Raw genomic sequence first — 548,640 nt, 5'->3', positions numbered from 1 at the left:
ATTTAGCTCACAGTTTGTAGAGGTTTCAGTCCAAAATCAGCTGGCTCCAAGGCAGGGTGGCATGGCAGAGGGGCATGGCAGAGGAGCAACATTTCATGGCAAAGCACCAAGCAACAACCAGCAGCAAGTCTGTCTTCCCTCTCTCCCTTTTTATTCTATCCAGGCTCAAAGCCTATTGATTGGCACCATTCACACCCAGGGTGAGGCTTCCATTATTCACACCCAGAACTATGCTAATTCCAATCAGTAGACTAATTTAGTACCATAGATCCTTAATCTCTGTATCACACACTCTAGATCTAGCCAGCTCCAAAAAGCCCCACCTATGACTGCACTGGGCTTTCGGAGGACAGCTAGATAAAACTCATAACATTATGATTGCCTAATGTTAATTTAGTGGTAGTCATCAGAAAACTATAGGAGGCTAAAATTGCTCTGGTGATCAACAAAGAAGAATTTTTTTAATGGACACAAAAAATACATTTCGTGTATATGAAGTATCACATGATGTTATAATACATGTAATCACTGTGTAATATTCAAGCCAAGTAAGCATATTTATGTCCTCAAATGCTTATCTTTTTAATGAAAACATTCAAATCCTTTTTTCTAGGTTTTTTGAAACATACATTATCAATTCTTATTGTCAACTAACTATGCAAAAGAACATCAGAGCTTACTTCTTCCATCTGACAATAACTTAGTGACTTTGACTGATATCTCTCCATTCTTCTCTCCTTGTCTCCAGGCTCCTGTAACTCCTATACTCTCAACCTCTATGGGACTCACCTTTTTTGCATTCCATATGTGAGTGAGCATGCCTTTTAAAAATAAAATAATGACCACACTTTGAAAGGGGGTTTCTTTCATCAATGATCTAAGCCACCAGAATATTTGGTACTAGAAATGAATTATTCATGGTGAAATGAGTGATTTTCAAGATTTGTGGACAGGCTAAAATATTTTAGACACTCCATTGTTGCAGGAAAAGGGCACAGGGGACTAGTAGATTCTTCATATTTATCTTTAATAATGGCATCTGAGGCCACAGTCCTGGATTTCTGTGTCCAGCCGATAGCCCAGAGGCTTTTTCCCACAAGATGTAAACAAGATACTTGACTACATTGTGCTTCACAACTCTGTCATAAGCCTCCAGCAAATCTTTCCTTCAGTGTGTGGTTAGGGCATTTAAGGGAAGAGGCCACGTAGAAGATGATCAAAGGTCCTGGACTTGAGACTTCAGTGCAAAAATTGGGACTGTCCTGGGAAACTGGGACTACCAGACACCCTGTATACTGCACAATTCTGTGAATTGTCATGTAGCTGCTTGCTAATACACTAAATGATAGTCTGTTGGACCATCAGAATTTTGTTTGATGTTTGTTTTGAATGTATAAATTACCTGATAACAAATTTGTTATGAAAAAAACTAATAATCTTCACCTATTTCTAATTTATGATGCAGCCAGCATCTATTTTTTTAAAATGTTAATGGTATTGTAGCCACATTTGTTTAGGTGCATATACAACACATGGAAAGGGGTAGGCAGCACAATTTGGTCTGGAATATTTGTGTACCTACATAGTTACACATGCGTTTATAAATCTACATACTCACACACAAACAATAAACCCAAATACCTCACTGCAAATAAAGAACACGAGTAGATGATATACACTTACTAACCATGAATTATAATATGATCTTTTGATTGTGGCCCCCAAAACTTCAAAATTTATGTTCTACCATTTTTGAAGGGAAGAAAGCTTCAAGGATTTCTTTGAAGTATATTTCAGAGTTGATCAAAATGACTCATAACAGAAAATAGGATCACAGCTTGCTTTCTTATAACATGAAATATTGCCCTCTTACAGCTAATGTAATGAAAAGATCACTATTTGCCTTGCGTTTTCCTTAAACAGTGATTATTTGCTGGATTTATGTATCTTCTACAGGAATTATGGAAAGGCAGACCAAGCACTAAAAGTGAATGACTTTTCAAAAAAGCATACTCTTATCAGCTTTCATTGGCTGAACCTTGGAGAACTTGTCACTTTATATCTAGGACATTTTATGTCCTAATGGATCAGTATCACTCACTAGAAATCTAATAAACATTCACATGCTAATCCAGCATCATTGAGATGATCACATGGAACAGATGAGAGCTATCTCCAGTCCTCTACAAATCCTTTTATTTGCCTGGATTTGTTTCCATTTTACTAGTACAATTTTGAACATGGAAATCTTAGCCTCACTGAAGTTGCAAGAATTTTCCTTAATATTATTGGAGAAAAAATATCACACTAAAGATTTTACATATCCTGGAAGGCAGAACAGCTGTAGTACTCTACTTGCTAATTAAAATCCTAGCTGTGAATTTCAACAAATTAGACGAATTTATCTAATTGTCTTTGTAATTCAATACTGAGGGGTCACAAATTTTGTTATATTTATGGCATTCTTAGACTCAAGGGTATCTGTTTTAAAAATACTTGCTGGGGAAAGATTGTATTTTCAGAGTCTTCTGCTGATCAGGTCATGGCAAGTCCTAGATGATCTCCATCTCCTCATAGGGCTTTCTTTCTGAGTTCACTCTGAACAGCAAAGTTAGTACCAGGGGCACTGATCCAATCTGTTTTCAGAATTATGTGCTACATTACACCTCACCAATCACAGCTTCACCACAAGGTGATAGTTTTGATTATACACATGACTGTCTTTTTTTTTTGGTTCATTTAGGTTTTTAAGAATGAAGGATGAGAGAATTCTGACGGAGCCACAAGCCAGGCCTTCTAGGGCTTATTATCTTGGAAAAATCAACTGGGAGAAGAGATGAAATCAAGAATTATCAGTTAGTGATTAAATTGAAAATTTTCAGCATACAAAAATTGGGGCATAAGAGAGGTTCCATGACCAAGGAATACACACTTATCAATAGTTTTGGACTGGGTTTCTAGTAGAAAATCAATAAAATAATTTTGGCTTCTGGGCTATTATTGGGTGGAGATTTGAAGTGATATGCACAGCAATAGATGGGGAGGAAATGGTCCTACTACATTCCCCTTTGCTCCTATGCTATCTAATTTGAATAGTTAAGTGTTCTCTCAAGTCCCATTGGTTGAAGGCTTGGTCTCTGGCCTATGGCACTGCTGAGAGGTGCTGGAACTTTCAAGAGGTGGGGCCTCATGGAAGAAAGGTAAACCGATAGGGGAATGGCATGGGATCATGGGACCCTGCCTGTTCTTCTTTCCCTCTCAGTGCTTCCCAGCTGCCACAGGTGAACATCTTACCACCTATACTATACTATGATGTGCATCTGTGGTACAAGCCCAAAAACAATGAGGCCAACTGACCACGGACTAAAACCTGCAAATATATGATCCAAAATAAACCTTTCCTCTCTAGAAGTTGATTTATCTCAGGTATTTTACAAATCTTACAGAGCCTGCTTGCCCAATTCCCAGCTACCAGATGGAGCTAGAACTACTCACTGCAGGTTGTTCACAATATACTACCTCCTCTTCCACATACACTAAGATTTATTTTTCTCTTATCAGCTGTCTGGCATATTCCTTTTCACCAGAATTCACTGGGTTTTAAATGTGGTATAAAAATGGGGTGGCATATATCACTCAATGTGATTGTTTTGTAAATTCTCATCCTGACTATGACCCTGTTAAGAGCTTAAATTTAGTGAGGAAAAAAAAATGAGCTACCTAGCACACATTTAGGGAAAACTACCTAGTTCTTTCTGATTCCCATTACTAACATATACCAGGCAGAAAATGATTCTTCTATCAACCAAGTAACTAATTTTCATTAACTAGGTCACCGTTTAAATCAAAAGGGCTTAGCTAAATTGAAAATTAGATGTAAATGAACTATCAGGTGGAAATTCTGAGATCTAATTTGATAATACTCAAATATCTTTTTAAATGAGCAGAAATGAATAATTCAGGGATAGCTGTGAAAATGTAAATTTAAAAATGCATCCTTTTTTCAGCTTTGCAAGGAATGCTTTCTCAGTGGTGACATCTAAAATATTAACAACTCACTGATTATAATGAATCCAACCACATATCAGCAAGGCTACTAGCTCCAAACACTCAGGGCACTGCATAGCATGATGACCAGCAAATCAATTCTGCTACTTCTGTTGGGGCCTCACTAGGCCTAGAATGCAGAAAACCCAATTCAGTTTCTATCCCATTATCTGTCTCATTCTAATATCCTTTTTCTTGTCCCACATGGGAACCAGGAACACCAGGTCCCAGCTCTATCCTAAAGCCAGGTGAGGCTGACTCCCATCAGATGTCCCATGCACTTGGCTATTATCTGGAAACTGCTAATGCTCTGCTTTATTTTTGAAATCCTAGAATAAAAGAAATTCACTACAGTTTTTAAAAGGCCACTGAGTCTATTTTGCAAATTATCCAAAAGATGGCTATTATGATCTTTTTCTCTCATTGCTGAGATGAAATAACCTACACTTAATTAAAGGTGAAAGGGTTTATTTAGCTCAGTTTGTAGAGGTTTCAGTCCATAATTGGCTGGCTTCAAAGCAGGGTGGATGGTAGACAGACATGGCAGAGGAGCAACAGTTTGTGGTAGTAGAAGCAGCAAAAAGCAACAAGAGACCCTCTCAGCATCTTTCTGCTTCTTTTATCTTCTTCAGACTACCAGGAGTAGGGTGGTCCCAATCCAATCACCGACATGTAGTGGTTTGGTAATCACACACCCTTAACCCTAGCACCACACACTCTAGATTCAGTCACTATGACCACATGAGGCTTTGGGAGACATCTAAACCCAAATCATAACATACTAATTATTTGAAGAGTTATGAAACGCATGACATAAACCCCCAGGCACTTCTGAACTCTGCTTCAGATATAAGGGAATTCTTTTTCAATAAGTGCCATTCTCTGCTGGTGGCAACACACAGAGAGACCTACACTGACTATACTAAATCATTAACCTCATCTACCTCATACACGATTGTTATGTAGCCCTTGGAGTATAAGTGATCAATGCCTCTCACGCTCTTTCCTTTCTTGTTAAAACTTCCAGTGGTTAGCATAACTTAATACTAGCATGTATATGAACTTTTTTCTCCTTAGGATATACTAGAAATGAAAGTAGGAATGCTGTCCAAATTCCTTTTGCATTTAATGAAAACTCAATATACAAAAACTTGATGCAAATTTAGGAAGTTGTTATTATTGTTAAAAAGGGTTTACTTTTCCAGAAAGTCTCTACATAAGATTATTTTACAAACCTGGTTCCAATTTTTAAAATTGATATCTATAAAGTGTTCAAGGAAAAAGTTTTTTATTCATGTTGTGATACAACTTGAATGAAATTTCTCTGAACTCAAAGTCTCAATCAAGCAACAACACAATCAGAATAATGCAGAAATAAAATATTTCTTTATTTCTGAATGCTAGGAACTCAGGTTACATAACTTTGCTAGCATAAAGGAAGAGCACTGATAGACCCGGGGCAATTAATGCACTGGCCCACAGTGCAACGAAAGCCAACCGAAGAATTGCTTAATGAAGCAATAAAAGAAAAATCTCTTTTTAATCATCTTTGCTAAGTTTGTTCCAGAATCCTAAATGCAGCTCTGGGCATGCTGATGCCAGAACAAAGTAACAAAAGGGAGTAAAAAGAATAGGGACTATATGCTTATAAAATAGGAGAGTGATTTATGAGCAAAGACCTATAGACCTAAGTACTGTCCACATAGGTTACCCAAGCAGGAGACCAGATTTGGAAGTGACAGCTCAGAAACTGAAGAACACAAGAGGGAGAAGAATCTTTTAGGGGGGCAGAAAAAAAGGTTAAGTGGGAGCAATGGAATGAAATAAAATGCTTTTGTTTATGTATTTAAAAGGCCCTCAGAGACAACCTTCTGAATTTCAAATTAGCTGAGTCATCATCATGGTCTCTCAAACTTAAAAACATCAACATGCCTAGCCATATAAATGCTTGAATTGATTGTGTTTGCAGCTCAGAGTAGAAATATAAAATTAAAAATTCTAGTTAAATGTTTGGGGAGGATATTTCCACTTCCAGATGGTGAGAAGTATTAGATCCTGAAGGAAGTCCCTGTGGGAATTGCCAGAAATCACTGTGAAGCTCTTAAAATCAGACTGTTCAAAGCAATAGAATATGTAATAAGGAGAAAATGTCTGCATTTACTAAGAGATGAAAACAGATACAATAATATCCATCATTTCTTCCTTTATCCAAACTACTACTTCCCTTTGTTACAGCTAGTGGCACCAACATTTTCCCAGACAACATATTCTTTGATCTCTCTTTCCCATACAGGTGAGCCAAACTCTAACTCATGTGGTACTATTTTTATCAGTTTCCTCCTTTCCATCATTTCCTTTCTGAGGTCGCTCATTACCTCTCGTGTATTTATGTCTCAGTAGAATCCTGAATTACATCTTTCTCCCTGGTATCTCTGTTCCTACCTTTTCTTCACACCAATATCAGTATATTCGGATATAAACTTCCAGTATGACTAAGATTATGTCATCCCCTTGTTCAAAAGAAAAAAAAATTTCTTAATGGAATCATTCCATCTGATAATTCATGAAGATATAATAGAGTATCACAACTTTGCAAACCCTAATAAAGTAATGAATCTAGGCATTGATCATCAACATAAAATTAATAGGAAAAGAGCTGAAAAGAAGCTCAGTAATGAAGATTTCAGACTGATAACATCTGAATCCAGTGACCAATTTTAGCACCACAAAAAGAGAGAGTTCATCTTTTTGAGGGAAGCACATGACTACTTATGAAGAATTCTTGCCAATAAATCAAAACTTAATCCAATCAAATATCTAGTCACAACTACTCATCTACAGAAAATATAAGGGGCAAATAACTGTGTTAAATGAAATTCCAGTAATGCAATCAACAAAACTCCAAATATCAAAATATTTAAAAGATCAATGACCCAGTCTCTGCAATAAATAAAGGGCAAGAAAAATAAAAAATGTATCACTCGATTTAATAAGATTAAGAGATGTATTAGCCATAGGCAATAATGTGGAGCTAATTTGAATTCCACATAGTATATGGAATTATTTTGATGGTTGATTTAAACAGTCTACAGAATATAATAATAGCATTCTACCTTCTCTAGTCTGCTTCACCAAACCTTTCCAAACTCCTAAAAATGAGTTCCAAAGGCTTCTGAACCACATGTCAGGTACGGTCACAGCAATGATCCCATTTCTCTGGTACCAATTTTCTGCACTGATCAACTGTCCACTGCTGAGACAAATATCTTATATACACAACTTAAAGAAGGAAGTGTTTCTGTTGGTCACAGTTTCAGAGTTTACAGTCTACGGTTGGCTCGCTCCAAGGCAGAAACATGATGGTGGAAGAGGGTAATAGAGGAAAGTTTCCCGCTACATGGCAACCAGAAAGCAGAGCACAGGGGAACAGCCAGAGAGGAAAGGACCAGGGACTAGATACAAATATAATTTCGAAGGTCAAGCTCCCATGACCTGCCCAGAAATACTCAGAATTGTGCTTTACTAATTTCCTAGGCATCTCTCAAGCCAATTAAGTTAACAATCAAGATTAACCATCACAATTCTACTAGATTTCCAAAATCAAACCAGACATTGTTGAAAATGAAATAAGTGCCTTACAGTATGAGCTAGAATTTTTGATAGAGAAAAGATTCATTGAGCTAAAAGGGCTGGCCACCATGGAGGACTCATAGCAGAGCACTTATGTTAATTATCATAGGGGATGAAAAAGGGAATTAGTTGTGTTATGTACATGTGCCAATTCCCCATAAGGAATGTAAACATTATACATTACAAACATGTACTAATAAAAAAATCATTAAAAAGAAAAAAATTATTTAGGATCCAAGTGAAAAAAAAATCTGAGGAGAAATCATGAGTAATGATTCCTGCCCCCAAAAGATGAAGGTACAATGAGAGTAGGAAGGAAGAATCAGGTGTAAGGAGTAGTTGATTAGAACCTTGGAATAACTCCACAGTTGTGGATGGATTATAGAAAAATGGATAGAAACTGTAGATCCTGGAAAAGAAGGCACATTGGCTTGCCTAGCAAAGTGCAGCCTGGGACTTTGCTAGCCTTGGAGAAGAATACTGGTTCCAATGAAACGCTGACTGGATGGCTTGGTAGACACGGCGTCAAAGAAAGCACCCCAATGTGTTGTGAAAGGGTACCAAAGAAAAGCACAAAAGTGGCTAATTAACTTTGCTTATTGGGCTGTGGAATGTATTTGGGGTCCTGGCAACAGTCTCAGATAACCACAGCCAATGTAGCAGGGCCACAAACAGATGTTTAAGACTGGGCTTGACAAGCTACACCTCAATGACAGTTAAAGAAACTATTTTGGGTTAAATCAGCTAGGTCTCATTTGATCTCAGGATGATCAATCGCAATAGGTCAGTCATCTTGGAACTTACATAACTTCCAGGAGAAAGGAAGAAAAATAGAGAAACTCCTGGACTGATGAGACAGGCACAAAAAGATAGTTTTTAACCAGAAGTGAATTTATAACTTGGAATTGGTATGAATAACTTTTTCCTACATAAGAAAAATATGTACTTATATACAATATTGGGTTCAGTTTTAGAAAAATCACATCTTTGCAGTCCAAGACCAAAGTCTCCTCTGATACTCAAGGCAAACTCTTAGCTATGAGCCCCTGTAAAAAATGAAAAAGAAAGTTAAATGTAAAATAGCAACAGGGTAAACATTCCTATTGCAAAAAGGAGAGAAAGGAATGGTATCAAAACAAGACTGAAACCACACAGGGAAAGCAGTAAATCCTATAGTCCCATGTCCTGCACCCAGGGAAAGTTGTAGAGATATGTGAACTCCAAAAGGCATGCACAGCCCTGGCCTTATGCCACTGCTTGTGGCAGCTCTCATGGCCTCTCTCTTGTGTTTGCTCCACTCACTGCCCATGACTTTTCTTAGTGGATTGCTAACTTTTCTGGGCATCTCTAATTTCCTGGAGTCTTCACTGCTCTTTAGGCTTTACTCTCACAGCTCAACACACTGTCCTCTTATGAAATCTGGGTCAAAACTTGCCTGATATTGCATTCCACATGCCTGTAAAATTAGCACTACATGGATGATGTCAAAGTCTGCCACCAGTTCCAGCATTAGCCAGGTCCCCTTTCATCATAGCTGCAGCAGCCTCTGAGTGCCTGGGTAGATCCCCTTTCCTAATTTTCCAGAATGAGCTGGTCTCCCTTGGGCTCTCTGCTCAAAGCAAGGTGTTTTACTGATTCCTGAAATGCCTTTAAAATACTTTTCCTATTGTCCTGTTGGAAAGTACTTGGCTTTTTTTAATGCTAATCTTTTCAGCAACAATGCTTTTCTTTGCTCCAGGTTTGTAGGTGCTTCCTTTCTGGTAAAACTAAAAACTATTTTTTTTTCAAGGAGAAGGGGTTTGTTTGGCTTACAGTTCATAGAGGTTTCACTCCATAATCAGCCAACTCCAAGGCAGGGATGAAAAATAGTCATGACAGAGCAGAAACAACATGGTACACACAAGGCAGCAAAGGTAACAAGAGGGAATTACTGGTGTTTCCCTGCCCCTTTTATCTTATTCAGACTACTTGGGGGAGGTAGCACTCACATCCTTAATCCTAGTGCCCTTGAGCTAGCATTGCATTATGAATCAATTCCAGCTTCACATACTCTCAATCAATCCTATGACCACATGAGGCTTTGGGGTGACATCTAGACCCAAACCATAACATTCTTCCCCTGGTCCCCCAAAGACTCATCTTCATTCCTATACACAGAAGGCATTTAGTCCATCTCTAAAAGTTGTCAAAGTCCTTACAGTTTCAGTATTGTTGAAAAGTCCAAAGTCTCCTCTGAGATTTAAGACAAACTCTAAACTGCAAGCCCCTGTGCAAATGAAAAGAAAGTCAAACTCTTCCAACATTTAATGACAAAATATAGACATTATCATTCCAAAAGGAACTAACAGGAAGGTACAATGGAAAGGGACCAAAGTAAGCCTAAAATCCAGTAGGGCAAACATTACATCCCACAGTTCCATTTCCAGCATCTCCAGCAATCTGTGGCAAGTTGTGAACTCCAAAGAGCTTGGGTAGCTCCACCCCTGTGGCATTTCTGGTGGTTGTAGCTCCCATGGCTTCTCTCTTGGGCTGGCTCTGCTTCCTCCTTGCAGCTTTCCTCAGGTGATCCATGCTTCTGGTTTCTCCAAACTTCTGGGGTCTCCAGTGCACCTCTGGCTTCAAAGTCACAGCTTCACACATTGCCCTATCAGGGTCACACTGCCTAGCCTCCTGGGCCTTCTTCTGAAATCTGGGTGGAAGCCTTCCTGACCCCACAACTCTTGCATTCTGCATGCACCTAAAACCAGCACCACATGGATGATCCCAAGATGTGCTGCCAGCTAGAGCACGAGTAGCCAGTCTTCCCTCTCTCTTGGCTATAGGGCTCGAGTGCCTGGATTGCTGAGCACTCTGAACCCAATCCCAAGGAACAAATTCTCTAGGCTGCCGCCATTTTGGAACACCTTCCCTAGGCTGCCGCCATTCTGGAACATGGTGTGGCTGTCGCCATTCTGGAACCTGGTTTTCTGGGGCTTATTTCTCAAAGCAAATTTCTTCACCTTTATAAATCTGAGACTGCAAAGTATGGAGTCCTACTCCTTCCTGTGATGCTCTGAAACCACCTTTTCTGTTTTCGTGTTCCTTCTCAGTAATCAAGATCTGCTCTGCTCTATCTTTGCAGTCCACAGCTTTACTAGAGCTTCCTTTCTGGCCCAACTCAAAATGTTTTAAATCATTCTGCAGGTCTCTTTCCTCTTGATTGTCCACATAGATCTGGCTAAAAGCCCCCAACAGTAGCCATGACACTGCCTAAATATTCAACTGCCTTGAAATTTCTTCTGCAAGATTAATTAGTTCACCATCCTTAATCTAAGTCTCAGGCAAAGTCTCTGGACATGAACAAAATGCAGACAAACTTTCTGCCAAGCTATAACACACATCATCTGGAGTCCAACAGCCAATACAGTCCTTCTTTCTAGCAGAAACCTTCCCAGCCTGGTCTTTATAAGCTTTCTGATCTTCTGATCTCTGACCAGAATCTCCCACACACAAAAGCATAAGGCATTGTAGCCCTACTGCTTTAGCTGGTAGCTCTGAATCTTCCAGTAGTCTCTGAACATGAGCAAAATTCAGACAAACTTTCTGTCAAATCAGAGCAAACATCTTCTGGAGTCCAGCAGCCAATGCAGTCCTTCCCAGCAGAAACCTCCTGAGCCTGGTCTCTACCAGCCTGATGGTCTTCTGAGCTCTGACCAGAGTCTCCCACACAAAACAGTCTAAGGCATTCCAGTGCTCATTCTGTAGCCAACATCTCTGGATCTTTTCTAACTCTTCCCTTTTCCACAAGCCAATTCCAAAGGCTTTTGAGTCACATGGCCAGGTAATATCATACCAATGACCCCACTTCCCTGGTACCAAATTTCTGTGTTAGTTACTTTTCTGTCATTGGTGAAACAAAATACCAGACACCCAAAGTTAAAGGGGAAGGGGTTTATTTGGCTTACAGTTCATAGAGGTTTCAGTCCATAATCAGTCAACTCCAAGGCAGGGATGAAAAACAGGCATGGCAGAGCAGAAACAACATGGTACACACAAGGCATCAAAGGTAACAAGAGGGAAAACTGAAAACTTTTAAATTGGCTTTTTGCTTCTGATGCTTAGTGTAAATCTGGATGAAAGCAGCCAGATAAATCCATGCTGCAGCCTGAACATTAGGTTACTTTAAAATTTCCTCCATCAGATTAGTTAGTTCACTATCTTTAATCTTAGTATCCAGCAAAGTCTTAGGAAATGGGCAAAATATGGAAGAATTTTCTGCCAGAGCATAACACACTTGGTCTCAAGTTCAACCTCCAATAGAGTCCTGGTTCCCAGCTGAAACCTTCACCTTTATTGTGCAATTTCTGTCAGCATTCTGGTCTTCCAAGCTTAAATAAGAAGCTCACATCAATCTTTGCTTTCTCAGCTTATAGCATTCTATTACTTCTCTAGTTGGGATGGCCAAAACATTCCCAACTTCTCTTGAATCCAGTTTGTAAGCTTTCTGAACCACATGGTTAGGTATAGTCACAGAAATGACCCCACTTTCTTGGTAGCAAAATCTATCTTAGCCATTTCCCTACCACTTAGACACAATACCCAACATCCCACAACTTAAAGGAGTACAAGTTTAATTTGGCTCACATTTTTAATCCAAAGTCAGCTGGCTCCGAGACAGAAACAGCATGGTGGAAGGACCTCAGTAGAGCAAAGCTTCTCATATCATGGCAGCCCGGAAGCAGAGAGAGAAAGGAGATACACCCTCCAGGCCATACCTCTAGTGAACCACATCTAATCAGGATTCACTTCCTAACAGCAAGTCAGCTCTAGTGCCTCCAAGATCAAATCATCTTCCAAAACCTTTGCCTCTGAGTGCATGGGAACTTTGGGAGATATTCTAGATCGAAACCACAAAAAGGATAATGAATCTACTGAACCAGACTCTAGTTACTAGAGAACTGTCTTTGTCTCATCCAGAAATCCCTGTAAACAGCGTGACTTCCCCAGTAGCTTAGCTATGTAAAACCATTGTTTTAAGCATAGGGTTGGCCTTTTCTAGACATTATATATTGAAAATTGGGACATGTAGTTCTATAGACTATAGTGGCCTGCATCAAGTTTTTGAGGTAGATATGAGTACATTGATGTGAAAACATGACAAAAGACCTCAAATTGAATGTGGTCCATGAAAATCAGAATGTTTGATTTCTGTCTGTGCAGGCACACAATTCTCTAGCCAAATACTCTTCCCTCTAATATAAATAAAGGAGGAATATGGATTATTGTCTCCTGGATCCTTAGTTAACATGAATCAATTTACTAAAATGAATCATCCTTTAAGTTTATGTGCCAGTTGGAAGATGAGTTTATTTATTTTAGGATCTTTGAAAACACAGAGACAACCATGTGTACACACACGATACATTCTTTATGGGGTAACAGCATTATTTATCCTAAGCATCATCATGTTCTCTGGATTTTGACCTATCCTATCTTTATCCTGTCTATTCTTAGAAAAGTCATCCATACTCAAGTGTAACCTACTAACAATTTGAAATGCATGTTTCCTTAGGGAAGGAGCATCCTTCACAAGATCAAAAACTGAAACTAAAGATGGAAATGCTAATAACAAATAGTAGGCTGCATTCAAGTGAGGAGAGAACTGTATTGGCACTGCAATCCTTCCTTGAGCCCTCTAAAGTCATACTATTTCTTTTGGTGACTCCATAAGTGCCTAACTTGACCCTGAGAAGATCAGGAAACATTTTCTGGTTAGGGATCAAAGTTAGGCCAGTTTGGCATCTGGAGCAAAGGGCAATGTGTTTGTTGGAAGCTTAGATAATACATACACCATAAGGGTATACATTTAAGAGTCAATTTATAGTTATGATGATTTCCTAAACAAACATAGGACTTTTAAGAAAAGTTTTTTGTGCAAAAAAGGGAAGAGATTACAAGAAATAAGGCTTCTGGTATGGCAGTTTCACCAGGAGAGGCAGTGTTGAGCAGATGTGATTGTAATGCATTTCCAAGGGCCTAGCTATAAATATTATGGACAGACTTTCCAAGAAGCATGTCTCAGAGGCCTGAGTCAAGTTCCTCAAGGTAGACAAAGCTGGTTCTTAATGTTGATTTTTATTTCTGTGTTCGTTTGCCTAATAATAGCTTATACGAGCTACAATTACACTAATTTCTGTGAGAATCCTGATGTGGAGAACTTATGCTTTACTGAAAATGGAAAAATGATTCATTAATTCAGCAAAAACCCAATGTCATAAAAGAGGACAGGTATCAGTGCCAGGGCCCACACACACACACACACACACACACACACACATCAGGACACAAACACACAAAGGAATTTGTCTCTTCTACAGAGTCTCTTGGGAAATGCTCTCATAGACTAGGTGTCAGGTCCCCTCCTGTCACCAGGACATGATGCTGCTCAAGAGTTATTCTTGGTCTGAACTTTCTGCCCTTCTTTCTCTTTTTAAATTACTTCAGGAGCCCCATTCCATTAAAAATACACTCAATAGGAGCAGTTTCTGACAAAGATGTATAGGCTCTTCATGCAGGTTAATAATTCAATACCCCAAGGAGTCCAGTACACTATTGCCCCTTCAAATGTGGATCCTTGGATCATTTATTCACATGTACTTTGAGGTGAGATTGAGAGCTGCCTGGGGGAAGGACAAAGATGGACCCTGTTAACAGCACCTGTGCTCAGACTCTCATCCTGTTCTTGATCAGGTGTGGCCACAGAATGTGCACATGGTCAGCCAAGTAACTCCCTACCCTCACCACTGTTTCTTGGTTTGACATTCTTTTGTAAAGAGCTAGAGGAATATCATGTATTTCTCAATTATAAGATAGAGTGGGAAGGGGGGGTGGCCTCTAACATTTTTCTAAAAGGCTTTTGAAGTATTTCTCATATGTATGGTAGTCTCCATATGAATATGGCAATGGCTAGCTATGTGACTTTGGACAATTTAATTAGCTTCTTTGTGTTTTACTTTCCCCAACTGAAAATTGAGACTAACAATTGCATTTACATCATAGGATTGTTGTGTGATGTAAAGTAGTTAATATAGTTCATGCTTGTACAACAGTGCCTGGCTCAGGCTCGACTACATATGGGCACTGGCCATTATTACTAGAGAACAAAAAGGAATTTGGACCATTACAATTTCCTGTCTTCTTTCATTTTCAGAAATGTTTGATCACCTTTGTTTACTGTGTACCCTACATGGATTGGCATTCTACATAAGTGATTAGCTTGCCAGTCTTCCCCAGAGTTCTGATTTCACAACAGACTCCAATGCTGAAGTATATTGTAAGAAGCAAGTGTTTGACCTAGTTAGATGAGAAGTGTATTGTGTTCTCTAAGCACAAAACACTAAGATGGGTATACAACATCTATGACCCTTTTATGGGTACAGGAAAAAAGGGGACAAAAATCACAGGACAGGAAAATATCCAAACCTACATATTCACAAGTTATCACAAGCATTTCTTGAGAGTACATATCCACTTTTTCCAGTAATACTGATATATTTAAAAACATTTAGGGGGATCATTTCTCGGCCTTTTGGCTAAGATCAAGTGCAAAAACATTTAGGGTGACATAGAAATTTTCAGAACAGGCAAGTTACACAAGAAAAGAAATTACCCTTTTATTTTTTATCCCAAACTCTGTGGGGCAGGGGAACCACCACGGTATTTGCCAGATTTGTCTCTGGATGTGTTTTTACTGTTTTTTTAAAACCAAAGAACAAACACAGCATTTCTACCCCCAAGGCTGTCTAAAATTAAGTTTTGAAAACAGCAGCAAGATCTGAATAAGGGCTTTTAATTTACCTTGTATAATGTTATGGAGTTTCTAGAACATGTGTTGGAAAATAAACCACATTACAGTACTATGCAGTCATTTTACCATTCTTGTATATTAATAAATTTTCTAGGTAAATTAAACTCAATGGCTTTTGAGAAAAACAAGCAAAATACAATTATCCATGCACTTATTTTATAGCCACAGTGTAAGTTTTAATGAGAATATTTGTACAGTAATTTTAGTTCTATGTGAATGCTAATCATCAGTATTAAAATCAGCAAATAACACAGCTGCCTGTGATGGAGACAGTCAAGGTAAAGCTTAAAGAAAGTGTTTAAAGAGGTATTTCAATTCTCCTTTGTAGGATCTAATTTATCCTTTGCAGCAACAAGAATGGAAATCCTTTATTCTAAGAATGCATTGCATTGCAATAAAGCCATTTATGAATGTCTAGTGACTCACATCCTAGTAGGACTGGTAAGAATCAGAAATGCATTTCCATACATGGTTCCACCACAGACACTTCACCTGGTGGACTCGGATATTTATTACAGTCTACCACTGATGAGGTATCTGGGAAAAATTTGCCTTCAAGTCCCAGCTCATAGGAGCCAATGGAAACTCAGCAAAGACAATGTATGTATTGAGATGGCAGGCTTCCAGACAATTATAAGGAGAATCCATAGTTTCCCATGCCCACTGCCTAACCTAAATTTGGAAAGCATGAAAGAGCACATGCAGCTATAAGCTGCTGCCCAAGTATCTGGTCAACTTCTGGAATGCCAAGACACTAGTCAGGTTTTAGGAGATACTGTAAGAAGCTGAAGTTTGGCAAATTTTAGACACCCTATATAAAAATTAGCACTGGCCATTTTCACCAATAAACATAATGCTAGCTCTTTCTTTTATTTTACTAAGCAAACCAAAACTTTTCAATACAGATATTCCTCATTTAATGACCTATGTGTTTAACAACTCTTTGGACTTATGACTGAGGTGCACTGTTCAGACTTGCAACCTGCTGCTCAAACTTATGACCCATATTCAGACACAAATTCAGACACAGGAATGTGAGCAGCAGTGTGGCCTTTTAGTGGCTTATTCTATAGTACAGTACTGTAATTTTTGTTGGTTGTACTATATAGTGTAGCACTATAGTAAGAGTTATGCAAATAAAAGTCATCGAGTTGAAGTTTCCTTTGTTCTGAATATTTTAATGAATGTATTATATATAATTTCTCACTTAGCAACTAATTCATTTAATGACCTGGCTGCAGGAATGGAGCTCAGTCATTAAGTGAAGAATGTCTGCACTGAAATCTTTAGCATAAAGCCTCATATTTTGTGTAGTTCCAGTCAAGCTCCTCCTTGCCAGAACATTGGAAAAACCATAATAAGAGGGTAGGAGAATATTTGCCTGACCTAGCAACTCTCACTAGCACTTACTATGTGCCAGAAATTGTGATTTGAACAAACCAACCAAAGAAAATAAGTTGTGCTGCGTTAGTCAGTGTTCTGTTGCTGTGATGAAATATCTGTTAAAATCAATTTAAAGGAGAAAAGATTTATTTGGCTCATAGTTTTAGAGGTTTGAGTTTGTCAGGGGCAGGCTCCATTGCTCCTAGGTCCATGGTAAGGCAGACCATCATAGCGGGAAGGGTATGGTGAAGCAGTGCTGCTTAATTCATGGTAGTTCAGAGGGAGAGAGTCTATGTTGGCTTCCTACTCCCTCTGCTTTTATTCTTTCCGGGCACCACATTATTGGATGGACTTACCCATATTTGGGGCAGTTCTGCCACCTCAGTTGTCTGATCCACATGCACAATCATCTTTGGAAATAATTTCACTGACACATCTTGCAGTGTGCTTTACTGGTTTCCTAGGCATTTTTCAATCCAATAAAGTTGACAGTCAAGATTAACCATCACATGCGGATATAGGTCTTGAAGGACTTGCTGTTTCATAAAAGATGATGAATTACAACCTTACATTTAGGAGGTCCTTCACATCAGAAAGAGCATCCTTCAGGTTTGAGTATAGTAACCAACTCCCTGGAAAACTTAGTCTTCATAAAGGGATTCACATTTGAGATGACCTTAAAGATTGGATAGAAATTTACTATAAAGACATAGAGAACAATCTAAAACAGCATCCTCTGAAAACTCAGAAGTGCTGGGTGTAGCAGGAGGTTGATATTTCTATATTGAAATCCTAGGCCTCAGGACCACAGGCTACACCATTAATTGGAAATAGTTACAATTATAATTAGTTACAATAGTATGAATTAGTACTGGAGTAGACTAGGGCTGTAATCAAACATGATTGATGTCCTCAAAAAATGGGCATTTGAGCAAAGACACACACACACACACACACACACACACACACACACACACACATACACACACACCGAGAACGCCATGTGAAATGAAGCCAGAGGCTGAAGTGGTGCTGCAGAGGCTGAGGAGTGACAGATTTGCAGCAAGCCTGGAGAAGACAGGAGAGGGCCAGGAAGCAGATCCTACCCACATAGTCCTTAGAAAAACTCACCCTCCTAACCCCTTGAATCTCACACTTCTTAGCCTCCAGAATAGGGGACAGAAAATTTCTGTTGTTTAAGCCACACAGCATGTCCTATTTTGTTACAACAGCCATAGGAAATCAACAAAGGAAGAATGGCAAGAAGTCCTGATTGAATTGAATAAGTGCTGGGTGAGGAAGCACAAAGGACTTCAAAAAAAGAGCTGACTTTAGGACACTAGGCCTATCTAGGGATCCTTTATGCTAAATTAAACAAGCTCATCTCAAACAAAAGGGAGCAACAGCAGGTTTTGTTCAAGGAATTGAACTCTGGGAAAGGGGAGAAGCTAGAGGCACACAGGTGGCAGAATCCATAGTTCAAGTGTTGTTGGTCCAGATTCCATGGAAAAGGCCCAAGATCAGAAGGTTATGAGACCATTGAAATTCTAGGTAAATTTCTGTGTAATTATCAACCATTACAGCCTGCTAGTAAGTGCACATATTTTGAAGTCAGGTGGTATTTGGTCTAAATTCCCATCTAATTTAAATTAGCACAAGGGCATGGACAATTACTTCTCTTCCCTAAACCTGTATTTCCTTAGGATAAATGAGAGCCACAGGACTGATTCTTCATGTTAGGTGTAAGCATAGTCTGTGAGGTGTTTTGATATTTAAAAAGATTTTCACATTTAAAATAACCTGACATCTTGAAATTCTGAAAGATCAGTCTTACAAGTAAATGTAAAACATGTAACTGGGTCATTCATTTTAAACTTGGACTTTTAAGTTGAAAAGTATGAGATTTTGGCTTAGCCTGTAAAAATATTAGACTATTATTAAGAACTTGAGACTATATTTTTAAAGTACAGTTTAATAAATTTTCTTGCAATGTCAAAGTATCTGGAAAAGGTCTGCTTGTTGAACAGATTTAAAGCATATAAAAATAGAATCTACTATATTACATTTATAAAGAAGTGCAAAATATTTTAAGAGAGTTTAACTCAATTTGTAAATGGAGCAGAATATTTGGGGGAGTAAAAATACTGATCAAAGTTACCTTGAAAGTGATTGTAAAAGGTGACTAGACTTGTAGCTCTAATAATTTTTAAATTGAACTTAAAAGCTTAAGGGAAAACTGTGTTTTTCAATTTTTCACTGAAATCAATTAAATATTAATTTTGAAAAGTAGCTGCCAATAGTATTTCCTGCCATTAACCTTGCCTAAACAACACAGAAAGTCTCATCTAGGTAGTATTAATAACATCATGTGAGAAAGGGCTGGCTACCTACTTAAAATTACATTTTTCTCACAAAAGTAGTATATACATATTATAGAAACATTTGAAAACATTAATAAATATTAATAAAATTATATAATACAAGATATAATTGCAATAATAAACATTCTTTTAGGAAATGTTTGCATAGATCAGTGTTTCTTGAAGTAAGGTTCCAGATCAGTGGCAGCTGCAGCACCTGAGAACTGTTTAGGCAGTTCAAACACTCCATCTTCCTCTCTTCTCCTCCCCTAGATATGTTACATAAGAATGCTGCAAGGGAAGTCCAGCAATCTGACCTTGACAGTTCCTCCAGCTGATTCTGTTCTATGCTAAAGTTTGAGAACCAATGGCATATATACTTATTCCCATACAATACGTACCTAGGGATAACATTGCTTAATCAAAGGGTATTAAAAAACCTAAACAATAGGCTCTATCAACATTTCTGCTAATGTCCATTCATGTTCTAGAACCTCCTATTATATTACATCTCCCTTTGTCTCCTCCTGTTGTATTACATCTCCTTTGTCTCCTTTGTCTCCTATTATATTACAACTCCTTTGTCTGTGCTTTATTTTTATTAATTTTATTGGTACATTTTAGGTATACAATATAGTTACATTCATCATTGGATATTAACACCTTTACATAATCTCTCTTGGTTCTTATTTTTTCCCCATTCCTCTGCCCTCCCTTCAACCCCTCCATCCCTCCCTATTTACAAAGACTTTGTTTCCATTTTTATACTTTCTCATATTGATTCCATTTCCTTTTTTCCTTCATTTGTTATTGGTTGATTTCATGATAGCAGCCATTCCTTCTGGGGTGAGGTGGAATCTCTGCATTGTTTTCATTTACATCTCTCAAATGACCAGTGATATTAAACATTTTCTCATATGTTTATTTTCTAACTATAGTGAAAAGTAATATTTAAACTGAGTCCAAGCAGATGTTCAGATGGCAGAAAATGAACATAATATGTCTAGTACACCTTATAGCTTAATTATATTTAGGAAATGGATGAAAAGCCACTCAGTTATCTTTTTGACCGTAAGCTCACCTGAAAAGACAATGTTAGAACACACTACAGAGTGGAATGAAGTATGGAGAAGTCTCAGGTTGACCTCCCATTGCACTGGTAGCTGACAGCAATCACTAACATCCTATGAGTCGGTATGAAGTATGGGGTGATTTTAAGTTCTTCTCCCCTCTTGTAGAGAAAGTCATGATTTAGTTGTGCCTGGGATCTGATTTATGAGGAGTGGCAAACTATATAAACTCTTTCCTCTGAACCTACAAGGGCACATGAATTTTGCTATACCTGCAAAGAAAAGGTCAAGATAGAGTCTAGAGTTTAAATGTGTGGCATAACAAGGACAGTTCATTTTTGTCCTATTTATTTTAGAATAAGATATTTAAATACAGTCATACAATTTAGCATGGACTTTAAAAGAGACCATAATGGGCATATGGGGTGCCTGATCAGGTTCAGTGCCTGCAATGGTATTACAAAACCACAAGCCTTGATAACTCTGACAGTATCTCCCCCATTCAATTATCTACTGCACTGAATTAGTTGGTAGCTCTTGCCCGTGTCTGGCAACCTTCTACCTCGGAGACTTTGCACTTCTGCTTCAACTATTCTCTCTCCTATATACAGTACTTCCCTGACACCCTTCTCAGCTCTTACACGTTTGCTTAAATATCACACTTGCAATGAGAACTATTACGAAGTTGTAATCCTTCACTTCCAGGTATCTTTGTTAGTTAAGACAATGCTAGCAGCTATAATATTTAAAACCCTCTATGGCTCACCATGTAAAAGTTTTAATTCTCACTAAGTGAGGGAAAATAGCACAGGCAGTCAGGACTTCCGGGACTCACAGAAAGGACTGTTTTCAGAATGAAAAATAAAAGGTCAAGGAAGGCTTTAGAGGAGATGAGACTCTCAAGCTGGCTCTTTAAAGAAAGGTTAAGATTTCACAGAGTAGAGAGAAAAGAAATGATAATTCAGGTAAGAAATTCACATAAGAAAACACAAATAATCTGAAGAGATGGGAAAAATTGAAGTTGATCAGCTTATATACTCCAGCTACATTACCTTATAGTAAAACCGCACCAAAGTTTCAAAGCATTATAGTAACAGTGGTTTATTTTTGGCTTACAGTATCTGTCATTGAGGGTCAGATGGGGCCTGTGCTCCATCTGCCAATGTGTGTATCAGGGGCCCAAGTTGATGGATTAGTTGCAATTAGTAGCACTGTCAGTGATTGAGGGTAAAGGAAACAGTTCCAGAGAGTCTTAACTTACCAATTAACTGTTGTACTTCAAAGTGACACAGGTCACTTCTACTTAAACTTATTCTCTACAACTAGGCCCATGACCTATCCCAAAACTAGAAAAAAATAAATATTTGACAAATAATATAAAAGACCATCACAAAGAGTAATGGAAGAGTCTGGTTCAATTGGAGGTACAAGCCTTACCTGTGATCTATACCAACACCACACTTGCACAGAAATTAACTCAAACTGCACAATCCCTCCAAAACTTATTTCTTCTCTCAGACTACTTTTAGCTCTCCCATTTTCACCCACCACCACCCCTACACATTTCCACTTGGATATCAGCCGTTGTGTCATTTCCAATGAGGAACCATCTGGTAAGGTGCTGGGGCCCAGTGATATTCATTCATTTTACAGAGTAATAAGCTAGGATGGTATTCGGCAAACTTTTCTCTCTAAAGGGACATGTAGTAAATATTTTAGCCTTTGTGAGTATACATTCTTGGTCATACTTAGTTTTGCCACTGTCAAATGACACCAGCCATGGACAGTGCAGAACTCTACAAGTATGGCTGTAATGTAATAAAACCATAAAATTAGCCAGAGGCCCAGATTTTGCCTATAAGCTCTAGTTACAACTTTGATCTAGAGGAAAAATCAAATATACATCGATTTTTAAAATAATTTATGCTCTATAATTTCTTTCTTTTTAATATTCTTACTCAACATTTATTAAAAACAAGTCAGAATCTTTGGTTCTAACCGACAATGTCAACAGCTATGTGTACTTAAAGGTTGCCACCCTCGGGTCTCAGTCTCCTAGCCTGAGTACCACCCCTCAGTAAGCACGGGGATTGGTTCCCAGATCTCTGTAGATATCAAAGTCCACAGATGCTCAAGTCTGTTATATAGAATGAAGTGGTATTTTCATATAATCTATGCACATTCTCCTTTATACTTTAAACCATCTCTAGATTACTTGTAATACCTGATACAATATAAAAAGTTATTATATTGTGTTGTTTAAGAAAAAAGTTTCACTCATACTCAGTACTGATACAAACAATTTTTTTAGAAAGTATTTTTGATTCACCATGGGTTGAATCAGTGGATGCTTAACTCAAAAATGGAGGACAACTGCATATCATAAAGTTGGGGAAACAAGGGTCCAAGATCTCCTCTTTCTCTAATGTTCTGTATTCCTATTTAAACATGAGAACTCTCATTACTTACCTGGTATGGCGGATACAGAAGATGGACGCATCATCTGGCAGGCAGGAAAGCATCTCACTCTATTTTTTCCACACTCCCTACAGTTCTGAGCAGGTTGCTGGGCACACAGTAGATGCTATCTTGCAAAGTGCTACCTTCTGCATCCTTATTTCTTCACTTTTCTCTCTCCCTCCATCTCCACCACTTCTGTTCTCTCTACCTACCATGGTAACACCATCACAAATTTAATTGCCTCTTGCAAACAAAATATCAAGTATATTCACATAAGTAAAAATATGGCAAAGAATATGATTTACACATTTTAATTTCTTAAGTTAGCAGAGGTGATGAATTGACCTAGAAAAGAAAATGCCAAAGATAAATTTCATGGATAATAAAAGTTCTTAGCAAAAGCAGGTGTATTGATTTGAGTTCTGTGAAATACAGATCTCTCACTAAGCTGCCCTCCTTCCACAACTCAGGGCAGTAAATCATTTATCCAAAGTGTGAAGAATTTTTTCTTTAAAAAAATCATGACTGTAGTTTACAAAGCAATGTGTAGGGAGCAAGAAACAACTTAGGGTTTTTCATTTTTAAAAACTAGAACTAATTCCTTTAAAAATAGTGAGGATATTACACCTGGCACGCAATGGGTATCAGTATTATTTCTTGCTTTTCATTTGTTATTGCTTCATTTTCAAATTCTTTTTAGAATATTTGAAAAGGACCTTAGATATGATTATGAAAAACAAGGTATAGGCCTTCCACTATCTCAATAATTGGTAAATACTGTATTGCAGTGAAATCTTTTGAAAAAAATAAAATAAATAAAATTTACATTTTGAATTTTAGCTCAAGAGGTTTACAAAATTACAAACTGAACTTTGTAATTTTTCAAAGTTCAAATTCATGTCAGTAACCTTAAGGCTTCCATGTTATATTACTATAGTATATTAATATAATGCTCTAATATTAGTTTTAATACTGCTCTAATATTAGTGAACCAGTTCTCCGCTATAATTAGCTAGCAAAGAAAAACAATAATTCTATGGAAGAAAAAACTATGAACTTCCTCAATAAAGTCTATTTTGTATAGCTTACTTACATAGCCACACGTAAAACTAAATCAGCATTTAAATAAATGGACAATTGGGCATACGTCAAATGTTTTGCTAGATTTCAACAAAAAATTGAAACAGGGATTGCTAAAGGGATACGTGTGTAGACACATATTTATATATTCCTGAAAAGCCTACAGTAAAATCATCTGGAATACTGTCCTTCTTAAGTTGGGATTTTTGTTTCTTCTTGTTCAATCTATTCATTGTAAATTTTTAAAAAATTTTTTATTAATTTTATTGGTACATTTTAGGTATACAATATAATTACATTCATCATTGGGAATTTGTACCTTTACATAATCTCTCTTGGTTCTTATTTCTCCCCTTTCCGCTGCCCTCCCTTCAACCCCTCCACCCCTCCCTATTTACAAAGACTTTGTTTCCTTTTTTTCATTTTCTCGTATTAATTCCATTCCCTTCTTTCCTTTCCCCTACACCCCCAAGTTCCCCTTCCCCTTTGCCCCTTTTCTTCCTGTTTCACATTGCCTATTTTACTTTTAGTCCTTGTTTACACTTTCAGTTTCTCACACTAGAGAAACTATTCGGTGTTTACACATGTGTGTCCTATTTATTTCACTTAAGAGTATTGCTTCAATGTGCATCCATTTAGCAATAAATGTCCCTAATTTCTCATTTTTCATGGCTTAGTACTCCATTTTATTAAAAAACCACATTTTCTTGATCCAGCCTCCAGTTGATGGGCATTTGGGCTGTTTCCAAGTTTTAGCTATTACAAACTGTGCTGCTATCAACGTGGGTGCACATATATCACTGTGGTATGATTCTTTTAATTCTTTGGGGGAAGATACCCAGCAAGGGAATAGCTGGGTCAAATGAGACTCCCAGTCCTAGTTCTTTGAGGTATCTCCATACTGATTTCCACAGTGGTTGCACTAGTCTATACTCCCACCAGCAGTGAAGCACTGTTCCTCTTTCCCCACAGGCCCACCACCATTTGTTATTGGTTGATTTCATGATAGCAGCCATTCTTTCTGGGGTGAGGTGGAATCTCAGCATTATTTTCATTTGCAACTCTCGAACAACCAGAGATGTTGAACATTTTTTCATATATTTATTTGCTATTTCTACTTGTCTAAGAAATGTCTGTTCATTTCGGATGCCCATTTTTGGGTAGGGTCTTTAAATTTGAGAAGTCTGATTTTTAAAAATTCTTTATAGATTCTAAATAGTAGACCTTTGGCTGAGAAACAGCAGGTGAAATTTTTTTCCCACATTGTGGATTGTCACTTCACACTGTTGGTGGATTCTCTTGCTGTGCAGAAGCTTTTTAATAAGAAGAGATCTCACTCATTGATTGTTTGTGCTAATTCACATGAACCTGAGGTTTTGTTCATAAAATCTCTTCCTACACCAATGTCTTCAAGAGTTCTACCTAACCTCTGTTCCACCCAGTTCAGCATTTCTGTTTCAATATTTAGATCTTCAATCCATTTCGATTTTAGTTTAGTGCATAGTGAGAGATAGAGGTCTAGTTTTAATCTTTGGCAAGTTGAAACCCAATTTTTCCAGCACCGTTTATTAAAGAGGCTATCTTTCCTCCAGTGAGGGTGTTTGGCTCCTTTGTCAAAGATAAGGTGGCTGAGTGTGACTGGAGTTGTTTCTGCATCTTCTAATCTGATCCTCTGGTCCTCAGGTCTGTTTCTTTGACAGTACCATGCTGTTTTTATCACAGTAGCTTTGTAGTATAGCAAGTTGGGGATTGTGATACCCCCTGCCATGTCTCTGTTACCAAGAATTGCTTTTGCTATTCTAAGTCTCTTCTTGTTCCAAATGAATTTTTGGATTGTTTTCTCAAGGTCTGTGAAGTATCCTGCTGGGATTTCAACTGAGATTGCATTGAATCTATATAGCAGTTTTGGAAGTATGGCCATTTTCACTAGGTTGATCGTCCTACCCAGGGGCAAGGGATGTCTGTCCATTTTCTGATATCATCTTCAATCTCTCTTTTCAGGGTGCTATAGTTTTCAGAGCAGAGGTCTTTGGTTTCTTTTGTTAGGTTGATTCCTAGGTATTTCAGTTTTTTGGATGCTATTGTGACAGGAATTGTTTGTTCTATATCTCTCAGTGAGTCTGCTGTTCATGTAGAGGGAAGCTATTAATATTTGTGTGTTGACCTTGTATCCAGCTACTCTACTGAATTTGATTATTAAGTCTAGAAGAATTTTGGTGGAATTTTTGAGGTCTTCTATATAGAGTATTATGTCATTTGCAAATAATGAGAATTTGACTTCTTCATTTCCTATCTTTATTCCTTTCTCGTGTCTAATTGCCATGGCTGATGTTTCCAAGACTATATTGAATAGAAGTGGAGATATTGGATATCCTTGTATTGTTCCAGATTTTAGTGTGAAGGATTTCAGTTTTTGACCATTTAGTATGATATTGGCTGTTGGTTTTTCATAGATGGCTTCGTGGAGGTAGAGACCATCTATTACAATTTTTATAGGGTTTTTATCATAAATGCATGTTGGATTTTGTCAAATGCTTTTTGTGCGTCCATGGAGATAATCATATGGTTTTTGTCCTTGGCTCTATTGATATAGTGTATTACATTGATTGATTTGTGTATGTTGAATCATCCCTGCATCCCTGGGATGAATCCCACTTGATCAGGGTGTATGATCTTCTTGATGGTCTTCTGCATTCTATTTGCCAGTATCTTATTAAGGATTTTTGCATCTATGTTCATTAGTGAGATTGGCCTATAGTTCTCTTTTTCGGTTGGGTCTTTCTCTGCTTTGGGGATCAAGGTGATGCTTGCTTCCAGGAATGAATTTGGGAGTACTGCTTCCCTTTCAATTTCATTGAAGCGTTTAAACAGTAGTGGCAGTAGTTTCTCACTAAATGTCTTGTAGAATTCAGCGTTGAAGCCATCAGGACCTGGGCTTTTCTTAGTTGGTAAGTTTTTAATTATGTTTTCAATTTCATTGATTGATATTGTGTTGTTTAGAATTTTTACATCTTCGTTCAACTTTGGTAATTCATATGTATCTAGGAATCTGTCCATTTCTTCTATCTTTTCCATCTCATTGGCGTATAGCTTCTTGAAGTAGGTATTGATGATCTTCTGGATTTCTGCTGGGTCTATTGTAATTTCATCCTTTTCATTCCTAATTCCATAGATTTGGGCCTTTTCTTTTTCTAATAAGGTTGGCTACAGGTTTGTTAATTTTGTTGATTCTTTCGAAGAACCAACTCTTGGCTTCACTGATTTTTTCTATCATTCTCTTTGTCTCCATTGCGTTGATTTATGCCATGATCTTTATAATTTCCTCCCTTGTATGAGCTTTGGGTTTGTCTTGCTCTTCTTTTTCTAGAAGCTTGAGGTTCAGCATCAGGTTGTTTAATTGGGCTCGTTTAGTTTTCTTCATGTGAGTATTCACTGCTATTAATTTTCCTCCTAAAACTGCTTTCACTGTGTCCCATAGTTTCAGATATATTGTATTGACATTGTCATTTAATTGTTGGAACTGTCTGATTTCTTCTTTAATTTCCTCTCTGACCCCTTGGTTTTTCAGAACTGTGTTCAGTTTCCATGTGTTTGTGAAATTCTTGTAAATTTTTTTGCTACTGATCTCCAATTTCATTGCACTATGGTCTGATAATGTACATACAGGGTATAATTACAATTCCTTTCCACTTACTTAAACATGTTCTATGAGCGAGTATGTGGTCTATTTTGGAGAACAACCTGTGTGCAGCTGAAAAGAATGTGTATTCTGATTTTGTGGGGTGGAACACTCTGTAAACATCTGTTAAGTTCATTTATTCAAGAGTTTGATAGAGTTCTAGTATTTTGTTGTTTTTTGGCTAGTTGATCTATTTGTGACAGTGGGATATTAAGGTCCCCCACTACTATTGTATTAGTGTTTATTTCATTTTTCTTGTCTGTTAGGAGTTCTTTTATATAGTTGGGCACACTAGTGTTTGGTGCATATATATTTATGATTATCATCTCTTCCTTTGGATTGTTCCCTTTATGAACATGTAGTGTCCTTCTTTGATTCTCTTAATCAGTGTTGGTTTGAAATCCACTTGATCTACAAAGAGGATAGCTACTCCTGCTTTTTTGGGGATTCCTGTTGCATGGAGTATGGTTTTCCACCCTTTAACTTTCATTCTATGAGTTTCTTTTTGAATTAAGTGTGTTTCTTGTATGCATCATATTGTTGGATCTTGCTTCTTCACCCATTCTGCCAGTCTATTTCTTTTGATTGCTGAATTGAGAACATTAACATTGATGTTTATAACTTATATGTATTTACTTCTCCTTTTCATGACTTTTTTTTGTTGGATTCTCTACCTTTGCATTTAATTTCTTGTCACGCCCAATGGATTCATTCTCCTGGGCTTCCTGGGGTTGTGATACTCATTGTCTTTTCCTAGGATATTGTCTAACATATTTTGAAGTGCTAGTTTGGTATACATCAAGTTCCTTAGATGTTCTTTGTCATGAAAAGTATCTTATTTCTCCATCAATTGTGAATGATAGTTTTGCAGGGTACATCAATCTGGGTTGGAGGCTGTTTTCTTTTAGGGCTTGAAATGTGTTACTCAAAGGCCTTGAGGGTTTGCATTGAGAAGTCTGCTGTGATTCTGATGGGCTTTCCTTTGTACGTGATTTGTTGCTTTTCTCTAACTCCTTGTAGAATTTTGTTTTTCTGTTGGGTTTCTGGAATCCTATTATATGCCTATGTGTAAATTTTTTTTTGATCAAGGCTAGTTGGAGTCCTATATGCCTCACTTATCTGTATGTCAAGTTCTTTTTCCCTGTTTGGGAAGTTTTCTGCCATCACTTCTGTAAAGTTTTTTTTATACTGTCTGCACTCTCTTCTGTTTTTTCATTAACTCTGATCAGTCTTACGTTATTCTTCTTTGCATCCTCTAGCAGCTGCTGGATTGATATCTTGTGGTCCTTTACTATTTTAAAGAAATTCTTTTCTGGGTCACTAATTGCAATCTTATCTTCTATATCTGAAATTCTGTCCTCACATTTGCTCATTCCGCTGCATAAACATTCAGTGGAGTTTTTAATCTCCTGGAAATCTGTTTGTATCTGTTTTATGGGTTCCATTTGTTTCCTATGTTAGGATTCCATCATATTCCTGAGCTCCTCTAGTTTTTTTTATCTATGTCCTCTCTAGATTTATCAATCATGTCTTGCACTATGAGCATAATCTCTGCTGTTATGTGAGAGATTATTTCTGATTTCATTTTTTCAAGATCCTCTTTTGTTGCCAATTCACGGAGTCCAGGTGGTTGAGTATCAGGTTGTTCCATTTCGTTTCCCTTTGGGGTTACTGTAGGTGATCTGGAATTGTAGTTTTGAGACTTGTTTATGTGTATTCACATTTCAGTGGGAGAGGAAGGGTTATGTGCTGCTGACGCCTGCTCAGCTCAACTCCTTGGAGCTGGGGGCAGTGGTACAGCAGCTTGGAAGGTTCACCTCCTCTGCACTGGGCCAGCTCTGCCCCTCATCCTGGATTTTTGCCCTTAATTTCATTAAGGTTTGCTGAGCACTGAGGACTGGAGTTTGGATTTATCTAAAGACTGGGATTTTTTGGAGGTGGATGCAATAGAAGAAGAGGTGGACAGGAGCAGCACTATGCTGAGAGATCATAGAATGTGGTCTGAATATAGAGGTAGAAGAGAAGAAGCTCAGGGACAGGCAATGATAAGGAAGGTGATTAGAGAGACCGTGTTGAGGTCCTATTACTGTTGAAGCAATGGCACTCCAGCAAGTAAGTTGAAGGACAGAGTTGTTAGGTAGTGAGAATCAGCTGGCAGTGGAAGAAGTGATATTGCTCTTGGTGGTAATTAGGGCTGGTATCTCACTATGAGTATAGCTGCGTGAAAGAGAGGATCATCAAAAATGAGGAAGTTCAAGAAAAAAGGACTTGTTGTTTTGTCTGTGGCATGTGCAAAGTTATTAAAATCACCTCAGATACTTGAGAGATGCTCAGGTGAGCCATACTGAAAACCTGTGGACCAGGTGTGAAATTATGAAATGAGCAAGGAGGATGTGGGTGGGCAATGCAAACAGTGAAGATGGGATGGGAACCTCGCACACTTCCTAATAATAGAGAACACTTACTGAAAAATATCCACAAGTCTGGGACTCTGCTAAGAGCTTCGTATTCATTTTCCCATTTATGATTTACAATGTATAATGAAGGAAGTCCTATTATTTTCTCAGATTTACAGACTGAGAAAGAGAAGTGAAGAAAGATTAATTTGGTCAAGTAAATATGATTAAAATCATGGGGCCATTTTGGATGCACCAATTCCAGTCCAGTGTCCAGGTTCTTATCCACTAAACTGTATCATCCCTCTATTTGGAATCCCACCTAGTGGTGGCTGAGGACCCCAAGTGGGAAGAACTTTGTCTGACACTATGGTAAGAAACTATAAAAGCCTAACTACTTAGTCCAAACTATGATTTTTTAGATTTTGGAGGAGGTCCTTATACATGGGACAGAGGTGAAAACTGCTATATGTCAAATAGCTACAAAGAAGAGAGTAAATTTCCCATATGCTGAGCAGACACCACTGGGAGAGAATATTATTTTTACTCAGCAGTTTGCTTAAGTGGCAGTGTGTTTGCTGATTTGACAATTCTGACAATACTCATTATGCAATATCCAAAACCTATAATGAGAGGGATAAATATGGTTAGGAGGGTTCCCCAAGCTACAATATACTGGAGCCTAAACTAGTGCAGACTACTGAAGGAAACAATACGTGCAGCCCTGGGTTATTTCTAAATGCCTAAAAAGGCTATTGAGAACCCTAACTCTAAAGTATAAGAGAAAGCTTTGGAAATACTATAAGTTGAGGGAAATCTGTGATCACTTCAAAGCTAGTAACAGATCCCCTTGGAGAGTTGACTCTTGTTTTTGGTCAAAGAATAAAAGCAAATTTCAGTCTGTGGCCATGGTTCCTCATCTGTGCTATGTTGAGTTGGACATACCTGTGTTATAATAAAGTAATTAAAAAGGCATATTTGTTGTTTACATACATTAGCTATATTATATATTTTATATGTAACCCAAGACAATTCTTCACTTAATGCAGCCCAAGTAAACCATATGTGTCCAACCCATAGACTGCAGGTCAGACACATCTGATCTAGATGAAGAAAACTAGGTATCCCAGACATATCCCGATAGAAGACCAGGGAAAGGAGACTCAGAAATTTTTCTTTAACTATGTTCCCTTTATGAAAGTATCTGCTCCTAACTGAGAGCTGTAGGAAGGGGTATGTCAATGTGAAAGGAGCAATGGCGCATCAGGGTGTAGGTGACACTTCCATAGTTAGGGGAAGAATTACAGTACCCAGAAAGAGCCTAGTCTCAGAAGATCCGTGGAAAGGCCAGACTAGAATAAGCCTGATAAAAAGTTGGAGGTGAGCACAGATATTGGGACTAGGTTTTAGAAATACAGATGTTGTACCTGGTAGAAGGGTTTGGCACTGAGAAATCAAATCAACAGTGTCATTGCTCAAGGGGGCGAAGAGCTTGTTCCAGGAATAAGTGGTTTCCAGTCACCTGGTTTTTAATGCCTTGATATGACATTGGATGCCCTTATTTTTTTCCCCTAAAATATCCACTTCTACTATAGGCAAGCTAAACATTATAGTTTAACAAAAAGCAAGAAAAAAAAACAATAATGTAGCCCCTCAGAAGTAGTGTTAATCTTTGATATATTCATTGAGTTTTTCATATGTATATTTATTTTTTTTTAAGATCATATTATACAAATGCCCTATAAATTACTTTACTCCCTTGGCATTGTACTGTGCCAAAATATTCAGAAAAAGATAATTCTTATGTTACATAAACTATTCCAAAGCATAGAAATTGATGGACAGTTTCCCAGCTATACAGCATTCTCACTAACAAACACCATGATATAAAATACTAAAGTATTCACAAATTAAATCTAATAACACACCATGACCAGTTAGGATTTACTGAGGAATATAAGAAGGTTCCAACATTGGAAAATCAATTCTTATAATTCAATAGATCAAAAGATTAAAGAAAGGAAAACCATGCTCATCACAATGACAGGTATTACCCATTTCTGAGTTTTTAAAACTTAAAATCTCTAGTAATTCAGAACCAAAAGAAAATTCTGTAGACTGAACAGAATTAACAGAAACATCACATTTTGTTTTTGGGGTTTTTTTGTTTGTTTTTTGTTTTTTGTTTTTTGGTGCCGGGGATCGAACTCGGGTCTTTGTGCTTGCGCAGCAGAAACATCACATTTAGTTGTAAATTATTAGAAATGTTGATGGTAAAGTTGCAAAAACTTTTAAAAAAGTGATACAGTTATCCTGTCACTACCCTCCACCATTTAAAAAAAAAATTTTTAAGATTCCAGCTAATGCAAAACACACACCAAGAGGAATAATTATTCAGAAGGAAGACGTAAAAGATGGTCATTTTTGTCCATCTAGGACATACAAGAGGAGGATAGTTATCCTCTAAAGCAAAAGACTGGAAAAGATAAAAGCCTCAATAAGGTATCTATGTAAAATACCACATTATAAAAATAAATTGATTTTCTGAACATTATCAATAATTTGAAAATTAGAGAAAAAGAAAAATCACATTTTCAACCACAATTACTATAAACTACCTAGAAATGAAAGTAATAATGTATGTGTAATATGTTTGTGTAGAAAATGATAATATATGTTTGAATATATGAGACTCAAGTTACTTCAAAGATATAACATTTTCTCATATGGAAAAACTTACTATGAATTTGCTTTTCCTTTTCAAATTAAACTATAATGCTTAGTGGGGAAAATGGCTTTAAAATACACGAATGTACTTTTATCTTCTCCCATTTCCTTCCCTTCGACCTGTTCATCCAGAGACCTCTATTGAATGGTAGGCAAATTAAGATTTTAAAGCAGATGTGCAAAGATAAAGAACCAAGGTTCATATTTTAAGTTCAGAAATAGAACTTTTGATTTCACAGCAAAGAAATCGTCTTAAAAGCCAAGGTTTCTTGAATGAGGAAGACAGTTTCAAAGTTTACATTTCTTCACATTTCAAGAACTAAATCTGACTGGCCTAGATCATAAAGCTTTATTGTTATGAACAGTGTGGATAGAATATAAGATGCTATGTCAGGGAAATTCCCAGAAGAGGGAAGAAATCCAGAGACCCCTTCCTTGGGATCCCTGAGAAAGGACATAAAGACCACTGCAATATTCGCAAATTTAAAAAGGAAATATTGAGATGTGCATTTATATGGGGCAGGTAAATAATATATAGTCACACAATACAATAATATGTAGAATTTTAAAAGATTGAAAAAGTAAGTCACAGAACCATACATACAGCACAATTCACATTTGGCTCAAAAACTATGCCACGAGACTACTTGCATTCCCATAAACATGTTTACAGAATCATTCATAGTGATCACAGATTTTTGTACTGTATGATCATACCTTACTTTTCTACTGCTCAATACTTGATATTATATTTTTATATCATAGTAAACTGTTTTAGACATACATCTTGGGCCATTTGTTTGATGCCTGTGGTTCAGTGATTTCCATCAGATAAATTAATAGAACTAGAATTACAGAGACAAAATGCAGGCAAAATTTTAAGGCTTTTGACATCATTAACAAGTGGTTCTCCACAACAGTTCTGCCATCTGTGTGGTCACCTCTAGGAGTGATATTTCAAACAGGGAGAGAAGAGATGGGTTAACTTAGCTGGAATCATACATAGAAAACTTGAGCCAGAAGAAGTAATGATAGATACAATTCTGTGGGTAGGTTTTCAACACAACAATTTATTTCTTCAACTGTTCTTAATTATTGTTGCTACAGTAATAGCAATGTCTTTTTTAATTTGCCAGGTCAACAGAAGTCTTCCCAGAGAATTAGCTTAGCATACCAGTGAATAAGGAGAACTGGTGAAAAGAAAACTAAAATAAATATCAGAGCTAGGCATTCATATCTGACCCTATTTTATGTAATTTGTGTAAATTTGGGAGATTCACATCACCTCAGGTAATCTTCATTTCCTCATTGTACAAGAAGAGCAATATTATCCTATGTTGTAGTAGTAGTAAAATAGGATAGGTGGCCTATTTTACTACTAATAAGGACTTAGCACAGCGCCTGACAGAGAAAAAATTACATGTTTCAGTTTTCCTCCTATATAGCAAAAGATAAGTGAGTTTTATTCAGATAAAATCACTGAATTTCTTTGCTGTACACTGCTGCATGTGAGAGAAAATGGGCTGGATGAAACCCAACTTTAGCCTGAGCCTGGGAGGTGCTTTTCAGGGACACTCTCACTGTCACTAACTTCTGGTGTGCTCCTGAGCGTATCACCAGCTTTTCTGCCAAGGTATTTGTCTCATCTTTAATGAGGGCATATGTTCTTGAGGACCAAATCTCAACCTAAAGGGGACGTTGCATTATGTGCATTTTCCTAGAGGTAGGGTCCTCGGCTGTCAATTGCCTTGCAAACACTGTGATGCAGTGATCGATAGCAATGTTCTAGCATCTAGACAGTCTCTAGAGCTCATCCACACCTAACACTGTTTCAGGCTAAGCTCATAAATGGCTCTTGCTTTTGATTCAATATTACTTATTAATATTTGATGAAGCAATGTAATAGTTTAATGGTGATTTTTCCAGCCAAATTTGTAAGATTTTTCTTGGCTTTCCTACCTCCTTGCAGTTTTCTCACAGCCCTGGGAAAGGGTATGGTAGGGTATTGCTACATCAAAGGTTCTGATTACCTGAGAGGTTTCCTAGACTATTATCCTTCTCATTCTTCTTGGTTCCTTTTTTTTTCAAATGTTCTCTCTGTTGGCTAACTCACCAGAGTACAGATTAATTAATAGGTGGCAACACATTGCACCACTCACTGCCAAGATACATGATTAAGAAAAGAGCCTGTGGGTTTCAGGATCTTTGGTTTCTTTTCTCCTTTTTTCCTTCCAAATCAACCCTCTTGGAATACACAAACTCATACTAAAGACAAAATCAGATTATAATTTCACCGTGATTACAAATACTAAATGTATATGATTTTGCTAGTGACCAATATGTTTACTTGTGATATAAATTACAGTGTTAGAAGATTGCATCATAGGTTTCAGAGAAATAAAGTACTCATCCTGGTGATATTTAGCAGGATTCTCTCTGTAAAAGAGAAAATTATGCACCTGAATCCTGTCTTCAGGGAAATGATCAATTATCAGGACATGTAGGAATATAATACATGTACGCAAATAACCATAACACAAGGAAATAATTGATAAGTTGAAATTTAATACCAATTGAAAAACTGCTTACATTGCCCAATAGTCTGAAGGAAAGCTTTAAAATAGGATAAAGGAAAAAAATTGTCAGACACCGGTTAGCCACTGAGCTGAATTTTGACTCATAGGCTTCGGACACTTAAAATGCTGCTGTAGATGCATTCGGACAGAAGTGATGGCGGAAAGTAAAGAAAAGAATCTGAAAGGATTGAAGCCTCTTTGGAATATGTATTCATTTCAGTAAGTCTGGCCAGACTGTGGAGGATCTGGAAAGATTGAGAAATTTTTAGTTCATCGTATAAGCCTCAAGGGAATATAGATAATTTGTAAATAGGGAAGTAACATGACATGAGTTTATATTAGAAAGATTAATTTTTGACAATAGTTATTGCAGAAACCAGGTAGGGAAACAAGGAACTAAGAAAATGACATCAGTAATATAAAGAGGGGTAAGAGAAGGGGAAGGGTAAAATCAGTAATCTTGTCAACTAACTGAATATGGAAGACCAAGAAAAGTATAAAACATTTTGACTGCAGATTTAAGTCTCAGAAGCTGAGAGGATAGAGGGCTTATGGAAGCAGGACACTGAGACCCAGAAAACAGGACAAGATTTCAATAGGAACAGCCAAATGTTCAAACTTGTCATCAGAGGTGTCATTTTGAGAATAACAAGCTAAAGACCTACCTAGGTGTATATGTTTCAAGAGTTTCTTTTCACTGTTCTTACAGATGCATACACAACTAGGTAGCTTCTTCTTCAATATTGGTATCTCAAAATATTTAAATATATTTATTCCACTTAAAATTTGTTTCATAGGTATGTTTATATTATTATAACACCTTTGATTTTTCTATAATACTTGATGTCAGTTTCTGAAATATCATATAAAATACTGTTATTTTAAATTTTACTTTTTAATTTATATTTCAAAGATTGCAATCATTTAGCCAATAGCACTCTGTACTACTATTACTTTATAGTGGCATTAACCTAAGGCTACAATCATTAAAAAATATAAGAGTGTAGCAGGTAAGGTAGCAGGTAAAGCCACTCAGGTAGAAATCAGAAAATTCATCCATGCACCTTCAAAATTGCATTTGCAACTCAGCTCCAGTCAATGCATCTCATGAAAATTAAGAATTGCTCAAATCTCCTTTTTTCAAAAGAAAATTTAGATTTCAGGGAAATCCTTGATCTTAACACATTATGCAGACAAAATTTGTACATCTGGCCATATAGAAGAAACTTTTACTAAACTTTCTCTCACATCATAAATAGCTAGGATGCTGGGAAAACTATATGAATCCACTGCTTTCAGATATTTGATAACAAGTTCAGGACTATGATCCATGACAAAGATAAATAAATGAAGCCCTGGATTGTTTCCTGTAGGTGTGTTCTAGATCGTGGTCCAGAGGAGGAGCTCTAAGCAAAGCATGAAGGTTTTTCTAAATTGAGAAGGCAGAGATTGACATTAGGGGAAGCAAAAGAGGCTGGAATTGAAAGGAAAGAGGGTACCTGGGGGGAGAAAGCTACACAGAGGAAGAACTTCAGAAATCTGCATCTAGGTCCACTGGAATTGGTACCATACAGTAAGCTAGAATATGATAAACTCTACGATACTGGGGAAAAAAAAATCTATTGAATTTTAATCTACTTATACAGGACTGGAAGACATTAAATTCTTACCTGCCAGAGTGGAGAAAATACATTCAATATCTAGGTACTCAGAAGAAACTTAAGACAAGCCATACCTTAGTAGCAGAGCTGAAATAATTCTGAAAACTATTCTATATCTTCCCTAACAAGATTTTAAATATATCCTGAAAAGGATCAAATTGTTCTAAAAATTAGTTAATGATTTGTCAAAACAAAGTTCAACATTCTTTAAAGAAAAATAACAAAATCCAGCCTTCTACAAGATAATAGTGCAACATTCAACATGCACACAAAAATACTGAGATGTATAAAGAAGCTGGAAGATGATCACTATGGCCAGGAGAAATAACTATGGACTAAAAAAGATGAAGAAATAAGAGAAATGATTAAATAAGTACATCTTATAATAGCTTTCATAAATATCCTAACAGATTTAAAGGAAAAACTAAAAACATAAGGAAAGAAACACAAGATCTAAAAAGAATAAAATGGAACTTCTAGGGCTGAATATTAGGAAAATGGAAAAATCCCGTAGTACAATTACCAGCAAGTTAGACAAAATTGTCAACAGATTACAGAATGCAGAAAAGAACATCAGTCAAGGTAAAGTAATAGAAACTATACATACTAAGGAATAGAGATGAAAAACTAAAAATATGAATAAATATTGACATTCAGTGACATGTAAAACAATAATAATCTGTCTAATTATTATGTACCATATAATTCAAAAAAAGGTGGGGAAATACTATTTTAAGAAATAATGACCAATTAAACAATCTGTTGAAAAATTATGTATCAGTAGATCTAAGAAGCCTGACAAATCCCCAAAGAAGTAACCACCTCAATACAATCATAATCAAATTGCTAGAACCAGGAGACAAAAGAAAATTTAGAAATAGCCAGAGGAGACCTGAGATGTTCAGTGGTAGTGCACTTGCCTACTACGGGTGAGGCCCTGGGATCTATTTGTAGCACCATAAGAAACCCAAAAACCAGAAGGAAAAAAAAACACTAAAATAAACCCCACAAATATACTGAGGAAAATAAAAAACTTTACAATAATAGAATGGAACAAATAAAGGAAATTTATAGGCATCCCAAACAATGAAAAGCAAACAAACACAATTGGAACAACTTTTATGGCTAAAAAGAAAAGCTATTTCTTAAAAATCCTCCAAATATCTGCCAAGAGTAAAGGTGAAATAGCAGCATTGTGTGATATCTTCAAATCACAAGCCATGGGCAGATGCTATTGGCACCATTACTCTCCTGGGAGGGGAGTGTGAATGGGATGGCAGAGAGAAAAAAACAATTTGGCTAAAGAAACAAGGGTGACCAAGGTTGTCCCAGGTGAGAATCCTCGTCAGAAAGCACAATTCCTCAGAAAGCACAATTCCTGGCATCAAAATAATGCCTCGGTGTTAATGAAAGTCACTTACGTAGGAAAGAAAACTCTCCTGTCTTGGGGTACAGTGAATAAAAAAGCTCAGGGGTATTAACAGATGTTTGCCCCAAGATTATTAGTTTAATAGCATTAAATGCCCAGGAATACAATGGCTGTCCCTTTCTTTTTTTAAGGACCATAGTAAATGAGATTTATAAACATTTCAGAAGTTTTAAATTTATGATGTTTACTATGTTTTTGCCCAGATACTGTCAGACTATATCTCAAATGTTGGTTTCAGGTAGTTATATTTAATTTCCATATAACTGCCATCAGGTGTGTTTTGTCTTTGATGCTCCATGGTTGTTTGTGAAAACTTAAACAGTACTAAAATTCACAGGTTACCTCTGGAGAACATAAGTTTCAGTAGGAAAATTCCGTGATCTTTTAGTTCCCGCCGCAACATTTCCAAAGGCTCAGAGGGCAGGCTTTGCTAATCAGAGTTGAAGTAGCCCTGTGTGCAACTGTCCCATGAAGACAGCACTGTATGTCACTTTAAAAAAAATTTAAATAACAGCTTTATTGAACTTAAACTTGCATATTATACAATTTACATTCTTAAAAGTGTATGATTCGGTGGATTTTAGCACACTGACAGAGTTGTACAACCATGACCACAATCAAAGTTAGATCATTTCTGTTATCCTAAAACAAAGCACTCTACCCAAGACCTATCCTCTCCAAATCCCACCCCCCTAAATCTAGGCAACCACTGAGCTACCCTCTATCCCCATAGATTTTCCATATTCTAGAAATTTATTAATTTTTTCAAAATAGACCTTGCTCATAGCAACAATGAAGACGCTAACATAGCCAAAGAAAGGGAAATTCTGCAAAGTGAGATTTCATACCATATCAGAATGAAACTAGAAACCTATGGCAGAAACATACTCATACAGTAACTCTTTTTTTTCCTCTCTTTTTTCCTTATTGTTTGTCTTTTATCTCATATTTCATTTATATGTTAACTTTTTCATATATGGAAGACCATGCAATGTTCGAGCTTGTGTGTCTGATTTAGTTCTCTTAATGCTGTGGTTGCAAGGTGACTCCATTTTCCCTTGCTATTCTTTCCTATATCTGAAGTTCCACCACCAAACATAATTCCTCCCTTTTTTCCCCCTTACCTCAAGTCCTTCCAGTTCATTCTCTGAAATATTGTCAAAATCTGTCACTCTTTTATATCCCCAGGACTGTGGCTAGTTTTCCTAATTGGGATTTCTTTCTTTTTTAAGCTATCTTCCTTCCTAATACAGTGATTTCAATCTAGCACTCCTACCTAAATGTGTTTATTTTCTCTGGGATAAATTCCAGAACCTCTTCCGTGGTCTTTATTCTTCACAATTTGACCAATCCAGTTTCTAGACTTACTCATTGTTATGTGCCTTTGCTCCAAACCTCAACACTGAAAGTCTCTGCAAAATATTTCATACATTTTCCTTGACGATATATTAAAATTTGGTTCCTTACGGATATAGAATGTCTTCCCTGTTCACTGAAGTGGTGTTGTTGCTGGTGTTTCTCCCAGGGAATGAGAAAAAGGATAGTAGCTGTGTGTTATCAGAATTAGTGGTCAAAGAAAAAGAGTTCTGGATTAAAATAAATCTTGAATTTATTTCTTCAGGGTCAAAGAATAAGACAGGGACACGCTACAGATTCGAAAGCAAGAACAGGTTGTCTATGCTTTGGACAGAGATACTCAGAGGGCCTGCGAAGGCAAAGGACTATACAAGAGAACGGGACATTTCAGAAGAGGTATATATCCTTTGTTATTGAACTGAGAAGGAGTAAAGAAGAATTTCTCAGTGAAAGATGGAAGCAGACTGGTCACATGCTAATAGCTACTGTGAATGCATGTGGAGGTTCATAATTCAAAAAGGTGGAAGTCCTTAGCTCCATCTACAAAACCAAGAGGAAAAAAATGGCTTTTCCTATAAAACAAGAAAAACAGTGGGTCAGGAATCCTGATTTCTACTCCTTGCTATTTTATTAATTTGCTGATATTTTAGTCCTCTCCTTCTTTATAAGTAAAATGAAAGAATTGGATTAGATAAATTTCTAGTTTCTTTAGTCTCAAAAGAGTTATGATTCTAAGAAAAATAACTCTGGTCAGGCATCTAGAAATTTTGTAGGAGGTCAAAGTGAGTAGTGTTTTGTGTGTGGACTCTAAGGGAGTTTACATGCTTACTCAGTGGGTATGTATGGATCACCTACTATGTGCCAGCACTATCTTAGGGATGGGAGACAGAAGAGAAGAAAATATCTCTGCCTTCACTAATCTCAGATTTTAGAGAGGAGGAGGTAGAGGAAGAGAGAGAAAATAAGTATGACACCATATATCAGATTAGAAGATGTTAATGGTGACACACGACAGTGTTTAGAAGAGTGGTGGCGAACCTATGGCATGCATGCCCCAGCAGCTGAGCATCAGCCAACAGCATACACAGGGGCAGGGTTAGCACTTTGAGATCAATAAGAGAGTTTGGAGTTGTGGTTTGGGCACTCAGTCTCTAAAAGGTTTGTTATCACTGGTCTAGAATTTAAGAAGGGTTGTGTGGTGAGTGGAAATAGAAGATTAACCTAATAGAGTAACAGTAAAATGTTCATGTCTGTCTCCTTTGTGTTTAGCTTCTGACGTCTCTTCCAACTACTGTACTCCTGTAATTTGAAGACTTTCATTGCACGTGCTCCCTAGAAGCTGTTGTGGCTGAGGATCATGACAGAAGACACAGAGAGTAGTGGGTTGTTTGTGCAACACTCTGAGGGCTTCAACACTCCATCAAGGGGCTGTCAAGGACCCTGCTTGGCACTGACAGGTAATGTCTATAAACTGCTTTTTACCTGTTGGTTAAGATTTCCTTTTTTTTTTCTCTCTTTTTCATATAATGGATAATATTCAATTGTCAATTGCTCTTTGTCACCATCTGAACCTTTTTTTTTTGGTAGTGGGGATCGAACTCGGGACCTTGTGCTTATGTTTGCAAGGCAGGTGGTGGAACCACTGAGTGAAATCCCTGGCCCTGAACATTCTTAATTAACAATTTCGTAGAAATTTTTTCAACTGCTAAATGTCAAGTTTAAAACAAATGCTCCATTTTGCAGGTTCATTTTCTAGGTTAATTTCAGTATAGAGCAAGATAAGGTATAATATTTGTGTCAAAGAAAAGGAAGTCAGCATGTTCCTTAAGAACATGTATCTTAAGAAAATTGCAAGGGGCTTCTGAGCCACCATCTGTCCCCTGCTCCTGGCCAAGAGGAAAGGGCTTCTGAGCCACTGTCCCACTGTTCCTGGCCCAGAGGAAGGGGCTTCTAGGCCACTGTCCATCCCACCACTCCCAGCCCAGAGGAAGGGGCTTCTGAGCCACTGTCCCACCATTCCCAGCTCAGAGGAAGTGAGCTATGAAGGCTACAAAAGCAAAACCCCACACCAGGGTCAAAATGAGAAGACCTGTAAATAAGTCTCAAAACCAGACTTCCAGATCACCTACAGCAACCCCAAAGGGAAATGAGATGTAACACTCTGATACTCAACCACCTGGACCCACTGAACTGGCAACAAAAGAGGATCTGGAAACAATGAAATCAGAAATAATTTCTCAGATAACAGCAGAGATTGGGCTCATAGTGCAAGACATTATTAATAAATCTAGAGAGGAACTGACGAATATGATGGAATCCCAAAGAGGAAACAAATGGAATCCAAAAAACAGATGCAAACAGATTTTCAGAAGATCAAAAACTCCATTGAAAGTCTACACAGAAGAATGAGCCAATGTGAGAACACAATTTCAGATATAGAAGATAAGACTGCAATTAGTGACCAGGAAAAGAAAAATTGCTTCAAAATTGTAAGGGACCACGAGAAATCAATCCAGCAGCTGCTAGAAGATGCAAAGAAGAATAACATAAGACTGACTGGAGTCAAAGAAGAAACAGGAGAGAGTTCAGATGACATAAAAAAACTGTTCACAGAACTAAAGGCAGAAAACTTCCCAAGCAGGGGAAAAGAATTGACATACAGATAAATGAGGCATATAGGACTCCAAATAGCCTTGATCAAAAAAAAAATCTACACATAGGCATATAATTGTTAAGATTCCAGAAACTCAACAGAAGAACAAAGTTCTACAAGCAGTTAGAGAAAAGAAACAAATCACATACAAAGGAAAGCCCATCAGAATCACAGCAGACTTCTCAACACAAACCATCAAGGCAAGAAGAGCTTGGAGTGATGTATTTCAAGCCCTAAAGGAAAACAGCCTCCAACCCAGATTGATGTACCCTGCAGAACTATCTTTCAAAATTGATGGAGAAATAAGATACTTTCAAGACAAAAGGCACCTTAGGAATTTTGTGAATACCAAACCAGCACTCCAAAAAATTTTAGAAAATATCCTAGGAACAAACAATGAGGATCACAACCCCAGAAAGCAAAGCAGAATGAACCCATCTGACATGACAAGAAATTAAATGTAAACGGGGAGAACCCAACAAAAAGAAAAAGTCATGACAATGATAAGTCAATACGTATCAGTTATAACCATCAATTTTAATGGCCTCAATTTACCAATCAAAAGAAATAGACTGGCAGAAAGGGTCAAGAAGGAAAATCTAACAATATGTTGCATACAAGAAACACACTTAATTCAAAAAGAAACTCACAGAATGAATGCTAAAGGGTGGAAAACAATACTCCATGTGATGGGAACCTGAAAAAAAGCAGAGGTAGCTATCCTCTTTCAGATCAAATAGATTTCAAACCAACACTGATTAAGAGAGACAAAGAAGGGCACTACATCCCTGTAAAGGGAACAATCCAACAGGAAGTGATGATAATCATAAATATCTATGCACCAAACATTAGTGCACCCAACTATATAAAACAAATACTAAGGGACATGAAAAGTCATATATGCACTAATACAATTGTAGTGGGGGACTACAATTGTATTAATACCTTCAATACTTCAATACCCCACTGTCACAAATAGATAGATCAACTAGACAAAAAACAAGTAATGAAATACTAGAACTCAATTGAACTCTTTGCACTTAACAGATGTTTACAGAGTCTTCCACCCCACAAAATCAGAATACACATTCTTCTCAGCTGCACATGGGTCATTCTACAAAATAGACCACATACTCACACATAGAACATGTCTAAGTAAGTGCAAAGAAATTGAAGTTATTCCCTGTATATTATCAGTCCGTAGTGCAATGAAATTGGAGATCCATAGCAAAAGAAACCGGAATAATTCCACAAACACGTGGAAATTGAACAACACACTTCTGAATAACTAATAGGTCACAGAAGAAACTAAAGAAGAAAACAGACAGTTCCTTCAATTAAATGACAATGACAAAACAACATATCGGAATCTATGGGTCACAATGAAAGCAGCCTTACAAGGGAAATTCATAGCAGTGAATACGCATATTAGGAAAACAGAGCGAGCCCCATTAAAAAACCTGATGCTGAACCTCAAGCTTCTAGAAAAAGACCAGTATAAACCCAAATCTCAGACAAGGGAGGAAATTATAAAGATCAGAGGAGAAATCAATGCCATGGAGACTAAGAGAACGATACAAAAAAATCAATGAAGCCAAGAGTTGGTTCTTCGAAAGAATCAACAAAATTGACAAACCCTTAGCCAACCTTTTCAGAAAAAGGAAAGAAAAGGCCCAAATCCATGCAATTAGGAGTGCAAATTAGGAGTGAAATTACAACGGGCCCAGCAGAAGTCAGGAGGATCATCAATACCTACTTCTGGAACCTATATGCCAATAAGGTGGAAAACACAGAAGAAATGGACAGATTCCTAGATATATATGAATTACCAAAGTTGAACAAAGAAGACCTAAAAATTCGGAACAACCCAATATCAACCAATGAAATTGAAAATGTAATTAAAAACTTATCAGCTAAGAAAACCCTGGGTCCTGATGGCTTCACTGCTGAATTCTACAAGAGGAACTGCTGCCACTACTGTTTAAACTCTTCAATGAAATTGAAAGGGAAGCAATACTCCCAAATTCATTCCTGGAAGCAAGCATCACCTTAACCACCAAAGCAGAGAAAGACCCAACCAAAAAGGAAAACTATAGGCCAATCTCACTAATGAACATAGATGCAAAAATCCTTATTAAGATACTGACAAATAGAATGCAGAAGATCATCAAGAAGATCATACACCCTGATCATGTGGGATTCATCCCAGGGATGCAGGGATGGTTCAACATACACAAATCAATCAATGCAATACACTATATCAATAGAGCCAAGGACAAAAACCATGTGATCATCTCAATAGATGCAGAAAAAGCATTTGACAAAATCCAACATGCAATTATGATTTAAAAAACCCTACAAAGAATTGGAATACACACTCTACTTCAATCTGCAAAAAAGCATCTATGAAAACCCAACAGCCAATATCATACTAAATGGTCAAAAACTGAACTCCTTCACACTAAAATCAGGAACAAGACAAGGATGTCCACTATCACCACTCTTGTTCAATATAGTTCTGGAAACATTAGCCACAACAATTAGACAAGAGAAAGAAATAAAAGGAATAAAGATAGGCAATGAAGAAGTCAAATTGTCATTATTTGCAGATGACATGATATTCTATATAGAAGACCCCAAGAACTCCCCCAAAAGTCTTCTAGACTTAATAACCAATTCAGTCAAGTAGCGAGATACAAGGTCAACACACAAAAATCAATAGCTTTCCTTTACGTGAACAACAGACTCACTTAAAGAGAAGTAGGGCAAAAAAATTCTTTCACAATAGCATCCAAGTAACTGAAATACATAGGAATCAACTTAACTAAAGAAATCAAAGACCTCTTCTCTGAAAACTATAGCACTCTGAAAAGAGAGATTGAAGATGATATCAGAAAATGGACAGACATCCCCTGCTCCTGGGTGGGAAGGATCAACATAGTGAAAATGGCCATACTTCCAAAACTACTATATAGACTCAATGGAATTCCAATTGGGATCACAGCAACATACTTCACGGACCTTGAGAAAACAATCCAAAAATTCTTTAGGAACAAGAAGAGACTTAGATTAGCAAAAGCAATTCTTGGTAACAGAGACATCACAGGGGGTATCACAAGCCCGAACTTGAAACTATACTACAAGGCTATTGTGATAAAAATAGCATGGTACTGGCAAAGAAACAGACTTGAGGACCAGTGGAACAGATTAGAAGATGCAGAAACAATGCCAGACACACTCAGCCATCTCATCTTAAATAATGGAGCCAAACACCCTCACTGGAGGAAAGATAGCCTTTTTAATACATGGTGCTGGAAAAATTGGGTTTCAACTTGCCAAAGATTAAAACTAGACCTATATTTCTCGCCATGCACTAAACTAAAATCAAAATAGATTAAAGTTCTAAATATTAAAATAGAAATGCTGAACTGGCTGGAACAGAGCTTAGGTAGAACTCTTGAAGACCTTGTGTAGGAAAAGATTTTATGAACAAAACCTCAGTTGCCTGTGAACTAGCACAAACAATCAACAAGTGGGATCTCTTCTTATTAAAAAGTTTCTGCCCAGCAAGAGAAACCACCAACAGTGTGAAGAGACAACCCACAATGTGGAAGAAAATCTTTACCTGCTGTTCCTCAAAGTTCTACTATCTCAAATCTATAAAGAATTTTTAAAAATTAGACCTCCCAAATTTAAAGACCCAATCCAAAAATGGGCATCTGAAAAGAACAGACATTTCTCAGGTAAAGAAGTAGAAATAGCAAATAAATACATGAAAAAATGTTCAACATCACTGGTCATTTGAGATGCAAATGAAAACAATGCTAAGAGTCCACCTCACTCCAGAAAGAATGGCTGCTATCATGATACCATTCGATAACAAACTCTGGCAGGGCTTTGGGGGAAGAGGAACCCTGTTCCACTGTTGGTGGCTTTGTGTACTGGTGCAACCACTGTGGCAATCAGTATGGAGATACCTCAATGAACTAGGACTGGAAGTCCCATTTGACCTAGCTATTCCCCTGCTGGGTATCTTCCCCAAAGGAATTAAAAGAATCATACCACAGTGACATATGTGTACCCATGTTCATAGGAGCACAATTTGTAATAGCTAAAACTTGGAAACAGCTGAAATGCCCATCTGGAGACTGGATAAAGAAATGTGGTGTTTTTTTCCCATAAAATGGAATACTACTCAGCCATAAAAAATAATAAATTAGAGACATTTATAGCTAAATGGATGCACATTGAGGCAATACTCTTAAGTGAAATAAATAGGACACACATGTATAAATCCTGAATAGTTTCTGTAGTGTGAGAAACTGAAAGTGTAAATAAGGATTAAAAGGTACAATAGACAATGTGAAATAGGAAGAAAAGGGGCAAAGGGGAGGGGGAAGTGGGAAGGGTAGGGGAAAGGAAAGAAGGAAATGGAATTAATACGAGAAAATGGAAAAATGGCAACAAAGTCTTTGTAAATAGGGAGGGGTGGAGGGGTTGAAGGGAGAGCAGCGCAAGTGTGAAAAATAAAAACCAAAAGAGATTATGTAAAGGTGCAAATTTCTAATGATGAATGTCATTATATTGTATACCTAAAATGTACCAATGATTAGAATGAATAATCGATAATGCAAAGCAGGAAGAAAAGGTCCAAAGGGGTAGGGGTAGTGGGAGGGGTAGGGGAAAGGAAAGAAGGGAAAGAAAAAGTGATGAGAAATGAAAAAAATGGAAACAAGTCTTTGTAAATAGGGAAGGGTGGAGGGGGTGAAGGGAGGGCTAGGAATGGGGAAAAAATAAGAACCAAGATGCATCCTGTAAAGGTACAATTCCCAATGAGAAATGTAAATGTGTTGTATACCTAAAATGTACCAATAAAAGAATTTAAGTTATTAAAAAAAAAGAAAAAGAAAATTGCATTTTCCGAAAGCAAGCTGGCCTCTATCTAGTCACAGTAAGATGCTTTTTCTCCCCCTCAACCCCAACAATAAAAAAAAAACCTGTTTGATACCTTGAAAACCAAATAATTCAAGGGTTAGAGAAAGAGGTTAAAGTTTAAGTAAAATAAAACAACCTTAAAAATACTTAATACCCCAGTTCTCTGTAATCTGAATAGTCAGGAAATATATGAGCATGTCATGTAGACTTAAATAGTACAAGTAAAGGCCAATATTTAGAAATACATAATTTTAGGGGGTAAAAGTGAAAAGGTCAAATTGCAGACTAAACTGAAGTGTTTATGTCATCATTCATCATGTAGTTGGCAGGGCCAAAAGGGGACTGGGGAAGTTACTAATAAAGACCTACAATAGCACTGAAGGGGACATCGTACCCCAAGGAGTGAGAAACAAAGATAACAGATAAACTTGTGATGCTTGGCTGTGCATCTCCCTGTGTTGGTTATTAAGCTTGGTTAGATGAGTCAGAGAAAAGAATGACAGCTAAAAACTTGCTGCGGTGGAGTGGGGTGCAGGGCAAGCAGAGGCAAACAGAAAGCACAAGGGACAGACCCTAAAACCCACGTGAGCCGCTGAAACTGCTTGCACTATCCAACAGAGTCCTGACAAACCTCATCATTAACCTGCAATTGCTTGTGTAGGGGCACTTGTTAATGTAAGCTTATTTCTCTCTTCTTTCCTTCCTTGTACTCATCAGAACTTTCTAACAAGTCACAGGTCACTTTGTGAGTCCTGGTAAACTTATGAGCCCTTGTACTAAAACTAATGAATTGTAGTGTGATAGTAGTGGTCATAATATTAAAGCCAAATACTCCTATTGTGCCCTTTATTTTCCAGTCGCTGTTCTGATTACATATATTAAGTCATCTAATGCTCACAGCAACACCATGAATTTGGTACAAATTTTATTCCCAGTTTTCAGAGGAAAAAACCTGAGCTCCAGTGGAGTTGAGTGATTTACTCAAGGTCACACAAGATTGAGAATAAGAGTAGAGAACTTCAAAGGATAGAAACGTCCAACATCTCCTTTCTTACTGGTGGTTTTATTCATGGGGAGGATTTGAAGAAAGCTACATAACTAAGATAATGCGGGAGCATTGCCATCTCACACCCGACTGTGTCCTAGAGACTCCCTCAGTCTCCAGGATCTAATGGTGACATCAGAACAGGAAATGCCAGAGACCAAAGAGAGCATTGGTAAGAGAGTACTAAAGAAAAGCTCTCATGTTGGGTGGCCACCAAGGACAAGGAGAAAATCAGGGCTATTGGTAATGCAAAGAAATATCACTTAGGAAGAGCTTCACGTGCTAATAAAGAATTCTGAAATTTAACACTCATGTGACAATTGTATATTTGTAAGTCCCAAATCAGGACACATAGTCTGAAACTAAATCTGAAAATGGAGAATATTTAGAATATGGACAATCCTAGAAATTAGAGGAGTAATAGTGGCTATAAGAATTTATGAGCTGCGTGTGTGTGTGTGTGTGTGTGTGTGTGTGTGTGTGTGTCGGTCTATCTGTCTTGGGGGCAAGAAGTGTAGTGGAATCCACTCAATTCATGGACATACCAGATACTAAGTCTGTTTTCAAATAACCTTCTGTCTGGTGGCATTGATCTGAGGAATGGGGGAATAGGAGTGTATGTAGACATTTGTGTGCCTTTGCACACGTGGAGATAGAGTTCACATCCTAAAGGATGACTGGGGGAAAAAAACAGGCAGACACCACCATGTATTTAGAACTACTGGACATACTAGTTCCAGCTGTTACACAGAAGCCTTTTGTTTGATGTCGTACACTATTTGACATCATGCTATCAGTCATCCATCCCTGTTGTATCTCTACATGGGCAAAGAAAGAAAAACATCTAAAAAGTTTGTCTACTATCCTTGGCATCAGTCTCTTGGGCTTTCAGAAACTTCCTGAGATTTCTTTAAATAATTATAATAGAGCATCAATCCTGAAGGACCTCTCTCTCTTATAACGGCCTAAGGCTTCAGCAAGCAGCTTTCTGGACAGCTTTGTCTTCAGATATTATGAGGCACTTTGAAAGAAATGTCCCCTTCTGACAAGGAGACATGCCAGAAGGGATCCCCATCAGAAGATGTCCCATAAATGCTTACATTTCCTGTAACAGCACCAAGTGGAGACAAAAATGAACTTATATGGTACACTGTGGTGGCATTTGTCACAATGTGTCATGATCAGTTATTGTGATTTTGTTTCACCTGCAAAGAACTCTACTTTAGCCTGCACTTCAGAAAGTATCAGATATACAATAGGGATAATCTAAATTTTTGTTGAAAGGAACAAGTAAATGTATTGCTTTCACTGGGAAAAAGAAACTTTTAGCTCAAGTGAAATACATACACCCATAAACATAGCAAAAAAAAAAACCCAACACAAAAACAAAAAGCACACATACAACAAATAAGGTTTTTTACTTCATTGATTATAAAGAAAATCAAATTACTAAACATAGTAATTCTCATGGTTATAACAATATTTCTTTCTTCTTGAGGGAAAAGAATCTACCTAATAGTTTTTAAATTTCTTTTACTATTGATAAAATATTCCTTCCAGGAAACTTATACTTTGAGACTTCTTCTTTAGGGATAGGAAACTTTCAGGGATGGATGCTGTAGTTTGGATATGGTTTGTATATTAAAGTTTCATGTGGGTGAAGTATTAGGGATTGAAGCAAGGCCCTTTGTTCTAACTTACATTTCCAGCCCTCTCATTTTTTTATTTTGAGACAGACTCATTAAATTTTCCAGGCTGGGCTCAAACTTGCAATCCTCCTGCCTCAGGCTCCCAAAATGCTGGAATTAGAGGTATGCATCACCACTCCACCTTGTGCTGGAAAGGTAGTCTTCAGTGTGGTGGTGTTGAGGTGGTAGAACCTTTAACAAGAGATCTAGTAGAAGGTAATTGGGTCAGAGGACTTCATTCTACGAATAAGTAATGCTGCCTCTTGGAAGTGAGTTAGATTTCATGTGACTAGATTAGTTCCTGCAAGACTAGGTTGTTAAAAAGCAAGGCCATTTCATACATGGTACCTTAGGCACATGGCCAGGTTCTTTCTACTTCATCACATTGTGATAAGGTACTAGCACTACACTGTTCCAGCCACCAATTGTGAGCCAAATAAACTTTTTTCCTTAATACACTATTCAGCATCAGGTAATCTACTATAGCAGCACAAAAGAGATGAAGACAGTTGCTGAAAAATGATAAGCCAGTTCTTGTAAAGACAGCATTAATATCTAATACAATGCATATTTGGATCTAAGAGAGATAACATACTCCCCATCATCCAGGTATTGAGTGGAAAGATTGTGATTCAGACTCTGAGGTCTGAGTTTCACCCTTACAAGTGACTTCCTCACAGGACTGATAACCCGGACTCTTAATTTTAGAGAAGATGTGAGCAAGGATACTTAGTGAACTGAAAGGGAGTGTGAGGGAGTCAAAGAGTAATGAGGATCAAGAACATCATCTGGGGAAAGTTAGCCTTAATGGGCAATGAAGAGTACGTGTATGGGCCTGCAAATGAGTCATTTGAGAAAGACAGAATTATGAGGCTTAGCCACACACAATGACATTGGGACCATTTGTTCCAGCAGAGTAAGAAAAAGATGACAGCACAAACTAGCAAAGGGCCCCAAACATAATGAAGAGTGGTGCAGGCACAAATAGGAGTATATAGGCTGTTTGTTTCCTCTGGGGCTTAGAAACACAAGAATTAACGTTAAAAAAAACTGTAAAGCTCCTTCAGAAGAGTAAAGCACACCAGAAGAATTCTCTATAAGGCAGAACAAGTAACTAAAACAATTGCAAAAGTGCTAGGAGGCACACACTTGAGGGCCTTTTTAAAACTGCAGTGTATGTGGCTATGAGGGTACTCTGTGAGCAGCAGCATCTGACTCCATGTGTTCTGCCCAGTTGCTTTGATGTGTGGATAAGGATGGATCCAGGCCTAGTATCGCTTTATGGGTGCCAAATATCTGCCTACACAATCTATCCCTCAAACTTTGTCATGGCGTCAAGAAGCTCCAGCATCAGAGTTGCTGTGGGTTTAGATAGCATATGTAGAAAACCCCTGTTGCTTCACAAATTCCCAAGAGTAAAACACAGTAAATTGTTTCCAGATCAGGTTGTCAGTTCCCAAGCAGAAAGAATGCTGCTGTATTATTGGGCAAGACAATTTCTGAAAGAAGACAGAAAATGTCTGAAGTGCAGAGTACATGACTGTATCCAGGAGGGCAGGAGACAGGAAAGGGTGGAGTGGAAGGGTGGCATAATGTAAATAACGAACTCAGTCAACACATACATATCACAGGTCTGTATGCTAAGCACTCCTCTATGCATGAGGCAAACATGATGAACAAAACAGGCAAATTTTCTGGTTTTATCTTGCTTCTAACAAAGGATAAATATAGACCTACTATCTTACTTACCTGACCATTTCTCTTTGGCTGGACCAACACTCTAAGCTTGAAATCCTTGACAGAGAATACTACTAAAAATGGCAAAGGCAGAAATAAACTTCTTTTCACTCACCCCAGCAATAGTCTGTTAGCTACATAATACTTTTGTTTCGCCAAAGCAGAACCCAAAGTTAAAATCTCTGGGAAGATTACACAGCTGGTGAGCACTGAGCCCAAATTGTACCTCAGCTTGATGCCTGGAGAGAGATCCTATCTGACATGGACTTCAGGGTCATCAGAACTGGATTTGAATGCTGGCTCTGCTGGTCAGGTAAATTTGAGGAAATTAAGGACTTTCTATTTCACTCAGTGTCCTTCAATGCAGAGTGGGGATGATATACTCAACTTCAAAGGGCTGAGATAAAGGTAACATAATAATCATAAGTGAAATACTTCTATAGTAAGTGCACAATAAAGCAAATGATAGTTATCAACAACTAATCCATATTATTTTCTTTTTCCATTGCCATATACTTGCTACCTGGATTGACTATCCATCTGAACTCGTATGTTTCCTCCTTCAATTAAAAGACTCTGCTCCTGCAAAACACAGACCTAGGGACAGATAGAGGAATCTCCAGCCATGGAAGTATCTCATTCGCACCAGGGAATTACATGACATTAGCTGTCTTGTTTTGCTATTTCATAGGCCGTTTTTGAAAGTTTGTCCCTTTGAACACACAGAAGTCAGAAAATGCAAAATTAACATTCCCGGAGTAGCCATAACTCTTTCACAATGCATACAGAGGCATCAATTTCCCTGGAAGTACAATAACATAAAGCATAGAGCATAGCAGAATGGGAGAAGCAAAGGCTGTTGCTAAAGTCATAAATTTGAATTTCCTGACCAGAGTACATTTTTGTTGTCACCCACAATACCACATTAACATAGCATTCACACTAAAAACTGCACCATAATTCAGAGGCTGTTGTGCCTGGGACTGAGGTAGCTCTTCTCTATAGGGACTTCTTTTCAAATATTCACAAGGATTTCAAGAAAAGAACCCTCCAAAGAAATATTAGTCCCCTGGGAAATGCAGATAAATCTACCCAGCATGAAAAGATTTAGCTACATTTTCTAGCAAGGTCTGGAAGCAACCTCTTTTCTTTCAAGTGCTACATCTCAGAGAGAAAGTGGCTCACTAACTCCCTGCTGTTCCTGAGTCTTCTGTGTGGGCCCCGAGGAGGCTGTGGTGGACCATAGAAGCCCTGTCCCCTCTATGGAGTTGGGAAAGGTCAACTCTAAAGGGGTCAAACATATCAGTGCATTCAAATTGATAATTTATGCATTTACAGTGGAAGTTAGTAAATCTTACTGCAAGATGTAGAAGTCTGCAAGAGACATGTGCTGCTGGTCCCCAAGATTCATAAACTCTGGCAGAGACCCAAGGATGGAGGGCCCTGTGGCAGGACAGGAATCAAGGCTGAATCTCAGATGCAGCTCTCCTTCCATCTGGGCCTGGCACCTTGTTTTAAAATGGAGCCATAAGGGTAAACATATTTGATCATTATAAATGGAGGCAACCGCAGGACCTCTTATGATCTTACCTACTCCTTGAACAAATATCCTCGGTCATAAGCCCAATCTTATCATCCTTTATGAACAGTTTACATTCTGAGGGTAGCCCTTCCTCAAAGGCTCATTCTTTATCTTGGAGAAGGTGCATGCCTCCCATACAGGGAAAAGGGAAAGAGGCCTTTCCAAGGGATATGAGCAACTAAATCAGCAAGGTTTCTCTTTAATCCTCATTTTCCTTACCTCACATTTCTGTCTTCCTTCAAGTGCTATTGTAAATGTAAATGATATAAAAAGGCACATAAAGTGCCTGACACCTAGTAGAGACTCAGTCAATAACAATCTAATTTCAGCAACCTGTGTCAGGTATTTAGTGGCCTCTCTCCCAGGGCAGAGCAACTTTTCTTCCCTCTACTTGATCCTCCCCCTCCTGCCCCCCACAGAACATGGGCAGTGCTGACCATGCTCGGGTCCAAGCCAATCCTTAGAGGATTTCCAGAACCTAATTTTCTAAGAGACTCTTCAATTTCTTTTGGTATTTCCCACTCTCATTTCAGTAACCTAAAAACAAAACCCAGTCAAGCTGTACTTTCAGTCTTCGTTGCTCTGTATCCCAACAGGAGTATGGCATGGTTTTCACATTCCTTTCCACAGCTGCCTTTGGCACATCTGTGCTGCTCACCTAATTAAAAGATGCAGCAACTGAATGCTGGGCCTTTCTCCCAAGTTGCACCTATCTGAGCACTTGGAGTGCTAAAAACATTACAAAGTCAAGGAGAGTTCAATCCCAGGATCCCATCCATCACACGCTTCACACATTACCTCCCTATATTTTCCTTGTATGATTCTCCTCTCCCATTTCCACTGCCATGGCCCGAGGCCAGCCACAGCAGAATTCCCAGTCTTTTCTGCACACAACTTCATGACTCACAATGCTCTTCTGTAAACTATTATTGGAGTCATGGTACAACTCCTATTCAGAATCCTGAAGAGGGTTTTCATTTCCCATCAGGTCAAATCCTGACTCCTAATAAATGCTGTGAGGCTCTTCACTGTGGATAATCTTATCCCAATGGTAGAGAACCCTGGAAGCTAGAGGCAGTTCAGATGGGGAGCTCTTACTTAATTACCATCTTCTAACATTCTGTATAGCTGACATGAAGGATGTGGTTTTTGTTCAAAGACATAACATTAAGAAAAAGTTGAAACAGCAAAAAGCACCTTTGATTGGACTAAAATAAAGGTGCCTAGGCTTTCAGATATAGTTTATATCCAACCATCTCCTCAGGGTTTTTTTGTTGTTGTTATTGTTCAGTACTGGGGATTGAACCCAGGGCCTTAACACTGAGCTACATCCCCAGGCCTTTAAATTTTTTTTTTTTTTTTTTTTTTTTTTTTGAGATTGAGTCTCACCAACTCACTGTATTGCCTCAGCTGAGTTTGGACTTGCAATCCTCCTGCCTCGGCCTCCCTAAGTGCTTCTTAGGGTATTCTTAAAAGTCCAACTTTCTCCACTAAAACTTTCCTGCATTTGCCCTCCCTCACAGGCCTTTTCTGCACCACTTATTTTGACTTAGTTTGCCATGTAGCTTTCTGATGGCTCTGGTCTTATTTGTTTGCACCATTTCTCCTGTTCCATAGGTATACCTCACCTCTTCCAGGCAGTTCATCATTTCTGTCTCCTGAAACCTTTCTAAACATTTGTGGTGTCATTCTCTCCTCCATTTCCCATTTTCTGTCACTGTATAGTTTCCCAGTTGTCCTCATGCTAAACATCTCTTCTCATTCCATCACCCATACACTAAAAGTTACTGCCCCTCAGGTGTTCTCCTATTGTCCAAATTCTTTTTCTGACCTTAGTAAGTGTTTAAAGTTCAGTGTTATGGCATCTTTGGAACTCTAAGGAAAATAATGGAGCATGTCTTCAGATAATTGCACACAGTCTGCCTTACCTGCAGCTGGCAAGGAACACATTAGGATAAATTAAATCTCAGCAACTCAACACCTCTCTGATAACCCACATGCCTGGTTATGTCACGTAAACTATAGGTTGATTCCCTAGTCTGTTTCTTTCTTATGGTTAAAACACTCAAATCAACTGATCTCATAAAATATTTAACCCTTGCACCTAATTTGTGAAATGTTTCTTTAGATTAATCTGATTATTTGTAACATCTTCTATATCACAAGACTATTTCTGTACCATCAACCACTGATAATTAATCTAATCTCTCTACCACACAATAACTCTTCCTGTATGAAGGTGGTTATGACAAACCCAGATGCTTTAATTTCTCTTTGTAAAAAGAGTGTCCCAAGAATCCTCAATCTTTCTCTGAGTAATACTTGTCAGTGTTCTTATTGGGACCTACAAGGGATCACAATATTCTAGATGGGTCTTGACAGTGAAAACTAAGGTGTGATTGTCTCCTCTCTTGTGTCAGACACTGTCTAAACTTACTTTGAATTTTCACACTTATGATTCATACTGGGATGTCAACTAGCACACCGAAGTCTTTGTGCTAGTAAATCACATTTCTCACCTTCTGGTTTTCTACAGTATGATTCTTTTAAAATAGCCAAAATTCATCTTGGTGGTTTCCACTTACTCTTTCAACAACAAAAGCCATTTTACAGTTTGAGTTCAGTCATTTAGCATACTAACTAGGGCCTCAGCCCTATCACTAGAAATGCCTTCTGTTCTGACTCTGGTTTATTAATCTTTTGGCACCATCTGTGAACTCATCAAACTAAACTACAGCTTAAACTAGTTTGTCAACAGATCCATAATAAAGGAAGATTTCAAATGGCCTGAGGCAATCTATATACTCTGTAGGCAAGGATTCACTTGGTTTATCAGTCAAGAAATTCTCTCAAAAAATGCAAATGGTCCAACTTGTACATAATGATATCATTCTGGCTCCTAGTAGCTGCTTAATATATAATTAAAAATTGATCAGTCATTTCTAGAACTTAACAAAAAACCTACTACAAACTCACCAAAGAGTACATTTCATAAATTACCTGCACAGTCTTTGAAAAACTCTCTAAACTGTTTGTTCATCTATCTCCCGGTACTATTTCTACTATTCATCTGCATCCCAGTACTATTCCATGAATTTTCAAAAATAAGATCAGTGTTTAAAAAATCCCATCTGTAAACATTAGGGAAAACTGGGTAAAATTTCCATGAAATCTCCCTGTACATTTCTTTGTACTTTCCTATGACTTTGTAATTACCTTAAAACACAAATACAGTTTAATAAATTCCATCTGTAAATTTCTCAGTTTCCTAGGACAGTAACATATCTGGGTCTATATATTCAAATGTATTGTAGAGAATAGATGCCCTTTTTTCTGGTACAAGGGATTGAATCCAGAGTTTTTGTGCTGAACTATATCCCTAGCTCTGTGTGTATACATCTCATTAAATATCTAAGTTGCCCAAGCTGGGCTCTAATTTGAAGTATTCCTGCTTCACCTCCTGCTCAGCTGCTATATGTCTTTTGAAATAATTCACCTATCTTGGGCTTCAGTTTCTCCTTTACCATGTTTGCTTTATTCTCTTTAAATTGAAGACAGTTTTCTTAACGAGACAAGAGTAAACCCCATGGGAGAATAGCTCAGTCTCCTGCCTGCACCCATGCGCAACATACCAAGTCTCTCTTTCCCTTGTTCTTTGCTTTCTGTTCATTACTGATTTCTGAATATCACATTTTGGTCATTTTCTATTCCTTTGGGTTATTTTCTTGATTCTATTTATACTCCTGTCATCACTTTACATTGGCTTTTGACCATGAGCTCTGCCTTTTCTTTTGATCTGCATACTTAAAAAAATCTAACTTCATCTTTAGTTCTAAGTGCACTGTTGGGTGTTATTCAAGTGTTATGAACTGCTACCCCAGGGTTATTTTTATAAAGAAGAAAGTTGCTTCTCTTTTACTACTATTTAAGTAAGTCCTGTATAGTGTGAGTTTTTCATCTTTTCATTAAAATATATAAAGTGGACCCTTGACTAACAAACTCAATTCATTCACAAGGGCTGGCTGTAACTCAAGTTGGTCAATTGAAGGCTCAGGCTCCTCTACACAGCCTTCAATGTCTCTCTCCTTTATACAGGTAGATCTCAGAGTCCTTAGAGAGACATTGGCCTAGGATTTGTCAATTAACCCCACGCAGGCAAGGATGTTGTAATCTTCCTTCTGGAACTCTACAAGGGTTAAATCTGAAGCTGAGACCATATGGAAGCACAAGTGACTGGCATTTGGGTCGTAATTCAAGACTGGTTGTAAATTAAAATTAAAATTCTTGTTGTAACCCAAGTTGTTCATATGTCAGGCTGGTTGTAACTATAGGGATGGATAGATAGATAGACAGATATCAGAGACCACCAAAAATATTTCTCAGAAAGAAAAACTTGTATAAATATTTTAATACTAACTTTATTGAGACATCATGAGATTAATGCAAGTTACCTTTGGCCTCTACAAGAGGTGCTCAAAGTGGTGGCCATTAGCTTCAGTTATTAGTATGGCAAACTGGTTCTTGGGTAACCTTGGTCATTGGCATTGCTGCACATGCATTTTCAATTTCTTAAGGGTCAGCAATGCAGTGGGTTTTCTGTGACATACACCATCTTCTAGCATCCCCCACATGAGGGTTATAACATCTTGCAAAAACATCATGCTATTTTTCTTTTCCTAAAACATGTATACATTTTGGGGCAGATTCTCTCTCTCTCTCTCTCTCTTTCTCTCTCTCTCCATATATATTTGTTTTTTGAGCATTATGAGTTTCAGGCCTTTTCAGACTTTGGAATATTTGCATGTACATAACAGGATATCTTGGGATGGGACCCAAGACTAAACATAAATTCATTTATGCTTCATATGTCCTTCAAACACATTTCATCTGATATTTTTAGGGTTCCTGCATTTTGACTCTGATTCATCATGTGAGGTTAGGTGTGGAATTTTCCATTTACAGTGTCATGTCAGCACTTAAATAGTTTTGAATTCTGGAGGGTTTGGGATTTCAGAGTTTTTGATTAGGGATGCTCAACCTGTATTTTAAAATTGCTCTGGTTTAAATTAGGGCAAGGGGAGATTTTCACAGTTGTATCACTGAGCCAAGACTTCAGAACCTCTAGAAATGATGTTTGTCCCCTAACACTTCAAACTGCTTGTCTATGCTCTCTTAGAGTCCTCTCCCTATGAATTATACTTGGTCTTGTGGATATACTCATGGCTTCATTGTTCTTTCTCATTAGGGGTCTGTGAATTCCAACTGGGATTTTTTCAAATGACTTCTCACTTGGCATTGGGTGTAACCTGTTAGAAATGATCCATCACTCCATCCCTCAGGCCCACATGGAATATTCCAGAGGCTTCTTTCTTACCCAGACTTCTCCAGCTATGACTTTTAGGCAGAAATTGCCTGCCTTACAGTGTTTTTCTCCTAAACATTATTTACTTCCATTATATCACAGTTAGGATGCTGAATTCCTTTAATGTATGCTAAAGAAAGTGTCAAGAGAGACTCCTGACAATCTTTATCTGAAGTCCTTACTAGCTTGATATTAGAAGAGCATAGATCAACACACAGCAAGAAAATACAAAATACAAAATACAAAACTCAGTCAAATATTATCCCATCTGTACCTGCCAAAACCTTTTACCCTGCTTCACCAACACACTGTAACAACATTGTTAAAGGGCTCTGACACTTCTTAGATAAGTGCTTCATTCAGCTCCTTGTCTCCTTTTCAGGAGGAAACAGGAAAATTCCAAGTAGTCAACTGCACTATCAAGCTCTCTTTCAGTATCTTATTCAGCATCCAGTCCCGTGTTTCTCCTCTGTGTACTTCTAAAGACCTACATTTGGGATGTGTTAGTTCCACTATGTACCACCACTTCAGGGCATTATTCGGGGCGGGGGGGAAGATACAGATTGTCAAAATGTTCATGTTTTCACTTTATTAACATGCCTAATAAAGACCTGGGTGAATGAGATCATTGGAACCAAGGAGAAAAATGAAGCTTCATGGTTCCCAGGAAATTCTACTCTGAAATACTGAGTTTTCAAGATATGCCCCACCATAGCAAAAACAACTCTCCTAAAAGAGCCTCCCTTCAATAGCAATTCCGAAATATTTCATTGTTTGTCTGCTGAGCCATTTCTTTGCTATTTTCTTTATCAGAAAGGATGTATTATTCACAATTGGTTATAATAAAGAATCTTTGCCATCAGACTCTAACATCCTTGAAAATGTTGAAAAACCTCAATCTGGACGTCTGTAAAATTTCCATCTATGCCTTAGCCTCTTCTGATTATGGGGTAAGGAGAGAGGGAAAGGAGGGAAGTGAAAAAGAGAACTTCATTAAATCTGATCCCCTCCTTTTCAGTTTTATATGACTGTGTGACTGTTCTCTAGTTTTTATATAATAGTGGGGATTTGACCTGCATATAGTTTAAATAGGCTTCAGAGGGTTACTAGAGCCAGGGAGCCTCTGTCTACCTCTGTTTCTGTAGAGAAAATATATTTAGGTTCCTAAAGAAATGATTCACAGACAAATTTTGAAACACAATCTATGTATAATATGGAGCCTACCTAGGTCCCTGGACTTCTCTTAGCGTGGCAGACCCTGCTAACAGAGCATCTAGGGCTCTCACAGTCCCAGTAGAACTGACTCTGAAATGTTTTAAAGAGAAGTTAGAAATTGATTTAGGCAGTTAGTTTGAGCACGCAGGTTAGGAGATTGCTAGAAGTTGTATTACTTCCTATAGCACCTGGGACTCAGTTACTTTAAGTGCATAAATCAGCCTTCTGAGAAATATTATTCAGTTTCCTGAGCTTAGTTTAAACTGAATTAAAAGGGACCCTGTAGCATTATTTTATTCCCCCTTTTGCCTGAATTCCTGTGCAAGGGATTAAAAAACCCACATTGTCTGTTTTTATTGGCATGTTTCCTCTCACCCCACCCCATTTTAATAACTGCGGCTCCTTAAATCTATATTCTCTATAAGTTATTTTATAGAAATTGGTTAAACATGTACATGCCCAAAGTTAACTAGGCCCTCACTATTTCTACAACAACTGGTGCACACACAGGAGTGTGATGGCCCTTTGGATACCAATAATTTCCTAGAGACATAAAAACAAGGATAACTGCTGTTGCCAGATCTCCCAGGGCTTTATGATATCACCAGGCATTTCATGACCCCCATCACTTTCACATCCAGGCTTTGGCCCCAGACTAGAAGCACAAGAACATATTTATTGATTGAGACAGAAAAGAAAGGACTGAAAGTTGGAAAAAAAGGCTCCAAAATTGCCTGGATGAATTACTCTAAGGTAAAACTAGATTTAGACATTTCTGAAGAGGAGGAGAAAGAAAAGAGGCAAGGAAAGTAGAGAGTTGGGTACCACTGAGTTGAAGTCACATAATTTTAAAAATCTCAGTCCAATACCAGTGTTCTGAGGTGGTTTATGTTTGTTCTATTTTAAATTAATAGACATGAAAGTTTTGGATGTTTTGCTAACTCAGATTCTAAGTGAAGCATTAAAGGAGAGATGTCAGCAGTGAAATAATGAACACACAAAATTGAAGGTAACTTGATCCTTTTTCATACCAACCTTCCCCTGTACCATTAGTTTTAGATTCGCTGGCTGTAGAAGTAGAAGCAGTAATGCTTTCAATATGGAATGTTGGCCACCAGAAAAGACTGCGGCCTTCATAAACAAGACTGAGACTTTATCATGATATTTCTGCCTTGGAACCAGCCGACGACAGACTGAACCTGTGATCCAAATTAAACCTCTCCTCTTTTAAGTTGTATGTGTTCCATATTGTCTTTCAGCAATACAAAAGTGACTGATATACAAACAAAACAAGTTTGAAAGTCTCTAAAGGAATATTTACTAGAAAAATATCATTATACATCTAGACAAATTTTTAAAAGATTATAAAATATACATTTTTAATTATAGTAACTCAATAAGTAGCCAAAAATAAGCATGGCTGGTAAACACTGAAGGGCACATGGACTACAGCCCATTTTCCATAACCCAGACAAGATTAACATGAATGTCATACCATGTTTTCCACTTTCCCCTCCCAAAATTCAGGTTATAATTCCTGTTGTGTCCACATATTATTGTATTATTGTGTCTCTCATCACATTTCTGCCTCTGGCTTATGCTAGTAAGTGATCCTTGGAGCTGTGGTCACAGAGAGACTCATATTTCTGTCATTTCTGAGCCAGTAACAGTAAAGAGGCAACCCAAAGATATACGGGGAGAGGGTGAACAACACATCACCAATGCTCACATAAAGAACCAATACTCATTCTCACATCCCCTTAAATCCATTTTATTGAAAGGATGCAACAATTTCTTCAGTTCTTGAGTCTCTCTCTATTCCCTACAATCAAAAGGCAGAGATGGAAGTATCCATTTCCCCTTGACTATGCACTTATCCCCTCCTACTCAGTCATCACTAAGAAAGCCAGGCTTCTTGTTGGAAAATCCGTGGATGTTACTAGAAAAAAAATATACAGATACTAATCAGCCAGTGCTATGAGACTTCTTTGTTGCATTCATTTTCTCCCTCAAAATTAAAATAAACCAAAGCAGAAAACCAGATAAGTGAAGCAAAATAATGACATTTTTCATCTTGGTAGACCACTTTCAGGGGAATAATGAAATTCACACTGGAGAATTTTATGAGGCATAGTTTCCACTTGGGAATACTCTTATGCTATTTGGAACAACAAGTTTAGGGTTTGTTTGGAGTTCTCGTTTATTTCCCCCCTTTTCTTGAAGAGGAGGGCAGTCTGACTTAAGAGCAACAGTTTGCAACCCTGGAAAATACATAAAGTCTGAGCACTCTAGCAATTAGAGATAGAGGAGACCCATTATGTCATCCCTCATACTCGGGGGAATCAGTAGGGGATTCTTTCCTACGATAGATTTTCTAGTTCCTTATCCAGTTGACTTTCAAATGGCTCTAGGGATGGGGTTTCTACCACATCCTTTACAACATATTTCCCCAATCTCATAATTCTTGCTGTCAAACTGCTTCAAGGTGTTTAGACCAAATGTTCCTTTTCTGAAAATGGTAACAGCCTTTCTTTACTCAAAATTGAGTCCCACCTGGTAGAATGAACCTGAATCTTTTTGAAGCTATAACTGCTTCCTCTTTTGCCGCCAGAACTCTAGTCTGATTCTTTCCCTCCAGAAGTCATCTTAGCAGCAGGTGGGCATAAAAGGAATCATAGCAAGTTAGGCAAATAGATTTTAGCCCAACTGGGCCATTATCCCTCAGCGTTCTAACCATAGTATTTCTCCCAAAGTTTCAGACAGGCAGTGCTGGCCTGATAGCTTACCTACAGTGTTATGTGTGGAATGCATACTTCCCACCAGAGCCGTTAGAAATGCACACTGCACAACTCAACTTCACAGTCCTTTTAAAAATTAGCTTAAAACTCTTTGCCTATATTCATTTTAAAGCTGAATGTGATGATGATGCTTGTAATGCCAGCACACTGGGAGGCTGAAGCAGGAGGATAGCAAGTTCAAGTCCAGCTTCAGCAATTTAGCAACTTAATGAGATCCTGTTCCAAACTAGAAAAGGGTTGGTGACATAGCTCAGCAGAAAAGCCATGAGTTCAATCCCTAGTACCACAAAAATAAAGCTCCATTTAAGTTTATCTTGCACATATATTTTCTTTATAAAGGTACATTTTCTTTATGATGGTTTTAATAGAGTAAAGGAATAAATTATAAATTTATGTTATCTAACTTCTATTTAACAAAAAAACAGAGCCTTAAAAGTTAGCAATTCTGAGTGGATTCTGGAAAGATGATAGAGTACCAGGAATACATCTCCCTGCCCAAATGATAAATACACTGGCAGAATTGGTCTACTACAACTATTTTATAAATCTAAAGTCTATGAAAGGTGTGCAACTTCCAGGTGAAGGCTTAGACATTAATTTTAGTTAATTTAGATCAATTTCAGTTCTTTGGTCTGCAGGTAGGACAACCCATGCCCTACCCCTTAGCTCCATGGCAGGCAGGTACACATGTTGTTGGAGTAGCTTCCATACATATTGAAGGAGCCAGGGTGGGCAAAAGGGATCATATCCTCTAACCTCTAGAGTTCTGTGCTTTGTGTTGCTGTAATCACAGAGGAACAACCCAAGCCCCCCGAGGTTGCTGTAAACCTCCCCCAGTGCTGCAAATCCTTCCCTCCTGACTGAAGTGATTTCTAGAGAGATTAATAGACTGGTACTTTCTCTCCTCCATACACACACCTCATTTTTCTTCCTTTTTTCCCCCTTCAGAAAGCCAAGCATAAAATACAGGGACACTCCCAATCAACTAAATACACAGTAAAGCTATAAAATTATAAAACCAGGAAAACATCACTGCACATGCTCAGAAAATACCTGGAATTTATACCTCAGGCTGATCTTTGCCCCACAGGCAGCCTGCAACAACCCAAAAATAAACAAAGACACAGCAAATTCTAAGAAAGGGAATATTTCTAGAGTGGTAATATTAGGTTCAACTGTCCAGTTTTTAACAACAACAAGATAATCAAAAAGCATATATACAAAGAAATAGGAAAATATTCAAAGGAAAACACCAACAACAGAAATTTCCCTGAGACCTCTACTAGACAAAGACTTTAAAATACTGTTTTCAAGATGCTCAAAAAATTAAAGGATGATATGGAGGTCAGAAAAAATGAAATTTGTACAAAATGGGAATATCAGTAAAGAGATGGAAAGTCCAACTAGAAATAAAAGAAATCTAATAGCTGAAAAATACAATGACTGCAATAAAATTGGGATAATTGAAATGATCAAATCAGAGAAACACAGAGAGAAAAAGATTGAAGAAAAATGAACAGAGCCTAAGAGACCAGTGTAATATCACTAAATGGACCAACATATGCGTGGAGGGTCCCAAAAGGAGAAGGGAAAGGGGCAGAAGGAATACATGAAGAATCAGGGGTTAAAAACTTCTCAAATTTGATGAAAGACATGAATATAACACCCCCAAATCTCAACAAACTCTACCTAATACAGTATAATCAAACTGACAAAACACAAAGAGAGAATCTTGAAAGGAGCAAGAGAGAAGTAACTCATTGCATACAAGGGACCTTTGATATTAAATTTTGGAGGCCAGAAGGCAGTGACCAATATATTTGAAATGAAAAAAAAAATCAATCAAACATCATATATCTGATACAATTGTTTATTGAAATAAACTAAAGATGATACAAATAAGTGTAAAAACATTCCATGCTCATGGATTGAAAGACTTAATGTTGTCAGTTCTAACCAAAGTGATGTATAGATTCAGTGCAATCTCTATCAAAATGATATTTTTTGCAGAAATATATGAAACCTCAAGGATTCTGACTAGTCAAACCTATTTTTATGAAGAACAAAGATGACAGAGTTACACTTCCTGTTCAAAAATGCTACAGTAATCAAGAATATGGTATTACAGAAATACAGGCTTGCAAACCAATGGGATAGAACATAGAGCCCCAAAATAAACCTTCATGTATTTGGCCCAGTTATTTTTCACAAAGCAGTCAACTCCATTCAATGGAGAAAAGAAAATTGGATATTCACATGCAAAATAATGAATTTGAACTGTTACCAAATACCATATATAAAAATTCACTGAAAGTATTTCAAATACTTAAACATAAGACCTAAAATTATAAAACTCAAAAGGAAATATCAGATACAATCTTTACAGCTTTGGATTTAGCAATGAGTTTTTAGATGTGATGCCAAAGGCACAGGCAACAAAAGGATATATGTAGAAATGGGCTTTCAGAAAAATTTTTTAAATTTGTGCATCAAAAGACACCATAAAGTATATAAAGGCAAATGACAGAATGGGAGAAAATATTTGCAAATTATATATCTCATGAAGGATTAAGTGCAGAATGTATAGAAAACTTCGTAAACTCAAGCCCACACAACACACACACATAATAGGCATTTCTCTAAAGATTTACAAATAATCAATAGGCATATGTAAAGATGCCTTATATTTCTAATGATCAGGAAAATATAACCAAAACCAAAATTATACAGCTTTTTTAATATCCCCTTTCCCTTCACTCCCCCTCCCTCTTTCCTCTTTTAATTCCTCTTTGCCCCTTCCCATTCTTATTGATATTATTAAACTTAGTTCATGTTATGGCATGTAATGTTTACATTGAGTTTATGAAGATCCTGTACATGACCTAACTTTAATCTACTTACTTCTACCCTGTCATACACATTAGGATAGCCACTATAAAAATAGAAAATAACAAGTGTTAATAAGAATGTGAAAAAAATTGTAATTATTGTGAATATAAAATGCTCTGGAATGTACTTGCTATAGAAAAAGGTAAAAATTTTCTTAAAAATAAATGTAAAGTAGGGCCGGGGATTTAGCTCAGTGTTTCCTCCGCCTGCCCTACAAGCGCAAGGACCTGAGTTTGATCCCCAGTACCAAAAAAATAAATAAATAAATAAATAAATGTAAAGTTACCATATGATCTAGCAATCCTAGTTCTATGTATACACTGAAAATAACTGAAAACAGGATCTCAAAGAGAGATTTATTGAGGTCATTGCATAACAACCAAGAGGTAGAAGCAATCTTGAGTAAAGAAAATGTGATATAATGAGATATTATTCAGCTTTTAAAAGGAAGGCAATTCTGATATTCTGACGCATACTACAACAGGGATGAACCTTGGGAATGTTATGCTAAGTGAAATAATCACCCCAAAAAGCCAATTATTCCACTTATACAAAGTACTTAGAGTACTCAAATTCATAGACACAGAGTAGAATAATGGCTGCCAGAGGCTAGGAGAGGGGAATTGAAAGTTACTGTTTACTAGATCCAAGGTTTCAGGTTTGCAATATGAAAGAATTCCAGAGATGAATAGTGATGGTTATAGCACAGTAATTGAATATACTCAACATCATTGAACTCCACACTTGAAAATGGTTAAGGTGGAAAGTGTTAGATTCTGTACTTCAGAATTTTAGAAAATCAAAACAAAAGCTAAAAGTTATAACCCTAGAGGTAAGTTAGCCAGACAACAAAATCAGAACTCAGATATCACCTGTCAAGCCACTCATCCTAATCAGTTCTTATTTTAACAATCCACTTACTAAAGCATTGAGAATGTTTTTGCTATTCCCTGACCGATTTTCTAGCTCTAAAGCAAAGAAATTAGCCAGATAAAAGGTAGCAACTTGATTAATATTCACAGAATGATTTTTAAGACAATAGATTTTTAAATATAATTTCCAATTTTTTTAATTCTAATGACTATTGCTTCATTTTATTCCTATATTCTTTCCCACACCAAAACCACAGCCTCTCTTCCTACCCTCTTCCTACCTCTAGAGGAGACAGCTCCACTAGCTTTTCCTTTTTGAGTTGCTTTTCCTTTACTAGCTACTGAACCCATCATGAATCATTGGCTTCATTTGATAGACAAGTCAAATCTTAGCCAAAATTCTATCATGAAAATTGGCTAAATCCATCATAGCAGCTTTCAATGGGTCCTGCACTCCTTATCTTTAGCCCCACTTCACCTATTTGGTGATATGTTTGCCCTTGAGAGGGATTTTGGTTTATGACTCTTGGATAAACCATGATGTATTATGCAATTTTATGTACTTTCTGGTTATGGATACACCACATGTGGATGGCAGCTCTGGCTGGGCACACTGGGATTCACATGTCTATTTAATTAAATAAAATAGCATGTTTTTACTGGCATCACTAGGCTATAGTTTAAACTGACCAAACAGGCTAGTGGTTTTGGCATTGTGTGAATGTTGCCTCAGTAAGGATCTGCTGAATTTTAAGTAGAAATATGTGCCAAATTATATGCAAATTTGTATTTTTCATGGGAGCTAAGAGCTCTGGCACTTAATTTTGATTTTTTATAGCAAAATATGTAATACTGGCCAAGTTCTACATGTTTAATCCTTTTAATCATTCAACATAAATCATGCTCTCAGCCCCTTAATCATTCATGTTATTCTTCTTTGAACTTCCTCCAATTCCTTCTATCCTTCATTGCATAAAGAAGAGTTTTTTAACTGGCCTGTTTCATTTCCAAGAATCTATTTTGTGATAGAAATGGTGGGGGTTCAGAAGATTCAGTGTCATGGGGGACTCCAAGGGAAATGTACACCTAGGTCTTGGGAAATTCACAGACATTCACAGGGACTTGACAGGCACCTGACCCACAGAGATGATTTATACCCCCTTTCCCCTAAGTAATACAGAGAAAGATTTTATTATGAGCACTGGTAGTACATTCTACATTCCTTCTGTGATGGTTACTCTTGACTGTCAACTTGATTGGACTGATAAAAGACAAGGAAATTAGTAAAGCACGCTTGTGGCTGTGTCTAGGGGTATTTCCTGAGACAGCAATCATGTTGGGTAGAAAACTGCGGGGGTCAGGGGGACCAACCCTGTATGCAGGCAGCAACGCTCAATATGCTGGGAGCCTGGAAGGAACAAAAGCAGAAGAAATTCCACCAGCACAGGCTCTTTTCCTCTCCATTTCTTGACTACCACATCCTTCTGCAATGATGTTCTCCCTTGCTTCAGGCCTCACATAATGGAACCAGCTGACCATGCCTGAAACCTCTAGAACCCTCAGCCAGAGTAAACTTTTTCTCCTTTAAATTGTTCTTCTCAGGTATTTTATCACAGCAACTATATCATCCCTGAAGAAAACTATGGTAGTTAGCTCCATATTCCTGAAATGGTCCTTTTGCAATGCTAAGACTCTTGCCAAGTCAAGGGTATATTATAACCATGCCTGGACCAGACTGCTCAGATATTTATTATCTAAAGGACAGTGGGAACTGGCCAAACTAGTGTCATCTATAGAAACTACCTTGTTACCCTATGCTAATTCAGCTGTACCTTGGAGTACTGGTCATACAAAAGAATAAAACAAACTGATAAAGGCACTGCTTATGATGTCTAAACTACAAAACCCTTCCTATGGAAACCAGGGGCAAAACAGAGCACTGTGGAGAGGATTCATGCTATCATCCAGCAGCTGTCACTGGACACCCCAAGTACTTTTTGGTGAATACTTGTCCATCCCATCTTCACTGGACTTCCTGAGCAGTGCTCTTGGTAAGTACACACCCCTTGGGGACTTAAGAGATGTTGTTGTGTGGTTTGTGTCCCTTGTGGACCTTCTACACAGTGTTTTTGGACCCTTCCATGCTTCTCATGGCCCCTTTTCTCTTAGCATCAACTAACCTTGTCTTCCCCTATTGGTAAGTTTTAGTAAAGCTTATCTCTCACCAGCCACTTCTGGGTATTTTCTTTGGTCTTTTGGCAGATTACTCTACTGTGTTGGCACAGCTGGGCTGTGGATGGGACAGGAACAGAAATCTGACAAACACACATCATTGTATATTTATTTAGCATGCACTGTATGAAAAGAGAGTTATCACTTTCCATTTTTTTAATGAGAGAAAATTTAGAAAGAGAAACCCATGAGTCACCTTTCTTGGGATCAGAGATTTGATCTCTCATTTGTCTGTTGACTATTTCCACTTTAATCTGGCAATAGTAATGCTGGACAATGGTATTTCAGAGACATTCACAGGAAAGAAGATAGACTAGATGAAGTGGTAAATATGGTAATGGAATGTTTTAATATGTATCTATGTTTTCCAGGAATCTACTTTTTTCTTTTGTCTACAGGCTCATCCCTGCTTTAAGTAAAATATATGCTTAAGAGAGTAGGAACTTGTCATTTTCACCACTATACTACCTAGATGGAGCCAGGCATGGAGGTACATTCTTGTAATTCCAGTACTCTGGGAGGCTGAGGCAGGAAAATTTCAAATTTAAGTCTAGTCTGAGAAAAGTAACAATTTAGAGAGATCCTGGCTCAAAAATAGTTTTTTTAAAGGGCTGGGGATATTGCTCAGTGAGAAAGCCCTGGGTTCAATCCCTAGTATCTATCCCTCAAAATAAAAAATAAATCCAAAAAGGTGCCCACCACATAAATGATCCATGAATGTTCACATTATGAATGGTCACCTATAGCTTATCATGTTTTGAAAAGGACAATGCATACATGTTAAATTTGTGTGAAACTTTATGCAAAGTGTAGCTTCAACAGAATTAGTAAAGCTTCCCCCAACTCCCAATATACATTTCAAACTAGACTGGCACCCAAATATCCTGTTGCAGAGAAATTTAGAGTTACCATTGGTCAAGGCCATTTAGCCTAATTCATCCAGTCCACAAATATCTATTATTGTCCACCTAACCCATTTATTCAGCCTTTGTTTGAACACTACTAGGAACAGGGAGTTCACTTTCTCCCAGTGCAGCTATTAACTATTAGAATGTTCTTTCATATTAGCTAATATATTTTATTTTTCTATAGGCTCTACCCATTGGCTTGGTTGTCAGAGAAAATTAATCTTTCTTTCCACTGGGCAATCCTTTAGGTATTTAGGAAAATTAACATGTCCCTCTTAAGCTTTCTCTTTTGTATATTAAATGCCCTTTGTCCCTTTCTACACCTGGAAATAGAGAGCAGAAATACCAGCTTGGGAATTTTGTACATGTTTATTTTTAGAACTGAAACTTGAAAAGTAGGAGTGCACCAGCAGGACATCTACTTGTATGTAGGACTATAGAGCTAGACCAATAACTAACTAGCTATATTAGTCAGTTTTCTATTACTCTGACAAAGTACCCAAGGGAGCTGACTTAAAAAGAAAAAAGATTTGTTTGGCTCACAAATTTGGAGGATCAAAGTCACGTCAACTGCATCTACTCACTTCTAGTGAGGGTTCTCTCAGATGTAACACCTCATGGAGGAGAAGCACATTTAGGGAAGAGATTATATTGTCCAGTAGGAAATCTGAGAGACTGAGATCCCATGGCTCCCTCTGAAGGCGCACCCCTAATGACCTAAGGACCTCAGACTAGACCCTACTTTCCGCAAGTTCTACCACCTCCCAATAGCACCGCCCTATGGACCAAGTCTTCAATCACAATAGCCCATTGCAGGACACACACACCATGTTCAAACCATAATAATAGCTAAATGATTGTGAGTTATTTTTCAAGAGCTGTAAGTCAGCATGAAAAAGAAAAAATAATTATGATTACAGGCTTTGCTAATTCTGTGGATCCAGCTTCCTTCTTCTAGATATTTTTTTCCAGAGCTTAAGGAGCTGATATAGAATGAAAGGCCAAGTTCACAACAATCTGTGTTCAACCCTGAAAATATAAAGCTACCCTATTTGGAACTTGAGTAACGTATATCACATAAGATGGAGAAATGGGACAAAAATCATGTCTGTTATTCTGAAAATGACAACAGTGGCTGTAAGAAAAGGCTAGATGGAGTAAGGATAGAGAAGGGGAGAGGAAATCAATAGAATGGCAGGCTATGTTTCAGAATCAGAGAGGAAAGAGAGAGAACTCAGGTGACAGCTGAGGGGAGAGGATTCTCCATCTGAGATACCTCCTGGGAAGGATCTGAAGAGGACTGGAGTTCTCATGAATCTACCAAAAGAGATGTTTTGTTACTACTGTTCCCTAGAGTCAGAGAAAAATGTTTCATAAGTAACAATAACAGTAACTTTTCAGTTGAGTTTATTTTATGATCCAGGCATTGTGTAAACACTGGCTTAAATCATTTAATCCATATAACAATCCTGAGAACTCTGTACAATTCTTAACTCCATTTCACAGAAGAGAAAATTACAACTTACAGAATTTATCCAAAATTGCACAGCTAGGAATTGCAGTGTTGTGAAACAAAGCTATTTGTATCTACTTTTTAAGCCTGACTTCTTAAATGATCTAAACTTTTGCACTTTAGTATGATTTCCCTGTGTCACAGCTGGAACTTCAATAGTATTAAGATTTCAGGAAAATATGAAAATCGACCAATTAATGAGTTAATCAGTTTTTTTTATAAAAATGCTGAATCTAAATATGTATACCACATAAAACAAGAAATGTATTCAGGGAAGTACAGTTAATTTCTGCAGAAATTGTTGTTCTCAGTGGTGACTACAGGGTCATCTATCCCCTGTCACCAAACTGAGTGAGGTAGGTGACTATCAGGTTTCATGCCACTTCAGGCCTTTCAGCTGGGAGTGTTTATCCAAAATAGACTTCTCCATTCAAGTATGCAGTAAATTATGAAAAAGGTGACAAGCACTACCTTTTATCTGCTTTGTCTGTCACCATCTTCTACATCCCTCAACAACCCCTCCACACAGCATGTTTCTTTCTGGTCCTGTGAAAATCAAGCCCTCTCATGGGAAATTCTGGTGCATCTTGCTTTATAAAAACCTTTTATGGGACCATAAAATACCTCACTGCCTTAGAGAAGTTGGCCTCCTGAACCAGAGCAAACTATGTCATACTGAACTTTTCAAATAGCAAATTACTATGTCTCCTGGTTAGAGTACATACAACTTCTTGATTGGACTAAATGCACTTAGCAAAATAAAACAATGCTTTAATTGCACGTTTCTCTTGACAGCATCAGATCATTCAGGATTCCAGTCATAAGCCATGGGAAGGCTCCACTATGGAGCAAAACATTCTAGACAAGCTTATACTTCATGTACCCAAGAACACAGCCATTTACAACCCAAAGGTACTTTACCACTAATGATCTTGGAAGTTATCAAGGTTTGCAAAATCTTCTCAGCTTTATTAGTACTATGTATATTAATAGCATTAGTGATCCCTTTTATTCTTCCAAGACTTAGCACTACTAATTGGCACCAGTATAAACAGAGGTATTAATGCCATCAGGCAATGCAAGCAAAGCCAACTCTGGCAGATTTGTGAGATTGATATGGAAATGTTTGCTATCTAATGAGGACACAAAATGTTAATCTGTAGAACAAATTGTATTTATAGAAAAACTAATTATGATATGCAAATTTGACACACATCACTTGTAAGATTCTCTTGCTGCTGGGTGGGCCCTCTTTGACCTTTGAAAGCAACACTTTAAAGCAGTAGCTAATGGTTTCATGCACTGAAGCTGATTAGTTTCATTTTCATACAGAAATGAGCTAAGTGGGAGTGACTCTGACTCTAAGTAAAAACACCAGTGTCTTTGCCTCCATAGCCATAACATGCCCACTGTTTTCTTGTTCTTTCCTTTAAAGCTCAGAATTCTTCTGAGCCTTTCCTGTACCTAAAAAACCACAAACAGATGAACAGAGAAAAGAATATTGCAACCTCATTAATAAGAAAATTGAGACTTTTAAATATTATAAAAGCATTCCTATTGAGTGAAGTCTATTTTCTTGTTGTTTTCATAATTGTTTTGTGTTGTTAACTCCTAATTGTTAAGTATTTTTTCTCTTTCACAGACATGCATTTTCTAGTTAGAAGCCTTATAAATTCTCAAAGGTTAGAACTTATTTGGCCTGAGAGGGCATGGAGTGAACAACAAATATTTCTTTTTTTTTAATTTTATTTTTTTTACTACCGGGGATCAAACTCGGGACCTTGCATTTGCAAGGCAGGCACCAGAACCACTGAGCTAAATCCCCAGCCCCTAATTTTATTTTATTGGTACAATTTAAGTATACAGAATAACGACATTCATCATTGGAAATTTGCAACTTTACATAATCTCTCTTGGTTCTTATTTTTCCCCCTTCCCCAGCCCTCCCTTCAACCCCTTCATTCCTCCCTATTTACAAAGACTTTGTTTCCAATTTTCCATTCTCTCATATTAATTCCATTCCCTTCTTTCTTTTCCCCTACCCCTCCCACTTCCCCTTCCCCTTTGCCCCTTTTCTTCCTATTTCACATTATTTATTATACCTTTCAATCCTTATTTACACTTTCAGTTTCTCACACTAGAGAAACTATTCGGTATTTACACGTGTGCCCTGTTTATTTCACTTAAGGACATTGCCTCAATGTGTGTCCATTTAGCTATAAATGCCTTTAATTTATCATTTTTTATGGCTGAGTAGCACTCTATTTTATATTAAAAAATTTCTTTCTTTTTGTTAAATTCTTTCATTGGTATATTTTAGGTATTCAACACAATTACATTTCTCATTGGGAATTGTACCTTTACATAAGGCATCTTGGTTCTCATTTTTTCCCCATTCCTAGCCCTCCCTTCACCCCCTCCACCCTTCCCTATTTATAAAGACTTTTTTTCCATTTTTTCCATTTCTCATCATTTGTCCTTTCCCTTCTTTCCTTTCCCCTCTTTCCTTTCCCCTGCCAGTCCCACTACCCCTACCCCTTTGGACCATTTCTTCCTATTTTACATTATCGATTATTCATTCTAATCATTAGTACATTTTAGGTAAACAATATAATGATATTCATCATTGGAAATTTGCACCTTTACATAGTCTCTCTTGGTTATTTTTCACCCTTGCCCAGCCCTCCCTTCAACCCCTCCATTCCTATTTACAAAGATTTTGTTCCTATTTTTCCATTTTCTCATATTAATCCCATTCCCTTCTATTCTTTCCCCTAGCCCTCCCACTTCCTTCCCCTTTACCCCTTTTCTTCCTATTTCACATTATCTATTATACATTTTAGTCCTTATTTACACTTTCAGTTTCTCACACGAGAGAAACTATTCAGTATTTATACATGTGTGTCCTATTTATTTCACTTAAGAATATTGCTTCAATGTGCATCCACTTAGGTATAAATGTCTCTAATTTCTCATTTTTTATGGCTGAGTAGTATTCCATTTTATAAAAAACCACATTTTCTTTATCCAGTCTCAAATTGATGGGCATTTGGACTGTTTCCAAATTTTAGCTATCACAAACTGTGCTGCTATGAACATGGGTGCACATATATCACTGTGGTATGATTCTTTTAATTCTTTGGGGAAGATCCTCAGCGGTGGAATAGCAGGGTCAAATGGGACTTCCAGTCCTAGTTCTTTGAGATATCTCCGTACTGATTTCCATAGTGCACCAGTATGCACTCCCACCAAAAATAAAAAAGGGTTCCTTTCTCTCCACAACCCTGCCAGCATTTGTTATTGGTTGATTTCTTGATAGCAGCCATTCTTCCTGGAGGTGGAATCTTAGCATTGCTTTCATTCGAACCTCTCAAATGACCAGTGATGTTAAACATTTTTTCAAGTATTCATTTGCTATTTCTACTTCTCTGTCTGAGAAATGTCTGTTCTTTTCAGATGCCCATTTTTGGATTAGGTCTTTAAATTTGTGAGGTCTGATCTTTTTAAGTTCTTTATAGATTCAAGATAGTAGACCTTTGTCTGAGGAACAGCAGGTGAAGATTTTTTTCCCACATTGTGGGTCATCTCTTCACACTGTTGGTGGTTTCTCTCGCTGTGCAGAAGCTTTTGTTTGTTATTTATACATTAAATTCTTTTATTGGTACATTGTAGGTATACAACACAATTACATTTCTCATTGGGAACTGTACCTTTACATAATGCATCTTAGTTCTTATTTTTCTCCCATTCCTAGCCCTTCCTTCACCCTCTCCACCCTTCCCTATTTACAAAGACTTTATTTTCATTTTTTCCATTTCTCATCATTTGTCCTTTCCTTTCTTTACTTTCCCCTGCCAGTCCCACTACCCCTACCCATTTGGACCTTTTCTTCCTATTTTACATTATCGATTATTCATTCTAGTAATTGGTACATTTTAGGTATACAATATAATGATATTCATCATTGGAAATTTGCACCTTTACATAGTCTCTCTTGGTTATTTTTCACCCTTGCCCAGCCCTCCCTTCAACCCCTCCAGTCCTCCCTATTTACAAAGATTTTGTTCCTATATTTCCACTTTCTCATATTAATCCCATTCCCTTCTATCCTTTCCCCTAGCCCTCCCACTTCCTTCCCCTTTGCCCCTTTGCTTCCTATTTCACATTACCTAATATACATTTAGTCCTTATTTACACTTTCAGTTTCTCACACCAGAGAAACTATTTGGTATTTATACATGTCTGTACTATTTATTTCACTTAAGAGTATTGCCTCAATGTGCATCCACTTAGCTATAAATGTCTCTTAATTTCTCATTTTTTATGGCTGAGTAGTATTCCATTTTATTAAAAACCACATTTTCTTGATCCAGTCTCCAGTTGATGGGCATTTGAGCTGTTTCCAAGTTTTAGCTATTTTAAACTGTGCTGCTATGAACATGGGCGCACATATATCATTGTGGTATGACACTTTTAATTCTTTGGGGAAGATCCCCAGCAGGGGAATAGTGGGGTCAAATGGGACTTCCAGTCCTAGTTCTTTGAGGTATCTCCATACTGATTTCCACAGTGCTTGCACCAGTCTACACTCCCACCAGCAGTGGAGCAGGGTTCCTCTTTCCCCCACAGCCCCGCCAGCATTTGTTATTGGTTGATTTCATGATAGCAGCCATTCTTTCTGGAGTGAAGTGGAATCTCAGCTTTGTTTTCATTTGCATCTCTTGAATGACCAGTGATGTTGAACATTTTTTCATGTATTTATTTGCTATTTCTACTTCTTTGAGAAATGTCTGTTCATTTCAGATGCCCATTTTTGGATTGGGTCTTTAAATTTGGGAGGTCTGATCTTTTTAAGTTCTTTATAGATTCGAGATAGTAGACCTTTGTCTGAGGAAGAGCAGATGAAGGTTTTTTCCCACATTGTGGGTTGTCTTTTCACACTGCTGGTGGTTTCTCTAGCTGTGCAAAAGCCTTTTAATAAGAAGAGATCCCACTTGCTGATTGTTTGTGCTAGTTCATGGGCAACTGAGGTTCTGTTCATAAAATCATTTCCTACACCAATGTCTTCAAGGGTTCTACCTAACCTCTGTTCCAACTGGTTCAGAGTTTCTATTTTAATATTTAGATCTTTAATCCATTTTGATTTTAGTTTAGTGCATGGTGAGAGATATAGGTCTAGGTTTAATTTTTGGCAAGTTGAAGCCCAATTTTTCCAGCACCATTTATTAAAGAGGCTATCTTTCCTCCAGTGAAGGTGTTTGGCTCCTTTAATGAAGACAAGATGGCTGAGTGTGTCTGGCATTGTTTCTGCATCTTCTAATCTGTTCCACTGGTCCTCAAGTCTGTTTCTTTGCCAGTACCATGCTTTTTTTTTTATCACAGTAGCTTTGTAGTATAGTTGCAGGTTGGGGATTATGATACCCCCGGCCATGTCTCTGTTACCTAGAATTGCTTTTGCTATTCTGGGTCTCTTCTTGCTCCAAATGAATTTTTGGATTGTTTTCTCCAGGTCTATGAAGTATGCTGCTGGGATCTCAACTGGAATTGCATTAAATTTATATAGCAGTTTTGGAAGTATGGCCATTTTCACTATATTAATCCTTCCTACCCAGGAGCAGGGGATGTCTGTCCATTTTCTGATATCATCTTCAATCTCTCTTTTCAGAGTGCCACAGTTTTCACAGAAGAGGTCTTTGATTTCTTTCGTTAGGATGATTCCTAGGTATTTCAGTTTTTTGGATGCTATTGTGAAAGGAATTATTTGCCCTATTTCTCTCTCAGTGAGTCTGTCATTCGTGTAGAGGAAAGCTATTGATTTTTGTGTGTTGACCTTGTAACCAGCTACTTGACTGAATTTGGTTATTAAGCCTAGAAGACTTTTGGTGGAGTTCTTGGGGTCTTCTATATAGAGTATCATGTCATCTGCAAATAATGACAATTTGACTTCTTCATTTCCTATCCCTATTCCTTTTATTTCTTCCTCTTGTCTAATTGTTGTGGCTAATGTTTCCAGAACGATATTGAACAAGAGTGGTGATAGTGGATATCCTTGTCTTGTTCCTGATTTGAGTGTGAAGGATTTCAGTTTTTGACCATTTAGTATGACATTGGCTGCTGGTTTTTCATAAATGGCTTCTATCAGTTTGAGGTAGAGACCATCTATTCCAATTTTTTGTAGGGTTTTTATCATAAATGCATGTTGGATTTTGTCAAATGCTTTTTCTGCCTCTATGGAGATAATCATATGGTTTTTGTCCTTGGCTCTATTGATATAGTGTATTACATTGATTGATTTTCATATATTGAATCATCTCTGCATCCCTGGGATGAAACCCACTTGATCAGGGTGTATGATCTTCTTGATGATCTTCTGCATTCTGTTTGCCAGTATCTTATTAAGGATTTTTGCATCTATGTTCATTAGTGAGATTGGCCTATAGTTCTCTATTTCAGTTGGGTCTTTCTCTGCTTTGAGCATCAAGGTGATGCTTGCTTCCAGGAATGAATTTGGGAGTATTGCTTCCCTTTCAATTTCATTGAGGGGTTTAAACAGTAGTGGCAGCAGGTCCTCTCTAAATGTCTTGTACAATTCAGCAGTGAAGCCATCAGGGCCTGGGATTTTCTTAGTTGATAAGTTTTAAATTACATTTTCAATTGCATTGGTTGATATTGGATTGTTCAGAATATTTAGGTCTTCTTCTTTCAACTTTGGTAATTCATATGTATCTAGGAATCTGTCCATTTCTTCTGTGTTGTCCATCTTATTGGCATATAGGTTCTGGAAGTAGGTATTGATGATCCTCTGGATTTCTGCTGGGTCTGTTGTCATTTCACCCTTTTCATTCCTAATTGCATGGATTTGGACCTTTTTTTTCCTTTTTCTGACAAGGTTGGCTAAGAGTTTGTCAATTTTGTTGATTCTTTTGAAGAACCAACTCTTGGTTTCATTGATTTTTTTTGTATCATTCTTAGTCTCCATTGCATTGATTTCTCCTCTGATCTTTATAATTTCCTCCCTTGTATGAGCTTTAGGGTTGTCCTGCTCTTTTTCTAGAAGCCTGAAGTTCAGCATCAGGTTGTTTAATTGGGCTTTTTCTGTTTTCCTAATATGCGTATTCAATGCTATGAGTTTCCCTCATAAGACTGCTTTCATTGTGTCCCATAGATACTGATAAATGTTGTATTGTCATTGTCATCTAATTGAAGGAACTGTCTGATTTCTTCTTTAATTTCCTCTGTGACTCATTGGTTATTCAGAAGTGTGTTGTTCAATTTCCAAGAGTTTATGAAATTTTTTGAATTTCTTTTGCTATGGATCTCCAATTTCATCGCACTATGATCTGATAATATGCAGGGGATAACTTCAATTCCTTTGCACTTAAACATTTTCTCTGTGTGAATATGTGGTCTATTTTGGAGAATGACCCATGTGCAGCTGAGAAGAATGTATATTCTGATTTTGTGGGGTGGAAGACTCTGTAAACATCTGTTAAGTGCATTTGTTCAAGAGTTCAATTCAGTTCTAGTATTTCATTACTTATTTTTTGTCTAGTTGATCTATCTATTTGTGACAGTGGGGTGTTGAGGTCTGCCACTACAATTGTATTATTGCATATATGACTTTTCATGTCCGTTAGTATTTGTTTTATATAGTTGGGTGCACTAGTGTTTGGTGCATAGATATTTATGATTGTCATCTCTTTCTGTTGGATTGTTCCATTTACAAGGATGTAGTGTCCTTCTTTGTCTCTCTTAATCAGTGTTGGTTTGAAATCTACTTGATCTGCAAGAGGATAGCTACTCTTGCTTTTTTAAGGGTTCCTGTCACATGGAGTATTGTTTTCCACCCTTTAACTTTCAGTCTATGAGTTTCCTTTGGAATTAAGTGTGTTTCTTGAATGCAGCATATTGTTCGATTTTGCTTCTTGACCCATTCTGCCAGTCTATTTCTTTTGATTGGTGAATTGAGACCATTAACCTTGACGGTTATAACTGACACTTATTGACTTGTCATTGCCGTGACTTTTTCCTTTTGTTGGGTTCTCCCCGTTTACATTTAATTTCTTGTCATGCCAGATGGGTTCATTCTGCTTTGCTTCCTGGGGTTGTGATCCTCAATGTCTGTTCCTAGGCTATTGTGTAAAATTCTTTGGAGTGCTGGTTTGGTATTCACGAAGTTCCTAAGGTGATCTTTGTCATGAAAGTATCTTATTTCTCCATCCATTTTGAAAGATAGTTTTGCAGGGTACATCAATCTGGGTTGGAGGCTGTTTTCTTTCAGGGCTTGGAATATGTCACTCCAAGCTCTTCTTGCCTTGATGGTTTTTATTGTGATGTCTGCTGTGATTCTGATGGGCTTTCCTTTGTATGTGATTTGTTTCTTTTCTCTAACTGCTTGGAGAACTTTGTTCTTCTGTTGAGTTTCTGGAATCTTAACAATTATATGCCTATGTGTAAATTTTTTTTGATCAAGGCTATTTGGAGTCCTATATGCCTCATTTATCTGTATGTCAAGCTCTTTTCCCCTGCTTGGGAAGTTTTCTGCCATTATTTCTGTGAAGAGATTTTTTATGTCAGCTCCACTCTCTCCTGTTTCTTCATTGACTCCAATCAGTCTTATGTTATTCTTTGCATCATCTAGCAGCTGCTGGATTGATTTCTCATGTTCCCTTATAATTTTGAAGCAATTTTTCTTGTCCTGGTCACTAATTGCAATCTTATCTTCTATATCTGAAATTCTGTCCTCACATTGGCTCATTCTGCTGTGTAGACTTTCAATGGAGTTTTTCATGTCCTGGAAATCTATTTGCATCTGTTTTATGGATTCCATTTGTTTCTTATGTTGGGATTCCATCATGTTCCTCAGCTCCTCTCTAGATTTATTAATCATGTCTTGCACTAGGGGCACAATTTCTCCTGTTATCTGAGAAATTATTTCTGATTTCATTTTTTCCAGATCCCCTTTTGTTGCCAGTTCAGTGGGTCCAGGTGGTTGATTATCAGAGTGTTCCATCTCATTTCCCTTTGGGGTTGCTGTAGGTGATCTGGAAATCTGGTTTTGAGACTTATTTACGTGTTTTCTCATTTCTACTGGGGGGGGGTGGTCTGTTGGCACCTACATGTACTACCTCCTCTGAGCTTGGAGAGGTGGGACAGGGTCCGGGAGCAGCGGTAGGGATGGTGCCCCAAAAGCCCTTTCCTGTGGGCTGGGAGCAGCAGGAGGGATGGAGCCCGGAAACCCCTTCCTCTGGACCAGGAGCTGTGGGATTGCGGCTCAGAAGCCCCTCCCTCTGGGCCGGGAGCAGTGGTAGGGATGGTGGCCTGGCAGCCCCTTCCTCTGGGCCAGGAGCAGCGGTACAGAAGGTGGCCCAAAATCTCTTTCCTCTGGGCTGGGAGCAGCAAGAGGGATGGTGATGGCATGCCCATTCCTCTGGACCAGGAGCAGTTGGATGGCAGCTCAGAAGCCCCTTCGTCTGGACCAGGAGCGGTGGGATGGAAGCTCAGAAGCCCCTACCTCTGTGGCAGGAGCAGCGGGACTCAGTACCATGGTCTGGTGGTCCGGTGTCCTCTGCGTCTTTGTAGTGTGGAACCAGGTGTCTGTACAGAGGAAGGGGTGGGGCGTGTATTGTTCCCGGGGTGCGGGCTGATTCGGCGTGTTCTGCACAACTCGGGACCTCGGTAGGGCATACGCAGACCTGCCTGTCTGCAGCGGGGTGATTCCGCATCTTTCTCGCAACTCGGGACCTTGGTAGGGCATGCCGCAGAAGCTTTTTAATAGGAAGAGATTCCACTTGTTGATAGTTTGTGCTAGTTCACAGGCAACTGAAGTTTTGTTCATAAAATCTTTTCTTACACAGTGTCTTCAAGAGTGCTACCTAACCTCTGTTCCAGGCAATTCAGCATTTCTATTTTAATATTCAGATCCTTAATCCATTTTGATTTTAGTTTAAAATCACCATGCACTAAACAAATATTTCATTTACTGATAAGGAGATCAATATCAGCAAGGTCAAGTGACATCCCTAAGATCACATGGTAAATTTCTAAAAGTTATTAGAAATCAGGTGCTCTTTCCATCGCTTAAAAATAATTTAAAAGCCTAGCATTTCTACTATAATATTGCTAAATTTATTTTTTTCTAATTCTGTGAGATATGCTGTTGGACTTTTGATCAAGATTGCATTAAATGTGTATAACAATTTTGGAAGTATGGCCATTTTTATTATATTGGTTCTCCTTATCCAAGAACAAGGGTTATCTTTCCATTTTCTGATATCATCTTCAATCTCCTTTTTCAGAGTACTGTAGTTTTCTGTGTAGAGGTCATTTACTTCCTTTATTAGCTTAATTACTAGGTATTTCATTTTTTTTGGATGGTATTGTGAAAGGTGTTGTTTCTCTAATTACTCTCTCAGTGAGTTTGTTATTTGTGTACAGGAAGGCTATTGATTTTTGAGTGTTGACTTTGTATTCAGCTATACCACTGAATTTGGTTATCAAATCTAGAAGTCTTTTGGTGAAGTTTTTGGGTCTTCTATATGGAGTATCAGGTCATCCACTAATAATGACTATTTAACTTCTTCCTTTCCTATCCTTATTCCTTTTATTTCTTTCTCTTGTCTAATTGCTCTGGCTAGTGTTTTGAGAACTATATTGAAGAAGAGGGGTGACAGTGGACATCCTTGTCTTGTTCCTGATTTTAGAGTGAAAGCTTTCAGTTTTCGTCCACTTAGTATGATGCTGGTTGTTGTTTTGTCATAGACGGCATTTATCAGATTGAGATAAAGACCATCTAACTATACCAATTTTCTGTAGGGTTTTTTTTTTAAATCACGAATGGGTGTTGGATCTTGTCAAATACTTTTTGTGCATCTACTGATAGGATCCTATGGTTTTTGTCCTTGGCTTTGTTAATATAGTGTATTACACTTATGTTTTGCCTATGTTAAACCATCCCTGCACCCCTGGGATATATTCAACTTCATCATGGAGTATAACCTTCTTGATGATGTGCTGCATTCTGTTTGCCAGTATCTTACTGAGGATTTTTGCATCTATGTTCATTAGGGAGATTAGTCTGTAATTATCCTTTTTTGTTGGATCCTTCTCTGGTTTGGGGATCAGTGTAACGCTTGCTTCCAGCAATGAATTCAGTAGTATTGCTTCCCTTTCAATTTCATTAAAGAGTTTGAGAAGTAGCAGCATTAGGTTTTGTCCAAATTTCTTGTGGAATTCAGCAGTGAACCATCAGGACCTGGGCTTTTCTTTGTTGTTAGGTTTTTAATTCCATCTTCAATTTCATTGGCTGATATAGGTTTATTAAGAATTTTTATATCTCCTTGATTCAGTTTTGGTAATTCATATGTATCTAGAAATCTGTACATTTGTTCTGTATTTTCCATCTTATTAGAATACAGGCTAAGTAGGTATTGATGATCTTCTGGATTTCTGTGCAGTCTATTGCAATTTTACCCTTTTCATTCCTACTCTCATGAATTTGTGTCTTTTCTTTCCTTTTATTTATAACAGTGGCTAAGGGTTTGTCAATTTTATTTAATCTTTCAAAGAACCAACTCTTTGATTCATTGATTCTTTGTATTTTTTTTACTCTCCATTTCATTAATTTGTGCTCTTTTATAATTTCCTCCCTCATATGAGGTTTGGGCTTGACTTCTTTTTCTGGAAGCTTGAGGTTCAACATTTGGTTGTTTACTTGAGCCCACTATGTTTTCTTGATTTGGGTATTCACTGCTATAAATTTCCCTGGTAGGTCTGCTTTCACTGCATCCCATATGTTCCAGCATGTTGTATTGGCATTAGCATTTAATTGTGGAAATGGTCTGATTTCTTCTTTAGTTTCATCTGTGACCCACTGGTTGTTCAAGAGAGTGTTATTTAATTTCCATGTGTTTGTGAAGTTCTCGTGGGTTTTTTTTGCTGTTGATTTCCAATTTCATTGCACTGTGGTCTGATAATAGGCATGGGATAATTTCAATTCCTTTGCATTTCTAATATTGCTAAATTTAGAGGTAAATGAATTTTTAACAGCTTTTATAACTGTACAAGAAAAAAATTCAAATGGCCAGAGAGCCTCAGGCAGATTCTGGACATGTAGTTCTGCTAATACTCACTCTGACCTTGGGGATCTGATTCAACATTCTCCAAATATTCAGCCATTCTAAGGTCAGGAAGGCAAAAGAAGCACGGACTTTACTCTCAATAAACTCAGTTTGCTAACACAGACCAACATGCAAACAGCTTCCATAAAACAAAATAAATGCATTAAGTATGCCGTGGTATGTAAGGGCATGAAGAAATTACAAGTACCCTGTGAAAAAAGAGGCCAAAGCCTTTTCTTTCTTGCTAGCTGTTAGCTAGGGGTGGGTCTCAGCTGTTGAGGCCCCTCAGGGTTCCCCATTGATGGACTTCTCACAAGGTGGTGACTCATTTCTTCAAAGGCAGCAGGTGAAACATCCTCTTCATGATTGCCCCAGTCTTTCTCTTAAAGGCTTTACTCATTAAGCCAAGTCCACCTAGGTAAACTCTCTTTTAGTTACACCCCAAATAAACTGATTTGGGGCCTTAATTCGATCTTCAAAAAACTTTTCACCTTTGCCAACCACAGGCATGAAAGCCCCTCAAACTCATAGTTCTACCCACTCTCTAGGGGAGAGGGCAGAGGAGAAGAAATCTGGAAACGCACCTTAAAAATTTATCTGCCACTACTGAGCAGGGATAAATGACTGAAGATGTGAATTGAAGCCAAGAAGACAAATAGAAATTAACATATGAGATGAGAAGTTAATTTATAGTGTTCTTAAAATTACTATTTCTCCAGAGGTCTTTGTTCATGGGGCATTTTTAAAATTTAAGTCAAATTTGAAAAAGAGAAGAATGAAATGAGCAACTCAGCAAGAATGAAAAAACAATACACCAACCAGCCAACAAAAAGTTTTGTTACAAAGAATGAATGAAGAATGAAAAATGCCAGACGGAACTATACAAGAGGAGATGATTAATCTATCAGGGTCTCAGTTCTTTGCAAATATGGTGCTTACTTGCAATATGTGAGAAGCACCAAAGCAATATTCCTAACATATAAAAATTTCCTTGGAAGTAAGAAAAGAAAAAGATGAATCCTTGAGTATAAAATAAATAGGCTAAACATAGGAATGTACGGTTGAGAAAAGAAGAAACAACTGGTTTACCAACCTATTAAAATAGCCAGATTCATTTGTAATTAAAGAATAATGAACATAATTAACAATGAAAATCTCTCTTAACAATCTGCATTCTTCTATTTCCTTTACATATATCATTTTATATAACATGAAGTCCCACAGGGCAGTTCCTATTACAGGCTCCATTCTCCAGATGAAGAGACGTTGAATTACTTCCCCAAGGTGCAAGGTCACACAGTCCCCAGAAGCAGAGACCCAATTTCACCTGCACAGTCTCTCTGAAGGGGCTGTGTTTGTGTCATTCTTCACTGCTTTGCGGACACACCAATGATTTGGCAATACTCTTTAAAAACAGTACGTAGAATTGAAGAGGGTTTGGGAAAATAGTCTCTTTCCTATACTACTAGTGAAAATGGAAATCAATGGACCTTTCTGTAGTGGTTTTAACAGTTCACAGCTATCAAATCTTTTTTACAGTACAAAGCCTTTTATGTAGTGTTTCTTCCATTTTATTTTACCCCAATGATGATAGTTCCTGTTTAGCTCTGAGAATATTTCACATTTTTCATGACACCAAAACAAAGCAAAAACAATTTTAAAAATAGAAACAATACAGCAGCTCTGACATCAATTATTTTTCACTAACTCAGTAGATTACTATGTGGTCATGTGACTCTACAGTTTAGATTATTAATAGGAAAAACTGCACTATTTATTAGGAGCCAAAACCAAGCTTCATAATATCACATTTTTTGTTAGAAAAAAACTGCCTATATTAGAAAAAAAAAGTGTGTAGCCTGAAAAATAATGTTCACCAAACAATTAAGTGATAAAATTGAATAGTGATAGAATTATGGATTAGGTAATGCTTTTTTAAAAATATTGGTTTTGTGTATACTTTTATTCAATAAGCATCATGTAAAAGAAAAACTTTAATATAAGCTTTAATTAAATGCTCCCTAAAAGCCACTTCAGAGTATAGTCTATGAACCATGTTTCACAACTTGTTCTCTATTAGCAATTGATTTCATGTTGTGGCATTAACACTGAGCTCAGTCTAATGATCTGTCTTCTGTCCTTAGATCAATTACACCCTAATGCCAGTGAAGTTTGAACAAGACAAGATTTTAGAAATCAAATCATCCAATACCTTTGTTTCACAAAAGGCCACAGGGAATAGATGACTTTGCCTAAGCTTGACAGTCAGCAAGTGACAACCCAGAACTAAAAGACACATTACCCTATACACAGGTACTACTTCCCTTTCACTACTACCCTGTCTTTTTGGGTTTGTGTGTTTTTATTTGTGAAATTAGACTTTCAGGTTAGCAATGTCTCTGATCAGAGTATGATGGCCACAGATGTAAGATTTGGGGTCAACAGCCCATGTCCAATGCCATCTCTCTCATTTCTAACTGAGAGAACCTAGAGTGTTGACTATTTTTTCACTTTGCCTATTAGTACATGTGTGTAGTGCATGTTTCTATTCCTTGTGTAGTGTTGGTGCGTGGACATAACACACCTTAATTCCTTTATTCATTCCCGGTCCCTCCCTCCCCTCCTCCTACTCTCCATCTCTTGATTTCCTTTCCCTTTTAGAGAGATCCGTCTCCCTACTTCTTATCACCTATCTTTCATTTTAATATTTATTTATACTTTCGGTTTCTATCACAAGAGAAGCCAGGTGATATTTAAGCTTGTGTGTCAGATTTATTTGACTTTTGGGGGCCTCATTTTTCTCTACTATAAAATGGCAATTACACTCACCTCACAGGCCATACTGAGGATTTTAATGCAATAATATTTTTAATGCATAGAATAATATCTGACTTCTTTAAATCACAACAAACTATTACCACTATAGTGATAATAACAAACTCACCATAAGCTATTATCACTTTGTTTTGTATTTTGGACATGGAACCATGTAATAACTCTAGTGGTGTCCTCTGCTGGCAGAGAGGAACTGGAAGGATGATTTGGTACCATGACTATGGTCCAATTTCGCTCCATTTACAGATAGCTAAAAGCCTCATATAGATTCCCTACTGAAGGCAGAGTTACTGTCTACTGCCTGTCCCCTGGGGAAATCATTTCTGCACTGCTATCACAGTGGTGAGCCACCCAGATTTATAAGAAAGGAACTAATTTATGAGCTACAGAATGGCTGCCCTTCATGTAAATAAGTAATAAGATCGTCTTGGAAAACAGTCACTGACTGTTGGCTGTCCTGCCCTGGAGGATGGCATTGATGCTGCAGTCAGTGTTTGAAGGATCTGTGCACAGGCAAGGACACCACCACCCACATGTCACTCCCAACTGATGCAGCATCACAGAAAGGACAGATGGTCAGAGGCAGGATCACAGTAGAGGGGGAAAGAAGACAAAAAACAAACCAACATGACACTGGATTAGTGGGAAAAAGTCTGTGCCAGTTTCTGTGACCACTATGCTCTGCTGTTTTACTGTTGGGCAAATCTTACAACTTCTACAGGAAGTAGGAATTGGGCCAGAGTGTTGGTAGGTATCTTCCCAATCCAACGCCATATGAAGATAAGATGTAGGATCCACAGCTCTTCCTACTGCATTCACAACACACAGATTCTGGTTAGAAGGTAACCCCCAGATTGTGTGGAATCTATAGGGAACATTTTAGAGGAAAATTTCCCTCAACTGCCCAGCCTGTCATGGACCATATACAAATATATGTTTCCCTCACAAGGAGACCACTGGAGTTTTCAGGGATCTTGAACTGCTTAATAGAGTACTAGTAACCTACCAGAGGATTTGGCCTCATTCACCCATTGGTGCATGTGTTGCCTTTCCATTATGGTAACAAATACCTGACATAAATCAGCTTTTAAAGAAAGGGTTTATTTTGGCTCACAGTTTTTAGGAGTTTCAACCCATGGAGTTGGTCCTATTGGTTTTGGGTCTATGGTGAGGCAGCAATCATGCCAAGAAATGCAAGGTACAACAAATTGCTCAATTCATGGTGACAAGAAGCAAAAGTCAGACAGACCAGGATCCATATTGCCCTCCAGGGCATACCTCCAATCACCTAAAACCTTCTAGAAGGCCTACTGCCTAAAGGGTCCACCACCTCCCAATACACCACAGGCCAACAACCAAGCTTTCAACACATAGGACACTTATCCAAAGTGCACCACTCCATTTCCAATCTTTAAATGCAATTAATTTATACTTGATTGAATTTTATAATTGTAACTTTTATTGATGGTTATGGATGCCATGGGCTCACTTCAACCTCCGTAATTTAATCCTTGACACTGAGGGGAGGGGAAAACCTTGCTGAGCCTGAATACGTTGGGGCAATTATTGCCCAATGACTTTCAGAAGATTCAGTCTTCCAAAGTAGTTCTATGTGCCATTTCAATGTGCCATGAAACAATACACAGTAGAACCTTGATTTGCAGGCATAATTTGTTCCAGAAACATGCTTGTAATCCAAAGCACTTATACATCAAAGCTAATTTCCCCATAAGAAATAATGGACAGTCAAGACGATTTGTTCCACAACCCAAAAATATTCATATAAATATGCCTATAAAATGATTACAATAGTGTAATATAATAAAAAATAATATAAAGAAAAATAAATGAACTTTTACTTACCTTTGAAAACCTTTGTGGCTGGTGTGAAGGAGACCAGAGAAGGGGGTTATTGTATAGGATGACTTTCACTCTCACTAATAGAATCACTGCTGTCTATTGGCTCAATGAAATCTTTTTCTTTTTGTGCAACTTTAATAAGGAATCCATTTAATAATACTTGATTTTGCTTCCTTTTGAGGATTTCATGGAAATGTGACATTGCATCATCATTAAACAGATTCATTACTTGCACTGCTACAGCTTTATTTCCACAAAATTTTATTTTTCACATTTTACACATCTGCCTAATCTCATTTGAAGTGAGGGATTCCTCTGCCCTTTTCTCCTCCTTCTCTGAAGACAAGATCTCCTCCTTAACGTCTTGCTGTTGGGAAATGATCACCCACAATCCCACAATGACAGAGAAAAGAATCATTGGTTCAGCTGTGATCATGTGACATTAGGCATCCTATACTACTCATATTGAAAGACATCACTCATTTATCAAGTTAAAATTTCTTAGAAATATTTGCTTATCTTGTGGAACACTCACTGAACAAGTTACTCACAATCCAAGCTTTTTGTGTACTATTTTCCATGGCCAGCTGAAGTTTATGATAAATTGACAAATACTCCCTTGTCTTTTAAGTGGCAGGGAGGGGAATTGATAAAGAACACCTATTCCCCTAGATCTCTTAAAATATCTACAACTGTGCGACCACTGAAGGCATCAGTGTTTAAGATTAGTAGTGACTTACAACCTCCTACTTGGCTGCAGAAAAGCAAAGATCAGTGATTTTCACATAGGATGGAGCAGAGCAGAAGAGAAAAGTAGAAGTTACCTAAGAAATGCTCCTGCTAAAAGATGTAAAGACCCTAACTAATCCTTTCAATTCCATGGTCCAGAACTGCAAAGGCTCTAGAGAAACAGGCCCCAGCAAAGTCACACATCAAAACATGAGGAAGTGGAGAAATGGTCTTCAGGCTGGCTTCTTCATTTAAATGGTCTAATTAACTAAAATATCTAGAGATTAGCTTCTGTCCTGCCAATTGTACCTTCACTAATGAAATCCCAAGGAATGGCCAGAAGCCAAAATAGCACCAGTGATTTCTTGTTAAACTCATTAATTTAAGTCCTCAGCAAATATTAAATTTAAATGTGTGTAAGGATTCTTAGCAAAAAATAAAAAGAAGAAAATAAGGATGGGAATTTAGCTCAGTGGTTATGCCACCTGCCTTGCAAGTGCAAGGACAAGTTTGATCCCCAGTAACAAAAAAAAAGAAGAAAAGTGTATATTTGCAAACATAGGGCTACACATACAGGTAAGGGCAAAATAGCTTCCGGAATATTTAGAGATTTAGTTTTTAGGAAAAGTCTTTTTCTCCTGCCAGTAAATCTTGTGAGCTTTTAATAGCCACGTTGCTTGATTGCCTTCTAGATCATTGTTTGCTGGCAAGGGCTCTAGTATGAACACTGGGACTTGGAAGTGGGGTGGACTCAAGAGGGTCCTCAGGCCAGAACTCTGAGAACTTTCTCAGGCTTAGGCAGTCTATGATGTTCCTATACTGCATAATAAAATAAAGTCTCAAGCTCAGGTTTCAACAATCATTCTTTTTACTTTTAAATATTTTTCTATTGTGAGAAGAAATTTGGAATAGTGCCCTTCCTTCTCAGAATTCTGTATATGTTTCTGAAAATAGCATTGTCTTTGTAGTTGGAATATTTGAAAAATCTTATGGAATTACAGAGAAAAAATTTTAAGTAATTTTTAAAAACTTGGAGTGATTGTGATTTTTTTTCATATTTTTATTTTGTACATTTTGCAGAATATAATGATTACATTTTGTGTGTGTGGAGTTGGTGCATGTACATAACACATGTTAATTCCTTTTTGAATCTGCTTTCCTTCCCCTCCCTACCCCCTCCTTTCATCTCTTGATCCCCTTTCCATTTGAGAAAGATCTCTCTCCCTACTTTCTATTAGCTTCCTTTCACTTTTCTCTTTATTTATATTTTGGGTTTCTCATAAAAGAGAAACCATGTGATAGTTAAGCATGTGTGTCTCATCCATTTCACTTAATATTATGGTCTCAAGGTGCATCCACTTTCCTACAAGTGACTCAAGTTTATCTTTCTTTATGGAAAAGTAGTGCTCCATTGTGTGTAAGTACCACATTTTCTTTATCCATCCATCTGCAAAATTAAGCAGACTTTAATGTAATAAACAATACTTCTGAAAGTTGAAATGTGGAGTAGGGTTTAATCTACTGCTAGAAAACAGATGAAGTATTTACCAGATATGATGACAATCACAGATGTCAGAGGGTGAGCAGAGAGGTCCAGAGAGAGGACATCATTCTCCAGACTTATCACTGGCAGAGTCACACCCCAGAGTGACTTAGAAGCCCCTAAAGCACCACAGTAGAGGGTGCAGAGGGCTCTTCTCCATCTCCCCAAGGACTGTATGCCCTCCTCTGTATACCAAGACTGCATCTTGGGAAGGAAAATGAAAGGACCAAATGAGAATTTGGGCATCAACTTGAAGGTAACCATTATTAATCAAAAGGAAATTGCTTAAAAAAGAAGACACTGAGATATTGTCAATTGAAAATTTTAAGTAACAGAAAGAAATAATAATAAGCAATATTTTAAGTAACAGAAGAAGGAATAATAAGCAACAGATAAAGAAATGAATGAGTGAAATACAAGTTTTTGAATATCTAACTTTTATATGAAAATTTACCTATTAACTTTCAGTAATTCGTTAAAAGATTTGGAAATCATAGAAAAGTATAATGAAAGTTCAGGTATAATACCACTACCTCCCAGTGATAATCACTATAAACAGTTTGTTAGATGATGAATATTATATATGTAATTGAGCTCTATACACAATTCTGTCTTGACTTTCACATACATACTATGATTGTGGCTTTATAAAAGCCAATCAACCAAAAGTAACAATCTTTAGCCATTTTGTTACTGCTGACCTTTTACTCCCACTACTATAAACAATGTTGTAATAAACTTAATGAATCACCTTGCATTTGACTATATACCTACCTTTAATTCTTCAATCTGAAATCACTGAATCAAAAGATATAGGCTTATTTTTTAGAATATATTTGCAATTCATAATAAATATATTCATCTTAGGGAATTAGTATTTATATATAACGAATCTTGATTCTTTTTATTTCTCCTTTCCCCCTTTCCCTCCCATCATATTTAATTTCTTGATCAGTTGAGCACTGTATTTCCCGAAAGTCTGTATTAATTTCTCTGCCAGCACCCATGTATGAGTATCTTTTCTAAGACATTATTGCAATGTATAGTACTACCAGTTCTAAAATCACTTGACAGGGAAAAGATAGTATCAAAGTTTTGTTTTAATTTGATTTCTTGATTTATAGTGAGATTGATTTTTTTCATTTTACTAGCAACTTGAGATAAAATCTTATATTTTTTGGCTTTTTTTATTTGAAAACTTTATCATATGTCAACTATCATATTTGTTGCATGTATTTTCATATATCATTTTTTAATTTTAACACACTCATGTTTATTTTAATAGGATTAAATATCATCTATTGCCCTATGCTGAAAAATCCTTAATCTAAATTGACAAATACAAGTCTTTGCTCTCTTTTCTTAAGTTCTATACTTCATTTTTATATTTAACATTTTAATCTAGCTAGATTTATCTTAACATAAAGTTTTTAATTTTTTTGTGTGTAATTAACTATTTGTTCCAGCAGAACTACTATCCTTAATGCCCAGTAGCCTTACCAGGTAATGAATTTGCAAATATAGAAACTCCTCTTATACATTTTGTCCTATGCCATTGATCTCTGCCTGATGATTTTCATTCTAGTATAATGTCATTTTAATATACTTTTGCCTAATGTGCTCCATATATTCTCTTTTTCAAACATGTCTTGGAAATATTTATTACTTTATTTTTCTACTTGGTTAGATTTCAGGAATAAAAAATACACTTTGAGATTTGCCTCCAAAAAATCAATCTGGAAATTTGTACAAATTACTTAAACTTAGTGGTTAACAGCTTTTGTCTCTCCATGTATTCAATTATTTTATTCCCATCAATGAAAAAGTTTAAATTATTTTGGTTTCTTTTAGATTTTACATATACTATATTTAAGGTTAATTTTAGGTATTTTATATTTTGTCAACTATTATAAGATTGGGAATTTAAACATGTTTTCTTAACAAATATATCTGGTGTCATTTCAAGCTGCTATAACAAATTACCAAGGACTAGGTAATTTAAAAAACAAATAGTTTCTTTTCATGCTGGAGAAAGCTGAGAAGCCCAAACTGAGGTGCCGGCAGATCTACTCTCTGGTGAGGGCCTACTTCCTGGTTTGCATTATTTTGTGTGTCCTCATATGGCAGAGAGCAGACACAGAGGAAGCAAGCTCTCTGGTATTCTTTTTTAAAGGGCTTAATTCCATTATGAGGGCTCCACTTTCAGGAACTGATTATCTCCCAAAGGTCACCCCCACTTCTTAATGTGCTCCCATTAGAGGGTAAGGTTTCAACATCTGAATTTGGGGTGGATGCAAACATGCAGTCCATAATATCTATGTAGTTTATAGAAAATACTGTTTAAAAATGCATTGAATTTTATATACCAAACTTTTAGGACCTTTATGAGTTCTTTATGATTTTAAGCATTTTAAGCAAATTTTCAAGGTTTTGCTTTGTATTTTTAAATGTTTTTGCTATAATGATTCTTTAAGTTTCTTGTTCTATAATTAATGCAAGTAGAAAAATAGGTCTTTTTTCTAAATTAAATATAATAGGATCATTGAAGTTTAAGCATGTGCTAAATAGAGACATTTTAACACAATATGCCACGTATATAATGAAAGTATTTTCCCACAACAAACAAGTAAATCATAGTTTCAAGTATAACAGTTCTATGAAGCTGGACTTCAGGGAAAATGCCTATATTCACAGGTCCCTGGGAGGGTGAGGGAGAAGGATTACAAAATCAAGCCCAGCCTGAGAAACTTAGCAATTTAGCAATTCAGGGAGACTTTCAAAGTAAAATAGAAAAAGGACTGGGGATTTAGCTCAGTGTGATGGCCTAGGATTCAGTCCCCAGGACCAATGAGTAAATGAATGAATGGCTAAATTCTTCTCTTAAATTTCTCCTCTTACATATTGTTAAAGTTGATCTTAGGGATTATGAGTCAGCATGGCTGCTTCAAATCATGATTCCATACCTGCAACCTCCATCACATTGACCAAGTTAGTTCATGTATTTCCATTTACAAAAGAACAGCTTTAGATGAAGAAATAATGAATGATACAGCAATTGGCACAGTGCTAGGCACGTAAGGTCAATAGACATGAGTTTTATTATTGTTATCATTAGCATGCTCCATTGATTTTTAATTTTTTAATTTACATACTTGATTATGTTATTAATATGTTATTTGTAGAATGGACATAATTGCCTTATAAAATGGCTCTCTACCCATTTTAATGTTCTGTGCTTTGCTTTCTATTATTGCTAACTCCAATTTATTTATTCAGCCATTTATTTATTTACTTATTTATTTATATTACATTTGTTCATATTTTGGGGGGACTCTATCTTTTGCTTTCATTACTCACATAAGGATCTTAGTTATTTTCAATTGTTTATCATTTGTTATTATAAGGATGAATTTAAATTTACTTCTATAATCTTACTTTTATTCTTCCTTAATATTTTCTTTGTTTCTTTTCTCATATATACTACATATTAGTTTATTATTCATTCATTTATTCATTCATTTTTTTTATTGGTATTGAGGATTAAACCCAGGGACTCATGCATACTAGGTGAGTGCTCTACTACTGAGCTACACCCCAAGCCCTTTTTATTTTTAATTTTGGGACAGAGTCTTGCCAAGTTGCCTAGAGAAAACAGCCTTGAGCTTGGAGTTCTGCCTCAGCCTGTAGAGTAGCTGAGATTACAGGCACGAGTCACTGCATCTGGTTATTTTTTTTCCAATATTTTTCTCTTAATTTTGTTAATAATTTCCTTTAAGTTAAAAAACAAATATTTTCTGGCCTACTTTTGTTGGCCCATTTTGCCCACCTGAACGTCTTCTCAAAAGTGCTAGTTTAGGGGCCAGGGATTTAGCTCAGTGGTTCTGGTGCATGCCTCCCAAGCCCAAGGACCCGAGTTCGATCCCCGGTACCAAAAAACAAAAGTGCCAGTTTAGGCCCAGAAGAATTTTATTAAGGAATTTGGATTGTGCTTACCATTGGTGAGAGGGAAGAATTACATTACAACTCTAATAACCAACATCTTTAAAAATCCTGCTTGAGCACCTCCATATTTCCGTAGACGTTCTCTCTTTGAAACCCCTGCCCTTCTACCGGATCACCTCATTCCCGTTGTTTCCATTTCCTGAACTCCCTAGGTTGAATATACAACCCGTGCACTTCCTTTATGCAATTTACCCAGAGTGAGCTTAGGCCTAGAAGTTTCTACAAGTACAAAAAACAACTCATGTCATTCAGTAGTGAACTTGTGACTAATTTTGGTCATTAACCTTGCATGCTATTTGTGCCTGGGGAAAAATGGATGGATTAAGTGCACCCCACAACATATACTTGAGCTTATGTTTACATAATCATAAAATCTGAGAAAAAATATATTTGATTCCTTCCTGGATGAAATAAGGAACTAAATTTGCCTTCTTTCCTGCTCTAAATCTTTTCCAATATTTCCATGTTTGATGTGAAATTGATTCCAAATTACTATTATTACTGAAATTTGTATACTCCGTGTATTCTCTTTCAAGAAACATATAAAATTGTGTTAAAATATTTATATTTGTTGAATTGGTTATAATTATTTAGGCCTCATGCAATTTTGAGGTTTTGCGTCTTTTAAACTTTTTATTATTTGATCATATAGTTCAATACCAAAGAAGATAATGTGAAATTTAAAGCAAACAATGGGCTTTGTGTACATATAAAGTGTAGAGAATGGTATCAATAAAACACATAATTGGATAGATTTTGTGGACTGAGATATAGGTGATTAGAATGAATGAGTTGAGATTTTTTCAAAATCCCAGAAAATAAGCGTGTAACCATCATCTGCACAGTAGTGTGGTATGTGTACCAACAGTGTTATGTTTAAAGAGCCTTAGTAGTTCATGCTCTAAGTCTACTTCCATGAATATGCGGATTAGTGCCATTGTCCTGTGATGAGAGCTGATTCTACATGTAACATTTATATACAGGTTGAGCACACATTATCTGAAATATGATGTATGATCAAAAAACACAATAAATTTTTTAAAATAATTTTATAGTAAAAGATATATTGCCTTTAATCCCGCTCAAAATACTCTCCTTCACTTTAAATACACTTATCCCATACTTCTTGCCATTTTCTGAAGCAGTTCTGGAAATCTTCTTTCATGAGTATCTTTAGTTATGCTGTCATGGCTCCTCAATATCTTGAATCATTCAAAACATTCTCCTTTTGTGGTCATTTTCACTTTGGGAGTGATTCAAAAGTCACATAGTGCCAGATCTGGGGAACACAGTGGATGAGGGCATACCATAAGTTTCTGTTTGATGAAAACTGCTGTAAACTTAAATTGAAAACTGCTTCAGAAGGGGTCAAGAAAAATGGGATAAATGTATTTGAAGTGTGTGTATATGGGGTGCTTTGGAGGGATTGGCAGGAATGTGTCTTTTAAAGTAATAAATCTTTTTATTTAAATACTTGCCATATTTTCATCTCACCTCATATTTGTGACCATAAGTGCTTCACTGTTCAGATGGTCTTTTTAAAAATATTTGTACAGATATTTGTATGGGTGTACAGAGCACCTATCAGAACACATGAAATCTGAAAAACTCCCAAATCAGAAACTGTTTGAGCATCATCAGAGTTCAAAAAGAATTTCAGAACCTTTCAGATTTCAGAATCTTCTGAATTTCAGACTTTCAGATTAAAGATGTTCCATATGTATGTATACACACACACACACACACACACTCTGGACAAATACATGTATTCTGCTGTATAATTACAGAAGAGAAAATACACCTGTAACTTCAGTCAGAATTATGAAAAATAGCCCTAAAGAGAAAAAGAAAGCCACCAAATTAACAATGAATAAAAACACAGAACAAACCAGAAGAAAAATCAAATGTTCTGAGGCTGAAACTAAAAAGCAGACAAAGCCCATTTCCTACAAAAATTTGTACAAAAGAGTTGTAGCTACAACTAAAAATGCATTTATTCAAATATTTTGGCTCTTAAGAAAGCAGATGCAAAAATGCAAACAAAAGTTACTAAATGCCTGGAAATTAGATAGCTGGGCTGAGTATCAGCAGAAATACTGCCATGAGCATGAACTCAAGTTTTAGAGGAGATGGAGCCCATCTGTCAGTAATCTTCAGAGATGTTGTTTTCATTTCTTCTTTTTTTTGTTTCATCGTTAATGTTGCATTTTGCACAGTGGGTATAAGAATTTTTTTAGAACAAATGTCTTTGTTCCTAATTTATTTAATAATTTCCAGAATAATCCTAGTTTTGAGTTTGATACTTCTATTTGTAGCTGTCTGACAGAAACATTAGCTCTAAATGCCATCTTCACACATTAATTCATTCATTAGACAAAGATCTGGGCCTTTTTTTGTGCAATAATTATTCATGGAAAAAAAAACTCCTAAATTTCAGTTAATTATAACAACAAACACTTTTACTCGATCACAGTTCTGTGAGTTGGCCATGACTGTTCTGATGGATTAGGTTGCTTTTTATACCTTTCTCATCCTACGACAAAGTCAAAAGAGTGGCTTCTATTATGTGCTTTTATTATGATGAAGGCTGCACCACAAGAGGACCAGCTGAACTTTTCAATGCCTCTTTAAACCTTCCTTCACAATTGACATGCTGATAGTCTCCCTATTCCAGTGTTCATAGAAAATCATACACAATCCAACAATGATGGGGCTCAATAGCATTCTCTTCCCATGGCAAATGAAAGGAGAGTAAACATTTGCTGAATGATAATATAATCATCACTGTTCTTACTCTTGGATTCAAATATTATGCTTTTTTACTCTCTATTCAAAATAAACTTATTCCTCACTCAGGAAAACATTCTTAAAGTGCAGGATATTTTACTAACTGCTATAGCAGGCTCATACATAGATCCTACTGTTCTAGACACCTGTAAGCTAAAGTGAAAAGTTACTTATACCCCCTTATAACTATATACACACACACACACACACACACACGCACACACATGCCACATGAAAGTAAAAGACCATCAGGATGATAGGAGAGAACAACCCCATTAGGAAAGGTGAGAAACTGTAGGCACATAGCAGTCACTGGCTCATAAAAGTTCTGAGTTCCTGCTGGACAAATGTCCCTTGTGAAAATTCTTAATTAAAAAAACAAAAAAACCCAAAAAAACTCCAAGCCTCAGAGGCTTACAAACATGAACATTGATTTCTCACATACTGGTGTGCAGTTTGCTATGGTGACCTTTTCCAGGTAATTTCAGAATCACTTCATATGTTTTCTTATTCACAGACCCAGGGTGAAAGAGCAGCTACAGTTTTGGTCATACTGTTTCAAGATGGTAGGCAGGAGTACAAGAAGACTCTTAGAAACATTTGTACTCTCACATCTGCCATAACTCATACATCCAAGGACAACATTAATATATACTTCTCACATTGCAGGAGGCAGTGAGAGCATTTTCTAACCAATAATAAAATCTATTACAGGTAACAGAGACATGGCAGAGGGTATTACAACCCCCAACTTGAAACTATACTACAAAGCTACTGTGATAAAAACAGCATGGTACTGGCAAAGAAACAGACCTGAAGACCAGTGGAACAGATTAGAAGATGCAGAAACAACTCCAGACACACTCAGCCACCTCATCTTTGACAAAGGAGTCAAATACCCTCGCTGGAGGGAAGATAGCCTCTTTAATAAATGGTGCTGGAGAAATTGGGTTTCAACTTGCCAAAGATTACAACTAGACCTATATCTCTCACCATGCACTAATCTAAAATCAAAATGGATTAAAGACCTAAATATAAAAACAGAAATATTGAACCAGCTGGAACAGGGGTTAGGTAGAACTCTTCAAGACATTGGGGTAGGAAAAGACTTTATGAACAAAATATCAGTTGCCCGTGAACTAGCACAAACAATCAACAAGTGGGATCTCTTTTTACTAAAAATCTTCTGCACAGCAAGAGAAACCACAAACAGTATGAAGAGATAACCCACAATGTAGGAAAATTTTCACCAGCTGTCCCTCAGACAAAGGTCTACTATCTAGAATCTATAAAGAACTTTAAAAAATCAGACCTCCCAAATTTAAAGACCCAATCTGAAAATGGGCATCTGAAATGAACAGACATTTCTCAAAGAAGTAGAAATTGCAAATAAACATAGGAAATAATGCTCAATATCTCCTGGCATTCAAAAGGTGCAAATGAAAACAATGCTGAGACTCCACCTCACCTGAGAAAGAATGGCTGCTATCATGAAATCAACCAATAACAAATGCTGGCGGGGCTGTGGGGAAAGAGGAACACTGCTCCACTGCTGGTGGGAGTGTAGACTAGTGCAACCACTGTGGAAATCAGTATGGAGATACCTCAAAGAACTAGGACTGGAAGTCTCATTTGACCCAGCTATTCCCTTGCTGGGTATCTTCCCCAAAGAATTAAAAGAATCATACCACAGTGATATATGTGCACCCACGTTCATAGCAGCACAGTTTGTAATAGCTAAAACTTGGAAACAGCCCAAATGCCCATCAACTGGAGACTGGATCAAGAAAATGTGGGTTTTTTAATATAAAATGGAGTACTACTCAGCCATCAAAAATGAGAAATTAGAGACATTTATTGGTAAATGGATGCACATTGAGGCGACACTCTTAAGTGAAATAAACAGGACACACATGTGTAAATGCCAAATAGTTTCTCTAGTGTGAGAAACTGAAAGTATAAATAAGGACTAAAAGGTATAATAGATAATGTGAAATAGGAAGAAAGGGGGCAAAGGGGAGGGGGAAGTGGGAGCGGTAGGGGAAAGGAAAGAAGGGAATGGAATTAATGTGAGAAAATGAAAAAATGGAAACAAAGTCTTTGTAAATAGGGAGGGATGGAGGGGTTGAAGGGAGGGCAGGGGAAGGGAGAAAAAATAAGAACCAAGAGAGTATGTAAAGGTGCATATCTCCAAGAATGAATGTCATTATATTGTACCCCTAAAATGTACCAATAAAAGGATATACTAAAAAAAAAAATCTATTACATAGGATGAGATATGTTAGAGAATTTTTCTTCCCCCAAAGAAGTCCAATGAAAGTAATCTTTCCTGATATTGGTAGGATTTAGAGAATAGTTAAGTTTCCTTCATGTAAACTGTTCTACAATCACAAACATAAGTTGTATTTATCCATGGGATAAACATGAAGGAGAATAAATAGAAGTACATAAATTTTACTTTGTATTGAGAATGGAACAAAATATTCTAGCAGAGATTTGGGTTTATTTGAACTATCATTTTTTTAAAAGGCAAAGAAACAGAATTATATAGACAAATTTCACCTCAATGTGGGCAAATCCACCAAAGTAATCCATAATGCTTTGTCTACTTATGCTTCCTTAACAGAAAAAATAAGATGATGATAATGATCTCTAGGGAACTAAAATAAGTAGAAAAGGCCAAAGTTGAATTTGCAGAATTTGGACAGAAGGATTTAAGCAGAAAAAATTAATAAAGTTACAGACAGACTGGTCTTGTGATCAGAAAAGTTGCATGACTGTCTCAGAATATTCCATCCTTCTTGATAAAATGGCAGTGTTGCCAAGCAATAAGAACTGGAGTCAGTTAACATCAGAATTTGAGCTTGGTTAAAACTGTACATTAACTGAAGCTGTACTCAATCTCCAAGACCTTTGGATGCAGCAAAAAACACAAAGCAAGAATATGTCCATTTTCTATTTTTTCAAAGGAAGGAAACTTGTGGAAAAGTCTTGCCCAAAATGCCTATGAGCTTGTGAGAATGCTACTTGTCAACATTAAAAATTATGCCATTCCACAGTGCATTCACAAAATAAAACTTCTCAGCCCCTGTGAATATAAAGATATTATAATATTACAAAATCATATTTATGTATTTCCTGGGTAGTTCACTCTTCATTTTTTAAGGATAAATTTTGCTTATTGGATATTTGGTCAAGCATGTAGCCACTTTCATAGATCAAAAGATACATTTAAATCTAAAGAAAGGTCATAAGTCTAGAGAAATCACAATTCTGGCTCAGTCTTTCTGGAAAATCACAGATAAACTTTGAACTATATGAAGGATTTGAAACATATATACTGAAGTAGAGGCCAGGGAGAGAAGTTTAATTGTTTTGAAAACTAGACATGATTATTAAGTCAAGGAAAACAAAAATAAGAATGGGAAATTTACTAACAAAAAAAATAAAAGGCATCATTTTCTGCCTTATTTAATATATGTTTTCTGAGCAGCTCATATATGCAAGATACTATAATATTGCTACAGTCATGTGCCACATAAAAATATTTCTGTCAAGAATGGATGCATTTATGACAGTAATCTTGTAAGATTTTATCTCCTAGTGGTATGGTAGCCATCTTAGTTTATTCCTACCATGACAAAATTTCCCAATGAGGCATTCCTCAGAATATCCCCATCATAAGAAACATATGACTTATATACATACATATAATATATGCCAGGAGAACATTTAAGTATCAAACATGGATCTCCTCTCAGGTGCTCACACTTTGAATTGAAATATATACACATAATTCTAATACAAAGTAGAAAATATTAACATTTATAAGGAAAATAAACTATAATTTGAAGTACAAGACTTATGTTGCCCTGAAAGAAGGTGCTACTAATATGTCCTGAAAAGTAGAGTAAGTACTAACTTCAAATAAAAGGTTGTCATAGATCAGCCAAAAAAAAGTATTACGTGTGATGACAAAATAGACAAAATAAGAGATGGAGGAAAGCAGTGGAAATTATTGAAAAATGCATTATTTTTATTATCCAAGTATATGAATATTAAATTAGTATTTTTGGCACACTGATTAGAATTAATGAAATTATTGATGCTTGACATTCTTTATGGTAGGATTCTTAAGATAATAAATGTAATTAGATACTAAAATTTAATATAATTTCATGGAACAAACAAAAAATTCAATCTAATAATGCGTGGAACCTAAACAATATAGTTTCTTTTATGAGTACATATGTATTCAAATAAATGCATACAAACTAACATAAATATATGTAAGTGCCTATTTAAGAAAATTTTAGAGGTAAAATTACAAAGGGATCTTAATAATTGTATATAATTTATTCGATATTTGAAGCGTGGAATTTACCAGCACAAACTTCAAAGAACACAATAAAACATAGCATATAATTCTGGTTTTGTACCAGATTCACATAACTAACTTCTATAAGTCAGTAAGAAAAAAAAATTATATCTTAAGCTATTATCTCACACAACATTTCCATTTTACCCTGTTCCGTTAGGAGGATACACACAAAAGTCATACACTGATCTGCCTAAGGTAACCAGAAAGTAATTTTTAAATTATATCCTAAGAAGAAATAGCTTAATGTTGGCACTATTTTCATTATTTCTCATTAAAAAGAGAAAATTGCCTGTCTTAATATAGAAAGTATTTAACTGGCTACATGACAAAAATATTAAGTTTTTATTGTCATGCATTACATTTAATCTATAATTCTACGTGTGATTTAAGATTTACTCAGGTTTGAGATAAGTGTGAGTTATTCATATTATTAAACTTTGTTATTTTTTATTCTATTGACGCCAGTATGTATAGCTTCCATGATTCTTTCAATATTTAATTTTTAGCCCAGTACTGAACCCATTCTGTATAAATATTTCCTTGATACATGGAAAGATGAGTTTTCTTTGTACATGGATATATAAAAAACCCTTATTAATTAAATTATATCAATTCTTTGCCTTCTTATTCTTGCTACTTAAATATTAAAGATTTAGGGTTAGGCTAAATTCATTCATTCCCTAAATTCCCCATCCTCCCCCTCATTTTGTGAGGGATAATCATGCAGATTAAGAGTCAGCCTGTGTGTTTTAAATCCGGGTTTGGTATTCGCCATCTGTGTCATCTTTGTCAAATTGATGTCTCTCAGTCTTAGAGTTTCCATTTATAAAATGAAGATAATCACTTACATTATCAGAACAGCTTTAGATAAAAGAGATAACGCGGTGATTTACAGAGTAGTTCACACACAATACGGTCGGTCAATAAACATTTGTTTTAGTGCTATAGGTATTATCATCATTCATTTGTTTTAGTGCTATAGGTATTATCATCATTCTCCGTTCACTTCTAATACTTTATTAGTTTGTTCATTTTGGTTTTCCTCTGCCCAGTAGACACTCACAGGGAGATGTAATGACTGACCTTTCCACAGACTGATCAGCCTGCTTTCTCTATAAAGGACTGGCTGTGACTGCCAGTGATTCAAAGCAGGAGCTTTTCAGACTAAGCTATTTGGGAGCAATAGTTTCCAAATAGCGATCCTCTCTCCTGTTACAATAACAAAGAGAGCTTTTTATAAATAATGCCTGCACTAGTATTTCTGATTTGATGGATAGACTGCTGGAGACAAGTAGTTTAAGCAGCAGAAACAGTGATGGCAGCAGTCCATGGATACAAGGCTAATCTGGGAGAGACATGCAGCTTGAACCCACCTTGGCCAACAATAAACATACTGGTGTGGATGTATATCAATCCAGGTAATGAAGAAAGAAGCAAGGCCTTGTGATGGATGGCACATTGGCTCTGTTCTGGCAAAGCCCATGGTTTAACGGGAAAGAGAAAAACCCAAGAGTAATGTTATCTATGTGACCTAGCTGTAGAACCATGAAGGTGAACTATGCAAGGAAGAAGTAGATGCCATCCTAGAAAAACTCACAGTGAAGTGATGTTTTATCTCTAAAGGACAAGTCTACTATAGTAGAGAAATGGAGTAGGGCATATACAAAGAAAGAAAAAATTAGATGGTGCTTAAGTCAGCAGGGAAAGTAAGAACACCTTCATTTATAAATAGCCTGAATAAAGATTGATAGGGTGGTAGAAAATAATTAGACACACACATGTCACCACTTAAACTTGGCAAAGTTACTTCATCCCCTGTTCCTCTGCTCATTTGTTGGCTAGATAGAATATAATACCTGTTTGAAATAGGGGAGAGGAAAAGAATTAGCTCACCAAGGTATTTGGTCTATAGCCAGCGCACAAGAAATATTAGGTTTTACTATGCTATTATTTTATTGTTTTATCTTTAATATCCTTAAATTAGTTTACAGAATACAAAATTGGCAATTAACTTCTTACAATGATACTATGCAGTGCCATTGCACATGGAGTGAAAAGGACTCTAGCCTAGCACTGCTGGTGGATGTGCAACTATTTAGGGGGAAAAATCACGTATCAAATGAATATCAAGAGCTTCAAAAATTAATGTCCATCCACTTTAATCCACTAATTGTATTTCTGGGCATTTATCCTAAGCAAATACCCGCCAATATGTAGGAAAAACTATTTATGCATAACAATGTTTACTGCAATATCATTTATGATAGTAAGAAAACTGAGAACAAAAAGATTTTAATCAGGCACCTATTAAAAATTGTGCTTACCAAGTTTTTACAATAATGATATATTATATGAATGAAGAAAAGAGGATATAAAAATTGTGTGTTATAATCACAACAAGGAGTATTTGCATAACATAAAAAAGAATCTACATAAAATTTTGGACGGTAGGATTATATATTTTCCTTTACTATGTTGCTTTTTAATATTTTCCAAAATAAACATTTATTTTATTACCGCTATCATAGAAAAACAAGGTTTATACAAACAATGATCGGCTAACACTGAGGCTTCAATGGTGAGCGAATGCTTTGCACAGACTGTGCTGTAATGACTTGGAATTCCTTCCATCCTTCTGCCTCTCTGGATTTCCTTGAAAGTGTTTCCTCTCTACAGCAAGAGCATAAAAGGACAACTATGCTCCTGCATGCACAGCCCTCTGCTCTTTATATGGCAGGTGACAATAATCGTGACCTGGAACATATCCCAAGTAGCACTTCAAGCCATCAACGATGTTTCACAAGGCAGAGTCTTGCAGAAGGGAAACACTCCCCGATCTTTTGAGACTTTGTAAATGTGATGACGCATGCCACCTCTCCTTTCCAGTCCTACTGTCTTCTTCACCTGTCACCTTTCATCCTTCTTTCAGCTCCATGCCCTGCACACTGTGTCTGTGCCTCCAATCTCTCCAGCTCTTGATGGGAATGTTCCTGAACTGCTTTCATCCTGGTCACTGCCTCATTCCCCTCCAGAAACTGATGTCAAATATCAAACTTTGTGTAGCATTCTTACATGGACAAGAGAGATTTCTCACTTATGTTTACACTAAAAGCACTTGGTGTTCTCTGTCTCTCTCTCTCACTCTGTCTTCATATTTTTATATTGAATTATAGTTCTGTTTTGATTTTTAAATTTAGTCATTTATTAACCTGCATTAAAGGTACTTTTGGAATGTTTTCAACTGCTATATAAGTATACATTGCACATATATTATGGGGTACCATGTAACGTTTGATTCCTGTATACATTGCATGAAGTTTAAATCAGGATAAACATAATTATCATCTCAAACATTTATCATGTCAGTGTAGGGAAAACTTTCAAAATTCTTTCATATAGCTTTTTGAAATATACAGTGTGTTAATATCATCTACAGTCATCATACTGTACAGAACTTCCCAAAGTTTCTTGCTCATGTAATTTAGTATCCACTCATCAACAATTCTCCATCTCCTCTCCAAGCTGCTTAGCCTCTGGCAACCACCTTTCTATTCTCAACTTCTGAGACCAATGTTTTTCGATGACATATTTGAAGAACATGCAGTACTTGTCTCTCTGTGCCTGATTTATTTAACTTAATGAATGATCTCTATCTACTATCCATGTTTCCGCAAATTATAGGGTTTCATTTTTGGGGGGTTGAATAGTGTTCCACTGTGTACAAGTACTACATTTTCCATACCCAGTCAACAGTTGATGGAATCTTAGGTTGTTCCTATTTCTTGGCTACATGACCAGTGCTGCAGTGAACCTGGGAGTGCACATGTGTCTTTCACATACACTTTATTTCCTCCAGATATATAATCAGCAGAGGGAATGCTTGATCATACAGTAGTTCTTATTCTAATTTTTTGAGGAATAGCCATTGTTTTCCATTAGGAGTGTAATAATGTACATTCTCACAAACTATGAAATTGTTCATTTTTTGCCAAATCTTTGCCAGCACTTGTGATCATTAGTTTTTTTGTAAATACCATTCTCACTGGGGTGAGGTGATATCTCCTTGTGGTTTTGATTTGCATTTCCCAGATGATTAGTTGAGCATTTTTTCATCTATTTATTGGACATTTGTCTATACATTTTTGGGAAATGTCACTTCAGATCTATTATCTATTTTTAATCAGGTTATTTTGTTTTCTGCTATTGAGATTTTGGAGTGCCTTAAATATTTTGGATATCATCCCTTGGTCAAATACATAGATTGCAAATATTTTCTCCCATTCTATAGTTTGTTTCTGCATTCTATTGACTGTTTCTTTTGCATTGCAGGAGATTTTAGTTTGATATAAATAAACCAAATTGTCCTTTTTTACTTTTGTTTCCTGTGCTTTTGTGGTCTTCTCTAAGTCCTTGCCTGTTCCACTGTTCTTATGTATTTCCCCTATGGGATCGTCTAGTAGTTTCATATAGGTCTTTCCATTTAAGTCCTGATTCCATCTTAATTTGCTTTTATACCTTCTGAGAGAGAGGAGCCTAGCTTCACTGTTTTGCATATAGCTATCCAATTTTCCCTAAAAACACTGTTCTTTTTCCAAAAAGTGTTCTAAGGTCCTGTACCAGATATCAGTTGGCTGTGGATACATGTGTTGACTTCGAAGTTCTCTATTTTGTTCCATTGCTCTGTGTTTGTTTTTATGCTAACATCATACTGGCTTGATTACTATAGCTTTGTAGTATGTTTTGGACTCCAGTAGTATAATGCTTCCTCCTTTTTTGTTCTTTTCACTCAAGATGGCTTTGGCTCCTCAAGATTTGTGAGGTTTCATATATATTTCAGATTTTTTTTAGTCCTCTGAATTATGCTATTCATATTTTGTTAAGGTCTGCATTGAATTTGTACATCATTGATATTATGGAAATGTTAACTATATTGATTCTTCTAATTCATAAACACAGGATGTCTTTCCACTATTTTGTGCCATCAGTTTATTTCATGAGAGTTTTATAATTTTCATTGTAAAGATCTTTTATTTAGGGGGATAAATTTATCCCCAGGTATTTTTGTAGGTATGATACATGTAATTGCTTTCTTGATTTCCATTTCAAAAATTTGCTATTGGAATATAGAAACACTATTGACTTTTTTGTTGTTGTTGATTTTCTAATTAAATTTATTGGTACAGTTTAGGTATACAATGTAATGACATTCATTATTGGAAATTTGCACATTTACATAATTTCTCTTGGTTCTTTTTTTTTGCTCCAATACCTGCCCTCCCTTCAACCCCTCCATCCCTCCCTATTTACAAAGACTTTGTTTCCATTTTTTCATTTCCTCATATTAATTACAATCCCTTCTTTCCTTTCCCCTACCCCTCCTACTTCCCCGTCCCCTTTGCCCCTTTTCTTCCTATTTCACATTACCTATTATACCTTTTAGTCCTTATTTATACTTTCAGTTTCTCACACTAGAGAAACTAGTCAGTATTTATACATGTGTGTCCTATTTATTTCATTTAAGACTATCACCTCAATGTGCATCCATTTAGCTATAAATGTCTCTAATTTCTCGTTTTTGATGGCTGAGTAGTATTCCATTTTATAAAAGAACCACTTTTTCTTTATCCAGTCTCCAGTTGATGGGCAATTGAGCTGCTTCCAAGGTTTAGCTATTACAAATTGTGCTGCTATGAACATGGGTGCACATATATCACTGTGGTATGATTCTTTTAATTCTTTGGGGAAGATACCCAGCAGGTATATAGTGGGTCAAATGAGACTTCCAGTCATAGTTCTTTGAGGTATCTCCATACTTAATTCCACAGTGGTTGCACCAGTCTACACTCCCACCAGCAGTGGAGCAGTGTTCCTCTTTCCCCACAACCCTGTCAGCATTTGTTATTGGTTGATTTCATGATAGCAGCCATTCTTTCTCAGGTGAGGTGGAGTCTCAGTGTTGTTTTCATTTGCATCTTTTGAATGACAGGAGATGTTGAGCATTATTTCCTATGTTTATTTGCAATTTCTACTTCTTTGAGAAATGTCTGTTCATTTCAGATGCCCATTATCAGATTAGGTCTTTAAATTTGGGAGGTCTGATTTTTTAAAGTTCTTTATAGATTCGAGATAGAAGATCTTTGGCTGAGGAACAGCAGGTGAAAAGTTTTTCCCACATTCTGGGTTATCTCTTTACACTGTTGCTGGTTTCTCTTGCTGTGCAGAAGCTTTTTAATAAGAAGAGATCCCACTTGTTGATTGTTTGTGCTAGTTCACATGAAACTGAGATTTTTTTCATAAAATCTTTTCCTACACCAGTGTCTTCAAGAGTTTTACCTAACCTTTCTTCCACCCTGCTCAGCATTTAATATTTAGATCTTTCATCCATTTTGATTCTAGTTTAGTGCATGGTGGGAGATATAGGTCTAGTTTTAATCTTTGGCAAGTTGAAACCCAATTTTTCCAGCACCATTTATTAAAGAGGCTATCTTTCCTCCAGTGAGGGTGCTTGGCTCCTTTGTCAAAGATGAGGTGTCTGAGTGTGACTGGAGTTGTTTCTGCATCTTCTAATCTGTTCCACTGGTCCTCATGTCTGTTTCTTTGCCAGGACCATGCAGTTTTTATCACAGTAGCTTTATAGTATAGTTTCAAGTTCGGGGTTGTGATACCCTCTGCCATGTCTCTGTTGCCTAGAATATATAGTTGGAGCTTGTTTTCAGTTTAATCTATTCAATCACTATGTCTTTAACTCTGTCTTTAATTGGAAAATATAATCAGTTTACATCAAAAGTAATTATTGATAAGATCTAACAATAGCCTTTATATAACTTATTTTCTAGTTCTGATGTATCCCCATCTCACACACACACACACACACACACACACACACACACACACATACGGTTTTCCTTTGTAATTAAGTGAATTACTTTAGAAGTGTGTTTTGATTTCTTACTTTTATTCTTGGTTTGTCTCTTATGGAGCTTTAATCCATAGTTACATGAGGCTTATAACAAGCTGTTTTGAATTTATAGCAACTTGGTATGATCATAAAGATAACAGAATACAAATAAGAGAAAACATATTAAGAAATTCTTGTGTTTCAACTTCCCCATACACACATTTAGAAGTTTTGATGTCCCAGTTTACAACTTTCTATATTGACTATCACTTAACATACTAATGTAGTTTTATTTTAATTGCTTTGCTTTTTAGTCTTCATATATGAATGGTTTATACACAATGCTTACATTATTAGAGCACTCTCATTTTGTGTAATTATTCTTACTGGTGAGTTTTATACTTTTCTGTTTTTTCTTACACATTAAGAATGTTAGGTTTTACCAGCCCAGCATGAAGGTCCATGGAAAAGTCTTGTGCTTACCATGCCACCCCAACTCTACTAGGTCTTGAGGTCTTGAACCATGCTATGCTGCCCAGTGTCAGAGTAGCATTGATGAAGACAGTCCCTTAGCCACCTCAGCAATGCTAAATTGGGCAGTGCCTGAGTCTCACAGACACAAAGACCTATAAAGTCTTGGGAGGTACACTGCTGTCCATGCCACAGCTGACAGTGATACCGGCCAAAACATGAGCCTGTCCCATTGGGTCATTTATCTCTACCTGGTACCAAGGTAGTTCTAGAGCCACAGCTTAAGCACTGGCCTGGCCATAGATGTGCCGTCCAAGGTTGGAAGAAATAGTCCCCAAACCAAGGCTGGCACTGAAGGAGTTCTCACCTGGGCCTCACAGGTGCAGGGGCCTGCACAACTGTAGAGAAGGATGAATGTGCCCTGGGCATATCCTAAGGCTGAAAATGATGCAGTGAAAACTCAGGTCGACCCCAGGGCCTTCAGTTTCCACTGTATACTTGGTCTCAGTGCAACAAACCTGGCTCTGGGTGCCAAGACAAAGCCCTGTGCTGACTTTCTTGCTCTGCTCTCCAGCAGCAGTAGTCTTGCTTCTTGTTCTGCTGCCAGTGGGTGGAGGTACATGCAATCCCTTTACCACCTGGCCTAATACAATTCCAGGAGCTTAGTCTGCAGCTATTGGCCTGGTGAAAGAGGTCAAGGAGCTTTGCCCAGCACTGAGTTTCACTGTGGTCAGGCCTAGTAAGGGGTTCCAGGCCTAAGGTCTGCAGTTATTTGCCTCTTCCTCCCCCAAAGAGAAGCATCTCTCTCCCCGCTGGCCGCTTGGAGTCTGGGAGTGGTGGTGATGGCTCTCTTTCCTTCCTGCCTTATTAAATGCAACTTTTTGCTTTGTAATACTAAAGGCAAGTACTACGGTCTCTTGTCTGACTCCCTTAGCTCTTATGAAGGGAGTTTGGTGCACAAATAGCTGTTCAACTTGGTGAGTCTGTGGGGAATTTTCCAGAGGATCTAAGTCACCATCTTGCTCTGTCTTCTGAATTACAGCTCTGTACGGTGAACAAATTACCCAAGGAAAATTATTCCAATGATGCCCTAAGCCACATATTGTTTAAGTATTGACACTACGTATTTCATAGTACAATGCAGAATTTTTCCAATAAAAATAGTATTAATAAGAAAAGTGATCAAATAAATCCTTTTTTCTCTCCCCCTAAATTTTTCTATATGCTGTAGTTTTATTTAAAACACTAATTTCTGAATGTATGCAATTTTCAAAATGATCAAGGTTAGGCAGAAAATATACAAGAGTAATATTATCAATCATTTTCAGGAAATTAATAATTGTTAAACTTTGGAAAATAAAAATCTAAGACATAGGTTTCATTACTTTTTGTTTTTCCTAACCTTAAGAATATAGAAACTTGAACTGGGGATTTAGCTCAGTGGTACCATGCCTGCCTCACAAGCACAAGTTTGACCCTGAGTTGGACCCTTGGTACCAAAAAAAATAATATAGAAACTTGCTGGGCATAGTGGCGTACACCTGTAATCCCTGCACTGGGGAAGCTGAAGCAAGAAGACCACAGTGAATTTGTGGCCAGCCTGGGCTACATAGTAAGTTCAAGGTCAGCCTGAACTACATAGCAAGACCCTGTCTCAAAAAAAGAATATAGAAACTTGGCATTGTCATGTTTGAATCCACAGCAATTGAATATTTATATCCTTAGGATAACACACAGAAAGAAGCTTCCCACACATCCACTGGGTACCATGATCATTTTGCTGAAAATTCTTGTTTTCTTTAATATTTATCAGTCACTGCTTTATTTTCTTGTTTCTTAGGCTTCCCCCCCACCGCTCCCACTGTGTTTATATTCTCTTCTGGTAAATGTGCATGGTAATATGTAAAGGTAAACCATCATCTTTCTCAGTTCCTATAGTTTTCCTCCTTTCTGGAAATATATCCTGTCCCTCTGCCCACTGAAACCTGAATTAGTTATTGATGTTATTTCTACTACCAGTCCCAAGGTAATTTCAAATATTAAATCCCTCCAGTATACTTTCTTGTATTATCGATATATCATGAATCTTGAAGAGGAGAAACCCATCTAATTTGAATTTAGCTTACAATCTACATCCATTTCACCATCTCATTTATTTATCACCATTTATCTTCTTTTATTTCAACACTGCCAACATTTGGGGATGACTGTCTTTTCAACTATGATTTTTCTAGGATATAAAGAATATCTCCTTGGGGTTTTTAATACATGTTTCTTCATAACAAATGATGCTGAGGACCTTGTCATGTGCTTATTAGAAATTCATGTCTCCTCCAAAGAAATACATATTTAAGTCTTTTGGCTATGTTTTTCTGCACTGTTTTCCTTTTTATTATTTGCAAGCGTTCTTTATGTTTCATAGAAATAAATCTTTTATCCGATGAATGATTTGCAAATATTTCTTGCAGGTGCATTGTGTCTTTTCATTTGCTTAATAGTATCTTTCAAAGTGTAAAAGTTTTCAATTTTATTTTAGTCTAATTTACCAATTTTTCTCCTATGATTCACAGTTTTGGTGTCATCTTTACAAGCTCATTGCCTAGCCCAAAGTAAAAAAGAATTTTTTTCTACATTTTTCTAAAAGTTTTATAGTTGAGCACAGATATTTAAATCTGTAACTCATTTTGAGCTGTTTTTGGCATAAGTAAACTAAGGATCTAAAATCACCTTCTCACATGTGGATATCCAGTAGCACCATTTCTTCATTGTCTTAGTACATTTGTAAAGGATCTTTAGTCATGTATGTAAGGTTTTACTTCTGGAAATTCATTTTGTTTCATGAATCCCTGTGTTTATCCTCATGTATAACACACTTATTACTGCAGCTTTATAGTAGGTTATGAAATTATGTGGTAAAGTCGTATTTGTTCTTCTTTTTCAAAATTGTTTTGCCCTAAATTTGGTATTAATGTAAGCTACTCCAGATCTCTTAATCTCATAGGCACTGTTTGCATGGTGTACTTTTTTCCATTTCTTCACTTTTAACCCCTTTGGTTCTTTGACTCTCACTTCCATTTCTTGTAAATAGCATAATGATAGATCTCACTCTTTTATATTTTGACAGTCTTCTGAGTGGTGTCCTTAGTCCACTCACATTTAGTGTAAGTATTGTTCTGGCTAGATTTACAACTACCATTTTGCCATATTTTTCTGTTGTCCCATGTCTTTTTTGTTTCCCTGTTTATCTTTTAGAACCTACTTTGGGTTAAGTAAATATTTTTAGTATACCATTCTTCTGCTAAATTTTTACTACGTGTTTGAGATTTTATTTTAGTGGTTGACCTAGGGATTATAATATACATCTCAACTATCATAATTTTCTTCAAAACTGTACTAACAATTCTGTTAAATACAGAAATGGTACTACATCGTGTCTCTTCCTTCCTCCCTTATGCTATTATTATCACATATATTATATCCATGTGTGTTACATATCCAACAATACAGTGCTGCTTTCAAAGAGGTTAAAGAGCTACTTAAGCAACACTCAAATAGAGTGAACCTTCTCTGGCACCAGAACTGAAGCTTTGGTTCTCCAAGGCTGATGTGCCTGGGTTCTTCTAGTGTGCACAAAACAGGATGGAAAAAGGAGAAGGTAAAACTGCTCAGACAAGAGCACCACTGGCTCAGGCTTCTTCTATCTAAAGTTCAGTAGCATTCATGAATAAGTGCTTCTAGTTGGAGGGAGAAGGTTTTAAAATAAGCCTCTGGCCAATTTCTGCTGTTGGCAAATGGCTGTTTTAACAGTTTTCCAGATTTATACTGCTTTTCAGAGAAAAGATTTATTGACCTCCTTACTACATGATGGCAGACAGGAATCTCCCTTATGTTCTCATTTTCAAAAAGTGAAACTCAAGTAGATGGCATAGAGGGTACAGTTGGATGGAATAAATAGGAAAAGCAGACAGACTCATTTTGCATATTGTGGTATGACTGATCTTCCAAGATCTGTCAGGCTTCCGAATAGATATCTTCTACTTCTCTCAAATTTTGGAAAAACTTATATTAATGTATAAATCCATTTTAGATTACATTTTTTGAATTAGGAAAAAAACTGTAACATCTATGAAAACTATTCTTAGGGATGTAGCAAGGAATAGGGGGAAGAATTATGATGTGAGGAATTTGGGGCAATTCATCCTTCTACTTTCACTTATCAATTAGAAAATTAATATGTAGCTCAATATCTTTCAAGCTAAAAAAGATATTTAGCTTGAAAGTGTTGGATGGAGTAATATGATAAAAATTAGGAGAACAAGCTCACACATGTGTAAATACTGAATAGTTTCTCTGGTGTGAAAAACTAAAAGTGTAAATAAGGTTCAAATGATATAATAGATAATGTGAAATAGGAAGAAAAGGTCTAAAGGAGTAGGGGAAGTAGGAATGGGAGGGAAAAGGAAAGAAGGGAAAAGAAAAAGTATGAGAAAAGGAAAAAAATGGAAACAAAGTCTTTGTAAATAGGGAAGGGTAGAGGGGGTGAACGGAGGGCAGGGGAATGGGGAAAAAATAAAAACCAAGATAAATCATGTAAAGATCCCAACAATCAATGTAACTGTATTTTATACCTAAAATGTACCAATAAACTTAATAAAAAAATTAGGCATGTAAAAGTATACATTCGTTTGGCGTTATTTCATTTTATTCTATTTTACTTTATTTTTTTGGTACTGGGATCGAACTTGGGACTTTGTGCTTGTGAGGCAGGTGGCAGAATCACTGAGCTAAATCCCTGGCCCCGTGTTTGGATTTATTTTTGAAGTGAGGATTTTTTTAGATTCTTGGAAGTTACACCAATGTGGGCAAGATTATTGGATGGAGTCAAATGAAATTAATGATATTCTACCATTTTGAAATCTAACAAGGGCAATTTCATAAATTTCAACCTACTTTTGGAAAGAGAACTGAATTTGAAATCAGGAAAAAGAACACTGTTCAACCACTAACCAGCTACCTGAAAAGAACAGGGACATCGAGCTGGGGATTTGGCTCAGCGGCACTGTGCCTGCCTTGCAAGTGCAAGGTCCTGAGTTCAATCCCTGGTACAAAAAAAAGGACAGGGGCATCTGCTCTGATCCTAAGGCTCTTCCTAAGGAGTAGGGTGATTCTGATTAGATCTCTACATAAGCACTTCTCCATAATCCTGAACCCAATTCAATTTCTAACAGTATTTGATGTGCCAGGAAAGATCAATAGCCAGGGTGGTGCAGGGAATTTCCATGGTCCCATGGAGTGACTCCTGTTCAGGACAGTTCTTAGAAAAAAGAATTAACACTCACCTCCTGTTCTCTAGAAATTCTACCATCTGATTGATCTTCATAGCAACAAAAGACTTCTTGAGGTATTTTCATAATTTTCTCCTAAACAAGCATATGATTGATTATTGAATAAATGTATAGTTTGTTCAAAAACAATTTTCCCTATATAGAAGTAACACATATTTGAACACATATTCAAATATGAACACATATTTCAAATAAGTTAAAAATTCCATTCATAGTATTATTATGCAAAAAAACTCCATTATTTTCATTTTAGGGTGTTTTTCTGTATTTTCTATCTATATTCTACAAAATTATAATAATAATGTGTACACAATTTGTCTCCAGTTTTTTAAAATAATATTTTACTGTAAGAATCTTTCCGTTTTTGTAAAAAAAAAAAAAAAAAAAAAAGAGGCATGGCTGCATTTTATTTCATCACCATAAAGGTCCTATACTTAGTATATATTTCTTATACTAGCATATTTAAATATTCAAATAATTTCCAATATTTTACACCATACATAATGCTATGATGTGATATGGTGAAGATGGTGAAGTACATATGTGATCTTCCTTGCTGCAATTTCTCACACACAGCTCTGAAAACCTCGGGAATCTCCAGAGTGTATGTTAATGTATGTTAATGAGTGGCTGAGGCTGGGTGCACCAGGAAGCTTTAGGATGTTGAGAGGGTTGAGGCTGACTTTGAGCCCTGATCCCCTGACCTCCAAGGAGATGACTAGTGAAAAAGTTAAGCAGATCACCAAAAGCCTACACAATCAATCACGCCCACACAACAAAGTTCCCCCAAAACCTAAAAGGAGAGGGTTTGTTGAGCTGCCAGATACCCACACATGTGGGTGTGCCCAGTATGTGATGTCAACTGGGAGGGCATGGAAGCTCTCTACATTCTTTCGCCATACCTTGCCCTTTCTATCTCTTTATCTAATCTCCACCTGTGTCCTCAGTAGCATACTTAATAAAAACATACATGTAAATAAGGCGTTTCACTGAGTTATCTGCACCACTTTAGAAATCAATAGAACCCAGAATGAATAATGGGAGTCCCAGTGTATGTTCCATGAGTCAGGAGTGTAAATGACCAATACCACTTACAGCTGACATCTGTAGTAGGGCAGACTTGTGGTAATGAGCTCATAACAGGTGAGATCTGATATCAGCTACTGGGGATGATGTCAGAATGAAACTGTTCAGACCCACAGTCAGTATCTGCTGGAGAACCACTTCATTTGTGAAAAAAAGCCCTCACACACCCGACCACAGAAGCATCCTGCATTGTGTGAGTGACTAGTCAAGAGAGGAGGAAAAACTCTTTTATTTTTCCTATATCTTAGGTAGGGAGAATGTCTTCTGATATAATTTTATTTTTTAGTATATTAAAAATTATTTTGTGAGGTTAGATTCTCAAATATAGGTCTAAATATATGAACAAATGGTACATTTAAATAAATATGTATTGAGTTTAAGTGCACAAGACAGTATGTTGGAAGCCTGGATAAATGACATTGTGTCTAGGATAAATTATTCATAATGTTAGAGACATAATCTTTCAATCATTAGGGAAGATGAGTAGTAGTTTTGGGGATGTGGTGGGTATGAAGTAAATCACACTAATGGCCATTGTTTAGCCTTAATGTTCTGTCACCAGAGATAGTCGCATTAACTTGGTATTAGAAAAAAGAATAAGGCTTTCATTCCTAAAACTTAGGGAACAACAGATTTATTAGTTAATTCATAATCTAAACAAGTGGTGCATGACATAAAACAATCAGACCCAGAAACATCTCCAAAGCATGTAATCATTTTGATATCATTCAGTCCACACCACAGGGTGCATTAATGTAAAAAGACCAAGACTGGGAAATTGAATCATTAGTATGTAGCAGCAATGGCCTTGTTAATGATTCAAAGCTCATTTTTCTCATGCGAGCAAGATTCATGCTGAAGCTTCTCTGTTTAATTCCTTCCCCAGATGGAGGTTATCTAGAGAGAGATCATGATGCTCTTCTGCTGTTTCAGGGCTGGGATGCTAACTAGGACCTTCCAGCTTCTGGTCTGTTCTTTCCTCATTCTCAGGACCCCTGTGATGCCTCCAAAGTGACCTGGCTTCCATAGTGGCTTTTCTTCCCTTCCTAGATTCTGTCTGCTTTATGACTTCACCTTTTGAACTATTTTGTCTGCCTTCTCTCATCTATAATAAAAATGACCATTTTTGTTTCCCAAGCTGTCATTTGAGGAAGTCAGAGATAGGGTCGGTCTTGTTTATGATGTGTATCAAATGTAGAGACAGTGGCATGTAGTATGTGCTCCAAAAAGGATTATTCAATTTTAAAAGAAATGTCCAAGTGGAGGGTGGTGGCACATGGCTGTATTCCCAGCTACTTGGGGTACTGAAGTAGGAGGATCACATGTTTGGGACCAGCCTGAACAACATGGCAAGACCCTGCCTCAGAATAAAAATGAAAAGCTACACTGAGGATGTAGCTTTTTACTCTAAAGTTATCCATAATTGATTAATTATAATACCCTTGCAGGTGACAGTGGCATGTCACCAAAGCCATTCTGTCCTTTAACCCCAAGGGATGTGGGAGCGGGGGTTATGGAAACAACATTAAGGGATTCTGGAGGAGAGAGAAAAGAGTGACTGTCATTTTGTGCAGCCTCATGTCCTGCAGAAAATGTCAGTTACTTTTCATTATTCATTGGCCATTTATGATGGTCACGTGTCCATCCACCTGCATAGAGGGCCACTGCCTCTGCATTGCAGGGAAGAAGGTTCCTTGTGAGAGAGCCAGGCAGGGACACTGCAGTCCACATGAGCCCACCATCCACCTTAGGGAGACGTGGCTTTCACTTTACTTAGGTCATGAGCGGTCCCCGGAGGACACGTCAACAGGTCACAGAGGACACATGAGCAAGCCACAAGCCCACCATTTCTCCGACCCACCCCCTCAAAAGCCCACCACAAATGCTATGAAAAAGGTTCTTAGCCTGTAAGAGACAACTTCTCTCTTCTGCTCACAGAAAAGTTCCTCTCAGGCTTAGCAATAAACTTGCTTGGATTGTTGAGTTCATGTCCCTTCTTTCCTGCTCACCTTGGAGGCAAGATAGCCAGCTCTGGGTTTGAATCTCAACTATATTTTATTTACAGTGTTGCAACATTTTTAAAAACCTCTTCAATTCTCTTTTCAAAACTTATTTTATGAAAAAATAAAATTTCATGACAAAATAGTAAGAGAATAACAGTTAAAACACAGTATATCTCTATCTTCCAAGAGGTACCTCAAGTATAAGACACAGACAAAAATGATTATCCCTTAGAAACAAACAGATAATAGCACAAAGCTCTTTTCAGTGAAATAAGAGAAACTAGTGGAATAAATGAAACAAATTAACATATATATAAAACTATTTTTGAAACAACAGAATAGGTAATTTGCAGAATTATTTGAACTTCTCCCTACTTACTATTTATCTTCTATTTTGCTCTTATTTGTGTCATTTTGGCTTAGTCTCAAATTAGACCAGTTTCTTTCAAATTACATGACACATAACCTCTGCTTTCAAATATTGAAAAAAAGCTAGGTTAGCTATGGGTCAGTTAGCCATGCTTTTGGTCAAAGTTCTAGAAACCCTCAAAGTTCACCTTTCTGGATGGCCTTGGACTTAATCACATGTACACTGGCCATAAGATACCAACAAAATAGGAACAACAAACATGTAATATTTCCCTCTGCCTCTTTTCAATATGTCCAAGTCATTTACGATTCTGTCATAGTGTGTTGTTCCAGAAAAAGACATGGAGCCAAAGATTTAGGAGCAGTAATTTATTAAGGAAAAGCTCCCAGAAGAAATTAGTAAAGAAACCAGAGAAACAAAATAAAGAAAAGCAAACAAGGTGTGATCATCATGAAACCCCAGCCCTTCCCTGCTCTCAGAGAAATCTAGTGTAAATGCAATCTTGAAAGTCACTGGTCCATTTCCTGATAAGAAGTTGGGTTCCACCTTTCCCATGACATTGGCTATGGACCAACACAAGGTGGGGAGGGAATCTGAGAGTGAACTCCCAGGCAGGGACCAATGTTCTACAGGCTGGGAAGCCATTAGCTATTACCAGCAGATACCTGGGCATAGGAGTGCCGAGCTGGAGAAACTGACCTGAGGGGCTTTGGGCAAAACTCACCATCATCTGATAATACATTCTTAGCCAAGGACTGCTTCTTCCTGCTGTCCATTTTCCTACTTCAAACACACTGTATTACAAGGTATTTTCAAAAACTGTCCCACTAATCACACTAAATAATTCTGCAGAAGACTGTGCCAAACTTGAAGAGGTTAGTAAGAGCCTGAGGAGAGTCTAGAGTCTCCATAATAAGAAACAAGTAGGGTTGGGGGGGGGGGTGTCACTGCCACATACTCCCACAGTAAGAGGTTATCTCTTCTTTCATGCAACATCAGTATCTTTTCAGACTCTTACAGACATAAGTGAGCCCTACCTTCCCAGGGAATCACACTGTCATGGCTTCCAAGTAAACTGTGTAACCTAAACCACTGCTCAGTGTTATCGTAGCTGCACACAGAGAAACAACACCCTGCAACTAAAAAGGAATAGAAACACAAAGCAGATCTCTAGTTATGTCAAAAAAGGAAACACAGTGCATGTCTATTTTAAAAAGAATCTTAGAATTCTTTTTTTCCCATTTTTTCTTTTTCTTTCCTCATAGTTAGGACACAAACCCCCAAATTCTATCTTTCTTCATCTCACTCCCCAAATCAATCTCCTCTCACAAACTCAAGCCTGAAAAGCTTTCTTTCTCTTACCCATCCCCCCCATAAGACACTTAACATATCTACTCACTCAACACCCTTTAAGCGTACAATACAGTAGTGTTAAATATGGGCACAATGCTGTACTGCAAGTCTCTGGAACTTGGTCATCTTGCATAACTGAAGTTTTACACTGGTTGGATAGCAGTTTTCCATTTCCCTTCCTCCACTTGTGGCAGTCACCATCCAACTCTCTGCTTTGATGTGACTGTTTTATTCCTCTTGTATATGTCTTAGCTGTTCCCTTACTAAATTCAACAGCTGTCTGCCTTCAGCTAGCTTCTCTAGATGCTCAAATACTCCCTCTCACCGACAGTATTGTCCCAATAGGTATCATACAGCTTCAGGGATAACAAAGCAAGACAGAATGCTCACTGTGTGCCAGGAGCAAAGGAAGGCTGGCAAAATGGTTCTCCTAAACTGTCAGACAAGAGGGATACTTCAAAAGATCCTTCCACCTTGTCATGCCAACCATCCAGATTGCCCTTTAATACAATCCCATAAGCCACTGGATATTGTGCAGTTAAACACTCAGTCCTGGGAGCTCCCCTGGGCTACATAGTTATTCAACCATCACTTCCTAAAAGGGATCCTATAAGCAGTGTATATTTTAGAAAATAGATAATCTAGAATCTGGTACAAGGTATGTGCAAATAAACCTCAATGTATCTCTCCTGAAACTATATGTGGGGTAAGAAAATGCCCATGTGGTATGTAAGGGGGAAAGAAGCATGTGTGTATCTGCCTGTGTGCCTACTTGTGAGGTGTGTGTGTGTTGAAAGAACTATATCAACAATGACCTTAAGCACAGACACTTTGACTTTTGGGGTATACCACAGAGAAAGGAGCACTCCTCCCTCATTTTCCAGAGCATCTCTACCTGCAGGATCAGTTGGGGGCTGAATCTAGACCTCCAGCATTGGCCTTTACCATTGGAGCTACATCCTATCCTGGTGGAAGAGTTGGCCGTAGACTACCAATTCCCAGCACATCAGCAGCAATATCTCAGTGTCACTGACAGTCTAGGCTCTTCGGCAGACGTGATGGGAGATTGCTGATTGTATTGCACTCTCTGTGTGAACAGTGGGACGAGCCAAATCCCAGCCCAGCAGGGACTGCTTCAGCACTTCAGAAACCTAAGCTGTCCAGGGCTGGTGACTCAATGAAAGCAGCATCCATTATTATCTTAAAGCAAACAAAACTGGGCATTGGTCTACTCTTGAGGAAGTTATCCTCAAAGATCTTGAATTTTAAGCAAGAAAGTAGAAGTTGGTGAAAATGATCTAAAATATCAGTGAGGTCAAACCCCTAAAAGACTGGACTTCAACTAGTCAACCAGCTGAGAACAAAACACAAGCCAGTAAGATCAGGTTTATCTCTGAGATAAGTCATTAACAAGGTTCCTGGCTCATAATAAGCACTTAAAAATTTCAGTTATTGTTTAGTTGTTATTGAGCCTTGGATACACATGCTTGGCATTCATTGTTTATTACTCAATAAATACACGTATTTTTGAAGAATTGCCTTTTGAATATTTTCAGTTTGTATTGAATGCCTATTATGTGGTGGGTCTGAATCTCATTTGATCTTCACAATAGCCATATGACCTGGGTATTAGTTTCCACATTATTGTAATAAAGAAACAAGTTCAGAGAGGATGAATTGCTTGCCAAGATTCACTCAACTAGAAATCAGTGAAGATGTAAATCCAATATTTGGCACTAAAAACCCTAACACAGGGTTCTCCAAGTTAAATTAAACACGATCATAAGTTTATATCATATTAAGAATATGATGAAGTGATTTAGATTGTCTCACAAAATTTAGTATGTAAATATCTTACAAATATTAAGTTCTTAGAAAATTTTAAGTGAGAATTTCTGTTTCTATTTTTCCTTTGTATTCTCTCACTTTGAGTGTCATATGTAAATTCTCTCAAGAACAAACAAGTCCACATGACACTGTCATTCTGCCTTCACAGAAGTTCTCAGAGGGCACTGAGCACCCTATACAAACCCTATGTGAGCTAAAGGAGTTAATGAGTCTCAAAGTTCATTGTGCTCAGGTGGAAGAGGTTCTCTCAGCCAGTTTCCTATATCATCATCATGTGACAGAGAGGCACGGGGAAGAAAAGAAAGCGTGGCCTTTGGGAATTCTCAGTGAACTCCAAGAAGAGTTAATTATTAAAGAGCTGTGCTAAATTCTCTCAGGGTGACCTCTTTCCTTTTTAGAAAAACAACTTTTAAAAATGTTAACCTGAGAGTAGGACTCAACTTCACAGGCAAGATATTGAAGCCAGAATCTGGGCACACATGAAATATTCCCAGCATTTGCCACAATAAGGACAAATATTGCAGGACAGAAATTGCTTTTTGTACCTCCAGGTGGTGGGTGCAGAGCCACCTAGAATAGTGTTTTCAAGTCTCACTAATTGCAACTCATCCAGAATAAATTCAAGGTCAGAGAGTGGCATAGTGTAAAACCATTTTATCTATGATATGCAACAATACCTTTAGGCAAGTAAGACATCATGCTATAAGGAGCATGGCCTTAGAAATCAAATAGGTATGCATTCAAACTTATAATGGAACACCTGACTGGGTAGCTTTGGCCTCAGACTTTTTTTTTTGTGGTACTGGAGATTGAACCCAGGGCTTTGTCTCTGAGCTTGCCCCCCACCCCTGGATTGAACTTGCCATCCTCCTGTCTCAGCCTCCCACAGGGCTAGGTGGCATGTGCCACCACAACCAGCCTCAGAAACCTTTTTGATAGTTCAATGCTATCTTGAAATTCTTGAAAGATACATTCAGAGATCTTTGAGTATATTCAAATCTGAACATGCTATTGAATCTTATCATTTGCATATAAAATGTTATATGACCATGAATAGAATGGAACAGAGATGTAATGATGAACTGTGATAAATCTCACACATCAGCCAAGGGGCTTCTGCAAACCACATTGACAGTGCTCTAGGTTGACATTTATGCCTCAAAATTTATAACATAAGATATGTCATTAACTTCCAAGTTTCAACATAAGATATGTCATCAACTGGCTCATCAAAAAATAAAACAGTAAAGCATGCGACTGTGCAAAATAAGATAATGTATACCATCACTTGTCATACGGAAGGAACTTGCTTAATAGCAGTTCCCTTCTGAGTCTCTTCCCATTTTGTTTCTAGATACAGTGTTCCACAATCGACATGAAAAGTATGACTGACGATAAAGTATGCAGCATCAATAAGAACACATTCTACAGTGCACTGACCTGGCTTCTTCTGTTTCACATGCGCTCAAGGTTTCCCCTTAGGTGGGAAGTAATTCAGCTCAGATAGGAATTACAAGCTTTCAGGAAAAAAATGGCAGCTCTTTTGAACCAAGGATTGGTTTTCAAAACAGATTGAAATTTAAGTTTTTAAATTTTTCTTCTTATGAATTTCTCCTTACCTGATAAACCTCTAAAATCAATGAGGCCACTCACTGATACTCGCTGTGAGCAGCTCATCACCACCTCTCTGCCAGAGATCTATCAGTTCCCTACGGTGTACTGCACACTTACTGGTCACACTGAATAGCAGAGATGCATCTCACTTTACTAATGATTAGGTAAAAGAAAGAAAAGAGAATTTTTTTAAAAGCACCAGTTGGAAAAAGAGAGCAATCACTTACTACAGAGAAGCCACTTCCCCTCTCTGAGCATTAGTACAGCAGACCCTCAGGTTAAGACTGACCTGACACATGAACAACACTGGGTTAATTAGGTTAATGGAAGATTCATCTGCCTCTTGTTATCTATAGTGTGTACTCAGGTAAACATCCAGATCTCAGCTGAATTGACTTACAACCACCTTGAGTTACAACCTGCCCTTGGGAACTGATTGAGTTTTTAAGTTGAGGATCCATTGTATTAGAATGCAGAGCTCAGGTTGTCATATCAGTTATGCTCACACTAGGGCTCTAGACAGTTCCCTCTTTGTCACTACCACCTACCCTCGGTATCACTATTTTATGCTTAGTCACCAGTTCTTTGGGTGCAACAGCCTCCCATCAGAATTCATTTTATAATACTTTGCTGAGTATTACTGTCACTCTGCTACTCCATCCCACCTTGTATCTGTCAGTTCTTACAACAGAAACATTTAATATAAGAAACACAGATACAGTATATAAGAATATTCAAGATTGGCTTACCATGGCTACCCAGTGTCAAGTGTGGAAAAGTACAGAAGGTCTATCTGTGCACTGGAGATCTGAAGGACCCAGTGGAAGGCCCGGAGACCACTGCAGTGTCCCCTGTGAGTCCGTATCAGGTCTGTGAGGCCGAAGGGTCTGTGCTGGAAGCCAGGAGAAGATGTCCAAGGGGAACACGAGCTGCTCTGGAGAACCAGAAGCGAGACTTGCGTCTCCATTTCCCTTTTATACCATTCAGGTGACACGCCTACACAGGGTGGGTCTTCTGTCTTCAGTAAATCCCCTCAGCCACATCTGATTGAGATGAGTGTTTCTTACTTAAATTGACACAATCAGTTAACTATCACACACCTGCAGTTACATTCCAATAAGCATCACCTGGATACTACCATATCCTACAGGTTTTGATTTTCAATACTTCCCTGGGTGTCAAAATCTTCCCCCTGCCATGAGACTGTCACTCCTTTGCCATGAAATGTCATCAATGCTTTGGTGATATTACTATAGCCAGACATTTTAGTAAAGAAAATGTGGCAGGGTAGGGATGCCTCCTTTATCCTCAGGTTTCAGTCTGTTAAATAGATCCTGAAGTTCTGCACTGTAATCCAGTGTTTTTAAAAGATATTTTCCCCAACTTTATACTTGTACATTTGAACTCCCCACACTCCAGAGAACCTAGGGATATACAAAGGTTGATGGAAAACTACAATGAATATTTAAATTTTTAAAAAATGTATTAAAGTAAAAAACACATTGGCATGAATTCCCCCAAATACTCCCTCTCTCAGAAAGCAATTATCCCATTAATCTTGCTACTTTCTTACAGTTCTGGAAGTCCTCTTTTCTGTGTGTCTTTATAGGCTGTGATAAAAAATTTGGTGAATGCTGCTGTGAGTACCATCCACTGGAAAGGAGGTCCTGTAAAAATATTATGGTGCGTCCTTGTTTACTTTATTCTCTGTATCTGGCAGTGTGTGATTTCTGGCTCTTCCTCAAAGTCAAAATGACCATTTAAAATTGGAACTTGAAGCAGCCACAACAGTGCAATAAAGACATGCAAAAAGACTTCCAGAATTCCTGAATTGCTTCAGAAAATAGCAAGAATGATGGGATCAGTGTTTTCAAAGCAAAGGGGAATATTCTGAGGGGGATTAATGGCAGTGTGTCTTTTATTGTAATACTTTGTTAAAATTTAAACACACACTGTATTTTTCAATCGCACCTCATATTCATGTCATGTAGCTGGGAGACAGATCTATGTGACAAACCTCACACGCTGTACTTGGGCTTCCTCACTTCTCTGTTGGGTAAGGAAGGCCTGCTCCACAGGTCAAAGTCTTGTTGCCAGGCAACTTCTTCCTTCAGAATGAGAACTCTCCCAAGAGGACCCTCAATCCACACACAAACAGCGTCCTGGCAGCTGCTCCACCAGTTCCACAGACATGCCCAGGCATGACTGTCTCCTCTGCAGCTAAATTGAGATGCCTCATTACATTAATTGAAAGGGCCAGAGATTATTCTTTCTATATTTCTTTAGTGAGATTTTTTAGTGAGATATATTAGATACATAATAAAAGAGAAATATTATAATACTATAATCCTATCTTCATTTGAAAGCCATCCCCCACCTCCCTTCAAACATAGTCCTAGACATTTATCTTGGATAAGACTAGTGCATAGAAGAACCCTGAACAAATTAAATTGCTTTCTTCTGTGGAGCCTTATGATGTCCTTTTCAACATTTATACCTAAAGCAGTAACTCTGAACAATATTTATAGAGGACATTGAAGTTTCAGACACTGTGGTGATAGTGCTAACGGTGAATCCAGCACAATCACCAACATCTTCTAGCTATGAACTAGATGTCTGTGGAACTCAGCAACAAACTTAATATAACATGGGACATGTTGCAGTCCACGTTCAATTTAACTATGAAGTCTACATCTCTCCATTTCACAGATGCCACTCCACCCTACCTGCTAGTCTCCATCTTTCTTGCCACTAATTCATATCAGGTCCTGATTATCAGCACTAATTTAAAACATTACCTTCATCTCCTAAACTCATTCTGTCTCTTTTCCTCTCTTCCTCTTTCCCACCCTCCATCCCTTCTTTCTTCCTTCCTGCTGTCTCTACTCTATTGCCTTCATTGCCTTTGTTCCCAGAAATAATTTTATAAATCCCATTTCTGAGCATATCACTCTCTTTACTAATTGCCTCCAGTGCTGACCCAATGACTACAATGACCTTACTCCAAAATCTAGTCCCAGCTAGCCACAGCAGTCTTGTATTTGGATCTACCTCCACAACTCCACCTCTATTTGCACTTTCCACACCAACTAGAAAAGACTCTTTTACTTCTCAGGAAAAATAATTGCAGTAATAGCTTTTGCCCCATACTCTGTTGGATAAGCAATAACCCTTTTCAAACCTAGCTAAATGTAACCCTAAGAGAGCAGCTGAGTGTTCTGTGCTCTTCTGGAGCTTTGCGATATCATTGTCACAGAAGCTTTAAATTCCTATTAAAAAGATTTCTGAGTATCAGCCCTATGCCAAATGATCTCTGTCACACATACACAACACTACCCTATAATACCCTTTTAAGGCTATTCAGCTCCTATTGGTAAATAAACTGTGCTCCAACATGTTTAGTAATATGCCAAAGCTCACTGAACATCTACATAGCAGAGCTGACAATAAACATATGACAAAAGATCCTAAATTCCAAACCAGTTACATTATAGTTGTTTATGTATTAATATCCAGAACTAGAAGGTGTTTTCTGAAAAGCTCTGTGTAGAGCAGGCTGCTCTCTCCTGTCAGTTACTCCACATTGTATAGAATAGTAGTGTCCAGGCTGATCCTTGCGCTGAATGACTCCATTTTGGAAATCAGCACTTTGCTCCATTTTGAATTCAGATGCTGAGACAGAATGACTCGGTAACTTACCTGTGCAAGCAGACAACCACCCCGTGTTGGACACAGCAAACTTATCAAGAAGAACAAACATAGATGCAGAGTATGATCATAAAGTACAAACTGATAAATGAATCATGCTAATAAAAAGTTGCCACCTGTAACTTACCATTAAATTAAGGGCACCACCATCACACGATGTATCAAAGTCAAATCAGAGAAAATCGGGCTCATGAGTTTATCAGGCCCATGAGACCAATCAATGAAGCAAACTCCTCACCTGAATCATAAAAAAGGAGGGGGTACCCAACACTGGTGTTTCAACACACACCAGACCATAATCTCAGTCTACATCGTGAATGAGTCACAAAGTTGATAGATGACAAATTATGGCTCTCTCTCATCCATCTCCCTGGTTGACCGGGTCCAGTCTACCTGCCTGCCTTCTGAACCTGGGCTCTGAACAAGTTCTGTACTCATAACAAGCCCCACAGCTCTCACAAGCTCTGCCTGGTCTATTATCTCGTCCGACCACTTGCAGTGACTTTCCATTTCTCTGTGAGTTCCTCTTTTTGCTTTCAGTTCTGCCTCTTTGATCCTGCCATCCATCATATATTACTGTGTGAAGTGTGTCCTGTGACTTGAGTGTTATTGGTAATTAAGATTGGAATAAGAGAATCTGTGCCTGGCTCATGGCTATAAAGTGAAAAGAGCATTCGTCCAGGTAAGGCTGATGAAACGGACATAGCTTGTGAAAAGACAAATTGTGGGAAAACACAAACATGTCCAGTTTATGTTAATGTCACAGTTCATTCTATATGTTCAGATGAGATTTGTTTTAGTCTTTACATCACCCAATGTTGGGCATATTACACATACTCCATGTATGCTGAATGAGAGGATGAGCTTCACTTAAATGAGTATTGATTGAATCTTCTTTTAGGGTCAATTTTGGAAGGACGGGGAACATGCTGTAATCAATTCTCAAACATCAAATGGGCCATCAGAGAGTGCTTCCTTCACAACTTGCAATGGGGAGATGCAGGTGTCAGCAAGTCAAATGTGACTGTGTCTTGTCTCTTAGCCCATCTATTGCACTGTTTTTAGATGCAACCTTATTCATAAATGGGTAGATGATTATAGGTAGTCTCTTGGGAAGTCATTTATCACTAGTATAAAGTTTCCCTCATTTCCATCTCTGCAGAAAATCTTCACCACACAGCCCCAACCAATGAGCTGTCGCCCCTTCTCCTCCTGAAGAGAGCTACTGAAACAGAACCAGAGAACAGTGCCACAGGGGTGCTTTTCTATCCAATTGGAACAGGGCTTCTAAACCACTCTGAGTTCAGGGCTTCAGTTTTTCAGGTTTGAAAACAAAATCGGTGACATTTAGTGTCCCCAGTAAGAATAATAAATCTCAGGTTTTGCACAGTCTTGCAAAAGTATGAGTACCTCAGCATCTGAAGGAATCTTCCAGTTCCTCTGTATGGGCCCTGGCTCCTAGAGAACCTGCTGCTGCTGAAGCCCCTGGAATCACTCAGGATGGGGAGGGGGTGAATATAGTTGATCAAAGACCCAGAGAGCTGGGTTTCTCTGCCTCCATCAATGTCTTCAAGGTTCAGTGGCCACAGAATAATTTCAAGGTCATCAGACTGGTTTTGCTGATTACTTCAATGTAGGCATCTTTTAAAACAATCTTCTGGATGCAGAGTTACTAGGTGTCTATTCCCAGGAATGGTGTCTTAGTCACTCACTTTGCCTGATCTAGTTCAAAAGGAAAGGCTCTCCTGCATTTTCCACCAGCATATGAGTTATATAGAATATCCTATATTTGCTCAGCTCTTGCAGTTGCCTGTGATCTAAATGAAGCCCATTCTGTAGCATGATTCTGCTGCTGAACTATTATAGGACATATAATTAAATTAAGCCATAAGGCAGAAGAAAACTGTGCCATAACCTTCATAATCTGTGAAACCTTTCATCATTTGCCAAGCATCGATTTCCTAAAAATGGTGACTGCAGCACATCACCAGGAGATCAAATCCTAAAATAGAAACTGAGATTGCTTACAGTGCATGGGGAGATGCTGAGCCCCCAAGCCAGGGAGGGGAGTAAAGCCAAAGTGCTGGGCATGTGATGGAGGAGACCATGCACAATGACCTTGAAATCCAAATTAGCTCCTGCTAATTGGATGGCACTCACTATCATTTCCATTTCTGAATTCGTAAAATTGTTTTCTTCTCCAGGAAAAAGAAACATCTGCTCTTCTGGGTGAGCTCAGTTCTGAGTAAGTTTGTTCTCCCTGTTTTGGTGTAGTTTAGGCAGAGAAAGGGGAAAGCCATCCTGGCAGCAGAGCCTGAAATCCAGCTTTCTGAAGACACAGCCTCTGTTGGCCTCCCCAGGAAACCTGTGCACAGGCAAGGCAGGGCCAACCAAAGCTAGCTGGTTTGCTGCACCTGGGAAAATTGTTCCCTACTCTCTGGTAGCCACAAGAAATTTGCCATCAAGTGAGTATGTAATATTTATTAACTACCTACTGTATATTACTGTACTATGCCAAAGCTTATATAGAATAATTTTCTCATTTAATAAAATCTGAACAATGACTGATATTCAGGGATATTATCTGGCCCAAATGAAAGAGGGAGGATTCACACCTACATCTCACTGGTTGCTGAGCATGTTCTTTGTACCACATTTTTCTTTTACCATAACCTAGGTAAAGTCTAGGTAAAGCTACAGAATGTTTATTAGTTTTCAAAATGGAAGGTGGACATAAAAGTGCAGGCAAGAAAGAGGGAGAAGTTACTACTATGAATTTTCTGCAGTGGCATTAAAGTGTGAGTAGCTTGGCGGCCTAATAACAGTGGAAGAGTTGCTATTTCTTGTTTTCAGGTCTTTGTTTTATTGGCTGGCCAATTGTGAGCATGCTCGATCATTTTACATACTCCTATGTGGCTTCAAAGAGAGGAGCTGCTATTGTCTAAGTGGCTTATTTTGAATCTTGGACCATAGATAGCACTGATATAGTCTTAGAAGAGAGATGATCTGATCTCATGGATTTAGCCACTTACAGTGTGCTGGGCTATTCGTATCTCAGAAGCAATCTGGTGCTTTTTTAGGTGGGGAATTTGTGGTCAGAAGCAATGTAGTATCTGCTCTCCTGCATACTATCAACAATGCTGGCACCTTGAGAGATCACTGAACAGGCAGCATAGGAGATTGAGTCTGATCCTGACAAGGACAGAGTGTGAAGGGGTTGCAGGCGTGATCATCTCGACACCAGTGACACTTACTGCACTGGGATTTTCAAAAAAGTTTTCAAAGCATTTTCAATCCAACTGTCTTTCTACTGAAGTTTAAAGTTGCATAAAATTTGAGAGACCAGCAGGCAGCTGTATCATCCAGCTTGTTTATTAGCTAGTTAAGCTTAAATAACTATATGATTATACTCTTTCAAACTTCAGGTTCCTAAATTTAGGGTCAGCCTTAAAATTGACAAGGTAGAGAAACAAAAAAGCTTTAGTTTTAAGAAAACACTTTACACATGTGTGTCCTATTTATTTCACTCAAGAGTATGGCCTCGATATGCATCCATTTAGCTATAAACGACTCTAGTTTTTCGTTCTTTATGGCTGAGTAGTACTCCATTTTATTTAAAAAACCCCGCATTTTCTTTATCCAGTTTCCAGTTGATGGGCACTTGGGCTGCTTCCAAGCTTTAGCTATTACAAACTGTGCCGCTATAAACATGGCTGCGCATATATCACTGTGGTATGATTCTTTTAATTCTTTGGGGAAGACACCCAGCAGGGGAATACCTGGGTTAAATGGGACCTCTAGTCCTAGTTCTTTGAGGTATCTCCATACTGACTTCCACAGTGGTTACACCAGTCTGCACTCCCACCAGCAATGGAGAAGGGTTCCTTTCTCCCCACAACCCCGCCAGCATTTATTGGTTGATTTCTTGATAGCAGACATTCTTTCTGGGGTGGGGTGGAATCTCAGTGTTGTTTTCATCTGCATCTCTCGAATGACCAGTGATGTTGAACATTTTTTTCATAAATTTGTTTGCTGCTTTTACTTCCTTGTCTGAGAAATGTCTGTTCATTTCAGATGCCCATTTTTGAATTGGGTCTTTGAATTTGGGGGGTCTGATATTTTTCAATTCTTTATATATTCTAGATAGTAGTCCTAGTGTGAGAAACTGATAGTGTAAACAAGAGTTAAAATGATTAAAATGAATAACTGATAATTTGAAATAGGAAAAAAGGTCCAAAGACGAAGGAATGAAGGGAGGGGATGGGGAAAGGAAAAACTATGAGAAAAGAAAAAAAAAAGGAAATGAAATCTGTGTAAATTGGGAAGGGTGAAGTGGGTGAAGGGCGCACAGGTAATGGGGAAAAAAATAAGAACCAAGATACATCATGTACAGGTACAAACACCCAATGATAAATGTAAACGAATTGTATACCTAAAGTGTACCAATAAAATGTACCAATAAAAAAAATTTAAAAAAGAAACACTTTGACAGATTTAGTTTAATTAATAAAGGCTGTATTTCTAGACTAGGTAATTTACTGGAAAAAGAAATCTTATGTAGTAAAAGGCAGATGCCTTTCCTCACCCTTGCGAATAGTTATACTGTAAAATAAAATCACTTACAAAATGTCCCACAACATTTGTTCTTGCAAAATAGCTTTCTATTTATGATGACAGATGACATATTCCATAGACTTCAAGATATGTTGATTTCATATGCTTTACTTAATCTGTACATTTGAAAATATCATTATAGTCTTATGTAGAACACTATTTTTTAAAGGATTGGGGACTTAGGTTTATTTTAATGCGATAGTTAATATCTTCTTTATAAGACTAATCTAGTAGACAATGCCAAATTAAAATGCTCTATTTTCAACTCTTTGCAAAGAAGTGAGAAGGAAAATGAGTGAATAGAGATGAAGAGTTAATCTTAAGTAAGATAGGATTGGGTGGAAAGGAAGCCAAGACCAAATGCAAGAGTTACATGCTACTCATATATTCATTGGAAAAATCTAGTCTTCCATCCTTTGGATGCTGACTTTTTGTTTTTTTGACAATCACTGAGCAAGATTGGTTCTACTCATATATATTTTTAAACAACTTATAAGCTACTCTTTTATTGATCTTGGCTTTCAAACACCTAAGCTCATCTGGATTCTTCATGTATTTGCCAACTCATGTAAATATCTTGAGTCTCTAGTTGCCTGTGATTTGTTTTCTAGACATCCAGCATCTACTATGTCCCAGATACTGTGCTAGGCCCTCAATACATGCAAATACTACAGTGAATCTGCCCTCAAAAAATGCATGGTCGACTGCATAAGAAATTCCAAGTTATTCCATATAAGCTGTGGGACAGATGGGAGAGTACTGTGTTAAAGAACGCACCATAAAGAACACGTAATGCTCAGGAAATTCTCCATGATTCTAAGAGATGGAGACTTTCTTTACCCAAAGAAAGAGTAAAAGAAGTTTCTTAGGAAGATAACTCCAGTAAAATGAATAGTCTACACAGAGCAGGGACGGATGGCAAGTACAGTAGTGTGTTTCCTAATACATGTGAGTGGCTACATGTTCAGTGCAAGATGATTTAAAATAAAGCATTAAACAATATTGAATAAAACAATAGGAGAAACACTCCTTCAATTCCCTCTAGATCTTGGCTAACTTAAGGAATAAACCTTTTTGTGTTTTTAAAATACATACTTCCCTATCACTAATGCTTACTGATCTCCCTTTTTGCAAGAGAACAGGTTTATCACTCAGAGACTTTAGCAGGCAACAATATATTGTTGAAAGTGAATAACACTTTCATTTTTATTGTATTTATCTTTACAGTTTTATATTTATTATGGTGACTATTTGGAGTTTTCCATTCATAACACTGATACAAAGTTTTATTTGAAATGACTTTATTACTTAAAATGCAGTTAATTAAAAAAACAATATGCTAAAAAAATTACAGGTGGTACATGGCAAAAACATGGAGTTGGTATGCCAAGTGAGTAGGGTTTGATAGCACTGTATTTGGGAAACAAAAATTCCTAAGATTGGAATGAAGGATGAGGGTGAGAGATGAGCAGGAACAGCCTGGCAAAAGCCAGACTGTGATTAAACTTGATAGAATCTTCCAGCAGAAGGTGAAGGATTGCCCAGAGGAGTTGATGAAGTACAGTAGACCCTCAGGTTACAACCAGCCTGACATACAAATAACTTGGGTTAATTAGGTTAATGAAAGATTCCTCTACCTCTTGTTGTCTATAGCATGCACCCAGGTAAACATCCAGATCTCAATTGTATTGACTTACAACCACCTTGAGTTACAAACCAGCCCTTGGGAATTGATCAAGTTCATAAGTCAAGGGTCCACTGTAGATGAGTTAGGAGGCTGATGGGCACTGTGCGAGATGATGAGAGCATAAACAAAGGTAGAAGCAGCAATGGTGTGGAGGGGATGGATTTGTTTGACAGATGAGTGATATAATCACCTGCCATCAATTGGTGTGGAGGGAGAGATCTGGAATATTGCTAAGGTCTGCGTTGGTCACTGGAGTGATGACATGTGGCTCTACTATCCCCAAGTGGGAGGATATTTGCTCATTATGATTTTGACCCTGAGTGGAAACCTCTATCTCATTAATTCTGTGTTAGTTAACATCTTAATAGAAAGAATCCACGGTTCTTTCTTCACTTTTCTGGCTAGAGATTTAACTCCTCAAATCAGAGTAGCCTCCAAAATGCGTGCTGAGGTTAGCAACTTTTCATGTTATAAAAGAGAAGTTGTTGGTCAAGCAAATAATGAAAAATATATAATGCTATGTGACTGTGCCCTAAAGTTTTCTAAAGGACCTACAACTAATCAAGTAGTATTTTGTAGATAAATAAAATTACTTTAAATTTCCATAAACCAAATCATCTCTGACTCGGTTTTTGTTCAGAGTAGAAAGTTACATGGTTTCATGACTTCAGATACTGTTTTACTGACACATAATATATGCACATCTTTAAGGGGTATTGTATGAAAACTTGACACATGTACAATGTAGAATGATTAGCCAGGTTAATTATCATGTCTGTTTGGAAATCGGTAAAGGGGAGAGCTGAGAAAAGAAGACCTTTAAACACCAGTCATTCTGAGGGTAGGGGGAATTTTTGTGGGGGCCTCTTGTGTGAGGGCAGAATCATCTCACAATTGGGAGAACGTGGCTGCATGGAAATGGGAACTGGGAACAAGTGGCACTTATTTGTGGCATTTTCTCTGTATTCTTCATAGTGGAGAGAGCCTAGAATGCATCTTACTAGCTGCAAAAATGTAGGCCAATGAGGCCCCTTTATCTGAAGAAGATAAAAGCTCACTTTGGACTCCACTGGAAGGGCTCTAGACACTGGCCTGAGGTTCCCACACCTGGTGAAAATTTCTGAGCACCTCTCATGGGGGCAAATGAGATCCTCTTATGAAAGTCAAGGAAGAGTTGGCAAGTGTTACCTAACATATGATAATAATAATTAGAAAGATACAAAGTTTACACTAGAAGATTTCTTTAAAAAATAAGAAAATGTCCCTTTGCATTATCTTTATAGTAGCTACAGTTATGATTGTCTTCAGGAAAGATACATTTTTCTTTACTTACAGGAAAGAGAACAGGTGTAAAATTAGACTCCTTTGTGGTTAACAATGCCTGATGATTGATATCATCACTCCTTCATCCATACAGAATGAAGTTTTAAAGAGTTTGATCTAAATAGTTTAAATCCATAAATTAATTTCATTATACTCAAAATAAGAGAGAAGAATGCTATTTTATGCATGAAGTGAAGAATGATGGGTAGACAATGGGAGTTTCTTGAATTTAGGTGTTAATCTGAGAACTGAGTACTCTAATTTGGTCACTTTGCAGACCTTTGATGAAATGATAGCTCTTTGAAGAAATGTAGTATGTCTCTTTGAACCTTGAGAGTGAAAGACTAAGGCAAACAGGTGTGCACAGATATATACTGTCAGGATAGGAGCATTTTTTAGATGCTTCTATTAAAGGTTTGCAATGAAGTTTAAAGGCAGTGTTATGAAAACTCTACAAAAAGTCATGTTTCTGTAAATTTCTGAAATTATAATGAAACATTAATGGAATAAGCCATTAAAAATTAGGGAACTCAGGGACCAGGGATTTAGCTCGGTGGTTCTGCCGACGGCTTCGCAAGTGCAAGGTCCTGAGTTCAATCCCTGGTACCCAAAAACCTCAAAAACATAAAAAAAACAAAAATAAATTAGGGAACTCACATAGAATCTTATGGCTACATAGAAAGTAATTGTAACTGTAATGCATTATAAAATACACAAAAATTATTTACACTACAACTTTGAAGGTTCTTTGGTGACTCTTTTCAACATATAGTTGTTACTAAAAAGAATTTGCTTACTGGCACTAGATTAGAGATGATAAAATATGTTGATCAGTTTGTAATATAGTGCACTGCATTTGGAACTGAGAAAATTAGGCTCCAAAGCTTAAGGACCTAGAGATGAAAGTAGAAGGCAGCGTTTGAATTCTCACTATATGTCAGACACCTTTTAGTTTTCTTAGTTGCGTTCAAATTTAATCCACACTGAACCACTGTCTGGTAGTCAGAGATCAGGAAGTAACTGGAACAGGAAACTACCCAAATTCACAATGCTAAATGGTAAGGACAGTAATCTGGCCCCAAACTTCTCTTTTCACAAGAGGATACATTCTACACAATGAACCTATGAATTCATTCACAGCTACATTTCATTTCTTTAGAAGGCTGAGATTAGGGAAAGATTCACAGAGTTGCAAAACCAAGCAAATTAGATCCCAGAATATCTCTAACCCAAAGCCAGAGGGGCTAACATTCTTCCAAAAAGAGACTTGGTTTTAGATGTAACTTATACTCTCTATATAAGGGAAGACCTAAAAAATGAAAGACCTGTTTGTACTGGGAAAGGGGGTGGGGGGAGTAGCTGAAGAAAAATACAAATTATAGTCAGGAAACCTAGGTACAAATATTCTTTCTATAACTCACTAGATATGTAAGTCTGAGAAAGAATTTTCAACGTCTTTGTGCTTAAATTTTTCTCATTATTTATTGTATGAGTATAAATAATTTTAAAAGATAAAGGCTATAAGTATTATAAAGCATTATATGATTCATTTTTCCATATCTGAGGAAATTGTGCATTGGATATTAAAGATGTTTAAATCTACAGAGATAATTCTTGTTTTTCTGCCATGCTGTAGGTATGGTAGGAGGAGATATCTTTTCCTCTATCAAACTGTCCTCAATAAGATCACCTGAAAGAGAAGGGTAGGAAAAAGATGCTGGGTGGAGCTATTATTCCATTCTCTGTCTGCTCTTTAGGACTTACTGATCTTCTTTCTCTGGTGTTTTAAAAAGGATCAGATATATCATGGTAGTGACCTCCAGCAACACAACCCTTATCCTATGGTAGATGATGTTTTCAAGAGAATTGTCTTAAAGGGAATCTTCATTCTTTTCCACACCAACCTCCTCCACATATGCTTTTGCCTCTAATATTATGATGGCTTAGGTAAACAATTTTAACCTAAATTACTAAGATAGTTACTTCAATGGGAGGTAGGTGGAGAAAGCCACTGTCAACTGAAGTTCATAACCAATATCTCATCAGGAATATCTAGCAACAGCAGTACTAGGATGTCCACAGGAGCCTAAAGATGTAGGAGGGGGTAGCAAAACTACTTTATCCAACAATAACCTTAAAGCTCAGGAATATCGCAGCTTCTTATACCAACAGGACATTTCTGTCTTTCATAAGCTGAAAGAATTTCTGTGCCCTACCACATTATTCTTTTGTAGTAACCATTTCCATAACATTGCTTTACTGCATCTGTGTCAGAGAGGACAAGTAAGAGATAGAGTGCAAACTGATTCTAAGATCATCAAAAATGTCTACTTCTTCCCGCATCTTAAGTCTCTGGATTTCAGACCTACTTCATCTAACTCCAAATCCCTGATATCAAGTCATTTGGTCATTATTACCAGAACAGAGAGAAAAGAAATCTGATGATTGGCAAAAATGGCAGATCTTTTGCTAATTTGCAAAACTGGCCTGGTTTTGACATTCAAGAACCAATTATGAGTGAAGAACTGCAATAATTATCCAGATATTTGTCTTAAAGTGAATCTTCATTCTTTTCCATACCAACTTCCTGGACATATGCTTTGGCTTCATATATCGTGACAGCTTACATAAACAATTTTACCATAATTACTAAAGTAGCTGCTTCTGGCTTTCAATGGGGAGCCACAGGGGTTGGAGAATGCCTCAGCATAAATTGAAGAAAGTATCTCAGTCTTTAATTTCTTGCAGCAGATCAGAGAATACACAGAATACTTAGAATAACTAGTGTATGAGAGAATTAATTTGATGGCCAAAGCCTACTATTGTATTTAAATCTCCTAGACATCCAGACTGTTCGGAAATGATGCTGGTGGAACTATTACTATGTGATAGGAATTGTGTGCATCCATGGAGGTTTGGACTTTGACAGGAAGCTCAGGTTATACTCAAACTCCAAAGGAAACCACTGAACAGCCCAAAGGATTGCTCACTTTTACTCCATATCCTGCAGAAACTCTTACATCTGAGATAATGAATAAAGTACCACACAGATATCTACTTGTTAAAATATGGCTTTTGTTTAGCTTAATTACAATAAGAAAAGTACTATCTTTATTTCTATGCCAAGTCTTAGAATGTGAAATATTTCATACACAAGCCCCTCCCTGAGCAGTAAGGTGGGTATCAGTTTGTCTTGCTGTATTGATAGAATAAGGGGGATGAACTCAATTGAGCTTTACTCTTTTTTAAAAATACTGTGAAATGATAAATTGTAGGCTTGATGGAAAGCAAATTTATTGAAGCTATAGGGAAGGTTAGCATGGCTGTTTTTCAGGCGATTGTGATCTCTGGATCATTTGAACCATGACAGCATTTTTTTTTTTTTTCTTTTTTCCTCTCATGAGTGAATAGGACTGGCACACTGACATTTCCATTAATCTGAAGAAGTTTCTGGCTGTCTCTACAGAACATATCAATAACCAAGATCCAGGTTGTTATGCCTAAAATGTTTCTATCTGAGGTTATTGTGTATGGGGAAGGTTGGAAGGAAACATCACATTCCTTGACTGTGTGGCCCCTTCAACAAGGAATAAAGTGGTAAACAGAATCAGGAGGCAGATGATTCACGGACAGGCAGTGTGGCAAAGGCAACAGACAGACAAGATGATCGTGGGTCATGGAACACATGCCTAAATTAGTACAACTGTCCCAGTAAGACAAAGGTGCTGGTCCAACAGACTGGAACATTAGTCTGCTGAGCAACATGCCCAAGTCTCCACAGAGTAGCATTTTTTATTGCAGTATGACTTTCTTGGGAAATAAACAAAACTTTAAATAAATCACAATTACTTATTGCTTAGTATTTTGGATAATAAATTCTTTAGTTTATCAGTACCTCACGGTCTTCAAATGTGCATTCTTCAAATAGTTTCAAATACATATACATTCTTTCTCCTGAACAATAAATTATTTAAAAAGGAAAAGGTACATAATTTTAAAGCAAAGAAAAACAAAAACATATATTTTTGACATTTATCTTAAACTTATATGAAAACAATTCTATGTTAGATGTTTAAATATAAATAATAAAGGACATTATGTTATTTACAATGTTACACAGTAAGCTGAGAGTAAAAACTGCCATTAACTCATAAAGACAGTAAATGATTTAAGAAAACATCCAAGTAATGTACAATATGTATTTACAAAAGAATATGTAATAGAACTTGTGATATGTGGCTATTCCCTTTTGCCTGCAGTCTCTGCAGTGTCTCATGGGTCTCGGTGGATAAAAAAATTTCTGTGGCTGATGGAAGGCAGCCAGTATTAAAAGATAAGACCAGGCTTTCTTTGTTTTTACCAATGTGAGCCATACACCCTTCAACTCCAGGGCAAAAAAAGGAGTAGTTACTGAGCAAGTTACCCTGGGTCAACTCCATCTGCATCACGACAGTCACGATGAAACAATAAAAGATGACATATTGCTGTTTGGGACACATTCACCTATACAGAGTACCATTTTGGGGGAAGCAGAAGGCTGTTCACCAGGCAGTCTTGGGGAAGAAAGGATATAAATGAAAGCAGTATAGAAAATTAATCTTGAGTAAGAAAGAAGGAGTTTTGCACATACTATGCTCGCAATGGGGTACAATTTCAGACCCAGGAAACAAAGTAGCTGGCAAACTTCTCTGCAATTTCCATTCCCTTAAAAACCAAGAAAGCTTTCTATATGCTAGGAACACAGGTTTATACCCCTTTGGTTTGCCGCTGCACCACTTGAATTTATAATTAGGGGTGCGTGTGAGTAATGTGGCAACAAAGTGTCACAGAGATGTCCCTAGGAACATAAATGTGGTGGCTGCAATAGGGAGCCCCGAGCATCCAGCTGACCTTTCTGATCAAGAAAAGCTCTTGTTCTGAAGTGGAAAGGCTGTTTCACCTAATATGCCACCTCTGTGAGTGATCAAAGTCAGGTTGGAAATAAAATATCACATATATATATGAAATTTGAAAATTTATAGCAATGATCAAACTGAGGAAAATGTCCCTCATTTTTCTTATAAGAAGCCTACTTATTCCTGAAATTTTTCTGAATGGGTCAAATGAATACTCCAGTGCCCAAAGAAATTAAAACAGAATGTTTAGGGTTTTGAAATAATGATAGGAATTTCTTTATTGAAATACTGAAGAATGACTCAAGGCCTTCAAAGGCAATGTCAAAATGATTTAGAGAGCATCTTCAGACTGATGGCCTTCTTTCCCATCCATGAGCTGACTCATTTCTACACAATTGGGAAATTAGCACAAACTGACAGGGCCTCCTCTGTGTATGTTATAAAGCAAACTAGAACAATGTTGAGCACAGAGAAAGTGGCAGGTGAACAATGACGAAAACCTAAGAATACCAAATATAGTGACATCAAGGACGTGTAGATGAGCCTGTCAGTGGTTTGTAGAAACACAAAACATGGTAGGAGTGCAAAGACTTTTACTCATACTCAGTTTACATTTTTCTTCTAAGACCTACTTGCATGTCCTTTCTTCCCTCTGATTTGTAAAATAAAGATTTGGTGAAGAAATACATTTTCTCTTGCAAACAAGAAGCAATTACTCTCCTTGACACTGTGAACTTGCTGCTAGCCTGTTTCCCATTTTGTCCCATGACTCCTAAGAGGCTACTTGGAACCTAGGTAAAGCTCTAGCCTTGGTTTAACAGGTATCAGGCAGGCAAAAAACGGGCTCTGCATTAAAATTTTCTTCTTTTCCTTGGATTAGCAATTATTTCAAAATGTTAATACCTATAGGCCTTCATTGGATTTACAATCACAAGAGAACATGCAAAATTTAGACCAATCTTAGTCCTGCTGTCGCAACAATAAAGCAAAAATTAAGCAAGGGAAAAATGGGTGATGCAGGCTGTAAATGGAAAGGTCAGTCTACAGGTGGGGGTCACTTCTGTAAGTAAAGGTGCAATCTTTCCAACACTGACATTTCCTGATAAGTCACCACTGGAGGAAGGTTCTTACTAATAACAAATCACATGCACATTGGCCATTCCTGACAACAGATGTCCATGCATAGTTACAACCTAATCAAGGCAATGCTGAAAAATAAAAGGAACATAATGGAGAGAAAGTAGTAGTCGAAAATGTCAACCAAGTCACACAGCTGCCCTCCACCTATGTCTTCTACACACTCATGCCTTCTAAACACTCAACAATGAAACCAATTTCCAATGATGACAAGTCTCCATTATGTACAAAAGGAACATTTAACTTCAGAAGACTTTCAGGCAGACTGCTGAGTGTATTGTTTGCACTGGGCTTTTGATGCCAAGATCTGCCTCTCCTGGAGCTGAGAAGACACAACCAATCAGTAGCTCCCAAATCAGTGGAAGATACAAGTCAGAAATGATTGCACCATTATCAGTTGTGGTCTGTTGTTCAAATAAATGAGCTGCTGGATCATTCCCCCAGAGAGAAAGTAAAGCTGAGTCCTCTTCTAAGTTTTTAGATTTAACCTAATAGCAGGCCAGAACCCGTTTTCTAAGCTATGCCTAAAACTGTTGCTTTTTGTCAAGAAAAATAAATTAAAGTAAGTGGTAGGTTCTTTTAGCAAGAACAAGCTGTCTTCTGAGTAATAATATAGATTTTTTAAATCACAGTATTACTTTCTTCCTAATATTTAACATTACTTAATGCAGTTTCCTGCTGTATTGAATAGTAGCATGCTGTTGGATCTACTATTATCTCAGAGCCCAATGAAGCAAACCTTTGGCTGACAGAATAAACAGAACTCATTTCATATTCTGAAAGCAAAAAAAGCTTCGTACAAAAGATAAGAGTATTTGGATGGATGTGCCATTGCAAGACATACTGACTGGGTGCTACTACAGACAAACAGAAGGACAGTTGCAAGTCTTGCCAATCATACATCCAGTCAACATCAGAATGCAATGCACAAGAAGCCAGCAAAAACTGAATATATGGAAGGCTTTGCTGAAATACTGTGGAAAAGCAATCACTGTAACTGTACAAAACTTGCTCTTGACATAACATAACATAAAGGCACCATTGATATCTTTCTTGTTTTGAAATACTGTAAAAAATTGCTACATATGGCACATAACACATTTTTACATACATATATTTAATTTATAAAAGTTTTTTCCTGTTTTCTATTTGCAGAACTGCTAAAATAAAATAAATTGTTTAATTTAAGGTGGAATACTTTATTATATAAAATAAAGTTTTACAGGTGAATCTATGTGTTTATTTAAGTTTTATACAGCAATAGGGTCTTGGTTAGCAATTACACTAGACAGCCTGGCCTGTAATTCTTCCTGTGACGAGAAGCGGCCTGCTGGGTTAGTCCTGCTGTCAGACAGGCGGAAGGCAGGTGCTGCCTCAAGGCTGGCTGCCAGGGGGTTCTGTACACCCAGGAACGGTGTATCTTCTCCTACTCGTTCATCTTCTGTTTCACTCTCTGAGTTACTGTTCTCAGAGCTTGTATTGCTGTTCATTTCCAGCCTGTTGGCAATGTGGCCATTGGGCTTGGTTCTTTTGGCCCGCCGGCTATTGGCGAGTTTCTTAACAGGCTCTTGAGCTGGTTCGTACTCCTGGGTGGTCTCATACTCCTCATCCTCTACTATCCTCAAGGGACTAGGGGGGAGGCTGTTACTCTCATGTGCAGGGTTGTGATGGAAGTTACTGAACTGCTGAGGGTGATGATTGTACTTCTTCTCTCGCAGCTTTGGTGGCGTCACAAGAAGTAGAGGTCGCTCTTCTTCCATGAAGGGGCTGACTGCCATGGAGGGCATGGACACCGTCATGCTGGATGCCGGTGGAGACATTTCTGAAGGGGGTGATTTGGGGGAGCTTGGCGTGTGGAAATCTATAGGCGACATACGAGCTGGGGTGGTCATGGCTGACACATACCTGTTTGAGCACAGAATACCCCGCATAAGTGTGGTTGAATAAGAGGCATATAACAGGGAGGGTAAGGGTACAGAGTTCATGATATGATACAAGCTGAGAACAACACTCACTGTATACAGCTCGATTTTTACAACTAGGAAATTCAGCACCCTTGGAATCTAACATTATGTACCCAAGAGTTTCCTTATAGGAGTCCATGCAAAGATCTGCTAAATTGTCTAGCTCAACAAAGCTTTTGGGATTTTCAATCTCATCATGAGTTTAAATAAACGCGTGTGAGCCATGAAAAGAGGCCACTTGGTCTTGGAAATCTCGCGAGTTATAAAGACTGAGGCTCAGGGATTCAGAAAGGAAAGAAGTATTACTTAAATACTATACCTTCCTAAAGGCCAAGGGGTCTTAGAGAATGAAGCCCAAATGGGGAATGGAAGAAGATCTAAGATGAGTTGCTGAGAGCTGGATCTGCATGCATTTGGATCTGTGTGCCTTGTCTCTCCTTAGCTCAGCTATAAGGTTATGTCTTATGAAAAAAAAAGAGCATAGTAACTCAGATTTATTCCTGACAACAGTGTAATACAATTTGTGTGCTTTTAATTTTTTCCATGAAATGTTACTACCCATCCCAGGGTGCAAGACAGTCAAAGGCAAGCTAGGGACAGCCTTTTGTTAGGGTGACAGTTACCAGAATAGAGACAATGTCCAATATTCAGCCCACTTCTCTTCCGAACCCACCATCAGTATTGCCTGGCAATTTTTTGTGACTGCTCCGGGACTGACTGCACTATAATATGATACCTCAGGTCACACTACCTCTGATAATGCTCACTGGATCTCACTGTTGAGACAGAGTCCATTGCTTTTACCATATTGTGCTTTCTTCTCTGAAAGTAAGAGGGCTTGAATTTTGGCACTGAGGAAGATGGGTCACACTTCTCAGCTCTGGATAAAAATATTATGAATGCACAGCACTAAGTGACTCTTTCCTTTATACTGACATTCACCATGTCTAATTTGATGTGACTTGTGAGGACACAGGAAACCACTGTCTGCTCTCTAGCTAACAGGAACAGGAAGCCTACTATCTTTCCCACTTTTCTATGAGTCATAGTGATGTGGATGTGAGATCCGGCAGTGTCTAAAATAGAAAAGTGTCTTAGAGAGTGGAGTATTTGGGGTCTGAGTCTGCAGACTTTTGTTTTGGGGGTACTTAAATTAAGCTCTGCGAAATGGGAATCCAAATTCAGGTAACACACACGAGTGATTCATCTTTTCTCCCCATGACCTTTAAATGTAGGCATATTCTGCAGACCTAGATAGTATGTGGGGTAGGTATGGAAGCCTAACCCCAACAGGGACATGTCAGTCTTTCAAAGAGTCACATCTCAGGTAGTGATGAAGAAATATTTCACCCCTAACCTCCTTTCGGGTTTCATAAAGATTTAATTAGATTGGACAGAATTTTTAAATACATAAAAATATAATTACACAACTTTAGGATGAATGTCCTAGGCTGGCTTTGGCTCCTGCCCACAATTTTACAGGTGGGTTGCAGGGAGCACTCTAATCCCATAAATTCCATACAGCACTAAAATACCATTTTTGGGGAAAAGGTGTTGAAGAAGTGACCTGGAGGCTCTATGTGACACACAAGCTCAGAATGGGCCACTCTTGGTTGTGAGGATCTCCAAGTCCATAAGTAGGAAAGAGTCTTTCAAAATCATTTCCAACCATATAACTACCAAATAAATGTGGATTTGGCATTATATAAACCGTATATGGTGGAAGATTAGACTGAAATGACCATACAATAAAATAAAACTGGTAGATTATAAAACAAATAGGTAACAATTTATAGATGGGCTAAGACAGCCAATTGGGAAAAGCTATCTTCCAGGATAGATGAGAATGCAAAAGAGAGAATCTATGAATTCAATATTCCTATTAAATATCTCTTTGAGGTTAGTTTCCTCCATTCTTCATTTTACCTTTGCTGTTACTCCCACAACCCAACCCAATCTCCCCAGAGGAAGCTCAAGCATTCTGGAACAAAGGGCCACATTGAAAACATGTCTGCTCTGAAAACCATCTGTGAAAACTGCCAGATATGGCATAAGAGAGATTTATTTATTTATTCATCCCTCCTTGGAATGTCATAAAAGGGATACGATACGGTGGAACACCAGCAGCTGGTCCTCCATGGCTGCCAGTAGTGACATAGCCCTTAATTTGGTTTAAGTGAGGCTGGAAGGTAAGACAGAGTTAACACATGAGAACACAAGGCCAGCTCGACCCCCAAATTAAGGTTTGGGTAAGTGGCAGATTAGAATTTAGAGAAGGGAGGGTCCTTATCAAGCACTAATGCCACCCGTCTAAGGAGGCAACTGAGGAAACAGAGACGCGGAGGGGGTCAGAGACTACAGCTGGGTCTGGGAACTAAAAGTCTGCTGCACCTTCCACATCAAATTACTCTAGCTCTTTAAGAGTCTGCTGCCTGTCAGCCAATGGGATGATGCGAGAAGCTCAGAGGAAATGAGTTCAGTCAAACAAAAAGATGACTTCATCAACTAGAAGCACTCCTAGAACAGGAAACTGCCACCCCGATCCTGATCAGGCGGCTTTTCTTAGGTAAGACTGCAGGTGCTCACAGGATTCTGCTACTGAGGTTCCTCGGCAGTAGCTTTGCCCTTCAGTTTTACCTTTCACTATGAGGAGAGTCTCGGTAGGAGTCAGGGGTTTCTCTGGCATGCCTGAGGAAGCTGTTACATTCACGAGGGCCTCCCAGGCCACTGAGACGTCCTCTTGGGCCCCCACTGGGGCTGCTGTGCCTACTGTTCTCTACTGATGACATCACAATTACAGAGTGGCTTTCTGAAATAATGCTTTCTGTGTGTCCATTGCTCCAGCTAGAGGGGAAGAAATGTGAGAGGCTATGAGACTTTTATTTTCATTATATGCAAAAATGGAAATGAATCGAAGCAAGTCTGACAAATACCGTACTTCAAATTACTGGTGCCTCAGTGGCTCACTACAACATTTGCTGTCTAAGAATAGAATTGTTACAAAGATCCTTGCTACAGAGAAGATCTTGATTCATACTGGCTTTGTGAGCATACAATTTATTTACTTGTTCACTCATTCATTATTACTTATCGAATGTCACTATGTATTAGGTATTCTTACAGGTCTAGGACAGACTTCTCAGGAAATGATTCAGTAAGTAGCCACACACAAGTAAAGACAATCTCTAGAATGGGGAACAGCAATTCTGTGAGGTAGGTACCATCCTTTTTTTCTGGGGTAGAGGTACAGATTTACACAGCAATTAAGGATGGACTGCACTGGTATTCAAAGTGTGTTTATGTCCAAGGACTGTACAACTTTTTGCCTCCTACACATCTCTCTTTCTTAGACACTGGCAGCAAAAGGGAACATGCAAAAAAATCATTCTTAGAGCAATGCTATGAAATTTTTAAATTCTCATACCTGTGACTAGGAGTCTGGGTGACAGTAGTGGAGTGATGGGTGGTTGAGGTATAATGACTGGTGGAGAAAGACGTCTCTGCTTCTCTCTCAACAATATGCTCACTAGAGATGACATTTTTAGATACGTATTGCTGGAAAAACAAAGAGACACGACTTTAGGATTCACGTATATTGAAATATGAATACTGTTACACATGCAAATCTATTCTTGTACATATGCTTCATACAGCCAACAGCTGTATTTCTCCAATGGCCAGACTGAAAATCCTCTCTTAGCTATGCTAGCTTTTAGAATAAATGAATGGAATTAATGAATTACTGTCTGTAGGTGTACAGAATATAGATTCTAAAATCATAACTCCATTCTGTCAGAAAAAGACCTCATTTGCCTGTCTCATTTCCAATTGATGACATGACTAGAATTCAAAACAAACTGTACAATATTCATTTTTTGCCAGGGTTGCTGTAAGTAAAAAGCTAACAGATACTTCAGTAAAATAAAAGCAGAGACATCCCTGTTTTACTTCAAATTTCAAGCCACAAAAAACTTTTAAATATCTGTATCTTAAATCTACATTTCTTTCTCAATTTCGTAGGATACATGTTATCTTTCTGATATCATTGACATTTCTAACTTAGGTAAGACTAACAAAGCTATTGCAAAATTTGAAGGGCTTACAATAGTTGTCAAGATATATCTTGACAATGTACTTAATATACATAGGGCCTTATATTTACTGCAATTAGATTCTATTTTATTTCCATCAGCAAACCACAGTAGCTGTTATTGCCTTTTATCAGTGAGAAGTTATATTTTTAAAAGTTGTTTCTGAAGTTATGTTTCAAACACCATTGGTATTACTAACAAATTGAGTTAAATAACAGAAAAAGGAGTAGAAAGCAATATTCTTTGATGTATCAGAAAACTTATAGTCTGTTAAGCCCTGGAGTTTAAAGAACTGGGTATCTTCAAGGAAGCCCCAAAATACACAATTTGAATTATGCTTGAAATTCTAGCCGGTTCTGTTTATGCAAGATTATTTCACAAAGATCTTCCTGGGAAGTGTAGCTGCCTTGCTTTAAGGAAAAGATACAGAGTGACTCCGGTCAGTGCACACTCTACTCTTGCTTCATGGGAGAACACTTAAGCTCAGTGAATCTAATGAAAATGATATTTAACAATTATTGAACACTAAGTGTCATAGGACTGTTTCATATAGATTATTGTATTTAATGCTGATAAGGAGTCTTTGAGATAGATATTAATTATAAATTTATTTTCATAATGAAGAAATAAGGGTTGTAAAAAGGTTACAGCTTAAAGTCACACTATTTGAACCATAACTGAAGTCCAGGCTGCCATGGTAATGTGATTCCTATCTTATAACACACATAGAGATGGATCGTTGTGTTGGTAATAGATGCAATTATCAATCTTCAGAATATTCTAAACATGGTGAGGGAGAGGGAAGACATACAGTCTGTTAACCTATTAGCACAGTGCTCAAACTGTCTCCTTAAGGTCTTTGCCACAACAGTTGGTTCCAGCTCAGTAACAGCCAACTCCAGACTTAAGTCTATGATTTATCTGCTCCACTTAAAATATACCTTTTCTTACTGTACTGTAGAAAATGCTAGCGCAATACAAACTTCAAGCTTTGTCTGTTAAAAACTACATCAGAGGGAAATGAAAAAAATACAAGAGGTCAAAAAGAAGTATTATGCTGGAATACAAGGAACAATACTTCAAAAGCCAAGAGATCCGTCTATAGCTCTGGCCGTTATCTATAAAAAAGATTTGCAAGATTATAAGTAAACAGTTTCCAGTGTTGAACAGTCTATGATCCAGTTAAATTTAAAAGTCAATTTCCTGGTAAAGTATAAACAAAATATTTGCATGATTACATCTGGAGGGCTTGACACCACAGAGAAGGATCCAGAGCATAAGCATTATATTCTCCTAGCTTTGCTACTGAGAAGTGTGTTTGATAAGTCACTTGACCTTTCCGTGCCCTGATTTCTCTCCTTGGAAATCAGAATCAGTAAGTCATCAGACACTGTGAAGTGCCGCTAATAAAAATAACTCAAAAGCTCTTTCCTCAGTGATCTGAACTAATCAGTCATAGAGTGGAGATAGCCTTCATTTCCAAATTATTAAAAAATAAATATTTTTTCTGACTCTATTTTTTTTCTTTTTTTTCTCATTATGACATCCCTGTAGAGCAAACCCAACATTATTATTCCAACCCCTTAATGAACATTTTATAAGAGGGAATGTGATGGTTTTACAGTAACCAAATCTACTTTAGAAAATGTTCCCATTGTTTTTTTTCCTGGCAAAATCTTGGTTTCCTGGAAGTCATGGTGATTAATGCTGGCATCTAATAGCCTAAAAGCTTTAGAAAATAAATTTCAAGGTGCCAGAATAAAAGGGAAATGTTCAGTATTTTTCCATTGGCCAGAATCAACATACATTCACCAGCTGTACATTCTCGGGGGGTGGGTTAGGATGGTGAGGCCCATTTGCTATGTTCACCATGTTGTTCCGTTCAGACCGAAGACTCTGCCGAAGCCTGTCATGAAGCTTTTTCCTCTGTTTCCTAGACATGAAAAAAGGAGCGTTTAGTTTTTCTATTATTTACATTTCTTAGTACAGCCAAAGCTTTTTTTTTTTACCAATGCCTATAAGTAACTCAAATCAATGGATTGGTACTGAGGAAGAGGGCAGGGAACATATGCTGCTGTATCTCACAGCAGCAATTCAGATTTTTAAAAGTTGTGTGGGATTCTTATAGAAATCCTGTTACTTTACAGAGGGTCAAGAAAAAAGGAATAGACAATAAATATGTTGGTACTCAGCTAAACTCCCAACTTTCTTAATCTATCCATCTTTGCCTAAGTCTTACAGGTGGCCAATTGCCTTAGTAACACTTTGTGCCTTAGAATTTATGAGGCTAATTCCATTCATAGTTCTTGTGTGTGTGTGGGTGTGGGTGTGTGTGTGTGTGATCTCTTAAAAAAAGAAGCTTAGCTTTGAATTTGTAAGTTATACACAGTTACTATGTAGGTAAATATCACATGTATATAAGTGAGACTATGGTCATGTTCTGCCACTGGATTTTAGCACAATTGTGACATGATCCTACTGTTAAAATGTTTTGTAAAAGTAGGCAGTGAGTACTAAGATTGACACTAATAAGACCTATGAGGTCAGTCCCATGAAGGTTTATCCCTGTAGCTTACTCAATTCTAACAACATCCTAAATCATGAGGTATGAAAAAACACAAGCCATTTTTTTGATTTTGTGGTATAAACATGTATTTCTTTTATTCATTAATGCAACATTCAGATTATGATAATTATGCCAAAACCCTAACAAGTTATGCCTAGACAGTAATATGATATAAAATAAATAAATAAACCTCTTGTTTATTAAACATTGGAGAGCTGAAGTGGAGGAAAGAGGGCAGACAGTAAATGTACCTGTTAATGTAGACCAAGCTTCAAGGACCAAACACTGATCACAAATCTATTTTAAAGTTTTATTTTTAATATTTTCAAAGTAAGTTTTGCTTGATTTTCACCTCACATTTTGAGAGCATTTATACTACCAATCTGATTAAACAGGATCAAAACAGAGTCATTCTAACGTTCTGAAAACTGCATTTTAAATACCATTATGTGCTTATCTCCTTTAGGTGCTTGCAAATTGGACTTGATCTTAACAGTTCTGTGCTAACCACATGTTTGGCATTTATACAATGCCCTTGATTTTTTTTATTTATTTCTGTGGTATTAGGCACATATGCTAGGCAAGTGCTCTACCACTGAGCTACAGCCCTAGTCCCACACGGTCCTCTCACTTATGTGGTACCCATGTGCACTTCTGGCCTTCCACAGAATTCCATCACTCCAAACCTTTATTCATGCACAGTACTGCAGTTACTTATCAGAAATCTCCTGTGCACTTTCACACAAGTAGACAGAGTTTTCCAATGTATTTGATTAGGAAAGACCCTCAAAATGCATTATTTACCAGGAAAAACAAGAGGAAAGTCCTTCCACTGTTCTGTCTCTATTCTTGGATGTTGTGTCTAGTGCCTGCTAAGCACTGGCTGCCTAAACATATCTGCACTAAGAAGACAGAAGGGTGTGGAGAAGAAGGTTTACTTGGTTTTGCAGTAGGCCACCACACACATGATGCCGACCACCAGCAGTGCGATGCAGATGCCACTTATGGTCAACACTCTCTTCTGATAGAGCTCCTCCGCTTCTGGAAAGGGGTGAGAGCAGATGTCACCAAGGTCACTTACAGTTGCCAGGGCTTACTACAACTGAACAGCTGGCATGCTGCCTGACATTGTCCATGTTCACAATAAATATGTAACGATACTTTACACTTACGGACATATGTAAGGTACAACATGCTGTCTGCTATACTTTGTACATAAATAATAAAGCCAGCTGGGGCTACTGACAACAAAATACTACATTCTACAATTACTCTAATATTAAGCTATATATGTAATATTAAAATGGAAAATCATAAACATTAAATATATATATTATAGCATGATTTGGTTAAAACTCTACAGATTTTTAAAAACTCCCTTTGAAAAATCTTTTAAAAAGTAAAAAACTCTTGCAAAGACAACAAGAATCCAAGCAATAAAAGGAGCTAGAATTGGTACCACTGAGACCCTCCCTTCTTCCCTTCCCTACCTCCACCCCCAGCCTTTTTGTATTTTTCAGCTACATTATGTCATTAATTCATATCCAGTGGTCTTTACAAAGAGTCATCTGTAGCCGTAACAAAATTAAATTTAAAGACATTTGCAAACATGAACTTGGCTTGTAGTTAGCAAGTAAATTGAAGTAAGAGCCCTATGATTTATCAATAAAATACGAAACACAAGAAGCAACAGAGTAGGCACAGCAAGGCACTGTATCAGAGAAAATCCAATATGATTGGAAGGGTAGTCTTAGGCCAAAAGGAAGATGTGTTCTTTAGAGGGAAATTCTTATTATTTCATCAGTTGAATTTAAAGAACTAATTCATTTGTGTACAGAAGTCAGTCAATAGCACAATGATGTATAAGTTGGAACAAGCTGCAGATCCCCACATTGGCCAAATTAGCTAATAGACATTCTGCTAAGTATTATGCTTAGAACTTTGTACTAAAGGTACTACTGTACTCGAAATACAATCAATCTGTAATTCACAGAAAATTTTCTATTTACAAATTAGCTTCTTTGAGAGATACTAAGATTATATCAAGGTGGGATAACTTCTCAACAAGATTTGCTGACTTAATGGAGACCTTGATCCCTTAGGAACTGAACTTCCAACAGTCTAATTACACTTATTGGAAGATCTTCACAAGCTCACTAAGAATGAGAACTTAACCAGTACATAGTAAGCAGTATGAACTGTTTACCTGCCATTATAATTAAGCTTGCCAACAATTGGGGGAATCATTGCACAAACGGACATCAACAAGAGACACCCAAAAATATTTCCACTATACATTCACAGTCTCAGCAACAATACCTTCTTCTCTATTGAGAGAGGGCAACTCATTGGAAGTTTTCTTGAAATGAAAAAGTGGATTTTAATTTCTAGGATACAGTGGACCTTATCATTAAACAAAATATTTCCTACAAGCCGAGCCCATGATAATCAAATCCCAGTTAACAGGTCAAGAACATTGTCAAATCAAATTAATAGAGCACTGATTATTAACAGGAGGAGAAGGAGAATAGAAGTCAGTGGGTATAATACTAGAATGCTGCACAAATTATACAAAAACAAACTGAAAAGGTTGGAAGTGGAAAGGAAAAACAAACCAAGAGGACAGACTGACTGACAGAATGACAGAGAGCAAGGAAGTCAAGTACAAGGGAAAACAAGGTTAAAAGTTGGGGAGCCATCTGAAGTCCCTGGCACAGCATGCCTGATACTAAGGGAGGAAGAAAAGATAAACGAAAACTAGAGGGAGGAGATGCTTGGAGAGGGAGGGGAAAGCGGGGTACAAAGGTGGAAGGGTTACCCCATACAGCATAACTCATAACTACGCTGGCAGTTGTGTGGAAGCCACAATTAGAAAGCAAAGCAGCTGGTGCAGTGCAGTGCAACAATGTACTGGGAGGCAGAGAGTTGGTGTCATGGATTTTTGTGCCACAAAAGTCAAACAAGGACATAGAATGCGAGTGCTTGTGTGTTAATTGCTTGTGTCTGCTGCTTTCCCTCCCTCAGAGCCACCACACAGGGAATTACTTTTGAGGAGGTGTCATCTGTGAGCTGATACCTTCCTGACCTTGGCATCTCCATCAGTTTTGAACTTAAGCTTAAACCTAAGAAGCAGAGGCACTGTCCCCTCTGGTGCTTCTCCACGGGACCCAGAACGCAGAGCTGGGATGGGCAATTAAAAAAAAAAAAGAGTAAGTATTGTGGCCAAAAATAAGAAAGTGCTGCTTTTTACTGCCTCTCACTTACTTTATTTTAGTTTTTCTTTTAAAATGGTAAAGTCAGGGATGGGGTTGTAGCTAAGTAGTAAACTGCTTTACTAACATATAGGAAGCCTTGGCTTTGATCTGTACCATGATGGAGGGCAGGGGAGGGAGAGAGAGAGGACTTCGTTGTAATTTTTCACTGACATTCTAACATTTTGCCTTTAGAAAAAGCTGGGAAACTGCTGTGGCAAACAAAATGGGCACATACACAAGGGCTGGATGGGGAAAAAAATGGAATCCTGTATACTCTCAGGAACTGTTTAGACAAGGGTTTTCTTTTGGCTAACTATGAAAGTTAGGGTTATGAATAAATGGCGTAAGATGACTGGTCCATTTTTCCCATGTCAAATAATTTCCTGGAAATAAAAAGGTAGCTCAATAATGGAAAAATGTAAAAGTACTAAAATAAACCAATTAAAGGGAAGACCCACAGAATACAGAAAAGGGACTAAAATTCTGTATTCCTATCAGCATTGACTAAACACTTAACACTTTTTATGGTTTTGCTAGAGCAGGTGACCCCCACAATATGAATGTACTAAAGGAAAAATATTTGAAAATATTTTGAAAATAACAAAAATGAGTTCCTTTATTTCCTTTTTCCCCTTAATTTTTCCTTTGTTTAGCTTGTGTAGCTGGCCCCATAGAATTGAGTAACTAAGAGACACTGCTATTGATAAAGTCTGTCCAAATGGGCAAACCTGTCTCCATGAGTGCAAATGCTCTTGAGCCTGTAAGGTTTGGCTGGACACATTGTAGTAAGTCAGATCAAGCACATTTTCTGGTCTGATGTGTCCAAGCCAAAAGACAGAACCTTTGCCTTTCTCAGTTTTATTGACCTTTCAGATCAGATTTTCTTAAAGGATGTAGTACATTTGTCTGGTATGCTGTAGAACCTTTGGAAAGCAGGTGAGCAGCTACCAGCACAGTCTGTCCTAACCCTTAGGAGAACTTATTGAGGGAGAAGTTACATAACCCAACTATTTGACTTCACTGTTTGGCAACAGAAATATTATTTTATAATCAGGCCCTAAAACTATGGCATGGGATACATACATCCTGTTAGTGACAAAGGGTAGGAGTAATGGTGGAACTCTTTCTTCCCTGAAGGAAAGGTCAATACTGTCAGCCTTTTGGAAGCGGGACACTTTTTATCAGAAGGGCAGAAACCCTAACAGTGATGACTGAGAGATGCGTTAATGTGCAAAGGCCCAGGCTCCCAGTCCCAGGGCTGCACAGCACTCAGAAAGACAAACAGGCCCAGCACTGTGGAGGCTGCAGATAGTATCAGAGCTTCCTGCACCCTCTGGGACTGGCCTTTTTGCTCAGCTATTACAATGAAGGCCTTCAGGAGTATGCCCAAACTTCAACTGCTCCGAGGAGGTATTTTTTTCTTTTTATGTTTACAGTGTGAAATTTCCTATTTGATTACTTGTCTGGATAATATTAGTGACTCAAATTTAATTCTATTAGCCCTAAGATTTGCACTTAAAATAGCACAAGGCTTCTGTTTTTTCTTTGCTCATAAGACAATGAAGTTGAGAGTCATTCTTGAATATCTCTAGAAAACTTGAGTATCTCAAGTCTTTGCCTGCAGTGCTGTATTGTCATGTAAGAGCTTTCTATGTTACTATATTAAAGAGATGATTTTTACATTGTATACTAAACTCACATTAGTCTGAGATGTGGTGAGGCTTTTAAACAGATGCATTTAGAGTCTCTTTTGTTCTCAAGTCTCTGGTTTGATTTCTCCTGTAGCAATATGCACCATTCTCACCCCAGCTTTGGGTCGCATAATGTGGGATCTATGTGAATCTGCAGCAGGTGTGTGTGTGGGGGTTAAACTCTAAGTGAAGGTAGTTTGGGAATTTAAAAACTTCTGTGCTCAGTAACATTTCAGTGAACTAATCATAGATGGAAAGTAGAGAAATCATTGTTATAGCTGTATGATCCCTTCTAAAGAAAAAGGAAATTAGTTAGAAACTGAAAAGTAAGAGAAGAAAAAGATATCAGCTCATAGGTTCTAAAATCTGCAGGCTAAAAGGAATGATGATTGGTTCATACCCATAAATTCAATCCCAAGATGCTCTGCCAATGCAGAAAGTTGACAAAAAAAGAAAGGGAAAAAGTTTCAGAAAAGAGCAATACACTGCACTCCAAAACACATTACACATGGCTATCACAGCTCCGTGCGTGCACATGGGACAGACGCGTGGCAGTTGGTTCACACAGCAGTGCTCAAGTAAGCATCCCCTTAACCCTTAAAAGACTTTACTGAAGGAGAAGTTACATGGCTGAGCTGACCTCTATACTCCCCTCTGAGAAAAGAAACATTTTTATAACCAGGTAAGGCATCTGATAATTCTTTTTTAAAAAAAAATGTTCCAAAGAGGTGAATTTGAATTTCTTTTTTCTCAAAGATACACAGTGGTAGAGCCAGGAGTAGAAGCCAAGAGGATAATAATTGGACATGAGAATTTTATGATGTTAGACTTAGGTTTTCATTGTAGGTGGGCAGTTAACACTTCAGTAGTTCTTGTTCTGTATTTTTTAGCTTCGTATCTTTTCTTGGTATGCTTCACTCATATAAAACAATAAATCTTTTTGCACCCAAAAATCTAGGATACAAAAAAGTTGAGTTGGGACACTGAAGATTGCTTCCAGTTTTATTTTTTTCATATAATGTTTGTGCAGTATTGGAAAATTCCAAGCCTTAATTTTTCAAATTGGAAAAAAAGAAAAAAAATCAATTGTGTGTGGGGGGGGTATATAGTTTCTGGGGCCAATTAAATTAAATTAATTTAAATTAATTTAAATTTACTACTCTTTCAAGTAACAATTAGATCATCTCTGCCACGGTGCTGAGCCCCCTGGGCACAGTAATGAGGTCCACCCAAGGCAGGGGATTCAAAATTGTGAGCCTATAGCCTAGAATCCTGGCAGCACTGACTCTGCAGACCCCAGGACTGCAGGAGAGCAGGACCTGCACAAGACTAAATGAGGAAGTCAGGGAAATGAGGAAAAGAAAAAATAAATATAAATATAAAAACTAAACTTTAAAAATATTTCCTTGTGTGGAAGCCTTTAGGACTTCCCTTAATTGCATGTGGTCAGTGGTGAAGAGGTAGGTGGGAAGGAAGGGTGGAATGTAAAGAGAAGTTTTTATTTTCTTCCCTTGATCAATGACCTCAGAGTTAGCAATCTTGTATCATGACAAGACTTCTCTTACATTAGAAAGAGTGGAGGGATGTCACTCTTGCAAAACATCCATTTGGGTGTGGAGAAAGTACCTCCTGTAGAGGAGGAAGAGACGAAGGTTAGAGTGCTGAGGTCATCTTGGCTTCAGGTTCTGCCTCTTCCATTTATCTGTTTAGTGACTTTGGACAAGTTAACTTCTCATTGACCAAATGCGTAATACATACATGCCTCACTGGGTAAACTATGGAATAAAGAAGACATGAAATTTGTTGGCCAACAGCAGAGGGGTTAATATCTCCAGACACATCTGGAGATGTATCTCAGGCCATTTACAGCGTTCAGGTTTACTTTTGACTAATTTCATGGCCAGGACAATTCTGTAAACTCCTGGAATATATATAAGAAACAGACTTTAAAGAAATCATGCTTCCCAAACTTAAAAAATACCTATACATATATTAATAATGGGAGGCACTATGTATAATAGTTTCCTCTGTCTGGGGACCAGTGTACTCAGACAAATAACCTGAATTTTTTCATAAATTAAAAGCCAAGGGATTTTGTTGCATAAGATGTTCACAGTAAAATAATTTATCCAAGTCCAAACAAATATCTCTTGTCTCTGTTCAATATTCAATTTCTCTTATTTTCTTTCTTCATATAAACTTTGGAACATCAATCTGAAAATACTTATTTTCCAAAGAAATGAGGATGGGACCCACTTTTCTTCTTAGAAGCCCCTCCATCCATCTCTTTTCCTTTTCTTCTACCAGTCAGTAATAATTTAAGGGTTAAAATCAAGACACAGCTACAGAAAGAAAACCTTTCTAAGGAATCATTATTCCATGCCTACGTGAACACTGCTAATGATCTATATTAGTTGCATAGAAAGCTTGGTTAAGTCTTCAATAAAATTAGTAGCATGCCCATGCATACATATTACTGCATTTACAGTTTTATAGGTAAGTCTCTGAGCCTAACGATAATTTCATTTCAAGGGAAGTCATTCATATCAGGCAGTTCCAATTTCAAATAATTCAATGGGAAATTGGTACTTAAAACTGGAATCCTTCTGGCCATAAGCCCTAACAAGGAAACAAGCAAAGGAAGCATGCATCTGTCATTCTAGACCCAGAGCAAACACTGCTCTCATTTATTTTTACTATTGGTAGCTACATTTTTTTTCATCATGAGTCAAAACAGGAGAATATGCAACACTTTCCATTTCATGAAGAGGTTATTTCTATCTGTTCTGTTTAATCTAATGTTGGCTTAGGCTCATTATGTATCACAGGCTTCCTATTGAACTTCTGCCTAGCCACTACATTTTTCAAATTAAATTAATAATTCAAAAACACAAAGGTTACTGTAAACAATTTAGTTTCCTTTTCTACATGTGATTTCCTGCTGTGCCCTAAGCAATATAAAAAATTAATTTAAATCTAAGAGTCTTCAGAAACTATTAAATATTGACTCACTAATTCTTTGCCTTAGGATTTTATAATTGCTTGAAGAAAACTGATTAACCTGGAGGTTAATTTAAATTTTCAGTTGCACTGGGGAAAAAGCATAGTGAAATAGCTCTCTTTCACTAAAATTATATGTCTTGTTATTATAGTTTTCTGTTAAAATTTGAAGATATTCAGGATTTTATTCTTTAGTATTTTGGGCTTGTTTATGCAAATAATTTCAAAAATATGGGCGGTCTTGGTTTTCTGCACTCTAAGATTTCTAAATGAAGTTTGTCAGTGCCAATTCTAAATAGGAACAATTTAGTGTCTGACTTTGAACTTTAGACTTACCTTATAAATGCAGATTTTTTTCATATAGACCAATCCATATTGTCACTGAGCCCATTTTTTCCTTATTCCAAAGTTTTCATAGGCAATAAGCACACACACAAACACACACACAGTAAAATCTCACACTCAGTTGGAATTTATGACAATTTTGTCATAGGTAGAATGTGTCTTTATTCTACCATTAGTAAGATACATATGTTTGGTAAATACATCATTTCAACAGGTTTTAAAAGCATTTAGAAAGAAAGCCATGAAATGACTGATGCACTAATAACATATGATTCACAACTACTTTTAAAGATATCCAATAAGTTGACTCATTTTAAGAATGTGCCTTAGAGTTCTAAAATTGTACTGTTTAAAATATTTTATAAACTAAGCTAGTCTATAATTAGTTATTATTTGTTAGTTTCTATAGGTTGTACTCGCTCCATATTACCTCTAATGAAGCTGTGAATGTTTTTTCTTTTCCTGGAAAGTTTATATATTAAGGACTACCTGAACACACACATACACACGTACACACACAAACACATCCATAACCCATACCACATATTGGTGGACACAATTCTATATCAATTAGGAATTGTGTCAAGATAGGTTGAATTTGAAGCTGACTCAACTTGACAGTATTTTTCTAGGAAGTACTATAAATATGTTATATTTCAAGACAAGGGGCTGTCTTATAAAACATGCATTTTTTCTTTCATTCACACTTTAAATCAGTTTTTATATGTCAACAAATGCCTGATAGGACATTCTGACCAGAATCACTGTATCAAATTCTAATATGTAAGTTATATGTTAACAAATATTTTTAAAATTATATACATATACATTCTTTTAGAATATTATTCTTCAAAAGAAAACTTGGTTTGGTAAGATTTAATTGTTTCACTTTGGTGAGAGGGACTATTTTTTTCTTTGAAAATTTATATTATGCTCTTCAGAGACTATGTCTACAAACAAATTTTAAATGACCTCTGTAATAACATTTTCTAAGCTTTTTTTCAGCCTTCACTGCTACTTGAAAATAAAGTTCTTTCTTAGTGCAGCAAAAATTTAATTTCTTACCCTCCACATAGGGACTTGTTGAGATAAAAAAAATGAGAATTTCAGACATCAAGGTTAAAAAATTAACTCTGGGCAAGACAATTCTGGAAAGCAATGTTTGATTGGAACCTCTTGACTTCCAGACATGAGGCATCAATAATGCACAGTCATTACATTTTTTTGCAAATAAATATGCTTCCTATCAAGCTTGGTTAAATCAGGTTATATATGGATGATAATTTCCTGGATGTCTTCCACAAGTGTCACTGAATGCTTACTAAAGACTTTATTGAAGGATTCACTCTCTGGACTTTATAAATACAGCATGGCTATTTGAAAGTGCTATCCTATAAAAGAGAAAATGGTCATAAAGTGAATGAAAACATTTTCTTTGGTTACTATTCTCAGATCTAACTGCATTATTATTCTGGGAAATATCTTCATTTTCATTGCTTTTCTTTATAAAGTGACCAGACATCGTCTTCACTGCACAATGAAACTATACAGCTTAAATGTTCAGAATCCTCATTCATTTCTAAAATCTGATTTTATTGTATTTACAGAGGCAAATGGATTTGTTACATCTATTGCTATTTGACTACAAGTACAAATTTCTAAAAAGAATGGTTATAACATACTCAATAAAATTACTTTTTTCTTCTATTTATATTTGTCACCTTATCTACCTTTAAAAATCTATAGCTATGGAGAGAAATATCTTAGTCAATAAATGCATATTATTTAATTAGTTGTGAATAAAGACTATATTTGAAAATTTAGCAATGTCTATTTGTCAAGTTTTTACAATAGAAAATGAACTGTGACATAATCTTCAGTACATAGTTTATGTAAGTATATAATAAGCATCACTTCACAAAATGACTACTATGGGCATAACCTTGCCATAGTGCATTGTAGAATTTATTCTCATAAACTTTTATGACTGTTAAACATAACCTTATTCTTTGCATGCATCATAACAAGGATAACTCTTTGATTCTTTTAGGGCCCCTACATGGCCAGCTGTGTCATTATTGTGTTATATAAATTCAAATTGCAATGGGCTATGTGAATAATTTTCAGGGTAACTGACATTTTGAGAAAACAAATCAGGGTTTGCTAAATTCAGCCCACTGCCTGCTTTTTTGTAAATGGCGATTTAATGGAACACAGCCACACACATCTATTTATGGACTGTCTATGGCTGCTTTCATGCTACAATGGAAGAACTGAGTCGTTGAGCAACGATGGCACCGCCACAAACTCTAAAATATTTGTTATCCGAAACTTTACATAACAATTTGCTAGAGCTGGATGGATAACCAAATGGAATCCATTTTGAAGGCAATGTTTTGAATGCTCTAGAACCAAAAGCTATAATCCCTGTTCACAACAGAGGGACAAATAAATAGTTTAGTTATCCACGGAGTTATACACAATGTGAACTGGGTATTTTAGGAATGATGTTCAAAACACCATGAAGCCATAGAAATCTACTAGAATTTCCCAAATCTGCATGTAAAAAATACATATATATTCTAGAGCTCAATTGTTAACATTTCAAAGTATAAAAATATTGTTTAAAATAACAGTAACTATTTTCTCCTAAAATCACCTTTGCAACTAACATAATGAATGCTAAATAAAGAAATCCTAGCACAAAAATGACTATTTAAATTATCCCTGAATTACCTATTCCCTAAGCAACCTAAACAGAAGCCAGGATATTTCATTTGCTGTGAAATGTTTGTTTTTAATTTTTCTATTCATGCTTTCTTTTAAATGCCTACATGAAAACTGTTTGTTTAAAGAAGAGAAACATCTGAACTCTTTTTATGATGTTTATTTGTTGTAAGTAGCACACTCTGAATCCAAATTAACTTACCATCATTTCAAGTGCAAACTGGTTACAACTTAGCAACAGCCTTTTCAGGATGTTGACATAGATACAGAAGGTGGACTGCTCAGTGGAATGGTTTTATTTTACCAATAACAGTGCAACTTTTAAATGCCTTTATTATAATTTCACTGCTTAATAATGACTATCAGTTTGTGTCACATTATGCAGTATCAATTTCAGAAACATCCGGAGCCTCACACACCTATTAGTATCTTAGAGCCAACTAGTCACAAACAGAGGAAGTAATACAATCGCTTTTGTTAATGTTCTCATGCGACAGGCAGAGGCAGTCAATATTAGACCTGGTAAAACACATCTAGCTCTAGTTGAAATCTGAGGGAGATGTAGCAACAAGAAAGCAGCACCGACTGAGCATGCTCCTATTCAGGCAGAGACAGAAAGGGAGTGGACGTACTGTAGAAGCTGGCCATTACGTAGTTTTGGCAGCGATCACCAGTAAACTCATTTGGGCACCTGAGAGAAGAAACAAAAAACAATGGTAGAAAAAAACAGAGAAAAAGAGAAGAGGTGAATATATGCTAGAAAGAAGCTCCATCAGTGTTATTTCACTGATCTTGGTGAGTCCACCCTCAGGAACTGAATCTTTGTCCTAATCATGGCTTTTAGGCTCTGGCATGCCCCCCAAATAGTTCAAAATTTGGAAAAAATGCAGCTTTTGGGTTTGTATGACAGAAAGATCCCAGCATTTTAAGTGACTGCTTTCTTTCAAAGGGAAACTTAGCAATGAAGATCTGATGTTTCATTCATCTCAGTTTTCTATTTTGATGGTTTTAGTCAAAGATGTTGGAAGGAAATGTTTTTGGTTGGCTTGGCTGCCACTGCTCGCCAGCCTCACAGGCAATCCTGACTGCCATTCTGTCACATGGGTGACTTTGGGACCTAAGTGGAAAGACACCTAAGCCAGATCATAGTGACAGGGTTCATGCTCTTGAGTGGATAAACCACAATTAGAACAAAAGGAATCAGTTACAACTGAGCTGTAAAAGCACCAAGTGGTAGTGATTGTTGCTGTATTTGGGGGGAGAAAACAAATTTCAGATTATTTTAACATACTTCCTTGGGTTTGGACTTTCATGGGCACATTCTCAGTACATCTTGCTCCAGTGAATCCAGGTTGGCACCTAGAGGGCAAAAATGTGATAAGCAATAGAATGCTAAAGACACTGAGCTTTCAGACTGGCAATTTTCCTCCTATGGAGATTCCCCAAAATGACCTGGTACTGAACAACATAAAGAAAAGATACAACATTCAGAAAACCATGTCTCATGAAAATGGTGGGGTATGGATTTTTGTTGTTTGCATCAACCTTCAAGAGATGAATTAACTGAAATTAACTAGAGCGAGGGTGAAAGATGAACAGGAGTGGCAAGCTAGGGCTGCCTCATCTTCCCTTTGGCACTGAGCACTGATTCGTCTACGCTGATGCACTTGCTATGGTAAGTGTTCACATGGTTCTACCCATGTCTTGCTATTAAACTAAATCAAACTTTTAAATTTTATCTGGATCCAATTTCATAGCAATTTTCTAAATTCTAAGTTCAATCATTAAACAACAGAAGTCAAGCACTTTTACACTCTAGTAATCAGTGACAAGAAAACCTATGGTCCCTGTTTCTTAGAAGATATTACACATTGTTTCATTTTTAAATATGGAAAGATAGAAGTAGATTTTTATTAGCAGACATTTCACTTAATCCAATTATCCCAAATGAAAGATATACTTTTAAATTTAGAACAGTCATTCTTCTATAGAAGTATTTTACTAGATGCCATTTTTGCATTTAAGGTAAAAGTATTTTGAAATTAGATAAAATTTACATTTTATTCACTCATGTATATTTACTTATAAAAATTCTAGAATCTTGATACAGTACTGTTCTTAAGGTCCTGCAAGGGGGCTTTGCTTATATATGAAAGTCCTTTAAAATTGCTTATTTTGTTGCTATTACTCTAGTATCTGAAGTATTTCAGATTGTATGCACTTTACCCAACATCATGTTTTAAAATAAGGATATGGAAGGGTTCTAGAAAGCACAGATTTAAAAAACCTTACTTGAACACTCCATATTCATACTCACAATTTTTATAGATTGCCTCAATTCTTTTTTTTTTTTTTGGTACTGGGGATCAAACTCAGGACCTTGTACCTGCCAGGTAGGTGCAGTGCCACTGAGCTAAATCCTTGGCCCCTCAATTCTTAACAGTTCACCAAAACCATCATGCAAAGCACCTATCTAGATATAATTCAGCTCTGATAGCAGATACTTACTGCTTTTTATATAACCCTTTCTTCTCCAAAGTAAGAATAAACAGTACCATTTTCACATCAAGGAGATATGAATAAAGCTATTTGTTTACAAATACAAGTGATTTCTTTTTCCTTCAAACCAAACTTAATACCAAAAACCAATGTTATCAAGTGATTTGATACATTCTCCTACCATATGAAGAACAGCCTGTAGATAAAATACTAGGAGTTTCAGACTTTTCTTTTGCTCTATGAGTACTTGTACAGTATAATTATGACCATTAAAATATTATAAGGTTAATATAATAAACTTCAATAACAAGTGTCTAGTACTGATATAGCCCCTTTGAACTCTTTGAAACGCTTTTATATAAATGGACTGATTATTTCTGTTTGGAATTCTTTTGCTGCAGGAAATTCTGGAAAACTTACCTAAAGAAATATGTGCATAAGAACTATAAACTGTGAAAGAAGCCTACTTCTCACAAAGAAGTTAAGCTACAAGGTTCAATAAGAATGTCAATACAAATATATAAGAAAAATAAGTGAAAAAATATCCATGTAACTTATTTGACAAAATAATTTCTTTTTTTTTTTTGCTTAAATTCTTTTATTGGTACATTTTAGGTATACAATACGTTTACATTTATCATTGGGTGCTTGTACCTGTACATGATGTATCTTGGTTCTTATTTTATCCCCATTTCCTGTGCTCCCTTCCCCATTTGCAAAGACAAAATAATTTCTTAAGAAAAGTTTAATTTGTTCATAAACCAAGACTGTAACTCCAAATAGATATAACTGATCCTTGAACACATAATTACAGAATTAAGGATACATTCTCCAGTGATTATTTTATCTTACCTGATTCCATTCTTGATAAAAATTTAAACTCTCATATTGAGAACACAATAATATAAAGAACATAGTGTAAAATATATGAATACTCTACTGCTGAGAGACAGGAATATGACTCATTTACACTAAGAAATGCCGTTATTAAAGATCAGAAAATGAACAAATAGCTGAAGAAATATGAGTTAAGAAAAGAAATGTATTTATTAGGAAATGGTCACTTAGACATCTTAGATGCCATATGTGTAATTAGAGGGCATAGGGCAACTATATAACCCGGGTCAAAAGTCTTATCCCATCATTTTTCTAATTATGCATATCTAACATATTTCCTAGAAAACTGGCATTATACCTAGTTTAAGACCCGATAGACTATCTGGTGCAGTAACACTGGGACAACTTAAGGTATGCAAGTCCTGTTTTGGAATTATCAGCTGTATCTGAGCCAGAACTATGCTTTGGTTCATGTTTATCTTCACTTGGGGGATGAATTTTCCTAGTTATTTCCTAGCGTTATAAAGCCCAATGACTACACAAAGTGTTTTCCACGGACCAACAACAGCAATTTCATCTCCTAGGACCTTGCAAGGCAGAATCCCAGGTCTCAGGTCAGAATTACTGTGGAGGGATTTGCATTTTTACAAGATCCCTCAGAGACCTGCATGTATGTTAATGTTTGAGATGTAAGGGACCCTGAACTGAGACACTGGAAGCTAAGGTCCTCTATCCCTTCGCAGGGTGTCTTGGTCTTTGCACATTTGACTTTACTGAGCCTCATTTTTCTCAATGATAAAATGAAAGGATGTAATTAAGTGGTTATCAATGATCTCTTTCGCCACTAAGATCTCTTACCACTGAGAACTGATGCCTACACCTCTAGGAATTGATGCTCATGTTAACATAGGGAATCCTTGTTAGAAAGTCCTGCTATCATTTTTTTTCTGAATTCATTCCCAGCCAGGGACAAGAGAACTCAAGAACTTCTAAAAATCTATTTAGCTTAATAGTACAGCACTTGCCTGGCATGTGTGAGGTCCTCAGCTGGATCCCTAGCAAATTAATTAATTATTTACTTCTGATTATCTAGATTGCTAAAAGATAAAAACAGAGGTAAAACAAACTGCAGATCCTCAACCAATTCAACTACTCAGCCACAAAAGTCATTATGTAACTTCCATTGACATCTAGAATTTTTGCCAAAAAGCTGGATGGAAGAGAATCTGTGGATGGAAAGCTTATGCAAATGAGAATCTATCTGCTCTAGAGTTAGGATGTAATTTTATGGAATTAACCCTAAAAGGAGAGGGAGACTGACTCCTGACATATTTTTACTACCAACACTGCATGTTAAGCATTCAGTCTATTACTGTCCTGGAAGATAAGAACAAGGTAAACTTAATTTGATTTTGAACAACATGACCACATTCCAAGAACTTTATTTCTTAGAAAACGCAAAGGATTTAAATAAGAATCAAGCACCTGATGTATTTTCAGAAACACATATACCATTTGCTTTATTGATTAGAAGAAGGAAACAATTTTTTAAAAAGTTCAGCATGTGATTTTAAGTGGCAATCTTTGTTCTATTTTCCTAAATACATATAAAACATGATAATATTTTTCTATTTTTCTGAAAGTATGTGTATATATGCATACTATAATATACATGTATATTTATTTATTCAGAACTGGGGATTGAACTGAACTACGTTCCTAGTCCTTTTTATTTTATTTATTTTTCTTGAGACAGGGTCTCGCTAAGTCACTAAACTGCCAAGCAGTAGGCTTGAATTTGTGATTCTCAGGCCTCAGCCTCCGAGAGTGCTGGGCTTACATTTGTTCTTAGTGGAATAAAATTTCATAGTCTTGTGTGAACTTATGCATCTCTATTTCAGCTAATCCTTCCATCACTTTGACCTTACTTCTCCCAGCCTCTGAGTTCTAGGTTCTTTAGCTTTCACACTGCACCATGCTCTCCTGATCCCTTTCACTGAATTTACCTCTGTTGTGATTATTTGCTTGTAAAAACAGCAATCATATTTTGATCACTCTGTTGTCTCTATAGCCTAGCACAGTGCCTGGATCATTACGGATTCTCACAAAATGTTTGTTAAATGAACCTGAAATCAAACTGCAGGATGCAATAAAGAACTGTATGAAAAGAAAGTTTCATAAGTAAATTCATTTGCCAAGTACAGGTTGATCTTGAACATCTGTCTTTTATCTTTATAGTTTATGACAGACTCTTCTCTGGATTCTCAAAAGGTATTATTATAGGAACTCCCAGTACCCTCCTCACAGATTTCCTTCTCCAAGAAAAGCCTCTTAACACTGTGTTACAACTGGAAAAAAGATTCTATAATTCTTTAAGAAGAAATCTTTATCTCAAATTTAAAGTTACTGAAATACCAGTTTACCTAGGACTCAATAAAGCAATATTGTGTACTAAATAAGACTTCTGCCCAGCACCAGCAAAATAAAATCTGGCTTTTAAATAAACTACATTTGCTTCAAAGTGGCATGTATTACAATTATAATCTCTCAGTCTTAACCTAGTGCTAGATGAAACTGTTTCATTTTTAACTCCATATTAAGATAACCTATACACTAAGGAATGTCTACATTTGCTCTTGCTGAGAGTCTATGGCTGACTTATCTAGGGTTATATATCCAGACTGTACATGTATGACCTAAGCTTTACATTAGTTTTAAGGTAGACTATTTTTCTTTTAGCCACTAAGGGGCTCCTAATAGGAAGTTCATGGTTTTTTTTATAAAATGGAGTACTACTCAGCCATAAAGAATGAGAAACTAGAGACATTTATAGCTAAATGGATGCATATTGAGGCCATACTCTTAAGTGAAATAAATAGGACACACATGTGTAAATACCGAATAGTTTCTCTAGTGTGAGAAATTGAAAGTGTAAATAAGGATGAAAATGATTAAAATGAATAATTGATAATTTGAAATAAGAAAAGGTCAAAGGGTTTGGGGATGGTGGAAGGGAAAGGGGAAAGGGAAGAAGAGAAAGAAAAATATTACGAGAAAAATAAAAAGGAATCAAACTCTGTGTAGATAGGGAAGGGTGGAGGGGGTGAAGGGTGCACAGGTAATGGGAGAAAAAATAAAAACTAAGATGCATCATGTTCTGATACAAACACTCAATGATAAATGTAAATGTATTTTATACCTAAAATGTACCAATAAATATACATATTTAAAAAATAAAAAAAACACTTTAAAAAAAACAACTTTTAAAATCATGGCTATTTTAGGGATACTGACAATTTTATTCATTGGTTTAACTAAACTGACAAACATAATAATTTAACCCATTATAAAAACTTTTAATAATGACAGTGCACTGTGAATAATCTGATATACTATGTATTCATTCATAGATGCATGCACTTCAAAGACCAGGGTAGTGTTTAACATATTTTTATACTCAAATTGAAGAAATTATTTATTTTCTGGAGCTTCTAAACATATTCAAAGATATTCATAGACCCCCAAGAATGTTCTTGCTACCTAGGGGTCAATAATTTATCACCATGGTCAATTTAAAAACCACGTTTAGACATCCTTTCTCTTCCTTCCTTTTATTCTTGGCTTCATTTTCATCTGCTGTCCCTTGAGCAGAGGAGAAGGAAGAGTCTACTGCTCAGGGCCCCTCTCGTTTTAGTCATTACTACACATTGAAAAATCTGGACAACTGTTAAAATCCCCTTTCAACAAAGAAGAGTCCCTATTTTCTTTTGGCTCTTCTTCAGTCCTAGCTCTGGTCTTTCCTTTCATACTGTACAGCATTTGAAATTATTTATTGGTTATCTATATTTACAAATATGAAATGACAGAAATGTCAACAAATATATATTGAAGCTGCTTTGTGTTAGATGTTGGGTCTCCTGCTGTCACTCTGTAAACCTGAGATGGCATTGTACACAGCAGCCAAAGAGCACTGGCCTGTCTTTCTACAGTGTCGCGTTGCAAACTCAACCCTCAGCTGGCTCAGCCTTTGGCCAGAACTCGCCCACTCACGGGCCGAGGACCTGTGTTGTAGATTATTTTTTCCCAAATGTATTGTTACTATTAGTCTGCATTTTTCCAAGATGAATCTTACTCTGTTATCAACCTGTAAGTGGAATTTTTTGAAGTTTGTTTTTCTAATTTGTGTTTTAGTGTTCTTTACAGTATCATCTGCAAAAGACATTTATGTCCTCAAGAGAAGGCCCTCTTTAACATCATTAAAGAGAATATTAAATACAAGAATGTTCCAATAATGCTTCCTTCAGATCTGACCTATACCTCCCCACCCCTGCTGAGCTGGTATGTCTCCTCCCATTTCTTTTTTATTATGATCCTGGGACTAGTTTTCAATCCATGAGATAACTGGATACATACAGTGGCCCCATTGGACTCGTGGGTAAAAATACTGGAGAAAAAAAATTTTAGGTTGTCCCGGCTCTCAAATGTTGTACTTCAATATCTAGGAAATACAATCCCAATAATGAGAGCGGCAGAGTTTATAAAGTAACTCCTCTTTGTGTGAACCTTGGTGCCCTTCCTAAAGCTTTGTTTGCACAGCTTGTTCTGAAATGCTCATCTGCAGACGGAAATCCTTGCCAATGTTTACTCAACAAGATGTATCCTTAAGTTCAGGGATGGGGGGGTAAAGCAATTTCATCGGATATTGGATCAATCCACATCCCATACATCTCCACATCACTGTGACACAATGACATATTGGCTGCTAATTTGTGGTTTGGTCTTTGGTCTCTGGAGAATGTCCTTCCTTGTCTTATCACATAGCTTAGAGATTCTGAGGAGCTTTGTCATCCTATCTACTCTACAGGCCTCATTTTATGATGAAGCATCTAAATAGTTCCTTTAAGCATGCAATATAAATATTTCAAAATAGTGCATTTCATTTAAAATAGATGGTATGCACCTCAAGGTGAGGACTGCATCTCTTCTTTCTCTCCTGCAGAACCTCTGTTTACAACTAGTTCAGGTTTCCATATTTATTCCCTTAGTTCCCTAATACCCTTCACAGAACTCAGCACATCAATAATTTATAGTTTAATCAATTACTTGAAACATGACTGCTATTTGCAATAGCCTGTGATCTGTACACAACAGAGATCAGTATAATTTTGTTCAGCCTTCCTTCACCCTCAGCATGAATACAGGGCCTGTCACAGGAGAGCTCAGTAAATATATATGGCTGTCTAGCTGAGCTGAGAAAAGGATGCTACCTATTCAGAACACTTGTTAGTGTGTCTGATTTCAGACAAAACAGCACCTAAACAAAGAGACTTTAACCTACTTTGGGGAATCAAAGTCAAAATGAGTTTATAAATAACTAGTAAGCATACAGCAGGATTCTATATGCACAAGAAACAAAAAATAGAAGGTAAAGCTGGGTGAACACCTTGGTGTCAAGATCCATGAGTTCTACTTTGTCTCCAGAATCCTGTGCCTATTAAATGCTACAGCACTCAAGAACAGAGAAGTGCTATGGAAAATTATAGTGTCCATTCTGAAGAAAGAGCTCTTCCAGGGCTGGCACTGGAGTGGAGTTTGAGGTGTTTTATGGACTGGAATAAAATCTAGCCCAGTATACATTCCTTTCATCTATTCCAAATTTCTCTTTCTACATCCACAATGATGAGGCTGTAGGAAGGACACATGTGAGTTTAAATTATCACTTACTTGTTTAATTATATTAAGCCAGCTATTCATAAATACAGATATTTTCATCATTATTTCTATGCCAGTATTTTATAAAACTTTCTCTCTCTGTCTTACCTAGTCCCACCCGCACTGCTCTAGCCTGTATGGCTAAATATCTGCTGTGTTCATGGTGCTACTCTCCTGTTCGAAAAACAACTATGGCTCCCTATAAGCTATCATAATCTCCAGACCTCTGCCTGGCCTTCAGCGTTCGGGAACTGCCTCCACCATCAAACTTAGTTTTTTGTTTGTTTGTTTGGTTGGTTGGTCTGTTTTACTTCCTAGAATGGAACTGCCGGTCTAGGTAGGCAGTTCACTGTGTTTCACAGAACACTTTTTACTGCAATCTCAGTGCCTGCCTGGTGTACTGGAAGACTCCATAAATAGTAGCTACATTTATAAAATATTCTCTTAATGTTTCCTCATCTTTTCTTTCCCTTCTTTAAATTCCTATTACCTTACTATTACCTTAACAATCAGCACTGTACGATTAGGAATACATTTACTGTCACTGCTTTACTACTTTAGTTATTTCATTTTCTTAAATGTACTAAATTCCTAGGGACCAGAGATGATATCTATTTTCTCTGTGTTTTCAAAAATGCCAGCATATAGTTGTTCTATAAATGTTAATACTTCATTTACTGAGCTTAATTTATTATATCCTATTTTTGTGACTTTATCTCCTAATATATTTTTATAACTGTGTCATATATAACAAAACATGGGTCTATAGTTTTCTAAACATTAATTACCCAAAATCATAAAAGTCCATGTTTGAAGGGACCACTTATCTTTCCAAGTATAATTTGCTTGGTTTCTTCTTCTGTTCTTTTTGTTTTGTTTTTACATATAATGCAGTTAACGATTAGCAATATTAAATGATCTGCCAACCAAAAAGTTAAAAAGCTAGTCGGTTGCTTCACCTTATCAAATAAAAATTGCTACTGTTAAATAAAATGAAAAATTAGGGGTTAAACATGAAAATATCATCTGTTAATGCAGGTGTATGTATTTTTCCAGTGTCTACAGTAAGAATGTAATAATACCACTTTTATAATAAGGAAAAGAAAATCATGTTTCCCCAGAGTTAAAAGTACTTTAGAAGATTTGAACTCATTTAATTTCACTGATTCCTTGGGAAAAAAATTGGAGAACATATTAACTCTCTGTTATAAATTAGGAAAATATCCAGAGAGTTGAAGTGAAAGGACGAAAGACGGTTCACTATAATTAGTGGTTAAAACTCTGGTCCCCTCCTAATGAAGCCATTACCTATGCATTGGACAGTATTTCACAGCCTGATATAAAGATAATTTTTAAATTTAAAAATTGCATTAACATCTTCCAAAATAGTTCTAAAACTGATCAGAAGAACAGATATAAGAAGGAAAGCAAGGAGGAAAATCTGGACAATTTCATGTTTAAATGATCTTGTTTCAGGAACCATATGACTACATACAGCATCAGAAGGTAAACACTGGAACCCTTCTTTCCTCAACTTTCCATAATCTGGAATAGTAACTATTTATCTCCTTGGGATCAATTTTAAACTACTGTAGAGTCAGGAGAAGTATGAAAGATGAGAACCACCGCTGAAATCCCCGCAGTCCCCAAGGGCAAGTCCAAGTAACCAGCGAACCTCTCCTCTGAGAAGCGTTTCAATGCTGTGGTTAATCCATTTGGAACACCTTGTTCTAAACAGAGGAACAAAAGAGATTTGCGGAAAAATCTTCTACTCCCAAGAAGACAGCAGTGGATTAGGTGACCAGAGAGACTACTTGGAAACCCCAGGGTTGTGGTGTGTCTGAGTCATGTCTTCAGTGAAGGATAGAGCTGATTTTGAATGGTGCAGCTCATGCTTCAGCAATGTTTTGCTCTAGACAGATGGGCCATATGGAAACTATGAACAGGCCTCATAGACAGGACCATGATGAGCCAATACAGCATTTTTATGTTTTCTGTTTCTATTCAAGGGATCTAGTAAACAATATATCATCATAAGACATGGTCTATCATGTGACTTTGTTTAAATTCTGAGTAGTTATTATTTGTAATGGTATAGATGTTTTTAATATGGAAATTTTTCCTTTTTTAGGAAAAAATACTTTCATTTAATGAAAAAAGACTATTTTGAATATTAAATATTCTGTTACTCTTCTTTCAAAGTACTAGCTTGATTTGATGCGCCAATGAAATCATGGTCCAAAAAGGGGGAAGAAACTGTCAAAATAATAGACAGTAAAGATCATCTTTCTAAAAAGATCCAGTAATTATTTACAACATTTTCCTAAAATATTCTAATTAAAAAAGAACAGAAGGAAGAAGAGACAGAGAGCTAGAAAGGAAAAGAAACAAAGGAAAAGAACAAAAGAAAAGATGGAGGAGGAAGAGAGGGAAGAAAGGAGGGAGAGGGAAAAGAGGGACGAAGAGGGGAGGAAAGAAGAAAGAAAGATGTAATTTTCCAAGAACTAGAAGACAACCGTGATCCACTAGATGATTCATTTCAGGGATGCTCAGTATTCATGGTTTGCTGTTTTAATCCTTTTTATAAGCAGCCCAAGTGCCCATCAACTGGAAACTGGATAAAGAAGATGTGGTTTTTTTATTAAATGGAGTATTACTCAGCCATAAAGAACGAAAAACTACAGTCATTTATAGCTAAATGGATGCATATCGAGGCCATACTCTTAAGTGAAATAAATAGGACACACATGTGTAAATACCGAATAGTTTCTCTAGTGTAAGAAACTCATAGTGTAAACAAGGGTTAAAATGATTAAAATGAATAATTGATAATTTGAAATAGGAAAAAAGGTCCAAAGATGAAGGAGTGAAGGGAGGGGAAGGGGAAAGGAAAAGAGGAAAAGGAAAAACTATGAGAAAAGAAAAAAAATTGGAAATGATGTCTATGTAAATATGGAAGGGTGGAGGGGGTGAAGGGTGCACAGGGAATGGGGAAAAAAATAAGAACCAAGATACATCATGTACAGGTACAAGCACCCAATGATAAATATAAATGAATTGCATACCTAAAATGTACCAATAAAAGAACAACAACAACAAAAAAAGTCACAAACATAAAAATGTTTAAAAAACAAGTTTCTTTTTTCTGGATTGGGTTTAAAATTTAATGAGAAACTTTGTGGGTGAAGAAAAATTAGTTGTTGGCACAATACCAAAATGGAACAAATGAACAGCACTTACGTGCACGCTAGGTGTAGGCCATGGGAGGGCTACAGAGTAACTGAAATTAACATATGGAAAATAACTGTACGGGTTCCTTAGAGGTATTCAGAAACTATCATATCTACTCACTCAGCCTGTAAATCTTTGCACAGCCTATAATGAAAAGTGATATTTCATTATTATAATTAAAATATACTAGTCTCAGATGTTTTTCTAAAGAAATAAAAATAAGAGACAGATAATATGGGTACAATTGTTTTAAAGAAGGAAGAATTTAAGGACCTATAATTTAAATGTTTTTCAAGGAGATTTATTGAAACATAATTACATTGTATGCCTAAGATTAGGAAAGAATAACAAGATTTCCTCATATAGTAAATGAACCTCATATTTTGCAGATTATAACTGTTGGCTTGTTATATTTTTCATTTTGATTACAGAAAATACTAGCGGAAACTATAAAATGTGTTCATCCCAATTCCAATTCCATATGATCAATCTGGGACTGAATTATTTGTGCTGTATTCATAGCATGTCAGCAGAACTGAAGACTAAACTAGACAGATTTTTTTTATTTTGATGTAGGCATACAGATCTGAATAATTTTAATGATCAAAAAATGAACCTCTAAAATTATATTTTTCAAAAGTAAAACATAAGTAGCCATGTGAGAAATTCAGATCTAAAAGGAGTAATTTTTTCTATATATTGTTTCATTTTTATCTTACCTTAAAGTTTTTACAAGTCTTTGACTTACAACTATTTCCTGTCTCCAAGAAAGAGACATTTAGTAATTGAGATTAGAATTCTATACTTCCAGTTCCCTGCCTTTTAGTTACTCCTCACAGGCTCTGTTTGCTTTCGTAAACTGTCATCATTGATAAAACCCCTGAACCACCACCACCACATGCCCTCTCTTGGCACTGCTTCTCCTCTTTTAAATGAAGAGCTTCAAAGGGAAATAAAGGAACATTTTTGGAAGAGATTTGTTCACAACCACCAGGTCCCATGAGACACAGTACCGAGAAGCCCTTTCAGACAGCTCAGGAGACAGCAAAAACATTTCCTACACAATGGCATGTGCAGACCTTGTTAGATTCTAAAACATACATATTTTAAGATGTACTTCATTACTAATACATATAATTAAGGCTTTCTTAAGACTGGTAACATATTTATACACTGTTCACATGGCATAAAGAGAAATGACCTTGTTAACTATTTCTTGTGTCCTTCTCATTTTGTCAATTGCTGTTTTATTATGTCAATTCCCTCCCTAACAAACTTGCTTTTCCTTGTTAACCTTTAAATTACCTGCTAATATTCGAGGACAAGAAAAGTACTTTAAAATTTTATTTCTTTAAGACAGGCTCTGCTACTTTCAGAACAATGTACCCATTTCATGTTTCCAATTATGGACTTCCTGTAAAATATTCTACATTACATTTTTTCAAGGAACTGCTTTTAAAATACAGTGGACCTTCAAGTTACAACCAGCCTGACATGAACAACCTAGGTTAATTAAGTTAATGGAAGATTCATCTGCCTCTTGTTATCTATAGCTTATACGCAGGTAAACATCCAGATCTCAGCTGTATTGACTTACAACCACCTTGAGTTACAACCAGCCCTTGGAACCTATTCAGTTCATAAGTCAAGTGTCCACTGTGCCTTTCTTTGGGAACATAGCCATTGGTAGACAGCAAAATAATTATTTTCATCATTTCACTAAGATATAAAATGTCTTCCATTAATATCAAATAATGAGTCCATGTACCACATACAGAATATTAATAGGAGACTTAAAATGCATGCCACAATAAATAAGTGCATTTTAATGAGTCCTATTAATTTTTGTCATAAAGCTTAAATGGTTAATGTGATAATAATAGTACTGTTGTGTGCTACCTGAAGAAAGAGAATAAATCTGATTATTTCTTAAAGGTGCATCAACTCCTCCAGCTCATTGGAAAGAAAGAGCCCAATCTAAATGGATCTCTAGATAACAACAGTGCATGAAATAATATTGCCCACTACAGAGAATGTTGCTACACAGGTGAACTGCATTTTGGAGCACATGTGAATTGCTTTTTTTTTCCCACTAGTAATTTCAACCTGCAGTTCATTTTGAAAAGTACTTATGGGAAAATAAGATAATCCCAACAGGGACAGATGTTTCAATAAGGAATCTTCTGCCATTCTGCTTTAGGTTTTATAATTCATTGCGAAAGTGAACACTGGGGTTAGGTAGAAACATTAGTTTTTAGCTCAATTAATCCATTGGAATGGAGAAGATAAATATGAAAATTATAGCACTCCAAGATATCTGCATATCTCTTCTGAGTAATAATGAGAAAACCATGAGGAAAATAACATTATAAATACGAAGGCAAAAAAATTCCAAAAACAAAATAAAAACCCCACACACACTGAAAAGAGCAAAAACAATTCTGGATACAACAGAGGAGATGACAAATGGCATGAACTTTTCAAAACACTCTACAAATAAAACAGCATTATTCAACAGGATGCGATGGAATTGGAAAAAGCAGCAACAATGCACATGATGAGACACAAAATCATCCGGAATAAGCAGTTATGGATATAAGCCAGAGAGGGGATTTCTTTTCTTACTTGCATAAGTATCTTGAGGGGTTTGAAAGGTCTTTCACCATGAAACACTCGCCACCATTCACACAGAATGTTTTCTCCTTCTCCGCACACTTCACAAGATGGCTTGTCCCAGTGGTGGATGTAGATGTAGCTGGATAAGAGATAAGGAAGAGGAGATGTTCACATCTATTTTTGACTCCTTTTAAACAGCCTTCACTCTAAAATTTTCTTAAAAGCACGAGTTCATAGAAGATACATACTTCTCTAAACTTCCCTGAAGTTTCAGACTTGACAAAAAATAGCAAAGAAACTATTTTTGGGTATAATACACAGAACACAATTAATTAATAGGACACATTTAATAGAACACATATAATTACAGAATAAATTAATTCTATTTAAATGGGGAAAGGGACTCAAAATTTTTATAATCATTGTTTTATCTTTTAAGGTGCTGGAAAACAGCAGCTCTCCTATTAGCAAGCAAAATCAATTTTAAGGATGGTTCAAAGATAATGGTATCAAGGCATATCAGTGAAGCTCCATAAAATATATATTTTCTTGCAAATTATGTTTTATGTGTATGTTGACTTTTTTCCCTTTTTGTTGTACTGGGGATTGAAAACAGGGTTTGTGCATGCTAAGTAAGCTCTCTACTACTGGGCAACATCTCCAGCCTAACTATGTTTTTAAGACAATATATAGCCCCAAAACAAAAACAAAACACACAAGGATACCAGATTGTGTACGTATTCCAAGTGAAAACATTATGTATTATTAACTGAATATATACTGACATAGAAGTCAGAAATCACTCACTTCATAATTTCTATTCTACTCTAATTCTACTCTGAAGGTCATTGTTGAACATCTGGTTGCCAACCTACTTTTGGGAAATGAAAAGATACTCTAACACTGTATCTCTACAAATGAATAATAATACTACAAAATTTATCTATCTTGGATTAAGAGTACGGAAACAAGTCTTAATTTTGGTTTCCAACTTCTTCATGTGATAACTTGACCTTCACTTGTCAAACGTGGGAGTGAACTTGAAGATGATGCTGAGCCGGTGACTGTTCAGACTAAGTGAAACCAAAGCTCAGCCCTGAGGCTCAGAGGGCCTCTCCTCACGTCCATGGCCGGTAATGCCAAGGACAGTGCTCAGTCTCCACAAGAAAAAGCCAACTCACAGTGTTGGCACTGATACTGTTGAGCTGAGAGACAGAACCAGTATCAAGCCAGTGAAAACTGTATTGACTTTTTCAGAAAAAAAAAAAAAATCCATCTTGAGGCAAATTTCTTTTTCTTGTTTACTGACACATTTCTGCAGATTTTTAATATCTTATCTTCCTTAACAATTTCCATTTTATTATTTGCATGTGAATGTTGGATGTTCTTGCTTACATGACCTATCGTGCTATTTTCCCCATGTTTTCTGCCTTTTTTATTTTCTTCAAAAGTTCACACTTTCTTGTGATTTTTAACCCAATTTCTTCTATTTCTCTTAATTTTCATTCTACCTGATCAACATACTCAACACCTGGTTATTCAGTTTCTTTACTGCTTTGTTTCTTGGTCACCTGTCTAAGATATGTTCCAGGACCGTTTCACTGCTTTCAGATAGCATTTAGGAATAGGAGCAAAGATCAGTCCAAACTACAGGACTCTGCAGACAGATCTGGTTCAAACCTCCTCCCCTATGAGCTCTGTGTCACCTACCACCTAGCTGCTCCATTTTCCCATTTAAAAAAACAAGAGTAATAGCCATCTTGGAAGATTTTTTTAATAGAGATCATAAATCATCTAGGTAAAAGAATTGGCAAAAAAAAATGTCATTCAATGAATAGTACCAAGTATAAATATGAGAAAGTAGGGAAGAATCTTAATTTTTTTTTTTTTTTTACCAATCAGATAAAAAGCTTGACAGTAGAAATCTGGGAATTTCAAAGATACATGCTATTCTTGAACCAATTAAGAATTGGGTCATTTTTTTTTTCTTGTCAAGTTAAGGATTGAATCCTGGGCCTTACACGTTAGATGAGCACTTGACTACTAAGCTGGATCCCCAGCCTGGGGATCAACAAAATGTCCTTTTCAGAATGCCTTTCAAGGTCTCCTTTATAGGTCTGCAAACCAAACAAAAGAATGAATGGAGCATGAGGAGAGAGGTGATTTTACTACATATTGTCAGCTCCAATGGATGGTAAAATCAGCTTAAAATGTTTATCAGAATGAAAGTAATAAAATTTGCATCTTTTAGTCTGAAAAACTGTAGAGTAGACAATATTCCAATATTTCACACAGAATATAATTTAAACATTTGATCTTCATGAAAAAACCTTTGCAGGTAGGTGCTGTATGTTAATATCTTCATCCAAGACAGCTGCTTGTAAAAGATATTAGGAAGACAGTTGCCTTAACTGTGAAAGGTTTTGTGCTTAAGACTCAACTGCTGACAGCATTCTATGCAATGACAAATTCTGCTGGGTAGCCTTCCTGCCCCCTGTGACAGCACTGAAGGGACCACATGCAGTGTGCTGTCACCAAGCTTCCACAGAGTATGCTGAACCATGCACAGACCCTGGTGCTGTATGAATCCATGACAGGCCCATAAGGATCTCCCTTCACCCAACTGGGTAGCAGACACTGCACCAGCCCCTTCAGAACAAATCCTGAGGCTTTTACTAAAAACAAAACCAGCACTCCCCATATGCATATACTCCACATAAATGGTAAACTACTAATAAAAATTAGCTGTGATATTCTTACCCCTTAGACACACAGATCTTGTGCGATTGTCAAAACAATTAAGATTGACAGATACACACAAAAACTAGAACACCTTTTCTTTTTTTTGGTACCGGGGATTGAACTCGGGACCTTGCGCTTGCAAGGCAGGTGGCAGAACCACTGAGCTAAATCCTTGGCCCAGAAATACCTTTTCTTTTGTCCCTTAAAAATGTTTTTCCCACAAGGTCCTGAGTTCAATCGCTGGTACAAAAAAAAAAAATTCTCCTTGAAATGAGTATTCTTTTGTAATGCTATCCCAAAGCACCTACACTGAACATATTCCATTGAAAAATTCTTAGATCACTACTTTAAAGTAGTAGTGGGACATGTGATAGTAAAATATTCATTAGAGGGACAATGAAGTAGCATCTATTTCACACCATCACGGGACTATTGCGCTTAGCATTTTTATACTTTAACAGCAACAATATAAAAAAAATCATGAATTTTAATACAGCAATTAACTACCAGGTGATGTGAAGTGTGAACTGACTGGATACAGCTGCTCAGAAGCTGTAGCCAAGCACAGAATAAGCTGTAATTGTCAGCAGTCAGGAGAGAGATGGTGCCACACACACACTCTTCGGATTTTTGCCAGTTTCCCTTTCCTCATAGTTGAACACAGTGTGGTGTCCGTCCTAAGCAAGACTATAAAATTTGCAATGATAGCCTTTCTCTTTGGCTTACACACACTGTATTGCTAAGTCAGTTTCCATTTGGTAATTCTGCCAGAAAATAATGAAACAGACAAAGCAGGCCTTATACCAACTGTGGAAATACTATTCTTTCTGGGGGAGATGAGGAGTTTATTAGAAGCAAAGCTGAAGATCTTTTAAAGTGGAATGTATTTCAATATATAATAGATGCCCCCCCATCCTCGGGTTGTTCTGGGAAAAGAGTGAATAGATTTCACTCATTCAGGGCTTGGTAAACCCTGACTCCTTTTGCTTTGTGATTACTTTGTCAGTTTGGATATTACCTTCTAATAAGTAAATGAATGGCAATTAAGAACACTGCTAAAGATGACTCCATTATTTTTATGTCTGACATTTATGTTTCATCCTAAACACATTTGCCTTGCTAGGTTAGCAACTGTAGTCCTATAAAAGGAGAAAAGTATAAATTAAAAAGGCTAAGAATACATGTCCGGAGTGTTTTACTCCCAAGGTGGTCTGTCCTGGCAATATAGTTCAGGACTCTCAATCACGCCCAGGGGGGTGGATAGTTCTCTATCTTAACATTGGATGTGGAGTCTAAGTTTGCCATTCCTTTGCATAAAAGCCCTCTGCCACACACTGGGGCTCCTGACTTTTCTTTCTTCCTCTTTCCTTCTCTTTCTAGCTTGGTTCTCTCCCTGACTCCTTTCTTTCCTTCCTCTTTTCTACCTTTCCTTTCTTCATTCTTCCCTTTCTTCCTCCTTCCATTCTTTACTGACTGTCCATTATGAGCAACACAGAGTGGTAACAACTGAAGATACTGGAGTTAAAAATTTTAAGACCTACATCAACTCTCCCTAAAAAGAAAACTTCATAGATAAGATGTAGTGGGATGAATACTGACGCTACTAATCCTGAGAAAAATCAAGTCCTAGTCTCAAGGGTGCCACTTAATACCATGAGACTCCTGTCTGGTGATCACCTCAATCAATTCAGCAGTTAAAGTCAGACTCAGAGTTATTGTGAAGTTTGTTAAAATGGCTTTATCTTACCCAATACTACAAAAAGATGCATGATACTGTTATTTTTGTCATAAATACTGGACAAAGAAAAGCATAAAATTTTATCTGTACAGACTCTGGAATTTTATAAAATCAAACCTTAAGTGTTATTACTCAGAAAATAATTCTGCAAAACATGAAGAGAGATGACCTAGTTCTGAAGAGGAATAATCGAGTAATTGTAAAGCATTAAATAAATACAATTAGTATAGCTTATCTTCATTGTTACTGCTTATAACCTATAACCACTAAGTTATGATATAACATAGCATAAGATGATACTGAGAAAATTTCTGAATAAGCAGAAAACATGTATCTTGAATTTGTGATTATTTTCTAATTTCAAGATCTATAAAATTCTGTAATATTTCTGACTGACCTTTCAAGTTGCATGAATTAAATGTACTTATCAAATTAGATGCAATTATAACAGTTTAAAAACTATAAAACATTTTAACACAGTTTGATGTCCATATTATTACATGGAACATAATATAAATTTTGTTTATAAGGTAACATTCTGGAAATACTATTATTATATACTTTTGTAAAGATACAGTATCTAAATTTGATTAATTTGTTTTCTGCTTATCACTTAATAGTTCCCCATGGAACAACATTTCTCCATACATTCAGAGTACTGGGGGTTTTTTTCTTTTTTTTTTTTTTTTTTTTTTTTTTTTGCTCAAGACAAGCTAAAAATGAAAATAATGGTTGAAAAAGATGTTTTCTTTCATTTTTTTTCCTGTGCTGGAGATGGAATCCAGGGCTTCATGCATGCTAGCCCACAGTTCTACATTCCCAGCTCCATTTTCACTTGCTTAAATTGGTGTTTTCCTTATCAGTGAAATAGAACCAACAGACCAAGACCATGACACAGAGCACATTGCTGATAAGAAGTGGCTCTATTCTTCTCTGACAATTAGCAGGAATTAGCATGAGTCAACACTGTATACCCTAAGGAGCAATCATTAGATCTGTCTTGCCTGAGTGAATGGGTTTTTAGAATAATTCTTAATTATTTCTTGCATAAATTAAACTAAATAACTATGCAGTTTTCTCAACAAAATATGCAACTTTTTAACATTTTAAATATGCCAGTATTAAGCAATCATTACAAAATTACAAATTTTTAACCTTACCTGTGATAGCTTCAATACCTATATATTTAACAATCTGCATGTTTTCTTGCTCTTTGATTTCCCAGTTTTAAAAAATCTTAAGTTATTATTCTTGCTTAGAATAGGGCTTCTGTGCAGTTAGATACTAAAAGCACTTTGCCCGGAGGGAAAAATGCTTAGTGTGCTCCTGAAAGCAAAGCTTTGGCATAGGAGAAGCTGCGCTACCTCCCACAGCTTCTCAAGATGCTCAGGAGACCATAGGTACAGTCATTAGCTTTCCAGAGGAAAAGAGCCAGACCTGGAACCACTGAAGCAGTGTCATTCTGGCTTGGCATTTTTTTCTCTGCAGTAATTTAATCTTCAGCAGGAGAGTAAATAAGTACTTGAAAAGGAAAAAGAAAATGACAGGAGGAGATAAAAGACATCCTTCTAGACTTGGAGGTTACCAGAGTCAATACTGCAATGGAAAGTAGCATCCTATTTCACTTGACCTCTCCTTTAAAGAAATAAGAAAGGCAGCAGGGAGTAAAGTCAGTGGTAGAGTGCTGGCCTAGCATGTATAAAGCCCTGAGTCTGAGTTCCTTACCAGAGGGATGGAGAGGAGATAGGAGGAGGGAGAGGGGTAAGGGGAGAGGGGTGTAGGAAGGGGGGAAGGGGGGAAGGGAGGGAGGAAGGGGGGAGGAAGGGAGGAGGGAGGGGGAGGGAGGGGGGAGGGAGGGGAGAGGGAGGGGAGAGGGAGAGAGAGAGAGAAGCTATCATGAGACCATGAATGGAACCAAAATTTTCGAAAGCAGAATTAGAATTAGAATTAGAGCATCTGGCTTTCTGCCTTCATGGACTTTAGGGCTTACCTAATAAGCTGGAAGCATTCAGGGGTTTGTAGACTACTTACCAGCTTACATTTTGTCCAAAGAACAAGTTGACACTCAAGCCCAATGAAGATTAACAGGTTCAACTGACTAACTTGGGCTCTGGCATCATTTAAGGACATATAGAATGACGGGACTAGAAAGGACATTAGCACATTTTATAATTTCTCCTACATTTTCAGAGGATACAAACTATCGCCAAAGAATAGTTTTATAATCTGAAATAAAATAGCTCTAGTTATCAATTCACAATGTGGACCAGAGGTAGGTTGTCCAAATTCACCTAAGTATATTAATAAACCCTTGTTTTGTTAAATGCATACTTGCAGTTTAGATGACTTATAAGATTGCATTTAGCTACCCTGCTCCCTTAGAAGCCTTCTCTCAGATATTGATGTTATTTCTTCCTTCTTAAGCAGAATGAAAAGTGACCTTTGGGTATTTCTCCTCATAGAACAAAACTGCAATTTTTGGTGTAATATTGGTATTATCTGTAGCTAAACAGAAAGTAGGTCCTAAGTTTCCACCAGTTGCTGAGCAAATAATTTGGTGTCCTTAGACAGTGTTATCTTTAGAAAAATGAGACTCTCAGAAAAGGTTATTTTTTAAACATATAAGTTGTTGAATTGTTTCCTTTTTTTCCAACAGCACATTTTCTTCATGACATAGTCTAATGCAACTCTACTCATTAGTGAACATCTCAGTGACACAAATATCTTGGAGGATGTGACAGCTTGAGTATCTTTGAATAATTGACCCGGGTCGAGTTATAACAAGAAAGATACATTTTTTCCTTCACAAAGCCAATAATCTTTTGCTAGATTCAAAGGCAACTAGAGAAACACTGTTTTGCTATATATTCTCAATTAATCATTGACAGTTTTATATGAGTATAAAGTTTCCATAGCAAGGACTCCACAAATTTTTAAGCCATCCTTTGATTCTTTTTCATCAATAACTAAAAAAGAACTATCTGCCTAGCCTGCAAAGTAAATATTAGCAGTCCATTTTACTGGTTTAATTTGATATACTTAGAGATCTCATCGGGCTCAATGTTGAAGGGACACGTTCTTTAATATACTCTGCATTTTTTACCAGGATCATTTTAGTTGGGAAAAGGTGATGTCAATGTAGGAAATGTTGACCTGTCACTGCCCAAACTAGTCAAAATTCTGAACACCAAATAAAATTCAAAACAAAGAAAGCTGAACTCCCAACAATGATCAAGTCTTTCAGCCAGCTACTGAAATTACCATGTGACATTTAATGAAATAGGTTAATTTATTCATCCACTAAAACACCTTCAGAAATGAAAGCAGATGAAAGGTCAAAAGAGAAAAATCACGAGGCAAATAAATTATCTTACTCAACGAATTAAACAATAATCCTGGCACATCAAAAATTAAAAGCTATGTGACTATTTCAGGAGATACTGAATCAACACTTGGCAAAATTGTCAATTTCTATAAAACTACTTATCAAGTATTCTTCTCCCCCAAGTGAAACCTGAATTTAATCAAATATCCACATAGAAATACAAATATACTGGAAGTGAATTAGGTCAGGGAAACATATTCTAAAGACACCATGGAAGGATATAATCAGCAAAACCCAGACCCTGCACAACTCCACAGGACAAAGAAGTTGGTTTCTTAAAAGCAAATACCTACTAAAATGAGAAGAAGAGAGACAAAGAGCTAGAGGCAGACACAAAGAGTAAGAGAAAAGTCCAAAATTCAGACACATAAAAGAGAGTTAAGACAAATATGAACCATTCACTATGTGTGCATCTTATCTAGATACTGACTTATAGAGCAAAGATATTTATAAGAGGGAATACAATCACTGTCTAAATAATTAATTCTAGGAGATTGCCATCAATTCTTGTGTGTTTAAACATCTCATGGTTATAGTTAGAAATATTCTTTGTCTTTTAGAGATACATACTTAAATATGTATAACAGTAAATGATTAGCTTGTTTGGGAAACGGAACAAAATAGTAAAATCAGAAGGGAGTGACTGGGATCAAGATGGAACAAAATGGATAACTGCTGAAGTAGTGATTGTCACTCACTGTACTATTCTATTATCATATTTCTTTCACATGCATGTCTAAGTGTATATTATATACAGTACAAATAGGTGCTTTACTATATGTTTAAAATTTAAAAATACGCCAAGTATCAGGTGTTCTGAATCATGTCTTTTAAAGTAGAATTAGAATGAAATTCTTAAATCTATCATCTAAAAATACCTACTCCTGGCCAAAAACTAAATTACACTTAATGCCATAATCTGGTATAGGATTGGGGTCTATGATGAACAAGCCAAGAATGTTGACTGTCACCGTCATTATTTAACACATATCTGAAAGTTCTAACTAATGCAATAAGGCAGAAACCAAAACAAAAGTATGACATGACTATGAAATGAAAAGATGAAAATATTATCATTTTAAGGTATCATTCCATACCAATATTAATAAAAAAATGCAATGAAATAATGCAATATTCACTGTAGCAACTACAAGAATCAATCAATGTTTTCAGGCATCAATCCAACAAAAAAGGGCAGAACAGGAAATATTTTAAAAGGGTGACATATTAAATGGGTGAATTAGGGCTCTGGCTGTGTGAGGAGACACTACATTAAAGGGAAAACCAAATAAATTTGTGGATTCAAGAAAGAGAAGTCACTGTTCAGTAAAAGCTAGCAGTTCAGTTTGATTAGGATGTGGTTTATAAATAAGAGGTCATTAATGAAGCCATAAAATAATAATTCATCAGTATCAGAGAAGTCCTTGAAAGCCCTAGCTAGAATGAATGCTTACTACATAGATGATGGAGATAGGCAGTTGAGTAGGGCCATGATTAATAAATGATCTGTTCCTTATCCTTTGGAAGAGGAGAAAATAGACTAGTGAAGAAATTATTTCAGAGGTCTAGTTGAGAAAGAAGAATGGTCAAACTAGCAAAATAACAATGGGAAAGAATAGTGATCATAATCAAGAAATTTTGTATTTATACACATTAAAATTAGGCCAGAACTAAATGCTGGAGTTTTCACACCTTGCATGGCACTTCTTTCTAAGGTGTTCAAACTGCCCAACACACGTTCTCATTACTTCTTACACCAACCAGGAAACATCCCCCACGTTAGTAGACACAGGGACTGAGGTCCACTTGCAATATGCAATACTCAATGGTCCAGCCAAGATCAAACCACTGAAGCTTTCCTAGCTTGACTATCCCACAGTTCTGCCGATACTCCCCTAAGAATAGATGGTACTTGAAGCTGGGGAAATAGCTGAGTGACAGACTGTGTGCCTAGCACACCTCAGTCCCTAGTTTGTTCCCCAGCACAGATACATAAAGATGGCACCAGAGTTGGCCTCAAATTATAAGTTTATTACATAGATGATTAACACAGTGATGTTTCTATGTATTATAGAAGTATTGTCATGACAGAAGATTATTTCTATTAATGTTTTAAGTAATTTAAACTTCTGGTGATTTACATCAAGCAGTCCCCATAAAAATGTTACAAAAATGGTTCCAGGAAGCACAGACATGATCCTCCAAGTGGCTTCAGTCTAAGCCAAGCCTCTTTGAACAGTGGCTCTGTAAAGCAAGAAGCCTGAATAATATTCCTTATAATGTTGATTCCTTATAAGGTTGTCCTTGCAGGTCCAATTATGCCTCTCTAAAACCTGGGATTGCACACTGCCACATACCATTTAGCCAAATGACTGCAATTCTGTGTTTGTGTGATGGCTGTGGACATAAATAGCCAGTTTCTGTTTCCACCAGCACAACATTTTCCTCACAGAGGCCAAAGGTTGCTGCATACAAAGAAATGAAGTAGTAAAAGCTTGTCGGTGCTCGGTAATATTTGGCTAATTTCAGTCCATACATCTTCCCACAACTCCCAGGAGCTCCTTGTTCCCAGGTTCATGATCAGAGCAGCAAAACATCCCTCTATGTAATACAATGTGCTATTAAAAGTTTATTTGCAATGTTTAGATTCCCACTCCAGAATTCTTCATAACTTGATAACACATGGAAATCAAGCTTCTTTTCAATATTGTATTGAAAGTTCACAAGTGTCCTTAGCATGAATAAAACAGAGTTTCAAGAAAACTGATGGTGTTGAATGCATCACCTCAAGAAAACTATTTTCTTTTTATCTTGTCCCCTTAAAGAACTAGTTGGTATTCTAATAATATTTACAACAGGTCTTGTTTCTCTAAAGAGAATAGAGAGTTTTAGCTCAGTGGGGATGTAATGTAATATTACAGGCAAATCTTGCGTCTTCACAGGAATAGGCTGAAATGATCCATTAACTGACTACTTCATGCCTGAAGAAGCCGTTCCTGAAATCCTGGAATGTTGTTTGTTTCATGAAATTTCTGAGCCTCTAACCTACTAGGACCTGTTTTTTTTTTTTTTTTGTATTAAATTCTTTTATTGGTACATTGTAGGTATACAACACAATTACATTTCTCATTGGGAATTGTACCTTTACATAATGCATCTTGGTTCTTATTTTTTCCCCATTCCTAGCCCTCCCTTCAAGCCCTCCACCCTTCCCTATTTACAAAGACTTTATGTCCATTTTTTCCATTTCTCAGCATTTTTCCTTTCCCTTCTTTCCTTTCCCCTGCCCCTCCCACTACCCCTACCCCTTTGGACCTTTTCTTCCTATTTTACATTATCGATTATTCATTCTAATCATTGGTACATTTTAGGTATATGATATAATGACATTCATCATTGGAAATTTGCACCTTTACATAGTCTCTCTTGGTTCTTACTTTTCACCCTTGCCCAGCCCTTCCTTCAACCCCTCTAGTCCTCCCTATTTACAAAGATTTTGTTCCGATTTTTCCACTTTCTCATATTAATCCCATTCCCTTCTATCCTTTCCCCTAGCCCTCCCACTTCCTTCCACTTTGCCCCTTTGCTTCCTATTTCACATTACCTATTACACATTTAGTCCACATTTACACTTTCAGTTTCTCACACCAGAGAAACTATTCGGTATTTACATGTGTGTCCTATTTATTTCACTTAAGAGTATTGCCTCAATGTGCATCCACTTAGCTATAAATGTCTCTAATTTGTCATTTTTTACGGCTGAGTAGTACTCCATTTTATTAAAAACCACGTTTTCTTGATCCAGTCTCCAGTTGATGGGCATTTGAGCTGTTTCCAAGTTTTAGCTATTACAAACTGCGCTGCTATGAACATGGGTGCACATATATCACTGTGGTATGATTCTTTTAATTCTTTGGGGAAGATCCCCAGCAGTGGAATAGCGGGGTCAAATGGGACTTCCAGTCCTAGTTCTTTGAGGTATCTTCATACTGATTTCCACAGTGCTTGCACCAGTCTACACTCCCACTAGCAGTGGAGCAGGGTTCCTCTTTCCCCACAGCCCCACCAGCATTTGTTATTGGTTGATTTCATGATAGCAGCCATTCTTTCTGGAGGGAAGTGGAATCTCAGCATTGTTTTCATTTGCATCTCTCAAATGACCAGTGATGTTGAACATTTTTTCATGTACTTATTTGCTATTTCTACTTCTTTGTGTGAGAAATGTTTGTTCATTTCAGATGCCCATTTTCGGATTGGGTCTTTAAATTTGGGAGGTCTGATCTTTTTAAGTTCTTTATAGATTCGAGATAGATCTTTGTCCGAGGAAGAGCAGGTGAAGATTTTTTCCCACATTGTGGGTTGTCTCTTCATACTGCTGGTGGTTTCTCTTGCTGTGCAGAAGCTTTTTAATAAGAAGAGATCTCATTTGTTGATTGTTTGTGCTAGTTCACGGGCAACTGAGGTTTTGTTCATAAAATCTTTTCCTACACCGATGTCTTCAAGGGTTCTACCTAACCTCTGTTCCAACTGGTTCAGAGTTTCTATTTTAATATTTAGATCTTTAATCCATTTTGATTTTAGTTGAGTGCATGGTGAGAGATATAGGTCTAGTTTTAATCTTTGGCAAGGTGAAGCCCAATTTTTCCAGCACCATTTATTAAAGAGGCTATCTTTCCTTCAGTGAGGGTGTTTGGCTCCTTTGTCAAAGATGAGGTGGCTGAGTGTGTCTGGTGTTGTTTCTGCAACTTCTAATCTGTTCCACTGGTCCTCAAGTCTGTTTCTTTGCCAGTACCATGCAGTTTTTATCACAGTAGCTTTGTAGTACAATTTCAGGTTGTGGATTGTGATACCCCCTGCCATGTCTCTGTTACCTAGAATTGCTTTTGCTATTCTGGGTCTCTTCTTGCTCCAAATGAATTTTTGGATTGTTTTCTCCAGGTCTATGAAGTATGCTGCTGGGATCTCAACTGGAATTGCATTAAATCTATATAGCAGTTTTGGAAGTATAGCCATTTTCACTATATTAATCCTTCCTACCCAGGAGCAGGGGATGTCTGTCCATTTTCTGATATCATCTTCAATCTCTCTTTTCAGAGTGCCACAGTTTTCACAGAAGAGGTCTTTGATTTCTTTCGTTAGGATGATTCCTAGGTATTTCAGTTTTTTGGATGCTATTGTGAAAGGAATTATTTGCCCTATTTCTCTCTCAGTGAGTCTATCATTGGTGTAGAGGAATGCTATTGATTTTTGTGTGTTAACCTTGTAACCAGCTACTTGACTGAATTTGGTTATTAAGTCTAGAAGACTTTTGGTGGAGTTCTTGGAGTCTTCTATATAGAGTATCATGTCATCTGCAAACAATGACAATCTGACTTCTTCATTTCCTATCTTTATTCCTTTTATTTCTTTCTCTTTTCTAATTGTTGTGGCTAATGTTTCCAGAACTATATTGAACAAGAGTGGTGATAGTGGACATCCTTGTCTTGTTCCTGATTTTCGTGTGACGGATTTCAGTTTGTGACCATTTAGTATGATATTGGCTGTTGGTTTTTCATAGATGGCTTCTATCAGTTTGAGGTAGAGACCATCTATTCCAATTTTTTGTAGGGTTTTTTATCATAAATGCATGTTGGATTTTGTCAAATGCTTTTTGTGCATCTATGGAGATAATCATATGGTTTTTGTCCTTGGCTCTATTGATATAGTGTATTACATTAATTGATTTTCATATATTGAACCATCCCTGCATCCCTGGGATGAATCCCACTTGATCAGGGTGTATAATCTTCTTGATGATCTTCTGCATTCTGTTTGCCAGTATCTTATTGAGGATTTTTGCATCTATGTTCCTTAGTGAGATTGGCCTATAGTTCTCTTTTTCAGTTGGGTCTTTCTCTGCTTTGGGGATCAAGGTGATGCTTGCTTCCAGGAATGAATTTGGGAGTATTGCTTCCCTTTCAATTTCACTGAAGAGTTTAAACAGTAGTGGCAGCAGTTCCTCTCTAAATGTCTTGTAGAATTCAGCAGTGAAGCCATCAGGGCCTGGGCTTTTCTTAGTCGATAAGTTTTTAATTACATTTTCAATTTCATTGGTTGATATTGGGTTGTTCAGAATTTTTAGGTCTTCTTCGTTCAACTTTGGAAATTCATATGTATCTAGGAATCTGTCCATTTCTTCTGTGTTGTCCATCTTATTGCCATATAGGTTCTAGAAGTAGGTATTGATGATCCTCTGGATTTCTCCCGGGCCTGTTGTCATTTCACCCTTTTCATTCCTTTTTCTGACAAGGCTGGCTAAAGGTTTGTCAATTTTGTTGATTGCTTCGAAGAACCAACTCTTGGCTTCATTGATTTTTTGTATCATTCTCTTAGTCTCCATTGCATTGATTTCTCCTCTGATCTTTATAATTTCCTCCCTTGTATTAGCTTTGGGGCTGTCCTGCTCTTCTTTTTCTACAAGCCTGAGGTTCAGCATCAGGTTGTTTAATTGGGATTGTTCTGTTTTCCTAATATGTGTATTCACTGCTATGAATTTCCCTCGTAAGACTGCTTTCATTCGGTCCCATAGATTCCAATATGTTGTATTGTCATTGTCATTTAATTGAAGGAACTGTCTGATTTCTTCTTTAATTTCCTCTGTGACCCATTGGTTATTCAGAAGTGTGTTGTTCAATTTCCATGAGTTTATGAAATTTTTTGAGTTTCTTTTGCTATGGATCTCCAATTTCATCGCACTATGGTCTGATAATGTACAGGGGATAACTTCAATAACTTTGCACTTACTTAAACATGTTCTATGTGTGAGTATGTGGTCTATTTTTGAGAATGACCCATGTGCAGCTGAGAAGAATGTGTATTCTGATTTTTTGGGGTGGAAGATTCTGTAAACATCTGTTAAGTTCATTTGTTCAAGAGTTCGATTGAGTTCTAGTATTTCATTACTTATTTTTAGTCTAGTTGATCTATCTATTTGTGACAGTGGGGTGTTGAGGTCCGCCACTACAATTGTATTAGTGCATATATGACTTTTCATGTCCGGTAGTATTTGTTTTATATAGTTGGGTTCACTAGTGTTTGGTGCATAGATATTTATGATTGTTATCTCTTCCTCTTGGAGTCTTCCCTTTATAAGGATGTAGTGTCCTTCTTTGTCTCTCTTAATCAGTGTTGGTTTGAAATCTACTTGATCTGCAAAGAGGATAGCTACTCCTGCTTTTTTTCAGGTTCCTGTCACATGGAGTATTGTTTTCTACCCTTTAACTTTCAGTCTATGAGTTTCCTTTGGAATTAAGTGTGTTTCTTGTATGCAGCATATTGTTGGATTTGCTTCTTGACCCATTCTGCCAGTCTATTTCTTTTGATTGGTGAATTGAGACCACTGATGTTGATGGTTATAACTGAAATGTATTGACTTGTCCTTGCCATGACTTTTTGTTTTTGATGGGTTCTCCCTCTTTACATTTAATACCTTGTCATGCCAGATGGGTACATTCTGCTTTGCTTCCTGGGGTTGTGATCCTCAATGTCTGTTCCTAGGCTATTGTGTAAAATTCTTTGGAGTGCTGGTTTGGTATTCGTGAAGTTCCTAAGGTGCTCTTTGTCATGAAAGTATCTTATTTCTCCATCCATTTTGAAAGATAGTTTTGCAGGGTACATCAATCTGGGTTGGAGGCTGTTTTCTTTTAGGGCTTGGAATATGTCACTCCAAGCTCTTCTTGCCTTGATGGTTTGTGTTGAGAAGTCTGCTGTGATTCTGATGGGCTTTCCTTTGTATGTGATTTGTTTCTTTTTTCTGACTGCTTGGAGAACTTTGTTCTTCTGTTGAGTTTCTGGAATCTTAACAATTATATGCCTATGTTTAGATTTTTTTTGATCAAGGCTATTTGGAGTCCTATATGCCTCACTTATCTGTATGTCAAGCTCTTTTCCCCTGCTTGGGAAGTTTTCTGCCATTATTTCTGTGAAGAGATTTTTTATGTCATCTGCACTCTCTCCTGTTTCTTCATTGAGCCCAATCAGTCTTATGTTATTCTTCTTTGCATCATCTAGCAGCTGCTGGATTGATTTCTCATGTTCCCTTATAATTTTGAAGCAATTTTTCTTTTCCTGGTCACTAATTGCAATCTTATCTTCTATGTCTGAAATTCTGTCCTCACATTGGCTCATTCTGCTGTGTAGACTTTCAATGGAGTTTTTCATGTCCTGGAAATCTATTTGCATCTGTTTTATGGATTCCATTTGTTTCTTATGTTGGGATTCCATCATGTTCCTCAGCTCCTCTCTAGATTTATTAATCATGTCTTGCACTAGGGGCACAATTTCTCCTGTTATCTGAGAAATTATTTCTGATTTCATTTTTTCCAGATCCCCTTTTGTTGCCAGTTCAGTGGGTCCAGGTGGTTGAGTATCAGAGTGTTCCATCTCATTTCCATTTTGGGTTTTGGTAGGTGATCTGGAAGTCTGGTTTTGAGACTTATTTATGTGTTTTCTCATTTCGACTTGGGCAGGGGGCTGTTAGCGCCTGCACGGGTTACCTCCTCTGAGCTGGGTAAGGTGGGACAGGGGCCATGAGCAGCGGTAGGGATGATGACCCAAAAGCCCTTTCCTGTGGGCTGGGAGCAGCGGGAGGGATGGTGGCCGGGAAATCTCTTCCTCTGGACCAGGAGCAGTGGGATGGTGGCTCAGAAGCCCCTTCCTCTGGACCAGGAGTAGCGGGACAGAAGATGGCCCAAAAGCCCTTTCCTCTGGCCTGGGAGCAGTGGGACGACGGCTCAGAAGCCCCTACGTCTGGGCTAGGAACAGTGGGACTCAGTACTTTGGTCTGGTGGTTTGGTGTCCTCTGTGTCTTTGTATTGTGGAATCACGTGGCTGCCTGTCTGCAGCGGGGTGATTTGGTGTCTTCCACATGAATCAGGACCTCAGTAGGGCGTGCACAGACCTGCCTGTCTGCAGTGGGCTGATTTGGCGTGTTCTTTGTGACTCAGGACCTCGGTAGGGCATGGGCAGACCTGCCTGTCTCCGCTAGGACCTATCTTTCTATTCTTGGCACTAAACTTTGTGCCGTGGAAAGGAAACAGACTGGTACACACATTGAACTCCTTTTTCAAGTTACACATTTTTAAAAAATCAACTTTATTGGCACATTTTAGGTACACATTATGATCACGTTCATCATTGGAAATGGGTACCTGTTCGTGATATATTTCAGTTCTTGTCTTTTCCCATTCCCCTCCCCTCCCTTTCACCCTTCTGCCTCTCCCTATTTACAAAAGCTTTTTCTCCATTTTTTCCTTCTTTTCTCATACTTTTTCTTTCTCTTCTTTCCTTTTGCCCACCACCCCCAATTCCACTTCCCCTTTGGACCTTTTCTTCCTTTTCACATTATCTAGTAAATATTTTGGCCCTCATTTACACTTTCAGTTTCTCACACTAGAGAGACAATATTTTTTAAAAGATGGAGCCATGTGTCCAGTGTCTTACTACCATTACCTGGCCTGGCTGTTGTGTATATACCATTCAGCAAATAGGAAAAAACCTGACAGAAATCATCCTGGTTATAGCTGAACTGAAAAGGGCATGGTGGAGTATGGCATAGAAAGAAAGGCAAACAGGTCAGTTTTCCTGGCTACTTTCCTGTGATGCCAGGAACAGGGAACATGAAGAAGGTCCATATAGAGGACCTTGGTTATAATTTATTATTTATGATTACTTATAATTAGTATTTTCCTGGTAGCACTCTATCTGTATATATGAACAAAACGTTTCCATCTCCCAGAGTATAGTACCTCAAATTGACTGAGGTCTTCCCCCTTTTCTTTTAAAATATAACCATTTCTGTAGATACTACAAGTATGTGTTTAGTACACGTCTTTGTTCTTTCCATCCGTTAGGTTCCACACTTTAACACTGACCAGAAAATGGTGGAAAGGAGAGGAGCATGGCTGTTCAGCACACTGTGGGAACTACAGCTCTACCAGGCGGCCTGATATGCAAAGCATTCAGAACCCAATCCAGGCTATGCTCATTTTTCCTATTTTATTTCTTATATTTCTGTACAATTTGTGCAGAAGAGTCAAATACCTTCAACTGAGACCTGTCATTTATTTAAAAATATAAAACACTTTGCAATAATACTAAATGAGATGTCTTTTTAGGAATCTACATTTCTAGTTCACCATACAGAGGCCCAGGAGACACCTAGCATGGAAAGTTCCAATGACAAAACCACAGAATCTGCGGACTACTATAATAAGGAGACAAATGAACTATATATCCATTTTCCTTCCATTTTTGAAGCCTATGCAGGGAAAAGTACAGATAACAGGCAGGGCTGGGTTCTAAGTGGAAAACAAAGCCCTACCAGAGAAACAAGACTGTGCTAATAAAAAGAAACCAGACCCCTGACTCTAAGATCTGGTTTATTCCTGAATTTTCCCTTAAGAAATACTTACTTCTGGAATATTTTGCAATATAGAACATTTTTATTGAAAGGGTTGTACATCTATCTTAATTTCACACCTTTTGGTGTGCTGGATATTCACAGGGGGGCAATTGTCTCTTAATAGCCATTAGTGATAACAAGACCTTTTCTGACCCTTCTCTCTGCAACTAAAGTATAGGTTATACAAAAAAATTTGTAATGCTTGAGTTCTTCTCAAAGTCAGAAGAACTCAGGGGAGCTACATAAGTCCTTGTTCTATAGAAGTCACACAAGCCCCAGGAATTAGACAGTGATAATACAAAAGGACCTCATTTACCAGATAGACAGATGTTATAAGAATTCAGCAATTCTTCCTCACCCCTTTATAAAGGTCTGTATAAAAAGGTCAGCAGACTCTATCAAATGGATACATAGCTGTACCACAGCCACAGGATATGCCCACTAACTCCACACTTGCTAGAGTACTCTGTATCTGTGTGTTTGCCTGTGCCTGTGTGCATGTGTGTGTGTATGTATGCACACATGCAGGTATGGCTTTCCTTTCCTGGAAAAATCAAACTGCACTCTTGTCACTCATTGACCAAAAAGCTATTTTTTATTCTTCAGGTTTTGCAGAGGAAATGACAAGAGCTCAAGGATTCACTGGTAAATAAAAATGCAGGCCACTCTGTCTTAACTATATCTCATCACTTTGGTAATCAAAGCCCTTTTCCTACAGGCCAAGATAGTCCATGAATTTTCCTCCCATTTTGTTTTCTGGACTTAATGCTTGTTTAATTCTCATTTGATATCAGTTCAATTAAAGCCAAAATCATTTCAAGCAGACTGAATATATATTGATTCATTTGTTAACACCACTAGAATATATGATTACTCTTTAATATTTTATAAAATATAACTTTATCCTTGGCCAATTCAAATCTGCAAGTACCTAGATGGCCATACTGTTCATGTGTTCCTTTACATATTTTTGCTTGTATATATTTTTCCAGGATCAAAAGACCATTTCATTTGTGAATTATTTTAGTTGGAAATGATTAATATAACAGCGAACAAGCAAAACACAAGGATGAAACAGAAAGGAAATTATAGATGAATGCATAGTGTCAAAATATTTCTTCTAAAGTCAGAACAAGACATTTGCAAACCCATAGTGATAGCCACAAAAATTCTGGACACATGTATTTTTTTAAAAATCAAAGATTAAAAAACAACCAAAATAGTCTGATGCTGGATGTCTGGGGGAAAGGGGGGAGTTGAGGGATGTCTGCTTTGGAAAAGCCCGGCACCTTCTGGGAACTAGACAATGAATCTGATGTTCAATTCACTTTGGAAGCTCTGTAGTGACAGTCATAAGTTAAATGAGGCTGTAATATCTTCCAGGCACTAAAATTAGTTTGACACAGGAAGGTTTACTCCAACTGGAAGAATTTTTGAGGCCAGGGCTGGTTACTTTCTTTAATTTGGTCTTCTATGTTGAAGGTACAGTGTTCCCTAGGCTGGCAGGCTAGAAACAGTTGCAAATGGGACTGTTTAGCTTCCAACTATGAGATGAAGTTGAGGTTTCTGACACTGATTTACAGTAACAGTATCACAGCAACCAGGAACAACAATTTAGTTGAAAAAGTCTAATAGAATTTAATCTGCTGAACAGGCAATGTGATCTACACTGCTGAATCACAAGTGACAGGTAACCTAAGTGTACGTACAAAGATCAAAAGAGAGAAAGAAGGTGACTGGCCTTCCTAGACTCAAGAATTGAGTCTTGTGGTCTTCTCACTTGTGAGATCAGAATTCCAGGCCCTAGACAGCAATGGTGACCATTTTAGCAGCCCTGAGAAAGAGGTCAGAATGATCTCATTCTAGCACTAAGAGATATGTCCAAGTTAATAAAACTTTTGCTCTATTTTACCAGAAACTCTAAGCATAACATGAGGTCAGAACAAAATTCCAACTGCATTTAGGCCAGAGAACCAGAAGGAGCAGAGGTTCAGACAGAAGGAATCTGTCAGTATCATCAGTAATCACAACAAGCATTGGAGGGGGCACTGAGGGGTTAGTCATAGCTACCCTTAAAGTGACTGGGACATTTTATAATCCAAATAAGCAGAGACCACACCCTCAAGGCTCAGCTACACTTGATGACTAATAAGGTAAAAATCTTGCTGCCAAATAGCAAATACTGAATTCCCCCTTCTCTTACTCCCTACTTCCTTTTATTTAAAAAATAACAACAACAAACAGGACTGCATGTCATTCCATACAAAGCTACTAGACTCTTCACAGAAAATTTCTATTACAGGTATCATCCAAATGGAAGTTAATTTAGTTCATATTTTTAGGATATGAGCTACCACAATCCATAGTCAAAACTGAGAGTAAAACATCAAAAAGTTCTCTCAGTATGCTCATAACTCTCATTTCTACCAGGCGTGCTATTTACCTTGCTCTATTCGTGAGGTAATCTTCAAGTTAGGTCAAGAAGAAAGCACAGAAGAAATAAGATGTAAAGATGGGAGATATCTGTGACTACAAAAATGGAGATGTTCTCTTGATATGCTATTTGGTTAAGCATTTCTTTCTTATTTATAGCATTACAACTTCATAGCATGGTACAACACCAAAGCTTTATAGCATAACAATTATTTTCTATAGTTTTACTATATTTTGAAGTGGAAATCATATTCACTGAGATAGGTATCAGTCACTGATGTCAGTTGTAAATTGTAAAGATATGTCACTTTCTTCTATTCTTTCTGCCACTCTACCCCTTCCCCTTCTTTTCCCTTGGAAGATAAATAAATGCATATAAAATTTAAAAGATATGTGTATAATAATGAAATGAAAATTCTCAGGAAAAAATAAACTGATATTCATTAAGTATCTTCTCTGTGCCATTAATGCTAGCATCTTTGATACTCTTTTTTAGTTCTCACAATAATGCTACAAAATAAGTAACACTTTCTGTAGGAACTGAGGCTGAAAGAGGTTAAATGGCATGCCTGTGTCCTCAGTACAATGAACAGAAATCCAACGCAGGTTGACAGCAAGACCCATAGCAGATTCAACAAAGTATTCTGGCTCAGGACTTCTTCATTTCAGAACTACATATGTGTCCTTGTAGTTAAAAACAAAGGGACAAACAACAACAAAAAACTACATCCTCTCTGCAGGCAATTACAGAAGTCCTATTCTCCCACTGTTCAGCAAGCATCATAAGCAAATCTTTCCCTGTGTCTGCAAACTGTATTGTTAGGGGATGTGACTTAAAATATCACTTTCAGGTTATGCATTCTTAGCAGTAGGTGGGAGGCTAATGTTAGTCAAATTGATGCTATTTTAGTCTTAAATCAGAGAAAATGCTCAGTCCACATTATCTAGTATTCTGTTGTCTGTTTTAGAATAAAATGGTTATTTTTTTAAAAGCTTTTAAAAACCAATCCTGAATAGTTTAATGCAAACTAAAGCTATCAGAAAGGACAGTTATCAGATAATTTGGGAAAGTTATCAGAAATTCGGTGATGTGACCATTGAGTGCTGGAGTGTCACACTGGATTCCCTTTAACCTCTGATCAAATTATCCTCATCTTCCTTTTAAAACTACATTCTAAGGTAAATAATTTAATTTTCATTTAGTAACTAGTCTGATGTTAGTAAAACTACTTCTTTCATTTTTTATGAATCCAGAGAAATCCATGTACACATAAATGCATATACCAATATAAATATGCTGAGTTATAAACATCTTCGGAAACTTATCGCAGCAGGAACTACTCCAAATGAAATGCTAAATTTAGTTATGATGCCTGTGCAATATTTAATATTTGCATACAATCTTTGATTGACCTCAATATAAAATTAATACCACTAGGGGCTTTAAGAACTGATTTTATATAACAAAAAGACAAAAGAGAAAACCAAAGGTATTTCTATAAGTGGTACAGTTAAAGTATAAAAAATTAGGCTTCTTATATTGACTAACATTTTTCAGCCTCTTTTTTCATGTAACACATATAAACATCTATGTAAACATCATATAACATCTATAAAAAAGTAGGTAAAATGGGTTTGGTGGTAGCACACCATAACTGACAGTTAAAATTCTGATTGCCAAGTAAGTTGAATGAGCAACTCTTACAAAAATGGGCTACTTTAAATAGCTAACATATGACATTTTTCCTTTGGTCAGGTTACTCATAAAGATCATTTAGTCAGACTTGCCTTATGTATTTATCCTTAACAAATATAATGCTATACATCATAGAAAGTATTTACACATAGAAAGTATTTGCTAATGGCAAATGAGTATGAATTTGGACTAAAAATGAATAATATAGAATTAATGTGTTTAATTTTCATCAGCCTATTCTATTTAAAACATTTTTACTATTTTTTCATTGAATTGAGTACACCAAATATTATCTTTAAAGTTTAAAATATGGCAGAGTAGTTCAAAATAAAGGTGCTGAAGAAATATGGAATCACGGAATTTTTCATTTCTACGAGGCATAAAGCAAAACTCAACGTTTTGTTTTTTACTCTATGATTATGTGAGACACACAAATCAAATATTGAACTTTGTACTTTCAAATGTACCATTAACATTTTTAGCTTAGAATCCTTTGTTTTCTAAAAATAGTCAATATTGAGCAGAAATATCAAGAAATCAATAAAAAGTAATTAGGAAGAGTGTTTAATGTCCTTGAGAAAAGCTTTGAAGGCAAAAAAGGAAAGCTTCAACTCAGAAAACACTGAACATTCTTATATGTTTTTTCCATAATAAAAAAAGCAATAACTTAAATTACTTTGAAAAAATATATAAATGTCAAATGTCACCCTGGACCATACTGCAGTTAATGTGGTTGCTTTCCATTATAAAAATCTGAAAGTGAAAGCTGCCTGGGTGGACTCTTGCAGTGAGAGTTTGATATATGCACACTTGGTAACAAGCAACAGAGAAGGAAACAGCATTTTAGCACGGAGATGCTCTAGCCAGCCATTCAGCTATCTCAGAGATAGATACTGCAGGAAAGGAAATAACAATTACTGTGTGACTTAATGCGCCAGGGAAAAAACACACATGATCTCATCGAGCTCTCACAATAACCTGTAAGTTCCGTATTATTTCCCTCCACTTATCAGAAGATAAACAACATCTTAGGTAGATTACAGTTTGCCAAAGTCCTACAGATGCAAAACAGCACAGTCAAAATTCAAACTCAGATCTCTGATTACAAAATCCCTGCTTTTCCCAGACACCACTCAGATTTTTGAGTCTTTTCAATGGTGGTTCTTATTTTGAGCACCAAAGATTCCCTTTAGAATCTGGGCAAATCATGGATTTTTGTTTACAGGTGCAAATAAAATTCTACCATGCAATTTTGGGGTTTCACAGGCCTCTTTTTATGAGGTCAATTCATAGATCTTTTGTGTGTCTCAATTAAGAATTCTTCATGTGAGGTCTCACTCTAAGACCACTGGCTTCTTCTGTAGTTTAAAGAATACTCAATAACGTGATTGTATTAACAGTAAGAGAAAAAGCTATTTCCTTCTATTCATTATTTTTACTTACTTTATTTCACAGGCAAATGATCTAACTATCTTAGAAGCTGATACAAGAATGCTTAAAAACATCACTAACATTATTGCCCATCATGACAAGATAATATAAATTAGGAAATGAGTGGTTAATTATGAATCTTTAAGTATAATAAGGGTGACCTAACCTTTAGGGTTTTATTACAACCAATGTCATTAGGTTTTATAGATTACCTAAGATAATGAAGACTATTTTATTTAAAACATATTCCTATATCAGAAATATTTCATATCTATATTTTCAGAAGCTGGGGCAGAGTGGAGGAAGCAAGGAAGAGGGAATCTTTAGCTTTGTCCTTTTTATTGAGAAAAGAAAAATAATCACTAGGCTAAAGAATCTTATTTTTAAGCATGGACTTGTATTATTTAGTATAGAAGCCCAATTTTCTGATAGCTGGCTACAGCAACAACTTACTTTAACAAAAATTGCATTCTTTCTTAAAGAAAAAAACAAGCACCAATATTATGAACAAATTAAGACATTTTAATTTGTTTGTTTGGAACGGACATAGCTTCAAAGGCTCAGTTGTACCTAAGTTCTTTTTATAATAGCATTGTATATTTTAATAGCCTTGATGAGAAATTCAAAATTAAATTATTTTAATATTTAATATGGAAACGCATTCATATAAATTTAAGTACTTTCTCCATGAGATAAAACTATGAGTCACAGCCTGAATAGTTCATGGTAACAGTTTTTATTTCATATCAAGTTTCACTGAAACATTCTCTAATTTTTGCTTTTTCTCTCAATTGCTTTGAACATAATTTACAAAAAGCACTTTGCTACAGTGAATATTTCCATTCTAACCTCCTCTCAAGAGCATGGCCAAATACTTGAATGTGAATTTAGCTTTGAAGTCTGTATAATTTTCTCACCCAAGGACATTATTACCACTGATTTGGAGTAATATTTTCTTACTACCTCCAATCAATGTATATATAGCAATGCATGATTTTTTTGCTATAGAAATGGAATGGCAAGTCTGCTGTATCTAATAATTGGTTATGAATGACTCTCATTATCTGAATTAAAAGTCTCATTTATCAAGTGCTGAATATGTATTGCATTCAAGTGCAAAATATATTTTACTGAAAAATTATGTTCCATATGGGTTGGTTTTTACTTTCTCAGAATACAATGAAACAAAAGAAAAAAGAAACAAAAAGAACAAACGCAAATAAAAATCTAGTTTCACAATAAGATTTTGTAAACATACAAAATAACTGAAATTATATTCATTTTGATAATTAAACAGCATTTATCTACAGAAAAATGAAAAGATCCATTTCCAAAACTTTCTTTTGATTGAAATCTTATATCACAGAATTTAGTTTTGATTATGAGTTCTAATGATCAACTGGATCAAAGTATATTAGTGAGACAAATATTTGATCAAATATTATATAAGAAAATCCAAAATTCTGAAAGAAATTTATCATTCTATCCTTATGACTTCCAGGACTCATGGAATATTACAAATGATTTCTTAAAAAAATCTTCTGAGTACATGCAATTTTGTTGTAATTAGAGGCTAACATTCCTAAGTGAAAATATTGGTCAAGTTTTTCCTAAACATCCTTGTATAATTGTGCAGTATTGGAAAAATGCTACAAACATGTCTATACATACACTTATACGTTTCTTAAAGTTCTTAATTTTCAAGTTTAATTTTTTTTTTTTTTTTAAGAAAGCTAACTGACCATACCCACACAGGCAAAACCTTTTCCCAAGCACCACACCAAACCTGTTTCATTTGATTGCGTGGCTTCATATGGCCATGTCTCAGACAATATAAGAAAAAACAATATAATCATTTTTTGGCCTATTATCGTTACTTGTAAGTTCCATTTATCTAGGAGTGGAAAAATAAATGAGAAATATATAAAATAGTCAAATAATCTATGGCTACATCTGCTCTATTTAAAATTTAATTAACATTTGAAAATCCTCCCTGAAGTTCTGACCAAAGCGGGGCTTCTTTCTCCATGACAGTTAAAAATCTTTGCCTTTCCTTTCCCATTAACAAACAGCCAAGAACCCTTGGAGATAAAGACTTAATATTTGTGAAACCGGTGTAGGCATTTAAATTTTGGTCTAAATAAATTTTATCAGTATAGTTTACCTCATTTTGCTAGATTATCTTTTTTTAAACAAATTCCCCTGAAATATATCTGTGTCCTTCAGAACATATGGATATCCTCCCTCCCTCTGTGGATTAAAATCCGGCTACTCTTCAATCCTGCCCTCAGATCATCTCATAGAGGTTTGGGTTCCTAAAAAAATCCTGTGCTTTCTTTGTTTTTGCTCTGCTTTAAAGCCCAGAATTTAAACCTTTTAATAATAGAGTTGATATTCCTGGCTTGGACCACACTCTTATTTATAATTTTTCCTGGCCTTCTGGTTTATTCTACTTCTGAGCATGTTGTCAAACCATCTGCCTGACCAAGTTACAGCTACTAAAAGGAAAATCCTAGATGTTGGCCCTTCCATTATGTCCCAGCCTCCTGGCAGTATGGATTATATAAAAAATGAGACTCTTTCATTTAATAATCCACGCTAATCATTTCATAAAGGTTTGAAGACAGCCTGTCAAGGCAGGAGTTTCATCTTTTAAGAAGAAGAATACATTCTCTTTATTGGATCAAGATTTATAGGCTAGGACTGTGGCGTAGCTCAGTGCTAGAGTGCTTGTCTAGCATGTACCAGGTCTTGGGTTTGATCCCCAACACTGCAAAAAAGATTCACAGGCTGACAACCCCCAATTGAAAGCAAGATTGACAGATTTAGCAACTTCAAATACAACTAAATTCGGATTTCCTTTAAGTAATGAGTATATTTGAGTGTAAATATGGCTATGCAATATCTTGGGACATATTTATATTAACAAATGATTCATTTCCTAAGGACATACACAATTACTCTGTCTCTATCAGATACACACAGACACAGACACACACACACAGACACACAGACACACACAGACACACACACACACACACACACACACACACACACACACACACCATGAAAAAAAAAGCCAGAGGCTAGATTTTTTCATTCAGTCCTGAAACTGATTTTATCAAATTGGCAGAAAGATTAGAAGTACAGTATTACACTGTTGCCATACCTCAGGGACGTCTACTCTATTTCTGTTATTATTGAACTGAACCAGGTGGAGGAAGCTTTCAACTCCAAGCTAACACCCCCATCCCCAACACACACTGTTGCCCTTTTCTTTGTCTTCTGAGAGATTCATGGTTTAGGTCCAAGTGTAATAATAACCTTGGAGTCAATTAACACTGTCAGCAGAAGGGATCCAAGGATAAGTTCTGTTCAAATTCTTGGGAGTCAGTTTTTCAAAAATATTCCTTTTCAATAAATATTACTACACTGTGGAGGTAAAAACATCTGAAGCCCCCAAATTAGGCTAAATTGCCAAAGGAAATGCTATGTCCTCAGCATGAACATATGCAGTAGAGGGCAATTCAGGAGTGTCGTGCTGTAAAAAGGAGATGGAGAGACATAGAGGCTATATTCAAAATATATGCTTCGAACACTGCTAGCAGCTTCCCTGAATTAGAGTTCTGAAAGAGGTTCAACAGCTTGGTCACCATATCCATTTTCCTCTTCGACAAGTCAGCCTCAGCCAGGAGGTTCACAGGAACTGGGGTTCAAACAGAAGAGAGTTGAAAGAACACTGGCAAAATGGAACTGGTTTAGAAGACAGAGATCTGTTCCATGAAAAGCCTCAATTTCCCCAATATGAAAAAGATACAGTGGACCCTCAAGTTACAACCGGCCTGACACAGGAACAACTTGGGTTAATTCGGTTAATGGAAGATTCATCTGCCTCTTATCTATAGCATGTACCCAGGTAAACATCCAGATCTCAGCTGTACTGACTTACAACCAATTTGAGTTAAAACCAGCCGCAGGAACCAATTGAGTTCATAAGTCAAGGGTCCACTGTAGATGAAACTGTTATCTGCTGCAGATGAATCTGGGGAAGAAGTATTGGTCTTTGTGTCAATGTCAAACATAGAATGTTGTTATCTTTAAGAGGTACAAACTGGATTCAATTAATTGAAGCTGTATGAACACCAATTTTTGGCTGAATATGTGAAAAAGTTTGTCGACTTACTCAAAGTCAAAAAGGGTTAGCCTCAATAGTTAGGGCACTGCCTTGCAACTAAAGAATGCATAGACTAGGATACAGATGTAGATAGATATAGATATAGATATAGATATATAGATGAAATGTTCTTCAAAGTGATTCATTACAATGAGGTGGAGGAGGGTTAGACTTCGAGCCATTTTAATTTCTTTTAAGGAACTGAAGTTTTATTATTCTAAGAGGATTAACCCCCATTATATCAATGATGCTTGTGGTTTGTATTAAGCCCAATAATTTTCATATTAAGCAAAGTCCAATATGATTTTTACAGATCACAGAGTACTAAATCTGTTTTAATTTTAAACATCCCGATTCTAATTAATCAATTAGGAACTAGTTCCTATCGGGGCAGGAAATGAAAAGGAGATTTCCTCTGAAATAGAAATATACCTAATGCCCTTCATAAAATTTCTATGTCTGTAAATCTCTATAGAAAACATTTTGCAATTTTAGCTGGTTTGTTGACTAGAATAGCTAAAATATATGTTCACACATCATAAATTGGTCATTATTCCTAAAAGTTATACTTTATTAAATATATTTTTACATTCAAATGGTCACCAAAGGACATTCCTATTTTCAGAATTTGATAAACATATACAGCAATGGAAACACTTTTACATTTTATTATGTCAAACCAATATATTCAGTGGCTGTAAAATGCACGTGCCAGTGACCACAAATCTAGAATGACAGGCATTAACTGTATTTCTGTCCCCACAGATTACTAATTTTATTGATGAGACTTTCTATAGCTTTTATTGGCCATCAGCAAATGAGTGGGGGAAGGAGGTGACTAAATGCAGTAGTTCGAATAAAATCTGCCTGTCAATGATCAATATGGTCCTGTGTTATGACTTGAAGAACTCTACTTTAGTGGTTTCCCAATCTATTAATTCCATGGCAATGATGGCAAAATAAAATATGGAATAATTTAATTTACTGCACAGAAACGCAGGCAATACATAGATATGTATTTTTTTCTTTCAACAATAAACTTGTTTGAGCCCTTGAAAACTAGAATTTATATTTTAATGCAGATTCTGGACTATTTCTTTTGTTTGTTAAATTGCTCTGGACACATCATAAAACATATGATTACTTGGTTTAAACTGTATGTGACATGTAGATTAATCTTCTAGTTCATTATATAAAATTTCTCTCACAGTGCCTTCTGAGAAGCTACTGTGCAATTCAGCAAAGCTTAGAAGATGTTAGCTTGACAGTACTATTGCCCCTCCAATGAAAATATCCAGATTATAAACAAACTCTTGAAAAAAGAAATAATCATTTTGAAGATTCAGCTCTAAATTCACTAATTCAACTTTGCAAATCTCTATAAAAACTCACCCACCTCCTTTGCCTACATTCACTGCCTCCCCAGAGGATACTGGGAGATGGGAGGGTAAGAAAAGAAAATGAAGGAACCATTATATTTAGCGCACCTTGCATATATCATTCCTCTGCTAGCATGTCCGCTGGGCAACTGGCAATTTGTTAAATTAACTCATTTCCTCTGAATCATTCTTTGTTACTGAAGGGCCACAGCTCTGTTCTATAAAGCACAATTACTTTATAAATGCTTGTTCAGCATATTCCATGTTTTTGCTGATGGTATCTGAAATTAATCAATGTACTGCAATCCAAGAAGGAGCAAAGGACTCAGAAGTGACAGTGACGGTAAAGACCATTCTCTCTGCAGGAGTCACTTGTGCTCTGTCCTAGCATTTTCCGGGAGAAGTCATTGGTTCGTCAAAGATTGAATGTGCTCCACACTACCTCACAAACAATAATAGGTATTCAGCCATTAATTGTTTTAAAATATCCCCAAATGAACAAATACAGCATAAATTAAGTTGTGTGGGCACTTTTATTTCAAATGCTTAGCAAAATTTTTCTCTGTTGGTTGCAAATTTTGAAAATAGCTTGCTTTGTTTATTTGGCTTTGTTTTCTTCTGTCTTCACAAAAAGCTGTGTCCTGCATAAAGGAAGAATAATGGGCTTCTATATCTTTGCCTTCCTTCTTGTGAGTAGACTGAGCAGAAGAAAGTGAACTATACCTTTCTACCTATCAAAAAGACATAAAAATATATAATCTGAACTGCCTCTTAAGAGTATCAATCCTCAAAGTGCTGGAAGAAACTGTTTCAGAGGGAAAAAAAATAGACAAATGAAAGACAAAGTTATATAATATAGTCATTTCAATGCAAGTTACAAGATTTTGTTTATATGTGATTATGTGGCATGAAAAATATTTTTCTTATTCTAAGTTATACTGCTATGTCAAAGATATATTCAGCTGATAAAAGTTCAGATTTCTTCTGTCACATGTCCTTTTCCCGTTTTTTGGATAATGGAATCAAATATACCATAAAGAATAATGCACAAAGAAGGTGACTTACGAGAATCTTCATGAGCAGAACATGATTTTATAAACTACTGTTGAGGGAATAAAAAGCTGATCTCACTTGATCCTGTTATTGATTTTCAGACTTACTTCCAATAGTGATGTTTCAGATTCCATTGGAAAAGTCTAGGAGTCAGAATAGTTGTACTGCTTCCTATACACGTTATAAATATGGCATATTAGCCTGGGTCAAATATTTGTGAAAATAATCTCTAAAATATTATCGGTCAAAAGAGATCAGACTTGGCCACTGACTTGGAGAATCAAAGCAATGAAAGAATATTTCAAAACCAATACTATTAATTATAATGCTAAGATTTCAAAAGCACCACTGTAAACCTCCCCCTATCTGTGTTGTCTGTGTTAAGGCTCTCACTGGTTCAGTTAATGAAGGCTTCCAACATTTCAGAGCCAGCCAATAAAATCACAAAGGTGAGAAATGCCCCTACAGTCTTCAAATACTATTTCTATACTCCTTCCCAACCCCTGATCATTATAATGCAATTACTTAATAAATCCAAATAGAAAAAAATTCTAGAAACAAATAGGAAATATAAATACTACCCATTTAAACCACTGATTCTTCTAGTTAAAACAATATAAAAGCTAAACATATTTGCACTTTTATTTCAGCTTCCATTCAGCAACTTTTATGTATGCTTGTACTATTATGGAAAAACCTAGTCCTTAGGGGAAGAATAACAAGACAAAATCAGAACTGTAAAAAAAATGAAAATAGTCTAAACAACCATATAATTCACCTCATTTTCTTGATTATTTCCTTTATCAAGGGAGGGGAGGGGATTGAGAGAAAAAGAGGAATCAAGATGTACCATGTACAGGTACAAGTTCCCTTTGATGAATGTGATCATTACGTATATTTAAATTATACCAATAAAATTAATATTTAAAAAGTTCCAAGAGCTGGCCAGCAATTTTTCAAATGAAAATTCATTTGAATACTTTAAAAAATACTTTAAAAAAACTCATCCATTATTTTATTACCTTTCCTGTCCTAAATGTCCTAATACAGGGTGCTGTTTATTCTAGTAGCTCCACTTGATTTCATACATATATGATTTTACGTATAGCCATTAGGTACACATAAACACTGACAGGCCTCTCAGGCAAAGAAGCACACATTTTCCCTCAAGATTCCTCAGAGAAATAATTAAGAATATTACACTAGAGTCATTTTTTAAGATGTAGGCAGTCTCTGGTCAATGCCTTTAAGGCAACCATCTGGATATGCTTTCCTTAAGCATCTATTTTTTTATTGATTTTTTGGGAGGGGTCATAAATGATTTATATTCTTACAAGAGAAAGAATTCAATGGTTTTTAATTTTTGTATTTTGTAAGACTCAAAGATGAGAAGTTACTGGACTTAGAAACAAGGCCATCCTATAGAAGTCTACTTGATTATTGTGTAAAGAGAAAATATAATTCCTAACACTCTGATTTATTTTGTGATGAAATGTCAGGGAAATGTCATTTTTGTGATCTAATGATCTTGAAATCCATTCTTAGTATGGACTTTCAAATGTACTTGGGAAACTTTCAATTCAAATGGGTTCTTCTTTTATTGAAGTGTACCTTTCACATTTTCCTTTTGTTCAAGCAAGTGAATCCTAGACAATTAGACTACTCTAAATGAGACAGGGTAAGAAAATACATAAAGAACTTATAAAGTAGCATTTGATCAATAATCTGTAATTTTCTCTACTTTTGTCAAGTTTAGTAAAGAGCATCGTCTTTTAGTTGAGCTCATTTGCTGAGCACATTTACTTTAGTTGACAACATTGCTGACTTCAAACTAGATTTTAGTAAATAGAGAAATCAACAGATTAGTGAGATATGAAACCCTTTGGGAAAATGCAGAATTACTCAAGTTGGGGACTACTATGACAATATTTAAAAAGTATCTTTATATATGCTGGCCCATAGACTTTATGCCCTTCTACCACCAAGTTGTCTTTCTTCTGCAAGGCATATGTTGGAACTCTTAATAGTGGAACATAGCCAATGGCTGGCAGGCCATCATTCTTGGTATTCCTGCCTCTTGACTTAAACACAGGGAATGACTCTCACAGCCACTTATGTAAAAAATAATAATTTTGAATTCTTAAAAGGACAGGAAATCTGACTTACTAAGAGGTCCAAAATAAAGATTTTCTTGAAACTTACTGTATGGTCAATACACATACACAACAACAGTGTTAATTGCTTCTAAATTTTTGTTACATCTTGGAAAATAAAAATGGTAAGTACAGAATCAAAAATACAACTTTGAAAATCTGGGTTGTTAGAGAACACTAACAGGGACCTGACTTCATCTGAAAAATGAAGAGGTAGCAGAGGTATCCCTGTGGAACTGAGATTTGAAGAAAGTAAGCACTGGGGCAGAATAACATGGGATGGGAATGGACTGGATCTACCTTTGCTGAGGAGAAGCCCAGTTTAAAGGTCCAGAGGCAGCAAGGGACAACAGCCTGTTCCAATAAGTGAATGCAGGTCTGGGCATTTAGGCACCAAAGGGCAGAATACAGTCTTCAGAAGAAAACTGGGCAAAAATATGCAGAATTCTACATTAATACAGTGTTATCTTATTTTAAAATGTGTGCCAGTGTACCCACTTATCTAAAGTACATGTTAATTTAGCATAACAAATTACATATTCCCTTTGTACTTTTATTTACATTATCCAGCATCATATCAAATTCTTCTGTTCATAGATATAAACTTGAACTCAATTCTGTTCACTGAGTGTGCATGATGAACCCAGGGTAGCAATTAGTACAAGTGACATATTGTGTTTGTACTGAAGAGGAAATACTGAATAAATAAAAAGGGCTGCAGATTTTCCAAAGGTAATCCTGACTCAAGTTCTATTCATATCTATTTATACAATTTATCTAACTGTTTTTACATTGGTAGAAGAATAGTTATTTATAAGAATTTACCTTTACCCTGCCTAATTAGATCTGTTTATACCAATTGTGAGTTATACAAAAGCGTTCATTTTAACCTCTTCATTTCATTCACAATATTGCCACATTTGTTTCACAAGTTATGCATATGAAAATAGTTTTACTCATTATTTCTTTAAAAATGAAATAACACATCATATATAAATATATATTTTAATGTATTGGTATTGCTTTAAATTCCATTTTTTGCTAGCCCAACAGCACAAAAGACAGAATCTTAATCAGAATACTTCAAAAATATATAACTAGAATAGTTGGAGAGGTAGGGGGAAGAAGAGATGGAGAGTGACTGCCAAGAGGTATGAGGCTGGTTTTGGGAGATGAGAATGTCCCAGAATTAGATAGTAGTAAGGGGTTTGTGCAACACTGGGAACACATGAAAAATATATACCAAATTGTATGTGTTAAAGGGGCAAATATTAGGATACATGACATATCTCAAAAAGTTAGTCAACCCGAACTTAAAAACAAAAACTTTTATTATTAAATACTGAGAAGGGGAGGTATATGTATATGTGTGTGACTATTTTAATTGCTTCTTTGTTCTGGTCATAATCAAACTTTTATGTTATTGAGTGAGAATTTACATACTGGCATTATAGGAAAAGATGTACCCATTAGTAAATTAGCACATTTCCAGAGAAAAGATGACTCCAGACAACAAAAGACACGAAATTCTAATAATCTAAAAAGCTCACTAACGACATTCATATGGTGCCATAAAGCTTCAAATTTTAAAAGCTCAGAAAATTCTGTCTCCTTAACATTTTGAGTCATATTTCCATTCTTTTGTTTAGTAGTTTCAATGTTAAATGACATCTATGTTTGGGTAAGTTCAAAGACGGTTCACATAATCGGACAACTGTCACATAACTCTATCCTATTAAAGGTTCTCTTTTGACTTCTCTAGAGAAGCATATTTGTCTCCCTACAGCTGCATTAATCACTAACCCAGGCAAGCTGTTTAACTAATCAGAATCTGAGTCTGACAACTGCTGTAATTTACGGATCCATTTTTGTGCCACTGCGGCCATTCTAAGCCCCTCAATCATTGTCAACTACAGGGTGGGAGGCTGTACAGAAGTTTCATTTTTAATGATTACTTAATTAAATTTATAGTTGCATGGTAGTTTTACCCTTGTGAAATTGCTCGTACATAGTTTCAAAGTAATTGATCATGGAACAAATCCACTATTATGAAATGCAAACCCAAATACAGATTTACGGGAGTAGAGAAGAGAGAATGCCTGTCATTATTTACAACATTAAAATACACTTGGTAGAATAACTGTGGGTTAGCTTTGGCATCTATATCAGAGGAAGCATTAATAATATTAGCTGCAGAATTTCTTCCAGCAAGTCTTATGACTTATTTGTGAAGGGATGGGGCAAACAATATATTTCCTTAGTCTATGTAGATGAAGTCCTATCTGGAGGTAGTGATGACTCAGTCAGTGCTCTCTGGAAATTACTGCTAACCCTAAAATTTCAGTATTATAGGAAAAGTCAAATTCAAGTAGATGCTTTTGGAGGGGTAGTTTTATCGTCTCACCTCTAAGACATATTTGATCCAAAGAAGGCAGACTAGACATTCTCAGAAAGTAGCCTTGGGGGCACAGGGTGAGCTGCAGAGGATGAGTGGCATTCTTCCCCACCGGCACTGATGCAAGTACCATGCTCAACTGCAGGGAAGAGGAGGCCTTTGCTGCCTCATCTCTTCCCCTAGCTCACCGCTTCTAGGCCTTTATTTGGTCACTCTTCCTTCCCAGGGATTCTCAGGTCGCCTCTATGACCTGCTTATTGATCACAACTTTTACCATCAGGAGTCGCCAATGCTTTCTTCTTTATTGCAATGAAGGACAAGAATGGCTGCTAGGGAACGTCTTAAAGCTGCTCTTCTTTCTTACAACACCCTTGCTGAAATGTGACACATTACATATAACAGCTTGTTGATAGCTAGCAGATCCTGTCTACCCTCATAACTCTCTTGCAATGAACCTTTCCTACAGCATAATCACAAATATGGAGCTCCTGAGATTTTATTCCTTCTATATTTCTTCCATTTTCCAGCTGTTCCCTGAATGCTATGTCAAAAAACAATTTTATTCTATGTGCTTCCCTTGTGTGTTTTCTCATAGAAAATGGCTATTATCTTTTTAGCATATTGATGTGTAACAGATTGCTTCCTATTATACTCAGGTATCATTGACAGCACTGAAATTTATTTTCCTAATTCTTAATAAGCCTAAACCATAATTCACATGCCATAAAAAGTAACAGCTTTACTTCACTGATTTGTGGAAATCATATCTGCCTTTGTAACTATATCTCAAAGTGACTGCCATGTCTTTTGAATGGCCTCCTATTACTACAACTAAGCTGTAAAATGTATTAGCTTTCTCTTTTGGGTAGTCATACAACTGAGTAGAAATTCTACTGCATTACATACGTATTCTGGAGGAAAATATTAGCCCTAGGAAAGAGTGTGGACAACTGAGTCTGGCTCCATGTGATTTTACAGACCAACAAGGAAGCTTTGCTTAATTACTTTTCTGGTTGCTGAGACAAAATACTCAACACTTAGCTAAAGGAGGAGAGGTTTATTTTGTCCCACAGTTTATAGAGATTTCAGTCCATAATTGGCTGGCTCCAAGGCAGGGTGGCATGGCAGAGAGGCATCAGAGAGGAGAAAAAACAGTTCATGGCACAGAAAGCTGAAATAGGAGGCAGCAAAAGCAGCAAGCAGCAAGGATGGCAGCTGCCTTCTTTCTGTCCCTTATATTCTATCCAGGTTACATGCTCTTAGAGTAGGTAGCATTCACACCCAGGATGGGGCTTCCCAATATCCACACCCATAAATATGCCAAACCAATCAATGGACTAATTTAGTGTTCACACCCTGTAATCCCAACATCACACCCTTAATCCCAGTATCACACACTCTAGATCCAGCCACCGCTGAAAAGCTTCATCTATGACCGCATGAGGCTTTGGGGGACATCTAGACACAAGCTACAACAGTTACACAACAAAGAGATAAGTATGCGGCATAAAGTAATTCTCAGGCTTTCTCAAGTCAAAAATAAGCAATTAATTCTGGATAAGAAGTAGGAAACAGTAATAAGTGAATTTAGAGTACCTCAGAACTATCCCTGCATCTCTAAGAAAAACATATTTGAAACACTGATTGGTGGAGAAAAGTATGAGCATAGCAAGCACATGACGATTATTCCAGGACTGTCTTCTCTGGTATGATGTAATTCTTCAACAGAATGGGAAGACTCAGGCTGAGCCCATGCAATACCATTTTTTTTCAATACACTTCTCTGAAGATTTTGGTCTTTGTCTTTAATGTGTATTAGTGTAAAAATAAAGTTAGTTCTAAAGATGGAATTGAACTTCAGCACCACACATTCAATCCTATAGTTTACAGAACTTTGATTCTATTAACTTATATTCAGTACACAACTCAGATAAATAAAGTAATCCTGAAAGATAGATTACACTGTACTTTAAGGATCTTGAAAAAGAATCATAAGACTTCACTGCCTTATATTTTCAATGAAATTGTTAAAAAAAAATTAAAAAGGCAGGTGTAGGCAAAAGCAGCAAAAATTGTGATGATGCTTAGTAGGGTCAATGTTTCTGAAAATGAAGAAAATCTTCAGGGTTTCTGGGTTCTGGAGATCAGTGTTGATGATGGAGGTAAATGTAAGTGAAAAGCAACATGAAAAGCTGAGGAGGGCAAACATACACAGTTTTCAATTAAATAGCACTAAGCTATGGAGATTTCAACTACTTATATTTTGCTCCTGTCTAAGGTAATTAAGGAGTTCTGCAAGTGGGAGGATCATGGCATTATCAAACATGATCCAACTCTTGGGATAGCTTCTCTAAGACCTGAGCAGTCTTTTCATTTTTCTCTGTCTCCCTAAAAATGATGATTCTGATGAGAATATTTTTCTTTACATTATATTCAATGACACAAAGCTCTTTCTTTAAAAACTAAAACAAAATGGAAAGCCATCTTCATGTCCACCTGGGGTAGGGTAAAGAGAGGAAGAGCAGAAATGGAAATCTGGCAAACATTCTGGGAACAGAGGCCAATGCATTCTTCTGGATCAAAGTCATCTAATTTTGTGGTCGTTTTGTTGAATAATCAGTCTGATTTTTTTAGCATCCAGACACTGTCTTAAAACACTGTGGACATCCCTCTGCTTTGCTCTCAGACTGAGTTTGATAACATCCTTATTTAAATATGACATTTTGTTAATAAAAGAACATATGCAAAGGGGTAGGGGTAGTGGGAGGGGCGGGGGAAAGGAAAGAAGGGAAAGGAAAAATGCTGAGAAATGGAAAAAATGGAAATAAAGTCTTTGTAAATAGGGAAGGGTGGAGGGCATGAAGGGAGGGCTAGGAATGGGGAAAAAATAAGAACCAAGATGCATTATGTAAAGGTACAATTCCCAATGAGAAATGTAATTGTGTTGTATACCTACAATGTACCAATAAAAGAATTTAATAAAAAAAGAACATACATGACCGTTCTTCTTATGCCTTTTAAAATACCACCATTCATAAGCACCTGATTTTAAACAGATGCCACTTAATGATATTACCAAAAAAGAGCAGTATTTGTGACCATGTGATATTTCATGCAATTGGAGACCCACACTGGACCCACACCTGTACTTTAAGGAACTTCATACCAATTCTCAAACCATTTGAACTGTTATTTTCACAATTCTGCATTTTAATCCAACAGAGAATATTTGGCTGTAACAAATGTGTCCCTGACTGCTCTACGGCCTCTTCCTTCACTAGGTGTAGAAATTGCCAGTATTTTTCTTTTTATTCATTTTCTACTTTCCCACAAAACTATGGTAAAGATACACTGATATGCTCTGGTTTGACTGGTACATGAAAATTTCACCTGCCTTCTCCTTCTGTATCATCAGCAGCTCCTAATTACTGGGCAACGTGCCAGGTTTTTTTACAGAGCTGGCTCAAAGTAAAGGGAGCTGGACTAGGAGTATTCTGGGAGGCTGAGGTCTAGCTGCAGCTGACCCAAGCTGTGGGATTTCAGGCAAATACTTTACTCTCTCTAGTTCTGGTGTCCTAACCTGTAAAATAAGTATTAGTTACACACCAAAGCTCCTTTCATTTTACCAGGACACTGAGAAGTCCTGGTAAAATGAGAAAATAGTACTAGTGTCACAGGCTGAGTGTAAGTACATTCTTATCTCTTGTACACACATGCACATGCCCACACAGTTTGTTCAACTTGCAGGATGATTTTTTTTAGACATAACTTAATCTTATTTAGTTTCAGAATCTTGTCAGTGTGAGTCTTCATAGCTGCTTTATACAATTAAAATATGGAATATGAGACCACAGTGCAGACCTTATTATTATTAGTCATCCTCAAAGAAAAATAAGGAAATGATCTAGTACAATGATGGGTCAGGAGAAAAAAAACAATAAAAAGAGTATTTTTTTAAATGAAGCACCTCGTGAGACTAAATATTAAGAATATCACAATCTCCTAAATGTCAGAACAGTTACATACAGAAAATTCTAGAAAAGAAAAGACTAAAACTGGAACACTCATCTATGGGGAAAAGAAACTCCTCGGAATATTGGCAAAGTATTATGGTGAACATCTGCACTCTGGGCTTTAAATGATGATAATAATTGGCATTAACAAATGTTGGATAGATTTTAGGACATGTATGTTTAAAATATGAGTTTTAACCAGACAGATGCTAGAGGTGAAAAGGAGATTAGAAGATTAAGTTAACTTTAGTGAAAAGAATGCACTAGTCTCTTCCAGGTAGAATGTGCTTGATGTGCGACAGGTAGGAAAGTGCAACCGAACTCAAGCCAATATCGCACTTCTCTGGCTAGACAGTAAGGAATAAAGGGCAAAGGGAGAGCAGACAAGCATGAGGTCTGTGTCCTGATGTACGATCATTCAGAATAGAATCAAAGAGGCAAGAGGATGGCTTCTTGTTCTCAAAAGTAGCCTATGCAGCTCAGCTATCACTCGCAAACTCTTAACAAATTTATGAATGAAGAAACAAAAACTGTTCTTATTGACAGAAGCAATTCTCTTGATTCCACAATGTTTCACAAGATTTTGATTTTACTATATCAAATAGAAGGAAATAAAGAAAAGCAATATACATTGTAAGCCACGTTTTCTACAAGGGGAATCAACATTTTGGAATTGTTGTAGTCCTAGTGAGTTCTAGCTAATGACTTCTGAAATAGACTCTGACTAAAAACACACATTCTATCTCTGTATTTTATTTGCAATGACAGGGCCTACTATCACAGCCCAGGAATGTGAGGATTTTTTTTTTTAATGCGAGTATTCACTTAAAAAATGAGTGACCTATAAAGAAGACAAATTGGGCTGTCTTCAGAGCTGTTAAAAACAATAAAACCTTTTTGCCTAATGTAGCTTTGTTATGTCTTCTAACTTTATGTGTAAATAGCAGTCCCTGTACAAGTATCTTCTTTAAGAAGAATGACTTCTTGGTTGTCTACAACCTATCAAGACAGTTGCTTAAGCAAAAGCAGCCAGGAGTGATGCACACTGGTAATCCCAGCACTGTGGGCAGCTAAGGCAGGAGGACTGCAGTTCGAGCCCACCCTGGGCTCAACTCAGCAGAAACTTGTGTTAAAATTAAATATTTTTAAAAGGAGAGGCAAGAAATATAGCTCAATGGAAAGGCTCTGGGTTCAGTTCCTAGGGCTACAAAAAAAAAAAAAAAAAAAGCATTTGGTGGTATAGCTTTTCTCCACAAGGAGTACAATAATTTGCTTGTATTTTAAAACCTTGATGTGTGCTAATGACTCCTTTCCAGTGACCTAGATCCCTAGCAGAAATATTCCAACCATGGCAATCCAGGAAAAATTGTAGAGAGGGCATGGTCAGCTCATCCCTGCCTAGACTTGGTCCCGTCATCCCATATACTAGACAGATCTCCTTAAATGGAGGCACGCTGCATCTCCCACACTGGACTATGACTCAAGTATATTAGCAAATGCTTTTCAATCGTTTCCAGATGTACCCTCCTTTCATTATTTTTTGGCAACTTAAAATAGATCAATTGGGGCTGAAACAATCCAAAGGTAAATGCTGTTGTTCACTGCTCAAACACATATTAATCCATCTTAATACATGGATATTTTTGTTTGCTCACCCAGTTTTGAATATAGGCAAATGATTGAATGTGACTGACATTTCCAAGAAGCTTTTACACGATTTATCCTACTTAGAGAAGACTTCAGCTAACTTGACTGGTCTGGGACCAAGCCTTCCAATCTAGGGAAGGAGAAACATGGATAGACTGTGCATGTCACAGCAATGCCATGCAAAGACTGTATATGACAGAGAACTCTGTGCTGACAGACAAATTGACTTTGCTAAGAAGCTGAATGGAACTGACTCACTCATGATCCATTAGGTAATTGGCTGGAATCCAGCAGGCTAGAAAATATCTGCACAGGATAAATCTGCATCTGTTGCCAATGGCCAATTGTGCTAACCTCACAGTGTATGTATGTAATAGGAAGCTCTGACCCTTTCCCAAGAACACTTTAAAAAAACTAATTGTATTTGGAATATAATCATTATGCATATTTGAATTGAGATTTGGAAGCTAATTAAATTATAGAAATAAAGTAGGAAGAATAGGAAACAGACCTCATAGTTTTATTTCTTTGTTCTAGATTAGAACACTCCTATATATATACAGTGGATGCTAATAAAGGTATTTTACTGCTATGAAGATTACAATGATGTGATAAAGTTAATATTGATTTTTCTTCAGGGAAAATAGGATATACCTAATTTGCTTCTAATTATCAAGCCAGAAAGTAGCCCAACCATTAGTATAAAAAACTAAAAGAAAGATACTAAAATATCCTTATAACACCAACATGAATGCAACTCCTTACTTAGCATTAAAAATACATTTTATAAATTAATCAAACCAAAAATTCCTACTGCTTTGCTTTTATTCCTTTATTTAACTTTTGTAGGATATTAAGCTACCTTTTTCTGAAATTTAAATATGGTGAACAAGATTACATAAACACTCTAAGAACTGTTCACCATATCATAATAAACATATCTCCCCATTCACTATTATATAGAATATTTGTTGATTCCAGTTAAAACTGCCTCTGAAATTCCCAGATTCTATGTTTGAATCCAGGGGCTATCACTAAGCTAGATCTCTAGCCTTTTAAAAACATTTTTTTTTTTTTGAGACAACTTCTTGCTAAATTGACTAGGCTGGCCTGGAATTTACAATTTTCCTGCTGCAGCCTGCCAAGTAGCTGTGATTATAGGCATGTGCCACAGGGCCCAAATAGATTCTGAGTTCTTTAGCAGCATGCTTAATGTGATTTGGAGAACTAAGGCCTTGGGAAAACAGGTAAGTTTCAGAGTGTCATCAATAAGAAGGATGGAGTATCAGGCTGAGTGGAGAATCAGGAAGCTAATTCACATCTTACCTTTTTTATTTGTATGCAAATGAAGCTTATAGACTGTCTTTTCTTCAAAGATAAAGAGGCTTATGCCTGACATATGGTAACACACACAGAAAGGGGGAGGCTTCATACTTTCGTGCAACTTTTATAAGGATATTTCTCAGATGATAGATAATCATCTTAAATTCCTAACACCATCTCAAACTAAGTATCAAGAGCTCTTATAAAGGATCATTCTGCTAAGCTTACTAGTGATATTAAAGAGAAAAAGAAATAGGTTACCAACCGTATCTCCTTGCTTTCTTTACATTCCCATGGAGTTTCTCTCCACTTCAGGTGGTGGTTTTAGTCTTTTGGATCCCTGGGCCTTTATAAACTATCACTGGCTCAGAGTTTCAGAGTGTAAAGAATACTAGAGCAGGCCTAAGACATCGGGTTAGGTGTCCTGCAGTGAGTCTGCCTCCCCTCCCGAGAGAGACCCCTTGCTGCATGTGTCTCTGGAAACTGGTCTATCTGTTTAAACTTGTGCATACAGTAGATCCAGTCTGGCTGGAGTAGAGCAGACATTGTCACTCAGTGCTAAGTAAGGTGAGAAGTCATTAAAGCTGCTTCTTGGGCTCTGACAGAGGGCAACTGGAACACAGGGTTAGTTGGATTAGGGGTTCTTGAGGTTTTATAACCACTTCCACAAGAGAAATAGAATTTTATTGTTTTAACTACAGAACAGTAATAGAATTAATTATATTGGGAGAACACTAGGAGTCAGCTACCTTTATAAATTTGGATTGAGAAGAACTGGGACCTAAACTAGCCTTGAGTAGCTAGCTCTGCTGGAGCTTGACACATTCTAGGTAACAGTAAGTCCAGATCTCAAAGTGGAGGATGAGTCAGAGTTTATCTCAGGAAGGGCATGAATAGCTCAACCACTGTTCCTAAAATAGATATAAAGGCCTAGACAAGTGGTGGCAAAACTATGACTTCCATGTTATTGTGTTTTTCATTTAAAACAAAAAGATGTTTTTGTAGAGTTGCTTTTTCTAAACTAAAACTTCAGTATTTAGGCTTAATTGCAACAAGCAAGTGGGTTCTGGGTTGCAGTTTGGCACTCCATCTCTAAAGGTTCACCATTGCTGTCCTAGACAGATGCCAGAACCAAATCAGCTTCCTTCTTGTCCCTCTCTCCTAGACTATGTCAGACAGTGACATGACCCAGGCAATGCTGATTAGAACAGAAGCCAACATAGCTTCAGAGGTGCAGGTAGGACTGAACTGGAAAACTAAGGCACTGTCATGGCATACATGCAACATTCCACACTGCCAGAATTTCATATTCACGATAACAATCTTTATAATTGGTATGAAACAGGTGTGAACCAGTTAGTATGACAATGAAATCCTAATGCAGATGTAAATTTATCATACTATTTCTTTGTTAATAGATACTTAAGCCAAAAGGGGCCCTCATTACAAGAAAACATACCATTAAAAAAACCCACAAACACACACAATTGTGGCTATCTCTGCTCACTGCAAAAATATGAAAGGCAAAGGAACCTTGTCAGGGAAAAACCAGAAACAACAACCAAGAGAGCAATTTATTAATAATAAATTGTAGAAGCAATCTTTACCCATTCTTTGTATTAAAGGCAATTTTCAATCATGTCACATGTATGAAGAAACAATTCATAGTCCACAAACTCTTCATCTTGGTTGTTTGTCTTACTGCTGGCATAATCCTAGTTTTATCTACAAACTGCCCAACACCCAAGTCCACACTATAAAAGCAGAAATTAGCAGAATCTGTGAAGCAAAAGATCTTATCGTAAACATTTTTAAAAAATTTCTACCATTTGATCACAGAAACCCCAACTATCCAAATAATAGGCTCACTTTTTCTTGGACAGCTACACAGTTGGCAGTGTGGCTGCTTTTTCAGTCGTATCAATCCCTTTGGGTATTTGAGATACTATCTTGCTTTTCTTGGCTACAGCTTTCCCTCTTGGAAAACATCTGGGCCACAAGGCACATGTTGTGTTTGAGATTATGGTGTGACGACCCTAGGAGGCCAACTAGTGCCTAGACAACACAAGAACAAATGTGAGGCAGAGTAATTCAACATTTCAAATGCCTAATAGATGAACCAGCAGCAAGCTGTGGTTCCAAGAGAACAATAAAAACAGGAACAAAATTTCCCAGAACAAAACTGATGGAACAGTGAAGAGAGTCTTCATTTTTCTCTTTAGTAATTAACAACCTACTGGAGCAATTGTTTACTTAAATAGTTGTTGAAAGCTATCACTATTTTATACTGAGATTAGCTGAGGTATGGAAAAAGATTTTCTGAGAGTTTTCTCAGGGATTGGAACTCTTACATTTTCATTTCTAATCTTTTGTTTCTAACTCAACAAATATTTATTGTGCATATACTGCCCAAGGCCTTGGCAGATAGGAAGCAAGCAGGTGATGAAAAATAATACATGGTAATGATGAGACTATAAAAGGTATTTTTCTTAGTTTATAGTCTGATAAGAAAGTCTGGGCACCTGGGCGTAGTGGCATAAGCCTGTAAATCCCAGATCCTGGACAGGCTGAAGCAGGAGGACTGCAAGTTCAAAGACAGCCTCAGCAACTTACTAATTCTGTCTCAAAACAAAATTTTAAAAAAGGTCTGGAGATGTAGCTCAGCACTGTCTGGGTTCAATTTCCAGGACCACAAAACAAATAAATAAAACAAAACAAAAGGTAAAATTCAAAAATAACCATTATGAAAAGTCTGACAAATCCTTGCAGCCAGAAATGAAGTCAGTATATTATTCTATGCCTTGAAAGATGGGTATACTATAAATTAATGGAAACTGGTTATGAAACCAAGCATTCCCAGGTCGGGTGTGTGGCAGAGGTGGGAAAATACCCACAGGGTATTTGGCAATTATAATGAGTATGAAAAGGACCATATGCCTAAGAGCTGTAAGTTTCCTATACATTTTAGTCACTTAGTCTTTCTTTTCTTTTGTTCCATGAAAAATGTTGGTAGTATTAGGCTTAGTCTACCTTCCCATGGTTTTCAGTGGCAGTGTTTGCTATGTGCCAGACACTGTCAAAGTGCATTACATATAAACTCAAACTCCACACCTCCATGATTTAAGTGCTATTTTAACCCCATTTTATTGATAAGGAAACTGAGCCCACAAAAGTTCAAGTGAATTGCCTAGGATTGCACAGCTAATACAAAAACAAAGTGACGACTCAAACTCGGGCAGTTATGCTTTAAACATTCACTAAATTGCTTGTAACCAAGGAGGGGGTAATAGTGGTGGTAGAAACATGTAAAATACCATTTCTAATTGCAATGGTACTAACCCCCTGCCCCACAAATACTTGGAAAAATTACTTTACAATAAAGTATTTCCTTCACATATTTGATAATAAATATCCTGCACTGCTACCAAAGACAAAGATGTCTTATTTGTATTCTTAAGTACCTCTGGGCTGCAAACTCTCTACAGTTATGATTATTTGAATTTAACCATTTCCTCCATCTTTTCCAAGAAAAGCTTGACATTTGGATCTTGTAGTGTTCTCAAGATCCTTGTGTAAGAAGCATGTAAGAAGCTCCTAGGTGGATTCTGATTGCCTCCCCAGGCAATTAGAGTCAATGGAGTCCCAGCCTGGGAGGATTACAGCCTCCAATAATGGGTTCAAGCTTTCTGGTTTCCATGGGTAATGGATCATCCGTCTAGTCTGACAACCTCCTTAACAGCTCTTCCTCCTCACAGTGTGTTTGGGCTCATGGTCAGCTCTGCTAATCCCACGTGTGTTTTCTGGTTCTTCCTTTGTTCTTTTCCCTCCTGGAACCAGTGCTAGTGACTTTAGATTAAAGCACCCTGTTACATCTTCTTTCAATGCACATATCCACTTTAGTGCCCATCCATTTACCCATCCATCCATCCATCCATCCGTCCATCCATCATCATCTATCGGCATGCTTTCTTTCTCAAATGGTTCATCTAAAATTTCCACAGAGAACACCACAATAATGTTGCTTTACACTTTACTGAAGTAATGGTAATATTTACTGATTGATTGTTCTAAGTGCAGGGCGCTGCACATGCTAAGCTCATGCTTTTCACTGAGCTACACACATCCCCAGCCCTGGATATTTTAGGATTTACTAATTATTTTTAGCTTGTCACCTCTTTGTTAATGATCTCTATTATCTTTTTTTACTCTATGAATAGAGAATGGTATGCTGATAATGGTTGTATGTGGTTGATATATCTTTATGTATATCAGGAATTTAAAAAGAAATATCAAAATTCCCAAAGACTTCTGAGTCTGGCACTCATTCAGGAGCTAAATTATGAAGGATTCAGCAGCTGGCAGAGCATCTAGGTTCTTGCATCCAGCTTCAGATACTTGGGTTAATTCAAGTCAGTTCCTTACTTCAGAGCTGACTGGGTAAACTACCAGTGCTTTGTGAGGCCACTGTATCATGAGCATTGAACTCATCTTCATGCCCCTCTCTAAACCAGGCCCACAGACTGAGCACATTTTCCTCCCTCTCCTGTGATTCATCACTGATGCTCTCGAGCTCAGACCAGGTCTGCTCACAGCCTTCAGGGCTCCTCCCTTAGGCCTTCTGAAGGACGTTACTGTAGGAGTGACAATCCATTTCTTCCCTGGGCTCCCACGTCCTGCGACAATCAGAGGCTCTTACCTGGAAGCTGGTATCCAGGTTTAAATCACTTTCCCCTTATCTCAGATTATATCTCTCACATTAAGCAAGTGTGCATAATCTTGTATGTAAGGAAGGCAGTTTTTAGATTTTCTGAGTTATTCTAAACCTGGAGGCCAACACAGGAATCAGTATTTGTCTCTTCCATCATTCTTTGTCCCAATTCCCTGACCTGGCTCATTTGTGAGCCTGAAAATCTCTGTTAGCTGTCATTTTGGACAGAATGTTATTATCATTGGCTGTCTTCAATGCTTCTTTAACGCATCATCCCTAACAGGATATGGAAAAACTTTACTACCTTTTTTGTTCTTCATCTCCTGGTTTGATTTGTTAGGAATCATTTCCAACCTTTTGATATGAGTTAGGTATGTATTTTGGAATCCTAGATTTTTTTCTTTTTGCCATATGTTTTGGCTCCTTAAGGAAATAAATAGAAAGAATTGTGTTGGTATGTTGGATCTACCACGGGCATAGCACTAATGAGAGGTATAAAACTAAAAGGATTTAATAACATAGACTGGCCCACGGGAAGAAATATTTAAGGCAGCAATTATAATGATAAAAACACACTGTATCTTTCTTTTCTGGGTTATAATTTTATAATACATCTGTTTTGGACATAGGACATGAAAATGACAAAGAAAGCTACCTATTCTTATAATTAAAAATTTTAAGTACTAAAATGCACTCGAAAGTAGGCATGGGTCAAAAATCTCACTCTGAGTGACTAATTTCTTTAGCTTTTCCTAAAGCTGGGAGAACTGATTTCCTCAGGCTCACTCCCTCGTGAGACTGGATTTCCTTGAACACCCTTTCTCTAAGATCCTCTTGGAGGAAGCCTCATGCACTATGGTGAACTTGGCTCCTAGACTAAGCACATTCCCTTTTACTCTTAAGGCTCATCAGCTGATCGACATGAAACAGATTTTCAATGTTCTTTGTAGATATGTTTCTTATCATTATTTTAAAAATATAAAGAACCTAGAGACACAAATGGCCTCTATATAGCTCACTAGTATTGTTTAAATGTTTTCATAAGCGATTCTCAATGGAGAATGAGGATAGAGTAGCCTGGGCAGACAGATCATGATTTGTCTGTGGCGGTGGTGCAGGTAGAGGTAAAAGTAGAGGATAGGTGTTTGGTATGTATGAAATGCCCCTTTGACCCATGATTCTGACAAGTCTCCAGAGAGAAGAAGACATCCCTCCTTTCTTCCTTGTTGAGAGTCACTTATGTAGGCCATGTCTCTACAAAAGAATAAATTAAGACACAATGAGTCTGTGATTCCCAAAATGTGATTAAACCAGTGATAGTGGCAGATCTGAGAACTGAATTCAGTCTTATTCATTCCTAGTCATATTATTTGTTTTTTATAAAGCCTGTTGTAAATATTTGTCCAGATTTTAAAATGTATAGTACTAAAAAAGTTAGAGGTGAAATAATCCTACAATTCTATTTAATTGTTCCTTCACAGCCCCATTCCTTGTGGTGATGGGAATATTTTGTGCCGTTACTGAATCCAGGTGCATTTTTTGCTTATCATATTATACTACAGTTTTATAGGCTGTTACCATTAGGGGAAACTAGATAAAGGTATAGGGAATTGTTCCATATTATTTCTTACAACTGCATGTGTACCTATTACTATCTCATATTCAAAAAATAGCTTAATTTTTAAAAACACATTTAATTATCATCTGGATTCACCTTAAAATAGTATATATTTTTTTTCTGAAAAGGCCAGTAGTGTCAAAATTGGCAAAAAATTACACCACCTACCTCATTACCTCTCTGCTTTTGCACCTAATTTCCTAGCTATCCCCCAAGAAAATGTCCAAGTGGATATGAGTTGTCAAAGAAAAATCAACATTAAGCATTCACTGAAGTTTTCTGTTCAAACTTCAAAATTAGGAAGTTTCTCCTCATGCATATTTGAAAAACTTATTAATTTTAAATGGTATTATAGGAGTTTCCTCAGGAACACCTTTTATATATCTTTCTTGATAGCAGAAAAATATGTGAAAAGAGAAGGCAAAAGAATATGCAAAGAAGATGATGACATCTAGTTCCACTGGGGTAAATCATTTATCAATGTACAAATAACTTATTCAACAAATGAAAGAGTAAATCCCTACTAGTCACTTTGGTTCCTATCACTCTATTTAAAATGGGAATACCTCTTGAGAAAGAGGAAAGAAAACCACGCTACTTTGAAAAGTCATGCTCAACAGCAAAAAATAGTTGCAATCATATATTCTTTTCCCATGTACTTATCCTATGTATAAATGTTTAAAAAGGTCTGAGTATAAGTATGACAAAAGTTTTAAAATAGTATATACTTCCTGGTTTTGTTCCCCTTGCACCTCTGCCTGAAGAATTTTATAGTTCATTATTATTCAAGAAGCAGATGAGAAAAGTCCAATGTTATGTATAACAGAATTTTAGTCCAGGTTCTTGGTTAGTCGTGAATGATAAATAAGCAGAAGTAAAATATAACAGCATTTTGTCAGTATAAAGGTATAAAGGAAGTCTTGTCCTCCAAACTTGAGAACTAGGGAGGGTTGGAAGACTTCCCCTTGTAGGAGGGAGGAGAAACATTAAGATGAATTAGAATGAGGCAACCCTTTTCCTGGGAGAATTACAGGCTCCAATAAAACATAAGGAAGGCAGAATGTAGAGTCTAAATATCTATTGTGAATGAACAAATGGGATCCTATTTTTATCTTCATGAAAGCTACCACGACTAAAAGTTCATTCAGCTTATTTGGTGGTTCCTCCTTTTCCATCTCTTTTGTTCCAGAGAGACTGCAAAGCTGAGGCTAATTTGCATTTAGAGTCAATTTCCAAAGACTGACATCAAATCTTTCTGCAAATGCTCTTCTTAGAATTGTGCTGTTCTGCAGTGCCGAGCATCCCTGACAGTTCTATCGCCTGTGTTTACTTGTTTTATGGCAATTTACATCAACACAAGCCCTGTATACTCTCAACTGACATAATACACTAAAACAAAGAGTAAATAAACCTGGTAACAGACTCTGTTGGCTTCTGGTCATAAACGCAGAAATTGTGAAGTTTTCAAGTTTGTCTGTGTTCAATACCAATATGTTTCTTTATGGAGCTGATCCAAAAATTTAAAGCTAATTTTAAGAAGACACAATTCTTCATATGAAGAAACAATAGTTAAAGCCTTTAACCAAAAGATGTAAATTAAAATTGTCTGCTCTAAATGGCTATGATAATATTTGTTATTGTTAAGATAAAAAGCTAAATATAAATTATAAGTATAGCTGAAATTGCTATTAAGATATTTTGGTTCCAAAGCTTATCTTTGAATTTCCATAGATAACTGTCAAAATAAATGTGCTCTAGAAATCAGTTTAGATAAGGTATATTTGTATTCTAAACTAAGCTATAAAGGAGAGTTTCTTAAAAGAGAACAGTAAGTTTTTCTATATAAATTTTCTATAAATTTCAGATTTATAACAGTTTTCATTTTAGAACTCTTACTATAACTATTATTTTAGATTTTATAGAATAGCTCTCCCTTATCTGAGAGCGATACATTCCAAGACTGCTAATATATGCCAGAAATCTAAGATAGTACTGAACTTTAAATGTACTGTTTTTCCTATACATATACAAATGTGCTAATACTTAATTTATAAATTAGGTACAGCAAGAGATTTGTAATAAAAATAAAATATAAAAACAACAGTAATATAATGGAACAATTTGAACAATATTCTTTAATAAAAGTCATGTGAATTCAGTGTGTGTGTGAGTGTGTGTGTGTGTGTGTGTGTATGTATCTGTTTGTCCCTCTCAACAGGAACACTTTATTGTTCCCTAATACATTTTTGCGCATTCTTGAGCATGGGTAACTAAAACCTCAGAAATAAAAACTGTGAATAAGGTAACTACTGTATATGCAAAACAAAACAACAAAACAAACAAAAGAACAGTATACACTCAGAAAACATCATCTGCTTCCTTGACCATCACAACTGTTACTGATCATACAAGTAGCAAAACAGTCTTTAATGTAGCTCTGTAGGGTACTGGGTCTGACTTCTAGAAAGGAACTAGAATATTCAGAAAGTGAAAGTGGGCATAAGAAGCAAGGATTACATAATTAGTGGTACCTCAGATTATTTTACTCATCTCTGAGTTTTAATACTTGCACTATATCTTTAAGTATCAAATATTTTTAGTCATATCAAAAACCACAGGCCTTACAAAGTTATACATTAAAAAGCCTAGAACTCTAGTTTGCTCAATCTTAGGAAAAACACATTCTATTTTGAGAGGAACTAAAATAATACTGCAGCTACTATCCAATTAGTGTAATTTTTAACACAAGCGAGAAATAACCACTATTATTGCTTCCATTATAGTAGTAAAAATACAGAAGTGAAAAATACAGAGGTGAAAAAGGGCTTTACAAGACTCTGTCTTATTCATTAGTATTAAGTCTAACTTCCATAAGAATTCTATCTCCAGAAGTGAATAGGTTTCAGAGGAAAACACTAAAAAAATTCAGCAATTTTTTTTGAAGAATAATGCACTCAAAAATAAATAGATTACGACTGGGTGTACCTCAGTGGTAGAGCACTTGCCTAGCATGCAAGAAGCCTGGGTTCAATCACTAGGACAGTAAATAATAACAATAATAATAATAATTAATAATAATAACAACTGTTAATTCGGGATTTCTCATTCTTATGTATTGGTGTGCTTTGTGACCCACCAGGAACAAAAAATAACTGCCAAACTTTGTCTATGAAATAATTTTACCTATTTAATTTTCTCTATTGTATACCTATTATGTGTTCTAAAAGAATTTTTTTTTAAAAATCTTTTTAGTATACTTTTGAGAACAACACTTACATTCATGCTGGGGAATCTGTACATATACATACTGCATCTTGATCATTTTTACTATTCCTTCTACAAATAATCACTACCTAACATACGAGGGTATGCTGCATTTGTTTGTAATATTTCATTCGATTCCTTAAATTAATCTTCTGCTTTAAATATTACTGCTTGGCTAACTTGAAGGCTCAAAGTATGATGAAGAACACGAGAAGAGTTGAACAATAAGAACACAAGACTTGGGAGACAGAAGAGCTGAATCTGTCATCAGCTCTGTCACTACAGAGCTCTGTGGCTTCGAGCAAGTCACTGAATTCCTCCAAGCATCTGCTTTCTCATCTAATATGAGGAAGTTTGGCCAGAAACCTCTGAGGCTCTTCTCATATGATTCCTGAAATAGCAAAGAGTAAGCAGATGTTTTAAGGTGGTATTTATCCAGTCAATTCCCTCAACTAATGAGTGGGTATAGATTGGTAGCATTCCCACTGCACACAAAGTTGAAGTTACACTGGTCTGTCAGGAATAAAAATGCCACAACTTTAGGATATCAAAGGCAATATATAATAACTTGGTTCCAAAATAAATTTCTACAGGTGATATTTTTAAACAACAAAACAATTTTTGACTAGTGCTTGATGTGAATCTCCCATTTCTTATTGATTCTCAGACTAAAGTTACTTTCCAAGTAAAATTCTAAATAATACAAGCTACACGATTAAATGTTTTTCTAAGAGGCATAATGCTTAGTAGTAGAGCCATCCAAGTATTATAAAAGAAAATGGTAATTTTTTACACTACAGATTAATTCTTTCCTCAGATATGCTACAATATGTTTACATCTATGATGCTGGGCTGAAAATGTGCTAATGTTATAAAGAAGAAAAAGCACTTGGAGTGTAATACTATTATCCAGTAAGAGAATTACTAGCTGAGAAGAAAGTGGAAGAAAGTTTTAAAGGAAAAAAGAAAAGAGAAAGGGGAAGGGAAAAAGAAGAAGGAAGTTAGAAGAAAGAAAGACATAGGAAGAAAGACAAGAAAAAAAAAAAAGAGAGAGAACTTCATTGTTACAAGTGTGCCTGACTCATTCACCTGACTCAGAGTGTGTGTGTGTGTGTGTGTGTGTGTGTGTGTGTGTGATTTCAGATGCAAATCAAACAGGTAAAGGCTATTATGAAAGCAAAAAATTCAAATGCATGCATATGATCTATTAAAATGAGATAACATTCAGCTAAAACAAAAAAAAAAACGTTATTCTCAGGAAGATTACACACACATACATCTGGCAGGTAAAAAGTTGGCCTAAATACTGAGAGAGAAACACACTTTTGTTGTGAGAATAGACTTAAATTAGGAATTGCTACTGTTACTAAAAATACTAACAATGTGTCTGCTATTCATTTCCAGACCTGGTAACCAGACCTGTCCAAGCACTCTCCTGATATTTTGATATATCATCAAATGATTCTAGTCACCAATAGGAGTTTACTGAATCCAGTCCTCATGAGTATACCACCTCCAGGGCCGGGGATTTGGCTCAGTGGTTCTGCCACCTGCCTGGCAAGTGCAAGGTTCTGAGTTCGATCCCCAGTACCAAAAAAAAAAAATTCATGATCTATAAGTATACCACCTCCAAATGAATATTCAAAACTTAAGAGCACTAAAAAGAAACTAAAGAAGCCTGGAAATAAAGTATTTAAAAATACATTCTGTGGATGTTAATGCATTGGGTTATTTTTCCCCATGAAAAGGGATAGTAAGAGACTAAGTAACTCTTTGCAAGAACACAAAGATTTATCAGAAATTGAAAAAAAAGCAGTAACGCCTATTAGAATGGGAGATACCTCAACTATAAAGTTCTTTTTCTGGTAGAAAGAAGTATACTATTCATGCTTTTAAGTAAAACATTTGCCTTAGAAGAAAAAACATTTGTTTTTATGTTTATATTCTATAAATACATAATTTTTATATAGTCTTGCCTAGTTAGTATTTGGTTAAATTTTCCAATCTTCCCTGCTAAGCATATCATTACAATGTCTCCGATACTTACCCAATTAAGTTCAGATTCTTTGCCATTTTAAGTCTTTTTCAATAAGTCCCTAACTATGATTCCATCTTCATCTCTCTTCCCACGTATGTTCTTTGCTTTAAATTACCTACAGGCCTACTAGATGAAAAATTATCTGTAGACACTTTAAGCTCTGCACTTTGGTCTTTTTTCTACACTAATTTTTAATTTTCATAGTTCTACACTGCATTCCAAGCCTCTCTTGATGTGTCTGCCTTGATATGATACTGTGTAGCTAGCATTCATTTTCTCACACTCTCCCTCTCCCCTTCAAACTTTGGATGGGTGACATAATACCAAGAATTAATTATGGTAAAGTTGTCTATACATTATTTAAACAGCTATGAAATTGTTATGTTTTGTTTGGTTTGGTTAAACCAAAAAGAAAACATGAGGTTATAAATATATTTTTCATGTAAGTCTATGTTGACTTACTGTAATTTATAATAGACAGCCCTTTATTATCTTCAATTATTACATTTTATTACATTTTAAATGTGATGTAATAAAAACTAAAGGTGCAGGAGGAGGAAGAGAACATAGTGAAGTTAATAAAGAATTTCTAAAGGCAGAGATTTCATTGTGCTTAAAAAAATTATTGATGACTAACCAATGATGTGTTTGGTTAATTTGTCTGACTATAGCATAAGTTCTCATTGAACATACTGCTACCACTGATTATATTTTCAATGTAGTCACTTTTTTCCACAGCAATTATCTATAACATGGTAGCAAACCTATGTCATGGATCTTACTTGCTTTTTAAGACAAAAAATGGTAATGTGTGAGTTGTTTTTTCTAAACTAAAACCTCAGTATTCAGGTTTAACTGCAGTGTTGGCCCTTTGAGATAAGTAAGTGGGTTTGGGGTTGCAGTTTGGGTACTCGTCTCTAAAAGGATTGCCATCATTGATCTATAAAATCTATTGTGCAGATTACCAGAAACTCTTACTCAGTATCCATGACAAAACTGGCATATTTTTACATTAGCACTGCAGGCTCCCTCTCTTTCCTGAAATGAGAGGGTCTTTAAAGTAGCTTTTGCAGGGCCAACATTATTTAGTAGAAAGTCACAGAGAGAGAACTGGCTTTGTAATCAGATCTAATTTTCCATCTTTGCTTCCTCATTGTTTAACACTGTGGTCTCATGATTGTTACATAACATTTTGGATGCCTGAGTTCCTCATCCATAAAGTCTGAATCATAAATATAATGTATTTTACTGTATTATTTTGAAAAGAAAAAAATACTAGTTCATTCAAACATGAAAAATATTAGATAGATGAATAAAAGAGGGCTTTGGTACAGGGCATATTGAGAATATGAAAGGGAAAAATGGTTAATTTTGCCTGTAGGAAGGATATCAAGTTATCTTTGGCTAGGTGTTAAAAAAATTTGGTCCAGCGATCAATAAATGGTTACTATCATTGCTAGTAATGTCACCATAATTGTCTATGTCATATCTCTTCTTCATTCAGCAAAATCCTTCATCTCAGTTATCAATGGCTAAATCTACATGCTCACTGAAATCATATTCTCATGGGGCAAGGTGGATCATGCCTCACAAATTAGACTTATTTAAATTCCATTCAGAATCAATTTACTGTAATTAATTGTATAGTAATCTATGAGGATAATCCACTCATACCACTTCTCCTAGACTAAGCTGGCTTTAGCATCAAATGCCCACTATCCTAGGCACCCTCTTGTACCAGTTTTAACTACAAGTCCCTTCTGTTGAGAATTCTTGCAGTCTAAAACAAACAACTGATCACCCTAGAACTATGTTAACGGGCAACGAGGCTTAAATGAGGACAATAAATATTCCAATCACAGTGTATTTATTTTGAAAATGTATAACTAGGGATAATTTCTACTCAGTGAACCATCAGACACATTAACAATAATATTTATCTTGTGATTATGTTAGACACTATACTCGATTCAATTCATTACCTTAGTATAGTTAATGCAATCAAGGGTAAATCCACAGGATTAACCAAAATGTAAAATGTTATAGTTAATTGACAAAATTATATTATTTTCTTTATCTCAAAGAGTTCAGAAAGAGCAACATAATAACTTACAAGCATTAAGATACTTACATTAGCTTACAGTAATAAACATATTCATAAACACATTAGCAAAATTTTCCTTCATTCTGATGAAAATGAGTATGTTTCTGTTTAAGACTATTTAAACTTATTTGCTCTCAGATGAATATCTAAGGCCAGAGAAATGGTGCCTGAAATTTAATCATTACTCACTACAAGCAAAAATAAACCATTTTGATTGATCTGACAAGGCAACTTCTTTAAAAGGTATCAGATCATTTTCGTAACAAGTGTCAAATAGCCAAAATACTCCAGAATAGCAAATGGTATATTTTTAATGTACAGCAGTAAGTCTATACTACAGTAGCAAAGCAGAAGGGAATCCATTCAGCTTTATTAGCGGATTAGAGTAAAAAATGAAGTGAAAATGCTTTTGAGAGCTAAATGCTTAATTTCTTTAAGAAAGACAATTATCGCTGCCATTATAAGAGAGTTACTGGGCCATAATTAGAGGGTTCAGACCAATTTTTATTATTTTCAATTTTGAAATGCTGACATTCACTTGTAGCATTAAAATATTACCTAGAAAATAAATATGTATTGTACATTGTTAAAAATTCACTAATCAACACATTTAAACTATTGACACAGCTTTGGATTCTGAAAATTACAATGGCTACAGGTCATTTTGCCTTGTATGTACAAGAATCATGAAAAATACAAACCAGTCTTCATGTGACTTGAACAGATAGTTTCTTATCTGACTATGTATGTCTACTTTTTTCCTTTCCATGCCATTCTGTTATATTTTTCTATTTTCATCTTATATAAGCAGTTGTTGATGTTTAATAATCAACCTTACCCAGTTCCATTCACCAATGAATTAAAACTTTCTTCTTGTGCTACTAAAATTATGGAAAAATCTCCTTAAACACATGGGTTTAAAAGATACCACATTCAGCATGGGTTAACTTGGCACAAGCCTGGGTACTGTGCATGTGATAATCTTTCATACAAAGTAATGAAACCATTATCTACTTCTTATCCCCACTGGTAAAATAGTATTAATTAATTTCTCCAAGGCCCGGAAGTCCAATTTAACCACCTTTATTCTTATGTTAATTGCTTTGAAGAAGGTGAAGCAATTGATTGAGACAGGAGCTTATTTCAAAAGCCTTTAAATAACGAGAATACTTCTGAGCACTCATTAAAGCTGACCACCATATAATGTTAGGGATGAGCCCTTTAAAGTTCCCTTAATTGGATTCAAGCAGTGCTAAAGTCTGCACCAGTCGTTTCATACAAGACAAACAGACAAAAACAAAAGGTCTATGTTACGTTGGCTACAGTTAGGCTTTCAGATAGTAGCCAAATTATCTGAAACTGACATCAACCTTAGATCACAGATGACATTCATATTATTATCTGTCTGTTTTCTTTCCAAATCTGCATCATATTTTCTGCTGTTGCTCTGCCCTGTCCATTTGAAGTATTTCCTTTCAGGTGGATGGTCCAGGGCACTAGTTAAAAAACAGCAAGTCCAATGAGACTCCTGAGAGGGACTATTATACAACATGAGCTTTTTCCCTACTCAACTTGCAAAGAACTTCAATTTGATAAAAATCTACAAAATGGCTGTTTTTATGCCCATCATCCAATAAACATTATGCATGATTTACCTAAACAAGAGTGCAGCATCTGTCACTAATATAATATGATCCATGTAGAAAAAGGCCATGTGAGTTTAGAGGAGTTTTGTAAACATAATCTAAATAAAAAAGATGAAATGACATAGCAGAAGGCAGAAAGGTTGGTATATCTTAATGATAAGCCTAACTAGGTGTATTCAACATAAGAAAATAGACTTCCATTGGTGGAAGAAATTTTTGGTCAGTGCTGGAAACATGCTTATTTTCAACTTCCTAGGAGCAATTCTAAGGGATGTGGCAAAATGTGTGGGGAAAGGGTGCTGAATTTGGTTTAATGATCTGCTATACAAGTGGAAACTGCCTGAAGGAAGATTTTCAGTCTCTGGGAAAAATACCAGAAAATGTAAAATGATTAACTGAAATGCTTAAAATTTACAGATTCTGAAAACAAATCAGAACCTACTTTAAGTCATTTGAAATGTTCACGTCATGAAGAGATGGTTAAATTGTATATATTCATCAAATTATTTGACTTAATTATATAACAAAAGAAACTAGGTGAGATTTGGGAGTCAACATATTCACAAATGAATCTCAAGATTTTAAATTTGAAAAGGAAAATATGATCAAAGAACTTCAAAATTAAGGATTACCAGCCATTTCACGTATCAGTCTCTCTGTGCACACTTTAGTTAAATGTGAAAGCCACTCAATTTATTTCCTCAGAATGTAACACATGCCAAGCACTATGAATGATAAGAAGAGAAATCTTTAATTTTTCCCAATTTACAACAGAGTCCAGGAGACATTATTAATTCAGTTAATAGTAATTCCCATTGATTGACTCACCCATCTCCATTTGAATAGTGATAGCAATAAGGTTATACATCTCATATGCAATTTCTCATTGGTTATAAATGGAAGAAATTTGGGGCAAGTAGATGAGAACAAACTTAAATGTTCATTGTTACTGTTCTTCCTGTCAGTGCCACATAACAGAAACTAGGATTACTACACTGAGTTCAGATCTTGGACATTCCTCAGGCACACAGGACAATAAGAGAAGAGAAAAGCTGCAAAACCCCTCTGTGGATACCTGATAAAACCATCGCCAAACCTGATGAAAAGTCAGCCACTGCACACACAGCATCTCAGCAACCCTCACAACTACCCTGAGAACAGTACATTAATTTTTTAGGTGAGAAAAAAAGGAAAATGCTAAAACTGAGATAAATTGCCAAAAGTCACAAAGTGAATGGGGTGATGTGGGCTAGAACTAAAACTCAAGATAACAAACTCCCATTATTGATAGAAATACAGACCAATACTGTGAAGAAGACAAACCCAGATGATGGTAACTCTGCCATAAAAGGGAGCAACTAGAGAGCAAAATGGAGTACCAGCCCACACCCCCACTCAGAGAGCTTTCCTGGCCATCTCCTGTGGGTGAGCATGACTAACCAGCCCCTACATACCCTTCCTTTACCCAAACCACTGAGGAACGTCACAGAGCAGGGGTCCCTGAATTTCATGTTACCAGGTAAGAAGAGTTACATGGTTATTAAAACAACAGAATAAAGCAGATGAATTTGGCTATACTGCAAAATTGATCTTCACAGTATACTTAAGACTACTAAAACAATAACTGCTATTATTAATTTTATTAATTATTATGCTTTTCATCACATTTCGTAGAGAGCTCAAATAAATTAGTGAAGAGTTGGCAAAGTATGTAAATATTAGTGATTCTCTTGATTTGTTGTTATTTGAATAAAGAACAAGAGAAATTTCTTTTTACTTAGTAAATTTATACAAGGTCAAATTAATATGATAAATCAACTTAAGTATTTTACACCCGAAAGAGTATGTCTTTAATCAATAATCCTTAAACAATTATATTTTATTCATCATATATTTACCTTCATTAAAAGATACATTATAATTGCCTTTATTGTAATATTTCTATCCCCTTCCTCTTCCCCACAATCCTGCCCCAAACATACCCATGCTGAACAGAGAGTCACTTACCTGTATTATTCCCCCTTTAAAAGAATTCTAGAGCTGGGGACGTAGCTTAGTGCTAAGGGGTGTGCTTAGCATGTTTCAAGCTTCGAGTTCCATCCCTAGGACCTCTACTATCCCCACCCTCCTAAAAACCAGCTCAACAAAAGACCAAATTAATATGCACTTAAGCTAAGCAGAAATAATAAAATTCAGTCAGCTTGAACTTGAATCAAGTATTTCATCTTTTTAATACAGCTAGGATTATCTTATATGTAGAAATATAAACTATCCTTATTCAAATCTGAGCAGTAAATACTTTCTAGGGGAAACACAATGTCTTTTGGAAGATCAGACTGACAAAGGCTTGAACTAAGCCCACATCTGTCCAGCCACAAAAGTCGCTCTTTTATTTAATATGTAAGGGGTCTTAATCAACATTCAGTTATAGTTTAAAAAATAAAGTCTTGTGCAAGTAACTATATATGTGCTACAGTAGAAGTGTTTCTTGTTAGTGAATAACAGAAAAAAAAACCAGTTTGAATTCTGGAGGGTAATTTCTAAGCAGAACACATGTAGATGTGATCTAGCTCCTTTCATAGCTAGTAATAGGAGTAACACCATGACTCTGTACATCATCCAATTCAGTATTATGAAATCCATTTCTTCTCACCACAGGTTTTTGAACCAGTGCAAAGCATGGAATTGGTCCCTAAGTTGAGGCCATCATCATTACTCTGCCAGTGATGCCATGCATAAATAAGCCAAATAGATGGGTACATGTGGCCCACAGACATGACTGACTAGCTCCTTAGTGTAGCAGAGATAGCACTAGACTGCAGAAGAGCCTTGAGCTCAACCAAAGTCTTTCACCATCTCTTGGAGGGATCAAAGGCAAGCTGTGTAACATCTCTGAGTCTCAGTTTCATGACCTTTAAAATTTTAGGGTGGGGGAAGGATGGGGGACATTCATATAAAATGATGCCATTTTTAATCTTTGTAATTATAAGAAACAATTAAAGTCATTACTTTTAAAACTATTTTTGTTATTAACTTAAAAAGGTATATATATCTAGTGCTATTCAGCTTATTCTGCCATGCTTGCTATTCTATTAAACACTCAAAAAAGCAGTTTTCTGTGATCTGAATGAAATGGTTCCAAACTCTTTTCACCTGCCAATTTAATAGAGAAGCTTTTAAAACACCTGTTTTATAATCAATCCTGTCACTCTCTGCCTACTAATGTCCTCAGATGTTCTCTAAATTGGGCACAAATTGAAAGGAAGCCTGTGCTTATGGCAGGGAGAGCATCAGGTGAGAAATCTCATGAACTTTTTAGTTTGACTAATGAGCTTCAAGTATGCTTTCATAGACTTATTAAACATTACTTTCTACTTTCTGCTCATGTCATGCACCATAAGTAATTAAAGGTTTGTTTCATACAATACAATTGGATGGCTTTGGTAACCTCTTATGTGTCAAAATAGCAATTCCTCACTTTCAAAATAAATCTGCACTGTACTTCTAAGACAAATACACATGGAGAGGGTTAGGAACAGAAGCAATAATAGATGCTCCCATGGAAATAACTTTGTTTCTATATATCAGGATAAGGCCAGAATCAGATATGGGTAGAATGTCTTAAAAGGAGTCAAGGTTGCTTCATCTTTCATTATGGTACAGTAAATTTTAGCCTCTTTTAAAAAGCATGTTAAGGCATTTTTTTCCAGTCACATAAAGAGCCTTAAAGTTATAAGGAAAAGGTTTCATCTCATTCCTTAATGACAGTGCACAAGTAGCTCAAGTTTCATTTTGGGACAGTATCACAAAACCGCAATGCTGTAACAGGGCTCCCCTGGGTCACTGTAGGACTCAAAGGGTCCCTGGAAAAATGGAGCAATACAGAGATCATCATAGTGCCAAGATAGCTACATTTGAAAGATATGTTTTGGGGATTATTTTAATTATATATGTAAATACTATGGTCAATAACAAATGCTTATTCTTAAACATAATTTAAACTGAAATTCCGTGAGAATAATATATAAATTCTTATGTTACAAAAGATAATAACTTCAGCGGTTGTGCTAGTGTAAAAAGAGTTCTTCATAAGGAGCAGGGGAAATGAGCATCAAGGAAAGGTGAAAACTGATCACTACTTTCTCTGGAATAAATATTTCCAAGAGAATAATGATAATAGAGCTATTACTGTTATTTTAATGAGAGTTACTGAAGATTACTACTGTGTGGGTCAATATAGCAAGGTATTTTTTGATCTTAAAATGAAAGATACTATGGCCTGGAAAGACACATTTTCTAATTTGAAAAAAGCTTTCTGTCATCATCTGCACACTTAAATAAATTCATTTTGGGGTTACAAAAATATCTATACTAACGCATGTCATAACTTATTTAACCAATATGTGCTGGATGTTTGGACTGAGATTGAGGTTAGAGTCTTATTGTTATAAACAGTAATATAAATGTGGACTAGTCTAGAATTTAGGGGTTATAAGGTCTCTGAATATTTTCCCAGTAAAGGAATACTGAAAGAATAGTTGAGTGACTTTAGTACATAAACATAAAGAAGATTTTAGACATAGATAATAGAATACATTTGTAATAAAAAAAAGTAGGAGATGAAAATCATATATTGGAGTGGGCTCAGAAAGAATGACTACACTTTCAAATTAATCAAGAGTAGTTAATTCAATAAGAAAAGGACAACATGCTTCTAGAAAATGCTGTTCAGTGCCCCCACAAAAGGAATTTAGAAAAGTAATGAAGAAACAAGTACCTTTCACTGACTTCAAGTATATAAATGACTTGCCAGTCATATAAGGGTTTATATCACATGGGTTTGCTTTTGAATTTACTAACCAAAATGTTGGTTTAAATCAAAATAATTTACAGTTACATATAGAGAGATTTCAGGGGTTTCATCTTAAAATACTCTTTAAGAGTCCAGGAAATGCTGATAATTCCTGCTTTTAGGATCTTCATACGTTAAAAAAAAGCACATTTTAAGAATCAAACAAGAAAAAGACAGCAAGAAACTGATAAGGCCTATATGCATGTTGCTTAACACTTTTAAAGAATTTTCAAATGAAAAACATCTTGCTGGTTATGAAAACTACATTTCATGTATTCTGTTGCAGCTTTAATTAAGGCAATATTTTCCCTATGGTATAAACCAAAAATTATCTCCGAGAAATTCCTACTTCACTCCTCTCGTTTGTTACAAAGGTCTCTGATGCAAGATACCTGGAACAAAGACGTTCCTCATGAAACCAGCTTCTGCCTGTCCGGGTCAGGCTCCAGATGTCAATATTGCTACAAAGCAGAAGGAGTCATGAAACAGAATGTTGTAATATGATGAGGATGAACAAAGGAAAAGGCTGGGAAAATAAAAACAACCCATGGCCTTTGTCACTGAGCTCCTTTCTAACATCCATTAGTCCAAAAGTTAAACTGGAACCCTTCAAGGATACATTTTTTTTAATTTGCTAAAGAATAAAGCAGCATAAGAACAAATCCAATTAAATATAGTGGTCCTGAGAGACACAGCAATAATTAAACAACAACAGCTTTCCAAGCATTTTGTCTGCTGGTCTCCCATAGTGTCCTCAATTCTTGAGACTAACAGAAAGGCTGGGTCCAGGCTGACAGCTTCTCATTGCGAGATGCATGATCCTATTTATTCATTTCATTCATTAATGTTATTTTCAACTGACAAATCATAATTGCATACATGTATGGGATGAAGTGTGAGGTTTTTATACATATACATATATGGGATGGTTAACATATCCATCATCTTGCTTATCTATAGATGTGTGATTTTAAGCTAACCAGGAATCTCTTTGGGCATCTCCTTGTCTTCAGCTAAAAACCTTTGGTCAGGGTTAAATATGCTATGAGGTAACATATACAAAAGTATTCACATATTTTTGAAATGCTATATAAACAATTTTAACTTAATAAATTTATTGTTTCTTCACTATTTTTACATGCATAACATTGACTACATCTAATACCTTGATAATGTGTGTTAGCTTTCCATTACCATAGCAAATACCTGATATAATCAATTTAAAAAGGGAAAAGTTTTTTTTTTTTACTTTGGTTCACAATTTTAGAAGTTTAATTCCATTATCAGTTGGCCCTGTGGCAGTACATCTAGCACAGTGCACAGTGGGGCCACATCCAGGAGGAAGGGGCCAGGGCACCAACACATCCTCAAAGGCAGTGCTCCAATGACCTAAAGACCTCCCTCTAGGAACCACTTCCTAAAAGTTCCACCATCTCCCATAGTGCCATGCTGGGGACCCAACATTTAGCACATAGACCTTTAGAAGATAAACTATTGCAATGTTTACCAGTTTCTAGAGATTCCAAATTTGGATGGGGAGAGTTGTATGTTAGGGGAAGGGGTGGATAAGAATGGAATAATTCTCCAAATATCACTAACAACCCTTCAATCCAGCCATTCTCTTTGGAGCATGCAAGGGAAAGACAGGGCTGAGATCACAGAAGAACAGCAAAGGATGCTGGAAGAGAGAAAAATTGTGAATGAAATGCGGAAATACTTTCTGCTGGCTCAAAATTTAATGAACCACAGTTTCCAAACCTTCCTCTTTCCTTTCCCTAAATATACAGTATAACCTCAAAAGCCTGAAATACATCTGCACTTGAGAAAATAGCCAAAGCTTCCTAAGTTTATTCTATGGCAAAAGAAGGAGCTTCAAAAATGTTTTAATTTAAAAACAGAAAATCTTAAACTGAGCGTGATGGCACACACCTGTGATCCTAGCACTCAGGAGGCTGAGGCAAGAGCATCATTGTGAATTTGAGGCAGCCTTGGATACATAGTGAGTTCAAGGTCAGCCTAAACTACATACCAAGATGCTGTCTCAAAAAAAAAAAGTAAATAAATAAATGAAAAATATTAAAAATCAACCAAATTTCATGGCTTAGCAATAACAAAACAAATATAAAAATGTCAAGCGCTTCAACACTTAATGCTATATAATGCTTATAATACTAAATTTTAAAACACAAAAACCTGAATATTCAGCTAGATACTAATTTGGTAAGGTACACTAACTTTATGAGGCAAGAATGTATAACAAGAGAATGTGTTCTGTCCTTTTTTCTCTTTTGTAATATTCAAGTCTCCAACCCTCTCTAATGAATATAAAAATAAGCAAGGTAACGAAGTCTACTTCCAGTGGCAGGCTTAAGGTTCAACCTGCCTAGGAAACTCATACTTCAGTCTTTCAGCACATGACATGAGGCAAAACTATAGATCTGGAGAGCCCTGGCCCAGTAATACCAACTCCAATCACTTCTCCATAGTAAGGAATAAAATACTTTCTAACCAAATGTCAGATGAACTGTAGCATTTTAAAGAAATCCATTAGAAATCACTCCATTACTGTAGATGTCAGTACACAGCAGAGAAAAGCTGCTTAGCTCTAAATGCCATACTCCAATCTGACTTTACTTACCGGATCTACTTCTTTTTAGACACAGTGAGCCACTGGGTTTTAAACATTCTGAACTATTCAAGAGATTTAGCTTTCAACTCTGGTTATTTTTGTGGTGTCCACATGAAAAATTTTATATTTACAAAACTTGAGATTTGGTAATCTCTAGAACTCATTTGTTCTTTAATTTTAGGACCTGGGGTCATGTGAAGGACACTTTGAGTAGATCTTAGTAAAAAGGGAAAGCCAAAAATGCTTGCCGAAGATTTGACCCACCTCACACACTATGAACAAGCCTAAGTTCATGTAATTTGGCAAAAGCTACACATGCTCTGAATGTTTTATTCTGTCTCTTGTTATTTGTATCCTCCCCCATAATTTTCACGTCAGCCCTTTATCAATCCCATCCTTACCATGAATGGTAAATGGAAAATGAAGAGCTAGACAATATAAAATAAACAGTATGAGACCAAGGATATTTTGAGGCTCAATTAAATAATTCTCAGAAAGGGTCCAGTTTATTAAAATATCATTTGAGTTGCCTTATGTATCAGGTGATATCCTACCTTGCAAATTTTGGATGCTTTCTGTATTCTTTGTTTTAAAGGAAATATTTTGTATCAAGAAAAACCAAGGAAAGAATTTTATTCTGTATAAATAAAATCAAAACAGTTATTAAGTAAGAGAGGAAGCAGAAAAGACTTTATTGATGAGTCTGTACTGATTATAACAAGGAAATGGAAATTAAGATGTTTTTAGCTTTTTCTATTTTTCACCAAAGTTGAGACTTTTAGAATCAGCAATGCTTACAGAAAAACAGCTTCTTCCTATTTCCTCAAAAAATAGGAATCTTATAGAACAATAATTAAAGGGGAAATTAACATTTTACCCTGGAAACTAAAAATAAGCAAAACATTAAAAGAATATTTGGTATAATTAACTATGACAAAATATAATCTGGGAATTTAATCTACATCCCATACACATAAAGCAAGAAACAATTCCAATATACTAGGTGAGACAGCTGTAAGAAAAGCTGGTAACCCAGAGGCCTCTCTATCTAGTAAGAATACTCAGTCCAGGGCAGGGAGGTGGGTAGGTATATCTCAGTAGTAGAGTCCTTGCCTTGCATGATCTGACGCCTTGGATTCAGTCCCCAGCACCAAAAACAAAACAAAAATACTCCTTATATTTCAGTCCCCATGAGCACAGAACTAAGAAGGCTAACATTAACCTTGACACTTGGCTCTTGGATCATTTAAATTCATATTATTTCTGTTGAGACCACTAATGATCTAAACTGGAGCTTCCGGAAGCTCAGTTGGAGAAACAATTATTGACAATGCAGAGCACAGTCAATCTTACTAGGAAATCCCAGCTGAGACTTTCCTGGGGATTGAAGAGTTGAGGAACGGGGATACAGACAGAGATCTTTAAATAAGGCCCCACATTTTAAAGGAGCAGCACAGTAGTTCCTGCTTTCTTCTTACCATCAACATCAACACCCACAGAAAAAATTCCATGAGGCCCTTTTTAAATAATTCAATAAGGCAACTGCATTTGGGAACTGATAACCTATTTGAAATGGTGCGCATGCGTTAGTAATCGATCACCAGTTTTAATGAGTTAAGAAAACATCTTATAAATGATCACAAGAGGAAGAAAAGAAGAAACGAGTTAATTTTAAGCCTTTGCCCAGTTAAAAGCAACTTTTCAGCAAGTATTTACTGCATCTTCAAAAATCCATAGTACTATTATAAACAAGGTTTTCTCAGAGAATTGTTAGCATATGAGAAGAAAAGCAGGTTTATTAATGTTTTCATAGGAAATGCCATTTTTCACAAATTTGAATTCACACAAAAAAGTGATACCATTGATCGAACTTGCACATCCTACATGAACAAAATTAGGTTGTTATAACTATGTTCATATCAGTGTTATTCATAGTAGCCAAGAGGTGGAAGCAACCCAAGGACCCAATAATAGACAAATGGATAAATAAAATGTGTTCTATGCATACACTGGAGTGCACTTCAGTCCTACAAAGGAAGGATATTGTGACATATACTGCATCACGGATGAACCTTGAGTACATTAAGCTGCATGAAATAAGCTAGTAACATAAGAAATATGGTGTGATTCTACTTAGATGAGGTATCAAGAAACACAAAGCAGTGGGTCAGGGATTTAGCTCAGTGGCACCGTGCCTGTTTTGCAAGCGCAAGGTCCTGAGTTCAATCGCCAGTACCAGGGACAAAAAAAAAAGAAAAAGAAAAAGAAAAAAAAAAAAAAAAAGAAACATAAAGCAGAATAGCAGCTGCTGAGGAATGAAAGGAGGGTTAGAAAATTGGTCAGTGGATATAGAGTTTCAGATTTGCAAGTTGAAAAAGTTCTGGAGATTTCTTTCAAAACAATGTAAATATATCTAAAACTACTGAACTACACTTTAAAATGGGCATGGTGATGGTGGACATTTCACATTATAAATACCTTATCACAATTTTAAAAAATAAACTGAGCAATAGGCACCTGGAACTTCAGTGGCTTCAGAGCTTCTGCTGCACTGTTAGGTCAGATCAGGAGAAACTAAAAATCACACAGTAGGGCCGAGGAACTGGATTTTTTTTTTTCTCTTTTATTGCTTGAAAAATATGAGAACGTTGCTTTTACTTACAAACTTGAAAATTAAAGGTGAATGTCTACAAATCTAAATTTAGTCTTTTCATGCATTATTTCTACATGGGCTTTTCGCTTGGAGTTACTGGTAATTTCCATTTATTCTGGAAGCAGGGCATAAAAACATACAATCAAGTCTCTGATGCATGTCTCCCACTCACTTGAACATGTGATTTTGAAGACTCCATAAGGGAGTCTCCTAATGTATTGTTTTAGCCATCAGTGGTATTTATGCTTTTTAAATTATGGTTCTAAAAATAACTTACTATATTAATAAGAGTATCACTACATTAAATATAAACATAAGAAAATGTTCATCATGTATATCTCCATCCATATGTTTGCCACACCTGCGATATCAATAGCTTGCTTTTGAGCAGTGCCCGTAGAAATTATATTGCATCATGTCTTTTACTAGCTTTGAAAAATTAAAAGCATGTATCCATATTTTGATTACTTCTTTAATCTTGAAATATTCCTTTCCTGAAAATATAGCACATATATCACCAAAATTACATGGATGAAAAAGCTACAAATTGAGAATACCATTACTAATACTCTGCCAAAGTCTTCTATTAACTGCTACACTTCAGAATTCATATTTTGAGCGAATGAATTAACTTGTGGGTTTTAATTAAATAACTTTGTTTGAATGTTCTATGAATAAATAGAAAATGATTTTGTAGGAGGAACATTTTCTACCTTCTTTTTGTAATAATTATATAATTAAAAACTTGAGAATTCACACAAAGCAGCACTAATATAAAAGAATTTGTAATGCTAAGTAATATCCTACGCATATACAGTGCTAAGAATGAATTGTGACAGACTAAATACAAATTCAGAATGCAATTCCACTTGTAATTTTCATACCAAAAAATAACTCCTAGTGCATAAATTATGTTTACCTCTTAAAGTGGATATACATTCTGAAAGGGTTTTGATTCATCAGCAGTAATAAATAATTTCAAAAAGTAAAGTAAAAATATCATTAAGTTCTGTAGTCTATCAATTTAAATTGTTATATAATACCAGAGGAAGTACAATATTATTTGAGTGGCTCCATCGGAAGAAGCCAGCAATGAATGTTTCCTGAAAATTGGGACATAAGTCATTTCCTATCATAATTCTACTGATTCTGTGCATTAATAAATACATAAACACATAGAACTCAATAAATACATGTTGAATAAATGTATGATGCTGACATTCAGAGATTCATTAATTTAACAACAACCAAATCACTAACATACGCAGAATCATTTCCTGCCTTCTCCACATTCCATTAGTCCTGAGCAATTCTTTCTTTATAATCTGTCTTATACTTACTCATGCTTTACTTCCTACTTCCTCTTGGACCATTCAGATTATCACCAAAGCCATCAACATAATCATTATCATCCTTAATATTATTTTAATCTCTAGAACTTCTATATCTTCTGCTTTATCCACTTTTTCTTAAAGAGGAAAGATAACAGTTCCTGACTCATGGGGTTTTTTTAGTGAAGATGATATAATACATGGAAAGAAAGCCCTGAGCACACAATTCATGCTTAGTAAATGTTGGTTATCAACAAATTCCTTCATGCAGATCAAAATGTTCTAGCTTGTTTCCTTCTTATCCTTTCCTTCCACATGAAATATCCACACCTATCAGAATCATATAGATCCTACCTCAAACACTCATCAATGCCTCTGATTCTACCCTTTCTTAGCCATTACTTTTCTGATACTTCAAATTTCTTAAGCATTTACTCTTCATACTGCTTTACACTCTATAGTTAGTGGCAAGGGTTTTTACCTCTAACTACACCACCCTCTTTCAGGATACAACTCTGTCAGCCCAAGTACTCTGTACCCAGGGCCTACTAGGAGAAGTGCTTGACATATTTTCCTAGGTATGGAGAGGCATAAAGAAGAGAAAGCAAACTCAAGACTTAAAACTATTTTGGAATATAAACCACGCACAACTGAAGCAAATAACTATGCAGGAAGCTGAAAGGTTAAGTATACACAGAAATATTAAAGGCAGTATCAGCTGCTGAAATGGAGGCTAAGGAGCAAAGCACAATGAAGACTCTAGCACAAAGAAACCCACATAAGACCCTGCAGAGTAGCTAAAGGGTGGGATAAGGAGGTATTTGTGGAAATGTGACCACTTTGGCTAGGGGAGGAGGCTTCACACTATCTAGAATTTTGGAAAATTTCTTAAACCCTTGCTCCTCCATCTCTACATGCAAGCCACATTGGCCAGCTGGCTCTTCCTACCGGTCTGGGCATGTAGGCAAGTACTTTAATAAGACTTCTGGCTTTTCTTCTGTCTGGAATATTTCTTATTCTGTATATCCATATAGTTAATTAATTCCTTTACTGCTTTCAAGTCCTTCATTAGTGGTTAGTTTCTCAATGCATCCTGGCTGAACCATTCTATTTAAAATGATCATGTTCACCTTGGCGTGCATGGTGCCGGACACCTGGAACCCCAGCACTCTGGGAGGGTGACACAGAGGACTGCAAGTCTGAGTCAGGCAGAGAAACTTAGTGACTAAGCAGGACCATGTCTCAAATAAAAAATACAAAAATGGGCTGAGGATGTACCCCAGTAAAACAAAATAAAGAAATAAACAATGAATTAAAACTTAACGTGTTCTTCTCTTGATGCTTTGACAATTTTATTAGTTGTTTTCTTTCCTTTTTTTTTTTTTTTTCCTAGTACTGGAGATCGAATTCAGGACCTTGCACTTGCCAGGCAGGCACAGCACCACTGAGCTACATCCCCGGCCCCAGCTGTTTTCTTTATATCCTGTACCATCTTCTAAGATAGCACATGATTTATTATTCTTTTGTTTGTTTTCTCCCTAGAACATGCCTATTCAGTAGGCATTCAAAGAATGTGGAATAACGAGAAAAAATGAAATTCTTCTTGCTTTAAAAAATTATCAAATTTTGAGAAGTAGTATGAAGCAATGAAAATGCACTAAAGGAAAAAAAAGAAAGAAAGAGAGAAAGATGGCAAAATAATATAATATAATAATAAAATAATATTCAGGGTAGAGTACCAGTTGGCCAGATCTTGGTCCATATGGGTCGTATGGGTTGGAAGTCGGGGCTGGGGGTGGGGTGGGGCAGTGGGAGCTCTGCAGATAGGAAAACTGTGGTCCTTCTGGAAGAGGTCCTCAAATACCAGATAAAAGTTTATTAGGCAATGAGTTTTTTCTAAATATTTTTATGGTATAGTCAAGGACTAAAAATGAAATACAAAATTTCTACCTTTATGAATCATAAAATTTCACAATTTCAAAACAGATCCAATAAAGCACAATGGCTCCTTAGTAGTATTAATGTGTTTAAAGAATATTAGCTGTTATGATCAGCCTCTAAAGATTTATCACCCCCACTGTACTCCATGAAAGGAATAACAGGTGAACAAGTAACATATCTGGGAATTAAACCGAGGCCTTCTAAATGTAAGGACCATTAGAACCACAAATTACTCTTTTTCTTCATTTGTCATTCACTTCTTAAATTGTTCATCCATAACACAGAGTGATATAAAATAAGTCAGTGGAACTTACACCTGTACTCAAGAACAGGACTTTACTCAGAAAGGTTTTATCATTTACATACATATTCAGTCTGCTTAAAATGTGATAAAGTTACAAATTTTTTTAAAATTTACAAACCTCGCAGATCAGAACTGTAAATCAGAAGCATAGAACAACTATTTGATTAATATATACTGTGTAGATGAAAGCACAAAATATAAAATTTATGGTTTTGTACTACTTCTAGCAAGAAGTTTAACATTTTGGGGCTTGTTTCTCTGTGCTAAAATATAAGATTTTGTTCAAACTATCTCTGATGCAATAAGGCTCTGCATTTCTAATTTTGACTATGCAAATTACCCAACACATATTCAAAATATATATGGGCCTGCAGCTACTTAGTACATTATATGTCTTAATGAAATCACACTATTCATCAAAGTTTTAGCACAATCCACATACATAGGCTTTACAATTATCTATTAACATATTCAACAAAGTTATACTATTCTGAAGATACCACAATATTCAAAACCATGAAGATCCAACATGCAATAAATCTCACTTCAACTGTCATTAGTGACAAGTATCACAGATAATTAAGATTTCATCCCGATATAGATAAAATTTTCAAGGTAACAAATTATAAGTTAATCAGCAATCTTGAAAAGTTAATTTTCAAAGATTTCAAGAAGTCAGTCTTACTGTATGTAGCCCAGTTTTTATAAATAGTTTACTGAGTATAGGTTATTAATTTCTTTGCCTCATATTTCACTAATTTTAGTCTATTAAAAATTATAGGATCAGATTCTTTCCAAACTGAACTTACTCATCGAGTTACTTTAGATGTCTCCCTGTTATCAATTAAGCAGAAAGATATGAAAGACCAAAGAAATTATTTTATTTTTTAAAATTTTTTTACGTAAACCAAAGTTTTCACAGAATATATGACATTGTTTTTTTCTCTTCCTTTTGAAGACTCATAAGAGTTGTCTGATAAAGAATACTGTAAAACTGAGCTGGTCTTAAGGATTATAGTAAGATGTCAGATTTGTAACTCTGACTCTGCCACTAATCATTCCTAAGATTTGCTCTGTAGGCAATACTTAGTATCATGTAACAATCGATGGTTACTGATTCTTTTGCTCCCAGAAGAGCAAGCAATTATATGACCCAGGAAGCTCTACCAAGGGATTACAAACAAATGCTAACAAGAGTTCAATTCCACTGTCCTTAGATCATTCCATTTATTTATGGAGCTTTAATTGCTGTAACACCAACATATTTCATAAAACAAATACTTCCTGCTACTTAGCAAAGGAAGAGGCAACACTGAAAGTCATCAGGCTAATCATGGTCAAGTTTGTGGTTAAGGTCTCATTCTCTCTCTCCCTCAAACCACCCGATAAGAGAATACAGGCCTGGGCCAGAACTCAGTAAAGCATGATGCTCCAGGACACTGGTCTCCAAATAGGGTGTGGGAAAAAAAACGTGGAGGAGGGATGTGCAGAGAGATCACTGGAGAAGAAGTAACTGTGGAGCAGAAATAGAGGAAAGAGAAAATCAACGGGGATGGCACGTGAGAAAGGAAAAGGGAGGCCAGCCAGATAAATAAGATTGTATCAACATCTTTCACCAGCATAAGTAACACAGTTAAGATCTGAGAGATCTGTTCTCACTTAAGAATTAAATTTTCTTTCTTGTCACAACTATCCTTATCTTTACTAACTTTTGTTTAAAATACAGTTCATAAATTTCCACTTTGGCTAGAAGAACACATCCCAAAAGCCAACTGAAATACTAAAATTTATATCACTGAAAATTATAGTAAATCAAGTTTTATTGGGTCATATCTTGTTCCACGTGAAAAATAAGAAATATGTTACCTGATGAAGCACTCCATTATTTTTCACCAAATTTCATTGGATCTATTTGCCTGTTTCCATTGCAGAGTCAGAAAGCCTATACTCACGTAAAATCTGTCCAGATTGTTATCAAATATTTTCCCCTCAGAAGTCGATGCCTCATAGCTGGCCATGGGGAGAGGGGCTTGTAATCCCAGCACTCAGGAGGCTGAGGCAGGATGATCACCATGAGTTCGAGGCCAACCTAGGTTACGTAGTGAGTTTAAGACCAGCCTGAACTACATAGTGATACCTTGTCTCAAAAAGTAAAATAAAATTTAAAAAGTGGCTGCATCATTGCTCTGATATTGATTCTCAGTATAATTTCCTCAACAAATCTATTATGCTTGGAACAGTAAGAATGAAGATGATCAAAGCATAAAAGTTCTTACATATTTCTCACTCTACATTAAAGAATAAATGAAAACATTATGCTCGTTACTATACATTTTCATAAATGTACAAATTTCTTAAATTACAAAATTGCATCTCTGGGGAAGAAAAGTCATTAGTACACAAGGAAGAGAACAAGCCCTTTAAATACAAATATCCAGAACAGCATTGGCTGCTTCTTTTTGTAGGCTTTTAACTAGTAGTCCATTTTAAGTTAATGTCATGTTCATGGCAACAGAATCTCCAATATATATTTAAGCAACATTTATTATTCTAGTCTTATAACAACTTTTCTTTTTCTCTTGTACTTTTTATATACCTCTAGCAATTACACATGGGACCAGCCGCCCTCTTCAAACCAATTAATAAACAAGCTTTCCCTGCACACTGTAAAAGATTTTTATCCACCCAGTTTTATTCATTAATTATGAAATGATTTCCTCTTTTCTTTAGATGTATATGCTTGAATTATGCACAAATATTTATGCACACATATTTACATATATTTTAATTAAAATAATTTCTATGTTTGATTTAGCTCATTAAAATTATTCTATATAAATTGTTATTCCTATAGGATTTATCAAATGCTAAAAACAAGTCATAGAAGTTCATTCTTATCCTTTGGAATCAGGAAATCTCAGTTTGGAATAATGAAAACAGTAAGGTAAACGTAATCTTTACTCAAATCAAAGATTCATGATCATTTCAGCCAGGCTCTTTTGTCAGACTAAATCTCAACTGTCCTTTCCTAATATTCCAGTCTTCCTTGACAAATACAATTTCAATCAGTACTCTGTGGTTTTGTCTCCTACAAGTACTCTCTATCCATCATAAAACCCCTATGTAGCACAGTGATTTCTGCACTTCACACAAAGAGCAATAATCTTGGTATTTAGCCAGTTTTTTCTGTTTTGGGTTTTGTTTTTTTGTTTGTTTGTTTTTTTTGGTACCTGGGATTGAACTCTGGTCCTTGCACTTGCGCAGCAGGCGGCGAAACCACTGAGCTAAATCCCCGGGCCTATTTAGCCAGTTTCTCTAGGGGGGAAAATCACTCTTTTTATAAATAGCACCGGGGCTCAAGTAATTAGTAAAAGCTTCATATCATTCTGAGACAGAACACATTCATTTGCTTGTAAAGATCCCCTATAGTGTATTCCTAGAAATGTTAACGCTTGTTCGCATATATGCATATGAAGCCTAACAGAGAAAAGAACAGTGAAATTTTTTAAACCTCATTCCAGCAAAGTTTATCTCTATCCAGAGTAACTTATTTGATCCTCATCACCATCTTCTTCATCCTCATCACTGACCTCCCCATTTGTTTGTATCTAAAAATTAAATCTTAACTGACACTATGACTTGTTCGGACTGACAGTTTATCAGTGGTAGAGCTGGGATTTGATCTCAAGTTTCTATTTTATCACCATGCTTCTTCAACTCTCTGCTTACTTCCAAGTAAGCAAACATCTTGCTTCTCAAACTCCTAATCTTATTCTGCAAACTTTGACACACAACTACTGTCATGATCAAAGAATGGAAAGGCCAAAATGAGGAAAGGAATCAAAAGTAGAAAGGAGGAGGAAATTGGTCCTGGCTCTACATTTTTTAGGTTTCTAGACTACATTTGATGCTTCCCAATATCTCATTTAATCCTCCCAACAGCTTCAAGACACATGTATTATTATTATCAGACGCAAGTGAGGGAACACATTTGGAGGGGCCATTGTACTTGGTCAAGGTTATGAATGGGGCTAGTCAGATTAAAATTCAAATCTTCCCAACTGGACAGCTAGGACAAAAAAGGAAGAGAATCAAGGGACTTCAGAGGCCAAATACTTAATCACCTGCCTGGAACATGAATCCCTCTCAACAGTATTGCTGTTTGAAAGCTTTGAAAAATAAGAAACTCATTTTTTTCCAAATATTTCTTATATAGTTCTCACTCTACATTAAAGAATAAATGAAAACACATTATGCTCATTACTATACATTTTCATAAATGTACAAATTTCATAAATTACAAAATTGCATCTCTGGGGAAGGAATGTCATTAGTACACAAGAGATCAAGCCCTATTTTACATATTTTATTTGACATTTTTTATTATTTTTTATTTTATTTTACATTTTTACATATTTTACTTGAGAAAACTTCAATGGTTAAGAAATTCCCTATGTGCTATGTCACTGGAAGATGAATGTCTACTTTACAGAAGTGTCTTAGACTGACCAAGATCACAGAGGTAAGATTTTGCTTTTGAAGAAAGTATCTGCAATTGTGTGATAAATGTTTTACTAAGCAGGATTAGAACAGTAAGTGAGAAAATCAATTTTTAAAATTACAATAATATTTATTATTTAAATATAATTGCTTAGAACAGTTTTAAGAAGAAAAGTAAGGTGAGGCAAAGGACCACTTCAGTATTAGTCTTTATCACTCCCACTAATTAGATACAGTGACTTTGGGCAAGTCATTCTGCTTTTCCAGACCTGCCATTCCCTCACTTAGGGAATAACTCGGTGTTTAAAAATGGTCCACGTACACAAATCTGCAATTATAAGACACTGGTTATATTATTCAGAAATAACTTCTGGATGCTTACACATATTTACTGCATATTTACACACACACACACACAAACACACACACACACATTCGAATTCACTACAGTAAAGACTGCAACAAGCTTTGAGGTGGTACTGAGTAACTTTATTCAGTTCTACTCAGTCACCCTTCATCTGAATCGTACATAAAGTCATGTCCTCCAGCAGTCTGAGAACTAATGACTGAATAGCAGAATGTAACTTTCCTCTGGACAGTAAACTAAATTATTCAGTGGTATCTGAATAATTTTGATGTTCTGCAAGTCAAAACCAAACATAGAAAATGTGACTAAAACATCAAAATGTTTGTACCTATTAGCTTTCTAAAACATAAAAATATCTTGCAATCTGTAAATGCTAAAAGAATTATATATACATTTTTCATCTTAAAAAATGCTCCTGAAGGGCCAGAGAGCTAGTACCTTCCCAACCATTCCTATGAGTCATTAAATAGCACTACATGAGCCAAACATGAATTACTCAAAGCTACCCAGGTTTCTGGGAGCAGAGGTCTGACTGCTGTAACTTAAAGAAAGATGACACTGCTGGGCAAATGTTCTGTATTTAGCAGATGAACAAGAGGAACATACTAAAAGAAGAGCAGGAATGGCAGTCAAGAAGTGAATACAATTAAAATGAAGAGAAGAAATGCTGAAGTCCAAGGGTATGTGTATGTAAGAAGTAAAAATTAACTCAAATTGAGTTATACAACTAGATTCTTAAAATTCACTAGAACATAAGCCCCACAAAGGCAATTGTCTATACTGTGTAGTCTAGAACAGTGCCTGGCATACAGTAGGCATTTGGTATGCATTTGCTGAATAGGACAAAAGGAACAATGGGAGAAAACTGAAACCATGAGATGTTACAAAAATAATTTTAAAAATTGGAAACATAAGCATAAAAGTAGCCATGGTACAGTTTATGGCTTAGCAGAAGTTCAATGGACTCAGTAGACAAGAATTATAGTCCTGGTGCCTAGGAGTTTCTAGACAAGCCATATTTTTTCCTGCTTTGATGATCTGATCTATAAAATATCTCTTTCTTCATATATTCAAAGGATATTATGTGGCATTATTAAGAGGAAAAGGGAAGGAGGAAGAACAAAGACATAGTTTGGGACATAATGATTTTCTGAGAATGTACAAAAGCCAAGCATGAAACAAGAACAGGAACAAAAGCTCAATCAAGCTGTGAGCAGGAGCATAGCCCTGTAATCCAAGCTACTATGGAGGCTGAGGTAGGAAGGTCGCAAGATTAAGGCCAACCTGGGCAAATCAGTGAGACCTTGTCTCAAAAAAATAAAAAGGCTGGGGATGTGGCTTAGTCCAAAAGGTCGTGGAGTCAATCTCCAGTACAGGGAAAAAAAAGTTTAAATGAAGGAACTGGTATACTTCTTACTGGCAAAAGCTATTTTTTGTATATATGTTTGTAAATATATATAAATACCAATCACTTTAAATAAAACTACATTTGAGAAGACACATAAAGATACTTTGGTGTCTTTATATTAATATATAAATCCAGAATGGCATAATTTAAACAATGAGAAAAATTGAAAATATAATTGGAAAGATGAGCTGAGAGAAGATGAAGACAGATCTGGACATCACTAAGGAACAAGGAGGAAAAACCAAAGCAGGATGGGTAGGGAAGGAAGAGGTGAGCCACACAGCCATCTGCTGTACATTACGGAACAGCTAACCCTGGGCAACCCAAGCTGTTTTAAAAAGCAAGTTGAATGCTGCACAGATGATCAAATAAAAAAAGAGAAAGAACACCAGTACTGAAATTGAATAAGAACAAAACAGGAAGGCGAAAAAATCTAATTTTGCTGATATGAACTACACACGCTTCATCAGTGGTCCCTAAGAGGGCCTTTAAACCACTAGCATGTCCAGCTTTAACTCTAGAACAGAGCTGAAATGACAAGAGATGACAGCTCTGTATGTGTTATTTAAATTCCGAGAGATAGGATACTATTCTCGTTTCTATTAGTTTCTGTTAGATTTCTTAAATTGTTCAGTTCAGTGAATTTTAGTAAAACAGTTTCACTAATCATTTCAGTTATTTGATCTAAATTAGAGAATGTTCAGTTCTTTCCTGTTTTCAATGTTACTGCTTTAAATAAGTATAATTAAACTGGAGACAAGTTATTTGAAAAAACTCTTGAAATACCTTCAAGCACAGTCATGACAAATGAAGAGAAGGACCCACTGGAATTAAAATGAGTGCCACTTGCCAATGCAAGGGAAGAAATTATTTGGTACATTCGATGCAAAAGATGTTGATCTTTTGCAGATGGTAGTGATTCATATGTCACCGTGGTTAACAGTGGTTTGCCATGCAACCCAACAAAAAGATTTAAGACAAAGCAAGCACATTTGGCCTAAGATGAAAATACCAATATCTTCTTGTATCCAAGAGTCTGTTGTCAAGCAGGGTTCTTTGTCTAGAAAACACTTTCTTTTAAGATGATACCATAATATCCTGACAAGAGTCTAATTAATAGGGGTTTTTTAAATGGTAATCTTAAGTTTGTAATCTCCCCAAAGTTAGTCTTTTACATATAAGAGGATAGGAAAAAATTTTAAAGCCAATGCAGAGAAAACAAATTAATGGCCCAGGCTGGGGCTACTGCTCAGTGGCACAGTACTTCTTGCCCAGCGCATGCAAAGCTCTGGGTTTGATCCTCAGGATCTCAAAAAGAACAAAATCAAAAACACCAAAAAACAAATTGATGGTTCAAATATTACGAATTCAATGGAAACCCAAAACTTCATTCATATCATAGCAATATAATCATTGTCAGGTTGGGAAACCATTAACTACACATAGAACAATTTCAGAATATAGATTAATTCCAGTATTACATTTCTTGATAACTGTGAGTATGCACAGATTAATATGGTGAAACCATGGAATTATATTACATTATGACAGAAATACCCATTTTATAAAAAATCATACCTATAGGCAATTTATAGTGCTACATTTCACCATTAAAATAAAGACAAAGAATGTTATAATTTGACAAGAGTCATTGAGGAAGAGAGTAATTCTAGTATTTCTAAAATAAAATCCTAGTAGGAGGAGGTAGATTGGTTTGGGGACTAAAAGCAGATGCAATTACTGGGAATGTTGCTCTCCTACTCTCAGACTCCAGGATAAAGAAGAATCAATTAGCCCTCAACAGTCTATGACCTTGAAGGCTGCAGCTCTGTGCATAATATACTGAATATGCTGAGACAGAAGGAAAATGCAAAAGGGAGAATAAAATCCTGAAACCACTGCAGAGCATGTTTCAGATATGATAATGCCATTTAAAACTACAGTTATGACAAGCTTACTTTATGTCAAAGACATGCACGATGAAAAGAACATCCCACTGCTTTCTGCAACTAAACAATTCTTTCACATTTGAAAAGAACGCAAGAGGTAGCAAAATGACAATCTCATTGCAAAGCTTTCTTTTGCTTTATTTTATTTAACAGTTATAACCTTTTTAAACAATAAAAACAACCAAATAAGTCTAAAAATAGAAGTGCCTGGACACCCACCCCAAACAAAAACAAAAACAAAAATTTTACTTGCCCTTTTAGATTCTTTTTTTTAGGTACTACTCTGAAAAATTAACAGTTTTCCACACAAAAAACTATGTGGGACTTCAAAATGTTAGCCATCTGTGTACCTCCAACTTTTCAGAGAAAACTCCTTCCCAGTCTGCTTATCTTCGATGCACTTCAGAATTCTACAGCTCTGCATCGGCAACTGCAATGCTTTTAGGCAGCAGTAAATCTTTCCTACTTATTGAAAATGCCACAAAAATCAACATCCTGGCTTAGAAAAAAAAGAAAGAAAAAAACTGTATCAAATGTGTACTCTATTAGAACATTTAGTAGAAGAATTTCCCTTAAAAACAATTTCTCAAAACTTGACAAGTACTTCCTAAGAGAGTCCTAGATCAGGAAAATGTGCTGCATGTTTCTTTGTTTGATTTCATCAGAGGACAAAAATAATAGAATTTAGTTGAAGAGGTTTTTTAAAGAGCCATCTTTCTTTTTCTGGGCAACTCAACTCAATCCAGGCATATTTTCTGTAAAGATTTAAGTTTCAAATGATAAAGAAGTAACCTTGTCTTTATAGTGATTTTTGCTGCACTTTGCAGGCTCTACCCTTGCTTTTTATAGCCTGTCATTTCATCTGGGTATTACTTTCCGGTCACTCTGCCAGGTGGGAAGAGGCAGTGAATGCAGCGATGTCTGTCAGATCTTTAATGATGCTTTGGGGATTTGATAAAGATACAAAGGAGTGTATAAGAAAGGAGGTTTTTCTATTTACACCTGGAAGAAACCAACCTCTTTTTTAACCTTTGGCACTGAAGCTGGTGCATGTGAAAATGGTCAATCACAAGTCCCTGTCAAATTTTTCCGTGTTTCCATACCACAGTGGCTACTTCAAGCTTAATGCCTGGAGGAGGTATTCTCTATTCTTCACTGTGATCTACAGGGAAAATGGAAGCAGTATTTCATCACCAATGCTCTACCTTCAACTCCTTTACCTCTAAGAGATTTCAAACACGTTATTAAGAACCAAATTCTCTGATCTTTTACTTTTTTTTGCTTTTATCAATGATAAAAAGTGATGGGAGATACAAAAAAACAAACTAAAAACATTTTTTAAAGAAAGCTATAAAAACTATTCTCATACAGTGCAGTTGGGAACAATATAGCGGATCGTGGTTTCATCCCTGTCAACTTTCCATTATGAAGCTATTGCAACGACCCAGTGCAAACGGCAAGGTACTGCCCAGTACTGTTTTAAGAGCATGGAGACTGTTCACTCTCAGGTTATTAAACCAGGCTGCTACAACCTGACCCGATAAAATGACATGTCTGAAAAAAAAAAAAAGATATAACTTACTACTAGACCTTATGCATTTTAATGACTGCTGAGGAAGCTACTTAAACATTTGATTATAGAATACAAAACTAATTTGGGAAAATTCCTTCATGCAGAATTGTGATACGCCTTAAACAAAATAAACTGGCTATCACAAGGGTTGAGTCACTGAAAGTACAATCAGGACAGGACAGGAATAGGAGAAGCGAGCATTGTAAATGTCTTAATGCTTGCTGCACTGCTAGGAAGAAATATTGAAAATACAAAGGTTGGGGAAGGGGGGCAGAGCAAAGAGGTGAAGAAAGATAACAGGCATGTTGGGCTGCTGGGAGAAGGAGGGTAACTAAAAGGCCATAGACTGTCTACAATCACCGAAAAAAGGACAGCAAATAATACTTATTGGTATATGGATATCACATTCCTACAATAAATAAGGATGATCTGATGTTTTAATTTCTAAAAATGTAAGAGATGGATTTAACTTAAATTCAAGCATGACTTGCAGATGCTGAAGTTTTGGATCCCCAAACCCTGATTTAACAATACAGCTAGAGGGAGCTGCTACTAGAAGACAGCTTCAAATGAGTAGTTTACAGGATTTCTTTTTTACTTGTCTCTTCAATGCCACCCCAAGCATTTCAGTCACATGATTTGCTCAAATAAAACCATGTAATTACAATGCAAGAGAGAAAGCAGCTCTGTAATCTAGAAAACACCTTTTGGGAGCTTAAGCCCACCCTTTTCATTTATTCAGCATCGTCTCTCTCTACTTACAAAGTTTAGGAGCAGTTTGGAGATTAGTTTCTGTTGTTTGTGGCTGAGTTGCTGACTTGGGTGTTCTCACCTCAGGGATCCGAGTGGGTGAAGGGAAAAATGGTGCAGTGGATGGCAGGAAAGAAAAGGCAAAAATATGATTCTTCGGGGTCGGTGCAGCTGCAGGTTCAGAGGATACAGCAGCCTTATCAACTTGCACTGTAACTTGAACCTCAGTTTCAGATTGAGCTCTAGAGACAGGTAAAGTGTATGCCTCAGACGATACCCACACAGCTGAGGCAGCAGTTGGATCCAAAGAAATAATAGGGTCCTGGCCTAACCCTCCAGGGTCAAGGTGAGTAGGAGAGTCGTACTCAAATATCTTGTCCACAAATACCCACTTGAGGCCAGCAATGCAGAGGCAGAGGCTGACCAGGCAAGCCAGAATGGGGACAATGCAGATTTTCTCCGAGTTGAGGCAGCCTCTCAGGCGCTCTGCCTCCAGGTACACACAGCAGGGCACGGCCAGGCCCACGAGTCCAGGGGGGCTCCCGTCTTCAGTCTGGGTCTCTGGCATGTCTTCAGCTGCCGGAAGTCCATCGAGAGATGGGTCTGCACTCAGCTGAGTGGAGGGGCTGGAGGACCTCTCAGCAGCTCCCTCAGACATGTCTGGGGAATAAATCTCCATCGGCTCACCTCCAGAAGGCCTGGCCTCTCTCACAGTCCATTACCATGCAGGGCCCCCCCCAAGCAAATGATACAGCATCTTCCAGAAGGAAATCGATAAGTCGTCCAAGTCCAAGGCCATTATGAAAAGCAAGGGGAGTTCAAGAGGAAGAAGAAAATCAAGAAAAAAAGAAAAACAAAAAGCTCCCAGCAACTACAAAATAAAAGTATATTACAATAATTCTTTAGCTGTCGTTTTTGGACCACTTTTCCAGTTCTTTTAAAGGCTTCTCCAAACCATCCCGACCGGTCAAGAGGACAGGATCCAAAATCAAAACGGAGCCGAGACTGCTGGTTCATTAAGTAAACCAGTAGCCCAAACTGAAAGGCATGGTTTTCACCTCGAGCATCTGAAGCTGGTGTCTCCTCAGATGAAGAAAACAACTGTCATGCAGGAGAAGTAAAAGCAAAAGCAGGACCAGCGGCAGCGGCGGGAGCAGCGGTGGCGGCAGGAGAGGCAGCAGTGACAGTAGCAACAGCATCCTGTTGTGTTAACGCGGTGGCCGAAAGGGGCTGAATCATTACAGAGCAGCAGGTGCCTGCCCTCGGAGCATCACTGCAAAGGGACCATCACAGGCGGGCCGTGCAAGTGTGCGGCGGGCGGGGCAGTGACTCCCTTCCCCGCCCTGCCTCCACCCCACCCCCAACCACTCCTCTTTGTCCTTCTGGAGCGCTCAAGTCACTTTCTTCCTCTGCCGGCTTCCTTCTTCAGTGTCTGTCTCTCTCCTCTCTGCCTGCCTCATCCCAGACGCATCTCCTTCTCCCTCGGCCCCCTCTATCCCCACTCTAAGCTGCTGCTGGGCTGAGTAAAATCAGTACTCTGCACCCAGCAATACAGGACTGTCAGTGACTTCCTATTTTATCCAATGAGAAAGAATAAAGGCCATCAAATCAAAGACGTGCAGGCAGGCACCAGTTAACCCTGATCCACATGCCCCCCCACCCCTTGTTTTTTCCTTTCCTTTCTATGCTAAAGCAGCCCCAGTCCTGCACCCCCCACCCCCCAATCTTGCTTGCTTTCAGTCTTGCCGCCTCTCCTTCCTTCACCCACTGCCCGGTCAGAAAAAGCTGGCGATTAATGCCAGCAATCTAACAAAGCTGGGCTGGGGCGGGGGTGTAGGTGGGATCTTATGGGTTGGACCTGAGGCTTCACAAAGTCTGATATCTGATGCCTCCCTAGAGAGGTAAGCTTTTGAACAGCAATTCCTTCCTGCCTGCTGCTGGAGATGGCATTCCTTCCCTACCCCTCTAACAAGTTTTGTTCACCAACAGGACTGCCGTTACCTGATTTTTCAACCAACAGTTTGAACATCATTTCTAACCATGGACAGCTCTGCCCCTACCCCAGACTGTAGGACTCCCCAAAGCCCAGCGTGAAATGCTGACTGTGGAGGAAGGGGGTGAAAAAGACCCCACAAGTCTTTCTTTACATTTCCACTTCTTGTCCCACCACAGCAGACCAGACTAATGCCAAGCTAATAAGAAACCCTAAGTAATAGAGCTATGAAGGAGCAAGGGCTACTTTCTATTTTTAAATTAGCCTTCATTGTGACTCCATACTGCAGAGGTCTGAATTCCCTGCAGGCCGTAATATATACGATGTCTTCAGCACTAACCACACTGAAAGCATTAAGAAGAGTTTTCTGTAAGAGCACGCCTTTTGAATTAGGTTTCAGTAGCTATACCTTACAGATAATTTCCATGCTGAATTTTTTTTCTTCTAAAACAGCAGTCATTAAAGACTGGGAGAAACACAGTGTCCCTAACAGAGAGCACTGGCTCCTTGGAACATTGTGTTGCATCTCGGTGCACACTGTATGTATCTGAACCTTTAATCCACATTTCACTGTACTGGACATCCAGACGGCTTCAAAGGAACCATTCTGTTTTCCTCTGTCAATAAGTCTTTAAAACTATCCCTAAATCTGCACTATATATCCATCACACGAGTCCCAGAAGCTCAAAAATTCAGAGCTCAAGTCCAGAGAAAACCTGCCTGAAGCACATTATAATTGTACAGCATAATCTCCACTGTTTTGAAATATGCTTAAGCTTCAAATAGTAGGACCTAAGAATACTATTTTTCCTTCAAGATGAAATTACTCTATAATTATAAATGATTTAAGGGGTATTGAAATCATAAACTGTTGTTTCCAGTACTATCACTAATAACAACAAAAGCCTGAACTAATTTACATAATTGTTACCATGACTATAAAAGCTTATGGGCAAAATATCCTTAACTTTATCTCTATATAACCTGCATCTGCATACCAGTAGTTTAAAATAATTCCTATACATACTTTTTAGTTTTACTTATTTGAATTTAAAGCAGTGAAAGCTGTCTTAACAATGATTCCATGATGGACACGAAATTTCACAGTGTAAAAAATCTCTATGGGAGTATAGCATGTTTTTTAATCTTAATTGTCGATATGTAAATACTTAAAATGGTTTATGCAAGTAGAGGTGTATGTTAAATTAGAATATTTCTTCAAAGACCATCCAGTTTAAGTATATAGCACTTAATGCTTCAAACCTACCCTCCACTCTCAAGTCTAATACACTGGCAAATCACATGGCCTAGGTCACCTGAATTTCAAAGACCTAAATGGGGTTTAGGTATCCAGAAGTCCAAAAAGTAGAAGATACTAAGAACAGTAACCCCCATACTTGAGAAAAATGGTTCTTAACTTAGATTAACAGCAATCACTCTCCTCACTTTGACCATCACGAGCAAACATTCATCAGACAAAAATAAAAGTCAGTGGAGACTTCTGTGGTTGTCTTATTAAAAATATTCAACACACACATGAAAAAAAACAATGTGTTTATGAAGTCTAGTATAAAACATCATAGAATCCTATAACTGCCACAATTGTTCTTTGCCAAGGACTGTGCCAACCAGGCTTTGGGTTATGCATGTTTGACTCTGGAAATGAATTTCATGAACTCTGTGGCACCTTGGTGCTCAGATCACCTTGCAGAGAGCCAGCATCCTATAAAATTGTTTTTTCCCATAAAATTGGAAGATGAATGTAACTGGAGATAAGAAGGAGACAGGAGATGAAGAACAAAAAAATTCTCCATTACTTCTACCAAGGGGCTAGGAGCCAGAAGTTACCATGACCCCTTCATCTAATCCACTATAGCAATAAAGGTGTGAAGAAGGGCAGCAAGTGAAGGGCTACAGGCCAGACTTTCCTTTGGTTGAAACGTGTTTTTGTAGGAAGAACTGCAAGGATGTACGATTTTAACTCATTAAGTCTCACCCTAATAAAACCCAAGAACACCCATATTTGCATGTCCTCTTTAAAACCTTGAAAAGAGACAAAAGTTTTACTACCTTTAAAATCTTATATTACCACTTCTTTATAACAATAAAAGCTACATTATTTCTGATCCTTACTAATTCTAAGTAGTCCATATTACTTTGAGAGTCAGACTAAATGACAGAGCCAAGATTTGAAGAAGGCCTGACTCATGCTACTTCAGCTAAAGCTTTTCTCTTTAAAACAAAAGAACACACTATATATATTACATATTAGTTCAGTGAGAATAAGAGAACCAGAAAGTACAACAATGATATGGGGATTATCATCTGAATATAGTTAACAAATTTAAAAGTGCTCAGTTCCTAAAATAATAGTCTCCTAAACTTTTGCCTAGTGATTTTCAGAAGTTAGTTGTAAAGATTAAACATAGGCCATTTAAATATCATGTTTAAATTGAATGAGCTCTTCCATAGTACCAGTTCCAGGAGTCTTTTGGGGAAGCTATTTCAATTATGTGTCGCTGTGAAACAAACTGCGCCCGCAAACAGCTTAAAACAACAGCCATTACATAATGTCTCACTATGCTGTAGGCTCTTCAGCTTCAACTGAGTGGTTCTTCTGCTCCACTAGTGCCAGCTGGGGCTGCAATCAACTGAACGTGTAATCTGGCTGAACCATCCAAGATAGCTGACACGTATGAGTGGCAGCTGAAGCCATATGTCAGCTAGGAGTTTGGTTGGGGGTATCAAATGGTGCACCAATATGTGGGCTCACCAAGTGACTTGAGCTTCTTGTAGCACAGTGGCTATTTCTAAGAGGAGCATTCCTCTCCAGAGAGAGGAGGCACAAGTTGCTAAACTTGCGACAGACTAGACATGGAAGTGGCTTAAATTACTGTACCTTATACATAGGTTTAGCAATCAAGGTGGCAGCTTAGACGCAGCCCAAGAGTATCAAGTCCTGATGGAGAAAGTTACAGAGTTTCACTGCCACACATGACCCACCACTGAAGGTAAGGAAATAAATGCTATTAAGTCAACTGGGTCAACAAGAGACACAGTAACGTAGAATAGAGTTGGCAGAGCCAATTCAAATACACTCATGTTCCTGACCTACTGTCGTAATATTCCAAATTTCTTCTAAGCCAGATTCAATGAAGAAAATATCCCACCATAGCAACCCATAAAAATACTTAAATTCCTCTGCTACTTCAAATTAAGCTGGGCTATATAGTTGTGCATTATTTTTATGTATTTTATTATCATAAGTATGTAACATAGCTAGCTCCAGCTATGAAAAGGCATAATAAATCCCTTTGGCTTTTGAGAATATTTACCCAATCATCTTCTCTGTTACCTTCTTTTCCTTTTCTTTCTTTCTTTCTTTCTTTTTTTCTACTTGAAAGTTTATCCTTGTTCCTTTTATGACTGAAAGTAGAATTTACTGTATGATGTATAATATAGAATGATGACAGCAGTAATTTCATTTTTGGAGACAACTATGTAGAAGTGGTAAATTATATATGTATTTCTGTGTGAAACCATAATTTTCACCAGGAAGGCAACTTTCCAAGCTTGCTACTCTATCAGAGTACAGAGTACCCAAATGGAGTGCTTGGACTTTCCCATCCAGCCAACAACATCCCCCTTAGTCTCCATGGAGCCCTGTCTATTTTTCCCAATCACTCACCCAGCACTTTTTAACTGTACCATTAGGACATATTTTCACATCATGTGTTATTGCTTAATTATGTGATATATACAGGGACAAAGAATAGAATTTCTTAGAAGGCAAGGACTATCAAGGCAAGAACTTAGGAGGCAAGGACTACTTGTTCTATACCTAACTGTACAATCCACTGAATACATATGTATTGTTTAGTTTTATTTTTAACTGAGACTGAATTACCCAGATTATAGAACCTTTAATAAATTGGCAAGCTTTTTTAATATGCATTTTTCTACCCAAAATACCATGTGTGTGCCCTTCCATATTTTAAAAATCTTTTAATGCCCAGTTAAGATACTTATCAAATTTCCTGATTCTTCCCAAATATGCCATAAATGAATTTATCCTGTTCTACTAAAACTGTTATCCCAAGTGTTTAATTCTCACTCATCACAGATCCTTTCAGTGGGTAGAAAGTTTGAAATAAATCAATATTTAATTGTTTTTTCCTGTAATGCTTCTCTCTCCATTGAAACAGAAAAGTCCTCTAAGGGCAAACTAAATCCAAGAGTTGTGTGATGTTTTTCTACATTATTTACAATACTGACTGGGTGAAAGTCATTTCACCTTACTGGGCAAGAATCTTCTGCCCACTTTGAAGAGGAGTCAAGACTCCATATTTGATTCTTACCCACTTAAAATGTTCTTGGAGAGGACAATTTTACCTAATATTAAGAATTATTTTGTGGGGCTGGGGATTTAGTTCAGTGGTTCTGCTGCCTGCCTCGCAAGCGCAAGGTCCCTGGTTCGATCCCCGGTACCAAAAAAAAAAAAAGAATTATTTTGTGAGCTCTTGTATTGAATGCTTGGTATTGATTGTGCTTCTGTGTTCTCACTTTGTAACATGATGATCAATTTACTGTGGCACATTTTGTTCTTTATGGGTTTAATCTTTGGCCACTCAAGATAAAGTAAATGATCTCAAGGCTGAGAATGTCATATAGAACTTCATATGGAAAAATATTTTGTTATATATTGTAAATTATAGTGATTTTACTTTTATAGTGAGTTTAGTTTGCAAGAACCTATTAATTTCTCACTCATCATACGTAAAATCTTTAGCTATGAAACATGCTTTTTGTTTGCATGAAGATTTTAAAATTTTACTTTTTAATTGACACATTGTATGCATCTTTACAGGATAAAATGTCATAATTTGAAACACATATATAATATGTAATTATTAAATCAGGATAATTAGTATTTCTCCTTATCATTTCTTATAAAGTTATTTCTAATTTTACAAGTCACTCTTCTTCAAATGTGTATTGGAATTTGATGGAGGTGGAAGTTGGACAATACTGTGACAAATGCCACTGATTTGTTTATATTTAAATATTTATTTTATTTAAATATACAAATAAAATAAATATTTAAATTTTGTGATGTTACTTTCAACTCAATGAAAAAAAATTATACTAAACATTCATCACCACTTCAGTTTCCCCAACATTTAATAAAAAAAAAACATGTCATATGACTCACATTACTAGTGGTCCACATTGAAACAGTGAAACTTTGTAATGTGTACACTGCCCTTTCCTCTGTGAAGCATCTAATAGGTGATGAAAGAAGTGGAGTGTAGTTTAGTGATAGAGCATATGACCAGTATGTGTGAGGCCCTTGGTTCTTCAATCCCTAGGTCCTCAAAGAAAGGATGATTCAGCATTACATTTCTGAAAATACCTCCAGGACCTCAAAAGCAATAATGATTTAATAAACTGATATGTCATTGAGAATCTCAAGAGAATTTTTATAAGAAAATAAGAAAAGGCTTACTGTGTCCTATTTTTATGCTTAGCATATTATTTCCCACTGTTCAACTTCATTCTGTTCACCTGTTCAGAATATACTAGAAATATGAGGAAAGGATAGGGGAAAGTAGTATTTATCTTATCCAGTATGACCTGTGCTTTCTGCGGTGTGCTTTTTATCAAATGTGTGAGAATTCACCACCAGAACATAAGATCCACAAGGACACACACACTGGTGTCCTTCTCCACTACTGTATCCCCAGTACCTACCACATGCCTGAGACACAGAAGGCAATCTATTCGTACAGTGGCCCCTGACTTACAAAATCGATTGGTCCCAGAGGGGTGGTTGTAATTCAAGGTGGTTGTAAGTCAATACAGCTGAGATCTGGATGTTTACCTGGGTACACACTATAGATATGAAGAGATGGATAAATCTTCCATTAGCCTAATTAACCCAAGTTGTTTGTATGTTGGGATGGTCCTAACTTAACTTGAGGGTCCTCAGTATGTATTTCCTAAATGAATGCACCAGTGTGAAAGCTATATTGAAGAGGAATACACAAACTATGGGGAAACATCTTTAAAACATAGATACTTCAGATAAAACTTTACTTGTGTGAGTAAATGCAAATAATATTAAGTTACAGGGTGTGTGTGTGCACGCGCGCGCGTGTGTGTGCGTGTGTGTGTGTGCACCTGTATAGTAGGTACAGGAAAAAGAAATGAAAATTACCTTTACCTTTATAATGATTATTCTCACGTTATGTGAATGGAAGATCATTTATAATGTTTACTAGAACGATATATGTTGGATCAGTTACCTGGAACAAAAATATTTGCTTTGTTTCATTGATATTTACCATTGCAGTTAAGTGGAGGGCACAGAGCAGCACAGCTAACAGAGATTTTCTGTTTGCTTTTTCCCTCAAGTGTTATGGCAAAAGTAACAAAAACTACAAGGAAACCTTTGGCTTCTATTCACATATATATGTGCAATCTCGTTTAATAAAATAATAATGGATGTATTTTTAGTGCAGTAAAAGAAATTCTGGTTTAAAATGAGGGGAAAATATCTCTGATAACCAATGTCAGTTTAATACAAGTTCAGTAAAGTTTCAAAAATGGAAGCAATTGAGCTTGATACGTAGGCAGTAATTTTTTCTTTAAAGTTCAGCTGAATATCAGCTGACTCTAAAAATTGATCCCCAAACCAACCTAGAAATGTAGTTTGTATGTAGCATATCACTTACACCAAATGCTCTAGGAAGTGTTAATTTGATTTTTAAATATTCTGTTTAAAATAGAAAGTGAGCATGAGATTGTATATATGTGAAGTGAGTTATGAATTACTCATAAGAATACCAGCTACTTAGGAGATTCTGAACTTTACATAAACCTAGGTATGAAATAAACCCTACTAAATTACCAGAAATAAAGGAAGCTTGGGAAAGGAATTATCTAAAGTGTTTAATTTCAGATATACATTTCCCTTAAAGTCTACACACTTCTTTCTCTTTGTTGCTGATCAAAATGAAAATGTAAAGTTGTACCACAAGGAAATTGGGAAGAATAAAAATATGCCCAGCTTCCAGAACTGGTTTTGCATTCTGAATGAGTCACTCAACTTGCAAGTTACACTGTTGTAAGGTCACAGCCTTATGCTTATAAAAGCTGAAATACACCACTCAAAATAAAATGTCAGCTTGGTACTTTTCTTCTGCTTCTCAGCCCATGGGGTGAAAAGTTTTCCTACACTGTCACAATTTTTATTACTATAAAAATATGAATTTGAAAGTGCTAAAATATCTTATGACACGACCTCCAGAGAAAAGTTTCTATCATAAATCACACAAGATATTGCTAGAATCAGATTTATTTAACAATTATTATATGTGCTGCCGAAGTGAGCACAATTTAACAATTATTTACTTTCTTGCTATTGCACAAATTGTTTGGAATAAAAGAATTTAGGTTTAATGCAAAGCCCAACTCTAATCTCAATAATAATTCAATTTAAAATTTTCATTGGCTGAATGTTGTAGCTGGAACTTACTCATGAATTTTATGTTATACAAGAAAAAGAAATCTCCAGGAGGTGCAAAGAACCTGCCTGGGATCACAGAGAAATTAATTTCAGGGTCAGGACTAGAATTCAGGTCTACGGGTCTTCTTTCAACTCACATCTACCAAGGACAGCTCTTTTGTTACTCACTGCTAAGGTTGATAGAAACACTTGACAGACAACTTAGATTTTTTGGTTCCTGCTGCCATGAATGACATTCACAGAAATATATCACTTAGAGACTTTTACAAGGTCTATATCCACCTGAAAGATTACTCTATCACATGCTCCCATGTCTACCTGTCACAGTCCTACTTAGTGACCCCCTTTCTGAAAGACAGGCTCCAATGTGCATATTATGGCTGTTATTCCCAGCATTTCAACAAGGTGCACACCAGGTGTGAGCTGTAGGACCCGATAACTTTCACTGAGAACAGGCTGGAGGTTAGAAATTTTCTAAAAAGGGGCCAGGGATTTAGCTCAGTGGTTTCGCTGCCTGCTACGCAAGCACAAGGACCTGAGTTCGACTGCCAGTACCAAAAAAAAAAAAAAGAAATTACCTAAATGAGGGAACATTACAATAAGCTTTACTGCTCTGTCAGTGGTAGGAAGGGTGTATACTTTCGGAGAAGTATTACAACAGAACTGAGTCAGCCTATCATTGTTGCAGTGGGTCCCACACACACTGTATCAGGAACATCAACCCTAAGGACTGGAGATCCAGGGTGGCATCTTCTTTTCATTTTGGAGAATTAGCAGACTGGCTGGGATAGGAGGAAGAATAATGGTCAGGTAAGAAGACAAAGTTTTGATGGCTGAGTTATACTGTGAAATATGAAGACTAGAAAACACTGGGTCCAAATATGCTAGATTCTTCAAGAAAAGCATATATCAGCTTTGTTGGAATAATCCATCTTACACATAATTCTAAAGAATGTAGAGATATGAATGTAAGATATACATGTCATGCACACCAGGGTATTTGGGAATAGAATGTTCTCATATACACAATTTACTTCAAAGTACATCAAAAATAAAAAGAACTGATGGCTATTTAAATAAGTGGGCAACTGAAAAAGCAAATATAGGGAAAATGTTAGCTATAAAGTCTAAATAGCTTGTGTCTAATCATTTAAATAGCAATAATAAACACCTGGGAAACACTTTAAAAGAATTTTTTTTAGCAGTTGCTGGCCACAAATATCTGACAGAAGAACCAGCAGTTTTATTATAGAAACTCATTAGCTTATGGTAAACTAACAAAATAATCCACCAAATCCACATTTAGCAACCTGTACTGGGTAACTTTCCCTCCTCCACTGCACCCAACTACTCCCACCACAACCTCCCCCATCACTTATATTTTAAGGAATTGACTTTTAATATGAATTTCAAAATTGTGTCAAGGATAAAAGATTCATATAATTTGGACCATTATCTTCTGGCAATGAAGTATCTTTATATGACAAATCATTAATCGCTACAGAAATTCTAAGAGCTTTTTCTGCATACCCATCCCCACTACCATTTATTTATTGAAAAGGAACTTTCCTTAATGCAATGCTTCAACCATTAGGGAACTGAAACATCTATGAATAATATGAATAGGGCAAGCTTTAAGTTCACACTACTGACAAAATCAGAAGGGTTGGATGGTGGGCTTCATTCTGATGAAACAAACAGAATTGCTGGATTGTTCAGCACATTCCCAGCCTGAATACGCCTTTTCCAATGGGAAGTGGACAATGAATACCATAGGCCAGAGGTTCTGATGTGAGCTTCACCAGTGCTGTATTTCCCATCCAGTTATGCATACAGATATTTCATAAACTATTAAATATGTATGATGCAGTGCAAAGCCCCTCTAAAAGCTTCTGTATTTAACTAAATCACATCATGGACAGCAAAAGACATGCAGAGCAATTGAACCTAGCAGGAAAAGTACTTCTTTTACATATCACTGCCTTGCACAGAGCTCCAACCATATGCTTCTTTCCTGTCTGCACATCTCTCCTGTAGGATAGGAAAGGCTCAACTTAAATTGCTCAAAATGCCTTTAGACAAGCTTCTAAAATGACACATATATCTTTTGAACATTTCTCAAAATCTTCCCTGTGGCTCTGCCAGGATGACTCTGTCACTTGAGGTCATATAAATAACCTTTCCTGAGGTTAAGTCTCCTTAACCACAGGTTAAGTATCCAGATTTAGCTTGCTTTCTTCTACTATCTTGTCCTTCCAAATGTATACTGCTGTTTACTGACTGATATCAAAGCATCTAAAAGGTATCTCTGTATAACTTTGTAATTCTTCCTTTTTACCACCAAGAATATGCAAAGGGAAAAATTTTGGATGGGAAACATCAAAAGTTAAATTATTATTATTCATTCATACCCTTTAAACCAAAGAATCTAGCAAGATAACTATTTTTAATTAAGAAGTTTTCCAAGGTATCTAAACATTTGATGATGCCAAAGAACAGCAGGTCTCCGAAAAAATTTTAATAGTGCCAAGAGAATATAAAACATTTTTAGTTCATCTCATGTACAGAATTAGATATGGGTGATTTGTAGATATAACCTAAGGCTAGAGGAAAGAAAACAAGTTAAACAGGTACAAAAGTAGTTTTGTTTTTCAGTCCTGGGGATCAAATGCAAGGTCTCATGCATGCTAGGCAAGGGCTCTAATACTGAACTATACCTTCAGCCCCTATACTTATGTTCTCATTGGAAATGCAAGGTTAAATGACTGAGTCGTCCAACTCCAGATGAAATGGCATTTTTGTAATTTGTCCAACATATAGCAACTAATTAGGAAATCTGCTACTCAGAACTTAAACTATTTTCTTTTCACAAGCTGGCAGGTATAAAGGCAAAACCTCAGGATGACCTGCTTTTCAAAAGCAGTAGATTCCAAATTTTAAGGTCAACATAGCACATATAATAAAAATAGTTCCCATCTCTAAAGACCTAAGATACATGTTAATTCATTTAACTATCCATTGACCTACCCAATCCTAAAACTTTGAGCAAGTAGCTAGTTATTTGCTAGGCATTATTCTGGGGTTGGTAGATTTGGCCAGAAAAAGGTAGAATTTCCATCCTTGTAGTCTCTCTTTCCTCTGAAGTAAGAGTGAGATCTGAAGAAAGTGAAAGCATGATTTAAATTTTGAGAGTGGTAAGGTCTGACCCACCTTAGAAAGGAGAAGAGGGGAGGGGAGGAGAAAAGCAGAGCAGAGAAGCTTGACAATGAAAAACAAACAAGACACTGTGCCAAGTAAATTATATACATCTGCCTGTACTTAAAATCTTCACAGTCAAGCTGCAAATTAAGGGGCTATTATTCCCATTTTACAGATGGGAAAAGTAATCTATGGTTACATAGCTAGAAAGTGAGAAGCTAAGATCCAAAACATCTGACTTCAGGAACCATTTTTCCTACAGCTGCATAATAATGCTGCTGCTGCATCAACAATGGCAACAACAGAACACTCTAATTTCAAAAAGTCATCAATCATCAATTACATGAGATATTTTTTTGAATTCTACAGCACAGATTTTATTTGGACTTTTATAAGACTTACATGAGACAGGAGGGAAAGAAGACAAAAGCAAATATAATGGGAATGTACATGTTCACATACATACCATAATTTCTACATTGGACACATTTACTTCCGATTAGTGCAGCACCTTTTTCCAACATAAGGATTTAATGTGCATCATTAGTCTGTCCACTTAATTATGCTATGTGTCTTTTGTGTAGCCATGATGAAAACAACCCATTTAAATGATGTTGTCAGTGAATCTAAAAGCAAACATACTAGGTGGTATGATGCCACGCCTTGCATATTTCTTCCATCATCAACAAAAGGAAGAAAGGGTGCCATAAACTCAGAGCTCAGCAGGAAAATTTCAATCTTCTCTAAAACAAAAAATCAGTTTTGAAAACACTGTGCAAATACAGCAAGTCAGCAATTTCTCAAATTAAAGTGAAATGGAGGGCCGGGGATTTAGCTCAGTGGTTCCACCACCTGCCTCGCAGGCGCAAGGTCCCGCGTTCGATCCCTGGTACCCCCCCAAAAAAATCAGTGGTGCCAAAGTGAAAAGGGAATAACTGGTCATTAATGTCTCTTGTGCCACAGATTTTCTGTTAGGCATACTATTTGTTAAGTTTTTCCAAATGAATTCTAGGGTGATACTGTGCTGCTAACTTTAGGCTCTAGAGCAATTTGCAGTTTCTATCTACATGATATACTCTTAATGCTGACCACTGCCATTCTGTGACAAGTCCAATGAAAGCACATCCAGTGAAGAAAAGGGCCTGTGCTGTACTGGGTAAAGCTTTCATATTTGATTTTTACACTGTCTGGAGGTACATTTTTAAATGACACTGCTAAAATGATTTTCACTTGTAACAACTGATTTTTTTCTTGTTTAAATACTAATTTATGTGGGGAGAAAGGAACCCTTCTCCACTGCTGGTGGGAGTGCAGACTTGGGCAACCACTGTGGAAGTCAATATGGAGATACCTCAAAGAACTAGGGCTAGAGGTCCCATTTGACCCAGCTATTCCCCTGCTGGGGATCTTCCCCAAAGAATTAAAAGAATCATACCACAGTGATGTATGTGCATCGATGTTCATAGTGGCACAGTTTGTAATAGCTAAAGCTTGGAAACAGTCCAAGTGCCCATCAACTGGAAACTGGATAAAGAAAATGTGGGTTTTTTAATAAAATGGAGTACTACTCAGCCATAAAGAATGAAAAACTAGAGTCATTTATAGCTAAATGGATGCATATCGAGGCCATACTCTTAAGTGAAATACATAGGACACACATGTGTAAATACCCAATAGTTTCTCTAGTGTGAGAAACTGATAGTGTAAACAAGAGTTAAAATGTTCAAAATGAATAATTGATACTCTGAAATAGGAAAAACGGTCCAAAGATGATGGAGTGAAGGGAGGGGAAGGGGAAAGGAAAAGAGGGAAAGGAAAAAAGCTAAGAGAAAAGAAAAAGAAATGGAAATGAAATCTATGTAAATAGGGAAGGGTGGAGGGGGTGAAGGGTGCACAGGTAATGGGGAAAAAAATAAGAACCAAGACATATCATGTACAGGTACAAACACCCAATGATAGATGTAAACGAATTGTATACCTAAAGTGTACCAATAAAATTAATTAAAAATAAATAAATAAATACTAATTTATCTAATGCTGAAAATAAAACATTAATGTTTAAAGACATGTTTATTAACACTTCATTAAAAGTATGAGTATATGTTACTTATTCTGCTATTGACCTATTAATAGAGCATTCTTACTTCTTCATTACAAATCCAAAGTCATGACAGGTATCCAAATGTTGCTATATCACTGAGCTACATGGAGTGCTGGATATTGTCTTTAGCCAACATCTTCTCATTGTTAAAAAAAAAAGTGTAAAAAATCCAATAGATTCCTTGTAAACTAAAAGAGTTTTTTAAAACGATGAGTAAATCAGGTTCAATTATGGACAATATAATCTTTTTTTTTCTGTTTTGGTTTGGTTTGGTTTGGTTAGTTTTTTTTGAGACAGAGTCTCTCTATGTAGTTCAGATTGGCCTTGAACTAATAGGTAGCCTAGAGTGGGCTTGAATTTACAGAGATCCCCCGTCTCAGCTTCCCAAGTGCTGGAATTACAGGCATGTGCCAGCATGCCTGGCAGACAACTTAATCTCAAAGGGTCATAGATCAGAATTACCAGAGCTTTCAGTGTTGAATTAACCATGCAGTTTAGTTAACAAAGATACTCTTTTTACTATCCTGTTAATGTATACTATAAATATCATAAGCATCCCATTACCATTAACCCAGTGATTAACGCATATATCAAAGGGTTGGGTTCTAATCATGGCTAATAACTGCCTACAACTATTTCCACAACTGTTCATCTCCCAACTACTTCACCAAGACTAACAGAGTAGTGCCTACTAAAACCTAAGACTTCATGTAGTTACAGGAAAAGAGATGCATTATTTATAAGGATGTAGAAGCTAGAAAGTTCGGCTATGCAGTTTATTTTACCCTAGCAGTTGTAGGCTCTAAGCTATTGGCAATAGGAACCTTGCCAGTGCATTAGAAGATGAAATAGAAGTGACTGCTGCCAAATAAAATAGCTAAGTAATAACAAACGTGAAAAAAGAAGACCCTTTGGGGGTTGGAGAATCCCGAGATCATTGCCGAAACAAAATTCAGGAGATCACCAAACTTCTGCAGTCAATGCACAAAGAGCTATAGTACCAATTAATTATTTGAGTCTCATCTTTCTTGAGTACTTGCTTTTTAATCATGTTGATGCTTTCTTTAATGTTACTAGAGTATCTGCACAAGTGAAAATTTAAATTGGTATGAAAGAGTTATGATATATAGTATGACATTTTAAATGCAGATATAATTCATTGTGAATTTGTATTGTTCACCATGTTTACAAATACATATTACCATTTTAGTGATACAAAAAAATAGCCTTTTCCTCTTTGGTTTTCAAAAAAGCCACAATTTCTTATTCTTCATGTGTCCAAACTGATATATTGCCACAGACAGATACCTGTCATGACTTTAAGTAGATTTCAAGACAGTGCCACTCAAGTTTCATTTTCTGTTTAAGCATTGTCAGTCAGTCACTTGGAATTTATGCCACACCACACAGAAAGCTGCACACTTGAAATGTTAGCAACAGCCAAGCATGAGAATCCCATCTTCCCTAGAAAACTAACTAAAACAAGGCCCTAAACACTGATAATCAATCTAAATACACACAAAAAATAAAATTTACCACAGGGATTGTTAAAACCAAATAACCTTCCATACTGACCCGAGATTTAACTAAAAAGCTATGCATGTGTTCTGGAGCTCAAAACTGATATAAAAGTTATCTTCCAAACCAAAGATGAGTCCATTGAGGCTACATATAACATATTACAATGTATTCTTTCCTGTGAACAAACTATACATTCTAGATATTAATGCATACACTTTTTATCTTGTACAACACTCTCAATCACTATTTTCCGATCCCAAATGCAGATATGTTTAGGGGCAGGTGAGATGGGAAGAAATTCACAGTATTCCTTCTTAATTATCTAAGCAGGAAGTAAATATAATTTGGTTCCTACTCCCTTTATCCTAGTAAATATGTGTAGATTCCTGTTTCTTGCTTATGAACCTTAATTAACAAAACAAATTTGATCCATGCAGTTTTTCTAATACAACCATTTCTGAAGGTATCTGGAACAATTATATGCCCTTTGGACTAGTATGACAGAGGTCACAAAACAAGCTCTCCAGAGTTTCTTTTTCACTCTATAACTTTGCTATCCCACAGTAAAAAGAACATGTGACAAAGACTCAGAAAGGCTGGGCTTAAACCTTCCTTCTGCCCCTACCTCTTACACTGAATTAACAAATACTGAATGTTACTGAATATTCAATGTTAACAAATATTGAATTGGTGTGCCTGTGTTACAGTCCTCACCTGTATAATGGGACTAATAATATCTATTTTCAAATGAAAGCATTTGAAATATAGTAGGTGCTTATTAAAGGATATTATTGTTGCTTTACAATTATTAATTTTAATGAGAAAGAAAAAACCACCTTATTGACATGATTGTAATAATTCTCTTGCTCCCAAATAAGTGACTTTTCAGCACCACCGAGAGGAACAGCGACCAGTGAATAACCACAGTGTAATTTGCAATAATCCTATCAAGGGAGAGACAGAGTGTTATAAATTATCAGGAAAACGAGTATTTATCATAAAATAAATAAAATTTAGATATAAAAATGAGAAACTTAAAATACAAGCATAAAGTGTGAAGGCTTCTCAAAATGTTATAAGTTCTCTAAAAAAATTAGTAAAGTCATTGTCCTTGTTTAAATTTGATTTTTAAAATATTTAAATAACTATTGCCATTCAAGGCTAAAGTTGTTTTTGTTTAATTGTATATATGTACAATTTTTAAAAATAATGATAATGGAAATTTTAAAAGTCACTAACTCACTGCTAGTATTTATATCCACTTAATACTTCTTAGGAATTGGCATAGGAAGGGTTATGGGAATAAAAACAAATAAACCAAGATTCCTTCAGGATCTTATATTCTGGTGTGAGAAAGGATAAGCCCACAGTCAACAATAAGTACTTTAAATCAACAGCTATATGATGAAAAAGAGAACTGCTGGGGATTGGAAGAGAGTGTAATATCTCAGGATACAGCAAACTAATCCATTGTTTGTTTTTATTCTTTGACCAACTAAAGATTTTCTTTTACAGTTTCAAAACATCATTTTAATAAAACATACTGAGAATGACACTTCTAGTAACAGAGAGAGGAGAATCAAGATATTTTGAAAATTATTGAGACAACAGCCAACCCTATTCTTCATGAAGACTCTATGAGAAGCTTTTCTCTACAGGGCCCACTCAATGCACTTTTCACTGAAAATATCACAGCCAATGTTCTTGAAACTTTAAAGAAAAACCAGAAAGTTTTATACAATTTGCCTCTAATGTAGACAAGCAGTACATGGTATGTTTTATTTTTTTCATTAAGTTGGACAATTTTAAATCTTGTTTGCTTCTACCTGCACTGAAATAACACTTTCGAAAGATTCTGATGAATCTATTATATGCCCTTGAGTCCTCTATTTCCCTCCTAAAACTTATCTTGCTTTCCCACACAGCCACATTTGCACATACAAGGTGACGCTCCCACTCCCACAATCTATTATCCTAAAAACACCCAGGGACTCTTTGTATGGTTTATTTTTTCACAGATAACTGGACGAAAGACTGAGCAAAGACTCATTTACACTTTGGAGCATGTGGGAGGTGAAATTTAGAAGCTGCGATAAGGACGGCGGGGAAAATGAGTCCATCGGCATGTACTAAAGTCATAAAAAAATCCTTTATAGCCACTGTCACATTTTTTTTTCAAGCACATACATGTAAGGTTATTTTTCACATTCACTTCATATCACATTTTATCATAAAGTATCCTAAATGACAAGATGAGTTTCTTCCGGCAGATTTCAAGAGAGTCGGGCATATTACATCTTGTAACTTTTACTTGTATGGGAGGATGAAATGCAGCAATTTCCTTCCTATAGTTGTGTGAAATAGCAATTATAAATAACCCATAATCTTCTCTTAAAGCTACACAATTTGTGAAGACTATGTATTTGTATAGGTTGATTAAATAGCTAAATTCTTGGTCAAAATATAGGGCAATATTTATGCAGAACATTATAAAATAACATTTTTAATACTGCATCTTGCAGAATATTTTTCTTAAAATATCTTAATTCCCATATTAGAAATTGTAGTTAAAAACTTCAGATAACGTGAAAGCTTTTTCTTAGTCACTGCTCTCAGTAAATAAATTTTTAAAAATCAAGGGAGGAATCATCAGAAAGGTAAATTTTTGTTTTTAATATTTAATAATTTTAATAGATTAAACATATTATTTCAATTTACTACACTGTATTACTAAATTACAACATTTTTACTTCATTTTACTCATTTACTACTTCTCTCACCTTTGGATCAATTTAATGATCTTTTTAAAATTTACTCAAAAAAAAGAAAACCCAAGACTTAAATAAAAATAAAATTGTTCAAAAAATTACAACATTTTCATATATATTTCCAGGTGGCCTAAACAAAAATATCTCCTTAGATATGTAAGTTAATCTTTGTAAGTCCATCTCTGTTATTAAGGATAAATTTCCTATAATTACCATATGGTGACTATGTGTCTCTAAAAGCATCTAAATTTATAAAACCCCAAACTGCTTTCAAGACAATGTTTAGTACAAATTAATTTCTATCTCTTCCTAATCTTCATTTATCTTTTAATGATGAGAGAATTTCACCATCTCTTCAAATGGGATGAATTTCATGCCTAATTTCTTAATACAATGATTGAACTTTATATAGGAAGCAAACAACAGTTGTCTACTTTTTTAAAAAAAATAGTACTAAAACTGTTCTAAACAATGTACTACAAATGATTTTTCTATTGTAAGCAATACTTTTTAAACTCTTGATTTAAAATCTGCCTCTCCAGGGCTGTGGGGAAAGAGGAACACTGCTCCCCTGCTGGTGGGAGTGTCGACTGGTGCAAGCACTGTGGAAATCAGTATGAAGATACCTTAAAGAACTAGGACTGGAAGTCCCATTTGACCCAGCTATTCCCCTGCTGGGGTTCTTCCCCAAAGAATTAAAAGAATCATACCACAAGGATGTATGTGCATCCATGTTCATAGCAGCACAGTTTGTGATAGCTAAAACTTGGAAACAACCCAAATGCCCATCAACTGGAGACTGGATAAAGAAAAAGTGGTTCTTTTATAAAATGGAGTACTACTTAGCCATCAAAAGTGAGAAATTAGAGACATTTATTGCTAAATGGATGCACATTGAGGTGATACTCTTAAGTGAAATAAACAGGACACACGTGTAAATACCGAATAGTTTCTCTAGTGTGAGAAACTGAAAGTGTAAATAAGGACTAAAAGGTATAATAGATAATGTAAAATAGGAAAAAAAGGGGCAAAGGGGAAGGGTAAATGGGAGGGGTAGGAGAAAGGAAAGAAGGTAATGGAATTAATATGAGAAAATGAAAAAAAGGAAACAAAGTCTTTGTAAACAGGGAGGGATGGAGGGTTTGAAGGGAGGGCAGGGAAAGGGGGAAAAAAAAAGAACAAAGAGAGATTATGTAAAGGTGCAAATTTCCAATGATGAATGTCATTATATTGTATACCTAAAATGTACCAATAAAAGGATATACAAACAAATTTAAAAAATAAAAAAATAAAATCTGCCTCTCATATTCTACTTTATATTGTAAATATGTGTGATTTTGCACAAATACAACAATTAACTTTTTTACTTCATTGCAAATTCCTTCACCTCAAGGACTATTCCTTATTCATCTCATCCAAGCAGCCCCCCTCCCACCATCCAAGAAACATACAATTCCTAGTATCACGGTGCAACACGGAAGGAACTGGGCTATTACCTGTGTATCCTAACTAAACAGAAATTAAGTTCCAGTGATCTAAGAGAAAAGAGCAGAACCTGAGCTAACACATTTTATCCTCAATTCACCACTCGCCTGCTATGTGACCTTGGTTGTCAGTTAGCCTAGCACTATCTAGATTTCACTTCCCTTGCTACTGAAATGAAGAAATTAACAGCCAAATTCCTTTACAAATTTGAAAGAAAGGCTGATTAAATTTTTGATCACCACACATACCAGTTCTGGCAATATTTAGCAAAGCTACTTCTGTGTGCTTTGAATGAATCAATTCAACCTAAACACCAAATCTCCTAAATATGAGACAGTTACGGGCTTGAATGAAGACGAGCACAGCTTTAGGCTATAAACCATACTGCCCACATAATTGTTTTCTCAAGATACTGCTGATCTCTCGTAGACCAGAGATGGAAAGAAGAGTGGCACTCCAGCAATGCTTTGGGAATTAGTTGAACTATGTATACACAGAACCTCTACTGAAGAAATGACATATCCAAGCACTCCTATGCTGGGTGTATTACAGTAAGAGTGGGACACAGTAAAGTTGGAGGTGCCCACAGATTTATTCCCTTAGGTCTCAGTGGTGATGTTTCTGACCCTGATAAAGCTGCAATCAGTATCATGTCACACTTCAACAGCACCTCCTGAGTGTTCTATACTATATTAAGTGGAATGGACCATGTCTGCATCTTTTTTTCAAATTGAAAAAAAAAGAAACAACTAATAAATATACAATTATTCTGATGAAAGAAACTGTTGTTTTCCAAATTCTCCTTAATAATGGGTTTTTAAAAGGGATCATCAGCCAGGCCCCAGAAGACAAGTACCAAATGATCTCATGCCTACAAAGGATTTAAAAATGTTGATCTCATAGAAGCTGAGAACAACTTTTGGCTCAAAGGCACACACCTGTAATCCCAGCACTCTGGGAAGCTGAGACAGGAAGACTGGAGGTTCCAGCCAGGCTAGGGCAACTTAGTGACTTAGACCCTGTCTCAAACAAACAAATTATATAAAATAAAAGGGCAGCCGGGAGGGAGGGATCAGTGTGAAATCCCTGGGTTCAATCTCAAGTAAACCCCCCGCCCCCACATACACATTAAAAAAGTTAAATGTCTGAGAAGGTAGATATGTTTAATCTGACTTAAACATTACACAATGTATATAGATATGAAAACATCATAATACTGCATTGGTATAATTTTTATGTATCACATAAAAATAAATTTCTAATAAATAAAAAGAATTAAATTTTAAAAATTGTTAAAAAGAATCAGGATCAAGTATTCTGACTTGTAACCTCAAAGTAAGAACTTTTATAGATTTCAAAATGCTTCCCGTGCATTCTAACCGAAAAACTGTAACTCTCTCTCTGCTTTCATCAGAAGGCATAATTTCCTAGTTTAAAGAAGAGGGTAGGTATTCTTAAGAATGATAATGAAAAAAAAAAGAATGATTATAATGGGCTTGGAGGTACGAATAATCTTTTAAAAAATGAGACTTTTCTCATTATTTTCTTCAAATTGATCGTCTTGCTGTAGAATTTTGGGGGAAAAAAAAAAAACTATGTGTAACCACTCTTTAAAATTCTCATAGCAATTATCTACTTCCCAATTCTTCTAAGGTTGTTTGCTCATCAGTCTTAGATGATGATGTTGTTTTATCCAATCTGCTCTTTTCCCTTCTTTGGTATGGAACTCTTCCTCTTAATGAATCTTACACAGCAGCTCCCCAGGGGCTGAGCCCATCTGCCTTCCCTGGCCCAGCACACACTGGGGTTAGTGGAGCCCTCCCCCACTTCGGGGCAGGGGCAGGGGCAGGGGCAGGGGCAGGGGCAGGGGCAGAGCCAGAGGCAGAGGCAGAGGCAAGCTCAGGCCTTCAGCTCCATGGATATGGCATTTCAAGGACAGGCATATGATGCAATCAGGGCCAATCAGGTGGGTCCTTAAAATTTGTTATTCACATGAGGAGTAAACTTTCTATTTTTTTTTATTATGAGCCATATATAAATATACATATATTTGTTTAGAGATAACAGCAGCTATCTCCGTCAGCCAGAGAAAGCCCCTGAGAATGAAACTAACATTTGTAGAGAAGCAAAGCAAAGACAAAGAAACCAGCTGACAATATCCCTTGAGTCTCTGGATCAAACCAGGCTGTGTGAAAGCCCATTGTCTTTCCTCATAGTAACACAGTAACATAGAACAGTAACATAGAACTGAATTTCCATCTTTGCTACTGAGCAACTTCCTGTACTAAGTCCCTGTCAATATTTCTTATTTTGCTGCTTATCAGGTTGTTCATCAATCCTCCCTCTAGCTTCTCTTTTTCCTTTTGCAGGTCTGGGGACAGAATCCAGGGCCTGTTGCATGCCTGAAACACCTTCTATCACCAGTGACCCACCTCCACAGCCCCTGGGCTGCTTGTTTGTTTTTTTAAGAGGGGAAGGGGCCTATTTCTTATAGAAACTAGGAATTTTGTTAATTTAGAGGTTTCTTTTCCTATTGTGTTTCTCAGGTCCCTATATAATTTGATAAAAAATCATGACTTAAAGCCACTAAGTTCTACATTTGTACCTAAAGCACAATCCCATCAGCTCTGTTCTAATGCTTTCTTAGTATACTTCTCTCTCTCAATCTTCTAGTCTCCATTTCACCATTTTAAAAAATTGAGAACTATTATTTATAACTCATTTCACAGCTCTAGCTCTAATAATTAAAAACACTACTGTTATAATTCTCCTCTTAAAACAGACAAAATAGTAGGATAATAATGACTAGAGGCTGGGAAGAACAGGAGGTGGGAGCTGAGGGAGGCTGGATAATGGGCAGCTGTGACACTAGGAATAGGTTCCAGTGTTCTCCAGCATAGTAAGACAAAGACAATGCACGATAACCCATTCTATATTTCATAAAGATCCAGAAGACAGGAGCTGGGAAGGAGGTGAAAATACTAATTACCCTAATGTGATCAGTACACACTGCATATACATACTGAAATATTACAGTGTATCCCATAAATATGTAAAGTTATGAATTACTTAAAGAGAATAAAGTAAAAAGCAGTGAAAACAAAGAGGTCTTTTCCTCTCTCAGCTGATATCCAATATAATGGAAGATTTTTTTAAATATTGAAGAGAATATTCCAGTAAAAGGCCTCCAGAAGAAAAAAATATTGAGAATTATTTCATATTTGATAATTTGTTAATAGAAGATTTAGTTATCATATAAATAATCTTCCAGGAATTATATTATGATATATTAAATAGTACTTAGCCTATAAGGCAATACATCTTTTCCAAACACCAAACTATCAAAGCACAATTTCCCTGTTCAATGAAGATCAGACTCCCCTTAGCACAATGCCACTAAGAGTATTGTCATCTCTATAGCCTGTTTTGAAACAAACCCACATCATTTCCCAAGAAGGACTAAAATTACTCAAGTGGTTCTAAAACAATTTCTGCCTCTTTTTTATAATGCTAAAATTTAGAATTGTATTGCCACTAATTAAGGGCTCTACTGTTCAATTCATTATTTAGTAGATTTTGGATAGGATATTATTTCTCTAAAAGTTGGCTATGCGATACCTAGGATAAATGTGATTTCCCTGGATTCTTTAAAAAAATTCTATTTTGATGTCTTTTGTTGTTTTTAAAGAAAGCCTTCCCTTAAGCTACCTATACAAATTTCATGCAACTCTTTAATAAAAGACCATAAAATCTAAAATCAGAAGACTCAGATGTGATTTCTCATCTACTACCTACAGTGGACAACTGCCTTACGAACTCCACCGGTTCCCAAAGGCTAGTTGTAACTAAGTCAATACAGCTGAGATCTGGATGTTTACTTGGGTACACACTATAGATGTCAAGAGGCAGATGAATCTTCCATTAACCGAATTAACTCAAGTTGTTCAAATGTCAGGTCGGTTGTTACTCCAGGTTCTACTGTACTTGGTTTCTGAATTTGAACAAATCACAAATTTTGGAACTACAAGTTCCTCATTTGATATATGGGATAGAGTCTAAGCCACAGAGTTGTGTGAATAAATGACTCAATATATTAAAAAAAAAACACCTTTTGAAACAAGCAGGGTACAAATATCAGCTATGTATACATTAAAATCACACACAGTTTTATGGTTCAAGCAAATAATTTTGTAAAACCTTAATTTCAACTGAATGCAAAAGATTAAACCTTGATCCAATTTGGGGGATTACTTTGTCCAGTCTCATTGTTAAATGATACAGGGAATAACTTTTGAAAAGGCAAAAGCAGAACTGAAGAATTACATTATACTTCTAGGTAGTACTATAAAGGAAAAAAGTAAGGTATATTCCCTTACAATGTGAATGAACTTAACATGAAGGCTGTATCTACATGCACATATGAATGGCAGTGATATACAAGTCCCAACTCTCACTCCAAGCCTCTGCACTGTTCTGAAACTCTGTACTTAGCTCTCCAGGCAATCAGAAACAAGGAAGTTATTATATCAATTGAGCAATTTTCTTTTTGAATTTTCATACTATTGCTGTGTGATGAATGGTAATTTGTGTTGCTTCACAGAGGGAAGAACTACCACACCCTTGAAAATGCCATATTTAGAGCAACTGAAATAAAGAATTTGCGCTCAATTAGAAGTAGCTCTCCAACAGTGACAGGGCAGGTTCCCTTTTACCACCAGAAATGATCTGAAACTGAAATGCTATTTCTCCAGCTGAGAACCATTTAGCAAAGGTCCTAACAGTTGCCTCTACTCTTAAAGCAGGGATGTCACTTCTTGCCAGAAGTGGAATGGAAGAACCACAGCTCTGAATGTTACCCAGGACCAGGCGGACTTGGTCCAATAAAATCAATACATATCCCAGTGCTATTCCCATGTGCAAATGCCAAGTCTCATTATGACAAAAAGGGTCACTGCAGACAAAAGCCTTCTTTTTTTTTTTTTTTTCCTCCTTCAGCTAGTTCTTTTCGGTGCCAAATCCAAGATTGAATTGCTCATTTCTTTCAGAGATTTCAAAGAGGACTTCCTGGATATATTCCTTTAAAATGCAAGCTTTGCTGAAAATATATAGTATTTTAAAAAGACATAGTGATTTCCTGGCAGAGAATATTCAGCATCATCATTCAGGCTGAACATCATGAACTCGTTTCTTCCTTGAGTAACTTGCCTAAGATCAGATTTAAACTTAAGAGCCTGATCCTGGCCAAAGCCTGTGTTCCCTCCACTTCATTCACCTGTCATGTTTTGATGTGCAACATTAAGATCATATAAACTCAAATGGCCTCGGGCAACTCATTTACCTTAATCGATCACATACTCCCAGTGCACTTTGTATCAAAGGCCACTTTCCAATCCATTCATCGAATGTCATTTCTCTCAGTATAAAAAGTTTTTTATTTGAAACAACAAAATTTTGCATATCATAGCAAGCTAGTGCATTCCCTGAGTTTGAGTACTGCTTGTATGACCTTGACAATATACACATATCAGTTTCAATTCTGTAAAATGGAATAAGGTTTTATAAGGACCATGTAAAACACCTAGAGAAGTACCTCGTGCACCTTAAGATTTCAATAACTGTTTGTTGTTATTTTTTGAAATAGATATTACTGTTTATGCCTATTTACCAGAAATGTATCTTTACTTTCTTTCCCAGTGTGTTCATTAGACTTTACAATTATGTTTCTCCCACTTACATATTAAATTAGAATGGATAGAGCTTAATTCACTAAAGCAGTTCCTATTCCTATCATGCTTTTTATAACATTCAACAGAATTGTCTGCAAAATGGGGTCACCAGTAGCTGGCACTTCAAGAGAAGTCATAAAGGACTTGTTCTAAACAATCCATTTAAATCAGCCCGCTCCAGACAGGCAGGTCTGTGTACGCCCTAACGAGGTCCTGAGTCGCGCAGAAGATGCCTAATCACCCCGCTGCAGACAGGCAGGTCTGCTCATGCCCTATCTAGATCCTGAGTTGCACAGAACATGCCGAACCAGCCCGCTGCAGACAGGCAGGTCCGTGCACGCCCTACCTAGGTACTGAGTCACGCGGAAGACACGGAATCACCCCGCTGCAGACAGGCACCTGATTCCACACTACAAAGACTCAGAGGACACCAGACCACCAGACCAAGGTACTGAGTCCCACTGTTACCGGCCAAGAGGTAGGGGCTTCTGAGCCATCGTCCCACTGCTCCTGGTCCAGAGGAAGGGGCTTCCCAGTCATCATCCCTCCCGCTGCTCCCAGCCCAGAGGAAAGGGCTTTTGGGCCACCTTCTGTCCCACTGCTCCTGGCCCAGAGGAAGGGGTTTCCCGGCCACCATCCCTCCGGCTGCTCCCAGCCCACAGGAAAGGGCTTTTGGGTCACCATCCCTACTGCTGCTCCCAGCCCTGTCCCACCTCTCCCAGCTCAGAGGAGGTAATCCATGCAGATGCTAACAGCCCCCCGCCCCAGTCGAAATGAGAAAACACGTAAATAAGTCTCAAAACCAGACTTCCAGGTCACCTACTGAAACCCAAAATGGAAATCAGATGGAACACTCTGATACTCAACCACCTGGACCCACTGAACTGCCAACAAAAGGGGATCTGGAAAAAATGAAATCAGAAATAATTTCTCAGATAACAGGAGAAATTGTGCCCCTAGTGCAAGACATGATTAATAAATCTAGAGAGGAGCTCAGGAACATGATGGAATCCCAACATAAGAAATAAATGGAATCCATAAAACAGATGCAAATACATTTCCAGGACATGAAAAACTCCACTGAAAGTCTACACAGCAGAATGAGCCAATGTGAGGACAGAATTTCAGATATAGAAGATAAGATTGCAATTAGTGACCAGGAAAAGAAAAATTGCTTCAAAATTATAAGGGAACATGAGAAATCAATCCAGCAGCTGCTAGATGATGCAAAAAAGAATAACATAAGACTGATTGGACTCAATGAAGAAACAGGAGAGAGTTTAGATGACATAAAAAATCTCTTCACAGAAATAATGGCAGAAAACTTCCCAAGCAAGGGAAAAGAGCTTGACATACAGATAAGTGAGGCATATAGGACTCCAAATAGCCTTGATCAAAAAAATCTACACATAGGCATATAATGGTTAAGATTCCAGAAACTCAACAGAAGAACAAAGTTCTCCAAGCAGTCAGAGAAAAGAAACAAATCACATACAAAGAAAAGTCCATCAGAATCACAACAGACTTCTCAACACAAACCATCAAGGCAAGAAGAGCTTGGAGTGACATATGCCAAGCCCTAAAAGAAAACAGCCTCCAACCCAGATTGATGTACCCTGCAAAACTATCTTTCAAAATGGATGGAGAAATAAGATACTTTCATGACAAAGAGCACCTCAGGAACTTCGTGAATACCAAACCAGCACTCCAAAGAATTTTACACAATATACTAGGAACAGACATTGAGGGTCACAACCCCAGGAAGCAAAGCAGAATGAACCCATCTGGCATGACAAGAAATTAAATGTAAAGGGGGAGAACCCATCAAAAACAAAAAGTCATGGCAACGACAAGTCAATACGTTTCAGTTATAACCATCAACGTTAATGGTCTCAATTCACCAATCAAAAGAAATAGACTGGCAGAACGGGTCAAGAAGCAAAATCGAACAATATGCTGCATACAAGAAACACACTTAATTCAAAAGGAAACTCATAAACTGAAAGGTAAAGGGTGGAAAACAATACTCCATGAGACAGGAACCTGAAAAAAAGCAGGAGTAGCTATCCTCTTTGCAGATCAAGTAGATTTCAAACCAACGCTGATTAAGAGAGATGCAGAAGGACACTACATCCTTGTAAAGGGAAGAATCCAAGAGGAACAGATGACAATCATAAATATCTATGCACCAAACACTAGTGCGCCCAACTATATAAAACAAATACTAACAGACATGAAAAGTCATATATGCACTAATACAATTGTAGTGGGGGACCTCAACACACCACTGTCACAAATAGATCAACTAGACTAAAAATAAGTAATGAAATACTAGAACTCAATCGAACTCTTGAACAAATGCACTTAACAGATGTTTACAGAGTCTTCCACCCCACAAAATCAGAATACACATTCTTCTCAGCTGCACATGGGTCATTCTCAAAAATAGACCACATACTCACACACAGAACATGTTTAAGGAAGTGCAAAGGAATTGAAGTTATCCCCTGTATATTATCAGACCACAGTGCAATGAAATTGGAGATCCATAGCAAAAGGAACTCAAAAAATTTCATAAACACATGGAAATTGAACAACACACTTCTGAATAACCAATGGGTCACAGAGGAAATTAAAGAAGAAATCAGACAGTTCCTTCAATTCAATGACAATGACAATACAACATATGGGAATCTGTGGGACACAATGAAAGCAGTCTTATGAGGGAAATTCATAGCAGTGAATATGCATATTAGGAAAACAGAATGAGCCCAATTAAACAACCTGATGCTGAAATTCAGGCTTCTAGAAAAAGAAGAACAGGACAAGCCCAGAGCTCATACAAGGGAGGAAATTATAAAGATCAGAGCAGAAATCAATGCAATGGAGACTAAGAGAATGATACAAAAAAATCAATGAAGCCAAGAGTTGGTTCTTCAAGAGAATCAACAAAATTGACAAACGTTTAGCCAACCTTACTAGAAAAAGGAAAGAAAAGGCCCAAATCCATGCAATTAGGAATGAAAAGGGTGAAATGACAACAGGCCCAGGAGAAATCCAGAGGATCATCAATACCTACTTCCAGAACCTATACACCAATAAGATGGACAACACAGAAGAAATGGACAGATTCCTAGATACATATGAATTACCAAAGTTGAATGAAGAAGACCTAAAAATTCTGAACAACCCAATATCAACCAATGAAATTGAAAATGTAATTAAAAACTTATCACCTAAGAAAAGCCCGGGCCCTGATGGCTTCACTGCTGAATTCTACAAGACATATAGAGAGGAACTGCTGCCACTACTGTTTAAACTCTTCAGTGAAAGTGAAAGGGAAGCAATACTCCCAAATTCATTCCTGGAAGCAAGCATCACCTTGATCCCCAAAGCAGAGAAAGACTCAACTGAAAAAGAGAACTATAGGCCAATCTCACTAATGAACATAGATGCAAAAATCCTTAATAAGATACTGGCAAACAGAATGCAGAAGATCATCAAGAAGATCATACACCCTGATCAAGTGGGATTCATCCCAGGGATGCAGGGATGGTTCAATATACACAAATCAATCAATGTAATACACTATATCAATAGAGCCAAGGACAAAAACCATATGTTTATCTCCATAGATGCAGAAAAAGCATTTGACAAAATCCAACATGCATTTATGGTAAAAACCTGACAAAAAATTGGAATAGATGGTCTCTACCTCAAACTGATAGAAGCCATCTATGAAAAACCAACAGCCAATATCATACTAAATGGTCAAAAACTGAAATCCTTCACACGAAAATCAGGAACAAGACAAGGATGTCCACTATCACCACTCTTGTTCAATATAGTTCTGGAAACATTAGCCACGGCAATTAGACAGGAGAAAGAAATAAAAGGAATAAAGATAGGTAATGAAGAAGTCAAATTGTCATTATTTGCAGATGACATGATACTCTATATAGAAGACTCCAAGAACTCCACCAAAAGTCTTCCAGACTTAATAACCAAATTCAGTCAAGTAGCTGGTTCCAAAGTCAACACACAAAAATCAATAGCTTTCCTCTACACCAATGACAGACTCACTGAGAGAGAAATAGGGCAAATAATTCCTTTCACAATAGCATCCAAAAAACTGAAATACCTAGGAATCATCCTAATGAAAGAAATCAAAGACCTCTTCTCTGAAAACTATGGCACTCTGAAAAGAGAGATTGAAGATGATATCAGAAAATGGACAGACATCCCCTGCTCCTGGGTAGGAAGGATTAATAGAGTGAAAATGGCCATACTTCCAAAACTGCTATATAAATTTAATGCAATTCCAGTTGAGATCCCAGCAGCATACTTCATAGACCTGGAGAAAACAATCCAAAAATTCATTTGGAGCAAGAAGAGACCCAGAATAGCAAAAGCAATTCTAGGTAACAGAGACATAGCAGGGGGTATCACAATCCCCAATCTGCAAATCTACTACAAAGCTACCGTGATAAAAAAAAAAAGCATGGTACTGGCAAAGAAACAGACTTGAGGACCAGTGGAACAGATTAGAAGATGCAGAAACAACGCTAGACACACTCAGCCATCTCATCTTCGACAAAGGCGCCAAACACCCTCACTGGAGGAAAGATAGCCTCTTTAATAAATAGTGCTGGAAAAATTGGCCTTCAACTTGCCAAAGATTAAAACTAGACCTGTATCTCTCACCATGCACTAAACTAAAATCAAAATGGATTAAAGATCTAAATATTAAAATAGAAACTCTGAACCACTTGGAACAGAGGTTAGGTAGAACCCTTGAAGACATTGGTGTAGGAAAAGATTTTATGAACAAAACCTCAGTTGCCCATGAACTAGCACAAACAATCAACAAATGGGATCTCTTCTTATTAAAAAGCTTCTGCACACCAAGAGAAACCACCAGCAGTGTGAAGAGACAACCCACAATATGGGAAAAAATCTTCACCTGCTCTTCCTCAGACAAAGGTCTACTATCTCGAATCTATAAAGAACTTAAAAGGATCAGACCTCCCAAATTTAAAGACTCAATCCAAAAATGGGCATCTGAAATGAACAGACATTTCTCAGACAAAGAAGTAGAAATAGCAAATAAATACATGAAAAAATGTTCAACATCACTGGTCATTCGAGAGATGCAAATGAAAACAAAGCTGAGATTCCACTTCACTCCAGAAAGAATGGCTGCTATCATGAAATCAACCAATAACAAATGCTGGCGGGGCTGTGGGGAAAGAGGAACCCTGCTCCACTGCTGGTGGGAGTGTAGACTGGTGCAACCACTGTGGAAATCGGTATGGAGATACCTCAAAGAACTAGGACTGGAAGTCCCATTTGACCCTGCTATTCCACTGCTGGGGATCTTCCCCAAAGAATTAAAAGAATCATACCACAGTGATATATATGCACCCATGTTCATAGCAGCACAGTTTGTGATAGCTAAAACTTGGAAACAGCCCAAATGCCCATCAACTGGAGACTGGATCAAGAAAATGTGGTTTTTTAATAAAATGGAGTACTACTGAGCCACAAAAAATAAGAAATTAGAGACATTTATAGCTACGTCGATGCACATTGAGGCGATACTCTTAAGTGAAATAAATAGGACACACATGTATAAATACCAAATAGTTTCTCTGGTGTGAGAAACTGAAAGTGTAAATAAGGACTAAATGTATAATAGATAATGTGAAATAGGAAGAAAAGGAGCAAAGGGGAAGGAGGTGGGAGGAGTAGGGGAAAGGATAGACAGGAATGGGATTAATAGGAGAAAATGGAAAAACAGGAACAAAATCTTTGTAAATAGGGAGGACTGGAGGAGTTGAAGGGAGGGCTGGGCAAGGGTGAAAAATAAGAACCAAGAGAGACTATGTAAAGGTGCAAATTTCCAATGATGAATGTCATTATATTGTATGCCTAAAATGTACCAATGATTAGAATGAATAATCGATAATGTTAAGTAGAAGAAAAGGTCCAAAGGGGTAGGGGTAGTGGGAGGGGCACGGGAAAGGAAAGAAGGGAAAGGAAAAAATGATGAGAAATGGAAAAAATGGAAATAAAGTCTTTGTAAATAGGGAAGGGTGGAGGGTGTGAAGGGAGGGCTAGGAATGGGGAAAAAGTAAGAACCAAGATGCATTATATAAAGGTACAGTTCCCAATGAGAAATGTAATTGTGTTGTATACCTACAATGTACCAATAAAAGAATTTAATACAAAAAAATTTAAAAAAACAATCCATTTAAGTTTTTTGCTGATTCAATGAAGGAATAAGATAATCCTATTGACTCATAAGGTTCAAGTTCTTTTAAAGCCTCTCACTTAAGTATAACAGATCATCCATTTAAATACTTACAACTTTTTTACTTCACATGCCTCATTTGCAAAAAAATAGAAAATTTTGCTCTTCATCAGAATATAATGAACTTTTAAAAAATTATAATTCACAACTCTTGAAATAGTTAAATGTACAATCCAAGCTCCCAATTTCAAAAAAGGGAGTAGTAAAAACTATCTTACAGAGGGAAAGGTGAATAATTTTAATATTTCACCAATATTCACACAATGCTAATAAAAAATAGGGGCAAAACTGGTAAGGTGTTTATAAATGAAAAATTCCTTAAGAACTTCAGTTAAGAATGATTTATTGTTTCAGGAATTTTAAAAATGTATTTCTGGACGGCTCTGTGTGTAGTCTGTAGTACAGTACTTCCCTAGCATGAAGGAGGCCCTGGGTTCGTTCCATCCCCACCACACTCCTGTGTGTGTGTGTGTGTGTGTGTGTGTGTGTGTGTGTGTTTCTAGTTTGTATTTGAAGGTATGAGAAAAATGCTTCTGATACATTAAGTAGATAAAGCCATAATGGATAAGTAGAAAACCAGAAGGAAGCTTGAAGAAAATATACTAAAATATTACCATTATTATTTCAGATAAAAAGTGTGCAATTTTAATTTTCTTCTGTATGTTTATTCTAATCCAACATGAGTTACAAAAGAAAAAAAGAACAACTTTGCAGGTTGGAGTAGTCAGGGAAAGCTTTTGAAGCAGACAAGATATAGCAGGGAGGAGGCAGAGAAAGATGTGGCATCACAGGCAAGGTTCTGAGCAGCAGCAAGAAGATAAATTAACACCACCCTCTAACGACTGACTCAGTGGTGAAAAACCAGCCCTGGTGCTGAGGGAGCATCTCCTTGAAGGGCACATCCACTTGTACCTGCACAAGTGGAACAGCACCGGGCTGCCTCCTTTCATGCACTGACCCAAAGAGCAGCACGGATCTATTAGAACACATACCAAGTTTGCTCATTCCACACTACTTCAAAGGGGCTTTTCAGTATTTCTTTTAAAAAGACTAACGTCAATAGTTCCAAGAAAGTAGCCCACCCAGGCATGATTACATTATAGAAGCACAGCTCACTTTTCAAATACAGGAATGCACTACTGTCTCCTTCCTGGCTGAAATAAAATGAAAAGAAACTTATCTTTCAGGGCTGAATATTTCTGACCCATGTGAACTTTTCCAAGGCCATTGGTGTTTTTATACATTTTGAGTTTTTAAGTCCAGCTTATTATTAATACAGACTCTTCAAATTCAATGTTCAGCCTTTACCAAATGGAGATCCTATTTCTTCCTCCCTTGCGCAATGCAGATTGTTGAGTTGGGCTGAGTTTTTTACGTCTCATGCTGCATGCATTCTCCTCACCAAGAATGGATGTAGAATCCTAAAACTCTTGGTTTATGTTTTCATGTGAGAGAGCATATTTTCATGAGAATAAAAATATATCAACTCTTCAACAATACTGAGAACCCACAATGAACAAAGTGCTGTCCAAAAATGATCCACATATATATTTTAAACTAATGGTGCCCAAAGCCTTCTTTTATAGTCTTAAACCATTATCAACTACCAGAAACTAACTTTACTGAGCATCAGAGAACAGAGTCAGATTTCAAAATTATTTCTCTCTCAATAGCACTGCAATGGATAGAAATGTAAACTGAGAGATTCATTTCAGCTCCCCAAAGCTCTGGAAAACCAAAAGAAGTATTTCTTTCATCCCAAAACTGCTGAGATGTGCTCAGGACAGCATCTACCACCTCATTAAAGATAGCAAGAAGGGTTCCAATTACAAGAGTTTCAATAACTTTATCTGATGAATTAAACAGGAGACAAATTACTCACATACAACTTGCCAAAAAGGAAAAACTGGTATTTCCTTTGTATAATACATAAAGAAAAACATTCACTGTGATTCCTTAATGTGAGTTATATAAAGTTCATATAATTATATGAATCCTTTAATAAGTAGAATTAAATGACAAACATTACAGATCCACTAGTAGGGATTATCATTTTTTAGTATATAATGAGGGCACTCAGAACACTGAAGAAGCCAAATTAGCTCTTCCTGGAATTTTATTTCCTGTTTGATCATCCCAGATTGATGCTATCAATCCTGTTAAATGATGCTTGATATAGTTAAAACACCAAACTTCATGCAGTAACAGATTGGTTTTGTCCTGGGGACTGAATGCATGTGAAGCACATGCTCTACAACTAAGATATAGCTCCAGGCAATAAGTCATTTTCACACCATACAGATAAAGATATGTTCCCCCAACTTGAGGAAAGGTCAGTAAAACCAAACTTCATCTATTTAAACAGAATAAAAAAAAATTAAGTTACCAAAACTACAGACTTTCTTTGAGCTCCTGAGAGCAAAAGGAAATTGTCCCTTAGACACATTCTTCAGGTTGCAATGAAATAATTGGGAATATTTATTGGAGAGCTCATCAAACTGCGAGATGTTTTAAATGAGTCAAAATACGGAAGAGAAAAACTACAGTTTGAACACGAAAATTTTGCACTGTGTTATTATCAATTTATAAGTCTCAAAAACTATTTTTACCAGTCTTTGCTAATTTCCTAAGTTCCCGTGACATTCAACTAATGGTTGCAGAGGTCTAAGAACAAAGTGTACTTCACACTAAATGGTTGAAAATAAATCTGAGATCCTGCTTAAGGACTTGCTTTCAGACATTTTCATAATTAGCCATTTGCTATCAAATTTGAATATATATATATGTGTGTGTATATATATATATATATATTTCCCCCCTCACTCCATCACAGTGGACTTCATATGAAACTGAAGATTTTGGAATACAGGCCCCATATACCTGGGTATCATGCCTCAAGCAGTTGCTGAAGGCATTAAGAAAGCTGAAAAAAAAAAATCACCTAATACTAGACCTCAAAATCTATGCAATTACTTTCCAACATTATAAAACTAACACACATGTAGCGTTATTGAATATTCTTATGTGGCTTCAGCAGAGAAAAGGATCTCACAGATCCCAAGGTAGTATAGGCTATTTCTGGTCTAAGCCACAAATACTCGCCTGCTCCCATACTACACAGAGCACCCTTCACTGAGGGCACAGAATAGATGTAAACATGCTGACTGGAAGCAGATACTGTCTTTGGCTAAAAATTAGGGAAGTGGAATATTACATGTACTTACATGAGGAAGTATTTGCTCCTTCTGTTGATACTGATATTCTAATGGGAGACTCTATAAAACATAAAGGTGGAGTGAAGATTTATTGAGTCTTTCCACTCAGACTCTTAAATTAAAACTTTGCCAGGCTTGAGAATCATCTAGTAAAGGTGTATTAGAATGCTATAGAAAAGCAGAAGCATTTCTAAGTCAAAGGAATACATATACAGTATTTGAAGACCACAAAGGAGTATTTCTATTGTTGAGACCCAAAGACTTGAAAGAGATAAAAATGAGAGCAGTCCATCTGCAAAGATAACCCACACACCAACTGCTAAATGAACTCTGGAGAAATATTCTGAACAGATCCATAATATAGGCAAGAGAAATAAATTCACTCTCAAGTGTGGGCTTGATTTTGAGAAACTTAAAACTAAAGAGAACAACCCCATATTCAAAAAGAATGGTCAATTTTTACACATAAAAATGTAAAAATATTTCCAGGCAACTTGGATCCACATAAACACCCTGACCAAATGGTGCATAGTTTAGGCAAAGCTCACTAGAGCAATCAAATAAAGAGGATCAAATAAAGCATGCCAAATAAATAAATAAACAATAGTTGGGTTAAATAGGAGCAAGATTCTGTTAGGTAGTAATGGAAGGGAAACCAGTACTTCTGTACAGATAGAAAACATAACTCATGCAGGGAAAAAAAAAAGCATGGAATCTAAGGGATTTCATTAGTAAGAAATCAGAAAGACCTAGTATCAAAGAATTAAAATTTAACAGACAGAAAATTGTATTAATCATATATCAGAAAATACTAACGTCCATCTAAATTCCCAAAGCAAGCACCATATAAATTTAAAAACTCAAGTTCCTAGCAGCATCTACTGTAGTATTAGATAATGAATACATTATCTGAATTACAGAAATGGCTGAATGAAAAATGAAGAAATTCGGGTCATTCAATAATTCTATCTTTATTGCCTCTTTTCCTGCTTACCTCCTGCCCTTCCTCCTTCTTCCTTCCTCTTTCCTTTCTTCATTTTTTTCTTCTCTTAGAAAAGCAACATCCCTTTAGACTCTAGGAGCTCCCTAGCCCATGACACACACTTACACTAAGTAACAATACACACTAAACCAGTCCAGGATTCCAAGCTATATAGCTTTTATGATTTTAAATAACGACTTTGAAGGGAAGAGGAAACACTGGAGTAGTTAAGATGGTAGAAGACTGTGTTAGGTTACACAGCTGCCTACGGCTTTACCAAAGCGCAGACTATAGTTAAAGAAATCAACAAAGCCAACACATTTAAACAGGGGCTCATGAAAAGAGCCTCTGAGAAAAGTATCTTTTCTTCTACTTCTTGAGATGCAAATATAGGACTTAACATTTATCTCAAAAATAAGAAAAAAATAGTATCTTATTTAATGATTTTGTTATGATTATAAAATGAAGTGTCAAATCTCTGTAAAATGAGAGGGGGACCATCGAAAACCAAGTTATCATTATACCATGGAAATCAGTTTTCAACTTCCATTCTCCAAAAACTTGTTTCCCAATAGACACTGATTGCTAAGTGGTCTAAGGTTATATTAACTGTACAATTGGAGAATAAGGAAAATTTTTTAAATAAATATAAATTGGATTGAGTAAATTGATAGCTCCTGGAAAAAATCAATGAATTATGGTTATAGATGGATTAGCAGAGTTGGGTTATAAGTAGTTAATAGCTTCCCAAACTATAACTGCTCTCAGAAAATACTAAAAGCAAATGAGAAACAGACAAACCAACAGATACATCATCTAGGACAGTGGTGGCAAACCTGTGGCACATGTGCCTCAGCTGGCCGTTAGCACTGTAAGCTCTAAGAGCTCTAAAAGATTCCCCATCACTGATCTAGGAAAATACTCTCATTCTGAGGGGTGGGAGAGTACCAGTATCCAAGAGAAGAAGCTATAAAGATATAATAACTGGGCCAAGGATTTAGCTCAGTGGTGCTGTGCATGCTTCGTAAGCACAAGGTCTTGAGTTTGATCCCTGGTACTGCAAAAATAAAAAAAAAGATACAATAACTGAGCTTATAACCCTGATGCCTCCTTTATCTGTCTAGTGTCACTAAGTAAAACTTCTGACATAGATTTCTTTCTCTCATGCATGTTTCTCAGCCCTAAGTTCAGATATACAGCAAGAACTATTTTCCCTTAAGTAAAATCCAAAGAGGCAGAATGAGGTTGAGAAAAACACTGGAAGAGAAAACAGGAGCAGCTGAAATTTGGATGCAGAAGGGGTTCTGATTAGTAGAAGGAGCAGCCAGCTGTTATGTCTGTTACTCTGGTTAGTAAAACTTGCCAGGCTTACTTTCCTTACCTGAAGATACATATGCTCTTTCAGTGGAGGCTGGCATGCCAGTGATGATTTCTGCAAAATAGAAAAGGTGATAAGATTTATGATATATAATTGGGAGGCCAGGAGCCAGGACCACAGCCTGCATTAAACTGTGAATGAGTCCAAAAGGAAGGAAGTATTGCAAGGGAGTGAGGAAAGGCCACGTGTCAGCCACAGGGGCAATGAGAAAAGCAAAGAAGACTGTCCAAATAAATAGTTCTTTCTTCAGAAGAGAGTACAGGATGAATAATTAGAATTCACCACATCCACTGGGTCTGTGAGGGAGAATCTACGGCAAAGAGGCAGCAGGCTGAGAAAGGACAGTGGAAATAGGGAATCTAAGAAAATCAAAACTGCAGGGTCAGAATTCTGAAATGATAGATCTTTGGACATTAATCATATTTTTTGTTCAAAAGGAAAAGCAAGTAATGTTTCTAATTGGGATAGGTGAAAACTATCAAATTCCGGCATGGAATTCTACCTAAACTTAACAATGGTAAGCAAGGTCCCTGCTTCATCACATGACAGACTACTCTGACACAGGCAACAAGGAAGTGTAAAACCGTCATCCCAGAGGAATCAAAGAGAAACCTGCATACTAGGGACATAACACTCTCCAAAGAATTGTGACAGTCCCATTCAACACTTTGAACTTGTCTTCTTACTGCCTTTGTGAAAGAATAAAAGGTGGTTACACTGTCCAATTTCATGTTCAGTCTTTGTAAAAAGGTTTCAGTTCGTTAGAATCTACTATTTCCAATAAAGCAAGTGTACAAGCCTGGCAAGACAAAGAGATGCAAGGATGGATATCACTCAATGTAGATTATGTGCACTAGTCTTATCTGATGACCTAACAGCATTTCATGCTCCCTAATCAAGACAAAAAAAGATAAGTTGAACATATTATATTATCTACTGTACAAAAACTACTAAATCTGACTGAAAATCCTGAAGAGGACATACATGCTATCAGTTCATATCTGAATTAATACCCATTAATCATAGAATTAGACATCTTCATTATGAATACAATCATCTTTAAATATAGATACAAATATTTAGGCTTCCCATGACTTTATGTAACCAATAGGGAAGAAGAATTGGTTTAAGCCGCAATATTTCTTCAATTTTGAAGTTTCTCTATGGACAAAAGGTTTTATGGAACTGGAAAGAAAACGTCATGTGAGATACAGTATATGTAAAGGTCAAAATAAACTTTTGTATGTGTCCTTCTGGTACAAATAATGTATGGATGACCCTCCCAAATCAAAGATTAGAAGAATACATTTTTATCAAGCATCAAAGTTACCTACCTCGACTCTTATACCCACTGAAAAATGGGACAAAGTGAAAGGAATTTGTGTGGAAGAGTATGTGGCATCTTGAGCTTTCTCAAGCGCAGGCACTTAAGAGAGGACATTCTGAGCCACGATGATAGAGATACCTGCTTCTGAAGCAGCTACAAGTATCCTTCTCAATTTGGACTGTTGAAAGTGAAATTGTTCTTCTTTGGGAAAATGTAATGAGAAAAACTTTTTGTTCAAGATCCACAGGGTTTGCACTTTTCTAAAAATACCTGGAAGCTCCATGTTTCCAAAGTGCCCACATTAAGAGAAATGCCTCCTTCTTTAGAAAGCATCAATGTCTCAACAACCAGAGTGACACAGTGGGCTCAAGGGACACAAGAGTTGGGCACCAGTCCGAATCACAACTTGATATCAAGACTCTCTTTAAATTTATTTTTGACAAGCTAAGTAGTTGTCCACTGTGACCTTTCAAGGAAGAAAAAAATCAGAGCTTTTCTATCTCTAGCAAAAACAACCTCAGATTAGAGGAAAGGTTCACCATAACATTTCCTTTTTTAACTGAATGCTATATAAAATAGCAGAACAGGAGGTGACTATAATGATGCTTGTAGACAAAGACATCTTAAAATAAACTCCCTTCCTAAAATTAGATGTTTAACCTAGAGACCTTACTATAAAAACATCTTTAATGATTATGGTTTCAAATTTTAAAATTCTGAATTAATCTTGGGGGAAATACAAGCTCAGAAGTTAACATATACTTCTATATAAAAAAGACTTCACTTTGAAAAGAATCTAATAAGAAAACCTTTTTGATCAAAACCACTCAGCAAGCATTGTTATATATGCTATGGGCAGAAAATATAGATTTTAAAAAATCGTTTGTTGTAAGTGTGATTGAAAATATTTTTCACTACTTTTAAAGACTTTTTAAAAAATTATTAAGTCCTATAATCTGCTTGATACTTATTTAAGCAATATATTTTATAGTAATTTGGTATATTAAATTTGTGAATCTATAAAGAATACCCCCTTCCTTAGAGTAAATTAATGAGAATTTAGGATCATTAGGAATTGAACACTCCTAAGCAACTTCTGATGAACAGGCAAGCAAACATAAAGAACACTGGTATGGGGCTGGGATTTAGCTCAGAGGTTCCGCCACCTGCCTCCCAAGTGCAAGGTCCTGAGTTTGATATCTGGTACCAAAAAAATAAAAAATAAAGAACACTGGTGTATTTTTAATGCTTGAATACTTTTTCAATAAAGTGAACCTGGTCTCTAGAAAGTCACTGTATTTGAAAAACATATTCTGAAAAGAATTTTTTCTAATTATTATGAATGCATAACTTATTTGAGATTTTATCATGAGCATAATAAACTACATATAAATATTTATCAAAATAAATATACATGTATGCAAATATACATATGATGTGTTATATTGCAATATTCACTTACATGATTCCTTGTTTTTCTAAAATTATAGATCACCACTATGCATACAAAAATGTGACAAAGTGACTATTTTTGTAAAGTAGGCACATGTATTTATTAGCATGGATAGAATATCTTTGATTACCAGAATTTTTCTTGATCATAATGAGTGCTTGCTCTTAAGTAACTGAGAAACTTTGAAATTCATGATATAGAGCCAGGATGGATACTATGCACAGTCTATGTATTCATTTTGTTCTCACTTATTAGCCTTCGTGGCTATTGTACTTAATACAAAATATTGGAATCTGCTACACAAATTATAAAACCTACTTTACATGCTTCTCAGTGTAACCATAAGTTATGCCTTCACTAATATCAATGCCATTCTAACAACACTGTCAGTTTGGGGAAGGGAGTAAGGCTAAAGCCAATTTTTTGAAGAATCAATTGATAATTCAGTCAAATTTTATAAAAGCAGTATTTTTTTCTGCACTTTTCAAATGAAACAGCTATTTTATTGCTATAAGCCAATGTCTCCTATGGGATCTTGAATTTCACTCAACTAATTCCTCTTCTAATTAAAAAAGGAAAAGGGAAGATACGATTGATTATTTATATATTCTCCTATATTAATCTTGGAAAAGACAGCCCAAAATAATTAATTTAAAAACCAGTTAGGTCTATTACTCACTTTCCTATTCTAATGCCCAAGAGTTTTCATAGAGCTTGTTAGCAAAAACTTAATTTCTAAGTGAAGACTTCCTATAGAAAAATCCAAGCCAAAAAAACTACAGTTAGAAGCAAACATACAGCACATGAGCTGTGAAAGCACAGAGCATGGGAACTTTTGAATTGCCACATATAAATTCATGAAAGAAATCCACTTGTAATTTATCATATAATGATTATTGCCTATAAGTTCATTCTTTATATAAAGTCAATGTTACACTTACACAGTGCTAGATGTAATTAACAGATTATATAGATTTATATGTCTACATATGGCAAATGCTTTTGCCCAACTCCAAATAAAGTAGAATTTAAAAGGCATTGGAAAAGGCAGAAAACATATAAATTTCTAAAATGTAGCTTACCAAAATGATTGACTATGCATATGTTCTTTTCTAAATGTTTAAAAATAATGGAAGTATGGTCATTATTTTACTTGAACATATAATAATTCACGGGGAATTATTTCATAGATAGAGGATGAGATTGAGAGATCAGGAGAATTATATATTTTATTTTCAGGGAGAAGAGGGTATCTCCCAATATGTAAAACACACCATCTTTTTCAACCATGGTGCCCAAGGAACCACAAGCCCTGGTGGATGGCACATGTTGTCCTGGTTGAGCAGTAGTAGGGATCTTACTAAAATCAGATGACTTGTAAGTTCTCTAGGTCTTCTATCTAGTGTGGCACAATAAATCTTGCTAATCAGATTCTTGCTCTGGATACTCTAATTGGGGCACCACAGAAACAATTATTCAGTAGGAGTTAAAGCTGAAGCAATGCCTTAAAAAGAGCCATGGAGAAGAACATGGCCAAGTGGGTCCTTGAGCAGGTCACAGTTTGGAGTTAGAAGCATAGCTGAAAGCAGAATTGAGGAGATGTAGGAAATACACGTTGAAGAAAATGTTAAAGTATCTGAGGCACATTAAACGTAAGAACACTAGAGAGAAAAGTTACAAAATCCCATTGTTCAAATTCTTAAAGATGCTCTGGGTACAATGCCATCTCCCTGTGGCCAATTATAATGAAGTTCAACTTCCTTCCCCTGGAATCCTTCTCCCTTTATGACTCACACTAATCCTTCAGCTCTGCTCTGCATGAGTAAAAGAATCTATCTTAAATAGGTGTACACACAGACACAGGTATTCAGCTATAAAGTGAACTGCAGTGTAGAAGGGATTAAAGAAGCCTGGGTTCATGTCTGAGTTCGCACCAAATACCTCTGTAATGTCAAAGGAGTCTGCTGTCTATTCTAAGCTTCCCATTTGTTTTAAATGTGATTAGAGGGGAGAATAAAGATGATCTATTCCTAACATCCAAGGAGAAAATAAAAACAAGACCACATTAGAGTGTCATTGAGATTCTACATCCTTCTCCTTCAGATGCTTCAAGTCAGTAAGAACCCATTCCTGAAAGAGTACTAGTATTTTGTCTCAAAATAATTTATTTACAATATTCCATGAACTTCTCTTTACTCTTGAAAGGCAAAAGAGATTCATTATCATAAAACATCCCATCTTTCATTTCCCTCCTCTAATTTGCCAATACTATATATTCAAACTTCAGCATTAGACCAAGACTTGAATAAATTAATATGGAAAATGAATTGGTTGTCTCTCTTCTGAGAAATGTGAAAGGCCATTGAATCAAATTTTTATTCCACAAAAATTTATTTTAAAAGGAGCTGTATAGGTTTAACTCAGGAATAATATAGTGTAAATAATAGTACTTAGTCCAATAAATATGAAACCATGGAATGATCAGAATACTGCAAGCACTCAGTAAGACCTTGACACTAACTATAATTTTTTTCCATAGACTTTATAGGTATAGGTATGCACAGTTACGCAAATCTAATCCAAGTGTCAAAATCATTATTCAATAGTATTGACTATGAGCAGACACACTTAACCAAACCAGTGACAAACTAAGGTGAACAGGCTTCAAAACATGACACTATAAAATGAAGCATGCATAAATAACTTGCTGAAATTAATTTTTAAATTGGTGCTTCACATAGCATCCTATAAAATTTCATGTGGGATAAAGTAATACTAGAAAATATTGCTGCTTAACCCATGCTGATTAAAAAGTAAAGTGATATTATATTTGCTTATATAAATTTTAAATGGTTTCACATTTTAACCATCATAAGCACAGTTCCTAAAAATAGTAATGGAAACTACTCTTATCTGTCCCCCTTTACTCTCTGTGGAGAAAGATATTTAAAATGCAAGTCATGCACTTTGATTACATTTCTAGAGAAGTTCCTTGGAAAGACCACAGAGCACCAGCATTAACCTGGATTTTGCCAACCCTGTTCCATATATTTATCTCATACCCTTTCCCCTACCCTATTACATCACTTACGGATCAAGTGACAAAAACCATATCAGCCTCCTACAGAACTAACCATTAATGTTACTTGCTCTTCCCATGCTGACCTGGCATTTTTATTCTGTCACTTGAGGACACCATGTCCTTGCAGTGAACTCTCTTTCTCATCTTCTACCAAGAACAATGCACTTAGGTTTGGCTTTATCAAGGTTGACAGAACTCTAAAGATTAATAGCTAAATGTCATAATTCAAAACTTATGGTTATATAAACAGGATTTAATTGTTCCAAGGAGTTTAAGCAACCATTTCTAGGTCATCATCAGCTCCTTCAGATGACTCCATCAAATTGTGGAGTACCGGGGTTCTAAGAAACAAGGACCCACAACCCACACACTAAGCTGCAGTTCTTTTATTTTCCTATGAGAGCTCAGAGAAGGGCTCAAAGGGTAAGTGGCATGTTCTGCTGCTAAGTCACTTATGTGTTTAACAAATATGACCTGGAGGAAAGCTAAAGCTTATGCATAGTAGGAAATTCACTGCCTCCAAGATTTTCCTAATTTCAAAATTAGTAGGCCTAAAATAAAGCATTGGCTTAACTTTTCACTAACTAGAACTATATCTAATCACCTAAAAACATACAGAGGAACATAAAAGTTGGCAATTATATATTCTCTCTCTCACTCTCTTGCTCTCTCTCTATACAACATATACATATATTTATGCATACCTGTATAAAATATACATATATCATCTCAAAATATATATATATATATATATCTCCTATACATGTAAGATGATATTCTGTCATTGACAAAGCCAAAGACTAGACTGCCTAACCAACTTAAAAGGGAGGTCCAACCTCTTTCTCTCAGCAACTTAGCCTGTTTCTGCCACCCATACACCTATTCAAATCCTTTTTACAAATCTCTGTATATATCCAGTCCATATTATCTCATGGACAAAACAGCTTCATGGAATACACAAATGACTTTTATTTATTCATAGTGAGAGTTAACCCATCAATTTATCACAAATCTTACCACATATCTTGATTCCTACTCTTCTTACAGATTGAGACACAGAATGCAGCAGGGATCTCTTACCATTTGAGTCAACGATGGTGATATTGGCAGAGGCACTGTCATTCCCTAACTTGCTGATCACTTTGCACATATATTCTCCAGAATCAGCCAGTGATGCTCTGTTGATCCGAAGTTCTGATTTCCTATAAGATCAGAATCAAACTGATGTATGTATCACAGAAATCTAATAAATATCAGAATCATATTTTTCTGTAATTTTAGAGTTCTCAATTTCCCCCTCCCCACACAACACACACTGTCTTCAAACACAATTTGTTATTACATTGATTTGATTCTGTGATTTACCCAGAGCAAAAGTGGGACACATTTCACCTAAATTAACCATGATATAATCTCAATTTTATCACACAGATGAGTAATTTAAAGGAGGTCTTCTCTTTTTTTTTTCACTCCTCTAGCACTACCACTATCCACATTATGCTTCAGGTTTTTAAACACAAATGGTAAATTTTCTTTCCTCCCTACATCTAAATGTCAGCAGCTATGAGGGTCTGGGTAGAGAAAATACAATAATTTTGTATTTCAAGTCTGGTAAAAGCAAATACTTAATGAATGCTAGAATACATAAAAAGGTCCGCACTTTTCAATAGAGTAATATCAGGAATAGTGTGAATTTTGAATGAAGAATATTCATCATTTCCAAAAGGACGGGAATCTGTCTTTCCTTAAAATTCTCACTGCTAAAAGAATAGCACGACATGAATGATTCTTAACTGGAATAAATATTCCTGAAACAATGGCACACACTTATATACTATGAACATAAAATCAATATTCACCATTTTTAAAAACATGGGCAGCATTGTGACTTCTTTAGTCTGTTTTAATCTTGCATACAGCTGCACTTTAAGCAGTTTCAAGGATATAGAGACTCAGAACTTCAAAAGCCTTTAAAGCATTGGTTTTTGTTCTAGCCTGGTTATTGTGACTTCCTGGACTGTTGGGAAGATAGCAGAGAGAAAAGAAGGCAGGAAGGAAAGATAGTAATCTTTCTCATTTATTTTTTACTTGCTAGTATTTTATAGTCTTCTTGTCATATAGTATTAGTAGGTAAGATCAATTATTACAAATTTAATTGCTCTTATTTTCCTCCAGTCTATCAAACTGAATCATGTGTTCAAAGTTCCACGTGTAAACCTTATGGTTTTCCATCTCCTGCTTATGGCTGGTTCATTTCTTTGTCCTTCAATGGAGCCCTGCATTTGATTTCCACCCATCAAAACCCTAACTGACCTTCAGTGCCAATTCATTCATGAAGTCTTTCATGAACTCATAACTGAGCTGCTGACTTACTTATCTACACTCTGACAGCCTTGAGTACCTCTCCCATGATCTTCTTTTTATTAGAGTTTTTTCACTATATCTCATCTATTCTTCAGAGAAGGAGGCCGTAACTCAAGCTTCAGTATCCTCACAGAGCCTAAGTCATTACTTTGTCCTGGGCATGTCCTCAAACACAACTGAATGAACATGTGAACAAACGAGAAGAACGTTTGGCTATTCCCACCAAAAGATTCAGCAGGACCTAACATTCCTAATGTAGGCAGCAAGAAGGGGAGATGCAATATGAAGAGGACAGAGACAGCCTTGAGAGCCCCAGACCAAGGGCAAGAATGGTCAAGCCAACATGTTAATTGAAAAATTCTCTCAACTAGTCATGACTAGTTTACCCTAAGAAGGTAAACCTGACAGAAAAGACAGGTATAGCGGTACACACCTATAATTTCAGCACTCAGTAAGCCAAGGCAGGAGGATTGGCATGAGTTTGAGGTCAAACTGGGCTTCATAGCATCAAAAGAACAAATAACAACAACAACAAGTACAAAATCAAGAACAACAACAAAAACAAAAAAACCGAAGGGAAAAAATGACGGGTCCCATATTCAAAGAGTCTGGAAAAGGGTTAAAAAATAAAACATGCTTTTGTTTCTTTTTCTTCTTCTTCTTGTTTTTTTTTTTTCACACCCTACAGTCTTTCTCAGAGGCTTTAAAATAACCTGACTCAAACAAGGGGATTTACTATTTATTTTCTCTCAACTTTTTTGATCATGAAATCCTTTTCATTCACATGACATACGCTATGTGTTAATGTTTTTAAAACATAATGGCCCATGGAACAAAATTGGTGAAAAAGTATATTTAATATAGTAACAGCCATGTTTATATATCTAATGGAACCAGCAGGGGCTATTTAAGGAATATTCATGCATTAATCAGAAAGCTTAATAAGAGAAAAATTTCCCTAAAGTACATCCCTGTAAGCCAGACCACTTTGATGGCAAGCATCTTGGCAACTAGCTATTAAGTGTAAATATAATGTAACAATTTTTAAATTATCAAAATATGACTTTAAGTATGGTTTTAGAGCATTCAAAATATTTTAATGGATTATAAGCTTTTTACTTATCCCTACATGACAAGATACCTGCATTACTGATACCTACCCTTGAAGAAGAGGGAAAAATAAAGCAATAAGTATTGTACTAAGATTTTTTGGCCTAGAAAGAATTTTCATGTATGACCATGATACTATTAACACTAATAGAAACATTATGAAGAATACTGGCATGGAAAATAATATCCTGATCTTTAACACAGAGAAATAGTAAATTTCTAAAATAAGAAAAGAGCGATTTTTCTTATTAATCCAAAATTCTGAGATAAGACCATAAGAATGTATAACAATCAAAAGAATAACCTTTCTTTCTTATTTATATAAATCTAGGAACAATCATATATTTGTATGTAAAGATCTCTTTCTTGACCCTGTGCACTTTAATATTTTAACTATTGAACTGGATTGAACTATAAGAAACACAGTAATCAAATTTGCAGTTAACATAATCGTAAAAAGATAGCCCTAAAATCAAAATTCCCTTAATAGGCCTGGGCAGTGTTTCCTGGAATACTATTCCAAGAAATGTAATCAAATGCTATGCTTGAGAAGCGGGGGGGGGGGGGGGGGGGGGGGGGGGGGGGGGGGGCATTGGGCGAAGGGGAAAGGGAGAGGGAGGGGAAAGAGAGAATGTTCTATGCTCAAGTAAATATTGCATTAAACAAAGTTAAAGAGGTTTCTTTTTTGTTGCTTTTTTGAGACACAGTCTTGCTATGTAGTCCAAGACTAGGCTTGAATTTGCAATCTTACTGCCTCAGCCTCTCAACTGCTAGATTACAAACCTGGACCATCATGGCCAGCTTGTTGAGTTTCTTTACAACAATACTTCTCAGTAGTTTTTATGCAAATCTAAGGCAAACATGACATGTGTCCATGGAATCATTCCTTTAGAGAAAACCCTTTAGGATTTTGGACAGAACAACAATGGGCCAAAACTCAAGACTCAATTTAATCAAAACAAGCTTAACAGGTCCATTCAGGTGCAAAAATTACTAGCAGTGCAGGTGTGGGGCCACACATCTGTAATCCCAGCACTCTGACAGGTTGAGGCAAGAGGATCCTAGGTTTGAGTTCAGCCTGGGCAACTTAGGAACATACTGACTGAGTCCCTGTCACAAAAGAAAAAATTAAAAAGTCCTGGATGTGAAGCTTCTGGGATCAATCCCCATATTGCAAACACACACACACACACACACACACACACACACACACACACACACACACACAAATCAGAGGTAGAAATACCAGGAAAGGAGACACACTGATTACAACATAGAAAGAAACAAGCATTTCACATCACCACGTGTTTAACGTTAGCCATTTTTAAAAACTTTTTTTCAAAAGAAGAAGGAAAAAAAAGGAACTTACACCCTCTTGTGCCAAATTAATATAAAATAGAACATAAATGAAATGGGATAAAAATCCCAATACATTGACCACTGGCTGAATTACATCTAGAATTATGAACTATGGTTTTTTTTAATATTTCTTAAAATTTTTTAAATAACTTTACTATCAAACACACACACATACAAAAATGAAAACCATTCAAAGAAAAACAATGCAAGGGAAAACAACTATAATAATATTCAAATACAGTAGAACTCAGCCAAAACAAAACTGAAAAGCACTTAAACATTTTTCCATATAACTTAAAAAAGCATTTCAAGCACCAACAAGACACCAGAGGATGTGATTTGTTTCAGAAAGATCCCCAAAACCAACACTGAACAAATAGTGGTCTGGAAAAAAACTCCGGTTAGCTATCAGACTCCACAAAAGCCAAGCTTCTCCCTAATTTAAATTTCGATACAGTCACATGACACATGATGGAAACACAATCCGAGAAATATGTTATTAGGCCATTTCATCCGTGTGTATCCTTATTTACACTTTCAGTTTCTCACACTAGAGAAACTATTCGGTATTTACACGTGTGTCCTATTTATTTCATTTAAGAGGATGGCCTCAATATGCATCCATTTAGCTATAAATGTCTCTAGTTTCTCATTCTTTATGGCTGAATAGTACTCCATTTTATTAAAAAAACACATCTTCTTTACTCAGTTTACAGTTGATGGGCACTTGGGCTGTTTCCAAGCTTTCACTATTACAAACTATGCTGCTATAAACATGGGTGTACATATATTGTTATGGTATGATTCTTTTAATTCTTTTGGGAAGATACCCAGCAGGGGGATAGCTAGGTCGAATGGGACCTCTAAGCCTAATTCTTTAAGGTATCTCCATACTGATTTCCACAGTGATTGCACCGGTCAGCACTCCCATCGTCAATGGAGAAGGGTTCTTTTCTACACACACCCCCGCCAGCATTTGCTATTGGTAGCAGCCATTCTTTCTGGGGTGAGGTGGAATCTTAGTGTTGTTTTCATCTGCATCTCTCCAATGACCAGTGATGCTGAACATTTTTTCATATATTTATTTGCTGCTTTTACTTCTTTGTCTGAGAAATGTCTGTTCATTTCGGATGCCTGTTTTTGAATTGGGTCTTTGAATGTGGGGGGTCTGATTTTTTTCAGTTCTTTATATATTCTAGATAGTAGTCCTTTGTCTGAGGTACAGTTGCTGAAAATTTTCTCCCACATCTTAGCCATGTTGGTGGTTTCTCTTGCAGTGCAGAAGCTTTTTAATAAGATAAAATCCCACTGTTGTTGATTCTTTGTGCAAGTTGCCACTGAGGTTTTGTTCATAAAATCTTTTCCTATACCAATGTCTTCAAGAGTTCTACCTAACTTATCTTCCAGCAAATTTAGTGTTTCTGTCTTAATATTTAAATCTTTAATCCACTTCAATCTTAATTTAGTGCATGGTGATAGGTATGGGTCTAGTTTTAACCTTTGGCAGGCTGAAATCCAGTTTTTCCAACACCATTAACTAGGCTATCTTTCCTCCAATGAGGATGATTGACTCCTTTATCAAAGATGAGGTGGCTGAGCCTATCTGTAGTCATTTCTGCATCTTCTAATCTATTCCACTGATCCTTGAGTTTGTTGCTTTGCCAGTACCATGCTGTTTTTGTCACAGTAGCTTTGTAGTATAGTTTCAAGTTGGGGATTGTAATACCCTGAGCCATCTCTCTGTTGCCTAAAATTTCTTTTGCTATTCTAGGTCTCTTCTGGTTCCAAATGAATTTTTGGATTGTTTTCTCTAGTTCTGTGAAGTATATTGTTGGAATTTCAATTGGGATTGCATTAAACCTATATAATAGCTTTGGAAGTATGGCCATTTTCACTATATTGGTTCTTCCTATCCAGGAACAAGGGATGTCTTTCTATTTTCTTATATCCTATTCAATCTCCTTTTTCAAAGTGGTATAGTTTTCAGCGTAGAGGTCTTTTGCTTCCTTTGTTAGATTGATTCCTAGACATTTCATTTTTTTGGATGCTATTGTAAAAGGAACTGTTTCCCTAGTTTCTCTCTCAGTGAGTCTATTATTTGTAAATAAACAGGCCACTGTTTTCTGAGTGTTGACCTTATATCCAGCTACTCTACAGAACCTGTCAATTAAGTCTAGACGTGTTTTGGCAGAGTATTTTGGGTCTTCTATGTAAAGTATCATATCATCAGCAAATAATGACAGTTTAACTTCTTCCTTCCCTATTTTTATTCCTTTTATTTCTTTCTCTTTTCTAATTGCTGTGGCTAATGTTTTGAGAACAATATTAAACAGAAGTGGTGATAGTGGGCATCCTTGTCTTGTTGCTGATCTTGGCGTGACAGTTTTCAGGTTTTGACCATTTAGTATGAAGTATGTTTTCAAGTAATGCTTTATGAGAAATGTCAATGATTAGATACTTTAGAAATTGATCAGAATTGAACAGGGCCCAGAAATCTTAAGGAGAGAGAATTCTCTTAAAGACACAGAGGTCCCACTGGCAAGCAGCTAGGGCTGAAGTATGGATAGCAATTAAAATGTATTTCCTATCATCTGTACGGGGAAATTACTTGGGGTTGCCAAGTCCTTTACAAAGACTAAATCTTACAAGAAAAAGAACTAAGGTAGAACTACGTCTTGCTGGAAAAAGAAGGCATTTTGTGGGTGATGTGATAAAGAACTTTTTAAGCAATGAGAAATGGATCGAGTGATTAGTGAAAAGAGTTAGGTTTTCTCCTTGGAAAGACACAAGTCTGGATAACCACCTGCCAAGCACACTCTTAACAAGAATATCTATGCAGAGAAAGATTAAATTAGACTGGTGCTTTCAACTATTTTTGCAACAAAATCTTGTTTTAAAATGAAAGCTTAAATCAAAGCCTCATATTCAAAAATATCCTAGAGAAAATGTTCAAGTCAAAGTGGCTGGCAAGACTGTTTGCAATTCAATAGCAATTTAGGATTCTCCAGGGAGGAAACTAGAAAATCAATTATCTAGATGATCATTAAGGCCCCTATGAACTGTAAGGATTCATTTAAATGTGAGGTTCTGTAATCTTTGTATCCCAGAGTAGAGACAGAATGTAATTAAGAGTAGAAACAGCCAAACCTTTCTTGAAAACTGTAAACTGCAACAACATCTGAACCTTTGATAAGCACGGATACACAGCCATTTTTCTCATTTAGCTACAGTGTTGATAGAAGGTTAATTTGGATAAAAATCCTGAAATGCTTCCCAGGCGTAAAGCTAACTTTCTGCTGTTTCACTGATGAGTTTCCTGGGGATCTGGGAAGGGTCAGGGCATCCATGGATTTCATTTTCTACAAGTACTAAGTGAGTTAATTTACATAAATTATCTAAAATAATACATGTAATAGTTATTAGTCCAAATAAACATTAGCTGCTTTTATAGTTATACTCTAAGTCCTGAAATATTTGGATTTTTATAACAAACATGCATTATTTTGGAATAAATACAAACTGATTTATATAAGGTTCTAAATATTAATTTATTTTTTCTATTACAATGAAAATTATATGTGCAATTTTTTTTAGTGAGTGTTCACTTACAATGGGTTCAAGGTCCCGATACTATTAGCTAGTTTTTCTTTTTAAGCTTGATATTTCCACTATACTTTACAGGCTAAAGTAATTTAAGTGTGGGCAGGGAACATCTCAGTTTGCACACGTCCATCCCTCTGATCCCTGAGGAATTATATGGACTGGGCTTGTGTTCATGCGCTCAATACTGCTTCTGATCCTGCCAATCTGCTAATTTTTAGGAGAGTACAAAAAGGAAAGAGGGACTTTCCAGGCATCAAAACTATGGCTCACATAAACTGCAGAAAATGGCCCTTACATGAGAAAATTGAGATGTCTCTTCAGATAAAGTGTCCTGTCAGAGCCACTCAGTGAATAAGAAAAAGGAATGTAAATGAACTTTTTCTACTATAGAGAAAAAACTGTAACTACTGAAAACACATAAATGCCAAAAAAATTCTAAATTTGAACAAATCAGTTAGAGCTGATTTTAAACAAAATTAAAATATGTAAGAGCTGAAATGAAGAGCTAGGACTACGTTAAGGACATACAAAATTAAGGACATACAAACACTAGGAAGTCAGCCTTTCATGGGGTATATTGAGTAGATATTTAAATGAGGTCAATCTAATAGCCTTAATGTTACTCAGTTTTCTTGATCAAAATCATCTATCACACAAAGAAAACAAGAACAAAGAGATATGCAGATGCATTACACATGGGTGGTTTCCATTTCTTTTAAATTGGTCCCACACATTGCTTAGCCAAATAAAATAAAGGCTCAAATATGAATTCAAAATACATAGGAAGAACATATAAGAATGTAGTTTATTAGTACGAGCAGGGGTAAAATAGAGTTAAGGTTTTATGCAATAATAGAAACTGCATATTGGTGTAAAATATTTCATAACACTAAAGGATTAAAAGGAAATTCTGGCTGCTATGTACAATCTAGATTATAAAATGAGAAAAAGAAGTCTACAGCAAGGGTTGGAAATGAGTCAAAATTTTGTTTACGTAAAGAGTATCCAAGGGAAATCTTAAATCTCAAGCTAAAATTCACATTTGATTGGTTGCACATACCCTAAGATAAAGAAGAATCAAGTAACAAACCACTGGAAACCATGAATACTGAATATCTTAGTGATGAAAAATATTAATATGTATATGAATCTGAAAAGGAAGATTTTATTTAGACACTGTCCTGAGCCTGAGCAGGTTCCTAGCCCTATATTCTAACTTTATGTAATAAAAGTAGCTGTGAAATGACAAGTCTCAGTCAGTCCTATTTCAAATCGAACTTTACTCCCATAATGATCTACTGGAAGAAACGTAACTTCCTTCATTCGAAGAATATTAATGACTTTTAAAAATCTGCCTAATACTATTGTATATTCTACTTATATTTACAGGATAAACTGAAATAATACAGTGCATTCCAAATGCTAAATTTAGATTCAGCTGGATCCTTTAACATTAACTAAAAGACTCTGATAACACTATTTTTTTAAAAAAATGAGACAACTTTAGAAATGAAAAAATACCCATTTCTGAAAACTAGTAAACTGATCACTTATGAGGCACCTGTCCACTCTACACAAAATGAGTTATTTTTAGAACAAAGATGTTAAATGTTTTGCCAAGAGTAATTTACTAGCACTTAACTTGTATAAAATTTTCCCCATTTAATTCTTTCCAGCAATGATATGTTTTAAAAGAAGCAACCTCTGAATATTGGCCTTTCTGGTATAATAGGCTTTCATTAATATGTAGACGGCGCTATTAACCCTCTAAGACTATGAAGTCAACATGAAAATGCTTTTCTGAATACTGATGATACTTTCATATGTCACTCAAGCCATGTAACAAATTATCTTTAAGTATGCCTGTGTCCTTTCAAAAGCATATTCATAATATTCAGGTCAATTTTTCTTTATGTCTTTTTACACTTTATTTACTCAAATTCATTTGCTTCTGACCACATATCATCAGACTGAATCTCTGTAGTCTTCAGAAGCTTTCTGCTACTTCTTTGGCCTAGATCTCTCCTCCCTATCATCCTTCTCTCCAGCTGTAATGGTGTGTCAACAGAAGATCTAGAATGTCTATGTTTTACATAGGACTGAACTAGATAATCTCTATACAATCTTATGGCCTCCTGGGAATAGAGATAATGCTCTGTACTTCTTCAATTTCTCCACATTCCTGATATAAACACTGTCACGGGCACTTAAACATTACTGATATCATTTTCTTTCTTTAAAAGAGTTAAAATCATCATATTACAGGGATACATGTATACCCATGTTTATAGCAGCACAATTTGTAATAGCTAGATCTTGGAAACTATGTATGTTCATCAACAGATGAATGAAGAAAATGTGGTATTTATATTGATAACTTTTTATGGTCACATAGCAATAAATGAATTGCTACTCTGCATGTTTAGATAACCTAGAATCTAATTTGTCTAACTGATGAGAAAGAAAACAAACACCAACATCTATTCAATCCAATATCCACAAGTGTTGTCAATTTTCTATACAAGAATCACACTTATCTCTTTAATTCACTCATTCTTTCCCCTCCTTCCTACATGTACATTATTAAATATGGCCAACATTTTAAAGAAAAGACACAAAATGAAGGAATAAAAAAATAGATCTATGGTTCTAGTTGATTTTATGTGACTTTAGACAAAGCATAACACCCTTTGACTCTACAAAAAAAATTTGTGGGCCAGGGATTTAGCTCAGTGGTGCCACTGTCAGCCTCAAAAGCATGAGGTCCTGAGTGCGATTGCCAATACCAAAAAAAAAAATTGTGACTTTGCAAAATTAGAGTCATCATGTGCTAACTGTTCAATTTCCCATATTGTATATTAGAATGTTTTTTAAAGAACAGGTAAGATTATATATGAAAGTGCCATATCTTTTCATGGTATGCTTTATATCTCTTTAGTATCACCTGCTGCAGAAAGTGACACTCACCCTTTCTCTCACTCTTTATTATACTGCACTTCCAAATCAACAGATCTTGCTGACACAATCAATAACTAGAGCAAGCAGTATACTTAATTAAACCACGGGAACTAGGAAAAATCCCTAATTATAGTTATCAGAGCAATTAAACACTGATAAGATTCAATTAAATTCTCATTACAATCACTTTGTTCTCATTTGCTAGTCAATGTATGAGAACTTTTCGGCAGCTATCCTGTAAACTCAAAGGGTAGGAGGGAATCTGTCTGTTGTTATTTCTGTCATCATACCTGGAGTTTCACTGGAACCCACTGAGGTGTGAGCGAAGAAAATATCTGAGCTTGGAACCATTATAACGTGTGGCATTGATTAAAGGACTGTCTAGAAGTAAAAACCCTACATGCTGGTATCTATCTCTTCCCTGAATTCAAAAAGTACTTTAAAACTTAATAAAATAATTCTTAAAGATGGAAATAAATAATAAAAAATGAAGGGATAATAAAGATGCATCATGTAGATATATATGTTTACTAAGTTGTCACAGAAAGTCCACGAAGCCCTTCTCAATATAACATCCTCCAGTGGACAGGAAATGTAACATCTTATACCCAAGATCACCTGATTTTTACAATTTACTATCACAGTGATGTAATTTAAAAGAATTGTTAGTTAAAAATTCTCACTAGGGCTGGGGATTTAGCTCAGTGGTACTGTCGCCTGCCTTGCAAGCATAAGGTCCCGAGTTCAATCCCCAGTACCAAAAAACAAAAAAACAATGTCCTAAAAATTCTCACTAGATATAATTTTATGTATTAACCCCTTGTTTGAAAATAGTCAAACTCAACTGATTACATTCCAATGTTTCAATAAATCCAAGTATTTATTGAGCTTTATAATGAAGTCAGGGTTTTTGCAATGTAATATACTCTAAATAGCATTTTTCTGATTTTTAAAAACTGAGTTGAAATTTAGGATGACTATTCCAACAGCTGCCACTAATGCTGTTTTCCTTCTTCACTTACACTTCACCCCTCTTCCTAAAGTTCTTTCTCCATCCATCCTTTCCTTTCTTGATACAAAAGTTGTAAGAATCAGAAACTTCGGCTTCTCACAGTTTCTAGTCACTACATTATGAAACATCTTTTATTTATTATATATCATGTATTTCAACAGTAAATTTATTAGGATCTAAATAATTATTTTTTATATCATCCCATTGATAGGCACAGACTGTTATTATATGCATTATTATTCTTACCCTGGCTTTTTTTGTATCTTGATGTTTTGTGGTTTGTTTTTTCGGTTTAACTCATTCCCATTCTTGAACCATTTGAACTTGAGAGCAGAATATTCAGAACTGGTTTCACACCGAAGCACTAGTTTGGAGCCTGCAGCTGACTCCTGGCTCTTCATCTCTTTCAACCGGGGAGGCAAGGCTAAAAAAGAGAAGAGACAGACATAAGTTCTGATAAACAGGCACTCTTTCAAGGGGAAACATTAATTTTCAGTGGGCCTGATCAATGAAACATTCCCAAAGGTTTTATTATCCAAGAGGGAAAAAAAATTTTTTCAATGGGTGAGGCAATATGAATCTCAATTTGGAGAAAAATAAAACGCCCAAGTGAAACATACTCAGGAAAAAAGAGAAAGGAAACTTGGTTATAAAATTATTCCTCCAGGGCCGGGGATTTAGCTCAGTGGTTTCACCACCTGCTGCGCAAGCGCAAGGACCCGAGTTTGATCCCCGGTACCAAAAAATAAAATAAAATAAAATTTAAAAATAAATTTAAAAAAAAATTATTCCTCCAAAATGTTGTGATTTCTTCTCAATCTTTACATTACACTTACAATCTTTACATGATTAAGAATCTTAAAATTTGGGAGTTTCACAAACAAAGCCTATGCTAAAGGAATACATATAATTGGGCATTATTTTCAAAACATTTTTATGTCCCAAATAATACTTCATCCCAGTTCTAATAGGTACAGGAAGCATCATACTCCTTTTTTAAATTGATAAGTTGAATTTCAGAGATGAGTGATGGCTTTGTTCATAGTTACACAGTTTGTGGATATTGGGAGTTTGGGCTCACTTCGACTCATCAGCAGATAGGCCCTCCAAACAAACAAACAAACAAACGAAAACAATTAAATCTTAACATCGAGTCCTTTCTTCAAGTCCAAAATTCTTGAGCAATATCACTTTTCTTGGTCCTATAATTGCTATCCCAAAAAACAATGAATGACTGTTCCAGATGACCACCACACACTCACACCAAAGCCTCATCTGATGCAATCCAGACCTCTAAGTCTTCTCAGTAGAAACTGAAAGTATCTAAATTGTGCATTAACTTGCAGAATACATTATATTAAACACCCACATACCATTCTTTTTTTTTTTTTTTTTTTGGTACCGGGGATCGAACTTGGGTCCTTGCGCTTGCGCAGCAGGCGACGAAACCACTGAGCTAAATCCCTGGCCCCATACCATTCTTAAGTTATGCTTAGCTGCTTATAAGAATATGTGTGTGATATATATAGATATAGATATAGATATAGATATATAGAGAGATAGAGACAGAGAGGTGTCTATTGGACTATTTATGGATAAAATAATATCTGAGGTTTGTTTCATAGTAGTGGTGAATGAATAGGCATGAAAATGAAACAAAATCACCAAGAAGTGGATAATTGAAGATGAGCAATAGGCACATATACTGATTTGTTATATACAGTATGTCTGATTTTTTTCATAATAGATTTTTTTAAAAATATAAATGACTGGATTTTTCTCTTCACACACAATTTCACTTAATAATCACAGAAATTGAGACCTCAACTCTCAGTTTCTGCTGAGACTCAGAAAAGCCAACCACAATGTCTACTTCTGTCCCAGTTCAGGAATTAACAGGAAATCCCAGAAAACAAATCCAGGCAAATGAAACTATACCTCACTGTTTCAATGCATAATTACACACTGGGTAAGAACTGAGACTCCAAGGACAGCAATTAAAGCCACCAAAGACATGAACAGGAAATGGAATACCTTGCCTACTCAGGGTATTTGCTTTTCTACAACTCTGCCTTCCCATGCAAAACCAAAAACTGTCAAGAATGAGTAGATGCATGAAAGAAAGATAAAAAAAAATCACTCCAAGATTGTGATTTCTTAGCAGTATTCCTGTATTCCTATAATTACATAGCCCCCTACTTATTTATTTGGGGCTGAGAGATGAAGGCAGACCTTAAATGTGGTAGACACATGGGTACATTAGAAAACTTACTGCAGCTTTTTTGAGGTGGGGGGCTAGTTGAAATTAATACTTACTTTCTGAACAACTTTCATTAAACTCTCCTTTTCAAGATGTAACTCATGAATCTCAGTTTTGGAGGTTTTAAAAGGAAACTAAATTCTCGTCTGTCTGGAATAATGTCTACATATTTCTATTAACTTTGTGAGATCATTTTTAATTTTGTGAGCTGGTGATGGGTTGAAGAAACAAATACACTGGAACTAAACTATACCAAAGAAATTGTGTGCATATATTAAGAAAAATAAATTGCCTGATTTTATGTATGGAAGAAAAGAACTAGATTAAACTTTTCTACTGGATTTTACATTTTAACTTGAAACACTAACAAACCTCTCAAGGTGTATTCCCTTGCCATTAAGCAAAATGTCCTACAAACAGTATTTCAGATATCCTTAAGTCTTAATAAGCACTATGTCCCCTCATCTACCAATAAATAGTGTTGTCAATAGCTGAACATAAATCTACTAGACCGTTTTATCTAAGTTACATAAACAATTTATTATGAAATCATATTACATCTTTTTTGCCTTCTCATTCTTTGCTTACTTCTCTCCCCCTCTCATCTCTCCTCCTTCTTCTCCTCTCTCCATTTATTTATTTTCTATGTCTTTATTAAATAACCTTGACTGATATATGAGGACACAATCAAATCCAAATTGAGAGATATTCTACAATACTAGCCTAAGTTTTAAAAATGTCAGTGTCATGAATGACAAAAGAACATAATGAAACTGACCTAGATTAAAGAGCCATACCAAATAAATACAATGTGCAGGTATTGATTGGATCCTACTTCAGGGAAAAAACAGTTATAAGGAACATTACTGGAACTACTGGGGAACTGTGAATAAACATATCAAAATTAAATTCCTCAAGTACAATTTTTGTACTGCAGCATGCAGAAGAATCTCCTTGTTTTTAGGAGGTATCTGCTGAGTTATTTAGGGTGAAATGCCATGATGTCTTCACTTAAACTTCAGACAATTTAGCAAATAGGAAATAAATGTAAGCATATACACATGAATACATAATCAAAGAAATTTTAAAAGTACTTTTATTTTTTTTTTCTTTCAATGCTGACAATCTTTCGCAGGGCCTTGCCCATGCTAGGCAAGTGCTCTACTGTAGAGCTACAACACCCAGCCCTAAGTACTTTTACATCTTGGTTAAGTTCATAGTTATAAAGGATATTTGTTCAATTATTTCAGTTATTTATAACTTAATCGATTAATAATTTAAGCCATAAACATTCACTGAAGCCATTTAATTCTGTGAGTTGTGTTGCACTGAAATCCTTACACGGTCCAAATTCATAACCCTGACTTTGGGGCTCTAATCCACCAGGCCTATTGGTGGGAGGAAACCAATAGCTCCACTCCTCTTCAGATTTACAATGAAATGAGGCAGAGACCCTCAGATATAAGGTCTTAGTTAAAATACCTCTATTCATTTCCTAACATATTTGTACACAGTTCCAATCCATCAGAAGAGGAGAGTTCCCAGCTACTCTTGGTATCCCCAGAAGACTACCCATCATGATTATTCCTTCTGCATCCTCTATGATGTGGGGTAACCTCTGACATGAGGATATCCAGCTTAGAAGGTATATCAGCTCTTTTAAGGAGTTAACTCAAAATCCTCCATAGCACAAATGGAAAAACAAAGCAGTACACTACAGAAGGAGCCATACAACTGGTGTGCTCGACCTACAGTGCTCTGCTCTCTACGGCACCAGCTAGAAAGTACCATACGAAATTCCTTGCTCACTCCTGGCAGAGCCCAAGTTCAACAATATAAATCCTCCTTTTATCTTTTTCGAGATCTGCACTACTTGGAATAGGCCCCGAATATTTCACAGGTTCTTTATAAAAATGAAAACTAATATTGGACTCTACATGGTTTGTGTTTCTCATCTATCCATAATGAGACAATTTCAATGGCATAAATTTTCTTTTGTCAGGGATTATAAAAATAGTAAGTGTTGGGCTGGGGATTTAGTTCAGTGGTTCCGCCACCTGCCTCGCAAGCGCAAGGTCCCCGAGTTCGATCCCTGGTACCAAAAAAACAAAAATAGTCATTGTTAATGGAATGCATTTTAAATAAGCAACTTTCTCAGACATAAGGTTTATTCATATGATATAACCTTATTAAATTTACTTAAAAAGCAAAATAAAACCAACTACTCCACAGGTATAACTTTATGAGCCTAGGAAAACTGAGGCCCATATGTTTAACTAAGTACTAAGATCTTAAAACCACAAAAACTGTTTTCGCCTTTCGATTCCTATTCTAAGAGCACATGGTCTGTTAATTTAAAATTGGTTGGAGGGAAACTCATGTTAAGTTTATTCAAACACAGGAGGTTTTCAGAGACTTTAGACATCATTTAATTGTATCTGGCCTAACACAGTTCATTATTTTGTTTTCAATGTGTTTCCCAAGAGGTGGTCATTTCATACCACGAAACAATTTAATGATAGAGCAAGTTTTATGCAGACTCTGTCGAAATTTACTTCCAACTTGCTTGACATTAATATAAACATATCCACACCCTTAGAAATGCATAAACAAAGACTGGCAGTCAATTGCAGAAAAAAAGGCAGCCTTTTAAAATAGAAACTGAAAAAATCCCAGAGAAATGCCACATATTTTGCAGGAACTTCTTTAATATATCTTTTTACAGGATTTTAAAAGATCACAAATATACTGTACTGATTCTAACTCAGTATAAGCAAATATATTAGGTGTATCTTAAAAGTCTACTCTTATACTCCTGCTTTTTATATCTGACGTATCGTACAATGTAGAAAAATTATGGTGATAAACCAAAAACATTTACATTCTGACCACATAAATACTACTGGCAATATGTTCATTTATTTCAGTAATTTACCCAGAAAATACATATCTGTGCTAAAGGAAAAATGAATTTCCAAAAAAAGGGGAATACAACAGACAAGTTGTTACTTCTGTCTTCTGAAGAATGTGACAATGTAAAGTAAGCTCGTTATTCCCTGTGTTTGTGCAGTGAATCTGAATTAAACAAAAAACCTGCAAAATATTATTAAATAACAGTGAGCTTTCTGCTGATTCCAAGATAGTCTTCCCTGCAAAAAACCCTTTTTAAAAGTTTCTAACATGGCAGATTTCAGTGAAAACTGGTGAGTGACAATTATGTTAAAGACAGTTACGTGAATATTAAGACATTCTTTATGCAGGATGTCCTTTTCTGAATCTTACATTAGAAGTAAACAAAGTACTGAAGAGAATCTTTAAAACGTTTTGATCGTATTTCTCCCTCACTGTGCTACCTCACGGAGAACTTTATGGTCACACAGGAGTGGATAAAGTTTATGCTTTGCCATCTGGTCTTCTCTTCCGAATTGCACTCACACGTGGCTATAAAAGGGAAAATTTTCCTCATCAGATTAAAATGTGTAACTATAACTACGTAAAAGGCAGTGAAATCTCGTGACAGCAGTATTTCAGAATATACCTAGGTTTTAGTCCCCTGCTCCAAATACAGTGGGCAATGTTGATTTACATTAGGTGACCATCACACAGTAATGCCACATGTGGTGACACAATCTCACACTGCTCTCCACTGCAGCTGAATCATGTTTCAGACAGACTGCTCCTACTTAGGTTAACCAGAGCTCTCTATGAGAGAAACTGGGACTGCAATTTGTCCCTGTGTATTCAGAAAGGATATTCTGAGAATGGAATAAGCATGTAGGTACCTTCATTTGAAAAACAAGACACTAAAAAATCTTGTATTTTGTTATAAACGATTATTGGGCTGATTCTGTAAGTCATCAACAGCAAACTAAAACTAACTAGTAAACATACCAGGAACATGCTCCAAAGTAGTCAAGGTACCATGTTAGCAGTTCCCTCTGTCTCATTCCACAGTGTGAGAACATGTGTGCACATCCCATTGAATTGTTCCCTTACAAGGATTCTGAATAATGCTCCCAACACATGTAGAGAATGCATCATTATATAGATTAAACAATAATATCTGGGCCAGTATTTTGGTATTTTACTTCAAATACAATGAAGTTACCTCTACATGTGGGGATTAGATGGGAAGAATGAGCCCTAATTGGCATCCTCAGTGAGCACTGAGGAGAAAGGGCCTGCAAGCATGCTAACACGCAGCAGGGCAAAGTAAAAATACCTGAGGTCAAGTTATTTACCTGGAGAAGTATCGTGGAAGGTGGCGGACAGATGAATCCTGTGGAACTCTAATTGCTCATGCCCGTGTCTGAATGAATAAAGCCAAGGTGCGCCAGTCATTTGGGCTCTATGTCGAAGGCAGACATGAGCCCCCGATCCCCAGATTTTAACTTGTTTCTGTGTCTACTGTTCATCTTCGTCACCCCTTGGTCAGTTTGAGCTCTGCTCATAGGCTGGTTCCTACATCTACAGGCAGAACTGGCTTCTTACTTTGATTCCCCAAACATACTAGTTTCCTTTGGTGGGAGGCTTTACATATAGATCTCCATTTCCTTCCTCAAAGTTAAGTGTTTACAAGTTTACTTAAAAAGTATGATGTTTTTAGATGCTCAACATTGAGGACAGCAGCCACAATCAATGCATTTAAAAACACTGCTTATTCTAAGGTCATAAGAAGTAAATAATCATACTCTACATCAAAAACCATACCCAACAGGCTGCACTAAAGCACATGTAGGGCTGGGGATGTAGCTCAGCAGCATGGTGCCTGCCTGGCAAGCACAAGGTCCTGAGTTTTATTTCCAGTACTGGGGGGAAAAAAAAAGCACGTGCAAAAAGAGAATGATTTAAGGAACTTTTTCCTGTCAAATCAGATAAGGGCAAGAACATTTACTAGTAGGTGACCACAGTTTCTATTTACAGGCATAGACGGTTGTTGATCAGGTGTGGGTGTTTGGTTTGACCATCATTTAAACTTCCAAATTTTTAAATGTGTCTGATGGAAGACACGCAGGATATTGGAAGCCTATCCCAAAGCAGGACCTCCAGTGTTCGCTGAAAGAAAAAGTATGAAGAAGCGCCTCAAGGATACTAATGAAATTAACTTTATCTTCTCAAAAGACTTTATTACCTATTCTGACATTATTTTGTGTTTTAATGCATTCCACTAACTAGGGCTCAGAACGCCCTGCAATGTGACACTAACAAAAATGCAATGCAAATATAACTGGAATACAATGCAAACAGCATTAGCTTTATTTTGAAATTGTTATATTCCTCTAGATTTATCTATCTGATCCTCAGTGTTAGAATGCATGGACCCTGTTTCTGCTAAGACCCTGGTCTTGCTCCTTCCTGTCTTGTCTACTTCACCTGATCTCAGTCTCACGGTTGAGTTAGGCCTCTCTTCCAGGCTGCAAGAGGGACAAACATTCTAGCAGCATCTCCTCTGTCTTCTCCCCAAGTTTTTCTTCTCCACTGATGGGCCTCAGTCTACCTAGCTTTAAATGCGTCACTGCATTTTGAATTCCCTTTCCTATGCACCAGTTCTGATATCCATGCCATGTAAGGTGGAAAATTATTATTTCCATTTATAGAGGAAGAAATGTGGGCTTATTTCCACCACTAGTGCAATGTCATAAGTCTAACAAGCTACCGAAATAGCATTTTTCCCAAGACCTTAATACTTCTGTCCAGTTTGAGGTGGAGGCAGAAAAAGGGGAGGCAGTGGACTAAAAATCTAAGAGAGATCACTTCCCTGCATAGCCACTACGGTACTTTTTTGATTCTTATAATGAGTTTTATAAACCATATCAGCCCTCCACATAGGTCTGCAAGAGCTATACAACAATGTAAAATTCTACAACAGAAAATGTGTACAGATTCGGGCAAGAGAACATTTCACCCTGACAGCCACTATTATGTTTATTGAAATTGGTAATCCCTCCTTTTCCATATAGTCCTGTAGTTCTGCACCCCATATTTCATGATGGGGGCTAAGGTAAAATCATGAAACTGCATTAGTAATGTCAAAGCCTATGGAATTACCTTAAAATAAGGTTCTTTTAGTATTTTTAACAACAAACACATTTGGAATACTAACAGTTAATACTTATTGAATACCTACTATATGTCAAGCATTGTCCTAAGAGCTTTATGCTCACTAACTTTTAAATTTTATAAAAAGTCCAGGAAATATGTATTATTGTCATTATTCCCATTTTATAGATAGAGAAACAGAAACCAAGAGGTAAAAAGTAACTTACCTATAGTTACACTGATAGTATATTGTGGAGACAATATCTGAACCCAGAAGTCTGACCCCAGAGCCCTTGCTTTTTATTTAGCAGGCAAAAAAAAAAAAAAAATGTGTTCTTTGCTATTCTTTATACTTTTGTAGTTAAAATGTACTAAAAATTTAATTTATTGATTTATCAATCGTGACCATATTTTCCTTACAAAACCTGGGACAGACATACCACACAACAGATTTGCACACTTACTCCAAATACAAAAGACAGCCTGAGAGAGAAACGGGATATGCAAAATGCTGACTTTCCGGAGGTACTTCAATGATTTATGGGGAAATAAAACAAGACTAAGTACTTGAGTTGGTATTATACTAAAAAAAAAAATCTTTTGAACTGTGTGACTGTCTACCTGTCATACATGCCAAACGCCACAAGGGTCCTCAGTGCTGCAGTCCCTCACTCTCCTGTTCACTGAAATGTGATAGCCCCACGTGAGAAGGCAGCAGGGAAACTGTCTAACAGATGAATGCTGTTCTGTCAAGATGCAAAGGCAGAACATCGTGATAATGAATGCTGGAGCAGATCACTGCCCCTGTTGCCAGCAGACTGAAGGTAAGTGTCCAATGTCTAATTAATGCCGTCACCACAGCAGCCCCCAATGAGAAGAACATCTCACTCATACACATAAACAAGATGTCAGGCAAGCTTCACTGAAGGCCATCGACACTCAGAGCTTAAATGACCCAGTGCACTTTTATATAATGGACAGGCAGCAAATGTCATTTGGCATAAGCTCATAAAACTGATCTTTTCTGTTGCCAAAGACCAAGGGTTTTTTCTCCCTTATTTGTTATAACAGACCTGCCACATCACCTCCAAAATATCAAACAGAAAAATTAAGGCTAATCCAGTTAGTAAAATTTGGTATATACATATTTATTTTCCTATTGTAATGGGCTTTTTTCCTGGTCTGGTGTGTTTATTGCATAAGTCAACATAGTAGAATGACTATGATGTGTTAATATGTACCTTTATAACCAGTTCAGTATATTAGCATGGCTTTGTAATGCTAATTTTATCTTTGACTATTTTTTCTTTCTTCAAATTGAAAGGCATTTAAGTGATGTCACTCTAATACTCTTGCACTTGAAAGAAGAAATTTACTTACATGTTCTCAACTGGATGAATTCCCAAACAATAGGAGTTAGCATGGGGTTATAATTAGTTTTAAGCCATAATAACTTTAAAGCAATGTATACAAATAAAGTCCTTAAATGATCTATGGATATTAGTTCCTCATTATAAATTTCTCCTATAGCCACTTGAAGCTTATTCTTTTTGTAAGAAAAAAAAAATTGTACCAGAGCCAATTATGAAGTAATGTGTCTTTTCAAGACATTTCATATCCGTTTGTTATTGAGGCAAGTCTATTTTCCTTGTAATCATATCTTGATTTTTCCAGGTAATTTGTTAAACTGAATTAAACTTATTAAAATGAACAACTTATTAAACTGTATTAAATGTACATGTCAGGATTGAAATGGGCCTTTAGTCACTAAGGTCTACCAAATCAAAGTTAAATTTCTCTCTGCTCTGTTAATTACAATTCTAAGTAAACAACCTCATATCCCTTCATTAAGTAGGGTCCTAATGTGACTTTCTGAAGATCTTTAAAGCTTGCGCAGTTCTTTGCATTATTCAGCAGATGCGTGGACAACCTAACAATCAAAGCCTTGTCATTTTATTTCTACCCCACAGGAAAGGCCAGAGAAGGCAAGTTTCTTATCTTTTGATTCTCAGGGACATCAATGTTGAAAAGCTGGAAAATGACCAGAGTCAAGTTGAACAGACTATTGATAGCAAGAAATTATTGATCATTTAGAGCAATCTAATTTTGTGGCCAATATAACAACTGCAAGGCTGCTGGGTTTCCTGTACAGTCCTCAGAAGTCAAACTGTATGATTAGAGTAGATGTCTGTTTTCACACAACATACGATAAGAACTGGAATTTACAGTATCTTATTTTTGCATAAAAATAAGTTCATTAAATCATATTTTGACAGAACAAGTGAGCTGCTGTCCATACACTGAGATAATCCACTGAGCCCCAGACTGCAATACAAGTTTCCCAGTACAAAGACTGATCAGAAGTCAAAGTAAAAACTTACTCAACATGTCAAACTGACAGCTTTCTTTTCCTACTTCACTACTAAAAAATATATTTTGTTTTTATTAAGAGAGAAAGCTAACTAGATTTATTGCCAATAGTTTATAGGCTCTGGATTTAAATTACAAAACTCTGTTCCTAATATCCTAGTCTTCTGTCTCAGGCTCCTGAGTATTTGTCAACAATAAGAATGGAGTCACTAAGACAGGAAAAAAGGGAGGGAGGAAAGTGGGGAGGGAGAATATGAAAATGAGAATGAGAATGAATATGGAGAATCAGGAAACCTGTAATAATGTGCTTGTTTCATCATGTTTACTCATGTATTTACTCTGAAATTTCAATAAAATACTCTAGTTCCTAATGGGGGGATAGTACCTGCCATACCTATTTCAATATAGTTGTAAAAATCAAATAAAAAATACATGAACTTTACATATTCTTTAAAATTAAATATCATCAATGCTGACTTAATAGCCATGATCTACAACCATTAAAAATTCAGATGTTAATCCAGAATACACAAACTTACATAATTAACACCTGAAAAACTGCATATAGCTTTGGTGATGCCTCAGAACCAAAAAAAAACATTTTAAAAAAGCAGCTGGAAACTATCAAGAAAGGCCACTAAAATGTTCAAAGAGAAGGACATTACAGAGTCCTAAAGGGTGAGAAAAAGGGGACCAAGAATGGAAAGAAACAGTCTTTAAAGTCATGGTACCTCACAAACAGCCAAAGCTTTCTTTCTGATTCAGAGACTACTCCAATTTCTGGGAAACCCTTGATGCAACAATCAAGTGCGTAGTTCTAGAATTAAAAAGGAAATGAAGTTCTGCACAGTAAGCATAATTTGGAAATGCTTATTCTGGGACATTATACAGAAAAATGACTCAGGAAGCAACATACAAAAGAGAAACATGGGCTTTGGAGCTAAGCAGGTAGGTTCAGCTTCCAATTTCAATTTTTTCCACCTAAAGCTCTGTGGTGTCCAAATTGTTTATCCTGTGTGAGGCTCATCCTGCTCATCTGTAGGGTAGGTCTAAGATACCTACATGGAGTGAAAGAAGCCAGGTGTGGCACCTCCTGCTGGACTGGGATACTGTCACGCACACAGCAAGCACTGTATCCGTAGCAACGTTTTTTCTTGTAATAACAGATTCATAAGGAATTAACTGCATGACTGAAATTTTCCTTAACTTCTTTTAGTGTAAATTAAAATACATAAAACTCATAGTTAGATTGTTTAAAGCTCTTGTCCTAGAATGCAACTTTTATCATCAGTGACATGCCCTGGGCTCATCCGGATGGCATTTCTTGTAATACTGTTAATATTTTTTAAAGGAAAACCTTTATTGGTACATTTTAGATGTATATAATAACATTCATCATACGAAACATCATGTACATGTACCTGAACATGATATATCTTGCTTTTATTCCCATACCCCCTTTGACCTTTCTTTCCGTCTTTATTTACAAAAGCTTTGTTTCCATTTTTCCCTTCTGCTCTTTTTCCTTGTCCCTTTTCTTTCCCCTCCCCCTTCCCTTATTCCCCTTTTCCTCTGAACATTTTCTTCCCATTTCCCAATATCAATTATACATTTTGATCTTTATATCCACTTTTGTTTTATCACACCAGCGAAACAGGGCAGTATTTAAACATGTGTGTCCAATTTATTTCTCTTAAGAGTATGGTCTCAAGGTGCATCTATTTAGCTAGAAATGTCTCAAGCTTATCCTTCTCTATGAGAGAGTAGTACTCCATTGCATAAAAAAACCATATCTTCTTTATGCATTCGTCGGTTGATGGGCATTTAGGCTGTTTCCAAGATTTAGCTATTGCAAACTGTGCTGCTATAAACATGATAGCAGTGATAGGGTGATAGCACTATTAGTCTACTATTTACAAAACATTTTTTACATTACTGTATCTCATTTCAGCACAAAAACATACTCTGAATAAATCAATCTAAGTAAGGTCTTCACTTTACTGAGTAATATTGTGCCAATATTAATTTCTCAGTATTGATCAATAAGGCCATGTAACTTTAAAGGAGCTGGCTGAAGACTATATGGGAATTCTCTCTTAATTCTACAACCTTTCTATAAATCTAAAATTTTGCTCCCTATATCCAAGATGACTAAGCCCAATTTCTGTATCATTTGAACAGCAAGTGTCCCTCTTCTGTGTTTCTACAAAGTACTATGTATTTTATCTTTATAGATGTTTGTTTCCCTGAAGAGGTAAAAAGGCCCAAGAAGTCAGGGGCTTTTCACTTTTAAATCTTTTATTCTTTTTTTTTTAAATCTTTTATTCTAGTAACAGAGTGCTTGATGTTTGCCAAGTGAAAGAATTACTAAACAAAAATCAATCTGTGATTCAAATATTCCATACCAAATGAGCCACTAGTTTCTCTCCAATTCACAGAATTTGTATAAAACATGCTGAATTTATCATGGTTATTATTAGCTTTCCTATTATTATGACATGAACTCATTATACTGGGTTCTTTACCAAACACATTAGAATTTACTGACCTATAAGAACTTGCAGCATCCAGCTAGTATCCAGATCCTGGCTTACTCATGTGGGTAACTGTCCTCATTCTTTTAGGTATTTCTCAATTTCCATTCATTAAATATATATAATTGTACATCTGTTATAAGGTGATCACTGTTTTAAATATGGACATTTAGGCATGAATAAGACAGACAAAATCCCTATTCTCCTGGAACTTACCTCTTGGTTAGGAAGGAACAGAGAATCTATTAACTGATTATAAGATAATATGACCTATAAAATAAATTCTTCATCTTTATTACCTGAGATCACTAAAAATTGAGGTAGCTATATATTTTCCACTTAATCATGCAATACAACCTTCTTTTCTATTTAAATTGAGTGAAAATTGATCACTAAATCTATATGCAAGTAACTAATATTAATCATTTGTATGCTGTTCACTTGAGACTGTCATTGTGAAAGTTTATAGAAACAACTTATTCTCCTTATTTAAAAAAATTATTTGTCAAGAGTTCTTTGCTCAAATTATATTTCAATATCACATTCTACTATGTTACAATTTTATCACTTTAGAGCTAAATATAAATATTGAACAATATAGGTTAAAAGCCAAGTTCAAGTCTTACTTTGCCATATACTAGTATTTTGACCTTGTGCAAATTATTAAAGTTTTCTAATCTTCAGTTTCCTAGAAAGTAAAATGTGATAGAACCTTACCTCACAGGGTTGCTAAAAGAATTAAAGACATTGCAATTAAAGCACTTAGCAGTCAATGTGTGTTACATTGCAACACTAACAAATGTTTGGGCAGATATTGTCATTAAGGCCTTGGTAAATGTTAGTAGTTTATGAAGCTTTCTACATTAATATAAAGTTTTGAAGTAACTGAGTTGGAACAGAGATCAGTGAAAAGACATTAATTCTTGTGGCTTTCAAAGATATGTAACTCCTAGTCCTCAGAACCTGTGATTATATCACCTTACATAAGAAAGGAACTTCAGAGTCAATAAGGTTGAGGATGTTGAAATGGGGAGATTATGTTGTGTTATCCAGGTACACAAATCTAATCTTGGGAATCCTTAAAGCCAGACAATCTCTCTTTGGCATAATCAGAGGGAAAAAAACATCAGCAATGTCACATTGCTGGCTTTGAAGTCAGAGGAAGGGTGGCCTGAGTCAAAGAACAAAAACCTCCAGAAGCTGAAAAAGGCAAGTATGTAAATGGATGCTCTCTCAGAACCTCCTGAAGTCCTCAGAACACTCAATTTTAATTCACTGAAAGTCCTCTTGGAATTGCAATGCATAGAACTGTAGGATAATAAGTAAATTTGTGTTGTTTTAAGCTTCTACCTTTGTGGTAATTTGTCACAGGAGCAACAGAAAGCTAATACAATTTGGAAAGAGAAATCAATTGTGTTGATGTTCTAGTAGTAGCAACTGTGGAAGGCTTACCTCATGATAATAGAGAAACTCAGTACATACAAACATGGAGGAAGCAGACTGTGCGCAGCTCACCTCCATATCCTTCCATTAAGGGCCCAACTCAAGCCAAACACAGACTCTGATGAACAGAGGGTGAAAACCCCAGAAACTGACCCCAACCACTATAAGCCAGGGAACAAACTTTCACTGGCCTCAGTTTCTTGTTTATAAAATGAAATATCAGAGCATCTCTTGGTCCTGTTAAGCTACAGAATGAGTCATGGAGATCTATTCTTTTTCTACACTGTTTCAGAAATTCATGAGCAGGGTCACTAACTCGATTTTTATATTTCTACTAAATTTTCTAAGGTTTTTACAAAGGCTTGAGTTTTAAGAAACTAAATCCTCCATATTAGTAGAAATATCCTTAAATTTGGCAGGACAAAATAAATTATTTTTTAGAGGCTATACTATTCCAAGTAGCTATAATTTCTCTTGGTTTTTGAAAAAAATCACATTTAGAAATTTTAACAAACAAAAAGATTTAAGCAAAATCCTCAAATGAAGGCTTTGCAGATTAACATCATATTCACTTGGGTTGATGGCTAGTGAAATCCCTCACTAATTTCTGTTTGAGCTTTATTTCTTAAGGAAGTTATTTCTTGCCTAACTTTGGTATACCTCAACTATCTTACATAACACAAGAGAACACTGTGGAACAAGACCCAGAGTGCTCAGCAAATCTGTTGAGAAGTGAGAGCAAATTGGTCAGTAATGGGATAAATTATTCTGAAACAATTTAATGGCTATAGAAATACTGCACTTATGAACCTAGCCCGACCTCCTTACAGGCAGGTCCTGGGCCATTCCTGGAGAACTGAAGTGTGAGCATTCTGAAGAAATCTATCAGCAATGCAGAAAACCTCTTTGATTTAACCATCAAAAACTCCAATTTTAAGAATTTTACCAAAACAGTGACAAAAACAGAAACAGCAGCAAAATGTCTATAGAGGTTCTACAGGCGTGTGTTTCTGCAATAAGTAAGTCATACGCAAGGGCAGGCACACTATCAGTGAAGTAACAATGTCAAGCAATAAAGGACAAACTTCTGCTGATTAAAGAGATAGCCTTAATACGCCATGAAGATCTTTGGGGAAAAGCTGACAGTCATATAGATACACACACTTTAAGCAGTGACTAGTTCAGTGGCTTCAAGAACCGAACCGCTCAATTTTCATCAGGCTAAACTATCAGGAGAAACTGATGGTATGAAAGCTGCTGCAAAGATATTTCCCCATTTTTGTTAAATAGTGGTATGTATCCATTTAAAAATGTTTTTAAATATGGATAAATTACTTAATTCTTAGCTAAACTGTTGAGAACAGATAGCTAACTAAACGAGATATTAGAATCACTATTATTTTTGTCTGTGCTCCAGGTACTGTCCCATAAGTTTTGGGTTCCTCACCTAGCTCTATTTTCCCCAGAAGCTCCAGTAGCTTTCGTGTACAATTTTGCAAAATGAGTTTGTCTCCTCCTAGGAATACAAACCTGGAGTTTGCAGTAAGACATGGATCTTTTATAGACCCTTTCCTGAGGGCCAAAGGTTCTTAAAAGCTTTTGCTGCACAGGTAAGTCACTTGGAGAAGTTGATCAAAATGCGTATGAAATATGTATTCATGAAGCCCACCAAAAGATTCTGATTCAGTAGCCGAAGTACCTGCTCCTTCAGGAGGTAGGGTGTAGCTCAGTGGTAAAGCACTTGCCTAGCATGCATGAAGCCTGGGTTCAACTCCTGTCACTACAAAACAAAAGAAAAAAAAAACCTGTGCTTTTGCAAAGCATTCCAAATAATTCTGATCTAGATCGTCCTTTCCGAACTATTATACTGTGCTGAGGGTGATCCTCTCCGAAAGTCAAACAGCACTTACCAAGAGAAAACGTCCACCCCACAAATTCTTTCCCATACTTTGAGTGCTTGAAATTTATTGTCCTAGGTGAATTAAAGAGAAATAAGACTTAACCTCTCCTTTTAAGAAATTCAGGGGCCGGGGATTTAGCCCAGTGGTTCCATCACCTGCCTTGCAAGCGCAAGGACCTGAGTTCGACCCCTGGTACCAAAAAAAAAAAAGGAATTCAGGATCTTGTAGAATGAGACAAATGTAAGTTGTGTTTCCTGTGAGTAGAGCTATAATTGGTGGCATCTACAAGACTCAAATTCTGATCCCTTATATCTAACATAAGGACTGTCTGGATTTAATTATTTAAAATGAAGAGAGAAGTGAGGGGAAAAGAATCAATTATTCCAAAATGTTTCTCCTTTTTGGCATCCATCTTTATGCGTTACGAAAGGTGGACTATTTTTTAGGAAAGGGCAAACAGTCATTTGATACTATTTAAACAACTGATTTAAACACTGTATTGTTTGAAGATAGCTATGAAAATACAGCTTAAGTGTTTTGAAAAATGACAAGTATGTTAGGTGATGCACAAATTAGTTTGATTTAGCCACTGCATATCATACACATTTTAGGAATCATGTTATATATAATAAATATACAAAAATCGTATGTGTCAATTTAAAAACCAATTTTAAATCATGAAGTACACTGCATTAATTAGGAACACACTTATTTTGGAGAGTTATTGTGCAGGTTGCTCAAAAATACTTTTTATCTATTAATTAGAGCTATATAAGAGAAAGAACCAAACAGTTCTAAATTTATGCTATTAGAGTAAAATATACAGGTCTTCAGATAATAGGTATGAACTATAAAAAGTCTAAGAACTGCTCATTCTCAGCCTTGGTTTAACCATCATTAGGACATTCAAGCCCAATGCTGGTACTGCCGTTCAATGTTTACAACAAGAGTACCACTTAATCTTGTCACTTATACTTGGTTACTTGGTTACTAGGCAACCAAGAATGTTAATGTAGATATTATCATCTCCAGCAGAGAATGCTCCCTGAAAATCTACACATCTGTCAGTACTATTTTCCTCAAAAATGGCACAAACATCCATTCTTTTGAACAAACATAAAATATTACTAACTTGCTTAGTCCTCTCTGCAGTCTCTCACAAGTTTCAGTTAATTTTATTACTATCACCCCCATGCTATCCCAACACTTCCAGAAAGGGAACTTTTACAGTATTAGGCAATAAGCAGAACCAATGAACTAATAACCAGTCAACTATAAACCAACCACAAAAGTAGGACAGAAGAGAAAGAAGAAGGAGGGAAACCACAAAGGCTATTGAAGATGAAATGAGCTGAAACACGCATCCCAGGAAAGAAGGAAGTGTCTGGAAAAGAACTGTACATCGTGAAAGTTGGCAATTCCCATCACAGGTCCAAGTCCAAAGCTGTGCACAGCCAGAATGAATTCTAAGTTACAGGCCAATCCTGAAACATGCAGAAGGGTCAGAACCTGACATCTGAAGGAGGAGTGTTCATTCCTAAAGAGCCAGGAACAGGATTTGGCTTTATTGTGTGTTTAGCTTCAGATTTGTTTAGGGTTCACTTCTTTTCCTGAAGACATCTGGTTATTTCCTAACAATAGAGAACGCCATGACTTTAAGGCTGACACATAATTGGTTCTTTCATAGTACCTTGGTTTCTGAACAAGATTCAGGGTTCAGCAATTCTGTGTACAAATATAGGACAGGTAGATGGCAAATGTGTAGCATAAAATGTGCGTAATAAAAAATACACCATTATCTCATCAACCATTAGGTCTGCAATTACTTAGAAAATATATTTGGGTAAGTTTACTAAAAACCTTTTGAAGGCCTGTTGCCACTCTATGAAAACCCAGATTTCCAGCAAAAAAAAAAAAAAAAACTGTCAGAAAAATATAAGAAATTCCAGGTAAAGAAAAACAAAGTCTAAGTATTACTGTAGCAAACAGTAAAAATATTTTATTACAGATGTTGGGATGATAATACTTCCCCCTCAAGAGATAGTAGAGATCAGCGAAACATGGTTCACAAACCCAGTTCTGCCCGGCATCTGTTGTTTTAAATAAAGGGTTATTAGAACACAGTCACACACATTTGCTTTCAAACTATCTTTGACTACAACTGTATAGTTCTTTCTTTACAGAAATATTTTCAGACCCTTGTTAGCAAGCACGACAAGTCATCACAGAGCATCTGCACAATTTCATTTAGAAATTAGAAATGTCTGGTTTTATAAAAAGACAGCAGAATGGTAATAATCCAAATGGGATCTACATTTTTGAGGTCAAAAAAATAAAATGGGTATACAGAGTAAAATATTAAAAATATTATGTGTTAATAATAAAGGAACTAAATCCACATCCTATTATGTAGAGTTGGAACTGCGTTTATGATAAATGATAGCATTTTCTGATTCAGACAAAAAAATTCTTTCCAAGTGGGGGTAAAACATATACATAAACGAATGGTAGAGAAGTCAGTCTCAAGTCAGAAAATGAACATTATGAATTTGTGAATTAACATTTTATTTTATATATTTACTTGGTGTGCCTAATTTTATTTAATGAAAATTTCTCATCTAGGAAAAAAGAAGTGGACTACTTCACCTATCCTGATTGGCAGAATCTCCCTGGAGGAGGAAAATAGTCAGGGAGAGGAACTAAGGCTTGTAGAACATAAGACACACAATGATGGGCTTTCTCACCCATTTGGAATCATGACAATTGCAGCTACCCAACAGAAGAAAATGTTTTTGTTATTTGACAAGCAATTTATAAAATCTCTTCTCCTGCCTAAATTTGAGAGGTTATGGAAACTATGCCTGTAATGGTTGTCATGATTTTCAACTATCACAAAGCTGGCTGGGATAAAACATAAATTGGGATAATGCAATGTAGCTAAGCAGGAACGGTGCTGGGATTAGAAATATGACAATGAATTTTTCTCTACAAAATGAAGCTTTGGCTAAATGAATCAAATCTGTACAGTGACAATATTAGAAAACTCTGTATCTTAGAGATTTGGTTTATACCTTGTTTATGCTGTGTGGATGATATTTTGTGTAATTTGTTCCTGTGAGGGCTCTGAGGTCATTTACATTGTTTACAAAATGATGCTGGGTCTTTTGTTACAGGGATTAGTGGGGGTAAAGTAACTTTGAAATTAAAAATTGAGAAATTGAGGAAAATAGATTTCAGGAACACTTGCTGAGTTTGACACTGATGTTGTAATTATTTCTAAAATGTGTTGCAACTGTTTTTTTGAAAGAGGAAGAACAATAAAAGTGGATTGGTATAAAATATTTGGAATACAAAGTCGGAGAGATACAAATTTTAAAACACAGGCAACTTTAAAATATAGGAAAAATACAAAATTAAAATGAACATAAAATGGAAAAAAACTATTACATGGGTTTTGGATTCATATAGTTTAAGAACTAAATTCCAGCTCAGGTTCTAACTTTTGAAGGCCATGTGTATATGTTTAATTTTAAAAGGATACATATGACTACTGCATAAATGTAATTATTTTTTGTGTTGTCTTACTATGGAATTTTTATTGTAGTACTCTTGAATTACAAGTCATTCAATTCACTCTCACTGGTAATAATAGGAAAAAGCTGACACTGGCATTCTGAAATAGAAAAGTACAAAGAATGGCAAGAAGAAATGGAGGTATGCTCAATAAACTCAGGCCTTTAAAAAACTAGTCTCTTTGTGGTTGTGTGAAGGTAAAAGAATCTAAAATTTGTTTACAAAGGCTGAGCTGAGGACCAGGGGAGGCATTCAGATGGGATCCAAGCAAGAGGAAAATGCAAGTCCAAACCCTGATGCTAGGACCTTAAATCAATGCCCACTCAGCCAGCTGTAAAATCTTGATGGCCATGGATTTAGGGTCAGACTTTGGATGAAGGGGTGGGTGTTCAAAAACCTGATCCTCATATGGACATTAGTAAAAATCAAATGAATTTACAAGCATCTTACACTGCAAAGGAACTAAGATCCTGAAACATTTCCAATGAGTATGAAATGCTAAATAGAAATTAATTATAGAGCCAAGCACACATATTACTTGTTTCAAATGGAGATGTCATTGTTGTATCTTTAATTAGGGGCACTGTCTTTATAGACTCACTTATCTATAAAAATGTTATAAACACTATTAACAAGTTCACTCCTAACTTCAATCCTTCTAACTCATCTTTCCCACCACAGGGTTTTCCAGTACATATTAAGCACAGCTCACACTGATATACATATATATAGAGATATATAGATATATAGATATGTCTGTGTGTGTGCTGTATAGATATTCACCTATAAATTCTTTTTTCTCATAAGCACTACAGTTTTCATATAATTTTTCTGGCAGGTATCAACTATGATGAGTCTCCTGTATAATCTCTTTTTTTAAAGGAGGAAATGGCCTGAGAGTAAAACAAATGAATGGGTATAGGTTCTGCTGATCCAGTGTTGACCCAGATATACTCATTATTCTTTTAACTACAGTACCTCTAAAGGAAGTGGACCATGGAGAATACACACACACACACACACACACACACACACACACCCCATATATACTTCAAGAACTATGTTTTTGTGACCCAAATACAATACAATACAATCTCCCATTATCTACTGTGACGAGCTTCTTTTGTTGCATGGCTCTTGGATAAGTGTTACTCATGTATTTATCATTTCTTTTTGTAATCCCCTGCACTAACTCCACATTACATTTAACAATTTGTTTTACACATCAAAGCTCTTAAACATAGATTCTATTTTTAAACTTTTTTAAAATTAATTTTATTGGTACATTTAAGGTATACAATATAATGACATTCATGACTGGAAATTTGCACCTTTACATAATCCATCTTGGTTCTTATTTTTTCCCCATGCCCCTGCCCTCCCTTCAACCCCTCTACCCCTCCCTATCTACAAAGACTTTGTTTCCATTTTTTCTTTTTCTCATATTAATTCCATTCCCTTCTTTCTTTTCCCCTACCCTTCCCACTTCCCGTTCCTCTTTGTCCCTTTTCTTCCTAGATTCTATTTTTAAAGAACTGACTTATTCAGACATACAAACTTTTACAGTGAACAAGATTACTGGGCTAGCATGTAGCTCAGTGGTAGCTCACCTGCCTGAGATGCATGAGGTTCTAGATTCCACCCTCAGCACAGCCCCCCAAATTCTCCACAAGCTGGATTCTCCACAAGCATAGGGCTCAAATTTTGGTGATCACTTGAAAGGTTCCTTAAAACCTATTTTGCTGGCCCATTTTAATATCCTTTTCTCAGTCTTTGAGGCAAAAGGATGCACAACACATCCAAGTTTCCAAGTGATACTGATATTACTGTTCCAGAGACCACATTTGAGAAGCACTGCATTTTATACATGCAGAGGATTAAGAATAAAATAACAAAACTAAGGCCAATCCGCCCCAAACAACTGACATTACAAAATACATAGACTGCTAACAGAATAATAGCAACTAAACTCAATTTTCTAAAATGATAGAACAGAGGATTAAAATGAATCTCTAAAGGCACACAGGCTTTCCCTTTGACCAAAACTTAGACATAAACAGCCAAAATAAAAATTTCAACAACCCAATTGCCCATCAACTGGAGACTGGATAAAGAACATGTCGTTTTTCTATAAAATGTAGTACTCACCCATAAAGAATGAGAAATTAGAGACATTTATAGCTAAATGGATACACATTGAGGCAATGCTCTTCAGTGAAATAAAAAGGACACGTGTATAAATACCAAATAGTTTCTCTAGTGTGAGAAACTGAAAGTATAAATAAGGACTAAAAGGTAAAACAGATAATGTGAAATAGTAAGAGAAGGGGCAAAGGGAAAGTGGAAGGGGTAGGGGAAAGGAAAGAAGGGAATGGAATTAATGAGAAAATGAAAAAAATGGAAACAAAGTCTTTGTTAATAGGAAGGGGTGGAGGGGTTGAAGGGAGGGCAGGGGAAGGGAGAAAAATAAGAACCAAGATAGAGTATGTAAAGGTGCAAATCCCCAGTGATGAATGTCATTATATTGTATACCTACAATGTACCAATAAAATTAATATTATAAAAAATAAATAAAAATTTCATTTGGAATATATTTTCTTACACCCTTACATTTTTTGGAATAAGAAGGGCATTTCAGATGACCTTTATGGAGGGCTTACCTGCAGTATATTAATGGAAGATGAATGAGGAGTTATAAATAGGAATAGAATGGACTGTATTAATTATTGAGATTAATTTCTTTCAGAGAAAAGAACTTTGGTTCCACAAAGTAAATATTACTTAGCTACTTTCATTCTTTCAACATTTACGGGGAGCCTTCTTTTGGGGAAGGGGCTTGCATGCATGCTGGATAAGTGCTCTACCGCTGAACTACATCCCCAGCTTATGAGAAGCCTTCTGCATGCTGACACAGTGTTGTGAGACTGATCTTAGCAGAAGGATGTGGAAATAGGTTTTTATTTATAGAAAACAGTAACCAACATAGTAGGGACATAGAGAAGACGGTATTGGGGAAACACAGAGGGAGATGAAAACTGTGCAAAAAGAATGTAGAAAGGCTCTTTAGGAAAGAGACTTCTGCTGTGTTTTTAGGAAAAGTAGAACTCAGAGAGGCAGACAATAGGACAACCACGTGAGTTCAAAGAAATGCTATGAACCCACACTGCTGCTAGAGATGCAACAGAACCACATGGTTGGAGCACAAGATTGTAGTTGGACAGAAAGAGCAACAGAAAAAAAGCTTGAAATGTCCATGGGTAGCTCCTGATCTGAGAGGCTTTGTGGTGCCACTCTTGGGATGCAGGAAAGGTAAGCAGGTAAAGAGGGTTAAGAATCCTTCTCAAACAAAGGGGTGTTATGGTTCAGTTCAAATGCTGAAAAGTAACTCCCAGCAGCAAAGAGAATAATGGGAACAGGGGCTGAGGGAAATGCTGAAGGAAATTATAATAATCAGACAAACAAGAACTCCAGCACTGGAACAGGCGGTAGAGGGCACAGGTTCTTCAGAATATTTCTGGGCTACCATACAGAAGTCCTGGTCTACATTCCTAGACACTGTGAGTGCAGAAGAAAAGGTGGAGCTCACTTAAGGACTCTAACTTCATTTACTTGGTCCATTCACCTTCACAGTCCATTGTTACATTTGACATTTACTGAACTCTAATTATGTATCAGATAACAATTCTAAGTAATGAGATTCCCTAAAAAATTCTGCAACACTGGATCATTACAAAACAAGGAAGAGTATAAGGGAGAATTCACTTAAACAGAATTATCAATTACCCTTCATCTTTCTTCCAAACCATGGCTCCAACAAGCAGAATCATTGCTTATGAAATGTCTCATAGTGCTCTAACATCAATCATTCAGCACTTAGATATATTTCTAAATATATCCCATGATCCTTCATTTGGTAATATTTGAGATTTTAAAAATAAGTGTAATGATTTAAAATTTCACCTATAACTTAACTTAGAAACTTGTGGATATACCAACCCAAAGTCCAAATTTCAAAGTGTAAAGCATAAAGACCTCAAAGAGGCCCAGTGAGTTGGCATTCTCTTGAAGATAAGTGATAACAGCTCACTTACAGGAAACTTGATTATTGAAACAAGCACTTGAAGATCTAGGGTGATTTTAAACATACAGGAGCAATTGTCAAAATAAGAGCAGGCTCTATTACAAACAAGTGATTCTTGAGCTCAGCGGTTAATGACCAATTCCCTCCCATTCATATCCTAAAACAGTATTTTTTGCTTTAATAATACTTAGGCATTAAGACCAGCGGAAACACCTGGAATTGATTTTTAACACTACTTTGTTAGACCAGGGTTTGTCCAAATCCCACCTGGCTAAATCTCACCCTTGACCCACCAAATATGATTACCAGAGTGCAGTCATTTCTCTGAGTTCTACAGCTGTTCTGTTCCCCTCCCCTTCATAACCATCACGTGCATTTCTCTGTCCAGAACTCGAAAGTAGCAAGAGCACCGTCGTCAATTCAAGCGGAATAATAATTTCAATTGCCACTCCAAAGCAAAGATGTCTGTGTTTACCTCGCCTAACTGCTAGGTTGTGCAAGTCACACACCTCGAGACACTGGGGGCGCTGTCAAGAGACTAGGGGCGCTGTCATTGGTGGCTGCTGTCACTGCAGGATGAACAGCAACTTAAGAGCACTGCAGCAATTGACACAACAGTTTATTTTTCAAAGAATCAAGTGGCGTTCAAAGTGTTTAATTCTCCAGCAAGGCAGAAAGTGGAGCTCTAAGCCCACCATGTAGAAGTCCATGACGTCAGGTGGATAGATCAACTACCAGGCTGGAACGTTACCCTGCCACTGTTGTGAGAACTCGATCAGAAGTCACCTCACTTTTCACATTTTTCTCTTGAAGACTAAGGGTTGGACAAAGTCAGAGAAATGTTTTTCAAAATTTAATTTTTGAAACCTTGACAAAGTTTCAAACCTTCTCTTCTAATCATGGTAGCAATCACACCAACTATGTACTTTCCATGATATTTACACCTCGTCACATTACTGTAGCCACATTTTTCCCCTATCTCATGGAGATTTTCCGAATTGATTCAGTAATCTTTTGGTTTATAAACTCCATTCCTATGCCCAATTCTGTCATTTTTTTACAGATCTCCTTTCTCAAAACTGACCAGCTATAAGCTCTCCTAGATCCAACAGTCCAATAAAACCAGTTAATTCATCCTCAAAAATGCCATCTTCTAAAAATCTCTGATTTGAATACTCTTCAACCTACAGAGCTTTTCTGAGGCATTAGCATTACTCAAAATGTTTAGCTCTTAACAATTAATGACTCCCTATTCCAATGGAGGCTACATTTTTCACAATAACTGTTGAGCTGGAAACAACTAAAAGTACTAAATGAAATATAATGAATATCTCCATAAAGGATTTGACAAACTAGAAATCTTTTAGGAAAAATTCTGAAGAAAGTCTTGAATCTTAAATATATAAGCAAAACACCTGGAGGATGCGACTACATTTTTTTCTAAGGGCATTTGCACATTCTGGGGAAGAAAACAGAATTAAAGTACTAGCAACTTCCTCAACTGAGAAGTTTTATAGTAAGTAGGCTCTTTCCACATTAGGCTCAAAATATAAAGATTTTTATACCTGGAAGAACCAAAAAAAGCTTCACCTTTAGGTAACCAAAACCAAACCAACCAATCTTCTAGCGTAGAAAATTAAAGGGACATTGCCTTGACCCAAGTGAAGCTGGAGAGGAAAGCTGAGGCAATGGACACTCGTAGGTAAGCCCAGGTAAGCACACAGAACAGCCCACAGAAGCTTAATACATGAGCCTATAGTGTTCAAGGTGCCTGGCACTAACAAACACAAACCACTTTGGCAAGAATGCACTGTTAATTTATGCTTGGAGGGTTGCCACAGATACTTTTCAAAGAGAGAAGACCAGCAGAGCCAGACACAAGAATAGGAAGAAACAAGGCAAGGAGTGAGAAAGCAACACATACCAAAAGCATCGCACACAAACTATGAAATAAATGTTTATTTATAATATGATTATTAATATGAAATATTCTGCTACAAAAAATAAGTAACATATTTGAAAATATTTTCAGGGACCAGGAAAATATAAAATGTAGCACAGATAATATGAAAAAAGACAAAATAAATAGCTATAAATGAAGGCAAACAATGAAAAATTTTATGGTCCTAGCAAGAGACTGTACATGGCAGGAGACAATAAAAGAAGTTGAAAAATGAACAGAAGAAATAGAGTAGCAGAGTAAGAAAAACTGATGGAAAATTTAAGAGTTAGAGATGATTAGAGTTAAGAAGATCCAAACCACTTTTAATTCAAGTTTCAGAGGGAGGGAAAAAGAATGGGATGCAGGAAATTTTTCAAGATACATGGATGAGAATTTACCAGAATTAAGCATGTTCAAGAAGCCTAACGATCCTCAGCAGGATAAAGAAAAAGGAATCCACACCTAAACATGCCAAGGTAAAACCAGGGGGTGGGGAGAAGGTACAGAGGACAAAATCTTGAAAGCAGTGAGAGAAGAAAGGCAGATTACCTTCAAAGGAGTGGCAGTTACACTAATAGCCAGCTTCTCCACAGCTTCTGATTGATTAAAGTACACTGCAGACTAGCTGTGTCTTAGTCCTAGAACAAACTATATGTTTTACCTAATGCCATAATTGCATGCTAAGTCCTTTGTCTGAACTCCTTCTCAAGGTAATGGCAATAAAGAGGATATAAATTTCTGAAAATAATTCTGAAACATTCGGCAGCTTTTAGCTTTATTACCCAGTAACGTGGTAAAGCCACTGTACTAGAAATAATAGTGCTTGGCTTATAAGTTTTGTCTGTGTTAAAATCTTCCCACCAATCAATTAAAATACCTTCTTGGAGCTGGGCCACAGAGAAAGAGAAGAAAAAATGGAATTGATTCTTTCCTGGTAACAAATGGAGCTGAAGATGATACACTTAAAATATATCTCTAGGCCACTGAGGAAGCGCCCAGTACTTACTATCTTTTCCTTTGAAAAGTCAAGCTTTGGAAAAGTCAAGTTTTTCTTTCATATAGTTCTCTTCTGACTTTATTTGTACTTTTTTACACTATCAACCAATCCTTACAACTGATCATGACAGAGAGCACTTTATGCGTCTGTGTATAGGTATCAGTGATTCTGATGTTTAAAAGGCAATCAAATGACTTCTGATACACATTCAGGGGAAAAAGCACCAAGGCTTAATCCACTTCATTTAAAAAGCCAGCATGCTGCTCATCTAATAAAATTCTTGCTTTATCAAAAGAAGAACACATCTATTGGAGAATTTAGTAATGGAAAGTTTAAGAGCTATCCTCTCAAGTAATAGCTGATGACAATTCAGGGTTACTGCAGGAAGAAAGTATGGTATCATAAATCAGTTTATTATGATCCCATTATGATGGTCAACAGGGTTTAAAAAATGATGAATTTAGTAAAACAGATCATCTCTGGAAAATATATGGCAGCTATATCCAAAAAATAAAAGGAACTATCTTGTAGAAAGTTAAGGGAGAAGATCCAAAATTAAATTGGAGAATATACACTATTGAAGAAAAAAACTATATCATTATATAATTTTTAAAACAAATATATTAGGCAATATATTAATATTTCATATTAACAGATACTATATTGATGTTATATTAATAAGGAATATAATAATATAATAAGCAAATATATTAAGAATTTCCAAATGTTTTCTGCATGTTTTATTGCTTAATCCTTTCTGCGGTGCTCAGCAGAGGTTAAATTCCACAGCTCCAACTGCATTACAACCCAATGAGGAGCATGAAAGTATGTGAGAGATCACAATCCATAGCCAATACCCAGTTTCTACCGAGAACTTCACTACAAAGTGATTTATTAATGTATACTCATACCTAAACAGATTTGGGTATTAGCTAAGATAAATCAGCTACATTACTATTTCATCAGAAGTTTGTATATACATAAAATCAGCGTGTTATGGGCCTAGACCTTACATGACTATTATCTTCCAAACACCTTAAGCTCTCTGAAATGATATTCACTTCTCATGACTCCAGCTCAACATGAACCAGAAGACAAGGAAATAAAGCTCAGATACTAATATGATCACCAAAATCGACTGCTGCCTGAATAATATCCTTTCCAAGCCACTCCATAGTGACCAGTCACAGAGGCTCCTGCTCTTTCTTCCTCCCAGGAAATGACTCCTTATTATAAATTTTTACAGGCTCAAACACACACACTCTCTGATGTCAGGCTTTGTCTCCAGCATTCTCAGGCCTGGCCCTCGAGTGCTTGCCTTCCTAGTTCCAGTTCGGAAGAGCTTTTCCATCCATTACCGTCTATCTTCCCAGCTCCTGGATGGGCTCCCAATGGACTCTTCAGTCCCTTTCTAGCCACTGTTTATTTCCCTCATTAATGCGACCAGTTGAATATGAGTCAGCAAACTTTATGAGTTTCTTCCACCCTCAAAAGATCTGACTGTCCTCAAGGCAAAGCTCTTTATTGTAACAATTCATGGGGTATCATTCTTCTGTGAAGCTCCAGTTTGAAGACAATTCCCACCATGCCTTGGGAAAATTCCCTGCACAGCCCAGACAAAAATTGTAATATATTGACTCTTCCTTTCTTTTAGGATGCTAGCCAAATCCTACAAAGATCTGGACTAAAAAATCAACTGTTACAGGGAAGAAAAGTAACTGTATCTCTCATTTCCACAGACCTCCTCCCTTCTCCCTTAAAAAAAAAAACAAACCCTAAATAAATAAATATAAATAAATGCCCCAATGTGCTCACTTCGGCAGCACATATACTAAATAAATGCCCCAATACAAATTGAACTACCATCCTCCAAATTTAATAATGGACTAGGAGGCCTTTGACCTCTGGGTTCCTGGATCAAAGATGATTCAGGCTGTTAGCGATAGAATGTCACTGCACTCAGGGACTGGTCAGAGTCTCCCAGATGCAAGTGAGCAACTCTGTGTCTCAGAGCAGCTGTCAAGACAGAAGTGATCCTGACCTCTTTTTGCACATACATAATTTTTACCAAGAGTGTCCACAGAGCCCACAGTCTCTTTGTTTTTAGGGTCTCCTAAATGGAGGGACTGGTGCTAACAAATTTTTGGAGCACCGAGACAGTTTACACCTGTACCATATATGAAGTCACACTTACACACACACACACACATGAACACACCTATTTTCCTCTTTCATGTTATGACATTATGATTTAAGTGGTCATCCTCTCAGTTAAAATTTATTGAACCTTTTCGGGTACAAGACACTGTAATAAGGAGCAAAAAGGCACAAGGGTTTGGCTGATAAAAATTTACTGCAATCCTCAAAATAAAACAACATCAATCATGTTTCCCAACCTATCCTCTGATGTCACAGAAATCCATTCCTCTTACCTAGAAAGATAATGCATCCAAACCACTAGAAAATGAAGCTGCATTCATACATGTGGTGCTGATCCTAGATGTGAAAATGTAGCATTATCATAATTAAAATTCCTTCCTTGGAATCTAGAGGTCTGGGTTCCCCTACTAGGACCCACACTCAGATTAGAATGTAAGGTTTTCTTTATCTAAAATAATGTAGTTCAAGCAGACGCCCTCTAAGATCTTTTTATTTCTTTTTTTTTTGGTACTGGGGATCGAACTTGGGTCCTTGCGCTTGCGCAGCAGGCGGTGAAACCACTGAGCTAAATCCCCAGCCCCAGAGCTTTTTATTTCTAATACTCTGATTTTTCTTGATTAATGTAAGACCTTCATAATCAGGCAGTTAGTAATATTAAGGTTATTTTCATTACTTACCAGGAACAACCACTGTTTATCTGCTATGTACCAGACTCTCAACACAGCAAACCCAAGGTGCAAGCAAAGCCAGAGTAATCAATGAATATTAACTCCTTAAATTGGGCCAGTTTAATCAATTTCTAACTGTTTCTAGTAAGTACTTCAGAGACAATGTAACAAAAGCAAATTAGGGTTAACAAAAATTGTGACTCGATCAACCTTCTGATTCATCGGTCTGAATAATTAAGCACTGATTAATACATACTGAAAGCTTTAAAATAAACTGTGCAAATACAAACCACAAAAATGAATGGTTTAGAAACAAATCCATACATCACTGGTCCTGGTGATTTGCACTCATACTGTCTTATTAACTGCTAGTAACATAAATTTTATGTATCCATTAAAAATAAATTTTAGCTGGGCATGGGGGTGCACGCCTACAATGCCAGCACTCACGAAGCTGAGGCAAGAGGAACGCTGCAAGTTTGAAGCCAGTCTGGGCTATATAAAAAAATTTTTTTTTAATTTTTCAACTAAATTGGTACATGTAAACACAACTTACTGTTTAAGATAAATTACTAATACTTCCTCATTCATCCAGTCACTGAATAAATTCTTAGGACAAAGACTGTTCCCAGCACCATGCCAAACGTGGTGATAGCGTAACACACAAGATAGATATGCCTTGTAAACATTAGTCTCCAAAGAAGACTGAGAGACAGAATGCTGAAATGTGCACATACAGCCACTCAAAAGTTATTCTGGGCTAGAAAAAGGTTGACTTCTAAAAACTGAAATATATTAATGATAAAATTAAATGCTAGAATTAGGATTGGTTTGACTTCCATTCCACAAACAAGAAAAAAAGACATAGCTAAACAAAATATTCAAAGCGTATAAAAATAAAGTGATAAAATATAGAAATGTTACCTACTTATTTATACACATTTGTTAATGTCTTGTTCAGCAGCTCGGCACTTACATCTGTTCCTGAAATATGACTTCAACAGACTCATAATCACAAAAGTAGTGTAATCCTATAGAAAGTAAACCTGTCTACTTACAGTGTGGCTCTAGCCACCTTTAAGTATAATTATTTATTATATATTTATATACAAGGTGTGATCAAAAATACAGTGAATGTTTAAATATTTTTTAAAATTTTACAATAAAAGACATTGCCCTTAATCCCCTTCAAAATACTCCCACCTGCTGCAAACACACTTCATCTCATCGTTCTCACTACTTTCTGAAGCAGCTCTGGAAGTCCTCTTTCATGTCTTTATGAAGTGTGATCAAAAATACAGTGAATGCTGCTGCCAAGTGCCACCTAACTTAAGGCAGGCTCATAAAAACATTATGCCATGTCCTTATCTACCTCCTTATTTATCAGATCTGGCACAGTGCGACTCTTGCTCTGCTTCAAGGTCAAAATAACCACTAAAGATAAAGGTTTTGAATCCCTTCAAGACACTGAAGCTCACAAAAGATAACTTCCAGAACTGTTTCAGTACATGGCAAGGAAAATGGAACAAGTGTGTCTGAAGCAAGGAGAAATATTTGAAGGGGAATTAATAATACATTTTTAAAAGTGTAAATAACTGCATTTTTGTATCACACACTGGGGAGGGTAGGGGTTGGTGGTGCTAGGGATGGCACCCTGGGAATCAACCATGCTAGGCAAGTTCTACCACTAAGTAACATCCCAGCTCTATTAATACCTTTTAAAACTAAGTGAAAAGTAAGCTTGTAGCTAACAAAAAGCATATAACCACATATATATGTATGTACTAATTTACACAGTATCTACTTCTTATATTATCATTTCCCTGTTTCATTTTTCTGTACTAGGCACTGAACCCAGGGCTCTCACACATAGTTACATCCCCAGTGCTTATTTATTTTTGATTTGTAGACAGGGTCTCACTAAGTCACCAAATTGTCCCACCTGGGCTTGAATTTTCGATCCTTCTGCCTAAGCTTCCCAAACTGCTGGGTTATTTTCTAAAGTGAGTGGAAATAGACTGAGTTTTTCCATGAAACCATCAGACATTAAAGATTTTAGTTAGAAATGAATAATGACACCAGGCAATTCTAAGGCTGTCTAATCCTTGCTTAATTTGTGAAGCTAGTTTTCAGTGAAGAATTATTGTATCCATAATCAAAAATTAGACTGATAAGGTCTGAGCAGACATATATAATGTGTATATACATTTATTTTATAATGATTATGTATACTACTACTAGCAAGAGACTGGGAATCTCTTAATGGGTTATTTTTCTGTGGGTTCATGTGAGACTAAGAAGACAATTTGGGAGTGAAAATTATTCTACATGTGAATGTGCACACACGTGTGTGTACAGTGTGTATACTACAGTATTGAGGGTTGTACCAGGATCTCACACACATCAGGTAAGCACTCTACCATGAAGCTACATCTCTAAGTCCTTTCTCCATGGTCTGAAATAATGCACACACTTAATGCTCCATCATTTCTTTCCAAAATTCAAAATATAATAAGTAAGTATTTCTATAGCTACTTCTCTTCTCTGTCAGTTCAGGGCAACTGGAAACACGCAATATAATCAACATGTGAGAAAAAAAACCCCAAGACAAGTCTCCCACTTCTATTGGATTTAATATATGGAAAATCATGTATTTCATTTTCCACTCAACTCAGTATTCAAATAATTGGTTTTCTTTCGACAAACCCAGCGGCTCATTTCCATAATTCCTGAAAGTATAAATCTTTCCCAAAATGGATAATGCATGAGCGGTGCCCCCAAGGAAGACTCCATGTATACAGCAAGGTGACCTCACTAAAACAAATGATAATCACAATCTTTTTTCTGTATTTGATCTGATCCTTCTGGGGGCAACATACCAACTTCAATAATTTTCCCAAAAATAGACAATAATAATTTTCACGATTACTGCAATTATAATTGTTTGTAAAAATAATCTACCTATCTCAGGGGATTCAACACAGCCCTTTCCCATTTTTATTTACTGATAAACAATTTAAAGTGGAATGTAAAGGGAATAGTATAATTTCAAACAATGAAATGCTGCACTTAATAACAATAGTGTAAGGGCCGGGGATTTAGCTCAGTGGTGCAGCACCTGCCTCGTAAGTCCAAGGCCCTGAGTTCGATCCCCAGTACTGAAGAAAAAACAATAGTGTATACTTATATTTCACTCTGTTCACAGAGAACAGAGAAAATTAAAAAAAGATTTGACACATATGGACAACAATGTCTACTTACTACACAAAGTTTTTCACACAATTAATATACCTCATAAAAAGTGATCCCCCAAACAAATTCACAAACTACAATCATCTATTATAGGAAATAAAATAGCCAATAGATATATAAATATAAACAAGTTAAGAGACATATAGAAAAAAAAGACCAGTTCATTTATTCTACAAATATCCACATGAGGAGTACTCTACTAGGCACTCTGTGACTACAAGGTCACACAGCCCTCCTTGACTCCAAATCAAAGGACAACAGGAATGGGAGAGTTACATCCAAAGAACGAGCACATGTTTGAAGAGACTGAGAATGTGCCTATGCGTGCACATAATGTAATAATGTGGGGGCTGGGGATTTAGCACAGTGGTTTCGCCGCCTGCCTCGCAAGCTCAAGAACCCGAGTTCGATCCCCAGTACCAAAAAATTAAAAAGTAAAAAAAAAATGTGTACAAGTATACGCAAACTTCAAGTGTATTACTGGCCAACTGGTTAAAATAGTTCCTAAACTAGTGTCCTTCTACTCCCTGAAAAGGAGTTTATTTGCAGGCCAAAGGTTAAGCTAAATACCAGGTTTAAAATGTCCAGCTGTTCATTTTACAAATGTTACATATTTAGTATCCAATTCTCAGCTATGGTCCTAACCTATAGAATCTATGGGAAATAAATATTTCATGTGTATTATCAATTGATATTTGCAAAGAACCTCTGCATATAGACCCTATGAAAAGATGTACAATAAAGTTACCCTCTGAGGGCTTCAAGTTGTGAATGCACTGATGAAGCCACACAGAGTAAGAATGTATAATTAGATGAAGCAACCATAAAAAACAAAAACAAAAAAAGTTTTATTCATAAAACTGGAATTTTACATAAAATGATGTTTTACTCTTGACTGTACCAGGTACAACACTAAACACTAACCGTCAGAATTGCCACATGAATCTCATACATTATTGTCTACAGTGCATAAATGTGGAAATTGAATTTTAATCAGTTTTAACTCTTATAGAGTTTTAATCACTGACAGTTACAGTAGTGGTAGGGTACATCAAGGGCTCACTCTCTGGCAATCACAGCCCAGGCCTTGCCTTTTTACCAACATTCTGCTCTAACTTCCATCAGAGTCCCTCTCACGGCCAGAACTAAAACCAGTATTTCCCAGTCCCTAAACCAATGCTGAAGTTACAAAGCCATACCACAATTCAAGTGCCACAGAAATGTCTAGTTGGTGCTGCTTAAAGCTAGATTTTCATAATATATTCTGAACTGCACTATATTCGTACACAAGAACTCTTGGGGCTAGGGATTTATCTGGGTGGCAGAGGGCTCAAGTAGCGCGTGCAAGGCCCTGATTCTATGTCTACCACTGAAAAGGGAAAAATAGTTCTTATTTGGACTATTTAGGAAAATGATTTTTCTTTTCCTTATTTTAGTGGCCATATTCAGATAAGATGAATAGGCCAGATTAGTTGGGGAGAAGGGAAAACACTGCTCAGTTCTGGGGCACCACAAGAGTCAGGATATTGCTGGTTTGGAGAAGGTTGGATTGATGGTGTCAGGACTTGAGGTGGGGAAGGGAACCCCCTGGTCCCCCAGAACTTGAGCTCAGGAATGCCCTTTCTGGGAAGATTGTGTTTCACACCACGGCCTGTGGGATACGTAGATTTGGATTCTAAATGTCATACACACTTTGAACTGCCTTCAATGCAGTGGGTTCAGACAGAAATAAAGATATTCCATTAGCATAAATAGCATTCAAGTTTGTAACAGAATCATTAAAATAATTACTTAAAATGAAATGTACTGTCTGGATTTCATATGAACTGCTGACTATACAGATGCATGTTTTAGCCTAAGATCAACACTAATTGGGGTTATAAATTTGGCCTCCATCCAAATATGTCTTCATATTGTATACTCATATATGACATGAATAAAGGTGACACACACAAAACAGTCCTTTCATTTATTATCCATTACCATAACTAGAAAGTTACCTAGATAATTACCATTATTATAAGTAGAAAGTAAATTTTCCAAGTTGACAGAAAGGGGGAGAATGGAGAACAAGAGGATACGCTACCAAAAATATACTAAGTCATGTTAAACTTAGTACAAAGTCACACTGTAAGCAATAAATTATACTATGAGGATCCAAAATGGCTTCTCTCCTGTTATGAAATCCTCTCCTGCTTCCCTCCCTGCCCCTCCATACAGCAGAAAATTCAAGAATAAAATGAGGGAGAGAAGAGACATGTTCAGACACAACTATCACACTTTCTTAAGAATAGAAAGAGTACTTGACCCCACATACATACCTAAAACACAACGTACTTAAAATACAACATACATACTTAAAATATTACATTGGAATATATGCATTTATCTCCATACAAAAAAGTTCTCACGTTATAAACATTAGTTTTCTTATGTGTTGCCTATCTCCTTCATTTTCTTATTCTTTGATTTTTGGATGCCTTTTTATCAGCTCTCGTATTAAGTATGGTTTCCTATTATAGTCAAGTAAAAATTTCTGAATAAATGACATAAAATTGCTAAGAAAAAATTTAAGTTGTAAAATTTGGTGACTTTTCAATATGAAAATATTTCTAACAATTATCAAAATTTATAATTTGCCTTATATGAAACTGAACTAGTTTTTTTTTAAAAAATCATAAAATGCATGGAAATTTTATCTTTCAGCATTGAAGTCCTTCAGTATAAGAAATTTACTATTCAAAACATTTTATCTTACCATAAAAATGTACTTATTCTTAAAAAAGAAAAGAAATCATTCCAATCTGGTATTTATAAATTTCTTTGTAAAAAATGGTTTTAGATCCACCTTGGAATAGCTAAAGAGACTGTGATATCCTTTAAGAATTCACTTCAAATCTCTAAAATTTAAGATTACATGTTATAATAAGTTATAATTATAAGCATATACACTTTTAAAAATTGGCATTGTCTAAATTTTGAACTTTATAAATAAGGCCATCTGATAATAAGGTGCATTTCTACTTGTCAATAAAATTTATACTTATTAAAACTACTAGAATACCTGAACTGATGTAGCAGAATCAAAGCAAGTCAAGAGCCTTATTTTCATATTATTCCAAAACTTAAATCAGGATTATTCACCAATCATCAATAGCAGGAGTAGCATGGCTCTGTAAATTCTCTATAGAAAAATGGTAATTAAGATACAACATGATAAGAGGCTTGCTATTAGACCAAATAAAAATAAAAATAAAAGTTATGACTTATGGTAAAAATTTACTACTTTTTTTCTTCAAGGAAAAATGCCAGTCACCTTGCTCCTCCAAATTCTTACTGTACTTATTTTATATGGGTACTACATGAGCTGATCCACTGACTGGAGAAAATGCCACTGCCTCAATTACTTCCCCATGCAGATTACTTTTATGTATTACTTAATCCTATTTCGTTTTTAAAACTTACAGTGTTTTTCAAATTTGTCACTACTATATTATTTAAGGTAACACATAAAGCATAAGATCAAATTATTAAAGTCCAAATATTAGAATAAACTCTATAACACTGACAATATTCAGCCATGTATGACATATAAAACTGACAACTGCATATGGTTTAACTTAATAAGTTAAATTAATAAGTTAATAAGTTAAATTCCCTGATTACATCATTGAAACTAAAACTCAACAGCTGGGGACAGAGGGGACAGCTGCCTGCCCAATGAAGCTGTGAAATGAAGGCTTTGGGACACTGTGGCAGAATAAAGGCTGTTTTCGTCAATAATACCTTTCCTGGAGCAACAAAAACAAAGTGAGCAATACTGCCCTTTAAAAAGAAGGAGAGTAATATAATGGGAGTAGCTCATGACCAGCATGACAAGTGCAATGCGGACTAAATGATGAGAAGAAAACCCAAATGTCAGGGCTCACGTGACAGACAGTACTACAATATTAGCCCAAGATCCAAATGAATTAGTTATTCAAACCTCTCTTCAAAAATGTCTAACTCAAAAAAGGGCTCCTAAATATTGCAGCCAGGGGTTCAGGAAATAGAGACGTGCAGAAATGAAAACTCATTGATAAAGACCTTTAAACCAGTTTTAATGCTCTCACATATAAATTTCCAGTGCCTATGACTAGGTCTCTTTGTGACCACCATTTGCATTTGTTGGATGGGAGGTGACTGGAAAATCTTTACAGATGCTTAGTTCTCTTAGAAAAAGATGCTAGTAAAAATTACTCTGACGGATGTCCCCATGGAAGCCATAGCTACAGCTACAGCATCACCATTGAATGATGTGTCAGAATATGCTGATTCAGGATTCCTAACAAATTTGAGCTAGTTTATCTGGAAAACAAACTGCATTTAAAGCAGCTAACTTTGATGAAATCAAGATGTATTACTTCCAATGGATCGCCTAGAATATCAAAGGAATTTTTAAAAAAATAAAATAAAGAAGTCAGTTGGTCTTTGGGGAATAGCAGTGTGATGCTCTTGGAGCACCCTCTGGAGGCCAGAGAAAGGTGACACCTTAAGAGGAAGAACAAGACATTTCTGATCCTCTCTGACCCGACCCCAGGTGAAACTACAGACCTCACATGAGATGGACTGAAAAATGCACTTACCACTTGCAATCAAAGGGTAAAGAAATACATATAATTGATAGTATAAAATGAAAAAGAAATCCAATGTGTAATAACATTCTCGATTTTGTTGCCTAATTTTTTTAAAGCACTAATCAGCATGTTTGATGCCTACACACTGAACTCTTCTGGGAATTTACTGCAGAGGTATTTTTTAATACTGAGAGAGAGGGGAAGGTAAACTTATAGTATTTTTACTAAGAAAATGTAATTTGGTAAAATATAATTTTACATACAATATTATTATTTCTTGTCAAATTTTTAAAGGTAGCCAGAGAATAAATTAAGCTGTTTCCTTTTTTTTTTTTTTCTAACACCTCACTTCTAAAGCGACAAACACTGACATCTATTGGTATTTTGGTAGCTTAATTTTTTTCTTTTTTTGTCTATTAAAACTCATGCAAGAACACACTCTAATGCAGACATGAAAAAAAACAGGATGAATCAAAAAATATCTTTTCCTATGGGAAACTTTTATTTTAAGGATCTTAACAGCATGTGTAATAGGCACATATTTTCCCTGTAGTTGAAATAAGCCCATTTTAACCTAATAATATCTGATGGGGGGGGGGTGTTTTTTCTATTGACTAAGAATAGAATTCCAGAGTTAGCCATCAGAAGTGTACTTATTTGCATCTGTGAGCAAATAAAATGATTTACCCAAAATACTGACAAATGTTTGTTTTCTTCCATCATGACAACACACTAAACTATCGCATTATTAAAGTTAAATTTAACTTGTTATTTTGAGAAAACTCGACAGTGATTGTTTAAGAATCCACTAGAATCCCAGAACTTTAAAACTATCCACTACAATATAACCATTGTAATGGGTAGAGTTAGAGAGAAACAGGGATTCATTAGATTCCTTTTATTGTTGTTTATATTTAGAAACAACTGTACTCAATTTTATGAAAGTCACTGGCAACATACTGTTAGTCCTGATAAAAAGATAACAAAGGGCATGTTGATGCACACTTTGTTTTTTAATTGCTGCAATTTATACAAGTCCCAAAAGAGATTTTACAATAAAAGGTTTAAATATCAACTCTTAAGAGTTGCCAAAAAAGGAATTGTCTTTAAAATCTCAGTTTGAAACCTTTTTCTGCCAGAGATAAAATTATGTTGCACCTCACTCTACTTTCAGTATTTAGACTGTGTTCAACACTGTTTTCATAATACACACATGCAGTTTGACACACTTATCCATTTTCCTCTGTCTTTACAGGTAGTACATATTAATATTTATATCCACTCTAATCTAAAGTTAGCCTTGGATTTTTTTTTACCATAAAAGGTAAATTTTGAAAATTGTATCAAATATCTTTGCAAACAGACAGACAACTCATCTTTAAAGTAATTTTACAAAGGGACTTCATATTTACTGGCCACTTGCTACATGTTGGGCAATGTCTGGTGTATTTTCTCCTGGTTATCTTGTTTACATCTCACAAAGTACCCAAGATAAAAGAATCCTATTATTATCCCCATTTTACAAAAAAGGAAATTTAGGCACAGAAAAATTAAGTCTTTCCCATGACTATACAGCTAAGAAGTAGTTAAATGAGGATTAAACCTAGGCAATGTGGCTGGACAGCTAAGAAAAAGGACTAACATTTAGGCACTTTGATATTTTCTAAACATCAAGTGATAAAATATACAATGTATGTGTTATATCTTATACAAGATAAGAATCCAATAAATAGTAGCTTCTTTACCAATAAATAGAAGTGTCCATTATAGTACCTGGCACATAGTAAAGGTATTTATTGTTCATGTGTCAGTCTAATATTTTCTCATTTTATACTGTAGACAGTATTTTCCCCATTCTTTCAAATATTATTTTGTATTTATAAAAATAATATCTAAGCTGGGCTGGGGATTTAGCTCAGTGGTTCTGGCGCCTGCCTCACAAGCACAAGGTCCTGAGTTCAATCCCCAGTAGCCCCCCCCAAAAAAAGTATCTAAGCTCCTCTCTTTCTGCTGTTTTAGTTCTTCAAAATAAGCCCTATTCTGTAAATAATCTTTGATTTTTTGATAATTATGTAAAGTAAGCAGTTACAAGTAACCAGTTTGAAACTGATCGCTGGACATTCTTTCCCTTCTGTAAACACAGGCTGCCCCTCTTGGTGACAGGGCACTTTATATCCAAGAATGTTTACGAGCACTTCAGCCTGCAGAGCCACTTAGCCAAGAAAACAGGTGGGTGATGTCATGGGGAGCACACGTCAACAGCTACAGATTTGGGACACGAAGTTTCCCAATTTTTCCACCACCTGAACTCACAAATAACCCTTCTGCCAGGCATGAGGTGACACACAATAGTTTGAGAACAGAACTAGGCAAGATAATGAATTTTTTCCAGGTCAGTTAAGGGAAAAAAAAATCCTTACAGAGTGAGAAAAATGTATCAATAAACAGAGAATCATAAAGGGAGCTTAGAGTCAAATAACAATTGGCCAAAAAAAAGAATACTAGTTTTGTAATTTGTGCTTCAAAAGAAAAGTTTGTGGAGCGGCTGGAATCAACATGAGGAGACAGGACCTCAGAGGTCCTGGGTACAGGAGGCCCTTGGCACACCCATCTGTGATACAAAGCCCAGGATTATGCTGAGCTTGCTTATTTTGAAGAGAAAGGAGTAATCAATGACTCTAAGGGCTTGGGACCTATTAGAGCCATTATTATGGAATAGATAATTCTGGTGAACATCTGCAGCCCCAATAGCGTGCAATTCAATATTCAGTTAATTGTGTAAAAATGCAGATGCTGTGAAACATAGCCATGTATGTATCATGTATCAGCCACACATGTCACATGAAAGTTAAAGAAGCTTTCTCCCCCTGAAAATTTCACTCCTACAGATGTGTTTATGCTTATGCATATAGTACAGTACCCAGCGGGGCTGAGCAGCTGAGTTCCCTCCCAGTTATATCTCCCCTGACTGTTGTGAAGCAATGTCTTAACGGGCAAAGAGAGGCTTGGCTATTGCACATTGGTCCTCAAGGACATACAGCTTCAGTGGCTGTTTTAAGGGAAGGGGCGAAGGGCTCTAACGCAGGAGTGATTCAAAGAGATAGTTGTCCTCCTAAATCCTAATGTGGGCTGACATGGCAAGTGACCCTGTAGTTATGGCATCCAGAGATCATTACTTTGAGGATGCCTGAGACATACAAAGTGCAAAAAAGATCAAGGAAGAATGCAGGTTTTCACCCAAACTATTATGGCCATTAGTTATTTATTGTCCTAGGAGAAGAGAAAAATACACTGGCACTTTACCATCATTAAGGAAAATGACAAGGAAGGAGAGAAAGCTTATTTCCAAAGAAAGTATTTAATGTCATGTGCTTAAAGCTGGTTTCAAATTGACCATTATTTTCAAATCAAATGAAGAATAAATATTTTTAGCTAGTCTAACAAGTGCAAGGTGCCCTGGACAGGATAAAAAGTATCCTGCCCCAAATTATAATTACATGATGGAAAGGAGAGACAAATATACTAAAAACTAACCTATAGACAAGTTCATGCCAATTTTTCTGGGAAGATAACTGAGCAACTGTCACTTGACATCAATACACCTAGTTCAGAGGGAATCTCAGCTGTGGGTTTGGAAAACAGAATGAGAGTAAAGAATGAAGTTCTAGAACCTTTTTGTCAAGAGAACATCAGGTAATCCACAAGACAGCTGCCCATCTAGTAGATAAGATCTTCTGGGCACAGTGGTGCCTGCTACTTGTAACGCTAAATTTGTAATCCACAGAATCATCAGCTTGTCTGAAGTGTCTGCTATGGTATTATTGCTATGACCCCCTGATGAAATGCAAACTTGTTAACTTAAAGGGATGCTACTTTAGACCATGGCACCCTCGATTCATTAGACCACCTAAGACAACCACAGAAACTTTGAAAGGCAATGGATGAGCAGACAGAAAAGCACTGCAAATAGTGGTGAGGAACCCCAAAATTATTTCTTACAATTTTACAATTTTGGGTGGATCTAAGATCTTTCTAGTTTATGATGATGGTCTTAGAAAGGGCACTAAAGAGAGTCATTAATGTAACTGTATTGTACACCTAAAATGTACCAATAAACTTAATGGAAAAACAAAAGAGATTGCTAATCCAGCTCCCCATTTCATACTTTAGTAAAGAAAATGCTATATTGTATCTATAAAATACAGGGTAACAATAAAGAAAATATCAACCCACCCTCATAAGAGCTAATGGACAGTAATTAAGGTGAATCTGATCCCCAGTATTTATTTAAAATAAACACAAAAAATGGTCACTTGCTAAACAATTACTCTCTGTTCAATTTGTTTTGCTCAAAACCCTGCTTGAAGTTCTGCCAATAAACCAGATTCTGAAATGCTATCAGTGATTCAATGAGACCAAACAAATTTGGGGTTTTTTTCTTCCTGCAAGAAACAAATACTTCTGCTTATCTTGTTTAGCTGCAGTCTTACCAAGTGCTGTTGAGTTAATTCTTCAGAAGTACTTCTAAAGTATGTGCTGGGGGTATGTTCTGAGTGATTTAAAGTGTCCAGATCCAGTAACAATTGGGAATTGCAGAAGCAGGAGGATTAAAGCTCGAATCCCCCCTCCCTCCCCTTCTAAGCATCTACTTCACTCAATCACACATAAACAAGTATTATTTTGAAAGTCTCTTCTGTCCACGGCAACTTCTAAGGAAATAGAGTTCTTGGGGCTAAGGTAACACTATCATTCATATTATTTTCTGATGATAAAATAAAATATCCCCCTCCCAGAGAGTTCCCATTTCAGTCCCTATATGTGCGGTAAACAACTGAGTTAAAAATTTCAGGTAAATCGTTGCTACCTGATACTCGGGAATGTAAATTAACCACACTTATTAAGGAGGCTCTAAGAAATGGAACAGCTTAGGCAAAAGTCCGTAGAACTTATGTGGAGCTGCTCTGATTCCTGGCACTGAGCTGGGTTTTATCCACTTCGCTGACCTTTAGGAATCCCTCTCTGCCGCTCCGAATTTCCATATCGCAGGACTCAATCAGGGCGAACCTACACACATGGCGATTCTACGTCCTTCCCCTCTGCCCAAAACAGAGATGCGCAACGGTCCCTGGTCCCTTTTCCTACCACCCTCCTTTCAGCCAGACGCGCGGGGGAACCAGGCTCTGCGTCCGGACGGCCGGTGCCAGTTCCCGCGCTGCTCGCTAGAGGGCAGCCGGGGCCCGCGCAAAGTCTGCGCGCCGGGGCACCGTGCACCCAGCCTGGGCTCCGGCTCCCAATCCCACTCCCACTCCAGGGTTGGGCTCACCCGCTCGGGCGCCGGTGTTGAGTAGAGCCCCGAGCGCCGAGCTCCCCGATCCTGAAGGGAAAGGCGGGGGCTTCCACCCGTCCCTGCGCGCAGGGCTTGAGCACCCAGGTGAAGGCGGCCCCAGCAGGGGGAGCAGCGCCCGGCTCCGCGGACGCCGCGGGGCAGGGCCGAGCATCCGGGCAAGGGGCGTGGGGTGCGGGCAACGGCACCGGGAGGAGGCGGATCGCGGGGCCCGGCCGCGCCGCGCACTCACCTGGTCTCGAGTCGCCCTCCGCAGGCTCGGGTTTCTTGCCCGCGCCTCGGTCCTTCTTCTTGCCCCTTCCCTTGCCTCTGCCTTCTTTGCGCTCGGACATCTCGCCGGAGAAGTGAGCGCTCTGCGTGGACGGCTCCCGGCGAAGGCGACGCGCGCCAAGTTTGGTCCAAGGGTTTGGGAAAAGTTTGTTCCCGGGGGCAGCGGGCTGTGACGCTCGCGCCAGCGGGGACGTCCCTGTCGCGGGCCGAGAGCAGCGAGACGCAGCGTGCGTTCCCGAACACCTGGAACCGGCGGGAGCTCCGCCGGGAGGTCGCGCTGGTCCCGTCGCTGCCGGCTCCGGTCGGGGCCTCTGTCCGGCGCCCTCGCAGCCCGAGGAGGGAGAGGCGACCGCCGTCCCGTGCGCACTCTTCGCGCCGCTCCTGCCCAGCGCGAGCCCGCGGTCCCGACAAGTTTGGGGGAACTCCTCGCCGGCTATTTCAATTGCCCCGCAGCCGCCCACCTCCCCCCGCAAGTTGGACGCTGGCGCCTCCTTCTCGCCCTCCCCTCGCCTCGCCCCCTCCCTCTCCCACCACACCCCCACCCCGAGGCGCAGACACGCCACCGGGAGGAGCCTGGGCTCGCGCTCCCGGCCAGGCTGCCGGGAACCCCCGACAGGGGTCGCTGGGCGCTGCGTTCGGCGGCCCAGGGAGGTCCCCAGGAGGGACCCGGCGACGGCTCTCGCTCCTCGCTCTCCCCCTCAGGCCGGCGGCGCCCGTAGAGCTGGTCTCATCCCTCCGGAGTGGAGAGGTTGGAGAAAAAAGTTTGCAGTTCTGACACCTGCCCTCTAAAGGAAGGCTCCATAGCCTGGAGAGCTCAGGAAGGGGAAGAACGAGGGTTGTTTTTCTAGAAAAGCTCAGAGTTCATTCCTTCTTCCCTTTAGGAAACTGCTCCTCCCCCAGCCGCACGTTGGGCAAAGGTAAACTCGGCAGGAGGGAGTTTAGGGTCAGCCAGTTCCAGCTCCCGGAGCCTCACCCTGGAGATGGATCCGCGCCCGGCCCACGTCGTCACATTCACGTGCTTAATAACGCCTGTTAGAATTCGCATCTGCAGATTGTCTTTAAAAATAACCTGGCCTCTCTGAAGGGACTATCACGAACTACCTCTTATTACAACTTCATACTCAAAGGAACCGACAAGCCACGGTTCAAAGCGCGATCGACAGTAACTGAACAGCCGGAAATCAGGCCCGCTGAGTGGGAGAGGGAGGGCGAGGCAGGATGAAGGTACAGTCCCGGAGAGCCTTAATTCACTACTGCTGGAGTGCTCGGATTCAAACTGACCTGGAGACTACGCGTGAAACACACTCTCCTTCCCTTGTCTCTCCCTCTGCTGGAGAATTCTAAAGACAGTGAGCTCGAGCAAGCACTGGTACCCTGCTGCAAAGGACAAACGTGAAAGGCCAGAGAAATCCACAGCACGCAATGACCTAAAGTGGTCACCGGTAAAGAAAACAGTCTGATCTGTACACCGGAGCCTCGGCTAACTGGTTTGCTCTGGTCGGGAAGCGGTGTGCGCGAACGAGCCGCATTCAACTTCTCCGCTTGCAAAGTGCCTTGCTCTGCTTTCCGTGCTCTGGGGTTAATACTGACTAAACCACTACCTCAGCCTTGTTTGCTTTCTCTAATTGCCACAATTTAAATACAGGTACAATCAGGGCGTGAGAGCCGCCTCCCTGATATATATATGTGAGAAGGGCAAGGCGGGGGTGCAAACATGTACGTTTTAAAATTGTTCTAAAATAAAAGTAATTTTATTCTAGTTTAATTTGAATTGGAATAAATCTCAAGACTCTGTTGGATAGGTTTATTTATTAAAAGTTACCATAAGCAATACTGCTATCTTTACATTTTAAAAGTTTGATGGCCACGTGTCTTCCGACAGCTTTCCAACAAAGACCAAATAGAAATTTCACTGTGCCATAAGACAGTGACCCTGGAGAGAAGATTATGCATGTATGTCCACAGCACTGTAATACTGCACAGGGTGGAATGTGCGTGGTCGCTGAAGGTTGGCTGAAATAACTCCGCTTTCCCAGGAGGGGCCACTGCTCTGCAAGCGAGGGACAGAAGAACTCAGAAAACGGAAGTCCTCTCAAGGGTGTAATTCGTCCTCCCTGCGCGTTATCAAACAGCATTACTTTCGAGTTCACGGACTCAAAGCAAAAAAGGTATTTTGAGATGTAAAACAAATGAAGATCTTCCCAAGTAAAAGTAAAATCCAAGCCTATGAAAATAACAATGCACTCACTTTTGTTTTGGGACTAGATGACCTCTCGAAACAGCTTATTAATGAATAGTAATTTTTCACATGAGGATATTGGAAAAGCCTCCAATTTTGTGATAACTTTCTCTTTCACTGAGCCTATAGAAGTAGCAAACAATCATTAAAAAATAAGAGGAAAAAAAACACAAAGAAAGCAGACTGATATTCCAGGACCTTTAAAATAAAACATGGGCAGCAGCATTCCTATGGAAATTTTAGGACTGCGAAATGAGTAAATATAAAAGAAAGTGAGCATAAATTAGCGTTTAATAATTATTTTCCTTAGGTTGATGTAACAGAGGGAAGAAGGAGAGGAAAGCACTGCAATGAGATGGGTTAAAAGAACTTTAGGGAAAGATGGTGAAGCTGCAGTGAATGTAAGGCTGCTGCCTGTAACCTGTTCAGATCGAGTCTCTATGTCAATTGCAGGTCAATTGTCAGGAAATTCAGGCCAAAGACCCCAGTTTTGTTCTAGTAATACATCGTTGAAATATTTTTATTCTTTATGTTAATTCATTTTATTTTTCAAGGGGTTACTTTATTACATTACTTACAGCCAGCAAAAAGATTAACCAAATAAAAATCCATTTCTTCAATAGTTAAAACATTTATGAGATTTATCAAGAGCTTGAAATTATCCTTAAATTATTCATCTCTGTGGTCAGTAAGTGGCAAATGAATATCTTTGGCCTTTTTTAAAAACCTTGCAACTGACCATAACAAGAGACAGAGGAAGGAAGATTTTTGCTTTTAAAAAATGTAAGATGGGAATATCAATTGTATAATGTAGAAATGATGTATCTTCATGGTTTAATGTTATGAATTTGTTGTGTATTGTTCAGATCTTCAGAACACATCATATAGGGTATGTCAGCTCCCAGGTAATATGTCAACCTGTCAACCTGTCAACATATGTAAACTAAAAAAAAAAAGAAAAGAGCGGAGAATTATAAATAAGCACCTTGAAAAATAAAGGCAAAACCTAGATCTTATGTAAAATGACAGCTTAAAAGAAGTGCAATCATGTATCATTACAGTTTTTCTTTTGTAGGCTCAACTTTGAGAAGCACTCTTAGAATCTACACAGCTCGTTGACTATACTCTTAAGTAATTCCTTTTTGGGAAAGATGCCAAGAAAATTTTTTAAATGAGGAAAATTAAATAAAAGAAGACTTAACGTGAGAATAGATTGCATTTTTGCCAAATATCCATTTTGACAGTAATGAGAATTTAATTTAGAATTCTCCAAATAGTTACTTTTAACTTTTTAAAAAAAGTAACAAGATAGTTTAAACAAAGATTACATTTTTTTAAAGTTTTGTGACAAATTTGACACTAATGAAGATTCATAAATGTAAAAAAAAAACCTCACCAGTCAACTCCAAAACAATCCCTAAATACATATGATTCATTCATTCAACAAACATTTATGGAACTTGATGCTTCCCAGTAGAGAGATAAAAATAAAATATTATCCCATGTTTACATGAAGCTAAAATATTCTAAGAAAGACATAAAACAAGTTATTGTACTACAATATGAAAGCAAGCTAGATAGGTTATCTGGAGTCTAGAACTTATAAAATAGAAAGGACCTTTTTAAAGGATAACAGTATAGAACTGGAAATATAAATTTACACTGGGGGTGTAGCTCAATATTAGAACAGCTACTTAGCATGTACAAGGCCCTGGGTTCAATTCCCAGCTCCAAAACAAAACAAAACCAAAAAAAATACATATTTAGGTACGGCAACATAAAAAGGACCCTTTCAGGTGAGAGTCCTTGGAGATCCGTTAGCCTTATATTTTACTTCCACTGATCTCAAGTATATCTTTCTTATCTGCAATAACTATAATCATGGCACATGACAATTCTATAGTACCTTAGAGAGTAGATAATTTTATTACTCTAAATAGGAGACAGTAAGAAACAAAAGGAATCCAAATCAAAAGAAATAAATCCGCATCAGTAAGGACTACTGTGAGGGAGGAAAATGACATGAAAGCCAATGTAATATAATTCACGGATTAGTGATTGTTCTGTATGTTTACGAAGACTCCTGGGATCAACATGCAAGATGAGTTTGTTAAAGTGTTTTGGGGCAGTAAGATGGCTTTGGCAAGGCTAGGAATGGTTTACTCTGTTACATTTGGCTCATACTTAATAGAACAACTAAGTAATCACATTCTGTCTGCTGTGAACTTGTATAACAGACCTGTTTAGAATCCAGAGAAAAAGTCTGAAAAGGTAATGTTCTAACCACATTAAAATGAAATATCTTTGTGTTTTTCTTTTTGTGTGGTTTAAAAATTCACTACACCCCAATGACTATTATTAATTTGCCATTATTAATGATAAGATTACTCCTGATTGATAATATGGATTAAATGTAGATAATACAACGATTATGAGTGCCTCTAATATCTAATTTCCTTTGTAATAAGATAAATATATGATTTAATTAATTTTCAAGACTTTAATTTCTTATAAGAGCACCATTATTCTTTCTGACCTCCACACTAATCTTTATCCTTCCCAACCCCCTTGCAACACAACATTAATTTAAATGTGTACATAATGCAAATATCTCAATTTATATATGCATACAAATGTATATACATAAATACACATAGGCATTCATTTATGTACACATCTAGTTGTACAATACATATATTGTATAGTTATAGTTACTTTTTTTCACTCTTTTGGAAATGAGAAACGTATTTGACTATGACCATATACAAAGCAGAGACTATATGTCCTTTTATCCACTTTTTCATATTGCTACCGATAGAATTCCTAGCACTGTATTTTGTACCTGATCAACACTAAATATATTTGCATAGAATGAATTTGAATAGATTAAAATAAATATTAAAACCTGGTTCTGGTATTACCATTTTCTCATCAACTACTAACGGTCTGACAATCATTTTGATGCCTTCTTTTCTACAGCAAGCCATCTCCAAATCCTATCATTTTGGATTCAGCCTCCCTTTCTTCTTCTTCATTAACTGATACCAAAATCCAAGTCTTCATTCTTTCTTTGGTATGACTATAGTAAAGCTTTCTACCAGGATGCTTATTTTCCAGCAATTATTTTGCCACACAGAGCAGTCAGAGGAGTCTTTTTGAAATGGAAATAAAATTCAATCACTCTACTTCCCTGAACTATATCTAGTCCCCATACTGAGTGTGGTGGATTAACTAATGGTCAATTAGTTGACTATCAGTTGAAGTGCTCAGCTGAACTGCATCAGGTGGTTCTGGGCATAGAAGACCCACCTGAGGATTGTTGCCAGTGGCATAAAAACAGAACTGGAGGGGAAGACCTTTTGCTGTTGATTTTCTTGGAGAAGATTGCTGAAGGCTGGTTTTCCTGCAGGGAACCTGGCTGTTCTCCTTTTCTCGTCATCACAGGAGCTCAGGTTCTTGCTATTGCTATTAATGGATGATGTTCTGGGGTCAGGGGAGCTCTGGTCTTCATTTTGATGGTTGCTTCCTGACTCTAGTGCAGATCTCTCAGCGTGGTGGCACAAATCCTTCACCTAGCTGCATTGCCATAGGCTCTAGGTTTCTGACTGACCTCATGGAGGACGTTGCCTTAGGCTCTAGGCCTTTGGTTGGATTTGGGGAGGACATTGTCTCGGGATCCAGGCCCTCAGCTGGATTCTTTGGGTCTCTAGTGTGTGGACAAATGTCTTGCACTCCTCTGGATTTGACTTTTGGGTGAATATTATATAATAATCCTATAAGTTATGTGTCCTGTATTAAATCTTCTCCCTTAAAAATCCTGACTACAGCACTGAGCAAGACTGTGTTTCATGTACAACGGTCTTGTAACACCCCTCTACAGCTTGCTGTTTTTCCCAGCCTTGGTGCCTTTACACATGCTGCTTTCCAAGTGCACCCATAGCCATCACACTTTGCCAACTTCCATTAATCATTCAGGCCCCAACTGAATTGCATTTGCTTGTAAAGCTTTTCATTACCTTCAAAACTGTTTCAGCCCATCTTCTTTTTATCTCTCACCTCACTTTTGCATCCCCTTCATAACAGTTCTTCCAGTTTGTAACTATAATTATTTTTGTGATTATTTTGTACAATGACCTATTCCCAATGGGTATGAATCTGTTTAAAGGCAAAGACTATATCATATTCAGTCTTATGTATCTAGCACTGTACTGTACTGTCTCATCTTACCTAGTACCTACATTAGTTAGTGAATGAAGATCAATAGACTTGTATGTACATAAGACTGTAACACATACATGTGTATTATGTTTATTTCATCATATTTGGGGATGCTAATGATTATGATACCAGGCATGACATTTTAAGGTAACTTTAAAAAAGCCTTTTAAAGAACGAGTATGTATATAAAATAAAAATCTTGACTCCTCAGTCTAATCTCTTAATACTTTCTCTAAGAGGTAAAATGGTAACTTATAAAATGATGAAATTCCAAGGACAGCATTTTCTCCTAAGTTGTCTCTACCAGTTTCACCTGTAGATTACATTTTTTTTGTTTTATTTACTCCCATGGATTATGGGGAGCTGCCAGTCACCTGTAAAATAGCTAAGTCTCAAGAAAGGAATTCTCACAATGATAATAGATGAAAATCTGCACACACAACATTAACAGGGCCAAAAACCTCTACTTATCCTGGGCATCATGATATAAAAATAATCTTTTTAGTAAATTATTTTACACATCACAACCAGTGATAAGTTCCCATATAAGCAGAGAATCAAATTACAAGTTGTCCCCAGTAAACACTTTGGAACATTCATGGAGTTGGACTTCAGTTCCTCTAATATTGCACATAGTAAATGCAAAGGCATTTCTCCATACCTGGCGGAGGTTTGGCTCCTGTATTTACTGTATTTACAGTACAGTATTTGCTGTACAGCTGAGAGAGATGGGCTGCTTCAAAGGCCTTCAGGAATCAACCCACAAGAACTTCTCCAAGGCTGACTTTTCCTTTCAAAGGCATTGTCTTCATTATTGTGAAGAATATTTACCCCCATTAAATTTACAATGTTGCTAAAACATAAGCTAAATGTCATGAGCGATGAATTAGTATGTCAAATATTTAAACAGTGAAAGTAATTTATAGGTCTGATCTTGTTTTTCTCTATGCGCCATAGAGAGACCTGGTAGAAATCATTTCCAAAACAGATTTGAGTATTTAGGAGGTTGCTTCATAAACCCATAAGGACAAGAGGGCTACAGGTGAAGAAACGCTAACCCATGGTGATCTGTATCTGGCCCATGCATGTAATAATTTTACAATTATTATACCTTGCTCTGTCTACTTAATTCCTTCTACTTTCTTACTAAATCTTAATGAAAATTACCTTCTTTCTCTTGGTAGAGCCCAGTTCTTCAATACTGACTTGACTAGGGATTTTGAGTTTCAAACTGAGAACAAAAGGAGGTTCTCAGTGGAATGTTACAATCATTCCCCACCCCCAGATCCAGACCTAAAAGTCAACTTACTTTGCAGCAAGCCAAATTTCAACATGCTATATGTTAAAGAATTCATATATACATGTATATATCTTTCCAGCATCAATCATTTGGGAAAAGAATCTCACAAGTATTAACAATTCAAGAAGACAAAATATCTTTTAAAGATGATTTAGCAGAACAATTAGCTAACTTGACAGAAACCAAATGAACATCCAAAAAAAGTAACTGGTAACCAATCATGCAGAAGATTGCATTCTTATGGAAAATGTTAGTTTTTCTGCTTAATCATTAAGATTGGGTTTGCTCCAACTCTTTCCCATCAGTGCAAGATGGGGAACACCAGTTTAAATGGGAGAGTGCTGGTCTTGCTTAGGTGGGGACTTATCCACTAGGTAGAATTCTTTGGGGTTTGGAGAAATTCTGGAAGCAGTCCTGAGCCCTCATTAGTAAAATGACTGCCTAAGAATATGTTGGTGTAGTATTTGTGAGTGATCTTTCTTTGCTTTCAGAATGTACTGTTTTCTCTGAGATCCCGTGACACAGTTATACCACACTTCCAAAATTCTTTCAATCTAGCTAAAACTTGTTAAGATTGACCAAAACTAGTGTTGGTTGTATAAGGGAGAGGAGAAAGACACTTTTATGTAGGTGTCTTTTCTCTTACTTTGGGATGGCATGACCTCTTTTTAATTTTCTGTTGTTTTTCCAAAAGAGAATGACATAGAAATAATTGTCATAATTATGATTTCAATTATGTAACAAGTAGACCCCTGAGAGTTGGCAATGTGCTGGGATTTATCAGTGTATGTTTATTTTGGTTACTAAAGCTATAGTTTTACTCAAACATTCCATATAAAGAACTTACATGACTATATTTTTTAACTGATTTTTTTAAAATTTCCTTTTTCCTCTTCTGTCTTACCTAAGATACTTTTATTAAAATATTGCTGATTCTTCCCTTTCTTCCTTGTCCTTCTGCTATACCTGCACTGCCAATCTCTAATGCTGGGTAACCCTGATTAGCCATTTTCTCCATGAACATTATCTTGCTTCATTCTAACGAAGAATCCATAACAACAAAGTTCCTTTGCCCCTTCCTTTCCCTTCAGTACCACTCTCAGTCCTTTTTTTATTTATCAACTCAACAAATAACATCCTTTTCCTACTTACCACCAATTCAAATTGTCCTAGGAAATGTTTTGTTTCAGACCTTGTCATGCTGAGGGGATGCTGATACATAATCATCCTTAAACTTTTTCTTAAAACTCATAGTAAAGGGTGATAGCAAGACTTTCTTGGTACTTTTCTTTTTCTTTCTTCCATTCCTTCTTCCTCCTCCTCCTCCTCTTCCACCTCCTCCTCCTTCTTCTTCCTCTCTCTCTCTCTCTCTCTGAAACCCAGGGCCTGTTGCATGCTGAGCACACATTTTATCACTGAGCTACATCCACAGCTATCGTTTTTTCCTAAATCGATTCCACTTCCTTTCTTCTTTTCTTCTTTCCCTCCTTCCATCTTCTTTCTTCCTCTGGTTCCTTCACTACCTGTCCCTTAAATGCTGGCACATGTCCCAATATTTAAGACTATTTTCATTTTAATTACATGGTAATCCTATGAATATGTCATTTATTGTCACCACCTTAAATGTTGATAATACTAAATGTATATCTACAGCTCTAAATTTTGTCTGAATTCCAAGCCTCTGTTTCCAATTATCTCAAACTAAACATGTTCCAAATACAGTTGATTAATTCCTATCCTTCTTCCTCCCCCGAAACAGAAACGAGGTGGAACCCTTCATTTTTGGCTTTACATCCCCCCAACCCACATTTGGTGCCCCTAATTTCAGTGCCTTCACCTCTGAAGCAGCTTTATTTTCATCTCCTGTCTGCTTCTTCCATGATCTGGGTCCTTTTTGTCATTCTGTGACTGGATGTGTACATTCTCATTTTATTGCTTCAGTTTCAGTTCTCACACCCAGCAATTCTGCCTCCTGCAGAGTCTTCTGTAACACAGTTGTTATCTTGCCCTTCCTTACTCTGGCACCTCTATTGGATTCCAGATGTATAAAGTGGAAACTTCTCTGCAGAGGACAGGAAGGTCCTTCCCAATCTCACCAGAGCATCAGTACTCAGCCTCACTGTCTATTTCTCCCGTGCACTCCGCCCACCCTGGACTACACATATTCTCACCTGAATAACTTTAGCTGTGTTTTTCATCCTATCTAAAATTTCCTCCTCATTTTTTGCCTGGTAGACTTCTATTCTTTTTTTTTTTTGAGACTTAACTCAAAACCCAACTCTTCTATTTTTCCCTGATGTTGCCAAACAGAACCAAATGCTGCTGAATATGTTTTCCTTGTATGTATGTTCAGTTTGGCACCGGCATTATTATAATTAGTGTTTTCAAGGCTGTCTCTCTGTTATGTAGTAATTGCAAGAAATTCATCTCTATACATATCCAACATATGTATATTGTAATAACAGACTATAAATTATGTAAAGAATTCACAATTTATATTTAATTCAGCTTCAGAGTGGTTATGCAGCAGTGGCCAAATTAACTTTTTACTCTAACTCAAAGTATACATTCATGAAGTAAATACAGCTCTTCCAAGCTCTGCAGCTATAGGAGCTCTATCTTAATTGATTTAATTCAACTATAAGTTATGGTTTGCAGGGTTTCAGAACAAGGCTAGAGATATATCACCACATTTCATAGACTTAAATCTACTTTAGCCCCTTTCTATTCTGTGCCTTATTTTCTTATATTAAAAATGGCATAAATAATTAACATTTATTACTCATGAACCACCACAATTAGGTAATTGTAAAGCTCAAGAAATCTCTATTTATAAATTAAAAAGGGAATTTACTATGTGTAAACTTGGTCTTGATATCTGAAAAACTTAATTATAAGTCTGGAAGGGAGAAGTTAAGTGTCCCTTCATACAGTTAGTATTGCTTTAAATAGCCTCCCTTTCCAAGGGTGCCTGTTACCCCTAAATGTCCTGAGTCTCAGAAGGTCACTTTCTCTGCAGTGGGCCTAGAGGAAGCCTAACAAAAAAAAGTCTGTGCTAAGAGAAAGCAGCAGTGAATTGGACAAAGATTTAAATTCTTTACATCTGTTTCCTCATCGTAAGAGAAGAATTATGACATCCCTTCTATCAGATCACTATCGTGAGGCTCAGATAAGCCTGTGTAAGTAAAGTGTGCACCCCAGTCAGCACTGAGACAAAGGCAGTTCTTATGGCTGCCACTGTGTCCCTTCCAGTGACAGCTGCACCTGCTGCTGCACAGGTTGTCCCCAACATTTTTAAAGGCAAGCCAACTTAACAAAAAAATTTATACCAAAAGAATAGGTAATTTTTTAACCATTCAATAATTACTAAATAGATAACTGTGAGTGATCCCAGGCCACTGACATTTATTTGCATAAAGAGTAATAAAAACAATAAAAAGATCAACTTTTTATGGGTTTAAAGTTTTCACCAGAGAACTTGAATGTGTAGAACATGGTTGGCCATCTGTATCCACAGGCTCTGTGTCCACAGATTCAACCAATCATAGATCAAAAATGTTTGCAAAAACTAATTCCGTCTGCCCTGAATGTGTACATTTTTCTGTACATATCACTTAAATAATTCAGTAAAACACCTATTTACATAGCATTTACATTGTGTATTAGGCATTACAACTAATTTATAGATGATTAAAATATATGTAAATAATGCATAGGATGCACCCTATCACTACACCATTTTATACAAGGGACTTGAGTATCCACAGTTTTGATATCTGCTGGGGATCCTGGAAGCAAACCTTCACAGCTATCAAAGGATAACTATATGATCATCTTGCAAACAGAATTCTCAGGTTGCTTACAAGATTCCTGTTTCCTAGCATATGCACTCTGTATACCCCCCTCCCTGTGAATATGGGGAAAATTATAAAAAATGATGGGATACCACCACTCTGATTATGTCATCAAGCAGTTGGCTTTGAGTTAACCCAAAGAGTGATTATCCTGGGTGACTCTGACCCACTCACATAAGTCCTTCGTCAGGGAAGGGGACCTTTCCTGAAAGGCCTTCTCACCAACTTTGAAGTAGCTGCCCAGTAATGAAATCATAATAGGCCTTAGATGTGAAGATGGTCCCCAGGGAGGTACAGCAACCCATGGGCAGCAAGAAAACAGGGTCCTTAGTCCTACAACAAACAAAGAACTGAACCCTGCCACCAACCTGAATAGCTAGCAGGGAGAACCCTGCACTACAAGATTACAACAAAACCCTTTTAACACTTAGAGGTTAGCCTTGGAAGGCCATGACCCAGTTATTCTGTGTCCAGAACTCTATGTTATTCAAGAACTATTGTTTCCAGATGCTGAGATTAGATTGGTGATTTGTTACACAGCAATAAAGAGCTAATGCAGTTATATAAGCATTTGACTATATATAGTGCCTCTGACAGCAAGGTTTTTGGGGAGGTGGGGAATGACAAACAGCAAGAAAGTTTGGACGTGTTGGTGATTACCTCTACTTTCCTACTTCCTAACTCTACAGATTTGAGCAGTCTTGTAACTTCCCCAGCCTTGATTTTCTTCATCCCAACAATGAGGAACTGAACAATAGGCAAGACAAACCCCAAGGTATGGTTCAATCTCTGAAAGTCTTCTTCTCCCTACCATTACCTGTGTGCCCTTCACCCCCTCTACCCTTCCCTATTTACAGACTTTGTTTCCATATTTTTTCTTTTCTCATAATTTTTCCATTCCCTTCTTTCTTTCCTCTTCCCTTCCCACCAACCCTACCCCTTTGGACCTTTTCTTCCTATTTCAAATTATCAATTATTCATTTTAATCATTTTAATCCTTAATTACACTTTCAGTTTCTCACACTAGAGAAACTATTCGGTATTTACACATGTGTGTCCTATTTATTTCACTTAAGAGTATAGCCTCAATGTGCATCCATTTAACTATAAATGTCTCTAGTTTCTCATTCTTTGTGGCTGAGTAGTACTACATTTTATAATGAAAACCACATCTTCTTTATCCAGTCTCCAGTTGATGGGCACTTGGGCTGTTTCTAAGCTTTAGTTATTACAAACTGTGCCACTATAAATATGGGTGCACATATATCCCTGTGGTATGATTCTTTTAATTCTTTGGGGAAGATACCCAGCAGGGGCATAGCTGGGTCAAATGGGACCCCTAGTCCTAGTTCTTTGAGGTATCTCCATACTGATTTCCATAGTGGTTGCGCCAGTCTGCACTCCCAACAACAATGGAGAAGGGTTCCTTTCTCCCCCCACCCCCGCCAGCATTTGTTATTGGTTGATTTCTTGATAGCAGCCATTCTTTCTGGGGTGAGGTGAAATCTCAGAGTTGTTTTCATCTGCATCTCTCAAATGACCAGTGATGTTGAACATTTTTTCATATATTTATTTGCTGCTTTTACTTTTTTGTCTGAGAAATGTCTGTTCATTTCAGATGCCCATTTATGAATTGGGTCTTTGAATTTGGGGGGTCTGATTTTTTTCAATTCTTTATATATTCTAGATAGTAGACCTTTGTCTGAAGTACAGCTGCTAAAATTTTTTTCCCACATCGTAGGTTGTCTCTTAGCTCTGTTGGTGGTTTCTCTTGCAGAGCAGAAGCTTTTTAATAAGATGAGGTCCCAGTTGTTGATTCTTTGTGCTAGTTCTCATGCTACTGAGGTTTTGTTCATAAAGTCTTTTCCTATGCCAATGTCTTCAAGAGTTCTACCTAACTTTTCTTCCAGCAAGTTTAGCATTTCTGTCTTAATATTTAGCTCTTTAATCTACTTTGATCTTAGTTTAGTGGATGGTGATAGATATGGGTGTAGTTTTAATCTTTGGCAGGTTGAAATCCAGTTTTTCCAACACCATTTTTTAAATAGGCTATCTTTCTTCCAATGATGGTGGTTGGCTCCTTTGTCAAAGATGAGGTGGCTGAGTATGATTGAAGTTGTTTCTGCGTCTTTTAATCTATTCCACTGATCCTCAGGTCTGCTTCTTTGCCAGTACCATGCTATTTTTATCACAGTAGCTTTGTAGTATAGTTTCAAGTTGGGGATTATGATACCCCCAGCCATGTCTCTGTTGCTTAGAATTGCTTTCGCTATTCTAGGTCTCTTCTGGTTCCAAACGAATTTTTGGGTTTTCTCTAGTTCTGTGAAGTACATTGTTGGAATTTCAATTGGCACTGCATTAAATCTATATAGTAGTTTTGAAAGTATGGCCATTTTCACTATATTGGTTCTTCCTACCAAGGAACAAGGGATGTCTTTCCATTTTCTTATATCCGCTTCAATTTCCTTTTTCAGAGTTCTGTAGTTTTCACTGTAGAGGTCTTTTGCTTCCTTTGTTAGATTGATTCCTAGACATTTCATTTTTTGGATGCTATTGTAAAAGGAATTATTTCCCTAATTTCTCTCTCAGTGAGTCTGTTATTTGTGTATAAGAAGGCTATTGTTTTTTGAGTGTTGACCTTATATCCAGCTACTCTACTGAATCTGTCAATTAAGTCTAGAAATCTTTTGGCCCATTTTTTGGGGTCTTCTATGTAAAGTGTCATACCATCAGCAAATAATGACAGTTTAACTTCTTTCTTTCCTATCTTTATTCCTTTTATTTCTTTCTCTTCTAATTTCTGTGGCTAATGTTTCCAGAGCAATATTGAACAGGAGTGGTGATAGTGGGCATCCTTGTCTTGTTCCTGATTTTAGTGTGAAAGTTTTCAGTTTTTGATCATTTAGCATGATGTTGCTTGTTGGTTTTTCATAGATAGCCTTAATCAAGTTGAGATAAAGACCTTCTATTACAATTTTCTGTAGGGTTTTTATCATGAATGGGTGTTGGATTTTGTCAAATCCCCTTTCTGCATCTATTGAGATGGTTTCATATGGTTTTTGTCCTTGACTCTGTTAATATAGTGTATTACATTTATTGATTTATGAATGTTGAACCATCCTTGCATCCCTGGGATAAATCCAACTTGGTCAAGGTGTATGATCTTCTTGATGACCCTCTGTATTCTATTTGCCAGTATCTTGTTGAGAAATTAGACAGTTTCTACAAGTAAATGATAATGCCAATACAGCATACAGGACTCTATGGGATACAAGGAAAGCAGTTCTATGCAGGAAATTTATAGCAGTGAATGCCTATATTAAGAAAAGAGAGAACTCAAATAAATAACCTAATGCAGAACCTCAAGTTCCTAGAAAAAGAAGAGCATAACAAACCAAAGCTCATACAAGAGAGGAAATTACAAAGATCAGACCAGAAATCAATGCAATGGACACTAAGAGAATCATACAAAAAAATCAATGAATCAAAGAGTTGGTTTTAGGGCTGGGGATTTAGCTCAGTGGTTCTGCCACCTGCCTCACAAACACAAGGTACCGCGTTCAATCCCCAGTCCAAAAAAAACCCCAAACAACAAAGAGTTGGTTTTTTGAAAGAATAAATAAAATTGATAAACCTTTAGCCAACCTTATCAAAAAAAGGAAAGAAAAGGCTCAAATCCATGCAATTAAGAACAAAAAAGGTGAAGTCACAACAGACCCAGCAGAAATCCAGAGGATCATCAATACCTACTTCGAGAACCTGTACTCTAATAAAATGGAAAACACAGAAGAAATGGACAGATTCCTAGATACATACAAATTGCCAAAGTTAAATGAGTAAGATATAGAAATTCTAAACACCCCAATTACAGTGAATGAAATTATAAATGTAATATAAAATTTACCACAAAGAAAAGCCCAGGTCCAGATGACTTCACTGCTCAATTCTACAAGATATTTAAAGAAGGACTATCGCCATTACTCTTTAAACTCATCAAGGAAATTGAAAGGGAAGCAAGGCTTCCAAATTCATTCCTGGAAACAAGTGTTACTTTGATTCCAAAACCAGAGAAAGACCCAACCCAAAAAGAGAACTACAGGCCAATCTCCCTTATGAACATAGATGAAAGTCTTCTTATATTGTATTTTAAACACTCGGGTTATAAAACTTATTTTCTGACAAAATAAACTCTGTCATATGGGGAAATAATTTGGAAAATTTCACAGCTAGCAGAAAATCAAACGCGATTTGAAAAATCCTAGCTCCTCTGTGTGTAGATGATCTTGTCTCTTACCCTTCTGAGCATCAGCCAGACTAGCAGACGAGCAGACGTCAGTGGACTCTGAGAAGGTTTACAAGTCTTGTCCACTGGTCCAAGGAGGGCCTGAAGAGTTGTAGCTTTGTTGTGCTTTTGGAGGGTAAGGGTTTGTTTTTATTTCTCACAGGGATATTTTGGATATTTGTTTTTCTGTCAAAATAATCAGTAAGATAAAGCACTTGCACAAAGATGAATGCTATATAAACTTTAATATACATCCATGGCAGACATAAAAATTTTTTCTATAAATAAAAACAATTTAGCTTAAAAATATATCATAACCTATGGGTTCATTAGGGAAATGTGTACAAGTTCCTAGGGAAGGTCCATGGTCCTGAAGCAGCAAAATTATTAGCAGGGAGAGAGACAGGTTGAACTGTAGTATTTTTGCTCTTGTATGTAAGTTTTTAATCTATAGATCTGCACAAATAACCCAAACAGAAACTAATTAGGAGACAGAAAAGCAGAGTAAAATATTTCAAGTTCACAATATCAGCTGGAATGAAATGATTGCTATGCAGTTTGGCAAAAGGTTTCTCTCAACAAGATTAACTATGTTACTATGAGCAAGTAATTTATCCACTTTTTCCAACCTCATTAAAACAAAAATTTCCCTAAAGTCACACTGATTTACATGAATTTAAAAGAAAAGTTGAGATATGTATTAAATAATTCCAAGAAGTCAAAATAATCTAAATTTTCAAATCCCACAACCATCTCAGAATGCTTAATGGCGAGTAGAGGGATGCTGGGAGCAGCTCGGGGGCTTTGTCCGCGCTTAAGGCCGAGTGGGGCCCAGCGCCTTGGGCGGTTGGTGCTGCTTGGCAGCAGGCCGCAAGCTTCGGGTGTGGGCTAGCCCCACTGCCCAGCCATCGCCGCCCTGCCCTGCAGTGGTGGGGAGGGGAGCGTGAGGGATAGCATGCTATCACTCGCCCCACAAACTCTATATCTATGTGGGAAAACTGAAATGGATAATAAATAATACAATGAGTCCAGTTTCGATAAATAGCCCCAGTGATGAAGGATATGTTGAAATTAAGGCCTGAAATATCCAGATGGTTCTATACATTCATAAAATTTTCTGTACAATCAGAAATTGATGTTTCTATAGATAGAACCTTACATTGTCAACAAAAGCTACTAATGATCTATCCCTAAGCATTTTAACCACATTTTGTGATGTTAGAAGTGATATTTGATTAGATTTACACATCTTCAAATAGACTTTCCATGTTTCAAAAATGTCTGTGGAGTAAACTGGAATTACTTAGAAACTAATAAAACTTTAGTTTCAGAGCTGCACACCTACAAGAGCCCTTCTAAAGCCCATAACTGATTTCTGCATTAGTAATTTCCTACTTTTTTAAAAGAAAGGTCTCAAAATTCACTGTTGATTAAAGAGGTTTATAAACATATTTTATAGTTTGGGGAATGTAGTGAGAATGAAGATAAGTTTACATATTGCAGTTAGCTAAATTGACATTTGACTAGTTATTTCTTTGTTGGTTTTACTTTTCAAAGTATGCTTTTGAAAAGTGGTACCCTAAATGATTTAGATCATCCTTCCATTCCCCTTCAGGGAGCAGCCCCCTCACTACTAGACCTTGGTCATGAGGGATTTGCAAAGCTTCTTCAGAAGATCCTACTAAGGGCCATATGACTGGTAAAGAGAATATTCACTCCCTGTGAGCATAAGTAAGCCATCTGTTTTCTCATGACATTGTGATAGAAACTATCAAAATTACAATTAGATTTTCATTTATTTCTTAGGAAATGGTCCCAAGTGTAAAAATAATTGGGATGTTTGGCCTAACCTTTCTGACATACACTACAAATCATAGAAAATAAGGACCATGCCTAATTAAATAGCTGTTATGTCAGTGATCACCCTATCTGCCTCCTTTGATTTTTGATACCCGGGGAATCAAACTCAGGACCTTATGCTTCAGAGTCAGGCGGCAGAACCACTGAGCTAAATCCCCAGCCCTATCTTCCTTTTTAATAACCAATGCCTGTTAATTTAGACATAAATATGTGATGAGTTCTTTGAGGGTAGGCTCCATGTTACTGAAATATTTATATATTTTATGGTAGTGAAATAGTGCTTTTACTTGGTAGGTATATTTGGTGGATAATGGATGACTCACTTTTCTGCGTTTCATTCATTAACAGTGTTCAATTTTGATAGATATTGGTAGCTTTCTCTTTATAATTGCAAAATGTACTATTTTAAAGACAGTTATTTTGGGGCCCAGTATAGTGCCAAATGCCTATAGTCCCAGACACTCAGGAGGTTGAGGCTGGAGGATCATTTGACCCGAAGAGTTTGAGCCAGTCTGGGTAACACAGCAAGATCCTGGTTTAAAAAAGAAAACTATTTTTGGAATAAAGCATACAATTGTAAACGCAGTGGAACAATATCAATTCAAGAGAGACTATTTCAGATTCTACCTGATCCTAAAACAGCCTATTCTGTGATTATTTCAAAAGAAGAAAATAATGCATGATTATTAAAATCAACATGGCTAAAATTAATTAATCTAGTCAAAACATTTAACTAATTGCCCAGTGTGGATCTAGCCTAAAAGTAAGACTTAGAGTCTTTTATACCTACATAACTAATTCAAATCAGTTTTATCATTCTTAAAGTTGTAGCATAATCTGATTGCATGCTGTTTCCAAAGAGAGGAGGTTGAGATTATATTTTCAAGATCAAGCTTTTTTTTTTTAAGATCAATTTCATAACAGTGATGTTTTCTGTTGTGTTGTTGTTGTTGGTAATGCTGTCTTCAACCCATATCATCTCAGAAAACTATGCCTATTCTCAATTATTTGTATATATGTATTACATATACACAAGACAACATTTGTCATTTTTCTAAATGCTATGAACCTAAATTATGAAAGAGACAGGAAGAGTCACAAATGTGGAAGTGGACTCATTCTTTTTTTTAAGGTGTTGGAAAAACATCAGCAAATTATGTCAACATATAGTAAAGTACAACATAGAGTATATCTGTAAAATGCCTCAATATACAAATGAAAATGGGAAAAGAAAACCCAGTGACTTACAGAAATCTTTTCTTCTACACTATGGAAATTATCTACCAATCCTGCCTTTTTGGAAAATTTAAACAAATATATGCAAAAATTATTTCTTTCTTATGGCATTTTAAAAATTAAAACATTAGCATAATGATGAATATATCATATTGAGTCAAAGAATGAATTTTTTGTGGGGAGCTTTCACATACAATCCTTTACAAACAACTTTTCTTTACATTATGGGGATGTAGCTCAGTAACAGGGTACTTGGCTAGTGTGCACAAGGTTCTGAGTTCAATTCCCAGCACTACAAAAAAAAATTTTTTCTGGTACCAGGGATCGAACTCAAGACCTTGTGCTTGGGAGGCAGGCATGGTGCCACTGCCTCCCCAAAAATCCCCAGCCCCCAAAAACTTTTTTAAAAAATTTTCTGTAAACTTTATTAATACGTAATCAAGTGAGCTAAGCATAATCTTTAAGAATGAGGATTCTCACAGGACTAGCTTGATGAAAAATTATAATGAAAATAACAACCATGTCAATTATAATTTAGAAAACCATATATCTTAAATAAAGCAAATGTTTCTCTAAGACAAATTCTAATACCATCCGAACAGCTTCATAAACACAGGTATTTTCATCTTACTTAAAAAGGCACTGTTTCTCCTAGTTGGTTTAATTGCATTTCCAAGTGAAAACATACTTTGTTCTCATTATGTGTTATTTTAATTTCTGATAGGAAACCAGTCATAGGCACTTTGAAATAACAACACCTTAACAGCAAAGATATTTTTTTTTAAAAAATCTAACATATTGAAAACACTTTTAACAAATACTAGTTTTAATCTGGCAGACAGTAAAATCTTATGAAATTTTCTGATTTATACGAAAAGTTAAATTAGCTTGTAACATATTTGAAAAATTACCAGTGATTTTTACTTTGATAAACAAAGCTCAATTAATCTACAATCCTGATAAATATTACTTCTTGAAAATCTGGGTGAGTTACTGATATACTATTGGATTAAGGTTTTGCTGCCTTGTGATTATGTGAAAAAGAATGATTTTTTTTTTTAATGTTAATAGATTATTGATAGAGAAACCACTTGTTCTATTATGCTCAGGGACCAGCCTGATTCATAATTTTGGTCCAGGTACAATTACTAACAGCGCATGTATTCACTCTCAAAGTGCTTGTTTTGGTTCTATATATTAGACATATTTTTATAGGTTTTTGTTATTTTGGGGTATCACTTATTTAGTTTTAACTGTTACACCAGGCAGTGTGCTGTTTCATATGTCACTGCATCATTTAACTTTCACAATAACCCTAGAGGCAGAGGTATTATTTTACATTTTATCATTTTACAGATCCATAAATTGAAGTTGAGAATCTCAAAATTCCACACCTTGAAAAAGTTACATAAAACTGCATATACAATACCCTACATAATACTAAAAAATACCATTTTAAAAGTTTCAAAAGTTTTTAGGTATCTGAGCACACAGTATCATTTTACACTGCCACAATAACATGTGAAAATGGCTATTTCATTCAACATGCATAGTTTCCCCCCTTTTAGATTCTTACTTTATTACTTCTACTGAAAATCTTTGGCAGAGAAACAATTAGAAATTTTGTATTTCTTGACCATATTATCAGCGCAAACTCGTCTCTAAAAGTAATGAATATTTAATTATTTTCTAAGAAAAAAAGGAAAATGAAAAAAGAAAGTAGAAAGAAATATATGTGGACAAAACCCAGCAATTTTCTTGAAAGTACTCTCAATGACTTTGGTTTTACTCCTCTTCATTAAAAAAAGTCAGGATCTCAGCAGATTACAGGATCTTCTCAATTTTTTCTAGTACATTTTTTCCCAAAATTTTCACTAGAACTACATAGTCAATAGTTTACTGGTTTTCTCACTTCTACTAACTCAAAATCAACATCTTCCAAATAGAACTGTAAGCCTCAAATATCCAACTGTTACCTGTTAGTTTGTCCCTGAAATATGAGGCTAATTTCTCACTAGGACAAAATGCCTAACTTTCATTGGAAGCCCTTTACTGTACAAAGTGTTATTTGTGGATCTGGCCACCAGAAAAAGTTGCATATGTGAAATAGGGATGAGACTGAAGGGAAGGAGAAAAGAAGGGAAATAAAAATCAATTCTTATTAAGACATGGAAGACTTAACTCCAACAACATGTTTGTTGAAACTATTTTCAGTCTAGAAATTAAAATTCCTAATATATTATTGAGAACAGTATACAGAAATACATGTTGTAGACTGTTCTGTAAAGCTTTAGTCACACTTCAGCATTGATGATTTAGTGGAGTGTTTGCTTTTCTAAATTGAGGGACTTTTCATTCAAATTACAAATTGAAGCCAGGATTGGAATAACCACACAATTCTCCTCAATAAAGATTTCAGTAAAGTTTGTACAGGCACCAGTTATGTTTTGAATTAAAGCCTTAAAATATTGTTTTTAGTAAGCCCAGTGTGTCTTCTTCATGTGCCAAGAACAAAATCCCCTTAAAATATATTCATCTTACAGCTCCTTTATTCTAAAAGGAGTGGGAAGGGGAGACAAGTGAGGAGGGGAAAAGGAAGTAAAAATGATTAAGATGTGATATGTATATGAACCAACTCCCCAAGATGATTGTAATTGTTCTGTATTGCAAATATATACTAATTTTTTTTTAAAAAAACCTTTCTTTTCAGAAAGAAACTAGCAGAACAAAACAAAACAAAAAGGAGCAGAGGATGACAGGAAGAGAAGAATTGCTCTGAGAAAGAATAAAAATAAAAATAAGTACTTGTTAAGCTACGAGTAGAGCTGCTCTCTTTAATTTCTACTTTAAAAAATCAACTTCTGCAAAAATCAACACAAACACATATTGTTGCACTATACAATAAATTGAATTCCTGCTTTTGAGTTCACTTGAGAAAGCTGATCTCACAAGTTCAAGCCTACCTAACAAATTGTTTTCCCATTCAACACTTACTGCACATCTACTGCCATGCGTGAGGCTTTGTTCTAGATTACAAGGGCATGGTGATGAGGCCACAAAGCATTGCCCTCCTGAAGCCTCTATGGAAATAGTAAACAATTAAATGCATAACAACAGACAGTATTTTCAAGCAGTGCTGCAGGAAACAAAAAACAGTGAAATCAGGAATAATGGAGAGGTAGCTACAGTACAGAGTTGTCAGAAGGCTTCCCTGAAGAGGTGATATTTAAAGGAATGAGTCATGTTAAAATCAGTAGGATAACAATCCCAGGTAGGCAGACCTGCAAACCTAGAAGTCCCAAGGCAGGATTGAGCTTGTAATAGAGGAAGAGCAAAAGTCAGTGACCAGCAAGAGACAGCAGCAACTGAGCCTGGGCTTGAGCGGAAGTGGGGTGAGTGGTGGGTGACGACATGGTCTGAAGGTGGAGCTATCAGGATGGGCTGAGTAAGAATTGTGCATGGGTGTGATGACATAGAGAACAAAGGAGGACTCCTACTCCTAGATTTTCATCTGAGCAACTAGGTGAAAGGAAGAGACATTTACTAACATGGGGACCGATGTGGACCCTGGGTTTTTGAAGGAAGTCCAGAGAGAGAGGAAGAAATCAAGAATTCTACATTAAGTTGTCAAATTTGAGATGTCTTTAAGTTCAAGTACAGATGACAGTTGGGCTATATTTGAAACTCAGGAGGAAAGTCAGAGATGGGATATAAATTTGAGAGTTGTAAGAATATAGAGATAATGTGAAATCATCAGATTAGATTTCTTAGATGTTGTGTGTCACTTCAGAAAAGTAAAGGACTACACGTGGAGCCTTACATCCCTCCAACATTTAATTCTCTAAGTAAAGCCTACATTTGGGATGATGGTAAATTCTATCTTCTTCACTTCCCAGTCCTCAGAAACTAAGTGCCCTCTATTTGTTCCCTCTCTATCTCCATTCTTGCTTAGGATGATAGTGGTCTAGTCTAGAAACTGGCTTGTGATAGAACTTAGAGCAGCTCCATAGGGGGCAGCCTCTGGGCTCCACAGGCCACTTGGAAGAGGCAGCATTGCCTGTGTCTCTTTCATGGGCACTGGCTCCTTGGCATTCACAAGGCCTTGTCATTTTACTAGGGAAACTAAAAAACAGGTAGGAAAAGAGTCCCCTGGATACCCATCTCCAGGATTCCCTTTCTCTGCTGAGATACACACAGTATTTCTTCCCTTAAAGTTTCAGGAGCAAGTTCATGGGCACAATTTAGTTGTTAAATATTGGAATTACTTTTCTAAAAATTCTTTCTGGTGGAATAGCTTTTCATGGCTAAAAGTGAAAGTTGAAAACTAACAATCTCATTGATAGATCTGAGACTCTGTAGGTAGGGCAAGTTGAGCAAATGAAAGTCTCTTTGGGAAGGGGAGCAGCCAAGAACTGACTATTGAAAATGGCCCAGTGTGTGACAATAAGGTTTCAGTTGTACATTTTCTGGCAACAGACTGGAGATCCACAGAGGAACAAAGAGCACAGGATTCACAGGCTGCATGGCAGGAGTAAAAACTTACTCTGGAAATACGAAACTGTCTAGGAGAACTGAGCTTCTAGGTCAGGCACAGACTTCAGATGACTCAGGGAAACCATGGGTGAGCAAGATATTAAGTGTGATTTTAGACCCATTGACACTGAGATGCAAATAGGTGGCAATTGGCATGCTTTCTGCTTGACACCATGGGAAAGAGTTCTGATTGAGCAAAAAAATTGGAAAAGCTCTTTAAAGACAAGAATACAGAGACAGTTGAGAGAGGGAAAAATCCCCTAGAGTAAGAAACCAACCAACCGAGAGAAACAGTAATCAGGAAGGCTGTTTGAAAATCAGAGTAGTTTACTGCTGTAAAAGGAACAAATTCCAAGAAGAAAACAGAGGTAAGTACTTTAAACATTAGCCAGAAAGTAGCAAGGATAAGACCTTGGAAACTCCTTTCATATGGTAATGACTTTGAGAAATCTGCTGCAGGACACCAGAGAGGCTAGTTCTCTGGTCAGAGATAAGAGGAGGCCAGAGTGACAAGGAAAAGCAACCAGAGTATATAGACCTGTTTTCTGAACACTTTTCATTTAAAAATGCCTCTTCATGCTGAAAATTATTGAGAGCTTCTGATTTGGGAGTATATCTCTACTAGCATTTAGTATACTAGAATTTGAAACTTAGGAAGCAAGATTTTGTTAAAACTCCTTTTAAAAAATAATCATGCTAACTCCATTATATTAACATAAGTGACGTAGTTTTTATGAAAGATGAGTCTATTTTGAAACAAAACATAATTATAGCAGAAAGAAAGTATTGGTTCACTTTCTTGTAAATTTCTTTAATAAGAGACAGCAAGATTCTCGTATCTGCTTCTGCATTTAATCTATTGTAATATATTGTTTTAGATGAAGTATATATGGAAAATCTGGCATTAAATCAGGTGGGTAGTTGTAAGAGTAACTCTTGATGTCTCAGAATCAGGTCCTCAAGTTAGACTTCATTTATTTTTTTCCTTTTAATTAAGAATAGTCAAAATTTTCTTCTTGAAATGTTCTCATTCAATTTCAGTTTTCAAAGCTATTAATGTTAACTTTAATTCCCGATTTGCTTGGGAACATTAGTTCATAATATAAAAAAAATTAATCTTTGCTAATTTTTCTCATTAAATGAATATAAATATACCTTCTGTCTTTGATTTTTATTTACCATTTTATTTTCTCAGGTGAACTTTAAAGTACCATCTGTATGAATTGCTTTTTCAATTTATACAATGGAAATGGGGCAATGAAGTGATATTCAACGTGGTTAGAGTACAGTCTATTATTGTTCCTTCAGGAGCTTGTTCCAAAATACTTGAATAAGCATTTCAAGTCTTGATGCCTTAACTTCTTCATTCATAACATGAAATATTGGGAAACTGAGCACCAAAACAGCAGAATATAATGGATATATATGATGTCAAAATGTATCAAATATATATATATTTTTAAATTTTAGGATCATAAAAATAAACAAACCCAAAATATCCATTTCCTTTCACTCTCATAGTCTCTACCAAAAGCTTCACTATATATATATATATATATATATATATAATATTATATATATCCATATGACTTAATCCTGTAGAAAAATAGTAAAAAAAATAGCTATCATTTCTTATTCCTTACTATGTTGCTGGATATCCAGTAAGAGTTTTACATTCATTATATGATTTGCATTTCACAACAGTGCTATAAGTTCTCCACAGGTGAAAATGTGAACCAAGTAAGATAATGCAGTTCACATCAGCATGGAGAGGGGAAGCAGGGGACCCAGCCCCTCTGCACTAAACACTCTAGTACATCGCTTCCTTTTTTATTCTTTGAAGTATTACTGCTAAAGAGAGGAAAAGTCTGTGTGAGAGTGTGTAAGTGTATGCTGTATTCACATATGCACTGCAAATACTGGCTAAGAGGTTCAGAGCACTTATGAAAATGTGAGTAATGTAAGAAGAAACCTATACCATTTGCAACCCATTTGTATGTCTTTAACACACAAGAAAACCTGGTAACAAGAAGAACAAAATAAATAATAGATTCAGGGGGTACTTGTGACAAAATAACTTTAATCAAATAAGGTCACAAAAATTTGAACTTTTCTATCACAGATATCAAATCTCTTTGAGTGAAAATATTCTGCTTGGCTTGGTTTTGATTTCATCTGGGAGCTCACCTGTATTATCTCACAGAGTGCTCTGGTGACCTTTTTATCACCAGAGCAGAAATTTAATTTGGTAAATAAAATAACACAAGATGTGTGTGTGACATTATTGTTAGTTTATTTTGTGACACCCCAGGGGAAATCTGGTTTGTGTAAAATTTTATCCAAGTGTAAAAATCTTTCAAATCCTACAAGAACTGTCACTTCTATGATTATTTTCATAGATATTATCTAAAACCATTTGCTTCTAAAAGGTAATGTCTCCCTCTTCCTTCAAAATATTTTATTGAGAAATGATATATTTGCCTTAATGAAATGAAAAGCTTTAAAGTGTGGCAAGTGCCATCTATAAAATATATTTATTTTAAGAGTTAGACTACAGAGTATTTAATGCTTAAAGCAAAGTGTCCCTTGAGCCAACTCAACCTGATCAGAAAGGTTTACTAACTTCTTTTGAAAACAAGTATTTTGGGTGGAGGTATTGCTCAATAGTAGAGAGCTTATTTAGCAGGACAAGTACTGGGTTTAATTGCCAGCAGCACAAGAAATAAATAAATACATAAACAAATAAATAACTTTTTGTTTTTCTTTTCACAATTTTGATGTGTTCCAATTACCTCAAGGAGCTCAGTTGTAGATAAAACTAAATTAACTTAAATAATTCTAAAATAATGGCCAGGGCTGGGGATGTAGCTAAGTGATAGAACTGCTTGCTTAACACTAGACCTTGGGTTCAATCCCCAGCACTACAAAAACTAAAATAAGATGACAGCCACATGATATGGCAACTTTTTTTTTTCTTTTTGGTATTGGGGGATCGAACTCAGGACCTTGCGTTTGCGAGACAGGCAGGGTGCCACTGAGCTAAATCCCTGGCACAATATGACAACTTTTAAGGGTATTTAAGTGTAGGTCTATCTCATACTGGGAAAAAAATTTCAACCTAAACAATCCCATCAACAGACCAAACAACACATGACTATTACAATAACAACTTAATTTTATGGTACCATTAATTTGTTATAATGCCACTATAATAAACTGGCTCTATGAGAAACTAATTATAATTATAATTTACTTAAAAAAGAACATTGTTTGCTAGAGGTAGAATGCTTGCCTAGCATGTACAAGTCCTGGATTCAGTCCTCATACTGGAAAAACAGAGAGAGAGAGAGAGAGAGAGAGAGAGAGAGAGGAAATATATATTGTATTCAATTGTTTACTAATTAATACTCCTGAAATGGAGAAAAACTGTCAGTGAAGTCAAGTAGATTTTTGATTATGAACAATATCGTTATAGTCATCTAAGTCTATTCACATCTTTATGCTTTTTTTTCTCATTTCTTCACGTTGCCATGACACCCAATCAGACGCTATTCTTTTAAGAAATTGGGAAACTTCTTTGCACATGAATCCTTGTGCCTGTGAATTATTTTCACTCTGCATCCTTTCGGTAATAAGCACTGTGAAACTACGCCCTTAGCAGAGCTGATTATAAGATGTGTTTTCCTTTGCAGGTCAGGAGGACTTCTCTGGTCCCTTTCCTTACATCTTCATATCTCTGCTCTGCACAAGCTGACTACCAGTGGAAGGTACAACCCTGAGAGTGGAACTGAGTCTCATTAGTATTCACATTTCTCATTTTGCCAGAGGTCAGCTTGTCACACACTCAACTGTGGCTAAATATTGCAAGAAATTATGAGAATCCTCATGGATTTCAAGATGAAATTTTCTCCTCTTTTTGTTCTGGGCCCTGGGATTTCAGAGGTCAGCTGTTCTACATTCCTGGAGGCAACTGGAAGCCTCCGTGGCAGGTTGTAGAAGTGGAGTTAACAAACATCCTAGCAATAAGTGACACTGGTGCTTTCACTCTACCTCTGTACCTGTTGGAATATCAAGGATGATCAGGATCAAAATAGTAAGTATGGAAAGGATGAGGAGAATAAGTCCTGCAAAAGACTTCAAACTATGTCACCAACAATGGCCCAGCACAGAATCGTGAAATGTGAAAATATATATTTATGGTTGGTGCTGGTGTCTCCTTCTATTCTCTTTTCATCTAGTCACGCCATCTTGATGTCTAGGACTTTTCACCAATACATAAGTATATAAAGATATGCCTTGAGAAACACATATAAACACATCCTCTGCTTTCATCTGACAAAGCTTTTTCAATCAGTTCCCTCCTCTCAAATGTGATACCTGATGCAGAATCTTTTCTAGCCACCTTCACATGCACAACTGAGCAATTACATCCTGGTTGCCATATGGGTATCTAACATGAGATTAAACTGAGTCTTCATTAAAAAGAAGAATTCTTCAAGGATGTGGACTTATAGAGAGACCTAACAAAAAAACACAGTCATATTTACTACATGCATTATGGGGGAAATTCTTTTAGACAGAGAAAAAATGCAAGGAGTTTGGCACATCTGAGGGGGGAAAAAAGATAATAATGGTTGAAAAACAAAGAACTCTGGCTCCAAGCATACAGTGCTGCTCAGAGTAACTACTCAGGCAACATCAAACAGGTGGGAAGCAGGCATGTAGGGAACAGAAAAGATTTATTATTTTGACCTGAAACAACTCATTTTTACTTACAGAATTACTCACATATTTTCCTGCTTCCACAGATGTTCGATATAGTGCTTTCCCCTTCTTCTATCCCCCAATTTTTCAAACCTCTAGAGCACACACCGTCAGTAGGGTGCAGTTCTTGTTGACCAAAACCATGGTTGCTATTCTTGATCCATTCTTGACTCATTAGTAATGACAACTGAAAACTCTGACCTTCCATGTGCTGAGTTCTATTTACAGAAAAGCATGACTTTGAGCCAACAGAACACTTTTTATGGCTTTTATAAAAAATAAAATATGAACAATCAAAAATACAGTTTTATGCAATGCAACATGTTGATTAGTAAGCTATACGTTACAAAAATTTTTTAGTTTATAAATTTTTTAAGCCTAATGAAAGCTTTAGTAGCAATTCAACTGATATAAATACTTGGTTATTTCTACCATACTGGCATAATTAACCATCCATTAAATAGTGTTTTTGTATTTTAAAAATACACAGATGCATTTGGTAGTATTTGAAAAATCCAGTTTATGTGGCAATAAAAATCAACAATGATTTGGGTTTGCCAAGTGTGTAACATATATGTTGAAAAATAATGAAAATGTTCTATACAACCAAATCATTTGTTCAATGTTGTATGCACTATATAAATTTAAGTGTCAAAATCTTCAAACATAAAGTATATTAAAAATTGACCCTCAGAAAATATCAAATGATACTACACATATGCAAGTGGTTGAAAATGATACAGCCCTATAAAAATATCCAGTAAGGTATGAAAGTAATATATCCATACAATACCAGAAACCAAATGTAACTGCTTCTGCAAATGAAGTAATGCTTGCTGCTTTTTGTGATTTCCATTTTCGGAAAAGGCTGCTCATATGTTACAGCAGCAGCTAAGTTTACAACAATTTTTCTTTGTTCTTGGCAAACAAAAAGAGGTTAAGAATTTGGAGACAAGCCTTGGCAAAGAGATATTATCATTCAGCTTTACCAATCACTGAGCACTCTGGTATACAGCTGGAAAAGGTACATAGGTTATGAACTTGTTAGAAAAAATTTCAGTTAGTATTGCTAATCAGTATAACAACATCTTTAAGTCATAATTGGGCCTTGAGGAATATTTAAAAACTTCTAGACCATGTCATACACAGGTTGGCCCTTCTCATTCCCATTTGGATAGTCTCTTTTTCCACATAGAGATATTATCTAGGTTCAAATGGTAAAAAGGCATAACTAATACTTTAATTGTCTATCTGAATGCATCAGTTTAGTTGGGCTGCCACATCTTATATTGCCAGTGATCAACTGTATTATTTCCCCTGTAATAAACTTTTGTTTGCTGGTATAGATTTTCACTGATATATATGAAGCTTTTATTTGGTATTTAAGCCTAAATAGTGATACAAACTTTTGTGTATCCAATGATACTTCTGGTTGGATATACGTAGGCCAGGCCTAGAAATTCACAATATAGGCTAGGGAGAGCTGGAAGGCAGTCTATAGGTCATATAATAAATTCCACTGACCCATTACCAGCATGTGACAAACACTGATCTCCAGGGAGGCAATTCTATAACGGACAAGTTTCTAGGATACTTTTTAAAAAGTGACTAATCAACTGCTGTTGAAGAAATGATCAGCATTTTTTTTTTGAAAGAGGTAAATGTTGCAAGATGTTTCCCTTTTCCTTGCTTGCTCAGACAGGATATATTTCCTCTTTGTTAGCTTGCCTCACAGCTCAAATTCCTTTTGCCCTTATAAGGAAGGATATCATTTGCTTACACATGTTAAGAAGCACGAATAAGAAAAACACTCAGAAGACTTTTATATATACCATATACATACTACGCGCACACACACACACACACACACACACACATGCACACACACACCCCACAGTTTCAGTGAATCAACTAATACAAAGAATTGGCTATTAGGCTGGGAGTAGAACTGAGTGGTAAAGTACATGTTTAGCATGCATGAGGCCCTAAATCCAATCCCTAACACCAAAAAATAAACAATTTTACATATCATTACCCATGACCTGACATTACCCTCATCTCATTAAAATGGCCTTATACATAGCTAGCTCTGTCTTTATACAGAAAGGTCACAATTTACTATCTCAAGTTTTCTCATAAATCTACCTCCATTTGTATCTCCTGAAAACTAAAACAAACAAAAACATCAGACCAGTTTGGCAGCACACTAGTTAAAATAGCTACCCTCATACTATTATTCAAAGAATGAGAATATTTTTCTATTTCTTTATTGGTGTTTTCAAGTGACAAAATAGGTGCATGTTTATTATGAACAAATTCAAACATCATATAACTATATAAAGGAAAAAATAGAAATTCCTCCTACTGAACCATCCTACTAAACTTTCTTCCCAGCAGCATCCACCATGCCAAAGAGGTAACGTGGCATCGTGGTTAAGACTATATGTTCTGAAATCAACCTGACCACTTTAATTTGTGGTCTACCCCTTACAACCTGTGTGATCTTGAATAGCATACCAAATTGTTTTGTTCTTTATTCATATCATCAATAAAAGGTACTAACGAAAGGTACTTACCATAGATGGTTATTATGTGGTATAAGTGAGATAATGGCATGGAGAAGACTACTTGGCATCTACTATCTGCTTGAGAAATGTTAGCTATTATTATTAGAATCTTTTGAAATGCAAACAAAAGAATAGGTAGTAACACAAGGTGACTTAAACAAACAGCTATTGAAAGAAATTCTTGTGATTCTAAAGCTATGGTACAAAATAAATTTGTATTTTACCATTCTGCTACCTCCCCATATCAAATGTAGTTTAATAAATTATTATTAGTATTGACAACTCACTAAATTATGAGTTATATCAAAACTTTTTGAAAAGTAGGTGCACTTTGTGAATTAAATTTTGTTATATTCTACATGAATATTGACTAAATATGGATTTTGTTTTATATCTGAATATAAATATCTTTCCGTTGAAATTCCAATTCTTCTAGAAGTTTTTCCTGCCTCCCATTCTCCCTCTCTTTTCCTTATCTCTTCTCCTTATTCCTGGATTATTAAGAAGGCCAGCTCAGGCTGAACACCCCTCTGGCATACAATGGCCTCTGATTGTAATCTACTTGGCCTGTGATAAACAGTAGAGACCAATACCATATCCCACACCAGACCTGAGCTTCTACCCCAGTCCCACCCCACTGGGCCTGGCTCTGTCTGCTTCATCTAGATATCTAGAAGCCACAACATCACAGATTCTGGGGCTGTATTTACGGTCCAACTGCATGCTCCTAACTTTTGGCTACTCATCTACTTTGCATCTGCTCTGAAATTTCCTTCAAGTCACAACTCTGTCCTCATAGAGGCTGTTTAATGTTGTAGGGTCTTTACTGTTTTTTATCAGTGAGCACAGCTGGCTCACTCAAACCCCAACATTCCATCTCAGCTGACAAACCCTAGTTTGTACACACTTGGAAAAGGTGCTCAAAGCCAGCCAACCCAAGAGGCTTAAGATCATTCCACTACTCCTGCTTCTTGCACTCTGAGCATAAGAACACCTCTGCATAATCAGTGCTAAACATAAGTTGAAAACCTGGAAGTGTCTGTGATGGTCTAGGAGAATAATAAAAAAATATATAAAAGTTTCATAAAACCAAAGAAGGAAAAATCTTTCTATGGAGCATCAGGGCTATAAGCAGCTCTTACTCAAACAGATTTTTAAGGAGTCTATGATCCACAAATTAGGGGTGTGTGTGTGTGCTGAGGAGAAACTAGAATGATGAGGCAGAAGTCATCAAAGTTTTTTTACTGATTGATGCATTTGTTGACAAAAATCTACTATATGCTTTTCACAAATGTTTGAACAGGTGTGTTTCGTTGCTCTGTGAATTGAAACAGTTTCCATCTTGTCTATATAGAAAGTAAAACTCTCAGTCTAAATTCAAATATTTAAAAAACATACTCTTAGTTTTGTCAAAGTTTTAAGCCCCTAATTTATGAGACCAGTGAGAAAATTAATCTTATGCTTTTCAGGACCTTCTCCCAAGAGACTTTTATCCAGGGTGCGAGATGGATGGTGTACGTGAAGGACAAAGAGGAACCAAGCCAACAGTTGGTCCTGGAGTGTCACATACTCTCAATCATGAAGAAGAATCCTTATCTCAATCTGCAGGGCTTTAGGGTGTGGGGGCCCAAAGACTTCTGGGTAAGATAAGACCTTGAGTCCTTTGCTGTAGCCATCAATGAAGCACATAGGCCCCATTACAGACAACCATTTCTGCTCCAGAGTCATTATTTTGTCATTCATTGGTCAGTTCCCTTATCCTCTTATCTCCCACCCCTCCTGCCAAGGAGCAAGGTGGACAGATTCATCTTCATTAGGGTTCTACATCTTGTGGGATCATGCAGTCTCCTCAGCAGGGTTATCTAAGAGGGGGAGAACAAGTTTTCTCAATTTCTCTAGGTACTCAAGAACATTTCCTTCTTCTTTCTTTTCTTCTTCCCACTACAACCTCCTTTCCTCTCCCTCTTTCCCTCACTCCCTCCCTTGGTCCTTTCCTTCTTTTCTTCCTATATTTTTTATGTCTAGGAGGATCACATTTTTCTTCTTCTTTCTGACCAAGATAGTTTTACTGCAGTTAAGAATCTTCTTTCCCTTATGGATCTAAGCTTGAAGGAAAAAAACCTCAGACTCTCATAGGCCATGCTGTATCCTTTCCTCCAGTGAGGGTCTCAATGGCAGGAGAGTAAAAGTATGAAAATAAATGAAATGTTAATCTCTGAAAATATGACCCCCCCCAATCCACACACCAACCTGCTGGGAATTCATAAATATTAACTAGTTTTTGAAAAGTGAAAGTAGAGAGATTGAAGGCAAGTGTATAGATTCCTTTGCAGAACCCTCAAACTTAATTCCAGATGAAACTCACAAATTCACTCCCTTCAATAAAACCCTTCGCTGCTATCTCTTTTTTCTGTTTTTATTAGTAAGGCCATCAAACACCCACTGACCAAACCAGAAGGGCTGTTGTTACCTTCACCTCTTTTCCTCTCCCTCAACTTCTTCATCTCTCAAAGACACAGACCTCTTCCATCTACTTTCATGACAGCTTCCAAAGTCTTTCTCCAGCCTGCCATACAGTCTTCATCCAGGCTCTCAGGTCTTAAATATGACTTTTTTAGTTTTCTTAAGTATAATATCAATAATTAAATCTATATAAACTATTAAAAGTAGTCTGGATCTCTCAATTTGTCCACATATTGGAATGATAAGTAGTTCAATTTTGCTATTTTTTCCCTGTACTTATATGGCCAAACTGAAAAGTTTGTTTTTATTTTCAAGTTTTAAAAAAAAACTCATATTGTGAACATATTTTCATGTCAAGAAATAAATTGCCAACATTCTTTGTAATGATTGAAATGGCCTACATTAATTTAGATACTTGTTTAGCTTTATCGTAGTCTAATCCATCTTCTGTTGATGGACAAATGGATTGTTACTGCACATATCAACCCTATACATACACTTTTATTCCCTTGGGCAAAGATTTCCAAAGGATTAGTAAACACTACCAAATTACTTCCAAAAATATCATCTATTCCCCCTGAAAGTATAAAAAGATTGCACTGCATTAGTGGACTATTACAACAATCTTCCTGGCTTCCTCTTCCTGCAACAAGTTCTCCCACACATCGCTTTATCATTTTTATCAGCCACCAAGATCGTTTTCCTAAAGTGAACAAAACACCAGGCCAGGGAATTAGCTCAGTGGTTTCAGCACCTGCTTTGCAAGCGCAAGGTCCCGAGTTCAATCCCTGGTACCAAAAAAAAAAAAAAAAGATTGTACACTTCCCAGCTCAAATGCCACTGTTGGATCTCTGCAGTGCCACTAACCTACTAACCTCTCAAATGTTCCATCCAATGCCATCCTTAGACTGGCTTTTGCCTACCTTTCCAATCTCTTTGGACACTGTCTTCTGCAAACTTTGAACTTTTGCCACCCAAAGACATTAGAAATTCGTTCATGCTTCAAAGATTTTACAACTGCCTTGTCACTAACCTGGTTCCCCATCTGTCACTCTCACCTGCCCACAGCCTCAACTCCTGTTCTGCTTCAGGATTCAGCACCTGGGTCAACTCTAACAAGCTGCATGCTCCATTCTTTATGCTCCAGTGGTCTTTTCCTCACCATGCTGACTCAGAACTTGCCATAAACATGTTTATATATTTTTATCTCTCTCCTACCATATGGTAGGAATTTGATTAGGAAATCTGTATCAGGTTCATCTTTGGCAAGCAACCCTCCCCCCAATACACACCAAGTAGAAGCCTTGGAACAAAATGGATGATTAGTATGTTTGCTCAATTATTGAGCATGAATCGAAGAACAGATAGAATGGCATAAATTTTACATCTTTGAAAACCTGCTATAATTGGCCAGAGTAAGTTCTTTTGGACCCCTCTCCCCACCTGCTCTCTTAAAGATATGGTCTGCATCTAAAAGCTCACCCCACTTTCTTCAAATGCTTCTGATGTGGCATCATACAGGAAACAATGAGTCAGAGGCACCATGTCCATCTTCATATAAAAAGAGAAATTATTGATCTAGTGTAACTGTGATATGTTACACAGAAGGAGTCAAGTTCACCACAAAAGCCACTCTATAGTATGCTGCTATGGCATAAAGTTTGCTTTTGAGTTGAAGGCAACAGAGAATCAGTGGATACAGGGAGAGTTCTCTGTCCCACCCTCACATTCCTGGAAGCAGGGTTTAAATTTCCCTTTGAGAAAGGTGCTTTCTTGCCCCACAGAAAAGAAAAGCAATTCTTATCCTCAAACGTAGGGAGTCAACACCAAGATGAGTTCATATAAACAAACTTTTCTAAAATGGCCTTCACCTTCCATTAATTTTTCCCATGTGCTTCCTTACTTCCTCACAATTTATTGTCCATTGCAACCAAATCTTCTCTCCTTTAAAGGTGTATAATCCAGTAGTTGGATGGCTTCTTTAACTTTCATTTCTTTTCTGTGCATTCCCATGCTCATATAGATTAATAAAAATCCAGTGTCTCTTCTGTTAATCTATCTTTTGCTATTCAAATTCACAGGCCCCCAAGTACCAAACCTATGGCGGGGGGTAGTTTTTCTTCCTTTTGACAAAGCTAGGGTGCGTTTGAACTCCCTGCATGTTCTGAGTGCTGCAGTTTAGATTAGGGATGTCTGAGAGAGACAGCACAGGTAAGAATTTCCACCAAGCCATCACCCAGATTTCTTCACAAAGTCCAGTTGAATGAGGGCAACAAAGAGCCTTTCCTTGTCACTTCCTTTCTTCTTCATGTATCATGTCTTTCATGATTTTTGGCTTCAGATCTTTTATTAACCCTTTTTCCTTCCAGAGATAGCCATCGCTTTTCCTTGTCTCTATCTTTTGTGGTTGTCATAAGCAGGAAAATCTTAGGGTAGAATGTTACAGGAACGGGTCTGGAAGCCTTCCCCTCAAGCCAGCCTCACAGACTGGTGAACTGAAGGTTCTCCCTGGACTGGCATCCCATTATACAAAGGTTGGTGTGGGTCACTGCTGCGAAGGGCACATGAGCTTCTCTGCTCTGCAGTGGGAGCACAGCCTAGACACATTGACAACAGTCTTCCTCCAGTTTTTGCCTGCTGTTCCTGAGTCTAGAGGCGGCTAGTTTGCAGTCTAGGAAGTAAGCATAGGCAAAACTTTCAGCCTGACCATGCCAGTGATCTGGGAACTTGTCTAAATAGTCTTAGCTCCTCAGGGGCTCATGCTGTCTCTCTCCGTTGCCATATTAGTGCTGGTGCCTCACTTTTGTAGGAGCCTGAAGGCAAACATTTTCACAAATAGCATTTCTACTGCTGATGGCAAAAAGGGGTTTTTGCTTTTTTTCTCTTTGGCTACCTCTGGGAATGACACTGGATCCAGTGAGCTAAATATTCTACACTTCTCTGGGGACATCTCTTGTGTTCATGATTAAAGAAAAAAAAAGCACTCTTACAGATCTCTCACCTTTCAAAAACTAGCCCACATCTTTCCAGAACCACCAATACAGATTTTGATGTGTGCAATTTCTGAAAACATTCAGCTAGAGAGAAATGATGGAAATCACAATATGCCACTCCAAAATACGCCACTTTGTCATAAGGATTATTTTGAGTGGAAGGCAAGGAAGAATGAACAGGTGAGGGAAGATTTCTCTGTCCTGCTCTCAGGTGCTGAAAGTAGAACATACATTTCCCATCCACAAAGGTGCACCCTCCTTTACCTCACCAAAAACAGAAAAGCAGCTCTTATCATCAGAGTATCAACACCAAGGTGAATTTCCACAAAAAGACTTTACAAATAGCCTTTAGCTTCCATTAGTTTCCGCATATATGTCCTAGTCAGTTTCCCACAATTCATCATCCCTTGACACCTAACACCTCTCTCCTTTATTAAGAAGGGTTTATAAACCTCCAACTCTAACCACTTTTTCAAGTTTCACTTATTTTTGGCAAATTCTTGCACACATTAATATTGTACACTTCGATTATTGTACACTTAAATCTCTGCCTTGTTATTTCAATCCATGGTCTCCTGTTTGCTGTACCTAGGTAGAAGAGGGGAAACTTTCCTCCCCAACAGTCCCCTTTGTGTGATTCTCCATCACTGGGCTGCTCACTTACACGTGTTGGTTCTCTGGACAGCTACAGATATGATGAGCATCAGAGCAAAGTCACTTGTTTGGTAATAGAACTGCTGAGCCTTGGACCTCTGTGACCTGATCCCTTGAACACACTGAAGAAATATGGCAGCCTATAACTTAATAAATAATTATGTTGAATTTAAATTATACAACATTTTGGCATTATTTTAGAGATTTAGATATTTCTGTTAAATTTCATACAGTAAGACTCAATTTAATTAATTTTAACTGAATTAGAATAGCTAAAAAGTATTAGTACAGTATATGGATATTTGAATGTGAAAACATTTGCACAAATGACATGGATTCCATTCTTATTTCCAAGTCTTATTAGCTATGGGATGCTGGGCGACTTACTAAATATTTTAATTTATTCCCTCATGTTACAGTGATGATCAAATGAGATGCATACAGGTACACTTTTACTGATCAAGTGCTAAACAGAATTTGGTTTTTAATATAGACAGGAAAGGGGGTGGGGATTTAGCTCAGTGGTTCCACTGCCTGCCTCACAAGTGCAAGGACCCGAGTTCGATCCCTGGTACCAAAAATAAATAAATAAATATAAATAATATAGACAGGAAAAAGATACTAGGCTTGCTGATTCTTTCCTAAGCTAATTAAATTTAAGCTACAAGTAATATCAGTAATAATAATAATAATAAATGCAGCAAATGGGTCTAATAAACATAATCAAACATTTAAAAAAAGACTGAGAAGAAATCAAATAAGAGACAAATCCTACGTGTGCCCATATACCTTTGTTAGCCACCCCATTCCATGTCCTTTCTAATTTTAGATAAAATCTGAGCAATTTCTAAAATGTTTAGAGACTTTCTATGGTGGGCCAATCAGATAAAAGACAGCCCAGGTAGAATAACAAAGCCATTATTCTTCTAACATCTAATACCTCATTAACTTCTCTTTAAGGAAAGAAATAAAACAATAGAAACTTGCTAAGAAAGTTGACATAATGTCTGGGGATTTCTGCTAAAATCTTCAGAACTTTTGTTAAAAACAACAACAACAACAACAACCAAAACTAAACAAATTTAGTAAAAGATTTCATTTTCCTACTACCCGGTAGTATTGTGCAGTTTAATGTCAAATCTCCTTATAAAACTCCTAGAGAAATCCTTTTGAAGTATTATAGATGTAAATTAACCAGATATTTCCTCAAAATAAAATAATAAAATAAAATAAAAGGGCTGGGAATTCAGTTCCATGGTAAAGCACCCTTGGGACTGATTCTCAGTACTGCAAATAAAATTATAAATGTCTGGCCTGTAGTCCAAGTAGTGCTTTTGTGCAGAAGAAACTGGCCTGATGCAGTTCACCAGGATCCATTTGACAAGTCAAAGAAAGTAATTTGACAACACGATAGAGGTGACTTGAGAATGCCCCTTTAATTTTCCTGGTATGAAAAAATAAGAACCTCTGGCAACCATGGCCTACCATTAATATTATCCACTGACTCTTGCAACATTGAAGCAAATATGCAAAGGGAAACAAGTCAGAAGCACAGAGGGAACAGGAAATTTTGTATTTGTTTTCTGTATTGTGTTTTATAGTTTACTTTGTCTATGTTTACAACTCCTGTGGAATATTTAGCATGGCTGCTGACATTCAGAGGATAGGGATTACATACAGAACCAGAACTATACACTGTGTGACACATGCTATATTTAAAAGTTTGGAAACGGGGGAAAACATAATTTACTACTAAAGACACTGGGGCTTATTGATCTACAAGCACAAAGAAAAATTAAATAGTTATTTCATAATTGCCCAGAGTAAAAATTCAGTCAGAATAAATCTGAATAGAAGCTTTTCTAAGCTCTTATTTTCATTAAAATTTGTGTTTTCAAATTTTATTTATTTTACTATTATTGCTTTGGTGCTGGGGATCAAACCCAGAGCCTTGTGCATACACAGTACCACTGAGCTACATCCCTAGCACTCATTTTCTTATTTTATTTTAATTTATTAGTAGTAGCAGGGATTGAACCCAAGACTTTCACATTGACTTACATCCCCACCACCCTAACCCACTGTGTTTTGTTTTCTTTTGTTTTATTTTGAGACAGGATTTTGCTACTTAATTAAATTGCCCAGGCTGGGCTCAAACTTGCAATCCTTCTGCCTCAGCTTCCCAGAGTACTGGGTTTACAGGTGTGCACTACCACACATGACTTAATTTTAATTTTTATATTAGTTATTCTTGTATCCAAATGTTCAGTTTGCTTTTTATTAATGGCCACTCAATTCAATTAGCTTTGTTAATTTGTTATCACAGATCACTATATAACCTGGGAGGATACGGTTGCTCTGTGGCCCTCTCCCTCCAAAAGATGAGCTCTTTTTTGTCCATTTCATCTTAGTAGAATTAAAAAAATTTTAACAAATGGATCACTTCAGCTCTGATTGCCACGTCATATATAAAACAGAGGAATAATTATATTATGAACTTTAAAGATCAGGTTACATAATTTTTAAAAATGGTACAAACATGTGTATGAATACTTGTAGAAGAAATACACAAAAATTATAAAAATACTAAGAAAGAGCTTCTCTGGTGAGGTGGTTTATTTATAATCTCTAGTTGCTTCTAAAAGTTTTATAATAAACAGGTATGACTTTTATCATTAGAAAAAAGTCAATTTTATAAGGGAAACTTATAAAGAAGCATCTTATAGGCAGGAGCCACTTCTGCTCATGTTTGAATTCTTCACAGTACAGTTTAATTGAGAGAAGTGTTCTATTACTGTAAAAGCCACTTGAAAATAACACAGGCTTTGTCACAAACAAGCAATTAAAAGCTATTACAAAATGTAGTGATTTCTTATTTATCACTTAAAAAAATCTTTTCTCTATTTCCCCTTTCGTTCTTCTATTATTTCTTTGCAAAACCTTTAAAATTTCTTCTTCCACTAAAATGATGAATATTATAACCATAGTTTCTTACAATTAGAAGGGAGCTTCTTGAATCATCTGCTCCAATATCATCTGGAATTATCCAATTGAAACACCAAATCCTCTGACAATGGGGAACTCATTACCTTTCAAGTCAGTTCATCCTTTCAACTTCTGGCAAAGCTAACAACAAAACTGGTCTGTTTGCATTTATTTTTTAAAATTCCTGACACAGAATAAAGATGCTTGAAATGGATTTTGTTTTATTTTTTAATAACAATCTTGTCCAATATACCAAAGCATATGAAGGATGACAATGACCACATGTAGGTTTCTAAGATTGCAATTTCACATGAAGCATTTACAAGGATGTATCTAAAACGCATTACCCTTCCATAGCATTTGGTTTTTCAAACAGATGTCTAAGAAAATGGAATCCTCCATTCTAAAGTTAAAAAAATCATTTGCATTATTTAATCTTAAGCAAAGAAGGAATGATTCTGTTACAGGCATAAAAGTTGGTTTTTGAAGGATCTCTTGGGGTTTGTTATTCTCTGAGATGGGAGATGGAGTGAACATCCCCTAGTGAGGGGTCTGCTAAGTAGCACTAATCCATACTGTCTTTCCTCCTCTGTGGGCCTCAGAACCTTTCACTGAGCTTCTCAGTTCAGTTGTTCTAATGGGTTCAGAGTCACCAGTATGCCGTTTTATGAGATTGTTAGAGCATGATTAACAAGAAAAGAAGCTCTGAGTTACAATAAAAAATCTGAAGCTTCCTTGCCTCTGTAGATAGCTAAGTTAACATACAGAAAGATTCCTAATTACCCCCAGCTGGGTAAGAATGGTAATGTTACTACTTGCATCATTCACAGGAGGACTTGTTGCTTAAATGACACGGCAAGCCGAGACCTTTAAGCTCCATCTTTGGTGGAAAGCCTCTGCTTTAATTAGACTCCTTCTGTACCTTATTTTTACTTTTTACTCCAACTCTTCTTAATACTGTTGGCTAAGAATACAATTAATGTAACTTCCTGATATCACCCTAACAAAACACACTAAAAACTTTTTTTTAATGAAAATTCTGCCTAAAAACAGCTGCCTAGACTCAGACAGGCAGTTCTGAGAGCCTAAGACTGTGAGAATACAAAACATCCTAAAGATTTCAAATAAAGAGAAATACTGAGGTGAATACGGATGCTAGCACACAGAACAAAACAAGATTCACTTAGAATATTTCTTGGGCACCTTCTTTCCACTTTGCTCATATTTGAATTTTCCTGTAAAAGAAATGATCTGTCTTGAGTTTCTTAAGGATGTTGTCTACATTATGATATCAATCAGCTCTTTAATGTGTTTCATGAGCTACGTGCTACAACTCAGATCTGGAGAGGTCTTGTATATGGCTCTGTGTTTTCTTCACAAAAAAGAAGGGAAAAACCCTGAGGAAGGGAAAAGCAAAACTCTCGGAGTACTGGTACATGGAAAACTGAGAACAAAGTCAGAAAACTGAAAACAAAGTCACAAAACTAAATGCCATGCAGACCAATTGCAAGTAAATCTACCAGGCATTCAACTTCTTACTCAAAGTCTGCGACTGAGTAGTTGACTTCCATATAACACAGTTCCACAGGCATGCATTGGATACATCTGCTCAACAAAGTGCTAGACCCTGGTAAGAAATAAACAGAATTTGTTCCCTGTGACTGTATAGGGGGAATTTTTTAAATGTTTTGCCTAAGTTTTTCATATCTTAGCCTGATAAATTTCTCTGATGAGTGAAATAATTATGAGGATTGCATACAAAAATATATATTTTAAAAATATATACATATATTTGTGCAGAATACATGATGTTATTGTTGATATTTGTTATATAGCATATTTAATACTTAAGATTTATAATATACAATTTAATCTAGTTTTCCATCTCTTTAGGGAACAAGCCACGATAAAAGCATATCAGGAGAAATGACATCCCATCTCATTCCTAGATAATCAAAAACAAATGTAGTCCCTGTGTGTACCTCTGTAGCTTCACAAACCTCAGAAAGATGCCAAGAGTGCTGTAGTAGACCCTCTGTGGGACTGGCCACTGGGAAAGTGGACACTCCACACTCACTTCTACCAGAGATATTCTCAAGACAGCTAACAGAGACAGCTCTTTCCTCTAGAAGCTATGCAGACTGCCAGGCTCTGGAGGGCCACTCTTAGCCAGACTGCCTGGGGAGAAGCTCTCTTGTGTTTGATAGATATCTAGGAATACAGGATTAACTAAAATGAAAGAAAGCAAAGCTTCTGTTTTCTCCACATAAGAGAACATGGTTGTCTGTGTCCCACTGGTCTCCAAAGCAAATTAATCTGCTTGTTCCCAGTAGCCTTACAACACTTAAGAAGTGAAGCATTCTCTTTCACATGCTAGGAGTGATTAGAAAGCCTATTTAAGTAGTAATTTTTTACAGCCATATCAGAATAAAGATTTGAATACATATTTCCTTGAATAGATCCTCTTTTTGCTAAAATAAAATGAGATGGATTTTCCTTTGAATTGGTTCCTTGTGATTAGTTCCAAAGATTCTAATTTAAGAGAAAGTAAGAGAATTTTCAGTGTTAACTAAAAGAATTGTGATATCTATCATTAAATGACAAATCATCTCTATGGGTCAGACAATATGCTAAGTTGTTTGTTATTTATTATTTGTTTGTTTGAGATAGGGTCTCACAAAGTCACTTGGTCTGGTCTAGAACTCAGAACCTTTCTACCTTAGTATGCGCCATAGCGCCCACATACTAAGCTATTTTTTTTCTTCCTTCTTCTTCTTTTTTTTTTTTTTGGTACTGGGGATTGAACTCAGGACCTTGTGCTTGCAAGGCAGGTGGCAGAACCGCTGAGCTAAATCCCCAGCCCATTAAGCTATTTTTTCTATCTCATCTTCCCAAGATTTGTGCAAGGTAAGAATAGTTAGAACACATAAAGATTATTTAGGAAACAGTGAGAAAGATTAACAGCGACTCACTGAGATTAAGGCTGGATAAAAATTAGTTCCTCGGAACATTTCTAAACATGGACCCTTGATACGCTGTGTATTCTTCTGATACCATTAGCACTGGCATGCAAAAAAGCATTGGGGATGTAAAATAGAAGATTACCGACAACAAGCAAAGTCGAAACAGGGGTGCTGAAGGGGGATAAACAGACAGAGATCAAGAAGAGACGGACAAATACCTCATCCAAGTGACAGAAGAGGTGACAGAGGATCTTTTCTTTCCTAATCTGGCTTCTCTTTTTAGATGTGGAAATAAAATAAGGAAATGCACAGACAATTTTACTAAGGAAATGATAGAATTAAACAAATATGGAAAGCAAAAAAGGTGTTAATATTTCTTGAAACAACTGAATTTGGTCCCTTTAGGACTTTGAGGTGTTGGGAGCCCTGGGGCTTTGACATAACATTTCTTCAAGGGATCATGTGTGAGAGGAGTTATATGTCTGCTCCATATTTAATACAAATGATACCAATAGAAAGCATCCCACCTCTTGGGTATTGAAATAATGTTGATCAAGTATTACCTACTTTGTAAATCACAAAGGCTGGCTGAGGAACAGTTCTTGGAATCTTGCCCTAGTATCTGCTCATTAAGATGGCAGCAATTTTAAAATTTGAGCACATATCAGAATCATACAAAGGTCTTGTTAAAGTATGGGCCGGGCCGTATCCATAAGCATCTGACTCAGTAGGTCTGTGGTAGGAAGTGGTCCAAGAATTTATTTTTATCCCAGCTGAAGCTGATACTGAAGTATATTGAGGGGATGCTTTGAGAACTACTTCTCCATAGGTGCACACAATACAAATGTACTTTAGAATTGCCAAGGTCATAAGTGAACAAAGCATAATGAAGGAGGACAGAGAAGTCTTTCAATCAGATTCTAAATACGATGTTTTGGAAGAGTCTTGAAACATCAGTCTCTTACATATTAAAGTAGTGGTGATGACAACATTTTGGATGAGACAAAACTTGGCTATATTTTCCACTGACATAATATTTGCCAACTATTGTTAAATGGAAGTCTTTTACAGACATTTGGAGAACTATTATAAGTTATTAATTTAAATATTTACCTTCTATGACTTAATACGTAGCTGACTATCTGCAGTCCTAGGCCCACATTTTCTTGGTTCTTCCCCAGGAAGAATCCCACAAGTTTCCCTAGAAAAAGTTTATTCTGTGATTTTTTTAAAAAAATTCAGTACAGGGATCAAACTCAGGACCTTGCACTTGTGAGACAGGCACAGCACCACTGAGCTAAATCCTTGGTCCCTATTCTGTGATTTTTTTCACAGTGCTTGACCAGGTCCAAACATTGCTTTAAACTGTGAAGTGTCACTCTCAGCAGATTTATGGATTTCTCTGCTATCTGAGGTTCCTCCTCTTCACACAATGCCTTTTCTTTTCCAGTTTCCTATTTCAAAGTTCCTACAGTAGAGATCAGTCACTGAACAATTCAGAAGTTTGAGCCATTTTCTCAAGGATGTTTCCCAAATGGTCAGAGGTATAACGCTCTGTTGTTTCAATGGTTCATTCACTCCCACACTTTAGTACATATGTTATGATCACAATTCCAAGAGAAAGATTACTTTAACATTCCCAGTCTTCCATGAATTCCTCTGATTTTGCTTTGGCAATGCACTTGCTCAAGAACTTCTAGGTTACAGACACTGCTGCATATTTAGTCAAAAAACTGAATTCTTTATCATTTAGTAATGTTCATATGGGGTGCTGAAGTAAATGAAAACCAAACTAATCACATTGCATGTTTTTACACAGGACTTTAGAAAATCAGGCAAAATAGATCTTTCAGAGATCACAGAGTTTCAGGATACTGAAAAATGAGACAAGAAAGTTTAAATTTTGAAAATCTTCTCTCTTCTCTGCTGACTAATCATCATGAAAAGTAAAATAGAGTCAAAGAACTCAGAGTGAGTGATTTATTGAAACTGTCCCTCACTATGTATTTGGGTGAAACACTAGAAGACGCCATTGGTGGCATGGTGTTAGAAAAAGGGTCTGAGATTAAAACAACAAAAAAATCAGAGCACAATAGAGCAGAAAATGCTGCAAGTTAACTAGCCAGCAGGATGCTTTTCATTTGAGGGTAGACTGTGGTGCTGGGAGAAACCACAGTCTCCAGAAAGACCCCTTCTAATGGAGCTCAACAATTAGAATCCGGAGCTGCCTTTGTACCCTGTTGCACAATCTCCTGCTTTCCAAATAGATCTGTCACTAATGACTGAAGGCTGCACGCAGTTCACCTCACTCCACAACCATCTGCTGTGTCTTCTTACTGTGACTCTGGTTGAAAGAGAATGGTAACGAGTTTCCAGAGTAGATCCCCTCTATTTAAAAAATCCTTTTGACGCTAATGTTTAGAGAGATGCTTCTGAGCCACAGAACCCAGATAGTGCTCCCCAGCCAATGTCACGTGCCTGCTTTTCAGAGTTCAGTGGCAGTAATTATACCAGACCAACTGTAATTCAGGCAAGGGGAACATAGTCAGGTGGTCTCAAGGACTCCAGGGATGAAATGTTGTATGTTTCATTTCTTCTTGGATTTCTAAAATCAGTTGGTTCTTATCTCTGAATGGCAGAGCATGAAGACATCTGCTGTCCCTCCTAGAATTAAATGCTTACTTGTGGAAAGATAATTAAGCAACTGGGAGGGATCATAAGAAGTTTCCAAGTCCTACCTTACAAGCAAGGACAAAAATAAATCTCCAAATGTTTATAATTTCTGATCAGCTTCCCTCTCAGCAAGACATAAGCAGTCAAATGAATAAAAGCTACATGACAGACTAGGGACAGCATGTATCCTCGTGGAGTGGAAATTGGGCTATACATAGGGTAGCCTTGTTCATGCATTCACCTGGAAGGTCCAAGGCAGTGTCGTAGCTTTCGATCCAAATTAGTGTTTATCTTTTCTTTCAGGTTTGAAAAAATTTATAACTCAACAGCTGGTAAAGGGCATTTAAATACTGTTCTAATGTTATTGCAATGATGAAAACATGGAAATTTTAAAGATGAGGTTTTTTTTCTTTAACAATTTTGTTTATTTGACAAAAGTGGACTCTATGTTTTTAATTAAAAAACAGGACTTAGAGTTTTTCATATTCACTTCATTAGTATGTATTAAACACATGCTAGTGACTTAGATTTTGAGGAAGCAAACGTAGCTGAGAGATGACATTAAATTTTAGTGACTCTGGTGTTTTGAGAAAATAACAATATATTTTAAAAATCTTCTCTGTGGGCTGAAGGTGTAGCTCAGTGGTTGAGTGCTTGCCTAGCAAGTGTGAAGCCCTGGAACCAACCCTCAGCATATAGTAAAACAAAATACAATAAAAAATTAGACCTCCCCCCAAATAAGTGAGAAAATACGCAGCCCTTTGTCTGGGTGGGGTGCTGGGGATCAGTCCCATGGCCTCCCACATGCTAGGCAAGTGTTCTGCCATTGAACAACATCTCAGGTTCCTAAAACCTGCTTTTATGGTCATTTGAGCCCCAGCAAAAATCTGGCATAGATTAAAAATGAATAATTTCTGAAATGTACTAATGTTAAAATATTTCCCATCATATTTTAGCCACCGTGTGCATGTTAAATACACAAAGTCATAATTTTGACTGTGACCTTTCATCCAAGTTTTCTCTGTTAATTCTGTTGCTTCCTGGGAGCCTAGGTGATGTTGCTCATGTGGGTTCCTCCAGGGAAGCCTCCCCTCTGGCCCTGAGGGACACTTACACAGCCTGGGTAGGTGCTTGGAATCTGTTAGCCATGAACGAGGACCACCATCTCTGTTCCTTAGTGTGAATTATACAACATATACAAGGAGTGCACACTGAGGAACCATGAGAAGTGAGTGCAAATGGAAATACAATGCAGTTTGCAGGGCCAACAAAGATTCTATGCTTGCCCAGAGCTTCAGACTCATGTGTGTTCTTCATTACAATGAGGTTTTGTTGCTGTGTGATTTTACAATACTGGGGCCTTGAACCCCATGGCCTTCATACTGAGCTACATCCCCAGAGTTTTCTTTTTAATTTTAATTTTTAAAAAATTTGAGACAGGGTCTCACTAAGTCACTACATATCCCAGACAGGGTTCAAACTTGGGGTCCTCCTGCCTCAGCCTCCCTGAGTGCTGGGATTATAGGTATGTGCTACCATAACCAGTTATTATAATGAGCTTACCACATGAGCCCTGCTGTGGCACCTTAATAATAACCTCCCTCGATATCTGGTCATGCTCAGTCTCTGATCCAGTTCCTGATCATCCAGCCAACATCTCCCCGGCAGGAACACTGTTAGGGTGGCTTAGCCAGGATCCACTTCCTCTTAGAAAATTTACATCCACTGCTTTTTGGTCATCAATTCCCAATTGCTGTTGCTGTATTCATGGTTGGGCCCAATCTCTCCTCCACTGCAGATCACATTGTAGTGGGTCCTGTGGCTGTCATAATGGCATTGAACTTCTGCAATCTGCTTTAACAAGTGTTGAGTAATTTTTTTCTTAAACAAGGCTCATATATTCAAGAATAATTTTAGAGGGCTGAAAGGGAAAAGGTATAATCGATATGATCGCCTAAACAAGGGACACTATAGGATTTAAAAGAAAAGATTAAGGGCCAGGGATTTAGTTGAGTGGTTCCATGGCCTGCCTCGCAAGCACAAGGTCCTGAGTTTGATCCCCGGTACCAAAAAAAAAAGAAAAGATTAAAACTTTAAGGGAAATATATTTGGGATTGTGGAAGCAGAAGCAATTTCTCTTGGGAGTTTAAACTGCAATGTGATAGTCTAACAACTGTTTACTTGTTTTATTGCGGTATATTTCTTCAATGAAGCAGGAGCATATCAAGTTAATTTAAAGAATCTCCTTCCTTTCTTCATTCCTTCTTTCCCTCTTTTCTGCCTTCTTCCTTTATTTCATTCACTTAAAAAAAATTTCTTGAGTGTCTGCTATGTGTCCAGTACTGGAGATATAAAATAGCCCTAAGACAAACAGCCTGTGAGAAGGTCATAGTGTGGGGAAGGCAGACAGACAGTAAACAATGAAGACATGAAGGATTCAATATTACAACAGAACATAAGGAGAGCTCAGGGAGGTCTTGGGGAGAGCCCAAAGGAAGAAGTGTTGACTATAGCATCAGAGAACTGGCAAAGCCAGTTCCAAAAGGAAGTCATGCTTGGGCTGGGTCTTGACAAATGAATAAAAGCTCATTATCAGTGTGAGAGAGGGTGCGAAAGGCTATACCAGTAGGTGAGAGCAGATGCCATACCCAGCCCTGCAGTGGTACAAAAGGCAGAAAGACAAGACCACAGGTTACCTATGAGGAATTTCAAGAAGTTTGGCAGCATTGGACTATTACTTCAGTGGTGGAAGATGAAGCTGAAGAGATGGACAGAAGCAGATCCTTCCTAGTGGAGACCCTTCCTAGCACAAGAACTATCTGAATGGAAGGTAGCATGGTACATTTTAACTGCACCTGATTTTCCATGTGATTAAGATTTAAGAAGAAGGCCAGAATTGATGGTATTTCCATGCCCAATCAATTATTTCCAGGCTACATTTTACAACTGATAGAAATATTTTTTATCATCATTGTAATCTATATATGAAAGGTTTTAACTAAAATGCAAAACCAAATGATAATACTTCATGATTCTAATAGTGCATAAACAAATGCTTTAGCTGTCATAAAACAAAATGGAAGTAAAACAAACAAAACAAAAAACTTCCTTGTAAGCTGAGAATGAATGTATTTATTGGCCTACCAGAAAAAGACCACAGTGAATTCTTTTGTAAGTCTTGAGCAGAACGAAGACAAGACAACATAGGTCACAGATAGGCTGCCTGAGTGACTCCCAATAGATTCTATGCCTGGTGAAACATCATTTAGACTTCAGAGTCACCTTGACCTCAAATTACTTGAAACTGAACTCAACACATTCTCACTGAAACCCACCTCAACTTCTCTGTTTTCATTCTTTTCATACATTTCATCGGTGAGCTACTTCTAAAACCTCTGTCAAAGCTGACTCTTTTCTCAGGTTTTCTCCATGTAGGCCTGATCCTAACTTGTGCTAATTGAAAATGTATTTTACCACTGTCCATCTCTTTTCCTGCCCACTGACAACAATGCTCCACACTTTGTCCCTGGACACGTTTGTTGCCTATCATGATTCCTTCGTTCTTTCTCCTTCTCATTTCCATTGTATATTGCACAGAAACCAGATATTCTCCTTACTCCCTTGTGTTTTATTTACTGCCTGAATCAAATTCTCCAATGGCTTCTCCTCAAGCTCTGTGGTTCTGTTCAAATTTCCAAGTGGTTGATGGAAATTTGAGGCTGTGATATGAATTGTGAAAAGGGGTGACATTGTTCCTGGAAGTCCTTACCTTTTCTTAGCGGTGCCAAGAAGTTGACATGACAGCAGTATCACCCACCTAAGACAGAATGTCCTAAACAGTCAGTTCCATATTTATACTCATGTGGGGAGTACAAATAAGACCAATCTTATCTTGGTCTCACCTTCTAAAAGCTTAGCATCTTCTTGTAAGTTTGAAGATAGGAGAAAGGGGATTCTAGAAAAGGATTATAAGGTAGAAAATGAACCTCTCAGAAATCAGCAACATGATAGATACTGAGCACAAGTCAAAATAGATTCTTTGCTCTAAGTCTAGGGTAATGAACAAGACAGGACTGAAAATATGACGTTTGTGGTATGAGAAGGGCCTGAAGCTAGAGGCAGGGGTCAGATTACTTGAAATCCTTCCTAATACTGCAGTTGCTTTGGTTTATTCTATGATTTTCTTGAGAGACCAGATCAGTGGATAATTATGGGGAATTGAATTGTTTTACATATATCAGAGAATAGACTAATATTCCCAGTGAAAAGAAGGCAACAGTTGTCAGGATTTAACCAGACATGTGAGAATGAGGGTCAAGACAATGAAATACAAGAACTAGAGATCAGGGAGAAAATACTCTCTCTACTATCTTCCTAACCAACCCCCCCCATCCCACACACATGTGCAGACACACATTTATACATGGTTCTGATCATGCAGATTCAATGACATGCAGAGGTGAATCAAGTGTGTAACATACACAAGGCAGGAGCCTCTGGGAAGACACCTGGACAACTTGAGCCTCATGCTGCCTAGCACTCTATCCCAGAGATCAAAGACTCGACTCACATTAGTCCTTTTATAATTTCATGTAAATGAGCTTTTGTCTGATTGTTTTCCAGGACTAGGGATTGAACCCAGGGAATGCTGAACTACATCCCTAGCCTCTTTATATTTTGAGACAGGCTCTCACTCAGTTGCTCAAGCTGGCCCCCAACTTGCTGATCCCATGGCTCAGCTTTACTTGTAGCTGGGATTACAGGTGTGTGTCTATGAATGAGATTTAAAGCCTGGTTATTTTCAAATACTAGCCTGGTTTAATGAGCTTCTGGTTGGAGGAGGTAGTGTCTCTGGAGCTCTGGAGCTGAGGTTTAGCCCATCTACACACAGGCAATTCCACCTCACTGCCCTTTCCCTCTTCCCCACATCTCCCTTCTCACACTTAAAACCCCACAGAGCCTTGAAACCTCAAGTTCTTTTGCTGGCTCCCTCTCCATGCACTTCCTGTGGTCAGGCTGCTGCTACCACTCCATACCTATGAAGGAGGGACTGGGTTTATCCTGCAGGGCAACTCCGCTCAGAGCCAGTCCTTCCTAACCACTGTAGCTCAAAGGAGAGGTCTGGGTGAGGAACCACCAAGGAAGGAGGGACAAAGGGATATTGAGGCTTACCCAGGGGGACATGTGAGCTTTTGATTTTTGGCATGTTTCAATGATGTTCAAAGAACAGATGGGACATCTTCAACAATGACAGTATTTACAGATATGGAGGAGGAGGGGGAGAGAAAGAGAGAGAGAGAGAGAGAGTTAGTTCCTAAATTTTAGTTGTCTTTATAAAGGCAATGTCAATCAGAATTATTTTTTGATTCATTTATGTTTATGTACATATATGTATACTATGTGGTTGTCACATATGCACATGGTCATATGCTATGAACTTTGGTTGCCCAGTGTTGGGGCATGAATACGAAAGAAAATAAGGTATAGTCAGTGCTTTCTTGGAGCTCATTCTTTTCTCATGGAGATCATGGAGATCATGGAGATTAGCAGTAGGGTATGGGGCCCCTTGAACCTTCAAGTGCCACAAGCCCAGTTGTGCTTGTCTTGGCCCAACTCCCCATTCCATGATATCATTTTGATAACTTCAATTGGCCATGATAAAACTATTTAATGAAATCAGGTTTTTGCTTTTTATCAGCATACTTTGATTGATCATATTAATAGGGTAAATTAATTTTGTTGCAAATTCTATTTGATTATAGGAGCTTAATTCTGCTCAGTTATACAGTCATCCTGAATTACTCACAGCACATCATTACTTGCTTGTTTTGAATGAGAGAGGTGGGAAACTAAACTACCAGTGTATGCCACCCTTCCTGGAACCTTCAGCTCCAGCTGGAGGTCTTCTTGCCAGTCTCCGCCTGCCTTCCTACTGATACCTCTCACTCCATGCAGTGTAATGTTGTCCTGCACCTTCCCTGCCCAAGTCTAACCCATTTTCAACACAACTTGAAGGTCCAATTCCTTCAGAAAGCCCACCAGACACTGTTAATTATTCAACATCTATAGCAACTGTTCCAGACTACTATCAGTGCCCTACTAGAGATGAAAAAGTAAAGCAGATAATTTAAATAACTTGCCTGAGATCCTCCAATTCTTAGTGGTATAGATGGGGTTTGAACCCAGACTCTCTGAATCTAGGATACATAAATTTTTCGCTGTGCAGTATGGCCTCACTCAAAGATAAGGTTCAGAGCATATGATGTACAGACCACAATGATAGGTTGGGGTTCTGACCTCATGCTTGGTTTTTTTCCCCTCTCAGTACTAGGGGTTGAATCCAAGGCATTTGCACTGAGTTACAGTCCCCAGCCCTTTCATTTTATTTTTTATTTTGAAACGAGGTCTCACTAAGTTTGTTAAGTTGCTGAGGCTGGGCTCACACAATCCTTCTGCCTCAGCCTCCCAGAACACTGGTGTTATGGATGTGTGTCACTATGATTGTTTGCTTTTTTTCTTTAATTAACAAATAATAATAGCATATATTTATGGCATATATACACTGTAAAAAATTAGATCAAACTAATTAACCTATCTATCACTTCACCTCCTTTTAATATTTTACTTTGATGAGAACATTTAAAAATCTATTCTATTAGCAATTTTGAAATATACAGTACTTTGTAATTAATCATGGTCAACATGCTATGCAATACATCAGTGAAACTGACTCCTGAACCTTTCGATCAATATCTCCAGAGACTCCATCCCTCTCCCATTCCCCAGTCTCTGATAGCTGCCATTTTAGTCTCAGTTTCAATAAGATCAACTTCTTCAGATTCTGCAAATAAATAGTATCATTGCCAATTGCTTCTCCCCTCTCACTTTGTCACCAAAAATGCTGACACTGTCTGGTGTTCTGCTTCTTAGTACCTTCTACACTGGGTGCTTAATAAACATCTGCTCAGTGGTTCAGATCATGTTCTTAAATTCCTTCCCAATTTCTGTACTTCCCTAAGTGGGCCAAAATGTTGGTCATTTATTCGCCAGATCCGAATGTGTCTTTGATTGGCTCTAAAGAAGATAAATAAAGGTGAATTTTCTTTTATCAAAAAATGAATAAGAATAAAAGTACAGAATGCAAAAAACCATAAGGATGACAGTCCTCCAAACTTTTGCACACATGACCACTCATTTGCACCAAGTCCCTTTGCTCTTCTCTTCTCTTTCTTTTCAACTATGACAAATAAATTGGGCACAATGTGTTCACTTTTTCAATTCTTTTTTTTTGGCACTGGCAGTCAAACTCAGGACCTTGTGCTTGTGAGGTGGGTGTGGTGCCACTGAGCTAAATCCCTGGCCCTGTGAATTCAATTCTTCCAGGAGGACCAGAAACTGGGAAACTGACTGAAATTCCTTGCTACCTTGCCAGGGTCTGTATCTTAAGTTCTTTTTCCTTGAATTATCTTTTATGCGAACTAGACATAGATTTGCAATTTAGCTCAATGCTCCAGAGCAGGTGGGGATAGTAAATAGAGGCAGCAGTCTCAGAACTCTCCTTTGGTAGAACTCGATCCAACAAGTGTTCACGGTGCTGAAGCTACAGGTCCAAACAGGTAGCCCTGAAGATAATTTCTAAATTCAATTATATTCTTTGACCAGATAAATAAATACACACACCCCAAAGAGGTAGTTTCAGCTTGTGGGTGTCAAATGAAACCTAACATATATTGGGATTACTGACGAATGCTTTGGATCATTTTAATGTCAAAGGACAATTGGATGGTCTGACCTGTGACTCCAAATTATCTTCTCTTTTCCCTTTCTTCAGCTATCACCCTGTGGTTTCTTCTTGTTTTCTTCACCTATTATCTACTTCCTCACTCATGTCATGACTAATAGTTGATGGTTATTACAACACTTGATTGTGCCATTTGAATTTAGGATACAACCATCTTTATTAAACTGTGTGAAGTATTTTTGTTTGTTTTTTTATTGATATCAAATAAATGAATAAGCAAATAAAATCTTTAAAAAGTTGCAGTCATGACCTCTTAGCATGTCCTACATAGTAATTTTTATGGTATTATATTGGTGTCCTAAACCATTTCAAATGCAGAATGGGACTTAAAACAATAATTGAACACAGTTAACTCATTGCAAAAGGCCTTGGCCTGCAGAGATGGCTCCTGCTGAGAGTCACCTAAATGGGCCCCTGGGCTGCAAAGAGGCCCCACACACAGAAGAAGCCCACTGGGCAAATGCCTCCTTCCTTAAGGACCAATCCCAGCCTGGCAGCTCATAAACACCATTAGCAAAGCCTACTGCTGAGTTATTATGCAGCAGAAGGATACTTGAAACTGCTGGTTGGTATTGTTGTTTTATTTCTAATTTGCCTGGGTCAAAGTGGCAACACTCACTTGAAAAGATCAGGCAATTTTAACTTCTCAATTGTTACAGAAGATGAGAATTACAGGTAGATTTATTGTGTGTTGTGATTTTCCAAATCTCCATTCCAGTTTGTTATGGACCATGTTATTGGTGAAAATAATCCAAAGGGGGAAAATAAAAAGAAGCAAAAAGGAACTGAATGGAACTAAGTTGTCTCTGTTAGAGTCTTTTCCAAGACTGGAATCAGTAACCAAATTGAGACATTTCATTCACTAAATTATATATAGAGGTAAACTATATATTGTTTAGACTAAAACACTAATTGCATGTGTATGAGAGAGACAAGATACTTAATTCTTACTACTCAACCCTACTTTTTTGATTCAGTTACTTTGTATCTCCTTTCTTCCTCCAACATCATGCTCCTACTATTTATTCACAAATCATTTAGAGTTAGGATTTTGATGCCATTGGGGACATAGGTGGTAAAACTAGGCTAATCCTTTTTTTAAATGCCTGTAATGTTTTGATCCTCTTAAAATAAGGTACAAAACACCAATATTGAAGTGGTTAATACATCCCCCATCTCCTGATTCATGTCATTAACCTGTGAAATTTTAAATAGGGGATTTAAGGCATGAATGTCAGACTTGCTTAATATGTGAGGAGAAAAAAGTTTATGAGGAAAGGACCCAGTCATTCTAAGTTGGCACATTCATTAGGGCTCACTGGTGTTGGTGATGCTGAACCACTCCTGCAGAACCACTGCGTGAGCCTATTCTTCATGGGGTCGAATGAGATGAACTCTCAGTGGTAGCTGCTGACCTCTGATTCATGTCATCTTGCAGCCGGCTTTCCGGAATGAGAGCATCCTTGATGGCTTTGTTCTCTCCTTATGGAGACCTTGAAAAGCTGAGGAAACTTCGCAGAGGCCCTGGTCCCAGAGAGAGGATCAAACTTGTTACTGGAATGAATCTTTAACTTGATTGGCTTTCTGCTTCTATAATCATCAATCCTCCCCTGGACTTGTATTCACATTTTATGAACTCCCTGTCTCAGTGGCCCCTTTGATCTGCAGACATTGTCTTCCAATTGGGCATTTGCTTGCCTCCCAACTCATCAGCACTGAGTCCATCTAAATAAGGTGCTACATCAGAACTTAGTGTTTCCCCAGTAACAAAAGATAGATCTGAATGCTTCAGTGCACCATGAAAGGCAGTTGAATCCATCAATCTTGCTGGCTCTTGTAGAGGTCAAGAGAAGGCAGGGCCAGCTGGCCAATCAATTAAGCACAAAATCCAGTGTGGCGCTTCAGAAAAGCCATCTCTGAGTTATTCTTTCCAGCAATGTAATTGTCAATATTTACAGCAGGTCATATAAAAAGGCTCAAGGCATCAAGGGGAGTTGCTATCACAGCACCAAATGCTGAACTCATTGGTAACTATCATGGGTTGCTAAGGAGTCAGTTCTACAGAACGTAGTTTTCTGAATTAAATTGAATGTGAAAAATATCTTATAAATCCTCTAGATCCTGAAAGAAAAGAAAATGTGTGGTGCCCACCAATAAAAGATTATGCCCACTTTTCTCCACAAGTCATCATGATTGCCAGAGAATAAGTCAGAGAAAAGCTTTCTCTTTGATCTCTTGAATGAAATTTTTTCATCATTGTATGTGATCAATTGTATGGTTAATGCTTGTGAACACATAAAGGAGAAAAATAAATAAATTAACTGATAGCTTGTGACAGGCAATAATCTCACCAGAAAGGGCCCCTGAAGATAGAACTGTCTCTTTCATCTATGACCTGTGGCTCTCTGTCTCACCCTAGCCTAGAATTCTCTCCCCACCTTGTTCATATTTATGTCATTGGTCCTTCTTTTTCCTCATTTGTTGTTGACCGCACAGATAGAGATAGGCACTGTTTCCAACAGACTTTGCTTTCTTTCAAAATTTGTTACATGCATTTTTTTATAATAGATTTCCCCCTCTATTACATATCTATTTCTCTTTCACATTCACATGCTCAGATACTAATACTGTCTCTCCACACTGCAGGCTAAGCGTTACTTCTCCAAAGTGAGGTTTGGAATTTTTGACCTCAATTTTTAGAACAGAAAATTGAAAGTTAGAATGAAGAGGGGCTCAGGCTGTAGCTCAGTGGTGGGGCTCCTGCCCAGCATGCACCCGGCCCTGGCTTTGATCCTCAGCACACACACAGAGCCAAAATCAGGGTGATGAATAAATTAAACAATCTATTTAAAGCATCCAACTCAATACTTGATTGATAAGGATTGGTAAGTGTTCTATGACAGTAACAATTAGTTTTGCAAATAAATTGCCTAAGAATAAATAATCTGTAATGTGTGAGTGATAGAGCTAAGATCTGAACCTAGGTTTATTCAACCTCAAAGTCTCAATCTTCTTTTCCCTCAACATACTTTGAGAAAACTCCTGGCATAAGAATACATATCAGGAAGTACATGTCTTCTTAAGAGAGTAATGGTCTTCAAAATGGAAAGACAGAGGGAAGGTATCAGCAAGTCTTCTCTAAGGGAGGAGTCAAGAGGTGATGTCCAGGGGCATCTGAAATGATAGCTGGAGGGCAGGAAAGCTGCTGCTGACTCAAGGGGCCTTTTGACAAGATGGTGAGTAAGGACCAGGAAGCAGGCTGGTGAAAAAGCAGAGCCATAATCTTAAAAATAATGGATTTCTACAGGAGAAATCATTATTGCCTCTGCATGTTCTTGGTGCTAATACTCTGCCTTGGTATGGAGAAAATGTATGTGCTTTGCTTAAGTAACCAGTAATCATCACAGATAATCAAACCAGACTTCACCAGCAGAGCCCCTGGCACCACGTTTGTCACACAGCATCAGTGCCTGACTATATAATTGCAGCCACAAATAAGGAATAGTATGGAGAGCAGTCCAAGGCAGAAGCAGAAGGGAGATCTGCAGGGATCCCACTGTAGGGATGGACATATTTGGGGGAGTTTCAAGGTATAGGAATATAGTACTATTCATACATTTGGCAAATGACTAAGAAAAATATTAGGTAGAAAGACATCTTATGGGGTTGTGTCTAGGAGTTGGCTTACCAAGAAAGAATATGAGATTTGTGAGAGGCTAGGTGTTGTAATTCTCTGGTTTGGGTCTAGAAACCAGGAAGGAAATAGAGAATATAGTAAGTCCCTGACTTACCAACAAGTTCTGTTTCAGGAGAATGTTTGTAAGTTGGATTTGTTTATTAAGAAGGACAAAGTGAGTCTTATACACATTTGACACAAATATACAATGTAAAACATAAAAAGACCAAACACACATACAAATACAGTAGGTTCTTGACTGAACTGTACTACTGTACACTAATGCACTGTACAGTAAGCACACAGCAGCACAACTGTGACAATGTCCAGTAGACATGTGAGCTACTTCTGCGATTCGTTTGCATCTACAAATGTTTCTAATGTGGGGTCCATTTGAATCTGAAAGTTCACAACTTGAATATTCATAAATCTAGGACTTCCAGTAAAAGACTGAGCAATAATAAGTTATACTGAAAAAGGTCTTCCTACTTCTTCTTTTTTTTTTTTTTTGGTAATTGGGATCAAACTTGGGATCTTGCCCTTGTGAGGGAGGCGGCGGAACCACTGAGCTAAATCCCCAGCCACCCCCTCTATATATGTATATATATACACTTGAGTTTCTCATAAGAGAAACCATGTGATATTTATGGATGAAGAAAGGAGAGGAGGAAAGAGAGGAAGGAAAGGGGATGGAAACATGATGAAAATAGAGCTTTTGCAAGTGGGAAGGGGAGCAACAGTTGGAGGGGTAGAGATGGGGGAGTAGGGGTATGAAAAACAAAACAGAAAAAAGGAGAAAAAAGAACTAAGATATATTATGTGTATATACCAACCTCCCACAATAATTATAATTGATATGTACTGCAAAAAGTCCCCTAAAATAATAATAAGTTACACTAGAAAGCACCCTGATTATGACTTTGGAGTTCTAACCTAAGGTCTGTGAATACTTTGTTTGAAAGGCAAATGAAGACCTTAAGCTCTCAATAGTTTAAGATTTCCATATCTATAAAATATCATATCATCATCATCATCATTAGACAGCCACTGCTCTATAGTGTGTACTACATGTATACGTGCTTCATACGAATGTTACCTCTAATTCCTTTAACAGCATTATTTCAGGAATGATAAATAAGGCTCAGTCATTAAGTAACTTGTTTAAGGTCAAACAAAGTAGATTCAAATGCATTTCCAAGCCTTAGTTCTTTCTACTTTATCCTAGATAGTACCTTAAATTTCCCTATCCATTTGTCATAAACTTGTAGTTCCCAAATACCAGAAGGCCAAAATGCAGAAAGTGAACAGTATTAGAATTCCAAGGAAACCTTTGATAGAATCTTAAAAAATTAAGACATTTAACAGATTATAAAGGGAGAGTCATTAAATAAAGATTTAGCTTTCCATCCTTATATGGCTCCTGTCCCCTCCAACACAAAACAAGTAACTAACAAAAACACTACAAGATGCTTATTGCAAAGCATAAACTCTTCCCGCAGATACTGCATGTAGGCTCATTCTCAAAGTGAAGACACGAGGAAAAGTGAAAACTTGCTCAAGATCACAGAAACGGGTCCTCAAAGAACATGGTCTTTCAACTATTCTCGTGTCTTTTGTATTATTTCAGTAACAAAATAGTGTACATCTTTAAAGATGTATTTCATTAAGGATTGGCATCAGGGGAAAGAAAGGATAAAGGCCAAGAATTCACTGTCAGGATCTTTGGAAGTGACCTCCCATTCCTTTTCCTACACTATAGTTTATCTCTTGACAGGCCATCTGAAAAATACCAGTGGCTTTTGAAAGAGCCATGGAGATACCTGATGGGATGCTGTCCAGGCAAGTTCAGTCCTGTGGCTCTAAGCAGGGAGAAGGGGAACCCAGTTCCCTCTCTATAAATTCCTCATCTGCATTTCTAGCTTTCCTTTCATATCTATTCCTTATCTGTTTTTAGCATCAGCCTTCAAGTTGACCAGACAGAGTCAAATAGATAAGTTAATGGAACCTAAATAAACTTGTTTATCTTATTTGTTGGGGTGGGGGACTGATGCTAAGAAAGTGGATTGAGTTGAGAAAATATTACATATATAACTAAGAGTGGTTATTTTCTAAGTACAGGATTTTTCGTTCAGAATTTTTTTTGAACTAAGTCTTTGTTTCCATGTGTTTATTGTTTCTTACTAAACCCAACTAGATTCTACTTGGATGATTTGTTGTATCTAAAATAAGCTGGTCTCTTAAATGAAATATAAAAAGATGGGTCTGTCTCAATTACTTGGTAGTATGATTGATGGTGATTGATCTATAACCACAACCCTTTTATCAGAATAGTCAATTCAAAATAATCCACCAGAAATGTAAATGTTACAAATTACAAAATGTAGGAGGAAAGAGAAAGACCTATTTGGGTCAAAAGTAAAGTGATTAGAAAATGAACCTTTCTGAAATTAAAGAAGCAACAGACTGGGACAGTGTGTCCTCCTATCCACTAAGCTATAAAGATAAAGAATGCTATTATTGCAGAAAAAGATAACTGAACAGAAGCAAAGATAAATCCATTGATTTAGGTTAAACACAAACAAAACTAGTGCCTGCCTTGAAAATGAACAAGTGAAGGAAGTTGGTTGTACATCAATAGGCATAAATACCTCAAAATGTTGGTAATCTCTACAGAGAGGACATTGTAGGGCAAGGAATCAGTTGGGTTGAGAAAGATTCCTAAAAGATGAGCAGCAATATTATGAAAAGCTAAACTGTATCAATGAACAAAGAAAAAAACCTGAAAATAATTAAAGTCTACATTTCTTTATCTCTTTAAGATTGAGCTTTTTAAAAATCAAGAGGCTGGTAGGCGAAAGGAAAGAAGGGAATGGAATTAATATGAGAAAATGAAAAAATGAGAACAAAGTCTTTGTAAATAGGGAGGGCAGGAGAAGGGGGAAAAAATAAGAACCAAGAGAGATTATGTAAAGGTGCAAATTTCCAATGATGAATGTCATTATATTGTATACCTAAAATGTGCCAATAAAATAAAATTTTAAAAAAAGAATTTAAGGGAAAAAAAAGGATACAAAATTTCAGTTGGGTGGGAAAAATAAGTTCTAGAGTAGAATATGGTGACTATAATTAATAACAGTGTATTAGATTCTTGAGAATCACTTGAGAATAGATTTCAAATGTTCCTGTCACAAAAAATAAGTATGTGAGGTTAATTTTTCTTTCCACATTGTATACATATTTCAATATATTGGATTATACACAATAGATATATATGATTTTAAAAAATCAAGAGGCTTATTCTTAATTACTATCATTGGTAAATTTTTCCAAAAGGTGGTGAAAAGTATTTCATAACAAGCCCCAAGATTCTGAAACAGTATAAAGGAGAATGCAAAATGTCTCTGCAAATGTATATAATTCTCTACTCTGTGGTCTGTATGATAGAGTCAAGAGTGAGTTTCAGAAAAAATTATTTAACTAGGATTTCCTGAAATGTAAGGTGCATCGACCAATCTGAGAGGTTGAGTGTGGCTATCGTTCTCCTTGGTTAAACAGAACATTTACTTCCAGGGGAAAGCCGAGTTACCCAGTGAGGGGAATTTCAGAAGTACGAAGGTTTAGCAGCAGCAAACTCATCGCCAGTTAGCTCCCAAACTTCCTTCTCCTAACTCAGCCTCCCATCCTAAAGTAACCCTGGATTTTATATTGTTGGGAGAGGGGAGGAGGAAAATATTTATGAAAGAATAAGAATAAAAAGGTTGAAACTCAGATTAGTCACGGATAAGAGGTTTAAAAGAGTTTTTATTCCCACACCAAGTGGTTTAAACATTTTCCAAAATTCTTTGGTCTTATTCTTTAATTCATTTATCTTTTTGCACCTCCCTTTTAAGTCCCCGGTGCCTCCTCAGTCTCTCCTTAGGATCCTCTATGCCTTGAAGATTAGAGTCTTGAAGATGTCCATTCACTGCCAGCTCCCAGAATCCCTGCACTTTTATTGATATTCACTAAGAGTCACATATTCTGCTAAACACTTATCTGGCATGATTTATTTTCCTCACCAAAATTAAATAAGTTTAGTACAATTATTTTGTCTGTTTTCGTTCCAATGAAACAGAGGCTTACAGAGGGGAAATGCCTCACCTGGTGGATTTTGGTGGAGTGATTAGAGCCCTTTCTTTTGGGCATTGGGGCCCAGAATTGTAATAATGATGGGCTTCACAGCCATCCCCTTACAACCAGCAAGAACAGCGCAGGCTTCCCTTCTCTGATGCCAGACTTGGTTTAGCATCCCTGGCATTCTCCCTGGACGGCTCCCAGGCATGGTGAACTCTTTATAGCTTCCTCTTTGCATCATTCCTGGTACCCTCCTCTCCGTGACTCCAGGCAAGGCACTGTGAAAGAACTATTTGCTGAAGCTATACTAACCCTCTTTCTTTCTATGTCTTTGTCACTAAGTAAAATTAACCTTGCCCCTGACACCTCATTTCTATTATATCACTTCTCAGCCTATCTACACTTGTCAAAGAGAAGGAAAGTTAGCTAGTGTTTTATATACCACACTCAGACTCCTACATTCCCACTATCATTCCCTTTTTTAATTATCTGAAGAGGGCTATGCACAGTTTCATCACCTCTGGCAATCTTTATTTCTATTTTTCAAAAACACCATTTATTTTTTTCTGGTACTGGGGATTGAGCCTAGGGCCTTTGAACTGAGCTACCTCCCAACCTCCCTGCACCATGTTACTAAGTTGCCTCGGCTGGGCTCAAATTTGGGATTCTCCTGTCTCAGCCTGCCAGATTGCTGGATGCCACCATGCCTAGCTTATTTTTTGATGACATGTAACATCTGTACAATGATGAGGTACAATGCAGGATTTGATTCATATATATACAGGGTAAGGAACAACTCCGGATAATTAGTATATTCATCATCTTTACATCTCCATATCATCTTCACAGCTTCCTTTACGGCATTCTTTTGCAGCTTCCTGTTGGTTTTGATTGCTACTTTAGGGGAGGAATCTATTCTGCCTCCACTACTCTGTCTTTAGTTCCTAGCACAGTACTCAGCACACAGTAAATGTTAAGTGAATCAATGAAGTATTCATTGGCTTTTATCACTGTGACAAAATATCTAAGAAAAATAACTGAAAGAATGAGAGTTTTATTTTGTCTAAGGATTTTTTTCCACGAATGGCTGGCTGCATCACATTTAGGCCTGTCATGAAGCAGAAACATCATAGGGGAGGAAAGTTACTCACACAATGGCAGTCAGGAAGCAAAGGTGAGGCAGTCAGAGAGAGGAGGGGGCTGAGGACAAGATACTTCCTTCAAGGACACATGCCGTCAGGGACCTACTTCCTCCAACTGCCCCCCCCCCCCCCCCGTAGCCCATTCAGCTTTGACCTCATCCATGGATTGACTGCTCCTTCCCTCTTCAAATTGTTCAAGTTTTCAAGTCTGCTAATTGGTGTTGCCTCTGTTTAAAACTGGCTGCAAAGAGCTTCCATGGTGCCTTTTTCAGGTACTTTGAAAATCCCAGTGATACACATTTGAACCTAATATATTATTGCATCTGGGATCAAGCTCTCAATAGGTGAGTCTCTGGGGAATGCTTCTTATTTAAACCACAACAAATGATTGTCTTAGTGGCTTCCATATCTTGTTTATATTCTCTCCTTCCACCGAGTCTTCCATGTCAGAGTAGTAACTGTGAGACTAGTAACCTCTTTCTTGGGCTCTTAATGTATTATGATTGCACTCCTTGCCATAAAGAAAGCTATAATGCTAGACTGCTCCAATCTGTATGTATGTAGATGCCAATTAGTGACATCTTAGAGGGAGAACAGGGTTAATACAGTAATATGTAAAGAACACCAAAGTTGTTTTCTGATGTTACCTGAAGTGGTTGAAAAAAATACATAACAAGAAAATTCCTTAGAAGAAATTTGGGAAAGAAGAAAAGTTCAAGTTATTCAGAGAAATGTTAATCAAAAGCTGTGAAAAGTTGAGCTAGCTGATACTTGGGCAAAATTGAATGGTTTGGTGATTTAGCTAGGATGAAAGCATTGAGATATGAGATATAAGTTAAGAGGGTGAAAGTAATTGTGTGTTTTGTTATTGTTGTTAGAGTGAAGACTTATGCCTAGAAATACAGACTGAAAGTGTTTTCTCAAGAACCGTCTAAAATAATTAACTTTAGTTGATTTCAGGTTATAAACAGACAGAAGCTGAAAAGCAAATATTTGTCCATTAAAGGGCAGTAGAGCTGGACCCTGTAGTTCTCCTGTGTCCCAATAACTTTACAGCCCTAACAGTATCCCAAGCCCCCAAGGCCCCTAGAGGAAACTCATTTCTTGGGTTCTCATGTTGGTCCCATGTCATGATCCTGAGAAGCCACCAAGGAGGAAAAGCGCTGAAAGGTTAGGAGGCAGGAGGATTGCAGCCCCCAGAGCACCATATGCTCTGGGATGTGTTGTGACTATCACCTGCTGGTAGGTGGCTACTGACAAGATGGCTTCCTGGAGGCTTCTGTGTTGGTTCCAGATGTTTCCCACTGGGATTTTCAAAGTACTTACAAGGCACCATGGAGGGTTTGTGTAGAGGCAATTTTAAGTAGACACACCAATCAGAAGACTTGGAAAGCTGAACTGCAGTACATAAAAAAGGAAAATAACACCTGAGGCCATTTCTAATGCCACTGACCACACACCACTTTTGGCTGTTACAGCCCTCTGACTATATCACTTCTTTGCTTTTTAACCACTTGTTATTTACTATAATTATCATATATGAAGGATGTGCAGTTCTGTTCTGCATTGGTACAATGTGTGGTCCTGAATAGAAATTCAATGAGCACTTTTTGAATAAATAAGTGATTTCTAGAAATTAAGCTCTATGGACATATTTCTCATGCAGGGGAAGAAATTGTCTTTTGCAGCAACTATGTGTTGGACTGAGTATCTCTGGATACAATGGGTGCACACTGAGAGATTCAGGACCAGAGTTCCAGTCTACAGCCCACTTTCAGTTGGGCTCATGGACTGAAAGGAAGGCTCTGAAAGGTGCTGATGGAGATCAGCTTTCTTACTTCTCAGCCAGCTAATCACTTTGCCAAATAACTGGTGAAGTTGCAGGCAAAAACCCAAAACAAACAAACAAAAAAGAATCCTTTGGGGCATGGTTGTGTTAGTACTCCAGATTTTCTCCTATAATGTTTTATGTTTACATTGGATCTTTTCTAAAAAGATGTGCCATGCCTATGCAAAAATTGAAAAACTTTTGTCTTTACATGAAGCAAGGTTAAAAATGTGTGTTTTACAAAGGGAAGGGCTGTTCAGCTAACTTAAATATCAGCAAATGGGATGGGGGTCGACTGACATCTCGAGGAGCTGCTGTGTGTACTTGTACTGTATTACTTACCATATGTGAGTATTTTTATTATCAGAAGATATTATTCACATGTAATATGTTACAATATTACTATTATGTGAATGGTGGCATTACTGTTTCAGGTCGAACACTTCTGAACAAAGAGAAAAACATGATGGGAAGAGAGCTGCCCTGAGGAGAAAGCATAGCAAGCCCACAAGTACACACTTCTGTCTAGTGACTTGTCCCACCCTCAACTACTCCCCAGCAAAGCAGATTCTGCAATGGTATGAAGAGGAAGAGTTAGTGATATGAAGACCAATAATAATAGACCTTCAGTCTGAATCATCAGTGCCCCTGGCAAACTATTAAACACCATAGTTTAGAGCTGAGAGAGTTCTGGGAAACAGTCATGTTTAACTGCTTCTTCTACTTTCTTTTTTTAAAGAAATTGGATTTCTTCCATTAGATTTGCTCAAGGGATTGCCCTTTCTCACGTGACAAGGGTCAGTGGAGGAATCACAACACAGGTGTGTATTTACAGGCAATTTTCATGTCACTGGGTGGATCATCCAGGCATTGCACTTAAATGGTTTTCAAAGTTACATTGATTATCATCAGCAAAAATAAATATATAAAAGAGTAGCAGTGCTGGATGTAGTGTCACACACCTGTTATACCAGCAGGTAGGAGGCTGAGGCAGGAGGATCATTAACTCAAGGATAGTGACATTCAGACTCATAAGAAAATAAACAAATAAATAAATAAACAAACATAAATAAATATTACCTGAGGGCTCATCAGCATAGCATCATCATTGCTAAGTTTCTTCTTGTATTTATTTGTTTTGCTGACACACTTCTTAAATGTTTTTCTTATTTTAAGTATACTTTCTTTGTATTGTGCTTTTTACCTTAATAGTTTATCAGAAGCATTTCCCCTCCTCCATGTTTATATCATTGTACATACTATGAAAAGAGCACTTATGCTATATTTTATATAGCCATTTCTCAAATGTTGAAAATGTAGGTAATTTTCATTTTTTTTCTGTGCATAAACAATGCTGTTTTTCTTAAATATTTCTGTTCTCAAGATTCTTTCCCAGAGTAGAAATTGCTGTATTAGAGGGAATAAACATCTTTAAAAATTGTAATCCATATGCAAAAAGCTCACTAATGATTTTCATTAATATCTGTGTTGTTGTCATATCCTCTCAGAAATAAATTGTTTTTAAAAAGTTGTCTTTATCTTTGGCATGCTTACCAGTTTGGGAAAGTTAACTGACAATGAGGGGCTATAAATGTGCCCAACAACTTTGTCTCTTAAAGAAGTAGACTTGCATCAGACTCAGGGGAATCAAGACGGATCTTGTGGTTATGACTCAGAAACCCCGCTTCAGGCATCAGGCAAGATGACAAGGACCATCCTGTAAGATGGTGCCTTTGATCAGAGAGAGACTGCAAGTGCATTTCCTTACTCTGTAAATTACAGCAGATTTTTCAGTTTTAAATCATCATTTACTTAGGATAAGATGTTTTCGTAAAAAGAAAAAAGATAAAGCAAGGAATAAACATGTAAGAACTATAGGATGCTAGAATTGTGTAGCTGGAAATAACATAGATATCAACAAGTTTTTGTTCAATGATAATATTTAATAAAAACCGTGGACCGGAAAGATGTAATGGGTGTGTAAGGAATGAAACCAATTGGTGACATGACTTCTTTAGAAAGAAATTTCATACTTTTTTAAAATCAAAGTGAAAAAATCTTGTTGAAAAATAGGCCACAGAAGCATTAAGATATCAATATCCACAAACTCTTGAGTTTTGGGACAAGAACATTAATTTTGTTCTGTATCCCTGCTTGAGTTTTTGGTATCGGGGATCGAACTCGGGTCCTTGTGCTTTTGAGGCAGGAGGCAGAACCACTAAGCTAAATCCCTGGCCCCTGTATCACTGCTTGTTTAGAGCTGCAGTGACTCTGTGACAATGTGAAAGAACACAGGGCTGGAATTTTGAAACCTGGATGATGTCTGAACCTTAGAGACAGATACTTACAATCCCTTATGCTCAGTTTTCTAATCTATGTAACAGTCCTGTTGGCTTCCTCATCAAGACAAAATAATTTAAATTAGGAATATATGTGAAAATATTGTGAAAGCACTAAATATCATTTGAATGTAAGGGATTCTACATTTAATATAATTTTTCTTATTCATAATTTAGCATCAGTTCAGGTCAATTTAAAAAGGCACAGTTTGGCTATTATAAAAAAACTCAAGAGATTACAAGTGTTGATGAAGGTGAGGAAAAAAAGGGAAACTTTGTCCACTGTGGGTGGAAATGCAAATTGGAATAGCCATTATGGAAGTAGTATGAAGGTTCTTTGAAAAACTGAAAATAGAAAAATGATGTAACCAAGCAATTCTTCTTTTGGGTATATACCCAAAGGAAATTAAATCAACACTCCATCAAGATATCTGTGTTACCAAATCAGTTGCAGCATTATACATAATCATCAAAATATAGAAATAACCCAATTATTCATAGATAGATGAATGGATAAAGAAATCATGGTCTATATACACACAATGGAATATTATTCAATCTTTGAAAAAAAAATTGGAAACTGTGCTCATGGGCCAACATGAATGAAACTGAAGGACCTTATGCCAAATGAAACACAGAACAGACACAGAAATAAAAATACTATGTGATCTCATGATATATAGAATCTAAAAATAAAAATCATCAAATATATAAAACAGAATAGAATGGTGGTAACCAAAGGTGAGGAGGGAGAAGAAATGAAAAAGGTAGATCAAAGGGTATAAATTTGTAATTAAATAGAATAAATAAACCTAGAGATTTAATGTATAGCAGGAGGACTATAGCTAATATTGAACTGTATAGCAAACATTTGCTAACAGAGGAGATTTTATGCAATCTTATCATCAATAAGTGGAAGATGAATACATTAAATTGCTTACCTTTGATAATAATTTCACTAAGGATAAGGATACGTGTATCAAGGAATCATGTTGTTCACTTTACATTTATACAATAAAAAGCAAGAGAATAAATAAATATATAAAGGAAGTACTAGTTGGAGTTCCTTCTTAGAAGTTGTAGTGTAATCTTCATGAATGTTTCCAAGACTTCAGAATTCAGTGATGAAACACAATTAAAGTGGTCTTTCTGAAGTAAAGAAGCCAGGGGAAGGAAATGCTAAAATTCCAGAGGAAGAAAACACATGTTTAACTTTCTCTACTTGGTATTTGGGAATTTAGTATTTAAAAAATTTCAAGATTAAGCCTCTTAAAACACATACACACACACAGACACACAGGCATACACACACACACCAAACCTCAAGCCCAGAGGGGTAAAGTGTGGCTTCACTTGGTTATTAGAGATCTAGGACTATTATACTTGACCTATTTGGTAGTTAAGGAGATTTGACATTTTTTAAATAGTTGTTTAGATTATTAAAAGTGTTAGATACAGAGACATGATTTTTTTTTTTGGCAAACTAGTCTTCCATAATATGGACATTGCTTACTTATAACTAAATTTTCTTCTAAAAGGATTGCTTTTGAAAAGATTTTTAATAGCAGTAAATCATGAGACAAAGGTGAATCAACTTGAAGAGCTGGAGCCTCAGAGGTATCATCCTTAACATCCTTCCATTATCAACCCACTGGATCCAGAACTTTGAGAAAATTCTATTTTACTGAGAAAGGAGAAAATGAAAAAGGGTCATTTACCTTATAAAGTTTCCATAACAGAGTCTTATATGCAAAAGTTTAGCAATTATTGGATCATCTATCTACAATTGATATAGCATCTTTTTTAGAGTCATGAAAAATTATAGACTTGAGAGGTTATACAGCCTATTAACATTTACACATGACTTCATGTTGGGTGTGTTCTGCCTATAAAACATAAGGATGAATAATTGGCTTTTCTATTTCTTGGATACTCTTAATGTGGAGGAAATAGACTAAAGCAAAGTAAAATAGGGTATATTTCCTGTTCAGATGAAGACCTGAGGAATAGATCACTCACATTTTATTATATGGTGCTCTTGGAAATTATTTGAAAGTAGCAGCAAAAACAAGTTGTTATGAGCCTTCAATCATTCGCTTTTACTCCAAGGCTGGCAAAGCAAAATGCTGAGCAAGCTTATAAAAGGATCTATAGAAACTGATGAATCAGGGCCTGAAACTAAAAGATGAGTGAATCCAGCAGCAAAAAATGGAGCAGAGGTGATTTTAAAGCATCAAACATTCTAAGTTGAAAGGCACTCAGATTTATTTATGTTTGCTCTGAAATTGTAAATTTTGACAGGTACTCAAGAGCCCACCCCAGAAAGTGGTTCAACAGGTCATCTGGAGTTAGCCTTAACTCTTGTAGCCTAGACCTGATGATGATCTGCACCTCACTGCAGGTGAAATGTTTATTTCTTTTCACCTTTGAAGACAGAACACGCTTGTTCATTACTTCATACAGATGTAATGTCCAAAAAGTATTATTAATCAGCACATGCAAGAAGCGATACAAGAGATAATACTCATCTAACTTATTTTTAGATATTTTCCAGTGATTTTTATCCATTCACTCTAATATGTTTACTGAGTCCATCTATGTGCTAAGTACTCTTCCAACATCTGGGATCATCACCATGAACAAGCAAGTCTTTCTCCCGTGGAGTTTACTTTGTATTTCAGTGACAGAAGCGGAAGAGTACAGGCAAAAGACAAATCAGTAAGACATCAGTGAAAAGCACTTTACATAAAATTAAGAAAATGATTGCTAGTAACAACAGCCTGAGAACAGAGAGGACCTCTCGGAGAGGGTGGTATTTGTTTTTGTTTTTGTTTTCTGAGACAGGGTTTCATTATGTAGTTTAGGCTAGACTTGAACTCATTATGTAGCCCAAATGAGCCTCAAACTCTCAGCAATCCTTCTGCCTCCATGTCTTGAGTGCTAGAATTAAAGGAGTGCACCACCACACTTGGCTTAGTGTAATATTTCATATGAGCTCTTCATAGACAAAATGTCAGCCTTCTGAAAATCCAAGATGGAGAAATTAGCAGGTACCATTGTTTCTTGGTATCTTCAGAGGATTGGTTCCAGGACCCAATCCCTCATTGCTCTACCACACTAAAATCCAGGGATGTTCAAGTCTCCTACATAAACTGGCATCATATTTGCATATTAGCTATGTACATCCTTCTACATTCTTTAAATCATATCTGGATTCCTCATAATGCTCAATGCAATGTAAATAATTCTTAAACTGTATTATTTGGGGAGTGAAGACAAGAAAAAAGTTTGTCCATGTTCTATAATAATGCAATTAAAAATATTTTTAATTAGTCCTTGTTTGAGTGAATCTATTAATGGGAATCTTATGGGTACAGAGAGCCAACTGTTTCCCATTGTGTGAGGTAGATTCAACCCAAGACCCTCAGAGCATGTCTGAAACCAGTGTCCTACGTGGTTTCCTATATATCCATACCTATGATAGTTTATAAATTACACAGAATAAGATATTAACAATAACTGATAATAGAATAAGAGTATCATAATGACACAGTATAATAAAAGTGATATGAATATGATCTCTCTCTCAAAATATCTTATTGTACTTCATTCATCCTTATTGTTCTTGTGATTACGTATGATGGCAAAATACCTCCGTGGTGACATGAAGTGAAGCTAATGATGTAGTGTTACCTTACTATATGAGGGCACAATGGTTACTTGAACAGAAGCATGGTATTACCTGCACTGTCCATCTGATAACCAAGATGGTAGCTAGTGACTAACAGGCAGGTAGTGTGTGCAACATGGATTCACTGGGCAAAGCAATGATTCACATCTTAGGCAGGATAGAGCAGGAAGGCACAATATTTCAACACAGCTCTCAGAATGGCAATTTAAAATTTAAAAATTATTTATTTCTGTTATTTTCCATTGATATTTTTGGACCACAGGTAACTGACTCTGTGGAAAGTGATAGAATGGATAAGAAGGAATACTATACAAAAGCTCCACAGCCTGAATGAATTTGGCAGGTTAGAGGAACAGCAGTAAGTAAAGGTCAATGGTTTTGAAGTGTAATAGACAAGTGGGAGATGGATAGGAAAGAAGATCAAATAAAACCGGGATAATCAGTTTTGATTTTATACTAAATTGGTGAAAAGCCAACAGACAGTTTAAACAAGAGTGTAATATAATGTAATGCACATTTGAAAGAGATCATTCTGGCTGTTCCAAGGAGAATTCATCAGAAGGGGCAAATGTAAAAATCAAAAGGATGAATGATAACTATAGCTAAACTAGGCAAGACAGTACAATGCTTTGGACTAAGGAGAAATAAAGACATAGCAAATTGGAAGGATCCTAGGTATAATTGGAAGATAGATATAAGATATAGGGATGAGAACATAGTGAGGGAAAGCATGGAACAGTTGCCAGGTATCTACCTTGAGTAACTGGGTGAATAGTAATTGTTTTACTGGTATGTGCAAGAGCAGCAGAGAACTGGCTGAGAGTAAAGACCAGAATAGTGTTTTAATGGTACTAAGTTGAAGATGCCCACTGGGCCCCTGTACCAAAGGATCAATTGGATCTATGAATTTGAGTTCTAGGAGAAGGGGACTAAGACAAGGGTAGTGGGTATCATCAGTATACAGTCAACCCTCAAGTTACAACCAGTCTGTCATATGAACAACTTGGGTTAAATAGGCTAATGGAAGATTCATCTGCCTCTTGTTATCTATAGCATACTCAGGTAAACATCCAGATCTCAGCTGTACTGACTTACAACCAACGTGAGTTACAACCAGCCTTCAGATACTGATTGAGTTCGTAAGTCAAGGGTCCACTGTATATGGAATTTCAAGCCATCCAACTGGATATAATAAGAGAATGAGGCTTTTGGGTGCTTCCACATTTAGAAGTTAAACAGAAGAGAAAGTGAAGGACAGTGGGAATGAATAGCCAGTGAAATAGAAAGAAAACCAAGAGATAGATTCAATAAAAATTCAGTTTTGCCTAGTAGAAGATCTGATTGGTCTTTTCCTCCTCTTTAGCTGTACTCAGAGAAACAAACAAACATATTTCAGAATAAATGGAAGTTTCTTAGTGATGCAAATTGTCCAAATTAGCTCAGTTCACAAATAACATTATTCATTTTTCATAGATGGTTTTTGGGAGAAGGGAGAGGAATAGAGAGTGACACTAGGAAATGACTTCATCTGCAATGAAGGTATGAATATCTACATATGGTGAAAATATCAAGAGTGAAAAAGCAAAATCTTTCAAAAATAAAACAAAAATAGAAGTATGTTACTTGTGGTAAACTTTAATTATTCTTTCTCAGCCCATGATTAATAAAGTATTGGCTTTGAAATCTGGGACAACTGAGATAGAATGCTTTGTCTGTTTCTCCTTATTAGCTTTTGATTCCTGCTTTGAAAATGGAAAGCTACAGCTATGTAGCATCAAAGAGAAATGATCTGAAGACCAATTCAATGTATTTTTATCTTACCTCATTTGTATTACATGTATTTAAGTATATGGCATGATGCTTTGATATGAATGTATATAGTTAAACAATTATTACAGATCCAATGTACTTTTAAAGTTCTAATGTTGAATAGTACTTGAAACATTAGCCAGAGAAATTAGGGAAAAAAAAGAAATAAAAGGAATACATATAGAAAAGGAAGAATTCAAATAATCATTATTTTCAGCTATAAAAATGATAAATTTGAGACATTTTTAGGAAAACAGATGCACCTGGAAAATATAATTTTGAGTGAAGTTAACCAGATACACAAGCTTAAATACCATATGGTATCTGTCATTCAAGTGAGGCTAAGTACAAACAAAGAAAATGATAAAGGATGGATAGAAAGGGACAAGGGGATGGATCTCTTGCAGTAGGGAAGTGGTCCAAGGGAACAAGACAGAGCGGTGAGGAGAGGGTAAAGGGAAATGAGAGGAAGAGAGATGTGCCATGTACAGGAACCTAATAACCTCAATTAAAGTAAACACTATATTCCATAATATGAGCTAAGACAAATAATATCAGCAAGTATAAAAAAGAGGATGGGGAACCAGAGGACACAGAGCAGGGGAGGGGAAGGGGATTCATAATAAAGAAACAAATTATAATATGTTCATGTAACCACTCCCCAAGATGAGTGTAAACTGTATAAATTGCAAACATGTACTAATAAAATTTAAAAAATTTAAAGTTCTAATGTTGAAGATAAAACACACCAAGGAGAACAGGCATATACATAATTTGCATATAGTATCACACTAGGTAATCAGGAGCATATACAAGCACATCCCTTCTCTCCACAGGAATACTAACTAGAAACCCCTTCTTCTTGGCCACTATATCTATTTCGCTAAAAAAGAAACACAACAAAACAAAAGCATTTCAAAAACAGACTTCCAGAATTCAATGGAGTCCTTTACTTTGTAGCTCAACCTCTGGTAGCAGAATGACTGGACTAATATTCATGCAAACTATATAGAGCAAATTTAAAAGTTTAAAAAAGAAACGTTTTCTTTTTTTGCTAGTCATTGTTAAGTGGAATCGTATTAAACTTTGCTTAATCATATTAAACATTTAAAAAAATGAAGTTAGTGGATAAAAAATCTGAAGATGTTTATTTCCTTTCATTACCAGAAAATCCTATATTCTAATTTCTTTTCCTTGCTTGGAGAAAAAATTGTGGTGGGGTTGAAATGATTTATTTTCTACAGGGATGTAAAAATAGGAGTGTTCTAGGACTAGGATCAGTGATAAGTATAAAAGGACCTTATGGAAAGGAAGTGGAGCCATACATGACCAGTCAGCATGTTCTGCATAAGCAAGGGCCGTGTGCCTTGCTTATTTTTGTACATGGAACAGTATTGGCATATAGTAGATGCTCCATAAGCAGCTCAAGAATGAATGAAAGCATACAACTACTATGTGTATGTGCTGCCAAAGCAACCACTATATAGATCTTGAAGTGGTCTATTTTCATTTAGCAGTAAGTAATAATTAGCATTTACATTTTCCCCAGGTGCATTTTATTTTATTTTATTTTATTTTATTTTATTTTATTTTATTTTATGTACTGGGGATGGCACCCAGGCCTTTGCACTGGACTATATATCACCAGGCTTTTTGATTTTTATTTTGAAACAAGTTCTTGTTAAATTGGCCTTGAACTTGCAGTTGTCCTCCTGAGTAGCTGGATTACAGGTATGTTGTTCCACCTTGCTCAGCTCAGGTGCTTTTAAAAAAAATAAAACAAATCTCTTTTGTGAAAGGAAGGGAACAAGAACAAACAAAAGTGAAGCCTATCATTACTACAAATAAATAACAGGCTAGAACACATTACTGGATTTTTGTAAAACCAAAGGCTTCAAAATGCATTGTTTCTCATTTCCAGATTGGTTTTCATGTGGTGAAGAAAATTGTGTTGTGCATACGTTGGAAACAATTCTAAAATCAAAAAACATACCTCTGTGAAGATCATGATTTTTCCTGTAGGTACTGATATCAAATAAAATAATTAGTAAAGAGCAAAGGACATTAGTCATGGGTAAATTTTTGTATTCTGTAGTGATGTGATATTTCAAGAGGCTTAAAGAAATACATTGCAACCCTGCTGATTGGGTTGCTCAGCTCTGATTATCAGGTTCATTTGATTATTAACCTAATTGCTATGGGAATCAAGGAAAGCTACTCAGTGATTGCTTCTTGATTTTTAAAAAGTATTTTGACTGCTTAATGCAGTATCTTTTATTTTCCTGTGTCTCGAATACCTGTTATGCTGTTGTTTTGATTCAACTTGGAAACATAATTAATTAATAAAAACATTGAAATTAGCAGCATGCTATTTTTATGGGTCAAATTGAGTTGCAATAAAATTGACAAAACTCAGAAAAATTAGTAGATCCTCAACAGGAATTTTATTCCATAAGGGAAAATTGGAATTCATCTGTTATAACTGAGTTGCAGAAGTAGAAAGGCTCTTGATATAGCATAAATTTTATTTTACAAATATGAAAACAGTGGTATAATATTGAATGTGTACTATTTGGCAGGTATTATGCTGGTGGGATCATGTATGATACCTGATTTCATCGTCAGCTCAAAGCAAGGGAAAAACAGATTCCTACAGCAAAGTGATTTGCCTGTGGCCAATCATGCTGTCTAGTTTAGTAAGTCAGGACCCGAATTCGTTTTTCTGCCTTCTAATATGATGTTGTTTTCACTACTGGGGACTACCAATAGTATTCTTTCCCAAACGAAATCCTAACCAAGGTCATGGATTTTTTTTAAAGCAGATTAGGCCAAGAAAATCTTGAAAATGTATTATTTCTTCTATATGAAAATGTTCTCAGGGGAAGGGAGGGATAATAGATCTAGACATTAAATATGCTTTAGTAACTAGGTGGAATATAAATGCTATTATATTATTATTTAATTCTATTAATATATTCTATTATGTGATATAATAAAAAATGAATAAAACTATTGATGGGAAGTGGCTCATCATTACCCTGTCACCATCCCTCCTGTGTGGACAGGCTGAATGCAGTGTGCACCACCCAGCATCAGAAGAAAGAGGAAAAGAGGACTGGACTCGGGGAAAATCTAGGTTGAGGCTGACTCCTTCCCTTGCTATAATTGTGACATTTGGCCAATTTGTTGCTGTTATTGTTGTTGTTTTTGCTTTGTTCTCTTTTGGTGGTGGGGCTGGAACCCAGGCCTTTGCACTGAGGTATATCCCCAGCTCCTTTAATTTTTTAAAAGATTTTGAGACAGCATCTCACTAAGTCACTAAATTGTCCAGGGTGGGCACATACTTTGTCATCCTCCTACCTCAGCCTCCCAGAGTGCTGAGATCCCAGGTGTGCACTGCCACACCCAGCTTTGATTTTTTTATTAATAAATTTTACTGTATTTTAGCCTATTCCCTCCCTCAAGTCCCCTCCCTTCCCTATGTATAAAAGCTTTGTTTCCATTTTTTCTATTTTCACTTTTTTTCTTGGTGTTATTAATTGCCCATTTCATTTGTCTTTTTCTCTATAAAATGACTCTTTTTTCTCTATAAAGTAAAGCCTCTCACAAGGCTTTGATGAACATCAAATGAAATAATATGTATCAGCAAGCCCCTCTCCCCCCAAATCAAAAATGGCCATATATTAGTGGTTCTCAACCTTATCAGACCCTTCTTATACAAATTTAAAAGGCACCTTAAATGTCTTGAAATACTACTCATAGATGCTATAATTTACTAATAAGTTTAAATAACCAAAATAATATTTGCCATAGGAAAGAGAAGCAAAGGAATATAACTTGTATTAAATAATAAGATACAAATCTACAACTCTTCCATAATTCTGCAATCTAAATGGGTCAGATATTTGCAAACATTCTGTAACACATTTGGCAACAATCTCATATAAACACAAATAAAACTATGTGGTCTTAGCAAGAATAGCCAGAGGTTTTCTTGCTGAAAAAAAATTTTAAATTTTGCTTTTTGATTATGGGTGCTTCCCCAGTTTCCACTAATAGTCTACATGGTATACACCATACATGCATCTGATTGTCCTTCAAAAAATATTGAATTCTAAAGCACATCTAGTCCCAAGAGTTGTAAGGAAGGGATGTGGCCCTCAGAGCACTTGCTTTTGTGATACTTTCTGTATTTCGATATCTCTGAGGTAAGTACTACAAGTATTTCTACTTTACAGGTGAGGAAAATGAGACACAGAGAGGTGAAGCAGTGTATGGCAGGAGTGGATACTAAGGGAATGCAGGCAGTCTACAGCATGCAGACTTTTACCACTGTACCCACTGTTCTTCAGTAGGTACAGGCACAGGTAGACTATGCCAGAAGCCGTAAAGTAGCCTTGTGTTTTTACCTCTATTAGGTGCATTTCTACACTCTTGCACTATTTTAGTGACTGATGTAACATAAACTATTGGAGTGATGTGATTTTCTAAAATTATGTAAAAAAGTGAAAACAACAAATTTGTGAAAGTCACTTGAAAATTTGTGAAAATTTCTGAGCAAAACAAAATATATTTTAAATTTTATTTAAACAGTAACTGCATGCCTGAAAAAAATCAGTCTATATTAAATCATAAAAATGATATTACATGTAAGACAGAGTTAGGCACTTGGCATAAGTGACCATAAGTAAGTTTCTCATCCGTGTGAGCATCTGTTGGGCATCAAGCACTGGGAACTCTGCAGGATCACCTTTCCCATGCAGCCACTGCCTCGCCCAGTGATAGCCCTTCTATGCAGTGCTAGGCATCCTCCATTGTCTACTAAGAAAAGAACCCTGGAAATTGCTCAAAACTCCTTAGCCAGAAAATCCTATCTTTCAAGAACTATTGATATAATAAACTAAAAGCCATTGTATAAATGCCAGCTATAGTATTCTAGTTTTCTGGGAAGGAAAGAAGAAGAGAAGGGAGGAAGGAAGAGAGTTTAAAAACAAGAATAAAGTGGTTTATTTGGTTTGGTATATTGCATGAGTTCTGTAGGCACTGTTTTCTTTCTCTTTACCTCTTGAAACCAAATTCATCCTTCAAGTACATTCAGATACCATTTCTTACACGAGGCCTTTCCCATCTCCTCCTTCTCTTTCTCATTCTCCCCATCCTCCTCCCTTGCCTCCCCTCCCCCCCAGAACTGAGTATTGAACCCAGATCCTTTTCACTGAGCTACGTCTCAGCCCTTTCTTATTTTGAGATAGTATCTCACTACATTGCTAAGTTCCCTAGAATGAATTTCGATGTGTAATCCCCCTTCAACCTCCCAGAGTGCTGGGATTACAGGTGCACACCGCCATCCTGGGAGCATAAGTCTTCTTCATTCATATTCCTACACTCATCAGAACTAATATTTCTCTCTTCTTTGTGCTTTAATAGTATTTTTTTCCTGCCTATGGTGTAAAACACATCACACTAAATTCCTGTCATAGTTCTCTTTCGACATTACAGTCTTCCCTGTGTGTAGATATGTTGTATTAAAATTGTCATTAATTTCATATCACCTTAGAAATCTTTCCAGCAAGTGAAGAAATATGGGGGGTGGGGGGTGGGACAGAGACAGAGAAAGAGAGAAAGAGAGAGAGAAAGTCAGACAACGAGATAGAGGGAGACAGAAACAGAAAGGTGGGAGGGAGAAAGAGAGATTATTTATGTGTATTTGGAAGTAGAGGTGGAGTCTGTTGTTTTTTTCACTGAAATAAAAGAGGAAGGACCAAAACAACTCAGTCAGGTTAAGATAAACGGAAAAGAATTTATGTTTCAGCCCGGGGATTTAGCTCAGTTGTTTCGCGGCCTGCCCGCAAGCACAAGGACACGAGTTCGATCCCCAGTACCAAAAAAAAAAAAAAGAAAAGAAAAGAAAAAGAATTTATGTTTCATTGTCCTGCTCAATAAACTTTGGGCAAAATATTTGAAACTTAATTATTCTTAAGGGATTATACCATCAACACAATCAATATAAATAAATAATATTCAAAAAGGCTCTCGGAAGGTTTTTTGAGGTTTGCATCTGTATAATTTTCTGAGAGCATAGCTAACATGAAGCTGGAAAACACACAGAAAGCAAAAGCCTGGGGAGCTGCCCTTCTTTGGCTAATCCCATTCACGACTGCATGACTTTGAACAAACCAAAAAACTCAGTGTGAGGCAAACTGACAGGTGCTGAAGCAGTGTGGCCTATTCTCCCAACATCCGGCTGATGGCGCAGGTGTGTGGGAGATGCCTTCCATGCATAGCGTGCTTTATGCGTCAGAAATCAAACCCCTAACTGGGTCATTGAACATACAAGCTATTTCCTTAGAGGCAGTTTAAATGGGCAAAATCTCAACCTGGGAAACACTGTGGTAGACGGTGCTCAGTGTTTATTTTGAAGACCTAAGCGAGCTCCTCTGATCCAGAGTCCGCTGCGCTTGCTGCGCATGCTGCGCTTGCTGCGCTAAAATGGGCAGGCGGGTTCTGCTTGAGGCACAGCTGATGGAGGCTGGGTCGCGAGGGCGCAGCTGGGACCCGACAGCACTAAAATGAGTCTCATTTCTCAAGTTATTATAAATGTTTTAGGATGGTGTTATTTGTTTCAGGAGTTGAATATCAACAACGTTTGAAATGACAAATAATTGCAATGGAAGGACCATGTGTTGCCTAAAATTTAGCCAAACATTTTATCACAGAAAAGCCTTCTGAGCCATATGGTTCTACCCATCTCCTGAAAGACATTTATAGTTCTCTCGTCTCTATAAACAGTTTAAAGTAACCATGATAAACATTCTGGGGAAAAGCTAAACTTGCATTTGCTATTCTGCTGTTGATTATTTGCGATAATAAGAAAATGTTTATGCATGCAGAGGCAAAGTTTATGTGGGAGGCCCTAGTGCATACCCCCCTAGGTGGTGATTTACTGCTCATTTATGATGAGAATGAGAAATAATGAATGCACTCATCTGCACTGACACAACATTTCAATAGCTCCTGTGTACTAAGCTCTACTACTCAGTTTACCAATAAGACATTAATTCCAAATAGAACGTATTAAGGAACAAAACATATGTTGCCTCCTTTTTTTTTTACTTCTGATGTTGACCATTTTTTTTTTTGCGAGGAAAAATGTATCATGAAAATTATCTTTCCCAAAGCATTCTAAATTTTCAAAGAAAAACCTAGAACCCTGGGAAACTTGAAAGTCATGATAAGATTTAAATAAGCTGCACAAAACAATCTGGGTGACTAATTCTCTTAGTATTTGCTGGAATTTTCTACACAATAGGAGTAGACATCAGTGGAGTATAGTATGCAGAATCTGAACGAGTAGCTTACAGAACCTGGTCCTCTTTCTTCATTGTTTCAATCAATAAAATGCCATGGGGTTGAAATCGATTTAGAAGATTTACCTTACTGAAGAGAAATTCATAGGGATTGATAGCTAAAAGCTATTTAAATAATCTATCAGAGAAAACATTTTGTTATTCTTACATAGTTCAAACAGCCAAAGCAGAATATTAGACATGGAACCGAGACACGTGGCTTATACTCTGGGACATGTGGTGGGGTATCATCACCTACATTTCTGCTCTTCCACCAGACCTATCTTTTGAAACATACAACGACGCACAGTGGCCATGTGAAGAACTCAGAGCTTCTCAGTGTGGCACGCAAAGGTCCCTGCAGTAAAACCCCAGTTTATCTTGCAAGGGTTATCTATTTCCCACTTTCCTGAGCCTCCAACCTGTGGCCTGAGAATTGGGAAGCTATGTACTATTTATTATCTTTTGGATGTGAAATACCCTTCTGTGCCTCTGCACCTTTATGCATATGCTTATTCATGCTGCTTGGAAATCCCCTTCTCCCTTTTCTATTTCATGAACTACTATGTGGTAACTCGGTTCACCAGTTTAATTCTTTCCATGATTCCAGTTGCAGAATTCGTTCCACAATTCTGGTTGCAACTGAACTGCAAGCATATGCTTGAACTGAGGTAGGACTGTACTTTCCATTCAAGGTCCAACTCAAATGTCACTTCCTCTGTGCAATCTCCCCATGTCAAAGTCAGTACTAAATACTCCCCCTTTGGTTTGTACGCCCATGGCAGCACCATGCATGACCCACTTCATATTTATAGCCCATTCCATGTGTGTCAACTCTCTGGGTAGATTTAGAACTCACTTAAGGCAAACATGATCTTTTTACCAATGTATAAAGTGCTCAAGTAAATGTTTATTTTTGGAATCTACTTGATGAGAAAGTAGTCAGTTTTACAGGTGAACACCCAAAATTCATACTATTCAAATAAAATAAAGCAAAATATAAGATGAGAATTGGAATTTGAGGATATTAAGAAGTATTTCCAGGGCTGGGGATTTAGCTCAGTGGCACCAAGCCTGCCTCAAAAGTGCAAGGTCCTGAGTTCGATACCTGGTACTTAAAAAAAAAAAAAAAGTAAAGTATTTCCAATGATGCTGATCCAGAGCTAAAACTTTAGCCAAATCAGCTGAGGAGCCAGTGAAGGTCAAGAATCCAAGAGTTGCTACAAACAATTCAAATAATTTGATCCCTATCTTTATGGGACCAGCAGAGATGTACCCCTAAATTCCCAATTCAGTTGCCAGAAGAGACATGAAATGTTTTTAGGGGCATGAGGATCATTGCATAGAAACAGAGAGTGATGGAAACAACTAGAGGAGTCAGAAGAAAGACTTGTGTTCCCCAAGAATAAAAGGCTTCTCCTTGCCATGTGCGGGGAATGATGACCCTCTACTTGGGCTTCTATTTCCTTCTATTGCTCTATTTTGCAGGAGGAAAACAACAGGAAACTGTGCATTCAGTGGCGCCCATGCTGTGTTTATTGAGGAAGTAGGACAGGAGACTGGGTGAACTGAAGGTATAGCAAGGAAACAGAAGGCCAAATGGTGAGATTTAAAGGGAGAGTCAGACAAGAGTCTCTGCAGCAAAATCAAATAGTTCAAATACCATGTTCCGTGGTGGGGAAAGTTTGACAAAATTTACAATTACTATGACATCAAGGTATAAAATGGTACTAAGATATCATAATAGGAAAGCTGAGAAAGATCTGTTTAATTTTTTTTATTTATGAAAGTCTTTTTAATAAAAACGTTAAAAAGTAGTTGACAGTATCTCCTAAAGAGAAGCCCCCTTCATTATTCTCCAAATAGTTCTGTGAGGTTTTCTTCACTCACCAGTCAACCTCTCTTTAGTTCTAAACTTGCATGGGAGAAATAACAAAACGCATTGTGAGCCAAGGACTCTCTTATTTCCTTACGTGTTCCACATGTAGCCCAAGCCAAGAGCTCAGAGATTCCGCCTCTGTGCTTGTCATCTGAGTTTTATTGAACTGTGACTTCATTTTGCTTTTTAAAATCATTTTTAATTCACAAGGCTATGGTAAAAATTAAGAGGTGAAAAGGTATAATATAATCTTGCATAGTATCCACTCCATGTTCATTCCTCAAAAAATTCTATTCCTGCTTAGTCTTCAGAAAGTCTAAAAACACCATTTTCAGTCTAGCACAGTCACCTGCTCATCACGTTGCCAGATTTCTTGGGGACATTGCCATATCTAAAATTCAATCACTTTGACTTTGGCTCTAGTAATCTCATCTCTTGCCAGCCCATTCCCATCCCAGACTTTCTGTGCCAGCCATTTTGAACTGCCTGACCTTTCCCAGGTATTCTGGGCTCCACCCTAATCTGCTCAATGGAACAGGCTGTTTCTTCTCTGAAGTACATTCTCACTTTCCTTTTTTTAAAATAGCACATTTCTCTGTATGTAAGAGTTTGCTAAAATATCCTTACTCTATGAAACCAGTATATCCACATATTTATTGCCATAATACATCTCTACTTTTTGCTTTTAGGTCTCTTCTGTTAGGCTGTGAATTTTAGAACAAATGTCAATCATCTTTGATGGCACCCAGTACTTTGTGTGGCACTCAACGAATGAATGAATGAATTTTCTCATGAAGTCCAATGAAGTCCAGTATCAATGCTTATATTGTTTGTAAATCTTGAAAAACCCTTAAGTGAGTGTTAGAAATTCTGGAATTAAGTTCTGTTCTTTTGTTCTTCTTTGGGCTACAGGACCAAAGTCCCCAGGGAGTTCTCTGCATTTCAACTCTATCAACAACTGATTTCACTTTGCACAGTATTTATTAAGCACCACTTTCCTCAGTACTCATCTTTCAACTTGTTAATTCAGAGACTCATCCTACACACACACACACACACACCCCTGAAGATTATTTCAAGATAATTCAATGTGATGATGACCTTTAAGGCGAAGTCTGAGTAAAGTAAATAATGAACACTTTGAAAAAACATTTTCTGTTGTCAGCTTATGTTGGGGAGTTAGGGGGAGTGGTAGGCAGAAGATAAGTCTGGGGAGGGTGGAGGTGCAGAGGAACTTCTACTGTAAAAGCTACAATCCCCTCCTCCCTTTGTTTACAAAGAAAAAATAGCTAATTGACGTAGGATGTGGGTGAGTTTGGTTTTCATCTCAATCCTGTTTTGCCTCATCTTGCTGTTGCCTTAGGATCATATCAGGGCCAACCATTTCCAGCGCTTTAGGGGGTGAAAAGAAATAAAACAACTCAGAGACTTTGGATCTTCCATTCAAAATCAGGCCAGATAAAAGAGCAATTTCAATACCCTGGAGCTACTATTACATAAAAATTATGAAAGTGTCAAATTCAATACCTTGAGAGACTACACTAAATGCTAGATATTTAATTCCTATTGATAAAATAACTTTCTTAGAAATCTTCTTAAAACCAAAATCTCAAATATGTGGTATCAGACCTTTAACACTGGCAAAGATCTTGATTAGAGAATTTTAGATTCTCTTGGTGATTTGCATTCAAAGACTTTTGTCCAAATGTGTGCACTGACATGAGTTACTAAAATTAAATTTATTTCTAGACCCAGGTATTAGTACCATGATTAAATCTAACAATAATTTAACAAGTGCTTCTATGGTGTCACAGGAAATATTTTTATGTTAAAATACTGTTGGAGATTCAAACTGAAGGGAACATGCATAACCAAGCTCAGGATAATCTGAATAATATAATATGGATAGATATCCAAACTTTAAAATATGTTCTATTGAAGTTAATGATCACCTATAAAGTTTTGACTCCTGAGATTTATATTTGGAAAAAGTCCTCATAGGTTACAGTAAGATAGGCATGCTTTATTTTTGATCATACAATCTATTATAAATCAACTGTTATATTTTAAAGTTTTTCTTTGGTTGTTACATAATATTTGAACATTTTATGAGGTATAATGTGATGTTTTGATTCAGGTATATATTGGATATTGATCAACTCAAGGTAATTAGCATATCCATCAGCTTAGACTTCTATCATTTGTCTATGGTGAGCACAAATTTCTTTCTTCTACATATTTTGAGATATAAAATGCAGTGCTGTAATTATATTCACCCTACTGTGCCATGGAACACTCAGACAGATTCTTCCTATCAACTTCACTGAAATCATGGATCAAATTCTTCCCTTCCCTCCCATTCTCCCCATCTTTGGTAACCACTGATCTATGGTTGACTTCTATGAGAGCAAGATTTTTTTAGATTCCACTTAAGAGTGACATAATGTTGTGTTTGTCTTTCTGTGTTTATTTCACTTAACACAGTGTCCTCCAGATTCCATCTATATTGTTGTAAATGACAGGATTTTATGCTTTTTGTGGTTGAGTAGTATTCCATTGTGCATATAGAAGACATTTTCTCATGATTTTTCTGTGGATGGACATGGTAATGCAGGTGTTTTTGACATACTGATTTCATTTCCTTTGGACATATACTTTATAGTGGGATTGCTGTATTGTATGGTAACATCTGTTCTCTCAAACTTCTTTTTCCAGTTTTATTGAAAATTATAAACAACTAAGAGAATATATAGAATTAAACATAAGAGAAATATATTCTTTTTATTTTTGTACACTGATGTCCTAAGGGCACTTCCTCTTTATGTAGTTACATATGATGTAAATATTTCCCCTTGGTGTTTAGCTTCATTGTTATTTTATAAGAGTATCTCAGAGAGATAGGTAATTCCATTTCTGTTGAAATCCAAGAGAGAGCTTCATTCTTATGGCTCCTATAATTATCTAGGGCCTTTTGGACTTTGGTATTCCTATTGTGAATAGTGTGTGTGTGTGTGTGTGTGTGTGTGTGTGTGTGTGTACTTGAGGAATTTTTAGTGTTCTGAGAATAAGTGAAAACACTTTCAGAATTCTGCTCCATGACTATATCACAGTACAGAACTTAGGTTCATCTTGTCTGACCTTCCCTCCTAGCCTATTTCTGGTCACTGTAGAGAAGTTGATCATGGACATGAGAAGGCTTCTAAGCATTTTATTCATTTCTCGTCTCAAGCATTTCAGTATACTAAGAGGAAATACAAATGAGATACACAAGAGGGTGAGTCCACGGTTTTGGTTTTGCAGAGCTATTCCCAACATTGGCACCTATTTTGCCTGGAGTGAGAACAGTCTCTCTAGAAACCCCTATACCTCTCAGGAAATGCCACTTCCTAGTGAATGTAAATCCTGAAATATAATGAAATAAAAAAAAATCAGTCACTTCATTTCTTCTGAAGACATCACATCTGCACCAGGAAAACAGGGAATAGGGATTTCAGATAAAAGGCTGCCATTGAATAAAATGTCATTTCAGACTGAGTCATTTTGATTTCATGATTTTATCTGACACAAATAGCATGCTACAAGTTATACAATCTCTATAGTTGTTAATACTGTTAATGAGAATATAAAAAAACCAAACAAATTGAGGTTTAGTTCAGAATTTAGCAAGTTAGTATTTTTGAGATCTGGTTTCCTTTCAAGACTTTATTCTTGTGGAAATAAAAATAACATATCTGCTTCATTATCCCTATCTGCTGGTACCAAAACAGTCTTCTTGAAGAACTATCCCTCAAAGATAACAGATAACCATCTTCTCTCTGGTTCTAGTGATGCTCAGGTGCCTAGAGCCAAGTTTAAGGCAATTAGGAATCCATAAGAAACATCCCCAGTGTTTGTGATTGTCAGTCCATCCCTATTCAGTCTTTTTTTTTTTTTTTTTTCGTACTGGGGATCGAACTTGGGTCCTTGTCCTTGCTAGGCGGGTGGTGGAACCACTGAGCTAAATCCCCAACCCTAGTCTTAATAGATAATAAATGTGGGTGTCATAGGAAGACAATAAAAATGAACCTAGGCTATTCTTGCTCTATAAGAATAGAATAGCCAATATCATTGTGGCCCATTGTTTTGGTTAATACTCATTTTGAGTCATGGCTACTCTGTAGACTTTGCATTGCACATTCAGAGCACAAATGTCATGTAGAAGGGGAAATAAAACAGAGGGAGGCAAATCACGTGGCTCAGTGATCTTGCAAGGAAGAAGGATGTTTGGGGAAATTCATTTGTAGACATGTGGTGTGCAAACCAACAGCCACCCTGGTTTGGTGATTACTGTGTGGTGTGCAGGTGATGATTACATCTGATACTGCTTTTCAATCAACATTATGTCACGGCTACTTCTTGCCTAAAATTCTATTTGAGTTACCCTACTGTAAAGGCTCCAGCTGGGAAGGACTTCTTTTGTTTGATCTTTCTCCAGAAAGAAATCAATCACAGACAGTTAAAGCTATCTTGGAACTTACAGGTAAGATATTCCTAGGTTTTACATTAGAAATAAGCTGGACAAGGCTTAGAGGGAAGACCAGTGTTCTAAAAGGTGGCGTCATTTGTTAGATATGCCTTTTTATTGCTAGATTTGCACTTGTCAAGAGAACCTCTTTGACTTTCAAAAAACTGTGGGCTTCTCTAGGAAAGAATGATACTTCTCATCATGGTATTGGGGAACAAAGAGAAAAATATGATGAAAATGCATAGGGTTAGCAAAATATGGCTCAGCCCTTGGAAAAAGCCTATGTTATGTCAATCTGTTAACAAGTCAAATTTTTTAATCCTTTAATTTTTTAAAATTGATTGATCCTGCTGTGGCTCTTTTACAAAGAAGAAAAAGAGAAGATTAGAGTATGTTTTATCTATTCAGAATTCCAAGAAGGTACGATAATTCATATGTGAAAACATAAAAAAATTTATTGTGCATATCAATCCCCAGATAAAATCAAAGTATTGTGTCATTGATATTGATCTAAGAAAGAAATGCACAAGAGTTATACTGTCAAGAAATTTCTAAAATATTTTCTAGAGTTTTAAAAAAATGTTTCCTCATTTCTAATTTGCAACTTCACCAGAGAAATGCATTCTGGAAAATCATGATTTTCTAGCAAATGCAGGACAACATTTATTTTTTTGTATTAAATAGCACTTTTCCAAAATTCATTCCTTAGTCAAGCTATTTGTTGGCAAAGAACACCTTTTAGTATCTTTTCTGCATGAAACAGTCCACTTTTTCCTTGTCTGCCACTATTCCTTTACTTATGCTCCTGTGTCCTTTATTTTTGAGGAAGTGTATTACTAACTTTACCCCTTACTTGGGATAGAAGATAGATATTGAATGATCCCATCAATGTTTAGCTAAGGGTTTACAAGTAGGCAAAAGACAAAGGGGAAGACTTGGCCATTTGGCTTTCCAAGATACACACAGTTAGTGTGTTCAACGGTACATCACTGAATAGTTACTAAACTTCAGATGCTATAGAGGATCACAGTTTGCTCCAATTTGGAATCCACCCTATAGTTCAAATTGAGCTTGACAGCCCTCAAAGAGAGTTGATTGAATGTAACTAGCTTTTGATGCCATGTCCTCAATGAATTGATTTCTAGTCCTTTTTTAAAAGTCAAGTACCCTGTTTTTGGTATACATAAAAATTAACATTTTGGCCCAATCATAGGCTTTATGAAAAAGCATCAAAGAAGTTCTAATATTTTTACAACATTTTCAAAAGAGTAAAACAACTAGATTTTAGAATAGTCGAGCAGCAACTTGGGTTTAACTTTCAAACCTCTCATTCTGGGACTTCTATTGTTCACAGGCCTGAGTGAGATCTTTCACCTTTTCCCTGTAGTGAAATGAGCAACAATAGAGTTGCTTTATGACACAGAACATGATGAATCCTTTCCAAATGAGGATGTGGAAAGTGCCAAAAAGCCAGAGGGGCAATGCAGAGAAAAATGGATCTGACTTCCTTCAGCACACAATGAACACAAGTTTTTGAATCTAGGCTCAGGTAAATCTCCAGAAGGAAGAGTCTAACTCTCTGCAAAGGAAGGTGTGTGTGTGAGCAAGGAGAAGCTGATTTTTTCCTGTCTCTGTGTAGCTATATCCTTCCTGAACAGCCTCAGATAAATAACAGCCATGTGTTCTCCAGGACAACAGAGAGAGGAAGATGATGGAGAATATGTCCTCTGTATGGTTCTGGGATAGAAAAGAAAATTAATCCCATGTGTGCAAAACACCAGTGGGATAAGATCTTGTTGATACCTGTTGTGAAGGGAATACTATCATTTATTAAGCACTCATTTTACACCAAGCATTAAATGATTTCTGTTACATGAGAAACCCAAAATATAAGTCAAGAGCAAAATAAAAGGTAGATAATAGGAAGAAAGGAGATCTTTTTCCAATGGGAAAGGGAACAAAAGATGGAGGGAGGGGGAAGGGAAGGGAAGGAAAGGCAATAGGAAAAAAAAAGAATTGAAGAAAAAATGGAAATAGAGCTTTTGCAAACAGAAAGAGAACCAAGAGTTGGAGGGAACAGGGAGAGATGGGAGGTGAAGGGGGTGAAAAAGAAATTAACATGTGTTAGGTACATGTACCAGCTTTCCATAATAAATGTAATCATTATGTACTGCAAACATGTAATAAAATAAATAAATAAAATATGTTTTAGTTTGAATTCTATCAACAGTGATCCAGTTAAGGCTTCTCTTCACTGTCATGAGAAAATCAAGTCTAAGAGTTGAAAGGCATAAACAGATAATCACAGTTTAGAACTTTTCCATTGTACTAGGCCTTGCAGCCCATTGTTAACATATTTTTAACTTCTAGTTGAAAATCCAGACTGATGTCTGGTTTCTTGGGACTCCAAAATAAACCTTCTCTCTGAGATCCTTAAACACCCTTGAAAGGAGAGGAATTGTCTAAATTCTGATATCAAAGAGTCAGAGGAAGGTTTGCAAGTTCCCAGGTATATAAAATAACTGACTCACAGAGCCAAGTATGTGCTCCCAGCTCCAAACACCACTGGGTGTTTGCTTCCACGGAGATGATACAAACACTAAGCAGGCACCAAGGCTGCCGAGTCATTTGCATCTGGTTATGTCATGGAAACCTAGCCTAAAGCGTGTACCAACCTAAGCAATCGGGGAAAGTGCCTAATTTTAAATCTAAAACTATTTTCTTAATCACAGAGCATGAGAGCATTAAGAACTTTTCTCTCTAGGTGTTCTGTGCCAATTTTAAAACTGAAAAACATCACCATTCACTAAGAAAAAGAGCAAGCATATCAATGAAAAATTTCATGTATTTAATTGTGATTAATGAGTGTGCTTTTCAGAATGAAAAAAGGACACAATTCCAAGTCAATTTCTTTTTATGATGATTTTTTGGCTTTTTGAAAAACTTGAATTTAAAACCAGCTTAACTATGTTCAGGCACGTCTGAATATGTCTAATATCTTTATATAATCTCATTGAGAAATACCCAGCTCTTCATTTTAATTAATAATATTATGTAAAGCAAAGATGACATACATGTTGATGAACCACGACTACTTTTTATCCTCTGTCTAAATAGTTCATTGAGTCACAGTCTCATGAGTTTGTGACATCATGATCCATCACCATAGTAACAGCTATGACGACATGCTACCCTGTGGCATTCCTTATTAGTCAATCTCTGCATGCTCCATCAAATCAAAGTCACATACATCATCAAAAGTTAGAAATGATCTCTAGTAAACACCATAATGACCAAAAATGATTGTCTTTAAAGTAATCCGATATTAATTGTATTAAAAACCAGAGATAATTATTGATAGTTATATCTTTACAGAAGTTGCCTCATTCATTTTTTTCAGAGGTTAGCTCTAATTTGGCTCCAATGTAGATATAATTTTTACATAAATATAACTTGGTACAGAAAATTCACCTTTAAATTTAATATTATAAACAGTCTACTACACTGCTACTTAGTTATCATAAGTTCTTGTGAAGTGCTGATATGCTTTTTTTTTTTTTTTTTTTTTTTGGTACTGGTGATTGAACTCAGGATCCTGTGCTTGCAAGGCAGGCACCAGAACCACTGAGCTAAATTCCCAGCCCAATAGGCTTTTGAAAGCAACCTTTTATGTCTGAAATAGTATCTGGTTTGTAAAATAGGGCTTGGGAAGTTAAAGTTAAGACTGTGAAAATGTGTTTCTGTGTCTTATGGAAAGACATACAAGTTATTTTATTTCTTCAGGTTTCATAGTTAAATGAGAAGTTAAGAACTTATCTCTCTTTTTCATCAAAAGGTAGTGAAGATTTAAAAAGTAATACTGTCATGAACTTCCTGGAAGGAAATTGCCAAGTAAAAATTTAGATGTAATCCAATAAAATGTAAGTCCCTGAAGCAAAGAAACCACAAATTATGAATTTTGTACCCTCATTCCTTGGCATGGAGTTATTTGAAGCCAAGATACAGTTTAAGATTTGAACAAGAAAGGACAAATAAGCAATTAGCAACTTAGGATTCTATTTATGTCATTATTGTGCAGACTAAATTTCCATAAAGTAAAAATGGTCCTATGAGTCTTTGAATATGTAAAAATTTTATATTATCTAGGGCAAGTTTCCTATCAGGAGAAACTTTAGGTATGTGGTTGCCAACTAAATATAAAACAATATTTTAATCAAAACAGAAAATTTTTGCTCTGTAAATAACCCAGTAAAGAGAAAACACAAATTACAGACTGGGAGAACTTATTTGTGAGTCATATATCCAACAAAGGACTGATATCAAGGATCTAAAAAGAACTCTCACAGTTCATCAATCAAAAACAACCCAATTAGAAAATAGGCAAAGATCACAGAGAAACATTTCAGTACAGAGGATATACATATGGCGAATAAGCGCTTAAAAGATGTACAACATCATAAGCCACTAAAGGATCACCAGTACTTGTTTATGGGAATATAAAATGGCATAATCATTTTGGAAAATATTTTGGCAGTTTCTTTAAAAACACTAAACATGCAACTTCCATAGAGATCTCTTAATTACACTTTGGCATTTGTCATACAGAAATGAAAATTAATATTCATAAAAACCTGAACATGAATGTTTATAACAACTCTTTATAATTGGCAAAAGTATCTTTCAGTGAGTAAATGATTAAATATCCACACAGTGAAATATGATGCAGCAATAAGAAGGAATGAACCACTGATATATAACAACCTAAGTAAATCTCCAGGGAATTATGCTAACATAAAGAATCACCAAGAATTTTTTAAAGTTCTTTATAGATTCGAGATAGTAGACCTTTGTCTGAGGGACCGCTGGTGAAATTTTTTTCCCACATTGTGGGTTGTCTCTTCACACTGCTGGTGGTTTCTCTTGCTGTGCAGAAGCTTTTTAGTAAGAAGAGATACCACTTGTTGATTGTTTGTGCTAGTTCACGGGCAACTGAGGTTTTTGTTCATAAAGTCTTTTCCTACCCCAATGTCTTCAAGAGTTCTACCTAACCTTTGTTCCAGCTGGTTCAGCATTTCTGCTTTTATATTTAGATCTTTAATCCATTTCAATTTTAGTTTAGTGCATGGTGAGAGATATAGGTCTAGTTTTAGTCTTTGGCAAGTTGAAACCCAATTTCTCCAGAACCATTTATTAAAGTGACTATCTTTCCGCCAGCGAGGGTGTTTGGCTCCTTTGTCAAAGAACTTAAAAAAATCAGATCTCCCAAATTTAAAGACCCAATCCAAAAATCTGAAATGAACAGACATTTCTCACACAAAGTAGACATGGTAAATAAACATATGAAAAAATATTCAACATCACTGGTCATTCAAGAGATGCAAATGAAAACAATGCTGAGATTCCACCTCACCCCAGAAAGAATGGCTGCTATCATGAAATCAACCAACAACAAATGCTGGTGGGGCTGTGGGAAAGGAGGATCACTGCTCCACTGCTGGTGGGAGTGTAGACTGGTGCAACCACTGTGGAAATCAGTATGGAGATACTTCAACAAACTAGGACTGGAAGTCCTATTTCACCCAGCTATTCCCCTGCTGGGGATCTTCCCCAAAGAATTAAAAGAATCATACCACAGTGATATATGTGCACCCATGTTCATAGCAGCACAGTTTGAAATAGCTAAAACTTGGAAACAGCCCAAATGCCCATCAACTGGGGACTAGATAAAGAAAATGTGGTTTTTAAAATAAAATGGAGTACTACTCAGCCATCAAAAATGAGAAATTAGAGACATTTATTGCTAAATGGGTGCACATTGGGGTGATACTCTTAAGTGAAATAAATAGGACACATGTGTAAATACTGAATAGTTTCTCTGGTGTGAGAAACTGAAAGTGTAAATAAGGACTAAAAGGTATAATAGATAATGTGAAATAGGAAGAAAAGGGGCAAAGGAGAGGGGGAAGTGGGAGGGGTAGAGGAAAGGAAAGAAGGGAATGGAATTAATATGAGAAAATGAAAAAAATGGAAAAAAAGTCTTTGTAAATGGGGAGGGATAGAGGGGTTGAAGGGAGGGCAGGGGAAGGGGGAAAATAAGAACCAAGAGAGTATGTAAAGTGCCTATCTCCAATGATGAATGTCATTATATTGTACATCTAAAATGTACCAATAAAAGGATATACCAAAAAAAGAAAAAAAAAAAAGAATCACCAAGGAATTAGAATGGAGTCAGTATCTAAAAGTTAAATACTGTTTGGTTCCATTTACATAACATTTTTAAATGACGAAATATTAACGGTTACCAAATTTGGAGGCGGGAGTGTGGAAAGGAAGTACATGTAACTATAACAGCTAACCATGAAGGATCCTTGTAATGATGAAAATGTTTTGTATCTTGACTATAACAATATCAATATCCTAGCTGTACAAAAGTCTTACAAGATATTACCACTAGAGGAAATGGGGTAAAAGATACTCTGTATTATTTCTTATAAATGCATGTAAATCTATAATATTCTAAAAATAAAATTTTTGATAAAAATTATTTTTAAAGAGGATATTATTTTTAAGTTGAATTTTAAAGTTATAGTTTCCACAAACAAAACATCTAAAAGAGTTGCTATCAAAAATATCTATCTTATTTCTTCAGTGGGATTTATAAATTGGAGAAAATGTAGCTCATGAGGTATAACAAAAATATCTAAAGAAATATATTTCAATCAGATGTTTCCTACTGAAAACATTACAAAATAACATAATGATACTAGTTAGAAATGAAGGTGTTTTATAGTAATTAAAATTCTGAAATTTAGAGACAATCTTCATTGATAAGAACCACCAAATTACAGCTTCATGTTCACAATACAGCACATTAAGATATCTTGCAGAATAATGTTCTTCTTTCCTCTCTCCCTAATGTTTGTCTTTATGAAAATCAACCAGGTGAAATGGAGACATCTGCTCCAAATGAAGAAGACCATATGAAATTCTCGAAAGTTTATGTGCCGATTAACAAGACTTTTTTCAGAGCTTATTATACACCCAGGCTCTGTATTGGGAATGGGGGAAACAACGGTAAATATGGCTCGCTCCTTTCTGTCGAAGAAGTCTCCCCTTAAAGGAGGGAGGAACACTTCCCTCATCATAGACAGTCACCATGTGCTGTGATAAGTGCAGCGACAGAAGAGGTACAGAGCGGTGGCACTGCGTTCAGAGAAGTTGCTGAGGAAGGCTTGGAAAGTTGACAGCTTTGCAAGATCCGTGTCAGCCAGGGAAAATAACAACACGAGAACAAAACAACTCAGAAGGGAAAAAATGTCCTCGTATTCTGCATTTGGATAAACTCCAAGTATGAAGGAGGAAGTAGAAAATCTCTTAATATGGCTTTTTAAAAAAAGGGCCAAACAGGTCCCTCTACATATATTAGTATGCCAAGATGGCGCACATGCAGGAATGCAATCCTAAACACAGCGGCTACCTGCCTGGCTATGAATATGTGACGGAACTGTGACAGGGATGTTGGTGCTGAGTGTGCTATAACACATCAGAGATTGTGTGTGTGTGTGTGTGTGTTTCTATATTTGGCACGTAAGGTCTCGTTTGAATACTATGACATTGACATTTTACTATTAAAACTGTATGTGTTTTTACACTTTTTCTGTACTATTAAGAAATACAACCTGTATGAAATCACCAGCGTTTCCAAGCAAATAACTGTGCTAGGTTCGCATAATGTTTGTGATCTTCACCGAGATCCAGTGTAAAGACAGCCCAACTGATGAGGCCTTTACATACAAAAAGACCTTGGCAAATTGTTCAAGAGAGAATGTCAGCTCAATGATGGGACTGTTATTTTAGCAATCCAAAATGAAATAAGAAAGGATAAAATCTGAATCTAGTGGTTTCTTTATAAATTCCTATTGGGGGAACTTGGAAGGTCACTTGATAATTATAAAGCTGATTTAAGCTTCAAATCTTTTCACCAAGCAAATTATTTGTTGAAAACGTCAGAAATAAAGATTGAGGAACAAAAAAAAAAAAACAAAAAGATTGAGGAACAAAAATGAAAGTCTACTCACCTTGTGATAGTATAAAGTTATGACGTATTCCAGATTTCAAAGAATGGAAAATGATAGATAAATAAGCACAATAAAATGAATTCTCATTTTGAGCAATAAAATCATTTTATTACTAAAAACATCTCTCTCTCTTTCTCTCTCTCCCAATCCATTTCCCTCTCTTTCTCCTTCTCCTTCCCCTCTCTTTCTCCCTCTCCTCCTCTCTCTCTTTCTCCCTCTATCTCTCTCTCTTCTTTCCTTTCTCTTTATGGTACTGGGGACTAAACCCAGGGATTTCCCACTGAGCACATCCCCAGCCCTTTTTTATTTTTATTTTGAAACAGGGTCTTGCTAAGTCACTATGTTTCCCTAGCTGAGATTAAACTTGTGATTCTCCTGCCTCAGCCTCCCTGGGTGCTGGAATTACATGCTTGCACTGCCATATCCAGCTTTTTTAAAAAAAGAAATCTTATTGTAGAAGTACTGGTATGTAGCTATGAAAATAAAGGATAGCTAAATTTTACCAGATTAAGAAGTACTGAAGCATTCTGTAATACATATGGAACCACTAAAAAGGAAATATTCGTGATTTTTTTTGATTCTAATATTTTACAACTGCAAAATAACTTGATTTTATTTTATATTTTTACATAAAAAATTTTTGCCTGAAAATATTTTTCCTATGGAAAAAGACAACTTGCATGGCAAATGTAAAACACTAAGGTTTGTAGAGTATTAACCAGACACATTTATAGAACTACCTACCAAGCTAACATAAATATAACTCGCAAGCACTCCAGGAACAGCAGAAAAGGACCCTCTTGAAATATATAGATTATGCTAAATGCTCTTTTGTAATTCTGCTGGGAAACAATTGTTTTGGTCTGTCAGTTGGGAATGTCCTAACAGTGACCCTACACGAAATCACTAACTCATTGACTTGAGCAATTACTGTATTTGTGAACTTTAGTTTCCTTCTGTTTGCTTAAAGGTGCTTTGGTTATTGGGAAGAAATTCTCTCAGAACACTTCTGTGATACATGGATACCTTTGCCCACTCAACCAACAGGCAAACTAATATGACTCTTGGATACAGACCTGTAAGTGAATCCAGAAAGAGTCTGTTTCAAGAATCACCGACGGAAATACCTGCTTCTCAACTTGCCTATCTGCATCTTTCTTCACCCCTCCTAGCTTTAACAAATAGAAAAGACATAGGCATGGTGTATGCAGAAGGCCAATGTCATCATGATGCACCTGAGAAGAGATGGTAATCACTGGCAATCTACTCTAGTCTACCATTTTAAAATTGTTTTGTTAAATTAGTTAGGTACCTGTCATCTTGGAAAGCACACAATACCTAGTACTGAGGCTCTGTGCCTCATGTCATTAGTCAACAGGAGACAGAAGGAGTCTGGGCACCTGGGAAGCTGCACACAAAGGGCTGTGGCCCCCACGGTGGGCCTGATGTGGGTTTCAGAAGCATCAATAGTTCAAGAAGTCAGGAGACTCTAAGCCCTTTGATTGCAGCCTATCTCACATAATAATTGTATGACTTTATGTATATTACTTACGTTCTCTGAATCTCACTTTTTAAAATTTGTAAAATAAGGACAATGCCACCCATTTTTTCCAGAGATAATGGGAGAATAGAGACAAAACAGTTACTTGAGAACCCAACATGGTTTCTGACACCCAGTGGCTGCTCAAGACATATCTTTTGAATAAATAATATATGTAAGATATTTATCTCAGTGCTCAATCCACAGAATGTTCTCAATAAATTAAAATTTTACCATAAGAAACATCCTTAAATTGGTGCTCAGCTATGCTGCCTGAGAAAGGACACAAATCTCAGTCTAAGAAGAAAAATATATCAGTATCATGAAGATTTTTCTTACTCCCAACTAGGGTCTTAGTTCCACTGAGACTGAAAATTTACACCAGTAGGAAAGCAAGGTGAGTTCTAACCTTCATTTAGAGTTGCATAGGCAAGAATGGTTCCTCCGTGTTGCCAGGAACCAAAACAATACAGGTTACAAGACAGAACATTTCCCACTTATCTGCTCCACACATAGCATTTTCTATTTCAGTCCATTATTAATCTATAATTATTTTCCTTTGCAGAGTTGAGAAATCATAGCAGGAGATTACACTGCTTAAAAAATTAATTCTTTCCTGAACAAGTAAAATTGGAAAAAATACAAGCCTGAAAGGGAGAAATGCCTTCCCATTTCCTGAAGCTCACTAAGAAGCCTGCAATTAGCTCAGTTTCTAATAGTTTCCATAGCTTTGCTACTGGACATGCCTAACTTTTCCACTACAAGCCTGGTAAGAATTGCCTAAATACATAATCTCTCCTGCCCTTTAGGGCCCCTATCGCTTCTTTGCTAATTGCAGGGGGGTTGGAGTGAAGTAGAAACTTCCATTAGACACTTGCACTTCTCGTTCATTCTGACATGTTCCTGATGTCTCTTCAGTTGTTCTTCCATTTGGTGTATTGCTGCCTGGTCTTCAAATAAAGATGACAGGAAACAGGGCCCTGGTGTGTCCTATCCAGCTCTCCAGAATTATCTCCAGCCAGTGCTGAGTGGCTCTCCATGACAGTATTGCTCTGGGGGCAGATAATGTGGACCGTGTGCTATGACTAACTTTGACCTCATTTCTCAGCATCCACTCAGGAATTCATGTAGTGTTGTATGCTATAACTAGAAATACAAGTATTTCTCCCCAATACAGTCATCCCATTCTTCCCACTTCCTTTGGTAACCTATAATGGGAAATTTAATTTAATCATTCTCTGACTGAGCCTTAAAAAACTCCCCCTCCCCCTGAATAGGATTTGCCAAGATTATGTAGTTTCATTTCAGAGAGGGCAGACAGTACTTTTTTGTGATAATAAATATAGTGTATTAGAATGGAAAAATCCATTTGCTGTCAGGGAAAATCTGATCCAAATTCTTTATTGGCCTTGCAACTATGTGGTCTTGGGCTAATTATTTAAACTTTCAGGTACAGTTTCCTTATTTATAAAATAGAAATAATTGGTAATATCTACTTTATGGAGCACTGAGTAGATTAAACAGATTAATAAATGTAAAAAGCTTAGGACACTGCTTACTACATAGTTGGCTATCACTGTATGCCATCTATTTTATGCTTCTTGAATCTTCTAATTTCTCATTACTATGCAGTAGCAGTGGTGAACCTATGGCACGAGTGTTGTTTGTCTTTTAAGAGGAAAGGTGTTAATGTATGAGGTTTTTTTTTTTCTAAACTAAAACCTCACTATTCAGGTTTTACTGCAGTATTGGCATTTTGCAATAAATAAGTGAGTTTTGGGTGGCAGTTTGGGCACTCATCTCTAAAGGATTTGCCATCACTGCAGTAGGGATGGGCCCAGGGCTCCCTAATGATGGAAGTTATAGCATGTGTATTTCAAGGGTTCCGGTGTCCTTGTATGTACCCTTACAAAACACATACACTTTTTCCCACCTGGTTACAGATGAGGACGATTCCACAATTAGAAAATCACTGCTTTCACCTTGGGTTTGTTTGCTTACCTTCTATTAAAACACCAATATTCCTAGGAAGGGAGATACGTTATTGAGCAAATAAAAAGAAATGTCTATCATTTATAAAGTAACACCTTCTACTTGTGGAATTTCTTTGGTGTGTGTGTGGTATCAGGAATTGACCACAGGGCTTTGCATATGCTAGGCAAGGACTCAACCACTGAATTATGTTCCTAGCCCTTTTTATTTCTTTATTTGAGACAGAGTTTCACTAAATTACCCAGATTGGCCTCAAACTTTTAATTTTCCAGCCTCAGCCTTCTGAGAGGCTGAGATTACAGGTATGCACCATCATGCCCAGCTTCCTTAATGGGCTTTCTTATCTCATCGTAAAATGCTTAAGAATTACGTAAGATAAATGTTATCCTCATTGATGATATTCAGATATTTAGGCTTATAGTGATAATCAAAGTAAAAATGGACTAGAATTTACTTTGACAATTTTTTGTTCATTTTTACATAAAAGGAATGACATAAATCCTTTTTCTCAGAAAAAAATCTGAGCGATTGGTGGAGAGGTGATCAATAAAAAATTTAACGTAATTTAATTATTGTTAAAATATCTTGTATTATGACAAAGTAAGCATAGTCTAGGGCAGTGGTGGTAAACCTATGGCATGCATCTACAGCCAGCTATTGGTTATCATTGAAAGCTCTAAAAGGTTCACCATCACTGGTGTAGAGTTTATGAAAACACATTATCAAGGTGGTCCTGACCTTGAAAACAGGTATTTATGAGGACTTCTGGGAATGTCAACTCTTCCTGGAATTTTTGTCTCTTGAGGACTAATACAGGGTAACAGTTTTGGTAAATGCAGACACAGAAGCCAACAATGCAAGGGGCCTATATGCTCTCTGTCACAGCAGAGTGGGGTCTGGGGAGGCTGTTGTTCTTGGGAAGCACGAGAATAAATGTCAGATGAGGACTTCAGGTAGAATAGCACAGAATTCTAGTGGAAGTTGAGAGCTAACTCTATGGCCCTGATTTCTCTTTGCTAATTAGAGTATGCATGGCCTTTTATTATAGCCATCATTTAGTCATACTCCTGAGTACAGTTCACAATAAGCAAATGAACAGGCAAATGAAAAAGCAATAAAAGGTTGGTAATTAACAGTACAGGTTCTAGACTCCGAAAGATCTAGGCTTAAATCCCAACTCACTTGTCTAGTGACCATGGGTAATGTACTGGCTTTCTCTCAGCTTTACATTTATAACCTAAGTATATGTGAATGTGTGTGTGTGTGTGTGTGTGTGTGTGTGTCTCTGTGTGTGTATGATCATATTCACTTCACATATAATGTCAGAATTAAATGAATTTAATGAGCAGGGATCATTTCTTAGTCATCTTTATATTCCTGATGCTTATTTTAAAGTGACTGCTCAATAAATGAATGCCAATTGATGTTAAAACTAACATTAAGAAAAACATTTCTAATGAGTGAAAAATGGAGTGTAATACAAAATACAATCAGACTATACATGTCTACAGTAGCAAAGAATGTATTTTCTAGCAAATGAATGTCTTCTTTACTCAATACCTCTGTAGCTGGTTGGCCATTTACTCATCATTTTAACAAAAGGAAAACCTGAGTCACCATTTTCATTGATGGATGTCATACAACATATGCATGTTGTCAGATACTGTTAAAAAGAGACTTGGATTTTTGTGAGCAGCTCTATTCTGAGCTTGTATGAAAATACTCCAATATCAGGATTCTAGATTCTCTCTATACACATCTCTAACCTCATTCCATCCCCTCCAAACCCCCCTCCACCCCATCTAGGCTCTGCATGTTAAACAGTTTGGTAGTCTTGTTTTAGGAGAAAGCAAAATATATCATTACTGCTCTTTAATGATATGGTACTAGATTGCTTTACTTTCTTGGATATAGTGAAGCAAGGGAATAATATTAACTTATTCACTAAAATAGTTCTATATTCAAGGAATGGAGAATTTTCAAGAGGATCATGAAGGACAAAGCTTTCACCACTGGAAAGGGAATTCTTGTGGACTGGGAATTTGGCCTTAGGTGATTTTGTGAGGTTCATCAAATCGGTCAAGATTAGGTTGCAAAATCCACCAGCAATAATAGTAGTACTGTCCTAAGGCTGAGACATATAAACTTGAAGATGCAAATTATAATAGTACATTCAAGAACAGGATTGATTTTCCTAAACAACTTCTTTGTCCATTTGACTTATAGTGCATTCAGTTTCCATATACACACATCTCACTCATCTCTAACACTTGTGACCTGCAAGAAAAAGATCAGAAAAGCAAAAATTATGCAGAAACTCTATAAAGATATGTGTTTTCAATTACTTTAATTAATTTACATTTCTTGTTTGAAATTTTACATGGTCTCATCTGAAAACAATGGTAGGACACAGAATTCTGAATAAAAAATTGTAGCAAGGACGTGGATAGATGGTATATTAGATAACAGATGAAGTATGTCCGATGTCAGGGAAGAAATGGTTCCTTCATTTGCAAGAACATCTTGTACTGCCAGTTTAAGATATTGCCCATGCATGGAAATCAAACAAAAAGAGAGAGAGAAAGGAAGGGAAATGATTAAAATGAAGCTCTTATTTTTCTTCTTTTGGAAAACAAAGCATAGTTTCTTCCTGGATTCTTAGTTGTGTATATCTAGTCCAAGTCATGTTCTAACAATTTCCTGCAATTAGAAACATACACATCTGTGTAAGTGACTGCCAAAGAGCCTAGGTATTTTCCTGGCATTACTAATCCTCCAGTGGCAAAGAAAGCACTGCACTTCCCACTGAAGGTGGGAAGGAGGCTTCACAGTGTTTGGGCCCAAGTGGCTAACGAAGGTATGAGTATGTATGATGAAGCAAAGACTTGATCCTAGGAAACCAGAGTCTCCAAACACTTACCTTCACATTTCAGTAAAGTGCACCATGCCTGAAGTCATTGCTTTTGGCCAAATTCCCCCATTGTAGGAGTTCCATCATTCTACAAAACAGAGAGAGGAGAAACTCTGGATAAATGCCTTGTATATCACTATTCTCATTCACATTGTACAACATACCTGTTCCTTTAGTGGGATTAGGAAACCACATTTCTTTCCATTCCACTGTCAGATCACTAAGGTCCAAAATTACTGTGCCAACTCACCTAAGATTATAACTTGGGGTGATACAGCCAGTGTTCATTTATGGGAATCTTGACACATGGATGGGTAACATGAACTCCCATAAGCCTACTAACTACTGGGATAACTATGACATGATCCTATGCCATGAGCAAAACAAAAATAAACAATTTACCTGCTATAAAAGAGCCTGCAGATATTTCTCAAGTCTTGAACTTGTGGGTCAATATATAGGGCAGATCCAAAATAAAGGCATCTTCGAGTGAGGTCAGAGGTCCAGGACAACTCATTGTTGCTGCAATAAAAGCTGAGTTTCATCAGGAAAAGTGATGCAGAGCATCAGCAATGAACAGGGTGCTATACTGAGCACATGTTCTGTGGACTTGCTGAGTAGCGACGCCTCTGTATCTGGCACTCAAGTTTTAGTAATGTATCAAAGGAAACCAACAGCTATCTGAGCTGGAATGAGCTTGTTCCTTCTGGAAAAGGGTATGCTCCTTTCCCCCATAAGCAGGAAAACCTGGAGTTGTATGGATAGGGACCACCCTAAAATGGGTCTTCCATTGAAACCTATGATGAAATTTGCTAATAAGGTAAGACAATATACCCAACAATGAGACCCTGATTTAGAACTAATGAAGCTGATTTCCATCAGCTCTATTTCCAGATTGTTTTAAAAGGAATCTGTAAAGAAACAACAAGAGCAAAAAGTGATGATACCAGTGTTTAATGAGGTGTTAGGCTTTATTTTCTTTTATTTATACCTGCTTCCCCTCTTGGGGGTGGAATTGAATTGAATTGAATTGAAAAGAAATGAAGTGAGATTTCCCCCTGAGATGGAAGTGATGTCCAGGTAGAAGCTGAAGACACAGGTTGTGGTTCACCCTTGTCTTTGCCTTTGCATGGTGACTATCAAGTATTAAAAGAAGACTCCTGCAATGCAGTGGGTCCCAAATAGAGCACGCTATGGAGCAGAGCCTCCTGCTAACATTCACTGGATATGGAGCGTCATTTAAGAAAAAACAACAATTTGAGTCAAAAACTGCTCAGATTTGGAGGGAAGTTGGTTACCACTGAACAACCCAGCCCTATTCTAGCTGAAACAGCAACCGCAGAGAAAATAATTACATAGTTAAAACTACCTCTGTTCATATTGTGTGTAAGTTAATCAACATAATTAACATTTCTTCATTTTTTTGATGTTGACTATTTTTTCCCCATAGAAAAGTGAAAGAGTGCTTACTTTGCTCCACACATTAGAAGTATCTTATAATCAGTTGACAAACTATGATTTACCTCATACTATGTGATCCAAACCTAATCACTTTTTTCCTTCATGGCTGAAAGAGTTGTTATATTGAAGGTAGTCAAATGAATGGAAAGCAGGTCTACCAATGTGCTGCTACCACCAAAACACACAAGCATGAAAATCAAATCAAGTATGTGAGAAAATCTTATAAATGATTGACATATTGGCAAGACTGTGAGTCCTAAGTAACTTGGGCTCTTGGCCTCACACACAGCTCCTATGCTACACGGATCTGCCCCTTGGCTACTGCAAAGGCAGCCAGAGGTCCTTTCAACTTCACAACTTCAGAGGTTTTCTGGCTTGGTAGAAGAAGCTCTGAGTGGCTGTACTCAGGAAGAGTAATCAGGGAAATAGAAAACAAGAAGGAGCAGTGAGTGTAAGAGAGAAGTTATTATGTTTAATGCCATGCCCCACCCCGAAAAAGACTTTTTAATGATATCCTTGTGATTATTTTTCAGAGAAAATGACACATAGGTAAGCAGTATGGCAGGGAAAAGTAATAAACCAATGTCATAATGGCTTTTGTAGTTTTCTATAGACATAAAGAGTTAAAGTTACCCCAGATGTGGGGAGGAGAGCAGATGGGCGCATTCTGCTGACCTATAATGCTGGATAATAAAAATGACCTAAGACTCTATTTAGAGAAATGGAGTAGCTACTCTTGGGCTGTTTACAGACTTAGAAATATCATGATAAGCAAATGCAGGCAGTTCAAAGGAATGATAAAAAAAAAGGACAAGTGGATAAATAATGACCTGATGTTGTTGCGAAAATGTAGTGTAACTCTTGCATTGTTAATATAAACACACATGACCTTTGCATTTGCTCAACTTTCGTCTTCAAGACAGGAAACAGCAACTGATCTTTATCGGAAAAGTAGAATCTTCCACTCACTCTGTTGCACTGACATTACGGAGCATGTCAGAGCATAGCAATGTCACTATCTCTCCAAAGCACATGCTGAAAACCTGATAGGCAGTTGAAAGAGAAGCTTATCCTGGGCATATGCTTTGTGTGTCCCAGAAACAGTATGGGCAGAGTTAATAGGAAAACTGTGTGTAAGGTATGGATTGGAGGCTGGGGGGGTGGGGTGGGGGGGTGGGTCAGAGAGACAAAGGCCTGTAACTACATTCTCTGTGTATGCACCAATTTATCATCTTCACAAATTTAAACATCCTCTAGGGTGACATTTACTACTCAGTAAACAAATAAACCTGAAGAGCAATTGCTTTATATATTAGATTAGCTAATAAGTTCTATATTTCAGACATATTATAAAACTAAAACAAAAAGAATTGTTTATGAGTTACCCAATATTTTGTGTCAGGAAATTTCAACCATCTGAACTATCTTTTCCATATTTCAAACAATGGATTCAGGACTTTTTTTCTTTTCCAGTGTACACATAAGCACATGCACACATACACACACACACACACACACACACACACATTCATCCATCAGTAAGAAACTTTAAAAATAGATACATTGATGTACAAGCTAGGCAGTTCATAGCAACCTGGGGTAACTGATAAACATTCTTTTCTCATCATTGGATATTTATGTAGCTATTCTCATAACCTTTCCCACTAAAAGAATTCACCTAAATTAACTTTTCATTTCTCCTTACACAATCCATTTGGTTTGGGTCCCAAAATAGATCTCGATATATAACAAATTCTGATTGTTTTATTTATTAAATATTTCTTACCTAACGTAAGCCCTGTGGAAATCATCTTCAAGATCTTTTTCGGCCATTCTATAGAGATGCATGATTTTCCACAGGTTCCACTCTCTGTGTCCTGGCCAGATAAACCACTTTCTTTTAGAAGGGCATTCAGTTCCACTTTCTAGCTTTCAGCCCTGCTTAGGATGTGCACCCAATGGTGGTACTGGGGATGCTTTTCTTATTGTTCCAAATAAATTCATATGTACATTTCCTTAAGCTGGTCAGATGGTACACATGACTTTGTGGGCAATATGGGCTCTGAGTCACTGTTGCAATTAAATAACTCTTCATGTCAGCAGCCATAAATATAGACAAATAGGTGTATTCCAACCATACTTTATTTACAAAAAAAGGTGGAAGGTGGTGGTTTGGACCTGTGGGCAGAATTTGGGAATCCCTGATATAAATCAAGCTGACAACCATGGCTACTGCAGATTAGTATGTGGTCCTGATGAAATCACACTCACTGATGGCCTTCACAGTTTCCCCTAGATTTACTTACATGATGTAATAATTCAGTAGAAAGATAACTACAACTTCCTAAATAAGACTGTACTACAGATATTAAGAAAATCACCAACTTTTCCTGCCCAAAGGCACTTATTCTCTGAATATTGGCATTTAATGGAAGTGTCACCAAAAAGATTTGTACATATGTATGTATGTATCTATGTATGTATGTATTTTTTTGGTACCGGGGATTGAACTCAGGACCTTGTGCTTGCAAGGCAGGCGCCGGAATGCTGAGCTAAATCCCTGGCCCAAGATTTGTATTTAGATGCTTATTCTTTCTTTGTAGTTTAGATATCATTCCATTTAATTTCTTTCACATTCAGTGGCACCCACTTTGCCAAAATGGGTTGGGAAAATGCTACTGATAATACAGTGAATGGTAGAAATGTAACACCATACAAAACTTACAGTCATAATAATAGGCACTTTTTAAATGTGTATCTACAATGTGCCAAATATTATGTCAGGGACAATCATATATTAGCTCATTTATCTTATTATACTGTATAAGTAAGGAAAATAAGACTCAGATGCATCAATTGAATTGCCTAAGATTCTGAAACTAGTAAGAGGTAGAGCTAGGACTTAAATCAGATCTTCTGACTCACTTTAACATGCATTTTTTCCCCACCAAAACAATAAAGCCTCACTTTGCTGTTCATTACCAGATATTCTTGATTTCTAATCCAGAAAATTAGTATCAGTGCTTTTGATCTCATGCCCTAAAAATTGCAGCTTTAATTAATATACAATGTAAGTATATTTTGGGAAGCCATAGTGACCTTTATTAAGGCAAGGGTCCTGGGGGTGGTAGCATTAATGCTAATGATGATCCAGAAATTCCTGGCTGGCCTGAGACTGCTGAGCTGTACAGGCCCTAAGAAACTGCCTTCAGGATCTATGTCTTATTCACACTTATCCTTTTATATAAAGTCTACTACTGTGGATGCCACAGTGGAGGAGAGCAGGTACAGCAAAGGACACATAGGGTTGAGCAATAGACCAGAAAAGACAGGGTTCACTCTTAGTCACATAGAGAGTTTGAGAAATCTAAGTAGGGCATATGGATAAGCTGCTCAGACCCAACTAACCATGGAAGCCATGTATACCGGCATAGCTGCTGGATATATGGTTATCTTCTTGACAGTTATTTAGACAGAGGGCTGAGGAACTAGGCAGAAGATATTAACTTCTAGATCAGTGGTGGCAAACCTATGGCACATGTGCTGCAGTGGTATGTTTGTATCACTGAAACCTCTAAAAGGTTCATCATCACTGTTCTAGATGAATTCCAAATATGAAGTTGCCAAATATTGGGTAAGATAACATTTTCATTCTTATTACTTTACTATCTGCAAGGAATTTGAGGAAAACACATTATGGCAGAGTTCCAAACTGATCCATTAATAACCAGAAGAAAACTTCAGGTAGATAAACTTGCCTGATGGTGACTCACAATAAACCAACCATAGGTGTCTTCATGGGAAATGACATCCAAAGCAAATATTTGAAAGCAATATTGAGAGTGTGCATTTATGTATCCAGGGATTGGCCTCTGGGGCAGGGAGAAAAGGAGAAAGTCTTAACTTTTGTATTCAGATAGTGCTGACCCTATATCTTTAAATTATTTGAATTCTTGCTCAAATATGTGTTTGCTTTCATGCAGACCAGGCCTCAAAAATCTTAGCATAATTTGTCAGTGAATGAGAAATATTCTGCCTTGTGGAGTGGTATAATAAAGATGAAATGCTTCTGATGAAGTGTGAGGTCTCCTCAATTATCTGTCCTTCACACAATAACCTTTCAAACACTTTAAAAATACGAAAAAGATTATTGCTGAAGGCAGAGGGCTTGATAACTCCCAGTAAATGCCATGCCATAGGCCACCCCACAGAGTAGTCTCAATTGTAGAGTGATGCTGCTTCCAAGAGGGCTCTCTGGATCACACTCTTGGGGTCTGAACAGTCTCCTTCATGGAGAGTGCAGCTCACAACTGGTACCGGGTCACTTAGGACATCTGCAAAGAACCTCCACAGGGCTTCCCAGGTGATCCAGCACATGGAAGTATAAATGAGAGAGAAATTTAAATCATGTGAAAGTTTGGCTTCTTTTTCAAAACTACAAGAAAGCTTTGTTATATCATAGTTGGTTGTAACACAGATGCATACAAATTGCTGTGGGTTAAACCAGGTCCCCTGATACATAACAACTGCATTTAGTTACATTTGATGGGGCATGGTTAGTATGTAACATAAAAACTATTAGACATTCCATTCTCATATTTGTTTGGCCAAGATCAGAAACATTGCCAATACCTAGTGTAGGTAAGGTTGGAAGCACCGGGTGGTGTCTTATATGGAGGGTGGAAAGTGATCTTGTATGACTCTTCTGGTGGAAATATTGGCAATATGCTTAAGATATACAATCTGTATTGTTCTGATGATTTACTTCCAGGGATTTATTAGGGAGAGAAAAAAATGGGTCACAAGCTCAAAGATAAATTATGGAGGTTCATCAGGGCAACATTTATGAGAACAAAAAATGTAAATACTCTCTGTCCATCAATAAGAATTTGGTTAAACATATTAATATGTTTCATTAAATATTGTGCCGATAAAAATTATATAAATATAAAATATTGATATCTATATTAATTGATATGGGAAACTAAATATCATTGTGATTTGTGAAGAATAAGATCTGAAAGGAATAAAAAGCAAGCTATAAAACATGGTTAATATGATCATATGATGTGTGTATAATGTACACAGATGCAAAACTAGCTGCTCAGAGTAAACAAACTGGGGACAATGCTTTACTTTTTTCCACTTTCTACTTTTCATTCTGATTTTTCCATGTCTTGTATCTGTATTAACACTTATTAACAGAGAAAAAAATAAAACAGGAAAACAACACAAAGTCAGTGCAGATTATCTTGCTCTTTCCCACCACCTGCATTAAAGATGTCCTGCCCTGTACATGAAATGATTTGCCTCTTCTCAAGGGAAGCACCATTGCGGAGAAGGAGTGCACAGGAAGAAACAAAGTTTTAAGTGTGTGGCCTGTTGCTGCTCATGCATTAGCTGCTCCAAAGATAGAGCAATCAATAACTTGATTCTAATAGCTTGTTAATCATCACACTGAACTTCAGGCTCACTTTTATAAAATGATCTTGGAACAGTAATAGCCCTTCTGTTCCATATTGCTCTGCTTTCGGAGGGCCTTATGAACATGACCTCACTCACCATGCGGCGTGCCTGTGAGCTCTAGCTGCTGGCAGTGATCTCCCAGTTTAAAGAGAGGAGCTCTCACATCTGAGAGGGGGAAACTCCAGCCAGAGCCTGCAGATGGTAGGAAATAAGTAAAACCTTTATTTTTCTGTTCTTACCCATTGTTTGGTGGTCAATATTATCTGTTTGGTGATTTACTGACCAGGAAGCCAATTTTCAAGAACCTCACAATTGGTCCTTTTCCTACCCTACTTCTCAAAACCAGTAATTTAAATTCAGATCAATTTCTTTCTTCCTGTCTCTCAATTTTGGGATTTATAAAGGATTTAGAAAAATCAGAAAGTCCTACTTGGTTGCATAGCATGTGTGAGGCCCTGGGTTCAATCCCCAGTATTATTTGAAAAAAAGAAAAAAAAGGCCTCACTTGGGTTAAAAAACAACAAATTCCTACTACTACAGGATAGATGGCACACCTAAAGAGCCTTTTCATTTTGAACCCATGGCTCTTGAGAAGCTCATGATTCTTCAGCAATTCTAGGCAAGCTATCTGTAAAAGGCCAGTAGTAGAAGTGCTGGATCTTTAAGAGGAAATATGAAAATGAAAGTTTTGGGAGTTTTTCTTTTTGTTTTGAAACATCATAACAAAATGTTGTAATGAGAGAACAACAAAAAACAAAAGCACCCCTTCCCTGGAAAGAAAGTGGAGACACAGCCTCCATCAGACCACAAAGGAGCCCATTCCACCCCACCAGGAACTGTGTGCTCTTTGCCTCCTGCAGCTGAGTGTTTGAACTGAAATATCTTCTCCATGTATGTGCATTCTGTCCTGTCCTGGTGGCTGGGCATAAACAGAGTATGAACAGTGACGTGCACGCTCTAGACCCTGACCCCTAGAAGAGGATCACCTTCCGGTGGACGAGTCCCCAGCATCAGGCACTCAGCTCTCTAATGCCTTCAACAGACTGAGAGATCCTTCCCTGCTGTGCTTCCCCAGCTAATCTGTTTACCAAAACTATTAAAATAGGAGAAGTGCAATATAAACAAGGTGTGTGGGGACAATCAGCAATTTCTCCACAGATTTTTCTGGACTAGGGAGAACGATAAACAACATTTCACTTTGCATATAAGTAAAAGAATAGATACTTGGTTATTATGAGGCACTTTTGCTGGGCTTTATATTGTAGTTACTCCAATCTCTTATTCAACTTGCATAAAATATTGTGAGAATTGGTGTTTTGAATCCTCCAAAAACAAATGTGACATGTATGAAAATGAATATATTGTCAAGATTAATAGTTTTAAGTAAATCAAATATATTTAGAAAGAATTATAAAGTTGGTTCTCTTTCCCAGTCATCTTTTCCTTATAATTTATCCTTCCTGTCTAAGACAATTTAAAGAATTGATAAAATAAGACATATTGACTGGAGACTAGTTTTACTTCTACCTGAATGTAGGGAGGCCACCCTTCCTGCCCCTGGAGACAGGGTAGTGATAGAGAAAACATATTGTACTAGCCATTGTTTTGATTTCAATTTTAGGAAATGGAGTCAATAACTAGAGGGCACTAGCTCCTTTACGATAAAAACAGCAAGTCAGGCTGGGGATGTAGCTCAGTGGCAGAGTGCTTACCTAGCATGCATGAGGCTCTGGGTTCCATCCCTAGCGTTGCCAAAAACAAATAAAGAACGACAAAAACAGCAAACCTCAGTTCCAGCAGATTCTGCAGGACAGTATGCAGATATTAACAAGGTTAAATGCTACAGAATCCAGTACACTTTTATCCCACAAGATTTAAGTGGAGCTGGGACAGAAAGCTGTGCTTTATCTGCTTCATCTTTGCTTATTCAATATCAGTACTTAATTCCATTATTTATTATTTGTATATTCTCATCTTTTAACTCTAATCCCCAAGAAAAACTCTAAGAAATCCATCTCTCAAGAACTGAAACATATTCCCAAGAAAGCACAATTATAGTGTCCGATGACTCTTTCTCTGTTGAAAAGAACCATTTTCCCATGAACTTAGATGTCTTACAGAGTCAACAGTAGATTTTCAGGGAAACAAGAAGCACGACTCTATTAAATGATTAAATGTACAATAAGATGTGTTCTATATTCATGAAGGTTGAAATGTGAACATCTGAGAATGGAGGAAATCTGGTGCTTGGTGAAGTTCATGCAGTTTTGACGTAGATGGCACAGAAACATTGCATTTCAAATATCTACACTTGTTAGTGGCACTGCAATCCTGTCTTATCTTTTCCGTTTTTTTTTTTTTTTTCCCCAGTACTGGTATTGGAGACTGAACTGAGGGCCTTTGGACTGAGTTACATCTCTGGCCCTTTTAAAATTTTTTGTCATGAGATAGAATTTTGCTAAGTTGATAAATTGCCCAGACTGGGCTCAAACTTGAGGTCTTCCTGCCTCAGACTCCCAGAGTGTTTGGATTATAGGTGTACACCACAATTCCTGATTACAATGCTGTCTTCTAAGTACAGTTTTTAGTACTATAATAGGAAAAACTATTTTTTAGCATATATAGTGACAAATAAATTGCTTTACATTCAACATAACTTCATTTTTATAATAATTATTGTTGGTATATGTATTTATTTCTGATGCTTGTTTGTATTTTGGGAGATTTTATTTAATAATTTATAGACTTATGTTTTTAGTAAGTCTATACTATTTCTGAATCATCATATGATTTGGCAGCAACTAGTCATATGTGGTTTGATAATGTGAAATGTGGCCAGTTCCAATTGAGATGTGCTGTAAGTATAAAATATATACTGAATTTTTATAGACTTGATATGCTAACAGAATGTGAATATCTGATTTTAAATATTGACGGTATGTTGAAATGATATTTTGGATGTATTAGATTAAGTAGGCTATATTATTTAAATTAACCTGTTTCTTTTTACCTTCTAAAACCTGGCTTCCAAATTTTTTGTTTTCGCTTTTGTTTGTATGTTTGTTTTTGAGACAGGATCCTATTATGTAGTCCAGGCTGTCCTAAAACTCACTATGTATCCCGGAAACACTTCAAACTGGTGATCCTCCTGGCTTGACCTAATTGGTCTGGGATTACAGGTGTGAGCTAACATGCTCAGTTCAAAATTTTAAAATTATGTGTGGGGCTCACATTATATTTTTTACTAGATAGCACTAACTAGCCTAGAATTCTATGAGCATTTAAGTAAGTACCTTCCAGATGAACAAAACTTGTTCTGGTCCAGTCACTGTAACACAGTCGGATATTAGAAATACATAGAAAGCCCTCCCACCCTGGTGCCAAGGAGGTGAGCCTCTTGGGCTGCCATATCACTGCTCCAGAGTGCTGAGAAGTAGAGCCTCCCCTCAGTGCCGAGGAGGTGAGGTGTATGAGTGCCAGCACCCCACCCCACCCCATGTCTGTGCTGAGCCATTAGCTAGATCCACACTGCAGAGTTGCAGGGGTCATAAAGGACATTATTCTGAGCTTGAGAAGATAGAGCAGAAGTGTACAACAGAAAGAAGGCCTCTCTGAGGCTCCTTCATGAAAATTAAAGCCCACTGGGAAAGTGAAGAAAATTTCTTCAATAAAGGCACAGAAGCCCACCTTAGTTGAGCGAGCAGCAGTGTGGACCAGAGTGGCACAGCTGCAAGCAGATCCCAGCCAGGGCTCTGCCCCGTCCCCAGAGGCTGGTGCACACTGGCCCAAGCCAAGGGCCCACTTGGAAAAGTCCTGCACAGGCGCACAAGCAACAATCAGAGGCTCCCCCTGATACCATCAGTAAGTGCGAGGGACCCTAGCCAGAAGCTTGCTCACATAACAGGAACTGGGGTGCACAGCTCCCAGGCAAAGGCCCTCACAGACAAGAGCTACATAAGGGCCCTAGCCAGAGGCACTCCTAGATACCATCCCAAGTGTGAACAGGCCCCAGCCAGAAGCTCACCCAGACAACAGGTCAGCTCGGGGATTCAGAAGGCCACCTTTCTGAACCCAGGAATTAGAGTACTGGTGAGCAGAAGAGAAAAGGCTGATTGGTGGCTTACTGAGAAGTGAAGACCACTGGGTGAGCAAAGAGTTGCCTCAACAAAGGCACAGAAGGCTGCATCTGTTGAAATGAGAAGACACGTAAACAAGTGTCAAAACCAGACTTCCAGATCACCCAAGGCAAACCCAAAGGGAAATGAGATGGAAAAATCTGATAGTCAATCACCTGGACTCCCAGAACCGGCAATAAAAGAGGATCTGGAAAAAATGAAATCAGAAATAATTTCTCAGATAACAGCAGAGATTGTGCCCATAATGCAAGACATGATTAATAAATCTAGAGCAGACATAGATAAAAAAATAGAGGAGCTGAGGAATATGATAGAATCTCAACATAGGAAACAAATGGAATCCACAAAACAGATGCAAACAGATTTCCAAGAGATTAAAAACTCTATTGAAAGTTTACTCAGCAGAATGAGCCAATGTGAGGACAGAATTTCAGATATAGAAGATAAGATTGCAATTAGTGACCATGAAAAGAAAAATTGCTTTAAAATTGTAAGGGACCACAAGAAATTGATCCAGCAGCTGCTATACAATACAAAGAATTATAACATAAGACTGATCAGAGTTAATGAAGAAACAGGAGAGAGTGCAGATGACATAAAAAAACTGTTCACAGAAGTGATGGCAGAAAATTTCCCAACCAGGGGAAAAAAACTTGACATACAGACAAGGGAGGCATACAGGACTCCAACTATCCTCGATAAAAAAAAAAATCTACACATAGGCACATAATAGTTAAGATTCCAGAAACCCAACAGAAGAACAAAATTCTACAAGCAGTTAGAGAAAAGAAATAAATCACATACAAAGGAAAGCACATCAGAATCACAGCAGACTTCTCAATGAAAACCTTCAAGGCAAGAAGAGCTTGGAGTGATGTATTTCAAGCCCTAAAGGAAAACAGCCTCTAACCCAGATTGATGTACCCTGAAAAACTATCTTTCAAAATTGATGAAGAAATAAGATACTTTCACGACAAAGAGCACCTTAGGAACTTCATGAATACCAAACCAGTACCTCAGAAAATTTTAGACAATATCTTAGGAAAAGACAAGGATCACAGTCCCAGGAAGCCCAGCAGAATGAATCCATTGGGTGCAACAAGAAATTAAATGCAAAGAGGGAGAATCCAACAAAAAGAAAAAGTAATGACAATGATAAGTCAATATGCATCAGTTATAATTATCAATGTTAATGGTCTCAATTCACCAATCAAAAGAAATAGACTGGCAGAATGGGTCAAGAAGTAAGATCCAACAATATGCTGCATAAAAGAAATGCACTTAATTCAAAAAGAAACTCATAGACTGAAAGTTAAAGGGTGGAAAACTACTCCATGGGACAGGAACACGAAAAAAGCAGGAGTAGCTATCCTCTCTGCAGATCAAATGGATTTCAAACCAAAATCTGAAACACTTCCGGCCCCAAGATTTTCAGATAAGGGATAGTCAACTTGTATGTACAAATATATTGTGAACATGTGTTTTCATTTCTCTTAAGTAAAAATTTAAGAACAGAACTGTTGGTTCTTAACAGTAATACAAAAATTTCAATATTGTTTTCCAAAATGGTTTTAACATTTTACATTCACATTAGCAGTATTGGAAAGTTCTAACTGGTTCACACCTAAGGTGACATTTGTTCTTTTAAAACTTTTAACTTAATTTCCCTAATGAGTATATAATATGATCTTGTTATTGTCTGGATTAGTATTTTTCTGATTCTAGTGTTGCACACCTTTCCTTGGGCTGTACTGGCTATTTATCCTCTTCTTGTATCTACTTTTTAATTGGGCTATTAATGAGCTGTAAGAGTTCTTTATATATTCTGGTCATAAGTTATATGTATTACAAATATGGTCTGTTTAAGGACTACTTTTCATTTTCTTAACAATGTAATTTAAAGTTCTAAATTTTGATGGAATCTCATTTATCAATTTTTTTCTTTTCTTCATCATGTTTTTTGTATCCTAGGAAATTCTTGCTTACCCTAAATTCATGAACATTTTCCTTTATAATTTCTTCTTAAAGTTTTATAGTTTTAGTCTTTCATATTTAGGTTCATAGATCCTTTCAACTTATTGTTATGTATGGAAATAAAGGGTTGAGGTTAATTTTTTTTTTAATATTGTTATTGAGTCTTTTTTTTTTTTCCAGTACCGGGGATCGAACTTGTGACCTTGCACTTGTGAGACAGGTGGCGGAACCACTGAGCTAAATCCCCGGCCATCAGGTTAATTTTTTACATATGGTTACAAGGTGTTCTAGTACCATTGGTAGAAAACACTATTTCCTTTCCTCTGCTTTTGAGGTCAGTTTATGTTCTATAAAATGTTAATGTTAAATAATCTTTCAAAACTCAGCGGACCATATATATGTGGTTCTATTTCTAGATTCTCTGTTTTATTCAAATGATCTATATATCTTTCCTTATGCCAACATTGCCTTGATTACTGTAGCTTTAGAGGAAGTCTTAAAATTAGGTAATAAATGTCTTCTAACACTGTTATTTTTTTCTTTTAACTTTTCTAGGTCCTTTGTACTCCTACATAACTTTTAAATTTCAATTTTGATTTATAGTAAGTATATATAGACCTGAATTTTTATATATACCCTATGTTTTCTAATCCTGCTAAATTCAAATACAAGTTGTAGGGGCTCCTAGAGATTTCATAATATTTTCTCTATAGATCATCATTTCATCTACAGATAAAGATCTTACTTCTACCTTGCCAACTCTATGCTATTTGTTTCTTTTTATTGCCAGACTATTTTGGTTTGGGCCTATGTTTCAAAGTTTAATAGACAGATGAAGAGTAGGTATATCTGCCCTTGTTCCTCACCTTAGGGAAAAAGCATTGTATTTTCCCCATTCAATATAAGGCATTTTTGCTGGAAGTATAGAGTACATGTCTTTGATCTGTTGTGAATGTTCTGTTCTACTTCTAGTCTCCTGATAGCTCTTACCATAAACAACTGTAGAATTTAGTCTAATACTTTTTCTGCAACTACTGACAGGATCATATGGCTTTTTCCTTTCCTCTGTTAAAATGATGACTTACGGGGGTGGATCTTCCAATGCTGAAGCAGCACTGCCATCCCTATAATAAAACCCTTTGTACATACTGCCAGATCTGACTTCTAATAGTTTGTTTTGTTAAACAAATTTTTATCTATGTTCATACTTTTTTCTTCTATTATCTTTATCCAGTTTTAGGATTAGCACAATGTTGATTTCCTAAACTGAGGGGAGAAGTGTTCTTTTTTCTGCTTTAAATGTTTGATATAATTCATTGGATAAAATGTGTATGAGCCTGTTGTTGTCGTATAGGTAGGTTTTCAAGCTAGGAATATACTTTCTTTAATAGGTTCTATTCAAATTTTATATTTTTTCCAGTCAGTTTCATTAATTTGTCTTCCAAGGTACTTCATAGAAGTTGTCAAATTTATTTCAAAAAAGATTTTTGTAATATGCTTTCTACATCCTTTGAAATTCTGTAAAATCTGTGGTAATGCCCTCTAAATTTTGATACTGTAATTAAAAATGTATAATTGATATTGTGTAATAGGAAGAAAAGGTCTAAAGGAGTAGGGGAAGTTTGAGGGGTAGGGAAAAGAAAACAAGGGAAAAGAAAAAATATGAGAAAAGGAAAAAAATGGAAACAAAATCTTTGTAAATAGGGAAGGGTGGAGGCAGTGAAGGGAGGGCAGCGGAATGGGGGAAAAAATAAGGACCAAGATACATCATTTAAAAGTACAAGATCCCAATGATGAATGTAACTGTATTTTATACCTAAAATGTACCAATAAACTTAATGGAAAAAAATACATAGCACTGTTTTCAAAATGTTTCAAAAACATTTAGTGTAAGGGTCATGACTTTCCGAGATGATTCATATCGTACTTTCCTCTGTTTACTCTATTGGCTCTAGGTAATGTGAACTGAGCATTAGAATTTATCTTAAAGCTATTATTTTAGTTTTTCAAGATAAAGACAACAGAGTTAATTTGGAAAAGTTAAATGGAAAACAAACCAATAACTAGCAGTAAATATTGTGATGAATATACTCTCCTAATCCTCTAGGGGAAGACTGATTACTCTCACAATGACTAAAGGCAAACTATTAACCAGAACTTCCCCATAAAGTATTTTTCAAAAAGTTAACTCTTAAGCTAAAAGAAGTATAGCTCCTTCCATTTTCTTTTCTGTGGCTGGAACAAAACTTGACAATACTCCAACAGGTTCTTTTCTAGAAGATCAAGAAAAGAAGTTCAGTTAAAACTAAAGTTCCCTACATCAATTGGAGAAGTGTATGCAGAGAACATGCCCAACTAAATGTCCTATATAATCACTGCATGTGGAAACAACTTCATGGAGTTGTCTATGTATCTGAATGTATGCTGTTACACTGGCCAAGTCTCACCTCCGTTGTACAGCTGGTCCTATAATATTCTCTAGAAACCCCCAAAAATAGGTTCCTCAAGGGAAATAACAGGATAGCCCACTTAACTGCTCCCTGTTTGTCACTTGCACTTGCAGCAGTATCTTAATTTTTATTAAATTGGGAATGGATAAAACTTCCACTGGCTAACTTTCCAAATGCAACTTAGGTCAACACTCCCATGTTGTTTATGACCTGAGAGTGATTAAATAATCATGGAGGAGCTGATACTAGTACTGTTTTTCCATCCTTATTTCCATCTTGAAAAGAAGGCATACCCCTGAAAGACTGAGCTGTTCAAGATGGTGTTTTTCTTGCAGTATTAATCATGGCCTTTGACTATCCCATCACACTGCCCACTGCAGTATAACAGCACAGGTCTTTCCTCCTTACCTTAACTACAGGAAGAGAGTCCCTTGTCTCACACTGAGCCTCATATCAGAATGTTCAGATGCAGAATGCTCTGGAACCCTTGTGAAAAAAAAAACCAAACAGATTGTTGGGCCACAAACTCCAGAGTTTCTGAGCAGAAGGTCTGGGATAAGGCTCAAGTATTTGCATTTCTAATAAATTTCCACATACTGATTCTGCTGGTTAGAAGATGACACTTGAGAGCCACTGCCAGTTCTATCAATCAATATTGTAGCATTAGAGTTCAATACCACACTTACAGTTTATCTCGTTAAGGTCATTTAATATGATAACACTCCAAATATGAGCTAGACTTTTCCAGATAATGGGTGTGAGGCTTAAAGTGGATAAAACGACTATCCAATTGGTTCCATTTTGGGTGTGAATGAGTGAATCATGATTTACACCTAGCAGGCTGATTCCAGAGCCCTTACTATGCTCTGCTGACATGTTAGCAGCTGATCACAGAAGTGTCTGGAATGTATAGCAACTTCCTGATCACTGTCCTGTTAGAGACCACAGTGTAGCCTTTCTGAGTCAGGGCTGAATTTACAGTCATCTGCAGAAATAAAACTGAATAATGGGGTTAGTGTATCAAAAAGCATCCTTAGCATTCTCCTGTACCACATACTCAGCCAGCTGTGGTTTTCATAGGGTGAGAAGTTTTAATGTAGCAGAGGCAAAATCATGGATTGTGCTGTAGCAACTTGTAAAAGGATGGTGGGAGGATAAAGATTGCAAAGAGAATTAGAGGCAGAAAAGAGAATGGAGAAAGTAATAATCAAACAAGGACACTTGGGCATGCATCTTGGGGAAAGGTCACATTAGAAAATTTGCAGCTAATTCTGAAAACTTTAGGTGGTCTTAAGTATACATGTTCATATATATTGTTTTTCTGTCCTCTATCAAACAATAAGTACAGGGGTAATGAATTGTTCCCTTCAACTAATAAACATAATAATTCAAATATAAGAAAAAAGCAGAAAAAATATTAAAGTGAATGACAAATTCAAATAATGCAAACAAAATAAACTGCTTATGATTTGTGCATTTTTGCAAATTCTTTCCCTTTACATCCAATCTGTCTTCTGTAGAAATATGTTCCCCAAAAGAAATGCACCACAGAAAATAGATGCAATAAAGCAGAGTTTTGTTCAAATGTCTCCTTGAAGGAGATGTTTTAATTTGTGGAGGGGCATACACTTGATCTCAGTTCATCTATGCAACAGTCTAGCACCTTTGCCATCCACAGGTTCTATGGCTGCCTAGTGCACATTACAGACTGAATAATCTGTGGCTCCACATGAATTCGTGTTAATCAGAATTTGATATCATTGTGATGGGGGCCATAGAGCCATTCTCTACTCCAGAGTGAAGGATGGCACAAGTGTGGAACCCACCAAAACCCTATTCTTAGATTTCCCCCCCCCCCACCGCCCCAGTATAACTGTCTTTTTCAAGAATAATGATGCTTAGGGTATCACATGGTTCAGAAGAGGTTGAAGAGAGGTGTTATTTATAACACTGAAGTTTCTAAGAGGTTTGAGTTTAGTCCAATTTGGACCCAGAGGGAGCTGTGAGGTGAGGTATGGTCTAGTGTTGGTAGTAAAAGTCCTAATATGTTCTAACAGGTTTCTGGACCTCAATGCCTTGAGGGGCTCAGAGTTCTCTAAATTAGCTTCCAAACCTTTCCAAGGATTGGCGTTTCTGGCTCACTCTACTGGCTCTTTGGCCTTTACTTGTCTGCATTAGGGTTAGAGTTGAAATGCCAGGAAAAACAGATCAATCTATTCAGTTCAATGCTGACTCAACTGGTTCAGCCACCTCAACACATTTCTCCACCCTTGCTTTTCAAAACAATGAATTTTCTCAGCATATTTTCCCATTTCTTGTCTTTTCTTACTATTTGAAATACTGACTTGGCAGGACAAAGTTGTAAGAGCTGTGAATAGTCACGAACTCGGGTCGCCCTTATAGTTCATGTGGCAGCACTGTCCGGTTGAAGGTTACAAAAGGAATGCAATATGAATCACGATGTAGATCCCTGAAAATGTACCTCTTAGATCACATTGGCAGAGAGGGAAAGGGATGTTTCAGAGACCATCTTGGCAGGGATATTTTATTATTGAAACCATCTAAATCAGGTTTGCTCTTGTGTGTGCGTGTGTGTATGTGTGTGTTAATTTCTTCTGGTACCAGGTCAGTATTGGGAGTATGCCACAGACAGATTTTTGAACCCTAATTTTGTTTTCAACTATTATTCATAATTTTACAGTCAATGAATATTAGAGTACAACAAAATCCCTGCTGTCAAACAAAATCATCTGCCAAGGCTCAGTATGTGAAGCAGGTACATGTGAAGATGCTTTACTTGAATCCAGGTTGAGGAGTCCAGAACTTCATTCAAACTTAGCACCTGGAAGACCTCCAAGGAACCCCTAGGGTTCCCATGTACAATGTGTGAAACAGTCACCTCAGCCACATTCTTCCTTCTATAGATGTGATACCTAGATTAAGTGGTTTCATTTCAAAGCAACAGAGTAAACTAGTGGCACGGCCAGGATTAGAAACCAGAGCATTTACTCCTAATCCTCTTCACAACACAGCATAGCCCAGGAATAGGCTCGATATATCTTCAAATCTAAGAGTGGTCTGTGTAAGAGAATCATTTTTCAACAGAAACCAAAACTGCACTTTTTTTTTTTGTCTTGGATCAAACCTTGAGGAAATATCCTGCTTAAGCAGAAATCATCCTGCATACCTCGGCTTGTTGTGAAGCTGTGAAAATGTATCATTCTGCCCTTTGGTTGTCACTGAAACCTTTAGTTGGGGCAGAGACAGACAGCAGCAGGTACAGGTATAGAACTATCTGCCTTTCCACTTTTTGGTGTGTCTGTGGCCCATGTTCCACTCTTTGAAGAAATATTTGTCTGTTTTTAAATACAACACAATAGGCAGTGTATCTGCCTAACATGTGAATGAAATAAGGTGGAAAAAGGCGTAATGGGCTTTCTCTTTAGGGAACATATTTCCCAATTATTCTCAAATTAAAGGAGTGTACTAATGATGAGAATTTCAGACACTGTGGAGTAATAGCTTAAAAATAGTACTTATCATTTTCTTTCTTGGATAGAATGCTTTGTAGTTTATTTTGAATAAGTTATATTTTAAAATAGTTTGAGATTTACAGAAAGCTGTGAAGAGAGTACAAAGGGTTCCCATATACCCCATACTCAGTTTCTCTTATTATTTAGGTTTTATATAAGTATAATGCATTTGTTATAATGATTGAATCAACCACATTTTTAACTAAAATCTATACTTATTCAGATTTCCTTGGTTTTAACCTAATGCCATTCTACTGTTCCAGAAGAGTAAAAGTAATATGTTTCAAGCCCAAGGAAACATGCTAGTTAAGTGTGATTCTAGGATCTCATCTATAGTACAGTTAGTCATCTTCTTTCCTTGGGCTTGTAACATGTTTCCTATTCTTATCAATAGACTCTGAATGATTACCCAAGTAAACAAGTCGTCTTAGAGAACACAGTTTGAGGACTAAGCACTGGTGGGTGGATTCAGACTCCTTCTTGATGGGCCTGCAACTTAACCAGTGTAAGTATAGTTTCCAACTTTAAAGACAGGATAAAAACAAGAATAACAACAACAAAAATTGTACTATTTCAGAGGGCCTTTGGAGGACTGAATTTGTGTGTGTGTGTGTGTGTGTACAGGAATAGATTTATTATAATTGGCTCATGTGATTATGGAGTCTCACAAGTCCCAAGATCTGTAGTTAGCTAGTCTGAAAACCAGAAGACACAGACTCAGGAAGAGCTGATGTTTCCATTTGAGTCTGAAGGGAGAAAACGAAAGTTCCAGCTGGAAACTTTTAGGTGAGGAGAGGTCCCTCTCATTCAGCCCTGTGGTTCTAGTCAGATCTGCAATAGACTGGCTGAGGGCCACCCATATTAGGAAGGTCAATGTGCTTTGCTCGGTCAACAACTAAAATGTTAATCTTGCCCTGAAACACTTTCAAAGGCGCATCCCAAATAACATTTGGCCAAATATCTGGGATCCTGTAGCCCAGGCAAGTTGACACATAAATCAATCATTAAAGTATTTAAATAGCTTAGCATATAGTAAGCACCTGCCCAAAATACCCTAATGAAGATCAAGTATAGGGATACATAATTTGTTGAGATTTAGCTTAGTGACTGATAACAAATATTCATTTTTTGGATTTTAGAACTTGAACATCTTGGATAGAAAACTTCAGTAAATTTGGTCCTTAGCCCTAGCCACTAGATCAACAGAATAAGCTGTAGATATTCCTAATGGAATATTTTGAAGTACCATGATACACAGCACTAAACGTTTCTTTTCCTACTTTATAAAGGTTCAACATATTTTTTCTACTTTATGTAATTTTCCCTTACTAGGGAGAAGACCACATAGGAGTCACAGGCCCTGTATTCTGGTTGTTTCTTTGGACTTAAGTAAGTCTGAATGCTTGGGTAAGCTACTTGTCTTCCCAGAATCTCAGATGCCTCATCTGTAAAACAGAAAGCATGGACTATGACCACTCAAGCCTCTTCACAGTCATCTTCCCATGGCTCTGTGAAAGTATGCAGATGCCTTTGAACCTTCCCACAACCAGAGGATAAACAGCCTGTGGAAGGCTGATGGTCACTTAGAAGCAGACTTTTCAGGCCAAATAGCAGGCACATGAGTAGATCAGAGTAGGGGCCTGGTTAATCACAGGTCCAAAAGTGGTTAAGTTCTCTCTTGAAGACAATACCCTGATGTGAAGAAGAGAAGACAATGGTATATGCTGAAAGTAGACTTCCTTGGGAAAGGGTCACACACATTTCAGATAATTTAAAGTATGTATTTTGCTAAATTGTTCTCAAGAAAATTTCTACAATATATGCTTGGTAAGAAGTATTGTTTGAAAAGATGTTTTCCACCAGGCAGAACTGGTGGTACATCACTGGCAACTTTGCAAAAGTTCCTGTCTCAGTTTCTGTCCCCATAAAGGGGGACACTGAGTCCCAATGGCTGTGGTTGTTCATGGGAAAACTTGGTAATTATGGTTGATAGTCCAGAGGCCCAGGAAGACAGGGGATGTGTGTGTGTGTGTGTGTGTGTGTGGCGGGGGGAGGGGTTACAGAGTGCAGGAACAGCCACAGTGGGAAGACCTAGATGAAAGGGTTTCGAAGGAAGTCTCCCACTGGGAGAAATCTATCAGCAATTTTATGGAGCATTCTCATCACCCTTCCAATTTGCCCTCATTACTTGGTTAATCCTCACTTAGCGCTTTCCTGTGAAGAGAGTCAATGTCATCACCCAGTTTGCACAAGAAGAAAACAGAGGCAGTGAAGTTAACTCTGAAAGTTCACCTCTTAGTAAAAAGCTAAGGCGGGGGTGGGGGTGGGAGTGGGGGGGTAATGCCATTAACTGGCCCCTGATCTGGTCACTTTCTACTTGAATCCTGGGAGTCAACTCAGGTCCTCAGATTGTTTCCAAACACAGCCTTCTTGTTTGTGGAGTTTGTGATTTCCTTGCATGATTGAAGGTATAAACAATTCCTTTCTTTATGAGCTTAATCGAATTTTCTTTTTGTCTTAGAGAACCTTCCCCCACTTTCATTTACACACTTTTCCAAGGCTTTGGAGAATTCTCCCTCCTGCACTGTCTACCAGACCATGAAAGCCAATGTAAGGTAATGTGCTCAACAGGGATTTGAATGTTTTCTCTCAGCCTTTCCCTAAAAAACCAGAGAGCTCCCATATGCTGAGGGACCATAGCTTCCCCCTCTTAAGTAGCCAGCCTGGCTCTCACAGTTGCAAACTCTTCCTAAACCTCTGGCCTCGACTTCACCTCTCAGCTGGCTAGCTTACCCTCCTTACCCAATAGACCTGGAAGGAACAAGGTAAGGAGGGCAAATGGCTTGTTGCAAAGCTACCATCTAGAAAACAGCTCAATGAGAAATGTCCATCACCCTGAGAATGACTCAGGGATAGCTTCATCTTTTTGTTAATAAAAGAACACATCATCACCCTCTCATCATAAATCCCCTCCCCAAGGATTGCCTACCCATGTATTCCTAATGATGGAGCAGTCACTTACATTCTCAGAAATGATCTAAGCCTCTGTTGAGTTGTGGAGGGCGATCTCCCAGCTTCAGAGCCTACAGAGCACTCATTGTTAATAAATGAGTTCTAAAATCATTCTATTCTTAGGCACACAAAAGAAAATATACTATATGACTCCTTGGACTAAAATCAAGGGTTTGAACTTAGTGACCTCTCTTTCTTCCATATGATACATTCTGCAAGTTTTATCAGTTACACCACTCCTAAGTAGTGAGCTGAGACTCTATTCTATTCTATTCTATGGTCAATCTTTTTTTTCCTTTTGAACTATTCTGGGATTATACACTGTTTTGAATTCCCTTATGATTAATGATTAGAGGAACATAATTCATGGTTGTCATCTAGGATGTAAGCAGGTAGGCTCACCACTTTTTCCCATGTCTTGTGCTTTGAATAAGTCTGTGTATGCTAGTGATTGGAGGTATAAATGGAAAAGGTCAGGGGTTGGGGGCAGGTAAGGAAGTGGAAGGACACTTGGCTTTCATTCTGAAGACTGAGCAGAACTGATAGGTTCATTGTTTGGCAGGACCAAAGGATTCCAGCTATATTCAATTATTCAGTGGACCAATGGATTCCAGCTAGATTCTTCTTCTTCTTCTTCTTTTTTTTTTTTTTTTTTTTTGGTACCGGGGATCGAACTCAGGACCTGAGGCAGGTGACAGAACCACTGAGCTAAATCCCCAGCCCAATTCTTCTTATATGCAAAATGAATTCCATAGTCAAGATTAAGAGCAGCCCAGCTAAAAAGTATGAGCTACTAATATATAATTGTCAAAAAAATTACTTAGCATCTTCTTTAGGATCACTGGCTTGCTTCTCAGAGTGAATAACAGTGACTCTAATATTTGTACATTAATTTTATAGTTTACAGGGCATTTTCCCATATTTTCCCTGTTAAGACTTCTAAGGATCTCTATGTGAAAGAAAGAGGGAGTAGTAAGTTCTTTATACTACAGACAAGGAAATAGAGATCTGATGAAGTTACTTTCTTAACTTCCTGCCCAAGATATGAGATTCCAGATCTAAAGCAGAATTCCACACCCTTTCCACTATATGAGAGCACCTTGGGGCTTTAAAACTCTTAAGTTTACTCTAAACTTCATTTCTCTCTGCAATTCCTCTTTGATTGTCTTTGATCCTCTGCCATAACAATTGAGTCTGTTCTTTGCTTCTAGAGCTCCTTCCATAACTAAGGACCAATGTTACACAATACAGAAATAATTATCAGGCACAAATATTAATTACTAGCAAGGTAGGCTTCTATGCACTAAGAAACATTCAAAGATGAAGGCACTGCCTGCCATCAAAAAGAAGTACAGAGGAAGAATAACACTTGGGCTTTTATAATAGTACGATATGAATAAACTTGTGGAGGAAACATCAAAATTACACTCCCCTATAGCTACTGAGTGACCCCTTGCTTTACATTAAAAAATCCAACTATGTGGAAAATAATTTCAATAAATAAATTTAGAACTGATGCCATGAAGCCCACATAATAGGTGACAATGCATATCAGCATTTGTACAATGCTTGTACATATCTTGTGGCAGCTAATTTTTATTCAGCACTTACTATGTGCCAGGGACTCTTACAGTATTTTCTTAATCTTCACAACAAACTGCAATGAAGAATCTATAGTTGTTTTTCTCACTTTATAAATGATATAATGAAGCCATAAATATATGTGGTCCCTTGTCCAAAACTGCATAGTTAAAACCTATAAAGTCTGGCTTCTGAGGCTATGCTCTTAAACACCCAAGATACATTATCCCATTTAATTTTTATCAGCTTCATTAGACAAACATTATTATGCCCTTATTTTTAGATGAAGGCAATGAATTTTAGAGAAGTTGGCGTACTTGACCAAAAAAAACCCCCAACCCCCCCAAAAAAACCAAATACCAAAAAACAAAAGCGCTAGTAATTTATGGAATTGGAATTCAAATCCAGAGTTTATTTCTCCAAAGCTTATGATTTAATACAAAATACTCAATACAAAGACACAAGGCCAGATTTTCATGGCTGCAAAATTATATTTTATAATTATCTAAAATACTTTATTCTCTATATGTATCTTCTATAACTCCTGTCAGTGACAAATTTACATTATAACTTTTTGAATTATTCTTAGGAAAAATTAGAATATTCCTTTCACTCAGAAATGCGATTCTCAAGTGAAAAATACTTTTTTTTTTTTTTGAGACAAGGTCTTAATAAGAGGCCCAGACCAGCCTTAAACTGGCAAACTCCTGCCTCAGCATCCTGAGTGCTAGAATTATAGATGTGTAACACCATATCTAGGTAAAAGTATATTTTTAAAAGCCTAGTAATAAAATGAGAACATACAATGTTTTAACCTAAATGTCCCAAGTTTAAACTTATATTTATCAAGAATAATTAGGACAGCATCATGTAGATTATTATGCAGTCCTCATCACTGTAAAGTGAAATTAGAAAATTATTCAGGAATAGCTTCATAAAGACTGCCTGGTTATCACAGACAATAATTACATGGGATATCTGGATTTGTAAACAAGCATTTTATTTATGAATGTCTAAGTGTGGGCACTGGAGAAATAATCAACTGGAGAAAAAAAAGAGAAAAGATGAGACTAAATCAAACAATTGTGTTTAAATATCTTCAAGAGAAACATTTGTCATCTGTCCATCAGAGCGGCTCAATTACTCATCTACTTACATAACAGACACAAATTTTCCCCTCTGCAGTGGGAAAACTTCAGTTAGAAAGGGACAATAGAAGTGATTGCTTAAAAGATTTGCTTATTTAATATTACTCAGCCATGGTGGCTTCAGACAGGAGTAGGAGAATAAATTACAGAAATACTTGAAAGTAGCCCAATCTCTAAATACTTTGTTAGATGGAGAATAAGAAGTCAAATGAACCAAGGAAATGAAAGACATAAGAAAAATTGGGTCCCACGCTGGCAACTGGATTCTTCCTCAAAGAGAGAATGTTGTAGCCTGCTTTCTTTCCTTCCTTGCTGGATTAGACCATTATCTAAGGTGGAGTAGAGGAGGCGGAAACAGCCTGTGGGTGGCTTGCTGGCAAATTCAGATTCCTGCTGTGTCCCCTTCCATTCCTTTGTAATATTTACAATTTCCCCATGTGTGATATTCTGATTATTCCCTCCTCTCGTGATTAGGTGCAAAATTCTGGAAGTGCAAATAATTCACTTTGCTCATCCTTAGGACCAAATGGAAGGGCAAGAGGGAGACTATAAGTCACAGAAATCACAGGAGAAAACCACATCACAGACAGGGTATGGGAAATCTTAAATGGGAAGAAGAAAACCAAGTCTCAAGGTTATTACAAAGGAAGAAGAAACTGGTGGGATTTAGTGGAATGTGAAGACTGAACAGCTTCAAGGCCCCTCAATTATTCATGTATCTAACCTGCCCAGCAATGTTCTAGGCATGTGGACACAATGATAAAGAAGGTAAGCACAGTCCGAGCTATGGTTCAGATGGTATTTGCCACCAGAGGTTTGCGCACCAGAGGGTTGGACCTCAGCATGGTGTTGTAAGGGTGGCAGAACCTTTAATAAGAGTAGCCTAGTGACAGGGGCATAGGTCATTGGGGATGCTGCCCTTGGAAGATATTAAAGCTGATTTATTTCCCTCAAGAGTAGATAGTTATAAAAATCAGTCCCCACTCTCCATCTTCCTGTCTTGACATGTGATCTCTCCCTCTTGCACACATGCCTCCCACAACACCATCCACCATCACAGCCTTACCCCAGGCCAAAGAGAGGGCACTCACTGATCTTGGGCTTTTAGGATTCAGAACTGTAAGCCTTCAGCTTCTTCTCTTGATAAATTACCCATCTTCACATATTTTGTTAGAGTAACAGAAAAAGTATGAAAATAACCTGTGTTTTCAGGGACTTTACTAAGAACACAGGACACTGAAGATACAATCTGTACAATACACATGGTTCTCCACTCTCTGATTTTCTTCACTACCTGTATCACTTTAGAGCCCCAAGTTTGGTCATCTTGGCTACTGCTGCAGCTGTGGAACTCTGCAGCACCATGATAGTTTTCAGGGATGTGGCAAAGACCCCGAATATTTTACTACCTTTCCCTCTTTAACTTCTTGTCTATAGGTTCCTATGTAACTAGAAACTTCTTTATCTCCTCTGGTCATTCAAAAATCTCCTCTTACAACTTCTGGGGTGTATGGAAATGTGGTTAGTCAATTAGTATTTGTATTAAGATATTAAAAGTATGGCTTGCTTTCTCAGGAAAGGGACATCAGATTTGCTCTTACTTCAGTAGAGGGGAGGGTGACTGGAAATGGGGAAGCAGGAAGAAACATCTCTGCTGTTTACTTTTGTACTTTAAAAATTTAGTATAATGTGAAGAAAAGAAAACCTAAAGATTAAAAAATCTTTCCTCATTAAAATTCAAAAATATCTCTTCCTTCTTCCCTCAGTGAACTCTCACTCTCTAAGAAGTTGATCTATTTATGAAAATTTCCAGTTACATGTGAATTGGCCACAGATACAGAGGTGATGCAGGTGGGTATTATTTATATCTCAAAAAATCTGAAATGTGTGGTATGTGAGAGTATGAAAGAGAACATCTGAACAGGGCATGTTTTAAATACTTTAAAAAGAAGCTTTGGATTTAAATCCTAATTCTTTCACTTTTATAGATCCTGTGACTATTAATAAGTTTAAGATTTGAGACTCAAATTTGATTATCTGGAAAGATAGAAGTTACAACAACCCCCTCATGGGGCTGTGGTAGGGGAAAATTACACAATGGATATAAAGCGCTTTGCACCACGTAGGAGGCAATGGTGAACAAATGTCATGAATAATGAATATAAAGTACCTAACACATAGTAGGTGTTCAAAATATGAATACTTGCTTGTCTCCTCCTTTGCTTCCATACCTTTATTTTCCTCAATAAGGCTAATGAGAAATAATACGAGCATATTCATAGTATATGAATATGTAGATATATACTTTCTTTCTTTTTCTTTCTTTCTTTCTTTCTTTCTTTCTTTCTTTCTTTCTTTCTTTCTTTCTTTCTTTCTTTCTTTCTTTCTTTTTCTCTTTCTTTCTCCTTCCTTCCTTCCTTCCTTCCTTTCTCTTGAATTTTATAGTACTGGAGAGTGAAGGCTGACCTTGAACTTACTATGTGTCCCAGGCTAGCCTTGGACTCGAGGTGATCCTGCTGCCTCAGCCTCCCAAGTGCTGGGACTACAGGTGTGCACCACGACACCCAGTAGTTCCTATATTCTTGACTGAAACAAACAGAACTCCCTGTAGTACTATAAAATAATTCTTAGGCATTAGAGCTAGTATTATAGATCATCAATAATACATTCAACACTTGTAGTGATGAGAAGGCTATGACTCTGTGAATAAGGCCAGTCTTTGTCAGGTTGCTTTAATTTTAAGAAATATCACCCTTTTGATTCAAATCTGCTTTATTCTATCTTCCAACTCTGTCTCTTGTAATTAGTTAAATTATTAACAATTTATCTTAGAGCAGTTTTTATCTAATGCTTTCTATGTTGAGTACTGAGGACATGTGTTGCTAAGTTTAATGTGACTAAATGTGAAGAAGACTGAGATCCTGGCTTCCACAAGCCTGCATTCTACTTAGACATCAGAAACATATGCCTCCTTTTCCCTTGTATGTAGATGTTCATGAAACATTTGAAGACAATGATCATATTTCCTCCAAGTCTCCAGTTTATTTTCCTTAAGTATCTCCAGAATCCTCAACCTTTTTGATTATTACCAGTACACATGCTCTTCAACTTACAATAGAGTCATGTTCCAATAAGCCTACTATAAATTGCTTATAATGCACTTCCTTACTGACACACTGGCAGTCTGAGATTGGCACCTGTCATTATAAACAGTATGGACTAATGGACTCACTGCTGCTATAGAGACTCAAGTAGTATTAAGAGTTGCAGTATGTATGAGGTATGCGTAGAGGCAAAGTCAATTCTGCAGTGTACTTAAATAATAAAAAGCTTTTCTCTTTCCTAGCCTAGTGCTGTCAAATATAGAAGAGATAGAAAATTAGACACTTTTGAAAATAAAATGGAAAATAGTGCTTTATACCCTATAACACCTGTTACCCAGTTATAAAAGGAATTACAGGAGAAAAAAATGCTCTGCTAAAAATATTACTTTTCTTCTATTTAAGTGACTCCCTAAAAACTTTTAAAAATCATTTTGGGGCTAAGATCAAAATAACAGATCTAATTATCCACCCACAGTGTGTTGCATCACATGGCAATGCACTTTCAACATTTGGGACTCCAATATACAAATAAAGAGGGCAGGATATATGAGATTCATCTGTTTCTGCCACTACTTTCAGTGTTTTGGTTTTAAATTCTTGAAATCTCTACTGCAATCATCAAAATCACTCAGTACAAACTACAGTGTTTTACTTTTGTATGTTTGTATTCTAGAAGGAAATAAGAAAAATTTCTGGCATCATGAAAAAGATATTTTTAAAGTAATGCAATATATATAATTTCAAAAAACTCTTGTTCTGAAAAATCCACATGCTATAAAGACAGAATCTCTAAGAAACATTGTAGTGAGGATATGTGATTTAAAAATCTATGAAACTTTATGACTAAAGTACAAATGAAAGCAACAATTGGTACCCGGGGAGATAACTTGGGACACCAGGAAAGCAGCTCAACATGGCTTGAGGATGCCACAAGGGATGCTTTAAAAAATATGTTAGTGTGAAAAAGAATGGTAACAAGTTGAATAGAGCTACAATGATGGGTGCTGAGACACCAGAAAGAAATGGAGCCCTCAGCCAGGGGGGCTGCTAGAAGAGGCCCTGCTATGAACAGCACAAGGCTGGACTGTAGTACTCTCCAGAGGAGGTGCTACACTGAGAGCCCCTCTTCCCCTCTGGTGGTTTTAACTGTACTCCAGTAATATGGTTTCCCTAGGCAAGAAAAACCCATACATACACCAAAGGAAATTCTATGCCATATTAACATTCTCTGTTCAATAATCACACACTGCCTAATTATTGCAGAATTAGTGTGTGTGTGGGGGGTGATACAGTGGAATAGATGCAATAAAAAAGCCAAATACTTTACAGAAAAAATGCTTTTCTGATAAGAGAATGATGATAAGAAAGTGAAAAATAATAAGAGTATGGGATTTGGAAAGTACGTCTTTAATAAATTCATGATTTTATTTTCAAACACAGTCAAATGACACTTTAAATATGTCAAAAATAATGATACATAAGCCTAATAATACAAAGAAAGAAAATGAACTTTTTTTTGTAAATCAAAAGGAGCATAAAGAAACTGTAAAAGACTAGTTATCGCTGAGGTAATTGTTGGCTAAGGGAAAAGAGGATGTATTTCAGAAGCAGAATGCACATACTAATTATAGGCTTATCCGCTGATTTTAATAACTGAACTAAATTACTTAGTTGTAAACTAAGATAGGAACTGTCACTGAACAAAGAGTCAGAGATTTCAAAGTAAGGTACCAGCCAGTATCCACAGCACTAAAGTAAAACGCACACTTAAATGGATGCATTTTGAGGCCATACTTATAAGTGAAATAAATAGGACACACGTGTAAATACCAAGCAGTTTCTCTAGTGTGAGAAGCTGAAAGTGTAAATAAGAATTAAAATGATTAAAATGAATAATTGATAATTTGAAATAGCAAGAAAAGGTCCAAAGGGGTAGGGGTGGTGGGAGGGGAAGGGAAAAGGAAAGGAGGGGAAGGGAAAAGGAAAGGAGGGAAAGGAAAACTTACGAGAAAAGAAAAAAATGGAACCAAAATCTATGTAAATAGGGAAGGGCCCACAGGTAATGGGGAAAAAATAAGAACCAAGATACGTCATGTACAGGTACAAGCATCCAATGATAAATGTAAATGTATTGTTTACCTAAAATGTACCAATAGAAGAATTTAAGAGAAAAAAAACACCACACACTATCATTTGCTGGTTTTGACCACATCTTATTCATGGCCTCTTTACAAAATATGTGTCAATTTCTCCCCATATGTCCCATAAATAAATGTAAAAGATCATAGACATTCGGAAAACATAATGAGTAAAATTATGTTGTTCAAAATTATAATAGTTTATTATATATAAGGCATTGTCAAATTTTAGACATTAACAAAATGAACACCACAGTAACTTCATGAAATATATTTAATTATTTTCATTTTACAAATGAGAAAATTAAGATTTAAAATTTTAAGTAGATTTTCATTTCAGGCTAAATGAAGTAATGAGGTCAGATTTTATCTGAAACAACTAAAAACATAGATAAAATACATAGAAAAAACAATTTGCAAGACATTAGCCACTAGGAAATATATAATATCTTATTGGTTTCTCTTATTGGTTCTGCTTCTGGGTTGGACCTTGATAATGATTTTGGTATCAGAACATCGGGTCCACACCTTAGCTAAGTGGTGCCATGCCTGCCTCACAAGCATAAGGTCCTGAGTTCAATCCCTGGTATGAGAAAAAAAAAAAAGAAAAAAAAAAGAACATGGAGTCCTACTCTAACAAATACCTAAAAATAAAAAGTGCCTTTAAATTGGGTAATGGGGAAGGGTTATAAAAATTTTGAAGTGAATGCTCAAAAAAGTGTACATTTCATTGAATAGCTGTTTGGTAGAAATATGAACATTCAAAGTGATTCTTGAGAGGTCAGATGGTTATAAGGAGTACAGTAGAGAGGGCATGGATTGCCTGAGAGCACACACACCTCTACTCTAACAGAATATTGGTAGAAAGATGAACATTAAAAGCATTCCTGATTATTCTTGTTAAATGTCAGAAAATGTGGCAAAATTGTGCTTCAGTATGAGGTGGAAAGTAGAACCTGCAAGAGATGAATTTTTACATTTAGTTGATAATATTTTCAAGCAAAATGTGGAGGGTAAGGCCTACTTTCTCCTTCCTGTTTATAGTAAAATGCAAGTTAAAAGAGACAAGTTAAGGAAGCAACTCTTATGTGGAAATGAATCAGGGCTGATGTTTTAGAAAATTTGAAGTCTATCCACATTGTACAACATGCAAAACATGTTCTCCAGAGAACATCAAGGGTGTGATTACATAGCCATCTTCTAAAGGTATCAGGGATGTGACTTATGGATCCAATCAATGATTTCATCAGTTCAAAAGGAGAATGATTCTGAGGGCAGAGCGATGGATTGAAGAGGACAGAGAGGGTAGAACTAGGAGACTAAATGATAGGGATAAATACAATTAATATCCTTTATGAGATATATGCAAAAAGGTTCAACAAAATACCAGCAAACCAAATCCAGTAAAATAGTACAAGGGTTATACACCATACCAAGTGAGAATCCAAGTTTGATTTAACATACAAAAGTCTACATATTAATATACCATATTAATAAAATTTAGGATATAAACCAAATGATCATCTCAATATATACCAAAGAATCCAATATTCTCTCAGGAGAAAACATTTAGCAAACTAGGGCTGGAAAGAAACTTCCACAATCAGATAAAGGACACTTCTATATAACCCTGTGTTTACCTCACAGTCAGTGGTGAAAGACTGAAAGGTATCCACCTAAAATTAGGATAAGACCAGGATGTGTGCTCTCATCATTTCTATTTAACTGCAATTTCTACCCAGGCAATTAAATGAGGCAAAGAACTCAGACACACTCAGATTAGAAAGGAAGAAATAGAATTATTTTCATTATAGATGGCATGATATTGTATCATGCCAAGAAAATCCAAAGAAATCCACAAAGCAACTACTAGAACTAATAATTTAAGTTTGGCTAGGTTGCAGGATATAAGATAAGTACATAAAAATTAACTGTATTTCTATGTACTTTTAATGAAAAATCCAAAAATAAAATCAAGGAAATAATTCCATTTGCAATAGCATTAAAAGATTACTTTGGGATATATTTTATAAAAGAAATGTAAAACATTGTACACTGTACATTGTATATGTTGAAAGAAATTAAAGAACACCTAAGTAAAAAACATTCCATTTTCATGGATAGGTCAACTAATTTTCACAAAAGTACCAAGACAAGTAAATGGGGAATGGGAAGTCTTTTCACAAATGATGCTGGACTACTGCATATCCACATGCAAAACAATCATGTTTTACCTTTATTTCATAACACATACAAAAGTTAAAACAAAAATTGATCATAGATTTAAATGTAAGAACCAAAACTATAAAACTCTTAGAAGAAAACATAAATAAATCCTCATGACCTTATATTAGGAATAATTTTTTTATGCTATGACTCCAAAAATATTCTAAAACTAATAGACACAAGTGAAAAAAAATAAATTAACAAGACTTCGTTAACGTTAAAAACTTACTTGCTTCAAAATATACCATCAGTAAAATTAAAGACATTCCACAGAATACGGAGAGATATTTGCAATTTATAAACCCAATAAAGTACTTACAATCAGAATATGTAAATAACTCCTACAGTTCAACAGTTAAAAGCTGAATAATCCAATGTTGTGTGTTGAATTGTGTTCCCCTAAGATACGTTGACGTTCTAACCTTGGGTACCTGTGAATATTTGTAATAGGTTCCTGTTTGTAAATAGGTTCTTTTTTGATGTAGTTAGGTTAAGATGAGATTGTACTCAATTAGAGAGGGTCCTAAATCACTAATGTCCTTATTAAAAGGCCATGGGACTATAGAAGCAAAAAACTGGAGTGATGTAGCCATATGTCAAGGAATGCTAAGGATTGCTGGCAACCAAGAAGCAAGCAAAGAGGAGAGGAAAGATTTATCTCCAAAGCTTTCAGATGGAGGACAGTCATGACAGAATCATGATTTTAGACTTTTAGTCTTCAGAACTGTGAGAGAATAATTTCTGTTGTATTAAGTTACCCAGTTGATGGTAATTTGTTGTGGTAGCCCTAGGGAATGAATACAGATTCTGACTCTGGGAAATGAGATGCTATTCCCCCCGCAAAAATATACCCAAATATATAGAATTTCTTTGGGATTAGGTAACAGGTAGAAGCTGAAGAAGTTCAAGTGTAATAGTAAAATCCTAGATTTCCTTGAAGAGAGAGTTGGTAGACATATGGATTAAAGGTGACCCAGGTGAAGCCTCAGAAAGAATTGAAAAGAGGCATAGAAAATATTCTTCCATTATCTTAGAGAAAGATAAACATTTTTAGAAACAGAATTTTGCTAGAGGGAGAAATTTAAAGTGACTCTGTTAAGGTCCCAATGAGAAATGAGGAACATGTTGTTAGACACTGGGGGTGATATATTTCTTGATAAAATCTTGAGAGAATTGTGTTCTTGTGTTTGGTGGGAGGAAAAAGATTAATGGATACTGTGCTGAACTGAAGATACTTCCAAAAAAATGTGTATGGTGTGGCATGCCTCCTCCATGCTGCTTGTAATTTCATGAGCTCTTCAAAAAAGCTTCCAGAAGAATTGAATGTGTTTGACAAATTTAATGATACAAGATAATGAAATATCAATTACATTTTTATATAAAATAAATGGGCAATTTGAAATTTAAATTAATAAACTAATACCATTAATAATAGTATCAGAAATATGTGGTAATTGGGGTAATTCTGACAAAATGTACACAAAACCTATAAAACTAAAAATATTATAGAAGGAAGTTTTAAAAAACCAAAAGTAACTCCAGATATAAAACTCAATATTAAAGTGTTAACTTTGTTCAAACTGACAGATTTAATCATCTTAGTCAAAATTTCAGTAGACATTTTTGTAAGAAATAAAAATACATAGAACCTAAGGTATCCAAAATAACTTTTAAAAAGGCAAATATTGATCCTCATTTACACTTTCACACAAGATAGACTATTTGGTATTTACACATGTGTGCCCTATTTCACTTGGGTATGGCCTCAGTGTGCATTCATTTAGCTATAAATGTCTGTAGTTTCTCATTCTTTATGGCTGAGTAGTATTCCATTTTATAAAAAAAAACACCCACAACTTCTTTATCCAGTCTCCAGTTGATTGGCAATTGGGCTGTTGTGAAATAGTAAGAAAAGGTCCAAAGAGAAAGGAGAAGGGGAAGTGGAAGGCGTACGGGAAGAGAAGGAAGGAAAAGGAAAAAAAATATGAGAAAAAGAAAAAATATGAGAAAAGGACAAAATGGAAACAAAGTCTTTGTAAATAGGGAGGGGTGGAGGGATTGAAGGGAGGGCAAGGGAATGGGGAAAAAATAAGAACCAAAATTCATTATGTTCAGGTACAAGCACCCAATGATAAGTGTAAACGTATTGTATACCTAAAATGTACCAATAAAAGAATTAAAAAGAAAAAACATAAAATAGATAATAAAAATTGTAAAATCTAAAATTATAACATGTTTAGAAAAAACCTCAAAAAACAAAAATAGGCAAAAATCATTGTTTTCTGAGTTAGGCAAAGTTTTCTTAGCTACAACATGAAAAAGAGCACAATCCAAAAAAAAACTTGATAAACTTCATTTCAGAAAATTCAGAGTCTTCTCTGCAAATGGTAATGTTAAGGGCCTGAAGAGGCAAGCCACACAACACAATTGTAAATCACATATCTGAAAAATAACTTGTCATTATTATACATAAAACACTTTTACAACTCAATAATAAGAAAATAAACAACCCAAGTAATCAATAAGCAAAAGATTTGCACAGACATTATACTAGAGGAGTATTATCTATGCAAATAAGTATGTAAAAGATCACCATCCTCTATTAGTAACTCACTGCCAAAAATAATTCAATATCGGAAAATAGTTTGACAATACCTTGCAATGTTACACAAGGTCCAAACCTAGCTCCAGCAATTACTAGTTGAACTGAAATGATGTCATTATTATGAGGGAGGGGGAGAGAGGGGAGAGGAACAGGATAAGAAAAAGAATTAAGATGTTTTGTGTGTGTGTACCGACTTCCCATGATGAATGTAACCACTACGTACAGCAAACAAGTACTACAATTTTTTTTTGTTTTTAACCAGGGATCAAACTCAGGACCTTGAGCTTAGGAGGCAGGTGGTGGGTCCACTGAGCTAAATCCCCAGCTTGTACTACAATTTTTAAAAAAGTCTTGCACTAGTCCTGAGTTCACACAGGCTATTGCCCACATAACTGAGGCAGTGCCCTGTACCTACAGAAGAAGGAAGGGAAGGCCACTATTATTCAGAAAGTAGTGTGTAAAGTGGAGGATATTTATCAGGTTGCCATAGACTGAAATATCTGTCCCCTACATTCTCTTTTTGTTGAGGGTTATAATGATTGCAGAGACTATTCTACTCATCACTGATTTCATGCTATCATGAACCATCTCCTTAGACCGACATTTCCTCCTCTGTAAGGTTCCTGTTACTTCAGAGCTCACCCATAATAAAGCACAGCAGGGCAGAAAAACTCTTCTTAATGTTATGCCACCTAGTAAAAATGACAGTTTTCGGGCCGGGGAATTAGCTCAGTGGCAATGTGCCTGCCTTGCAGGCGCAAGGTCCTGAGTTTGATCTCCGGTACCAAAGAAAAAAAAAAGGACAGTTTTGTTTTTTTGTCAAATTGTTGTGCCAAGTGGAATGGGTGAGCTAAATCAATCTCACTTGAAGACTAAGGTGACGTCAGGTTTTATGAAGAAGAAAGGAGGAAGAAAAGGAGGGGAAGGGGTAAAGTAAAAAGGCTCCATTAAGCTTGGTCTCTGGGAAATGACCACAAGGTAAGGGATACATAATCCTTGAGGATTTAGAGTGTTTTCTTGGTAAATTACCCTGTCAAAACACCCTTAAATTCTCAAAAAAGGAAAAGGCTGAAAGAGGAGAATTTCCCCAGCCTCAGATCTACTTGTAAGTTGCTGTTAAGGATGAGGCAAGATCTCATGGGACTGGCAAAATGTGGTGTATGTCAGAGCCCTATTTTTTGTGCCTGTTTCAAGTGACTAAAGGTTACAGACATAGAAGACATAGATTAAAAAAAAAATGGCACAAGGGATGCAAAGTGGCATCTGGATCTGGGAATGAAGCTTTGAAAGATGAATGACAGGAAATAAATGTAACATATTTAAGAATATTTAGGAAACATTCTATCCCCTGATTTATAACTCCACATAGAGGTATGAGGCATGCTCTAGTTGTAAGTAAATTCACTGTATGATACAGATAAAGGTAAAGGTGAAAATGTATAAAGACTAGATATAAAGACAATATAAATCATTCTAGGTTGCTATTAATTGATCACAATATTACTAATAAATTAAAAATAGGAGGACAAGAGAAGCAGAAAGATTGGGTGGAGAAGAGGAATGAATGGAATTTAGAGGACATAAGGGATGTAGAATAAGAGCTAAAGAAGGCAAATATTAGGAAAGAGCAGATGATAGAGATGGTAAAATAGGCAAAGGAAATAAGGATGGCAACATTCTTGATACTAGAGATAAGGATTACTACACATTCACTAATGCAAGTTTCAGTTGGGAATCAAAGTAGGTAACGGTTTTCTTCTAGTGGGGGAATAAATTGTAACTGAACAAAACACATTCCGCATGAGAAGAAGATGGCATTTGGTGGCATATGGGGGAAGAAAACCACGTTGTCTGCCTCCCTCCAAATAATAAATTATGCCAAATAAGAAAGTCTAGAAGAAAACTTGTAAGTTAGTTTTTTTACAAAAAAATAATAGCTCCTGGCCTCGCAGCTATGTGGTCTGGGGAAACTGCCATTTCAAAGAAATCTCCGAAAAGATACTCACTACAAACAAGCATTAATGAAAGGGTCAAAGTGAAGGCAGAGGCAATGAGTATTGGGGGTGACCGCCTTCCAATCTCGACCCTTGCATTCTCTCTTCATCTCTCTTCACAAGCATCCTCTGGATTTAAACTACAAGAACTTGCTGACTGACTGCTTTCCCATAAAAGCCGATCCTTTGTTTGCTTTGATTAAAGGATTTTTACTTAAGGGTCACTTTACCATTTCCAAATCACTGAAAACATCACGAGGTCAAGAACTGAGTAACTGAATGACCCCGAAACATCAACATGGAAAAACATCATGAAATTTATAATGCCAACTAGATCTTAAGAATTCCCTTGATTAGGTAATATTCAAATGGAAAGAAATAGCTTGGATAAACAAATATATAGAAGTTTTTCATATAAAATAGGGGTTTGAGAGTAAGGCAATTACAAGGCACTATTTTTTGGGGAGGGAGGACACATTAATGATGATGATGTTGATGTAACTGGACACATTAAAATAAACCAAAAGAGAGAAAATATTAACTAGATTTGTAAACTGAGCTTTCAAAATGTACTGTCTTCGCATGCTTTGCTTACTTCATGTCAATGATCTATATGCCAAAGTTCCTACTCCTATGGAATGTAACTGATTAAAAGCTCATATTTGCTTGTAAACATTTCAATAAAGGGCTTTACTAAATTAAAAGTATTTAGAGGAAGAATGTGGTTCTAGTTTCAAGCTGCTGTCGGGGACAGGTTTACAAGGAGTCATAAAGTCACCATTCAGATCTATATGACCCTTGTTTTCAGCATCTAATAATGGCTCTGGCTGCCATCTTCATAGTGGCTGTCACCAGCCCTCCACCCTCCCCCAACTTTTTTCTTTTTTCTTTTTTTGGTACCGGGGATCGAACTCAGGACCTTGCGCTTGAAAGGCAGGTAGCAGTACCACTGAGTTAAATCTCCAGCCCGCCAAACTTTTATATTAACTTTTTTTCAAAAGAATGAACTTCATTCTGTCATTAGCAAAATATTTTACTAACGTGACTCTTGGCAGTAAGTGCTCAACTGCTCTTTTCTTTCATAGACCATGCCTGCTTTTCAAAAAATTTTAATACTTTCCAATGACTGGTGAATCTTTGTCTTAATATCTACAAATTCTATTTCCTTTTTCTTTCCAGGGCTGGGGATTGAATCCTAGGCCTGGCACATGTGAGGCAAATGCTCCACCACTGAGCTACAACCCCAACCCACACTGTTGACATTTTTAAATAACTGCTTTACAGTGACTGAGTTATTCTTTGAATTGAGAAAATTATACCTAAAAAATGAGCAGGTGAATCTCTCCCTTAGTTAATCATTCTGTGAGCTATTAATTTTAGTCAATTAAAATGTATATACTCACATAATTAATTTTGGTAAAGAGCTTGTTTAAGAGCTTTTTTGTATTGAATTTCTAGGAGTCAATTGATTTTTTATTAGTACATGTGTGTAGTACATAATGTTTACATTATTTGTGCGGAGATGGTACACATACATAATATATTACTTAATTCTTTTTTTAATCCTCTTCCTTTCACACCCTCCCCTATCCACCCATTCATTGATACTCTTCCTTTTCTACCTAATGTTTACATCACTTTGTGTAGTTGGTACCCGTGCACCATATATCTGCATTTCGTTTGCACCCCTGTCCCTACCCTGCCTTCACCCTCCTTCCATCTCTTGATCCCTTCCCCTTTGAGAAAGACTTATCTCCCTACTTCCAGTATCTATCTTTTATTTCCCTCTTTACTTATACATATTTTATGTTTCTCATATAAGAGAAATCATGAAATATTCAAACATGTGTGTCTGATATACTTCACTTAAAATTATGATCTCAAGTTCATCCATTTTTCTTCAAATGACTCAAGTTTATCTTTCCTTATGGTGGAAGAGTACACCTTTGTGTGTATACACTACATTTCCCTTATCCATTCATCTGTTGATGGATGTATAGGACACTTCCATGATCTAACTGTTATGAAATGTGTTGTTATAAACATGTAGTAAACACAGGCAAAATGAATTTGCTTTTATATGTTCATGTGTGTAAGAAATATGAAATATTTTTTAAATCCAATATTCAAAAATGACAATTCCACTTAAAAGTACTAGACATTTTGAAGTTGGCAGAGCATCCCAGTCTAGTATGTCTTTACAGTTGATTCAGGAAGTGTTGAATTCTCACTTAATTTAAAAAATGCAAATATTTATTTAACATCTACTAAGTGCTAATCACTGTGTTAGATGCTGGTGATGCAAATGAGAACAAGATAAACATAGTACCTGTCCTTGAAGAGTTCCTGGTCTAGGGAAGGAACTGGACAGATAAGTAGACAATCGCCCTAGAGTGGAATCAACACTGTGATGTGGGAAGTAGACAGTGCAGGATCAGATGGGAGGTGCCTCATCCCAACTTGGAAGGTCACGTGGGAGAAAGGCTGCCAAGTAAAATGAAGTCTCAAGGACGAATAGGAATTACTGGAGACAAATGGGTCAGGGAGGGGTCAAGAAAGCATTTCTGAAATCAGGACACCAGAGACCTCCAGAGGACATGGCATCTTTTAGGATGTAGTCCAGAGTGAGGAATGAGAGGGGGAAGGCAGTGAGCAATGATTGATCCATCAGATAGGCCCTTATAAGCATCCCTTATGTAGTATTCAAAGCAATATTCCCAGGGATTGCAGAGAAAGAATAAAAAGGGAATAAGTCCAGAAAGAGGGAGATCAATCAGCATGATGAAGGCCAGGATGAAGATGATGACAATAGAGGTATAAAGAAATACAGATTTAAGAGGTATTAGGTGAGAGGAGCAACAAGATGTGGTAGTTGATCTTTTATCTATAAGAGAAATGAAGAGGAGAGAGTCGGCATACACCCAGAAAGGCGTGAAGGAATGAGCTTGTCACACCCGAGTAAAGTATTTATGCATTTTCAATATGCACTAAGTTCTGAAAGACTTGGGTCTGTCAGAGGTAAAACACAATTTAGCAAATATTAACTCTTATATTTGTACATAATAGGGACTAAGCATCCCTAACCTGAAAATTCAAAAGCTGAAGTCCTCCAAAAGCTGAAACTTTTTGACTATCGACATGATGCCACAAGAGAAAAATTGCACACCTGACTTCCTGTGACTGGTCTGTATCAAAACACAGGTGCACAAAAATATTTTATAAAACTACCTTTGGGTTCTTTGTATAAAATATAAACTCAATAGAAATGAATTTCATTTTTAGACTTGTGTTCTACCCCCAAGACTTTTTGTTAAACGTATGCAGATATTCAAAAATCTGAACATATCTGAAATCCAAAACACTTCTGATCCCAAGCATTTTGGAGAAAGGATACTCATCTTGAATAGCAAGATTCTCTCATCTCACCTGTCAGCCTTCTTTGTAGAGCAATATTAGAAGCAAACTATGCCAAAGATTAGTGGAGGGATCACGACTACCCCTATTGCTGAAATGGCACTTGATCTATGGTTCTTCACGTCGTCTCTTGGGACCTGTGACTCTTCAACACCCAGTGGGGGGAAGAGCAAAGCTATGATAGTATACTGAGAAGACATTTGAAGATAACTTTGAAACCATGTTTGTTTGTTTGTTTGGTGTAGGAGACTGAACCCAGGCCCTCTCAGTCATGCATACTAAACACATGCTCTACCACTTAGCTATACTCCTGGTCCCAGGAAGAGCTTTTCCATTTCATCAATGACTAATAAATAAAGGCACTTTATGTTATAAATTTCTAAATGAACATTGTCTGTTCAAGCAGGTTAACACACAGGTATTTCATAATATAAATAATAGTGTGTGGCATTTGGTTGCCATAATATGAAGGGAGGCCAATAAATACTATTTCCCAGAAGCCCAGTGAATATATTTAAAATTAGAGGAATTTCCTCAATCCCCAGTACCAAAACAAACAAACAAACAAAAACCAAATAAAATTAGAAGAATTTCCATCTGCAATGTTCCTTTTTTCCTTAACATAAAAATCACTTCTAATTTTCAAAAAGAAAATTTCATCTTTTTTATTGATTCTTATTATTACTAATTTATCACCTAAAGGTCATTATGAGCAAAGGCAGAAAGATGAAAATAGAATTGGTGAAGGAAAAACCAATAACACTGAAATGGTGTTCTCAGCAATGAAGCATTATTGGAGGAAAAAACACTCATATCAGCAGCCAAATGGATAAACTGAAAGTTTTAAAATCATAATGTATATCTGCTTTCTATTGCGGTGTTTCCAGTCCCCTCTGTTTGGAAACAGAGCTCAAGGAGGCAACAACTACACACTGTGACTACCTTCTTTCTTACTGTCCCGGAAGCTATTAAAAGATTCTTGCTGATACATTCATTAATTCAGCAAGCATTTACTATAAACCACCAGCACACCTATCATCATTCACTGCTAGGAAAATGTGGTACATCTTAGGGATAAACCTCTATGTTAGAAATTTTGCTTCATAATGACCTACCTATCATCTTCTGGATTTGGATGCACAAATATACTAAGAAAATAATGATTAGATTGGATATTTGTCCAGTTAGCCTACTTACTTATAACCACAGGAAGGCTTCTCCCGTATACTTGATTGATACTCACACTTACTGTCCACAGTAAGTTCTTAACGTTCTGTAACTTACTCTCTGGGGTAAGGCTGGTAACATGTGCATGGCTGAGGATGTGAGTAGAGCTGACTAAGGCTGATGAGAATTCTGATTGGAAATTTCATATTGTCCATTGACAGCTTTCCCAGGTCTACTGGGTATTAAAATCCTCATCTGGAAGCTTTATTTTTTCTCCAAGTGACTGAATCACGACAAGCTTGGGGAGACAGGTGGCTTCCTAATCCCATCTCAATTTAGATCTATATAACAATGAATGTCACCAATACTGACAGCTGCTGCTTTAGCACAAGTGGGTAAACTCAGGCTCCTACTCTAGCATCTCCCTTTACATCAGACCTATGAGGAAACACGTTGAGAGCTCCTAGGAATTTTGGGGGGATCAGGGGACTTTTCAAAGTCAACTATGGCATCTAGTTTTTTTTTTTCTTCTCCTTTTCCTTCTTTCTTCCTCCTCTTTAGTTTGTTTCTCCCATCATGTTGCCGCTGAAATATTGGTAAAATGAAACCATATAGGAGAGGGTGTGGGCTGGGACACTAACTTCTATAGGGTAAAGAAGCTGTATAACACTCTTTGAAGAGGACAAGTAGGTAAGTATCACTCAATCTGGAAAGTGTTTCCTGAAAAGATTCCTGGGAATCGAATGTATCCATATGTATAGCGGTAGCTAGGGCTGAGAAAGCATCACCACTGTCAGCCAAGGAGCTTCTCACTTGAGATCCGATAGATCCAAGCCCAAGATTTAGAACTGCAGCATGTATCTTCTTAGAATTGCATCTTTTTTGTTGGCTAGACATTATTTAATAATACATCAGAAGCCCAGTAATCATTCTTAGACTACAAAGGGTCTCAATTCGATCTCACCCATTAGTCCTCTCTCATGTTCCGTACTTCAAAGCCCTTGTTGATGGTATCATAATAGTCACATCAATAAATCCAGTCAGTAAAACTATGCACTGAGTACAGTATTGTCAGAAGAGTAAGAAACTCATTTTGCTATCCTCTATTCATTTTTTGTGGACCGTATTTTTTCTTGCCTTTGGTGCTGTCTTTTCAAATATTGAAATTACCTATATTACTCAAATTCAAACTCTTCATATATCATAAAAATATTCCTAAGGTCTTCTGATTTTGATTGTGGTCTCTCCTCACTGGCTTTTAGCCTGTGCTATTGTGAACTAGTGTTTTCTTTTTATACATGAATTTTGCTTCCCCCGTCACATGCCAGCTGCTGCTGCCCTGTCTCTTCCTCTTTCTCCACCTTTTCCTTCTTCCCCCTTCCTCTTCTTCATTTGCTGAAACCAAAGCTTTCACACTGGGCTACAACTATGGCTCCCCCTCCTTTTAGTTTTTTTTTTTTTTTAATTTATTTTGAGACAGGGTCTCACGAAGTTGTGAAATTGCCCAGGTTGGGTTTGAACATGTGATCCTCCTGCCTCAGCCTCCCAGAGTGCTGGGCTTACAGATATGTGCCACCATGCTCATTGCCAGCATCTTGAGAAGAAGTGCCACATCTTGATTTGCTCTGCACCTTCCTGTGTGCAGTACACTTAGGAAATGTTGAGAAATTTTGAATCTTTGTGGTTCTAGAACTAGGTCAAGGGATAGAGCTAAGAGGAGACAGAGAAGGCACAAAATTGGACAGTGTTATGAATTCTATTTGCTTTGACTTTTTCCTATCTCTCAAAGGCCCTATAGAAGTCCTGTCTCTGTCAGAATTGAGAGAACAGACTTTAAGTATTCAAGTAGATAATACATTTTAGGCTCAAAATGCATACTCCATGAGACCATGGTTTCTGTCTATTTTGACCATTGTATCTGCAATGTGTAGAACACTTAGTAATCACTCCATGAATATTTGTTGAAAAATATAAAAGACCAAAGCAGAAATCTTTCATTAAACCCCCAAAGAATCACTTAGCAAAATACTTATCATCATAAACTGCCTGAACAAGGTTTTATGGATGATCTGGTCTAATTTTCATGTTTTACGAAGACAGAAACTGAGAAAACAGAAGGAGAGTGTTGGTCCCCCAAGTATGAGCTCTATTCATTGACTCAAGTTTTCCCTTTCACATAAAATTTTAATACAATAAAGAGACAGCTCTTTATAAAATAATCTTCCAAAGGCAGCTACAAGCTGTACGTTTGTGCCAGCCAATACAGGCAGAATAATGTCCCAGGGCACTAGAAAACAGCAAAGACTGAAAGGCAAAATTCAAACTTCACAGTAGGTAATCTGAATTAATGATGTTATTATTTGCATTAATGCCATTTTAGTCTATGATGCTTCTACTAAAAGGACTGATGTCAAGTAACTAATGTCATTTGTGAACACAGAAGCTGCTTGAGCTGAAGATGAGGGGCTCAAACTACTTGTTATTTTCTTCAAAAAAAAAAGAGGCCCAGGCTGGGGATTTAGCTCAGTTGTTCTAGTGCCTGCCTCGAAAGCACAAGGTCCTGAGTTCAATCCCCAGTACCTTCCTCCAGCCAAAAAAAAAAAAAAAAAAAAAAAAAAGAGAGGCCCTGTAGATAGATCCCCAGATATTTTCCTATCAAGATCAGGCTAATTCAAAAACTATGATTCTTTAGAGTTGGAATCAATAAGCTCTAGTATAAAATGGGGGAGATGACCAATATGAGGTACTGATTCTAACTGTTTAATCAAACGGCTACTGATATTAAGTCCCTTTTGAAATATTATTATGTTACTTAGGGAATTTTCAGATTTCATTAAAGATAAAATGTAGGCAAAGTAAAATAATCTAGGAACATCACAAGCCCTAAGGCAAAACTGATGAGAAGAAATGATGGTGGTCTTGAATTATAGTCTGAGACTGAGTTTCCATATTATGTAGAAATGTATAATTTTTGCTCTTCCCTCCAAAGAGACATTTTATTTGAACCACTGGTTTGTAAAGAGGAGAAGCAAATGCAATGTGTGACTATGTTATCTAGCAAGCTCCAAGGTTACCATAGAAATGAGAACTCCTGGATAATGATGTTAATCCATACTTAGAGTGTGGTTCAAGGTCAAACTGAAATAGCTAATGTACAGATCAAACCTGCTGGACAGCAAAACCTACAGTACAGGCTAATCTATAGACCTCACACATGCTTCAGCAGGAGAGAGATATTCATGAGGCTAGTCTTTATCACTTCTGTGCTAAAAGAATCACTTCTAAACTTCACTCTCATTATCAGTGCATTCATTGTATCTGTTATTATTTGGCACTAGTATTCCTCTTTTACACTTGCAGCATCATATACGGTTCACAACATACTTCCCACACATCTCATTCTATGGGATATGACAAAGCAAGAATTAGGATATGAACAATGTCCCAAGTGGGATATTGGAATATGACCAATCTTCCAGAAGGAGAAAGTGAAGCTATGCATTAATGTCATATATCTAAATCATCTGGTTGATAACCAGCTGTCTTCTAATCCAAAGGTCTTTTCTCTATCCCTCACTGTCCCTAAACCACAGTGTATGATTCTGGAGATTAATGTTACTAAATGGACAATCCATTGCCAGACAGTGTCTAAAGCAACCTAAGTTGTTAGAAAAAAGATACTGAATCCAGGTCCTAAATTTGAAATTTACTTTGTCATTTTGGACAAATTGCTCAATTTATGCTCCCTTATTTACAAAATGAGAGGTTCATAGGAGAATAGTAGTTTCCTAACTCAGCTGTATATCAGGAATATCACAAGGAAATTTTTGTAAAATATAGATTCTTGGGTTCCATTAGAAGCTTGGTTGCTTATTTATTTATTTATTCATTTATTTATTTATTTGGTTTTGTCAGACAGCATCTCACTATGCAGTTCAGGCTTGTCTTGAACACACTACATAACTCAGGGTGGCTTTCAACTCAAAGTGATCCTCATGCCTCAGCCTCCAAGGTGCTGGGATTACAGACAAATGACCACCATGCCTGGTCATTTAAGACTTCTAAATTTATAGTGAGAATCTAGAAGTCTATATTTTAAAATATTCTCAAAGGCTTCTGAAGCAGCCAGTTGAGCAACTGAGAGTCACTGGGATCCCTTCAGCTCTAACATTCTGTTGTTGTGGATTTCCTACTGATCAGGTAATAGTATATAAATGTTATAAGTCACACATAAGGAAAGCTGTCTATCCTCCAGGAAAGAAGGAATCCAATTTGAACAAGTCTTATAGAACAGGATTTTTCATATATACAAGGGAGATAAAAGAAAGACATCCCAGGGCAGGTCTAGAGAAAATAAAGGAGTATGGGTTTGACTAAAGCTTGTGCTATGTGGAAGGGGAGGACAGGAATAAGAATGGAAAAGGGGTGTGAATGATGACAGAGCTTGCCTACCTCAAAGTGCAGTCGGCTGGAGTCTGCCCTTCTGATCCTGGTCCATTTTCTGCCTCCAAGAAGCCTTCTTCCCACCTTGGCAGGAGGAAGTCAGACCAATCTCAGGAGACAGGGTGGATTTCCACATCTGCCCCAGTATTTCAGACATGGCCTTGCTAAGTTGCCCACAAAGGACTTGAAGTTATGACCCTCCTGCTTCAGTCTCCCTTGGTGCTGGGATTACAGCCAGTCCCAGAACCCAGAAGGAAGCTTCCCTGATGCCACTCCAAGTCCCTAGGGCAGAGAAGGTGAGCGGCTTAGGTACCAGAAGCACCCAGCCCACCCACCGTGGAAATGAGAAGACATGTAAACAAGACTCAAAAACAGACTTCCAGATCACCTACAGCAACCCCAAAGGGAAATGAGATGGAACAATCTGATACTCAACCACCTGGACTCTCTGAACTGGCAACAAAAGAGGATCTGGGAAAAATGAAGTCAGAAATAATTACTCAGATAACAGCAAAGATTTTGCTCATGGTGCAAGACATGATTAATAAATCTAGAGAGGACACAGATAAAAAATAGAGGATCTGAGAAACATGATGGAATCCCAATATATGAAACAAATGGAATCCATAAAACAGATGCAAACAGATTTCCAGGAGATTAAAATCTCCACTGAAAGTCTGCGCAGCAGAATGAACCAATGTGAGGACACAATTTCAGATATAGAGGATAAGATTGCAATTAGTGACCAGGAAAAGAAAAATTGCTTTAAAATTGTAAAGGAACATGAGAAATCAATCCAGCAGCTGCTAGATGATGCAAAGAAGAATAACATTAGACTGATTGGGCTCAATGAAGAAACAGGAGAGAGTGCAGATGACATAAAAAAACTGTTCACAGAAGTGATGGCAGAAAACTTCCCAAGCAGGGGAAAAGGACTTGACATACAGATAAGTGAGGCATATAGGACTCCAGCTAGCCTTGATCAAAAAAAATCTACACATAGGCATATAATTGTTAGGATTCCAGAAATCCAGCAGAAGAACAAAGTTCTACAAGCAATTAGACAAAAGAAACAAATCACATGCAAAGGAAAGCCCATCAGAATCACAGCAGACTTCTCAATGCAAACCCTCAAGTCAAGAAGAGCTTGGAGTGATGTATTTCAAGCCCTAAAGGAAAACAGCCTCCAACCCAGATTGATGTACCCTGCAAAACTATCTTTCAAAATTGATGGAGAAATAAGATACTTTCATGATAAAGAGCACCTCAAGAACTTCACGAATAACAAACCAGCACTCCAAAAAATTTTAGACAATACCCTAGGAAAAGACAATGAGGATCACAACCCCAGGAAACCCAGCAGAATGAAATCATTGGGCGTGACAAATTAAGCATAAAGGGGGAGAATCCAACAAAAAGAAAAAGTCATGACAAGGCTTTTAAAACTTTTAACTTCATCTCCCTAATGAGTGTATAATTGAATCTTGTTATTGTACTGATTAGTATTTTTCTGATTCTAGAGTCACACACCTTTCCTTGTGCTATACTGGCTATTTATCATCTTCTTATGTCTACTTTTTAATTGGGTTGTCTATTAATGAGCTCTAAGAATTCTTTATAGATTCTGCTCATAGGTTATATGCAATGTAAATATGGTCTGTTTAAGGACTACTTTTCATTTTAATGATGTCATTTAAAGTTCTAAATTTTGATGGAATCTCATTTATCAATTTTTTTCTTTTATACATCATGTCTTTTGTATACTAGGTAGTTCTTGCTTACCCTGAATTCATAAACATTTTCCCTTATAATTACTTCTTAAAGTTTTATACTTTTAGGCTTTCATATTTAAGTTCATAGATCCCTTCAAATTATTTTCATGTATGGAAATAAAAGGTTGAGGTTAATTTTTTATATACGGATACCAGGTGTTCTAGTGCTGTTTGCTGAAAACACAGTCTCTTCCTTGGCTCTTGAATTGAGTTTATATTCTATAAAATGCTAATGTTAAATAATCTTTCAAAATTCAGTGGACCATATATGTGTGGTTCTATTTCTAGATTCTCTGTTTTATTCAAATAATCTCTATGTCTTTCTTTACAGCAACACTGCCTTGATTATTGTAGCTTCAGAAGACATCTTAAAATTAGGTACTAAATGTCTTCCAACACTGTTTTTTTTTTTAACTTTTCTAGGTCCTTTGTACTCCTGCATAACTTTTAAATTTCAATATCTAATTCTTCATTTATAGCACGTATACACAGACCTGAGTATTTATATATACTTGTTTTTTCTAATCCTACTAAATTCAAATGCAAGTTTTAGGGGCTCCTAGAGATCTCTTAGCATTTTCTCTGTAGATGATCATTTCATCTACATATAAAGATTTTGCTTCTACCTTGCCAATCCTATCCTAATTGTGTCATTTTTTAATTAAATTCTTTTATTGGTACATTGTAGGTATACAACACAATTATATTTCTCATTGGAAATTGTACCTTTACCTAATGCATCTTGGTTCTTATTTTTACTCCATTCCTAGCCCTCCCTTCACGCCCTCCACCCTTCCCTATTTACAAAGACTTTATTTCCATTTTTTTCCATTGCTCAGCATTTTTCCTTTCCCTTCTTTCATTTCCCCTCCCCTCTCACTACCCCTACCCCTTTGCACCTTTTCTTCCTATTTTGTATCATCGATTATTCATTCTAATTATTGGTACATTTCAGATATACAATATAATGACATTCATCATTGGAAATTTGCACCTTTACATAGTCTCTCATGGTTCTTATTTTTCACCCTTGCCCAGCCCTCCCTTCAACCCCACCATTCCTCCCTATTTATAAAGATTTTGTTCCTATTTTTCCATTTTCTCATATGAATCCCATTCCCTTCTATCCTTTTCTCTAGCCCTCCCAGTACCTTCCCCTTTGCCCCTTTTCTTCCTATTTCACATTACCTAATATACATTTAGTCCTTATTTACACTTTCACTTTCTCACACCAGAGAAACTATTCGGTATTTATTCATGTGTGTCCTATTTATTTCATTTAAGAGTATTGTCTCAATGTGCATCCACTTAGCTATAAATGTCTCTAATTTCTCAGTTTTTATGGCTGAGTAGTACTCCATTTTATAAAAAAAACACATTTTCTTTATCCAGTCTTCAGTTGATGGGAATTTGGGCAGTTTCCAAGTTTTAGCTATGGGTGCACATATTTCACTGTGGTATGATTCTTTTAATTCTTTGGGGAAGATCCCCAGCAGTGCAATAGCAGGGTCAAATGGGACTTCCAGTCCTAGTTCTTTGAGGTATCTCCACACTGATTTCCACAGTGCTTGCACCAGTCTACACTCCAACCAGCAGTGGAGCAGTGTTCTTCTTTCCCCACAGGCCCGCCAGCATTTGTTATTGGTTGATTTCATGAGAGCAGCCATTCTTTCTGGAGTGAAGTGGAATCTCAGTGTTGTTTTCATTTGCATCTCTTGAATGACCAGTGATGTTGAACATTTTTTCATGTATTTATTTGCTATTACTACTTCTTTATCTGAGAAATGTCTGTTCATTTCAGATGCCCATTTTTGGATTGGGTCTTTAAAATTGGGAGGTCTGATGTTCTTAAGTTCTTTATAGATTCAAGATAGTAGACCTTCGTCTGAGGAAGAGCAGGTGAAGATTTTTTCCCACATTGTGGGTTGTCTCTTCACACTGCTGGTGGTTTCTCTTGCTGTGCAGAAGCCTTTTAATAAGAAGAGATCCCACTTGTTGATTGTTTATGGTAGTTCATGGGCAACTGAGGTTTTGTTCATAAAATCTTTTCCTACACCAATGTCTTCAAGAGTTCTACCTAACCTCTGTTCCAACTGGTTCAGAGTTTCTATTTTAATATTCAGATCTTTAATCCATTTTGATTTCAGTTTAGTGCATGGTGAGAGATATTGTTCTAGTTTTAAACTTTGGCAAGTTGAAAGCCAATTTTTCCAGCACCATTTATTAAAGAGGCTATCTTTCCTCTAGTAAGGGTGTTTGGCTCCTTTATCAAAGATGAGATGGCTGAGTGTGTCTGGCATTGTTTCTGCATCTTCTAATCTGTTCCACTGGTCCTCAGGTCTGTTTCTTTGCCAGTACCATGCTGTTTTTATCACAGTAGCTTTGTAGTGGAGTTGAAGGTTGGGGATTGTGATACCCCCTGCCATGTCTCTGTTACCTAGAATTGCTTTTGCTATTCTGGGTCTCTTCTTATTCCAAATGAATTTTTGGATTGTTTTCTTAAGGTGTGTGAAGTATGCTGCTGGGATCGCAATTGGAATTGCATTAAATCTATATAGCAGTTTTAGAAGTATGGCCAATTTCACTATATTGATCCTTCCTACCCAGGAGCAGGGGATGTCTGTCCATTTTCTGATATCATTTTCAATCTCTCTTTTCAGAGTGCCATAGTTTTCAGAGAAGAGGTCTTTGATTTCTTTTGTTAGGTTGATTCCTAGGTATTTCAGTTTTTTGGATGCTATTGTGAAAGGAATTATTTGTGCTATTTCTCTCTCAGTGAGTCTGTGATTGGTGTAGAGGAAAGCTATTGATTTTTGTGTGTTGACCTTGTAACCAGCTACTTGACTGAATTTGGTTATTAAGTCTAGAAGACTTTTGGTGGAGTTCTTGGGGTCTTCTATCATGTCATCTGCAAATAATGACAATTTGACTTCTTCATTACCTATCTTTACTCCTTTTATTTCTTTCTCTTGTCTAATTGCCATGGCTAATGTTTCCCGAAGTATATTGAACAAGAGTGGTGATAGTGCACATCCTTGTCTTGTTCCTGATTTTAGTGTGAAGGATTTCAGTTTTTGACCATTTAGTATGATATTGGCTGTTGGTTTTTCATAGACGGCTTTTATCAGTTTGAGGCAGAGACCATGTATTCCAATTTTTTGTAGGGTTTTTATCATAAATGCATGTTGGATTTTGTCAAATGCTTTTTCTGTGTCTATGGAGATAATCATATGGTTTTTGTCCTTGGCTCTATTGATATAGTGTATTACATTGATTGATTTGCATATATTGAAACATCCCTGCATCCCTGGGATGAATCCCACTTGATCAGGGTGTATCATCTTCTTGATGATCTTCTGCATTCTGTTTGCCAGTATCATATTAAGGATTTTTGCATCTATGTCCATTATTGAGATTGGCCTATAGTTAGCATTTTCAGTTGGGTCTTTCTCTGCTTTGGGGATCAAAGTGAGGCTTGCTTCCAGGAATGAATTTGGGAGTATTGCTTCCTTTTCAATTTCATTGAAGAGTTTAAAGAACATTAGCAGCAGTTCCTCTCTAAATGTCTTGTACAATTCAGCAGTGAAGCCATCAGGGCCTGGGCTTTTCTTAGTTGATAAGTTTTTAATTACATTTTCAATTTCATTGGTTGATATTCGGTTGTTCAGAATGTTTAGGTCTTCTTCGTTCAACTTTGGTAATTCATATATATCTAGGAATCTGTCCATTTCTTCTGTGTTGTCCATCTTATTGGCATATAGGTTCTGGAAGTAGATATTGATGATCCTCTGGATTTCTGCTGGGTCTGTTGTCATTTCACCCTTTTCATTCCTAATTGCATGGATTTGGGCCTTTTCTTTCCTTTTTCTGAAAAGGTTGGCTATAGGTTTGTCAATTTTGTTGATTCTTTCGAAGAACCAACTCTTGGCTTCATTGATTTTTTGTATCGTTCTCTTAGTCTCTATTGCATTGATTTCTCCTCTGATCTTTATAATTTCCTCCCTTGCATGAACTTTGAGGTTGTCCTGCTCTTCTTTTTCTAGAAGCTTGAGGTTCAGCATCAGGTTGTTTAATTGGGCTCCTTCTGTTTTCCTAATATGCGTATTCACTGCTATGAATTTCCCTCATAAGACTGCTTTCATTGTGTCCCATAGATGCCAATAGGTTGTATTGTCATTGTCATTTAATTGAAGGAACTGTCTGATTTCTTCTTTAATTTCCTCTGTGACCCATTGGTTATTCAGAAGTGTGTTGTTCAATTTCCATGTGTTTATGAAATTTTTTGAGTTTCTTTTGCTATGGATCTCCAATTTTATTGCACTATGGTCTGATAATATACAGGGAATAACTTCAATTCCTTTGTACTTATTTAAACATGTTCTATGTGTGAGTAGGTGTTCTCTTTTGGAGCATGATCCATGTGCAGCTGAGAAGAATGTGTATTCTGATATTGTGGGGTGGAAGACTCTGTAAACATCTGTTAAGTTCATTCATTCAAGCGTTCGATTGAGTTCTAGTATTTCAGTACTTATTTTTAGTCTAGTTGATCTATCTATTTGTGACAGTGGGGTGTTGAGGTCCCCCACTACAATTGTATTAGTGCATATATGACTTTTCATGTCTGTTAGTATTTGTTTTATATAGTTGGGTGCACTAGTGTTTGGTGCATAGATATTTATGATTGTCATCTCTTCCTCTTGGATTATTCACTTTACAAGGATGTAGTTTCCTTCTTTGTCTCTCTTAATCAGTGTTGGTTTGAAATCTACTTGATCTGCCAAGAGGATAGCTACTCCTGCTTTTTTTCATGTTCCCGTTGCATGGAGTATTGTTTTCCACCCTTAACTTTCAGTCTATACATTTCCTTTTGAGTTAAGTGTGTTTCTTGTATACAGCATATTGTTGGATTTTGCTTCTTGACCCATTCTGTCAGTCTGTTTGTTTTGATTGGTGAATTGAGACCATTACCATTGATGGCTACAACTGAAATGTATTGACTTGTCATTGCCATGACTTTTTCTTTTTGTTGGGTTCTCCCCCTCTACATTTAATTTCTTGTCATGCCAGATGGATTCATTGTGCTTTGCTTCCTGGGGTTGTGGTCCTCAATGTCTGTTCCTAGGATATTGTGTAAAATTCTTTGGAGTGCTGGTTTGATATTCACAAAGTTCCTAAGGTGCTCTTTGTCATGAAAGTATCTTATTTCTTCATCAATTTTGAAAGATAGTTTTGCAGGGTACATTAATCTGGGTTGGAGGCTGTTTTCCTTTAGGGCTTGGAATATGTCACTCCAAGCTCTTCTTGCCTTGATGGTTTGTGTTGAGAAGTCTGCTGTCATTCTGATGAGCTTTCCTTTGTATGTGATTTGCTTGTTTTCTCTGACTGCTTGGAGAACTTTGTTCTTCTGTTGTGTTTCTGGAATCTTAACAATTATATGCCTATGTGTCGATTTTTTTTGATCAAGGCTATTTGGAGTCCTATATGCCTCACTTATCTGTATGTCAAGCTCTTTTCTCCTGCTTGGGAAATTTTTGCCATTACTTCTGTGAAGAGTTTTTTTTATGTCATCTCTACTCTCTCCTGTTTCTTCCTTGACTCCAATCAGTCTTATATTATTCTTCTTTGCATCATCTAGCAGCTGCTGGATTGATTTCTCATGTTCCCTTATAATTTTGAAGCAAGTTTTCTTTTCCTGGTTACTAATTGCAATCTTATCTTCTATCTCTGAAATTCTGTCCTCACATTGGCTCATTCTGCTGTGTAGACTTTCAATGGAGTTTTCCATGTCCTGGAAATCTATTTGCATCTTTTTTATGGATTCCATTTGTTTCCTATGTTGGGATTCCATCATGTTCCTCAGGTCCTCTGTAGATTTATTAATCATGTCTTGCACTAGGAGCACAATTTCTCCTGTTATTTGAGAAATTGTTTCTGATTTCATATTTTCAGATCCCCTTTTTTTGCCAGTTCAGTGCATCCAGGTGGTTGAGTATCAGAGTGTTCTATCTCATTTCCCTTTCGAGTTGCTGTAGTTGATCTCGAAGTCTGGTTTTGAGACTTATTTATGTGTTTTCTCATTTCAATTGTGGGGTAAGGGGGTGCTGTTGGCACCCATGAGGATCACCTTCTCTGATCTGGGAGACATGGGACAGGGGCCAGGAGAGTCGGTAGGGATGGTGGCCCAGATGCCCCTTACTCTGGGCTGGGAGCAGTGGGAGGGATGGTGGCCGGGAAGCCCCTTCCTCTGGACCAGGAGCAGTAGGACAGTGGCTCAGAAGCCCCTATGTCTGGGCCGGGAGCTGTGGGAGGGATGGTGTCCCAGAATCCCCCTCGTCTGGGCTGGGAGTGGAGGGACAGAAGGCTGTCTAAAAGCCCTTTCCTCTGGGCTGGGAGCAGCAGGAGGGATGGTAGCCAGGAAGCCCCTTCCTCTGGACCAGGAGCAGTGGGACAGTGGCTCAGAAGCCCCTACCTCTGGGCCGGGAGTGGCAGGACCCAGTACTGTGGTTTGGTGGTCTAGTGTCCTCTGCTTCTTTGTAGTTTGGATCCAGGGGCTCCCTGTTTGCAGCGGGCTGATTAGGTGTGTTCTGTGTGACTCGCGACCTTGGTAGGGCATCTGCAGACCTGTCCATCTGCAGTAGGCTGATTTGGTGTGTTCCGCGCAACTTGCAACCTCAGTAGGGCATCCCCCAAATATATTATTAAATGTAAAGGACTTCAAATCTTGAGATGTCTTTACTCAAATGGATTTGCATATCTTAATCTTATCTGAGAGTAGACAGGATCTCCCAATGGTGAGGGTTCTAAGAATTTTGGAGAGGTAATAGAATCACCCTGTATGACATCCTAGAGAGTTTCAGTTGTTCTCAGACACCTTCTGCTTTAGACAAGATCCAAGTTCTATCACTACAAAAGATATTATCTTCTGAAACTAGGGAGTACATTGATACTTTTAATTTACTTACAAATTAGAAGAAAAATGAATCACTATTCTATAAGTGTTAATTATTATAATTACAGTAGTACCTCATGAATATTTTAGTTTATGAACAGAAGCATTTGACAAAATTTTGCTTCCAATTGTGAACTGCACATTGGGTGACCAACAAAACTGTGGCCATCTTCCCCAGCACTGTGGAACGAATTAAGTTCATGAATTGAGGTACCACTGTATCTCGTTCCTAACAGATCCATCATTCTTATTTATTTTTTTCCAGTCAGACCTGAATTCTACTGCCTATTAACTTTGTCACTTTGGGAATTTATTTATACTCTTTAAATCACATTTTTCATGTCTTAAAAAGGGAAATGATAATACAACCACTTCACAGGACTGATATGAGAACTAATAAGATAATTCATGTAAAGCTTTTATAATAGTGTTTTCTGAATTGTAAGAATTTATAATTTATAGGGTTACAATAAGAATGAATGTGATAAATCATGTAAGGATTCTAGAATGGTCTCTTCGGGTTGTACAAATTCATAGTTAATTTATTGTTAGTTTCATTATCATTCCATTCATGCCACTTATAATGTACAAATGAAAACATTAGATAAATTTAAATATTATGAATTTGTTCACTTTTAGATGTTCATATTTTTTTCAATTTTAGATGTCTATATTTTGACAAAAAATATTCAGATATTTTCTTTATAATTATTTTGGATTTTAAATGATGCACTAATTTTTATTTATGAAGTACATTTCAATAATGTTTCAAAATTGTTCTTTATATTTTCTATAATTCAACTAGGACATAATTTGAAAGGCCAAATTTGTAATATTTCCTTGATTATTTTTACTAATGTTATTTAACCACAGATGATTTATAATTTTGTCATTATCTTAGCATTGGAAACTCAGAAATATTATACAGGAAAGTTAAATATAATTTTATAGGCTTATTTGTTACCAAATACTTATTGATGACTGTCCTATGCTAGACCCTGTCTCAGTGCTAAGGATGTCCCAGTGCAAGACACATAGCTACCCTCACAGAACTTTTATTCAAGATAATAAACCAACACACACACAAAGAACAAAAAACATAATCAGATGGTGACAAGGACTCTGGAGAGTGGATAGGGTAATGACAGCAGGTGTTTGACTAAGGTCTTTTAAAATAAAAAGATATTTGCATGGAACAAGAAGGAACCAGTTGTGGAGGGAGTGAGTGTTCCGAGTAGAGAAAACAGTTAACTAGGAGGCTCCAAGATAGGAATGAATTGCTTGGCATACTTGGAAAGTGGAAAGAGGCCAATGAGGTGGAAATTAGGAGACCATGTGTAGCCCAGGCAGGATATGATGGTGGCTTTAACTTGGAAATGGTAAGGATAAAAGTGAATAAACTAGAGATATTTTAGATGTGGAGGGAACAGGGCATGCTTGCTGATTTAAAATGGTAATGAAGAAGTAAATAGGAATGAATAGCTCTTAGGTTTTGGGCTTCAGATACTTTTGTAGGTGGTGTTGGTACTCGCTACAGACAAAGAGAGGTGGGTAAGGATTGGGGGGCGGTGGTGTAGAAATCAAGACCTCTATTTTGTTACTGTGAAGTTTGAGAGAGTTATTTGACATCCAAACAAAGATGTAAAATGGTAACTGGGTAGTCATGTGCAGAATCCAAGGGAGAGTCAGAGTACAGAGTCATAAATGTGTGAGTCACATAGGTAGCCAAGCAACTAGAGAGTGTATGGAAAAAGATATCCAGGAACGCTCCATAGTTTACTCAAGCAAAGATGGGAGAATCAAGAAAAATATACCAAAAGAAGGATCAAGTAAGAGATGATGAAGGAATAACTAAGAAGGATGGTAAGAGGAAGACCAAGGGGCCATGGTGCCATAGGTGGCAAAAGTAAGAAAGTGTTTCACGCAGGACACAATGGTCAACTTTGTTGAGTATTGCTCAGAGATGAAAATAAGAACAGAAAAGTGATTAGTGGGATTTGACAATGTGGAGACAGAAGCAAAAGGTAAGATAGAAACATAGCAGGTATGGATTGGAATGAGAAACAGAGATGGTGATTACAAGTAACTCATCCAAGAAGTTTGTGAAAAGAGGCAGAAAACAGAGCAATTGAGAATATCACCGTGTCTCTGGAGGGATTTTTTTGTTTTTGTTTTGCTTTTTAAGGTAAAGGATGTTGGAACACATTTATGGGCTCATAGGGATGATCCAGAAGAGGGCATTTATGGTACAAGAGATATCCGTGCAAAATCTCAGGAATAAAATCTTTGAAAATGCTGAAATGTTTATCCAGCAAGCATATCACATGTAATATATGCAGTTGATCTAGTCTAAAGTCCCAGTTCTTCCAATAACCTGTAACAGAACTCTGGGAAAACTGTTTACCTCTCAAAACCTCAATTTTCCTCATCTGAAAGGGTATAGTACTATCATTATAGTAATATATTAACATAGTATATATATTACTAGTCATATAAGCTATGATATCTTACGGTGAGAATTTATCCCAATACATGTATGGAAGAATCTGACACAGTAGATGATACCCAGCACTCCATAAGTGCTGAACCAAATGTGTTAAGTCTGTCACGTACAAATACCCCAGTAAAGGATTTTTCTTCTTGCCCTTGACCCTTCCATATACTTCTATCATTTAATAGTCTAGTTCTTTCAAAATGTCAAAGTGTAATTAATTAAACACCTATAATAAGAAGATGATTTTATTCTCTTACTATTGTGGTAGGAGGGCGGACCCACTTCATGCCTATTGTACCATTTTTCATCTAAGTAACTTGAAAAGGCTAAGGCCAATTAGAAAAGTGCATTGTAGCTGGATGTGGTGGCACATATCTGTAATCCCTGATACTGGGGTGCAGGTGGAGGAGTTTGAGTTCAAAGCCAGCCTGGGAAAAATATAGTGAGATCTTATCTAACAAAAGTGAGTTGTAATCCTTAGCATTAGTAGCCCTGCAGATCTTAGAACAGAGTCTTCCATAAGAGTTAAAGGATTTTAAGTCAAACCACTCTTCTATTGATTGCTGCTGTTTTTTTTTTCTTTACAGAAAACAATATGTGAAGAAAAAACCAAGATCATTTGGAGATTTTATTGATCTTTCCTTGACTTCTTGACCTAGTAGATGGCAAACAGCCGTATTCTAAGTTGTGAAGAACTAATGATATGTTTGCAACTCTTACAACTCTTTAAATTTGGCATTTGAGTACTTCCTCAACAACCAAGATGTGACAGTTAAACTGGATATCAAACTAATGGATTTGCAACTTGTCTGTGGGGATGTAAAGCACACTTCTGGCTATATGGGGGCAGGTTATGGAAGTGTGGCCTTGAGCACTCTCTCTGCTCTCTTTCTTGACCCTTCTTTTCTCATGTTGTTCCCCCACTGTGCTTCCTGGCCACACAAAGTGAGCAGCTTTGCTCTGCCAGGTCCTTCAGTCATAATATTTCCATCGTGATGCTTCCACTTTGGGACCAGCTGACCATGCACTGAAACCTCTAGAACTGTGAGCCAAATAAACCTCCTCTCCTTTAAATTGTGAGTGTTGGGCATTTTGTATTAGAACCAGGAAAGCTGACCAATGCACAAGGTGAACAGGTGATGATCTCTTTCATATGGAAACTTTCCAGTTGTATAAAATGGAATCATGTTTGGTTTCCTTTTCATCTGAGATTTTATACTAATGCTGTATTAATGCTTTTAAGTAAAATTGGGTGTCTGCCACATAGTACACACTCATAAATACATGAAAGAGCCCTGTCATGACAAACAGAGGCTGTTTCTTTGTAAAAGTGGGCATCATCAGCAAGAATTTCCTCTAACCATACATCTTCATGCTCTGCTATCATCATTTTGAAATGGCTCCACAATTTGTGTAGTCTTGCTCAGACTTTCTCTGTATCTCTTCATATGATCATAGAACCTCTTAAATATCTCTCAAATCAGCTAATTTCTCTCCGTTCCATGTGGCTATAATTCCAGTTTCTTGAAAGGGCAAGGCACGGAGGATTGTGAGTCTGAGGCCAGTCTGGACAACTAAGTGAATCTCTGTCTATAGGCATAGCTCAGTGGTGCAGCACTTGCCTCAAATATGTGAAGCCTTGGGTTCCATCCCTAGTACAGCATCATTAAAAAAAGAAAGAAAAGAATTAGTCCTGATTTCTGTTAGACTAGCTTTGAATTAGCCAAGATTAACTAACTATGTTTCTAGGCAGAGTCTTGATTTTATTATTTTGAAAGATACATGGGTTAGACAAAGGGTAGAATTGGAGAGGGGGGAAGGAAGGAAATGAATATCTTCAAACTAAATCACTCTAGGGAGCATATTGGGAGCCTGCTATAGCCTTTCTCTATTGCAAAAGGTAATTATAAATTTCTATTTTCAAACACTTTCAGGTTAAAACCATTTTTCTCTGATTCTGAGACTCGAACTGATGACTTGCTTTTATACTGTTCCAAATCCAAAGCTTATTGGGAAAAAGAAAAAAAACCTGTATCTTGTAAGTATTCCAAAGGCCACTCGATCATTTCTGTGCAGAGGCAAGTGGTCCTATATTTAGGTAAATTAGTGCATTGTCCTGTGCTTCTCTAATTTTACTCAGTCTGGAAAGTATTTAGGCCCATTTCCTACTTAGTAACAGAAAATGTCATTCTTGCCTGGAAATTAAAATACCCACATATTTGTTAATCTGCCCTTAGCAGGTGATTAGGTAAATGAGGAAACAAAGGGACACATGGACAAAACTGTCGGTGATAAAGTATTCTGCACCATTTAGAAGTTTTCTTGGGTGAAACTGGACCACTAGATGTTCTATGTGTATTGGCTAATCCTTGCAGAATTGTTTTAACTCAATTTTACTTTAATGTTATGCCTTTGGTTTTTATTCAAGACTTATCCTTGAAACCATCATATGAAATTTACTTCTCCATTTACTGTAAAAGTGTGGTCAAGGGCATTGTCCATTACATCACTCAATACGTGCTATTAAGTACCATATGAAAAAATACTCTCAAAATTAACTTTAAGAAATAAAATAGGTCCCTTGTTCAATTGACATTCTGATTTCTTTCCAATAATGTAAGCTGTATGAATTGGGACTTTTTCTTTTAAGGTGGTAGCTTCCTACTCAGATTTGCTGGTCACAGAAGGGCCAATGTTTCCCTTGACTCATTATTTTCCAGCTTAGTATCTTTGGTGGGAAACAAAACCACACTAAATCTGTTCATCAGCCCCTGAAATTTGCATTTGTCCCAACCCTCAGTGGCCAGGTAACAGGCTCTGAACAACCGGTGTCAATAGGATGAAATCCTAAGCCAAAGGGTAAGTGATGGGGCGTGGTGACTGAAGTCCTGGCAGAGGGAGCAGAGGAGACTCATCAGTGGAGAGTCCACTACCAGAAGAACAGCAGAGGAAAACACACAGGGTAGAAAAAGCCACCAGCCAGACCCAGCCATGACCAGAGCTAGGACAATAGTTCACTTTATTTTCACTGTGAATACTAAAAAGTCTGTAGGCAAATGTGAAGGCCAATATTAAGAATTACACTTGCCTCTCAGCTCAGATCAGTTTTGTTTCATATTTCTTTTATAGCTTCTTGTTATATCTATTTTTATAAGCTTTCCACTACCCATTGAAAAGAAATAAAAGTTTTAATTTCAACAAACCATTGTGATTACCTCACAAAATAGTTTATTAGATTAGTTTGCTGAATTTTAAGATGCAAATTTGGAGCAGGACTATTGCATTCTTGAAAATAAATCTACAAATAAAGATCATGAGTATTGTCTATTAAAAACATAATTCCTATGCCCATAATACCTATTCCTTCCCTATTGAAAAGGAAGGAATGATTTAAACATTGTCCTTAAGTTTGACCACCCTGTCCGTGCAGTCACTGCCTCCCCATGATGGCCTAGGCCATGTACTTGTGGTGGAGACTTCCTTATAATGATAGGAGAAGCTTTCCTGGGCATAGTATGAGGCATCCCTCTTCACATTAGAAGACAAAATGTGAGAAGAAAATGTGCTACAAGGGCTCCAGGGAAGATTTTTCCCTAGGAACTCCAACTGCAGAACTCCCTGAGATAAGACTTTAAGAAGAGAATCTCCACAAATTCAAAGGCAGTTGATTGAGTCATGAGAGCCTGTAACCAGAAGTCTTCCCTTTCATGGAGACTCTCATCACTGCCTCACCTAATCCCGCTGTTTCCCTTGCAGATCCCAGTTTAGCCATGGGCAAAATCTCTCCTGATCACAGTTGAAACAGACCTGAAATTATAGAGAACTTGAATACCAACTAAGTAAAACAAACATTAGATCAAATATACCAGTAACCTATGTTTTCCTAGAACAGATTTTAGTATCATGGCATATAATGATACAGTTCTACTACTTCTAAATCCACTATCTCTTGATCCACTATGACATCTAACCACATCTGTTCCATATAATCATAGCAAAGTATCTGTCTGAAAATGCTGATGACATCCTAGATGGACACAAAACACGCATTCCAGGGGTCCCATGGTTCAGCTCTAGGTCCCAGTCCCACTGAAGGACTGAGAGTAACTACCCTTCTCCTAAGAAGCCCTGCCCCCTGCCCCCCCCCGCCGCATTCTAGAGATGGGCTCTCATTGCTTATTAGCTTCACATTCTAGCTTATGATGACACTTGTAGCCATATAAACTTAACTTGCATTCCCCAAGAACTATATCCATTTTCTTAGTGAGGATATTTTTAAAAATTGGGACAGTGAAACTAGAGGAAATACCTAATTGGGACAGTGGTATTAGAGGAAATACATCAAGTATAAAAAAATGATCTGGATGGGAATGTTGGGAAAGAGAAGTGGGAAATCACTAATTTTCTTTTGCTTTATTTTGTTTTCCATAGGACTTCATAGCCACTTAATTGCTGTTCTTCAGACAACATCTGGAATGTGAATGGTCACTACTTTCTGTGGCCTGAAATCAACCTTGAGTGCCACACAGACAGGTACAAAAGAAGGCTAGTGCTGCTCTTGATGCTAGTGAGTCCCCTACAAAGAATCCCCTCCCTTCTCCTTATAGGGTCCTTCTGATGCTCTGTTCATTGCTTCATTGTTTATGGATGGTTGTGCTGGGGGAAGGAGCAGTTGAAAGCAAGCTGAAGTGACTTCGGAGAAACAGCCCTGATAACACGAATGTATTCTTTTCTATATTGTTTGCTACTGGCCCTGGAAGGTGACAGTACTTCCGATAGGAATTGTGGGGTAGGAGTATTTTATATTCAACTTGTCATCCATAAAATGAGAGGTTCGCATTGATTGATCTCTACATTGTAAAGTTTCAAGCCTCCCTTAAGTCCTTTGTTTTACTTCACTTAGAAAAACTGTACAAATTTAACAACAATTGAACTTTAAATCGAGGAAAAGAATGCTACCCCCAAATCTCATGACATCAAAATGTTTTCCCTTGAGGATTTTTCATTCCTGTCCACATGTAGCTATAATTATGTATTTTAGTCATTTAATGACTTTAGTTATGTATGCTTTATCTTACAGGAATTTTCTGTTTTTTAATCCTAAATATATTTTTTAGTGTTGTGCAGTAACTCATTTAATTAGCATTACCCTCATTTTTTCTCCATTGTTAAAAAGGAAAATAAACACTTTGCAAATACATACACATTTATATAAATTTTATGCTACATATTTTTATAATATATATGTATTTTTATGTGTACGTGTGTGTGAGTGCTCAGGGCTCTGTGCATGGTAGGTGAGCACTCACCATTGAGTTATATCCCCAGTCCTAAGATGTATATTTTTTAGTTATTTCTTTAGATGAATTTCTAAGAGTTGGGTAACTAAATAATTGGATGTACAAGTTTTTATAGGTCTCAAGTTACATTGTCAAAGTGTTCTTCAAATGGGCTGAACAAATTTACACTGTTAAATTCAATTTTCACCACATCCTTCTCATACTGGTATATTTTAATGTTTTTTTAAAAAATGGATATATGGCCTTTAAAAAAAAAATTCAGCTGCCTAGGGAAGGTGATTTCATTTTGTGTTGTTTTGTTTTTCTTTGCCACGTTCCCCCCTCCCCCACCCATCTCCCACTTCCCTTGAATCAAGTAATAGTTCTCACACCAACATCTGTGCTACCCTGACATGTACCCCAAGGGCTTATCACAGCTTGTCACCTACTCACAGAGATTAATTTCTCCTTCAGATGTTTGTCCTTCAGCTTCCTTTTTGCTAAAAAGCCTCAGGATGTAGTGGTCTGCTACCCCTGAAAATGATCCAGCACAGAGACATGCTGTCACTGGCTTCCCCTCTCCTTCACACTGGTAGTTCCAGGGGATGGGTTTTTCTTTGCCTACAATCCCTGCTGACACCTGACCTTTTCCACTAGAAACAATGAAAATGATACCAGGACCTAAGTGGCTACAACTTGTGTTTTGGTAACTGATAATCCACACTGCCATGAGCACAGCCTGTGCTTCTGTCTCATGAGGAAGCGAAAGGGTAGCACTGTCCCCAAATTCAAATTCAGATGAAGGTGGAAACATGTGAGCTCTGGTTTACGGCTTTCAAGTTTTGAAAACCTTTTCAACTCTTTTCTCCATGTCCCTCACCATTACTCCTTCTCCTAACCACTAAGAATTTGTGCAAGAATTTTGTGACATTCAGACACATCTGAAAGGACAGCTGTATCTGCGCATCAAAGATTGGCCCTACCTTTAGTAATTTATTTCCTCTGTTTTATTTAGAAAACTTCATACAAAATTCTGAATCTACATTGTGACTGTTTTGTTTTCCCACAGAATGCATTGGATGAGCCAGGTGAATATGGGCAGAGAGTTAGCTAAACAGCACAAAGGCAATAAGACTTGAGTTAAAAGTGACAGTAATGGTCATAATTTTTGACAAACAATGTTTCACATTTATTGGTATATTGTGTTCTGCTGCCAGTAATGAGACTTTCAGAATAGAAGCTTAAGCAAATCATGGTTTAAGTTTTGCAACAAAAGGAGAAGTCTGGAGTCTGGGAGTGCTATGTTAGTCTTGCAATGAACTCTGAGACCACGGCCTTCTAGTATTCTCTTTACTATTCATAGTTTGAGATTTTTATTCTTTTTTTCCTAATATTGAGGACTGAACCCAGAGTCTTCGTGCTAAGCTTCATGTCTAGCACTCTTTTTAAAAGTTTGAAACAGTGTCTCACTACATTGGGAAATTGCCCAGGTGGGCTCAGACTTGTGATTCTCCTGCCTCAGCTTCCCTGAGTGCTTGGGTTTATGGATGTGTGCCGCCAGGCTGGGCTGAGACTTTTTTTCTTTTCTTTTCTTTTCTTTTCTTTTCTTTTCTTTTCAGTACTAGGGATCGAACTCAGAACCTTGTGCTTGCAAGGCAGGCATGGTGCCACTCAGCTAAATCCCCAGCGCTTGGTCTGAAACTTTTATTCTTTTTTATTTTTTCGGTACTGGGGAATCGAACTCAGGACCTTGCATTTGCGAGGCAGGCACCTGCACCACCGAGCTAAATCCCAGGCCTGAGACTTTTATTGTTTTTTGTTTGTTTGTTGTTTTGGTACCGGGAATCGAACTTGGGTCCTTCCACTTGCTCAGCAGGCAGTGAAACCACTGAGCTAAATCCCTGGCCCCTGAGACTTTTATTCTTAAGGATATCTCATGGTCCTGGCATAGCCAGGGATGTGATCCAGATGAGAAAAAGGAGAATGAAAAGGGTAAGAAGTGACATGACAAGTTCCACGTCAGCATTCTAGGTCTCCCTTCTTAAAGGATCCTGAAGTTTCTACCAAGTCCTATCTATACCTCTTTGGTTAAAACATGGTCACTTGCTCTAGTAGTTTTTGTTGTCATTTTAAATATGAGTACAATGCTGCCCCAACAAAATCAATTGTTAGCAAGAAAGTTGTGGAGAATATATAGTGGTTAGGCAGATAGCAGTCTCTGTTAACATTGGTGATTTGTTCATCCGACATTTTATAAAATGATCCTATGAGGGTAAAAATTCCTTATCATGTAAAATTCACTATCAAGATCAACCAATCACAGAATGCTGACATTGAAAGGTACCTTAAAATGTTCATGTGTTTCTGTGTAGGAAGCCTTTTCGTGAACTCTGTCAGATGTTCACTTAACTTCTACTTGAAAAATTCCACTGCCAAGAATCCACTACTCCACAAAGTATCCCCCTTCATTCCTGGGCAGTTTTAATTATTCAAGATAAAAATAATTAATAACAGCAGTAGTGTAATAGCACACTGATGATATTTGCTTTTATAAAACAAAAATATGTAGCACATACTCATTCACCTTAGAGCTTCCTTTTTCAATCCTTCTGAAAGACAGACATTCAAATTAACTGAGGACTAGTGCCATGCTCACGGCTCTGCAAAATACTATTTGCTTTTGTAACACTCCATTTGCTGCCAATATTGCATGAACACATTATCTACCTCTTACTTTTCCCCATTCTCAATGGGTGTTATTATTTGCATAGACTCTATGTTTTAAAATTATATGACTCTCCCCTGAACTTGTTCTAAAAATATTTTCCTGAACCTTTGGTTTCCTCTTCTGTTCATTCCCTGATTTTTCAAGTTCACTTAGAAAAGAAGAAAACAAGATCATACTAACATCAACAAAGTTGCTTAAAAATATTTCCACTCACCAGAACAAGCTATTTTTAGCCTTTGTCATTTGTCAATTCACGTTGGCCCTTTTCCCCTTTCTTGACCCATACCTTTCTTTTTTCTCTCTGAACCAGAGCTTTCCAATGCCTCCCATGTTTCATGACATTTTGCCTCTTGGATTTTACTCTTAGTGTCTCTGCCTCTGAATCTGTCCTTTATCCCCAGCACTAGGGTAGTGGCCCTTCAATTCTGGTCAAGTGCGCTGTCGTGATCTTTCCTTCCCATGAATTTTAAACCGCACAAAAGTTCTGCACAGTTCCATTCTGAGATGTTGCAAATATAAGCTTTAATGACAGAAAGCCACTTCTGTATGGAAATCTGAAATTCCACTAGAAAAAGAAATTGTGTGAATGGATAACAACAGTGCCACTGGGTCAGCACTGGTTAAATAGAAATTTAGTTTGAAATTTGAAAATCTGGCAAACAAAATAAATGAAGACTCCTTACATCAACCTCCTTTCCCAAAAGGGCAGAGATGGGCTCTGCTCTCTCAAGATCCTCTCAGGGTCCCTGTTTGGGGACCCTTACTGTGCAGGAGAGAATAGAGTATAAAGGCATCTAGGACACTTCAACAGTGAGCCACTTGACCAGGTTCTAAGAGGGAATCAGCCTCTTCTCAGTACCTGTTCTCAAAGAACAGAATCCCTGTGCCTTTCCAAAGGAGAATTGTTCCTTATTAATTCTGGCAAAAGCACAAGAAGATGCTAAGAGAAGTGCCAAAGTGCAAACATGGCCAAAAATATGAAAACTCAGTGCCGGCAAAATGCTTTCTTTCTCATCTGGGTTCTGCCTCCCCCCACACCTCTCAGTAAATGGCTGGAGGAAGGAAGCAGCCCCATGGCAAAGGGAAAGAACAGAGAATAAAGGGCCTTGTAAAGAAAAAGTGAACCCAAGGCCAAGTGTGAAAAAGGTACAGCATCTAATTCCACAGAAACTCTAAGAGTACATTCTTTTAAGGATTTGATAGATTTCTTTCTGGCAACTCTTTCAAAATAGGACATGACATGATAAAATAAATGGAAAAACAGGGTAGAAATTTTTACTATGTAAAGTTTCCATATGTATCACACATGCATGCTGGAGGTGCACACACATCTCACAAGAGCATAGAAATGCATAAAGATATTAAAAGTGTTTTCTTGAGTGTGAGATATTGGTGATTTAAATTTTCTCCATCCAGTCTTTCTACATTCTTCAAATATGCTTAGTTTTAATTTATGGCATGCTGTCCCCCTTCCCCTGGCCATGTCCCCACTTCCCTTGAATGAAGTAATAATTCTCACACTAACTCTTGTGCTAAAATTATTTTTTTGACAAAAGTGGAGGGTGAATGAATTGTATCACCTACAAGGACACAAATGTTGATTTAGTTACTGAGCCAAAAAGAATGAGGGAAAGAAGAAATCAAGAAATACCACATTGGCAACTCTTACAGTGCAGTGATATCTTCCAGTTTGTATACTCTAACCTTCTAAATTAGCAAGTGAAGAAACTAAATAGAGGCACTTCTTACTTTTTATCTTTTTATTTTTATAGTGCTGGAGATCAAATCCAGAGCCTAATACATGCTAGACAAGTGCTTTACCGCTGAGCTATATCCTCAGCCTGAAGAAGTGCTTTTCATGGAGGAGCAGTTATGCTCAATCTCTCTCTTCACTACTCAGGTTAACAACATTAACTCCATGAAAAAGTCTGTGAACTAACATAAGCACTTTTCCAGTGCAAGTTACTTCTATTTAAAACAAAAATACAGCTTCTAGGCCCATAAATGCATTCTGATATTCTAATCTAATTAGAAATTGTATGTCCTTGCACAAAAATCTATAAATAAATAAATAAATAAATAAAAGTTTGAGGAGCAGTAACTGTGCCTCATCAGATGTTAGAAATATTTATAAAGTTATGGTTACTAAAACAGTGTGGTATCCAGCTTATGCACAGAAAGACAGAATGATGAAATCAAAAGGAGAGTTTTGTAAAAGACCTACCTGTAAAGGATTAATGTAGTATGTGATGAAGTTACTGTGGCGCATTAATGAGGAAATTTTGTTCATTCAATAAATGTTGGAATGATTAAGCAGCCTTTTGCACCAGGAGGAAGCAAACTATAGGCTGTGGCCAAGCCTGCCTCTGCCGCTGTAGGCTCTCCACTGGGACATAGCCTGTCCCTAGTCAGGGTGTGCTGCCTGCCTGCTTCTCACCGCATTGTCAGAGCTGAGCAGCTGCCTGAGACTGCATTGTCCAGGAAGCCTAAAATATTTACTATTTAGTCAGTTATGGAAAAAGTGTGCTGACTTGTGAGCTAATGGAATAAAATGCTGAAAATCCACCTTGTTGTTACAATACAACAAATTCTAGATAGGCCAAACAATAAAAAATGAATTTCAAAAAGTATAAGTCATTATTTAAAATGATTATTTTCTTAAATAACAATGGAGTGGGAAAGACCATATGTGACAGGAGTGAGAAACTAACTATACAAATAAATAAATAATGCTCATTTAAAAAAATCCAAATAAAGATGAGAGGTGTGCACACAAAAAGATATTCGTACAATTTATCTTAGTGAAAGAGCTAGTTTCACTAACCTAGAAAAAAAACTTTCTCTAATCAATAAGAAAAAGGCCACATATTAAATAGAAAAGGAACAAAGGATTGAAGAGGAAGTTCAAAGTAAAGAAAACACTTTTGGTTCTTAAATTCAAGAGAAAAAACTCACACTGAGTTACTTAGAAAAAACCAAACTGATATGACTTTAAGATACCATTTTTTCACTTACCAAATGATCAAATATTTAACGGTTTTGACATGATGCAGGAGCAGGCACTTTCATCAATCGTTAGTTGCAGAAACCTTTTTGTTTCCCTTTGTTGAGACAAGGTCTTGCTATGTAGTCTAGGCTGGCTTTGAACTCACTTTCCCTCTATCTCTTTAAAGAAGGCAATCTAGCCATATATAGAAAAGTTTAAAATGCAGACTAAGACCTCACAACTCCAGTTCTAAGAATTCTCCCATAGATATACTAACCCCTCCTAACATGCACACGGAAATAAGTCACAAATTTAAGGATATTCATTGTAGTGTTATTTATAATAGCAGGAGACTGAAATCAACATGTATGACTATCAACATAATATTGTACATTTCAGGACATGAAAACATAGAAATACTATGCAGCTATAAAAATATTGGAAAAGGTATCCATACATGTGTCATTTGGCATAATCTCTAAGATGTTTGTAGTAAAGGCAAAAAGCAAGATACAGAATTCAGTGTCTTAGTATTAAAAAAGAAGTATATGTGCATTTTGTCCTGTATATACATAGATTGCCTCAAGAAAGGTGTATAAAACCTGGAAGGGAACCAAATGCCCAAGGAAAAGAGAGGGAACCATTTCATAGTATACTGTCTTGTACCTTTGGATTTTGCACAAGTTGCATGAATTAACTATTTTGTGATTTAACATTGATTCTATCAACCTGTTATCTATCTACAAATACGTTCATGTACACATACATGCGTGTATATGTGTGTATGTGTGTGTAGTCTGAATGCTACATTTTTAGACTCTTTTGAGGGGTCTAATTTTTAACGATTACATGTTTTTTAAAAAATAATACAAAAAACCTTTCAGAAAAGGACAAAAAGTGAGAGAAACATAAAGTAAGTAAGCTTATTTTTTCCCATTTGTTAAAATGTTACTTCATAATCATGTTCTACCAAGGCCTGTGTGGTTAGCTGGGACCTTGTGAGCGAGTGATCTATCATGACACCCATCCATATACACAAAGACCCTGGAGCCAGTGATGTGGATCACTGGATCCCCCTAGAGAAGTTACACTGGTGTTTTTACACCCATATGTCAATAAGCAAGTCCCTCCAGCATTGAAGGAAATTCCCCAGGGAAAGAGTTATAAGAAAGCTTTGTGTTTGTGTACTGATCGATGCATTTTCAGTACACTCACACTGCCATTATTCCAACAGATGCTGACAGCCCCATAGCGAGCAGAGAGGGGCAGTCATTGTTCTTCCCCTGTGACAGAAACGAGGTCCTCAGAGGCTGGTTACTGAGGTGAACAATCATCTCAGTCCTTAACCAGGCATCACTTTTCAGCTCATAATGACACTCTGAGGAGAAGATATTTTTAAAGCATGGACAAATTCTAAAGTTTCAGACAATAAGGCATATGTTTATGAGGCACCAGGAGGGGTACAGAAGGACCAGGACTTGCTCAGCCTAATGGACAGCAGCATCGGTGGTGGTGGTGGGGCAGAGTTAATTGCTCACCCCCTGGGCACCGGCCTTGCACAGGGCACAGGAGATCCTTGACTGGTCTAAGAGGGCACCTCTGCCCTGAGCCAGATCTGCGTGCCTCCCTATCTGGAAACCAGGCCATTTGGCTTCAAGGGCCTCCCTGCTGACTTGAAAGGAGTTAAATATGTGCTGGAGTCTTTTCTGAGTTTTCTCTAGAACTCCCATTGCATCTGGACAATTTCTGCTTTGTAAACTGCATCTTTTCAAATATTTTCCAAAATCTCTTGCTTTGTAATTTGAAACTGTTTATTTGGCACAAGATTATGAAAAGTTCCACTCTTCTTTAGTGGAGAATCTTTGCTGGAGATTTATCATAGGAGAAAGGAAAACCTAAAAGATCATGGTTGTCTTACTAGCTTCATAGTTTATCCAGAATGTATTTCACAATGCAGTGTTTTAACTAAAAAAGAAGAGCAAATTCAAAGTACTGCAAAATAATAGATAATAACATTTTATGGCAAAGGCTTTAAAAATAGAATAATAAAAATCCCTTTGGTTAAATAGACCTTTTCTCTACAACATTGCATATTCTATATATATCATATAAAATGTAAAAAATATATCTGATGCTAGTGAATAAAGTTCAACAAATATTTATTGGGTAGTGTTAATATGTGTTGGGTAGTAATAGACAAGATAGATATCATGTCTAATCTTCCAGAGTTTATAAGCTGTCAGGTTGTCAGATATTAATCAAATAAGTAATTATCTCACAAAAATTGTGATGCACAAGGAGCTATGAGAACCACATGCTTTGATGATTTGGCAGGTTACAATGCCTTAATTTCAGTAATTTAATATGGTTCAATCTATACTAAGCTAGAACAGGGGAATCTAATAAATTCTGGAGGAGGGTGTCACCAGGGTAGACATCTCCAAGGATGTGGCATTTGCCATGCTCTCAGGAAGGTAAATGGTAAATAGTGTTGTGCAGGGAGGCAGGTGCCATCCTGGACAGAGATCAGCCTATGTGAAGTGAGGGAATGCAGCTGCTAGGTGAACACAAGAACTGAAAGTGGGTCTGTAGGGATGGAGAAGAGGATGGGGGAAGCCAGTCCGAGCTGAATTTGAGGATTAGAGTCCACAAAGGGCCTTGTGGGGCACGTTAAGCTTTTGATTTTGTAGTCTATCCTAAGACAAATAGAAAATGATCCAAGGATTTTCCTGAAATAGGATGGATACAGCAGCTGTCTTAGGTTCCAAGGCTACATAAGGAAAGTACCTCCTCTTGAGTCACCTAGGTTACATATTTATGAAAATCTGTCAAACGAATCTTTATAGTAAGAACCAAATTAAGAGAGGGACAACCAGACAGTTTTGGAGAATATTCATCAAGAAGGGAAGCATAAATGTCATCTGCAATGTAATGCAATGCAAAAAAAAATTTACACTTTATTTTTATTTTATTTTTTGGGGACCAGTGATCAAACTCAGGTCTTTGTGCTTGCACAGCAGGCAATGAAACCACTGATAATAGATAATGTGAAATAGGAAGAAAAGGGGCAAAGGGGAAGGGGAAGTGGGAGGGGTAGGGGAAAGGAAAGAAGGGAATGGAATTAATATGAGAAAATGGAAAAATGGAAACAAAGTCTTTGTAAATAGGGAGGGATGGAGGGGTTGAAGGGAGGGCAGGGAAGGGTGAAAAATAAGAACCAAGAGAGATTATGTAAAGGTGCAAATTTCCAATGATGAATGTCATTATATTGTATACCTAAAGTGTACCAATGATTAGAATGAATAATTGATAATGCAAAATAGGAAGAAAAGGTCCAAAGGGGTAGGGGAAGTGAGAAGGGCAGGGGAAAGGAAAGAAAGGAAAGGAAAAATGATGAGAAATGGAAAAAATGGAAATAAAGTCTTTGTAAATAGTGAAGGGAGGAGGGGGTGAAGGGAGAACTAGGAATGGGGGAAAAATAACCAAGATGCATCATGTAAAGGTACAAGTTCCCAATGAGAAATGTAATTGTGTTGTATATCTAAAATGTACCAATAAAAGAATTTTAAAAAATGTTTATGAGGAGTCCCTTCATGAAATGTGCTGTATGCGGCTGGAAGGGGTGGAGGCTTGAAACTCTTAAAACACACATGGCGGAGCCTATTAAGCAAGTGGCTGCTGGATGTCTGTCAAGCTTCCATTGGGATCAAGGGGATATGCAAGTTTAGGGCAAGAGGAGACTCTGCCCACCAGTGGTCATACTTTTGCAATCTGTCCCTCACTATACTCAGCCCTCTGCTAAAGAAAAGGCCAAATACATCTTTTCATGCTGGTACTCTGAGCGGCACCATGCTGTTGCCTTTTGAAGGTATTACTCTATGATAACAGTACATGGGCAGCTGTATGTCCTCAGCTCCTTGTAATGATGGTCAAACAGAAGAGTGATCAGGTTTCACATCTGAAGAACCCCGTGAAATATAACATATGATTCAGATAGATAAGTCCTCTTTGTGCTCATGGCACATTATTGTAATATATCAGATAAGGGCTTTAAAGTTCAGAGAGTCATGTTCCTTTCTCAGGATCATACACCTAGTGACATGGGTTGGGCACAAATCTAAGATCCTCTGAAATGGAATTCGGTGCTATTAGTTCTTGTGTATGGCACAGATGTTCCAACGGCCAGTTCCACCCTCAACTCAGCAGTCAAGACCTCATGAACTTCATGGCCTGTAGGCTTTGCTTTCCACTTCAGCCACCAGGAACTACAGAACAGTGGATCACATTATCAACTCCTGACTCCTGGAAATGAAAGGGGAGTTCAGGGAGAAGAAGACCTTGCTGCACTGCGGGCAGACAGAAAATCAGCACAGAGGGTTCATGCTGATTCAGATTTGTGGAGCATGAGATGAATGTAATATCATGGCCACCCTTATTTAAAAAAATACCATATTATAAATACAAAGTATTAGGCATAAAATGAATAACTATTTAAAATATATATGTCTACCAATTGTGAAGTTTTAAAATCTGATAAAACCACAAACATAAAATTCAGAAAAATAGCATACTACTTTTATTAACTTAGTATTTTTAGGATATTTTCCTCCCTACAATTTTTTGCTGAATATTTTAAAATTCCTTTTTCATCTGGCAGTGATTTTGTAATATCTTTGTTCAATAGAGAAAATACAAAGAGAACGTCTTTAGTGTGGTTGGTTAAATTGTTGTTATTAATACATAAATAAGCTTCTTTTAATTTCATAATTTTTTGACTGTAAATGTTTAGGAGTGTCTCCAAATTTTAGGAAACCTCTATTACATTTTCTTTATATTTTAGTTGCTATAGATAGCCTCAGACTATAGTACTATTACAGGCTTCTGCGCTATAAGCATAAGATTCTGACAAATTTAATTTCTTACAATTGCCATTGAAAAAGAAAAAACATTTTGGTGAATTGTAGGTATTTTCCATTAACTAGAGATCAGTGGAACTGAGTCATCTGGTGACCTCTGACCATGACTGGTCCCTGGTAAAATTGTGCACAGGCTAGTTTCTGCCTCTATACATTTCCAGACTTTTTCTGTCAATGCTCATGTACTGCTGGAACTTGTTGCACTAGGACACACTCATATCACAGTACAATCTCTGGCCCTGCATCACTCTGGCATGAGGCCGTGTGAATCAGCACAGTGGGTTTTGGCATATTTCTGGAAACTTTTCCCACTCTGGGACACCTTTCAATAACTTTACTAGACATCCCATTATGCCTCAAAGACTATAAATGTATCTGCAACTCAACTTTTCCTCAATCAGATTCCAAAACTGACCATGGCCATTCCAAGTCTACCTACATAAGAGGAATATTTTGGAGGAAAACTTAGAGTGGAAAGAGACTGTGGTCTTAGCTCATTGTAGTTTAATTATCTTACTTTGCAAAATTTACATGAATGGGTGAGCATGTTAACACATGGCTAGGACTCCTCTCTGGACACTGGAAAAGACCATGCAAGTGAAGATTCTGCAGCTGAGGCTTCATTAATATTGTGGTAAATCTTTGGTGCACAAGGACCTCTCAAAGGAATGTTTTGTTCCTCTAACCTTATCTGTAATATCACTGTTATAGTGTAGGCGTAGAAATATAAAAATTCTTGAAAATTAAATATTTTATATACATATCACACACACAACTATTAACTCCCAAGAAGTTGACAAAAGAAGATTGATTTGTGTATGTGATAATTTTCTGAGATTCAACCAGAATAAAAGTTGAATAAATCACAGGTGACTATATTATATTTTCTTACCTAGTTATAAATCCTTTTCCATCTGTATTTATACTTCAAACAACTCTAAAGGTAAGTATTATTATTTTACAAATAATGAAACTGAAGATCTCACAGGCTTACATAGACTCATCCTGTTTATAAATGTTATCTTTATAATCGTCCACCCACAAGTGTAAGAGGGCAAAACTGCAAGAGGGTCAGTCACTCCTCCTGAAATCTTGCATCAATAGTTCCTTCTTTTAGCTATCTAGAAACAAAACAAAGCAAGCCCCAATTCACCCCTGCCCTTTATCCCAGTAATTTCTTAGAATTTGTGACACTGAATTATGCTGATATTCTCCAATTTTTTTAAACAGGAGTTGGAAAGCTCTCTTCTATTTGATCTTTAATTGTTGGACCTCATGGTTTTGTCCTTGACCCCCTCTCTAACTTTCAGTACTCTCCCTGGGTGACCTTATTAACTTCTCAGATTCTACAGACCATATATATGTTGATCTATCCCCAAACTATATCTCTGGACCTCTTCTCTGCAGGTATCTACTAATATCTCTAAGGTGGTTTCCATAGCTCTGCAAAATGGAGTGCCCAGAAGATCTCTAAGCCTTGACTCCTGCCATGTTCATCTGAGTCTGCTAGACTCCTGTTATGCCATGCTTCTCCTAGGATTTTGTAGGTAGTTTCTTTCTCATTCAAAACTTCATACAACATTCCTTCCTTCTTAGATATTTTCCAATACCTTCCTCGCCCACTTACCCTTTAAGTCTCAAGGACACATGCAGGCTGTGACTTTCCCACTAAGACAGACTCCCAGTCCCATTTTTTTAAACATGTCATTTTGTTCACTGATATTATTTTGGTCTGCATTGCCCACAGATCCAACTACAGTAGCACCAAGTTTAGTCTCCGATGTAAAAGCAGTCAGCAAAAGACATACTGAGGTTGATATGCTGGTTCCATGAGATGATTGGAATTCTATCTAGTACTCCGAAGATTACCTCACAGTACAGAACTGTTGCTGCAGCTGTAGCCACTGGTTCAGAATTCTAGAAAAGGAAGAAAGATTAAAACATCCCTTCTTTTAACTTAGTCATCTCTCTTTAAGGAGCCCTCCTGGAATCTCACTGAACATTCATAACTATATCTCACTGGACAGAATTTAGTCACATGTTTATATCTAGGTGCAGAGTAAGCTGGGAAATAAAGTCTTTTAATTGGGTACAGTGAAAAGGCTCTGCTCCAATGAAAACTGGAAAAGTGTTATGCTGGGGTAGGCAACTGGTAATCTGGCATGACCTCCAATGAATTTACCATGATGCCTTTTAAAATAGATCTATTTAATTGTCTGAATCCCTGACCAGGTTCAAAGTTCCTGAAAGGAATGCATCTGTTTTAATCTCTCTATTCCTAACTCCTGGGACTTCGGCTTTAAACTAGCAGGTCCTTAGTAACAATTTAGTAAATAGATGGATTGATTGTGAGAAAATTATTATTGCTATTAAGTGAATTACCATATTTCATGCAGGTTCTAGAAAGAGATCTTCCGTTTTGTAGAAAGAAGGAGGAAGGACACAAATGGCCACAGGATTACATAATCATGTCAAATTAGATTTTGGTTTATAAAAGCAGGACATGCTGAAAAAAAATCTTTTGTTGAGTGAGCTCAGTAAAAGGGAAATGAATCTTCAAACATACGTTAAGTCATGTCTATTTATGGTGAAGACAAAAGCAAATAGAAGAAGATATATACATTCGTGAACATTTATCACTGTTTTACAATGTTAGTGTTTGATTTTCAGCTAACTTATCTTCTGTGTTGCTTTTCTACATGTTTTTAAATCCTTTTTTTTGCACTAATAGTTTAGGATTATACATCCTGAGGATTTGAATTTTTATAAATAATTTATTTCTTCCCCACTGATTTCTTCTCTTCTGACGAGTTGTAACTAATGCTCTGGTCAAGGACAGAAAGCAATAAAATTTCTGTACTGTGGTTCCTTAAGAGCATGTGCAGAGGACTGGGCAGGAGCTCAGTTCCTGCCTTGAGCAACATCGAGGTCAGTATTATGTTCCTTTCCTCCTAAGTTAGCTTCATGAAGCTAAGTGGCCATACCATGGTTTTAAGCCATAGTCATCAAAACCAGCATTTAAACATTCCCATGAGATCACTGCAGACTTCAAGAATACATATTTACATGTTGACTTAATCCATAAGATTTCAGCTGTTTCACTGACAATTGCCACTTGCAATTTAAAAGCCTTCTACTGTCTTTCTGAAAAATTTGCCTTTGATACTGAAAGTGTATGCTCCTGAAGCTGTTTTAGTCTCTTCATTTTAAAAATCATTCTGCCCCATGGTGAAATAGAGACAACAGACATCAACAGATGAGGCAGAGAGAAAGAGGAAGAGAGTTGTAAGACTTTCTGCCTCCAGCAACATGTGCAAATATCTTCCCATTCCACCCTGGCCACCATCATCAAATCACACCACAGCCTAGGAAGGGATTTCAGAGATTAAGGCTAATCTAATCTAGCACTTAGTTTTATCTTCTGATTTGCCATGTAGCACTTCAAAGGCTACTCAGCTCTCACTAGAACAGGCCTGCACACTTACAGCCTGTGTCCAGGGCTACAGTAAAGCCAATCTGGCAGAAAAACATTTAGTGTACTAATTGGGGGGTCCGCAAGAGGGAGCCCTGTGCCACTCTCTGCTTTCACCCCTTTGATGCCTTCCTTTACTACCTCTTTACTGAGAGGTATATTTTCCCAGCTAAACTTGAGATTCCTCAAAGTTTAGGATGATGTTTCATGAATTCACATAGCCTAATCATTGTAAAGTCCTGCCAGCAGTGTCTGAGATTTCCAGTTCTTCTCTATTCCTGCCAACACTTGCTACAGCCTTTTAGACATTCACAAGAATCTCAATTAATTTGACTTTAATTTGCACTTCTTTAATCACAAGTGCTTTTGGTTATATTTTTATGTGCTTTTTGACTTCTCATGTATCTTTGATGAAGTGTGTCTACTCAAATGTTTTACCTATTTATTGAGCTGTTTGCTTTCTTTTTATTATGCTACTTAAATTATTAAATTATAATTGTTATAATTACAAAATAACATTATGTCAAATCATTATAGCTTTATAATGATAAATTTATTGTATCATTTCAAAAATTTTAAAATTACTTAAATTTAGTAATTTTTGCTATAGTGTGGATTTATATTTTTATTTTATTATAGTCAATATAAAATTAGTATACTTTTATCATTGCAATAATTATTAATAATTGTTATTTTGGACTTTGGATCTATTGTATTAATTTTTTTATATGTTGCTGTTTTAATTTTTGTAATTTGGCTTATTTTTTCAGGTACTAATGCAATTTCTATTTATTCTTCTTTATTATTTTTTGAGAGGAGGTAAAAGCTTATTCTCATTTTTTTCCCCCCAAAATTTATATAATTCTAAGAAACTCATTGTCTTTTTTTTTAAAAGATCAGAATTCAGTTTTTCTTAAGGAAATGTGATTTTTACAGTATTAAGTGTTCCTGTCCATTAAAATGGCTCTTTTCTAATATTTTTTTACTGGTTTAATTTTTTATCTTTTGCTTGTTAAGGAGAAAACTTTGAGTTTTTAAGGCTCTAAACTTACCTGAACTTGACCAACGTCAGCCAATCAAAGTCACACATTACAGGGATGGCAGCTTCCAGATTCCAGATAATCCCATCCAACATCTTCACTGGTCAACAAGAAAACAAAGCCCAAATCGCTGAACCATTTCCTCAATTTCTGTTCCCAGCAGTCTCAAGAGTGACCCCCAACTATTACTTAATGTCCCATTTATCTTGTCATTGGACCTCTCCTTATGTTTTACTATTCTCCAAAATGGGCCCCTACTTTGATAAGATCACCATCTTTGACATACAATACATATGCCAAGTTTCTTGTAGTAAAACAGCAATTTTTCACAAGTCATCTTTTATGAGAGGATGATTTATCGGCCCATTGTCAAGGCAGCATGACAGCAAGCACATGGAATACCGAGAGGACATGGCTGCTGGATAAAAGCCATGGATCTCCAGGCCTGGATTTGTCACATGTGGGTCCCTGCAGATGGAGAGATGTGTGGTATACTAAGCTGATCTTGCTGTAGTATGGAATTATATCAAGTAAAGTGGGCATCTTTATTGTCTTATAAAAGATTTTAAAGAGATTGAAACAATTACTAAGAGGATAGTACAGGCTTTTCTAAATGACTAGATCACTCATTTAGTAGAGTGAATCTTAAACTCTATAGGTAAAAATACCCTTAGAAAATATGATTTAAAAATCTATCAATCCTCTTTCCATAAAAAGCACTCACATTTCATGCAACATCATAGTTTATGGGTCCCCCGAAACTCTGTGCAGGTTTCACAAGCCCTGCTGGGTTTCATGGCCTCTAGTTACATGGACTCCCTGTGTTCCTGGAGAAGTGGCCAGACTTTAAAGCAGAATAGCATTACAAAGCCAGGAAAAGGAGAAGAAAATAACTATGTGAATCCATGTGTGAAGTGGCAAGGGGATCCAACTTGCAATGTGTTAACTGATATGAAACATTTTCTCTAAAACAATCCTGAACTACACTTTCCAGTATCAGAAAAAAAACAACATTTAGATGGCTGGAAACAGCCCAGGGGACACCAAGAACACTGACAGTGGGCACAAGATCAAGAAAGGGAGGCAGGAACAGATACAGTAAAAGGTTAAACTTTTTTTTTTAACACAAACAGCATGGAATCAATAAATATTTACTGAGCACCTGCTACAGACAAGGCACTGAGTTGGGGGTGGGACACTGGTCCAATCTGGCAGAAAGAGTGACCATCCTCAAAGAATTTGTACACAGCTAAATCAAAGGGACCTTAACATGGGTTGCAATTTAGTATTATCCTGGTTATTTTATTATGTAGATAATACATGATATATAATCTTTATTAATATTTCTTATTTTACAAATGAGGAAGCAGTACCCTAAAAAGGATAAATACTTCCCTATCTGGGATCAGAACCCTAACTCCTAATCAGATTTCTTAGTGAGCACCTATCATGTGACAGGCCCTGTATTGTTAGGGAAATCTCACAATTCACTAATTTAATCAAAGCACATGTCCATCTATCTTTCTGTCCTTCTAATCAGAAATAAAACTTTATGATTTATAAGCTAACAAAGATAAGTTATCATTTGTTTGGGTGAAATGTGAAGAATTCTTTTCCACTTTTCCCGACGGAAAGTATAAATATATAGAGATTTGTATCCAACTCATGATATCAGAACACAAAACTCCTCAGCACTTTGGAGCTTTGAAAGGAGAGAATAGAAATGTTTGGATGTAATAATTTAAATTCAAGTAAAATCCCTACTCTGTTGCATTCTTGCCATTTATTATTCTGTTTGTTTATGGCAGTGTTTACTTTCTGTGTCTTCTGTAATCACCCTGCAATCTTGAGAAAGAGGATAGGATGGTGTTCAGGGATCACCTACATTTTGGAATTCTCTACACATTGGTCTCCCTCAGGGCAAGGAAAGAGATCCAGGAGAGTAACTACCTACATTTGCCTCCTTGCTGAAATGCTTGATCCTATTTCATCTAAATCCTGGAGGAAGATTTGTCATTCAAATGCTGCAAAAAAGTGAGGGAGGTATCTACCCATTGCATCTATTTTAAAGTCAAATATGCATCTTTCCAGGTGCAGCTCTGTGACTGCAAGTAGTTATCCAAAGAAGGCAGAAAATCAAGAAGGAGTTGAAGAATGAGGACAGCCAGCATGGGGCTAGTAGGCTCAGTAGTTCTCGTGACCCAGGGCCCTACAATGAGTCAATTAAGGAGTCAAGGATGAGCACTATTTTGGACTTCATATGAGACTGGCAGGTGGATACCTCCAAGCTTACCTGTCTATTCTTTTACTACCTCACATTCTACTTGTTCACAAACAAAGAGCACTTTACTCATATAATCACCTTACACATATCAGATGGAAAATTTAGGATGTCTCATTATTCCAATATTTTAAAATCCCTTCTCTTTCTAGGTCTCACTTCTGGCTCTCATCTAGAAATACCCTGTGAAGTTTCCCAAATATTTTCAAGGAGACATGAGAAAATGAAAAGTAGCTCTCCTTTATGCTCTCTAAGTGTGTGGTACTCAAATACTTCTAGTGTAAGCCATTCTCCCATCTGCATAGTATCTCTTTATGGTGCTGAGTATAAATGTAGTGAATGAAATGTTAGGTAATTTATAAAGTATAATCCATATTTTAAAAGAGAAAAACATTCATTTTCTACAATGGAAAAAAATCCCAATATTCTGGCTCAAAATATGGCGTTGGTTTCTTATTGCCACTTAAAAATTTTTCTTGGCACATCCAAACACCTGTTAATGGCAAATTTTATTTTATGGTCACTAAAAGAGATATAAGATAGAATAGATCATAAAGTGGTGGGAGAAAATGCTTTTCTGAAATAACCAGGAAACTGATAGATGTGAGATAAAGAACAAAAGGAGCTTAAAGAAGATACATAAATAGATAAGAGAAAGGAATTGATTTTTCAAGTTCAGATTATCTGTTCAGTGATAATTAAAAGGAAATTGTGCATGGTAGACCACTCATGTAACCCTCACGAAGTAAAAGACTGAATTATAGGCTTCTAATGCAGTTACCACATAACATTTTGGTGGCAAACAGTTTGGTTTAAGGGTGACAAGGGAATGAATATATAAACATACATGATAGCTTAGGTATATCCTAAAATATCAAATTCACATAGTGAGAGTGACCATGGCCTCTTTGTGAAAAGGCATTCCTATATTCATGCATGCTGAGTTTCAAGACTTTGTTCTCTTTAAGAACATGACATTTTAAAAACAACTCTGTAGTCACGACCATATCAGATCCATTAATTTTTCTCCTCTACCTCATCACCCTCACAGCATGAAATCTTGCAGACACATTTTTTTCTAACCTTTCTCAATTTACTTAATGTAGACTATAACAACCATTTGTTGTCCATTAAAAATCTCGAAATACATGGCTAGAGATCTTCATGCTTAAAAAGTATGTGGAAAAGCAACAAATACAATGAACTAGAGGGGATTTCACTTGCATGAATTAGCCATAACTTCATTACCATTTGAAGTATTAACAAAGAGTGTTTAGGAACCCCAGGTGCCTATATTAATTTGTTATATGAGGTGTAGTTGAGTTGACACTAAACTTCTATTAACATACATTGAGATTATTTGGTACCTGGGTTCCATTTGCTGGGTTCCATCCTTAATGAACTTACAAGCCATCCAAATCAGGAACTCCAGAAAGAGAGATAAACAAACATTAAATTGCAGATTCATTATTCACTTATTTAGAAGGTGTACTAGCTTTCTGTCACTATAAAAAATACCTGAGATAATCAATTTATAAGGAGAAAAGTTTTATTTTAGCTCATGACTTCAAGCATTCTAGTCCATGATTGAGTATGCCTATTGCTTTCACACCTGGTAGCACAGCTGGAACAAGTGGTTGACCAAGGCTGCTTGATCACTTCATGGAGAGGGAGCAAAGAGAGTAAGACAGGGGCTAGGGTTTCAAATCCTCATTAAGGGCATTTCCCCCGAATACCTAAAGACCTCCCCTTAGGCCCCATATCCCAGTAATTCTACAGAGGCCAAGCCTATAACACACAGACCTTTGGGAGACATTCAAGTGCCAAACTACATCAAAGGGGAAAAGGTCCGGGATTATGTTATTTAAATGGAGAACACAATGAGCTAAACACAGAATATTTTTCCAAGAAGATACTCTCTAGTATTTGTGTTAGGAGGATATGACTTTTAAGAATCTGTCCTATTTCCATTCAAGGTCTCTTCTGAGCTGGCCACCTCATGACATCCCTGGATATACATTTTTTAAAAATTATATTGGTACATTTAAGGTATAAAATATAATAACATTCACCATCGGAAATTTGCACTTTTACATAATACATAGTTAAGCCTCTTGTGTCTAGCCACAACTTTTCTGGACACACAACAAATGTTAGCAGTGTTTTCCTCAGGACAATAGAAATAAGGAGAACAAAGAAAGGTAAAGATTTTAGGTTTTCATGATATATATTTCTATAGTTTTGAGTTTACCATTTAATATAGTACATATAATTTCATCCTAATTCCAACATAAAAACATATATTGTCCTATAATGAAGCTAGGAAATAGCAGGGGTCCTAGACTTGCTTGAAAAAGCACTGAGATACAGAATCCATCTAGGATCCTGCCTCCCCCTTACTCATGCAGGCCACTCAAAAAGTCTCATTGCTTTGAGTGGTAGCTATGGAAGACTGCATTTTCTTCATGTTCCTGGACTCTGAAATGATGGGAAATAGAAAATCTGTGGGGCAACCATTCAAAGATGAAGAACTCAGAACCAAGTTGAATAAGATAGAGTCCTCCATGGATCAGATTTTAGATTTTGACAGTGAAGATTTTCTTCCATCAGAACTTTCAGCCAACAGAAAGACTATGAGCCTTGCGCTCACTACTCCCTCAAAAAATAAAGTGCTTGTATCATCTCAGAGCAAAGAAAACACAAGGATGTTAATGCACCTGGAACTGAATGGACATTATCTATATTTGTCATCAATTTTCCTTTCCAGGGTATTTGGGATATGGATTGCTTTGGACCATCATCAACATGAACATGGCAGAGTCAATGTCTGTGCCCTCAGCAAAGGAAATAGTGTGCCCACAGTTCTCAGGCCTGGTCAATTAAATTCATGGCTGCTAGAATATTAACCTTGTTGTGAGATATCTTCTTGTCTATAAAAGCAAGCTGGAAACATCTCCCCTGGCAAGCCTCTAGCAGATATAGTATCTCAGAGAGCTCTTTCATCTAGACAAACAGGTCTTAACACTTTCTGAGCAACATAGTATATAATTTTAATAGTCTAATAAATTTAATGTCTAATGATAAACTTAATCTCTTTTATATTTTGAATTGCCAAGTGAAATTCATAGCATTTTGTACAGGGCCAAGATGGCTTTTTCCTAATACAATTTCAAAGTGCATAGAACTGGGCTGCCCCAATATGAGGGAGGCACATTAACAAAACATCTGCCATTGCTGAGAATTTGGACAGGCACAAGGAAAATTAAAGTAACAACAGCTGAATAAGTCCCATTTTCTAGATTCTAAAGAGGAGCCCTGACATATATTTAAGTTCTATTAGTAATTCTGATGGATGGTCAAGGGTTTAATTCTAAGATACCCTGTGTTGAAAGAATTATTAGACTTTACAATAGCCTCTCTATAAATGTAATCACCAACAGGTAGTTAGGGAATGGAAGATTGAAAACTTTTAAAGTTACAATTTCATATAATATGGATTTCTTTTAATGGACTCCTTATGGCCATGACTGAATTTTTTACAGTCATATTTTACAGAATCTGATGACATTATACCACTAAACTCAGAACAGTACCACTTCTGATATAGCATAAAAAGATTGCTAAACTTTTCAACAAACAGTACCCTATATATATACAAAATTATGGTCTAAAAAATTTGTCTAATAAAGCAAAAATCTCTACATCTTTGGCAATCAGATCTTTCATGGGATAGCAAAGGTTTCTCTTAAAAGCTTCTGATTCATTGTGATTAAGCATCAAGTAATAAAAACAGCTTTACCACTACCACCTCCCCTTTTACTTCTGGCTGACATAAATTGACAAGGTTATTGCTCTTACAAATCCACCTGTGAGGTCATTGAGGCTGTATGTTTGTCATGAGCAAATGGACATTAAAAGTTTTTGAAGTCCATAGCAGGGAAAGCTACTAGCAAGTGCATAATGAAATAGGAGTACTATTTGAGGTTCTATTAAGAAGTCAAACATTTGCTGGTTGCAGTATGGCTTTATACTAAGCCTCTAAATTTGAAGATGTAAAAATACTGATCATTCCTGATTGCAAATTTCACATCATTTGAAAGTTAAATATGGCATTATTTTCTAGCAAGCATTAATGATCACAGATGGTTCAACAAACTGGATTAAATATATAAAATGAGAACCGACAAATTAAACCCAATACAAATAATATACTTTTACTTGAGACATTTTCTGAGGCTTTTATTTGGAGGGCATATTTACAGACAGACAAAACAAGCTGTCAAAATAGTATAAAGTTCTGTGCAACTGGTTCTTTTAGAGTAATGCAGATGAAACGGTTGATTGCACTTTTGCTCTTCAGAAGAGATTGTTTTTGCACTGCAAAACTGTCATGTCTATTCACAGCCTCCAAACGGAAGATTCTAGAAATGCTTTCAAAGGACAGCTTCTTTTCTTATTCTTAAAGATTTCATCACTGTCAATTAGTATTCATTAATCATTCAAGTTTGTGTTATATCACTGAAATGCTTCTGGTTTGAATATGAGCCCATCAACTCTTGAAGTGCACCATGGTAAAACCACATTTATTCTGCATTATTAGAGAATGAGGTAATGTATGGCAGAGAGTTTTCTAGAAAACAGATGCTTTTAAAAACATGATATATCTACTTTTATGTAGCCATATATAAGGGAAATATGTACCTGCATTCCTAAATAGGATACAGCGAACAGAAGCTGATCGCCTCTGGCCCTCTTTATGAATATTAGCCATTTTACTCCATTACCAAGATGAGGGGAGAATGGAGGGAGGTGTTTTCTGGGAAGACAATACAACACTGGCACTGAGGAGGTAGGCTTCTTGTGACCTCTGGCTCTGTGTCTTTTTAGATATACAAATTTGATCAGTTACTTAAACTTTCTGCACAGCAGCTTCCTCCTTTAAAGGGAAAAGAGCAGTGCCTAACATAACTGAGTTGCTATCAAGACGAAATGCTTGCACAAGTCTTAGACCAGACCCTGGGATGGTGCAGATCACCAACTCTTGGATCTTGTGATTGTTTGTTTTGATTCCATTTTAAGATCTAATATTCATTCTATTATATTCTAAGAAATCAGATATCATGATTATTATAATTACATACAACAATGTGTGAGCTTTTTTTTTAACTACAGTGTTTTGAAGTGGTTTTTGACTGTTTGAAGCAGTTTTCACTTAATTTAGAGATTTTTGACTCTGTGCCATTGTGTGCAGGTTTTGGATACCTGATTTGTAAAGACACAATCACATGTGGACTCAGATGACTTGGAGCTGGGCTTGACAGAAACAATCTTTGACATCATCAATAGAAAAACCAAGGGAGGATTTATGAGAGAACAAATGACATTAAATAATGCAAAGCAGATGCTCTTACAACTGCACATAGGATTTAATGATTTTAAGAACTTTTGCTATTAAATATTTTTAAATTGCTCTACCATCAGTGTCTTAAACATTCTTTTCTGTTGCATAACATAAGTTAGTTTAGTTGGACTTACATGGGTTACTATGAATAAAATGGCATTTCTTCAAAAATGTTTTCATTTATTCATTCATAAATAGTTCTGTAGTTGTACTTTGGAAGGGGCAAAATTCCCTTTAACATGTCTCTACCTTTCCTTTACTTATTCTTTAACAATGTTATCAATTTAAAAGTTGAGATTACAGCATCTCTATCATCGTAAGAGAAGGGACACAGAAAATTTAAAACACATCAGTGAACTCACCCTGCCTTTGCCTGTGTGGGCTAGGCAGCACTCATGCATTGCTTCTTTCAGTGTTACGCTCATACTTCACAGACTATAGGACAGAGGGAACCTCAAACCTGGCTCAGAAATAGGAATTTGAAGACCTTTATGGTTTAGAACTAGAACGTTCCCCTAAAATCTCATGCACTCATAGGCTGGGCTTTTGTAAGATGATTGGATTATGGGAGTGCTATAGATGACTTAGTGTTAAGAGGTGGGATGGATGGAAGTGGGTCACTGGGGCAGTGACGTGGAAGGGTATATCTGTATTCTTGGTTCTTCCATTTTCCCACTGCTTCCAGGCCACCATCATGTGAGTAGCTTTCCTCTGTGTCTGCATTTGAGTCTGCCAACCATGGACTGAAACTTCTGAAACTGTGAGTCAAAATATACCTCTCCTCCTTTAAGTTGCAGATATTGGGGGTTATGTCTCAGTAACAAGAAAATGACTATGACAGAGACTTAGAAGGCCAAAGGCCTCATTCCTATGTCCTCACACTTCTAGATAGAAGTTTTAGAAATGCAAAATAGAATAGAGCCATTATAAATATGACTTATTGTAAGAGGCATATCTAGATTTCAGGTTTCTTCCAGCCTCCTGTAATAGAACACATGCCTACAGAGGGAGCTGGGCTTAATAAGTAAGTCAACAGACCTATAACCTATTGGGTTTTTCTTTGCACCTAAAAATGTAGACACACTGAACTAAATAATTTCAGCTGAATCTATCATATTTTGTTATTTTCCAGAGTTCAGCAAACTTTTTCTGTGAAAAGCTAAGCAGTCAATACTTGAGGCTTTGTAGGCCATGTGGACTCTGTTGTAACTACTCAGCTTGTCCCTTGAAGGACAAAGGCAGCCATAGATAGGGTATACATGAATGAACATGATCGTTTTCCAATAAAACTTTATATACAACACCAGTCAAATTTGGCTCATTGGCTACCGATTGCTGACTTCCAGCATATTGGAAAAAGTACAGGGTGTAGGATCTAAGAGATTGAGTTAGAATCTAAGCTCAAATTTTTATGTGAATTACCACAAAAGTTCTCTCTCTGAGTGTCTCATTCTTTTGATAGAGACAATGAATGCTGAATGCTGACTTTGTTAGTTGGTACATCCAGTCAGTTTACATGGTGTGTATAAGTTTCTTTCAATAATTCTACTCTTACTTCCTCAAGGGTTCCTTTACCAGAAGGAAGTAGATCTTAGTACAAATGGGACAGGACACTAGCAACACCAAAGTCAAAAGTTATCAAAGGAATATAGTTAGGAATGAAGGTTCTATTAGACAGTTATGAAGCGATGAGCCAGACAAAAAGGCCTGCACCTTCCAAGATTTGGCAGCTCCTGTACATTGTGTATGCTTTTCAGCTTTAAGATGCTCAAGTTAGGCCAGAATCACCCCTATCATTATCCTGCCTAAGTAGATAACAACCTGAGACAGGACATAAAGTGGATTTGGGAATGTGTGTGTGGATGCACATGTATTATTTTAAATTTGGCACACCATAAAATAATATAGCTTCGGCATCTTGTTAAATGCCAGTTAACCTACTGGCATTGTGCAACAGTGCCATATTTTCTCATTGCCCATCTCTCATATATCTACTTCTAGGACAGAATTCCTACAACCAAACCTACCTTCTCTCCCAGCACCAGAGGAAAAGGAAAAAGTCAAGTTCTTTTGAAATAAGTTCTGCCTGATCTCTAAAAGCCACTATCTCAGACATGACCAAGTAAATTTTTAGATGATATTCTTGAGATTATAATGCATTAAAATAGAAATGATACTGAAAATCTTTCTTTTCAGTAGGATTTTTGCATTCTTAGGCTTACCATGCATGCCTCATTCAGCCTCCAGAAACTAGGGGAGGACAGGGAGATAAACTTTGCAGTCAGTCTGCCTGGGTTAGAATTGTCCCTTCAACTCCTTAGCGACTGCAACTACAGGCAAATTAGTAAATCTCATTTTCTTTGTCTGGGAAATTCTCATTTCATAAATTGGTTGTGAAGATTAAATTAGGTAATGCATGTAAGTTCCTGGCACCGTATCTAACATGTGGGAAGTCCCTACCTACTAAAAGTCAGCGAGTATAATGATTATCATGCCCACTTAGCACACATAAATGGAACACCAGGCACCAGGAATTACATGACTCTTTGGATGCTTGCTTGGTGAGGTTTTAAGAGCACCAGAGCTAAGACCCAACCTTCCCTATCACATGAAGACTTGTATATGTGGTCTATACAATTTCATTATTTTCATATTTCCACACAACTATACTTGATATATTTCATCACTGAAGATGCTTATCCTTGTTATCTTGAACCCTATCTCAAGATATCAGATAAATTTTAGGTCTATGGGTGCAGAAAAAGAAAATGATGAATCAGATAATGTTTCTGATTACTATGAGAATACCACATGAATTACATCTGTGCTCTTTACTGACAATAAGCATCAAGAATCCACATCCAACTGTTTTTGTTTTCAAACTTGCCTAATCTCTGAAGATTGCTCAGGGAGAGAAAACCAGAGCACATAAAAATAATTGTAAGAGGAAAAGAAAGCTTCTATTCTTTGAAACACTATGACCCTGTAAAATGACAGTTAGCTGGCTGATACCTCTCTGTGCCAGTGTGCAGTGGATTTAATTTTTTCCTATACTTTATAAGTCATATATCCTTTATCTTGTTTCTCCCTCCTATAGTAGGTTTAAGCTCTGAACTCCTTTTGAAGTTACTTTGACAGGATTGAGTTTCTAAGACCTCACTGCTGACATGAAGTCAGATGAAACAATTGATGTGAGATTCTTAATGCTTAAGATGTTAATAAGCTCCAATAAGAACAGGCTCCTGAGTGTGGAGGGGATATCTAGGTTTGTTTCTACTCATCGAGTATAACTATTGCCAGTTGGCAAAGATTTAATTGATGAATGAAAGCAACTATATACTTATAAAATGTCTCTCTGTATTTGTGGATATAAAATATTTTATAAAATATCAATCTTTTTCTATCTTACTGGAAAGTTTGTTGTTCATTGAAGATGAAATTGTTCCAAGGTCACAAAAATTAAGACCATATTTGAGAATAGATTCCAAGTTGTCCAAGAAGAGAATTCAGGAAAATTCACCTGATTGTTTTTCCACCATTCTGTCCTATACACAAAATGTTTCAAAGACTATCATGATGAGCATGTCTGCTTGGTACTTATCAAACACATCTTATAATTGTAGAATATCATGTTATTGCCTAGCATATATCAAGGCAAAATTGCAGAGAAGTCTAGATAAAGCATCCCAATCTCCTTTTCTAAGTGCCATTTCTGAGATGATAAATGGCCTAGGTAGCATCTATTCTACTTTCGAGCTCTGACACTGATATGAGAAAATAGACTCACAGATTACAGGAAAACGAAAAAGTGTAGCCCTAGTACTATTATAACAGTGATGCGCTTTTCTAATAGCTCAGGTTTCTCTTTCTTTACCATATCAATTTGCTTGGGTTTTTGTTTGTTTGAGTGGTTTTGTTTTATTTGAAACAAGACCTTTTGTTTCATCAGCAACAAAATGTCCTCTCAATTCAAATTTGATTCCTGAGAAGAGATAGAACTAATCAATTGTAGGTCAGAGGCAAGTTAAATTAATGTGGTGTGTGGTAAGTTCAAAGGCATGTATGTGAATGTTAAGTCTGAACTTCATCTAAGTCTAGTGGCATCTACTGCTAAAATGGATTGGAGATCAAACTAGCTGCTGCTTTTTACTATAGCCACTAACAATCCCTTACTGGGCCACCGACTCACAATAGTTCTTCCTGCTACCATACTTGGTCACTCAGACCCCTTAGTGCTCTTTTAAAAGTTCTTTCAGATCATGTCAGCCCCTTGCTTAAGTTCCTCAAATGGCTTCCCATTATAATTACAATGAAATCTCAATTCTTCCTGGCATAGAGGCTCCTACATAATTTGCCCTTGGTACCTTGCCAGGCTCTTCAATCTCTCCCCTTTGTTCCCTGTCCTTGAGCCACATAGACTTTAATTTATTTTTTTTGAAAATTCATTCTTGCCTCAGGAAGTTTTCATTTTTTATTCTCTTTGCCTGGACTCCTCTCTTCTCATTCTCCAGTCTACCTGAAAGTCTAAACCTCATTAGACAACTCATTGAGTTAGCCTCGCTCTTCCCCATGGCTGCTTTGTTCTATCTCACTAATCAGTGTTTTAAATTTCTTCCTGATTATCTGCGCCCCCCGCCACTAGAACTTAAGAGCAAAGTCTTGTGTCTCTTGCCCAGCAGCCTATTTCCAGTGTATACGTAAATATGTAGTATGGAAGAGGTCCTCAATAAATGTGTGATTAAGAAGAGAGGAGTAGATAATAGAAGATAAAAAAAAAAAAAGAAGACACTTTACCTTGACTTGACTGAAGACAGCATTCTGGGTAAGGAAGCCTCTCCTAGAGGTAAGATATCTCATTTCTAGGGTTTATTGTGTGATGCTTACCTACAGAGCTGCTTCTATGGGCAAGACCTGGTACCAACTGCCTTAGAGTTAGTAATGGGCTCCTTTAGCTACAATTTTGTTATGTGTGTTTATAAATGTGCATTCATGTGTATGTACATGTTGAGAGCTAATGCTGTGGCCATTGTCCAAAACCAGTTAGTAACGGAGCCAAGACTGTGAACTGGAGCTCCATCTGCCAGCCCCCCTAACAAAATCTGAGTCTGAAATAATGGACTGGAGGCCTACTGCATGGCAGGCACCGAGGTCTTTTTTCCTATTCTTTCATTGTTTGTGATTTCTAAATGCTGGGGGTACTTTCAGGGTAGCAGCTTTCAAGGAAGAGTTTTCAACTTTCAACTCTTTCAAGGAAGAGTTTTCTAGGTGGCCTTTTGGCCCTCAAACACCACACCCTGAAAAGAATATGGGTAACTCTACCCTCTGGCCATGTCAGTAGTGGATGGCTAAAGAACTGTCCCCCAAATCTCAGGGGCTCTGCACACCCAACAATGTGAGAATAACAGAAAAACTGTACCCCTAACCACAATTGCTTTCCGCAAAGGACTGGATCGATTTATCGTAAATGAATTTTGATTATACATAGATGCTAAGATTTGGGGGCAAGATTTATACTAACAATGCAGAAAACCTCCTTTGTCTTCAATCACAAGAATAAAGCTCTAATTGTGAACTTACTGGTAATGATAAAATAGAGGCAGCGGTGTCTACAGAGCATTTCTAGAACTGTTCTCAGTGAATGGCTGCCACCGTCTTGACCATACCAACTACTGATAATTATTGTTTCTTAGTCTTCATTTCCTTATCTGTTAAACAGAAATAACAACACTGAATTTTCAGGGCTCTTGTGAGAGAAATGCATTTAAATCACCCACCAAAGAGTGCTGCTGACTTGGAGCCCAACTAAGGCTCTGCCCATTGGTATCTGAAGTCTGCGTACTCAGCCTCCTGAACAGATTTGGAGAGAGAACTTATCTGTATTTTCCTCTTTATTCATAACACTTACCATACTTCATCTTGCTTGCTTCTGTTAGAGAACAGAAAACAGATCTATCAAAGTATCAAAACATTAATAATCAATTTTAACAATTACTTTGTTGGCCTTGACATACCTTCTGCATTCCAACCAGATAGCTAGCTATTCTACTTCCTTCCCATTTAACAGGTCTTGCTTTTATGAAACAGGGCCTTATCCCTTACCAGTTTCTAAAGAGAAATAACTGGCAAAGTCCCTAGATCTTACACAGTTAAAGGATGTGGAATGCTACAGCTTTTATTTTTCTTAGCCAGAGGAGATGCAAATATTTAACTATGAATCAGCTGAGCCGGGATTTCCTTATAGTAATAGTGACAGATCTTGGCGAGCCTTTCTTTCGTCAATGTCGGGATAATCAGGGGCCTCAGAGGATATTTACTCAACTTCTGATCAGTCTTTGTACCTCCTTTTCCGTGGAAGTACCCTCTGGAAAGTTTCAGAGCTCTTAGATTATTTTTTCAAGAATTCCACTGAGCTTTTTCATATTAGAGATAACTGGGCAGTTTTCATGATTCTAATCCAGGGCATTTTTATTTTTTCTATTCTTCATTCAACAAGTATTTGTGAGTACCTTCTATATGCCACATATTAAAAAGATTTTTGGATGAAAAGATTTTTAAAAAGACAATTACCAATTAAAAAGGAATCACTGTCTTACAGGTGATAGAAATGCGTTAAAATAAAATATTTAAGTATTTAATAGGCATATAGGATAGGATGTATGTGATCAAAGGGATGCAAGCTAGTCATTGTGCAGGAGGTGATTAAAAAGAAGATTCATGAAAGATTTCTAGAGGAAATGGCACTTTAGCATAGGAAGAGATGAGCAGAAATTGCCAGTGGAACTACAGAGATAGAAGTGTTTTTCCAAGCTGACAGTTGACATATGCAAAGGCATGAGTCTAGAAGAAACTATTTTTTTTTCACAACTAGTAGTACTTTGGTACAGGCAGAAAATATATTTTGTACAAAGGGGTATAAGAAAAGGCTAGCAAAATAGGGACTAGATCAAAAGCAACGGTGTCTAGAAATAGTGGAAGAAGTAGAAATTTAATAATGTTCCAAGGTATGTCTCCTTAAGCAAACATTCTATATGAAAAAAATCATTTTTCATTGATTAAAAATGAGAGGTAATTGTTTAATTAAAACATTTATTACATGAGTCTTTTAAATAGTGAGTTCTTATACATTTTAATTATGCTCTAAAATATGATTCATTCAGAAATCACTCAAGATTACTCACAATCATAAATTAAGGAATAGCTATTCTTTTAAAAATCTGACTTCCATTTTTCTAATCCCAGGAAGTATTTACTCAGAAGATCTCGTCATGCTTAGCATAATGTCAAAAAACATGAGGATTAAAGACAGCCCCTGCATTACTTGCCCAGGCCAAAGAGCCGAGTTAATGCCATAGGAAAGTAGCTGAATGCATTGTGGTACATCTGCATTGCGGAATGAATGCCAT

The 548,640-nt window shown here is 36.8% G+C and overlaps 2 protein-coding genes and 2 long non-coding RNA genes across 17 annotated transcripts; 1 reads left to right on the top strand and 3 right to left on the bottom strand.

Moving 5' to 3' along the window:
- Positions 1 to 61,436: 61,436 nt before the first annotated feature.
- On the bottom strand, positions 61,437 to 123,798 carry LOC110344075 (uncharacterized). Its single transcript, XR_002386359.2, has 3 exons — positions 123,123 to 123,798; positions 114,094 to 114,174; positions 61,437 to 61,856 (listed from the first exon to the last, which is right to left on the bottom strand). It is a non-coding gene; the product is annotated as an uncharacterized LOC110344075 (long non-coding RNA).
- Positions 123,799 to 137,481: 13,683 nt separating this feature from the next.
- Nrg1 (neuregulin 1) lies at positions 137,482 to 457,081 on the bottom strand. 14 transcript variants are annotated; one of them, XM_087217248.1, is made up of 14 exons: positions 456,470 to 457,081; positions 456,077 to 456,155; positions 312,631 to 312,808; positions 301,059 to 301,180; positions 294,120 to 294,170; positions 291,766 to 291,816; positions 174,280 to 174,409; positions 160,008 to 160,066; positions 153,704 to 153,727; positions 149,297 to 149,399; positions 147,599 to 147,725; positions 145,126 to 145,256; positions 144,339 to 144,545; positions 137,482 to 141,642 (listed from the first exon to the last, which is right to left on the bottom strand). In XM_087217248.1, exons 3-14 carry the CDS (start codon positions 312,783 to 312,785, stop codon positions 140,988 to 140,990), a joined length of 1,815 nt encoding a protein of 604 aa, XP_087073374.1. In that variant the 5' UTR covers positions 312,786 to 312,808; positions 456,077 to 456,155; positions 456,470 to 457,081; the 3' UTR covers positions 137,482 to 140,987. The 14 variants fall into 14 exon arrangements, with proteins under 14 accessions (XP_087073374.1, XP_004855465.1, XP_012931546.1 ...); XM_004855408.4 differs by lacking the exons at positions 456,077 to 456,155; positions 456,470 to 457,081 and adding an exon at positions 355,797 to 356,046; XM_021236840.2 differs by lacking the exons at positions 291,766 to 291,816; positions 294,120 to 294,170; positions 301,059 to 301,180; ... (1 more) ...; positions 456,077 to 456,155; positions 456,470 to 457,081 and adding exons at positions 142,021 to 142,162; positions 255,921 to 256,889 and having other exon boundaries at positions 141,455 to 141,642.
- LOC110344078 (uncharacterized) lies at positions 144,840 to 162,396 on the top strand. The gene is made up of 3 exons (XR_002386363.2): positions 144,840 to 144,914; positions 151,383 to 151,567; positions 162,276 to 162,396. It is a non-coding gene; the product is annotated as an uncharacterized LOC110344078 (long non-coding RNA).
- LOC147826792 (uncharacterized) lies at positions 256,925 to 257,531 on the bottom strand. The gene has a single exon (XM_087217256.1). The coding sequence runs from the start codon at positions 257,105 to 257,107 to the stop codon at positions 256,925 to 256,927; it is 183 nt and encodes a 60-aa protein (XP_087073382.1). The 5' UTR covers positions 257,108 to 257,531.
- Positions 457,082 to 548,640: the final 91,559 nt, after the last annotated feature.

This window comes from Heterocephalus glaber, unplaced genomic scaffold, assembly GCF_053883595.1.
Source record: "Heterocephalus glaber isolate CG9 unplaced genomic scaffold, H.glaber_assembly_v1.0 deba00001461, whole genome shotgun sequence".
In the NCBI taxonomy this organism is placed as follows: Eukaryota; Metazoa; Chordata; class Mammalia; order Rodentia; family Bathyergidae; genus Heterocephalus; species Heterocephalus glaber.
The sequence above is the reverse complement of the archived record's forward strand: the minus strand, read 5'-3'. Positions and strand labels throughout refer to the sequence as shown.

Coding starts and splice junctions, on each gene's coding strand:
- Nrg1 (XM_013076092.3), bottom strand. CDS start 256,587: ATGGAGATTTATTCCCCAGACATGTCTGAGGGAGCTGCTGAGAGGTCC. Junction 149,400..153,703: donor TCTTGGGATTGAATTTATGG/GTATGAACCAAT, acceptor ACCCCTTTCCAG/AAGCGGAGGAGCTCTATCAG. Junction 147,726..149,296: donor GTGGCCTACTGCAAAACCAA/GTAAACCTTCTT, acceptor TTTCATGTCTAG/GAAACAGAGGAAAAAGCTTC.
- LOC147826792 (XM_087217256.1), bottom strand. CDS start 257,107: ATGCTGTTGCTACTGTCACTGCTGCCTCTCCTGCCGCCACCGCTGCTC.